Source organism: Paramormyrops kingsleyae, chromosome 19, assembly GCF_048594095.1.
Source record: "Paramormyrops kingsleyae isolate MSU_618 chromosome 19, PKINGS_0.4, whole genome shotgun sequence".
NCBI lineage: Eukaryota > Metazoa > Chordata > Actinopteri > Osteoglossiformes > Mormyridae > Paramormyrops > Paramormyrops kingsleyae.
The window spans coordinates 18,933,048-19,433,271 of record NC_132815.1 but is presented as its reverse complement, the minus strand read 5'-3'; the positions used below and the strand labels follow the sequence as shown (position 1 = coordinate 19,433,271).

The 500,224-nt window shown below is 45.0% G+C and overlaps 1 protein-coding gene across 8 annotated transcripts; it reads right to left on the bottom strand.

Moving 5' to 3' along the window:
• Nucleotides 1–13,589: 13,589 nt before the first annotated feature.
• On the bottom strand, nt 13,590–302,084 carry LOC111841770 (neurexin-3a-like). 8 transcript variants are annotated; one of them, XM_072702664.1, is made up of 24 exons: nt 301,872–302,084; nt 295,160–296,336; nt 290,357–290,386; nt 289,907–289,936; nt 289,284–289,295; nt 232,826–233,127; nt 231,214–231,258; nt 229,903–230,064; nt 220,159–220,597; nt 217,746–218,129; nt 200,261–200,464; nt 197,524–197,550; nt 190,368–190,487; nt 189,381–189,762; nt 188,562–188,752; nt 187,541–187,714; nt 186,065–186,091; nt 184,303–184,422; nt 102,456–102,637; nt 69,287–69,455; nt 52,809–52,895; nt 51,100–51,407; nt 30,862–30,940; nt 13,590–16,356 (listed from the first exon to the last, which is right to left on the bottom strand). In XM_072702664.1, the coding sequence occupies exons 2-24, from the start codon at nt 295,854–295,856 to the stop codon at nt 15,410–15,412; spliced, it is 5,118 nt and encodes a 1,705-aa protein (XP_072558765.1). In that variant the 5' UTR covers nt 295,857–296,336; nt 301,872–302,084; the 3' UTR covers nt 13,590–15,409. The 8 variants fall into 8 exon arrangements, with proteins under 8 accessions (XP_072558765.1, XP_023663515.1, XP_023663522.1 ...); XM_023807747.2 differs by lacking the exon at nt 231,214–231,258; XM_023807754.2 differs by lacking the exon at nt 231,214–231,258 and having other exon boundaries at nt 13,590–16,035.
• Nucleotides 302,085–500,224: the final 198,140 nt, after the last annotated feature.

Here is a 500,224-nt window from a genome sequence, read left to right as displayed (position 1 = left end):
AGGGGCTGTCTGACACTGCTTTCTAAAAAAAAAATGTATTGCTTTGATTAAAAGCGTCTGCTACATAACAAAATGTAAAAATGTAAATTAACTCCACCTTTCATGTGTGTGGTACAGTATGTGTGGAGTCTACATATTCTTCCTGTGTTGTATGGGTTGCCAGTAGTGTGTGCCCTGTGATGGACTGGCATCCCATCCAGGGTGTACCCCACCATTGTTCCCTCTCTTGCCGTCTCCAGGTGACCCTGTTCGAAATAAACAGTCAAAAGATAAATATTTACAGAGGGCAATTCCACTTTTAAATAAATGTAGCAGCCATTATTTCTTAATTTTGTTGCTAAGTATTTTAAATTAAAAAATGTGGCAGCTTAACAAGGCGGAATGACTTAATACAGGCAGTCAGCCCATCACAAGAAGAACAAAGTGATTCCTTATGGCTAACTGCCAACAGAAAGACACAAACATCCAACACGGATTCCGTTATTGGAAGCCTAAGGCAGGAACGCATCCATCATGAGTGCTCTTCAAGAACATCTGCACAAAGCAGACGGTGAGGTTTAGTCTTTCATAATTTTGTTGTTGGAACAGAATTAAAAATCAGCCTAGTTTTCTGCTACAATGAGGCACATATTTCATTATGAAACTGCATGTATATAGGTACCTACATTTATCTCTTCCATGGATTTCCTGTGAATTACTGAGGAATACTGCTAAGATTTTCTCATGGATTGTTTCTGATCCAGATAAAACAAGAAATTCTGTATTGTGCACACAAAAAGAAACATATTGTTATGGTGTGTCAGGTAACATTTGCAAGATGGTCTGATCTGCTGCAAGATTGACATGTGTATTGCTTTATTACAATATGGTATAACCCAGTTGAATCCAAATACACACCAGGGAAACTGTCAGACATGGAACTGGCCTTGAACTTGAGTCAAAGATAATGATATGACAAAGAATTGCGTAAGCTAATAATAATTATGACATGGACACTGTTTTGTTTTACCTGTGTGCGCAGACTGGGACAGATTTCGCAATCATCTGATATACTGGATCTGTCAGGACAGCAGCTTGCAAAAAGGTATCAAGGCTTCTGCAACTGTGACAATGAGAATCTAACCATGTCTGCTAATCTGGCTTTAGCCAGAGAAACTTTCCAGTTTGTCTGGGGGAAAAAAGAAAAACACTGAGACACAGTGAAGCTGTCACACACATCGGCGGCAGTTTGGTGACGTCGCAGGGTTTGCAGACGCTCCCTGACATCTCCTCATGCGACCCGTGTCATATGCTAATGCTAAACTGCTCAGGGAAGGTATTGGCAGCCAACCAGCCAAGGACAAGCGACGCATGTCTAAACGAACGGCAGAGAGGAAGCGTCGGCATGCAGGGTGAGGGAGAGCGTGACGCCATCTTCTCCTGGATGCGGGGGGGAAATCAGACCCCACTTTTTCGTTTTTGCACTCAGGTAATTGATTGACTGAGCAGAAAACTAATAAAAAGACACTTTCTCTCATGCCAGTCGGCTAATAAATGAACAAGCCTCTGGCAGATGCTAATTAATTAAGGTCCGTAGCAGGTGGATCTTTCTGCCTGTGACACGATGTTTCCGATGGTGCTGCAGATGGTCTTACCTGCCCGTCTTTGTGTCGCTCTCCTCGGCAGTTTCTCAGAATACAGGGAGGGAGGGAGGGAGAGATTCAGAAAAAGAACACGCAGATGGGCAGCATAAATTGCTAGCGATCTCCAGATAGAGAAGGGTTTGTTCTCGAATCATAATGGCATGAGACAGCACCACGAGAGCTCTGTCGCCCGTGATGAAAGGGACTTGCTGATGATTGTGCCGATTAGGAAACCTTGCTGAGCGGAGCCCACAAGAGTGGTGCACTGTCTCCAAAAAACCAATTTATGGTTTGGATGATTTACCTTTTCCAGGTCATCTGAGGTCAAAATAGACCCATGAAGATCCAGGATTGTGGTCCTCTTTAAGATTGTTGTCCAGCTTTTAATGTGACTGGACATTAATCTCAGTAGAGCATGAGGTTTTCACGGGTACCATTAACAATTGGCAGGATTTTTATATAATTGCTGTGACAAGCAGAGATTAGGAAAGCCTTCTGAAGGGAATGGGAGTCAGACATAAAACAAGTGAAAGGAGGGGAATATGAGCCTGAGGACCTAGAAAGAGGAATTAGGCAGCGAGGCCTCAGCGCTCCAGATTAAGCGCCTTAAAGGTCAGTTATGAAGAGGGATGATGGGCAGGCACCCCCCCCCAGATCTAAGTGACGTGCCAGCGGAAAAATTCATTCTCTGTCTGACCTTTAAATTACCCACACTCCTTCTACATTAAAAATATCTCCACAAATGTGTTTACACAGCCGGAAAAACGATGATCTGAGCGGACCTTGATGGAGAAAGTGTAAAACCGCAAAGCAACAGAAAATGATCTGTATGGGGGAAGAGGGTGGGTGGGGGGGGGCAGGAAAGGGCAGCCGGCTGCTTCCAGTAAGTGCTGTCCTACCGGGGTCATGGGCTCCCACAAGCCGTCTAGAAGGAGAACGGCCATGAGGCCTGGTACAGAAGAGTGATTTACAGATCTCACACAGCATGGACCTGTTTGGGGGGGCGTGCACATTGTGCTAAGGGGAACAACCAGAGAAAAAGTCTTCTAAAAGAGTGGGGGGTGGTGAACTTTAACTGTAAGCTTGCTTTTCAGCCACAAGGTCATTTGAGTCTAAATTATTATTATTATTATGAATATTCAGTATGTAATAGGGCACCTTACCTGTAACACCACCCCTGACAGCTTCAGTATATAATACACCACTTTACCTGTAACACCACCCCTGACAGCTTCAGTATATAATACACCACTTTACCTGTAACACCACCCCTGACAGCTTCAGTATATAATACACCACTTTACCTGTAACACCACCCCAGACAGCTTCAGTATATAATACACCACTTTACCTGTAACACCACCCCTGACAGCTTCAGTATGTAATACACCACTTTACCTGTAACACCACCCCTGACAGCTTCAGTATGTTATACACCACTTTACCTGTAACACCACCCCTGACAGCTTCAGTATGTAATACACCACTTTACCTGTAACACCACCCCTGACAGCTTCAGTATATAATACCCCACTTTACCTGTAACACCACCCCTGACAGCTTCAGTATATAATACACCACTTTACCTGTAACACCACCCCTGACAGCTTCAGTATGTAATACACCACTTTACCTGTAACACCACCCCTGACAGCTTCAGTATATAATACACCACTTTACCTGTAACACCACCCCTGACAGCTTCAGTATATAATACACCACTTTACCTGTAACACCACCCCTGACAGCTTCAGTATGTAATACCCCACTTTACCTGTAACACCACCCCTGACAGCTTCAGTATATAATACACCACTTTACCTGTAACACCACCCCTGACAGCTTCAGTATGTAATACACCACTTTACCTGTAACACCACCCCTGACAGCTTCAGTATGTAATACACCACTTTACCTGTAACACCACCCCTGACAGCTTCAGTATATAATACCCCACTTTACCTGTAACACCACCCCTGACAGCTTCAGTATATAATACACCACTTTACCTGTAACACCACCCCTGACAGCTTCAGTATATAATACACCACTTTACCTGTAACACCACCCCTGACAGCTTCAGTATATAATACACCACTTTACCTGTAACGCCACCCCTGACAGCTTCAGTATATAATACACCACTTTACCTGTAACGCCACCCCTGACAGCTTCAGTATATAATACACCACTTTACCTGTAACGCCACCCCTGACAGCTTCAGTATATAATACGCCACTTTACCTGTAACGCCACCCCTGACAGCTTCAGTATATAATACGCCACTTTACCTGTAACGCCACCCCTGACAGCTTCAGTATATAATACGCCACTTTACCTGTAACGCCACCCCTGACAGCTTCAGTATATAATACGCCACTTTACCTGTAACGCCACCCCTGACAGCTTCAGTATATAATACGCCACTTTACCTGTAACGCCACCCCTGACAGCTTCAGTATATAATACGCCACTTTACCTGTAACGCCACCCCTGACAGCTTCAGTATATAATACGCCACTTTACCTGTAACGCCACCCCTGACAGCTTCAGTATATAATACGCCACTTTACCTGTAACGCCACCCCTGACAGCTTCAGTATATAATACGCCACTTTACCTGTAACGCCACCCCTGACAGCTTCAGTATATAATACGCCACTTTACCTGTAACGCCACCCCTGACAGCTTCAGTATATAATACGCCACTTTACCTGTAACGCCACCCCTGACAGCTTCAGTATATAATACGCCACTTTACCTGTAACGCCACCCCTGACAGCTTCAGTATATAATACGCCACTTTACCTGTAACGCCACCCCTGACAGCTTCAGTATATAATACGCCACTTTACCTGTAACGCCACCCCTGACAGCTTCAGTATATAATACGCCACTTTACCTGTAACGCCACCCCTGACAGCTTCAGTATATAATACGCCACTTTACCTGTAACGCCACCCCTGACAGCTTCAGTATATAATACGCCACTTTACCTGTAACGCCACCCCTGACAGCTTCAGTATATAATACGCCACTTTACCTGTAACGCCACCCCTGACAGCTTCAGTATATAATACGCCACTTTACCTGTAACGCCACCCCTGACAGCTTCAGTATATAATACGCCACTTTACCTGTAACGCCACCCCTGACAGCTTCAGTATATAATACGCCACTTTACCTGTAACGCCACCCCTGACAGCTTCAGTATATAATACGCCACTTTACCTGTAACCCCAACCCTGACAGTTTCACTATGTAATACATCACCTTAGCTGTAACACCACCCCAGACAGCTTCAGTATGTAGTCACTATACCTGGTGCACTCATAGAATACTCCTTTCTCTATTTCTAATTTACCACATTAAGCATTATTCTTTAATAGAGGAAGAATGCAATTAACTCCTTAATCCCAAATACTTGGATTGGGTCAGCAAGCAAGCCATCCCATTTCCAGCTATACTCCAAACTGTATGTAGTATACCACATGTAATTCTCAGGATTACCGGCCTCCCTCTGCCAGATTCCCTCTGATGGATGGCCTCTGTGTTTAATGAAACTCTCAGCCTGGGACATAGAGGTGTGAAGGAAATGGCTCGTTTACTCTTTCTCTTAAAGTTTCTTGCCTGTCCTGCAACTTTTTTATGAGAGATTTAAACCTTCAATCCACATTTAGTTCTTTGGCCTGCTGGAACTGTAATCTGTGGGCAACAAGCAGAAAAGGAAAAGACAGACCAGATTTTTATGATAAGCTCGGCCTTCAGAATCAAAGATTAATTTCTATGTTCGCATAGAAACAGTTAGTGTACTCGATGGTGCTGCATGCGCTCAGTGTATTGATCAGGGTCACCTAATTACATTCATTAATTACATTTACAGCAGACTTTCTTAGCATTTGTGCACAAGAATGAATATTTTAGCAGCTAGCTTTTGAAACCAGCAGCAATGTAGAATGAAAATGAAAAGGTACACTTTCACTCCATCTCCAGTTTGGAGCACAGACAAGTAATCATGAACGGTCTGCAACCATAAATAAAGAAAATAAATGGTCTAAGTGCTATATAAGTTGCCTGGACAGGAGGTGTGATCGGTTCGTTAAACAGCACAATTATAAGGAAATGGTACCATATTTTATTAAGCAGAGTTATAAAACACATCCTTGCCAAACACACACAGAGACACATGTTCCAGAACTTTCCAATCACTTCAAGCTGGATCCACTGGTGTGTGTGTGTGTGTGTGTGGGTGGGTGGGGGCAGCAGAGGCAGCCAGCCTTAAAGCTTGGTGCAGCTTGTCACCGCAGGGGAGCGGACCGCATGCTGGTATGTTAATGAGGGCACAGCTCACAGGGCCTTTGCGGGCAGCGCCGGGAGCGATGGAGTCCGAGCAATACCCGTGTGAGCAGATCGGCCTGCAAGCACTTTCCTGACATGCTTCTGGAATGCTCCGTGGATGGACGCCCTCAGCAGGAGCCATCATGAAACCTGAAATGGGGCAGAGTCCTCGCAGAGGCCCAACGGCCCAAATATCTCCACACCTGTGCACAGCGTAAGAGGACCAAATATTACACGCCGGTGCAAGAGTAGCTTTCATTTATGATTTCATTATAACTTCAGTTCTTACCTGAATGTCTTGCTTGCAGTTTCTAAGATTTTTTTAAATTGTAATTTCTTGCACATGATTTTGGCATCAGTGGTCATTACTGATGACTGACTGAATAGTATTTTCTCTCCCATGTGTTTTGTTTTAAAATAAATAAACTTTTCAAAAAAAAAAATCATCAGTGGCAATCAGTGTTTAAGAGGAGAAATCTGCCTGACCGTCACCCAGGCACCTGCGTGACCCTTGACCCTTGACCCTGACCAGCTCCACGCATCCCTGCATTATAGGCAGGTCAGTGCTAATGTACAGTGTTAACAGCTTCATTTGGCTGGTACCACTTTTTGTCTTCATATTTCCTTGAAGTCTCTTGTGTTGCATATAGACAGCAGTTTGTTGCTGTTTCTGCATAGCATCTCAGGGGCACCAGACTGGGAGTTTGACTTGGCCTCTCAAGGACATTCCTTCTCTTATTCACAGTCAGCCTTGCCTTAACTCAAACAATAACTCATTTCTTCCCATTCCATAAAAGGAAGAATTTTGTGATCGAAAATCTCTCTGTGTGAAAAGTCTTAAATTTACGAAGCAGAGATTACTGCAATTGTGGCGACTCAAGTGTGTGAGTATTAAGAAAGAAAGAAAGAAACAAACAAACAAAGAAAAACAAACAAACATACCCTGAATTCACGGGCCTTACGCTTAATCTGTTAACATGACAAGCAGAGAGAAAATCTCACCTTTGAAGATATTACACTTGCCATATAGGTCTCCAAGAAACAAATAATTAACCCTTAAATGCCGACGCTACGATGGCATAATGACGGTTCTGTGGCAGCACATTTATTTGTCTCATGGATGGCACCAGGAAATGCCACTTTTCTGAGTCATGAGCTAATTTACAGCCTTCCCCAAAATCTTTCTTGCGAAAGTGTATTTATTAAGCAAGTCAGTTTAAAAAGAGACTTCTTGTGCTATTCCCAGTTCCTTTGTTGATTTGCTTTATTTCCTGCTTCACTCTTGAAGAAGGCATAACACATAAATTTGCAGAATAGTACGGTTGCGTTGCCTAAGCAACACAGTAATAAGACCAATAACAATAACAATAATAATAAAGATGATGTTTTTGATGATAAGAAGAACAAACAAAGGCATATACTTTATTATTTGAGTAATAAATGTACAAATCCTCTTCTGAGATTCAAAGCTCACCCCTCAAATCTTCATACTTAGTAGACCTCTAATAGTTTGTAGAGCAGTTTCACAAGATGACTGGAGAAGAGATTTCATCAAACAATGAAGAATTTGAGTGAATGGAAATTAGATGGTGACTTGGTATGCTGCATGCATGAGTTTGCTTCTTTGAGGTGATCCAGTCCCAAAGCTGAGCTGAGTCCACCATCTGTCACTGAACTTTGAACATCAAACATGTCCCCCAACTGGAATGATACCAAGCAGTCTATCTGACATTGAGTACTGACACATAGCTTGTTCTTGAGTTTGTCCAACATTCCCACTGGGTTGCTCTGCCCAAGCCCCATTAGGGAGGCTAGGTGTTGGTTAGCCACTGCGCCCACACGGTCATTATCCCTTGAATATAACCCTCAAAACTGAAGAGTCCGGATCTAACATGGTTCAAATAAGTTTCGGAAAATGAAGGAACCCATTAAAATGGCGCTTAAAAAGACGCATCAGGGTCGGGACCGAGAGCCATCGAAGGCCCGTGTTGGATGTCAGAGGCCTTCAGAGAAACGGCTCATTAAAATGTAAAAGGAAAGCAGCGTGAGTGATCCATGGTCCTCCATGGATCCCAAGCCAAGAGCTTCTGCTTACACAGTGGACCAGGATGATTAAAGGCCGGCCGCTGATTAATGGCGGAAGGCTTGAAATAAACAGCCCAGCCTGGCCATACAGTAAATAGACATAAGGAATGATATATAGGATAGGGATAGGCGGGGTGATAAAATCCTACATGTGCACACAGAGAGGAGAAGGTGCCTCCAATTCCTGCACAGCTTATAAATGCCGCTTCACTTGTTTTGCCAGTATTGGCTCCCGGTGTTCTGTGGTGGGTTTAGTTATTGGTTATAATGGCGCATTTAGAGTTGCCCCATTGTGAGTGATGGCCTCAGACAGAATCCATTACAGCTGGAAGGGCTGCTGCAGAGACTGTCCCACTGCTAGAATCCCCTCTCCCCGCCATCACGGCCATTCTGCTTCCCATGGGTTAATGCCCGATCGGGAAGAAGGGGGGGGGGGGGGGGAACAACGGGAGGGACGTGGCGACCAAAAAGAAAGAGGGGGTAAAAGAAAGGAAGCAGTTAAGTGTGATATTCTGCCAAGTAATTTCAGGAGTGCTGCTGCGTCGTGTTCTAGCTGAGATGCTAATTAATTAAGCTTAATTGAGCTGCTGATTGAATCTTGATTAGGCGTCCTGTTCTTTTCTTTTAATATTTTGTTGGAGGTTCGTCTGTAAAAATAAAAAGGCAGAATTAAAGAGCAAGTTTTTTGATTAATAATATTAATAATGTTTGATTGACTGGTTAAATGTAGCTGCTTAATGGTTCCCACTGGCTATGAATTAAATTACTGGCAGAAAACGGGCAGGATGAATGAAGGAAGCTTTAGACATCATTCATTAATACAAATGTATCTTGGCATTGTTGGTGCCGGTGTCTGTTTTAGCATTCGATGATCACACGCAATGGCCCCCTAAACAAGCTTCAGCTATGTATCCTATAGGGTTTTCCCCACGTTGATGTAGACAGCCTCTGGCCCCTCCCACAGAATGATGACGCGCCCTGCAGGTGACTGAGCTGCCCTCCATGTACCTGGGAGACTCAACTTGCATCTCAGTCTCCAGTAATGGACTTATATCTGCTCAGTGTTCCGACCGGACAGCCTCCCGACTCAAGTAAGGCTTCATTAAAAATGTATGGATTGGTTAATGCATACGCCAGCACACCCATCAGCAAAACACGGCAGAGAGCACAGGAGACTGCTAAAGGCCCTTTAATAAGATTGGACCACTTCCAGACTAAGTTCCTTTGCTCTCAGTGCCTCGTGTCTATTCACCGTTAAGCTCATTTTAGCACCAGCGGTTAATTACTAAAACAGTGTTTCCATTTAGATGCATTTGAGGTATTTAAAACTTTGAGGTACGTCAATAACCACAGACACTAAAACCCATTTAATAACGGGAATGTAGCTGCTGGTTGTAAAAGCTTGAATTGTTCCCACGCAGTAGCAGATAACAGGAAGTTAAAAGAGGAAAGGAACACACACACACACACACACATGTCACTCCTGCCTTCTGACTAAGACTCCGCCCTTTAGCTGTGCTCAGTGTATTCCCCCCCCCCCCCCCCCCTGCCACCTCCCATAAGGCTCTGGGGCTGCAGGGACACCGGGAGTCTGCAAACCTCATTGTCCCCCCACCTTCTCACATCACATTTCCTGTGCCGTAAAAATGGCTGTTCCATAACTACAGCACAGTGGAATTCTGGTGGCCTTCCACCTTTCACAAGCTACCTACACTGATGACCGACACAGAATACGGATCCCAAATTATCACACGCTCATTAAGTACATATTTGTGAAAAGTAAATGAAGTACTAGGTGTAAACGCAATTAGAAGATTGAAATCACTCTATAATCAAGGGGCATTGAAATTACTCAGTGTAAATTGATTCATCCTTTGTTTGTCATGTATATTGGGGGGAATGGAAAACCCTTTTCAGGTAACATTTCAGACTAATTGCCCAAGCTGAATACGTTATGCCTCATCGTTTCCCCTTTAACTTCATTACTAGCCACAGGCTTGTTCCAATAACCTTGCTCAATCCAAGTTTGCATTTTAATTAGAAAGACGTGTTCACATCGCCTGCAGCCCCGACTGCATTTCCCAGCGTGAAGCCAGCATCTCCAGCCCACGGCTGATGCTGACAATTCAAGACTCATAAAATTTTGATTTCATTCTATTTGCTGCAAAAGCCATGGTGGTATAAGGGGGTCAGCCGTCCGTTGGGGGGGGGCGGCGACCTAAAAATGGGGGTTTAGAAACACTCATCAAACTCTGAATTTACAGATCTATGGATTTTGCTGGATGCATATATCTGCCTTAAAAGTGGGAAGTATTTATCTGACAGACCTACTAGGTGTTGCTTGTGCTTTTTATATCCTGCTGAATTTGAAGCAGATAGTTCTTGATAAAAATGCGCAGTGATAGTTTGCTAAAATGGACTCTAAGACTGATAAAGCAAGTCATACTGTCATGCAGGAGAAGCTGAACCCTAGTTTTGTGGTAGAATCGCCAGTGCTTGAAAACAGAAATGTATTTAAATGACAGGGACACAAAAGTGATTCAGGACCATGGACAGCTGCCCTTGCTGTCCTCTGCCGGGCCGGTAAGCGGTTAACGCGCTCTGTGCCACTGCTCTCCACAGTCACTCTCGCTCTCTCACACTGGCCCATCGCACCTCCGTCTTGCTGCCGCTGGCTTTGCGGCAGAAGGGAAATAGGAGAAGTGCAAGGAAGGTGTCGTCCCCTGAAACAAACCAGAGTCATTTCATGCTTACTTATGTCACCGAGGGTAGTGAATCCATTCATTTATCCTCTTAGACATGCCATGGAAGGGAGAAGGGTGGAACGGCATGGAGTTTGGCACAGCTAGGGGGTTTGAAGGAGATACTCAAGCACAGGAGCTATGAGACAATTCCCAGCAAAAATATATATACTCAAATATAATAATAACAATGCCATTTCTGTTTTGGCACAGTTACATAATTCGTAGGAAGCGAACGGCTTTCAGACAAGACAGCGCATCACAAATCCGGCCACATTTAGGTTGTACAGAATTAGAATTTTGTGTGTTCGTGTACAACCAGACAACGGCCAGCGTTAACCCTGAAGAGATGTCCTCCACGCTGACCAAGGCTCAGTCAGAGGTGGGTTTGGATATTTACACATTTTTAGCGAATATCTGGTACAGCACAGTCTCTTCACAAGCTCGTCCAAGAAATCCGAACTCCTGGAATTCTTCCCACTCTCATCAGCCGTTTCAAGGATATGTTACTTTAAAAGATGCTATCATGTTTACTAGGTCGTTGTTGTACCTAGAGGACAGTAAAAAAGGCAAACAAGGTACGTAATTAAACTGAGCTTCCTCTTCTGGGAAGAAATCCACGTGTGTTTACTCTGAAATACAGATGGGTATTTATAAAGAAACCGCTGAATTGTACAACAGCAGAAGCTCTCTAAGGAGTTTAACCTAAAACATGCAAGTTAAATCCAATTATAATGCACCATGCTGCATCATAATGCAAGCGCAATTTTCAACCCTGCATACAGGAAATAAATGTCTGTATTTATAGCACAATACGGCTTTCTATATAGACTGCCTGTGGACACACAGTCATCTTTTAAGTTTAATAAAGGTTCAGGGAGGCTTGGGTCATGACCATCCCTCCCCCTGGCCCTCTCCTCTCTTTTCATGGGGTGTGCAAAGGGGTGCCTGGAAGATTTAATGGAGTGGAGAGCGACTGGAGCTGTCTGTCACAGGGAGCTCGCTGGCCGGCTCACGGCTGTCAGGTCTTGCCGGCATGCTTTATTACCAGGGAATCGGCATGGTCCCAGATCGATTAAGTCAGCTGGCGGGACGATCCAGTGATGTCGCGCTGGAAGGAAGGGTGCCGCAGACGATGGCGGTGGGGGGGGGTGGGGTTTCTAGGGCGGCATTGCGGTGGGAGAGCACATTACCCCCCTCTTTATACACAACCCAACCCGACACAGGAACAGATGGTTGACATGCTTTTTGTTCGATTTACTGACAGCTGTTCATGAACCGATGCAGCTCAGGCTGAATGTTAAAGCGCGTGACACCCAAACTCATAGATGCCCTTGACCTCCCGTGCCCCCTGCCAGCCGCTTCTGCTCCTGCAGTTGATAGAATTCCCACATAATCAGCCACCTCTCAGCCTGCACTTGACACCACGCTACGGGTAATGTGGACGGATCATCGCCCGGCGAATAAAAAGACACGACTGGATGTCTGCACCCTCGCCACATTTTCTCACGTCCGCTCGCCCGTGTTGCTGCCAGATGTGTGTGTTTGCCACGAGATGTGCTGAATCGCCAGGCAGGGCGTTCCGATGGGATCGCAGAGTGTCATCATGACAGGACTGTTACAAACGCAAATGTGAACGTATGGCTGTTTCGCTGGCAAATTATTTTTGTTTAACCTATCTGCGAGTTTCTGACTGAACCAAGAGCTAAACGCATTTGCTTCTGCCACTAAATCTATCGCAATCAGGCTCGTTGCATGAAAAGGGGGATTTTCATCAGTGAGCAGCACTGTTGCGGAAGTGCAGGTTATTGACCGTACACAGGCAGCACAGAAAACTTCCGGGGATTGACGTGGAGTTTCAATTCTGGCCTGAGAAGGTTCACAGTTGACCCCTGGCCCCTAGGTCTAGGGACGGCTTTCTCAAGTAAATGAAAAGACTTATGAAATATAAAGTAAAAATTTCCAGGGTGTTATACAAACAACGGTAAAAAATGTTAATGTAGGGTGAAAAGCCTGATCACTCTGTATACAGCAGCATGATGACGCGCACAACAGCACTGACAGGTATGAAAGTTTTCAGAGAGTCCAGCATCTCAAAGGCCACAGCAGCCAATCCCACCGCAATGGAAGGAACCGCAGCCACAGACCAGCATGCAGAGCAATGATGATGTCACCACATCTGCTGAATTTTCCCGTCGTTGTTTGAATGTGAGATTGATGTTTTTGCCCAGAAAGAGGAACTTTTTTAAAAAAAGATTTTGTTAGTGAAATGAAACTTTTTTTTTAGCTTTCTGTTAGTTTTTTAGGCTAATTAATTTATATATAAATATTCCACAAAATAAAAAAATCTATTTTGACACCTTTATATATATAACGCAATAATCATTCTTCTTACAGCTGATATACTTTGTTAACTACAGATTCATGCTGCAGCTCTTTTAAGTATAGTACTGTAGCTATTATTATAGGAATTTCAGCTATGATGAAAAAATAACCTTTGAAACCGTAACAAGAGGTTTAAAATGTTTCACTCAATAAGGTTACGCCAAGTAGGATCTGAAATAGTGCTGAAAAGAGTAGCGCGAAATTCCATGACACCCGAAACCATTTTTTTGCAATCCGGATATTTTGTCGGATAATGAAAAACATTGACCTATGAAAATGAAAAGGATCGTGATACATTAGCAGGGGTTTGGCAGGGAAATTATCTTCCTGACTCGATGGTTTATAACTGAATCTGTTTAACATCCACTTCAGCCTCGCGCACTTCAGCTTCAGACAAGCAGCACCTCAGACACCCAGCTGAGCACGTCTGTTGGAACATTTTATTGCTAAGCATAACCTCAACCTCAACAACAAAAAGAAAAAAAAAAAACAATGACAAATTAAAAGGGCGCATCTGACACAAATCAAAATAAATATACACATTGACCTAATTTAAAAAACAAAACAAGCTAAAACAAAAGAGACTATTTTTAAAAAGAAAAAGGTCTGCACACATCGATCAAAACGATAAGAGGGAAATAAAGCTGCTGCAAAATAGCCAATTTAAAACATGATAAAAGGCTAAAAGGAGACCGGTCACACGTGGACACAGGGCAGAGGTGCGTTGTGCGGCTGTGGCTGTGTCTGTAGTAAAATCACACGGCACCTCAGTGGGCTGACCGAACCGTGCACCAGCATCCATCATAATCTCTCTTTATTGTAGGCTCGTTAATCAATTTCGAAACAAAACTAAACAAAACCAAAGGAAAAAAAAACATTAAATCAACTGATAACAATGAAGCCCTAAATACAGCTGAAAAGGGCTTTTCTTACTTGGTTGACAACTTCCAGTAGTCAAATATTCATGCGACTTAAAATATCAGCCAGGACGATTCAAGCGCTAACCTAAAAGTAGTTTTTCCCCCTCTCTTTACAAAATACGTATATGTTTCAGTTGCTCCTGTATTTATCTCACAGAACAATTTTGTTTTTCTTCTTCAAATACATTGGTTATCCAAATAATCAGTCTGTACAGTAAAATTACTAAAAAAAAAAAACAAAAAAAAACAAAAAAAAAACAAATGTTATGTACAATATCAACCTACAAAGTACAACAGCTATAACGTAATAAAATATGTAAACAAATTTGTTGTTTGACACAGCTGACTGTGACAACAGATAATGTTCACACCTTCCACATTAGATTTATTTCCATTTAAACATTGGTAAGAGTGTTGAAGAACTGTCTTCCATCACACAACGTGTCATTTCTCCTAGCAGCTATGTAAATAAAAAAAGAAAAGGAAAAAAAAAACAGGAAGATGTCGCAAAATATGGAAACATATACTACTCAAAGTCATCTACCTTTCAGGACATTTTGTTGTTGCTGACATGAATAAATAAAGTTGAAGGAAAGCGGATGCTCTGATGATGGTCAGTTTGGCCTGGTAGGTCTGTTCAGGCGAGGTCAAACACTCCATAGCATCTGGACAGCATGCATTACAATGAGACACTTTCTTTTCCCCAGGTGAGGAAAGTGAGGGCAGCTCCTCTCCACAACTGAACGTTTACAAGAGACAACTTAATTTGGGCAACAGTGCTGTAAGACCATTGCATAGCTTTCACACATTTCTCTCACTCTTATTCATACTTTGATATATGGAGCTTTTTTTTTTGCACAGAGCAAGAAAAATTATGACACCGCACGTCGTAATGTAGAAACGAAGCAAAGTTGTCATTTTTTATGGCAAAAAAAGAACTGTTTTTCTTCTTGTTGACTTTTTTTCTGCCCCACTCTTGTAAAGACACCAGCGAAATGTCACACACATGCTGAAAATGGCCGAAATTCTCTTTCACAGGGTTACAATGAACAAGGATCACGTACCATTCAGAATCACTTAGGATAACGAAGCAGCGGTGAAGTATCTACACGGATAACTCCTCCGACCGGACAGAAGAATGTCGTCACCGGTGATGCTCTTACCCTTCTTGAAGTTCTTACAGTTTGTAAGTGTGCTTTATGGTACAGCACTTTGTAGTGTCCGCTGATGCTGCAGTCCATCCTCGCCTTTAGGTTTAACTTCCCAAGAGCTGAAGGTTTCATAGCGTCTTTCGACAGCATGTATTCGTGGTCAGATTTTACACATAATACTCCTTGTCCTTGTCTTTCGGTTTCTTGCCGCCGCTTTTGGCGCCTTGCTGCTTGTCCTTCACCACGGCGCCATTAGTCTGCGCCGAGTTGCTGATGTAGTTTCTCGTCTCGTCCACCTGGTAGGAGCCCTCGTCTCTGTTTCTGTACTTGTACATGGCATACAGGAGGATGAGGATGCACAGGGCCGCTGCCGACACGATGCCCACCACCATGCCGGTGGTGCTGCTGGACTCGCGGACCACCTCGGCGGCCCCCGGCACCCGTCGGACGCCTGGCTCGGTGGGGCTGGCGGTGGTGACGTCGCGGAACATGGGGGAGGTGTTCAGTGGGCCCCTAGGCTTCGTGCTGTCCGACTCGAAGGAGGTGGGCAGCGGGAGTAGGACCACGTCAGGCTGTGGTTTTAGCTCTCGGTTGTTCATTTTCCCCGCGGGCAGTTTGGGCGGCGCCCGGGGTGTGGAGGCGCGAGCGGTGCCGCCCCCTATCGCAGGGTAATGGGACGTGGTGCTAGTCCTGCCCAATTCGGATGCCTTGCTAGGTCTAAAGTCCTTTGTTTCCCACTTGGGCGCGTGAGCTTTGTAGCCACCTTCAAATGACGACGTGGATAAGGTCTTATCTGTGACCAGGGAGAAGGTGGTGTAAAGATCCTCATCATCAGTAGGGGGCAGGCTAGAGTCGAATGCTTCCCCAGAGCCAAACCCTGATATCACCAAGCCATCATCATCATCACCATCATCATCATCACAATCATCGCTGCCTTGGTCCGACAAGCAAGGTAACCTCGCCTCAGGGGCCGTGGACAGGGACTCTTTGGTGCTCTCAATAATGGTAAGGACAGGGTGAAGGGTTGGGGGGGGAGGAATGGAAGGTGCACGAGTAACTAGGGGAGGGATGTCTATGGGCTCTTCCATATGTATGGGGATGATTAACTCCCCTCCTAGGATTGAAGAGACAGAAAACAGGAAACGTTAAAACCAGGCAGCACTCAGGAGGCAGTAGCTCACATTAAAAACTGCCAAAGAAATAAACACTGATAAAAAACGAACGGAAAAATAAGTCACATATGGACTGTATATTCATCTAGAAAAGAAGGAGCATTTTATGACTGAAACAAAACAATACTCAAATGAAAAGAACAAAGGGCCAAACAAACAAATTTAATTTGTCAAAAGGCTTCAAGGGCTACGCAAGGGGGAGCCAGCCAACCACGCAGCATCCTGCCGGGAAGCTGAGATTAGGGTGTGAGGCCGGTCTGCCAGGTAGAGTCCACAATTGTGACTCTATCAACGACCCGTAATCAATGGACTAATTAATGATCTGGCACTAGAGACGGTTAATATTCAGTGCACACCATGGTGACTGGTGCATGCGTGACGGTTAGCCGCTAATGCTAAAAGGGAAAAGGAGGTGGAGCTTGCGTCTAAATTCACATGGTACCACTTCATGGGAGCAGGGTCGCTCCTCAACCCTATGGCCAGCTGGCTCCCCAAAAGCCCCTGACCTCTAGCCTTTTAACTTTTGAGACAAATTTTTTTATACAGCTACCAAGATGGCAGGATGCTGCTTAGCAGTTCAACAGCAACTGAATGTTCATCTCTACACAACCGACGGCTGGGTGTCTGGCAGAATCTGAAGATGTGTGCCTATGGCTGAAGGTAGCAAATCAGCCTTTTTGCTTAAATCATTTCAATGTACAATGAAATTTTCCTACTTCTCAATAAAATAATGCTAAATAATATGCTACCTTCTGACCAAACAGCAACAAATAAAATAAGAAAGTAATGAATCATCTTCTCTCACATTCTCTATGGATACAAACACGTAGTATTCGTACAAATTGTGTTAAGTAGAAATATCCACAAATGTTTGATGCATTTTAAATGTGTAATGCATACTAAGTATTTAAGATATTTATGAGCAATGTATTAATATACAGTATTAGTCAAATTCAGTGTAGGAAATTTTAATGTTTAACAATAAATAAAGATTAATTGTGATGTCAACAGTAATCACATTTAAAATTAAGGTTTGCAACATGTCTGATGGGCCGAATGGCCTCCTCTCGTTTGTATAGTTCTTATGTTCTTAAAAGTGTTTGGTGTTTCAGCTGGATTCAGTAAACTAGACTTAAAAGGGAAATCCACAGCACTAATACGTTGGTGTTTGTACAGGTAATTTGGGAAGAACCGAATGGCTGCTCAAAAATCTGATGAAAACATAACAAGCTTTTATGTGCTTCTCACAGGCCCTAGTAAACAATTTGCCTTTACCTGGACTGTTTACCTCTCCCTGCTTAAAGTACCAAGAATATAAGTGAAAGCAAGACTTAACCCCAGAAAACTGCAGGGAAGACTTCAGCTTTAATGCAAACATGCCTATATATGAATAATGTGCTGCATGCAGCAGATATGTACTGCTTGTCACCATCATGGGTGCCGTTAGGTCCGATCACTCAGGGCTATAACCCCAAGTATTTTAAGTCTAGTCACGAGTATTTTAGCCCTGATGCCATTCTTCCTTCAAAAAAAAGTTGAGCCCCAGGTAAAGTTCAACTAGCCCCTGATCTTTTCAATAGCTAGAAACTCCCTGATCACTATCATCAATAAATGTAACATGAATTTAGTAAAATTCTATTTGCAAAGCACAGGTCTCTAAGAGTAACAATTGCAGAATGGTTTGCTTGCTACAGGTGATAAAATTTGGAGGAGTCTGGATGTGTGTTACAGTGGAATTCCCCTTTAAGTTGCAGTTCCACAGATGTAGGCTCTGGATGAGAGCGTCACTGTGCCTCTCCGCTCCTCAGTAAAGATGCAGGTGTACGTATGCGTACGTATCACCTAAGGACACTCAGCATTCAGCTGGTCCCTAAACATTCAGCTGACTGTTGAAGCTGCGAAAACAGTGCTCTGTGGCGGCCATGTCCATACATATCAGTATGTATAAACTGCAAGGGCTGGGCCAATTGAGGACACTAAACAACAATGCCATTCAAAATAACAAGGAAATAAATGCAGAATAAACAAATCAACAACAACATCGCAGATATCATTCAGTCCTCACAACATTACAGCAGGCGTTAGACATTTGCAAACCAAAGGCACAGTTAGATCTATTCAAAAAAGGGATTAGTAATTTTACTGGAAAAAAAAAAAAACGTTTAAAAAAACACTCTTAAAAAAGGCAGTTGGAAAATAATAAACAGCCTACAAAAATAGTAATGGAAAGAAGAAAACATACCACAGTGGTCATCAACTTACATCAACAAATTGCCCGCATGTTTTTGGCATGAAGAAAAAAATGTACAAAGAAAGTTGTGTAAGAATGCTCTTGGACAAGTATAATTAAACTGGTGCTGGACTGGTTTTAGCAATCGTATTCCTCATGTAATAGACAATATGGTACAGGGAGGCAACAACACATACATCCACGCCACATAACATGAAAAATAAATTTCACTTCAATTTTTTTTCTTTAAATTATTATTTCTTTTCATAGATACAAAAAAATCTATAACTTCTGCTTGGATAGATTAGCTCTGTTTTTCTTAATAAATATCTGCAGTCTTATAATTTCTCTTTTTTAAATAGCTTTCATTTTGATTTTTAGTTTTAGAGGATGGCTGTACATATCGAAAGACTGCATGAGGGGGGCTGGGATGGGGGGGGGGGGTCGGGCTTACAAACAGACTACATAGGAAATGAAAATGAGGGGAGTGAATGTGAATGTCAGTCGCCATGTCCATGTATGGGCAGAACCAAGCGGTCGGGCGGCATTAGAGCTTTTGGCTGTAAGGAAGGGATGGGAACACACAAACAATGAGCATATACATGCCCATCCACAAAAGAAAGAACATAACTCTAACACTGACAAACTCACAAACCCTAAACTGCAACTTATTCGCCATGCAGTTCAAATCGGTTTCAGTATCACTCAAATAACTTTCAAGGTTTTCAGAAAATCATTGGGACCAAAAAAAAAGAACGGGTCAGAGCAGAGACACATCTGGAACCCCTTCACCGACAGAGATGTGAGCTTTTTTTTTTTTTTTAATAGAACAATCTCGGGGCACGTTTACATTTGTCCATTCAGAATTGCGGATCACATGGGCCTGGGACAACTGCAATGTGTCACTTCAGTTGACGTTCTGGCGTTAACTCACAGAGAGTCGGTGAAGGAGTCACAAGTCCATAAAAGAAATACGCAAAAGGAAGATACTCCTCTCTAGTTGATTTTCAGTGTAATTTTCAGCTTATTCAGACATTTTTAAACAATATCAAACAGATTGTAAATTTAGAAAATTATGACAACATAAATATGCATTATATACATTAAGTATATATAATACATAGATATGTACAGTGTGTATATAGTACAACAGAAAGAAAATCCCAAGACAAGAAAGTACAAAAGCAGTGATAAATTTACACACACTATAATAGAGAAACATCCAGATGGCACAGACTATCACAGACACAGTCAGGAGGGACAGTTATTTTGGCAACTATCACCTCGGTCATGTGTTTCAAAGACAAATATATCTGTGATTAGTAGTTTCCAATATATATTTTATTAGTAGTTTGAAACACGTAACAGGCGTGCAGTCTGGGTCGCAGGAGAACTCGGTTGGGAATATGGGTTACTTTACTGCAGGAGGTTAACGCATGCTTTAAGTAAGTTGCATTTAGGGAAAGTAGAAGAACATCATGGCAAGCTGGGGCAAGGAGGTCAGAGAAGAGATAACAGGAGAAGGTCGGAGATGTTCAACCAAGGCGCAGGGGGATATGGTGCCCCCTCCACATTAAAACAGTCAGATAGTAGCTCCTGAATGTGCAAACCAGTCTGAACATGCAGCCCAATCAGTCATCTTTAACTTTAGATTTCCTTGAATTGGGTATCATTATTCCTGAAACAGTGCCTGGTTTTAATATTTAAAGCGTTTTTATTAAATGTGCAATTCATAGCATTTGAGGTCAAATTTTTACTAGAACTCATTGCAGCCTTCAGTTGAACAGCTCAGACGAATTAATTTGTCGGAATTCCACAAGAGGGCACACAGTGTTAATGTTTGTCGCGTCAGAGGCAACAAGGCGGCTGACCTCTGCCTGACCGGGCCCAGCCGCGCTCACGGCTGCTACAGTGGGACCAGCAAACGGGCCACTTCTGCTCAAGGTGTTCAGCTGGAAACTAATTAACATCGATTTTGTGTGTGTGTGTGTTTTTGGCTCACTAAAGATGAAGTGATTATTCTTTCAGCTTTTGAAAAACCATGTTTAGGAGGGACCCCCACATTCCTTTGAGAAGTAGGAAAATTTTATTGTACACTTTAGCACTATTTAATTACTGCACCTCGACACCTTACCGTTTGTGGAAGATGGATGGATGAATAAATTGCCCATATTTCTTTGACCTTAATTTACTGCCCTATTTATTTGTTTACAGTATTTTTGTGAGGAAGCAAGATTTAAGAATCACAATGCATTTCCCTTCAGTAAGCAACACTAGAACCCTACAGGTGCCTTTAGTAAGCCTACTAACAGTAGAACCCTACATCTGCCTTTAATAAGACATGTAACAATAGAACCCAACATCTGCCTTCAGTAAGCCCACTAACAGAACCCTACATCTGCCTTCAGTAAGCCCACTAACAGAACCCTACATCTGCCTTTAGTAAGCCCACTAACAGAACCCTACATCTGCCTTTAGTAAGCCTACTAACAGTAGAACCCAACATCTGCCTTCAGTAAGCCCACTAACAGAACCCTACATCTGCCTTTAGTAAGCCTACTAACAGTAGAACCCTACATCTGCCTTTAGCAAGCCTACTAACAGTAGAACCCAACATCTGCCTTTAGCAAGCCTACTAACAGTAGAACCCAACATCTGCCTTCAGTAAGCCCACTAACAGAACCCTACATCTGCCTTTAGTAAGCCTACTAACAGTAGAACCCTACATCTGCCTTTAGCAAGCCTACTAACAGTAGAACCCAACATCTGCCTTCAGTAAGCCCACTAACAGAACCCTACATCTGCCTTTAGCAAGCCTACTAACAGTAGAATCGTACATCTGCCTTTTGCAAGCCTACTAACAGTAGAACCCAACATCTGCCTTCAGTAAGCCCACTAACAGAACCCTACATCTGCCTTTAGTAAGCCTACTAACAGTAGAACCCTACATCTGCCTTTAGCAAGCCTACTAACAGTAGAATCGTACATCTGCCTTTTGCAAGCCTACTAACAGTAGAACCCTACATCTGCCTTTAGCAAGCCTACTAATAGTACAACCCTACATCTGTCTTTAGTAAGCCTACTAACAGTAGAACCCTACATGTGCCTTTAGCAATCCTACTAACAGTAGAACCCTACATATGCCTTTAATAAGACCCGTAACAACAGAACCTTAAAGAATCTGCCTTTAGCAACCCTACTAACAGTAGAGCCCTACATCTGCCTTTAGCAAGCCTACTAACAGTAGAGCCCTACATATACCTTTAATAAGACCTGGAACAATAGAACCCCACATCTGCCTTTAGCAAGCTTACTAACAGTAGAACCCTACATCTGCCTTTGGTAAGCCTGGTAACAATAGAACCCTACATGTCCCTTTAGTAAGCCCAGTAACAATAGAACCCTACATATGCCTTTAATAAGACCCGAAACAATAGAACCCTAAATCTGCCTTTAGTAAGCCTACTAACAGTAGAATCCAACATGTCCCTTTAGTAAGCCTGGTAACAATAGAACCCTACATGTGCCTTTAGTAAGCACAGTAACAATAGAACCCAGCATGTTATCTGCCGATGCTGTAGGACACTCTGACGGGGCTCAGTTCATCTTGCTCCTTTCCATTTTTGTCAGCGTTGAGAAACAGCTATCCCTGGACCTCCTCCTCTTTCTCAAATGAGCGTTGTATATTTTATGTTGTCTAACATACACAACAATGGCTCTGTACACATGCAGTATTTGTATATTTTCAGCAAAATGTAATCACTGCTTTACCGACGCACACAGTTAATAATTTACGCATTTATTATGTATGATTTTTAGTTGTGTTAATTAGCTTTGATTCTGCAACCACGTCGTGTTGATAATTCATGCAATTGCTATGGTTGTCAGTAGCAAATGAGTTTACATAATAATCTCTGAGACCTCAGCTGGACTGCGTTACAGAAACAGCCTGAGGATACAGTGTGAACAGAGTGTCAAAGCACAAGAAGTTTAAAAATAACACGCTCGCAGCCGCCTTTCTGCCCGTGTGGAGCTCGCGCTGATAATAAGTGGAATTAAGACCTTCTGCTCGGTAAATTTAAATGTCATACGTTTTCTGAGACAAATTTCAAACTGAAATGAACGGGAAATTGTGTAAGTAATGAAAAATGGGAGCGCTTCCTTGAAGCCGTCATTCAAAATTAAGGCTGATGTGCAGAAGAAGGATGGAGGTATCGCTCTAATCTAATGTGTGTCAGACGCTTATCCCAGTGATGCTCTCCCGGGGGGGGGGGGTGACCACCTCCCTGAATACTTTTTAATTAGCACCTGACTGGCACCAGCACTGGAGGTCAAACCTGTGTGTCCACAACAACAAATGAATTTACGTAGATATTCGACATCAAACGGCATTAGCTTGCTGGGCCTGCAGCTAGGCTGTTCTCTATCGTCCTGGGGGGTAAAGTTACCATGGCCGGATATGCTGCCTTCCACTCTGAAGCTACGAGTCTTTACACACGGCGTGAGGCACACACACCTTCCGAGTGTCACCGCCAAGCCGTACACCCGGCTCTCGTCTGTCTCCTCTGCTATCGATCGGCGGCTGAGCTCATTTTTCAGTGTGAATCAAGCGCCCGTCCCGGGCTGATGGACTCGTTTTCCTCTGAGGTGTGAATGAATTCTCGGACACAATGTCCTTTTATCTTAAAAAAAAAACGCCCTCCCAGCCACAGCCTTTGTCTGCCGTGTTCTTCTGTCTGCTGCCCAACCATCTTCTCCCCCCCCCCCCCTTATTTTTTCCACTCGGTTTCTCCTTCCATAAGCGCAGAATAAAGGGGGTGGGAGCGGAGTCTGCACCCGCAAGCTCAGGCGGCGCTGCGCTGATTTGTGAGGCGAGCCCAGCCGATTCACCCAGCTCTCACCGAAAGACCTGCCAGTGTCACATCAGAGCTATAAGTCACCAAACTTCTGTCACATGCAATCAGAGGGCCCTGCGCAAAATGTTTAAAATATTATAAACAGAAAAACTGAATAAAATACTACTACTACTGCTACTACTACTACTACTACTACTAATAATAATAGTGGAGTAAGTAAGGAAAAGAATATTCAAACTTATCGCCTTTATGTTGAAAATCATTTGTATAAGTTTGGTAACACAGGTTGATTAGCAGGCAAGAGCCATTCCAATGATGTGCAGGGGAATGTGAAGCAACTGCATTCATCATCTGGGGCACATCCATCCATGTGTCACATCTCTGTATTTAAGAGGTACTGTACAGCTACAGTATTAATGTAAACAGGGCGCTCAAAATGGGGCATGTTTGTTTCAGACCGCCTGTATAATTCTCTACAAAGTCACTACGGCCATAACTGTTTCAACCAGTATAAATACAAATTATCTTATTTTTAAGCCGTACTGTAAGAACTTAAGGTTAAAGTTGTTTTTATCCTTCATTTAAACATATTATTATTATTTTATCAAAGCATTGAAAAAAGCACTTTAACCTCCCTGACCGCCGCTCCGTTCACAGCCACACCGGTACGGCCCCAAGTCGCTCCCATCCGAAGCACGTCGTCGAGCTTTGGTTGCGCGTCAAGCCCCGAGTGCATCATCGGGAAGTGAACTAGCTACCAAAATAAATCGGAAATTTTGGAGTGATACGGAAGCGGAAAAATCGACATTTACGGCGGCGGGGGCGGCGACTGGGCCACGGCGGGGGCGGCGACTGGGCCACGGTGGGGGCCCGCGCGTTTCCCCCGGAGCTGCCAGCGCTGATTAATTCACTGCGGCTCGGGCTCCAGCCTCCTGTCTGCAAGCCAGCACTCCGCTGCAAGTATCTCCATGTCATGAAATATTCCTCCGCTTGGAATACACGCATATAATACGTATGTCGTCCCAGGAACACCAGGTGCTTAGATTGACATGAGCGGATAATTAACAAGAGCGTAATCCCACAGTAAACACACAGAGGGCTGAAAGCGCAGAGTAAGGTTAAACCAGAGCCAGCCCTAGGGGAAGCTAGCGCCCCATTCGTAATTACGTTAATATTAATATTAAGTGGTTGATTAACAAACCCTTTTATCCCAAGCAATCAACGCAGCTTAAAATGTCTACACTTTCACCCATTTGCAAAGCGCTGTATTTTAATTAAGATTTTTGCATTCGGTGCTCAGGGCTGGAACAGCAGATGATACCTGATTCTCCAGTAGCTACTGCGCTATGCTAACAGCGGCCCTGCACGCTTTCCCAACATCCCCCGGGGAAAATCCCTCGTGAGGAGGCACCGCTTTGCATTTCCAGGCGTTCTGGCATCTGTACGACAGCTAAACCCAACGCTTATAGGTCCCGATGTGTGTCAGCTGAATAACGTGACGTGGGGCTTGCTCCAAAGTGACAGCAAGTCCTCTGAGGGACCTCTAGACGACTTCCACCCCCCCCCCCCCCCCCCCCCGCCTAAGGACGAGTCTGTTATTCCATTCCTTTTGTGCATCCAATTCAGCTGTTACATATGAGATGCTATATCTGCAACCCAAAATGCCACCCCCCCCTCGCTGCGAAACAGACACTGTCGCACGGGAACATTATCTCATTCCTACATCTGCTGTGCCTTCCTCCAGAAAACTCAATCGAGTTGGAGGGACAGGATTTCTAACACGATTAAACAAACGTAGTGAACGATCCCTGACAGCGACAGACTCTCAGCCGTTACCTCACCATCCCCCTTCCTGTGCTCGTGCTCGTGCTCGCAAGGGCCCGTGATGCGCTCGCATGAGGCTGGTCGTGAGAGAACAGCATGTGAGCTCGGCTCATTGAGCCCAGAGGACCTGCTGCTCTACGAATCGTCATGGTTTCCAAGATCACAGACGTCTCAACTGGCGAGTCAGCCTGAGTCATCCCCACTCTGGGTTTCGAGCGACATCAAAGGTGACACCTATGTAATTTAGTTTCCGGCGTGGTATCTCCGTGCAAAACGTCACATGAAAGAGTTCGGAAGAGCTCAGCGATCCTGAATTTTAACCGCCGCTGCGTACCAAACGAACTCAGCCGATATCAGCCCAGTCTGAACGCATGGGAACGTGGGTCATTATTTGAATAATGATATACGTTAAGCTGCTTAGCAGAGGAACTCAGCTTGAAGGAGCCCATATGCATGGCTGTATCCCAATCATTCCGAAACACAACCGGGAAAAGAGCTATAAGCCATAGTGAAATAAAGAGCTGACCTAATTGTTACATCACCAAGGAGATATCAGCCTTTTGATGTTTTTTAAATGTAATGCACAATTTTTTTTAATGAATTAATCATGCTTACGACGACATATTAATTATATTGATGGTTCTGTAGATATGGTACAGTGCTAGTTATGCTGCAGTCTCACACCTCCAGGTTAGGGGGTTCAGGTCCTACCTGCGGCTCTCAGAATGCAAAGTCTGCATGTTTTCACTGTGTTTGTGTGAGTTTCCTCCTACAATGAAAAATGTGCGGTTAGGAGAAGTGCTGTGTCTGAATTCTGTCTGATGTGTGTGTGCTTTGTAACCAGAGATGTAAAGTAACGAAGTACAAATACTTTATGATTTTGGGTAAAATATGAACCACAATTTTTTTCACTCGGAAAATTCTTGAGCAATATATTTCTTTATTACTTATTAAGTAATAATTATTTATTTTGTAATGCATAATTCTTTTTATGCATCACATATCGTCACCGAACAAACAATATGTAGAGATTCACAACAGACTTAATTTTCGGATAACATACCGAAATTGCTGTTCGATATTTAATCTTTATCACTTTTCAAAGTTAGCAGCACTAGAACTACTACTGAAACAATGGCGATGATTTCATTGGGCAATCAGCCATTTCTCATAGTGGAGGACGAGGGTTGTCATTGGCTCATTCACCACTTATAAGATGTTTAGAAACCATCATTAAATCTGGCCCGTAGATCGATAGTTTGTTTTCCACAGAATAAAAAAGTCATTCTGCTCATCTGTGCCAGCAAGCTCGGCAAGTTTCACCGCTTTTTCTGAATAAAAAGAAAATATGTGACTCAGTTTTCCTTATTGAGCTGCACTGCAACTTGCAATGTTATATTCAAACCTGTCGAGTGAATTTATAAGGATGAGCTGCTTTTTGCAATACCGATAGATTTGAATATATAGTAATTTTTACTCAAGTACTTTAAAAAAGTTTTTTTTTTACTTTTATTTGAGTAACATTTCTGTGTCATATCTACTAAAGTGAAGTGCTTGTGACTGAATGGCATCCCATCCTTGTATCTCCTGCCTAGTGTCCCTTGGGATAGACTGAATTCTGCCATGACTGGATTAAATCAACTGCAGGATTATGGTGCCGGTCACCATGTTTTGTAAAGATAAATGAATGTCATGTACCTACAATTACAGATTTAACGAGTCAATCCAGTGAAAACAAAATAACTGAAGCGAAATTTCAATCATAACAAGTAATCAATAAACCTCTGGTTTTAAAAATGCACAGCCAATCGTTAGCCCTCTTACAGAATTCCTTCAAGGGAGGGAGCAGTGGGATCATCTGACACATCACAAAACTACAGAGCCATAGATGGGCCACAAACTGATTTTTTTTTTTGTATTTTGTGTGGAAAATATAGCAACTTGCAAGCACAATTTATCATGATCAGAAAATACTAACTCGAGCTCACAAAATCCCTAAAATGTGAGACTTTTTTCATGCTCTCAATTTGCTCTTTTGAGCTCTCAAATTAATTAAGTTTTGCTGGTAGTTTGTGCCCGCAAAGCCAGGAGCCAGGAGTGCGGTCAAGCCTTCAGCCCATAGTGTGTGAACACTAGATGTAAATAAATAGTTATTTAAGTAAAATAAAGGTTAAATTTATAAAAACTGCCTGATCCCAAATGTGTCAAAGGTAACTTGATAATCACAAAGACTAATTTTTGTCCATTAAAAATACAGCAGAATAATTCTGAAATGGAGACATTATGCATTATTATAAAGGCTCAGAAATGCACATCTGTTATTACCATGCACAGTATTAAGAATCTGATGACCAAAACCCATAATTACTACCACAGAATTGTTTGATACTTTGTGCAGACATGTGTCAAATCTAGAAGAATAAGATCAAGCTGGAATGCAGCACATATTATGCATTGTTAGAAAGATTGGCTCAGTAATATATACATTTATTTGTACAGTATATAGGTTTTAGTGACTGTAACCCCATTAAAACTCACCATCACCATTAAAACTGTGTGGCTACAGTGAGATATAGATCATCATTTTCAAATGGGAATGGGAGTCATATGATGTCTTATTAAAAAGATTTGAGCGAATACATTTGCCAGCGTAATGCTGAAGTATTTGCACAGCCACAATCGTTTTGCGGACGGCTTGACCATGGCTCAAAGATGGCATCTGGCTTTGCGGGCACAAATAACCAAAATGTAAGCACGACGTAATTTATCTGATAGCTGAAAATAGCACATTGAGAGCATGGGAAGAAGAAAATCCAGTGCACGTTTTAGGGGTTTCGTGTGCTCGATGTAGTATTTCTTGGGAACGTTAAGCTTAATTCTGCACGCAATTTAGTATATCGGGCACATGAAATAATTTTTAAAAAACTGTTTGTGGCCCCTCCGGGGCTATGTACAAAACAGAGTAACGGTGTCACGATATGACAGTTCAGGACACAGACAGACGGAATGCACGGACACAGAAGTAACAGACAGACAGACAGACAGACAGACAGGGAGAGACAACACTGAGGAGGAGAACACTGCTCTTAAGGAGGTCGAGCTCAGAGCGGGAACACAGCATAAACCAGCGCGCTTAGCCTAAATGCAGAGCTTTCTGAGGTCAGCACAGGAGAATGGGCACACTTAGAGTCCATGCACTGGCAATATCACCAAGAGCTGGGATTCAGTTAGTTTAGCAGAAGCTACAATTATCGCATGCCACAAATGACTGCTTAAGATCAACAAATAAAATAGAAAAACAGATATACTTTGTGGCAATAAAATTCTTTTTATGCCATCTGCATTAAAAAAAAAAGAGTTTAAATGCAGAACGGCTGGGGACAATGGGAGAGGGGTAGGTGGCGTTAAGGGTGGGGGGGTAGGGGTAGGTGGCGTTAAGGGTGGGGGGGGGGGTGAGGTGGGACTCATACTTTCTCACACAACTTTCTTGAGACAATAGGATCGCCCACAAGAGGCTGAAAAAGGGTGATGGCAAGAAAAGATTTTGTTGCCGTTTTCTTTGCTTTGTTAATCAAAAATGGGGATGTTCAGTACGAGCCTATGGAACAGATACTTTAAAGAAAAAAATCAAAAAAAAGAGGAAAAACAGCTCACCACCAAAAATTCATGCGGAACAAGATGTAAGCGGAAGAACGAGGGATGTGTTCATTGTAGATAAATGGGCAGATGAAGATGTCAACGGAATGCAAACGGAGCCTCAAGAAACCGAAAACCACATGAACGCAAAATGAAAATGGCACCAGAACAGAGGAAAAATGCCCACACATGCTTTATGCCTCACCCCCCCCCCCACAATGAAAAAAATACAAAAAAAACGAAACCGACAAACAACAGCAACAACAGAAAACATCATGCACCTGTCCACGTCAACTGAATTGGGGGTTTACATGACGTTATGAATTTCTGTGTCAAAGTGACTGGATGACTGGAGGGTGGAGCCCTGATAATACAACTATGAACTATGTGAAATATTAAAAATAGTTTAACCTTTTTAAAATATATTTTTTACATATTTATTGGGGAATTGATCTCTTGACAGATAAACATGAGGAAATACTCAACAAAAAATACAGCTGCCATTCATGTCTGGAAAACTTTTTTTCCAAAGGTGCCTCGTGCTTATTCCGAAAATTCCCAAAATGCAGTCTCTTGTAAGAGATCACATGGGGGTACACTGCCTTACTTACTTACGAGCGTCCTACTTAGGAGCTGATTACACATTTTATTCAGCAGATGACCAGAAATGCGATCACAAATACGATGCAGTAATTGCTAAAGAAATTTTTTTTTAAACTGATTACAAAAGGGCAGAAATGTGCATTGGACTGAGTGTAGATGTGTGTGCTAATTTATTTTACAACACAACGAGATGCCTCCATTCTGGTGGATGATGTTCGCTGTTAAGGCTGCTCCTCACAGGAGCAACAAATCGAGTATCTCTAACTGGAATTTACAAACCACAGTTCAGTAAAACAGCTCTTTGTGTAAAACCTGCTTTCCTTCCCCTGAGAGTGCAGATACGGGAAAACACTCATTTATTCACCAAAAAGTCTCAAATCTGTCATTCTCTGTAACATTTATCTGCAGTGACTTGAGTGGCAGCTTTGTGTAAATCACAATTTAAACATTTTCTATTGGATTCAAAACCAATTTCTTTAAGAAATTGTTTGAAGGAAAAAAAATGCTAATTATGATTTCACTTCATGTTTATCTTGGCATAATATTTGAAGTTTCTATTTGAAAAATAAAAAAGCCTATGCATCCTTTGCCTTGAAACAAAGCTATGTGCGTGTGTATAAAGTTGTACACAGAAATTCGATGATATCTGTTCTCTATTAAGATGTTTAACTCAAGGCAAGCCTCCGAAAATTAGGAAAACGAAAGGAGTCAACAATACAAAAATACCAGATCAATTGCAGTTAATCTGCTAGATATTACATAATTCTGCTGAAAGCTTTTTTTCTCCAAAGAATCTCAAAATGTATCATCCGTCACCAATGCAGTCAATACCACATGAGAGGGAATCTCAAATTTGATACATTTTGAAGCATCACTGCAGACAACATGGCACAGATACTAATTTTGCACTTTTAAATAAAGGTAGTCTGCTCTCATTAAATGCTGAGAGGACAAAATTAGTATAAATACATTACCATGTTTACTACATGTTGGACACCCATGGACAAGTGTAACTTATCGCAATAACTGAGTAAGTTAGAAGGATTACTCATAAATTAAATAGGCTTTAATTGCTAACTGAAGGAGATTTGTATAAAGCGCAGGTACCTGGGACGGCTGTATGCTCCCAGCTCAGTGCGCGGCAGATTGAAAGTGCTCAAATAGGCTGTGCTAGCTAATTAATCCCTGGAAGTCACACTTGATGTGTCCATGAGACATGATGCTTTGAGGTCAGATCCTCAGTTGCAAAGTAAATGAAAAGAATGAAGATCGGGCAGAATTAGTCAAACCCAGCACACCTGCATGTCCCGAGTCGCACTCTTCAAGGTCCTCGTCATCGCTGGAACATTCTGCCGATGACACGATGTCGTCTGTTGTCTTTGATGTGGTTGGCAAGAGCAAAATGAAAAAAAAGAAGAAAGAACACTTTTGAAATGACAGTGGATTTCAAACAGGCTCATGCAGTAAACTAATTCCGGTGAATTCAATTGACTTTTTTATTTTTCCCATTAAGCGCTTCAGAAATGTCTTTAGTGAAGGGGAAGTTTTACACAATGTTTCACCTCCGTCTTCTGCTGTTCTCAGGTCGTTAAAAGGAGGTGTCTCACCCATCTTAGACACTTGCAGAATGATCAATATTTATATATCACAGCATGCAAGGAACAAACAGACTGCTCTAAAGCAAGGGAGACGTATTGGTCAGCAAATGAAGCCCCTGTTCCTTTCGCCCCCCCCTGACCCCATGATGCTGAGCTAGCTGTGCTTTTTCCAGTAGCACTCACATTTATTAGTGGCAAACATAACCACTCATGCTTATTAGTAGGTATGGGAATTCACACTGGACTCGCAGAGGGATGAGGCCCGCACCCCCTGTGTGAGGTGGTAACGCCGTGAGCATCGTCGTCAGGAACCCATCGTCGGATTAATGAAGGACCGCTCTCCTGCCGCTCAGAAAAACGCCACGTGCGGCTTGGTGAGCACGCCTTTCGGACTGGGGGGGGTGGTGGGTGCGCCAAGATTTTGTTCATTAAAATGCACCCAAATGTGCATTGATGAGCAGGCAGGCCAGAGGAATTTCCACACTGGAGTGCTGTAAAATATTGCTCTTAGTAAATATAATATTATTCATTGAATTTATATTAAGTGTGGAAAAGGATGGAAAGAGAGGGAGCTCACAGATGCAAAAAGCAATAAAAAAGGTAATTGACTGATTTCAGAGACCATCTGAGGTAATCTTCGATTTCCTGCCAAATGGCTCTGATGAACTAGACGGTTTAATCTCATAAACAACCAGACTGGTTCTTAGTCCTTCTTCACAAGGTCAGGTACCAGAAGATGATGACTGGAAGTCTCATACTCAAAGCCATGTTATATAGAATATAGCTCACCAGTATAAGGATTATCCATGACAACTTAAGAACATCACTAGTTCTCCTTTTAGGTATACGAGTCCGGAAAAATCACACATTTCAGTATAGATCTATAAAAAGCAGCTGTAAAGTTCAAATATTATAAAGAGCGACCATTTACACTCTCGTGTGAGACCAATTCGTATAACTTGTAAAACGCAACCCAAGGATAAATATGGCTTTCCTGGTTTGGCGTATGCAATAATTTCTTCATTCTGAAAATATGTAATTCTGTAAGTCGTTAACACCCATCTCAAACCAAATTTGCCCCTTTCTAAGAAACCCAACAGTGAGTAAAAATTCAGTATTGAACCACAGGATATCAGCTTGTTTGAACGTGCTCCAAAGCTCTGGAAATCGCTGAAAACGCTTTGTGCCACTTAACTGATAAGTAAATCCATCTAAATCCTTTCAGATTATTCTCAGCCTTTCAGAAATTACACCTCATTTAAAGATCATGTATATCCTGCCATCAAGACGGGGCATTTATTGAGTCGAGGAGTTCCAGGGTGTTACACACAGAAACAGTGACACTCCTTTAATATGAAGATCATAATAAACGCTACACTTCCGCTTACAAATCCAATGATGTTATTCCGCACACTCCACACATGCATTGGCATGCATTCTAATCCTGTTGAATTAATGAAACATTGTAGCATTATGGATAAACTTGTACCGACCTGGCAGAGACTCTGACAGGTATGAAGTGTCAGAGAATTATTTATTGCGACTACAGCATAAGGTGCATCAGTCATAACAAACCAGCATTAATAATTTCACTCACTTGATTCACATTCGCCGGGTTACATGAGGCCACACCTCCACACAGTTTCCATAATCTGCGTTATAATGTGCTTTAATATAAAAAAAAACAATGCAATTCAACAGAAAACAAATGAGACGTGAAAGATTGCATGATGAAACAATTTAATTGAGAATATTTTATGCATCTGTGATGACTGGACTATTTGGTTGCTTTATATAGGGACTTCTGTCATGAATTACCACCTGACTGTGATACCTGTCTTCGCTTAAATCGTTTCTATTCAGAAGATTGCAATGGCTCAAATCAATAAGCCGATAAATGACGATAAGGGGAACACACACAAAGCTCATCCAGCGAAATAACCTCACAGCATCCAGCAAACTCACAGGACCACCAGCAAACAGAAAGCATTTTTCACGTGCTGTAATTTAACACAAAATTAATACAACCATTTATATATAGCAGATTAGCTTGCTGTAATTTTCTGCTGTCAGGGAGCACAAATTGCACACCATTTTCCCCACAGTGGAGTCAAAATGTTGCAGCAACAATTGTACCTAGAGGGAGAAATGAGAACCATATTACATGTATTCTAATGTCTCTCTGTTGGATTGCAGTTAACTATTGGATGCGCTTTTAAAATGATCCTGCTTAGTTACAGTACCCTCGAGTGCCTGGCCTGTGAGCTGCACTGGCTGGCATGTACAAGTAGGATTGTACAGATATCAGGTCTTCTTGCAATTCCTCACAAAATAAAGCACTGTTTGCAGAAAAGCCTTCAGCCACAGGGCTCCTGGTCTATGGAACAGCGCATGAGGGATGGCCCCATGGTTTTATTATTTAAAACCAGACAGGAGACCTTTGCTTTAGCTCAGCCTACCATAAATAAGGCTGCGGGTGCGACTCTGCATGCTGCTGTTTTGTTACCCTGTGCTTTGTTACCCTACATGAGGCGGACATCAACTCAGCTCAGGTGATACATAAAAATAAATAAAACTGAACCAAATAATTTACAGTTATTTGACCTACAGCTAAACGAACCAAAGCTTCCTTTGTTGTTTTATTGATTTCTGTTCCAGGACATCATACCAGTCATCACATGTAGGAATTTTATGCAGCATCACTGTGGTAGTGCCTTTATTGAATTAACTGAACTGTATTTAGCTATTTTATTTTCTGAATAATACATAGCTCATTAGTACTGCTGCTAATATACATGATACGGAAAATGTTCTGCAAAGAATTACAAATATATATATCAGTCCCCCACAATAGTGTTTTCCCAACCCGGTCCTCAGGGATCCACGTTTTTGCTCCCTCTCAGCTCCCTGCTAGAGCTCAGAGCTGGAAGGGAGCAAAAACATGGATTGTCTGCGGTTCCCTGAGGACCAGACTGGGAAACACTGTGTCAGAAAGTTCTGTCTTCAGGTTTCCTGATGGTATTTTCATTGTTTTGATGATTAAGGCCATCCATCTTGTTTCCTGGTCATCCACTTCCTCTTTTACCTTCAAATCCTCCAAGCATGAAGGTCTTTTCCAACACACTGGTTCTTCTCATAAAAGTCCCAAAATGATACCTGATTGTATGTGCTTCAAGTGAGGGTTCAGACTTGATTCAAGGAAGAATCTGCACGTTTGTTTTTCTTGAGGTCAGTAGTCTTCTTCAGTCTATGCCAGTCTCGCTTCTTCATTGTCCAGCTTTCGCGTACAATGTGCTAAATGCACCTTGTCTTTTAGCATTTTATCAAACGACACAAAGTTTGAATTACAAAATAAGTATAACAGAAATCACCAGCACATCTTAGCAGGGTTCAATAAAGAATAAACACAAGCTCCTGGTCTGCATAATTTGATTTTAAGATGCAATAGGACATTTCCTCATCAAAAAATAATAATTATAGTAGTCAGAATTGAGGAGTGAGCTTATAACGCTTCTGTTTGTTGTTAGCTGGGGGAGGCATTGTTTGTCTGCTGTGTCTAGACTGTGGTTTTGTTTAACTTTTGTTTAACACTGCCCATTCAGGAGCGCTCGTGGGAGTTATAGTTACACAGAAATGTTCTTTTGATGTTGATTGTAAAAGAGGTGGGTTCAAGCAACTAGGGGAGGTGGGACCAAGACATCTGATTGGTTGGTCCCACCTCCTCTGATTGCTTGGACACACCTTCTCTACAATCTGATTGGTTATCTCTCTGACCCAATCATTTTTCCTTCTGCCCTCAGAACATTTTAAATAAAGCCACCATGAGCCTCAGGAGCAGACTAAGGTGGACTTGGGATTAACCCTCACACATCACATTACATCACACCACATCACATCAATGAACACTCAGTCACTCGGTTTCCCGGTGGGAGTAGCTGCTTTTGCTAACTGTTAGCAAAGCAGTAGCTGTGTTTGTTTATATTCTGCTTATGCACACAGCAGTGCTGCTTGAGTCTGCAACTGTGGTTCAGAGGCACAGTGGATTTCAGCTGCACACGCTTGGAATTCTGGATGGAACAGTCTGCTCTTAGGAGAGCTGCAACATGACCTGTCTGTTGGGCGTCAAGTAAAACGTTGTCAATATGTCTGTGTCAGAATCCTTGCCTTCATACATCAGACTCCTTGTTTGCTGCGCTTGACACTAACTCACATCAAATTCACCAAAGAGGAAAGAATCAATTTGGCCCTTTTAAAAAATGGTGGCGTGGCATTACATGAGGAGGCATATCCGTTTTCATTTGACTTTAACCTGCCAACCTGCCTTTGGCAAATATCTATCTTTGAGAAAAGAAAAGATGGAAGATTAGGTAACGCTTTACTTGATGGGGGACAAATACATAGCAATAACTCAGTTACTGCTGAAGTACACATTATGAACAAACCATGAACAAATATAGTTGATGCTTGAGATAAGATACAGGATTCAGGATTCAATAAAGATGAACAAACATGAGGTCAGTATTTTACTCGTGTTATTCATGACTTGTTACTTCAGTAGCTCCTTAGTAGTTCCTTCAGTAGCTCACAAAGGTTTTCAGAATTAGCAGATGTAATAAATATACTGTAGTAACTGCTTCAAATAAAATATGTGTAATGATTCATTAATGATGAATTAACATGAGATCAGTATGTAACTAAGATTTAGTTTGTCATTAATTCATAAGTAATAGTATAACTATATTATTTGTGCCCCATCAAGTAAAGTGTTACCGAAGATTCTTCTACGTTTCTCAGTGCTGCACATGAAGACGATCAAAGGTAGCTTCATTTTAAGAACTGAAATAACGTGCAACCCCATTTTGCTCAAAACAAGCCATTGTGACGGCCGCCAGTCGAACGTGAGACGTCATTCTGCAGGCACAGGCATGTGTGGAAGGACCCCGTATGTCTCGCTGAGACGTGTCACCCCACACCCCTGTTTCCACGGCAGCTCCCATGTCACGCGTGTGTCGCACCCTCTGCGCGCAGTCCGCCGCCGGGCCAGCTCGCTCCATTTCTCCTCTTAGTTGCTTGATTTCGATCATTATTTTTATGGGGGGGGAAAAAAAAAAACTAATTTCGCTGGTGTTCTGGGTGTAACGAATCGTAAGGTATGCTTAAAGAGTTTCGCTCCTCGACGGAGCAACGCATAGCTCCCGGCAAAACTGGCAGGAAACACGAACGTGTTACTGAGTCCCTTAATGAAACACATTATCCTCTGTCTGGCCGAGGAGGGTTGGGGGGGAGGGGGGGGCGGTGGTGGCTGGCAGAAAGGTGTTTCAGCCTGCGGGGGTGGCCGGCCGGCCGTCTGTGGTCTGGTCTAGATAAGCTCGCTTCCAACATTGTGTGCAGTCAGGTGCCGAGGACGGGAGAGTGAAGCCTGCCGACTGCGTGAGATGCAAAAAGAAAAAAACAGGAGAAGAACAAAAGGTGGGGTAACTCGGGATGATCTCCTGCGCGCGTGTGGCAGGTGTGCAATGGCTGATCTCAGGGTCTAAGCCAGGTAACAGGCTTTAGGGAGCAGAATTGATTTCAGCGGGAATCCAGAGGCTCTCACAGACAAATTTGCCAGGCGTTCTGTCAAAACGAGTCCAGATTTACTCAAGGAGAGGAAGGGGGAGGAGGTGCAATGCTAAGAGAAGAATCGGATAAATTTAAAATCTCACACAAGGAGAAGCTGGGAACGTCAAGTTATCAACACGTCTGAATGTGCTGCACTTTATAAAATCACTAATGGATCTTATTATCAGGCATTATTTGACAAACTAAAGGCTTAACTACAGAAAAAATTCTAGCCCTGCTAGTACCTCCTAAACGTCCATGTTATCAGCAAAGTGACGCTTTCTTTGTGAGGAGTGTCACTGGCATCTGGAATATGCTCTCCCTTCTGAGAAAACAATCCTTCTGTAACCCTGACGGGGCCTCCAGATGCCATCTGGGGGAGAGCGGGGGCTGGGGGGGGGGGGTGGTGTTCACGGTCCCCTGGTTTGGAGCCACTGCCCGGGGGCTGGGTCTTCTCCTTGGTTCTTTCTACTTTCTCCTGAGTTGCCAAGCTAATAGTCCGAGGTCGATTCCACATCCTTGTGCAAGCGGCGGGCCAGACAGCCAGCGAAGAACACAGGGACACAGCTGTACGCGCTGGCTTGCCAGGAGTCCTTCTGGCACAAGTGCAATCCTTTCATATCCCCAACAAACAGCCTGTAATAAAATATTTCCTGAAGTACCAGCGAACAAACCAAAGGACATAATGTAATGTATAAGCTGGGAAATGAGTTGGTACTGACATCTATGTCAACACCAACACAGCAGGACTGCAGCTCGGAATAATGTTTCCATAAATTGATTACACCCCCAACATAATCCAATCCTGCAAATAAATCCTTTCAGAATCCAACAAAGTGTGTTTTAACTTCAGCACGCTGACTTTCCCTGTAATATTTCGCAGCTCGAGGTCCTGTTTTTGGTCTGTGCTTCACAACAGGGACACTGCGGACGGTCAGATTTCAAGCTCTGTGCTACCCTTCATGCATATTTTATTCGACATTTTACAGACGAGGGAAAAGTAGGGAGAGCAGAACTGCGGAGGTGAAGGGCGGAGCAAAGCCAGGGACGCTGAGTGGTCCTCCTGCTACAGGAATTAACCTGTCGATCTGAAGACCTCACCACAGTGTCAAACAGGTTCTTAGGAATACATGTACAGGCCAATAGGAAACGAGTTTGACAGCCATGATTTAAGGACAAGGTTGTCCCACTCTATCCACACTCAAGATCTGACCTGAATTAAGCTCCAGGTGGAGGTGGCAGGTAGCGAGATGGTTAAGGACACATAGGTCTTACCTGAAGGCTCGACCGCTTCACCTTTGAGTGAAGTCATTAGCCTGAGTAACCAAGTACAGCTAAACCTACAGCTGTATAAATGGACAAAATCGCCGCTTTGGATAAAAGCATAAAACTTGTATCACTGAGATAACAGGGTGAGCCCTGCAGGACAAGGGACCCTCCTGGAGGACCGTGTCAGCTGTGAGTCTCATTGGAGAACTCTGCCACCCCTTATCTCAAGGTTAATTATACATAAAGTACAAAAAACACAAGCCATGCAGAATGTGAAATCCTCATAGTGTCGCTGAATCGCTGTACAATTCAAAGGGCTTAACGTTCAGCTCTGAACCTTCAAATCTAGACATTTAATTCATAACTTTCTCGGCGCTGCCAGAGCCCCGATCTGGGCCAGCGACCAGCACAGTAGGCAGGATTTTTGCCCACCGGGGGGCTGTGGACCAGCATGCAAGAGAGTGGCTGCCTCTTACAGCTCAGCCAACGGCCACAAAGCGGAGAAGCTCAACACAGCTCATCACGAATCTTCTGCTTGGCCTGCTGGATGAAAAAACTCAAGGAAGATGGCTTTGTTAATGCAGTATGTTTGCACACTGACAAAGAGCTGAACCGGACTGAAAAAGGCCAGTTACTGAAAGAAGCCCATTACAGAACGTCCCAGTGTCTCCAGCTAAACAAACGATTGCATTTGGACTCCCTGAAAATGGAACAGAAATACATTTCTTTGACCCTTCTGACTTTTACAGCTCATTGAATTCTAAAATTAAAACAAACCATTTTCTTCCATTAAGGAGTCTGAGCTGCCGCTTATTACGAGTCCTTCATAACACTCTGGTCTCGCTTCTGATCAGTAACAGCAGGACTCGGGAATTACGCACCATTGCGCATATTTGACAAGATGCTACTTTTTTATACTTTTATATGGAGATTAAAAAAAATACATTTACGCACAATGTAACTAGTTCCAGTTAAATCTGGTCACTGGAATTACCTTAAAGTCTTCTATAATCTACAATGTATCAACACTCTTCCCAGTATAAACACAGAAGAATATTTTCACCTGACTTTACAATTCAGGACAGGCCAACACGAACATGACTGGAGAGGGAATCCCCAGAGAGCCACACAGAACGTCCCACATCTATTATTCATCTAACATATGGAAGCACACGTATGATTCTGAACGTCTATGAACATGACATCCTGTATAACTCAAGCATGTGCTCTGGATTCATATAATATTTAGCTTGTCTTTGCTTCAGTCATCCATTTCCCATGGATGTTTCTTTTTTTTTTATATCCATAGAGTATCAGAAACGCAGTAATGGAATTCTGACTATAAAATGTGATAAGTAGCCTGTGTTTTATCGCATGTACGTTCGATATATGTTTTTGCGCAGCCCCGTCTGAGCACTAAAAGATAGCGATAGCAACTTAGAAATCACCCTGGGGGCCCTAGCGGGGAGTGGCATGGATCTTATGCGAGTAATAAAGGCCGTCGATGTGGGAAGAAGCCAGGCAGCACCTGGCTAGCAGTGCAGACACCGGAGCACGGAGTCCTTCACCGCTCTGGAATGAGGTCCCGACCCGTCGGGCCGCTTGTTTAAACAGTCGCTCCCTGTCCAAAACTGACTGAAATCTGAAGCTCATATAAGCTGACAGTAATGTATGTGCCATCATGTAGCGGTGGCTGGAAAATTCCCATCGGGCCAAGGTGACCGAGAGCGTTTCCCCGCGGATGTCCTAGAAGTGGCATGTGACACTCGGATCGGACCGGACCGGGTGCTGCTGAGGTCAGCGCGGATGACTCCGGGAAGCTTGGTACATCCAGCATTTACATTGAGAAACCTGCCTGACATGCTGTGCCGTGATCAGTATTCATGCAGGCATGTCGGCTTCCGTTCCATACAGGGTCAGCGTGAGCCTGGAGCCCATGCCCTGAGGGACAGAGGGAGAGCACCCTGCACAAGGTGGCAGTCGGTCATAGGACACGCACTCTCACACCGAGACTTAAAGCTGTCGGACTCTGGTAGGAAGCCGGGGTACGTGGAGGAGATCCGCTCAGCTCAGGCAGAGCAGGAAAACTACGCACACATAGCACAGGGGAGGGATTCGAACCGCCGACTCGCGGCTTGAGGCGACAGCGCTGACCTTGCCATGCGTCCATTTCCAGCTTATTTACCGCGCTCGTCACGCTGAGGCTACAGGTGCAGTGGGCACCAGAGACACAGTATTGCCCTCTGTACACACAGCTAGCTAATGTTTACCCGTGTGCCACGTAACTGGCCGGCGGTAAGAGCAGCCGCAGTGTCCGTTGATGGGCACCTGATCCCCTGCTTTCTATCTGCTCCGCTCTCCCTGACAGCCCCACCCCCGTTTCGTCAGCAACGCATTCGGCTGTCGTTATCGTGTCCGATCTCGGCCTCGTGGCAAAGACAGGCAAATATCGTGTATTTGCAGGGGGAATCGGTGGTGCTAGCTAGGGTTGTCTTTCAGGAGTGTGTAACCCTGCCTGGTCCCTCTCCCCGTCAGAGACGCAAACGCACACCGGCAACAGATACTATTGTCCTTCTGGCCTCCCCTGGTGGCCCTGGAAGAGTGTGAGGCTGGACTTTCCCCCATCATTCAGCTGTACAGCTAAAGTTAATGTTAAACCATAGACTATAACACGAAACGCCTTTCATTCCTTTAACATTTTCACCCCAGGATATGAGAAAACTAAACTTGCCGGAAAATGTAACAGGCAGTTTCAAGAGGGGTCATTTATTTTCCTGTACACAAGGATGTGGCGGCCATCTTAGATCTTTAATCATCCACCCAAACCACAAAACTCAAGGTTACAGGGGACATGCGAGTCCCCAGGAGTCCCCTCCGCCATGGCCCCGGCGAAATGGGTAAGCGACACACTCAGCTCTGTCAAAAATGCAGAACGTTCGGCCTCAAATACTGCTACAAACTGTGTGACCAAATTCCGGAAGGAGTGTATTAGGGGATAAAGAAACAGACCTACTTTCCAGAGTCTGGGGTGAAGGATAGGAAGGATTAAGCTCCACAGTGACATTTAAATTAGCAGCACACTTCCATACCTGGGCAACATTTAATCAGAGGGGAATGAATTGGAAGACAGTAGGAACTTCCTGTGGAGGAAGAGGAGAGAGATGCTGCAGCGAGTCATGTACAACTGAAGTCCATGAAAAGTATTAGCATGTGAAGCCCCTCTGCTGTTATGGATGGAAGAACCTGCTCATCAGTTTAGGGTATGAAAGGGTAGAGCTTAGGATGGACAGCGTCCACGTCAGGACGAGAGAGGGAAGAGGCAAGGAGGCAAAGCCAGCTTTGTCAGTGTGCAACAGAGTCCAAAAATGTATGCAGAGATTTCATTAGAGGGATGAGGAAATTCAGAGAAGCGCGGATGAGAAACAAATCGGCCGCGCAGCACTGCTTCGCAGCGCTTATACGGACTGAGGCGCATTTAATGCGCAAGGGCATTTACACAGCGGGTCCCCCGTCAACACAAGGACGTCTTTAAAGCTCATGAGAGTCACTCAGGCGGAGGCCAATCGGAGCCAGCTGACTGGCTGTCCTCGCCTACCGGGTCCTCTGCCCAGCTTCAGAACGCCTGCCGCTTAAAAGTCCCCGCTGGGGCAGCCCGATTAAGTGTGTGGAGTGTGTGATGTGAAAAAGGGGTTAATTGCATATTCAATATGTTAGCTGATGTCACCCTGAGTGAATACGACAGTGACAAAGGCGAGTGTGGTCTGTGATGATGGCTGGGACCGGAAAGAGGAACCACAGCATTTTCCTGTATCCCCCCAGAGAGAACCTTTTTGTTGTTGTAAGTAATTAAATGCCGATTTCCATGTTTCATTTAATTGCCTTCAATAACTGACAGTAGATGTAAAATGTGTCTTTTCTGGGGACCTTCTCCGTTAACACACACATCATAATATTATTTTACCCTCGATTCATAGAAAACAAACAGAACATGAGTCAGGGGACGATACGGAGAATGGATCAACACCGACAATTCTCAAAGCACATTCGTCCCGAAACCCACAAACTTTGTACTGAAATGGGGAAATAAATTACTCTGAAAGTAATATTTTATCAAGAAACAAAGACCTGACTTTCTGTACAAAATAACTCGTTGACACAAAGCTATCTGACAAAAAATGAACTCAACTTTTTCTCTCACCTTTAAACCCATTTATGACACTAACTGCTTATCCTACTCCGGGTCGTGGGGGTCCAGAGCCTAACCTGGAAGCTATGGGTGCAAGGCAGGGAACAACCCGGGATGGGACACCAACCCATGGCGCTGCACACTGATTAACCACATTCACTCACACATGCACACCTATGGGCTATTTGGTAACTCCAATTAACTTCAGCATGTTTTTGGACTGTGGGGGGAAACCGGAGTATCCACAGGAAACCCCACGACAAGAACATGCAAACTCCACACACATGGAGCCGTCACAGAGACTCAAATCCTGGTCCCCGAGGTGCTAACCACTGGGCCACAATGCCACCCCAGGAAGAATACCTTAGGATCTTAACTGGGGACTCCTGGTAACATGCACCCGCTCAGGTCATAAAACCGGTATCTACTCTCTTATCGTTCTCCCAGGCCTTGTCGGTCATGCACGCCAGGGCCCGTGGAGGCCTGTCGGAGCCCCCCCCCCTCAAAAATGAGCAGTGCCTGCCCAGCTGAGTTGTAGCCCCCTCACATGCTGCCCACCCACCCGTGAAAGCCCCCCCCCAACACGCTCACCCTCATTGCGAGTGCACATCTGTACACACCATCCTGCCCCCCCCCCCCCCCCATACCTCCCCCACACAGGCACCGCACCCCCACCTCCCCTGCAGCTCTTTGCACTTCCCCCCGGATTCAGCTGCTGTGCTCCTTCTAGGCCGCCATTCGCCTAATGTCCTTGCTGAAGATTATTCTCACGAAAGCAAGTACTGCCTGTGATAACAGGTGGGACTATTTCAGCGGAACCTGGTGAAATGACAGGCCTGCAATGTCCCCGAGTCCCTATTCATCATTTCAATATGCAGAAATAAAACCCTCGGACCGCTCTATCAAGCCACACTCGGCGCTGAATCGCTTTTTTCCTTCCATAACTGACATCTTAAAATCAGGGTGTATTAAGCAAGAAAAATTTAAATGTTAAGGAATCCTCACTTAACATCAGACTACTGATTATCTAATGACATACGATTTCATTCACACAGAAATACATGGTTTATACTTTTCTTCTTTATCTAGTTAAAATGAAGTCACATTATGTGACTGGAAACTACTTTCCATCCATCTTCTGGTGCGGGGCGGGGGGGTGGGGATCTGTCACAGGAAGCACAGGGCTTAAGGTCAGAATCCATGACAGGATCCCCCCAGACTGGGAGATGAGTGGCATCAGCATGCCGCCCTAGGAGTGTGAACCTCAGCCCAGTCCCAGCTCATGAGCTCTTCCACTTTTATACATTTTTACACGTTGATCGTTTCACAGACGCTCCCATCTCTCTGAGTGCAAACCCCAAACATAAAAGTACTTTTAGGTCCATTTGCTGTGAGGGAGAGCAGGCCTGCTGCTGCTTTTTCAGTTTTGCCATGAAAGGAAGCTTATTCTGTGTCTCCTTTGGCAGGAAGACCACCGCACAGCCCTCATGCAGCATTATTCTGTGTCTCATTTGGCAGGAAGACCACCGCACAGCCCTCATGCAGCATTATTCTGTGTCTTCTTTGGCAGGAAGACCACCGTACAGCCCTCATGCAGCATTATTCTGTGTCTCCTTTGGCAGGAAGACCACCACACAGCCCTCATGCAGCATTATTCTGTGTCTCATTTGGCAGGAAGACCACCGCACAGCCCTCATGCAGCATTATTCTGTGTCTCATTTGGCAGGAAGACCACCGCACAGCCCTCATGCAGCATCATTCTCTCTCCTTTGGCAGGAAGACCACCGCACAGCCCTCATGCAGCATTATTATGTGTCTCCTTTGGCAGGAAGACCACCGCACAGCCCTCATGCAGCATTATTATGTGTCTCCTTTGGCAGGAAGACCACCGCACAGCCCTCATGCAGCATTATTCTGTGTCTCATTTGGCAGGAAGACCACCGCACAGCCCTCATGCAGCATTATTCTGTGTCTCATTTGGCAGGAAGACCACCACACAGCCCTCATGCAGCATTATTCTGTGTCTCCTTTGGCAGGAAGACCACCGCACAGCCCTCATGCTGCATTATTCTGTGTCTCCTTTGGCAGGAAGACCACCGCACAGCCCTCATGCAGCATTATTCTGTGTCTCCTTTGGCAGGAAGACCACCGCACAGCCCTCATGCAGCATTTCTCCTGCAATCATCCTCTTTCAATACCTGTCTGTCAATATCTTTTTTAAATACCTGCCCTGCATGTCCTTAGTTACTGCGCCCCCTGGCTGCCCTGCATCTCCTTAACTACCTGTCCTGCATCTCCTTAACTCCCGAGCCCCCTGTCTGCCCTGTATCTCCTTAAGTACAGCGCTCCCTGACCACCCTGCATTTCCCTAACTTCATAGCTCCTGGATGCCCATCAATACCAAAAGCTGACCTGTAATCTCTCCATCAGAAGACTAGTGCAGGTACAGTCTATTCGCTTTATCCATGTTTAATAAGATGCTACAGTATCAAGAGTGGCATTTCTAAAGGTCTTCAGTACTGGGCCAAATGTTATACTCCTGTCAGGACTATTAGAAATGTATCTGGACCACGCACTGTGCTTCACTTCCTCAACGATTCATATTGCAATCGCGAGTCACTGGCGGCCCTGGATGTTTGCCGGAAATGCCCGGACACCCTTTGTGCTGAGGGTCTTTCCGACTGCAGCCGCGCCATTAACTCTGCAGGTTATTCCTCAGCCTTGTGGGGATTGGTGGGATTTTGCACCATGGCTGCACAATAATCCCACCGGAACTAAGAACATCGGCACAAGTGCATTGTTTGGTAGCTGTAGGGAAAAACCGGAATCTTGATCTGGTTTAGAAGACCTAATATTAGCACTGCAAATAGAAAGGTCTGTGGAAGATCAGGAATATGTTGAGCCTGGGATATTATATGTATGAACATAACTAAAGGAGATGAAATGCCATCTCATTGTCCAAGCACAATACTTTGGGGATATTTCATTCTTAGTTACAGATTCTGCATGTATGACGGTGTATCCATGACATACAGATTGCATGGGGTTTCAGTACTGCAGAGCCAACAGAGTACCCTCACGTAAAAGCACAGTCAGGGTAGGGTGCTGTGCGCGTTTCTGCTTTGTGATGGTGATGCCAGTTTACCTAGTATCAACTCACAAGAGCCTCACCAGTGAAACAGTGTTTCTGCACCCGGCCCTCAGGGCCCCCCCGAATGATCCATGTTTTTGCTCCCTCCCAACTCACGGGTTCTGCCTGGTCTGCAGCCATTACTAGCGATGCAATCCGCACTCCATGCGGTGACTGTCTTTTGGTGTTGCTGCCCTTTGCTGTGGGAACATTAAGACAGCGTTCTTTTTGATGACCCCATTAGCTTCTGAACAGGAGAGCATAAAGAAGATCACCAAACCACAGAGGGCCACATTCAAAGTGCTTTTCCCAATTTGTGCAAAAATAAACAAAAGTACGTCGTCAAAACCATGTTACCTTTTACATACAATTCCCGCTTCCGATGCACAATTGTCTTTTAATAGAGCCATGAAATTATACTGCCTTTACATCTTATAACGGATGTATACTAAGGATATGAATCAACTTAATTGCTCTTGTAATTAGGCTCCTTTGAGGGTTGCTGAGGGCTGTGAGCTTCAAACACATACTGGGATTTTCCTGTCCCCAATGTCCTCCGCTAAAATGAACCCCCGAATCCTGCGACATTCATCACTGGGGTCCGCGGGGGGGCCGGTCAACCCGCCGCAAAACAGGAGGACTGTGATCTCCAGGATGACGGTCCCCAGAAGATCACAGCGATGCAGCGAATCCATCACACCTCTAGCTCACTTCTGAGGATGAAGCGCGGCTGAGAGACAGACGGCTCTGCCTCTGAAGGACTCTTTAGCACATAACTGCATTAACCAAGGATTAGAGCAGCTGACTGGCCTCACCTCACTCGGGCATCAATTATTACACTTACTTAGCACACGAGAATCTTTGACGTTCAGAGATAGGCCAGTCTCTCTCACCGGTTCATTTAACTTTTATTATATTTTCGAGTTGCTGCACATGATAGAGCGAGGAAGGATGCTCTAGTCCTGCTGTTTCTGCTGCTCATCTGATTTCACGTGAGCACTAAAGGAGAAGTCTGCCCTTACCCTGGACCCCGCTGATGTGAGCGTGAAACCTGTGGATCTGCAGTTTTTCAGCCCTTCAAGAAGCGTTACTACCAGAGGTGATGACGGGAGGCCTAAACCGCAACAGAACGCATCAGCGGGCAAGCCGAAATGATTGGGCGGGGGGGTGTATTCAGATTGGAAATAATTTGACGCCTCAAATTTAAAATTTATCACGCGTTTGCATATTGATTCTGGAAAGTTTTTTTTCTGTGCACCTGCAGTGCAGCATTTGCATTTGTTCTGCGGGCTCCGGTGTGGCTGTTCAAGACGCCCGTTCTCCCCAAGAGTAAACATCTAGCTGACGCCGAACCCTGCCATGTGGAGGCTGTCCGCCCCAACACTGCACGCTCACACCGTTTGCTCAGGGCGTTTTCTCCGTTCGTGTAAGACACCGTAAAGTATCACAGAGCCGATAACGTTATGAATACGAAAGGCAGAGATGCACTGTTTACAAAACCTCGCTGGCATCAGCTTCCCGCTACCCACGGCTCGGCCCCGACCAGCTTCCTGCGTTCCCCGCCGCTCCCAGGTAGCCAGTAAACAACACAGTAGCTGGGTATGGTAAGAAAATTTTGATATGATTCAAAATGTGGTCCACTCTTGCGTGACTAGGAGCTCCACCCTTCTTGGACGGAAAACATTCTACAATCTGAAATGCCACACGTGTGCTGCATGTGTATTTCACATGCCATGTGACCAAATGGCCTATAACATACAGCTGCCACTAAGCTGCCTTCATATGAGAACGTGGTCTGACTGGAAATGGTGTTGACTGAACCCAATTAACCTAAAGCTCAGTGTCACAAACATGGTCCCTTATTACTAAAGCATAAACCCCTTTTCCTGACCCTTGCACCTGAACTCTCCGCGACAGGGGAGGACTGCATCCTCTGATGCTCCTCACTTGCCAAACATGATTCTCTTCGAGAGTCCCCGTTTGCATAGAGTTGTGACAGCAAAATAATCCATCCGCATCACTGGTGCAGCTTCTGTCCAGCTGCCTTACTCTGCTTCACTGGTCACCGATGATGCTGCAATCCAGTTAAATCAGCCCCCATTTGAGGACCGTAATCATTCCATATTACATAGCAATTTTGTTACTTGTTCAGTAAAAAATGGAAACGGACCCTTACAGTAGAGACCACATCAGTCAGAAATGCTTTATAAGAGATCACAAATTTTGATTTACAGACAGCTAAGCTTCTTTTGTGTTCTTACCCAATGACTGTTCAATGTCCCTCTCTTCCTCCTCCTGCTCCTAACCAATGAGATCCAGCAGTGAACTTTGCTGCCAAACCAAGCCAAAATGACCAAAGTGACACCGAGGCCTAAGGGGCAGGCTGAAATAGATCGAATCGTTCCTCCCATGATCCTCGGGGACAGATAACGATTAAGTAGGGAAGATGAACACGGCCGATGGCTCGCCGAGATGCACACCCAATAGGACCCAATTAGGATGTCGCCGCGGCTTCTGCCTGACTGCGTCACAGCTGCCTGTGTGTGCTCCTGTCCAATCAGACAGCCCCCCCCTGAAAAACAGGATGGGGGGCCAGACAACATGGTCACTGTCCTTACAGCAAATGCACGTGTTTAAATAAAGCTTCACCTGTCTGCTCATATCCCTCATTCTTTAATTAAATAATGATGGCAATCATGTAGTGGTCCTCTTGGCCCAAACAGCCGCATGGATGCGTGTGACAGCAGCTGGACTCAAACTCTTAGCCGAAATAATAAGACGGAAGCGGAGGATTAGTCACTGCGCTGAGAGGCATGGTATTTAATTTAGCTATTAGGCAGGTGAAACGATGACGGCAGTTCTAGGAAGCGACCTAGGGAGCAGCGGCAATGCAGGAATAGAGCACTTGAGTAATTCAAGCTTTGTTTATAACCATGATCAAAGAACCCAACATGGAGAGACTGTTGCCATGTGTGGTAGGAAGCATCTCTTGATCCTCTACGGATTTTCAGCGTGATGTGCTGAGGTATATTTCATTACGCAGCCTGGGGGTCATTCTATACAACCTAAAAGCAGGAGAGAAATCCAAGACTCCGAGACATTTGATTTAAAACATCATTTCCAATTTAAAATGGGAATTTTTTTGCCATTTTTAGCAGCAACATATGGACAGAGAAGCAGCAACATTTAGGGAACGTGGGAAACACACAGGAGAGAAGTAGGACAAGCTTGAAGATTACTCTAATTAATTGTCACACCCCGGAGACGGGCCTTATCGTCCTCAGTAATCTGATGACACTTGAAAAGCGTGTGCTGGTAAAACACGGAGGCTCTGAGAGCCAGTATCTCCTCTGGAAATCAGTGCCACTCATCCAGCCACAGAGCGCCCGGCTCATCGTCACTACGAGGTGCCAGTGCGGCTAATCGAGGATGTGAACCTGCAACATCGGCAGGGGAAGAGTGTCGTACACGACACCTCAGGGTCGGCGGCGCTGCATGCGGGCAGCGGCACTGGCTGTGAGAGACACGTTCCCACATGCAGAGATGCAGATGGGGACTGTTTTTCAGCACTCGGCTAATATGACTGTTTTCTGGCATCTCTGGTGGCTTTCATTCCCCAACCCGGGAACACGTGAATAAAGTTAATCTCAGTGAGGCGTCGGGCTCCTCTGTGGGCGACCGCTGATTTAGCCCTGGCTGACGAGCGGCTAACTGTGGCTACCCCCTGCTGTACCGGGCCGGAGACACCCCAGGGGTACTGAAGACCTGCGCTGTGTGAGCGTGCGGTGCTGGGTCGACCTCGCTGGACGCTGGGAGCTTCCTGCGCATACCCTGGAGCTGTTATTCATAAAACAACAGGCCGGTTCCTCCCTTCTGTTCTGCGGCCATATAGCAGCATGGCGCGTAACATATTCAGGGGCCCCGCCGGAAATGCCACGTAACCATGGTAACCATGGTGACACCATCGCGCTCTGCACCACCTGCGGGTCACCGGGCCTTTCTCCCACCCGCATTTTTTTTGCCGTTCCGCTCCTTTTGAATAACCGGCACGAGTTGATAAGAGTGAAATAAGGGCTTCCGGATGGAACTCTGGGAAGCGATAAACCCAGGAGGGATACGTAATAAATCCCGGGCTCCAGGAAGAAAGAGGCTTTAACTTTAGGAAAAGGGTTTAGGATTAAAAGGGAGAGGAATGTTAGGGCCCGGAAGCCCATAAGACATCCGTACCGATTGCTGTTTAAAAAATAAATAAAATCCCCAGCAGCACAATTTCAGTTTCAGTCTGCGGGTCTGTGAAAGAAAGAGCATCCGGATGTCCGCCCTAATCCTGGTGCGTGACCCAGACGCCTTAACATCAGCCACGCATCTAAATTCCAATCCTGAATGTGGTCGCGGCACCTGAACTGCAGACTCAGCCCCCGCCCCAAATCTTGAGACTGTTGACACACCGGTTATTCCAAACTGACACCAAAAAAAAAGGCAGTTATCTCTCAGCTCAGGACGGGCAGACACTGCTCCCGGAATGCGGCGCGGCCATCGGAAATCGCGGGATCGCATTAGGAAAAACAAAGACTGCGGTGGGAGCTCATCCGTCACGCTCGGGGGGGGGGGCGTCCCCGCAGGGCGACAGGCGCCGGCGGGCCACATGGCGACGCGTCAGGAGATCAGCAGAGAGTCCAAACGGTGTCAGAGCGGAGGCGCCGCCCAGACCTGAGTTATGACTTTAATATTACACACGCCAGGTCCATTTGTTCTTCAGCATCCACAGAAAGAAAATAAGAAAAAACCAACGGGCACTGTAATCATATTTCGCCGTGGCGCTGACATTTATTGGCTCACCGTCAATGTGTATTTGGAAAGCACTCGGTTTTACTGTCAAGAGCGTAGCTGCTCGTATGAGGAGCCAGAACCGACCCAGGGCTCGTCCGAAACCAGCAGGCACGCGTGGAAGATGAGGAAAACTGAACGCTGGTGTCAGACTGATGTTACACATTAGTGTGAGAGCAAATCACAGCAACAGTGAATGAATAAAGGGAAATAAAGGGACAGAGAGACTGAGAGATGTATGCTGGTCGATCTTTATCGATGTATCTGATGCCATTATTGAGTTGAGGCGAAGGTGCCATATTAACAGCAGAAAGATAAAATGTGGGGCATCTACTGCAGTCTCACCTTCCCAGGCAATGAAAAAAATGTAATTTAGCAGGAAAATGTGGACAAGAAAGCTGGACGTGGAGCCACAGCTGTAGGATGAGAGCATCACACGGGCGACGCACAGTGTCTGACTTCACCAGAGCTGCACAACACGCAAGTGGACATGTCCGCCTTGCACACTGCAGAGCGGCAAACAGACGGCGCCAGCGCCGGGACGGCGTGGGTTAGGCACTTATTTACGAAAGCGCCGCCGGCAACATGGAGGCGACGGGAGATGTGGAAGGTAAAGTCGCAGACTAATGAAGCCCTCTGAATGTAGGGCAGGATGCAGTGGGCTTTACGCTGGGCTGGTAAGGCACCATCTCCTGGCTCACAACCTCTGTCTCTCTCTGCCGCTCCTCCGAGGTGCCCGAAGAACTGACGTTCACACTGGCGGATATTTTATTTAAGTGATGTCGCTCGGGACGGGCTCAGAGCTGCAGAGGGTGACGACGGAGCCCATCCTGGGATTTCAGGCGCTGTTCTCACAGATAGTTTGTGACAGGATCTAGCAGCCCCCCCCCTCCCTGGGCTTTCCCAGCATTCCCAGCGCCAGTACCTGGATGGTGGGTGAGCTGCGTTGCTTGCGGGTGGTGGTGGTGGACAGTGTGGTGGTAGTCTCGATGAAGGTGGTGGACATCTCCGGCGGCAACGCGGTGGTGGTGGCAGCGCCCAGCACGGAGGGCACCTCGCCCACCAGGCGCACGCTGCCGTTGGTGCGGATGTTGCCGTTGCGCTCGGCCGCCATGGTCAGAACCTTCAGCCCGTTGTAATACAAGCCCGTCAGCTGGCCCTGGTAAGGCCGCCTACGGTCCGTGCCGCCTATCGTGATGGTCGCCTGGGTGTTGAAGATGGTCAGCTGCCGGCCTAGATGGGTGTGTGGGGGGCGGGGGGGGTGGAGAGCAGAAATAAAGAACTCAACTGGCCCTTGGGTAGCTGTCTCTGGGGGTGGCGCTCAGATCAGGTGTGCCTATTATTTCAACATATAAATCAAGCCCTTTTTATCAAGACTGTGAGATTTATTGCCGTTTTAATTGACAGGTGCACCTACAGGTTACATTTTGCCCCTAATGGGACCTTCAACTATTCACAAGCAAAGTGTCCGTGATTTGAGGTTTAATGATTCAATACGTTAGATGGGGGGCCTGCGGGCCGCAATAAAGCTGCCCTTATACGAGCCGTAATGGATGATTCTCATCAGGAGGTGCCTGCAGACCCCAGGGTGGGACAGGTCACAGCTTATGAGGTCTTTCTTTTTAATTATGATCGTGTCCGCAAAAGGGATTCGCAGAAACAAAGGAAAGGTCACGTCTGAAATTTCCCCCCCCCCATTAAAATGATACATTTGGCTCAGTTAAAAGAAAAAAAAATCAACACAGCTCAAATGTAGGACTGAAATTATTTTGGGGCTTCACAGATGAAATGTTATGGCAAGTGTTCTGGAGGAAAAAAGACTTTTTAATAATAGGTTATAGTACAAGTGGTTTTAGGTCAGTCACAAAAAGCATGTTTTTTCTCTTTTATTCTTGCCTTTATTAGTTATTTAAAATAACCGGCAGGACTGGTTCAGAAATTCCTAATAACTCATTTAAACACATGCATATATGCCAAAACACAGTGAGGCCATGCAGAGCTGAGCAGCCACTGAGTGCTTCTGTGCCTTTATGGGTATTATGAGCCGCGCCAGACCAGGCGAACAGCGTGTAGATGTGACAGGCCCCAGTGCTGGAGCTCCAGCTGTGTATTTAGGAAATACACATCACTGGTTACATGTTATGATATTTAAATGCATTTTATAATGAGATTATGTCTTACTTGAAATACGGAGGACCCTCGATCCACCCCCGTCAGGTAATAAATAATAAATATGAGGCAGTTTTACAAGAAACATACAAATGAATCAGGGACTAAACAATTACGTTTTGTGGCTTTTGGGTTTATGAAGAGAGTTAACAGAGACAGGTTTAGTCATGCTACAGAGGACATTTATACGAAATACCCGCTCATGCATTTCACGTTAAAACAGATGGGGGGGCGGGGGGGATTATGCACCAGTGCTTCCTACTAAAGAGAGCAACAGACAATCAAAACATAAAAGTCAAACAAAAAACGTGGATCCAAGACGAAACTGCGAACACAAAGAATCTTCAGTTTGATTTGCTGGGTTAAGTCATTTTAAAATTGTTTTTGCTTTTTTTTGAGTTAAGACAGTTAAAAATAAGCAAAGAAAAGGTAAAAATAGTAGTTTAGAAGTTTAACGGTGGTTACCTTTCTCCTGTAGCCACTCTTCTGGGCGGGTTTTTTTGAAAGTGATTTTCTTACTAGCTGTTTGAGAGCGCTCAGTGTCGCTGCCGCCTTTAAAGTTTAAGAAACAGCTTAAGACAGTCGTCAGTCGCAACAGAAACACTTCCCATTTAGACATTGTTTAAAACACGTTTAGCCACTTTTTTTATGAGGATTTATGACGTTTTTTCAATTCATTTTAATACCGAAAGGCATGATTCAAAAACACTAAGCACACAATCAATCAATGGTATCTTTTCGTGCAAAACCTGTAGCTTAGCCTAAAAGCCTTAACATGACATTTGGTCACTATGAATCTAAATGAACAGATAATGTATATTGCTGAAATAATTTTGTTAATGCTAATTCAATATCCATTAACATAAGGAAGAAAAAGCTATAATCATGCAGATATTTACAACATGTTCAATGACAAACTTGAATTAAAACTGATGTGGTTAAATTGCACTCAGTAATGGTCCAATGGACAGCAAAAAAAAAAATTCATTCCAAGAGAAAAATCAGTTCAATTGTGTTTTGGGAAAAGGAGAGAAGGGCAACTCACATTGGAACTCAAGCTAATTTGACACTCCAGTGAAAACCTGTATGAAATGACCTCAATGGAATGGCTTTATTGGAGGTTAAGATGCGAGCACTGAGGGATCTCTGAAGAGCTTGCAGAGTTAATGGCAGGGTTGAGAAACCACAAATTGATGCGTCCTAGTGGTAGGGAAGAGGTACAGTATGGCAACACGAGCGTGTGCTTTCCTTCCACGTGGGTTGACTATCAAGACTAAGAGCTGGGGTTTCTTGATGGAAGCACATGGCAGTGCATAACAACAGTTCTTAGAGAAAAACGCAACACCAAAAACACCGCCTTTCACAATCACGACGATTTCACCATTAGTGCGAATTTGTTTTGCCAGGTAGCAGTTATATCTTCAGACTGCAAAAAAAATGCTGAATACTGAGTGACACAAGAGCAAATGTAACCGTCTAGCTAGAAGCCAGGATGCTCTCAGACCAAGGACTTGATCCTGAAACCTCCTGTGTCAGAAATCCAATCCCATAAACACTGAACTCCCAGCTGATTGATAAACAGGTCGGGCTTCTCTAATACTATCAAAGCCCCAGTTTCAGACCCGACCGGGATCTGAGATGTATTTGCGATGGCTTGAATTTGTGGGGGGGTGGCCTTTGCAGTGCTTTAATAGCCATTTCACCTGTTTGACCCTCAATTCCTGATCCTCACTGTCAAACTACTAAACGTAAGCATAACACTGATCAGTAGTCACACACTGTATGAGGCATGGGTTTGGATCCCATGTCGGCCAAGGTCCTTAAAAACACCATCAGGAGTGACACTGGTACAGAGGAGCTCAGTGGGGTGAGGGTTGGAGAGCTGGCCTGGCAATGAGGTGTCCTTCAGAAAGTCACGTAGACCCATTTGCAGAAGACAGAGAGAGAGAGCCACTTCGGATAAGGGTAAGCGGATGAGGAGACGAGCTCTGCGTGAGGGCATACTGAGGGCTAACTCCGCGTGCCACTCCGAGGACATGCTAGATCAATCCCACGATTCCCAGAGCCCATAAAGCTGGAATTACATTATGGCAGATACTTGAAGTGCTCCTCGAGTTGTGAGAAACAAAGCCTGTTTTACAGTGTTTCATTTTGAGAAAGAAAGAGTACATTTATTGCTGGGCCTGAAATAGGTAGTCAAGTTCACACAAGAAGAGCTACGCAACATTTATTTTAATCTCATATACAGCTCTGGAAAAAATTAAGAGACCACAGCAAATTTTCCAGTTTCACTTATTTTTCAATTTATGCATATGTGCCTGAGTAAAATATACATATTTTTCCATCCCCAGCCTGGTTCTTCCCTGTTTGTCATTCATGAAGGGCTTCTTCCTTGCTTTTTGGGTCTTCAGTCCTGCTTCTAGGAGCCTGATATGAATTGTCCTATAAGTGCACTTCACACCACTTAATGTTTCCCTTTTCCTTTTGAAGGTCACTTGAGGTCATCCTCCAATATATGAGGCACTGCTAGATAAGTTGATGGTTATCTCTGGCACTAGAAAGTTGCTTCTGCCCTCTGTCTGCCTGGTTTCAGGTCGTTCCCAGTGTCTCCTGCTTCACCTGGTTCTTGTGTACTGCCGCCTTAGACATTTTGAGCCTGGAAGCAGCCTGCCTCACAGCATAGCCTTCTGCCAGGAAAACCAGGATTAAACCAGGATTTAAAAATGCAGATTTAAAAAAAATATAGAGAGGTCTCTTAATCTATTCCAGGGCTGAATATTGTATATTTCCAGAGAAATCAGAATGTACATTGTCCAAATGCAGTTTAGCATTGTTTAATTTTGTATTCCAAAGAGCAGCTGGAAGCTGGAAACAATAATGTGGGCTTAGCGGTGAGTGGGGCGGGGGGGGGTTCTGCGCTGGCCTCTTCAAAGACAGCGGGGTAGTGAGCACTGAGTAGGGGGGACCGAGGAGCAGGGTTAATCGACATGCAGCTGCAGAGCCTTTGATCTGCCCGGGCATGGCCTGTGGGGGACAGATATGCTTCTCTTTGAAGGCGTGGCAGTGCCGTGTGAAGGGGGTTCTTTTTTCGGGGGGGGGGGGTTTGGTATAGTGATATACCACCCCATCAGTAAATAAAGGCCCTGTGCAGCACACCTCGTAAGGAAAGGAAGGCCAAAATTCCCCATGATTCCCTGCTTGTTTGTTCACCACGAACGGCGACCAGAAGTGGCCCGGATGCCTAGGGTACGATTTTTCTGAGGACACGCTTAGCCATGGAGGGATATCGACCGCGCTACCTACCAAAACGCCCTCAGAAGCAGGCTGCTTGGATGGCAGCCATCCATCACACCAGTCATCGTCATGGCAACCCCTTGCCGTACCCCGCATACCGCTTTGACAGAGCAGCACCTCTGTTGATGCCGGGGGCCCTTTAAGGCCAGGTATGTGGCTACCACGCAACAAGAGGTGCAGCCAACTACAGGGCGCCACATGCCTAGAGGAGGATGATAGGCAGGCAGCCGGACCAATCAGATCCACTCTGGCCCAGCTACATCTCAGCAGATAAAGGATTCTATGGGGCTCCTTAATTAAGGGAATGAGGCTACGGAAGAGGGGGATTTTATAGAAGAGATACTCTTATTTGCTGTTTACTGTTGTTTTGGTTCGCAATCTGTGCACATTGGCTAATTGAAACCTCGTGATTTAGTGTTAAATTCCCCACGGCCGATGGTGAGGCAAGCAGGCCACAGCATGTCCCGAACACACATCCTGTAGCAAGAAACTGCTGATCATACAACCAGTTTAAGGGTTATTCAGTTATTCAGGTCAGCAGCCCTGCTGAGACTGATACACATGAGCGGGGGACACAAAACCACAGAGACAAATGCTGACTATGAGCCATAAACGAAAAATATGCAGGAGAGGCAGGACTGAACACAGGAACTACCTCTAGATGTCAGAACACTAAAGGGTAGGAGGTTATAGCTGCCCTTGTGGTGATCGGTGGCTTGTTGTGCCCCTTTCACATGGCACAAAGCCTCCGTAAACATGGCATGATGGGATGGCAGGTAGAACAAGTGTCCCTACCACCAGGAAAAGGCAGCAAGATCTAGCAATGGTGAGCCCTGCCATATTTGCAAATAGCAATCCATGTTCTGCTAATTAACATCACAGGCCATAATTATATGAACGACAAAACAATGGGGTCCAACCAATCTAGAGTTTTGAGAAATGGTGAAGTTCTGAGGAGGTGTATGACCAAAAAAACACAGAAGTAAAGATTAGTATGGTCAAATTATGAGAAACAAATTTCAGAAATTTCCGAAAGAGATGTTTTGCTCTTCTAAGAAAGAGTTTGATACAAAAACACCCATAAACTGAGGAAAGAGGGACTTTTCTAAATAAGAGTGCTTTAAATAACATTATACTCAAGTAGGTGTGGCCTTTGTGGGGCAGGATCATGTGATCAGGAAGAATATGCCAAACTTCTGTCACCTGTTACTTCTGCAGTATCTCCCAGGTAATCCAACCCAGACAGTGATGGCCATTCCTGTATTAAACCTGACTCATGTCAGAACCTCTACCCATTTTTGCTTGCCCTGCCGTTTCCATTAACTTCGTCTTCAGCAATACCCCAAATAAAACCCTGTTCTTTCCACCACTGCTGCGTGACGTGGTTCAGCTCACCATCCTGACTGAAGTGTTTCTAACTGGGACGTTTAGAGTTTAAGACTTAAGAGAGGAAATCACCCTGAAATGTTTGGGAGAATTAAGATATGAAGCATTTTAAGATGTCTACATCACTCTGCACACAAAGGTATGTCAAGAAAATTACGAAACATCAATAACCTCAGCAGCGGGGCGAGGGGTGGCTCCTGTTGATAAACTTGACAGAAAAAAACATAGCAAGGAATCAGGCCCCCATCTCTGCTTCCTCGTCTCATTAGAGAGCTATGGGGACTTAGGCTCCGCCCCTCACGGGGTCCAGTGTGCGGCGCCACGTTCCAGCTGTGCCCGCGGCTCAGGAGACTGTCATGCCAACAGGTTCACACATGGGCCGCTTTTATCGCTCATCTGGATGTCTGCACCCGTCCTGCTTAGCGGCGGGATTAGACCAGCCCCCCAACCAAAGCTTACCCCCACCCCAGGAGACATCGAAGGCCGGGAGATTTTGTTTTCGATATGAGTAATTGTATCAGGCTTGTTGAGTACGAGGCGATATATCCCGTCCCTGAGAAATCGTTGGCTCAGATCTTGACCGATAAGAAGTGGGACATTGGAAGTTGCCACGTATCCTTGTGGCCACAGAGGCTCAAGTGGACTTTGCTGGATGTGCCCAGCGGGATCGCTCGTACCGCGAGGCGTGTTAAACGTCTATGGGGTCATGGGTCAGCCTGCCTTAATACATAAACGAGAAGTGGGAAGCCGGCCAGTCGACTTCCTGACCTAACCGGAGGCTGTCCACAAGCTCAACTGCAATTTTTTTCCCCCACATAATACTTAGACACACCTCTCTGAATTGTATGAAGAGAGCAAACCCAGCAGGACTGGACTGCCAACCGGCCCTGGACTTCTTGTTTTTCCCAGCCTAAGCCTTTTTGGGTGCAGTTTTCCTTGCTATCATTTCCGCTTTTGAGCTTTTCGCATTAGTCCGTACTTATAATGCTGTCACAAAATCCCTTAACTGTGTTTGGGGAGGGTACAGTGCACTGCAGGGAACTGTATGGAATGTAACGCCATCGATACCCTGCACTGCAAACGACCTGCAAAGCTGCCATTCACACTAGGCACTGGGAGATTAACCAGGAGTAAAAACCTGCCCCCTACAGGATTTGGCCCGAATAAGTTAAGTGACCTCACCTGCATATGGGAGTCGAACCTCACACTGAACATCGCAGCCTCACGACATCGCTGATCTCAAGCCCCAACTGGACATGCTCATCCCATCCTTATTTCAGGAATCAGGCGGATGTTTGTTACAGGAAGCACAGGACAGGTGTTTCCATGAGTAACGTTGTGCTCAAATTTAATTACTGGAGAAGCCAGGCAAAAAGACAAAACAAAAACAGAAGAGAGAGCAGGCGGTGACTCGCAGATTTCCTTAGGCTGCTGTGTGTAGGGAAAAAAAAGATTACTGCATTTGCTCCTCTGTTATTGCATGGCACATCGATCGCACTTTTAAATACCTCAGAGGCTTCTCTTCACTGGTGTTTAAAGCCGACCTCCTCCTTCCTAGGCTGTGTGTGAGGAGGCCTTACATGCGACACGGCAGGCCAGAGCTGCTTTAAATGACCCGGCCTTCAGTTAAGCCAGGCCTCTTGGACTCTTAACCACGGTCTCTACCTTGATCAGATTTTAAAGCGACGGACACACCAAGAGCTCAAAACAATGCCTCACTGACTCATTAGTTCCCAGGCACAGAGTGTGGAATCTCTGTTCATACAAAAATGCACTCACATTTTTACTAACTAATTTAAAGAGATACCACAGGAATACCACAGTGGCAGGCATGCCTGCACAACTGCCTTGATGCCAAGCTATTCTTCCAGAACATGTTCCACTGCAATGATGGCAGATCTTGTGCATCCTCATTCTGACTCTGGCTTCCACAGCAGCCGCCTCAGCATCGTGGAAGGCTCTGGAAGGGGAACCCAGAGCTCCAGGCCATACCTTCAAAATCAGCTGAAATATGATCATCTCCAGCCAGCATTTCATTTTTAAAAAAAGCAAATTTCATCTCCAGTATGCTGCTTTGCCCTATAATGGACTGGCTTCTGCCTAATTCTACCAGCGATAAACTTCATGGCCTAACAACCCTGCACTAGACTGGAAGATGAAAAGGAGAGGCTGGAAGACCTTCATATCAGATTCAAGGGCTCACTGTCTATCGTCTCCCACAACACAGTGTTAGATATCTCTGAAGTATCTATAAATTATGAGTGATTATGACATCAATTTGAATTCATTTTAAACTGAATTAATGACATTAAATTATAGTATTTTGGAGCCCACAAGATCACCGCCTTAAGTATGAGAATAAAGTGAACCGGAATTAGATTTGATGTATAAATGAAACAGATTAAATTGCAAATCATCTAACAAACACTTCCCATGTTGTAACACATTTTTCATGCCATCAGAAACAAACTCCGCGTGTCACTGGCGCTGAGACGCCTTGTCTATCAAAACGCCATCAGAATGCTGGCATGTCGCAGACACCCAGGGGGATAGACACATTTGACAAGGAAATTAAGGCTCCCCGTGTAAGAGGAATGTGGCTAATGCGTGATCCCTGTGTCGAGAAGGGCGGTATCACGCATCGATCCTCAATGGTCGTTCATCATTACAAACAGAGCACACAAACATATGCCTTAGCAAAGAATGACATAGGGCACAGTGTACCAACAGGCCAGAAGGCACTGCCAGGGAACGCCTGAAGCGTGCCACCCTAGGCGGGGTATCCTTGGCCCCCTGGGATAAGCTGCAGGCTCACTGTCACCCTCTAGTAGGAGACGGACGGATGGATGGAGCAGCTGAAGACCTACACATCATACATTCTTGGCCTTCAATGTCCCATGTATTGTTCAGTGTTTGTCTCATTTTCAATCCATATCTTAGTGCTTTTTTTCCCCTTTATTCTCAGAGCTTCCAGTCGTGTTTATTTCAGGACGCGTCTTTCTGTCATTTCCAATCCAAATGCGATAGAGGAATACGCCGGCTTACGAGCAGAGCATAAGAGCGCGAACACGGCGGGACGCCAAAAGCCCCCTCCAACGGCCTGGGAAACGAGCGACGCAGCAGATTCTGATGCTGTGCCGCAAATGATGCGGGCAGGCAGGATGCGGCGGCTTGCAGCTCCGCACCGCTTCAAAGGCCTCGCGTCACTGGCTGTTTTACGGAGAGGAAGGCGTCTGTCTCTGCCTCACGTTCCCAGCAGAAGTGCTCGCCCACCAGCTGTTACGTACAGCAGTGAGTCACGCGAGTGGCCGCCAAACACTGCACGCACACACACCCGCTCCTGCCCCCTCCAAATTGGTGGGGGTGGGTGTGCGGTCGCAACGGCTAAATCGGGTGCCGCGATTAAAGATGCACCCTACATATAAACTAAGTTTTATCAAGCAGTTCGGCGTTTCAAGGAAAACCGTAAATAGCACACTGACTCATTCATATGTACGCAGATATTCTGCACTATTCCGTAAGTCGTAACACTGAAATCCACTCCACACTGTACCATGTCTTTGCTAAAGCATTGAACTGCCGTGAATATTTACAGGTGGAGGTGCTATGTGTCCTGATGCTCAGGGCCCATGTTCGGCTCAGTTGTGTGATTAAATGCTAAAATAAACAAAGGCATTTATACATTCCTTAAATTATTGCTTAATGTGTAAACTGTGGTTTGCAAAATACAGAAAGTTATAAATTATGTACAATGTAGATATAGTTTCCCATGGGCTCTCTGAATAAAATATAAATTATACATAATAATATCCTAAAATAAATACATATAACGTTAGTATAAAAGATGTAATAATGCACCTGTACCCTGGTATTGCAGCTCGCATTGTTTAAAGTCCCATCTAAACACCTCAAATTAAGCCTAACATCTGGGAATGGGAGTGAAAAAACAATGTGAGGTACTATAAATGTCTGCATATAAACACAAAACCACATTCAATAATTAGGTGCTTAAAGTGTTTTTTTTTTTAAATCATGCAGAAGTAGGTACTTTTAAGAATTACGGTTCTTTTAGAGAGATTAATCGGGATTTCTTGGATGGACCTGGAACAAATTATAATTTTCCCCATAAGAAATAAAGGAAATAGCTTCCCGATATTTGACTTTGAACTATAAAAGCCATTTCTAATAACCAACTGTAGATGGATAATAAGGTGAAATCTACCGCCAGCAGGCGCATGGGCAGTATGTACTGTCTACCATCAGTAGGCACCGGGGCAGTAAATACTGTCTACCGCCAGCAGGCGCATGGGCAGTATGTACTGTCTACCATCAGTAGGCGCCGGGGCAGTATGTACTGTCTACCATCAGTAGGCGCCGGGGCAGTACAGTATGTACTGTCTACCATCAGCAGGCACCGGGGCAGTATGTAATGTCTACCGTCAGTGTACACCGGGGCAGTAAATACTGTCTACTGCCAGCAGGCGCATGGGCAGTATGAACTGTCTACCATCAGTAGGCACCGGGGCAGTACAGTATGTACTGTCTACCATCAGCAGGCACCGGGGCAGTATGTAATGTCTACCGTCAGTGTACACCGGGGCAGTAAATACTGTCTACTGCCAGCAGGCGCATGGGCAGTATGTACTGTCTACCATCAGCAGGCACCGGGGCAGTATGTAATGTCTACCGTCAGTGTACACCGGGGCAGTAAATACTGTCTACTGCCAGCAGGCGCATGGGCAGTATGAACTGTCTACCATCAGTAGGCGCCGGGGCAGTATGTACTGTCTACCATCAGTAGGCGCCGGGGCAGTATGAACTGTCTACCATCAGTAGGCACCGGGGCAGTATGTACTGTCTACCATCAGTAGGCGCCGGGGCAGTATGTACTGTCTACCATCAGTAGGCGCCGGGGCAGTATGTACTGTCTACCATCAGTAGGCGCCGGGGCAGTATGTACTGTCTACCATCAGTAGGCGCCGGGGCAGTATGTACTGTCTACCATCAGTAGGCGCTGGGGCAGTATGTACTGTCTACCATCAGTAGGCGCCGGGGCAGTATGTACTGTCTACCATCAGCAGGCGCCTGGGCAGTATGAACTGTCTACCATCAGTAGGCACCGGGGCAGTATGTACTGTCTACCATCAGCAGGCGCCGGGGCAGTATGTACTGTCTACCGTCAGTAGGCACCGGGGCAGTATGTACTGTCTACCGTCAGCAGGCGCCTGGGCAATATGTGCTGTCTACCATCAGCAGGCATCTGGGGCAGTATGTAATGTCTACCGTCAGTAGGCATCTGGGCAATATGTACTGTCTACCGTCAGCAGGCACCTGGGCAGTATGTACTGTCTACCGTCAGTAGGCGCCGGGGCAGTATGTACTGTCTACCGTCAGCAGGCACCTGGGCTGTATGTACTGTCTACCGTCAGTAGGCGCCGGGGCAGTATGTACTGTCTACCGTCAGTAGGCACCTGGGCTGTATGTACTGTCTACCATCAGCGGGCACCAGGCCAATATGTACTGTCTACCATCAGCAGGCATCTGGCCAATATGTACTGTCTACCATCAACAGGCATCTGGGCAATATGTATTGTCTGCCGTCAGTAGGCGCCGGGGTAGTATGTACTGTCTACCATCAGCAGGCGCCTGGGTAGTATGTACTGTCTACCGTCAGTAGGCGCTGGGACAGTATGTACTGTGTACTGTCAGAAGGCACCCGGGCAGAAAAGCTCACTATAAACCTCAAATTTACACAGAGAGAGAAAAGTAAACAATGCAGAAAGAATAAAAAGCAATTTGCAGCGAACGGTAGTGAGCGCTGGTCAGTGCTGACAGCTAAGCCCTCCCTCAAACTGCTGCTCAGTAAAATCACTCAGCACATGCGCCTCAATCCCTGCTCTTGGCCCGAGGTCCCGAGGCTGGCGAGCTTCCTGTTCTCCCATCGCCCGTGGTTTGGTGTTAAACGCCGCGATCAGCTGAATTGTGCTGCTCTTGCTGTGAGGTTAAGCGGGCTCATCCCGGACCCCCCCCCCCACAGACAGGCGCCTCTGCCAGGTCGAATCCGACACCTTTCAGCCTGCTCAGAGAAGCAGCGGTGCAGCAGCGCCTTTGTCGTCTGCCAACAAATACAGCGACGGACATAAAAATAAATACGACAAGTTTTCTTATATAGTTTAATAGCTAAGATTTACCTTCCCTTCACCGCTGACTAGCTTTGCCTCATGCCCTGGCGAGGACACCGGCCTCCGCCAGACAGAAACTGTGTTTGACCGTCACGACACAGGACGCGTCCTTGGAAAAGACAAGACTAGAGACGAGAGGCTCTCAGCGCCCTCCGCCCCCCCCGCACAAGCGTCCGTCTTTCGAAGGGAAAAAAACGATGACTATGGCAGCAGTAGAGTGGAAGCACGTTAGACGCACTGCGAGAGTCTTGGCGGCAGGCCCCATCGTGACAGGCAGATACAAAAAACTACCCTTCAACCTGAATTCCAATGCCGGAGGCAATGAGAAGGGGGGGGGGGGGGGGTCGGGTGGCTGGTCCTATTCCAGCTCTCCCCAAACGCAGATTAGGACACCCCTATTACGGAAGGTCATTGAACAAGGACGCGTGGTGCTGCTCCATAGGCGGGCAGGCCTCACTGGCTGCATGTCCCTGCCATAAATAACCCCCACCCCCAAACCGCACTGTGGGTACGAAGAGGGTGGCCGATGAGGTAAGTGTGCCAGGCTGCCCACCGTGCCCGTTGACAGAGGAAGCGCAGACCCTGCGGCTACAGGCCGGTTGGCACTACAGGTGGCACGGTGCTGGCACACCGGGCTCTTTACCCGCAATACAGCCGTTACTTTTTCTCTCATTTCTTTTTCAGGTAACCATGGGAACTTAAGTAAATGTTTACGCCACAGGAACAAAAAAACACAGGATGCAAAATCAGCCATGCAGAGCAATTATCCTGGAAAGCTGCGGCCATTTTCTGCACCCCTAAAGGACGGTGCGGAAGTGGTTGCGGCACTCCAGAGCAGCCCATCGCCACGGCAACAAGGCCTCGCCATCCCTCAGAGAACAGAGACCCCTCCTCACCCGTCTGCCAGGGCAGCTCAGAGCTCGTTTTAACACCGGGGGGGGGGGGGGGGCTGCCAGGCTCAGCACGGCCAATCCACGCCGGCCGTGTGCAGACACTCTCGCACCTCAAGCAAACGGCTGCAACTGCATGCTGCCTTCATGCTATCGGGGGCTTAAATGCTGCCATCAAGAAATTCCAGCAACGGGGTGCTTTCGGCAAGATGGGTTCAACAAGAACCAAAATGATGGGGGGGGGGGGCAGAATGCCAGATCGTGCAGGGAAATGCATAATTTGGCCATTGTGTCTTGCAGGCAGGATAAAGGACTGCCTGATGTAATGGGGTTGGTGGGTGGGGTGGGGTGGGGGTAGAGGCCTATTCTGCTTTATCAGACAGCGGTCCGGGACACCTCCCGCGAAAAGAAACCCCCAAAATCGCCACCTGCAAGGAAAGATCAAGAAGCAGTTATTATACGCTGGAGTCAATTAGTAGCTTTGCGACCTGAGGAATTTCACGCGGAGCTCTCATCACGGCGCCTTCTGAAGAATCAATTCGATTTAAGCAGGTTCGGGGTGGGGGGGGGGGTGGAATGAGTCAGGGGCTCTGTTGCCACAGGGGAGGGGGAGCAGGGGCCGCGAGGCTGTTAATGACAGCACCCGGCAGCTCAGAAACACGCCGCACAGATGCTCTGCGCTGCTGGGTTCACCGGCAGCCGTGCAGCGCCTCATTCCACCCGCGCTTTGAAGTCCAGAATGTGGGGAGCCCTACGGATACCAGATTAACATCCATCTAACTGCCTGCCATGATGGCTCATCCAGTCAGGAACACCGTAATGGCGGGGGGGAAGATTAGAGGAAGATTACAGGAAGATTACGGTGTGGGGCAGACGTCCAGGCACACACACAGACACAGACACAGACACACAGACACACACAAGTTTGTAATTATATCTTTGTGGGGACTCTCCATTCATTTCTTTGGGGAAAACTCTAATCACAATATGACGACCTTAACCCCTACCCAGCCATAACCTTAACCATAAGTAACCAAACAAAATACGAGACTTTCAGCACTTTTAGTTTTTTGATTGCATTACAGATCTTTGATGAAAAATGTGGGCAATTTAGAACCACGAACAAGACTAACTAAGTAGAATAACACAGGGAAAGGACAGAATAACTGTTACTGTTGGAATCCATCCAGGCTGTACCCCAGCCTTGTACCCATACAACCCCCCCAGGCAAAACCACACTAAGCATTTAAAGGATGTATGGATGTACAAATGTCACCTATTGTGCCAAATATTAAATTTCAGGCAGTCCCTGGGATAAGAACGTCCAGCTTATGGACAGCTCACATGAACGGACTGCCATAAAGGTTATTACATTAAAAATATCAGTTAAATACAACGTTTAGTAAAAATGAAAGTGTGCACTACTTTGTGAAGCTCATGAAAACATTGAACAGCTTCAGCCATTCCACAGCTCAACATATAGTACAGTATCATATGAAGTTACTTGTATTACTGTATTATTATTATTATTATCATATACTTTGTTATTACAGTTCCAATGTACCTACAAATCCTGCTTAAAGACAGACATAGGGAACGGATCTCGTTCGTAACCTGGGACTGCCTGTATTATTATAGTTATTACATTACAAATTTCACCAAATAAATGTACAATCTCAGTAATCTCAGGTCTAAGCACAAGTCACCTGAGAGAATCAGGTTACTTAAGAGACCATGTATCCTTCATTTCCACATGTCATAGGGGTGAAAAAGGATTACCTTCATTCAACTGCCAAAAAAATCCAAAATATCCCAGTGTGCTGCCCTGTCTGTGTAAGGATTACCGACCGTATCGTCTGTAAGAGGCCCCCGAATGTGACAATTTGAAGCTGAGGGGGGAGTGGGAGACTCCGTTTGGCGCACGTGCACGCAAAAAGACATGTCGATGGAGAGATTGCTCCTAAAAGGACCGATCATCAGAGCTAGTCGCCCGTTCCGAGAGACTGCTTACCCGCGTTAATCAGCAGCTGAAATCATACCCCACTCAGCTCTCACACAGCACGTGGAAAAGAAGAACCCCACTGTGTACCTATCAATAATAAATCACGATGAAGTATAATTGAAAAAATTAAATCACCTGATGTTTCAGTATTGGGTCCTCCTTTGGCGTTTAATCATGGAGTATTGAACAAACTTTACTCTAAACACAAATTCCACTAGAAGATGTACTTAATAATTAGAGGGGAGCTTTGCCCAGAACACATTCAAACATTTTTAACCTGGGTTTCACTGCCCTGCCATTAAAAAGCCGATGACAGGCATTTAAAATCAGCCCAACTGAGGCGACTTCCTCCAGCGCCCTAACAAAAAACCTTTCATAGCTGGTAATTTGTTGTGGAGAAGGTCTCGCTTTCAGTTCACACTGAAAATAGATACAAATATCTGTGCAAAAAAAAAAACATTGATTAATTTCTTGCATCCTTATGCACAAGTATAAGATTCTGGCTTCTGGAAAGTTCATCAAGTGGCTGAAATGTTTGGTGTGCTTGATAAATGCAGCAGACGCCTACATTTATAGTGGGTAGTAATTGTGTTTGGGGTTCACACAGGGCTGTACGTATTTACTAATACGACAATGAGTTAATGTGGACGGTGCTTTCGAGTGAAAATGAAGTATAAGCCTGTTGCTGCCGCAGTTACAAACACACAGATATTTATCTCACTTAATTAACAAGGCAATCTGTTCAGAAGAAAACTTGGAAGGGAACTAGATGAAATAGTCACAGAATAAGACAAAAATACTGTTTGGGGGGAGGACTATTCTCACTTTTTTTGTTCCAATGCCGTTTGAAATATGCTAATATAACAACCGGCGTGTGAAAACTGTTAAACAATAGATGCAGTGTGGGCGCCTGCCTGCGTGGTGAAGCCCGTACACATCGCCTTTCTGTACACTGCAGTGCTGAGTCATTATGGCCCATAAAAAATCATACCGTTTCAATCCCTCGCAGCCACTTCCTCAACAGGTGCTCATCCCCAGTCATTCTACACAAGCATTCAGGGGGTAAATTCCGGAAGAGTGAAAAATCTAAATCATTCTGAAGTAGGGGAATGTTCTACTGATGTGTGTAAAACTTCTGGGAAAATATACATAGTCAGGAATGCAACAAAGAAATGTATAAAATGATCCATACTTATATTTTCACTCATTTTTCTATATAACAATGAGATCCCCTTTGGGATCAATACAGGATATCTTATGTAGATGCAAAATTTGCCAGAATCCTTGCTAATCGTGACACGTATTAACCAACGGGGGACTTTCAGTGAAATATTTTAATACAGCTTAAATCCAAAGATTGCATTTTATTATAGAGCTTAGACCAAAGTATAAGGAAACTAATTTCACTACATCAAAATGCATTCAGGGGATTGTGGTAATAAGCCATCCTCTGATGCAGTCCCCTACCAGCACCAGCCTAATTATATGTTACCTGAATAATATGGGTTTGTACTGCTCTGCTGCTGATCCCGAACCAGCAGCTCTGATGCCTTGCCCTGCTGCAGAGACGCGTCTGCGTCCATGCATGCAGCATCCCTTTACTACTAAAAGTCCCTTGGTAATGAATAAATATGCATAAGCCCTTTGAAGCCATATTATGAGTCATACTAATGGCAACAAATGAGAGCTGAGATTTGCGGCTCATCTGTGTCCCCGAGCTACTCTCTGTGTGAGTCCCCCGTGCAAACGTGCGAGCGTGAGCGTGCACATGCGTCCGAGCCACGTGGTGGAAGACCTGGTGCAGCTCCTGTGCACGCCTTGGAGAGCAAGGGCCATGCTATAATTGTTGTTACCTTAAAAGCACCCAGAGCAGGCCAGCTGCAGCGGCCTAGCGGGACGGCAGGCCAGTCGGTCACTGTGATGCTCATCCCCTAGCAGTGCATTGCTATGGTAACCTTCCTGCCTCCATAGTGCTCCTTCCTCTACACCACATCTCTTCTGCTCTATCCAGGGCTCCGACCGTCCTTTCCTTATCCATCTGAGCTGGAGCACTGCCACTTCATTCACACGTTATCAGCCCTAGTAATTTATTTGCTCATTACTGAAGCACTACAGCTTCATTAACTCGGCCCCCACAGCCACGCTGGGTTATTCACTTGATGGTGCACAGGGGACCTGAATCGCAGAGGGGCTTGCTTCCCTCATGTCGTCCCCGTCACCAGCGTAGCAGCTTCTCCCGCATTCATTCAGCGTTACCGTGACGCTGCAGCTTCCATTACCATAGCAGCTGATTTATTTACTTGTCCTGCAGCACCATGAGATACTTGCTTCCTCTCCCTGCTTTTTCAAAGGCAGCTCTGATTCATAATTATCGTCATTCGGCTTATTACTGTAGTAAATGAATAATAAAATCGATAATTAGGACTGCCCCCTGCCATCTGACAAACTCGATCGATGCAGGCACGATGTGTCACTTAACCCTCGTCGATTCCTCATCGGCTGCCTCGGCAGCTCGAGGTCCGTGATTTCATGGCCAACACGTGAGCGCCGTCAGCCTACAGAGAGACTCGCCGGGCTGAAGCAGGAACGGGCTGTAGAACGCAGACTTGATAAGGTAAGGCAGAGGGGAAACGGTGCAGATGCCATGATCTGGGGAGTTCATGGGAACGTGGCAGGGCCCATCCGCCGGCCACACCACACACTTGCGGTGCCCGGACAGTAAGGGGGGAGGCGTGTTTCACAGGAGCTCTGTATACTCCTATGCCTATCATTTCCTTTTATAAAAAACAGAAACGGCCAGATGTCCCCCATTTACATTTCCCGCAAGACGGTGACGCTCTCCTGGCTGGCCCTGGCTTCGTACACGGCGCAGGTGTTCCTTGCTCCATCTAAATTTTGCCCGCGTGCGAAAACCTCAGGGGTGATAAAAACAACATGTGTGGTGGTGATTGCCGGCTTAATACAGGTTTTCACTTTTGAGCACTTCTCTCCCCAGCGCGGCCGCACAAAGACATGAGCTAAGTATATTAGCTTAACATCTGTTTGTGCTTAAGCAAATTGGAGCGAGCGGCGCGCCACAGAACAAAGCGCACTCTCTTTTTCCCCTCATCATTAGCCGCTACCAGGAATACTTTTGCCGTCCAGTGGGCCTTTGAGTGGCGAGCTCACCGGCGAATAGCTGCGTCTCACCTGTGGGGAAATGCTCATTGATTGGCCAGTTGTCCACCTGCAGGGTGGCGTTGCCTCCGTTCCGCACGAAACGGGCCACGTGATACTTCCCGTCGTTCACCGGACTCGATTCCCGCACGCTGATGTCCACTGTTCCGATGTTGAAGGTGACGCCAATCTTGCCTTGTTCCTAGAAAGAAGTAAAGGAGAAAAAAAACAGAATTAAATGGTATATTTAACAGTCCCCCATTTTCCGAAGGTCCTCCAGTAACTTTTGACTACTGAGCCACTTAAATTTCACATCTTACTTTCAAGCACAAAATGGCAGTAACCTTTGAGTAACCTCTCTCTTCAACACTCTGACAGGCTTTTGAATAATATGCGAAGCTGAAACATTCTGATAAACCTGTTCTTTTCATAAAAATAATTTACCACCTATCGCCCTCCATTTACGCAGCAAAGAATCTGCCTCATTGATCTACATAATGCCAGAGAGGAGCACAGAATGAAGACCATTAAAAATGTGAGATAAAGGAGATTAATGCAGGCCACTGGCAGGGCTGTGTGAGTGGGGAACGCCAAACGTGCGTCGGTACTCTGCCTACCCCTCGTCTGAGTGAAGCTGATGTGAGCATGGCTGAATGAGGGACAAGAGTCTGGATTCCGTTGGAATGTGTTAGATTCAAACTACGGCAAGCCACAAATGCCAAAAAGGACACATTATCAATATGATAAAAAATATTGTTGCAAATATATTTCTTGTTCAGCTGATACTTTCATTCAAATTTACTTGCAATTTTACCCATTTACTGCATACAGAGAAGTGTACAAACCGAACAAAAAATAGCACAGCCCATAAGGATACTATAGGGTCATCAGGGAATTGAACCAGCAACCTTCAGGTTGTTAGTCAATTTCATAAACCACCACGCCACAAAAATGTGTCGGCTTGTTTCTAATATATTTGGGAGGCACAGTGGAAAAAACGGCAGTCGCCGTGACACCCCAGAAATCTGCTGTGGTCGGGGGCTGAAAGCGCTTGGCCGGCTTCGCTCCATAAACAGACGTCAAAATCAATTTCCTCAGGCGAGCCAGTCGACACGCATAATCGTCTGAAGCGAAGCCCGGCCAGTGGTCCAAGACCAAGCGAAAGCCAGGGAAGCAGCTTTCGCCTAAAAGAGGAGAGTGGTGAAATAATCCAGTTTATTTACTGCAAATAAATTCCAAATTAAACACTCCTAAAGGTCAGCAATGATGATAAAATATAATTCACAGAACCATCTAAGGGGAGTTTGTGTACGCCTCAAGCTTTTCAATTTTAATAGTAAAAAAACAACAAAAATAAATCTCTTAAGTTGAGAATTAATTAATATCAGACTGACATGCCACACCCAATGGGTACAAACAGAAGAGAACTTTACGAATTTGGTCCCTGTACCCGGTGCAAAAACACGTTAGAACTAAATTGGTTTACGAAATGTGAGTGGAAGGTTCTCCATAATATCACTGCATTCGAAGGCAAGACAAAAAAGGTGAAATAACATAAGGAAGGCCACCCCATTACTCATTTTCAGTGATTATTTGTTTTCACCCAGAGGCGACTGCAAACGAATTCCCAGAGTTCCCTGCTGAATAACTGCATACAAGAGTTTGAACGGTTAAGAACAGAGTCCATGTGATTTTGATGCCTGATGACTTCACATTCTGGATTTATTGTGTCTGTCTATTCCTAAAGCCTTAGGGACTTTAGGTAACTATTATAGCCATTATAATCTTACCATGGCTATTACTCAGATCTTTCACAAATTAATCAAAGTCCCCTTAATATTCCTATAAAAAAATTATACACAATAGAAACCCTATGTAACTCTACACACGATGCACAAAGATAAACTGTGTTGAATTAAATTAGAATGAGAATTTCATCAACCTTTTTTGTTGGGAAAACACATACTTTATATCTGTTAAGATTAATCGTATAAGCCTTACCTGAGTACAGCAGACACAGTTTTGCCTCTGGTCGTTTGCAACTTTGGGTTAAGTTATCCAAAATCAAACTTGGGTTGGGGTTTATGGTATTTGCCAGGGTTTAAGTCCAGAATTTAAACCACAGCATATAAAAAATTCACCAGCTATAGCTTCCAAAATCCCCCTACACTCGATCAATAAGCACTCATCCATCCATTCTCCATCTGCTTATCTGGTACAGTGTCATGGGTTAGGGTGGTGGGGGGGGGGAGCCGACCACAGATAATATGGGGCAATTCAGAGATACCAGGAAAGCGAAGTGCATGTCTTAGGACTCGGAAAAGGGGCAGGAGAACCCACATACAGGGCAATATTCCTATTTAAACGGCACGGACTAGCCATCAGGAAGTTCAGGAATCTTCTTGTGAGGGCTGGTCTTTCCTCCCCAACCAGGGGTGCCCAACCGGTCAATCAATCTTGGGACCTTTCCAGGTTGAGTGTAGTAGTTCATTAGTGGATAATGCTTTATTTCATCATTGGTGACCAATCGGTTGATTGTGACTGGCAAAATATACCAATGGGATCCCCCTGGTCCCCCCCCCCAACTCCCATGCTATTAGGGGGAAGATGGTGGCACAGGAGGTAGTGCTATCGTTCGGCAACCAGAGGGTTGCCGGTTCAAGCCCTGCTTCCTCCTGACCCCATCAAAGTGTCCTTGAGCAAGACACTGAACCCCAAATTGCTCCCAGTGTGCAAGTTGGTGCCTTGCATGGCAGCCTCCGCCACTGGTGTGTGAATGTGAGGCATGTATTGTAAAGCGCTTTGAGTACTCGTAGGAGTAGAAAAGTGCTATATAAATGCAGTCCATTTACCATTATTTGTTGACAGACCACTCCCACTATAAAACCATGTAAAGTGAACTGGAAATTACCAATGTAAGTTACTTGTCCACCATAAACTGGGCATTAAGGGTCAAACCTTGTCTAGGTGCTAACCATCACACTGGGGTTTGGGGGTCTCTTATCTGGAATGCCCCAGGAATTAAGGGTCTCAAACTCTATGTCTTATGATATATAAGCCTCACTCAAACTAGAGGATAGGCGGGATATCTCTGATTTCCACCAATCAGCTCTTCAAATGGAAAAAAGAGTCTTGGAATCAGCCAATAAAACCATTTAGGAATTCAATATTTTCTCTGTAAATAAAACCACTGTCAATATTGAAGTGCTGGCTTTAGACATTCAATTTGTGTCTGCACTGCATAACTGTAAGGATGATGGACTGGGGCAAAATATTTAATATATAATAATAAATAATAACTTAATAATAAATAAATAATAACTTAATAAAAAAGGAATAAAAAACAATAATCCAGCTTGTTTGGATGAGTATTATAGAAACAGCACCGTTAATTTAAAACTAAGTAGCTACTTCATAAAGCTCAGACAAAAACGTGGCAAAGCAGATGTCTGGTAAACGAACCTCAATTCCTGTTATCTACCCTCCGCCGTGCCCCAGTCAAAAGTGGCCGAGCTTGGGGTCATTTTTCACAGCAACCCTGTGCACTTGCACGCCGTGCCCCAGCTGCCCCCACCCCACAGTGAACCAAAGCAGAAGGGGGACATCACAGCCTTGCACTCTTTCACCTATTAAACACTACAAGAAGTGCATATAATAGTAAGACAATATCCTAATGCAGGAATACCATGATTATTTCACATTTCTTGAGAAAAATCCAAGTTGCTATTGAGTGCATTCTCCGTCCATCCATCCATCCATCCATCCATCCATCCATCTTCAGTAACTGCTTATCCAGTTCAGGCTTCCCGGGAGTCCGGAGGCTGTCCTGGCAGCACGGAACAACCCAGGATGGGCCATCAACACCATCACAGGGCAGAGTGGCTCATGTGCAATGCTGCACACTCTATAAACGCCATGTTGCATCAAACAGCTTGCTTCATTTATTTATATATCTATCAATTTATTTATTTTGCCCACCGGTCTCCACTAGCAGCCAGATTATCGTGCCTCGGTGGCTTCGCAAGGTGATTGACGTTTCCAATTACTTTTTATTAGCCAGTCACTCACGGGGTGGGAGAGAACTTCATTGTGCGAGATGTTCCAACAAGAAAATTGCTATGCGGTTAAAAAAAAAAAAAAACTGAAAAAAGCAAACACTGTTTCTCTCAAGTAGATAACAGCACTCCATTACGTGCTGAAAAAACAAAGGAGCAGAGAACGAGCGACGCCCTTCCCGCTAATGCCACAGTGAAGCGGGAAGCGGCGTGTTTGCCATAAGCGTCCTTCTGCTTGTTCTCCACTCACACACCTGCCTGGGTTCAATTCGCCAGGAAGGACTTTCCTTTCTTTTTTTTTATACTTAAGTCATTCCATTTCAGAAAGACGGATCGTTATTTGAGAAATGGGAATCAGAAAGGTCTCCAGACAGAGGGGCAAAGTGAACTGGAGGACAATTTGAATCGGTCGCAAAGCCTGCCGAGATTGAAGCCTTTCTGTTCCCGTTCTCACATGGCGTGGACACTGACAGCGTTGCATTTAAGCTTAATTTCAGTCGTATCAATCCATCTTGATTAGCGGTTTTCCATGGCAGCTGGCAATCATTGTAGATGTCACCATGACCATCGTGTCACCAAATTTAATGGCACTGACATTAAAAAAAGTCATACCGTACCCACCGAAATCCCGGCAGCTCAATGGACATATGTGTTAGCAGGGGGTGAAGTAGACTCAGGGCTGAGGTTCTGGTGTGATTTCGCTTGCATTTTGACACGTCTATCATACAGTGCTGGGTCCAGAAGAAAATCTGAAATGAGTGAGCGGGCAGCAGCCATGTGGAAGCCGTAGACTGATTGGCCTCCATCTGAAGGTGTGCATGATTAATTTGAGGCTGCTATGCACCGCTGTAAGCCCAAGTCTACTGTCATGTTTGATTACAGTCTTTAATACGGTGGATGACAGTTAAGATATCATTGCTGTCCATGGAAAAGCATGTATCTCTAAAAATCCATTAATTTGAGAGTGTGAGAAAACATATTTTCTCAGAAACTACTTTACAAAATATACATACTGTAATGAGACGCCCTTAGCACTACAAATTGAAATCTGTCTATACAAAGACAGTCAGTAAACGAATCTTGCTTTATTGTCACAACTAACGTTACACCTAACGATGTTAACTAGCTAGCTACCTGGCTATCAATGGTGTTGACTAGTACAAAGCTAAAGTTAGTAAAACGTTATCAGTAAACGGAGGAGAATGGGTATATTCCATCTATAGTAAAAAAAAGTCACAATCATTACCAAATGGTCATATGTGGTTTCCATTGGACACGGGCGATATTTCAGTGTGTGTCATAATGCAATGGCTGGCATCTTTACCACTGTACCACTAAATCCTGAACCTGACCAATATACAGCTCTGGAAAAAATAAGCATTTTTAAATCCTGGTTTAATCCTGGTCCTGCACACTGCGAGGCAGGCTGATTCCAGGCTCACAGTTTCTAAGACAGCAGTGCACAAGGACAAGATTAAGCAGGAGACACTGGGAACGACCAAAAACCAGTCAGGTACAGAGAGGGCAGAGCGACTTTCTAAAGCCAAAGATGACCGTCAAACTTATCTGGCAGTGCCTCATAAATCTGAGGATGACCTCAAGTGACCTTCAAAAGAATGAGAAACATTAAGTGGAGTAAAGTGCACTGCTTGGACAGTTCATATCAGGGTCCTAAAAACAGCACTAAAGTCCCATAAAGAAGCCCTTCATTAATGAGAAGCAGGGAAAAGCCAGGCTGTAGTTTGCAATATATTGCACAGGCGCATACTGATAAATTGAGAAATGAGTGAAACTGAAAACTTTGCTGCGGTCTCTTAATTTTTTCCAGAGCAGCGTCTCCCTCGTCTCACCCCAATATGTCATTCCTGGCCAACCCCAGATGACTGTGCCGTTTGGCACGAGACGCCAATGCGTGGAAAGCCGAGCCACCGTTCAGACACGAGCAGCTGAGCGTCACCCCAGCGAGCCACCCGTCCGCGGCCGAGCGGGTCGCCTCCTTCTTGAGGGGACATGCCAGGATGGCGGGAGAGCTGTGGATCGTCTTCGCCCAGGGAAATCGCCGTGCTGCGGCGCAGGCCTCCCGGGTGATGCGTGCAGTAATAACTCCGATGCAGATAAAACTGCGGCGGAGATACTGGCGGGATGTTTCGCCACAAATCCCGGCAAACTCGATAAATGGGAAATAATGGGGCGCGTAATGATGGGCTTCATTCCGTAAGGGTCATGTGCGGCATGCTGATAACGGCACCCTGGAAACGGTGATGCAGAAATCATATATTTTGCTAGCGAGGACGATAAAGGGCCCGTATTTACGGCCTGCTCTGTCGTACGGTTCTGCGCTGCACCGGCCGCAGTCATTTGTACTGACGTCCTTCCTGTAAGAGGCACTGGCGGACGGCTGTGACCTGACCAGCTTGTGAGGGTTGGGGCCTGTGACTCTCGGGGACATCAGCTACTCTGGCAAACCGGGGAGGAGGGACAAGCTGTCAAACGGGGGAACGCGTGAACGGGAAGATCCCATCTTCCACTGCTCTATAATATCCCCATGATTCCGCGAAGTCTTGGAGCTGGGAAACTGGGCAACTGACCCCTACAGCAAAAGCAGTACTTAATGCTAATGTGGATTCTGCTCAGTTCATTTCGCATTCGTTTAAGCTTAAATCCTAAAATAAATATGTAATGTGAGCGGGGAGTGGGGGGGTGGGTAAGGTAATGTTCCTGCATTGGAGTATAGGAAACCCAGAACCATGACCCTCACTCCACCCCGGAAAATGACATTAATCGGGATCATGTTTAGGAGGGGGGTCCGTATCTGACCCCCCTCTCTCTGGGGGAGGTGCACCCTCAGTTCAGCGTTCCCCTTTCATGCTGCGTGAGGATGAATTAGTACCCTAGATTCAGCGATTTAACGATTTCCATCAGTCTTGTCTCGCTAGTAGGCTCAAACACACACTCTTTGGCTGAACAATTATACTTGCCAAGGCTGCAGCCTTTCGCCTGGCCTTGCATTCAGGAGATTACACCCATCTGAGATGCGTGCATCATCAAAATCCAGCACAGCTCTAACTTTTTCAGTGTAACTGACTTCACTGGCTTTGCCAGTATTTCCGTCTTATCAGGACAGACGACAGACCTGGGGGGGGAACGGGGGGGACTTACCACAAGCCGAGGGCAGGGAGCCGCCTGAGGCCCCAAAGAGTCAAAATTTCCCTTAGTTACATTTATGGACATAAGAGAAATGATCACCTTAGTTATACCAACATGTCTGTTCTTTGGATTTTTAGCAATCCTTTTAGGATAGACAAAGTTGTCCCCCATCCCAATTGTAATGGACTATTCCAACAATGACACTGGAGTCTAGGTTGTTTCAAACAAGCCAGAAGAAAGTAGCCTAACAGAAGTAGAAAACAGCGCAAATATACAAGACTAACAGTATATCTCCCGTGTCTTTGATACTGCCGTGCTAGAGTGGCAAACAAATTGAGAACAGACTTGGAAAGAAAGTGATTAAACAAACGTGTGCAAATATTCAAGACCAACCTTAGCCTGAGTGGCAGAGCAAGGCGTAGGCTATCACAGGCTACAGTCGAGGGCCAGGACAGAAGAGGGAATGCTTAAACTTCATCAATTTGGCCGACTGATCTTCCTGTGCAATACCCCCCTCCCCACCCATCGGCGAATTTTACCAACAGCGGTCCCGCCCCCACCCTGAAATTTTACCGCTGGCATCCTGCACTTTGATTAGCATATTATTGATGTTCCATCATTTTTAATTCCCTCTTATTTCTCTTTCAGCTCCAAAAAATGGGTCCCCAGGGCCCCCCCCCCTACCCGAGTCAGCCTAGGTCACCCAGAGAAATTAGCCCCACCCCTGATGCTCAGAAATCATTAATACCTGCACCTGAAAATTATCGCACTATGCTTGGGGCATGGTGCCATTCACTGCTTACCCACACGGTTGATGGTTTTACCAGAGCAACTTTGAAATGTATGGTGGCTTTTTATAGTTGGACATTTTACTGGAGCAATTCCACGACTTGGTCAAGGGCAGGGCAGCATGGTGCCATTCAGTGAAGAAGTGACGCTTCTAGGGTGAAATTCAGAGGTCCTAAACCACTTACCAGAATTAATCAATAAAAACAGGCACCCTTTTTTTTTGCATAAAAACCATTGTGACCTTGGGACACAGCAGACAGGTTTTACTGCTTAGGGCTCGTCTCACGGCTGCCAAAAGAGGAGGCCCGGCTGGTTCCTGGAAGCCCCTCCCATTCCCGCTCCCAAACCAGGGATACAGTGGCGTGTCACTGGTTTGCATGGTCTTCAGGGGACGCTGTGCCCGGTTAGATCGACAATCCAAGCACGCACAGCGAACCAGGGGGCGTATGAGAACAGTGTCGATGGAATCGGACACATTAAATATTTAAAAGGGCCTGAACATTTGGATTGCAAGCATGCTGAACAAAAACCTGCATCATAATATGCCACAAAGGCTTTAATTCCTTTGTGGGAAACCTGAAGGATGGCTCAATACAGGGGCCAGAGCTTTACCAGGTGCTCTTTTCTTAGGGTGACGTGGGACAGTATATAATAAACCACTTTGAGCCATCTTCTCTTTATCTAGGAAGATCCTGGTAGCACAGAAGTTCATATCAGACAGAGATATGCAGGTGTCATCAGCTCAAAGCAAAACTCACCGATTCAGGAGGAATGATGAAAGTATGAAAGTGATGCGACAAATCAATGCAAACGATGATGATCACCTGACCCTCCCTCCCGGGAGCCAACTACGTGCTTGCATTCCGCCTAAAACATTATTACAGCAAACGCGCAGTTCGTTTGTAGTCCATTAGAGGAACAATGAAATTAGATGTGTGTTAAATAGAATATGGGGCAAGAAACTGCATCTGGGATTTTGCTAATGAAATTGAAACAGCTTGGTAATCGAATAGAATCTGGACCGCGAACATTTAATTTAATGTGCTGGTGAGCCCAAGAAAATTCATTTTTGACGGTTAAACTAATTTAATGTACATTAACCAGCTTTAATTTGCCCAGTTTTTTTAAGGACAGAAAAGGGACTTTGTGAAGAGCAATAAGACAAAGTGAATTAATATGAATGGATTCTTACATCTTTAGAAGTGTGACCACATACAAAAACATTCTGTACCATGGCGACTTAAAGTAACAAAGAGGAACGGTGAAAAGCAGTGTAATCATCCATCCATCCATCCATCCATTCATCCATCCGTCCGTCTGTCTGTCCATCTTCCAACCACTTAGCAGGGACAGATACATGGCGAGTTTGGAGCTCCCCCCAGAAACCACCAGGCACGAGAAAGGTGACACCCCGGCCACCCTTTCCAACACAGGACAGACTATATAGTATTAATTAATTTCATTGTGCAATGGCCCTTGACTTACCTCCCCACGGTATCATCACTATTGGAGCATTAACACAACACATTTATCAAAACACCTCAATAATTACATATGTAGCTGTTTTCGTCTTGTTCTAGGTTTGTTCTATCATTCTCTTTAAGGGCACAAACCAAGGAGAACCAAACAGGCATAAGAACAAGCCGGAGACTGACACTGAAAAACAGCGGTCAGGAGCCTGAAGGGAAGGAAGCAGCGTAGCTGAATACTGGGGAGTCCTGTGCTTTAAGTCATTCCCCGGGAGGAGGGCTACGAGATGGACCAATCATCTGTGGGCTCTCTCCTGTCACCTTTGACCTCTCACAGACTCATAGTGTCCTCAGCCTACTGGGTATAGTGCCTTGCCTCTTGGCTGTATCAGCACGGGTGGTTACAGCCTTGTGTCATCTCTCGGGTCACTGCGGGGGTTAATCTGGGCTCCTCCCACAACCTGAAGGCACACGCACTGTCCAGATGAACTGGCTACTTTGCATGTTCCCTGCAATGCAGCGCTGTCCAAGGAATCAGCCGGTTTACTGTTGCTTAAAAAACACATTCATATTCTTGGGGGCCGGTCCCCGACATTTCGACTTTCTGAACAACACTTTTGAAGGCTCTTTCTCAGCGATGGCTCCCAGCAAACTTTTACCTGACATGTCTTGTCAAAACTAATACCCGATCCTGTGCTTTATGCACATTTTCCACTGCACAAAAAAAGCAGCACTTCCCTCATGGGAGCCCTCCCTCGTCAAACAATGAGCGCTCCCCCCTCCATTACGGGACATCCAGGCGAGACTGCGATGACTGGACGAAGCCTTCCTGTTTCTTTATGAACATTAAAATAGTACAGCTACACTCCGCGATTCAAAACAAACAAGTGGCGACCCCCCATCTCCAAAATGGAGCTTTCCACCTATTATTAGCCAGAGAGCTGCCACCCCTACCAATTCTTAGCCGAAACGCTGCGCGAGTACACCTACAGGACAGCCGAAACTGACAGAAAAACAGCTCGATTGGGAAGGACAGCCCCAGGCGAGATAAGCGGAGCAATGTGGGAGAATGGGCTGATAAGGAGGCATGTTATTATGGGTGCGAGGGAGTCAATCAGCTAATGCAATCAGAGATCGGATCAATATGTTAGAGTGTGCATTTCTCAGCGGGGGTGAGGGGGAGCTAATTTCGTATAACCAAAACATGCCGGGATTTGTGTTTGTTTGATGTCATGTGGAGCAGTGTGGTGAGGTGCGCTACTGAAGCTGGGAGGGAGCAAAAATGTGGACCATCTGGGGCTTCCCATGGACCGGACTGAGAAACACTGTGGTAAGCTACCACCCCGGGGGGGTGGGGGGCAAACAGCTGTATCCGTCTTTATTCTTCACAAACTATAGGACTTTCTCCATGATCGAATTAGGGTTAGCAAGTGTAGCATCTGAAAGGCACATCAGCAGCATCTATTCCTGTCATATTAAATCTGTTCTTCCTATCAATCAAAGCGTAGCATGCGACATTTCGTTTTCTCTCTTCCTTTTTTCTACATCTGCATAAAAATGTTCCCCAGTTCTCTTATTGGATTTAATTACATCTTTTACAGAATAACATATTACACAGCCACACTTCTCCTTTTTAATGCTAATGCTAATATTTCTGTTATGGCCAAGAGACAGAGTGGCATTTGTTGCTTTACACAGGACAGCTTCTGTTTAAATTGGCGCTGTTAGTGAGATGGGAACATTTGAACGAAATTAATGTCCTTCTCCAGAATGTTTTGAGGCACCTTGCCTGTGGTAATGTTGTATGTCTATATATGGAACGACAATCTTTTTTTTTTTTTTTTTCGGGGTGGGGGGGGGGGGGGGCTGCTCCTCTAGGCTGAAAATAATCAGGCGAAGAAGAAATGAAAACAGCCCCTGAATTTGTTACTTCTAGTACCCAGAAAACTTTCACATCCCATCTGCACAGATGGAGAGACGATCACACTTTGCTTGGAGAATTCAGAAGGGGCTGTGATTCTCTACCAATCTCGCAATTACACCCCCCTGTTGAAAAACCTCCCCCATTGGATAAAACCAGTCAAAAAGAAAAGGAACCTCAGCCTTAATGTCAAAACAGCACGCGGGGGGCAGTGCAGAGCGCGTCCCTGGCATTTTGGGTAGACAGCAAGGCCTGATTTGGATCTCTAACATGTTGCTGATACAGAGAAAAGTCCTTACTTCAAACGCAGACGCCGTTCTTCCTTTTTTTTATCCTTCCCAGAAGCTCCAGGCGTCACGATATTGCATACGGTGCTTGGTGGATAAACACATTTGCCTCGGAAAGCCAGACGGAAGAAGACGGCACACAAAGGCCGAGGGAGGAAGCACAGTCGAGCCGGCTTTAAAGGGAACCGCTAATCTTCTTGCTCAGAGCAGAGAGCGCCAGTCCGCTCGGTAGAATTATCTCTGAGAGAATGCCAAAGAGTTTTGCTTACCATCTAACTTTCATTTGTGTTGATGTGCCCAGTGGGCACTCTCACTGCACCGGAAATTCACTGGCCCTCTGGAGGTGATGGAGTACCTCGGTCAAACTGCCTAAAACCGACCGCAGAGATGACGCTGCCCGTAGAGAGAGCAGTGACGGGGAGAGGAACCACTGGCATACTTTAGAAAGCTGGCTACATGGCGGTGTAGTCCTGATGGGTGTCCAAGTTACCGCAACAAGGACTTTACGACAGTACCTCCATTTTTAATTAGGATTCTGTTTCTGTGTATGCTATGTCTATAAGAATCTATGAACACATTCGTAAAGCATTCATAAAGCATTATAAACATGGCTCTAAATATTTATAAACGCATATAGCCATGTTTACTATGCATTATGAATGCTTTATGAACCTCTCATCTATAATGCACAACAGATTCCTTCATTGGAGCTTATGAAGTATTATAATCAACACTATAATGCCTTATGACTGTCAATAGAAGATGCTGTAATGCTTTATTAATTCTTATACCAAACATTATAATGCATTATGAAGGTATCTGGAGTGCATTATAGATAAGAGCTTCATTGGATCTTATGAAATATTATAATCAACATTATAACACAATTTAGTTCAGCTATGCACTCCTTGCTGTATGGTCTGAATGACAATGAAGTTCAGTTCAAGTTCAAGTATAATGCCTTGTTACTGTCAAAAGAAGGTGCTGTAATGCTTTTGCTATTTCTTATAACAACCATTATTATGCATTATGGAGGTAAATGTAATGCGTTATAGATGGGAGCTTCATTGGAGCATATGAAGCATTACAAATCAACACTATAATGCCTTATGAATGTCAATAGAAGGTACTGTAATTAGAGCTGTGAAGGAGCAAAAATGTGGACTGCTGCAGGTCCCCGAGGACCTGTTTGGGAAATAGTGCTCTACGGAGTCAGAGAGAGGTACAGTATAGGAGGGCCATGCTCTACGGAGTCAGAGAGAGGTATAGGAGGGCCATGCTCTACGGAGTCAGAGAGAGGTATAGGAGGGCCATGCTCTACGGAGTCAGAGAGAGGTATAGGAGGGCCATGCTCTATGGAGTCAGAGAGAGGTATAGGAGAGCCATGCTCAATGGAGTCAGAGAGAGGTATAGGAGGGCCATGTTCTATGGAGTCAGAGAGAGGTATAAGAGGGCCATGTTCTATGGAGTCAGAGAGAGGTATAGGAGGGCCATGCTGTATGGAGTCAGAGAGAGGTATAGGAGGGCCATGTTCTATGGAGTCAGAGAGAGGTATAGGAGGGCCATGTTCTATGGAGTCAGAGAGAGGTATAGGAGGGCCATGTTCTATGGAGTCAGAGAGAGGTATAGGAGGGCCATGCTCAATGGAGTCAGAGAGAGGTATAGGAGGGCCATGTTCTATGGAGTCAGAGAGAGGTATAGGAGGGCCATGTTCTATGGAGTCAGAGAGAGGTATAGGAGGGCCATGCTCAATGGAGTCAGAGAGAGGTATAGGAGTGCCATGTTCTATGGAGTCAGAGAGAGGTATAGGAGGGCCATGCTCAATGGAGTCAGAGAGAGGTATAGGAGGGCCCAAACTTACAAAGTCACCCCATGGAAAGGGCCTTTTACAAAAGCACATGATCTGGGATTCTGGCATAGTTTCAAAGAGCACGCAGCCTCTGTGCACGCAGCGGTGAGCGCCTGCTCAGCCCCATTCCTATTGCGTCCATGCGTGTCTGTCTTCAAAGGGCTCTGTGTGGCTTTTGAAGGCCGGGCTGAAACCACGAGCACAGAAAGCCCAAACAGGAGCCGTCCGCCAGCTCGTCTGATCGACGTGCAGGACGGCAGGCGCACGGAGGCAGAATTTCTCTCTCACCAGGACGTAGATGCGTCTACTGAAAATAGCAGCATGGAGCGAAAGGAATTTTAGGTCAATCTGGTGTGCCTGTCTCCGGCAGCGAGAGGCAGATGCAGCCGGGCTGCAGAGACCCTGTATTTTTTTTTGGGAAACCCTCCGTCAGCTGCGTTTCCCTCCACAACATGAAGCCATTTCCTTAGGGCCACTTACGCCACCCTGCCATCCAAACAGGAGGTGGAAGAGCTTGAGAACATTGTGAGCTTCCTTCTCAAGTCTACTCTCTGGTGATCCCACTGTGACTGAGACTGTCAGCGTGTTGACATTTCAGGTCGGCTGATGCCTCCTTGCATATTCGCAGATCTGGGTGTTCAGGGTAAGTCCATCTCACAAGGGTATGACAGCCAAGTCTCCTTTGGGACTGAAAAAGGTAGACATCGAGAGTTCATGTTGGCCACCCCTGCACTCAGCTGCACCTATGGGTGTGATGGCCTACATATGACAAAGGTTTCATGGGCTGCTGAGTGTCAGTTTGCACATATTGTCATACTTTGTAGGAGTCTTTTCAGACCTGGCAGTTTGGTCCATCCAAACTGGCCACATTTCTCCATGGCCCTCGAATCTCGGGTGCTGGAGGTGATTCATACCTGGATAGTGGCCTGATGCAATGGTGCTGGGTACGCTCAAGGGTCAGTTGAATCACTGTGGCATGGATGCACCTCCAGACTCTACAACTCACTCCAATTTCCTGCAGTCCGAGCACTTTCAAGGTTTTATTTTAAGTCTCTAGTAGCTATTTTCTTTCAGGTGCGGCTAAAACCTCTATCTGTCACAGGACACTAGGCCCTCGGAAGTGAGTTTTAAAAAAAACATACAAAGTAAATATTTCTCTACAAAGCTTCTGTAAGTGTGTGCTGGTCACAGCAGCCCATGTTGCTGCGCTGGTTAGAGGGTGTCTTTAATGGTGACACTGTACAAACACCTCCACATCGCATCAGCTTCAAACAGCAACACGCTTTCCCCTTATAAGGAATGTGAGATGTTGTGGGATTGAGTGTTACGGCTTGGGCGGCGAACACGGGTCCGTGTCTAACAACATACTGGTTGTTTCATGATAACACTCATCCGTTGACTGCGGTCCAGCTCTCACAGCCCGAAATCGGAGCGTGCCAACACACGAAGGGTGCGGGAGGGGTTGGCTCAGACAGGATTTTTGGAAATGATTACCAGCGATAAATTAATAAGTGTTTTCTTATTATGATCACCGTGTCTCCAAAACCTGAGGGGGAAAAAATAAATCTGCTCACTACGACACTTGCTATGGGCTGCGGTGTAGACTAATGGATAAATACTGGACCTCTGGGGGTTGTGGTACCATAATTAGCCTAATTAGTACAAAATCTTGAACAGGTCTTCATTCCAGCAAAGAGAACAAGCCAACAGTTAATGCAAATCTGCATGGGGGGGTGGGTGGGGGGGTGGGTAAGCAAACAAGAAAGTAATATCTGTCCTCTTTTCATCATCAGGTCTTGATAGCTTCTGAAACAAGGAGCTTTGCAGTTATTCTAGTAAACCCATTTACTCACAATAAATAATGTCATTTTCGATGTGGTTGTTTGAGAGAAAATAATAAATAGTGTGGTTTTTGTCAGTGTTTCTACATTAATCTAAAGTTCAATATTTTTGCTACTACATCAGAAGACCATGCGTTGTGTCTATTCCAAGAAGGCCACTACATAAAGTCATAAAAAGCCAACAGAATAGGAACTTTAGACAAGCTCTGGGTCCAAGAGTTCTTCAGAATGTATCATAAAATGACCATTTTATTTCATTTCACTAGTGCAGCCCAGATAGTCCACATTCCTGCTCCTTCCCAGCTCCCGACATAGCTTGCCAAGCAGTTGGTGTTCTCGCGTGTTTGGGTCAGGTGTGCTGTCTAGCGGCCCCAGAGGACTGGGCTGAGAAACGCTGCACTAATGCTGAGGCCATGAGGTGGGTCAGCGCACTGACCTGGCCATCCTGAGGGTGATGGGTGGCTCTGGCCCATGGATGACCCCAGTCACACCAGCTTCAGCTCCTCAGCCCTCCCTGCCTCAGGTCACCCGTTTGCTGTGTCTGACCTCGGTGAACAGTCACGCCAGCCTGTGCTGCCTTCTGACACCCGCAGGACGTCAGCAGTGGAGCGCAAACGAAGTACAATACTGGATGATGGAGTCATCCAAGGGCCGCGTGGACACATGCAGAAGCCAATTTGTGTAAATGTGCCGTAAAGAGTGCATTTGTGGTGATATCCGTGCTCTGTGAGCTCATCGCTGTAATTTATGACACGGCTGCCTAAAAGCGGTCATTTTTCCTTGGTGGGACTGGAGAAGTGTAGAAAGCTCATTTCAGTCTTCATGTCAGGGTTTTTTTTTTTGTCATCAACAGGCCCAGGATCAGGTCCTGCATTTCCAGCAGAACGGGAGTCTCTGTCACCAGGACTGTTCCTTGGCACCAAACATGGCGTTTTCATCTTCATCAGCGACGCACGCCAGCCAGCCAGGCACACGCTTATTTTTGTCTGAAAGGGTCTTTCTATACAGTGCATGACGGATCACAGAAGCGTCTCCCACTGCCTCTTTCTGGAAGCCAGCTGTGGACAGAACAGCGGCGGCAGGATTGGTGCCGTCACACGCTGGCCGGACTCCAGCGGTGGTAACACCGTTTGCCCAGTGTCTCCTTAATGAATGGGGAAGATGGTACAGCAGTCACTGGGTGTGACCTGTATCCTTCGCAGAGCATTCGGGGTGATGACCTTCACCAGGGAAGGGAAGAGATTCCCCCCAGCTCCTGCCCCCCACTTTGCCATCGACGGCACCCCAAATGTTGTTAATACTCATACTCATCATTCAAAGTTTTGTAACTTAACACTAAAATACATATCTCCAATAAATAGGCACCATCTTAAATTCCACATGACATCACCCAGAACCATTGATGTCCCAAAACAGTATGACTTCACTACCCAGATCCAGGAGTAGAGAAGTGAAAATAGCATTTCGCATTTGTTTATCAGCGAGCCAATTATAGATATACGGTCATGGGCCTGCATAGCCACGTTTTAGTGAATGACGGACCGCATATACGACGGTGATCCCATAAAATTATAATGGAGATGGAAAATTCCTATCGCCTCATAACACCAGAGCACAACACATTACTCATGTGATTGTGATGTACCGTAAGCAAACCTACTGTGTTTAATCGTTATTTAAGCTATAGCATATAGGTTATGTGTGTAGTACTCTATACCATCGAGTTATGTGTAGGTACACCCTATGATATTCTCAAAACAGTGAAGTGATACATTTCTCAGAATGTATCCCTGTCATTAAGCATTGCATGACTGTATTGATTCTGGTAAGTGAAACTACATTGTGTTATCATATCATTCCTGTTTTTACTATATGCTAGTGTTGGTTTAGGTTTTATGTGTTATTTGGTAGGTTATTTTTCGGAGGTTATCCGCTCACATTTCCCCATATAAATGAATGGTAATTACTTCTTTGTTATATTTGCCAATTCGACGTGTGAAAGCTTTCATAGGGATGCTGTAATTTCATGTACGTAAATGTGTGTGAGTGGGATTTTTCTGCTCTAACCTTAAACACAACACAGATACTATGTGCAAAATAGGCCAGATGAAGATATACATTTTGAGAAAACTGAGGTCTTTCATAGAGTGCAGCAAGCTATTGGGGATGGTCTACAAGCCCATGGAAGCCAGAGTAACTCACCAAGCTGTGGTCTGCTGGGGGAACATCGCCACCGATCGGGGAATGTGTGGTGAAGAAAGTAATCAGTTACGGAGCTGACCTGGAGACCCCAGACCCCCCGGAGGCGGCGGCGAAAATGGGGACGATGACCACGGTGGCAGCGGAACCAGTGCTGCACATCTCATGCTGCACATCTCATGATGTAATGTCCATAAGCACCTCTAGCCATCGGCTCAGCCCACCAAGCTCATCCTACTATTTCTCCTTGTGGCCTGAGTGTGTATGATGCCTCCCTCCCAATGGGTCCATATCAGCCACCTATGACTGGACTGCACTCTCAATCAGACCATGTAAACGACTGTTAGCAAGTCCTGCTCACCCGTCTATTCATGTCTATGTAATCCTGTGCAGCTAACTAACCAGATGTTCCAATTTCGTGGTACATTAATGCTTATTGATACTTACGTCTAGTGTTTTCCATATATATTGATGCATACATTTACCAGTGAAAAGGAAGATGGCATCAGACACTTTTCATTTCGGCAAAATACCATACAGTTATCACTTTCATAATTTCACACATTCTAAAATCTAAATGATTTCTTAGCCCATTTTTATAGTCGCTTATCCTGTTCTAAGCCATTTCAGGAAGCTTATAGTGCAATTTGCAATGTTTATATGCGATATTTACATGCATCCATATGAAATATACACATCATTTACCACAGCAGTGCTCTTTCAGGTAGCCTCTGCCTGCTGTGGTGTGCATACAGTGCTGCGCGGGACAGCAGGCGCACCGCGTCTCACACCTGCCAGCTCAGGCCTTCGAACCCAGCAACAGCGGTAAGCTCAGATAATCCTGACTTCTCGCATGCTTCAGGTGTTCTGACACCATGCCTAGGTGTATGCAAATAGGACAACTTACCTAAAACTGAGAAGCAACATATCCTGAAGATAAAAAGCACTGAGCATCCCCTCCTTTCCCTGCACTGCTACAGTAATCCGCCCAGGAACACAAGGCCCCCTCTTGCTCCATTCCTCTAACCAGCCATCACCTGTCCGGTTCAGGGATCCAGAGGGATGCCGTCAGAATCCCAGCATCTCCAAAGGCATTTAGTATTTTGCTGTGGATGAGGCCAGACATGGGACAATATCTGGGGGAGGGAGAGGTTGTGAATTTCATGACAGATTTTCGGCGTGTAATGTCCACCGTGGTGCCCTTCACCAGCCTGACAAAACAAACATGATGGAAGCAGGGGGGGTGATGGGGGAGGAGGACTATGCATTGAACACCCTGTGACACCCCACAAATTCACATTATGAGGGGGCTGGGGGGGGTTTTCTGCCCCACTGGAGCTCCTCCGCATAAAGAAGCACATTTAGCATATTGACTTGTGCGATTATCGACAAGATGGAGATGATGAATCGCAGCTGCTCAAGTGATAAACTTCAGCATTAGGAAATAAATCTGCTGGAAAGAATCTATCTGCTGCTTTCAATAGCGCTGGCAGAGTGATGGAAACCGGCTCACCCTGCGTGTATTCATTTAGGATTAGTAACCTGCTGGTTACAGCAACACACGAACACAAACTTTATTTCTTTTAAAAGGAAAGATGAAACACAGAAGTCGAGCTTCCTAGCTCTCGCTGACTAAAATTAGCTCCAAATACTTATGATTTTGACGGAACTGGAGCAGCTTTTTTTCCCCACTTTTTACAAAAAAAAGCCTCTTTGGATTGAACATCACCATTTACATTGGAAATCTATTCTGTCTTCGAGGAAGTAAAGCTGAGAACGCAGCGCTTGCTTCATGCAGCCACAGACAGGCAATGCGGCACACCGGTGCAGTTTTAAATGCGGTTTTAAATGCACCAAACCGCCGTGTTCCACCTACCTGCCCAAGATGATGTAACGAGCACATGATCATTTCAGACAAGTGCCTGTGGGCAACTTCGGCTGCTTATGTCTCCCGTTAATGTGCTTTCCCTTGTTTGTGCGATGGCCCCTGCTCTTTGATGGAACAGCATCGAGATAAAGCCCCTTTTTGCAGAGCTCCGTACGGCTCTCGGGAAATGGATTAACTCGTTCATGAAACAGGCTCCAACAGCAGGACACACGGTGATATTAACATTATGCAGGTTACGGATCCCCTAATTGGCTGCCAATTACCAAACAGGCGTGCCCTCCATGAGCTTCCGGCACAGGTGTGTAAAGCCTTTTATAGATTTGGGCCTGACTGATACCACCAGGGATCTCAGTTATAGTCCCTGCATTGCCCTGGTTTTGGAATAGCAAGGAATCGGTCTGACGGACTACAATTTTCCCATCACATACAATTACGCTCCATCTCTGCTAGGCGCATGCAAAATTGCGCTCCGACCTCACCGGGTTCAGCCGCACATTCGGTTTGCAAAATTTGTGAAGCGATAAGGCATACCCAACTGGATTTACCCAACCGGATTAAAACGATCAGAGCCATAGCCAGCCCTGTTTAGCCACTGTTCCAAAAAACTTAGAAAAAAAAAAAGTTTCACAAAATCTAATTAGCAGTTAGGAATAATTAGTTCACAGGGTGATGGATATTCGTTTCCTGAAAAAGAAATAATTTGGCAGCATATTTTCTTGGTGAGGCACATATACTCAGAGCACATAGAGAGAGAGAGTCCAGTGCAAACACAGTCACAGATGCATGTAAAAATAAACACACACAACTACACATGCACTGGCACAAAAGCACACATACACAATCACACACACTATGCACAGTACTCTTTGAAATCAGAGCAGAAAAATTGGTATCTCTGGGGACAAGCTGTCAGTACAAATTTAAATAACTAGAGTAATAATAATAAAAATGAAAACTGTGCATCTCCTTGTATTTCAGTTGGAATACTCCATGAAACATACACTAAAAGGTGGGTTGATGAGCTGGGAGGGTGTAATTAAATTGCACTGTATGTCTTACTCTATCGATTGTCTCCTTCTTTCTGTGTAATACATCCCCCTTTGAACATATTAAAGGCCTATATGACTCTGGGCTTTGCACATCGACTGACAAATAGATGGATGGCAAGTCTATTAACGAAACCTAAATGATCAACGTTCCTGTTTTTAAATTGAGGCAGCGCCGCCGCACCAGTAGGAACACTGTGCTTTAAGGCCACCGTCACCTTAACCTTCTACACGGTTCTTTTCAGAATGGCAGTGCTATTTCAGCCTGGTGTTGCACTTTGGTTCTGAATTCCACAACAGACCCACTAGTCAGTCTTTCTTGGCAGCACTGTGACAAAACTACACACTGGCGACAGCATAAAGCCTAAATGGAAACAGGAAGTGGTCATTTTCCATTGATTCTCAGGTTCTTGACAGCTTGACGCTGTGGACTTGGGGCCAGAGTGGCAGTCTTGGGGCTGCTGCCCATGGCCATAATCCACAGCTCAGTCCCATTCATATGCATGGCTGGAGTTTTTCAGACTTTGACCAGTGCCCAAGGGAACCTGCTTCAACATTAGAAACGTCTCAGTGGTACTTCCTGCCCTGATCCGCATTACTATTGGCTAGCCCACTAACCAATGGGAACTGCACAACTGTAGACAGGCAGAGATCAGCCAGTCCTGATTAGAGAATGAGATATGGCTACTGCACAGCTGTATTGGTGGGTGAAGGGTGGGTGTATAACATAACAAGCAGTATCAGTGAGGCTCAGGAGGAGCCAGGGAGTCATAAACTTTGATTCCCAAACCTCAACTGCCATCCAGTCACCTAAGCAGGAACCACAATGCACATGAACAGATAGGCTGGTGCTCATCTGTAACAAGTTTACCTTTGTACAGAACATTAGCATACTGTGCTAACAATATAGCAAGGTTAAGACTCCACGTTTCAGGCTTGCAAATGGGCTGGAAAATGGAGAAAAAGTCTCTTTTATGCACATCTGTGTAAATAGAAAAAAGATTTCCCAATAATGACTATTTACGCATGAATACGTGTGCTAATTTGCATATATGTCTCAATATGCATTAACAAAAGCATATTTGCATGAATTGGTTTTTAGAATGAAATGAGAATAACGTTAATAAACAATCACCTGATTAAATTTTGAAATTCAATAAGGAAGAAACTTACTTATTTCTCATTTGTACAAGTACAAATGACAATTCTTTAGTTCTTCCATCTCCCAGACACAGGCACACATATACTGTACAGTACCAATCAAAAGTTTGGAAACACCTAGCTGCTTACAAGGGAGAGCGACAGTGTTGCAATACCTGACCTGGTCACCTGACCTAAACACAGCAGAAATGTCTTTGGAGGAGTTTGACCAGAGAGTGGAGGTAAAGTGGCCAGTGAGAGCTCAGCATATATGAAGGACTTCCTTCAGGAAAGCTGGAAAAGTAGAAGAGAAGGTAGGATCAGCCAGTACCTGGAGAAATTGTGGTTAAGGGCATTGCTCAAAGGACCAATGGTGGGATCACTCTGCCGACACAGGAATTCGAACCCACAACCTTTTGAGCTGCCCTCCAACAATTTTTTATTTTTTTGTTTAATACTTTTTTTGGTCATGGTATAATTCCTTATATGTTATTTTATAGTTTCTTTTATTTATTTATTTATTTTTAATTTATATATATATATAATTATTCTAAAATGTAAAGAACAGTACAAATGAACTTTTCTATGGGTAGGTGTGTCCAAACTTTTCACTGCTGTTGTACATACCGGTGGCATCATGTCTTGGGGACAGAACACAGAATCAGCTAGAAGGCAGCTCTGGAGCGGTGGCTCAAAAGGGACATGGTTATTCTGCTCGTTACGGAATTCAAACCCACAACCTTCCATCTGAGCCACAAACCCAAATCAATTAGCCTCAAACGAAATGATCAAAAATCATCAACAATGCTGTCATAAAGAAAAGGCATTGGGCTTTCAGCAAGGAGAATCTCTTAGAGTACAAAACTTACACGGCGCAAAAATCTACAGTGCAACCGCAGTCTACAACATGAAACTCACCTGGAAAGTTCATTCACTTTGGAATCGTAAACTCACTTTACAGTTTACATGATGTTAGATGAAAGTAGGTAGCTGACATGCATCTCAAATCACAGCGCACAGCTCATTAACAAAAATAATGTGTCTAATAAGTCAATGTTGTTTAAACAAAAAAAAGTAGCTTCTTGTTTTAAACACTAAGCTAACCAAGGTCTGCATTTATATTTTACATGCACATGTGTCTATACAATGACTGCTCAAGGATTAAGAAAATTCTTTGATGTTCTTGTCAGAAACTGCGGTAATTAAATTGGCAACAACTTTCATTTGGTGTTACAGAAGTTAACTGTATTTCTTTAAATACTCTGGAAATGTTGCTCAGCTGAAGTAATAATCAGAGGAACGTATTCCCCAGCACACGGGCTTAAAGCTACGAGTGATTGCAGAGCTGAGACACACTGTTAGAAAGAGAGATTTGCAGTAATGGGGAATGAAATATATGCTCTACCTCAAACTCAATTTATTCCTCGGGTTTCTCTGTGTTCACTTGCCTGGAATGTGATTTCAATTATCTACAAGTAGTACTTTCTGTCCAAGCGAAAGGGGAGAACCCCAGGTGGGTGATGGGATTGGCGCTGCTCGGCACCTAAAGCAGTGGCTGATTGCAGATCAGTGTATGCACGCAAAATGCTGCAGGCTGAGATTCAAACACAGGGTGGACCAGCAGAGTGCATCGAGGAAGGGAGGGGAGAGAATAACATGGAGCCCTGACTCTCTCTCTCTCTCTCTCTCTCACACACACACACACACACACAGGAGAGACAGACTGATACACACACATACTCACACAGGAGAGACAGACTGATACACACACACAAGAGAGACAGACTGATACACACACACACACATAGTCACACAGGATAGACGGACTGACACATAGATACACACACAGACACACACACACAGGATAGACAGTCTGACACACACATACACACACACATACAGGATAGACAGTCTGACACACACACACACATACACACACACACAGGATAGACAGTCTGACACACACACACACAGGATAGACAGTCTGACACACACACACACATACACACACACACAGGATAGACAGTCTGACACACACACACACATACACACACACACAGGATAGACAGCCTGACACACACACCCATACACACACACACAGGATAGACAGTCTGATACACACACACACACACACACCTTCTAAGACATACAAAAACAAAAAAGGTGGGGGGGGGGGACAAAATATGGGTGGTGACTGAAACAGACAGGCCAATCTTATAATCAGCCAATGACATGTTTTGTGTTGATAAGTAACGGGGGTCCAGGGGCCAATCAGCTTTACCTCTATACACCAGTTTCCAGGACAGACAACCACACACACACTGCGAATATTCAGAATGACAGCCCACGGTTATGTAAACACCAGGGCTCCCACCCCACCTCGCCCTCTCGCCAGCACAACACAATGCCTTTCACTGGAACCATTTACATAATCAGGCTGATCTTTACTACACAAATTGTAAAAATTTGAAGGAAATTATACAGGGCAAGTACATTCACCCATGTGCACTTTCCATCTTGTTACGAGGGGTCGATTATGTGGGTGGGAAGGCAGAGCTATCCAACTGAATGTTAAAAAAAAAAATGTTTCATTTAAAGATTGTTGCGAGCGGCACTATCATCTGGCAAACAACAATTGCCCAGAGAGCCATAACTCTCCGGCAGCGAGCGACAAACAGCCATCGGTTACACAACGAACACACAAGCCGGCACTCGATCGGAGGTACTCGGCGAAGCCGTGAGTCACGGACGGGGGATAAAAACAGATGTATGTTCGCGGAAGCGGTGCATCCCGGCCATCGGTATAAGGGGAGGAGAAACTGGAGAACGGCGGGAGCGCTGCCGGTAACGGGGTTCACCGCTGCGCGTGGGGCTCGGGATCGGCGAGTAAATGCAGTAAAAAAGGGAACTGCACGTGCGGTTCAATAAACATCCCCACTTAGGCTTAAAAGCAAAATCATCATGCCTTAAAATGACAGAAACTTCACAGTAAGAAGGGGACGACTTCTTATGCTATTAAAAAAAGAATTAATTGAATTTGTGAGCTGGGTCCATTAATGTTATAACTTGTACGGGGGTAATTCATTTCTTTTTCAAGAATTGTTCTAACATAAAATGAATATATGCCATTTTAAATAAACACTAATCAACGGTCGATTTATTTAATATCCGTCTTTTACACAGACGGTGCACATATTAATTTACGGTTCTCTCATCTCTTACATCCTAATTTCTATTCCTTAGTTATTTTTTAATATAAAATGTGCTGCACTTTAATTATTCAAACTATTTCTTTCTTTTTTTTAATAAGCTCTTTTCATTTTCTGAAACACTCTTCTGCTTGTTTGATAATTTAAACAACTGTTCCATGGCGAAATATAAAAACGTACAAATTAGGTCAGTGTGTGCGGAGGACAGACTGGGCTCCCACAAAAGAGGAGGCTTGATGTCATTTTCTTGTTAACCCGTGTGTGTGTGTGTGTATGGGGACACAATCCCCACAACGTTATGAATACCCATTTTTCCCCCTTATAAGGACCAGTTTCCTATTCCCCATAAGGGAAAACTCAATTTAATAAAAGTATGTGACTGCAATGAAAAAACTAAAAATGGTTATGGTTAGGGCTGGGTGGGGGTTAAGGTTGTCGTAGTTAGCTTTAGCATTTTCCCCATAGAAATGAATGAGCGGTCCCCATAAAGATATGTTAACCAAACATGTGCGTGCATGTGTGTGTGCGACACACACTTTCCGTCTGTGCACATCTCTGTAGCTCCCTATGTGTATTGCATAGAATACATCATCAGCATTAGTGGAGGAGAGTTAGCGGCCTAGCACTGAGGTCATTACATTGTGCACATCCCTTAATCCCCCTCTTATTCCATTTCACATCCCATCTGCCTCTGTCCTGCACCCAGCTGCTAGTTACTCTTCTCTCTGATCGACTTCAGCCGGAGGAGTCATTTCCATCTCGTTCATGGCTCAAATGGAACAATCTTTATCTGAAGCTAAAAATACTGTGCAAGCAGCCGAGTGAGTCCCGGACATGCCCCCCCCCCCCCCCCATCCCAGGGTGGGCGTCTGGTGAGGTGGTGCAGGAAAACCTGCTGAGCCCTAAATGCCATGGCGACCTGAGACACCCCCCCCCCCCCCCCCAACCCAGTGACACCTTGCCTCAGTCCGTAACGTTCCTCCCAGTTAATGGCTCCCTTTCTAGCTTGATTCCAGCAGCTCTGCAGATCCATCCATGAATGCAATAACTGATCAGCAATTAACCCAACCAAACAGCATGCTACTACAGCCACGGATTTTCTGACCTGCAAACAGGGAGATATATCTTTAAGTGGCACAGTTCTATAAAGGTACTGCAAACATTTCACACATTGTGCCACTGTAGCCTCACACCTCCAGGGTTGGGGGCTTGGATCCCACGCCCACTCATGCATGTGCGGGTCTGACATACTCCCCATTCTTACATGAGCTTCCTCTCACTGTCCTAAAAAAACCCCAGATCTTCTATTAATTATAATGCAGTGATGAATCAGACACACATCTGCAAGATAAAAGCAAATCTTTTGGCAATAAATAAAAAAAAAAAACCTGCCAAGTTTTTAAAATTCAAAAAAAAGTCCCTCCAAATCTACTACTAATACATTACATGTTATTTATTTACTAGTCACAAAGCAAAGAAACGTACAAGTGCAGATCAGAGAGCAGGCGTAGCCAGTGGAAATGAGGTTAGTGGTCTTGCTGACGGGCCCAATGGGATTTGAATCAGCACCCATCTGATCACAAGCACAGAGCTTGAACATATCAGCACAGCTCTCACAGCGCCGTAATATGGGCGAGTTGGGGGTGACGGGGGGCCCTTTTCTGGGGCCCCATCGGACCAGCCCACTCAGTGAGGATTCGGCCGACATCCCAGGGCTTCCGGAGCTAGTGGGGAGTGTAATTATGCACAGTGCTGGTGGGGAGGGATAGACGCTATCGATCTGCTCCACTGTCAGACCCCACGGCTGCTCCGTCCCCTCGGCCCCACAGGGCTCTTCAAGGCACGATACTTTCAGGGTGATTAAATGTGTTTGTTTTTGTTTTAACGTGACATCGGGCCTGATTATCTCTTAAGCTGAAAGGTCTCACACCTTCATAAAGGAAATTAAACTTGTGGAGACTCCAGAGCCTTCCTCATCCAAAGAAGGCCAGGAAATGACAGTGAAAAGAAGAGACCTCCAAAAAGCCATTTAATACAATGTACTCAAAATCAACAATACTCACACAGGGCTTTACTGCTCAGTATCTTGTGTCATACATGTTTTAACTGTTGTTATTGTGATCTACATCTCCACAGCTACATTTTTTTAACCCAGAGCTACTAGATGGTTTAAACGACCAGCAGATCTACATTGCCAGCATTTTATTCTATCCATTTGATCTGATCACATGACTATCATTCACACAACAGCTCTGTACCTTAACATTAAGAGATCGGTCTCAGAGTTGAGGGCAACATTTACTTGATATTAGACAAACATTATCGATCTCAGGTGGAAATTTTTGAGACGCCACCCCCAACATTCCCTAACTAGGAATCGAACCCAGACTGCGGCGGTGACAGCACAGCACCTTGACCGCTACATCACCAGGGACCACATGCCAGAAGCGCTGTCATAAACGGCCTGTACCTGAGCATGCACAGTATGTGTGAGCGAGGTAATGTCCTGCACCAGCAAGCATCTCCTTGACAGCCAGCATGTGTTTTTTGCTATTTCTGTTCGCATCCACAGCCCAGCAAACAGAAGACTGAGAACACAAAACTCTGTGCCTAAACATGGAAAGGCAGGACTCAACATGATGTGGGAGTGGGCGGCTAAGCTTTATGAAATGGGTCCTCACACAGATGCCTTACACATACGTTATGTTTGCAGCTGGTATTATTATGGCAGACACATACTTAATTGCAACAAAGTACCGAAACCAAAAGTGCAATTAAGGGAGGTATTAATCATGACCACACGCACATGCAGCTACCATCCAAAGAATGGCAATAAAGCAGCATATTCACCGCAATGGCTGCGCTGGAATGGAACAGATGCACAGTCGTACAATAAAAGCCTGTATTAATTGATGACCACAGTCGCCAAAATCCCATGAGTGAATGGCCGCATATGCGGGCTGAAGCCTTACTCCAGGCCCCTTGGTGTGCCAGATGGTTCCACCAGCGTTTTCAGAGGCACGCATGTGTATTAGATCAGAGCCTGCAATGTAGACATGTGTATTGATCAGATCCTGAAATGTACACGTGTATTAGATCAGATCCTGAAATGTACACATGTGTATTAGATCAGATCCTGAAATGTACACATGTGTATTAGATCAGATCCTGCAATGTTCCCCTCACAATGTAAGGATGAAGGACAGAGGCATTTGCCGAAGCTCCAGAGCCCTGCCCTCTCCTATAAATGCATGCTCCGGCGGCGGTCCCCAATTGCGGGAGAGGAGTGACCGGAAACAGGTGTTTGAACTCCTTCCCTCAGGGGATATGTCATGGTCAGCTTGGTGGGTCCTTTGTTTTCCTGTTTGCTCTCCCACTGCGCCAATAAAGCGACCCAGGCCTTGGCCTGTCTTTGGGCCTGGCAGATGGCACGTCTGGTCACATAGTGGCTCATTTAGTGGAGCCCGCCAACGCAGGCGCGTGTCAGAAGGACGCGCGGTCGGGCATGTCCCTCTGGTGTGCCGCCTCCTTTCAAAGTGGACACCCCCTTCACCGGACGCGAGAGTGGGAGGCCGCTAACAGAGCCAGAAAAAGCCAGCCCAAAGTTTGTGGCTTCCTGGAAGATTCTTCATTTTGATCTCATGCCTAAAACCCACACAAGGCCAAGACGGTGAATTTGTCTCAATCGCGTTAATTTCGAAACACCCACATATGCTTATTTTTGCCGTGTAACTGACACTAATTACCGCTGAGCCGCATTCATCCCGAGTGACGTGCAGACAGCTGCCGCTTTTACGCCTTAACGCGTCGCAACACCTGCATTCAGGTTAAAGATCTCGCTGAAGGGCACAGCTTCATGGCCGCCTTAGGAGTTAAACCCTTTGTTCATGAGTGCAAGTGCATAAGGATGAAGAGACCTGCTGTTCACTTAAAAATGACACACACACACACACACAGGTTTGTGGGGACTCTCCGTTCATTTGTATGGGGATAACTCTAATCTCAAATTGATGACCTTAACCCCTACCCAGCCCTAACCTTAACCATAAATAGCCAAACAAAATACGAGACTTTTGGCATTTTTAGTTTTTCAAATGCATTCCCAAAAATGGTCCCCACAACGCCAAAAAAGTTTTTATTACATTGTGGGGGACATTTGGTCCCCACAAAGTAATATACACCCAATCCACACACACACCTCAAACTTGGAGCACAGGGGACTGTTTCTGCACCATGAACACATATTATGTCACTGATTAATGCACATGCCCTTTATAAAGCATTATAAAAGCCTGAGGCATCTTTCCCCCACTACCCAAACCAGAGAGAGGGCTGCCACCCCCCACCCCCCCCAGCAGAAGGCTAGAAGGGTAAGGCTCAAAAATCAGACTGCCTGGAGCTGCCACAAGCCTACCCCCTAGGAAGATGGCCAGGATCCAGGCTTACGCGCACTTAAGTGGGAATATCTTTTCTGGGACTCCGGTGCCATTGAGCTGACTTGGCACGCATATATACTTAATATCTTATATATTCTACTACATGAACTACTTAATGTTATATCCTATTAATGTAACAACCATTTACTCATGGACAACATAAATAGCAGGCTGTACTAATGACTGATTACATTAAAACTAGATTTGCTGTTCATGATTATGGGCTTCAGTCAAGAGATGAGTTTAGTGTGTCAGATAAAATGAGTTCTAAGGTTAAACAGGCTGCGCTTTCAAAATAGCATGAACAATTCCCCTGTTTTTAACGCGTCCTCACCTTTTGCCGCAGGCCAAACGCTCCTCCCAGCTCCGTTCTCCTCCTTCACTGGTGCTTGCGCTAATGTTTACAGTACGCTAGCTAAGGTGGGACTTACAGAGGCAGCCATGAAAATCTGATCAGTAGGGAGGAGATGGTGTTTGTCAGGCTTCACACATGAGGTGAGGCAGCGTTTTGCACTGCTGGCCACTCGAGGGACCTACAGCTTCCACAATGAGTGCTCAATTTAGGAAATGAGAAAAGCCAAGCTTAAAAATTATGCATGAATTACATTTGGGAGCAACCAAATTGCAAAGGGTAACTTCCAATTTTTAGTGCGCTGCCTCTTCCCTGGAATAACAGATTAGTGTGACTTGACACTCTTCCTGGCAGCCATTAGCGCAGTGTGCTAAACACACATGTGCGGGGACACTGTGTGGACTACAGCTCCTTATAATACAGGACTGGTGACGGGGAGGGGCCACACCTGGCACAGCAGCATGTCATGTTCTCAGGGGAGTAGAGGAGCGGGGACGGCACTTCTCAGGTTCTAGGTGATCTGGCCTTTTCAGATAGCCCGCCAGCCTCATCGAGCAAACAGAACCGCGGTACCACAGGAGAGTGAAGGCAAGACCCCTGTCTGTTCCTGGGAACTCCCAGGAAGACCAGAGGACAGATGGTGCTTGGTAGGGAGGCAATAGGGAGGAGAGGGAGGACGGTGACGAGCGAGGTCACACGTAACGCACCGTGCCTCACTGGCCCGCCATGATGGGTTAGGCTCAGCACGTTGGACGCGCTCTCGAAAGGGCGTCACTTTCACGCTCTCCTGCCGCTGAGTAAGTATCGTCAGTTGAGCTGCTTCAGTGCGGATCTCAGGCCGCATTAATGGGCTAAAACAAATGTAGCTCTGAGTGAAAGTGCCTGTTAAGCGAGCAATTCGCTGGAATTGTTAGCATCAGTAGCCATGGCCAGCGGCTACAGCGGATGTGCTGAGAAATTCAATTAGGAGAGTTGAAGAGCTACGCTAGTGGAGTGGACAGATGACACGGTGAAGCAGCTTCACATCATCAAGTGGGTTTCCGTTCACGGACGGTGACCGGGCGTGCTTGCTGACTCACACAATTATAATTTACAGCATGTAGCAACTCAAAGCAAAAGCCTTCTGTTTAAGCAGAGAGGGAGACAGGGCCGCGTATGATCCTGTGTATGTGACAGGCTGATATTTTGATGTGTCCGGTACCTTCGGCTCTAACATGGACAAATATAGAAGGCGACACGAGGAGCGTGATCTATACGGGGGGAAGGAGACGCAACGCTGGTCTCATTCACAGGAAACGCGACCCAAAGCCCAAACATCCAAGCATGAATTTGAGCTTCTCCTTGGGTTCCCTTTGAAAGCATCCCACTTTGGAAATTAATTATTGATAAGAACAGACGCTGGAGTTCACACATTTGAGAGGATGGGAGAGGGAGGGAAATCTCTACCAGTGGACGCAATTTTCTGTTTTTTTTTTTTTCCTTTTCAAGAGGAAAGTGTTAACGGGCATTTAAACTCTGTTAATATGCTGCTCACACAGGCCGGATGCTGCAGGGGAGCTCCTGGGGGGGTGGGTGCGGGGTGGTACGGCTGGTAGTTAAACTTCAGCATAATTAGACAGCGGTGATTGGTGTGACGTGTGGGGCTACTTCAGGATGAGCCAGCCCTGAAGCCCTGAAGATCTGAAGCCTTGAAGCCCTGAAGTCATGAAGCTCTGAAGATCTTAAGCCTTGAAGCCCTGAAGATCTGAAGCCCTTAAGCTCCGAAGCTCAGAAGATCTGAAGCCTTGAAGCCCCTAAATTCTCAATCCCTGAAGCATCATATTGAGAAGCAGTAGTACCTATTTTACCTGGAATACATCTTACCCGACTGCCATGTGCACCATATCGATCACCTTTTGTCAATAGCTCCATATTCCCTCCTTCGTACCATTTAAATAAATCAAATTCCCAAGCATATATCATATACAATGGATGGCTAACACGTATTCAGTCACAATTATATGATCAGCCATAGCATTAAAACCACCTGGCTAATGTTATGTAGGTCCTTCTCATGCCACCAAAACAGCTCTGACTCATTGAGGCATGGATTCCACAAGACCTCTGGAGGTGTCCTGTGGTATCTGGTACCAAGAAGTTAGCAGCAGATCCTTTATGTCCTATAAGTTGCGAGGTTGGGCCTTCACTTATTTCTCCAGCACATCCTACAGACGTTTGAGCAGATTGAGATCTGGGGAATTGGGAGGTCAAGTCAACAGCTTGAACTCCTTTTCATGCTCCTCAAACCATTCCTGAGCAATTATTGCAGTGTGGCAGGGCGTATTACTCTGCTGAAAGAGGTCACTGCCATGGGGGAATACCATTGCCATGAAGGGGTGTACTTGGTCTGCAACAATGGTCGGGTATGTGGTATGTGTCAGAGTAACACCCACAGAAATGCATGGACTCAAGGTTTCCCAGCAGAACATTTTCCAGAGTATCACACTGCCTCTGCCCACTGGCCTTCTTCCCAGAGTGCATCCTGGTGCCGTCATGCAAACGATGCACACGCACCCAGCCGTCCACATGATGTAACAACAAACATGACTCAACAGCCGATGCCACCTTCTTCCATTGCGACAGTTGTGACGCTCATGTGCACATTGTACGCGCTTCTGGCAGTGGAGCGGGCTCAGCGTGGGCACTCTGACCGATGTGCGGTTACACAGCACCATACGCAGGAAGCTGTGATGCTCTGTGTGTTCTGGCACCTTTCTATCATAGCCAGCATTAACTGTCTCAGCAATTTGAGCTACAGTAGCTCTGACGTCGGATTGGACCAGACGGGCTAGCCTTCAGTCCACACCGGCATCAGTAACTGCTGGGCACCCATGACCCCGTGCCAGTTTACTGGTAGTCCTTCCTAGGACCACCTTTGGTAGGTATTGACCAATGCATACTGGGAACACCCCACACAACCTGCCATTTTGGAGATATTCTAACCCAGCCCACTAGCCATCACAATTCGGTCCTTGTCGAAGTTCCTCAGATCCTTAGGCTTTCCCATTTTCTAACATATCAACTTCAAGAACTAATAGTTCACTTGCCTAATATATAACTTGCACCATTCACAGGTGCCATTTTAATGAGATAATCAATGTCATTCACTTCACCTCTTAGTGGTTTTAATGTTATGGCTGAATATAGGGCAATGTGTAGTACACCTAAATCATTACCATATCGTCACATAGTAAGCTGCAGTAATTGTACAGTATGAGTAAAAGTAAGCACAGTGGTGGAACAGTGATGATTTACATTTCCTGTGCACAGCAGATTACCGACTTGGAATGGACATGAAGTTAGATGCATTTTCACCCATCTTCCCCCAGCAGAATGACCACTTGCTCTGCCTGCGGCTCTCTGGACCTCTGCGGGGGATGTATTTAGCCATTTATATTCCCCAGTATGAAAAGGACGACAGCCCCAGTTTGCCAAGGCTGCTGAACCAAACGGGGCCTGGGGGGCTTTTAGAGCTGGGGTTGGGTGTAGGATTGCAACCGTGACGGCCGCTGATGGGACCTGCGGTCATACTCACGATGTGCAGCATGATGTAGTCACCCAGGCCGGGGGCGCTGTCTATCCGCACCAGGATGCCGTCCTTCAGGGTGGTGCTGAATCCCACGGTGAGCCGGTCGGTGCGAGTGCTTGGCCTCTCGTTGTTGGGCCACGTGTACGTGATGAGCCCGCCGCCCTTCCCGAAGATGAAGGTGGTGCCCGCTGCAGAGGGAAAGAGAGGCGCGGAGGCGTGAGGAGACGGCCTGACCAAGTGGTGAGGAGAACTGCTGTGTTAAGGTGTCCATGCATCCTTCCGTTAGTCCATCCGTCTGCCAATCTGTCCATGAATCTGCCCATCCATCCAACCATCCATCCATCCATCCATCCTCAAAGTGTCATTCAGGTCAGGTTGATGGGAGGGGACCTTGGACCCATCCTAGGCTGAACAGGGTTCCTTATCCCTGATCATACCCTATTAAAGTCTGCTCTAAGGTTCATTTGCCTTTCATGCAATTAACTAGGCCACCAGTTCACCTTAAACTACTGGAAGCATTCCACAGAAATTAGGCATCCCATCCAGGAAAAAAAGCAGACAGAACAATACAATCCTCATAAAGAAAACATAAGTGTAGCTTTGTGCATTTTGCAGTAAATTGTAATTAAAAAGCAAGTAATAATTAAAGAGCGCTCTTTTATCTAATAAGCAGAACAGACGCTCCCATGTCGCATGACTGACATCAGTTATCAGTGACTGCTTAGTTATAGAAATGAAAATGGAAACCAGAAATGGCTGATGCAGTCAGGGGAAGCTGAGTCTGATCCAGAATCAGTTTAATGGGACAGGGTATCCACACAGAGATGGACGGGCTCTCATATGAGTGCCGACATAGTGCAACACGTTAAGCAAAAGCACAGTGCACAGTAAATGGGCAGTGCACAGTAGATGGGCAGTGCACAGTAAAAGCACAGTGCACAGTAAATGGGCAGTGCACAGTAGATGGGCAGTGCACAGTAAATGGGCAGTGCACAGTAGATGGGCAGTGCACAGTAAATGGGCAGTGCACAGTAGATGGGCAGTGCACAGTAAATGGGCAGTGCACAGTGCCTCGTGGTGGACGGCCTCCATTTCCAGCCCCGGGGTGCTTATTATCACACGGAGAGAGTCTACAACAGCAGTGTTTGAAAGGGCCCCGAAATATGTCACACAGCTTGGTGCTGATTCAGCATGCGCCAGCCTTGGCAGGTTCCTCCTTAACAGACAGCTAATGGGACCTAAACTGGGGGGTGGGCGCTCATCTCAGCGTGCATACGGCAGGCCGCCGGCGAGCCTCTGCATCCAGTAGGAGGAGAGATACTGAACTGAACGCTTGTGCATCTTCTGAATTTTTCGATTAGCGACAATGGAGACAAAGAATGGCCAAGCAACATTTAAAGGGACGGCTGCAGACATTTAAAGGGATGGTTCAAGATGCTTAAAGGGATGATTTAAGGACACAGTTTAAGATGTGTAAAGGGAGTTCCCCAAGAGAGTCTTCACTATTGGGTAAATTTATCGCGCTTTTTGTTCACGGTACTGTGACATACACCATAGTCTGAGACTGCATTTTATCAGGTAAAATAAAGAGAACTTCATTGGACGTGGGATGCTGCCTCACATCCCAAAGTAGGAGGTCCTTATCTGTAGGCAAAAGACATGCAGCTACGCAGATGTGTCTCTAAACTGCCTGCGGTGTGTGACTGTGCGCACTGGTCATGGACCGGCACCCCGTCCTTAACGCTGGTCGAGCACGTTCCAGCGTCCAACCATCTGTACCGGATATGGGGTGTGCAGCCCAGGGTTTGAATTAAACACAACAACTTGAGATGCATATCTGCACATTTTACTTTGATGAATAGTAACAAGGCAGGCTGGTGCATTGGCTGCACCGTTTCTTGCGATTAATTGTGAGACAGAGCCTTGATGTTTCTGCTGGGAACATGAATCTTGGATGTCATTCGAACCAAGGCATTAACTAACAAGGGAGTGTGTGGAGGCATTACAAGAGCCTTCTACTAAGTGGCACACATTTTAATGCTTCACTTGGAGGGGAGTGTATATTTTTTTAAATATTAAGAAGTTAAAAAACACCTTTTAAAATTTGGGATGCATTTTCGGTAAGTGCTCGCAGGTCATTCCAGATGATTCTCGACGTGGTATAGTGCCATGGTGTTAGAGGATCATTAACAAGCATACTGCAACACTCTCCCGTAATGAGCTGCTGCTGTACCAGGTGCACACGAACAGTGTGACCACGCTGTGTGTGTGTGTGTAAGTTCATCACAATATCCTTCACAAAGCTGGGAGATACAATTCCATAACATACACCAGCTCTGTGGGCCTATTGACACCCCTGTTTCTCAGAAAAATGGGTTGGACCCACTGTTTTATACCTTTATTTCCTATAGGTTGAAGGACAAGTTCTGATCACAATTGCTCAGTTAAAGTCACTTTCGAGGACACGATCAGCAAGTTCACAATTGCACTCGGTGGATTTGAAGGAGCACCATTCTCGTACATGAGGGCAGTTCTGGGTCACTGGGAAAGACGGCGGCACTTGGATGCAAAGGAAACAGTGTCAGCACTGTGTTATCTGTGCTTCTTAGCTAGTGATAAGCAGCGACAGCATCCTGACCACTGGCACGACCGTATCTATGTATGATGAAGCACCAACATGTCACTTAGAGGTTCCACAAGATCGACGTGAAGATCCCAAATAAAGTCATTTACAGTATGCATTAATATCTTACTGATTAATGTACTGGTGGCAGCGCTAATGAGCTTGAAACAAAGCTTGTCCATATTGTATTTCTGTAATATGTAACAGGAAAACAAACGCGCTTGCATTGTCCACACATTGAAGCACATGTTCAATAAACCTAGACCTCGAGTTTCACAGGCTTGCATACAGAGACAGTATGTGAAGACAGAAATGAGTAACCTCATTCCGCTTCTCAATCTGGATTCACACTCAGGCTTAATAGCTGCACTTTCGTGAAAAGTAATTATGAAATAACAGCAGCCTGATCATGTAATGTTGAAACGTGGTTGCCTGCAGTGGAGGGCCAAAATATCGGAGTCCCGTTTGCCGTAGCAACATATGTCTCTCACACCCACGTTTCCAATAACAACCTTACGTCACCTGCTGCCCCAGCCTGCTCCTCAAGCTTCCTGCTTGGTGACACAGGCTGTCTGAGGCCACAAGGTCCTGAGTGTTAGGGGGAAACTCCCACCCCAAGACCTCCAAGTTTCCCCGAGTGATAAAGGGAGGAGTCTGTATGTTACAGCCAGTATCGATTTTCCACGGCATCGGCAACGAACCCGAAAAAGACTTTCGAGCCGGGCAGCCGGATGGCAAATTGCGCCGGTCGGCTTTGATCAAAGGTGGCTTTATCAAATTTGTATCATTCCACACCTCGTTCCCCTCCGTTTACATTCCAAATACACGGATCCCTCGCCGCTAAGAAGGATTTAGAGGAAGCGTCGTTTCTGAGGGGAGGACGTTAGAATCTGCTGTGAAACTCGACCGTGGGCCTTTAGGGAGTTTGACCACAAGCTGCGTTAAAGAGCTCCATGCCATGAGCTGTTTGGAAAAGCATCAGTAACACTGCTGAGGTAATTGATCAGATCAGTAAACTATGTTTACAATAGCATAGTGATCTAAGTATGGAAACTGCAGCGGCTGGGGGGGAGGGGGGGGTACCACTCAGCCCCACGGTCAGGGCCTGGACCCTATTCCCATGTGGCGTTTGCATGCCCTACCTGTGCTATGCATGTCTCCTTTCGTAGTCCATAGACATGCATGCAAACTGGCATCTCTAAATAGTGAATGTGCCCTTTGATGTACCGGCACCCCGTCTAAGGTGTCCACTTTCTCCAGGCTCAATAGATAAGTGACTGGAAGATGGGTGGGATGAACCATTAAATTTGCTTATCAGATGCTATTAACCATTATTGTCTTCTAGCTAAGTTCCATTCCCATTTGCAAAGCTAGACTTTCCATCAAAGTGATTTTAGGTCAATGGCTTCCTCATGGTTCAACAACACAGCCCGTCCCGTGTCTGCGACCCCTGCATTCAACATCAGTCCCACAGCCGACACATGACCTGCATTTGTGCATCAAGTGGACCAGATGTAATATGCACACGAAGCTCATCATGCCTTATTCCAAGCCTACCTACTTCACTTTTAAAGCTCTTTAACTGTGAATAAAAAGCTGTGGTGAGATGTTTCTCAGGCAAGGCTAATATTTTGTTTCTCGTTTTCATGGAAAAGTGTGAGGGGCGTAACGTTGACTGCTCGTGTCATGAGAATTTGGCTTTTTTTGTTGAAGCACTTGATATTCCGCTGGGGCGGCAGATGTGGGACCCTTCACAGCCGACCGCAGGGCAGATCCCGACCGGAACAGCACCGCCGCAAGAGGGGACTCAGAACCGTGACAGCTGCCAGCCGTGACAACAGATGGGTAAACATGGCTCCCCCGCATGCGGTAACCTCATGGGCACCCCCAGGAAAATGGAAGAAGTGGAATCAGCGATGGAAACAGTGACTTGATGGACTTGGCGGGCCCTTCGGTGCCCAGAAAACATCATTTCCGAACAGCGCCGGGTGCCGAACTCATTTGAGAGCCGTTTACAGGCCACATGAGAGGTCAGCCGTCTTACAGCTACTACATGACAAGAGGAGATTCACTATCTGAAAGCGGCGTCTGACATTATTTTATTTTATTTTTTTTCCTGTGGAAACGCTCTGGGACGCAATTTACAGGAAATAATATTTTTTGTAACTATTCTGATGCTGAGGTGACTGACGTGTACCTGGAGTCTCCAAAGTAATTTAAACCACGACACAATGAGATTTTCACAAGCCACGGCAACTGGGCTTCTGCTGGAAAAGCCTGGAACAAAAATAGCAGTAATAAATTGTGTAAGTGCTTGTACACTGGGAGCAGGATAGCTCAATGCTAATCAATAATCCAGAGGCGGTCAGAGCTATGCGCACACACAAAATGGATATGAGTAAGAATGGGTATTAAATTTTACACGTCCTTCCAAAAAAGTTGACTTCTCCAGATCCCCCAGAGTCATTCGTTTCCGGGTGACGATCATTCTGAAGTTGCTGCAGGGCTGTTCTTCATCGCTCTTCTTCAGTGGAATAGTTCACACCCCCCTGTCCAGTGGACCTCAATCAGGGATCTCCATAAGGCAGACGCAGTGCCACCTCTGGCACCTCATCGCTCTCCCAGTACACTGCAGTACACTGGTGGCACATATGGGTCCCCCAGTACAAACGTGCAAAGTTTATGATGGAAGAACAACGATGCAGCTGCAGTTCCTGATGCGGACATGCAGAGATGCGGAGCCGGAAATGCATGTGAGGGAGAAGGTAGGGGCCGGGGGGGAGGGGGATGGTTGCACTGGAGCAGTCGTGCGCCAGCCTCACTACCCAGCACCCAATACCCACCTACTCCCACTCTGGAAATGAATGCTGGGGCCCAGGTCTGGTTCCAGTTAAAGATCGCATAAATAAACTGGGGGCAATCGGCAAAGCACTCCGCCCACCAGAGGAGCCGAGCAGGATGGGAATGTTAAGAGGAAGAGCGCAGCCACTCAGGGAGCCGGCGCAGATGGAAGCGGGCTAGCCTCAGACACAGACGGCATGACCTCTCACACGACGGGCGTCCCTGGCGACATGACCTTGACGGGGACGAAGGAGTGTGAGGAAGAAGGTGGGAACAGCAGCCGCGCCACGGGCAGACGGGAGGCAGGCGTGCCCTCGGGAGGACGGTCATTCCCACGCATGAGGAGGAACATGTGGAGGCTGCCAGCAGTGCTCAGGGCCCTCAGGACTATCCGCGACGGATCTGTCCTGACACCCAGTGACTCTGCCCTCTCCATTTTTAAGGGCGACTGATTGGCTGAGCACTGGGAAAACACGATACGGTCTGGCAAGTCCACAGTTTGGACAACAACACAGATGTACCTGGCGACAGGCAGGAGGGGCTAGAGCCTAAATCCATCATATCCAGCCTTCATTTAAAGTGTCGGATCCTGATTAAGAAGCACCAGGGGGCTGCCAATGCGTGTTTCTAATTTACTTAACTTCCGGGTCCTCAACCACCATCTTGGTGAGCTGGGAACAACTGATTTATTGTCTCTGTCTGAGGGAAAAGATAAGCAAATTCCAGGGGGGGTGAAACGAGCTTAAGCAGGACCAAATTTTTTTTCGCGCACAGAGGACAATTGCATGAAAATGCTACAAATGTATGTAATCAGTGCAAGTAGTAGGAAATATAAAATAAAATAAAGAGTACGATGATTGATGGCAGCTAATGTCTTTTGACAGATAACTAATTTGTGTTTTCCTGAGGGCATAAGACAAATATGCCTGGAAAAAAATAAAATAACCATGGACGTTATTTTCCATGAGTATTTGTCACTGTCCCTCCATGTCTCCACACCGGCCATCAGCACATACATAATGCATTTCAGAGTAAGGGTAATGCGACGAGCCTTATGCCACAGCACACAAATCAGGCCACTGGCGGTGGGTGCAGGCAGGGCCGAGGTCAGCGGGCCCGACCCGGGGGGCCGGGAGCCCGATACAGACCCCGCTGAGCTGCCCTCGAGGGGAGAGCTTGCAGGGTTCGGTCCGGGCTAGATGGAGAACTGGATCACATGGAGGAGAGAAAGGGGAATGGGAGAGGAGCACCAGTAACAAAATGGTGGAGAGTAATAAAAACAGAAGCGCTTAGGCTTCGTGATAATATAATGACCTAAGACAGGATGCAGGCTCGGGTAAGGAGGCTGTGTAAAAGAGCACGACAGGGCGTGTAAAAGCCCAGGTTGGTAGTAAGGCAGACAGACAGGGAGACAGATGGGCAGACAGACAGGGGGGCAGGCAGAGATAGATAGATAGATAGATAGACTGATAAATAGATAGTCATCTAAAAAGTAAGAGCACATCATGAAGGAATGATGAGGCCTCTGCATCAGAGGTGCTTTCTAGGACTCTCATGCACACATGCACAGCAGCAGCTGATGTCAGCACCTTCACATGTGGAAATGTGCTGAGCGGATAGAGGATTGAGCGCGTGCAGGGCTTGTGGGAAGGCTCTGCGTCACTGCGATATGCGGCTCCGGAGATACAGGGCGGCCAACGCTTCCCACACCGCCTGTGCCAGTTCCTCACCGCCGATGCCCTCGCAATGTGATCTCAAACACTTCCTGGCATGAAAGGGAGAGGCTGGACAGCCTGCATTCCCTCCTGGACACCGTGGCGGGCCCGGAGCTGCCTTTGTCAGCATTACACAGGAGCCCACGTTTTTATTTGACACAACAGGTACCTCAGAAGGGCCCGTGACCAAACGACGCGGCAAGCTTGGGGGACGGGGGATGCACCTTTCATAGCGATAAATCAAGCCGGGACAGAGGGAGGAGGGGGGCAGAGGATTGCCAGAGCGAGAGACTGGACACTGGAGGGGGGGGGGGACGGGACGATTGGCTCGATTGTCTTGGAACGTTCAAAACACGCTATCAGCACTGACAGGTCCCGCAGGGTGGTTGTCACTGTTTTAGATATGCAAACGTATTCAAATAAAAGGCGGACTACCTGGTACACAGCATGACTGCAATGGCAGGTCGTCTGAGGCCCAGGATAAGCAATGAAGTGCATATTAGCACTGCTTTTAGTGGGCCTAATCTATCTGAGGGTTGTGGCACATATTCAGTTTGAGACACACTTTGAATTTATAAATATAAACAACAGACGGAGGGCAGTGCAGAGGTTAATGCACTGAGTTTGTACCCGGGTGGTTGCTGGCTCTAGTCTGAGAAACTCGAGCAAGCCGCTTAACCTGAAATGATCCAGTGTAGCTGTATCACTCACAGTCTTCGTGTGCAGGCAGGGTGAGGGGTTGGCGGCGCACAGGCGACGCTGTTGTGACATTTCCAGGAGCGACCAGCAGGGGGTGCTGCGGGGAAGCCTCCCTCAGACATGTTGGGGTCATTAACCATATAGAAGGAGCTCACTCTGAAATGGGAAACGATGAGGGCCCTGTGATCCGAGTTGGCGGCGTCAAACGACAAGCCACTGATTTCCAGTTGATTTTTGAAACAGGGCACATGGAGATATCGACCACTGAACTGCATCAACAGCCACTGTGCTCAAAAAGTCAATCATTTTAGGCTCACCGATGAGGCATAGTCTATAAACCAATAACAGCAAAAAAAACCCCTCAAAATCAGCAGGAAGTCTTAGACAAAACTGATGACAAAATCAACAAATTACAACTGCAATTAATATAAAAAACACCTGAGAGTTTTTGGCCTAAAACAGATACTATATATATTGTTGAATGTGTCCAACTGAAGATAGGGACACAAGAGAGGTAATAATAACAGATTTTAAGAAGAGTACAAGAGCAACTATTATTAATAATGCAGCACCGTCAAGGGAAATGCCTTCTGTTTTGCATATCAATGCTCTGGAAGCTCTCCATGCAGGCTGGATAAAGATATTCCATTAAACCTGTCTGCCAATGATGGGTTTATCCAATCCAAATGATTAATCCCTGCCGTCTATTATATGATTTCCTCCTATGTGTTCCATTATTCCAAGGGCAAAATAGGAATAAATGCACACTATTACATATATCCAAAAATATAACACAAGCAGTCCAACATATTAGCATGTAGGAACCCACTGCACATTGTGGTTTAAGCTTAAATACCAGGGCTGGATCCTGTATGTTCCAAGAATGTGTATAAAAACGCGAGAGCTGGCAGGTGCCGTCTACTAGTGCCACTTTAATCCTGAGGATTGTTGGGCTCGCAGTTTTGGCCTCAGTGTTTCTCTGCAGTCGCTCTCCCTGTAATCGCAGCGGTCAGTTGGGTGGCCACAGACAGCACTCTGCTAGGGCTCCTTATGGACCCTGCCGCACAGGTGCTTGCAAGCCCAGAGTCCATTTCATTCGAGAGCAAAGAAAATCACAGTCTCTCAGGTATGGTTAAGCTCATTTCCCTCACAGCTCCGGTCCCCGCCGACATCCAGAGGGAAATCACGCGATTAGCATTTATACTACTCCACGGCCTTCTCCGTCCCCCCCCCCTCCCAGCGACACTGATTACTCTCTTTATGTAAATGGCCATTATTTCCCTACCATCCCCCCCACCATCTTTCCATACTTTAGCTCGATAGGGTCGTACGAAGACAATTGTGCCTGTCAGCCATTAATTTTTCGCTTCTGTTTCCAGAGCTTTCCGACAGCATTGGGGGCCAGACTTTCGCCAAGTGTTTCTTGGGATCTTATTTTGCTGATTCCAGCAGCATTTGTTCAGCAAACACATGGGGAAGATGGTGGCTCAAGAGAGGCCAGTCAGTCTTCGGGCCGGACGGCCTTTTCATTCGGTGTGTGATAGCTGTTCCTCCTGACGCTCCTTTGACGACTGGCATAAATTCTTGTTACACTGGATCCACAGCTCGTCGGAGGAGTCAGACAGAATTCTGCTGCTCCCTCCTCTCCCCGGTTGGCATGGCAACCTTCCCACCGAACGCAGGTTGCAGAAATATGGTTACGTCTGCCTGGGGGGGTGGTGGTCACCTAATGGCCGCTCTGAGAGCGACAGCCCAAAGCAGGCTCATGTAAAGAAGCGGAAAAGCCACGCAGCAGACGTAGGACACTAAATTACTGCGCAGTTAAGTCCTTAAGTTGTCATTTTTATTTCACCATTCTCTGAAAGGGATAAGCAACTTCAGAGTGAAAATGCATTAACCTCTGCACTGTTACGTAACCCCCACAGCTCCCAGAAAGAGAGAGAGAAAGAAAGAGAGAAAGAAAAAGGGAGAGAGAGGCAGATAGAGAGAGAGAGGAGCGGAGGACCAAACCGGAATTTCTGCCGTTGATGCACAGTTTGGAAGCTGCTTTACTTATCAGCTGTTTCCAATACAAACAAACCTGAAACCATGCCGAGAGTCGACTTTCAGTGGGGGGGGGCACTCAGGGAGAGCCCCCCATTGCCCAATGTAACACACTGACACTGCAATACTGCATGCCAAAGATATGGAATGTTATTGGTTACATGCGTATGGGATTCATTAATACAGTTAAACATTTAAAATGCAAACTGCTTAAATGCACCAGAAATACAGTTTTGAATGTATGGGGGGTGGACAGGAGGCACGATCCAGCTCTCAGGGGATTCTATCAGGCACCTCAGACTGGCCTATTCAGCACCCCACTGCATCCCGGGGTCCAAGCAAAGCTCACAACAGCCCCCACTGCTCACACTGCCATGGAAAGCGCTGAACCCCAAAAATAAAGACCTGCCCCCCTCCCCCCCCCCAGTCGCTCGGTCCTATCTGAGAGCTGAGCCAGCTTTCCGGCACATCGAATCCGAATGTGTCGAGACATAAGCAATATCCTGTGGCTCCGAATACGTTTCTGACATGATGCATTTAATGTCTTACAGTCACGGTGTAAAAGGCAGTGTGATATGGGTATTACCTCTGTCTCCTTTGCTAACCTGTGGGCTGGATGATCAGACACACGTTAAGCCTCTCAGAAAATTCTGTTTACACCAGAACAGGGAAAAAGTGTCTGAGAAAACCCACGGTGACAAAACCTGGAGATGAAGTGGCGATTCTGTGGTGTCTAGCCTCATTCCTGCACCTACACGTCACGGCGAACCTTGGGTCTCCTTACTGGGGGTACCGTTCCGGGTGAGGCGCTATAAAATGAGAACTGGATTCTCCATTTTGTCTCACGTTGCCCAGAGTCGAAGATCCAGAGGTGGGGGCTGATCAGATGGACGTGGCAGTCCGCTCCCTCTCACACTCTCAGAAGTCCCGGGTGCCCGGACATCACAGTCCCTGTCAGTCGCTCAAAGTTGCCGCAAAATGTGCTGACGGCGTACGGGAGAGGTGCGCGCTTTACCTTCAGAGAGGAGGGAGATAAAAATACCTACGGCAACTGGAATAACTCATGCCGGAGGTCAAACGCAGGCGTGGAAACTTCTTCAAAAAGTTATAGGTATGTATAAAATATCCCTTCTTCTATAACTTGGTTTATTGGCATAAACAAGCAGAAAAGTCACAGATAATTTAACAGCTCTCTTGTGATGCAGCGAACACCAGGGTGCCTCATCTTAGAGGAAAAATGTTTCTCAGTACAGGGCTTTCACTCGACTGAGGATAGGCTGCCTCTGCTCAAGGACAGTAAGTGAAGAGGATGTCAGAATAAGACCCCCCCCCCTCCCCCCAGATAGCAGCAACTAAATAAATGGCAGGAGATGGGGCAGTGGGCATTTTTAGGGGTGGGGAAAGTATGGCCAAGGAAGGTATGATCAACATTACTGAATGCGAAAGGAAATTGTTTAGCGGGCAGGAGTGTCCACAGTGACACGGGGGCCATCGCAAAGCCCAAGGTCTCCAACTCCGGTGCTGGGGGGCTACTGTCCAGGAGATTTTCTGTCCTACCTGGCTTCTGATGATCCACACGCGTTCTTAGGTACATTTCAGGAACAGGTGTCACTCATCAGAAGCCAGGTAAGACCTACTGGACAGTCGCTCTACAGGACAAGAGTTGGAGACCCCTGGTCTAGATCCATGTACTGTAAAGCTTCCCAACCAAGTCAGCCTGATAGGAAGGTGAAAGGAAGGAGCCGCAGGAAGGAGTTCACTGAATGTTGGCAAAACGTAGCCTCTTCAAAGAAGAGGACGGGACAACCAAAAAAAAAAAAAATCCATATTTTATATTGTAAAGCATTTCTGCATCTGTCCTGGATGCTATTGGATTATTTAATGGCGTGAAAAACACTGTAAGCACTCGCAAATCCAGCGAGGTGAAAGCGACGCGGCTGAAGATTCCTCTGAAATGTCAGCCGATCGAACGAGCGATTGGGTGATAGCTGCGGCGGCCGAGCGCCCGGCCCACCAAATCAATCAGCTCGCCGGCCGGCGAGGGAAGGCAGCTGCCGCGTCGCTGACTGCGAGGGACCTTTCTTGTCCCCGAATGGAGATTAATGAAGGCGCTCTTCCTGTATGACAAGGTTTGCCGGGGGCCAACAAGCATGAAGAGCTGTCACCTGACTGATTTTCCACCTGGCTGGCCCCGTCTGCACCTGCCCCAGATGGACCCACTCCGTGGCCCCCCGGGGCCCTTACGCCGAGGGGGGTGGGCCCCTCCCTCCCCGCCAGGATCCTATCAGGCTGCCAAGCCAAGATGACAGGGGCCGCTAACCTGCCACCGCTAACGTTTGCACGCGTCAGTCAGGTTAGTCCTGTCTCTGGTAGCTACTAGGGGTTACGGTAATGGCACCCAGATGACTGTGTTCCTATGTAAAACCTGATCCATCGTCGGCCAGGAGTGTCATTTCTGGGGCAGCCTGTGGAATCGGCGAGACCCAGCAGGGGATACGGCACATCGGCCATGTTGAAGAGACGGATCGGTTCTTTTTCCCACCGAAGCAGAAAAGCGACGGCTTTATAAATCCATCATTGTGACGTGTGGCGGCGAAGCCCAGCGGAGGATCCAACCAGGGGGGCCAGAAGACATCAGATCACTGAAACTGGCCCAGAGTGTCTCCATAGGCAGATACCGAGTCCTTGCACGTCACTGTGAGAGACAAAGGGGGGGTTCAAGATGCAGGGCTACTTCATTTGAAGCAATCAGCAGGATGTCTGAATGATATTTATCCTTCTTCCAGCTGCTTATTCAGTACTAGGTTATTGGGTTGGGGGGGGGCAAGGCACAATGCAGATGGGAAGGGCTGCCGGTCTACAGGGTGAAACACACACAGCAATCCAGAGACCCTGACACGCCTATCTGCATGTCTTTGTACTGCAGGAGGAAACCCGCGTGACATGGAGAGAACACGCAAAACTTACATGCAGAGCAGGGACGGGACTCGGCCCCCAACCCGGGGGCCACAATGACGCCCCGCTGAATGTTTTATTCATTACGGCACGGAAATTAGTGATGCGATGAGTGTGATTCTGATCGATTGATATTCTCACTGCCACATTCACGGCGCCGCTCAAGAAGACTAACTTTGCCACCTTTACCATGCGGCACTCGCGAGGGTAAAAGTTGACTTTCTGCTACATTGTCAGCCGCGGTGCACAGGATCTCAAAGCAGCCGAGAAAGTGCATTCCTGATCTGGGTGCTGCCGGTTCGAGTCACAGCCGCCGCATCTGAGCAGATGAATATAGGTAGCTGTATAAATGTGTGAGAGTGATTCAGATTTAAATATCAGCTGAGTAGTGGGAAGGCAGTTCCTATTCTGGATTTGGGGAATGGTATGTGAAATATTGGTGAATGACCCGACGGCATGCGGTCCAGGGACGAGGAGGTGGTCCCGGGTTTATCAGTTCAGTGACTGCTGACATGAAAGCTGCCATGACTGCTATCGGGCCACACCTCTCAGCTCCATGCCATCAGAACACACTAGCCGTTCCGTGTCTGCGATATCCGTCGGCCTGTGCTTTTTTCCAGCCCACAGCTGTAGACTGCGTGTGCCAGTGTTTTAATTTGCACAGTGTTTACAGTTGCAGGGAAAGATAATTAGTTTGTCAGACTCTGCTCATGCCCACTGGATACATTGAGAGGCTGGCGATGAGCTCTGGCTGCTCTGCTGTGCTGGGGATAAAAAAAAATAAAGATCTTTCTCCACTTGGAGTTTTATAACATCAGCCTGTTTCAGCTCAGAACGGGTCAGGATTCTGTCCGGCAGAAAGTCAGAGGGAAAGGTCAGAGCCTAACCTGCCCTGAAGAGCCCAGGTCTCTGTGCTTCATATGCGTGTCCGTCTACCTGCCTTAACCTGCTGTACCCACACATACCTTCAGGGAATGAAACTGCGTGATTATGCATGTTGCCGTGTTGTGTTCCGGCCCGGAGAAGGATGTCAGCAACATCGATGTTACTGCACAGCATCCCTTATTCTGATGGCATTCATTATACAACAACAAAGCAACACAGATACCAAACTGTTATGCCCAAGGGCACATATTTTGGCTAAAGATGTGAAATGCGATTCATACAGGGTCACAGGCTATTCCTAGGTGTAAACTCAGCTTTGAATATATCACAGTGCCAGTGTTATTGTTATTTAGCCCAGCCTACTAACGATTCCGTTTGATTCCATTTCACGTTACTGCCGTCACACCTTATCATGTATAATTGACGTGTGCCGAATGCGTCACCCGCACTCCTCTGCCTTCTGCTCATTTCTCCAGCTGACTAAGCTGCCTCACCCCGTTAGCCTCTTAAAAAGAATCCAGCCGTCGGCTTCTCTCCCGGCAGCGCCGGAGCCCCCACTCCCCCCCGCATGCTGCCGTCCTGCGGGAGGCCACGCGGGCCCGGGGGATCTACAGCCGGCCCCCTGACGCCTGCCTATCTAGTTTGGGATCGCACTGAGCCTCAACCTTTTCCGGACGGGAACTCCGCTCATCCATGGCCGTGCTAACTGAGCAATAACGGAGGGGAAATAATGCACAGACATTTTCACACCATCAGCACCTTGTTTACCTTAATTTCGGCTTTTAAATGCCTGGTGGCTATATGGCACTAAAGCATGCCCAAGGTTAGTCACACTATTAACGCTATTCTAATCGAAAAGCAATTAAAGCGCACTCTGGAATAGGTCATTGTTTGTGGCTATATACTGCTCTATACCTTTTACTAGCCTGAAAATGCTTTGGATTTCATTTTCCAGATTGAGCTGTAATGGGAACCAAAGAACAGGGGGGGGAGGGAGGGGTGGGGGGTGCACGAGTTCTGTGGCCCCCTCCGTCAAAAATTGCTATAGATTAAGTCAGCATAGGTGCGTATTTGGCACGAGGTGCATAGCATCCGTTTATGCATTTTATAAAAGTGCTTATTGAGGGAGTCAGAGTGAGCCTGCAGGCTTTAACAGCAAGTTCAGGGCAGAGGTTGCTGTCCATCACAGCAACACAGCAAACACACACACACACACAGGTTTATAATTATATCTTTGTGGGGACTCTCAATTCTTCTTCTACAGAAACCACATAGCAGTGGATCGTGGGAGGGAACCGGAAGACTCCAAGGTATAAAATATGTATATTTAAAAAAGAAAAAAGAAAAGAAGATCCAAAGTTTATTTTAGAAGACAGTCTAGCTGGAGATGATTTATTTAAACGCTGCGAAAACCCCTGCAGGCCCCATAAAGTCACAGGAGATGCGAGATCTCTCAACAAAGCGTCAGGCGCAGCCACAATCTCAGTGCCTCGCATCTTCGCGATGCGATTCGTCACTCCGCCGCCCTAATGCGCTGCTGTCTCGAAAACGAGCCGATTACACCCCCCCCCCCCAAAAAAAAAGAGGAGAAGAAAGAATAAAGGCCAACAAGAGTGACGGTTGCCTTTTGCTGGGAGGTATTTAATTATTTGGTGTCAGCAGTATCAGGCTCGATCTTTTCAGTCCACGTATTATATCTGATCGTGATGAAAATGAATCCGCCGACTCTGAAATGCGGCGTCAGTTTTAATTAAAGGAGTCCTGTTAAATTTCACTCAGCTGAAACTGCACAAGTGGCCTCGTTCGAAGACAGAAAGTCGATCTAGCTTAATCGTATAATGCACGTTCACACTCCTGCTCCTTTTGGCATATGAAACGTGCACATCCTTTGCGTCGGGGATGCGAAAACTTACACCAAAAGTTACAGCAGTGGGCTGACGTACCTGTAGGTCCCCAGAAAGGTGGCCTATGATGGCTAAAATGAAAGAGACCACAGGTTCACCAGCAGTCTAAACCCTGATAGCAACCTGTCTTCGTGGACAAGTGGAAGTAAGTCCAGGTCCGGCCTGCGAGCTGCACAATAAAGGCAACTGGGACGGTGCTCACTGGTCCGTTATGGTGCGGCTACAGCGTGCTGAGTGAATACTCGTATAAAGAGACACACTGAGGTACACAGCACTGAGTGCTCAGGGAAAATCAGCTCAGTGACCCTAGAACTTTCAAGCGTGAACAACCTACTCACATTTGCATCTTCTTTTACACACGTTTAATTGGCTCGGGGCTGCATGGGTCTGAGTTAGGCCTGGATCAGCCACAGATCAATAACACATCAGCAGCGATGTGCCCTGAACTCCTCTGAAAGTCCCTTTGAAATGATCACTCCTGTGGCGGCAGTGGAGCAAATGAGGTCGGGGAGGTTATATGGGCTCAGAGGGGCATGCTTTCACCAACTTCGGGGGGGGGGGGCAGATCTACTGCATCAGCCGACAGGGCATGTATGTGTGGACGGAGAGCGCATCTGTTTGATCTCCCGTAAATTTACATCCATCGTCTTTTGTTACAATGATACGTGACACATTCATTGTGGGGGGGGGGGGGGAGTGCTCAGAAGAAGCCTGAGATCCCTCCCCCCCCCCACCCCCGCAGTCCCGCGGGAATTTCGGGCTCCCGTTCCGAGACACTAATTCTCTCCAACGTGCCCCCTGTCGAATCAGTGATGCGAGCGATATAGACCCAGGGCGCTTCAGCCCGGCTAGGCTGGAGAGTGACAAGCCTGTGCACGGATGATTACAACCCCCATCCCTCTCCCGACGGCGCTGCTACGAAAACCATTATGCCCAAATGCCCCCGCCCCCAAAATAATCCATCGCCGAGCCACGCCTGAGAGGACTGGCTACCTGTTTACTCCCCGACCAGCACCTTGGTGGCGTTTTCCCTCGCAAATACGGCCCGAAAAGCCATTAAAATAACCATCTGCAAAGCCAGAGAAGCATGAGATAAGGGAGCAAATGCTACCGATCCGGGACCCTACAATCTTTTCAATAAAAAATTATAAAATAAGAAAAAAAAGAAAAAAAAAAACAATTTTCTCAGCATCAGAAAAATGAACAGGGAGAGAATGACAAATTGCAGTGGCTGAAAGGAGCCCCTTTTCCCGCCGGCGATCGGCGCAGAGGTGGGGAGCCCCGCGTTTATGCAGGCGGACACTGGGTTTGCTGGGGGGCCGAGCGCGCCATTCCGTGGGGGTCGGGCTGAGCTGGGGGCACACAGGCTATCACTGCTGAAGACAACAGGCTCCCATAAAATTGCTTTAATTCCATGGATACATTTATTGCAATTTTAATATCCAACAATGTCATTTTTATTGTTGACTCCAGTTGCTGTTTTATTAAAAACTGCTAGTGAACCCTAAGCCTTTGAAGACATTTCACTCTCACATAGTTCAGCTTGTGGTGGTGGTGTGTGGGGGGCAGAGCCCCACCCTGCCTCCCAGATCACAGGGGGCCAGTCCCAGCCTTCAGATCTGGGAGGTGGGGGCGGGGGGCGGTGGGGGGGGGGCGCGTACGCACGTGTCCCACCTGGCTCGTCACAAGCAGAAAGCCGATCAATAAAGTCCTGACAGGGAGGGAATGGGATCATATTTCAGCACCGTAAAGGACCAATCGAGTTTAATTTAACAGAAGCGCCGCCACTAGGACGGCCTAATGAAGACAGAGCGGCCATCCCCCAGCATGCTGATCGGCTGTCTGACACACTCTAATCACAACACATGTTTTAATGCCCGTGGGACGTGGCAAATGGGGCTCGTGGGGCAAAGCGACTGCTGGGGGAGTCTGTGCTGGGGATGGGGGCGGAGCCACTCGCAAGGGTGGGTAATGCACTGGACCAGGTCTAGCAGGGAGCATGGCAAGGCACGCCAGGTCAGAACCGACAGAGAACACAGAACTGGAGAGCCACACTGGTTCTGGGGACAGACCAGATCAATGTGATCAGTCTTAGGCCCATGAAGACCTACCGCCTATTGTGCACGGTCTCCCAGCACTGTCCTCCCAAATAGCGGTTCTCCATCTTTGAAGAGAGGAGACTGATGCCTGGCTGCTGAGTGACCTAACCCACATAACAACACAAGGTCCAAACCCAACTGCTCAGCTCAGGGTGAAAGATCCTTCCTTCATGCACATGAAACAGTTAAAAATCAATTTCCAAGCCGGGCCTTTACGGGGCTGACAGCTAAAATGAGTGGCTGTTTGTCACGCGTTACTGCATCTCTGTCTCCCGAGCCGTAATTTATGGAAATAGAAGGTGCCTTCCTTTCAACAGCGGAGAGCTTTTACACGCTCACCTACAGCCATTAAGTTAAGGCAACCTTTTAGAAAACAGGAACTGCATTTGAGAGAAAAAGCGCTTTCGCTTCCGTCGCGTGGATATGAAAGCGCCCCATTAAAATTTCACACTCTGACAGGATTAACACATTGCGCACGCCCACAAAAACAACGCAAAGATACTGGACGTGCTTGATCCCCCCCACTGATACGCACGGGGAGTGAAGTTTGAAAATTCAGATGAAAGTGTGATCCTACCATCTGCTTATTGCAACAGAAAGAATGACCTAATTATGGAGGAATGTGTCAATACTGTGCAGGATACAACCGACTTCTGAGGAGAAAATTGGTACAGATGAAAATCTCCCTCCTTTGTTTGCTGGAAAAAATGACAGAAAACTTATAAATATACATACATATGCTGTGGACACACAGTTACCAAACCTAAACTGTAGAAAGACCCTCCGTGGCAACCTGAGTGGAAGATGGTGTTAAATGGTCATTGTGGCCCTGAACACCTACACGGTGAGCCATCCTGCCTGTTGCGTCCCGTTCACCCCCCCCCCCCTTTTCAGCCAGAGAGAAATTGAGGAGGGAGGCCGTCTGGTGACGTGTGATGGCACCACTCAGGCACACACACACACACACACACACACACACACAAACACGCTCCCACACACAAATACTCACACTAAGCCAGCTCTCTGTGGTTCTGCACGTCCTCCTGCGTTCTGTGCCGCGCCAAATGTCGGATCCCGGCAAACGGGCTCCGAAGGCAAGAATGCTGCCATCACGCTGCCTGTCCCTTGCCTGTCCCTTGGTAGTTTCCCGCGTCTTCCATAGGAGCGCCTTTCTGGTGTGGCCAGGCCCGGCACATGCTCAGCGTTCCCAGAGAGCAAACACCCAAACCCTACAGCCACACTCCCTTTGTCTTTTTCCAACGCTCCTAGGAAAAGTCAAAGCCAAACCGCCTCCTAGGATCTTTATTTTAAAATCGGACATGCTCGGTCTCCGCAGAAAGTTTCTCAGCTAGTTAGAGTGAGCGTGCTGTTCAAGGTGCGAGCGCTTGCTCCACCGGGACCATGGGATGCTATATTTGGCCCTGTGTGAATATATACGGCTGAGGCCATGATAAAATGAAAGACAGGATCGTGAGGCAGAGGCTTCCGGCAGGTGCTTCTCCAGGTGCATAATGACAGGCTGTCTGCAAAGCACATTTATATGCTTCTTTAATTGAGGCTGGAGTGGGGAGGAAGGGGGGGGGGGTGGATATTACAAAAACACTTAAGGCAGATACCTCCCCTCAGGTGCAGAACATCGCCGCGCTGGCTGGCCCACTTGTTCCCCCCCATTCATAAGAATTAGAAACAGAATTAAATTAGCTGCCTCGTTTATCTGAGGCTCCTGTAGGAGGCGGCCCATTGTTTAGGCCTTCCTGCACATTGGGGGGGGGGGGGGGGGGTCTCTGAAGGAAGCCGACGCCATGACAGTGACCAGGCTCCCGCAGGAAACGGGAATCTCTGGTCTGAAACCTCTGCCCTGAAGCGTCATGCCACCCGTTGAAGGTGGGTGGGCTTGCAGTTATTTCATCCTCTTGGGGTCCACAGCGCCATCCCTGTTGTTAACTGGTCCTAATGAATAAAGACTCTTCAGTCAACTAATGGCTGCTTCATGCTCTCAGAATGCTGAGTATGAACATGTAGGGTACTGAGCACAGACAAGCGAACAGAGAGGCAAATAATGACAGGAAAAAACTGAATTCCAAGTATGGACAGGTAGGGTAGTGAGTATAGACAGACTGCCAAGCATGAACATTTACAGTACCGAGTATGGACAGGCAAACAGAGCACCAATTGTGGTCAGGTAAATGGGGCAACGGAAATGAATAGGTAGAGTACCGAGTATAGACAGGCTAACAGAATGCCAAGTATGAACAGACAGAGTATCAAGTATAGACAGGCTAACAGAATGCCAAGAATGAACAGATAGAGTACCGAGTATAGACAGGCTAACAGAATGCCAAGTACGATTAGATAGAGTACCGAGTATAGATAGGCTAACAGAATGCCAAGTATGAACAGATAGAGTACCGAGTATGGACTGGCAAACAGAGCGTTGGGTATGGACAGGTACATAGGGCACCAAGAATGAACAGGTAGAGTACCGAGTATAGACAGGCTAACAGAATGCCAAGTTCGAATAGATAGAGTACCGAGTATAGACAGGCTAACAGTATGCCAAGTATGAACAGATAGAGTACCGAGTATAGACTGGCAAACAGAGCGTTGGGTATGGACAGGCACTGTCACTGTGCATGCGATAAACTAGAGGTTCTCTCCCATCTCTGAACGGATGCTGGCTATAGAGTTAAGCATGACACAGGTCACGGAAACAGGGCATAAGCAGGAAGCCATGAGCCAAATGAGGGGGCGGGGATTTCGCAGTCACGTCACCGCACAGACGGCACAGTGAGTCAAGGAACCCAAGGCTATGATGACTCCTGAGTTTGCAGGGCGATTCAACTCTTTGATAAAGGGATGGGCCAAGTGGACCAATGAAAAGAGAAGAAGGGAGAGGACCAATCATCCAGCCAATCAGGGAGCCCCTGCCAAAGTCTTTATGATCCACAAGTTCAGAACGGAAAATCTATTGAGAATCTGTTGTGTTGAACACTCAACAAGTGTCTTTTGACCACCCTGGAATTCTATCTTTTTATTTTTACTCATTAATATCTGAATAATTCATTATACAGTAGTTTTGAAGACGGGGTAAAAAAACACCACACCACAAAATAATAAATCAGACTGTTCTGTACTCTCTCCACAACATCTTACAAAACAGCCTCGCTGATACAACGGTTCAGGTTCTGCCTCTTCCATTGGATAATTTGGTTTTGCCAAAATGTGGCACGAGATGTGTCCGGCCGGTATCGGCTCCCCCTAAATAATGTCTGTGTTAGCTCTGGGGGGAACCTCTAGATCTTCGTTGCGAGGTAATTAGCGCAACGGTGACACGTTTTCCTCAGCTGGGGCGGCTTTCGTTTCTGCAGCATGGAAGCCTTGGCGCCTCCTTAATGAGCGCCTCTGCTCCAGTAGAGAGCATCTCCGCAAAACACAGGCCACATAAAGGTCTGCTGCAGCCGAGGCGGGGCTCCTCCCTGAACCAAAGCCACCTGGACTAACAGGTAACATGAGAGGCCACACAGCTGCTGATTAAACCGAAATAACGAGGTTTACGGCGAAGCCGCGAGTCACAGCTTTCTGGCGGACTCACAGCCTGCCCTTAGCGGCTCTGCTAAGCAGCGCTCAGCAGCCAGCGCCACTCTGGCGGTATTTTTGGTATCTGCTGTCGTAACCCTAATGACTCTGTGCCTGTAATTGTTTTTCACCCAATAGTTAGAAATGCCAAGGTAGAGAATGTATAAAATATGTTCTGCAAGGCCAGAGTGTTAATAAGTGAGATTCAGCTCGGGGGTTAACTTTTCTATTCACAGTAGTAGTATTATTTTTTGCACTGCAAGTTGAATCCTCAGTAGTACCATGAGATGAGACATCTTTAGTTACCCATGGACTCTACAAAACCTTGTACGTATAATTACTTGATTTAATTGGAGTAGTTTGACTCCTATGGCTGGACATAGCCTAGCAAAAGCTTGTGTCCAGCAAGGTGGCCTTTGCTGACACCCTTTAGTTCCACACCCACCAGGCCTCCTGGTCCCCCCCCCCCCCCCCCACAAGGGTAAAAATGCAGCCCCCTGCTCAGCCTGAAACCCCCACTGATGTAAGTCCCTGCTTTCAGCCAGCTGTGGCTCCTGTCCCTCCTTGCTCCCCCACCAACCCGCCAGGGGAAGCAGGCCATCTCCCAAAATCTCCTTAAATTATCTCTATGTGGGGGCGCTGATTTTCTGCCCTACTGCCCGCCCCTCCCACAGTGTGGGCCATTATATGATTTAGAATCGGAAGTCTCTCGCGCCCGGATGAACAAAAGCATGAAAATGTTCTATGAGTCATTACTGTGACCAACACAGAGACAAACGCAGGAAGTTTCAGCGACGGCCACGAGTCGGTTTAACAGTGACAAGGAGGCGTGTGAGTCACTGAAGCCAATAGCACAGCTGATGACGTGCTTTCCCAGGTATGCCTGACATGCAGAGGGTTAGGGGTGACAGACAACGACAGCTGCTCGCGAACAGAAACATGCTGTGGATCACTCGCATCCTTATAACTCCATTGCTATGCTATATCGTTGGATCGGCATTAGCCAACGTGAAACTGGCTGCAGTATTTGAAAAGACGCGTACACAACCAGAGGACTTAATTCAGATCCCGAGCACCTTTCCTGACACGGGTTAAATGGGGCAGTTAACGGAAAATCCACAAGCGCATAGAGTTTCTATCATAGTATCGGCCAGGAATACAAAATGGACCATGGGGGCAGCTTCCACAAGATTTGATTGCAAATTTAAATCACATGTAATGAATAGGTACTGTAGGTGATATGTGAGAAACACCGATTTTGTCCATCTGTCACCTTGGGCAATATTCTTTCATTGACACCGGTTTTAACATTTGTCATAGTGCGAAGAAAAGAAAAAATTAAAAAAAAACTGACAATCCAATACTTTTAGCACTCCGTGTCTATGGAGAAACGCATTCACGCAAAGTGAATCCAGCGGAGGTAATTTTGTTTTCACTCCAGGCTGATGAGGAGAGTCGTTTGTGATGAAAGGCTTTTTCTGTACTAATGATCGATCCCTGGACAGAATCGATTCCGACGCCCCACGTACTTATGCGCTTGAGCATGTCAAGTTCATCATATAATGTCACTTGTGATTAGAGAGTGAATTCTAGACGACAAGAGTGGAATTTGCACTTATCTTAATACTGGACAGACACATGAATGGGCGGACAGACGGACAGATAGATAGATTGATATTGAAATTACAAGTATTATTATAATATAAATACTGATTATTTAAGACACCCTGGATATTTCATTATTGTAATGTGCAAAAACATAACATCTGTGTTTATTCTCTTCAGATATGTGCTCATGATAGATATAGTGGTTCCTTGGTTCTCAAACTCACTAGAACTCGAATTTCTTGAAAGTCGAACAAACCAGTTTGACCTAGAACTCGATCTGAATATCAGAAGTCGAACCGTGAACGCTGACTTAATATAAATTTTACGCACCAGGAAATGAGTCATACTACAATGCAATTCTTACTTGAATGCCTTCTTCACAGAATGGACGATTAACCAAATAAAGCAGTGCAACATTACAGTAACTAACAATAAATAAACCACTAACTTACGTGTACTATTAGAGCATTTATGTCATTTATTTAAACTTTATTTTACCAGGTAAATGAACTGAAAACCAGTTCTCACTGCTTTACGTGATATTCGGGAGAAATAGCAGATTAGGCATCGGAACTGCCTGGGATACAAACGTCATGCGTGTAACTAAACTCTTCAGCCAATAAGGGCAAAGGTGTGTCGTCACAGAGGCGGTTCCAGTTTGTGCAGCCGGGTGAGAGGTCGCAATGCATCTAACCGTAATGCATTGCGTCAGGATCAGAATGCGTTGCTTTAAGCCAGCGCTGTAAACAAGTCGAACGCACCCAATGACCGGACTGGGGAAACAAACTGAAACGTGGACTTAATACAGAGGACTAATGACAACAACCAGAAACAGCTGATCACATGGGGATCCCACATGAGGTTAACGAGGGGGCGTGGCACAGGGAAGGAGTGGATGATCGGGGCAGGACAGGGGTAATGTTGGGATAAGATCTTTATCGTTTGGAAGCCGTTAAGAAAAAAATGCTCTTCTTGTTTTATCTTGTTCACAAAAAAAAAAAAAAAAAAAAAAAAAATTAGGTGTAATTTTGGGGGGCCGGGAACCAATTGGTTTTCCATTATTTCTTATGGGAAAAATTCGATCAGAACTCGAACTTTTTAGGATTCGATCCGGAGTCCGGAGCGGATTAAGTTCGAGATCGGAGGTACCACTGTATATAGAAATAGCAAAATAGCAGATCTGCAAAAGCAGCACCTGCAAACAAGGGACTGAGTCCTCAGAGTCATCAATAAGTGTGAACACAGCTACAGCAGCAGTAGCAGCAACACTCCTAACAGTGATGGGACTGATGGCACGTTCTTGGTCCCTCATAGCTTTGGACGGGTGAAGAGTGGTGATCAGTTATCGGTCACACCCATAAGCTATGGGACAAGAATGAGCTGATATCACTAGGATTCAAAGACACGGGCATCATTATTAAATCGCAGAGGGGACATGGTCTATCCGAACGTCAACAACGTAGCAGGTTTGTCTTCAGCAGGGTAGACAGAACAAGACTGTTAGACTGAGTCTAATACAAAGATGTCAGGAAAAAAATAAAAGGCTTTCTGGAACTGAGAATGACACTTTTTAATCCCTTCCCACCTGTGTTTATTGGGAGGAAATCACACTAGCGACTGAGAGACATTGTGTTGGAGATTAACATGGCAGCTCCAGGTGAAAGTGTGCAGTTTAATGGTTGCTGATTGAGGAGCTAACCAGATATGAGGCACCTTCCCCGAGCCAAATGTCGAAAATACCTGCAACACCTACGCTAATGAAACACCTGAAGAGTCAAAAAACAAAATACCTGCAAAAAAAACAATACATAACTAGATGAACAAACCCAAACATCAGTCACTGTGCCCGCAATCTGTCAAATTTTGACAGTCCTATATGTGCATTGTTTCTTCATCTTGCTTTGTTCATCCATTCATTTTCCTTTGCAAGACTGTTCATCACCTGTTCATTGCACTTTGCTAATCCATTCATTGCTATCCCACCTGAGGGCCCCACCGAGATCATTCCCATCGTTAACCAGCTGCACAGTTCTCATATTTATTCAAATCGGCTTATTGCGGCATTGTCTGCATGCATGCAGTCTGTACAATATATCTCTCTTCTGATGGAGTGGCTATGGTCGACAGAACAGAACGGACAGAGCACCGAAACGCCACCGTTGACCATCATGATAAATCTGAGCTCTTAACTGCTACACCACCTGCTGGCCATCTTCGCCATCGCGCTGATGACACTTGATCCACATGCTTATGCTATGGATGCCGTGCCTGCATTTTTAGTGCTTCAATTTCTTCACCAAAAAAGGATTTTCTGCTTAAACAGATTATGTGGTTGACCTGTTTTTTTTTTTTTTTTTTTAAACTAATAATCACGAGTCGCTCTGGAAGCTAATGAGACAGCACTACTGGCATGGGTAACATGCAGAAATGCATCTTGGTTGCTTCTTATGTCGCTAACTTCCTATTAATAGACCTGTAAATTCTAATGGAGCAGCACCCTCGCAGCGAGTCTGTCAACATCGTTTGAAAGCCAATTAATGGGAGTTGGGAGCTCGCTGCCCTCAACAGGACAGAATATCACCGCCCCTGATTTGGCTTCATCGTCCACCTACAGGAACTGAAGCCTGGGGAGACACCTGGCCATCGCAGACTTTCCGGCCCCTTCTGTCCTCTGCCGTCCGCTGTTCCTTTTGGAGGTGGGCCGCGCCACAGTGGCGTAGCTCTGTATTAAGCACTGCAGAGAGTAGAGGACTTCCTTTTGACCGGCTCATTAATTTAGAGAAAGAATTCAAAAGGTTACCAAGTGGGAGAGACTTTCGTTCCAGCTGACTGGAAGTGGAGAGTTCCCAAACACGCGAGTAAGTAAAGGCGGCGGTTTCATCACTCGTTTACGGGGACGCACAAAAGGAGCTGGAGTCTGCTTCAGCATGTGCTTAATCAGGTGCCCATGGATGAATTATGCTTCATTAAAAACCATTTATCACTGACTCCCAGCTGTCAGACTCCTGCTCGCTGTCACCAGGAGTGACCGGCGATGTTTCACAGAAGGATCGGAGGAGCTCTGCAGCATCCATGTTGGCTTGCAGGGGGCTCTAACTTTCTTCTGATCTCTGAGTTCAACCTTCACGGTAGCAAGAGGACAAGGATGAGCAAAGTGGCTTACATGATTACCCAGTCATTCGGGTGAATCAAGGGACATGGGACCGTGAGCGGCTGACGGTGTGCGAGCGACAGGGCGAAATGCAGAGCATGCCAGGCTGCTGTCATTTGGCAGGTGGCGTGAGCTTTTCAGTCAGCCATGTGAGGAGCTGTACTGCACCCCTCTACATCAGGTGGGAAGAACCGAAAATGGCGGCACGCAATAATGAGAGGGGTTCGGCGTTATTAGACACTGTGCCTGCCGCTCGCAGATTTTGTCCCCAGAACTAGCAGTGAAAATCACAACTTAGACATGCCGGCTTATTTATTTTCCAAAGAAATACATTTGCCAACTGCATTTCCTACACGAGGCAGGGGGACACCCTGGACGATGCCAGGCACACACACACACACACACATATACTCTGGACAAGCAGGAGACTTCAGTCAACCTAAGCGCATGCCTCTGGGCAGTGAGAGAGACCTCCAGTGACCTGGAGATGCACCTGATGATCGAAAGAAGGATTCTAACCCCCCCAGTCCAGGAGGTCTCAGGCAGTAGTGAGAGTAGTGAGTCATTCTTAAGGTAATACAAACCACAATGCTGTCTCAACTTTTAGCTTGAATGATAGAAAAGAAATAATAGCTATTAAAGCCCTTGCATTTGGCATGAGGTAAGAATCCTCACCTCACAGCCTAGTTATCACTCCAAAGCCATAAGACCTGATCTGATACACGAAACGCTGGCATGCAGGGGGTCTGCCATGACCCGCTCGAAAAGGACGCAGTCCAAACAGTGCAGGGGCCTTATACTGTAACTAGGAGCCGGCGCTCAGGAACCTGCTCACACGATCAAGATCCCACAGTTAGCAGAGCAAAAAAAAAAGTGTTGCAATTCGGGCAGCTGTAAAGGCTTATGGGAAGGATAGACTCAGCTCCCCTGTATAAGCATGACCTTTGTGTGAATATTAAAGTCGTAACACTGTTTGCTTTGCCTTCCTGACAAAGTAAGGCCACGTTCCGTTGAGCTGGCTAGCTGGCCATTGCAAATGCCTAGATCATTCGCAGGAATAATATTCACTGCAGACTGCTGAATCGACTGCTTCAGCCAGGACTGTCGGTCTTTCCAGAAGACTTATGTAACGTCTTTACAGATATTAATAATTTAGAAGTTTCAGCATAATTAAAATCATTACCTCGTATAATTAAAGCACCTTTTAGGAAACACCAGTGGCTCAAAGACCAGCACAACTCATATCCATTATAAATACTAAAAATATAATACGTTTTGGAGTTTTCATTAGGTTACCGAAGATTAAAAGGATGTTTCAAAGACCCCGGCATGCAGCTGAAGCGAGAGCACTGTAAGGGTAGTGACATCAGGGCACGTGGAGAAGAAATTTTAGAAGCACATCTGTTTCATCTGATTGATTGGCTTCATCAAGGTTGCAGCACTAACCACTAATAATTGGTTTAAGCTCGTTAATATTACACCAGACAATTATAAGTAGCAGACAAGTACTTTCCTTTGGCAACATAAGCACAAGTACACTATTCTGAGAGATTAAATTATAATTAAATACCCCCCCCCCCCCACCGTGTCTCTAAGACGACGGAAGGAGGGGCTGCACGCTCACAGCCATATTTTAAAAATAAGAAAGCAGAATAATAATATGGAAAAGGAGGGCAGCAGAAGAGAGGGTGACACATAGCGCATAATTTTCTGGCACTTCAGAGCAGCACTTTATCGGGAACCTGCGCGCCGCTGGGCCGAGCAGAACAAAGGGACGTTCGTGCGGCAGGAAGTGGAAGAGTGTGCACTGGAGAGGATGCTGGACAGAGCATCGTCAAGAGGCACGAGACGATGAGGGGGTTTCGTCTGAGGAACGAAAGTGAGCCTTCCCGGATCATGCCTGTGATTGCATTACTGCATCACGCGGTGTGGGTAACGTGTGAGATGCATCGTGCAAAGGTTTTGGTGGGTCGATCCACATATACAGATATGCACGTATCACAATAGTGCAGTGGTGAAGGTGCAGCAGCGCACCCCCATGGTGGGAATTGGCAACGTTTTGGCTGTCTAACTACCTCAGTGAGGACCCCCCACCCCCACCATCAAGGGTGGAATCACGTCAACAGAAGTCACTGGCTCATGAGGACCTATTCTGCTGCCTCTTCGCCAGAGGTGAAGGTCTTGGGCTGGGATGTCTGTTCCCACGGAGACAAGCCGCATATCGACCCCGCTGACGGACGGATTTAAGAAGCAGCGATCATGCCACGTATGATTTCTGTGAGACCCGCAGAAGACAAACAAGCCTGCTGTAAAGCTTTTAACGCCGTGCCAAGTGACACATGGCCATGCGTGATCGGACGAGCAAACGGGAGAGATTCTGTGTTGATCGAGGGACTGCCAGGGGTGGGGCACATTCAGGGTTACATAAGCGCCCGTTCACACACACTGCATTGTCACGGTTACGGCACGGCTAGGGTCCGGGCCTTGAGGACCACGTCGCTTACATATAAACACAATCACGCTGCTCGGCTGCATCTCCACGCAGGCGTCTCGCGGCGAGTGCGTTAGGTGTGAACTCCCACCCTGACCCGCCGACCTGCCAGGAGGAGGGGAGAAAAAGACGGCCGCCGGAACGAGTGCCAAACTGACAGTTAGGACACGGCGCTGAAAGCTCCGGATCTGTGAAAGTGCCAAAGGGGAGGTTCGTGCGCCGAGGCGGGGGCTCCATCAGCCCCCACAGAAACCACCACGGGGCAAAGGTGTTTCGAAAATATCAGCCTTAAAGCTCCTATTTTCAGGAGGACTTAAGACCTAAGCTGTAAAAGCCATACCAGCTGTGACTGTCCTTTTTATCACATTTCTTCTAATAAACATCTATGCAGCTTCTTTGCCTGGTTTAATAACTTCCATTAGTCACTGTGCCTCATGCTTATCAGTGATTATTTATCCAATGTGTATGTGCCTGTATTCATTTGTTTATTAATAAATTTTAACTCAACGCAACTTGATGAGGTCAGCTGGATTCTGGGCAGTTACGCACTCTGGACATCGTACACACGAGAGATGGTGGGAACCCCAAACCCCACCCCTATCTCATTTGCGATGCAGTTTGAGGGCTCTGGAGTTAGATCCACACTCCATTTGTATCCATTATATGTTCCACGGCACTTGTTACAGCATCAGAGGCAGCGTCCCTGTAGGCTTGACAAAAGGATTGAAAACGGAGGCATTTGGAAATAAAATGAAACCTGATGTAATGGGCAATGACACCCAGCAATCAATCCGGGCGCCTTGAAGACAAAAGAGGTGTTTAAGAAGTAAGGAGCAGAAATCAAGTCAGTGACAACTGCGAGAATGCGCTCCTGTTTGTCCCACCGGGACTCCATTACGGCCAGCGGTGTCACGACGGCCAGCATTAACCCGAAACCGCCTCAATTAAAACACTTGGGTTTATTCATGCATGGTTATCAGCCGCTTGTTGCCATAATTAAACCGGAGTTATAAAGTGATGGGTGCTGCTCACAGGAGGTGCGCATCCCTAATGAGGGATAAACCGCAGACGCCTGGAGGCTGAGCCGAGCTCGCGGGAGGGGGGAGTCAGGGCACTCCGCAGGGGAAACTTAAAAGCCAGGCAGCAGACAAACGAGCAGGCAAAGAACCGCGTGGAGGAACAGCACAACCTCCGCTGCCGTCGCACAAAAAGCATCAGCGCTACAAAAAAGGAACAGGAGCCTGCTTAGGCAGAGAGGCGGGCCAGGGGTGACAATCGCCTCCCCGGGAAGACGGGATAATGACGGACGGGAGCTGCTGCACTAGACCGGCATAGAGCGTCTGCTCTGAAATAAATCAGCCTCACGCCCTTCGGCTGGCTCAGGAGCCTCCAATTACGCCAGAGCAGCAAACTGATCAAAACCTCCAATGCCGCGCGCGTTATTAGGAAGCCGCCGGAATCTAGCCTCTGCGCGGTAATTAAGCCGCACGCGGAGATGCGCCCCACGACAGCGCCCCCCGGCCCCAAACTAATCGCGGTGGCGGTGCTCCCCTTGCCGCGCCTCGGCCCGCCGCTTAAGTGCGCTCCTTTCCTCGCTTCATTATTACGGCTAATCGCACTGTGCACCTTAACGGCTTCCAAGGAGCCACTTAACAATTAGTGCTTATGAGCTCTGGGCCGGCCGCTGGAATGCCGGCGCATCCTGGACGGAGACGCGGGGTGGAGAGAGCGGCAAGAACCATCCCCCCCCCCCCAGAGGAGGGCAAAGACAGCAAGGGACTCACCGTGCCCACCTCGTAGGGAAGCTGGGGAGCGGTAGATGGAGACGGGCGCCGCGTGGTGGTTTCGGCCCCCGGCATGGTGTACCAAGTGGGGAGGAGAAGGGGGCAGTGGCGGCGGCCCGGCGGGGGCGGGGGCCAGGGCGGCAGCGGCGTCCGGCCCGGCAGGGGAGCCCCAGCAGGAGCCCACGGTACATCCCACAATCAGCAAGCATATCCAGGGGATCCAACGGGGGGCGCGGTGACGAGAGGCGGGGGGGCGCATGGCGACTGCCCTGACAACTCACGGCTGCTAGGTGGGAGAGGGTCTCCGAGGGGGCGAGCGACTCATGGTTGGCAGGACCCCATGGTTGGATCCTGAGCCACCCCCACTGTACTTCCCCAGAAAGCGAGAGTCCCAAGGGTAAAGGTGTGCGGAGGTGCTCAGAGACGGGACCCCACAGGGGAAACGGCGCAAGTTATGGAGTTCCGCCCGGGGAAACAGTGGCGCTCGCGGGTGTTCCCCGGCTCCAGCACGTGGCTTGGTGGGGAGGTGCGCTCTCGGTCCGAGGCGCTCTTGGTGAGAAGCACGGCGATGGGGGGTCACTCCCCTGCAGATGCCCCCCAGGTATCAAAACAACAAGAGTCAGAGAAACGGCAGAAACGGAGGCAGACACTTGATCCTGGACGGCGGCTTCCTCCCGGGGCAGCACACTGCCTCAGCGAGCCCTGTGACTTCCTCTCCTCCTCCTGAGTGGAGTGTGATTTTGGCAGCCTCCCCCCTCACCCGATCCTTTGGTCTGGAGCTCTGAGAAGCCGAGGGTCTCTTCGCATTAACCCCACGCAGACCCGAAGAGAAAGACAGTGCCTTGCCACACGGCGGGAAGCGCAAGAGAGCAGGAGGGAGGCGTGCGGCGCAGCCGGCAGGGAAAGCGAGCGGGCGAGTGAGAGAGAGCACGAGAGTGAGAGAGAGAAAAGAAGGGAGCGCAAAAGAGAGAGAGAGAGAGAGAGAGAGAGAGAGAGGAGACAGAGTGCTGGGATGCGAATGCAGGGCTCAGGTGAGGCTGAGCAGATAGGATGGGATGGCGGGGCAGAGGAGGAGCGGACCCTTTACAAATGGGACAAGCTATGCAAATGCTGAGGGAGCAGGGAGCAAATCAGGGAGGCAGAAAAGCAGGAACGGAACAGCGGGTAGTTATGGAGGAGGAGAGAGAGAGAGGAAAGGAGGGAGTGGGAAAGGAGAGAGAGAGGAATGGAGGGAGTGGGAAAGGGGGAGAGGAACAGAGAGAAGGAGAGGATAGGAGGGAGTGGGAAAGGGGGAGAGAAGAACAGAGAGAGATGAAAGGAGTAAGTGGGAATGGGAGAGAGAGGAAAGGAGGGAGTGGGAGAGAGAGAAAGAGGGAGTGGGAGAGAGAGGAGGGAGTGGAAAAGGGAGAGAGAGACAAAGAGTGAGAAAAATGAGGTGACAAAGGGAGAGCGGGAGAGAAAAAAGGAGTATGAAAGGGAGATTAACAAAGGATAGAAAGAATGAGAGAAAGTTAGAGGGAGAGAGGAAGAGAGAAAAGGGGAGAATAGTAGAGAAAAAGGGAGGGGGTGAGTTAGAATGGGGGACAGAGACAGAGAGAGAAAGAATCTGGAATGAAAGAAGGGAAGACAAAAGAGAGCAAAAAGGGGTGAGGGAGAAAGGAAAAGAGTGTAAGACAGGAATAGAGAATGTATGAGTGAGAGAAAGAGGGAAAGCGGAAGTGAACGAGAGAGAAAAGGAGAATAAGATAGAGATGGAAATAGTGAGAAAGGAAGAGAGAAAAAGGTAAAAGTGGAATGTGAGAACAAGAAAAAAGGAGAGAGAGAGAAAGAAAAGGAGAGAAAAAAGAAGAGAGTAAGAAAGGAAGAGAAAGGGAGATGAGGGGAGAATAAGGGAGAGAAAGACAGGGAGAAAGATAAGTGAGTAAGAAAGAGAGAAGGGGAGAGTAAGAGAGGGTCAGAGAGAGGGAAAAGGGGAATAAGAGAGAGTGCGGGAGAGAAAAGAAGAGGGGAAAAGAGAGTAAGCTGAGGGAGGCAGGACAAAAAAGAAAAAGAAGATGCAAGAGTGTGAGAAGAAGGCAGCTCCCTATGAAGAGGCGAAACCCACCGAGAACCGAGGGCGGCGCTCTGGGCGGCGCTGTCAGCGAAAAGGCAGCATGGGGGCGACACGTCCCGTTACGAAACAAGCGGGCGCAAGCGGGCAATCAAGCGGCAGCGGTGCCAGATGAAATACTGCATCTCTTATGCCTGATCTGTCGCTCCTTTAATCGCTTTGGGTCCATCTCTCTGCTGAGCCGCTCTCTACAGTAAGCGGCTCCCCCCTCCCTCACTTACACCTTCACATTTGGCTTGTCCGCACAAAAGACCCTCCACAACCCCCACAGAGCAGCTTCAACTTTCCTACTTGTCAACAGTTGGATGAATGAATGAAATAACTGTGACTGACAATATATGCAGTAAATGGGCCTCCCAGTTGTCCGACCCACTGACGGGCCCCAGTCTGCGTCAAAAACAGCACCCGGCCCTCTTCTGCCATCTCCTGACCCAAAAGAATCGCTCCTTTCAAGTTAAGGAAACTTGTCACGCTGTCATTGTGGCCAAAAGGAAGAAATCCCGGATCAGAAGGAGATACAGGAAGTGAGAAGATCAGTCCTAATTAGATCTACTATTATTTATCATTCCGAAAAGGGGATCAAACCATGATTAGCCTCAAGAGCTGCTTTGGGAAGTGAGAAATGATAAAAACTGTGCTGAAGTGTATATCTGTTCCCAAATGCCTACAGTACAAAAGGCTGCACATCCTCACACACACACACACACACACACACACACACTTATTAATACTAAAGCCAGCAGAAGAAACACTGCATATCGTCACAAGACAGAGAATAAACATCGGAGCTTTGGCGCCCCCTTTAGGAAACCCAGGACATATGCTTTAAAGGCTGACCTCATTGGAATGTTGCACGGTGCCGCTTGTATGCTGAAGGACAGCACATTTCGCACACGAGAACGCTCGTGCTACCCGAGCCAGCATTAAGGGCAGTTGTCAGTAGATATCTGGCCGCGAGTGGCGGTACCGCGGTACCGCGAGTGGCAGTAGCGGGCGCAAGCATCTGACGGGCTGCCGCGGCATGTTTCTGGCGTGTCCAGGCGCCATGACGACCGCGCCTCTTTTTGATCTGCGACAGGCGACATAACATCAAACTCGCCTGCGCCCTCCCTCCCTCTGGTGCAGCCAACCCCTTCAAAGCGAGAGACACCCCCAGGTCAATCCCCCAGGAGGACTGTCCCAGCCGGAGCACAATGACTCTTGTCCGGATAGCAGCGCTGTCGCCATAACAGGATTAAACGGCTTGCGGACACAGACCAAAGACCTGAGGCCTGTGCAGTAGTTGTTAGCGATTGGAAGAGGGGAAATAAGCAGAGAGGCTCCCAGAACCTTTACCCTAAACATGTGGCACAAATGCTCCCATTAACGAATAACTGGCTCGCACTGGAAAGTGCCTTTTCTAAGCAGCCTGTACGGCTCCAGTCCATTCACAAAGACCTACTGGTTAATAACCAGACCGCCCACTACTCTGAGAGTGGCACGGCCAGGGAGTTTTCATACGCCAGCACTAAGAGGCAGCTCTGATCAGCAGTAACTGCGGCCACACTGTCGTGCTGAGCCGAGAGTTTGTGGTCTCCAGCGGCACTATGGGCTCTGGGTTAAATGATCATTACAGCCTCGTGGTCAGGCTACAGGAAGCTCCCCGCGTCCTTAAGAATGACCTTCCTCAGGACACCCAGGACGACGGCGCCAGCACAACCGTTTGATTCTTGTAGCAAATAAAGTCTAATAATATAGGTGCACATGCGCGGCTCTGTAATTGAGCACACAATGAGCAGACACACCTCTCATGCAGGGACATGCTAACAGCCTGTGAAGGGGCGACGCTTATGCGAACCACCAGGCACCATTGCATCACACTCACTGACGCACACAGATGTTACCGTTTCGATGAGGCTTCGGCAGAGATAAATAAAAAAAAAAAACCACAAACTTGTCCACCCGCACGCACACACAAACACGCATTTCTGCCTCGGCCGCCACACCTTGTGAGAAATCAATGACAGGAGAAATGGACCATTCTTTAAAAGTTATTACTCCTATGAATGGGTCAGGCTTCAAAGGAGCGCGTTTCAAAGAGACCCGGACATACGCAGACTTCAGAACATGCCAGAGCAGAGATCAAAGACCTTTCAGGGTTGTACCAAACACACCTTTATTTCACCAAGCCAGACGAATGGAGGCTGCCTCCTGTATATCCTGCTATATGATATTAATGACACTGTCCCATACAGTGTAGAAGAGAGACAGGCCTGTGTCCAAGACTGGGAGCTGGAATACACTGCCAGCTGTCTGTCTGCACATTCTCTCACTGTGAACGTGCCTAGGAGAGAGGCCATTCCATCTTCAGTGTATCCCATGGTAAGACCGGCCTTGAGGAGCACGTCATGCATGTTGATGATGAGGCAAAGCTAGAACAAAAGGCCTCGGAGAGCGTGAGGACTTTGGCCAAAATATAAAAATAGAGATGAGGCTGCATGCGGTGACCTTGAGCAAAAAAAAGATGCACCAAAGCCTATTAGGTAAAGGAGAGTGGCTGCCCAGGGCAGGAAGCCCGTCCAGGTGAGAGCGGAGAAGCGCCAGGTGTCATGAGACGTTCAGGCTGCAAGTTGCTTCTGCCGCTGGTGGCTGAGAGCCTCTTTGGGAGCCGGGGCTGTGGTGATCCCTCTCATTTCCCCCGTGAATTTGTCACGTTTTAATTAGGTGAGAGTCTCAGCGCGTCACCAGCAGTCTGACGCCTAACTTGGTCCCTTGCTAAGCTTGCGGAAAAGTCTCCGGGCTGCCGGTCTTCAGGTGTACCTCAATCGATCAGCAAGAACCCCCCATCAAATGTCTGTCGTAGGTTCTCCCATCTTGTGTACGAGTGCTGTACACTTCAAACTAAATCTTTATAACTTATAGCAACTAAAAGTACAGATAACTTCAGCACTCCAACAACTGAAGAATGGCACATCCACACTCAGTTATCCTCTGGTGCTTTTTAGTAATCTGTAAGTAATGATTCTTGGTTGCAGAGTGACTCTTCAGAAGCTGCGAGTAAGCTGCAAACCTAGTCACGTGACCAGCCAGCCTGGAGTCACATGACCCAGCCAGCCTGTAGCTTTTAATGAGGGGCTGCGGCACCAACAGTAGCCTCCGCAAACGCAGGGGCTACTGCCTGCTCAGGGCCCAGCTTCAATACAGCTGGCAGTGTGAATCACAGCACTCACAGAAACCGGGTAAAATGGGCTAATTACGGCATCTAAATATATGAGGCCACCACGCCACATGCAAACAGTTTCTAGGAATTAGGGCAAAGCTGCTGGCCGGATAATCTCAGTGTTTCTTAACTTGCAGGCTTTGCCTCTTGCTATGAAGCAGCCTCAGGGCTGCACACCTTACGGTGCTGCCCATATCTACAAGGCTAATGTGCTAATTATGCTGTCCGCATCTAGCTGGCTAATACGCAAATTACAGCATCCATATCTGGTAGATTAGCACGCTAATTACAGTGTCCATAAACATCGGGCTAAAGCGCTAATCACGCTGTCCTGTTGGCTGCTCTGCTGGGTGCTCCTCATAACAGACAGCCACGCATCCAGGGAACGAGTCTGAACCGACCTCTCCATTTCCTCCGCTTCACTCCCTCGGAAATTCTCCACTCTCCTTTTCAGATCTCCCTCCCTCCCCACTCATTTCATTCTCCCTCTCCACCTCGGCCCCTCTGTTCCCATTTCCGTTCCTCCTCCCCCCCCCCCCCCCCCCTTCCATGGGCGCGCGCTGCCTCTGGTCGCCGCTTTGAACCTCACGGTCGAGGCGCTCAAGGCGACCGCGGCTGTCACTCATCCCGAGAGCGCGTGCGTTTTCTTCCCCGGCACTTCGCTCCTGGCCTGCTGCGCTTTCCTAAGCGTCAAAAACAATTTTATAGAATGAAAAAGCTCGCCATTGGGTCTGCGGCAAAGCCTTCCAAACAAACGGTAAACTGCTCTCATTTTGAGAAAACACGACATGAAAGAACATCTTCAGGAAGGCTAGCAGACCTAAAGGAATCAATAGAGCGTTTTTGATCGTGATCTTTTTTTATTATCATTCAGGATTTTTAAGTATGGCAAAACACAAAAAATTCATGCATTTTAAATCAAATCAAGACCTAAACATGAGGGAAGGTTACTGTCGGCCTGGTTAACAATCTCCCACACTCCACATGAATTTAACCCTACCATCGGCGATTTGTCATATCCATAATTCTTTAGTTCCTGCCAATAAACAGAAAATTACTCACAGTGTAAACTTTAATCTGGCTAACCCACGAACACTGATTGATATTAATTAACAGACTACAAAAATCCAATTAGCTGTAATCATCAGCATGGTAGGGACCCAGCGCTGGCGAAGGCTCACCTCTCTGGACATTTTCCAAGACATATCACTGCTGGCCATGAGGTGCCAGTGGCTCTGGGTGTGTTGAAGGAACACAGGTTCCGTGCTTTCGGGCAGCAGCAGCAGTTTATGTTAAATCATAAACACAAATTTCCAACATTTCCCTTCCTGTATACTTACACAAAGCCCTCGATCGCCATTGACTGCTGTTCTCTGCAATATTCCTTCATTACATATGTGATTTTGGAGGATCTGAGAGAAACATCTCTTAATTACAGCGGTACTATGCCGAAACTGGAGCTCATGGTTGGTCTTCTGGTTCAAAGTTCTCAAGGAGTTCTCGAGGTGAAGTGGGAACTTGTGCTCTGATGGTGCCCACATTGGTGAACTTCTGCATCGCAGAAGTAGAAGCTCTCAAGAATGAAACTGCTAATGAACGCTATTCACGAAAAATTATAACGATAATGCTACTGACTACATAGAGGCCACCGGGATATTCAGTCACTCACGACGAAGGTCACTCTCAGACACGCCAAAAGATGCTGACCTGCTTAGTTTAACAGAACACGAGACGAAAAGGTTGTACTGTTTATAGACTAAAAAGGGTCTTTCAACCAAACTTTCAGTGTTCCTAGTTTTGAGGACTTGTTATGTGAAATGATTACAGAATAACTGGTATTTGTTTTCAAGTTTTTCGATACACATCCTCACTGCATCCACACATTCACATCCAATAAGCAAATCAGACTGCCAGTTAGCCTAAAGACAAGCGTTCGAACGGCATAGAAGACACCGGGAGACCATGCAGACCCCACACTCTCGTGGGGGAAGGCTGGATTAGAGTCTGCAACCCAGGAAGTGTGACGTAACACTGCTGTCTACTGAGCCACTGCACTACCCATTATGCAAACTCTGTAATATAACTTGTTACTGAACAGGAACACCTGCACAGACAGTAAAGAAAAATTAGAAATTAAACATGTACATTACATCTACCACCATTAGTAGAAATATAATTACATGATTATTATATATTATAGTAATTATATAGTCAATGGCTGAGTTAAAATGCAACAAAGCTAAAAAAAATAAATAAATATGCTTCTCCGTCTGCTGCTAACAATCACAATACATTTGCATGAATTCATTTTGATCTATTTACTGCATACAACATACAGTATCAGTTTAAAGTCCCGTTTCATGTGTCGACCCACCAGCCTGAAGTTCTGATGTGGGTGGCCTTGTGCAGAGCAAAGAGGCCTCACACCCCAGTACCGGTAATGAGTGCGGACGTGAGGAGCTCGTTAGCACGGCCCAATGTAATATTCATCAGGCGGGGGCCCGGGTGGCAGATGGGCCATGCCGTCTGTCCGGCTGTAGGGCTGCCTGCAAAAAGCGGCTGCAACTAGCACAGAGAAGGGGCCCCGCAGGGGCAGAGGGGTAAGGGGCCCCGTGGGGGAGGAGGGGGAAGTGGAACCCCATGAAGGTGGAGGGGAAAGGGGGCCATGCAGGGTGGAGGGGGGAATGGGACCCTGTGGGGGAGGAGGGGAAATGGGGCCCCGTGGGGGTGGAGGGGAAAAGGGGCCCCGTGGGGAAGGAGGGGAAATGGGGCCCCGTGGGGGTAGAGGGGAAATGGGGCCCCGTGTGGGAGGAGGGGAAATGGGGCCCCGTGGGGGTAGAGGGGATATGGGGCCCCGTGGGGGTGGAGGGGAAAGGGGGCCCCGTGGGGGAGGAGGGGAAAGGGGGCCCCGTGGGGGAGGAGGGGAAATGGGGCCTCGTGGGGGTGGAGGGGAAATGGGGCCCCGTGGGGGAGGAGGGGAAATGGGGCCCCGTGGGGATGGAAGGGAAATGGGGCCCTGTGGTGGAGGAGGGGGAAATGGGGCCCCGTGGAGGAGGAGGGGAAATGGGGCCTCGTGGGGGTGGAAGGGAAAGGGGGCCCCGTGGGGGAGGAGGGGAAATGGGGCACCATAAGGGGGGAGGAGGGGAAATGGGGCCCCGTGGGGGTGGAAGGGAAAGGGGGCCCCGTGGGGAAGGAGGGGAAATGGGGCCCCGTGGGGATGGAAGGGAAATGGGGCCTCGTGGGGGTGGAGGGGAAATGGGGCCCCGTGGGGATGGAAGGGAAATGGGGCCCCGTGGGGAAGGAAGGGAAATGGGGCCTCGTGGGGGTGGAGGGGAAATGGGGCACCATAAGGGGGGAGGAGGGGAAATGGGGCCCCGTGGGGGTGGAGGGGAAAGGGAGCCCCGTGGGGGAGGAGGGGAAATGGGGCACCATAAGGGGGGAGGAGGGGAAATGGGGCCCCGTGGGGGTGGAGGGGAAAGGGGGCCCCGTGGGGGAGGAGGGGAAATGGGGCACCATAAGGGGGGAGGAGGGGAAATGGGGCCCCGTGGGGGTGGAGGGGAAAGGGGGCCCCGTGGGGGGGAGGAGGGGAAATGGGGCGCCGTGGGAGGGGGGGAAGCAGCCAGGTAGGGGAGGTCACGACGGGCAGCAGCAGCATCCTCCATCACAACCCCGTGAGGCACAAAGGAGAGAGTCAGATGGATGGACAGATGGATGGGTGGATAGAAAATAATATTACATAATGATATGTCCCAGATCACCCTTTTTTACTTCAGAGAGACAGACGTGTTGTGGTAACATGGAGGTTCTTTTTTTAAGTAGCTAGGTGTGACCCGAAAGCACGGAACCTGTGTTCCTTCAACACGCCCAGAGCCACTGGCACCTCATGGCCTGCAGTGATGGCAGGAGCGACAGGGGATGATGGCTGATGCAGAGCCTCTTAATGATGTAACAGCGGTGCTCAGAGACAAAGCCAGAGACAGCGAAGGAGAGAAAGAAAACAAGGGGGGAGAGAGAGAAAGACAGAAAGCGAGGGGGAGAGCGGGGGAGGGAACGTGGGACCGCCAGGCGAAGTAGGCTGCAGCGGGTCGGTGACAGCACGGCTCAGAGCCCCCGCCCTCTCTCACACGGGAGCGGGGGGGTGGGGTCAGAACGAGCACGCTCCCTTCCCCAGACCGCCTGGGTCGCCTCGCCATGACTCCCCACGTTCCCAGTGCTGAACAGTCTCCGTCCCCTGGGAATCGCCTCTGGAAGGCAGGCAGACGGCTGAATCCCCACAGTCCCCCACATAACCTCTTAATCACGCAAATGGCAACTTGCTCAAAACTTGCTCCTCTCGGGGTGGGGGGGGTGGCGGGGGTGTCAAAATATTGATTTGCATCATGATTGTTTCTCTTTTCTCCCATTCAGACTTAACGTTACAAGCTTGTTTACTTTTTAAATAGCTGATTTTGAAATTGCAGCGACTGTTTCAAATATCTATTAGAGTAAATGCCACACAAAATATCACCACGAGACAGCGGGAATGAGACAAAGTTAGGGCTGAATCACAAATAAATGCTAATCTGAATTATGCGGAGCTGTTGGCGCTCCAGCGGTGCTCAGTCTGCCGTGCCTCGCTGTGAAGTCCACCCCCCCTTCCACTCCCATCTTCTAAACAAGACGCCGCAATTAAATCCCATTCCCATCAGGGTGCCGTTAATGGCTGTTTTTTTGTTTTTTTTTTGGGGGGGGCGGGTATTTTCCCCGTATAAAAAAGAAGAGGAAATATTAAGAAATAATATTTAAGAAATATGGACGTAAGGGTGGCCTTCCACCCACCTGAATGTAACTAATCACTGGCCACAAATGTCAAGCGAAGCAAATGGCTTTTATTTCACCAGTGACTCGTAAAGTCAGGTGTGGGGGGAACCTGAAACCTGACTCTCATTTAACATGTCCGGCATAGCATGGAAATGGCAGGATGCAGACGGACCATTCCCGCTGGATCCTTTTGATATTACACTGGTTGTGAAAGATCCAAAAGCACCACAGCGTCCTCCTGCAGATTTGAATCCAGTGGTGCTTTGTTCCTGGTGCAGTGGGGCTGACGATCACAGTAGCCACAGTACTGGTAGATGAGTGCTAATCTCCTGCTCTGATTGGCTGTAGGGTAATCAGAAGGGGCCTTCGGCTGGGTTTCCACCACACTGCAATGCTTCCAGCCACTCAGAGGGGGAGCTCTCCTCTCCCTATAATGTGGCTTGTCCAGCGTGCCAGTTGCCCACCCCTGGCACAGACCACCAGTGGGGGGGGGGGGGGGGGGGGGAACGTACAGGCAGTGGAATTTGGCTGAAAGACCCCGGCCCCAGAGTGGCCTTTTCAATGCGTGGTAATCGCCTTTTTCATGAAGCACGACATTCCCATTAAAAGGCCATTCCATGCAGCCCCAGACTCTATAAAGATCTGTAAAGATTATTCCGGTACAACAATCGCCTTGCAGGGAAGACCTTTATTTGAAGGAAATAACTCTGCACCATCAGCTAATGTAATACAGAAGTGCAGACCCTTCGACAAAGCTCTGGAGAGACATTTGAAATCAATGCAGTTGTCTAATTCCCTGTCTTTACAAGAGATATTCACTGATTCTCCAGAAAAACCTCACGCATGCATGAAAAATACCAAAGTTATAGATAATTTTTTTTCTCTCCTCTCTTTCCCGTTGACCAAAGGAAGAAGAAGAAAAAAATAAACTTAAGAAGAGCTACACTTTCTGTGTCTCACAACAGACTTCAGACAGTAAGTGACTGCTTGTTTGTGGCAACCAGTAAAACATTAAAGGAACACAGAATAAAGAGAAACGTATCAATGTCGGCCATTCTGAGAAGGCTGCTCCATAAAAATCATTTTTTTTAGTCCCACAACAGACGAAGTATGAACTGAAAACACCCTGAACCAGATCGCCCCCCCCCCAAAAAAAATGCTAGACGGGGGTGGTGTGTGGCGTAGTGTGTTAGGACACTCTACCCGTGATCATAGGGTTGCCGGCTCAAACATTTGAATGATGTCAGCTTAACCCCCAACTGCCCCAGGTACTGGCTGACCTACAACTGTACGTCACTTTGGATACACAAAAGCAAAGGTTCCTATTGAAGGTGTCTGAGTGTGTGGGACAGTCCAAGGCAGAAAAACAGTCAAGTTTCAGGTCTTTGGGGTCTTAGGGGGGATGGGTGGCTCTGGGAAGAGGGTTAGGGGGGAGATAATGTAAAATATTCCTATTTGGAGAACTGGAGGAATAAGAACCAGAAATGGTAAACAGGACATGGGGATCAGGAAACTGGGCCGGAATGCAAATACAGGAAAGCAGAACAACACTACAAACCGAAAACCGAGACTCCATCAAAGTGACACCAGAGTTGTGGAACTCCAGCTAAATAAAACCACAAACCCAGAAAGGAGATTCCAGGAAACCAAAGCTAGAAGAAGCCATGGGAGAAGACAATGGCTAATTAAAACCACAAACATGGGAATAAGATGACAAGTAACTAAAGACACAAGCCCTTCATCGAACCCAGAGAGCAACTAAGAGGCTTTGCAGATCTCCATAGCCACGGTGCGCTTTGTGATCCACTGAGCGCGTGCACACAGCTTTCCAGTCAAGCGATAATTGCTCACACCTGCATCTCCAGATTTGAGTGTGATCGACAGCTCATTTGGATGACAATTCACAATTGCCCTCCACCAGAAGATGCCCTCTCCAATGTGTCACTCCATCGAAGGAGTGGGAATGCGGAGCAGGTGCGACAGCGTGCCTGAAGTAAAGAAGAACAAACCGCCAGCATTACTATTCACCTCTAAAACATCAGCCTGTTCAGCCCTGCTGTTTGATATTATTTATTCATTTATCTACTTACATTTGGAACTCTTACTGTGGCTCCAGCACTGGTCCTAAAAGTGGTTGAACATAAATTTACCTCAGAAGCCAAATTCAATTAAAAGAAGAAGACGGGAGGAAAAAATCTCACAGCGAATTTGCCAAGAGTTTGGCTGAAGAGACTGATAACAGCCCGGTACTACTGAAAATTTTCGGAAGGGGGAAGCTTGCGATTCTGGGACTGCACATTTCACAATTTACCTGATTTTACAAGAGAATGAGAAGTCTATTTCCTTTAGCTTGAGGTGATTTATTTGTATAAACATTTCCATTAAAGCAGGATTATAAGGCACATTTATCAAAATACTGCAGGCCTCAGCAATTTCTCATAGGCCCTTTGATCACCATGGAAACAAGCTTGTACTGTCATGGCCACCATGATGCTATGTATAATTTTCAGCGTATGAGGAGTGCTGATAATGCAGAAGACATTATTTTTTGGCCTGGGGAGAATTTTACCCTCAGGCAGATTGGAGTTGCACTTTCCAGGAGAGAGAGAGTAACCAGACCAAAAAAAAATCTCTGAGAAGAACTTTCAAACAAGCACAAGTAATAATAAATACTAAATTATAAATTATAATAACAAAATTATAATAATAAATTGATAACAACAATCACACAATTTCTTTCAGACACCAAAAGTAAGCATGTGACTGCCAACTGCATAACCAGCCCTGAACAGCACGCTTTTCAAATTTCACTACAGTGACGATATACAGTATAAAACTTTAACACTGAATTGCAAATCGGTAGTTGGGCAAATTCATAATCAATCCTGGGTAAATAGTATGTTGCAGCTTTTAACTGGAAATAAAAAAATTTTAGCAAAAAATAAGGCATGCAAGATGAATCTGAATATCACACAATCAAAGTGAATTTGCCATGCCATTATCAGCTCTCATGCACACATACTTGCCTTTCTGCCTAAAATGCAGCAGCCATGAATGCTCTTATTGGTATTTACCTAATAACCATTCAGTTCATAACCCTCATTTCAACAGAAAGACAGCAGAAACTGTTTCTCCTGTGCCTCACATCAATGAATAACAGAAATGCAGAGAGTGCTCTTCTGTAATAGCCTACAATTATCAGCTCCATTATTAATGCGATATAATTACTAGCAGCAAAAGTACTGACAGTTTCTGTACCAGCTTTCTGCGGTCTTGTCCATTGTAGGTTTTGGACACAACTGTGGTAAAAAAAAACCCAAAAATTAGGAAAGGGAAAAACAGAACTTGAAAATGAATGAGGTACAGTACAGGTTAGACAGAATGAACAGAAGCCTGTATTAAATCTTTCTATTTTAGGGCATTTATGTTGAGTGTAGGGGGCAGCTGACCTTGTAGCTGTCATCACTAGATAGGATTTTCCTGAGCAATACTAAATCAACTTAAGAAACAAGCACCCTGTCCATCCAGTAGGCACTGATGTGCTGTTGTATACTTTCACACTGTCACTGACAGTGTGCTGCATATGAAAGCTAATCAAAGGCAGCAATGTCCAGCTACTGGCAGGTATAACTTATACCCGCTACTGGCAGGTATAACTTATATAAGCTACCATTTCTGGGTAATGAGCATTATCTACATGGATCTCCTCCTACTAGACAACTACTGTATATATGCAGCACATCATTACAGACTGTGCTGTTAATGTTTCTGTGAATTCCTGCTCAATTCCTGTGCATTTCCTGCACAAACAAGATGACTGAGCTGATGAGTAATTACTGCACCAGTCCCAATGTGAGGCAGGTCAACATGTGATGTGAAATCATGGGCTAATCGCTATCTTTCAGGAAGTCTGAACGGCCTAATTCTTGACAGATTATCTTAACTGTTTATGTTGACACGGTACATTCAGACTTCTGCAATGTTTGTTATTAATAGCACAGTCCCTGTAAAAAAAAATGAGCTTCTGAATCCCTGCAGTCGTCAGATGTGCTTTGACTGCTGCACACCAAATCTGCATCACAAAGTGCTGCTGTGTATGGCCTCCATTCAGCGGAGCGCGGATCCGGAATGAGGGTGTGGCGCGCGCCCCTCTCGGAGTGGCTTTTGACATCGGCTGCCTGTGCGGTGTGACGCAGCAGGGGGGGGGCGGGCCGGGATGAGCCCGTAGCAGCCCGTCAGCGGCTGTTGGAGTGCATATGAAAAGCAGGGACCGCATGGCCGGGCGATTTAAAAAAAAAAAAGCTAGACTCTCACTTCAGAGAGAAGGAGGGAGCAAATTAAGCAGTGACACCATCTAAATGAGAGGCCTAAGAAACCCCCCCCCCCCCCACCCGCCCCGTATTCAACACCTCACCAGAAACATCAAACGTTGAGCTTGTTTGTAAAAGTGCACTTTAGTAAATAAAGCTGGAGCGACGCTCCAGGCAGAATCCAATACAGCAGGTTATATTTCCTTATGCAGCCCAATACAACATTTAAAAGAAGAAAAAAAACAAGACCTCAGGGTCTGCAGACCTTGATCCCAGTCAATGAAGCCAGTCTGTCTACTTTGGCCAACCAACCAACGGTGGAGTTGCCATGTGGTTTTTACCTTAAACGGATTTGCCTTCAAAATGATTGAAAAAGACTGTCTCCGTTATCAGTGAAACAGACGATAGGAGATGGCTGGACTCTTCAGCGATTAAATGTACATGACAGAAATCTATTCCATCTCATCCCATGTATACCCACGCATCAAAGTAGGATTACCAAACAGGATACAAAGGTAGGTAGAAGATGATCTGAAAGAATTAAATCCCAAGCGGAACTGTCGATAGGAACACACAGATTGTCAACAGATTTCTTGGATGGTGCCTGACAGGAGTAACGCAATGGAAACGAGCGCTGACACCTGAAGGGACTGCAAAGAGAGCCGGTAGATGCTCCATGATGTGTAAGAGACATGAATCATGCTTTGCTGTGCGAATCATGCAGCGCTCTTCAAACACGCTGTCACTCCAGACCAAACATGACAGGCGAGTACCTGAACATGCTGAAATCGCGGTAAACAGAAAACAAGGCTGCTGTGTTTGATTCAATCTGCACTATTAAGTCAAGAAACAACGTTTGGAGGGGGGCATTTACTGTTTCTGTGAATCCCAACAACCAACATTTTACATTCAAATGGACTCTCCACATACATGACATGATATGGCCCCCTCCCACCATAATGTGGATACACAGACTTTCTCCCCCCACAGAGTGGGGCAGAGACACACAGACCTTTCCTTCAAGAGAGAGAGATGTGTAACAGAAAGACAGACGACTCAGGATGTCAGGCAATACGCCAAAAACACCTCTTTTTTACGGCAGGTGTGGCTGTGGCTGAGCTGCATTAGCACCGTTTTTAGCAGGAAAAAAATCAGGCGACAACTGAGACCTCTGACACTGACACAATGAGATTCATTTAAATGCTGTTCAGGCAGCAGAAAAACAGGGGGCAGCAGTGAGCGCGCAGGAATGGCACTGGAGCGCCTCCTCAGTTTGCCTGGCTACCAGCCAATCAGGGAACATCATGCTAACGTACAGGAGGACGTTCAAATGTTCTAGGGGAGATGAAGTGCTTATTCTCTGCGAGTGAGACAAGAATACTAACATGCTGCTGCCATGTGACATGCACTTACTCAAACGGTACAACCCAGGGAAAACCCTGGCAATGAACTATCTGCACAAATGATATGACAGCTATTTTAAAACGAATGTCACGATTTTTATTAACAGCCACTATCAGTTTAATACTACCAGCGGCACAGCCAGGGAAGCCAGCAATTTTCACGACACTCAGGGATACACGCTAAACACACACCACGACACTCAGGGATACACGCTAAACACACGCCACGACACTCAGGGATACACGCTAAACACACGCCATGACACTCAGGGATACGCGCTAAACACACGCCACGACACTCAGGGATACAAGCTAAACACACGCCACGACACTCGGGGATACGCGCTAAACACACGCCATGACACTCAGGGATACACGCTAAACACACGCCACGACACTCAGGGATACACGCTAAACACACGCCACGACACTCGGGGATACGCGCTAAACACACGCCATGACACTCAGGGATACACGCTAAACACACGCCACGACACTCAGGGATACACGCTAAACGCGTGCCACGACACTCGGGGATACGCGCTAAACACACGCCATGACACTCAGAGATACAAGCTAAACACACGCCACGACACTCAGGGATTCGCGCTAAACACGCGCCACGACACTCAGGGATACACGCTAAACGCGTGCCACGACACTCAGGGATACACGCTAAACACACGCCATGACATTCAGGGATACGCGCTAAACACACACCACGACACTCAGGGATACACGCTAAACACGCGTGTTGCCAGGCTTTTCAGCTGTCGTGCATCTGGCATGACACACTTTTTGACTCTTGCGCTCACGCAAGAAACCTTACAGCAAATCTATATCACGGTCAAAACACTTGTTACATAACATCACCATCCAGTCTCTTTTTTGTCTAGACCCCAATTATAAGACAGCAACACTTTTTCAGAAGTATTTTGAAAGAAAAGAAAAAAAAAAAGTCTTATATTTGGGCCAACACTGTATGTTATAACTTTTATGTGATCTGAGTCATTCTGAAACCCAACATGCCTGTCCATCACAATGTCCATCACTATGGGCGATTTACAAAGCCCTATTCACCTAACCGCATGACGTTTGGCTGCTGCAGGAGACTGGAGGACTTGTACAACTTGGACGGAATATGCAAACTCCACACACACAGAGCAGGAAGGGGGGAGGGGGACAGAAATGTGAGCCCACAACCATGCCGGTGCGAGGTGACAGTAACACCTACTGAGCGCCCACCCAAAAATAGCAATAGAAATGAAATTGGAAACAGCTTCAGAATAAGGCTCGGAGGGTGGCACCGTGATTGGTTATAAAAAGGCTGCAGGGCACTGGGTAACACCTTGAGGAAGGTGCTCCAGGTGAATGACTTTGAAGAAGCATCCAGGAGGCTGGACCTGCAGGCAGCCGTGGGGGAGTCGGGGCTGTACAACCGGGCCAGAAGCTTCACTGCCTTCTCTCCAGTGATACAGGCAGCCATATCCAGCCAGTAATGTTTTAAACTCGGTCAAGCAAACTGGTGTTTCATGCAATCATTCTGTGTCTTTGTAATCTGTATTCCAACTGGACGAAAATATCACAGGAACAGAGAGCAGACTATGAAATATTTAAGCAAACAAACAACAATAATAAAGAGAGCTCTAAATAAATAAAGCCCCTAAGGCAAGAGAAATGTAGAATATTGTGAAGACAAGCGTCCTGCAGTGATGAGGAGGAGCTCAGCCAGGAAGGCTTTTTACTCATTGTGGTTTTTGGGGCTGAATGCAGGGACTGGCATCCTGGCCTTAGTGAAGAGCTTCAAGGCCGGCAGGGGAGAGCATCCGAAGCTGCACTCAGGTTCCTCCCAAGCGGCACTCCATCCATAATGAAGGGGACTTTCGGCGGAAAAAATATATAAAGAGCAATTATTTTTTTGTGCAGTTTTCTCTGCCGCAAATTGCCATAATCAGTACTCAATCTAGCGGTTTAAACACATGCGGGGAAGATATCGACAGAAAGTAAAAGTGATGGTTTGTAAAAGATCAGTTCAGCAGAATGATTTCTCATTAGGCTAAAATGCAGGACTGCTTCAGCTCACGGAGAGGTCAGACGTGCACTAAAGGAGTAAACAAACAAGCCATCAGCGCAGTCCAATTACACATGAATACTCGTGGCAATAGATAATTTCCTACTAATTTGAAATATGGCCTGTAAATGCAGGCTCTCCTATTAGACCATGGCTTCCTTTCTGTTGTGACAAAGAGACATACACACACACACACACACAACATATGTTGGATTCAAAAATTGTTGATTCACTGATAATTTTCCACTGGCGACTGACATGTCGATTTTGTGCACCCAGATTGTTGCAAATATTGAAGCTCCAGTAACTGCAAAATCAAACTATAACATAATTTAGATGTAAGTATATTACGATGCAATCTTAAGTCACAGGTCATATTTTCATAATAATAAAAATAAAGTTTCTATGTATCATTTGTGTGATAATTTAAAACAGAATTAAATTGTAATGATAAAAATTCCGACACACATATGTACTGTTTCATTGTGAAATGTGGTACAGAGGATGCATGAGATACAGAGAAATGACATTTTATACCCACAAAATGTACTTGTCCTCCAATCCAGTTACCCCTGACCTATAGAAGTCAGCTTTATATAGGAGCTGTTCCATTTGTGCCCTTGAGCATCTAGCAGGGTTAAACACTTGCAGCTGGTGATTTATACACATGGATAAATTTAGTATTATTCAGGGTATCTGATCCAAGCCCCTGACAGGTATATCCGGCCTTAGCAGATGCGGCTGATTGCTAATTAACGGCAGCCCAGCTCTGGTGGGGTTTCCCGTGCTGACCTTGGCGTGGAAGACCTGAGGCAGATGGAGGCCAGGCCTATAAGGCCAGGCCGCAGGCCGAGCCGCACTTTGCCCAGCTACCTGTTAGCACCCATTTCACCAGCTGCATCGCTGGCAAACCGATGCCTCCCCCACCAACCCCGACAAAGGGGACCCCCTACCCCTTCAACAAGCCTCAGGCCCAAAACAGCCTGCAGCGACAAGCTGCAATGGCGCCCCTGAAGGGCAGCACGCGCACGCGGGGTGGACAGAGGGCGCCGATCAGTCGCGCTAATGAGGATTAATGTTGCTGCTGCTGAGAGCAGGTAGAAGCCGGCTTCCGGGGAGAACGGTATTCAGTGTGCTGCAGTGCTGCTGGTTGGGGTGGCTCCCCTTTGGTTCTGTAAAGCATTCTGGGTGTCTTGAAAACGTTATATGAATGTAACATTCATTCATTTGTATGACTCGGGGGCGAATCACACATACAGGGGGTATTCTATAACCTGCCTGTAATTATGCATGGGCTAACACAGAACCATACATGGCTACAGTCATAGTGCACTTATTTAGCTGTTGGCCTCACTGTCTACTAATTTGCTGTGTGACTGATTTACTTATACCTATTCAGATGGGGGTATATGATGCTTCATGGGATGCTTGTAGGTGAGCGCGTCACCATGCATTTCCTGCATCGGCTGGCGGATAAGTCATGCCTTGGTGTTGTCATTCTTCCCCTCCGCACGTAGGGTCACCGCCAATGGCACCATATCTGCATCGCTATGGAGACACTTTGCCTGAGCGCGACACGACCCAGTGTCGGTTAGTTACAGGACACACAGTCATGGCTCCCAGTCAACGAATCCACATGCCTTTGACCGAAGCAGGAATTGGCAGGACTCAGAGGACGGCAGCACAAACTGCGCAGGGAGAGCTGCACAAACTGCGCACACGCAGAAGCAGGGCCAGAGTGAAACCTGCAGCCCTGAGGGTGTGAGGGCTCTCTGCTGGCCACTGAGCCGCACAGTCTGATTTACACGCTTAATCCTGTCTGGATACAGATGTTCCACCATCTACTTGCTGGTCCAGGTTCAGGCAGCTTCTGATTTCCTTTCATTTCATCATGCTTGTGCGAGAGAGATGTTCTGAGGGGGACAAAGGCTGTTCCTGTGTCCCCTCACTTTAGCACGGATGCTCTTGCACCTTGATTATTATACTTTTTTTTTTTTTTAATCCCCTCCGATGTCTCCGATTACCCCACACACTCATACACAGACAGACACACACACACCCCTGAATTTTCAATTTTGTCTTTGAAAGGAGCACGGCTGGCCAGGTGGGGGGCCAGGAGAGAGGGTGGGGTCCCCTGCATATCCTGAGAGCGGCTCCTGGGCCACGACAGAGTGCTGCTTACAAGCCCATGGCCTGCCGGCTCGCTGTGGAATTTTCACCGACTGGGTGCACTTTAATCATGCTACACTATCGTCAGGCTTTCTTCTCCACTAGCCTGAAGGCCCTGTGAGCATCAGGATGTGTAGCGGCTCGATAAAGCGCGGCCCGGCACACGGATCTGGGTGCTCTCTGCACCCGTTACTCACCCTGCTCGTGCCTCTGTAGCTACCTAAGTCGCCGGGGATTACAGACACCTGAGCCGCCGTTAAGGGCGAACGCGGCAAAAGGTGGTCGAGTGCCACAAACTGTTTCCTGTAAACCATGGGCTATTCGCAGCGTGTTTACTGGAAAACGGATACATCTGGATCAGGTTATGTAACTGTCAAAGCAATTCCAGTGGCATCCATTTAGCAGAAAGGGTCCGCGCTGCCGCTATCTGAGGCATGGAAGGGCAGATCATTCCACAGGATGGTACAGGCATCCGCTTAGGAAAACACCCTGGTTTTCTGAAACCATTAAAGCCATACTGCTCTGAATGAGAATTGATTACCCAGCCTCCACTGCTAAGATGCTCCTGGCACAGATAAGCCAAGACACGCCTCCCTCTAGTTTTCTTATTTAGTCTGGATCACATTAAATTCTGTTACCTGCTTGGATCAAGTGGATACAGGTTAAACACAGCTGCTGCTGACAGCGGATAATCCGGTCTGAACGGAGAATGGAATCCTGGTAGACTAGCGGGGGGAACCGAAGAGTTGATCGCCCATCGATTTCCGGCCAAAGGCCAAGCGCAGGAAAACAAACAGCACTGATAAATAACACACTGACAAAAAGCAGAAGTTCAATTAAAGATTCCCTGTCCAGGGAATGAAGAAAGGATGGTACACAAATCTACAAAGTCAGATGCATCAACTACGGGTGTACCGTGAAGGAAGCGTTATGGGTTGGCAACAGATAATGCTGAGTTTGATGGCGTTATCTTGCCCTTAATTGGTTAGAAATTACAAGAGATTGCCTCATAAATAAAGCAAGGTGTCCCATTAAGCCCAAGTGCCGTATCCATCTTCTAAAGTCTTCTATTAAGTCAGCCTCTATTAATAGACCCATCTCTCAAGCTGGGATTCAGCCTAAAGACTTTCACACATGCATTACGACTGAAAGGCTGTCACTCGCATCTCATTGCAGACTCAGGAACGGAGAAAACTCATCCGCATGAACCAGGGAATATTATTTATTTCATTGTTTGGCAGATTACAGAGTATTGTTAAATCGTAAAATGAATGCCCCCTTTATCTTCTAAAAATAGAGCAGAAGCAAAAACTGTTACTGCTGGTCTTTTGATGTTGGTCCGAAAATAGCGGAAGCTCAGAGGAGGCTGTGAACTGAGCGCCGGTCCAGAGAAGCAGCCCTGCCGTGCCAGGGCGCCCTCGGGGCGTGAAAGAGGGAGGGCAGCAACGTGCCCGCTTTCCACGCCGGCTGGGTCCTCCCCCAAACGGCGACCGAAAGCTCCGCGGGAAGCAGCCGCTCCATCATCCTCAGGCAGCCTCCTCGGCCCCGGGGCCATTTACAGAAATGCACAGCGCTGAGCGTCCAAATGCACCTTCCAATGATCGGCGCACCGCGGCGTTCGGAGGGAAACGGACTGCAATTATCCTCATCAGCATCGACGACGGGGCCGCAGTGCAGCCTTAGCTCTCGGCAGACACGTTATTGTCAGAGAGGCGGCAGCTTCTCCAGCTGAATGCGCGATGTGCTTTGCAGAACCCGAATTCCTACCCCTGCCCTCCCTTGCCATTCACTTCTTGTGAGGCCTTATTTTATTTCTAATACAGAAAGTCACACCCCTGTCTCTGAGGATCCCCTTCCAGAAATTATTTGTGATTCCCGCTGAGTTAAATGGGAAATTCTGGCCCCCTGGGCCGCCAGGCCGTATTCAGAGGGCCCCCAGCAGTGAGTGAGCTCAGTCTCGGTCCCCTGTCCCCTCTTTCTCCCGTTTTAAACTTATTCTCTAGTGCCTGACTACATTCTTGGCACTGAGGCTGCAAGCACTGTGTCCACTTCAGCGCGATATCATTTTTCTCCCCCGTCTCATTCTCTGTAGCTAACTACAGGGCACACTCTCCAGGGCACGTGTCTTGTTGCTGTTTGTCACCTACTTACCACGGAGCACTGCGGAGCCCAGGAAAGGCCCCTCAGGCTTTGCACGACGCTGTGACATTTTCCACAAACCGGGAATGCGACGGCCCCTCCCTCTGCGACAATGCCGGCACCCCCTTGGGGCCGTGACCAGCACAGGATTACGGAGGCAGAGCTCAGGGCAGCGCCATCAAACATGACCGCCGTCTCCCTACGTTGCCCCCGCCTGGCGCGCCTCCAGCCAGCGGTCAGCGGCCCACTTGCTGTTCTCCTGCACCCCCCCATGGCCCCAAGAACCCGATTTAGGAGCATGTCTGCTCGAAAAAGGACGAAACAGCAGCAGGTGCATGAGCAAAGGCAGCAGGCACACGCTACACCTACCTGACGTTCACGTGTTTTAAAGCGGAGGGTTCCATCTTACACTGACATTAATGTTTAATTAGCTTATGATTAAGCCCAAAACTAAAACCAGTTTCCCCATCTCCTTGAATTAATGAAGCGGGTTGTTTATTTTCAGTAGTACCTGCTTATCTGAAAAAAATTCTTTAGCTAATTTATGTTAGCATGTATGCTACTTAAACACCCTGCCAGCCACTGAGACTTTCGGCCAAACCTGCTTTATTCCTCAGGAACTACAAATAAGCAGTGGTATATCAGAGCGATTAATCTGTTAAATCCTTTCTAACAGTGTATTTACATATTTATTTACAATTGCTATAAAGGAAACCATAAAACATGAACAGTAATTGAGCCTTTTATGGTAATTATACCAAATGCTATTCCCCTGCGGCACTGGACATCATTTAATCGTATATTTCAGACAGCCCAGGCCATAAAAGGAAGACTCGTTGCCTATAAATGCTCATTTTAAACAGATTTCCCAATTTTCTCCTGTAAACACGGCACCTACACACAAGCACACAAACACACAAATCAATCAGGCGCAGCTTTCAGAGAGAGAACCTCCGCAGCAGGAACTGGGCTCTTGGGTGCGATTCACGCCTAAGGATTCCTTCTGGAGGCTCGGGACAGACATCACGGGCCGTTACCAGGGCCGGGGGATGGACCATGGCCACCCATCCCTTGGGCCTGCAGGGGTGTCCCCGTGGGGTGCTGATAAGGGGAATCAGACAGAGAGCGCATATGCACAGGCGCAGGCGTAGCAAGTGCATGCACACAATTTAGGGCGGATTTTGAAAGGAGCTTTCAGCCGAGCCTCACGCTTGAGCGAGCCTCCTGCAGTCAGAGCTAATCGCTGACAGCACACCCTGAAGGAGTGCTCTCACTGCACATGTGACGCTCACTCACAAATGTGCTTCAGCGTTCCATCACGCGACACCTTTTATTGGCCGTTACCAGTACAGCTCCAGCCCTGGTCAGGACCCCGACGCCCCGTCCCAAGACAAAGAATTTTAACCAAGAATTGCTGAGGAAGATCGCCAGAAATCACCTTTCATACTCCGGCACAATGTCCGGGGGAGGGGGGAACGGGTACTGTGTGGTATTAAAATGAATTATGCTGTCAAATTACAAAAAGCATCAGTGCTCTGAAATGAATGTGATGGACCTTTTTGTGCTCTGTCTTTTCTTTATAAACTATTCATGAGCAAGAATATGGCAGCGATTGGGTTTTAAATGTGAGCAAAAGATTTACATGCTGGAAATAGGGGGTTAGAAGCAATTATGAGAGTAATTATTTTGTATAGTTAAGAAAATGGCACCTTTAAAGAAGATTAAATTACATATAATGTGCATATTGTGTGGCCACATTGGCCATTAAGAAAATAATAAATAATAGCAATCTGGGGCTAGAAAAGTTGCATTAATATTCTTGAAATGACAATCTGGCACTTTTAGCAGAAATATTTACAGACACACTGCAGCTACATAAATTTTATAGAGATGGTTTGAAAGGTATTTGAGAGGGCTGAGCCGGCACCCCCAGAATCCATTTTAATAGGAGGGAACCTAAGTATCTCCGCAGATCTGATTGGCCACGTTGAGGTCAGGAGTGACATCCACAAATGACAAATGAGAAAACCCGGCACGGTTAATCCAGCGTTTAGCGTTTTTTACTTCAACAAATACATGGTTGCAAACCTACCATTAAAAAAAGTAAAATAAAATTAGCAAAAAAAAAAATTGGAAGATGGGAATTCTTTGAACTACATCACCAGAAGGGTAACCGGCAATATTATTAAACTTCAAACAGTAACAGTTTGAGTTCAAAGCATCTGAGGTATTTCAGTCAGAATGATATTTACCACATCCTGTGGTAGTGTCACGACCGTGTGAAAAAAGCCCAGGTGTGTAAATCTGTACACTCAACGGTAACTCCACCGTACTTCAACAACGTTAACAAGGCATTGAAACTGAGCCAGTGAACGCCATTGAAACTGAGCACGCAATCAGAGACGTTTCTGTGTAAAGCACCCTTAGGTCTTGTCAGGTCGAGCACTACTTCACACTACCGCAGTCATATTTTACATATGAAATACTCACACGTGACCAAACCTTTACAGGAACGCATGCCGTCCACGTTCCTGTAAATCTGTGCAGGAAAATTTGACCAATTGAGTGTCCGTGTGCAGCTTCAGTTTCAAAGAGTCAGAAGAGCAGGCTAACGAGAGAGAACGAGTGCAGCGGCGTCTTAATGGTGAGGGAAGCGCACTTGTAACAGAAAGAATGCTGGTTCGACTCCCTGACCAGCAAGGCACCACTGAGGTACCCTGAGAAAGCCCCCCCCCCCAAGAGCTGCTCCCTGAGTGCTGAATTAGCTGCCCCCTGCTATGTCATGATGTCACATATGGGTTAAATGCAGAGGACACATTTTGTTGTGGTGTGTCAACAACGACCACTGATCTTCAAATTATCTCACAGTGATTTAGTAATACATTAATGGTATTGTTTAAACTGTTGGCAAGATTTTCACATACATTATGAAATGGAGAGTGAAATACAATAATAATAGTAATCCGGCTGATTAACTGACCCCTAGCCAAGCACAGAGGCGGCCAGCCTGGTACCCTGTCATGGCCTGCCTGCTCCCCCCCCATGGGTCCCTGGGGCATTACTCTGATGGCACAGCTGGCAGGTGCTGGGGGGTGAATGACACTGCGCCCTGTAGCCAGCAGGTACCCGTTCATATGAACACTGGTCACCGCAGTAACATGCAAGTGTCTTTTGGAGGTCACCCAGCATGCCCCACCCTCCCAGCGTGCCCCGCCCTCCCAGCATGCCCCGCCCTCCCAGGGTGCCCCGCCCTCCCAGCGTGCACCTAACCCCGCATCACGCTAGGCACTATTCCTGAATGTTTCATTCCACTCTTAATTTCTGAAGGAAACAAGACACGAAATGAGCAATATAAAAAACACTCCCCCCCACCAGGTGCGATAAGGAGTATCGCAGTATTTAAAGTCTTGCTGCACGCATGGAGAAGCGCTGCTTCAGCACAGGGCTGGAGAGCCAGAGTAGGGCTGACTTAACGGGGAGCCAGGTGGAGAACGGGCCCCCTTTCACCTCTCTGGACCACCACATGGCCAGCAGCTGATGAAATTTTCCCAAGGATCAGTGGCTGATCCTCGAGGAGAGGGCCACAGAGAACTGTGCAGCTCTGGTTTCAAACAGTCAGAGGAGCAGCAGTCACATGCAGGATCGTGAGAGAGAAGGAGCGTGGTAGAGCAGTTGCTGAGGATCTTACGGAGCTATTTATGAGTTTATTAATCTGAAAAAGAGGAACATGCAGAAATATGAATGGAATATCTGGCGTATTGATTTTTCTTCTTCTTTTTAATGTTTTATAAGGAAATAATAAATATTGTAGATGTAAGTTATGGATTCCAATGACCCGTTCTCCTTATATTATACTGCCCCATAGAGATTTTCTATCTAGATGACGACAGGATTGTGGAAAGATTCCCTCTGCTGGTGTAAGGAGATACTGAAGGTCAGGGAAAGAGTGTTTGGGCAGGTTGGGCCAGCAGAAAGGTTCATGTTCTAAAGCTACAGAAACAGGACACGGTACCACCCTGGAGATGATTATGAATATGGACAAATAATCAAGGTTCTTTCACTGAAATTTTTTTTAAATTGTCATAAAATTTATTGTTTCCAAATATTATTGAGCTTACTAAAAATTGGGTTACACATTGAATGTCTATATTGCAATGTTGCATTTTTCAAACAATGAATAGTTTTGGAAATGTATTTCATTACCCAAGTATGGATTGTGAGAATGTGACAATATGCTTTGAATACAATGCACTGAAAATATCACTATTAACTGTGTAAAAATGTGGAAAGCACTACACCCTATGAAGAAGTGGAGGCTTGACTCAAGCTCCTCGGGAATAATGCCCCACGAACAGATGGAGCGTCGTGAAGACGTTGGGCACATTAGAGATCCTCTGCGATGCAGTGAGCTTGTGAGGCCATGAAGCTGACCAGCAAACATCTACACATACACTATGCACTATAGAAGTGATACCAGCATGGAGACTCCAACACCCAAAGTGTGTGAAAACAGTGGCCAATCAGTAACCTGGTAACATCTGTCGGGCACAGGGAGCAGAGATTACATTGTGCCCCGCCCCCCCGGCGACACTCCCGGCTCCCTAATTAGCGCTGCATCCACTCCGGGGTCCCTGATTAGCTCTTCATCCACTCCGGGGTCCCTGATTAGCTAGTCTAGCAGGTGGCAGCATGGCTTCACGCCTCCTAGGCTGTGGGTTTTTGCACCTGGCCATAGGGGTCCAGTGTTCTGCACAGAGCCCCACCCACAGTGCAGATCCCAGGTTCCTCCAAAAGGAGCAAGACCCAACTGCCAGCACCGTGCTGATGTTGGCACGGCCTTCTAAATCGGGCCCAGTGAGGCTCACGGGTCCAGCGCCGTGAGTCTGTCATCGCGTTCTCATTCTCAGTGCTGAAAACGCGGCGGATCATCGAGCTACTGTTGCCAACGTGGAGCAGTCAGACATGATACCGCTGTCATGTCACCTGATATTACTAAAAGACAGAAAAACATTATACTTCTAGACAAACATCCGTCTCCTACCCGCTTATCCCAGTCAGGGTCACAGGTCGTGTTTATACTAGCGGATGTGAAAATGGGGATTTGCTGACAGCCCTACTTACTGAGCAGATCGGTAAACAAAATTTCATGGCAGCAGTCTTAAGGAGAGACTGATACAGACAGCAGAGGAATTCTTTGGCCCTTGTGGACTCGAGCCTCACAGGTATGTGTGAGGGGCAGGTACTGTATGAAGAAGCCAGCTGAACGTCAGCTCCAGCAACCGGGCAACAGAGGTCCACTGCTGGTTACTTTTCCATTTCATTCTGGGAGGTAAAACAAAACAGGCCAACACCAGGCGAGCCCACGGGGGGGGGCTTGCGGAGGGGAAGGAAGGTCAATTTCTCACTGCTCGCTCAACGGCCGGGCGCAAGGTCCGAGTCCCTTTGGGGCCCTCGCCGGATGCCTCTGGTGGAGGCGAAAATAAGGTGTTCATCTGTCAAACGGCAGCAGTGGAAGGGGAGCCTCACCCTCACCCACCTGAAGGAGGGGAAACAAAGCCCCCGGCTGGTGACATGAGGTACTGTAAACAACGCGTCTGTGCTGCCCCCCTACCGCCATGCTCAGTCACTGCTGTCTGTGAAGGTCAATTAACAACATTACAGGTACCAATCAGAGGCCCCTAAGAAATACAAAATATAAGCCCGCCCATCCATCCATCCGTCCATCCATCCCCGCTTGTCCTATGCAGAGTCACGAGGGTCCAGAGCCTATCCCAGAAGCTATGGGTGAAAGGCAGAGAATAACGCAGGATAGGAACATAAGCATTTAATACTATGTAACATTGTAACAAATGTAACAATTTTAGCATACTGGATGCAAGAAATGGGCTTCAATTTGGCTCAGCATGCAGTACTGCAGAATCACACGTCCAGGGTTGTGGGTTCGATTCTATTGTATTTATTTTCTAGTGAAGTCATTCTGGCAAAACTGGGATTTGAACCTGTAACCTTCCAATTACAGACTCAGCATTCTACTTACTGAGTGGATCAACTCTGGGGTTTGGGCCAGTTTCCTCCAGGTTACCCCAGCTACCTTCTACAGTCCAAACAGTGCTTCAGTGCTGCTTTGAGAGAGTGTGTGTGCTCTGAGAGGGACTGGCGCCCTGTGCAGTGTGTCCCCTGCCTCCGGAGACAGGCTCCCAGTTCACCCTCACCCTGCACTGCATTTTTGGGTACGGAAGACGGATGCTCAAATCTTCAGGAATGTTATTTTATTGAGACTGACTGGCCTACTTTTTTTATTTATTTATAAGCTGGTAACAGAACATCATTAATTTACAGATGGAGAGAAAGTAAAACAAAAGTATTTGGTGCAATGTGGCGCGCAGGACTGCAGACTGTGAAGTGTAAACATCTTTATTTACACGCTTATTGACTTTTCTCTCGCCATCACCATTCATTTGAATGCTGTCATATCAATGTTACGGTGAGAGCACAGCAAACTCTGCCTGTAGCATCAGCGTCCCTGGTGAGAGCAGTGTGATGGCGGTGGGGGGGGAGGGGTGGGGTGGGGGGGGGGATTGGAGCTCTGACAGTGAAGCTGCCGGTTAAGTCACCACTCACTATGTTCGGTTCAGGCACACATACTACAAGAGGTTACAGATTTTAAAGGGTCTGAGGATGATCACATCATTATTTTACTTTATGCTTTTACACAAAGCATACAGTTTTTTGACAAGTGAGGGTCACCCAGCTCCTCGAGGAAATGGGGGTTAAGGGCTTTGCTCAGGGGCATTGCCCAGCCGCCCCCAGGATATGAACCAGCAACCTCCCGAATAAAGGCACAGCATCCGAACCTGCTGAGCCGCACGGCGCTTCACACAGCGCACAACCGAATTAAGATGGGGAACCCAGTAACCCAGTTTTGCTGATTCCAGTTGATCAACTGTTCTCGGAAAAAATAAAATAGAAATTTATTGATCTGTTTCAGGGGAAATTTCTTTGTCCAGTACCACAGAAAAATTCAGCAAACAGTAATTTAGACAAATGAATGCTTTAAAGAACAATGTAAGTAATAGTACACAACGTCGACTGTATACCTCATCTGGTACACAGAAAAGCTGATGTACTTCAGCGGTGCAGGAACGGAACCAGGAAACAGGTCGCCTTAAGGTAAAACAGACATTCATTATGTTGTGGTCCCCAAAAGGCACAGGCAGCATGGTCTGTATGAATAATTAGGTGTACTACATTTTACCAAGATAGTCGAGGTTAAGCGCCGAGTTCAACAGTACAATGGCAAAAGGACCCCATCCCCACCCCCCCCACCCACACACTGGGGGGGGGGACACGACAGCCACCCCGTATATGCAGCATGCAGCATGCCTCGTGAATTTGTCTGTCAAACTGCCCTCTGGTTTCATTCACCATCAATCCAGTTAGGGGGCTTGGTTCACCTTGCCAGCATCCGCCCGGGGAGGGCAGAAACAGCCCCCACCTTCCACGTAATTTGGCACCTTCTCCATGACCTGCTGCCTGTGTATGAATATGTGAATATGCACGTGTGTGTTTGTGTGTGTGTGTGTAAGTGCCCTGTGATGGACTGGCTCCCCAATGGAACAAATCACTGCACCTCTGACTGGATAAGAGAAACCATACCATAACATTCATTTCCCGTTAGTACAAGAATCCTCCGGAACGTCCCCCATAAACAGAGACTGGGCTTTCTGAGCACGTTAGCTGGTTAATCACTCACCTGCCAGGGACAGCCAGCGGGGCAGCGGCAGTGTACACTAAGGGCGGCGCTCACGGTCAGCACCCGTTAGGCAAGCCCTGCGTCACACAGCACACTGAGGTGCCACCAACTCATGACGGGTAAACTCTTACATACCAGCGTCCTGAGGAAACCACAGGTAAAGTAACCGATAGCAACAAATGCACCTAACAGGTAGAACAAGCAAGTAAACCAACATACTTGGTTAATTAATCATTTGAGGCAAGACTTCAGGATACACGGGGTTAAATTTTGAAGTTTATTTAATTGATTATTCATTTCCCTACCTGACAAGTTGTTTTATGATTAAGAATGGACGAATCCTCTGCCACGCTTCTATTCCCTAATTAAGCCGAAGCGGGGAGTTAAATCATAACTAATGGACACATTGAATAGCTAATGAAGGGAATTATGTGCACAAATTGTCCATCTTTATTTGCGCCTTTGAGCAGTGCATCAATATTCCCGGACTGGTGTGCCGGGTGACGCTGGGTGTGGTTCTGCAGTGTTGTTTGGAGAGAGCTCCTTCCAGCCCCGATTCCCCGGCAGCACGCAGCCGGAGGCCGCAGCTCTGGAGCAGCGCAATAAGGGCAACATGCCATCTTTCTCTGGCCAAAACGCCGCCTGCCCTCATTTTCTCGGCGATTGCATTGTGCGGCTTTACGGATGAGCGCCAGCTTCGCCGAGCCCCTTTCCTCTCGCCGGCGACGCTTCCCGGTAAGCGGGGCGAGCCGAAAATGAGAACACGGAGTGAAGCGGCAACAGCGGTGGCCCTGGAGATAGAGAGGCGCACGGGGCCACTCATCCAGGTCACGCCTCATGCCAGCCAGTTTTTCGGGGAGCCGCGAGCATCCGGGAGACAAAGTACTTGGGTCCCCCGCGACAGCGGCAGTGCCTACGGCAGTCTGCACGGCGGATCAGCTTCTGTTTGACGCATCACTAGCCGGGCTGGGCGGATCTTCCACAGCTGCTTTTCCAACTGATGATCAGCCCATCCCTTGTGATCTGGTCCAGCTCCTGAGCACAAGTCTGTCTGCTTCTTTTTAATTGGCCTAAGATCACTTAGCGTCAAACCGGCCTCAGAGCACTCAGGGGCCGTTCATCTCGCCGCGACCCTTATGGCAGCACTCGGGAGGGGGGGGGGGGGGGGGGGGGGGACGGTGAAAGACGTCAGGCTCCATGACCAGATTTAATGAATCAACAGATGAATCATGAAGTGATGCTCCTACGATGTAATATGGCCATTACTTCTCGTCAGAGCTCATTATGGAAGTGGCCGGTCACACGCGCGGACGCGCTCACCCCACGCATGCGCTCGCACACACGCACACACACACAAACACGTGGCCACCTTTCAGATGCTACCGAAAATGACAATGGACAGAAGCAGTGCTCCGAGCAGAGATTACAGAGAAAGTGCATTACCAGCTCTGCAAGCCATCTATATCCCGAGCCACGGACCATGACTGGATGTATAGGAAGATAAAACATCCATTTCCCATTATGCCATCGTACCTCAGCGCCTGGTGTTTGATTCACATCTCGTGTCCCCAAATGCAACGACAAATGCGCATTTGGACGCAAGTTAGATCATGTTGATGGGGGAACCTCAATTACTGGCGTGGTGCTGTGCTTTAATCAGGCTCACGGGCAGACGGCCGCGCCTCCGAGGCGGGGAAGCCCAGGCTTCGTGGGATTGCGCTACCACAGCATCCTCACGCTGAGGAATCTACCCCAACAACCGTGACACTGTAACATACAAGGCCAATCAGAGAAGTGCCATTTTAACACTACTTACGACGGCTTTTATTTATTAGTTTACCTATGCATCATGCTCCCATTTTGAATTTCACGCTGGTGCTTGCATCCATTTTTTTCCCCACAGAGGTTCATTTTAGACGAACAGACCATGCAAATCCCTACAGGCAAAGGGGGCCTGAATGGTGAATTAATATCTGCTCGTTCTACGTCTGAAGATATCAGATCAGTGGGGAGAACAAACACAATAATATTTATTCATTTTCCAGACGCTTTGGTTCGGGGAAGCTAACAAGCCCAGCGTGACACAGTTCGATTGACGCCAATCCGTCCCCCTGGAGAACTAACATATACACCACTGGCCAGGAGACATGAGAGCATCAACGCCTCCTGCAGTGTCAGGCAGGAGTCCACAGTGGTGGACAAAGAACAAAACAATTGGAGGATTTATTGTACACTGCACACGCTGTGCTTTGGGATCGTCGCCGCGGCGACCGTAGAAAGGTGTTTGGAAACCAGTTTCTGTCCCTCAGCGCGAGGTGGATGTTTTCGCACTGAGCACTTTTCACAAAAGGACAAAACACAGTGCTGATTGGATGGCAGCGTCTGCGCCCCCTCCCAGCCCTCCGTCCTTCCCCCCCCTCCTGCAGACGCTGTCCCAGGTGTGCTGCACGACTCATGGCGCGGGGTTCTCTGAGATCAAACGCAGATATGTTCCCATTAACACGCACACCAGCGCGCAGCAGATACAAAAACAGCACGGGAGAGGTGGGGGGGACACACTCCGCCCAGATTAATAGCATCTTGCTGTTGGCACATGGCTCCAGAGAGCGCGGGGGGGGGAGAGAGAACAGCGTCCAGGACAGGCACGGGAGCGTGCAAAAGTGCATTGTGGGGGGGGGGGGTGCAGCTTAGAGTTACTCGCCCCGAGGTTAATTAATAGCAGAGCGGGGCAGGTTATAGAGGGAGGGTTCTCCAAAGCAGTCGGCGCTGACCAGAAACCGGGGATGTCTGCTGTATACATGCCTATGACAGGGCGCATGTTCAGACGGGACGGCCGTCCGGTGCTTTTGACAGAGGCTCCGCATCTACCAACATGATTTAATGTCACGCTGTGTCAAGCAGTGTCGCTGAGATGCGCACGCAGGCCCGGCCTGCCGCACGGCCCAGCCAGCAGGCAAACCCCATTTGGGGCAGACAAAACGCGTTCTTTCCGGAGACGCTAAGCAGCGGAAATCTCACATTTCCGTGTTTAAGGATGCTGGCTGGTTGCTAAGCAGTACGGGAGAACAATGAGGTTTTTTTTTAGGACAGACTAGTTATGTGTGCTCTGAATGTCATCATCCCCTGAACGCTGTGGGGTGAGGGGGGGTGATGTGATGATGTCACTAGCGGAGGGTTTGAGGGGGCTGTGGCGGGGTGTGGTTCCGGTTAAGGACGTCCGGGCTCATTGTGCATTCTGGACCTGCGGCATCCCTACCATTATTGCATCCAGAGCAACAACAAAACCTGCCTCGTTCTGGACCGGGGAGGGGGGGGGGCATCACACAGGTCCCCCTTAAGGATCTGAGAGACACTATGGGGCCTGAGGCAGGAAGCAGCCACTATAACAAAGGCGGAATCAGAACGATCAGTGATATTTTAATTACGGGGGGGTGGGGATGAAAGCGGATGAGGCAGGACCTTATGGCCATCCCCAGCTTCAGTATGGCGGGGGCTGGGGGTGGCTTGAATGAGCGCTGATCGAAGAGCATCACCGAGCAAGGGGGTGAGTGGGGGCAAGAGAGCACCCACACAGAGGTCACACACACTACAGAAAGAGCCCCCCCCCCCCACTCCCATAATACTCTCACCTATTCTTTTATTTATAGGGTTTCGGGGTTTTCTGTGAGTCGCAATCTGTAACACAGACGAGTCTTTATATAGCTGGTTCATCTTCAGGGACTCAGCCCCCCCCGGGACAGTCTCTAAAATCACCCAGCTGATACTCAGCCCCCCTAAAAGTCACAGCCAGGAAGCCCTGGAAAAACGCCGCAAGTCACAGAGACCATAAAACGGCCCATATGTTTATCGACTAAACAATGCTGATGCGGGGGAAATCATGCGCGTCAGCCGCGTCGTAAATAAACAAAAATATGAAGAAAAGAGCCGACATTTGCACTCCGCAGACAGAGGCCCGCTCTCCAAACTCAGATCAGGTCCAGAAACAATGTTCTTGGTTGACATTTACTTTATGGCTCAAATGAATAACAGCAGGCAGCAGCTGTGGGAGACGTGCCGACCAGGAGCTTGCCACGGTGTAAAAGCAACACAGCATCAACTCCGGGGGGGGGGGGGGGGGGTCTTCACACCTGTGGTTGTGAGTGGTCACCACGGTCCTGGAGGGGTGGACCGGATGAACGTTTTCATGCACGTGGTTGAGAAGGGTCATCACCATCTTGTTCGCATTATGTCTTTTCACTTTTTCACTGTACGTCTGCTCATCTTTCCTCTGCCTACTTGCTGCTCAGTGAACAAGAAACGCTCCCCTGGGGTCAGTAAAGTTTATCTTATCTTGAAAGGGAACACGGTCAGCTGACTGATTAGTCATTTCTCTGGAGCAGTGATGGAGGTCGTTCTGCCAGCACTCGCGTCAGCGTGTCCGTCAGCAGACTCAGCACGCGTGACACGAAGCATCTGGTGATGCTGCAGTGGGACCCCTGTAGATCACGCTAACCGGGAGGAGAGGGGCACCCCCCCCCTGTCTCCCTAGCAGCTCAGTGGCCACGTCTCAGCCGTGACTCGCTCCCCGTGGCTCTCATTTATCTGTCCGTTGATAGATCCAGGAGTACATAAGCATACAGACACATGATCCCATATCTCCTGACACACACCAACACGTATGGAAACACACACACACACACACACACACACACACACACACAGGACTGCTCAGTAAGCAAAATAACCCCCCCTTCATCTCCATGCTGACCACTCCAGATGGGCTCAGCTTGAAAGCCCTCGCTGCAGACCGACAGTGTCTCTGTGGGATCACTGCCGACACCTTCACGCACGTCCGGACATCACACTGCGATCCGCAGCCTTATTCAAGACAGCAACGCTTCCCCTCATTAATAAGCTCTTTAAACTGCAAAAAGCACAGTTTAGCCCTTAATGAAACAACGGTCCCCTTCCGTTCTTCCTGAAGACCCAGACAGCACATTCTGGAGGAGAATAATGATCCATCCAACCATCCAGACATAGATATATTCAAATATGAAACATTTAATTTGTGCATTTGAAAATTAATTAAGATTAAAATACTTGAATTATTAAACTAACCACTTTTTACCAGGTAGGGTCACGAGCAAAAAAACCCGGTACAGGAAAGTGGTCTTCAGTGTTATGTTTTCCAGGAATGCATGTTGTACATGGCAGAGGGAGTGTGGGGAGATGGGGGGGGGCTCACAGATCCCGGAAGCAGGCTGAAACCCCCCCTTCCATTCGCTTTGTGTGCAGTTTGCATTTCCACCAGATCTTTGAGCAGGTCTCCTACAGGTACTCCGGATTCCTCATGCAGTCCAAAATGATGCAGTTTAGAAAACTGGTGGCTCCAAATTGCCCAGTGTGTGTGTGTGTGTGTGTGTGTGTGGTTTATGTTTATACAGACGCTCCTCTACTTACGAACTTTCAACTTACAAACTTTCAGGCATACAAACAAAGAACACTGTAAGTACAAATTGTGTTAGCTGGGCTCCCGTTTCCTGTCCGCAACATCAATTTTTTTTTCAGCGCGCCAGTTCCTCCTAGTGCGATTTCTGGCCGCTACTCCCGTCGCGCAGCAGCGTAGCGTGCAAACTCACAGCATCCTAGTTCTTTGCACTTGCGTACACCCTTAAATGACATTGAATAACGACTTACAAACATTTCAAGTTACGAATGGTCGTTCGGAACATAACTCGTTTGTGAATAGAGGAGCATCTGTATTACTTTATGGAGACCAAATTTATTTGGGGGCAAAATGTCATAAAAATCTGTTATTCTGATGTTGTGGGGACCATTTTTACTGCAATCAAAAAACTAAAAATTAAGTCTCATATTTTGTTTGGTTACTTATGTTGGCGTCCCCTCTGTCCCTTGATTTATACCCTGAACTTCCTGGGACAGGCTCTAGACGCTAGAAAAGAGGATGGATGCATGCATGCATGCATGTACCCAATCCATTAGCCATTAAAAACAAAATGTGAAAAACTGATTCCCTGCTACCTGGGAGCACTCTTGCATAAAATAGACATGAAGGCAATATCTCTGCTGGGCCTGGCAAATGCGCAGCATATCGTTAGTCCCAGAAGAGACTTGAGTATCCTTTTAATTATACTCGAGCAAGACACTTAACCAGCATCACACTATAAAATATTGAGCTGCGTAAATGGCCAAAGCTGTAAGGCGCTTTGGATGAAAAATGCCAAGCACAAACAAATGAATGTTGCAACTGTCTGGCAAATAAATGTAGACGGCCTAACCTCAGCAGGCTTGTTTTTCAGATATTTATTCATTAATATTTACCACTGAAAAAGAATTATAAACATGTAGGTGTTGGTGGTTTAGTGGTTAAAACACTTGCCTCTAGATCAAAAGATCGTGGGTTTGAGTCCCACCACTGGTGTTACCATCATTGGGTCCCAGAATAAGACCCTTGACCCCAAAGTGCTCCTGGAATTTAGAAAAATGGAAGTTGCTCTGGATAAGAGCATCAGCTAAATGCTGTAAATGTAAATAAACAGGTACCAACTGCATAAATTAAGCCAGAGCAATTCTTTATGCACTGTTCAAGAAAATGCCATGTGGGTGACCTGTCAGAAGGAACAACTGGCACGACATAAACATTCAGAGTTTCATCGCCAGTGTAAGCCAACAAAAGAGACACTTGGGTAATAAGAGGGAGAGTTATGTGTGGGGTAAACAGATAGCATCTTGTAGGGTGTGGGGGAGGGGGGAGGGGGGAGGTAACCTTTCACTTACTTGCAATCAACTAACAATCAACCACTCATCGCTGACCTGTGACCACCCGGGACACACATATTGTGTGAAACAGGCTTTAAGTGCTTTTCCCATACAAAGAAATAAAACCAAACTTTTAATAACACCCCCACTGGATCCTTCCTGTGGGACCTGCTTAAGGTCTGAAAAGAACAAGCCCCAATCATCTCAGAGGCTCACACAGGACAGCGTCAATGCAGACACCCTCACAGAGGCATGCTTACGCCTTTCATCCACACGATTATGTTACGGTTCCTCATGCCAAGCCCAGCAATCGACGAACTATTCATACCCTACCAGTAATAAATCACAGACAACAGATGTTGGTGTTCATTTCTTTTTTTCTTTTTTTTTTTTTTACTTCTCTATCACCTATCACTACACCCCCCACCCCGATCCTGAAAGCACGGGGTTATACTGTCAAAAATAACTCAAAAACGTTCCAGAAGGAAAAGAATAACAGCAGAGGCGCAACGCGAACGTGAAGCGAGTCGAGGAGCTAAATTTAGTCCCCTAAGTGCCCATGTCTCGGAAATGACAACGGCCATCGGAAAGCTTAGCAAACCGCCGTGTCCTCAGAAGGCACATTAAATATTCAAATTCCCCCAGCATTGAGGGTACATGAAACCAGCACATCATGCTTAATAATTCAACAAGATAAATGGATAATAAGCAAAAAATAACCTTGATGTTTCGCGGCGTGCTGGATGAAGTTTACTTTACACCCGGCTGCACAGTGGAAACTTCAGCCTCACCTCGCATCCATGCTCTCTAACGAGGAGCTGCTGTGCACCAGCCATGACTGAGCTTCTGTCCCTCACGAACCTCTAACGGAATCCTGAGAGAGCCCACCAGCTCAGGCCTTTTCCAGACTCCAGCTGGGCAACACCTCAGATCAGGGCTGGGGAAGAGGTTTGATGTCTCCCGCGAAGCTCATCATGAACCCATATAATTAGTGATGTGAGCTGGCCAGTGCCCGGCCCCCTGGATTGCAGAGCACTGCACCACCTCTGGCTAATTACATGGTGTTCCTTACCCGGCTCTGACATGTGGCTATTAGAGGCGGTGAACCTCACACTAATGCCACTTCCTCCGGGTTGCCAGATTCCGCCGCGCCTGGTGGCCCGCTGAGCCCGCTGAGCCCGCGGCCGGGGTACCCGTACCACGAGCGGAGCACCACCGAGACGCACAGCTCTGGAAAGAAGAGCCTGATCTAGGTTCAGCAGGAGGAGCAAACGGCAGAAGCTTAGCAAGCTGATGGATACTATCGTGCCTGAAGTCTGCTGATAATTAAGGAAAAGGAAGGATTTCTCTTTAACGAATAACTGAACTACCTGGCTTGCGGCTCCGCCGTAGCTTTATAGACTAATTTTTTAATTTTTAACTTTTTTACGTTTTAAGATGAAAAAGAGTGCATGAAAGCTTTTCTAGACTGATTAGTAGCACTTAAACACGTCCCTTGGAGCCGCCTGTTCTGACGATCGCGTTGTCACCTTGAGGAAAGGCCCTGCATGCGCAGCAGCATCGTGTGACATGCTCCCGGCTGCAGCTGGCCTGCGCAGCTCATCTGCACAGATCTGCACAGATTCACCACAGAGCCAGCGTGGAGCACCCACAGCTCTGATGTCACTAGAGGCCGCTCTCTGCTTGTTTGTACTGAGTAGGAAGAAATCCAGGCATGGGGGGGGGGCTGAGGGTGCCTGAGCACGTGTCCCCCCCCCCCCCCCCCCTTTGAGGTTCTACGTTCCCTTTTTCGATAACTGACGATCATGCACCGGCTATATAAAACCAACTGATCTGTCCTTTGTGGTGTAGTACTGACTGTCATCTCTCCTTCTTTGGAGCTCAGAGATTACGCAGGATAATAACCAACAGTGAGCACCATAATAAAACAGAACAGGGTAAACTGGAAATATCAATAAAATATATGAAAGGCATCAGGAGACAGGGATATTCTGGTGACAGCTAATAACTATTAAAATAAAAAAACAATCAAACAACCTCATACCAAAAGAAAATCTTGCCATGTTTAATAGTTATAATGTTCTTTTTTTGGAAGCCATTGGGCATTTATCAAGTTCAGAAAGGCCGAATACTGTGACACAAGCAAATTAAGGAACGCTCAAGAGCTGAGTCCACCATCTTGTCCTTCAGCTCCCTCCCACAGAGCAAACAGAACGGTAAATCCTTGGTGCCTAATCTTAATTACATCAGTGTTCCACTTTAATACCAGCAACACTGTCCCCTCGTCAACCACTGTACCAAGAGAAGCATAAAGCTGTCCTGATCGGGAGAGGGAAGGAGAACACAGTCCACTCACAAGGAGAACAAAATAATGACTGAGACTGACGGTCCAATGCCAGCGTAATCAGTGTCTGCTTTACTGCTGTTATACTGTAGTATACAGGCGTGAGGTCGGAGGAGCTCGCAGACACAAGCGTGGGTCTCAGGGATAGAAACGGGGCATTTACAAGGGAGCGAAAAGGCTGGATTTAAACAACCAATCACATCACACAGAACAACACTATAATAATGCTACTTTACTCTTAGACCCAGAGTTTGTAACCAGAAAATCACAAGTTCATTAGCACATTTTGATTATGATTTAGCTCAGTGTTTCCCAATCTGGTCCTCGGGGGCCCACAGACAGCCCACGTTTTTGCTCCCTAGTGAGAGGGAGCAAAAATGTGGACTGTCTGGTAGGGAACTTGGAGGGAGCGAAAATGTGGATTGCTGTGGGTCTCAGATGACCAGAAAACACGGTTTTAGCTAAATGCATCCATACACTGTGCTACTTCGTGTTTCTATATTGTTATATGTAATGTTACACAGGGTGTTCCCTGCCTGGTGCCCTGCGCTGCCTGGCATAGGCTCCAGGTCACTGATATATACGGAAATATGACTGATAGACTGACTATGCTTGTGTTCACCGCTTATGATGCATATGGATTTCAGAGTTACTCACGACCATAACCTGAATCTGAGATATCACCATAAAATCTCCATCAATCTTTCAAATTGTATATCCTGCTCAGGGTTGAGGATCTCTGCAAACAGTGCTACCCACAGAGATTAAAATCAAATTTCCGGAGAACAAGAAAGGTCCCTACCCCACTACTGCAGAGCCACGCGCTGTAAATGCTCTGGTGCAACCTCCAGCTGCACGGTAAATCTTTCAGTGCCAGAGAGGAACCTGTATGAAATTCGCATTTGCAGGCAAACTCGCTGCACTGCCCACGTGGAACGATGACAAAAGCTGCAGCGGGCGGCGTGGGCCGGGCAGCCGTCAGCACTAATCAAAGGGCCGGCAGCCTTTGCTTCCCCAAGCGGTTTCCTTTGTAATACGGCCGCTTGCAACTTAGGGTTTCTGGGACACGGCCCTGAATCCGAAACGCTGGAAAGCGGGCAGGGCAGCCCCGTTCCCAGAGAGGTAACCGGCGCACAGCCTCAAACGAGGGAACCCCGGGCAGGCATGTCTCGGTGGATGCAGCTATGCCCAAATGCCACCACTCGCCATGGACAGAGCTTCCCGGACAGTATCCCCGGAGAATGACCCCGGGGAGCACTCCATTAATCACCCCTACGTCAGAAGACATCACGGTACATTAGCAAGGCGGATCCCATATTAAGCACCAACCGAGACACAGCGGGCAGGCAGCCAGAACCCCGCGATCCCAGCAGCACACTGCAGTGACCAGTGACCAGAGCCACTCTGTGACACAACTACACTGGTGGCATGGCAGCCAGGACCTCGGTGAAGCAGGACAGCCTCGGATATCGCGGATGGCGTGTGAGTTGAGTGCACTGTGCCTCTTGCCTCCTACCTGTGATCTTTTATAAATACACCTCAGTTAACCACCCATACAGCGTCAGAAGTCAGAATGGCTGCTATGGGACGAAGCTGTTCTGCTAAACTATCATCTAAACTATCATTATCCACATATTTATAAGTTTGCATATTTTTATTCCATTCAGAATATCCCATTCAGACAGATATATGGATGGATGGATGGGTTTATTGATTGATTCTGAACAGGGACTCTACTTGATATGCGCAGCTGTGATTTGTCAGACAAGTAATGCTGTACATAATACTCTGGCAAGCAGACATGAGCTAACTCTCATTTCACTGTGTAAATTTACTGAGGTGAATTGGTCTTAATCGTCCACGTTTAAAGTGCTATAAAGTGAGGACTTGCGGCAGATGTATACAGATATCAGGATTATCCAACAGGCGGAGAAAATAATGTACACACAGGGTAACAGCTAATGGGCTCGTCACTGTGAGGGTTGTAGCGCCGACAAGCTGATGACTTCCCGATAGCAGCGAGAGCCAAAGAAGGTTCTGGAAGGAAGACGCTTGAGAGAGAGAATATAAGAAACAGAAATAAGTGAACCTGAGTGCTAAAAAAAGAACTGATGATGCAGCCTCACAGAAAGTCTCACGCCTGTGATGCTTTAGCCCACTGTAGTGTTTTGTCGCACGTCAAAAACAGGAAGTGTTTTGCTATTCATTTGCTTTGCCTAGCAACACACCCATGCACACGCGCTGAGGGACCAGTGGGGGGCAGGAGTCCATTTTGCGCTGAGGTGTTTGGCTCTCGTTAGGATCCCGCACCCCAGACAAAGAGGGGAGGGCAGAGGATGGAGCTCCGAACCGCAGGGGTCAGAGGCATCGGCGACTCGAGCGTCTGTGACTGGTGTGACTAGACGAACTCCGCATGTGGCCAATGTGGGGCTGGGGGTTTTGGGGCTGGAGGGCTGCTGTCCTTCAAGCAGCCACACCCAGTGATGGTGCGCATGGGGGGGGGGGGGGTGGTGAGCGTGTGCGACTTTCCAAAGCTCTCACGTCTGCACAGGCAGCACAACAGACAGCTCCTGTGTGAGGAGTTGGCAGGCAGGGAGGGGGCTGGGAATACGACTCCTATGTGTGTTATATTCCTCGCCTAATTATGATTTAAAGACCACGAAAAGGCAATTTGCTGAAGGTCAGCGTGGATGTGCCTCTCTCTGATCGCCGTTTTGGAAATGAGGAAGCTCCCCGCTGTCCAAATGCTTTCCAAACTTATGCAAATTCATTTCATGGTGGTTCATGTGTGCAGGAGGGCTTCAACGGGACACATCAGCAGTCAGACTGCAGTGATCACAAGAGGCAGACATGGAAAGGCCATGCGCCACAGCTAAACCCACTCAACTCGCCCATCCATCCATCCATCCATCCATCTTCCCCAATTGCTTATCCAGTACACGGTCAAAGCAAAGGAAACAAACTAAAATATAAATGACATGATATAATAAAGGTTTTATGGTCTCCCTTTTCCCTGAGTCATTGTGAAGGACATCCACCACCGGAGTGAAGGCCCACCCACCATCCAGAGCTTAGTGGACACAGCAGATGCCAGGTTTTATGGCCGTAGCCGTTTGTCTCGGGGGGTGTAGCGTACTGACCAGCGGCCTTGCCGACGCCACCGTCTCTCACCAGCAAGAACCTGCACCCCCAGAGGTCGCCGGGGCGAACCACACTAATAGGTTTCGAGCACACACTATATTTTCTTATCGGAGGCCGGCTTGGCTGCAGAAATAGAGAGCTGGCTTTTAAAGGGCCGACGAGAGACCTGGCACATTATCAGAAGGAGAACTCAGGGAGAACAGCAGGGGCACATGTGAAGGCCGTTGGCGAGGACCGGATAGGGACCCACGGCGGCGGAGTAGCGGGGAGAGGGAGGGCGCGCTCCACAGCACCCCCTGCAGGCTCAGCCGTGTATCGCGCCTCTTCATTTAGAGCCAGAGGGCTCTCCAGTGCAGCACGCATCCCACTGCCCCCACACTCTCTATCAAAACAGGGTATGGACAGGGGGGTCATTAAGGAAATACCCGGGGCAGAGTGCCCGTCAATAGCAGGGCACACTCACACATGTACTCTCACACGTGCACACTCACATGTGCACACTCACATGTGCACACTCACACACTACGTGGAATTTAGAGACACCACTTTGCCTTAGTACATGTCCTTGGACTGTGGGAGAAAATCTAACATGCAAACAGCACAGAGAGACTCAACCCCCCAACCATGCCATGCACATTAAATAATTTCACATTGAGATACATACACTCAGTGGCCAATTTATCAGGTACAGCTGCTTTCTAATGCAAACAGCTCTCTCCTCCAGACAGCGAATCACGTGGCTGCAGCTGAACACGCGCAGCACCTAGACAGGGTCAGATACGGTGTGACTAAGCATTAGAACAGTCAAGATCCATGATCTAAGCAATTTTAAATGCGGTGTGACTGTTGCCAGACTTGGTGGTTCTACCAACTTAGAATCCTCCAGGGATTCTTACGCACTACATTGTATAGAGTTTAGACAGAATGGTGTCATGAAGAAAAAAAACAGACACATCCAGGCAATGGCATTTCTGTGGCTGTTAATGAGAGAGGTCAGATGACAATGGGCAGACTCATTAAAGCTAACAGGAAGGACAGAGAGTACAGTGCAGCACTGTATAGTATAACAGCACAGTATAACACTGCTGTCCTACCCAGAATGACCAAGGTGTAATTAACAAAGCAGGTCCTACCTGGTACTAGCTAGGTGTACCGAATAAAGTGAGTCCTACCCAGTACTAGCTAGGTGTCCCTAATAAAGTGAGTGCTACCTGGTACTAGCTAAGTGTCCCTAATAAAGTGGGTCCTACCCAGTACTAGCTAGGTGTCCCTAATAAAGTGAGTCCTACCCAGTACTAGCTAAGTGTCCCTAATAAAGTGGGTCCTACCCAGTACTAGCTAGGTGTACCGAATAAAGTGGGTCCTACCCAGTACTAGCTAGGTGTCCCTAATAAAGTGGGTCCTACCCAGTACTAGCTAGGTGTACCGAATAAAGTGTGTCCTACCCAGTACTAGCTAGGTGTCCCTAATAAAGTGGGTCCTACCCAGTACTAGCTAGGTGTACCGAATAAAGTGGGTCCTACCCAGTACTAGCTAGGTGTCCCTAATAAAGTGGGTCCTACCCAGTACTAGCTAGGTGTACCGAATAAAGTGGGTCCTACCCAGTACTAGCTAGGTGTCCCTAATAAAGTGGGTCCTACCCAGTACTAGCTAGGTGCCCCTAATAAAGTGGGTCCTACCCGGTACTAGCTAGGTGTCCCTAATAAAGTGGGTCCTACCCAGTACTAGCTAGGTGCCCCTAATAAAGTGGGTCCTACCCAGTACTAGCTAGGTGTCCCTAATAAAGTGGGTCCTACCCAGTACTAGCTAGGTGTCCCTAATAAAGTGAGTCCTACCCAGTACTAGCTAGGTGTCCCTAATAAAGTGAGTCCTACCCAGTACTAGCTAGGTGTCCCTAATAAAGTGGGTCCTACCCAGTACTAGCTAGGTGTCCCTAATAAAGTGAGTCCTACCCAGTACTAGCTAGGTGTCCCTAATAAAGTGGGTCCTACCCAGTACTAGCTAGGTGGCCCTAATAAAGTGGGTCCTACCCAGTACTAGCTAGGTGTCCCTAATAAAGTGGGTCCTACCCAGTACTAGCTAGGTGTCCCTAATAAAGTGGGTCCTACCCAGTACTAGCTAGGTGTACCGAATAAAGTGGGTCCTACCCAGTACTAGCTAGGTGTCCCTAATAAAGTGGGTCCTACCCAGTACTAGCTAGGTGTACCGAATAAAGTGGGTCCTACCCAGTACTAGCTAGGTGTCCCTAATAAAGTGGGTCCTACCCAGTACTAGCTAGGTGTACCGAATAAAGTGGGTCCTACCCAGTACTAGCTAGGTGTACCGAATAAAGTGGGTCCTACCCAGTACTAGCTAGGTGTACCGAATAAAGTGGGTCCTACCCAGTTTGAAAATCTAGGGGGAGGCTGATAAATTTGGCCAAGTTCTTATATAGTTATCCTACATATATGGCCAAATCATTTTTCTTTTACTCTGGAAGAAAGGCAGAGCCAACCAGTCGATTCCAAAAGCAAAAGGCATTTAACCAAGATGATTGATTTTTCATTATTCCTTCAAAAAGCACTTCTACAATTGGAGGCCTCATTGTGCTCTACTTTCTTTCCCCATAAAAAAATGAATAAAAAATACAAGAGGTGCCTGTTCAATTATGGGGCCGCGCACTGGAAGGATCCCATCACACCAATCATACGTGTGACGTGCCGTAATATCCCCTCGCCGTATTTAAATCCATTTCCCCAGCATCGGCATGCGTCCACCATCCACTGGGAAGACCTGCCTTCCCCGTTCCCACAGCCGCTTATTCATTTTGTCAGGGCTCTCATAAATCGGAGACACCGGGGTGACGGATAGAAATTCAATCGGTTTTAAATCTTCTGAGTGGGGGGGTGGGGGGCTAAGCTAACATGCTTAAATCCTCCAAGGTGACAACACCTTGGCGGGCCATTATAGAGCACAGTGCATGGGACTCGGGGGGGGGGGGGGGGACCCGCCAAAACTGCAGGGGGTCTGACTCTCATTCCTCATTCTGCCCGCATTGCAGGCTGCGCTGACCCCGGCCAGCCCCGCGTCTATATAAATCAGCCGCCACCAGGGCAACACCTTCGCCGGGATCATTGGTGATGAACGGAGGGCTTTATCCACATCTTATTGGACGGCAGAGTCGGCAGCCACCACTCAAAAGGCACACCTGTTTCAGTTATAAATTACAAGAAAGTCAGTTGTATTGAAGTTGCATGAGTAACTTTACTGAAGAAGCTGTTTGACACCAGGCCTCGGTAAAAGAACTAGTAGACCTGTAATCAAATGGACCCAATTAACTAACTGGAATAACTAACTGGATTAATCTGTACTTTGACTCTTCATTCCACCAAAAACCATCATCTCAAACCACTGTAGAAAAAAAAATCACAAATTAAGCTGGCATAACTCAAAAAATGTCTGTTTAGGTTATTATGTATTTAAGGCAATATAGTTTTATGACATACCTGTATTATGTGGCTGGACACTTTATTGATTCCTTGTGCGGAAATCGCCTACCCCACCTTACTGAAGAGCAGAGCGAGCTTGCCAGCAAAGGGCAGCCACCTACTGTGGCGCCCATGGAGCTGGGGGTTAAGAGCCTCGCTCGAGGGCCCACAGACATGACTCTTCTGCTGAAGCTGGGGATCGAACCAGCGACCTTCTGATCACAGGCACAGAGGCCTAGCCTGCTGAGTCACACTCTGCCTATCACCGCAATAATTGATTGTTCTGCATAGTGCTGGGTGAGATGTTCAGCTACCACCCCCCCCCCCACCACTACTCGCAGTTTACCATGTTTGAGTGGGATACTGACAACCAAGAGCCAGACAGCATCCCACCAAAAACCTCCATCCATGTCAACTATACCTCTGCCCTTACTCTAAGGATTCCTGTCTGCTGAATGCATCTTTTAATGCACTGATGTTACACTGCCATACACCCACTGTTTCCGTTTGGCCACTGTGCCCTTTGTACATGCAAAGCACTATGGCCCACGTCAGTCAGCCCAAACCTACCAGTAAATATCCAATGCACTTTAAAATCCATATTCAGATTTCTTATTCAGCAGTACCCCTGTATAATCCAGTATGTGAGAACAAAAATACTCAAATAAATAAATAAATGCCCTGAATAAATGAATCTCTATTTATGGAGATTACAGTTTCTTCGATCCGTATGCAGGCGGCACACTAAAATATGGTCCTTCGTCACGATATCACAAAGTTGTTAGTTACAGAATTAATAAGGGGCATCGGTACCATCACCAAGGCAACGGAACATTTGGCCAAGAAAACTGCAGCTGAATGCAGCAAACAGCGAGAACAGACTGGGCGGTCCCATAGACTCTGACACTCTTCCCATTTAAATGGAGCACTTCACTTTGATGAGTAACGAGTCCAGTTTCGCAATTCAAGCAAGAGCGTTAGTCATATGAAAAAAACAGAGAACTTCAACTTCATTCAATCCTCAATTCCCATAGGAACATTTCACTGCCCAAAGCTGTTTTTTCCTATTGGGTAGAACATTTTTTAGAAAAATGCTTTATATTTACCACCAAAGCTTCCACATACTACCTGAAACACAATGAAGAGCTTCAGCAAATCCAAACCCAGTAAGACGCCCAAGTCTAAGCTGAGCTTCTGACTGAAGCACTTGATTAAACGGGGTCACGGCTAGGATCTTCAAGTAATCACATCTAAAGATGCCAAGAGACGCTTGAAGTGAAGATAAACTGAGACTTGTCCAAGATCCTGTGGAGATGTATTCTTTATGACGTGTATGGCAGAAGCCTCTAAGAGGTCTTCAAAGATGACTACTGTGAAAAATGCCGAAGTTAAGTGTTTGCCGCGGCAGTAGCCATCTTGGTATTAAACTCACAAAAATTGAGCAGCAGAAAAGCAGAGGCCTTCCGCCCATCTCCACGGTTTAGGTTTAATGTAAATAAAGGCAAAATGTATAAGAGACTCACTTACGAAGCGAAGGAAAAGTTGACTTCAATAAACGTAAATGGGCAGAGAGCCGAAAGCGAGGATTTATTAAGTCCTTGTCAGAGAGGGAAAGAAAATAATAATAATAATCGGGAGTGTTTTATGACTCATGGAGATATATTCTTTCTGCTTCTACAAACATGCACAAAAAGTTACAAAAAGCTACGGCAAAAACACAAATGTGTAAGTGTGTGGGTATCTAAGTGTGTGTGTGTGTGTGTGTGTCTGTGTCCAAGGGGCTGTGTGGGTGTGTGTGCAGTTTTGTGCGCCACAGTAGGCATTAGGCATGCTAGAATGATTGAGTCTGGGACTGGGAGGATTGGGGGAGAAAGGGGGGGGATTCAATTAAATGCAGCAAACAGTAAGGCCAGTCAACAAGCCTGCTGCCCAGCACCCACCTCTCAGGCCTGCTGCCCACAACCGCATTGCCATGCGTGGCTTTGGAGTGAAACACGGGCCGTTCATGCGACACAAACAGAAGGGAAGTCGAGTCAAAACCGAGGGCGTGGCTCACAAGGTGTGACATCCAACAAGGGCATGAGAGTACGGCCTGCTATGCCGCTGACCAAAGATGCCTTCAGGGATAAGCAGACGTACAGTGTAAAGGATGGGACGACCGGACAAGGGACGTAAGGGCAGGGACGACCGGACAAGGGACGTAAGGGCAGGGACAACCGGGCAAGAGACGTAAGGGCAGGGACGACCGGACAAGGGACGTACTGTAAGGGCAGGGACGACCGGACAAGGGACATAAGGGCAGGGACGACCAAGCAAAGGACGTAAGGGCAGGGACGACCGGACATGCGGCGTAAGGACAGGGACGACCGGAAAAGGGGCGTAAGGGCAGGGACGACCGGACAAGGAGCGTAAGGGCAGGGACGACCGGACATGCGGCGTGAGGGCAGGGACGACCGGACAAGGGGCGTGAGGGCAGGGAAGACCGGACAAGGGGCTTAAGGGCAGGGACGATGGGACATACGGCGTAAGGGCAGGGACGACCGGACAAGGGGCGTAAGGGCAGGGACGATGGGACATACGGCGTAAGGGCAGGGACGACCGGACAAGGGGCGTAAGGGCAGGGACGATGGGACATACGGCGTAAGGGCAGGGACGACCGGACAAGGGACGTAAGGGCAGGGACGACCAGACAAGGGACGTAAGGGCAGGGACGATGGGACATATGGCGTAAGGGCAGGGACGACCGGACAAGGGACGTAAGGGCAGGGACGATGGGACAAGGGGCGTAAGGGCAGGGACGATGGGACATACGGCGTAAGGGCAGGGACGACCGGACAAGGGACGTACTGTAAGGGCAGGGACGACCGGACAAGGGACGTAAGGGCAGGGACGACCGGACATACGGCGTAAGGGCAGGGACGACCGGACAAGGGACGTAAGGGCAGGGACGACCGGACAAGGGGCGTAAGGGCAGGGACGACCGGACATACGGCGTAAGGGCAGGGACGACCGGACAAGGGACGTAAGGGCAGGGACGACCGGACAAGGGGCGTAAGGGCAGGGACGACCGGACAAGGGACGTAAGGGCAGGGACGACCGGACAAGGGGCGTAAGGGCAGGGACGACCGGACAAGGGACGTAAGGGCAGGGACGACCGGACATACGGCGTAAGGGCAGGGACGACTGAACAAGGGACGTAAGGGCAGGGACGACCGGGCATACGGCGTAAGGGCAGGGACGACCGGACATACGGCGTAAGGGCAGGGACGACCGGACATACGGCGTAAGGGCAGGGACGACCGGACAAGGGACGTAAGGGCAGGGACGACCGGACATACGGCGTAAGGGCAGGGACGACCGGACAAGGGACGTAAGGGCAGGGACGACCGGACATACGGCGTAAGGGCAGGGACGACCGGACAAGGGACGTAAGGGCAGGGACGACCAGACAAGGGACGTAAGGATAGGGACGACCGGACATACGGCGTAAGGGCAGGGATAAGCAGGCATGCAGCAGACGCTTAAAGGTAGGTGTAAGAGGACAGCTAGGAATAGCCCATGAACAGGCGTCTCCACGGTGAATGGATGTGGGGTGCCATTAAAGGGATTATGAAGGATACAATGGGGGGATTTGTGCCATCTATCAGAGAGTGCTTCACATCCCGCATTCCAGCTGCTTCAGAAACGTGAGAAACGGTCCCAGGTTCCAGTGCCAGCTCCGAGGACAAGGGGGGGGGGTTCCACCGCGTGCCGTAACTCAGGGATCTGCCTTTGTGTATGAGACACCATTTCATCAGCATGATTGGAGAGCCCTGGAGCGTGCCGACTAGTCAAAGCCCATCGATGTGCCATGGCATGACAGTCACATGTAAAACTCCTTCCCTACAAGATTAACTGCAGAGGGTTCGCAGCCCGGAGTTCCACGACACTACAGGAGCCATACATACACTGAACAGCTGTCTGGGCTGCTGGAGACGCTGCAGAAGAGCAGGAAACATTTCAGGTCTCAGCAGTCTTCCTTCCCTGCACAAGGCGTTACTGCCACCTACTGTTTCTAAGGTACCAAGAGCTACCAAGCAAATCCAGACCAAAGTCTCAATAATGTCTTCAATAAGGCTTTAAATATTACAGCTTTATTTTAACAGAGATTGTGAATGTTTTATGTTTAAAGGCATATAACGTGTTTTTACAGATGTGAGAAGCAAATCACGGTTAAAATTTTAGTGCTCTGGATACATCACCTTTTACTTGACACAGAAAATATTCCAGTAATGACACTGTAGGGAATAAGAGGCGATAAAGCAGATATGCTCACACCGCCCCGATTCCTCGGAGCAGCTGTTTAATCTGCGAAGGCCCGTGTCTCCAGCCAAGCTGCCACATATACCTGATCTCCGCATCCTTCAGGTGTTCCAGTCGCCCACGAAGGCTGTCCTCAGCCACAGTCCCGCCTCAGGGAGCTGAGCACCACAGCCCAAGAACCATACTGTGGACTATGCACCAGCACTGGGGCGATGATGATCCGGGGGGCTAATAACCTCAGTGGGGATTAATTGGTCGTAACGACAACCCACCCAGCTGAAAACGACAAGGCAGAACCGTCCGGCGATGCGGCGGAGTGCACAGGAAGCAAACCCTGTGCTGCAAAGCCAGCGTGAACAAACAGAGATCATGCGAGACACTGTCTCTTACATGGACTGCAGACTTAAATGCAGCACCTTAGGACCCGACTGACTGTGTGCGTTTTACACTCCATTATGCAGATGAGCCAGGAAAAGGCCATTAGTGAGGCCATTAAACTACTGCAGCTGCCTGTAGGTTTAAGAGTGTCGCCTCTCGGTGGACCAACGCATGAGGAAGGACATTTTATCTAGGGGGGCAAAATGATTCTCAAAGGGCATGGCTGGGGCAGTTGTTAAACAGCGATGCACAGCAATACCTATCAGAACCCCTGTAAGGCGATGAATGTGGCAGTCCAGCAGGGGGTGCTATTCTCCTGCTTGCCCACACAACGGTTTTGGCTGAAAACTGCTCTCACTCCACCATGGGAGCAACTGCATCCGTCATATCACTCTGTAACAAAAAAGATCTATGGGGAAGTTTTTAGTTTTGTTTTTTTTTCCATCCACGAGAACCTGAGAATGTCACACCCGAGAATAAACACAAGCGCAGCCATCGCAGAGAAGCCAAGAAACAGCACTTACCTGTCAGGGCCCGGCTTCATCTGAACGCTGCACACTTATAATGATAGACCGGTATTTATAACACAACTCAATCAACCCCCATCATTCAAATGCCTGCCTACTTACAGCTTGCCATTTAAAATATCCATAATCTGCAGTGGGTCGATGTGAAGCGGACTTATTTTTTGTTGAGAAGAAAAGGACATTTCACAATGAAGGGGCTATTCAGGCAGAGAAATACACAGGTAGCCAGGGGAATCATAAAGGGGGGTGAAAGTTTGGGCAATTCACTCAAGTGCCCTAAAAAATATGGAACATAGTTGGACTGGCCAGGGACTGGCCTGGCACTGGTCTGGGTTGGGGGCCCAATAATGCTTCCATGACAGTTCCTGGGTCCTCACACACAACATCTATGCCCGCTTTGTAATGTGAACTGGGGTGTAGTAACTGCCGGAGTTGATCAAAGGACATCCTACCCGAAGGCTCCACTCTTCCAGCCACACCAAACTGCACTGCACATCTGGGTCGATGCCCTTGTGCCTCAGTCAGTTGCTCTAGCAGTCGAGAGGAACACGATACGCACACCCGCCCTTAGGGAGCGCGGGCGAGGGGGTGAGGCGGGAGAACTTACGGTCGTTGCACTGCTGGCCGGCGTAGGAGGTCATGGAGCAGTCGCAGGTGAAGCCCTCGAACTGCTGGATGCACATGCCCATGTTGGAGCAGGAGTCTTCCTGGCAGGTAGTGCTGGGACCTGCAGGGGGCAGGGCAGAGCACAGCGCGCGGGTCAGATGGCGGTCAGGCCACGGACGCGCTCTGACGGGACGGATGCCATGCAGTGAGTGTGGGAGTAGGGGCATGCAGTCAGGTTAGGGGACGCCTGAGGCACCGAGCAAATGCAAAGACACAGCATTCTCCATCCCCCCCGCGGGTCCTTCATGGGAATAGTGTGCAGGCATACAAATACAGACATTTCACGCATGCCTTTAAAGTGAGAAACTTCGGAGGGGGAGGGGTCATATAAGAGAAAGGAAGACCAGTGTCCCCCCCATCAGACAACACCCCCACCCCCTAACAACAAAGTGACAGGTGAAGACACACTCCACAGGTATACAGAGAAGAGAAACATTTTATAGCTGGTAGTGCATATATGTCACTATATGCACTTTGGTTATAAATGTTATTAATGGCAGCGTTCACAGTAGATCTGTGTCCCGCTCTGCTCAACGTACTGTCCTCAAACACACGCCTGGGGTGGGGGTGAGGGGTCAACACATCGATGTACAATGTAGGAAGTAATCCACGGCCATCTCAGAATACTACAGGGGTTGGTGTTGGCTAGGGGTCATAACCAATGCGACTGCAAATAAAGGGGCTTCAGGTGCAATTTCTTTGAGTTAGATGGCTGGGGGTGCGAGTATACAGACGTCACGAGAGCTAAAAGTGCATTTATTGCGCAGCGCACAGTACGACAAACATACAAGTCAAATGGTTCACTTCTCGAAATGCTTTACGGGTCCAGTTACCGGCCGGGAAGAAGTGCCACAGCGTGCTTAAGCACAGGCCTGTTCCATAAACAAGTCGAGGGTCCGTCCTTCCGACGGACAAACTAACAAACTTCATGTCTTAATCATTAAACCGGGGGCTTTCTCACACTTTACTCCTGGAAAAATATACTGCCATTAATTCCAATGTGAATGCTTCAGAAAACTTTTTTTCTAAAAATAAGCTGGCTCTTTCATACAGTACATGAGGCAGTCGCACATCAAACTGCTTTAGCTGATTCTTGTCCATTTATTAGGAGGAAGCTTTCTGCACTTAATTACCTCGTAGAACGTGTGTGTGCTGTGTTAAATATATATCTTTTGCAAAATGCTCCGCCAAGCCAGTCTCTAACCTGCTGGTGTCACATGCTGGTGCTCCACCCTAAATTAAATTGTCTTTCAAGACCAGAATTTCAAAGTGAATTCATATTACTTTTATTTAAATTGCAGCACGCTAATTGCATATCCAATTGCCCCCCCCTGAGCTGCCTGCAAAAGCACCAAGCAGCAGGTCGTTACCAAATCTTAATGGATTTCTCCTGCTAAGGAAGAAAAAAAAAGAAAAACTCAACTCAGTCGAACATCATTAGCATGAAATAAGCACTACAACATAAGCTACAACATAAAAGTACATTTAGAGGCATAATTACCAGCCTAAAGTGGCTAATGTTTTATTTATGCACACTCTTGGCGGTAATCGTTAATTCCGCTATCTCGCATCTCCGTGCACGGTAGCGACATTCCAGCCTTTTCGAGAAGTGAACCATTTCATCCCCAAGCGTGTCCAGAGTAACACCAGACATTACACAGAGCAGATTTCAGCCAGTTCACAAAGGAGTAGCACTCCTCTACCTTGGAGATCAGCTTTGGTGAAACCGACTTTGTTAGAGAAAGAACAGGGAAAGCGGAAAAAGCGGGTTAGTGTTTAATAAATTGCATTTAACGGGGCTTTGCTAAGAGAAATTCAAGTCATTCGTGAAATTAAATATTATTATCGCCCTCAGACACTCATTCACGGATTTTGGGTTCCACATCCCAACAACATCCAATCATCATTTGTTTTGTTTTGTCCACAACTGCATCTATCCAACTTTCATGCACTGACTGGAATTTTAACTACCAAGGCACATTTTAATCATGGCACATGTAATGGTACCATGATTGTAAAACATCAGTTTGTTACAACCTGTTAGAGTTGTCAGAATCTAAAGCTGGTGAGCAGCATTAGCATGGAGAAAAGTTATTGCACTCTGCTACTGGCCATAGTGAGATACAGCAGTGCTACTGCTGCATGCAGTCTACTGTATGTGCATGTTTATGTAATGGTGCCATCTAGTGGCCTTTACAGCTTACTACTACCCAACCTGTATTAGCTGTAGACCCTTATCTCCAAGGGCAGGCTATATGGTGTTTTGACACTGAATAGCAGTTACACAGCATGCTCCTCTTCCAGTCCATGACTATGGCTCATCAGTCATGCAGGATGAAGTGTAAATTAATACAAACCTAAGTCTTACCTAAAATAGCTGTGAGCAGAAACCTCTTAAGATTGAAGAAGCTAGTTCCTCAGAGGTAGTTAAAGGACAGCAATTTCTATTATTTTTTTAATTCTGCCATTCAAACTGGGTCATATTATCAATGGAATACAAACAGTACTAACAGTCGCGATAAAATGTAGCAGTGCAATGAAAAAGAATTTTTTAAATCACAGGAATGTAAAGGAAAGATACAAACATAAGCGTTTCTGTTCTGTGTGTTTGACTCTCTTTTCAAAGCATGTACTTTAATGGGCGGGGGTAACATAAATATGTCCTGATACAACCTAAAGTAAGAATGCTGTGGTTTGACCTTGGTCTGCTTCTAAGGTGGGTGCAGGAGCAGCATCTAAGCATGTGCTTCTGAGGGCCTCAAATAGAAGCCAATCATGGTGGGAGATGCTGTAGTACTGTGGGATTCTGAGGGTCTGGGGACCACAAACTAATTTGACCATTACATCGACAGTTAAGTATTCCCTTTTCATTTGCTACGGTAATGTGGGGAGTCCTGCTGCGGTTCCCTTACATTTGTATGGTTTGGGGCAAACTAGCAGCTAAAGTGGACTGGTCAGCTCAAGATGTACCCTTATATGTAACTTAAATGTGATGGAAAATGGGGACCACAGTTCAGCTTTCTAATATTAAAATTGTGCTGATAGGTTGTGAAGAGTTGTGATGGTTATTTGTAATGTTATAACTGCATTGTTAAGGGGAAATTTACATATAGAGGGAGATCCTGTTATATATAAAAGCCACACGGGGGGGGTGAATGAGGACCCACCCCACCACTCACCTTCGCAGCCACGCTCGATCTGTCCGCTGCGGAACAGCGCGTCGTTGATCAGGTCCGGGAGCCGCCCGTTGAGGTCTACGGAGGCCAGGCAGCCCTGGAAGCCGGTGCGAGACGCCACCAGCTTGGGCAGACTGCCGTACATGCCGGGGCCCAGCCCGGCCACAAAGAGGTCGCCTTGCAGGGGGCAGGAGGTGGAGAGCCCTGGTTAGCATCCGGCTTGTATTTTCGAAATGTGCTTTGCATAGCTGACAGTAGGGAGAGCCAATCAGAATGGGCCTCACATGGCTGATAGTAGGTGGAGTCAATCAGAATGGGCCTCACATGGCTGATTGTAAGGGGAGCCAATCAGAACGGACTTACGTGGGCGATAGTAGGGGGAGCCAATCAGAACGGGACTTACATGACTTTAATGGCACCTGCTCATGCTCACTCCACCCCCTCCCATGGTTTAAATGAGCTAATTATCCATTAATTATCTGTATGTGATACACCAACATGTTTTCATACAACGTAGCACCGGAATAAGTGAATGGTGTTTCATTAACGTGTGATGATGGGGCCTAATCGTGAAATATAATTGAACATTAAAAAAAGAGAAATGTGACTGAGCTGGGAGAAAACATGCCTGCATACAGGTCGCGGGGAGCCTGAAAGGCCACACTACTGACGCAAATACAGGCATTTCACAGAAACGATTTCATTTACCTTAAGTAGATGTGCAGAGCATCCCACTATCTGGGAGTAAAATCTGTTATTTACAGAGTCACCAGCTTTGGTGCTTAAACTCTCATAATAACTGTATCTGCAGATGGGCCTTCAGGATTTTACGATAAAGCCTTTCCTTTTGTGTGCCCTATTTAACAATAACACCTGCAATACCAAATACAGCCTGAAGGGGGACATATCACTAATTCTCTTCGAGAAGAATCATGTGATCTAATCGTTTATGAGCATTTTCCTGCTACTTTCCACATCCCACAGACTCCCAGTATAAGATGGGCGGAGAGCCATGCGGCCTCACCTTTCAGGTCCAGGTTTTTGGCACCATTCACCACCTGGCTGACCATCTTGGCGTCCACCTTGAGCATGTGCGTGTTGCTGATGTCCCGCGTGATGGCCACATTGTGCCACTGGTTGTCGTTCAGGGCCCGGTCGCTGTTCCCCTTCAGCAGGCTGGGGCCATTGCCCAGGTCGAACACATAGTGGATATATCTGAGGAAAGGGCCAATGAGAGCGATCACCAGGGTCTATTGGTCAGATCCTCACACTAACTGCAGCTGATGAAGTACAGCAAGGTGTGAAGCATACTATCATGATGTACAGCAAGGTGTGAAGCATACTATCATGATGTACAGCAAGGTGTGAAGCATACTATCATGATGTACAGCAAGGTGTGAAGCATACTATCTCGCAATGTGTTACGAACAAGGATTGATATTACTGGTTTGCAGCTGGTATTGGTACACATTAGTGAGCTAAATGCACTGGTAATATCTCGTCATAGCAGCACACATACCAGCATGTGTTCTTCTCCCACAGTTTTTTATTATTAAAAACGTTTCTATCATGACGATGGAAATACGCTTAATTATAGTTCCATTATACGTTTGTGAAAATGAAGGATCAACCCTACCTATGGCACACCAGATTGGTCTAGCAACGTGAATTTGCGAGTAAAAATTAATTTAAATGAACTCAGAGTAAACATCTCGGCGCTACTGGAACTGAATCTTCTGCTTCTTGCATTGAGTGGCTAGAATGAAACTAAGTGAATAATATTTTGCACTAGTGTGACCACACCTTGGGTGTGTGAATGGGGAGCCACACCCGGCTCACTTACCCCTTCACCAGCTCCACAGCGATAAAGTCATTGCCATCACCACTGTTATAGAAGATAAAGCCATCTGGGGAGGTGGTCTTGAACTGGAAGAAGAGGTGCATGGAGGTATAAGCCTGCAGAGTGGCTAGTCCCAGGTAGCTGCTCTTGGTCTTGAAGGTGACGGGGTCAGCAACGATGGAGCGCAGGCCAAAGCGGGCGTTGAGCTCGCAGAAGTCGATGTCGCCGTTTTTGCACAGGTCGATGTAGAGCATGCCATTGAACTTGAAACTCTGCAGGTGGCCCACGAAGCTGGACGGCACGGAGGTGACGAAGCGGCGTTCCGTCATGATGCCCGTCTCCAGGTTGTGGAACTCTAGGCGCGTGTGGTCACCCGCCATCTGACCTTTACGGTGGCAAAAGAGGCGAGACAGACCCGTGACATTAAGGCGCGAGGTGAGTGGCACTGCTGCACGTTAAAAGGCCAGTCCACACATTTATATGTAATTATAATGAGACGCTATTAATCTAAACAAACTGTGTTCAGTAAACAGGAGTCATGAAAGAAAATTCTTAAGAGGGTCAGACAGCGTCCATCTCCGTATTAGCTTTCCATCTGCTGCATGCCCTGCACCGACGCCTCTGAGAGACGCTTACGCAGAGGTCAGTGGTGGAAAGGCTGCCCTCCTGTGTGAAACACTGGCAATTACGTCCCACAGAACGACTCCCGCAGCCAACTCAGGCTTGAAACTGGCAGTACCTTCGCCTAGGATCCCCTCATTAGTCAAAATGCCAGCTGGCTCTGCCTTAACTTCACGCAATAACAGTTATGCAGCAGAGGCCTTCGGGTGAAACTCAGTGACTAATGAAAAAAGCATGAACCGAAGTCTCATGATCAAAAGAACAGTTATACATTGATAGAAATATGTGTTGGCTGGTTTGGTAAACAGTTGTGCAGATAAGGAGCAGCTCTTAGAGGGACACGTGAACGCAGAGCATCAGCGGGAATACCTTCTGTCACATCATCGTCAACCATCAGCTTGTAGTTTTTACCGCGCCGGATCACTCGTGCCGTGTGCCACTGGTTGTCATTCAGTTTCTGTCCCGCGTACAGAGTCTCTGGTCCCTTGCCTGAGGATGGTGAAAATCAGCAACACAGCTAAAATCTTCCTGAGGATTCGACCAAACCTTTGCCTTCAACTGACACAGCAGGAGAGGTCTATGTCCGCTTAACAAAATAAGAATAGGTTCTACTTTTCGGTCCAGTTAGCTAATTCAGTGGATTTGAGTCATGAGAACAAAGGTTTGGTCTAAATTCATATATATATGACAGTGGTCTATATTTGATGTTTTATTCAATCATTACTATCGGTATCATGAACTGCAATGTACAGTTTTTCCCAACACTTCAGTCCATCTGACATGTTACAAAACTACTTTTACTCATAACCAGGTCTTTAACATTCTGATAATTCATTCGGTTAAAATCAATATAAGTGACTCAACTGCACTCAAAAATTCCTTTATTAATAAAAACGTAAAAATTAATGAAAAACCGACTGTCAGTAAGGGTCTGCTCAAAAATAATGTGATGCATAAAAAGCCAATAAACAGTATTTATTAAATACATAGATTATTTTGAAAATGAACAATTAGACATCTAATAAAAAAGTAAAGAAAATTGTCAGTAATTAGATTAGTGCAAGTAGAGAAAATATCCAAACGAAAAATGTGCTATAGAGTTCGGCCATCTACGTGGGGGGGCTGGAGTTAAAGTTAATTCATACAGTAAGTGGGTATACTTTTGAAACATGTCAGACATTGTACAGACAAAGACTTACACGTGTAAATCGTGTTTTGCAGTTCAAGGACCAACGATTTGGCCTCTTCAGAACTGTTGGATTGTTGCTTTGAAACTTCACATATCAAAGTCCTGAATGTCAGTGCTGTACATACAGTATCTCTTTCATAGCTGACACCAAATGCCAGCTGACCCACTACTGTTGCTGTGTTTATAATTGTTCATACTGATGTTGTTCAGTCCTTTTTTCATTTTCCACTTTCTGGGCTGAATACACACACACCCACTCACGCACACACGCACACACTCATGCACACACAAACATACAAACACACTATACATGGTATATGATGCCATGGCCTGTGAGTGTGAGCGTATATTTTATACGGTACACATCTCCCACGCTCATATTTACCCTAAGTTCACCACAGATACCTGTGCTTTTTACTAATTCAAGCTGACCTCTCCACCATCATTTTAAAGCGATGCCAAATCCCACTCCTGATGAAGGAGAAGCCTCTGGTTATTTGATGTAGATAAGAACGTGTCACACAATCTGACATGAAAAAAAAAACCAGAATAAATCCAAGTGGCAGAGCTTTCAGACGAGAGCGCTGGAGTCGGCTCATCAGAGAAAGAGGCTTAACCTGGACGGCTGGCTCCAGGACAGCCCTCAGAGATCAGAGCGAGCGGCTATCCCCTATCTGACCCAGCCCGACAGGCACAACTAATCTACCAGGAGCAACTGATGATTAGATCAGCTCCACCCAACATGGCTATTATACAGCATTACCCAAAGCTAACCTTATCGCTGATTCAACAGGGCACTTCCCCCATATTTAATCACATATATCATTCTGCAAAAAGAAAGCTGCAGGTAGACTGCAACACCACCTTTTCACAACATAGTCGCAGAAGAGCTCCTGTGTGAGCTAATGTAGGCCTATGCAGCATTGTGGAGACATTTTAAACTTGCAATTCTATAAGCTGCCAGACAGGGGTGCTCTGTTGCACCATAATCCCCAAATAACCCAATAAAAATGGACCGGGAGTGACCACAACCAGTGGTTTTGCTCATCCAATCCATCCAAGGATCTCCTGGGTGTGTCCTTTAAGACATACTCATGGACAGGACACTGTGCCCATTTGCCTTGTATTCAGGGATCTCCCACACAAACAGACTGACAGATGACCAACTTCACAAGTAAGAACAGCTTAATCTCAATTAAATTTGTGCTACAGCAGTTATACACAATATAATTATCTCTATTATAGTTCCATTCTTATAATTCTTTATGAGATAAAACATGACCTATATTTAAAATCAGCTATGGAACTTTTTTTTGAACATGGTTTTTGAAAATCTCAATATTGTTCTGCATATATGCCCAGATGATAAATTATCGTTCCTCCGTCGTGGTTGGTTAGTGAAACACAATGTGTGTGTGTGTGTGTGTGTGGGGGGGGGGGGGGGGGGCTTAATCACTGGCATTTCCTGATGGTTCATTACCACTACAGAGTCATTACCAGCACTGATGGCTGTAATGGGAATGAATAACTCTCTGAAGTCTGGGGCTGAGGCTAATCGAGTGTGACACAAACCCACGGGATGACAGCCTGTCCATCTCTCCTGCCGCATGAGCTGCAACAGCTGTTTACAGGGGGCCTTCTGCATATGGCCCAGTGGGCATGCAGACTCATAATCTCACATGCACACACCTACAGACTAAAATGCAGACTCAAATGCTCACACACAGACTCAAATGCTCACACAGACTCAAATGCAGACTCAAATGCTCACACAGACTCAAATGCTCATACACAGACTCAAATACAGACTCAAATGCTCACACAGACTCAAATGCTCCCACACACTGAAATCAAACGATCCATAAACAGGCACAGACTGAAATACAGACTCAGATGCTCACACACAGACTCAAATGCTCACACACAGACTCAAATGCAGACTCAAATGCTCCCACACAGACTCAAATGCTCCCACACACTGAAATTCAGAATCAAACGATCCATAAACAGGCACAGACTGAAACGCAGACTCAGATGCTCACACACAGACTCAAATGCAGACTCAAATGCTCACACAGACTCAAATGCTTCCACACACTGAAATTCAGAATCAAACGATCCATAAACAGGCACAGACTGAAATGCAGACTCAGATGCTCACACACAGACTCAAATGCTCACACAGACTCAAATGCTCACACACAGACTCAAATACAGACTCAAATGCTCACACAAAGACTCAAATGCAGACTCAAATGCTCACACAGACTCAAATGCTCCCACACACTGAAATTCAGAATCAAACGATCCATAAACAGGCACAGACTGAAACGCAGACTCAGATGCTCACACACAGACTCAAATGCTCACACAGACTCAAATGCTCCCACACAGACTCAAATACAGACTCAAATGCTCACACACAGACTCAAATGCTCACACACAGACTCAAATGCTCACACACAGACTCAAATACAGACTCAAATGCTCACACACAGACTCAAATGCTCACACACAGACTCAAATACAGACTCAAATGCTCATACAGACTCAAATGCTCCCATACACTGAAATTCTGAATCAAACGATCCATAAACAGGCACAGACTGAAATGCAGACTCAGATGCTCACACACAGACTCAAATGCAGACTCAAATGCTCACACACAGACTCAAATGCTCAAACAAACTCAAATGCAGACTCAAATGCTCACACAGACTCAAATGCTCCCACACACTGAAATTCAGAATCAAATGATCCATAAACAGGCACAGACTGAAATGCAGACTCAGATGCTCACACACATACTCAAATGCTCACACAGACTCAAATGCTCACACAGACTGAAATGCAGACTCAAATGCTCACACACAGACTCAAATGCTCACACAAAGACTCAAATGCAGACTCAAATGCTCACACAGACTCAAATGCTCCCACACACTGAAATTCACAATCAAACGATCCATAAACAGGCACAGACTGAAACGCATACTCAGATGCTCAAACAAATTCAAATGCAGACTCAAATGCTCACACAGACTCAAATGCTCCCACACACTGAAAATCAGAATCAAATGATCCATAAACAGGCACAGACTGAATTGCAGACTCATATGCTCACACACATACTCAAATGCTCACACAGACTCAAATGCTCACACACAGACTCAAATGCTCACACAAAGACTCAAATGCAGACTCAAATGCTCACACAGACTCAAATGCTCCCACACACTGAAATTCAGAATCAAACGATCCATAAACAGGCACAGACTGAAACGCAGACTCAGATGCTCACAGACTCAAATGCTCCCACACAGACTCAAATACAGACTCAAATGCTCACACACAGACTCAAATGCAGACTCAAATGCTCACACACAGACTCAAATGCTCACACACAGACTCAAATACAGACTCAAATGATCACACACAGACTCAAATGCTCAAACAGACTCAAATAGACTCAAATGCTCACACAGACTCAAATGCTCCCACACACTGAAATTCTGAATCAAACGATCCATAAACAGGCACAGACTGAAATGCAGACTCAGATGCTCACACACATACTCAAATGCTCACACACAGACTCAAATGCTCACACAGACTCAAATGCTCCCACACACTGAAATTCAGAATCAAACGATCCATAAACAGGCACAGACTGAAATGCAGACTCAGATGCTCACACACACACACATACACACTGAAATTCATAATCAAATGATCTACAAACAGGCAGAGACTGAAATGCAGACTCAAATGCTCTCACACGCACATAGACATTAACATACATACAGAATCAAATATTCATACACACATTAACAAATGCTGGCACACACTAACATGAAAAGTACTCACGTACATAGACATACAAACATGCATGATGCTTACACACCCACTAATGTACTCAGTTGCTCACAGACAATCACTCTCACCAAAATATATACAGATATAGTCACAAACACACTAACGTGACACACTTAAGATACAGGCACACATAAGGTAGTGTACCTTATAATAATAAAAACAAACAACAAACAACAACAATAACAATAATATCTAAATGTAGTAAAATTCTAAAAAAATTGATTTTGTGCAAAAAAAATGGAAAAGTTCATATATAAAAAAAAGTTCAATATAACGGTAACAATGAATTATCGGTCATTAAATTATTATGATTAAATTTGTCACAGCCGTTTATTAACAGCTTCACCTGCACTTCGATTTAAAAGACCTCTTCGTGAGTAAAAGCAGTTAAAACCATCATACTGTCAATAAAACACACCATTAGGTATCATTACAGTACTGAAACTGTCAAAGCGATTACAGTCGTCTGATAATAAATTTAGTGACATGGATAAGAGGTGACAGTCTATCATAATGTGCTGGAGGGTACCTGAGCTTTGATATGCAGCTAACGGGTCACGCTGAGTTTATTTGCTTTGTTCTACACAAGGCGGAGCTCTCGCTGCGTCTGGAACATGACCGCGAGGTCGCAGCAGCCCCTAACACTGACGGGCGGTGACTTAATAACCTGCTGTTCAGTGGAGCTGTGCTGAACACTGAGGTGTCAGTGAGGCAGAGTACAAATGAGTGTCAGTATTGTCATACAAACTGACTATATGCTGCACTGCATTCATTCGAAGGCTTTTGAACACTCTGAGTTTATGTTTTGTTACAGTTTAAGCACTGTTAGTGCCACATGCAAAACTAAAAGGTACCGATAATACCTGGGATGTAATAAAAAAAGGTGAAAATTTAAACTCCTCAAAACAGTCAGATCTAACTGCAATCGCAGTGAAATGGACTTAAATTGAAAACCACTCCAACACTGCCAGAGAAGAGCGCATAGTCGCACTGCACAAGTTGACAGTGTAGCCATACCCTTCCTATTCAGGTGACTGCAGCCCAGGTCATCAGTTTCAACTTTCCTATATACTTCCTCTTCAAATACCTCTGAAGCTCAACCCAACTGCTAAAATACAGTGTTTTCACAGACCTTAGAGTAGCAGTACATATGCAAAACAAACTACATAAAATACAATACATAAAATGTACTAGATACTGTAGAGTACTACAACACATCAAATTTCAGATATCACAATAAGACCAGTTTACCAGCTGTATATAACGTGTACTGTAGCTAAAAGCTAAAAGTAGACATGAGACTGTATGCATGGTTACGTCAAGCTCGGGTGAACTACAGGCTACCGTGGTGAGAACATCTGTGCACTCGGCGGAATTATCCATATCGCTGCATTATCCTGACACCGAACAAGATTGTGTCAGACGTGTGCAGGAGGATATCAAAGACAAAGCCAATGCACTTCAGAAAGAATACTGCTGTCCATCTCTGATCTGCCAAAGAAAGTCTGAATAATTGAGAAGGCTATTGAAGGAATTTTCTGGAGATCCACAGGGATATAAGGGAACTCTTTGGAATAAACAGAAGCATGATGCTTTGTGAACACGGAACATTGCCTCCCAAACAAAATGCGGTGGGATTGTCATGGTTTGGGGAAGCTCTGCTAGCTCCGGCCCCATCGGCCCCTGCTGGCTTCAGCCACAGAAGGAGCGATGACCTCTGCAAAGCACCAGCAAGCTGCACAAGAGGATTCCGCAGTACAGGAAATGTAGTCTGACAGAAAGTGGGTCACAAGGCACTACCACACCCAAAATTGCTCAAGTTAACCTACAAGAGAGTGACCCAAGCACAGGAAACAGCATTTTTAGATTGTCCTGAACTTGACCTGGGACTGCCTGGGATTATATCAAACGAAAAGCACTGGGATTTTTTATTCCAACACTGCATTGTTCGTTATGCGGTTAGATACCATGAAGTGACCTGATCACAGAGGCCTGAGGACTTGAGGTCACTTTGAACAAATCACACCAGTCTTGTTGCCTTCACAGTAGTTTTGCACATGATGAATAGTGCCATGTAAAATAATACAATAGTTACCGAATGAATGAATCTAATGAAAATATCCAGGCAAAGAAATGTGACCTCCTGTGGTGGGGGGAAAAAATGGAAGATAAATGATGAACAGACCCTTACTGACACTCAGATATGGCTCAGTGGAAAAAGAAAATGACATATGGGCCCTTGTGTAGGAGAATGGGAATCTGTTGCACCGTTTATTGTGATCAAATAAAAAATGGCAAATTGTTCAGCAGATTATTAAATCACCCCCAGACCATTGCATCATCACCATCGCAAACAACACACACACACACTCTCCACACAAAAGAACAGAATCAACCGAATCAGCTACAGTGTTTCCTTCAGAATACATCTTAAGATCAAGAAGTTAAGTATAAACTTACTGGAGTTACAGTTTATCCTGATACAATCTAGATGGGGAAGAATAAATGAAAGATGAAATTGCATCCTTCAAGGTTACAGCTGCAGACATCCAATAACAAGAACTCCACCCTTCCGGGGACGACTACATGCAGACGGCGGCCATTTTATCTCCACCTGTTTGCCTGCTGATGCTAAACCATGATAATTTACAGAATTATTCTATTCATTTTTTTAATTATAGCCAAATTATCTTGACTGGGCTGGGATAAACCATACCATAAACACAATTAAGGTGTCTTAAAATGTTTTTCAGATAATATTCAACAATACTGCTATACATGTTTATAAAATGAAATTCAGATTATTGTTTAATAGTTCAGAAATAACAAAATGGCCACCTTTGTTTTACTGACCACATGGATTTTGAAAAGATTTGATTACATTATGTGCTAAAAGGCTCTCTACTCATTTGGAAACAATTAACAGATTAAATATCTTTAACATAAACAGCAAATCTAATGCGGTCTGCTTTCCGTCTCAGAACACCAAACCACTTTGAGGTTATACGTCTGACATGGATTATTTTATCCAGTAAATGATTTCTGGATCAATAAAAGAGGTCTGTATTCTGGAAATACCAGTATGTGCTAGTTTGTAATATCTGGGGGAAAACCCACAACTATCAGAATGCTATGAATGTGAAACAGGAGCAGAAGCCCACATAATACAGAGCTATCCTCTCCCTTTTTCTGTCATTGGTCTGGTTAAGGCGGAAAGCAAAGGCAGGCATTCTGGGCCGGGGATCCATGTGGTCAGGAGCGCTATGCGTCGTCAACCGCAGCAGAAAAGTGGGAGCAAACAGCCTCGATACAATCAGAACCAACACCGTGCAGTGGATCCTGGACCTCCTGGGGGATGACTGCCTGTGAGGCGTCTGTACCCTTAGGCATAGGTCACCGGGGTCGCTTAATATGGGACAAGCCACTGGTACGCCTTAAATATACTGTATGCAGCTTAAAGGCAACGCTGAGCTTGAAGTGACAAAGTCGACTGTCCTCTTTTATCACTGTGCATGTGCATTTAAAAATTCCTAAATGGTATGTAATTACACCTGGAACTGAGGGCATGGCTGACATGGTAAAACATTTTGATTTTATTAAATATCACGCTCTGTAATACCAGCGTGAAGTGCCCCAAAATATCAGCCCGGTTATGCAACATGCAGTGTGGAAATATTTCCGTGTGAAGATGAAAAGTGTTATAATATTAGCAGTATGTTTTATGACTTCGCCAAGGTCCAATTTATAACATCAGAAGTGCAAAAGCAGCGTTAAAACAGCACCCCTAAAGGTCCCCCCCGTGTGGAACGAGGGGCGTTTATGCCACTCCCCGCCCCCCCCCGGCCGAGCGACACTTTATCGAGGAGGGGCCACCAGCTGCAGGTAAGCTGAGAGCTGTGTTCTCGGGCTGTTTGCTGTCCAGCCCGCAGGCTTTCAGGCCTTTGAAGGGGTGAATACCATCTTTTGACACAGCGTGACAAATGCCGTGTGAGACCCGGGGCAAGAGGTTCATGTAGGTAGCAAAAGCAAACCCGTCCAACTGAAGCGAGAGAAGAAGACGTGGATGCGACAGAAGCCACTGAGAACTGATGTACCAAATCAACTGGACAAGACAATGGCAAGAATAAATATCAGCTAGAAAGTCACAGCGTTGTGCAAAATTCATATGAGACTCAGCAGCCATTTCATTCGGTCCCCCTACCTAGGAGCGGACGGGATCCACTCTTCTGCACAGCACTGTCGTATTGAGCTGCTATTTTTGCACTTGTGGCCTTTCTGTTAACTTTAAGGAGGCTGGCCATTCTCCTCTGACCTCCCTCATTATCTGGGTGTTGTCTCCCACGTAACTGTCCCTGACTAGATCCTTTTTGGTTCTCTGTAAACTCCAGATATTTTACCAGTAGGGTGGCTGTCTCTGAGTTGCTGGAACATGTCTGGCACCAGTAATCACACTAGGTTTAAAATAACTTACATCACACATCTTAGCTGTTCTTATACCCAGCTGCACATTAATTGAAACTCCTGACCCTGTCTAGGTGCTGTTTGTATTCAGCTGCAATCACATGATTTGCTGTCAGGGGGAACAGCATAACAAGCAGGTGTAGCTAATAAATTGGCCACTGAGTGTGTGTGTGTGTGTGTGTGTGTATACATACATACACACACACTGAAAACCTCTTCGAAAGAACCATTTAATTTGCATGTCTCATTTTCTAGGATTTGCTGTTTTTTATAGCCTTAATAACTCATCTATCTTCCAGCCACCTATGCAGTACATGTTCACAGGACTATTAACAATAATGATAATAATAAATCACAATAATAAATAACATGTATATCATTTTTACTGTGACTTTCTTTATATGGCAGAAATATGAAAATATGAACCTGTCCAAAAGATGGCCCAAATTGCATGTGTATTTACAGCTTATAAGATTTACATTATACGAAGATACACAAACAGCTGTAAGAAATTAGCTCAATTATCAAACCAATACTCACAGGTAAATAAAAAACACCAAGCATGCAATAACATAAAGCAGCTCGTGTACGTAAACTGCCTTCACTGAAAAGGTAACACGACTGCGGCAGGAAATGAAAAGGAAATCAGGAAGGAAACAGAAGGGGGAGGCGGCGGCCGGCCGGCCATATATGATCCCTAGGTTGGGAGTTGGTGGCGGCCGGCCATATACGATACCTAGGTTGACCGTCAGCTTGACCCGGCCACCGTCCAGCTCCAGCCGCAGAGTGTCGGCAGAGTCGCGCGAGGTGGCAGCCATCAGCAGGCCGTAGGCGCGCTGCGACATGAAGCGCAAGGACACGTCCTCCGCCTCTGTGTGCATCGCTGTCGGCATGGAGATCTTCATGAACATGCTCCCGTCGTAACTCAGGATAGAGGCCTCTGTGGGGACAGCGACGGGAACAGTGAGTAGGGGCGGCCTGGCAAGCCGGAACGTACAACCCCAAGGCGGGGGGTTCGAGGGCCAGTGGGCAGCCTGCAGTAGTACAAGTGAGCGACGCACTTAACCGGGAATTCTCTAACGCGGTATTTCCCAACCCAGTACTCAAGGACCTGCAGACAGCCCATGATTTTGCTCCCTGCCAGCTTCTTACCGGAAGCAAAAATGTGGACTATCCGATAGGGATCCGTGGAGGGAGCAAAAACGTGGACTAGCTAAGGGTCCCCGAGCCTCGGGTTGGGAAACACCGCTCTAATGGAATCCAGCTGTACACACAGATAAATAATTAAAATGGAGAGCTTCTTTGGATAAAAGCACCAGCTAGCTAAATTTAATGAACTTCTTGATTTCACAGCTCAGCAGATGTCTTTCATCCAATTGTACAGGTGGCGATTTTCAATAAAGTTATTCTGATTAATTTACATAATAAAATGAGACAGCAGACCCTCGGGTGACGGGAAGGAGGATGTATGAAACACAGACGGGTGACAAAGGTCACTTTGGATGAAAGGAAGCTTTGAATAAAAGTGTCTAGTGAACAAATAAGTAATGCATGCATATCAGATAAGTGCACAAATGCTAATGCTACTTTATAATGCATGAAACTTTGTGGGCAGTGAGCCCGCGATGCTAACTTCCACCAAAAGCATGTGATACAGATACTTTCAGGGTCAGTGCTCTGACTTTTCGTTTAGTCACAATTCAGCACTGCAGAATAACAGCAGAAAATTCTCAAAACTTTAGATCCAGTTGGAGGACCGAGTACTACTAAAGAGACCAACAACTTCTATGTGGTTACAATTAAAGTATGAGGTTTCTTAACTGCTGGTAGCAATACTGACATAATCGTTTCTATTGGGTGAAACTGAAAATGGTTCTGATGATGCTGGAATGGTGAATATTTAAAATGGCCAAAAAGTCAGGGAGAGTATACAATTAATACTCGAATGTCTTTATTTTGCTGTTTGAATTAAAAAACACAGTATGTTATATTTATTTGCCTGAGGTAATTGCTGAAAGCACTAGCAACGGCTGCTTCGATTTACGAGGAATGGAGCACTTCCACAGGAGCTGAGACACTCATCACTGCTCTAGCAGCCTTTCAGGGCCTGTCTCAATCAGCCGGAGATGAAGTACGAGGTGCCCCATCCGCATGTCAGCACGCACACTGGAGCCCCGCATCAGCATCCGCATGTCAGCATCTGCATCTCACCCCCCCGCAACCCGTCGCCGTGCCGATTGAAGGCGCTACCAAACAAATGCAGCATCTGGCTTCAGGCACTTTAATACACCACTGTGCCGTGTCAACAGCGACTGCGGTGTTGAAGAAAAGGCCTCGCCGGCTTCAAATCCGGACCTGTTTAGGAGACGCGTCGGAGAGCAGCGCTTCTCAAAACAAGTTAAAGAAAACCGGTTCACGCCGGCTCCCTTTCAGTGAAGCAGCAGGAGGCCACTTGGGTCCCGGAGCAAACACTCCCTGCACGCGCCTCTCTCAGTGATTCACAGTTGCAGAAAGCCTTGAAAGCAAACACGCTATGTTGGGACACCCCGCTAAATTTGCGGGAAGCCTAATTTGGACCGCGAGGGAACGCAGTGTCCCAAAATGGCACCTGGGGGCTCTGGGCTACTCCTGATCGTCTGCCTGTCACCTAGAGAGGGGGGAACCAGCAGGCGCTTGACGAAACGTTTTTAAAAAGGCAGCCATGTGTGAAATGCCTTCTCTGACAAACAAGGAGGGGGGGGGGGGGGTGGCAGCAAAAAAAAAACTATTAAGGACAGCTCTGAGTCATTCAACTCCCTCTCTATTTGGTTTACAAAAATCTGCAGTTAACACGAAGGGCGTTCAGTCATACCGAACGCCGTGGGGCCCCTGCATGGTGTACCCATGTACCCTATTCTGTCGGCAGGAAGTAATGGCTTCCATATATATGCAGACAGGTTGGCGATAGCAAGGAATTCAAAGGAGTGCTTGTGGTGAAGCGGCAGTAGGCCCGGCTTCTATACGTCTGTCAGGATACCAGGCAGCTAGTGTCTGGAGACGGTGGATGCTTTGAAGGATGAGTAAACATCATACTCTGCCAAGCCGCAGACGGCATTACTCTGAGAGTGCAAAATGAATTAGCTGGATATGGGCTAACGCTAAACCGTCTTAAATATTGAAGCAATATAATAAACAATGCCCTAGAGTGGAAACAGAACAGCTATAGGGTTTAGTAGTATGTGCATGTCCATTTTCATTGGCTGAGGGCTACATTCATCTAGAACTTGATGCAAACACGGCAGCGAAGGTGGAAAGCTGCTTGGAAGACGGGTAAAGATGGCGTACCGCGAAAGATCTGTCAGGCTACCACGTGTGAAGGAACGGCCCTACTGTACATCCCGCTAGGCCTTGGCAGCATTAAGTCTGGAATATTCCGGAACCAGATGCACCAGACTTTAACTGCTGAAGCCCAGTGCTAAAGGCCATATGGCCCTCCGTGCTGTCAAATGGAACTTCTTCCCCGCTGTTCTTGAATCCACCAGAAGTGCAGCTGCCACCAGGTGTTTCATGCGAAGAGCACTCTGAACTGTAAAGGTATAGGTCCTCATGACGGCACAACGATCCGCATGCATGCTGAACAGACAGATCCGCTGATTCGCCACTTTCCTTGCCTGCCCCTCGCAGACCATTTTGGCCCCTTTTTATCATGCTGGCTCTTAATACAGCTCTTGAGGAGTAGCTCGCTCTAGGTTTATGCAATGGGGAGAGTATCATCCGTTTTAAAACATCAAAAGCTAGGGACACAGCATGGGGTGCGCAGGTGGTGAACCATTTTCCAGGAGAAATTGGCGCATTTCTGAAGTTTCATTTCTTATTTTCATCCACTGAACTTCATTTCATCGCAGTGGGTTTTGATATCGCCCTTAACGATCACCTACGCACTGCACAAAAAGGGAAACGCTGCTTCGCTTGGAGCGGCTCTGTAAAGGGCCCCCCCCAGCCTGTAAGGGCCTGCTGTTACTCTACCTGCCCACGAGGAGAACGGAAACCCACGACGGAAACTGCCACGTCTGCTAAAGGCCAGGAGGGAAGCCAGCATCGAGGTGGCCTGACACTCCAGCACAACACTCCGGACTCATGGAGAGACTGTAAGGTCCGGCCCAACTTCCAGCGAAGGATCCCTCATCATTCCCTTTCCAGAATTAAACTATTTCATTGATAAGATTCGGAAAATTCTCCAGCACTAGGCCTGTCGATCAGAATGATGCCTGGTAACAAAACGCGTCTGGGAGCAAGACAGGAAAAAAGCAGGAGATGGGGGATTAATGTGCATGGACCGGCAGGGGAGCAGCAGAAGGGAGCACGGCTGGGATGATCCAGCATTTACTGCTCAGATCTAATGCATTCTCGTGAGACTTTAAGGTGAAGGTTAGCTGTCTGCTGATGGCCATTAAAAGACACCTTTTTAAACAATACTGTTTAAATAGCTCATAGCTTACAATGCTGAGTGTCCACTTTACTCAAATGCACATCGGGGGGTCACATCGCTGGACCTCACCGCACAACCCAGCCTGAAAGCAAAGGTGCCACCTCGTATACAACTTCCCACAGACACAAGAGCCCACAATGATCACAGACATGTTGAATTATATTTGCAAGGTTGAAAAATGAAAAACTGAGTAATATTCTGGCTTGGTTTACATTAACGCGTTTTCCCCCACTGCTGAAATCACAGATGTCTTGTAATCACATAGCTTTTCTCAGCGTTTACAGTGTGGAAAATGACAAATGGCTGAACTTCTCCAGGAGGTTTCAAATATAGCGGAATTCATCAATGAAATAAGTCAAAGAGTTAGATGCAAGTAACGGCGCATATCATTTAATTCCAGTATAAATCAATCCATTTTTACTTGACAGCACTCTCAAGCATCAAACGTGTGCTATAAATTACACCGAAAAAACTCCCCTGGGTCCTCCTCCAACAACCACAACTTAATTCTCCACGATGCCAGAATGAAATCTTAATTTTGACCCAGAAAAAGAAAAAAAAAAACCTTGGCTCGAGGAATCACCAGACGGATGTGCAGGAGGCTGATAAATGTGAGGTATTGCAGCAAATGTGCAGGACACCACAAATGCCCTAAACTCCGAAATGTCTTATTTTTCAATAAACCACAAAGGACATCTTGTATATGACTGGCAAAGCACATGCTACAATATGTGCTCTGTCCCATCAGAAACTGCTTTGGTCAGACTCAATATCACATGTAGTATTACTACAGTTCACCAGTTCACCACGCACAACTCCCCAGTCTATACTGTTCCTGGTTTTAGTGATGTCATGTAATGATATAACTTCATGATATAAGTGTCAAAGTTAATAGAACAAATTCAATGAGGGAGCCCTGATACTAACAGAGCAACAGAGGAATAGCAAGAAAAATACCAGTACTGAGAGCACCACTAATCAGGGTGGCTAACTAGGACTGTAATAGCACACGTATTCGTCGTGTGCTGTTTTGTGCATCAATTTCCGCCAAATCTGTAGCATGTTTGAGGTTAAGGTATGCTTCTGAACAATAGCTACATAAAGCTGCACTAGTCTCTGGGAAGTATTTTCTTTGCTCAGCTGTGTTTCACACTCCTAGAATGACCTTTACTGAAATGACCTTTACTGTGAAAACTGCAGTATTAATCTGTTACATTTATTTCTGTGAGCTCGTGATTGTCTGTGCACATTGCAAATGAAAATGAAAAAAAAAAGAGCCGTGTTCATATTTGAATTTGGAAGACAGTTGGGTGGGTGTGTTCAGTGTCACGGTGGTGTTTTGAAATGGCTGCCCTCGGGAGGAGAAGCCTTTTTGGAACAGACCTTACTGGGCACTGAACCAGCCCTTGTCACAATCACCAAATATTTCCTGCAGAATCCCATCAGCATTCCATTGGCATTCTATTGGCATTCCAGCAGCTTTCCACTGGCATTCCATGGGGACTTCATCCCATTCACACAGCGGAGATCTACAAAGACCACGTGAGCTACTGACCCCATAGAGGCATTACGGTACTTTATTTAACAGCATATGGAATTGACGTGAACTTAATGAAAATAAAATAAGATGATATTGTAAAGATTTCAAAATGAAAATCTCTCACCATATACAAGTACAATATATACATTATGAATTATTATCCTGAAAATATTACAGAAAATGTGACTTACAATCCAAAGGTAAGTATAAAGAAGCATTTTAAGCCTACATTATTTTTTCTCATTTATAAGTAATCAAGTAAAGACAGATGTAATCAATCAAAATAAATGATTACTATTATACTTCATGTCCTTAAAATGTCCTCTTGGTGCTAATGCATATGGCTGCATTCAAAAGGACTATAAATTCTACAGTCCTCCACTAGGTGGTGGCAGAGGCCACCAGAGGCAAAAATAGTCAGTTCCTTGACACGCACTTTGCATTAGGGTGTGATTATGAAACCAGGGATAATACATAGTCAATAAACTGAGGCACTTTGGTGACATCATGCTGTCAGCTGGAGAACTCTCAAAAGTGGATGTGTTCAAGAGGGTGGTGCGACCCCAGCTAGGCTTTGAGACCCCCCACTGGGGAAAGAGCCTAGAGGGCATGAAAGTTGAGTGGTTATGCTTATTTTTCGGATCACTGCTAATTTCTCAAACTGCAGCCTTCCGGGGAACGGGCCTGCTTGAGAGCTAGCGTTTGTTTCGGGAGACACTTTGAGAAGCCAACACCAGCGGGCTAAAACGTGACGTCCATCTTGCCCTGGCGCCGAGGAATAGCAGTGAAGCAACGATGGCATTCCGCCCCGCGTGTCCGCACTGACCGAAAGGGACAGGGCTTTGTTCACTGCGTGCTCGCTCGTCCAGTGCTCAGCCAGCCACGACGATCAGCTGGTACAAGGCAGTTATATCAACGGCCAACATAAGAGGGCGACCGGAGCCTTTTAATCTGAAATGATGCCCCCTTGGCCCTAGTAAACATTTCCAGAGGGAAAATGGGGTCATCGTTCCTCTCCTCATCCTTGTTATCACTGTCTCGGCTTGTGTCAGAAAGGGGGGGGGGGGACAGGAGGGGCAGCCACAGAATTGACAGATTGGAATGTGTTGCCCATTTAACCATTCTGGCCCCTCGCTTCAAAATGCTGACAGTGGGGGTCATTCTGCTCCAGACGGTGCCACGGTCTGCCTTTTCTTCCTGTGTTAGCATGCTGTGTCTGTAGGAGAGGGACACGCTGTACGGTGTCACATCAACACGCAGCTAAAATAGCAAAACAAAAAAAACAAAAGCTGCTAAAAACTACCACTACAGATCCAGAGCATGTCCTCTGGCAGGTATGCAACCCAGGCACACACTGCAGGAACCAGAAGTACCACTTGAATTTTTCACCGACACTCACATCGCCCTGCTCACATCTACGCTGCGCGCCTGCCCATTCTCTAAGGCGGGCGCTTCTCACACAATTTGATTTGCATTGATGCGGCTGTTTTCTCACACACCTCTTCCCCTCTGAGGGTCTCTCCCTGTGGCACCTTTAATTACAGAACAGGAAACACCGTAAAGATGATGGGGAAGGAATAGAGAAAGCACAGCCTTTTTATGCCACCCTCTAATATTTTTTGTCTGCAGCATGCAAGCCAGGAGAGATGATGGAAATGTAACAGACTCATCATTCAGCTCCATTTGGTAATTATTCAAACCTTAGGAGTGAGATACATAGTGAAAAGCTACTAAAATAAAGCACTCGGCAAAGTATTAGGATGGGGGAGCCTTTTGTGTGAAAAATGCTTGCCCCTACATTATAAAAAGAGTGGTAATGATAGCCCTGCTTTGGTTCAAATGGGACGATGCTTTTAATGCTTACACATGCTTTAGGATCGTGAAGTGACAAGAGGCTCTGCAGTGGAATGTTTTTCATTTGCATTATTAGGAATTTAATATTTCTTCACCTGGAAGAAAATGTAAAAAGGCAGGAATGGCAAAGATGTACTTACAAAATGTTAACTTCTGTGTTCACTTCATACACCCCATTATTGGTGCTTAGGAAACTCATCTGAATTTGAAATTACACATCCAAGAAACTGCAGCTCATCATTAAAGCGAGAGCTTAATTCTGAAGTGTAAGGCAGAGGTAGGATTCATCAGATTCTTCCTAAACAAGGTTACAGAAAGACTGAACGGCTGTTTAATAAATGTCCTCAGTCTGTGTGCTTCCTTTCTGAACAAAGCGCTGCCATTTTCCTCAGAAATGCCCCAATGCACAATTACCACGAACATCAAAAATGCATCATTCTACATGCGAATTTCCAGTTAATGCAAGACAATGTGAGCAGCCTCGGAAGTAGCAAACGTCGCTCTGTCCCTGCCTCAAAACACATGGACTGGGGACACGTGGGAGATACTCCACTAGGTCCTTTCCTTCGTTTCTTAGGTCACCAAGTCACCTAAGACGACGCCCGTGGCCGCTGTCGCCTGAGCTGGGCGGAGCTGTGCTGCTCCTCGAGCCGGGTCTCCGGGTGTCAGTTTCACCATCCGGCGAGACGTACGCCTGGCCACGGATGTGCGCGGTCTTTGGCCGGAGGCATCTGTTGCCGTGGCGGAGGCTGGAGCGCCACAGAAAACGAGAAGAACCAATCTCTGCTCCAACCAACCTAAATATAGCACTGCCTTTAATTTGGTCCTGAGCGCTACAAGAGCACAGCAAAAGAAAATCCATCCAAAGGCAGGAGGAATCAGCATTACACGGTGTAAAACAAGCCTCTACTGAATGCTGGGGGTTTAAATTCCTCTCCTAAAGGGACTGTTCATGCTGATTTACTGCAGCACTTCACCTAATGCCATCTTTCTGAGATATTCATGTTGCCTCATAACTGCAATCCTAACTGCAATACTGTATAGCATAGGTCAGCAAATGGCAGCTGACAGGCCAAATCCAGCCTGCCTAGAAAAATATTTGGCCCCCATTTAAAAGTAAGATGGTATCTCACAAAAGTAATCTGATGTAGACAACTATTTATTAATATTATTTATTTAAAAAAATAATTAATTCTTAAAATTAATATTCACCAGAAACTTATAGCATATAGCTGCAATTTCAGGCATCTGCAAAACCATTCTGACCCCTTATTGAGCACTGTTGAATAAAACTGGCCTATGGTTGAAACTAACTGCTAACTGCTTCTCAACTTAGATGAGTCTTCCAAATGAGGAAAACCCTGCTTGTACAAGTTCTCTCTACAGACTATAAGTACAACCTCTTTTTTCACGAGCCAGTGTTCAGGTGCTGATACCGTGGGCTAGTTGGTTAGACATAACTTTGGGAGTTAGATGAATCCTTGAATTCCTGTCTTAGTGACAGTGAAAACACATTTTTTAAGCCCTGTGATAAATACTCTACAGAATGTGTGTCCCTCATTGATGTATGGATAGGAGGACAGTGGTTCTGACTGGCTTCAGTTTGTTCTTAAGACAGATTGCTGTCCTTGCCTCACAAGAAAGGCATGTCCACCGCTTGAGTTTAGGATTATAGGACTAAAAATATAGGGGGTCCTTGACTTGGCTCGACTTGCAGAGAGTTCCACCGAGGGTATTTTACAATTCACAGCCCTCTTTCTGCACATACATCAGTGAGTCCTCCTGTGTATCACGACAACGTTCTGTCAGAAGACAAGCACCTTCGAAAACCACCTCGGAATGGCATCCTGCCAGTGCACACTTCAGTCAATGTCTAGGTGAAGAATACAATTCCTAACATGCAAGTACACATGAAAAGCTACCAGGAATAACAAAAATAATGCTTGTTCGGCTTGGTTTTTTTGTCATTAATCTGCAATGTTTTGTTCACACAGAATAATTACCATGTTTTAATCTGTAACATTTGTTGTGTTTTGCTCACACAGAATAATTTACCATGTACTGTAGCTAGAGAAGACAAAGTGTATATGGCTGATTTAACAAAATTTGTGTGACGTGAAAACTCATATTTTTGACAAATGCCATAAAATGTTATGCAATAAACCAAGCAGGCTGCCTTACTTCCTTAATAATGTGTCTCAACATGACAACTTCTTTACAGCTGAACTGCTATTTTAAATCACAGGTTATTCTGGGTAAGTTCGGAATTTATCTGTCCTGTTTGCACCTAAAGTGGGAGCCCTATGAAGCATTTAGGACAGCTCCTCAATTAAACTGAACAAAACGAAACATTACAAACGAAATGACTTATAGGTTTTTAAAATTATTTTACACTCACTGCATGTGATTCCTAAACCCATCTCCCATTATGCCGCTCCTTGCATCACTCATGCGCAAAAACTCCAGGGAAATTTACAATAACCATAGAAGCACAAAAAACAAACATCCTGAAATCGGTTTCTCAGAAATGAAAACACATTGACATAGCTCTCCCCAGAGAATAAAGAGCTTTGATTAGTTCATTCCGATACTACATTGTGATGAATAGGGAAGACTTATGTAGTTATTGGAGCCTTTGTTCCATCCATTTGCTTTATATACACTTCAGTAATCACTGTATCACATTTCCTGATCATGTGATTTAATATCACACCTATCACACCTTCAGACAAGACCCCCTTAAGTCATCTTACAGCACTTCGTCCTCGAACACGCGACACTGGAATGTGTCAAGGCATGCAGACACCTTCGTCAACACTGAAAGTTACACCTTGCAGCTATCATTTTGCGAGCCGGTTACAGCAGGGTCAGTTGTGTGGAGCAGCAGCTGGCTGTAATGCCCTAGTGCTACAGTAGATTCAGCCTTATTTGTCTGCTGTGGTCAACATCACGAAATCAAGCCAGTGTTCACACAATAAAAATAAAAGTTCACCACTTCAAAAACTAACAATTATTCATCCAGCCATCCTCCAATCACTCTCCAAATATAATAAATAAATTTCATTTATAACACACATTTCTCACACCCAAAGGGCCTGGAGCCCATCCCAGGAAGCACACTGTTACTGTACCTCAAAAGTCTCAATCGTCGACTTGGATGAAGAGAAGATTAAAGAATCTCTGTTTACATTCCCATTCCGGCAAACAGAATGAATTACAAGGGGCAAATATCACCACAGGTGATCAACCAGCAGTCGGCCTGCCCACTCAATCTGAACCGTGGCGAACTCATAAAATTAACAGGAAATGAAATAAGTTTTAAGGAGGAAACTGCACCTTATGCTCCAATTAAAGCACAGACAAAATAAACCATAATTTCCGAGCAGCAGTGTGATGGCTGCTGATTGCCCCATTTGAAATGGCAGGATCAGGTGCATCCATTAGCGCTCCTATATCATATAATTTTCTGCGTGGCTCAGAAACATTCGCCTATTCACTACGGTGACTTGAAGAAGTACACTGGCATACAGCATGGCATTACCATATATTTCCTGCTTGATTTTTTAAAGGTTACTTTCACAAATTTATATTTTCTTACTCATAAATATCATTCAAGATAAACAGCTGACTGAAATTGGGACATAAGCACTTATTTGCTGTGAATGGCCACTTGGTCTAACTGTGCACTTAGACGAATTCATGACAACGATCGAGCTAAATATAATTAATTTCAGCTAATCTGCTGTGCTAACTTGTATGCAGATTTATATAAAAATAACTAATAACAATAATTTTATTAAATGTTTAATAATTGGATAAGCCATTAATTTATACATTACTCGGATGTTTAATTTGCAAAAGAAGAATGGATTAAAATTTTACGCAAACGGGGAAATAAACAGTTCGGTACACAATATTTTAAACAGCAAGGTACTTAAAATTCGGATTCAGTATTATTTTTTTTCCGATTTGGCGCACACGATAAAATAACTTTGTGGACAGTTCAATAGGCAGTTTCTCACATTAAGGTGACGCCCGCAAAGCCCCTAAGTGGCAGCACCCCCCACCCGTGTAAAACGCGGAGTCGGGGGATCAGCCCGAAAATCACGCGCCTTGCGCGTTAACCGCGTTACAATTAAACACTGTGAAATGGCTGAGTCGCAAATGAAAGATAAGCGTAAATTCAACCAACGGCTAGGACTATTTACAAAGCAATTTAAATATCGAATAAAAAAAATCGAGGAACATCATATATAAACAACATGTTTTAAGCTGCACTCAGCATACCAAAATAGCCTGATCCTTTTACTTTTTAGTCACGTAGACTTCAGATTACATTAGTTTTTACATGCATGTTTTGCACAATCATAATCTCTATCTCTCGCTCTCTATATGAATTTAATCGATGTATTTGCATCAAATCATTGGGAAGACCACTGTATTTCATAACATCCAGAGACTGGGCTAAAAGGAACATATATCAGCAGAAATTCCGATGGAAAACCCTGTACCAGACAGACTGCAGTATTTTTTGAAGCAGGCGTGTAATTTATAGGGGGGATGGGGGGTATTGTAACCCCCCCCCCCCCCCAACAATCAAGACCATTCAATACAACCTCCTCGGCCCCCTTAAATGGGTGGAGACCTTAACCCCCCAATGTTCAGCCCAGACTTATGCCCTTGGTTTGTGTCCTTGGTTTGTGTCCTTAAACGTGCATTAGGAAGCACAGCAGATGCTTATCATAGCAGGTAGAGTGCTATACGTAGATTTTTGGATAATGTGTCATATTGATTTATAAGAACATCTTTTGGATCACTTCTAATCACCATCTTCCGCATTTACATTCATGTCAGGCCAATTGTAAGCTTGACATTACGGTTGGGTGAGACGCCATTTATCAGTCAGACGTCAATCAGCATATTTAGCCCCTCCTCTTTGTAAAAATGATTGACTGATGGTAATATCTGCTCATGCTTTGTAGGCCCTGTTTTACAATGCAATAGCAAGATTCACTATAGTCAACACTAAAACCCTACTGAAAGCAATGTCTGGCACAAAGCACTCACGTGTGAATGCAGCATTACCATGGAGCAGATCACTAGTACAATGAATCACTGTGTCAAACACTATAAGCAGTAAAAAGGTGCACATTACTATTGTTTATAGTCTATAAGAAGGAATGTCTGGTATATTACTCAATGCTAGAGCACCAGGAGACAGTATCAGTGGGCTCCAGCTTGGGCTGGGTGATATAACTTCAAATCAATATCACGATTAATTGAACATTTTACCCCGATTACGATTAATGAACGATTATTGTATTTTGTTTTTCTGCTCTCACAATACTCTGACAAGGTTTGTACTGTAAATATGCTCAACCATTAAAGCTGGGATACTTTTTCTAATGAAAGACTGGATATCTTATCTTTATGATTACCATTTATGGTTATTTATTGAATATTTTGAACAACTGAAAACGTCTTACAGTATGAAAAAGGCCACTTTTTAGTTTCAATGTAAAAAGCAAGTTCCCTAAATAAGTAGAAAATAAATAGTTCACATTTCTTAGAAAACAAAATAAATTACAGTAGAAACCATTTATAATCATTACGTCTGTCAGGGTGAAATTGATCACTATCAGTGGATGATCGTTATAACCGATTTTCTCAGGAAATTTACCATATATTTTTTTACATTTGCATATTTCTTAGATGAATATAAAGTAATAAAACAGACAGCATCACTATTTGCTGAATTTTACTGACTCTTTCAAAATGGAGTATGGCTGTGTCAGATGCTTTTAAAACGACAGTATTGCACACAATAAATGACTGAACTGTGTATAATTCAAATACGCTATACTACAGTACAGTAATGTCCATAAAATGCAGCTTATTGTAGTTTTGCTACTGCATCTCGTTGGCTCGTTTTTGGCAGCTTATCGTAAACTTTGATGAGTGTATACTCAAAAATTGAGAGAAAATGACTTTCTTTTTCCTGTCATGATTTCTGTACATGCAGCATTAGCCTCAGGGGGCTAGCCATAAGCAGACGGGTTACCACAAGGCGAAGGAAGCAAGTAAAAGGAAAAAAAGAAAAAAAAATACTTATTGTAATTTATTTATTTATTTTGGTACAAGCTGTTCAAGTTGTTCAGTCGACTCGGTGTTTGAGTTCGCCTCCATGCTGCTTCCGTGACTGGACGGTGCGGTGTCACATGACAACACATGTGAAGGAATGTTTTTAAGGGGACAGTACATGAACATACACTGAGGAAAATATTAAGCGTTTACAGAATTTTAAAAAAAGATTACATCAATGTAGTGTCGGTTTTGATTAATTTTCTTTTTTTTTTTTTAATTGTCCACCACCACCCCCAATTAACTGCCCAGCCTTAGCTCCAGCCAACATGCATGTAGCCAATTTTAAATCAAAACCTATGGAATATGACAGTGTGGAAAATGTTATCATGTGTGAGGCCACGTAAGTTACAAAACAATAGATCAGAAGATTTGTACTAAGGAGCAGCACTGTCCTCATGAGTAAGGATTTCATTGCTCAAAGTGGTAAAAAAACCTACCATATAAATGGCTAAAACACCCCCCCAAAAAAAAAAAAAAAAACATACTGTAAACGTGGACTGGAGGCGGGGATGTAAAAGCAATCAGAAACAAGACAGACTGAGGAACTGTGAAAACACAAACGGATTAGCTAACTCTGTTTGAATACTCGACTAATAGATCATCTGTATTGGATTTTATGCTTTTATTTTGGTTGGAGCAACAACAGTGAACATGAGTTAGTCCAATCAATGCAGCTCAATGGCACATTTTCAACATCTCATTTATTTACTTAGTGCCGCAGAATGTGCTTGCGTGTGTGTGTGTGTGCGAGCGAGCAGGTTTACCTATCCTTATGGGGACATAATGTCCCCATAACGTGATAAATATCCATTTTTTTTCCTTATGGGGACTGGTTTCCTGGTCCCCAAAAGGGAAAACTTTATTTTATAAAAATCGGTGACTGCTATGAAAAAACTAAAAATGCAAAAACTCTTGTATTTTGTTAGGTTACTTATGGTTATGGTTAGGGCAAGGTGGGGGTTAAGGTTGTCATAGTTAGCGTTAGCATTTTTCCCATTGAAATGAACGAGCGGTCCCCATAAGGATATGTATACCCTACATGTGCGTGTGTGTGTGTGCGCACCAGCATGAGCATCAGCGCACCCGTTAATTTGCATGCATTTTCCTCAGCTGATGAACGTTCCCCACAAGAGCCTCGCTGGACCGTTACAATCCCCTGAACTACATCCACCATTTGCAAAATCATGTACATAATTTCCAGAGCCCTGAATTTGCCTGGTGGGGGGAGTGAGGGCGGTGCTGCCCTGCATGTGTTTGTGTGTGTGTCCAGGGGATTGGGGGATGGGATGGATCTCTGGGGGAGGCCCTTGAGCAGCAGGGTGTGCTCTGGTCCTGCTCCAGCTGTGCCATGGGCCAGAATAGGTGACCTTCACAGTGCCTGAATTAATAGTGATTAACTGGAGTGTTTCAGCTAGCGATCCGAATCCCCAAGCAGCCATGTTCTCAAACTGTCAATGTTGCCCATAAAGTAGAAAAAAAATCCATATTAGCCAATAAGAAGGCTCTTACAAGCTCAATAATGGCTAAGCTACGCAGTGAAGACTAACGCACCTTCATAGACTGGCGCTCAATGATCCCCAAAGGTCTCCTTGAGCTCCCCCAGCTATCCTAAATTCAACAACCTGATTTAACTAATCAGCTAATCTTTGACGACAGAAATACCTCAATCATGTGACTGGAGGTGAAATATAACAAATACATAGAATGTCCAGGGGTTACTGAAGAAGATGTTTGGCAGACACTGGTCTGGGTGATGCATCATTCTTGGGGCATTTAACTGTATGAGGTTTTTCTGTTGGCTACATGTATTAGTCATGTCAGAGAACCCAGAAAAAAACCCCAGATTTTTGTACTATTACCTCATATAATATTGATATCAAATATTATATTGATATCATATATTGATCCTACATCTATATTATTCTACCTCTTATTTCAAGGGAGAAATAAAAAATATATCAAAGTAAGACTACAAATTACTGATGATTAAAAGCAAATAAAGGGATATACTGAATAGTAATGCTAAATCTCATGAAACATAAAAGTTATTTTCTGTTCTACCATTGGCCCCAGAACCTAGAAATCTGCATTATGAACCTAGTTGCTGTAGTTGTTTAACAACATAGTGGAGCAGGGACCCCTGAAAGCCTGGTGCATAAACAGCTCCTTTTATTTGGTAGAATTGGGGGTGTCGCCTCTGCCCCAGAAAGTGATTGTGTTAAGGGCGTAATGCCTGTTTGATTCCAGACACTGGTAATAACCTCATCGTATCCACCTCCAATTCCAACGTTTCGGGAACGTGTGACAGGCAGAACGTGTCATAGACGTTCAATGACAGCGATCTTCTAACGCACAAGTCAAGGAAACAAATTTGCATAGTAGCTGCGTAGGTTTGCATCTTAACTAAAAGGAGAAATAAACAAGGCTCCTTTAATATAACAAACCGGAGGCCAAATCGCTGTTCCGCACCACATTTTCCTTTCTCATTATTGCAGCTCAGCATCTCGAGTGTCCCTTGTACGCCAGATAGCACCTCACCCCCACTCTCCAAAGCCAGAAGACGACTCAGAAGTCATTTTCAATTAATCGTACCCAGTCAGTGAGTGTACAAAGCAGCGCGCCTCCGACCGCCTGATTTTTTATTGATTTATTTAGTCATTTATTCTCTAAGACTGATACAACACATCTCCCACGGCTGTGTACGTGCACATCGATCAGCCTTATGGGCCGTAATGCTGCTTCACGGCACCCGAGCCCAGCGGATGCACACAGAGGCGGGCCACTACGCCCCGCCGGTCCCACTGACCTGGACAGTTTGGTCTACAGTGTTAGCCTGCGAAAGTTCTTTCGGCCGGATGGCCAACAGAACCAACAGTGTGAAGAAGATTCATGAGGAGAGGAACAGAAGCACACAGCCAGCCACTGAGACAAGCAGACTCTGGGACCGCCTCTCACCAACGGCCTCATAAGGCCAACAGCTGCACTTCTACATTTCCATCCTTATTTTTTCTTTTGGTTTTCTGCCATGTCTGACACGTGCAGGTCCCTCCTTCCTCACGAAGATGAAGGTGCATTAACTCTAACGAGTCACAGTGACTCTCTGGGAGGGCTCTCTTGCTTTAGGCCAATTTGTCATGCAGTCCGTCACCCCCCCCCCCCAAGAGGGGACTACCAGCAGTGCCAAAACAGCCCAACCGTTAATCCGCATCTATCTCCCGACAGGAACGGCTCGGAACAGTCTTGGCTACGCCGTAATCCAGCTGCATTTCACACGCATGCACCATGCCGTCGTACAGAAACAGATCCTTTTTCCGCAGTGATTGAGACGAGGTTAACGCGATCAAACACCCGCTTCTCCTGCTGGAAGACCTTGGTCGATGTTGCAGCAAAATGGTGGCCTCTGTTTATCAGGGAGAGCATTAAATAGGATGGCGATACCCCCACCCCCCACCGCCGCCTTGTTTTTTCCCCCCATTCCTCCCAGAGAACAACCATTTGTGAAACCTCAGTCTACGCGACTCAACTCCACGCTGGATTATATAACAAATGACCTGCAGTATACCAGAACTAAGAGGGCTTCCACACAGAGCAGAGCCAGCTCCTCCAGCCAAGCCACCTTCAAAGAACGGAGCGCTATTCAAAATGTACCTCAGATGTACCGCAGTCTGAAGTTTACAGTGTGCAATATCTGTCCTACATTGCTGATTGATTACTAGATTATCTTCCGCCTCTTTAGACTCAGATTACCAACTCAATGTACATAAAAACAGCCCCCGGCCCATCAGCAGACAACGGCATAATACAGCTGACAGCAACATGCCTCAAGAGCTTGGCCAAGCTACGCTTTCGCATCCCAGCTCGTCCAACCTCCCACCTCGCAGATTATATTGAGGCGTTTTCTCAGGGCAACATAGCCTGAATTCGGTGCTGACCTGTGAGAAGGTAGGCACTCTATCAAACATTAGCCGTTACTCATCTTATACATTAAGAAAAATAATAGTGATAATAATTATAATAATAACCTATAGTGCATAATTGCTATTTAAAAGGCAAGTTTCTTGAAATACACAAAACAATTACTTGAATTCTAGCACAATTTCTCTGCTTGTTCTCTGTGACCCTGGTACCACTGTGGCAATCCACGACGACCCAGCGTGCGCTGGCTGAAACAGGCCTTGCATTGCACCCGCACCACGTGTCAGCTGGAAGACTCACCCCTTTCGCAGGTCCGCGACCAGAAGCCGGTCCCGGTGCAGTCGCAGACAAAGCGGTTCCAGCCCTCGCGACACAAACCGTTGTTCTTGCAGGGGTGGCTGTCACACTGCTTGCCGCTGACCTTGCCGCAGGACGGCTTGATGCCGGCGGCGTTCTGGGCCTCGGCGATGCGCCGGACGTCCTTGCTGCGGCCGTCGATGAACAGGTCCCGGATGCAGCCCACGTAGCCGTAGTTGAGCATGGCCGTCCAGAGCTCAGTGGGCAGCACCAGGCCAGCCCGGTTCTCAGGCAACCCCCCCAGATACATGTCCCCCTCCAGGTCAAGAATCTCACTCTCCCCGCTGGCTGTGAAGGGGGTGCGCCGGTTGTTCACAGAAATGGTACCTGGGGAGGGTGGACAGAGAGACAGGGCATCAGATATGAATCGATACAGGTCCATGGAGGCCAGAGGTCCCTGTCAACATTTACTCACTTGGGTTCTCTTACATTTATATATTGAAAGGATGATTTGGAATTTAACACTAGATTCTTCCAGGCAGTAAAACGAGAATCTTTATGTTTGGCTTTATTCTTCTTTTATTACCATCATCCATCCATTTACTCTTCATAACCGCTTATCCGGTGCAGGGTTACAGCGAGTCTGGAGCCTGTCCCAAAAGCTGTGAGACGACAACTCTACTTACAAAGCCCCTGCAGTAGTCGTCTGATTATCGCAGTTTCCCATCCACCCACTTTCTAACCATTTACCTTAGTGGGGGTTACGAGGGGCCTGGGGAGACAGGGCTGGGGTACACCCCGACTGGGATGCCAACCCACTGCAGTTATCATATTTTATTACCTGTTATTATATTTTCATATTAATCAGTTTTCTTATAGTACATTAAAAAGCTGGGGCACTTGAGGTGCAGCAGTGAGCCTTGAACTAGCGAGGCCAGTGATGGATTCAATCAGTGGATCGTTAGCCTCCCTGATCTGCTATGCTAACCAGCACAGCCTGGGACCCGTAACCCTGCACGGCGCACAGCGACTTCCCCGTGCCTGCATCATGTCTCCCCTGGTACTTCAGCCCTAATGAGCGGGGTGGGGTTCCCTGGGATCAGGAGATGTGGAGCTACCGGCTTCCTGGAGGATCTGGGGCGTTATAGACAGGTGGGGCTGCCGGGGGGGTTAATAAGCTGCCACAGGTGCCGACAGACACAGAGGGACTAGCCGAGGTGAAGGGAGGTCTAAGGGGACAAACGTCGGCTTTTTCCTGCAGGGTGACTCACAGTAATTTAGGAGTTACCGTCCTCCCATGGCTGGTGCAGTGCTCACAGCAAACGTGCACACCACCTGGGTTTCTTACACTGCCAGGGCTCATTTCCAGTGAAGCTGCAAACGCGCAGTGGAGCTCTGCATTCCTCCAGTCATAAAGGCGTACCGGCATGCACAGACAACCCTGTTTCCCTCTACTGTCGATGCTTACATTTTTCACAGTTCACCATTTTGTGAAACTGAGGATATCATTTATATAACACTACATCAACTTCTCTCTACCTCAAAAAAACCCATAGATTTATGAACCTAGTTGCCTGGGTGTCTGTCTAACAAACCAGATTCCATATAAAAAGGGATCAGAACTATATTTACCAGCGGTTTTGCAGAACACCAGGGAACATTACTTGTAATAACTGTTTAACATTACCAGATAGACCCCCTAGTGGTTCTGCTATATTCTCATCTTCAGAAAATATTTCTTATTGTTTTTTTGACCAAGTTTGGTACAAGTTTTCATAACTGTGGTGTGGTGATTAATCTAACTGGGGTAGCTTGACAGTGGAGCAAGTTGCCTGCTCTGATCTGATAAAATACAGAGCATAACAGCACATAAAATAAAACAGTATTAGTCGGTAACTCTATTATGGTGATTCCAGTGGGATGTCAGCTGCTACAGATGGACTCTGTAGCCATTTCCCCTTAAGTAATCCTTCGGAAAATGAGGCTCCTTCAGTGGGAGTCGCCACTTTTTAAGTCCCTCATATTTCAGTTTTAAGGCCAAACTTGTTTCTGCTCAAAGCCGCAAAGTAATCGCAGGCAAACCCAGTCCCATGACATCCATCACTAAATTATAAGGCTTTATCCTCCTGCTTTAAAGTACCATAAACACCCTCATTCTGAGACATCAAACTCCACTCCCACCCTCCTATGATTGCCTCGACCTTAACCCTACAGATCACAGTCACTGCAGCCCATAACCATTAACATTTAGATTAGGCGGGGCACTTTTGATCTTACGGCCTGACATTAGCATCTGAGAGAGCTTTTTTAACCATTCAACAGCAAGTGGTAGTGAACACAAAACAAATCAACACGTAAAGCAACCCTATCTTACCACAGCAGGTACTACAGGAAGTACGGCAATGGGAAGACTCACCTGATCTCCCATCCCGCTGTATGTCCACATGATGCCAGGTTCCATTGTTCACCTTTTTATCTGTGGCCTTAACCTTTATGGTCCCAGAGCCCATATCCAGTAGCAGGTAGAGGTTGGCATCCAGGAGCTCCACAGCGAAGAAGTCCACCTTGGTGTTCTTCTGGCTGCGGGCCCCCTTCCTGTCCTGGGGCCTCCCATGCGTGAAGAGAATCAGCCCATTGGGCTCTGTGGTGCGGAAGTCAAAGGAAATGGATCCCATGCGTTTGGTGTTCCATTTGGGGAGACTGATGTACGCCTCAGGGGTCTCAAAGGAGATGGGATCCAGCGTGGCCACGCTCTCACACTTGAACACCACATCGCCCTGGATCTTCATCTTGGGGTCAGCGATCCTGGCTAGCCGTGAGAGCTCCAACCGGATATCATGGTTCTTATATGAAACCTGTCACCACATTAATGTTACTGATTACACCATCCATTTCCAAACTGCTTATCCTTCTGGGTCATGGGGGAGACTGGAGCCCATCCCGGAAGCTATGAGCACAAGGTGCAGAACAACCCAGGACGGGGGGCCAGCTCATCGCAGGGCACACTCACAGCTATGGGCAATTGAGTAACTCCAATTAGCCTAAGCATGTCTTTGGACTGTGGGGGGAAACCAGAGCACCCAGCGGAAACCCCACGATGCCATGGTGAGAACATGCAAACTCCACACACATGTAACCCAGGCAGACACTCGAACCCTGGTCCCTGAAGTGTGAGGCAACCGGGCTAACCACTGCACCACCATGCCGCCCCCAGATTACAACACTGGTTATGATAATGCCTAGTAACTGCACCAGCCCATCATGTGGCCATGGATGGATAATTTTCAACTGGTGGTGCACTGAATGTCCCCCATGCTGATGCTAAACAAAAAGGAAAGGAGGTGTGATCTTCAACGTAATTAAACAATAACTGCAGCCGATCCAGAGGCTAAGAACCGAAGGGCAATTTTCATTCTGATTTTTCCAGGAAGAATTTTCTGAAATTCTAATAGCAGTAGTACTACTGTATACAAAATCTGTGTTAAGGTCAAATGTAGCACCAAAGTACGGGAGCCTTTTTGTGAATAAGACTGACATATCACAAAACATTTAAAACGCAAAGTAAAACTCACTGAAGTGAATATTTGCCATACAGCATTATACTGTAACTGAGAACTGCAATTATGTTTACAACCGTGGATGTCAATAGATAGATTTTCCTGCACAGATTACATAATCCTGGAAGGCTTTGTAGTGAAGCATGAGTGCTCCTCCAGGAACTGCAGCCGTGTGTACATGGAAAAGAAAAAAAAAGAAAAAATTCTGTTTGACCTCTTGCTCATTCGTTTCATGATGGGAAAAGTCAAATGAGCAGAGAGCACTGTCTGATGGAAAGCCACCTAGTGAATGGCCACGCGGCCCAAATTCCATGACGTCTGCATGAGGTTGTAAGCCGTGCCGCAGGCTCATCCCAAACTTGGCAGAGGAACAGTTCTAAAGATACGGCAGGGAGACCATATTGGATGCTTGTCTACACTTATTTCACTAGCCCTCCTACATCTACATTCTGCGGGGGTCAATACCGATTAAAGACGCCTCTGCAGAGCTTTAGCTGAGGCGTTCTGTAGAAGGCACCCAATGCGTTGTGCCTTCGCCCATGCAGTACTATTCACATGAGCTTGTAGATGAAAAGGTCTTATGATCCAAATGAATCAGGCTCTGGGATAACGCATCCTGAGTGGTTTTTCAGACACTTCACAAATCTAAATGCTGGACAGGCAGAGGCTGATTTAATTTTAACACAAGATAAAGAAGGAAAAATATTGTATGTGTGCTACTATTCCATTGCACTGGCTGTATGCTGTAGGTGAATGCACATATTATCAATACCCATATAATTAGAATCAGATCAACTTATATGAGTCTAGTAGATGCCACGAATCACAATAAATCAATACTATCACGACAGTGGTGGGGTAATAAGTATGATTTATATTCTCTGTCATCTATTTATGTTATTCCCATTTGTTATACTTTCTATCAAGCATATTTTTCTTGGATGAGAAGCTAGTTTGCAATCTAAACACGGGAACAAATAACTCCATAAAATAGATTCTCCACCTTCCACCTATTGATCCAAATGAAAACCTTAAACCGTTTGCCAACTGCTAGCCAGCAGCTCCATGTTCTATTTAATCCTGAAGAGAATGAAAAAAATGCTAATTCGTGCTCTGGTGGGTAGCATGGTGTTGACCACTCTCCGCCATGTACACCTGACATTACAGGTGCAGTTCTGCCCTTTTGCATGCAGCGAGACTTTCCTACCATATTTAAGAATGTCTGCCAGCCGTGGGATTGGGTTGAAGATGACCTGGTTCATTTTGGCCGGCCACAAGTCTGTGTCCTGATTAAATGGCGGTGATTATTGCTGGTTAGTATTGTTTATGCTCATGCCTCAAATGCTTGCCTGACACATTTGTCACAATCTGCATCCAAATGCCCCCTGGCCATTTCCTGATACCTGACAGAAGCAGCCGTTCCCGCTGACAGAAACGGCTACTTTGCAATTTGCCCTCACTGGGCTGTAGTCATTTGGAGTCCTCAAATATCACGCAAAATGTCAGATTGTCTATTCTGCCTTTAACTGATAGGCCAAAACCCATCATGCAATTTCAGCTCATTTCTAAATCCATCCCCCATGTAGGCAAAAGCCCTAATGCTTATTTGTCACCAATGGGTCAGACACAGGCTACTGTATTGTAAGTAAGGATAAATAAAGTTTCAAATGCCCTCTTAAATGCAGGAATAAAACAGAAGATAAAACATAGCAGGGGAAGATAGATGACAATAATAAGGTTGTAATAGGCACTGATTAAATGCCTTTCAGATCGAGGCATCTTAATTTTGCAATGATTCCCAGAGTGGTTGCTTCAATATTATAGCACGCATATGACTTTTAACCACACACAACACGTGCATGTAATTAAATTCATAAACTCGCAATATTACAAGCTGTAACACGAACAAAAACGGCACGTCGAAAGCGGTCAGCTTGAATCAGTCTGCAAATTGTTTCTCCCTGAATATGTATATGCAAATTAGTTCAGGGCTGGATAAGTACGGAGATTTTCTATGAGCGCAGAGGGGGGAAAAAACCGGTGACGGCTGAAAGTCGAAATTCATCAAGGTGTTATCACGCCGTGCAGGCCCGCTCCGGAATTAAATAGCGACGTATCAGCGCGCAACACAAAGCCGACTGAACGGCGGGAAACTGAGAATTACCCAGAGCCCTTTGCGGAGGCGCGCATCTGCTCAGAGTGAGAGCCGGAAGCCCCCCGTTATGGTGGGCTTATCTTGGTGCGTGCTATGCTGCGCGTGTGAAGGTGCGCGTGCCGTGTTTTACACGTCCTAAGTAGGAAATGCCCCCACTCCCCCCCCGTCCACCACCAATATAAACATATTCATTTAACTGGCAGATTATGCTGTGGTTTGTGTAATAATAATAATAATAATAATAATAATAACAATAATAATAATAATAATAATAATAGATAAAATATGATGCTGAAGTTTATGGCGAGAAGAGTAAAGTCTGTTCTTAATAATTCGGCTAATTATAGCTTGCAGCAGCTAAAATTGTTAATACATACACACACACACATACATATATAAAATAATCATGCTTGAATAAGTGGAAGCATATTTGATTAACACACAGACTTTTGGTTCCTGTTCACATTTTCTCGATTTATTAGCACACAGACTGAACCTATTGTTTATAGAAAAAAATTAAATGTGTAAACGAAAATACTGCATTTCTGTATAAATGCATTAGATAAAAATGTCTACATAATCTGACAGCACTATTTATAAGAGACAAATATGATTATAATCCTCTTAAATATAAAAGCCGTATTCCTCTGAATGTCACACAGATTAAATGGAAGGTCAGTTCATATAATCACTGTTTCTTTTGCTTTTTCCTTTTTTCCCCTGCAACTTGCCTTTCATTCAAACGCAAATCTGAATCTAATGTATGTATTTTTTTGCCGGGTATTTGGCATAACCCTTTGCCCCATGGTATGTCAGTGGCATTTTAATGATACTCAATGGTGCTGCCAGGCAGGATTTTTCTACCACTATAGAAATACCATCAAACATCACATATTTTTATCTGTATGCTAAAACAAACCTTGCCAATTTCCTCCATGATGATTATCCTGTTTTATTTTTATTTACAGGTCCCAATGTCTTAGAGCACCAGAAAGCCAAATGCATACAGTATATGGTTTTCTCAGCAAAATATATTGGCGCATTTCCACTGCCACCAAGAACCGAGCTGTAGCCAACCCGTACCAAGAACTGGCACTCTTTCATTGAAAATACACAAGCTGAACCCAAGTCACCCCTGAGATGTATCCACGCTGACATGGCTGACTTACTAGCAGGGCCAAAAGTGTGAACAAATTGAGCTGGTTGTGATAGGTTAAAATGCACAGAGATGCTGGTGTTCTGCATGTGGATTATCTATTTAATATTAGTAGTTTCACACATTGTGGTGTATTAATGCTTTCCCAATAACTTAGAACTTGAAAATTCCCTACCTCCTACTTAAAAAAGTACTATAGAACAGCTGAATGGAATGGATTCGTAATGCAAATTTACATAAGCAAATGTTTGGTGGGGATAGAAGATCAGGTGATTGCTAAAACAGCGATTCTTATAGATATACTAGCGGAAATTAGCAAACAGTAAAAATAATACTTGCACATAGTAAATTATGATGTACACCGTGTGGGCAGTGTGCATGCATCTCTTGGGTCTTACGTCACTGTCACTCTTCAAACTTGCCAATACCTTTACCGAGCCGACCCATCTGCAGTGGAAAACCAAAACGAGCTGGAACCGTGCTGAAACTTGTCTCTCTTTGCGGTATGGCTCAGTTCCTGTATGCCAATGGAAAAGCTCCATATCCATCCTCAAATTTGCTATCCTGGACAAAGATGGGGGGCTACAACCTATCCCTGTTAGGGGGAGTACAACTCTATGACCAATTTAACAATGCCAGCTACAGTAGCTTACCTACATGTTCCTTGGATTGCAGCAGGAATTAGAAGTACCTATCATCTATACAGCACACTTGGATGGTGGTTCTCACCTCTACTGGTGGTCAGCACTTTGTTTACACTCCTAGTTCTGTTTGGATGGGGCCTATAGTGATGATGTAATGCAGCTCAATACATTCTCAAACGCAGACGTCAGGCTTATTGAGCGCTTAATGTATGCATGTCATTTATGCACGTTTGTTTGTTCAGTTATTGCTACACGCTGAGCAGCTAGCCAACTTTCTGCAACCATGTTCAATACCATGCCAGATGTTTTCCCTGGCAGGTCCGGATCTTTGCTCCAGTCCGGTGCCAGGCCCTATCTTTCCTGCAGGGTTGATCCAAACGGATCAGTTGGAAAGATGGGCTACGCCAGGCCATCTGTGCGCACGGATCTGCTCAGCAGCTGGCGGTGACTCAGAAAAATGGCGGGAAAAGCAAACTAATGAAATAATTCGCAGAGCCACATGGGGCGCAGATAGGTCATTGTCTGGGTATGTATCTGTAGGTCACCAAGCTTGGTGCCAATCTAGTACACAATCCTGAACTGATCGACATCACCCTTGAACTGTATGGACAGCAATACAATATTAAAATTCTGTGGATTCTCTCTGTTCTGGGGTTCTGTGTTTCGTTCCTATTAAACTAAGATGGATGAACATGCACAGGCAGTAGATACAAGATTTTCCTCGCAAGGGACAAACTAGTTAAGAAGTGGATTTTATGCACAAATAAAAATCTTGGAAGTAGTGTGAGATAAGGTTAAAGATAGCAAATGTTAGATTTTGTACTTTTTGTATAACACTGAGAGTTCCATCAGTGATTTCAAAGTAAATGTATGCATTCGTGCTATGGAATTAATAGTGCAGGCTCAAGGCTGGTTAGTAATCATGAGCCTCATGGCTTCCTGGGACAGAGCAGCTTGTAGAAATCCGAAGGTCCCCAGGTTTGATTCCCGACCAGGTCGTTACCCTCTGCTCCTCACCAACTCCGCCACAGCCCCTTTCCATTGACTTCACGTGCTAGTATCTGGGCAGAGTTATACTGGTCATTTCTAGTCAGAAGAACCTATAATTTAGTAGCACCATTTCCACACGCTATCCAACAACCTCCTGTGTACGGGTCTGTAACATTTCTTCTTTTGGAGTCTAATATTAAGTTCCCGCAAATATGTCTGATCAAAGTCTGATGTAATGTGGCCGTCTCATTCAAGACGCGTCCAAAAAATGGAGGGAAAAAAATACCCTAGTTTCAAATGTTTATTTATCTCTGTAGAGCCGACACGAACGAGGCCCTGGCGATACCGCGGTTATCAGGGCTGCCATTTGACAGCAGACAGAGAGAGAGGGGCAGGCTTCACAAGGCAACAAATGAATATTAATGGCCGCGTGTGGAATACGGAGGGTAATAAAGCGAGAGGCAGGCTCAGGCAGTCGAAAGATAAAAGGGTTGCAACAAGGTGACTTTCCATTACAGCCGTGATTATGGGTGGCTTGTTTTCATCTGCGAACCTCTAGGAGACAGTAGGACAATCGGGGGAGGGCAACTGGTCTGGGGAATGGGGGACATTGCAGCGCCTCATCGTAACTGGGTTGAAAATATGTCCAGTGTGGGCGACCTCAGAGCAGCGTTTTAAAAAGGTCGGCATGAGGAAGAGCAAGGGGAGAGCGCACTGTGGACTGGGCCAGCAAATAAGGCGGCGAGACGGGTGGGGGTGGGTTCAGCAATCGGCGGGGGGGGGGGGGCTCGGCAGCGGATGGAATGGCTTCAGCTGTGTTTTCCCTGCTTTAAATCAGTACAAAGGTGACAGTCTGGGGGGCTTGGGATGAGGCCAGAGGTGTGCACCCTCATTTTAATGTTACGTCCGCTGATCTGCCAGCAGACACACAGGCTCACACACATGTACGACGACACACGACCTGACACAGATTCACAGTCGGCTCTGCCCATGGGATGACATCACTAAAGCCAACATTTAAATTCAGGTTTTTAAAGACTTTCTATATTTAAAACACGATATAGTCTACTTACCAGAACAAACATCCTGCAAAAGGGCTCTTTCTTACACAGCTGTCCTAAACTAACTAACCCTATTCTGTAAACGGCAGAGAAAACACATAAACAATTCATAAGCTAATAAATAAACATTTATTTCATGTATTCAGTCCCCAATTCCCTGTACCATACCCATGTATAGATTTCTTGTTTTCTTATGCGTCATAAGGCCTCTGATTGCTTTTCCCGCTCAGTAAGTGAGGATCACCACTGGATGAAGGCCCAGTCAGCCTGATTTGTAGCAGCTCAAGCCTAGTGAATGTGAAAGGGTTTGACCTTAGACCTGCCATCAGCGATATTTTGTTAAATAGTGGTCTCCTTGGCAACCTAATGGGTTACAGCAGTTCGACTGGACATACGTTACAATACAAAGGCCGGTGAAAAAGGCAGCAGCCTTCCCAGGTATATATTGTATGTAGGGCAACATTAATGTCTAAAGTCTGACTGTAGGTTTTAGAATAGGTATGCAAATGCTGGGGGCATACAGTACACATCTTTGTCTGGCTGACCATGGCCCAAAGCGGCAGGCACATGTATCACCGAAGCGGCATGGCAAATATGCAATTTGTAATACCCAACCAAATGAAAAATACTTTTAGAGTGTTTATATGTAAGCAAAGTTGATCGAATGACTAATAGTAATGTATGGGTGTAATAATGATGCCACATGTAAGCAAAGAAACTTCATGAATAATAATAATAATAATAACAATCATTATTATTGTTATTATCATTATTATTGTTATTATTATGTGGCTGAATCCCTGCCGTACCCTCAAAGTGCCTCAGCAGAGTGAGTCACTCGTACCTGCGACACCAAGGAAGCCACAAAGGCTGAACCCGCGGAGGCGTGAAGCGGCCAGAGCCAGCGTGTAACCGAACGCATCAACGTTGATTCCGCTTGCGTCTTGTTCACGGGCAGCTTCTCACACTATGGATTCAGTAAGAATGGTAACGGTTGACTGTGTGGTGATGCCGATGTACGCACAGTTCAGCTAATGAAGTGGTGTAAAACCATGCTAGGCTTCTGGCATTGTTATGAGCAGGGCACTGTGTAATCACCTTTCCAAAGAGACCAGTAATTAGGGAATGGAGGCTTTCTTGGTAGCTGCCTCACAAAGATTTAATGGCGTAGTCCCATTCTAACAAAGGTATGTTCTTTTGGAGATCATTATCCCACTCGACCGAACACTAAGACCTATTAAATGTGTTTTGAGTTGCATGCGGCCATCAGCTGGCCGCCACTGTGCAGCTCGGAAGGTTGAGGCGACCTCCAGCAGACGCACATGCGGAGGGCAGTGTGGCAGCCCAGCTTCTACAAAATCAAAAAGGCCTTTTCATATGATGATAAAAGAAAAGCAAGTGGGTTATAATTTGCCTTCAACTTTTGGATCGGTGCCCTGCGAGGAACTGGAAACTCATCCAAGGTGTCCGGCTGCCTGAGATAGGCTCCTATGCTAGATAAGCTGTTGGAAGATGGGCAGATGGGTTTTAATCGATTGACGGTTACAAAAATACAATCACAATGAGGAATATAAATATATATATATACACGCAGAGGTGGAAATTTCAGTTCCAGAAAGTACAAATCCAGACCAAGGTTTTGTTTCAACCAACCAGTTGAATAAAAAGAGTCATAATCATAGAGAACTCAACTGGATTTGTACTTTCTGGACATGTGTGTGTGTGTGTTTGTGTGTATAAAATATATATAGTAAACATCTGTAAGTATTTTGCTACTTGTATTGCTGATGAATTTGCCTGCATAGGGGAAAACTAAAAGCTGATTTGATACCCACTATCACATGGGGTGGGTGGCATGCTGGTGCAGTGGTTAGCACTGTTGCCTCACACCCCTGGGACCCGCGTTTGAGTCTCCACCTGGGTAACATGTGTGTGGAGTTTGCATGTTCTCCCCGTGTCATCATGGGGTTTCATCCGGGTACTCTGGTTTCCCCCCACAGTCCAAAGACATGCTGAGGCTAATTGGAGATACTAAATCGCCCGTTGGTGTGTGAGTGTGCCCTGTGATGGGCTGGCCCCCCCTCCTGAGTTGTTCCTTTCCTCGTGCCCATAGCTTCTGGGATAGGCTCTGGACCCCGCATGACCCAGAAGGATAAGCCGTTGGAGGATGGATGGATGGATATCACATGGGGTTAATCTGGCCCTTACTAGGGTGACCAGATAATCCATGTCAGGAAGGGCTCTTTTAGCTACTCCGGATTTCACAAACTACCTTAAAACCGAACGGCTGCTGTGCTTGGATAAATGGTTCAGTTCTTCTTGTTCTTTAACTGGCTTGTTTCCTTGATTCAAAAACTTATCCAGCTGTTTGACATTAACCTTAGTGACATATGCATGACTATAGGAGACTGACCAATCAGCACACAGCAAGAACTCAGCGCTTAAGGGACATCTAAGTCCTTTTGATTGAAATGGTAGGATGCAGATCGTGTAACCTCAAAGCGTCCTCCCGGACACGGACTATCTGGTTGCCGTAAGCCATAAGATGGAGATGAACAGAGATGTCCCAGGGACAAAGGGAAGAAGGCCAAGCTTACATCTTTTAGGCATCCCATGAAGTTGTTGCTGACTGGAGAGCCTGGTAGGTCTGCCGTACTTGGGCTCCCCCCGACGTAGAAGAAGTCATCGGAGCCCAGCATGGTGTAGTCCTCCTGCGTGTAGCCCGTCGTAGTGATTATCCCGTCTACAGAGATGGTCACCTGTTCAGGGGAAGCAGTAGGACAAGATGGCCCATATGTGACCATGTGGGAACGGGCAGCGGTCTCACGAGATTCTTTTATGGGACGTGATCTTCTTTCATAGGACCAGGGTCCGTACCTTGGGAGTCTCACTTGGGTAAGACAACATTTTTCATGTCATTCTTTTTTCAAGTTCAAGAGACAGGTAAAGAAAATATTATAGAGGAATATTTTCTTTATCTTTGATGAGGGTAAGAAAATGACTTTTGTTGTTATTGTTTTTGGAAGTTTAGGTTGGAGAGGGTTAGTAAATGTTAAAACCAAGGACAAATTTCTTGTACTTGTTTTAGTTTTGGGCAAATTTTGGAAGTTTATCAACAAGCATGCAGAATTAAAGGGGGTCTTACCATACAATGTCACAAATGTGCAAGTCAGGACTTGATTTGTTTATTTTTTTGTTTTTTTTTTTTTGAAAATGAAAAAAGGTTAATTATGGTAGAAAATGATTCAATCACAAACATGAGCAAGCATAACATAAAAGTACATGCAGGGGACACAACCATGCAGAAGCGGAACTGAAGAGGGTACCGTCACCAACGTGCACAAATGGTGAAAGGTAAGTAAAGCGAGGTAGGGACTAGTTAATGCCGGTTAGCAGGTGATGGGGTTATGGAGACATGGAGGGATGGATCAGTGACGTTTAGGCATGCCATGCAAAAAGTGTGCTGAAAACAACTGTCAGAGCTCCCGCGTTGAAGGTTTTTGAAGCTTTTGTTTGGTTCTCATTTTGCGTTTTGGTCGTGGTTGTAGTTTGTGGAAAGCTTCTGCCAGTTCGCCAACGTCCGCGGTGAAAACAAATGCGGAGGCTTTGTTCATACATGAAGCCCTACAAAGCTCTGATCTGGAAGTTTTTTTTTAAACAGTAGGAGGAATTCAAAGAAAAGGAGTCGAGAGGTAAAACAAAAAAATAATAAAAAAAAAGCCGTGGGGAGGAGGGGGGGTTAAAAGAACGAGACGGGCGAAGAGGTAAATCGGGAAGTGAAGAAGCTGAGAAATACCAACCCCATTTCCTCAAATTTTGATAAGTGTCAACAATGAGAGTCAAAGTAAAGGAAGGAGGGAGGAGACACACGGCAAACCCAAAAGAAAGACAATAAGAATGATATCTACCAGACAATGTAGTTTGTTTACCATAGCGTGTCCAATGCCTGATTGCTTTGCGGAAAAGGGGGGAAGAAAGGAAATTAAAAACAGTGAACAGAACGGCTGTTAATAAAATAAAATAACTAAAAATGATAACAATGGCGAAGAATTAGGGTGTTAGTACATTAGTCGATCCCGTTAGTAAAACAATGACTCGTTCCATGATCTGAATGGCTGATGTTAGTTTTACAAAGCGTGTCCTTGGGGTGGGGCGGGGGGGGGGGAGGGGAGAGGGAGCAGACATAGAGAAAGAGAGACCAAGCAAGAGAGAAAACAATGGAGATTTCATAGGAGATATTAGGTCCCTATCTCAAATTCCAGGTCTACTCTATTCCATTGGCAGTGAAATGGACCTTTTGAAAGTAATTACATTGCAATAGCAAGAAATAATGATAATAACAATAATAATAATAATAATAATAAACACTTACTTGTCAACTTTCTCCAAATGTGCAAATCATACATGGAATTACACAACTAAAATTCAGCCAGACAAATTAGTCCCAAGTGTCCCATTACACAAGGTAATTTATTTCCAAACGCTATACGATTTCAACAGTTGCCGTGTGTCTGTGTCTGCTTTCGGAATCCCCAGGAAACATTGTTACATGTTCCTACTATGTACTGCAAACAATCAGGCATTTAGTCAAACCTATATCCAGCAAAGCAATTACTAGCATTTGGAAAACGATGAATCCTTAAAAAAACTGATACTGCGCCTGGCCTTATGATAGTACTGTTGTCTTAGCGCTTATCAAAGATCCCTTCCTGTCACAGCGAATATCTGAACCACAAAAGCATAAATTCAACACAGTAGTTTCAGACACTAATAAAATACGCTTGGAAAAGTAATGGCGGCAGCCTAATGTATATTGCATAAATTTGGCTGCTGATTAAAGGTTTGCTCTGGAGCAGATAGGAATGGCTGAAGCCTCGTCTACTTTTCAGATTAAACTCACAGTCCCGAGAGTGAAGGGAATGTCTAGAGGACAGAGTCAGTCTCCCGAAGCCATCAAGCTAGTGATGGCTTCTGACAGAAGTGTCTGCTTGAGGAAGCAAAAAGTGAGGCAAAAAATGGGTGAAATCAGGAGGGGGAAAGATCGGTGTTCTTGGACTTCAGAATTGTAAACAAAATAAGGAGAAGAAATAAAGACATTACACGGTGACAGACAACGAAAAAACAGCTATGTAAACGACTTAAAAAAGCATCAAGCTATGCATTATTCTGTATTACACAAATGGAGAAGCACTCATAATATTTATCTGTAACGTTATGGTAGGAATGGGGGTCTACGGTGCTAGCGGGTCGCAGAGTGTGTGCTGGTACATTCCGTCGGCTGTATTCCTTGTTTAAATAAGCCAACCTCTCTCTCTCTCTTGTTGTCGCCGCGATAAATAGGCGGGCACTTCAAACAGCAGTGGAATACCAGCAGACACTGTGGGCCTTGAGTTCCGTCAATCTACTCAACCCTGAATTACGGTAATAATCCACCAGTTTTGCTCATTTCATCCTGAAAGACTTTCTTAGCGAAACACACTCCCTCACCGCCGCCACCCGCCCACCGCCTGGAGCCCCTACCTGCCGCAGGTTACGCGTGACCTTGACGTCGTGCCACGTGTTGTCGTTGAACTTGCCGACGATGGGCTCCACGAGCGTCTCGAAGGCCCCGGAGCCCAGGTTGATGACGAGGGACACGGCGCCGGCCTTCAGGGCCAGGTTGACGTAGTCCGCCGACTTGCCCGTGTGCAGGATGAGCCCGTTGCGCTGCCAGGTCTTGAAGGAGAGCGTGATCTCGTCGCTGCTGCTCTGGATGGGGTTCTGCGACAGGTCGTAGCAGAAATACTCCGAGCCTCTGAAGGTGGCTACATTCTCTTCTCTCACTGTAGTTGCAAACACACACAACAGCGTTGGGCTATTATTAATACCAATCAAGTAATTGTTAGGACTGATTTGAGTATATCTGCTTCTGCCCAGAAGAATATTAAACTAAACCAGGACCCCTGATTAAACTGCAGACATACTGGAGTCAAGTCTTAAACCAGGATGCTATTTACTGCCCATTCCGTCGTAAGTTACACCAGCTTCTGCTCCTTTGTGGAATTTTATCTGTTATGACAAATGGTTGATGTCAAACAAAAATAAATCAAGAATAATGAGAAAATGTATTGTTTACTTGCAAAAATACAATTTAATTGCCTTAATTGTCGTCATTGTTATGTGACTGCAATCAGGCTCATTAATCGTACTGTCAGACCCAAACTCTGCCGCTGTATCTGGCACAGCCTGTACATTCTGAATTAAAGGAAGATGCTGAAGCAAAAGATGTCTGCTGTTTTGTATAAAACAAAATGAGACAAAATGAGTAGTTGGAGAAAATAAATTTACTTTAGTAAATATAGCTGCATAACTGAAATGTTATTAGACATCACAATTCCATGGGAAAACAGATATATTCTTATTATATATTTAAAATATATATATTAATTCTTCATCAAGTTCATATGTCATGAAAGAACTTTCAGACACTATCAGACTAACTTCAGCAGCAGACTTCCTGTAGATAGAGACCAGTCAGACCTGTGGAGGGGTTACAGGTGCAACTGCTTCATATTAGTGACATTTGTAGGCTAATGTGAATGAACATGTGGTTTCATGTTCTACAACAACATATTGGTGGGATTTAGGTCCATACCTCGAGCACAAAATTAAGCTACTGTCCCACATCAATGTGGATGTAGACTTTCTAGTCATTTTTGGATCATGGTCTTCCTTCTGGAGCTATGTACGCTACCAGCTTACAGTAGATCGCCTGATAATCGCATGTATAAGTCCCTGATACAAAACTCGTGGTTCCTTAAGTGATGACGATGCAATCAAACACCGTAACCGCAGCCGGCAGCATGACAGGACGGGGCTCCTACGTTGTTGGGCTCTTGTTGCGGGGGCGTGCTATTTCGGCTTGTATGACGACTCAGTGAGTAACACCATTGCCTTCCGCTTCCATGGTTGAAGTTTCAGATGCTGCCTCTGCATTTGTGGACTTCGCATGCTCCCCCTCTGTTTGTGCCGGTTCCCATATGCAGTCCAAAAACATTTAAATTGGCATCTCTAAATTCAGTTTTGCCATTTCACCTTTACTCAAGGGTACAGTGAAGACAAAAGCTTTTCTTTTCCCATCAGGTCACTGTGCCACATTTAATACAAAGTGACAACACAATATATTTACAAAACAGTGCTAGAGAGGGACAGCACATAGCACAATGATACAAAAATAAATTTCCCCTAGTATGCATGTGCGTGTGCTGCGTGATCAAGGGCCCCCTTCCTCGTGCCGGCTACAAGCGCACAGTGAGCCTCTACTGAATAAGCGTTATGGAAGATGGGTGGATCACTCCCATTTTTGACTAAAATACATCCATAGAACATTGTCCCATATATGGAGCATGAAGATAGGTCAGAGGCAGGAGTTCTGACTGTGTTAGGCTGTGACATTTTTTGGCGTTACATGTCAAGGCGGAGAGCAGCGGCGCCTGGTTTTTGCACTTTGCCGTGCTGCTCAAAGTTCAAGTTGATTGAACTGTCACCTAGTTCGCTGACCTCTAGTGAAGCGGCATCCAATCAGATATAATCTTTGGTTTGGGACGGGTAGGTTCAGCAAATTGGAAACCAAAGCGCTTAACAAGACGGAGGAGAAACTAATAATGGCAGTGCCCCAGTACCCCAAATTATTTAACCTCACCTGAAAATCATATCGAGACTCGGCTTGGATGTGTATAAGTGGAGAGACAAGGATGCCAGGTTGGGTTTAGTAAGCATATTTAGCTTATGAAACTAAAGTAATTGCACTTATAAACGCACTTTTTCACTCCACCAGCAAGAAACCAAGAGCTTTCTTTGTGTAAACCAACAATGTAACTCATTTTATTTCAAGCTGAAAAACACTTTGCAATTGCATTTATTTTAATGGCAAGTGCTCTTTCATGGCGTAATATTCACCGATCTGCAAGCGCCGGGTGGCTGGCTGCTTGCCGTGTGGAGGAAGCCTTACTCTGACATGCGTGTCATTTTCAGCCAGTGTCTTCCCCATGCTGGGACTGAACCAGCCTCATTTGAGGTGAGAGAGGCCTGCGGTTCACTGGCTGTTCTCCTGGATAGGTTTCACCAACATCCCAAACTTTCTCTTCCGTTTAAACACCAGCTGTGGCTCAATAGAGCCCCTACTGCCTTAGAAGCAACCTCACAACCCACTTCAGAATCATATTCATGGAAAAACTGCATTCTTAGTAGAAGATTATGCTGCTCCATGTAACATACCCCAACAGCAACCATCCCGATGACATGTAGTCAGTTTATATGGGGAGGGTTGGCTGAATTCAGCCTGATTGTTTTTACCAAAATAATCATCGAGCTGACCCTAATTACCCCTTCATTTGGGCAGACGTAGCTAGGTGAAAGAGGTCATCAATAACTTCACACATTGAAATAGCTAATGACTTGATGCTTGGATTCCCTGAGCACCAAATTTTGGTGTCAATTTTTCTCACAGACTTCTTCCATATATTTCCACTACCACAAAAAAAATGGTCTGATCAAATTCAACATGAAAACCATGTAAGAATTAGCTAGGGAAAACTACTTTTTCATAATAATGTAAGCTTATTACATTATGTGTAATATTATTATAAATTCTAAAGCTGTGTGTGTGTGTGTGTGTGTAGATTAGGTTTATATTACTTTGTAAGGACCAAATGTCTCCCACAATGAAATAAAAATCTTTTTTGTTTTGACATTGGTTATTGTTAAGGTTAAAGCTGGGTAAGGGTTAAGATTGTGAGTTTTCCCCATAGAAATGAATGGAGATTCGCTACAAAGATATAATTACAGACCTGTGTGTGTGTGCGTGCGTGTCTGTGTGTGCGTGTGTGTGTGCGCGTGTGTCTGCGTGTGTGTGTGTCTGTGTGTGCGTGTGTGCGTGTGTGTGTGCGTGTGTGTCTGCGTGTGTGTGTGTCTGTGTGTGCGTGTCTGTGTGTGCGTGTGTGTCTGTGTGTGTGTGCGTCTGTGTGTGTGTGCGTGTGTGTCTGTGTGTGTGTGCGTCTGTGTGTGTGTGCGTGTGTGTCTGTGTGTGTGTGCGTGTGTGTCTGTGTGTGTGTCTGTGTGTGTCTGTGTGTGTCTATGTGTGTGTCTGTCTGTGTGTGTGTCTGTCTGTCTGTGTGTGTGTCTGTGTGTGTCTGTGTGTCTGTCTGTGTGTGTCTGTGTGTGTGTCTGTCTGTGTGTCTGTGTCTGTCTGTGTGTGTGTCTGTGTGTGTGTGTGTCTGTGTGTGTGTCTGTGTGTGTCTGTGTGTGTGTCTGTGTGTGTCTGTGTGTGTGTCTGTGCACCCTGTGATGATTCCCTGCCCTGTGCTAACTGGGAGAGGTTCTAGTTTCATGAGCCGGACAAATGAATGGATGTACTAAACTAGAAGTGTACTGATGCACTTAATTGTAAATGAAAATTACCACATGTGACAAACCCCAAAATATGTTTTTATAAATTATTTGTAAATCATATAAAATATTAATTATATATTTAGGTAGATCAGAATTTCTGCAATATTGCTAGCACCTGTACTTTAGCTATTTTCACCACACTGTTTCACATCTGTTGTCTCTTTATATTTTATACATTCATTTTATATTTATAATTTATATTTAATATTTATACACTGTTAGGTGTTCTTTGTGCTGGGTGGGGCTGATGGAGTAAGCAGCTTGAGGCACTTGTTGCACACGGTCAATAAAACATCTTATATCTCGAATCTCGAAAGCGATACTTGCACTGTACAGACCTTCGCCCTCATCTCATAAACTATTCAAACTTTTGTTGATCACTTAGAAATCTCCGAACAGAGTAGGTACCGCCAGCCTTCACGCGTGTCACCGCAAAGCGACGCACGTCTGCCGGAGATCAGGAAACCCTTCTGCGTTTTCGTCACAGGACCGGATGGAAAGCTCTGCGTGAGCGAATAAGGTGTCGGGTTCCCTGGTTAAATAATGCTGCACGGGGGCAGGGCAGCCCGTCGGCTCGCCTGATAACCCTACACCACACGCCATCTGCGTCCTGCTCGGCCACCACGGCTGGCCGCCTTCAAATATTTATTGAAGGGAGTGTCGTTTTGAGGAAAAAGACTCCAGAAGTTTATCAGCCAGGTAATGAGATCCAAGCCAGGGTGAAACACTGAGGGTGCCCTTTGATGTTTTGATCTTCGCAGGACAAAAGATGGCCGACTGCGCTGCTCAGAGGACCCCTTTGGGAATAGTGTCGGACCGGGAGGCCAGCGCACAGCGGCGCCTCCCCCACCCGCTGCCCACCGGGGGGGATCGGATACTGCGGAGTATATCGAGCGGCTGTCAAAGGGAATAGACATATTATCTCCACACCGTAATGATATCAGAAAAGAGAGGCAAACTATTCATTTTCACAGCTGCGTGCAGGCACATGGCCTACCTGAAACGTTATACACCGTGACAACATCCATATTATTACTGCAAATAACGAATTGAAATTTCACTTCAGATTATTGCCTGACATCTTAAATTCCCGTGAGTGAAACAATTTTGCTAATGGAATGCAAATTCAAAAACCATAAAATTAAAGCCGTCTAGCTTCCCCCTAGTCATACACGCTCACACACACACACATATATATAAAATGCATAAATCATGTATGTGTTTTTGTCTCCTGCTGCAGGAGCTTCAAACCTGCCCCAAGCATTCAAACTCCTGTTGAGCTTCTGCACCAGTGACAGGGCTTCAGTGCCCATGCATGGAAGCTGCAAGTGCCTCACTGGCTGATCCCTGTTAACCAATCCAGCCTTTCGTTCGGGTCAGCAGAAGGAAACCCACCAATCACCTGGCAATGTGAGCACCCCCTCCCTCAGAGGAGCCACTTGTAAGACATGTGACCTAGACCTACACTCTGAATCAACCCCTGATGCATGCCATAATTAAAGAACTGTACAGGCCAGCTCCATAAATAGTCTTCATTTTATACTACTCTTCATTTTTAATAATTAATGTTCATGGTTCGCTTAAGACATGCTGAAAAAAATTATGGGCACCTTAAAGACCACTTATAGCTACTGTGCAAATGTAACTGTTGGGGAGACTGCTGAATAATAAAAAATAATATAATACACTTAATTATTGCAAATAATCGCTAATAAAAATGTATTTGACAGAATAATTCATGCATCATTACCAGGCTGCAGGGAGTTTCCCCTCTAAACGCCATTGAGTTTCAAGGTCCTACCCCCCCCCCCCCCACCCCCCCAGTGGAAACCTTGAAGACAAACGGAAGACGCACCATCTGTTTACACTTTCCTAACAATGCCAAGACTATTTACTATTTATGCTGTTTGGCAGAGACATGGCAGGCATGTAAAATTAATTAAATGTGAAACATAATATCTAACTAATATCAATGCCGGCAAGCAGCTGCATGAGGTAGGACTGAGCACGTGTCTCCAGACCTAAAGAGGCAGTTGCTGGAGTCTTCTGCTTCAATACAAACATACGGCACATTGCACATTATAAAAACATTGTTTGATTACCTAAATCAGTCAGGTCATTGACACTACTTTCCGGTTAAAATAACACAATGGCAGAAAACACTTTTTTTACCAAATAGAGGGCACACAGTATTTTTAGAAATATGAGTTTTCCTCTGTCTGTCTTCTATAAGCGCTGAGCATGGGGCAAGGGACAGACGGGACAGTATGGCTGTCCATTTCAGGGCGTGCACACACACATACACACACACACGCACCCGCTCGCACATACACACGCACACGCACACACACACAGACACACACACACACGCACGCACACACACACAGAAAGGCTGTTGCACAAATTGCTAACTGCTGCTTCATTTAGTTCAGTTTTTCAGATGAACACTATCAAATTTTTAAATTATTTACAACATCTATAGTAGTTTATTTTTACAACCGGTTCAGTCTAATGAAGAACATTTTCAGATCACTGCAAATATCCCTCATGTTAGGACCAGAAGCTTAAATTCATCCATCCATCCATCCATCCATTCACTTATCAAGTACATCACAGAGAGCTTAGAGCCTGTCCCAGTAAACAAGGACACAAATCTGGCAACCCCTGAGCAGTATACACCAGCCCATCACAGGGAAACACAATAACTCACAATCACACTAAAAGCATTTTAGAGACACCAATCACCCAGGCCAAAGTACCCAGATCAAACCTACACATAAACATGGGGAGACAATACAAACTCCAGACATTTACATTTATTTATTTTTCAGAAGCTTTTGTCCAAAGCAACATACAGTACAAGTGAGCAGGCAGCACATCACAAGCAAACAACTGTCAAGGAGCCAACAAACACTGACAAAGATCTGAAAAGGGATTCAAGCCTCCAGCCCAGGAGATGTCAGACTTCAGTACTAACCCCTGCATCCTGGCAAAATGCTGGGTAACTTTTTTAAATATTGCATTTTCAGGGCCTGTTTCGTACACTCTGAAGCTTAGAGCAACCCTGATGCTTTTCTGCATAGAGCTCATTGACGGTGCAGAGCTCACATATCCAGAGAAAAGGAAAAATGCAATAAGAGATGCAGGTCTGTTTCTGATGTCTCCTAAGAAGCAGTTTATTCGTTTAAGATAGAAAACCACATCAGTACAGGGAAAAAAATTCAGCCTTACTGCTACCTCTCACATCTGATTTCTCATGCAAGCGGTATTCTTTGAAAAATTCACAAAAAGTCCAAAAATGTAAAATCTAAAAAAAAAAATACACCTGCGCAGGGTCTGACAATCTCACTCTATCTACACTCAGAGTACTTCAAGACATCTTGAAATGAGATTAGCAGATCTTAACCGCTTCTTCAGCTGGTTTCCTCTGATCGCAGGGCCCAGTCTCAAATCTCACAATTGTGCCACGTGACTGACTGATGTCTCATTTCCGAGTCTCTTTTAATGCAGTTTATTTTGCCAACAGCAGTTTTATTAGAAATATCTCATCCAGTACAGTACCGGGACTGGGTTAGAGATGAGATACCCGATGACTCCCCTGAGAAATAAAAATACAGCTTAGAGCACTGAAATGTTCCTTCGAGTTGCCATCTCAGCAGCTGTGGAGAATAGAATCATATCAGGCCTCTGCCCGCCTCTGCCCGCCGCTGCCCGCCGTTGCCCGCCTGGCCGAGATTTCCACTTCATGCACCCAGCGCAGGCGGTGACGCACCAGCAGGATGCCAAAGCCACAGGTAGGGGGCGCCGGTAAAATAGGCACCCATCTACCGAAACACACCGTCTATCCGGTAAATATGCCTGGTGGAGCCAGATTCAGACACATGTTGCCACAACTTTACCACGGTATCAAAGCCAGGGTGGTGACCCCTGCCATCCTCATGGTCTTCAGGAGGGATGGAGCAGGTGGGGAGGGGCACAGTGAAAGGCCGGTGTGGAGATTCAGGGCATCCCACGTGGCCAAAGCACCATGCGGCCGTGGCTGAAAGGTCGCCGGTTCAAATCCCAGGGCTGGTAGAGGGATGTTATCGTTGGGCCCTTGAGCAAGGCTCATAACCCCAACGTGGGCTGGGACGCGGGGTGACCCTGCTTTCTGATCCGCACTTACGTGTTGCTTTAGACAAAAGCGTTTGCTAAATTAACAAAAATCTAAAGAATGTTAAGTACCATGGAGATGGGGGCACCCACGTTCATCAGCTGCAGGTTCGAATTCCGCCCGGTAGTATAATCGATCTCAGAAAAAACTATCCTTCCTTCTTTGTGCTGCACATGCGGGTTTTATGACCCACAGCGACCACCTAACAGTATCCCCATAAAATCCCGGCTTGTTTCATTGCCATGAATCATGCCTGACACGCAGAGTGGAAAATGCGTTTATGCTCATGATCTCCATGTTACAACTCCGTTAGGATAATTTATGACCGATGCTCAAATCTGATCAGCATTCTTAATTTTTAAAATGACGTTCATGATTTAGACAGTTGCGTGCCAGACATTTCCATGAAGTGGAGCGATAAAGCAGCGCATCACTGTTATGGGGGAACAAACAAAGTGGACAGAAAAATAACCTGTCCCATCCATCCATCCATCCATCCCATACCAGCCCAGCTCTCTGTTCATTAAATGTGTTTCTATTGGTATGACACATTTGTATCACAGGATGAGTGTATCTAAGGATCAGTGAAAATCAAAAGAAGTAAACATGAAGAAATAGCCCTTTGTACATATTTATGAAGAAGCAGGTAAGGACAGGAGACAACAGCAAAAAGAAACCCCCCCACTACCATCTCCCGACTCTTCTGCCCCCCTATGATACTGCTGTACCCACTGAACATTCAGACGGGTGTACGGTGTTAATCGCGGCCCTAGGCCTGCCCCCGCCACTGGAGCGGCAGACTGCATCAGCACCATGGTGGATCCCCGCCGCGGGTCGGCCTCTCGCTAACACAGGCCCTGTCATGTGGCAGCCGCGTGACTGGTGAATTCAAACGGTCCCCACGGCGTGTAAGGCGGCACGGCAGCGGGCGTGCGTGCGGCATGCAGCTGCCGGCAGATGTTCCTCCGGCACTCTCACGGAGCCGCCGCAAGACGAGGCTCCACAGGGAGTGACAGGTTTAGCGGCACATGCTGGGGCTTGGCGGGCCGGCGATTAATTCATAAAAAATGGCAGATAATTACCTCAAGAGAATGGAGAGTGGCATCTCCGTGAGGGATCACTCCATGTCCCTTTTATGGTAAAGACGGGCTCGGAGACTTCTAGCGGTTTCCGCCACATCTTCATCGACGCAAGGAATCCGGACGCAGGAGTCTATGTCCCGCATTCGGTCTCACTTCCCAGCTAGACATAAACAGACTGGAGGTCTTGGTCTTTTCGAGCTTATTTTGAATCTGATTGTCATTGTTTTTTAAAGTCACCCCATTAATATGTCAAGATTTTGGAATAATGCCAGGAAGCCCCCCCCCCCAATACCTCGACACAGACATTACTGGCATCGCAAGCCTTTAATTTTGTCTTTGTGAACACATCAAAATCTTTAATTTTGATGTGTTCCTGCACATCACTGATCGACACCTCCCCCATCCAGCCCCCCCCCCCCCCCCCCAAACAAGCGTGTAGTTGCTGCACCATGCAGATCACGGTAACATGCGAGCGGCAATATAGGCTACAATGTGCTGCAGGAAGAGACTGGCCCTAACCCCCATGCCTCCCCCTGGCAAGGAGAAATGGTCAGACATGGACGCTGAGCTGCCTGTCCCTCATTCTGCCCTAGCAGAGTCATAAAAATCCAGCGTGAAGCACTTTCTGTGGCTGGCTGCCTTACAGAGCGTTCTAACCTCTGCTTACTGCTTTTCCATGTTAGTACCTTTCTATTTTCTTATTGCCAGCTGGTTTTTTATGCCAGATAAAACAGAGGAGGACGAAAGCTTGGTTGTGAATGGAGATTAGTCATTGCCACAGAGAGAAGTGCACAGGAAATAAATAGGTTAATTATAAACATGCCCAAGCCCCCACCCCCCACACTTATTTATTGTCAGATACAATCTCGCGATTCAGACAATTCAGAAGAGAAAACTTATCTCTCTATCCTATTTCGCAAACTGTTCTCCCACCACAATAATTGATTCCGCTGCTCAGAATTCCAAGTCCGCAGCAACATGCCGTGGAAAATAGCCCAGGGTAAAAAGAAAGAAAGAAAACCGTAGCAGTGAAACGCACTCGGACGCGTCTGATGACGCAAGATCTGCATAGCAGGGCAGCCAGCACAAGGCCGCTCCTCACTAACCTGTGACAAGATCCCCAAATTCCCAAGATCCCCAAAATCCCAAGATCCCCAAATTCCCAAGATCCCCAAATTCCCAAGATTCCCAAATCCTGATCCAGAGGCAAAGATGTTGACAGCCGATCGACTGACAAAAGCCCAAAAGAAAAAAAAGCTGTAACTACAGGTACCATTACATGTAGAACTTATAGGAAAGCAGAGATACTGAAATGCCAGCGCTGCTGCGTTTCAATGACAGGAAATGATCAATTAATAAATCCATGTGGGAGAAGCCTGGACCCCCCCCACTCCAGAAAAGCCACAAATGCCAGGACCTATCAGAGTCAATCACGCAGCAGGGGACCGGAGCTGTATTTTACGGGGAAGAAAGATGTGACGATGTAAAAAAGAGCAGAGACAGTAAAACAACAAAGAAAAACAAAGCGAGGCTGAAGGGCGGAATGCTTATCAGCACCGGACAGCGCCTGAGCTGCGGGACGACCTTTCTGCTGGAGTGTAAAGACAAGGGGGCTGATCGTGGGGCCTCAGAAACATGTGCAGCAGACGAGATCGCCGGGGCTCAACCGAAGCCTATGCAAATGGGCCTCACTGTTGGACCCTTCTGGAAAGTACTTTCCTTGAATCTCTAAGTGATTAATATATACTAATACTTCCAATAATAATTTAAATCGTACAACTGAACTACAAGGGTGAACTTCATTTATAAGGTTTTAGACCTCAGACCTTCCACGACCCGGTGTAAATAGCAGGTATATTTGTCCTTAAGTCTCAAAAAAGTGTTATACAAACACAGAGTACTGGGATCATACTAACATGTGGCTCCAGGACAGACTGAAGCTAACTCCAGTATTTTCAGGTACAATTTTATTAAGTGCATCACAATCCTCTCCTGGAAAAGCGGAATATGGATTGATTTTGTTAAACCTCTTCGAGAATATTAATTGAGAGAAGAAAAAGAAATATACCCCTAGGGTTTTATATTTAAAACGCTGCCTCTTTTTCTCCGAATTCTGTGTAACGGGACGTAGCGCAAAGGCTCACACACCACAGGGGGAGTGAAGCACAAAGCACTCCCTGCATTTGCATGAAGGTCGCTTAGCAGCATTTGGAAAACGTTGAGACAACGTTCCCGGGATATTAGTGGTGGGCGGCAGGCGTACATGGTACTGGGGGGGGGGGGGTCAGTCTTCGGTTGAAAATGAAAAGCTCATGGAGGAGAAAGACTCCAACCAGATAGAGATCTGCAATTTCCTCGCAAAAGCAGATTACACATTTTTCTTTTTTTATTTTTTTTTCTGGAAAGACCTGACCAAGGAAGTCGCGGAATACAGAAATGTCCACCCGCAGTGCGATGGGGGAGATAGTAATGACTGCGGACTGGTGTGCGTGCATGCGTGTGTGTGGCCAACACGGGGCACCATTCTGCATATTAAATAGGTAGCCAGTCTCAGATGCCTCACACACCCGGCATCTGCCAGCCCTGTGGATCGAATATGTTTAGCAAGCAGCTGATAAGAGGACAGAGACAGGGGGGTAATTAACTTACAGCTCTGTTTGTGTCCAGGGGGCTGGGGAGGGGACCCCACACTAACCGGACCGACCTTTTAATTATGCAGACAGCAGTATACATACATGTGTACATAAATATATAGTTATTTACATACAAACACACACACACACACACACACACACACACACACACATATATATATATATATATATATATATATAGAGAGAGAGAGAGAGAGAGATAGATCACAAGAGCAGTGTTAAGTAATAAATGAATCATTCTGAAGGCCTAGTCTCCTGTAGAAAAGCCACCACAGCCTTGGAATGAAACAGTTTCACCTTCGGAAAACAGAAGGCAGCTGAGTTTCCACAACAGTGGCAGTTTATATAGATGGAAGGCCGTAAATCTGTATCCGCGGGCAACGGCGCCGGGATAACTCCCTGAGGCGTAGCAGGGCAGTCCCGGGAGAATCTCATTCACTCGGAACATAATACCGTGTTATTGGCCATTATCTCTGCTGTCAGCAGCGATGTTGATATTTAATGAGGGGCATCTATGTCAGCCTGCCGTTTTTTAGCTGCTCCTCGTTGCCGTGGAGACACGGCTGCTTGGGGCAGTTGGGGGGAAGGGGGTGGGGGGGTGGAGATATCGGGGGCATGGGCGGCGTAATTTCCCGGGATGGGTCTCTTTGAGCAGGGCACACTTCCCTGATACCCCCTCATTGCCACCCCACTCACGTGCGGCTACAGGGGGAAGAGGTTAAGGAGAAAGGCTTACCGCCACGGGGTAAAATAAGGCTAAACAGCCACCAGAGCCACCGCTAAGGTCAGAGAGCTGAATGAGGCTCCTTCCTGGGTCCTGAGAAACGGAGCTGCTATTACTCTCCAATAGCATCCTGGGGCACGTGCCTGTAGGTATAAGCAGGCGGAAGCAGAAGGATGCCAAGCCTGGGAGATAGATATGGAGGTTAGATGATTATAACCAGGCCTCCAGGGTCAGACTCGAAAGAAACAGATCAGCGGAGAGCCTGACAGCTGGGGAAAGCTCGGGCACATTTTTCGCCATGAAGAGGGTTACGGTTAGATAATGGATTCCAAAACCTGACTAGGAAAGCAGGAGCAGGCACTCAATGAACAACAGCAGCTCTTTGGGGGTGGGGGATCTATGAGCTTGTCTCCCCATCCCCCTCCGTAAAGTCACATTCTCCGGCAAAGTCCATTATGCTGGAGATCACAGATTGCTGCCATCTCCTTTGTGCTGACATGGGGGGGGACACCTTTGAGAGGGAGGGGGCCGTATCGATCCCGCAGTCATGGTGGTTACCCCTTGTTTATTCACGGAGAGCAAAGGCGCCAGCCTCCTCAATGACAAGGACACGTCCCCGGCAGAGGCGAACGTCCCCGGCAGAGGCGAACGTCCCCGGCAGAGGCGAACGTCCCCGGCAGAGGCGAACGTCCCCGGCAGAGGCGAACGTCCCCGGCAGAGGCGACCGTGCCGCAGCTCCTTCCCCGTGACCGATGCTTTGGAGGCGGCTGCCTGAGAGAGGTAGTAATTGCGTGCTGACAGAAGAAGAAATGAAAGGAAAAGAAAACTCAGATTGTCCCGGGGAAACTGTAGAAACGTCTGGAAAGTTCATTTAGGTCTTAGGCTCCCTAAGGAGATCCCTGAGCTCGCTGTGTTCCCATCCCATAATCGACTGTCAGGGAAAAGAAAAAATCCTACACGTCTTCCACATTCATCTATAAGATGTGCTAATTATCTTCTTTAATGTAACAGTTGACGTGAATTTATACTTGAAAATGTCAGGGAAAAGAGACATTTCAGTATTTGTTTTCCATTTCAGTGAGAGGAAAATGAAATGCATTTGCCAGGCAGACCATGAGAGTGGAAGGGCTTCAGCCAAAAGGCGAGCATGCGGCCACGGTGACCTCGCACCGCTCATGCCGGGGTCCCTGTCAGCACGCAGGGACACATCCAGAGCTCAGACAGCTCTATTAACCAGCTGGATAGAATACAGGTCATAATTATCACTCTCAAGGCAAGGCAAACACGGAAATGTGGCCAAACACAGCAGGCAACGTTTTAAACTCTGCTTTATTGATGCGCCTCTCTTTTCGTGGCGGAGGTCAGAGGACGTGAAAATCCACTCGTACATGAATGCAGAAGGAAAGCGCAGCAGGCTCTGCCTCACTCTGCTTCTGCACCATCCCGGTGAAATGGGGGAAACGGGAGAGAGGAGAGACAGCCCGCAGGCCAGCAGGGCGGCGCTCTCTACCTTACTCACATTAAGAAATATCTGCTGTGCATTAAACCGGGACCCTGGCAGACAACGAGTGGTGATTAAAACCCAAACTGTAATTAGTCCTCCCTAAATCACACACCGGGCCACAGGGCATCACCTTGTTAGGCCCAGACTGACTCGGAGGTGCAGGGAAGTGAGCCCCGCCCTCTCAGCCGCGCCATGCCTGACGTGCACCACTGCCCTGCCGCCTCCCTCCCCCGAAACAGGGGGCTGAGGTTCCGCGGTAAAGGGGTCATGTCTTCTGCAAGCAGACCCCTGTTTGTTTTCTCAGGTCTTTATCTCCTCTTTTGTGTGAGAAGCAGCACCTGTGCTTCATGGGAAGGAGCTTTTCCAATCTCACCCTCCAGTGGTCCCTGGAGCAGTGGGAGTTGGCAGGATTCGGCTGGCGTCTCTGCGAGGCGCCGTCCCGAGACGGCCAGCGCCTCCTCTGCAGACGACCGCGACCCCCACAGGACCTCACTGCGCCTCATTTCCGCTCCGCGGAGCGATGGCATCTCAATCTTCATCTGCCGGCTTTTAGCTAAGATAGAATCGTCCTCCGTGCCGCACACACCCTACACACACGCACAAACCCAAATACACACACACACACACACACACACAGAGGTTTGTAATTATATCTTTGTGGGGATTCTCCATTCATTTAAACTGCAATCCCAACATGACGACCATAACCCCAATCCAGCCCTAACCATATCAAAAAAAAAGTAACCAAATTAAATATGAGACTTTTGACACTTTTCGTTTTTTGATTGCAGTCACAGATCTTTGTGGAGACCTGAAAATGGTCCCCACAATGTCAAAATAACAGGTTTTTCCTCACATTGTGGGGGACATTATAATATAAACATAATCCACACACACACACACACACACACACACAGCATGGAGCACTTCATTAAGGCTGACCTTCTTCAGAAGTCTGGTGGCAAAAATACGATCATATCTTTTGTATTTTTGTGCGAATCAGAAATCCTGAATTTTGAGATGTCACTTTTGGGGAGGGAATCTTACCGTGTTTGTTAACAGCAACCAATAGGAGGAGAAATATGGCTATTCTTCTTATCGAACTGCACAGCCCCAGAAAATATGACATTAAGGGTAAATTTGGAAAATGACCTTGGGAATAATTTAAACTGTTCTATGCAAAAAATGTAATGGAAGACCTCACAACATACAACACATGTAATGCACATGCCTGACACTAACAGGAAGGCGAGAGCCCCGCCCCCTTTTGAACCACATGCATTCCTTGCAAGTCTGTGGATGCAGTAGAGTGCAGGAAGACCTACTGACCAGCAGAGGGCTCAAACCTGGACATGGCCTGGTGGCTCACAGACACACAGCAGCCCCAGAGCACTACAGAGCACTCTGCGTTTTAACTTTATCGCTGTTTGATTCTTGGTTTAAGCACCTTCCTATGAAAGGTGATGTTTAAAAATCAATTAATTGATTGAAATTGATCTGGAGCCCATGACATCAGAACCGACGAAGAACAAAGTGAAGCTGATGTCCAGCTGATGGTGATGTTAGTGAACAGCGATGTCGTCCATCTCTAGTAGCTGGAGACATGACAAACTGGTCTAGGCTGTTTCAGGAGCACGGGGAACGACTCATCTATTACAAATGCGGAGGGGGGGGGATTGAAAATGTGAGCATGGAACTGAGGTACATCTGCACACCCTTATTGATGGGAATGAAAAACAAAGAGGCAGAGGTTAAAAGGGGTGGAGGTCGCGGCTGCATAATCCTCACGTTCTCCGTCTGGCTCCCCGGGGGGGCATTCCTCCGAAGCAGCACACTTTTCGTTTGTCCACTTAGTTCCAGTTGTGGACAAAAGGTGATGCATCTGCTTGTTTGGGGGGGGGGGGAGGGGCACAAATGGGCAGGCAGTGGTATCACCTGGGCGCGCCGAAGCCTGCCTGAGTGCTCTTAACCCTGCCCCCCACTGGCGGAGACAAAGGGCCTCTTCAGGAGGGGTGTAATCGCTTCCTTTCACAAAGAGCCCCCACCCCACTCAGCCACACACCTGCTTACGGTGCTTCAGAATGAATCCCTAAATACGGCCCTGATTGGCCTCGCCGCGTTTCTGCCGCCAGAGCGTTTTTTTCCCCGAGATGCTAAAACAAACAGCACAAAGCGGAATATCAGAGCTGCTTTCATCCCCCCGAATCAGCCGTGCTTGGGGGCGCTTATTAAAACATGCCTTTCTCAAATAAAGCAATAAAAATGCACGTGCCGGCGCCCCCCCGCCTCTGTCGGTACAAATGCCCATGCAGGCCGCTAGGCCCGATGACACATGCACAGCGTCTGCTCCTTTAGAGACGAGAATCATCGCAGAATTAACAGGAAGCAGGGGGGATGTGTTTGTCTGGGGTTCCATAGCATGAGCACCAGGGACTGAGCACCAGGGACTGAGCACCAGGGACTGAGCACGGACGACGGCACACGCAAGAAAATAAAGAGGCAGATGGAAAAACTCAGGCGAGTGTCTTGAGCGTGAAATAACCAAAAGGGCAGGCAGGGGTCACAAAGGTCTGTATATAGAATATGTATGTTTCACAGAACTCTGTATACAGTATACTGTATATACACACAAGTCACAGAACTGTGCATGCAATATATATATATATATATATATATATATATATATATACACACACACACAATTCACAGAACTTTGAATGCAGAATATTTACACAATTTACAAGAATCTGTAGGCAGAATATATGCAAAATTCACAGGGGTCTGTATGCAGTATATATACAATACAGAGATGTCTGTTTACAGTACGTCTGTGATTCGCAGAGGTCTTTATATAGTATATAGAAACAATTCACAGAGGTCAGTATGCAGTACACACAGACTGTCCCTGACTTACTGACTGGGTTCCGCTCTGACAGACAGGTTGTATGTTGAAATGGATGAATGTCGGAATAGGATAATCACACTGACTTTTAGGTGTGAGAATAAGACTGGGAGATGCATGTGAGGCTGCAATGGTCACGCTGCCATACAGTGCAGGACTTTGCCGTGGCGGCTGTTGTACGGTGTGGAGCGCATTAGTTAGCACATTGTTAGCATTAGGTAGCGCATTAGGTACAGTAGCACATTGTTAGCATTAGGTAGCGCATTAGGTAGCACATTGTTAGCATTAGGTAGCGCATTAGGTACAGTAGCACATTGTTAGCATTAGGTAGCGCATTAGGTAGCGCATTAGGTAGCACATTAGGTAGCGCATTAGGTAGCACATTGTTAGCATTAGGTAGCGCATTAGGTAGCGCATTAGGTAGCGCATTAGGTAGCGCATTAGGTAGCGCATTAGGTAGCGCGGCACCGCTGGGCATATGACCGCCCGAAATATGGACATATGTTTTTTTTACTTTTGTCCTCCCTGCTCCTACATATTTCAAAAGTACATTTTGCTCTTGGAAAATTAAACCTCTGCTTGAAAATGAGCCATCGCAAAAGATCTCCTCTTCAAACCATTTGTCTCATCAAAGTGAATCGGGGAGGCCAAGTCACTCAATCAAACGATTACCTGCGGGCACAAGCTGATCCTTTGGTGTTCGCTCAGGAATTAGCACATGTTACCATGAGGGGGGGAGTGGGCGGCGTACTGGTGGGGCTTTGGGGGGGAGGGTACAGCACGGTGCAGTGTAATGTGCACATAGGGAATCACTATGGCGATGGGCTGGGCCGGCTGCTGTGTGAGGCTGTGCAGCTGCCTGACTGCAGCCTTTCAGGTTCAGAGCAGAATCGCCGCCACATGCTGGCTGGCAGGATGGGCAGCTCAGCCAGGAGTTTGCTGCTCACAGAAATTATCAGCAAGGTTTAATCACAACGCTTAATTTTTCATTTGTTGCAGCACATATATTCAGTCCTGTGGAAACGGTTGCATTTTGTAAGACAAGATTACTTATGTTAATATTTTATACTATACTATACTATACTATACCAACAACCAGATCCTCACACAAGCACATCATCTTGAGGAGCTCCTGACCAAGCTTGATATTTCCCTGGTGTTTCTGCTCTCTGCTGTGGGGTCCATGACTGGGCCAAAGAGCAGAAGTGACCTATGAGACATGGTGCCACTGGCAGCTCAAAGTTTGCAAGACACCCCCAGAGCTTGGCAGACACCCCACTCTGCCTGCACCATGCAAGCCCCGAAGAACCTGTTCTGCCATGCCTTCCACATGGCCTGGATAGAATGCCTCCTCAGAACACCACAGGGCCTCGACGGAGCACTTCCTCAGAATGCTTCATGGCCTCGATGGAGCACCTCCTCAGAATGCTGCATGGCCTGTTCAGAGCACCTTCTCAGAACGCTGCATGTCCCGGACAGAGCACCTCCTCAGAACGCTGCATGGACCGGATGGAGTACCTTCTCAGAATGCCGCATGGCCTGGACAGAGCGGCTCCAAAGACTGCCACGTGGCCTCAATGGAGCACCTCCACAGAACGCTGCATGGCCTGGATGGAGCGCCTCCTCAGAACACCACAGGGCCTCAACGGAGCACTTCCTCAAAATGTCACATGGCCCAGACACAGTGCCTCCTCGGAACACCACATGGCCCAGACGGAGCGCTTCCTCAGAACACCGTATAGCCTGGATGGAGCGCCTCCTCAGAACGCCGCATGGCCTCGACGGAGCACCTCCTCAGAATACCGTATAGCCTGGACAGAGCTCCTCCTCAGAACGCCGCATGGCTCGGACGCAGCACCTCCTCAGAACACCGTATGGCCTGGACAGAGCTCCTCCTCAGAACGCCGCATGGCCTCGACGGAGCACCTCCTCAGTTACATATACACACCAGCTTGCTTTAATTCATGCTAGGCCGAAATACTGATCATCATAACGTTGTGTATTTGACTTCATTGCTCCCGCGGAGCCTCCCCCCCACCTGCAGACTGTAGGACAGTTTGATGAACCTCCCTATTTACAGCCAGAAGTAGATCAGCTAGTAAGACTGGGCACCTCTGGGGAAGAATTTCAAAACACAGTTTACTTATCGAAGGCACAGCTGTGCAAACAGTGGTAGATGTAGGCAATGAAATGAGTTTGCATGAGAGCTGCCTATGGTAAGTAATGGAAATATGTAAAATAAACTAATTAATGAATAAATAAGATGTTTCAAAAAAACAACAATAATAAAACAAAACAGAAATGTGGAAATAATAACCTGATAAGCTATTGAGTAGCCGAGGGCCCCAATGGGGTGCTGACACACAATGGAATACAAGCAAAGCAGATTCCCTCCAACGTTCCCTGGAAGACGCACCAAAGGAGACAGCATGTCGGCTGGAAGCCATAAAGGCCTCGCGAGGTTCCTAACCCAGGGAGTGTCACACGTCTGGTTGAAGAGAAGGGGAGACAATGAAGCTGAAAGCTCAGCAAACAGTTCTCAGCTCTGTCGGGCTAGCTGTTCAAGACATTACCTCCATTAATCATGTTTACTTCAAGGCTGTTTAAATCTCGACGATGTCACACAATCTAATATTTCATATAATATAAACAGCAACCTCATGGCAAAATAGCAAGTTGGCTTTTGTTAAAAACTGCACTAGCAGTAAAGTGCACTGCATAGTGCAGTGTTTACCTGCTAGGGAACTGGGAGAGAGCGAAAACGTGGACCATCTTTAGGTCCCCGAGGACTGGATTGGGAAACACTGCTTTAGCGTATCCCAGAACAATCAGCTTTCGAAGCTCTGGGTCCAGCACATTCCTTAAGGAGAGAATAAGAGGCAGACGGCTTGTCTTGCATGGGGGGATTTAAGCTGCCCTGAGGGAGAATGTCCTGCTGCTAGGTTCTGGTGTATTCTGCTACTGAAGAGTAACAGACCATTGGCAAACAGCATTGAGGTCCTGTTTCTATATGTATCCTTCACTTCTCGGCTGAATGTACTGAGAGAGATTTTAGGCGTATGCCCTACAGGACTCTGAGCTCCAAACGCCATGTTCAGATGTTGCAGTGTGGCTTCCTCCTGTATCAGGACTGAACTCCAGAGTCGAAGCCAAACCACAACGTGTTGCTGCCGCACAGTTCCTATGGTCTGGATATATCTACTTGGTATTCTCACTTTTACCAGAGGTGGAAATTTCAGATCCATAAAGTAAAAATCCAGAACAAGTTTCAAGTAACCAGTTGAGCATAAAAAGTCACATTTACAGAGTACTCAAGTGGTTGGTTGAAACAAAATCAAGGTCCGGATTTAAAATTTCTGGACCTGAAATTTCCACCTATGACTTACACATGTTTCTCCCACAATCAAAACACACGCTCCTCAGATCAATGCCTTAAACTGCCCTATGTGTGTGTGTGGTTATGGGTAGGGTTAAGGTTAGCATTAGCATTTTTCCCATAGAAATGAATGAGTGGTCCCTCACAAAGATATGATTACACGACTGTATGCTCTGGTGTCACATCCAGGATCATGGCAGGCCTGCCGTGACCCTTTTAGATGAACAATTATCGCAAACTGATGGCTGGATGAGGCTCACCAACGCAACGTCAAACCATCCACACCGGAAATAAAAAAGGTTTTCAGAATCAATATGAATCACCATGCGTCTCCATGCTCGCGTGTGAGCTGTTGTTTTTCCACTCCACTCCGTTAACATCCTCCAGTCTCTATGACTCCTCCATCTGGATTTTATTTCCAGTGAAGTGCTTTCATTGTCCTCCTAGAGTCATTTCAACGGTCGTAAAACCGATCCCCGAGGTTGCAGTGAGTGTCAGTATCGGCGGGAAGCAGGAAGGCCCAGGTCAGGCCCGTCTAAAGCGGGTGCTCTGAAGCGCCAAGGAAACCAGTCCGAGATCTCCGCTCATTACTCTCCGGAAAAATCTAAATGGGAGCTCCCCCCCCCCACCTCCGTTTCTCTACACCTAGAATGTATTTGGGGCGCGGCCAGGAAAGACGTTTGGTGCATCAGAGCGGATGGAGGACCGTGCGCAGCGAGGCCGGGAAACCCAGCGTCTGGCCGTGACCCGTAGGAGCGTGTCGCAGGAGTCGGCAGCGCGCTCTGAGCGCGTCCGCGGGGATGCCTGCGGGGCTCAGCCCACTGAATCACCCGGCATTCACCGGATTTCCAGTGCAACACAGCTTTCAAGGCCATTTTCCCCTTCACGGAGACGACAGGGAGCGGGGGAAAGAACAGACGGAATGCTTCGAGGAAAGGCCGCCAAGGACAGCAGGAAAAAAAAACTAGTCACACCACTGCTTTCTTTCAGGCACTAAACCCTTACATCCATCCATCCATCCATCCATTCTCTATACTCTCACATCATATGCAGGTCATGGGGGTCCGGAGCCTGTCCCAGAAGCTACGAGCACAAGGCAGGGAATAATCCAGAACGGGCCACCGACCCATCACCGATGACACTCTTTTCTTTTCACAATTTAATTAAATTAAAACTAGCCAGAGAACCTTCCAGTACAAAGTCAACACTACCCTATAACTTGTCATCGAACCCCTGTTCTTTTAGCACCAGAATCCCCACTGCACACCTGGGAGGAAGAGGAAGGTCAGAATTTAATTTGCGCACTCCAGCAGCGGCCAGTCCGACACACAGCACCTCTGGCAGCTTCGTGACATCTGCCAATACTGTTCCTCGCAAGACGTCTCTTCCTCGAGCCGCAATTTGAGCTCCAAAAGCCCAGAAATAAATGACGGCAGTCTCGCGCAGACCACGGTGACCCTTCGCACCTATTAGTGCAACAACATACTTCCGTCATTGACAAGGACACCCCTGACACGAGTTCCCTGCTGCATACCGTTGTACGCGCTAATTGTGCCTGCGGCCGTCCCGTTCAGGGGAGCCACGCGGGATCGAGGCAGAAGTGGCAGCGTGCCGGGTGAACCACTTTCAAGATGATGTCCACGGAAAATCGCAACGAGGCGGAAGGACACCGGGGTGTTTCTCCGGGTGTGAAGCGCAGGCACTCTTTTGTGTGTCGAGCCACCATCGCAGGTTATGTTCCTGCAAGGAGACGCAATGTGTTTCCTGATTACTGTTTAACCGAGAGAGGTGCACTGTACCGGGGCGTGTCCACTGCACATAGGTCACTCTTGGGGCATGGTGACATGTCCCACATGCTCTGAAGCTCATCGCGGAGGCCTGGAATGGAGGAGGCTGGGGAACAGATATGGAGCAGGGCAACATGGGGAAGATACTACTGTTCAAGGAGGAGGAGACTTTTCAGGAGGAGGCGATGGAGAAATGGGGGGAGGCCTGATATGAGAGCCATTTGGAACTTAACGAGGTACCACATTGTAAAGCAGCAGTTTAGGGATGGGATTGTAGAGTAGATTAGAACCAGGCCGAAAATATTCAATATGCATGTACCCACAAGAAGGTGTGTACCAGGAGGGGGGTGATGGCACGACTGCCAAAATTGCACATGACAAAAATGAAACATACTCTTCAGCACGTCCCAACTGAATTCCTGCAGTAAAATGCAAACGTCCAGACCCTACAGGAAGAAACTGTGCCCAACGTTTGGCGAGAAATCGGGGTCAACGCCGACTCGGGTTAAGCGCACTGCAGAGTGGCACAGGTCGAGGACGCGACAGAACAGGAGGATCTCTAATGATGGATGAGAGCCATTACCTCCATCGTCATAAAGTATTTAAAGATGCCCTTGCAGACGTAATTAAGCTGCTCCCCGCGGTGGTAACTTCCAGAAATGTTCCTAAACAAGAGGCTGCGAATGGACGGCTCAGAAGTAGAATAACATAGCAGAATATCCAAGCATGCCGCACATTTCCTCTAAATGCACGGCACGGCGGAATCGGTTTTTTGGTTGCGATCCAGCTTGACCCTTATACCTTCCTCATGCGATTAATGCTCAGTTTTCAGTCGGAGTAATCGGTCCTTATTTGTCTAAGCTGTTCTGTAGCTACCCTTAATTATTTGGCCATCCAGATAATTCAGAGCTCATATTAAAGTAGTGCGTCAAAGTAGCGGCGGCCAGCTACGTTTACCAAGCCGAGTAAACGCTACAGGCAAAGACGCTACACTCACATCTCTGGATTTCGTAAACCCAATTATTTCGTCTGGGAAAACACATCGCCGCTAATTAAATAACGCTCGCAGGACATTTATAAAACATGCCCCCTGTTTCAAAGGCAATCCCATTACGACCAAAGGCCTTTCAGTTTAAGAACACAGAATAATATTTATATCGCAGAAACGCAGTTAGCAATGTAGTAACATGTTTTTTTTCTTTTCGTGGGAATCAGAATGATTCAACAGACGCTTCATCACCTTAACCCAAAGTCACCACAGAAGACAACGCGCCATCGACTATAACCACACCCCCTTTCCCTCAATTACCGGGCTCATAACATTCTTCCCAACTGTGGAACATGCTAAAGGTTTGGAGACAGGAGTTACACTGTAAAAATTAACTGAAGTAAACACGAATCCAAGAAACCATCATCTTCCTACTCCTGGGATGGGGTCCCAGCAAAGAGTAAGTATTTACAGCAGTGTATGAACCCTTTGCCGCCCTCTGCGCTTTGCTTTCTGGGAGCATCCGGGAATCGATGCGAGCTGAAATGGCCCAAGGCCTATGAATCCACACGCAGATGCTTGATGTACATATGAAAACAGATTCTAACTTAAGATGCACTGTGGAACAGTCTGAACCATCGCCAACAGCTATAAAAATAGATCCCTAAATTGCCCCAGTCACCTTTTGAAATCTTTTGTCTTTTTTTGATCTTTCTTTTGTTCAGTATTCCTGTTGGGTATTTTTGATGCTTGCTATTGAGGTGTGCATATGGTTTGGCATATATATTTGCTGTTCGTTTGCTCGGATGGGTTCGAGGCAGCTTGGTTAGTGGCACAAAGGCCGGAGCAGAATACTTAAACGGATTTAGACAGCGCACTAATCGGAGTAAGCAATAAATAAACACATTACAATAACTGCCACGTTTCCCCCGAACAAACTCCATGATTGAAATGCCCGGGGGTGCACTGAGGGGGATCAAAAATTAGCTAATCAACAAACGTGAAACAAGTGCTGCTGTTAATATTTGTATCGGCCCCAACGGGAACCACAATTTAACTTCAAAGGAAACTTACGGCATCCAGGAGGCTCCATTAGACACGCCGTGTGTAGTGCATGTATAGGAGATCTCCCCTTTGATATGTTAATAGTCCTTGGGGATTGGCTTGCACTAATTGATGATTTAAAACGGGGTCGGTATTTGCTGTCCACGTAAGAAATACAGCATAGCTACCTCTTGTGACATTCTGCGATTTCTCTGGACGGGCCAACGCCGGTCACATTTCATTTATTAAACAAAGTCACAGATGTTGGTCTTTAGTAATGTTTGATGTAGAATTGATTCATGTGTTCTGTGTTTAAAGCACTGCTGGTCTCTTTTTTAATCACTAGTAGGTGCAGAGGGCCCAGACGTCCTCCCCGCCTTTCCGTTTTGCTTCGCTCTCTTTCATCACCTCAGATAAGCGCTTTTTTGGTCTCTCCTAAATGAGCTGTGCTAAATAAATGTAACGAGCAATATTAGCCAGAGTTACTCACGTTAACAAAACCAGCTGGCAGTCTCCTTTACAGAAGACTGCTGTGAATTCTCACTATATTTAATGCTACCTTGTCTACAGATTGTAACATAACGGTAATAAACCAGAGCACCTCACCAACACTGGGAAAACATGCAAAGTTCACACACACCCACGGGTTGGGATTCAAACCTACACTGTGGAGGCATCGAGTAACAGCGCTAGTCACTGAGCCACCATGCCAATCAGTGCTGCGGTACAAAAACAAACACTTTATTCATAAATAAATGTATGATCCAAGCCCAATCTAGCAATCTAAGAAGAGAACCTATGCAAAGTCACAGAGTACTCAACTGATTGGTTGAAACTTTCTGGACCTGAAATGTCCATCCCTCATTAACAGATGTGTGTGGGGAGTTGTCGCACTCTGAACCTGTCCAAAATTTGCCACAATTGTTCTGCTCAGAGTAAATAACATCACGCACAAATGATTACATCAGTCCCATTGGCAGGGATTACAGAAGAATACCGGTAATGCAGTCCAGTCTTGCCAGCAATGGGCAGCCTGTCGTCTACCTGAGCTGAAGCCCCAGGAAGACTCCAGCCCTCTGCACTCTCCAGGCAGAACTCCTTCTTAAAGATGCATGTGTGTGGACTATGTTTATGTTACATTGTAGCAACCAAATGTTCCCCACACTGTAATAAAAACATGTTATTTTGACATAGGGACCATTTTTCAGGTCCCCACAATGATCCGTGAATGCAATCAAAAAACTAAAAATACCAAAACTCTCATATTTTGTTTGATTACTTATGGTTATGGTTAGGGCTGGGTAGGGGCTAAGGTTATCATAGTTAGCGTTAGCATTTCCCCCATAGAAATGAATGAGTGGTCCCCATAAAGATATGTTTACTCGACATATGCATATGTGTGTGTGGGATGGGGGGGCCTACTACCCAAAACCCTAACTGGGTTCAAAAATGCCGCATGTGAAATCACACAGAAGCCTCAGCTAATCAGACTGGTCAGCAGCATTCATGAGAACAGCCCAGCGGTGCTTTTCCCAGTTTGCTCTTTATTTCCCAGCACGTTTCTTCATTGTAAGGCCGTGCCGCTGCTTTGCTGTTACCAGGCCGGTTTGCCTGCGACGCCAACATCTGCTGGTGGAATAAAGGGGCAGAGGATGGCTGCCGCCGGCCCCCCCCGGCCACTCCGCACCGCGCCCGGCACGATGCCCGCGGACTCCATCGCGGCTGGGCAGAGCCGTCGCTCAGAAAGCCTCGCATGCTAGCTCCACTGCATCCAGCAGCATGGGCGGGGCCTGCCTACCCCCCCCCCCACAGGGTCAGGAAATGAAGATGCATCTGTGCAAACACATCAGCCATCCGCACCCCCCACCCAGCGGCACCTTTCATACATATCAACGCAGATTCAGTCCGAGCTGCCAGTCAGCTGCCTGTGTAGCGGCCACCTCAGGGCCCAGCACCGGTGCCAGCAGCTTGTCACTGAACGAAACGTGACCCAATGCACGGGCATAGTGACGTAGTTATGTAGCTTAAAGGAGAATATTAGTGCTTAGTATTTGTGCTTGTGTTAAAACACAGTAAGAATGAACAGTGGCCCAGAGTCGAGGCTTTTCAGCATCAGGAGGGAAGTGATTCAGCATTTCTGAGATGCGTCGAGACCTCGATTCACCAGTGGGGGGCAGCAGTACAGTAGCTCTGGAGGGGTGTTTCCGGGTGATTGCCTCAACAAGGTCACCGTGGTTTAGCTTCCCCAAGTCTGCTTTTATAATGGATCACATGTCTGACAGTAAGCTCCGCGCACTAGTGAAACCAGAGCCGAATCACCGAAACGGCCTTCCTGCTGCATTAGCTCACACCTGGAGCACTGCAGTTACAGCCAAACGGCCAATCCTCGGCGGCGAGTCACCGGAGTCGGCGGGACGCGCGCGCCGCCACGCCACACATCCGCAACGTTCCACGGGAGTTGGCGCGCTAATCCCGGCTTAGCACATTACCAGAGACGGTGAGACACAGAGATGGGGGCGTCTCGGCCTGGCCCGCTGTCCCTTTCCACTCTGCGAGGGCAGGCCGCCTCACAGGTACGGTAAACTCAGGCCTGTACTCTGCCTTAACGATGCTAGATAAATCGTCCGTCGATAAAGAGGGAGTTACAGCAGCCTTCCCCAAGGAAGAGCTATAATCCAACAGAAGTAATTATAAAACACATTAGCGCTGGGTGGGGGTGGGCACTGGGGTTATTCCTATCTATCCCCCCCCCCAGTACACCAGCCCAGCTCCTGACGCCCAGCCGGACTTCCCCGGTTAACCCCGGCTGCCTGACAGCCACGCCCGAGCTACGCGTTGCTGCTCTTCCTTACTGAGGCAACTTCATTTATCTCGCTTTCTATCTGTCCCTCCCTGGCCGCCCACTCCGAAGTTCCGAAATCGGAAGACCCCGCCCAATAATCTTATCGCCTCCCCTCCGGTCTCCACCGCCCCAGCTGTGCACATTGTCTCCCGCCCGCACTTCGCCGACAGTGGGACCAGCTCCCATTAGATGGGGCGCCTCACTGCACTGCCTCGGCGGGGCGCTGATGATGAGAAGCACAGGGGCGCCTTCGCCGTGCGGTAACTACACTGACACCAGCACTGCAGCTCGGGGTTTCCCAGACCGGGGCTGAGAATAAGCACAGATCGGTTCCGGGGGAGAAGCCTGCTTAGCGGCCGTCGTCCTGTGGAGTACCATTTAAGGCAAATGAGGATGGGAGGGGCCCATGATCGCTCGCGCAGGCCGGCAGACGAAAAAGAAGAAAAAGATAATAACGTAAAGGGCAAAGTAATAAGAATGACAGCGCACTAAAATAATGAAATACACTCTGGGGATACATAAAATAAAGTGTTGTCCAATTTGCAGCCATATTAAAAGCACTTCCAAAATCTGTCTGCAAAGATTAAGTTCTCCACTCCAGGGGATTAAATACAAAGACAGAGTCGTAAAATCATCCACAAAAAAAAGTCCATGCATTTAGACATTTGTATTCAGGGTGCATGCTGGGTAAAGCCACGCAGCACAGCGCAGGGGCTCCTGCTGATTGGTCGGGTTTGACGGGGGGGGGACGCTATTGGAGGATGAAATGTGATCTTGCTCACGGGGGAGCCAGATGGATGGGGCCAGAGCGCCAAAGAGGATTAAACCAATTCGGCCGAATGGTGGGACGCAAAAACGGAATCATGGGAAAGCATATCTGCAAACTGCACACGGGACGGAGAGACCGCAGGTCACCTGCAGCAGTACAACACAGCACAAGGAGATGCGACCAGCACATGCGGCCAGGTAAAGGGAAACTGCAAATAAACAAATAGACAAACTCAAGGGCAGAGAAAGCAGACGTTTGGAGGGGGGGGCAACAATTCCTGAGCGCAGGCATTCAGTGAGATCTGAAGGCGCCATCATCTGACATCAGGCCCGGCTCCTTAACCTTAGCGGGGCGGTAAGTAGCTCACAGAACTAAGCCTCTGTGCCTGTCCTCGGAAGGTTGCTGGTTCAAGCCCCAATCCCCACATACACATGGGCCCTTAATCCCCAGCTGCAGATGCACTGTATGCCGCACTGTGACTGCATATCTGACCCCCCTCCCCCCACCCGAGCTTCCTCTCACCTGCCTGTGTGTCTCATGGAAAGCAAGATGGGGTACACAAAGACAGGCATTCTAATTTACCTGCAAATGGCAAAGAAAGGATCTTCTTGCCCACCCCCACATTGTTATTTAACACTCTGCAATGCTGAAGCGCCCGACCTCGCTGAGGTAACTTTTCTTAATGGACCTCACACAGCTGCTTACAAACTGAGAGGTGAAAGAAAATGATAGAGCGCCAGTCCCACCCCCAATCACACCAGCCTGGGCCATCAGCGCGGCCCCCAGCTAATACGGGCAAGTGCCAAAGCTGAATGCAACACCCCCTCCGCCGCGGGCGAGCAGCCGCTCTGTCCATTTCTCAGGAGACGAGGGAGAACACGGGCGCTTCCAGCCTCCGTCGGACGTCTCGGACGTCATCGGACCCGGTTCCCAGCCGGGGTGCTAGGAGCGGGAGCAGAACCGGCGCAGACTGCCATGTAGCTAAACCTCACCCTGCTGATCTCGCGCTGACCTCACACTAGTACTGCCAGGCCGTATCACGGCGACCGCGCCCATCTGACTGGGAGGAGAGGTCAAACGGGAATGTGAGAAGGCGTGCGGCACGCGCTGTGACGTTTATGTCTGCTAACTCCCCCGGTCATTCTGGCTGCAGTCCCATAATGCCATCACTGAAAAAAAAAAAAGCCTTAGTGAAAAATAAATGCACAGTCATGCCAAGGTACCACAGAGGAGGGCAAGGTCGTTCATCACTGTGGTACCACAGCTCATTAATGGTCCTCTCAGTCAGCACACCCCCCCCCCCACGCCCCGGGTGTAGTGTGAGAAATCGAACTGAATAGCTGTCCCTAACGGGAGGAGCAGGAGTGCTCTTAGACACGCTGCCGCTTATATAAACTTGCTTCAAAAGCCCCCAGGTGGGGGAAGTGGTTTTTGTTTCGCGCTGAAACGTCTCTGCTGGCACACGCCGCCGTGGAAAGTCGCCATCTAACATAAGAGCAGCGCCACTATTTTTGGGGCCCGGGTGTGAAATGGCATCATTTCCTGTCGATTTTAAGATAATGCGTGATTTTAGCTGGGGAATTCGTATTTGCGCTGTTTCATTTTGAGTGGCAGTATTTTTTTCAAAAGGAGCCTTTGTATATATGCTCATTTTTTTCAGGCTGACTGTCAGCTGTCCTGGGTTTGTCTTGCAAAACGTAGCTTGGCGCAGGTCAGCGCTGGGGTGAGAATTTCCTGGGGGTGTGGTCTGGCTGCCTGTCCCAGCAGCAGAGACATAATCTCGGGGCAAGATCAGGAAACACTAATTATGTTGCAGCAGGTTTTGGGATGAGGTAGGACCTGGGGGGGGGCATAATTATTGTGTGGACACAGGTCACGTCCCATAGAATCAGCTGTCAAAATGAGATGGGTCTAAAACACCCCCCACTGGTATCCATAAGAGAGTAACGTATTATAAAAATAATGTCCCTCCGAAAAAGGCATGATAAAACCCCATCAGACGATGGCAATCAACCATGATTTGCACATTCAGTCTCTCCTGGGTCTCCAGATTTGTCGTGGTGCAGCAAAAGCTTAACCCTGCAATCTGCCCCATAATAAACAATTCAACCTTTTAACAAGGGCAAATTACTCACCATAAACAATCAAGCCATTTATGGGCATGAATTTCCATACAAGAGGCACACTTGGGTACCATAAGCAAAACCATTATCTTTACAGTTACAATGAGCAATCATGATGCTTACAGAGGCCAGACACAGCGTAAAACAGAAAGCTTTCAGCTTGGTTCATCTGCTAGGAAATAAACTGGACAAACCAAAGTGAAGACACAGAAAAAACAGAGCGTTTCACAAGATGAGAAGGGAATGATTTCCAAATTGGTTCACACAGATTGGGTTATTATCCACAGATGAAGGCTGGCAATAGTTGCCAAAACAAAACATGCATTTATAAACCTCCCAATCTATTTTCACATTGTGACAGGGGTCCATGTTAACCAGAGAGAGAAATAGCGAGAGAGAGAGAGAGAGAGAGAGAGAGAGAGTGTGTGTTCCTATTAGGAACTTCTCTAATTTAAGATCTATCCAAGAATAGCTGTAATAAACATAATGAGCTTAGAAAATCACAGCTTCTCTGTTTCTTGCATTCAAGGAGCAATTTATAGTTCTGTTCTCTTTTCCTTTCCTTTTCCTTTCTCTGTTATACATTTAAAGAATGCACGGCCATTTGCTCAGTCCTTCTGTCCGGGACAGTGCTGTGGGTCAGTCCACTGCCTGGCTGCTGACCTGCCACCACAAAGCCGCACCGCTAATCGCCACTAATGAAATCTTACAATGACGCGGCTTCAGGCGACATCTCACCCGCAGGAATCAATCTTCGTCGCGACCGAGGTTGTGCGTATCTAGAGCGGAAACGCTTGGAAATGCGGGACGCCCTCGTGCTGAAACGGTCACATTTACGGATCTGCCCCCCCTCCCTTCCTCCCCAAACAAAGCCCCCCTCTCACACATAGTCCCTGGAGCGTGCGCCAACCCTCTCATTTTCAGTGGCCTCCAGACAGAACCCATTTTTTTGGCTCCGTCCTTCATGGCTTGATAAGCGCAGAGCCGGGACGTCTCGATCCTTCTTTTTTCCGCACGGAAACCCCATTAACATTCCCGACCATACACATCAGAGAAAGCTGCCAATCCCGCTGAAATGGAGCGGCAGGTAAGGGATGGGGCCGTCCCTCCCCACGGAGTCAGGGGGCCCAGCACTCTATCTACTCACCTATACAGCACCAGCTGCTAAACCTGGGGGACCCAGATGTTTGAGAAGTGCAGTCCTGCACGCATGATCTACAAATTCAGCAAGTGATCTGTCCCGTGCTGTAGTGGGGAGTGGGGGTCTGAGAGGTATCGCCACAGTGACAAGACCCTGCTTTCCTTCCTCCCGCTTGTGTTCCTCACAACGCTGCTGTACGAAGAGAAGCCTTTCTTCCTGGAAGTTACGTCTGCCATTTCTAAACAGCGTGCGTGCATGTGTTTGTGTGTGTGCTTGTGTGTCCTGCCATTAACCAGCATCCCGTCCGGGGTGCCCCCCGTAATGCCCCGAGGTTCTCGGTACAGGCTCATGATGACCCTGTAATGGATTAGCAGTTCGGAAGTTGGATGGATGGATCTTTTAATAAGATAATGCCTATCATTCCTTTGTTTGAGAAACTGTCTTATTTATGTACTAGGTTAGAATTAGTTTTATTACTTATACATCTATTCAGAAAACGTTCAACGGAAGCGTTGGGCATTTTAATGCTATGAAACAGAAAAAGAAGAAATATCTTTATGATGTTATTCTGCTTTGTTCCGTAACTTTGCCCTTAAGCATCAAGTCCTACTTCTACTATACAATTAGTACACTTCAGACATGAAGGGACTTTAAAAGTATCACCGTAAAGTGTAGGGGTACGGCACAATGCGGGAACCGGGAACCAAAGCCAGCTCAGCGGTATAATTCATCTTATACTGCAATTAATAAATGTGGTTTAATTAACAATCTAAATATACAGATATGGCCACAACCAGTACTAAAATATAGGGGTCACGCAAATGGACCGTGTTTAATATATGGCATTTCTGTCCTATAGTGAGATTCAGTTGAACGTGTTTCTTTTTCTTCATAATAAATAAACACAGCAAATTATCGTGTAGCTATTTTCAACTAATCTTGTAGTCAGCTACGTGAAACCATCACACACCAGCAAAACTCTTTTTAACCAAATAACCTGCGGATTACATTTACACAATGTATTCGGGAGCTATGTTATGCACTGTACTGTACGTGAATAACTTTCTTGCCTTCTATCCACCAATTCCCCGGCAGCGTCTGAACGCAGAAAACCGCACTCAGCAGGCAGAAAGCTTGGGGAGGCATTATGCATGACGGAGGGAGAGGCTGCAAATAGTTTAATGCGTGTTTCTGAAATCCTAGGGGACAGCCTTCTTCGGGATTGTATGTACCAACACACCACATGATTAATGATGTTTGTTTGGACTGTTACGAAATTGTGGTTTGGATGTTGCTTCACATTACTATCTAATTTTCTAATCTCCAATATATTTTCAATATATATTAAGAGTATTTAAATAAAAAATAATAAAATAGAGATACAAAATATAGTTAATAATAATCATTTCAAATCACAATCACATTTTGCTTTTTGCCAGTGGAAACCTGACTATTAAGGTCTGCTGGTACACAGTGGGTCTCCAGGTCACAGTTCAAAAATTTGTGCAATTCAATTTAGAAATTTAATCCTGGCTGCAAACAAAGACTCTCTGGATGCCAGCAGTACCGGAAGCTGCAAAGACCCCGGATCTCAGGAGCATAGTGAAAAGGCCCGTTCCCACACTACGAGACAACAAAGCTCCACTGGCACTGCGTCAGTGGGCTGGCGATCAGCACGGTCTATGCATCCTCCCACCTGTAGCAGCATCTCCACCGTCACACGGGGGTGTCCCCAGCCAGTAAGGTGCCAATCGCTGCTTCGGCAAACGGCTTCACTCCCTCATGTGCATCATTTGGATCCTGACTGTTCACTCTAACTTCCTGTTCATTTCATGGACTACGGCAGTGTTCCTCAACCAGGTCCCTCGGGGACCCCAAGCGACTCACGTTTTTGCTCCCTCCCAGCTCCCGCCCACATTTAATAAATTTAGCCCTTTTCATTAAAAAAAGACATTACAAAAGGGTGTGGCTTGGAAATATATATCCTTAACTTCTGGAAATTAGCCACCCCCAAACCCCCGCGTTCCATGGACCAGAGGTTGGGAACCCCTGACATAGACCAAGATGGTGCCCCCTATCTGTATATGAGGCATTTGAATACTGGCACTCAAGGGGCATTGACTTCCACCTGGGCTCTGGGTCCGTTACAGATATTGAGCATGGCATGAGTCTCAGCGGTTCCGGACATGCAGGGGGGCACACAAGATTCAGCTGGCGTGGCTTCACCGCTTAAACGCGAAGGTTGTTCAGGTCAGACAAAGAAAAGGGCAATAAAATTAGATTCAGTTACAAATACAGAGTGGAAGTCAGCAAATAAAAAGAGGCTTTTCAGCCTGCCTGGATGATGCTCCGCTTTATTGTACATGCTGGCTTGGGGCTCTGAGCAGGCGGGGCCGGACTGAATGAGCCACGCTGTCTTATGAAAGACGCACTGATGTGTTCGTCTCTTTTTAATCACTAATCGTTAATTAATCATAATGAGCACTTATTTCAAAATGCTCCAGCCCTAACATCCGACAGCACCGTCAAATCATGCCCTGAAAGGGAACACGGGGAATTCATGAGAAGATTATGGGCACAGATCTGTTAGCAGAGCTATTGTGGATGACTGAAGAAGCTGATCAAAGGAGCTGGGAAATCTCAAGGCAATCTGCGAATAATTAGTTTTTTTAAGCATGTTTAGAATATGTAGGCTGCTATTGGGAATGGGCTATTTGCGAACAGTGACCAGTACTGAGCGTTCCAGGCTTTTCCAGTACAGGACAAGCTTGCAGTGTGGGGGAGGGTCACACTGCCGGAAAGGGGGGGGGGGGGGGGCAGGGAGGTGCTGAGAATGTCGCTCTAGCGGGTTATCACAGAAACAAAGGACTAGGGAGAGGTCCGACCCAGCAAAGATGAATGACAGACCCTAAATGAAATGTCACTCTCAGTAATGGGAAAAATGGACACTGGGATGCAGGGACCCTGGAATTTCAAAGCTCGCTCTCCGCCAGCCCCCACAGGGAGCAGGGCACTGCGAGCTCAATTCACTGCCTCCCTGGCGTTAGCATTAAGAAAAGGCACTGAATAGTCCACATCTTTCCACGCGGCTGTCAAAGAACGAGTGTTAAAACACAACGTTGGGCCGATTCCCTGGCCCAAGGCAACGGCCCCTAGCCCCCCTGCTTCTTCTCCGGCTGTGGTCACACAGTACGATGCCACACGGCACCTGCATGCTGGAAGCCGTCACAGAACTCAATGCTACGTGTAGCAGTAGCCGCTACGCTATACTAAACAGACAGCACAATCACCGACATATGCCCAATGTTAACAAAATGTCTGATTTCTCTTACTGTGAAAACATTCCTGGTATATACAGTGCCTTCTGCAATATATTTATACTGTAACATGGTATAAAATGTAGTAAAAAAGCACTGAGGCGTATTTTTGCTCTTTTAAAATAAATGATATACTTCAACAGGGATACATTTTTAACTTGGGGCAAATAATGCTTCCTTTTTTGCAGTTAAGAGATAAAAATGTAATGGAAGCATTTCGATGGTTTTGAAGTTCCCTGTGTCATTAGAAAGGGCTTCTTTCCCTGGGGTATAGAAAGGAGGGTCAAATGCATCTGAAATCCATTTTCATCAGTGAGATGAAAGGCAGGGAACTTGCTGGAGAGAGCAGAGCAAAGGTGACTGACCTCTGTGGATGGACACAAGAAAATAGTTAACTGTACCTAAAGCAAAGGGCTACCTCTTTGGGGAACAATAAGAAGGTCGTTTAAATTAGTTAAACAGCTTTTGCAGTTGCAATCTAATGAGGAATGTTTTTGGGTTATAGACACAATGGCTGTTTAGGGTGAAATGTACATTGGAAACAATCTCACATCTACTGTAAATTGTTGCTAAGGACCTACTGTATGTTGTTTTGGGTTGTTTTCTATGCATCGGTCTCGGGGTTCTCACAAAACCAGATGGAATCAGTCATCTCACCCAAGCTGAACTCCTGCAGGTCAACCAAGGCAATTTAGCTAAAAAAAAAATACTTTTTTCCCCCTCAGCCACCGGGCCTGAAATCCAGAAATGGACCTTCCAGCAGGACGACAGTCTCAAACATGTATCAAAATCAACCTGAAGCACAAACCGGGCCTTATTCCTCCGAACTAAAACAAAGATGGATGATTACAAATGTAATTCCTGCAAAAATGAGCATTTCACGCCATGAGGACACCACTGGTCACCTTGTTTTCTCTGCCGGCTCTTCTGCCCTGTGCTCCACAACTATTAGAACTCAAGCAAGGGAACAGCATGCTTCATTTAATGACATTAATTAATCCCCTTCCTGTCTTAATGAGCCACCAAATCACTCAAATAGTAATCACACTGAAGCAGAAAAAGAAGTAGTTCACAGTGATGTTATTCAACAAGCTTTGTTTTAAAAAAATGAGCAAATGTGACCACGTGCAGCTGAAAATAGGTGCCACAGAACACTGATGACAAGATCACATTGAAATGACAATAATAAAAATCAGATAGCTTTTTTTGATACGCATCATTAACAAATGTTAAATAAATTCAATATAATATTGTATACTATACTCTGATTTGGGTACATATGAATGGTTTGGGTAAAAAAAATTTAAACATGTAGTGGAGGTGTGTATGCTCACTTGTACACACACGCACATACACGTTTCATGCTAAAGTATGAACGATTTGTATTGCATATAGCAGCATATAGATATATATCATGAACTCTTGTGATAAGCAAGGACAGACAGCTGAATGACTGGGATAGATTACAAATGATTTCGCTTTCTCTACGTTAAGATAACATCAATTTCTTCTTGGAAGTGTGAACAGAGCATCTGATAAGATAATGTGCCCCTTCCTTCTAATGGGCAACGTTAAATGACAATAACCATTAATTAATATCTATCTCGTTTCTGATGCGTAACAATACATCGCTACCCCGATTCTTATCTGCTTTAATAGAATAGTGTAAAACGCTGTCATGAAACCTTTACTACCACATTACGGTATGCATTTTACCAATAAAAACCTCCTTTCGGTACATGTTCGCCACTTAGTGTAAATGCGTTTACGCGCAATCTTACTGTGCGAAAAGTCTTGGACTGGAATGAAATTAGCAATCAAACGCATAGATGATGCCCCGATTTCTTCCCGCCTGGTAATTAAGGCAAACTCGAGCCATCTCTCCATCATCGTCTTCTTGTTTATAGCTTGTTTTATAATTACTTTTGGTGGGCATTATCTTTCAAACGCTGAACCCTGAGACGAGACGGGCAGCGCCTTCCTGTCCTGGCGTCACCGAGACCCAGCATGTGATTAAGGATATGTCACTTTTTATAAGCATATCAAGGTATGATGTCTGTAGCTTGTCTTTATAGATATTAAAATGCAGAGTGACAGAGGAGCTGTAGAGGGCTCTCTGAGGAGGTGGATATCTTATTTTCGACTGCACTGTAGAAAGCTTAACCCCAGAGGAAAAGAAAAGCAGTAACACAGGATTAGCGTGTACGTCTGCATCTCGGTAATTCTGCATAGTTAAATACCCACTGCCAAACAGGCTCTGTGTGAGTTCTTAAATTATATGCTTTCGCCAATGTGCATTTCAAATTAGACTGAGAATTTTAAAACGGCAGCTCCGAGTTCCTCTGAGTAAACATCATTTGTGGAATATAAATAAATACACAAGTAGGTAAATATACAAACACACAAATCTATCAATCAATAATGTTTGGAATTTTTTATTTATGGCTTTTTTTTCCCAAATGTAATACAGCCAGCCAACTGTAATTCTCCTGAATAGCAGTGAGAGTGCATTTCACGTTGAAGTAGAGATTTCCTGAGTCAATCTGTATGCAAAGGCTTCAGAGGGCTGCTATGAACAATTTATGGTAATGTTCAGCTCAGTGTTCAAACAAAGAGTACAGGGTAGAGGACACCCATTGAAAACATGCGGTACAGGGAAGAGTACACCCACTCCAAACACAGAGTAGAGGTCAGGGGACACCTAAAAAAATATCGGACACAAGGTAGGGGACACCTACAGGAAACACAGGGTACCGGGCAGGGGAAACCTACAGGTAACACGTGGTACAGGGCAGGGGACATCTAAGGGTAACACAGGGCATATACTGTATTGCAGAGGACATCCACAGGCCATAGGGCAGGGAACACTTACAGGAAACACAGGGTACAGGAAAAAAGACACCTACAGGAAACACAGGGTAGAGGGCAGGGGACACGTACAGGAAACACAGGGTACAGGGCAGGGGACACCTACAGTACACTCGAGCTACAAGACAGGGGACACGTACAGGGAACACAGGGTACAGGGCAGGGGACACCTACAGTACACTCGAGCTACAAGACAGGGGACACGTACAGGAAACACAAGGTAAACAGCAGGGGACACCTACAGGAAACACAAGGTAAACAGCAGGGGACACCTACAGGAAACACAGGGTACACGGCAGGGGAAACCTACAGGAAACACAGGGTACAGGGCAGGGGACACCTACAGGAAACACAGGGTACAGGGCAGGGGACACCTACAGGAAACACAGGGTAAACAGCAGGGGACACCTACAGGAAACATGGGGTACAGGACAGGGGACACCTACAGTACACTCAAGGTACAGGACAGGGGACATGTACAGGAAACACAGGGTACAGGGCAGGGGACACCTACAGGAAACACAAGGTAAACAGCAGGGGACACCTACAGGAAACACAAGGTAAACAGCAGGGGACACCTACAGGAAACACAGGGTACAGGGCAGGGGAAACCTACAGGAAACACAGGGTACAGGGCAGGGGACACCTACAGGAAACACAGGGTACAGGGCAGGGGACACCTACAGGAAACACAGGGTACAGGGCAGGGGACACCTACAGGAAACACAGGGTAAACAGCAGGGGACACCTACAGGAAACACAGGGTACAGGGCAGGGGACACCTACAGGAAACACAGGGTATAGTGCAGGGGACACCTACAGGAAACACAAGGCAAATAGCAGCGTTAATAATATTAACGTCATGTTAAAATTTTTATCAATAATATACAACAAAATCAAATGTTTTCTGAATCCGGCGATCCTTTATGAGACGCTAAAACATGAATAGGATATTCTGGTTACGGTATGAAAATAATTCGGCCGAAGACTACTTTGGTGACAAAATTCAGGAAAAAATAGATCAAGACCCAGTTTCTACTCAGATGTTTCACTAGAATAACAAGGAAAAGACATGTTCTATTTTTTGTCTTTTTCATTCCTGAAAAGAACAAAGATTTCTATAACAGGCTCTCATTTGACTCGTCATATTGCACATACAGATTTTGTTCCGTCTAATCAAAACCTATATTGCCCTATAAGGGGTATTTATTCCAAAAGCGTAATATGGATTCTAACGAAACTTTAAGGAAAATCATCCTCCACATGGTTTAATTAACTTAATTATTCCACAAGAAAAAATAAAAATGCTGTAAAACACTGGAGTGCTGGAAAAGAGGGTCACCTTCACTTTCGGGAATTAACGGTCCTTTTATCGGAAGTGGCAGGACACTTTTCTAGCGCAAATTTCATACTGAGTGTACTTATTATTAATAATAATATTTATTTATCTGTTTTTATTTTAACATATGCACAGTTATGAAGCTAAATGCACGAACCCGAAGCTTAACGACCGGACACACACCGACGGGAAAGCAGAGGAGTGCTGTGACACAGCAAGATCGCTTGAGTGCTCGTTCTGAACGGCAGTCCTCTTCTACTGTACATACAAACCACCGCGTGAGGAAGTACTCAGAACCACGCTGTCAAACACTGACAACTGAGGACTTAACGCTTTTTTTCCCCACTAAGAACAGTGCATAAGTGAAGTATTGAACAAACGCACATGTTGCACAAAAATCAGAAAAGTATTCAAAAGATTAAAATCAAAAATGAAAAGGAAAATGTTTCATTAAATATATTAAACTCCAGTCACGAAAAATACATGCACGATACATAAAAACTAAATTTAAATAAACTGGATTGTTTTATTGTTTTGTTATATTGCGATTATTTTGTTAAGTTTCTGTTCAGTTATCATTCACTTGCAGAAGCAGACTGTATAATTACATCAAACAAAAAGCACTATCTATCGCGAATAAAGACGCGTGCTCAGTGGTTCACTCCCCTCCCTATGCAGTGTTTCAGGTTGTAAGGCCCCCAGTGAATGACCTGCTCCGGCATACATATTTAATGGATTCTTCAGACAAATAACATTTTGACAGCCTCTTCTGATCAGCTGACTCTCTGGTCAGGAAAACATTGCCCACTCAATGGAGATGGTTTGTTCTCATAAATTATGGCATGTGCAATAATAATAACAATAATGATGGTGATTATGATGATGAATGCAAAGATGTGGTGTGTTCCAAACCTGTGAGATCCGTACCCACCATTTCCTGCTGTGTGAGTGGTGACTAACATGGTTCGGTCCAATCTCCTGTCGGGAAGGAATTTAACATGGCTGACCTGCTTGTAACCTGTGGCAGGTTATTATTCCCATTAGAGCCCTAGTCACAAAAAAAGATAAATCTGTAGCCTAGAGGTCACTCCTCCTGCTCTCTGACATTGAATTCAGCAAACACCCCCCACCTGTCGCCGTTTTAGGTACCACCGCTAAAACAGTCAGGATAACATATTACTAAAAGGCTTGTAATGTCCACAGGTTACACGTGCCTTTACAGAACATACTTAAAGTGTAACGGTTTCCAAGTGACTCTTTGGAGCCATTCCTCTGACAATATAAGGCAGGGAATTTTCTCATTGGGTTTATTTTGTGCAACTAAAAAAAAAAAAATCAATGACTTTAAAGCACAGTTTAAATACACTTCCAGGCAGCTGTAAAACCCGAGGAGCTGTAAAGCCCAGGAATGATTTCTCCACGGTGCTGCTCAGGCAAGAATACGGATATGCGCAGGACAAAAGTCCTCCTGGCATGTCGCGAGGACACGCTGTGCGTCACACGTGGTGGGGCTCTGTCACTGCTCTGAGGTCAGCACAGTAGGAAATGCCCCCCCCCCGAGGCCGGCAGCTTGGCCCCCTTCCCCATCCGTGTTTGGGAAGCCATCCTGCCATTTTGGTTCAGTGGGCCGCAGACGGTGTCATTTCTATACCGATCTCTTCCGACCATCCCATGAAAATGACGCCAATTACTTAAAATCAAAGTACAGCTAGGTGGCCTCATTTAAGAGTAATCACCGGCGACATGCAGACTAACAGCGATTCATCTCAGGGTGTTAAAATGCCTCTGTTGTTTCATGGGGACGGGAGACCCACCTCAGGCTTGGGGACAGAGAGCCCAAACACAGCACAGCTAACATTCACCCAAACACAGCACAGCTAACATTCACCCAAACACAGCACAGCTATCATTCACCCAAACATAGCACAGCTAACATTCACCCAAACACAGCACAGCTAACATTCACCCAAACACAGCACAGCTATCATTCACCCAAACACAGCAGAGCTACCATTCACCCAAACACAACACAGCTAACATTCACCCAAACACAGCACAGCTATCATTCACCCAAACACAGCAGAGTTCACACACCCCCAAACACAGCAGAGCTACTATTCACCCAAATACAGCACAGCTAACATGCACTCAAACACAACAGAGCTAACATGCACACAAACACAACACAACTCACACACACACCCAAACACAGCACATCTCACAAACACACAAACACGGGAGAGCTACCATTCACCCAAACACAGCACAGGTCACTCACACCCAAACACAGGGGAGTTCACACACCCCCAACACAGCAAAGCTACGATTCACTCAAACGCAACACAGCTCACACACACCCAAACACAGCACAGCTCACTCACACCCAAACACAGCACAGCTCACACACCCCCAAACACAGCAAAGCTACGATTCACCCAAACACAACACAGCTCACACACACCCAAACACAGCACAGCTCACTCACACCCAAACACAACATAGCTCACACACACCCAAACACAGCACAGCTCACTCACACCCAAACACAGCACAGCTCACACACCCCCAAACACAGCAAAGCTACGATTCACCCAAACACAACACAGATCACACACACCCAAACACAGCACAGCTAACATTCACCCAAACACAGCACAGCTTACACACACCCAAACACACCACAGATCACTCACACCCAAACACAGCAGAGCTACCATTCACCCAAACACAGCGCAGCTCACACACACCCAAACACAGCACAGCTAACATGCACCCAAATTCAGCTCATGGACACAATCACCAAATTATCAAAAATAATTTATAATTGAATAATTGAAATAATAGTGAGTGTATGTGTGTGTATATATGTGTGTGTGTGTGTATATATATATATAATGTGTGTATATATATATATATATATATATAAAACCTGTAAATATACTTGTTTATTATCTATATGGCACAATGAGATGCAGAGTTGAACCGCTTGAGCTGTGTGAGGCTGCTGCTGTGTTTTTTTCTGTGCCATCTTGTTGGTTGAAGAGGTACTGCCTGTGTTACTGGATATGATGCATTATTCATTGACAGACAGAAGCGGAAAGAGGTGCGGGCCAGCATGCGTGTTCCACTGCAACTCCTCCACTCCCATGTACCCTCTGTCTCACGCTTGGAGGTGGAGATAAAACTTCCCCGGGTTTCATCGTATTTGGAAAAGCTAGCATTTTGTCTTCAGTTCTTTTTTAATGACTTATTTGAACAGTGAGGTATATTCTATCCATCTCCGTAAACCCCACCCACTCTCAGATCACCCAACCCCCACGGCTACGGGGCTCTTCTAAAGTTACCCGCCTAATTCATTTGACCCCCGCCGTGCTCCTGAATTTTTCAGATGGGTGGCTATAACGTTTCTCTTTGCTGTGGACGGCTGGGCTGTGGAGGGTCTGTAAAACGGTCTAGGAACCCCGTCTGCATGTGTGTGTGTGTGTGAGGTTGGGGCTTCAGCTGCAGTGAAATGTTCTGTTTCTGTAAAGACACTAAATTACAGACAGATCTCCCCTGGCTAGTCTCTGCATGAGCTCAGAAAGCCTTTGTTCCTTCTGTTTCTGTTCACGGTGACGCAGCACGAAGGTTAGGTAATGGTGCATTGTGGGTCCAAAGCCTCAATGTGTGTGTGTGTGTGGGTGTGTGTGCGTGCGTGTGAGGCATGTACCTACAAAGAGAAAAGAGCGTACACCTCTGTAAAACCCCCGCGTGCGTAATGTGATCTAAATGTGTAGCATCAGCCCTCTGGCTGTACGCAGCCTCAACAGGAACGACACACTCTCCTCGACGGTGACGTTCGCCTGGCGCTCTGCTTAGCTGCCTTTGGGGGGGGGGGGGGGGGGGGGAGTGTTGGGGGTGTGTTCTGCACTCATTTGGATGCATCTCACGCTATGAGGAGGTGAAGGAAGGGAGGGCAGTCCTCGGCAGGCCCCGGTCCGAAAGCCAGTGCCGTGGCTCACCAGCGGGGTGTGGTACTGACTGCACGTCACCCCGGCGATGTGGCGGCAGCGGCAGGGCGGGGCTGCCAGGGATCCGACAGATGGAGCGGGCGCTGTTAGGCGGGGCCAGAGCCCGCGGCACTGGGAACTTGTGGACAAGTGCATTCCTGCGAGCCCATGCGCGGCCTGGCTTATCATCAGTAAAAATAGAAACCATTATGTCAGAAGTACAATGGCGCGAAAATCACTGAGCGGTGAGTCAATCGCAATAAAGGGTCTTTTATACCGGTGAAGGCGTAGAAAGACATTGCCCATTCACACTGCTGGCCAATCAAAATCCTGCTTTCTTTGACGGACAGCCTTCATTGGTTTTGCCCGCTGTCATCATCAGTGTGCGACCGCCAGCCAAACCGCAGGCCCTTCTAGGTGTGTAAGCGGTCGTTTCTCCTTGGCGGCCCTAGGTGGCATGCCACTTTGTCACTTAAAATATCATATTGCATGGCGTAATGCTCTGCATCAGCCATATAAAGGGGCCGCGTGTTTATTGATGTCTTATGCAGCCACCAGATCACACTTATATGAGCGTGTATTGCAGGCCTAATACCATTCTAGATAGAACCCCAGGACACAGCTGCCCCGGGTGCGAGGTGACGCCGAATCAGCGCTGCAGCAGTGATGGAACACGGCAATCCCATACAGAGGCAGTTGCCATTGATCTTCTCGCAATGCCCTCGCACCTCCTCAATATTACATGTGTAATTAATGGGAAAGTAACTCCCGAGAAAGTGGGGCAAAATCTTTAAAGGGAGCATCGTAACCAATACTGCAACAAGCAGAACAGGATCCGCAGTGCTCTTTACTAATGATGATAATTAAAATCTGCTAATTATTCGAATGAGGGTTTCATACTTCAGTAAATTCCCATATTATGAAGTAGCAAGAAAAATGGCGTGAATGTGACCATAACCAAATTCTCTGTAGTGCTGTACTTGACTCCGCAAACAGCAGCAAGAAAAAATTACGAAATAAACACGAGAAACAGGGGGACAATTGAAATAAATCTCTATATTAAATGCATCTACATGAAATGAATAATTATCAATACCGACGTACTGAAAGTCATTACATTAAATGCTTTTGAAAAGATGCTTTGATGAGTTTATCATTCAGCGTGTCCTATTTGGGAGACAACCCACGGCTAGCTGTAAAAGGGTAATTAAATCTAAAATTAAACTAACCCTTCGGACACAAAAGGTAGTTGACATTGAATACATTTCTGTCATTGTTATCGCCATTTAATTGTGGCCGCTGTGCTTCCAGGAGAAGCAGTTGTAAGTATAGTCATTATCTATAATTAAAAGGATGTCTCCCTTGAGTTCTCCTAGAAGGACTGATTAGAAGGCTGTAAACACAGATGTGTGCACTGCATGGTACCCAAGAAAACAGCTTGGGTCAAAGGTCACAGCAGGGACAGGTCAGCAGAGTGTGACGGTAACACCGACAGCATCCTAACTGCTGAGTCGCTGACTGATCTCATCCTGTAGCTGAGGTAATATTCTGCTAAGCAAAGAAAAAAAGAGTTTTACATGTCCTCAGTTGCCCCCCCTGCCCCCGTCCACCCCACCCAAAGAACTGTGAAAATGTGTCAGTGACTCCATCCTGCTGACTTGGGGGGGGGTTGCCATGGTAGCAGTTTTCTACAGTGTTCCACTCATTACCTGCTAAACTCGGACAAACACCTGAGCGGTGGAATCAAACAACAAACAGAAAAGCATAAGGTAAAGTAAACCGTGGAGCTGGTAGGGGCATTTTATTGGGGACGGATGCTACACACCTTTATCTCACTTTAATAACAGAGGAGTATCTTGATGGTAGTGTGGTGTTAGGTAACTTTAACCAAATCAGTTTTATTTTGTCGCGTCAGACTTCACAGTCTGCAGCTAGGATGAGAACCAACAACCACAGTCATGAGCTCCAATTACTGCCCTCTGCTCCGTCGTAATGGTGACTTGTCCAACCATAATCACCTGTTTCACGCAGGCTTGGAGTACAACACAGAGAGGAGAAAGGTTCACCGTAACAAGATATAATATCAGGGAGCACTGAGACCACCAATAGAAATATCTACAGGGGCAGCACAATTACCATTTCATTAACATATGTAAATCAGCGATGGCCTGTGTTATCCCTCATAATGAACGGAAATATGCACCTCCAGTAAAGCAGATATATGTTGGAGAAAACAGCGTGTAGCCATGCGACCCCCATGCTGACCCAGCCGCGGGGACGCTCGATGCCAATCCACCATCAGTCCCTGCATCCTTAATCATCAAAGGAGCTGTCTGCTTCTTTAAAGCACTGCTTCACGGCGTGGAAAAGCCCCCATGATTCCTGCCTGCCTGTCTACAGGATGTATGGGGAATCGATATAACTTGCATCAGGTGTTACTATGGTCCTGAGAAAGATTACACTGCAGTTTATTTACGCTCTCTCTTTACACCACTCATAACAACAACAATAAAATCGACGGCAACAACAACAACAATAATAATAACTTAAATTATAATAATAAGTCTTCCCTGGGTTTCCACAATTCAGAAATAAACATTGTGGCTTCTCTGGTGCTTTCTGTAAACTTCTCAGAGAGTGACAGCATGACTGGCTGCTGACGGACTGGCAGCCCAGCCAGACTTCCCACCGCGTCACATCCTGAGCTGCCTGGGACTGGATCCATGCTCACAGCCACCCAGGACTGGGCCAACACTTATGGGAAATGAATGGATAGGTGCTCCCCATTCCCAAGGCTTAATAACATACCTAACCATATCGTAACTGTATGGGTAGAGGGGCTGCTGTGTCATACTCTTTAGAAACCTGTATCAGTAATGGTAAGCATCAAGCTATACATACAAGAAACATCATAATTAATGCACAAAACAATAAATGTTTAATTTGAAAAATTGTTTAGGCTGAACACTTACAAAGAAAGGAAGTCTTACATACAGGTACTTGTACTGTATCGTACTGTGTCGTCTGAAGGTAACTAGCAAGTACAAGCAGATGCAGGTGTAGGTTTTGTCGTCAGGTTTCATCTCAGTGTCTTGCTGTGTATGAATATTTCTTTACGATATTAGCTGATAACTAATGTAGGCACTTTTTGTCTACTTGGTGTTTAAACCAAGCTGACATATAATATAAAATAGTGATTATTCTTTCCAGTGTGAATTACTATGTTGTTTTTTTCCAAAGCATTTTTGTCCTTTAATATCAGAAATCAGTTCTCATTAAAAAGCTTGATTATAGGTCTTGTGGTTTGTTCAATACTGCTTTCACCTTAGTAACCATTAACCATCTCATCAACAGTCTTAGGGGGTTGCAGTCGATGGGGTTTGCTGCCTGAAGGTACACACTTGCCCACTAACCGCCACCAACGCCCCCCCACCCCCCTTACCCCCTGCCAGAACGACAATCAAATTTAACCATAATCAAATACGGCTTGTTCCTCTAGGTAAATCAGTAAAAAAAAATGCTGAGTACAGGAGGATGAATCTGCCGGCTATAAAACTGCGACAGGAAACAATTACAAAGTGTGATTCGCTTAACGCTTATTCATTTACCGTATTAAGATGGCATTTTAAATATGACATTCTACTCATGAAATACAATTACCTAATTTCAGCTGAAATCAGTCAAACATTCAAAATGATCTGTCCCACATAATCTCAACAGGTTGTTACTGGAAGATGAGGCAGATTTACAACGCTGCACTGGTAAATTCCCCTGCACTTTTTATCTCAAAGGGATGACCTTAAGGCTTATGAGAATCGTGTAAGCATTCTTTCCAGGGTGACCGACACAGGAACTAGATAGCTCTCCATCTACAGTCTGACCGTGTTAACATTAATCAGTTTGATTGATATTTAAAATGCATGGTCCTGTGACAGATATTGGAGATTCACCTAGAGCTGCGAGAGACAAACCATCACAGCACAAAATGGCGAGAAGACAGGTTACAGTATGTGCTTTTCTGGGACAATTCAATCTAATTAGCATCGTCTGTACTGTGGACACTCAGCTAGCCATTTCCATGCAGAAGCTTAGCTTGATTTCTTTATCTTTGACTAGCTGAGAGCACATCACTGCACTACAATCACAGACGTTGCAGGAACGCTGTAGGCAATAGCTGGCAGTCACAGCGCATAACTGGATTATAACACCATGCAATCTGTTGGGTAAACTTCACACTGCTCAGACAGGCAAACAATCCCCTCAATATGCTGACAGCTGTAAGCTACACAGGCAGAGAAACTAAAGCATTAAAGTTAAAACCTACACAGGGAAAAAACTGTCTTAGACATGTTTGTGTGTGTGCATGTGTGGGTTTGTATTTACCACATTGTGGGGACCAAATACAAAGTGGTAAAACCTGTTTGTATAAAAACGTGCAGGGGCATTTCTCAGATCCCCACAATATAAAACCTCAGTTTTATAAAAATCTGTGATTGCAATCAAAAAACTAAAAAGTCCCAAAAATCTTGCAGTTTGTTTTGTTACTTTTGGTTAAGGTTTTGGCTGGGTTGGGGTTAAGGTCGTCATGTTGGGATTAGGGTTTTCCCCATAGAAATGAATGGTCCCTACTAGCATATAATTACAAACCTGTCCGTGTGTGTGTGTGTGTGTGTGTGTGTGTTTGTGTGATTGTCTATGTCAGCCTGCCTGCAGCACAGAACTCAGAACAAAATTAAACTTAATCTAAAAATGCTGAAATGAGGTTCGCTCAGAAGTACCAGAAAACTTCTCTGATTATGAAAAATGAATGAAAACCAAATTTTAATTAGCTCATAAAAAGTACAGTTACAAACAAATTCTATGTATGCTAGCATTAGGGGAAAAAAATGAACCCGAAAATTTCAAATTTTTGGCCCTCATTTTGGTGACATCAGATTTGTTGACTCATTAGTCCTGCTGAACCATATAATTAAAAAGACGACTGAAAAGATAGCAAAATGTCGGCAGGACTGAAGGCTCCTCCCCCACACAGGAAGTAGTGAGCCTAACTGATCAGCAGTGTGGTGCCTGTTTGTGTGTGTGTGTGTGTGTGTGTGTGTGTGTGTGCCTGGACCCATTCATGCATAAACGTGCAGAAAGCAAGAGCAGTATTGTCAAGCGGCACAGCCGAGAAACTCCTTAACCTTTGGTAACCACTCAGAGCTCCGCTGCTAGACCTTTCTCAGCTGATTATTCACTGCACAATTGTCTGGGACACCTATTTTTCCATGCAGTTATACTGGTTTATATCCCATTTTTTCCATCGGTACTACTCGGCACCAGTAAACAGTGCTCAAGTTCGAGCGCAATCGAAGCTGTCTTTCAGAGCTTGTCTAATTTGCCTGATTGCTGTAATTACAATGACGTTTGAATGATGCATTTTGGTGTACCAGTCCAAAGCATTCCAAAAATAAATCTCAGCCATATATAATAATACTTAAATGTGAAATGCAAAAGAGAAAAATGCACATGAGTGTGACAAAAGTTAAATACTTTTTCGCCATTTTTGTCACCTGATGTTTCAGTAATATACGGTTCCTCTTATTGGTCCATTACATTATTTATAAATCATAGAAAAGTCATTTGACAGTCCTACATCTAAAATAGAATGAATGCCACTTGCCAGTCTTGATGCTGTTCTGTGCTGAATCAGACACTAAAAGGGACAATTTTGTGTCCCACAAGGTTCAGAAACTGTAACTATGTATAGATGTCTTGTGCATTATGAATAATCATGTTGTCAAATGTGATTCTTGACCTCAAACCCATAATGCACTGCTCTCTGCACCTTGAATCACCTCATGCAATATGACAGGTCTTCTGAAGTCTGCCCCTATTGAGCATCTCTAGTGTTGAGTCCAACCTTGGATGAGTATCAGCCTCCTATTCACTGCCCCACTCCTTGTCAACCAATCACATGACTCTGCCTGTGACACTATCTACGCGCATCCCACGATCGTTGACTTCAAAGGCAGAAGGTCCCCGGGAAGCACCCAGATTCATGGGGGAATCAGCCAGTGTTACCTCTCAGTAGGGCTCCCCTCATGTGGGCACATGGTAGCAGGCTTTCCAGATAGAGCAAGCACTAAAAGCTGTAATAAAGGTCGCACAAGTGGTAGAGGTCTCACACACGACATGAGCCACTTAAGGGCCGAGAGCAGCCTTTTCTTTTTCTTTTGAAAGGGCATAAGTGAAAGGCTGAAGCAGGGTCCATCAATTATCACCCTGGAGGCCAGAATCCAGGAAGTTTTACAGCTGCCATTACGCCATTAAGAGCTCAAAAAGTGAGTTAAATGGCTTTAATCAAGACTGAACTGGGCACCCGAATGAAATGAAAAGCTGCACTCACAGTCCTTCAGGCGTGGATACAGGTTAGAGATAAAAATGCCAATCCATGAACGGGAGAAATTCTGCCTGATGAAAGCAAGAGTTTGCATGTGTCTGCTCAGTGTAGCTACTACAGGGGAACCCAGGCGAGCATCTTAATGGTTATGATGTCACTTTTTCATAACATAACAGGAAATCACCCACAGAGGATCACTTTATGGCTTTTACACTCAAGCATCCTCTTCATTAGAGAAGGTTGCAGTTGGATCTGCATTTAGCAGCCGTCATGGGCCATGTGGTAACTGAAGCTTGTAGCTGTGTTGACCTCTTTGAGGAAGTTAAGCTGACCACAGCTCTATAAGAAGAAAAGACAGGGAATATCACGTTTACAACACATATTTACAGGCAGCAAAGTAAGTGACCAGGCTCAGAGTACATTGGGATCTCAGCAGAGGTAATGACCCTCCAACAGCAGCTAATGCATGAATCGGCTACAGCTGTGTGTCCCACAATTCGGCACATAGTCACATCAGTGACTGAGGGTGCATCTGAAATACTCGTTTGGTACTGTATGTAGCAGGTGCAATACAGTAGTGAAGCGTGCGACCGATGGACACTACACACTATCTCACAAGGCCGCTGGAGCCTCAACCAGACGTGAATAATTCCATTTCAGTTAAGATGGTGAGGGATGTGCCACCTCTACACAAATTTAAGCAGAAAATATATCCATTTACATAAGTAGACTCAAATATGTATTTTTTTCCTTAATAGTTTTTAACAGGTATTGACTTTCCTGGCGGTCAAGCTACGTTATTGGTAAACATCCAGATCTGGCAATATGCAAGATGGCGACCACTGTATGCCCAAGTGCATGCATCTAGTATTCATACATATACAGATACACATACGTAAAACCAAGGTCCTGACTCTCATTTGAAAGAGCAAGGGTAGGACCCGATGTCCTGCTCAATGTGGCCATATCAAATTCATGCATTCACATACAGATACACATACATACAGTAGGTACTACATTAACTACATTAACATTCGAGTAGTAGGCTTCTGACAGAATTCAATATGTACTACGTATGTATGTGATTTCGGATGCACTACAAATGTATCTCCAACGTCTCAAAAAATCTCTTCTGTTAATATCTGTGAAAGTCAATGCGGCTTTTTGCGGCATGCAAGATTCAATAATAACTCAACATTGATTCTTAGCTAAAATAACGCATCTAACTCATAGTACCATTTTTAGAATACAATGGGCCTCTCTACACATTTGCTATTGAGGATAGATCCTACATTTAGGCTGCTGAGTCAACATGTTGGAACTGAGGGTAGCCTTTTGTCTCCCATTGCACCAAAACCACTGCAGGGAAATAGCCAGGAATAGCTGATGCTTAGGTTGCCTTCAATAGAGACATTCCTTGGTATGAGCTACCCCAAATGACATTTTCAGCCAATACCTGTAAGCACTCCAGGGTCATTATCGAACAACATCTGCTTCAGTGCCTCTAATTTAGATAACAAGCTTTCCCTCTTGTAGCGAGAGACGACGCAGGAGAGATTTAAAGAGCGTGTGAGGCTGCTGCTTTGGACACGTCTCGTCTCATAAGGTGAATGATGCTCTATATTTGAACTTTCAAGCTGCCAGGACCCCCTGGTGAGAATCCTAGTGAGAAACACCCATCTCCCTCAGCAGGAGGGGGCCAGTCGTACCAGCAAACAGAAGGAAGACAAGGACGTTCAAAACGAGTATTTAAGGGTGCTTTTCCACCGCATCAGGTACCGTATTTTTGGAACTTCAAGGTCTAGTGATGATGTTCATGCTGCACACACTCAGTTAGCCCCTCCTCCTTCCTGGAAGAAGGCAGCCACATATGACCATTCCATCTGCAAAAAATACTTTTTAAGGTAAAAAAAAGGTTTTGTCATACTGTCTATATTGTTTGTGTGAAACACTGTAAAGTCATATTATTTTAATCAGTGTTTTCTTAGCTTCTGTCAGGCGTTGCCAGCATGTGCCAAAGCGATTGTGTCAAGCTAGTATAGCAAGTTTTATTGTGGCTGTCACTGTATGGACAGTCGCAAAACGTTGCTGCAACTGTCCCAGCATGCTGACGCACTGATGGAGGAACCATTTGTACATGCCGCAACTGCGAGTCCGATGTAGACTCATCGCTTTCTCTTGCTCTCTCACAGAGAGGGAGCCCAGTAAACTTTCACAGAAGTTCACAGAAGTATTATTAAGTTTCAGTGTCCCAGTTTTCATTAAAAAAATATTTTGCAGTTCAAATGCATTGTGATAATTTACCAAAGAGATTGTTACTTGTTTCTTGAAAATACGTTTTTCTTTTTACTAGTCTTTCTCTTTATACAGTTAGTATAGCTTAGTGAATAACCTGCTTGTGCACAAATAAAGTAAATAAATTGCAAAATGATGTTAAAAATAGATTTTGTTACATTTTAATAAATATTGCAATTGCCCCTGTGGACAGTTGCAACTGTCCCCTATTATGGGGTCAGTTGCAACATCTGACTTTGTCTGTTCAAGTATAAATTGTAAGTATATTATAATATGTACACATGTTACAGCTGTGTGGGAGGGTAGCTGACAGATGTGGGTTTATTGTATTGAAATTTTGTCTTTCCAATACAGTCTCTGAGAAATTGGAGGAAATGCAAAACGTGCTGTCCATACTCTCCCCTATTTTGTACTGAAGTCAAAAATGGCTGTAGTGTATTAATACCAACATTGCATTTTATGCACATGCAATTCTCACGTCACTAGTCAGCTAGATTGAGATCAGGCTTTTTCTTATCATAAATTCTGTACGGACATTATTGTGCAGGGAGTTTACATTTAGCTAAAACTTTTTTACTGTCATAGGAAAAAATAAACTTAGCAAGTTTTCCAATTTTAATGATTACTCCTTTTCAAGAATACCTAGTATATGTTTAAAAATCAGTGCCTTTGCTGCTTTTGCATGATTGCTGCATGTATTCTCTGAGACAATAATAATCATTTTCATCCTTGCCGTTTTTTTTGGTGTTGTGTAGACGGGCTTGTAAGAAATGTATGTCCTTTTCTGCTTTATAAATACCCCAGTGTTTATTACAACAAAATCACAGTGTGATTTATGAAAATTTTCCAATACCATGCTGTCCTAGTATATTATGCAGAACACTTTATTTCTTGTCATACTATCCTTGTTATGCAATCCAGATCACAATTTAAACTTGGGTCTCTTCATTATTATTACTTTTATTTATTTTTTTATTTTATCATTGTTTTCTGAGTTCGCAACTTTTTTCAAGGCAGAGTTTGTATTGTGTTTCAGCAGCAGGCTATTTGCATAACTAACCAGCTGGTTTGGCACTGGAACTTTTGGTACTGGTACCCGACCAGAAGTCAATGAAAAAGAGAATGTACTGAAGGTTCCATGGTACCTGGTGCAGTGGAAAAGCGCCATAAGTGTTTTAGCACAGTCTGAACATTTGAAAAACTGCATTCTCAATGTTGCAGGTTACAGTTAGAACTGGCCTTCTTAGATGCCCCAATGCTCAGAGCTGAGTAGACGGGAATGGAGCACTGAAAACCTGCAGATAAAGCTGAAGCGAGACATGAAGACCAGGGCCGCCGAGGAAGCTCCAAGCAGTGAGTGATGTCATCCAGGTGTGCCTTTCGCACTTATCCTTTCTGGAGAGCTTATGTCCATGACAAACATGACGGCCAAAACGTGGAGTCAGTGACAGTACTAAAGAAAAGTGTCGTTAGGTGCACTGGGTGAGCAGAGTGAGTACTGTACAGTAAGTACTGTGAGAGTGAGTACTGTAATGACACACTACTACAGATAACAGCTTTTCACAATCAATTAGTGCTGTTTTTCATTCCTGGGTTCTAATTTAGCACATTATAGCACCACGGGTTCCCCTGTCTGCTAATCAAACTGGTTGCATCCCAGTTCTAATCTCTTCAGTACAGCACAAGGACTGTACCAACCCCAAATGTCTGGGGGTCAACCATGAACCCAAAGGCAAAGAGGCTTTGTCTGTCCTACTGCTATATATCTATCATGCACTTCTTCCACCCCCTTTCCCTATAGGAGAATATATATAGCCTCCTTTTCTTCTAAATTATAGGTCAAATAAAAATGCCTTGCAGTTATTATTCTTAGCATGCAGTCATACACACTAGTCCTCAGATATGATCTGCATTTGATTATCAATATCTCCCCAAGGTCACCAAGTGGGCCACATCCTTTAAAACCAAAGTGAATGGCCTAATTAGCATATCGTTTGCATAATAGCCCTACTTGCGGGTGCTAATCTACATGTGGCCTAAACCATCTCACTCTAGCGGGGGAGAGTCGCTTTCCTCCTGGCTGCCTGACAAAGGCCGTGCTCCAGCTTGTGCCGGAAATCATTCAGATTGTGAATTTTAAGCTTCAAGCCCGAGTAAATGTTTAGAGTTAATGTCAGACAACTAAAGCAAAACAGCATAAGAACATGTATGTGTATACACACACACACACACAGTCGTGTAATCATCTTTTTGGGGACCGCTCATTCAGACACAGACACTCGCACACACAGATATAAATCAAAATAGGTTTCCCATGCCTCATTTATCAATCATCCAGCAACAGAGAAATGAAAAATATCGTCAAGTATTTTCCATGGCAGACGATGTCTACATATGATGTCAGGAGACAGCTCCCCCACCGCAGTGGAGTGCCAGTCGGGTGAGGAGGTCGCATCCCAGGCCGGCTCTGTTCATTTCCCTCTCAGGAGGAAACATCGCCATCGTGTGATGGGGGGGTCGATAACCCGTGCTGCCCGCCACAACGTGCAAATGTTTGAGGATCAACAGCCCCGGTCCATGAATGAGAGAGAGAGGGAGCGTGAGTCACAGAAGAAGCTGAGGGATTGTGGAAGGTCTGTGACTTGCTGCCCACTACTGCTGTCCAAGCAGCAGGCTCTGACAGCCACGATGAGCTCCAGACATCCATTACGAGAGGAAGACGTGAACTCCAACCCCGCGATGTACAAAACGAAAACAAATAAACGAGTGACCCCCAAGCCAGATGATTCTCCAGACGCACATATTGTTGCATCCAAAACTTGAATATCTGTGCACCCCCGCAGCTCCCTGCCAGTGCCCCCCTGCATGCCCCACACTCACACCCTCCTGTGGTTCTCACTTGCCACATAATGCAGGCATCAAATGTTGAACTTGCGGTATCACCTTACACAGTGTTTGTTAAACAGGCCATTAAACAGATATTCATTCTCATATGCTAATTGGACCAGCTGTCATATACCGGGCGGGTAATTTGGTGAATTTGTCCTCGACATATATGTATGTGCTAATTTGTGAGGCGACAACCGTCTATTTTAGTTAAACTGTATCTCATTCATTTTCTATTTCTCCATAGCTGACATGTTCCTACAAGAGTATCTTGCAGGGTGCAGTGTGTTCTCCTTCTGAAGTTTGAGCTTGTAACTAATTAAAGCATATTTCGGGCAGACACCTGCATCGCGATGAAGAGCGAACAAAGACCTGAGCTCTTTGCTCATAACGCTAAATCCGGTGAGGAGGAAATATTAAGTTACGGTAAAATACACTAATCAGCGTCGTCTTTGAACCGCTAGCTCTGCTTTGTAACAGCTCTCAGCAGCTGCTCCGGTTGAAGCGTCGCTGCGCTAGAGGTCCCGTCTGAATTGATAAATTGCGGAATGCAGTTTGGACGTACCACCCTGGGGGAGGGGGGAAGCCAGGGTCGCACAGCTAGCTGAACGCTCATCATCATCGCCTGCCATTGAAATGTTAATCATACGGAGGAAATGCTTCATTTCGACAGACAGTGCGTCTGATTCGAACTCGTACCGTTTCTCTTGGAGACAGAGGGAGCGGAGGCAGGGTGGGGGGGGGCATGGATTCCGGAGCGGGTCCCATGAGGAGTAAATGAAGTTCATGCTACTCTGAAGAGCAATAATTAATGCAGGGATTTGCGCTGCTTTTGCGCTGTCCTCCCAGTTCCCTCCCCATGTTCCCTCGGAGGGTGGGGGGCACTGTTGCATAGCCTCCAGTTATCTCTGGGGGGGGGGTGAGGCATGCTGTCGAAACAGAAGCCCTCTTTGGCTGCCCAGAGAGACAGGATTGGTCATCTCTGCTTTCGTCTGAGCGCTTCGGTTTGTAGCTGCACAAGCCAGCCGCTGAGGGAGACGTTTCCCTCCCAGGCTCGGCCAACAAGCGTCACGTTACCTTCCGGACACGGGGCGACCATCAATATTCATGGGGGCCATTACACCACAGGAACGAGGCTTCAGGCTCCAGACGTTCCAAACAAGCATGACCCAGACCTGAAACATGGGGCTACCCCCTGTTTTCAACAAGGAAGCGAGCTCAGATTATCCAGGAATAACACGAAATGGACTCAAACCTGGTCTCTGGAAGAGTACAGGGCTGAAGGACAGGCAATGTATGGCATTAAATGCGTCACTGGTTGTGTAGTGCTTAGAGTGAACTGGAAATAATTGTGTTTTATCATTATTTTTAATCCTCTTTCAGCTTAATTTAATTGCCTCCATTCGGCTTTTGCTTTATTACCCCAGATGCACTAAAAGGCTCGAAGGGACTGCATGTATTTGACACACACTTGTCAACCAATGGTCATCTGTCATACTGCAGGGTGCATGGCAGTAATCAGCAAGGAAGGTTTTGATTGCTCTGTAACATTGTGCATAGCTGTAGGCCAAAAATACACTTAAAGTCTCCCCTGTCATAATCAATTGCCTGATCACAATAGGAGATGACAAGACCCAGACTGAATCCACATACAAGGACTTATCTTGCAATGGCATTGAGATTTTCTTTACCCACATGACACTTGAGAATGAACTTTACTCGAAAGCCACTGAAAGCCTGAAAATTAGCTCCTTAAGAAAAGGATTCTTGTGAATATACACTGCAGCAGAATAGATTGGTCATTTGTTCAAGTTTAACCCATAATGTCAGCAAGCAGTTTTTTCAAAGCTAATTTTTGCCTTTTGAATCAAGAAGGCCTCAAAACACCAACAGAATTTTCCACAGCAGCAACAAAACTTTTCAAAACAACTAAAACAAGAACAGAAAATCAAAGGGAAAATGGCAGCAAAATGTTCAGTTACAGTTTACAGTGCACCACTCAAAATCTGCAGACTTCCCACCAGAACCTTTAAATGAGAATAATCACAGCAGAAGAAAAGAAGAAATGAATAAATAATTAAAAACACCCGTAACTATCAAGCTCCCACTGAAGCCCACGCTGCTCCAAACAAAGAGAACGGCGTAGCCTTTTAAAGATTCCCCCAGAACCAGAACTGCACTTTGTCTCCGCTCATCCTACTAGCGCTCATTTAATTTAAAGCTAATTTAATCACGCACTCCGCTACAGAAACGCCTCTCTGGTGAATCCATTAGCATGAAAGCATTGCATGGAAATCTGTAAACATATTAGCCAGCGTGGGCACAGGAAGGCTGCTGCAAACGGGCCGGCCGGCTCACGGGAATAGTGAGATAGAGGACTGTACCTTTTCTTTTAGCTACAGAGATGGACAGGGAGGTTCGGCGAGGAAACGATCAAATGATATCCACAGTCGAATAGTCATAGGGGAAAGAAAGAGAGGACACAAGAGGGATGTGACATAGTGAAGATCAAGGTGGCTGGAGGAAAGGCGCTCCTATGGAATGGCGATTATCCATGCGGCCATGTCAGCCCAACACACTTAAAGCACAGCAAGGGGGGGTCACAGCACACTTCACATGCGATATGAGGCCAACCCCAAGTGGGTTATGGCAATGGCAAGAAAGACACACTGTTTGTTTCGCAAGGAACTTTCCAGATCCTTCGCTTTGTTATGTTGGCTGTGACAGTTTATTATAGAAGAAAGTCATGCATTTTTTTGCGACCTCTGAAGGGACCAGCGTACATGCAGCTCATCCTGGAAAGAAAGGAAGTCTAAGTTGCAAGACAGCAACCAGGCAAGCCCCTCGCCTACCCATAACCACTTGCAACACCCCAGCTCCAAAGCCCACAGGCATAAATATCGATAATCAGGAACGCATCGATAACCAACTCAAAATCATGCATGGGCAAGCGCAGGCTGAGCGGCATGCAGGCGGGAAGAAACAGAGATCAGTAGGAGGAGCATACCTTGATCGGCCATCATCAAGTCTCGGAAACCTTCAGAAGTAGAGGAGTAGAGAGAGAAAGAGATCGATAGAGAAACACTTTAGACACGCTCACCAATACAGCTTAGTATTGTGGTAGCATCTCATGCTGTGCCAAAGAGCCAAGCATGGTATTCATCACACTGAACGGGAGGTTTTCAAATGGCTTGAAAATCTGCCCCTGCATCTAGGAAGTCTCAGTCTTAGTACAAGCATGGTTACACATTGAAAAGTATGGTGAAATGCTGTACAGTGCATGTGCAGATTAAAACCAATGTGTCTCTTGAATAATTTTCTTGTATTGTTTCATTTTTGTGAACTATTGGGTTTTTAATTCCCAATCCGAATAATAATAATAGTAATACGGTAGTAATATTAATAATGATGATAAAAGTCATTAGGCCTGTTCCTGAGCATTATCTTCAGAACTCACCTGGAGTATTCATGTCATCTGATGCACGTTCTATAATAGAAGGGGGGGGAAGAAAAAACAAAAAAGGAAAGATTCCCAGTGTTAGACTCACTCTGGCACTATTTTTTGCATGGCTACCATGCAAAAAAAAAAAACACCACACAGTTGCGACCATGCAAGCGGCAGCCGCAGCGCCGTGCATGTTCCCGAACACCTGGATGGGATCTGTCCCACGCTCGCGGGGAGCCAGATCACGGACACGCTGCACTCCTGACCACCTCCAGGAATATTGGGTGGGAATATTCCGTGACTGCCATAGCACAAGGTGCCCCACATACACGGAAACGGCATAAATCCGAGCGGGCACTGCGGCCGGCTCCCATTGGGTGGCTGGATTTATGCTGTTGTGGGGTTTGTGTATAAGCGACTGGCTAACCCAGACCTTTACCCTTGGGTGCCCTGTTTCTGCTGCGGACTCAGACCCCTACGCATCATACTCTTGGGGCAACAGCACGCAGCTTGCTGCCGTCGGCTGTCCCAGGGCCACTCTGGCTCGGACACGTCAGCAGCATCTGGCCTGTGCTGCGTGAGTTACCCCAACACCTCGCACAGGTCCCCTCTGTTCTCTCCTGCGAGGCCCATAAATATGAAATGCACAAAACCAACAGATTTATGTTTGCATAATGTGTTAGCGACCTTTCGCAAATGTTACCCAACCTGCCTATGCCTGTCTGAAGAACAGATAAATAAAAAATAGCATTTAAAGTGTACCAGGCATTAATACGTGCCTGAAAATGGAAAATATTATTTGCAAAACAGAATGAGAATCAAATATATATAGTTCCACCCAAATCTTCTTTTCTACTAATCAAACTGAAACTTGTACTAAAATATTTTTTTTGCTTTAAATACTCTTTCATCTTAGATCTCATACGTTTCAGCTTGTTTTGTAAACAGCTAATTAAGGAAGGAAATAAGGCTGTAATTATTAACTTAATTAAACATTGTGCCCTGGTAATCACTGATATATTATTAATCACCTTGGTTTCGAAGAGGCAAGGTTAGCTCAAAGGGCAACTCAGCATGTGTGATGCTTTGCCACATAATTATTTTGTGTTGCTGATTTTTTAAGCACTACCACCTAAGTGAGGAACCAAACTTGCACACCGAGTCTGCAGTACCCGAAATGACCTTTACAGTTACTCATTATTGTCCCTCACAAGAAGCATTGTGTTTGAGGAAGAACTAGAATGTTTAAGTAGCTATAACAACATTGACTAAACTGGATGGGTACATATCATTATGTGTTCTGCATGCACTCATTCCAGTTATCTAAACACCCAAATCGTAGGTCATGTAGCACAGCGTCCAACTTTAAGTCATATAAATCCAACATAAGAGGTTCAAGATGTCGTCAGTCATGTGACCAGACGCTGCCCAATCCAGTGAGAGTTCACTAAGCTTTAATCCCTCTTTTTTCATGTAATGCTGAATTCTGCGCATCACTCTCAACACGCTGCAAACTTAAAATCAGTTTCAATCAGGCAAGATTTTTCCCCCCTTGTTTTCTGAATGACCTACTTCCAAAGCGAGATTACTGTAACTGTCAATTTCTTGAAGTATATTACTTTAATCCTGAAAGCTCAGCTCTCAGAATGCTCCCTCATTCTTTTAACACTCTGCCGCTCATATTTTTCAGTGAATTTTTGCTTTTATGTAATGGTTCATCTGCTGTTCATGCTCTAACTTGATTTTATAATATTTAGAGTACTACAGCATTTTACAACATCATTAATATTTTATGTTTAAATCTGTCTGCTATTAATATCTGCGTCTCCTGGTTTCGTATTTTTAAACAGAAACACTGATGTGTAGCAAGCAGCACGGATCATTTTGACTTAGATGTGGGCTCTCGCACAATCTTCCTCTAATGCTATATTATCCCCGTAGGGCCCACAGATTAAACATGTGTTTTATAGCCAAATGTTTATTATTTTAATCTGTCCCCGGATTACGCAGCTTTACAGTCGACTCTCGCTGCGGCCGGCTCAATCATTCCCCTCAGTAAACAGACGCCTCCGACCCGGCAAATGTTTCCAAGGCCATTCCCGCCATCTGTCTGTTTTCGGAAATGCCTGATTGTGTCAGGGTGACTGCTGATACAAAGGGGAGAATTGTCTTTAATGTACACTCTCCCGGGAACTTGTAAACGGGCTGAATTCTCTTTTATTGGATTTGCTAAAGTGAGTTCACCATCTGTAGGTGTGACTACCTATTCTTCCGCTGTTTCGGAGCGTCACTGACAGCTAGCAACCTTTAATCTGTAAAACTTTCTGGGGTGGGCCGCTTCCTTATTGCTCCCATTAGGCTGAAAAACGCTACTAGAAAATGTGTCTTCAATTATCCATCTCCCCACCCTCATATTTGTGAACTGCCAGTTACCCATCTTCACTGCAGTTCCTACTTCTCATTTCCAGATTCGTGGTTGTGCGTGTTTTACGCGTACGGTGCACATTTTACATATCTTTGATGTAACCCTCAGGCATCGTCATATATGGGAAGCATTCTGGCAAAGGAGGTTATCTTTTTCTGGAAGCCCTCGGAATCGATGCTGGCAGTCGAGCGCCGCCAGACATACTCTCTCATTTGGCTTTAATCCGCCCACACTAGAGGGTGGTAGTGAGCCAACCAGGCAATGCAATAGGGCATGATTGATTCATTTAGTTAAAGAGGCCTCCCACTGCGCATGGGTCTGCAGCCAGTGCGGCCCGGCTGCCTCAGCTTGCCGAGACGTGGCCCTTGGAGGAACTGCTACGATCGGCCCTGGAGTCCCAGACACACGAGGCCCCCGGCTCCCCCCAGCAGAGTGTCCGCCCCAGAGAGCCTGGTGCCTCTAAGGCTCTACCTGAGCAAAGCCAGCGGCCTGGAAGGGCGAGTCCGCGGCAGAAACAGCACCCCGTGATAAAGTCTCATCACGCTGTCGTCTTTGTCTCCCAGCCGACAGAAGTAAGGACCACTTTGCGTCAGTCATTAGGACACAGTTAGAGGAAGCCAAGGACTGTTCATCTCGTCTTATCTGAGGACGTCTCTCCGTGTTTCAGATGCAATATCCTTTCCTGTCAGGCTCTTTGAGCCCGTATATTAAAAAGAGGTGACAATAATAAAATATTCAGAGGTACATAAATACACAAGGTGAGCGTGTCTTCCCATAACACGGTAAAGACACTGCATCTTAGCGGGACAGCACGTGACAAACAGGACAGTAAGAACAGAAGCAGCATTAAGACGAGCAGATGAAGCAGGTCGTGTTCAAACCAGCCTGCGCCTTCGTGTTTCCGTAAAGCCTGCGGGATCTGAACATATTCGGTAAGGGAAGAGCTATAATGTTGCTAATTTCACTTTCAATGTTGGCTTGAAAAAAATATTTTAAGGTACTCAATACCTGGAAAAGAGAACAAGAGCATTGAACCAGCATTCACTGACATCACACACAAGGAAACCCAGGTACTGTACCTGCATCACATATGTCTTTAGCAAAAGGGCAGTTATTTTCGGACAAGGAAAGAAAGTATGGTGGATGCAGAAAGGGATGGTGCTGATGGGTAGGGTCTTTTGCTGTAGCCAGTCACTGGGGCACGGCCTCTTTGACTGATGTGCTGGCACCCGGTCCAGCAGGGGGCGATGTCACTCACCCGAGTGCATAGCTCAAATCCGCTGCAGATGTTTGGCACATAAACCAGGCCGGTCGCAGGTAGTGCCCAGCTTGTGATAACTCCAGCAGTGTGCATCATGTTGAATTTCAATGTAAAGATAAACCAGTAACAAATTTATTTGGTCAAATGTTAAACATGGTGCATAAGGTTGGATCTAATTACCTTCTCCTATAATGCATTCTGTACTAAACATTATTAGGTATTACTTTTATAAAAGTTAGCAGTAAATTAGTCAAATTCTTATCAGTATTAGTCTCAACTTGCATAACATGAGAAATAAACTTACATTGTAAACTTCTAAAGGTTTAAAGAGACCAGAAACATTGACCCAGGTTGTCCAGGTGTATATTAGGCTGGAGATGGTTGAAAGTGCCAGAGACAGAACAGCTGAAGAGTGAATATAATCCATAGGTGCAGTTCTGATAACGGGAAACTTCCAGAAGTGCACAGTAGTCAGGTTTTTCGCAATGGTGAAAAGAGCTGTTCGTGTGGTATTTCTGCAACCCGCACAGTCTGAGAGAGTGTGAAATGCACAGAATAGCTAAGTACATAGAATCGGCACATTTACGCAAGGATTTTCAAGAAAATACACGGAATAAAGGTAAAAGTCAGTGGCTGTACGCTGTTTTCTGAGAGAAAATATATCCGATGACTATGCTTCACGCAAAACACAGGCTGTGACTTTGGTCTAAATGATTTCTGCTTGAGCAATATAAGCTGCAGGACAAAGACAGCAGAAAAGATGACTGTGACAATCAAACTAAATGAGGCAAAATTACCAGGACAAAAGTAAGGGACAGCAGGAGAGATGGAGAGAAGGCCGTCAGTGTGTTCACTGGCGTGTAAGGAGCAGAAGGGGGGAGAGAGCTTTCTCACCGGGTTAGGGTTAGAAACACAGAGGTCTTTCTTCTTCCCATACCAATGGAGGTCAGAGCACATGTCAGTACCTGCAAATATGAGCCCGCAGAAAATGCTGTGCTATGTAAATCCTTGCTTTACATGGCCTGCTGTTACCTGGAAAGCCTAAAGGAGCTGATATCCTTCAGCCTCTGCTGAACCTCCAACGCTGAACGAAAGACTGCAGGTCACATGGTAGGACATGAGTGCTCACCTTTGTCGCAGAAGCGGCCGATGTATCCCGTGTTGGTGCAATCACAGACCATCTCCCCTTCCACCACGGAGCAGATCCCTCCATTGGTGCAAGGGCTCTCCGCGCAAAGGCCTTCCATGTCCAAGCGCACCCTATGACTGTTGATGAGTTTGGGCTTCGCTTTGTCGTACTTCAGATCCGTGATAATCCCACGAAACGGCGGCTGTTCCTTGATCTGGGGCTGCGTGAGTATGGCAGTCCGGATGTCCAGCGGCACCCCCCCCAGGAAGAGGTCGCTGATTATCTTCATGAACTTCCGCTGAGGCCTGACCTCGTCCGTCTTGATCTCGCTGTCTAGCCGCAGAGAGGTCCTCAGGTTCTGTCTGCTGATCGTGGCGAAGTGCCAGTTGCTGTCGTTGACCCTGCGGACCGTCGTCACGGTGGTCTCCGCACAGTCGATGCTGAACCGCAGCTGCAGCTTCCCCTCTGCCACCATCAGGTGCAGGAAGTCACAATAGCCTCCGTCGTCAAAGTAGAGGAGCAGAGCGTTGGACACGTCTGTCTTGAACTGGAAGCTGAGGTCGCTCCTGGTGCTGGCATCCCAGCGTACATAGCGGGCCCACTGCCCCGGGGCCCCCGGGAACTCCAGGCCCACGTACAGACCCAGCAAAGTACTGATTATGAACTGCACCTGGAACAAGAAACCAATGGGATTCATTGTAAAGCACGAGGCCAGGGTGAGGGAGGGGAGGGCAGGAGTCCTTAACAGCACAACACCATTGACTTCGCTTTGGCTCAAAGGGTGTTATATCCAAAATATATCCCACAGCGTCCACACAGCATATGCTGGTCACAATATAGAATCCTCTTGGCAGGACCGGAGGGGTGCAGCAACAACAGGCGACCAAACTGAGGCCATTGAAATCCAAAAAAAGATCCAGTCACAGGGAAACGGCCGAGGGGCTTGATTTTCCAACAAGAAATCAGTGAGGAGAGAATGGGGTTGAAAGTCCACCAGTCAGAAGCAGACCTCAATCCTCAGTTTTCTCTGTTGACGTTCCACAGGCAGATCCGACAGGCTTGCATTGAGACGTCTCTCTGCATGTTCCGGGTTAGCAAAGAGTCACTCATGTTGGCTTCGGCGTACTCTGTACTCCGAGATATGCTTGTCCGCTCCAAGACTGCCCAATTGCCATCGCTGTCAAAGACAGACAAAACAATCATTATTAACGGTGGACAAAATAACACTCGCCGACTTAAGGCATGTGCTGAATATGGCATAACTGATATTTTCGCACAATAATGCTAGAAGAAGTTTTTTCCCATTTAACTGCAAACTTTACTGACATTTCTTTATATACTGCTTGTTCTTTAGTTGGAAATAAAACAGAATTCAGTATTCAAATGTATGAAGAAGGCTCGTGATATTGCTGTATTGTTGGTAGCTTTCACAATTTAGCCACATTAATCCTTCGGCAATTAAAGTCTGTCAGTCAGCCACGCGGCTCCTTTATGTATCTGACAGCGGAATAAAAGCTTGTATTGGAAATCAAATTGAAAAAGAGCATCACAATCAGCAAATGCCCACCTACTCCTGTTCCGCCAGTGAGCACAACTCCACCACCACTTATTTACTGATGCGCTTTGTTCGTTCCTCTCTTCTGTGTATATGACTCATTTATAGATTGCGCCGGTCAAATGTGAAAAACGTTCAAGCGCAAATCTCGTACTTTTTTTACTAGGGTTAAAACACTGAATCAAACTTGTCGATTTGCCCTTCAATAGAATATTGAGAGTTTATTGCAAAATTCATTCATTAGCCTGCGGCTGCAGATACTTATCTGGCTAGCAGAAAGGACTGCAAGTTCTTTAGCTGCATTTCCTCACCTGTGCTCTTCTCCTCACAGGATTCCAACCTTCCAGTGCCAAAGGCAGTTCCTTAACTACAGCACCTTCTGTTCAGCTACTAATTTGCCAGCCACTTCACGTTTGCATTTCAGTGTCCAAACTATTTGAAAGACGATTTGGTAACGCTTTACATGCACTGCACCTTCATAATGCTTTTATATTGGATTCATAAAATGTTCAGTACACCTTCATAATGTATTCATTAAGTATCCATAAAACATTCATAAACATCATGTATGTATACCTTAATGTCCAAACATCCCTTAACAGCTGTAATATGCATTAATAACAAACATTATATAATAATAACAAACATTATAATTGTATAATCATGTAATGTTTGTTGTTAATGTATATTAAAGCTGTTATGGGATGTTAGGATGTTAAGGTGTACTTGCATGCTGCTTATGAATGTTCTATGAATGCATAATAAATGCATTATGAAGGTACAGTTAATGTAAAGCGTTACCGAAGATTTTAACAGGCTTATCATCATCTGAGCACTTAAACTGTTGCCACGTGTAATAAATATTGTCTTTTCTCCCTTTTTTCTGGACATAATACAGCCATTAAACAGGATGTGGGAAGCATTGATGTTGTTATTATCTTGTTATTATATTATCCTATCATCTTAGCTTAGCAAATGCGCTTGCGGGGACACTTTCTGAGCAGGAAGAAAGTATCGGAGGCAATTCAGGTTAAGAGGCTTGCCCAGAGAATGAGAGTGAGGCTATACTGTACTACAGATCCACACTTGAGGAGAATGACCAGGAGGCCTCATTTTACCACCATCTGCCTGAGGAGAATATAAATAATAAGCTGGCAATAATAACCTTGCGTGTACTCTCACGAAGCTGAGAGGGCGCTGAGGACAAAGCCAGACGCCGGAGCCACCCAGCCTGACCAGCTGACGTAAATTAAGCACGGAGCTATTCAGTTCTGTAAATTGATATCCATGTCAGTCTCCCTGTCCAGCTCCTCTCTCTGCGACCATGGTGAGGAAGAACCGGCCAGGGAAGCTACACACCCTGAGGCGTGCCCCGTGATTGCCCCCAGTCGCTTCAGACAAAACACGCCTTTCCATGATCCCAGTCAAGGTGCGTAATTTCGCCGACGGCGTTCCGCTTTTGGATTACCCCCCGCCCCCTGAGCAGAATACCCATCAGAGAAATATGAGACCCATGTCAGATATTACTGTAAGCAGACTCCAGGCCGCTCTGTAGCATAATGCAGCCTCAGATTGCATGAGGGACTAGTCTTTTGAGTTATTAAGGTACGCATCAGGCAGGAAACAAAAGCGGCCAGCGACGTGAGCTGCCGGAAGCGACGTGAGGCGATGCTCTCTCCGTACGTCTCCGCCACCATAGATTTTATGTTACATGTGGGCCGCCTTGACAGAAAACCACAGCTCCCGTTACGGCGTTTTCAACATGGCCGCCCTGGTACGCTGCCCACCGTGTCAGCCTCGCTGCGATCACATGACCTGCCGGACAGCCCCTTTTCACCGAACCGATAACCATGTCACCTGATTCTTCTTCTATTTAGACAATGTGACTCTTATAGGCAGGACTGGCAATCAATTTGTCACAGTAGGGGGAAAAAAAAACAGATCACACGACTGATCCTCTTAGAATGGTGAGATCAAAGGAATATATTCATTAAAATATTCCCATTAGTATTTATTAAGTTCTCAGGTTTCAAGGAAAAGTCGGTAGATGCCTAGTGTATTTAAACGGGCAAAGGTTTACGAAGCATGTGATTGTCTTCGTATATTATACATTTGACACAGGTGGGTCTTTGGCATTCGTGCTGGATATGTCAGGTCACGTGACATGCAGCCACACGCAAAATCCACCATTATCTTCTTTTTACCGCAGCTCTGTTATACTGCAGGCTTTTCCGCTCACATGAACATATAAATGACTCCGTTGGGTTTGTTCTTTGCACTAAACCTGTCAATGAACAATTAAGTCTATGCATGACCTGAGCAATAGTTCTACTGCTCCAGGTTTTTTGCCATAAAACTGTAAATTTAATCTCTATAGCGTGTGCTTCGCTGTTCAATCTTATTTTGAGCCAAAGGGTGCAGAACAGATTTAACGTCATTATGCAAAGCGTGGGTTTTGCAATAAAGGCCTGTAAGTGTATTCATTACAGTAAATTAGATACATGTTACATCTATACTGTCAGAGAAGCTCTGCGTGCATGTGTACACCAAACTGCTAAACACGTGTCACATCCACGAGTGAATCGCATGCATGTTCACTAGTACTAAAATTGTAGTACAAAACAAAAACAAATGGCAAAACAAAAACTGCAGACCAAAACTTACAAATAATATAGAATTGAGTCTATTACTTGCTTCTGTCCACCACTGACACAGGTATGCTTGGCTTTCCATGACATCACAGCCCAGGATATGGAAGGATAAATGAACCCTGGATGCCGCCATGTTAGGAATCCCTACAGCAGATTCACATATTTACAATCTTTACTTTGATATCTACATTGTTTTGTAATCTTCTAGCCCTAACACCTGCATATGAACAAAATAAATCCTCTCAATTTTTCCGGTTTTACTTGTCTAATTATCTTCTCTTACTTTAATTTTTAAACCGTCAAAATAATGTAATATAATAAAAATATAATTATATATATGGGAAATGTATTTTAACAGCTTCAGCCAACTGACAAACTCATATTATATATAGTATTTCCATTTATTTTCATTTACTAGTGATAGAGGAATGAGACAAGAATCAATATAGCTGCAAATCAATGAGGAGGGCAAAACTTAATGATCCAAATCTTAAAATAATTTCAAAATAAATCATGAAAGGGAAAATTATGTTACATATTCCTGTAACAAATGTCTAATTCAGGGCAAAAATAGTTCATTCTGTCTTTCGGGATGTTGTACCAAAGCACAGCACGACGACTACAAAGTAGGCAAGTCTGTCAATTCACGACGGTCACGGAAAGCCACACTGACGTGTAATCGATTCCTTTAAAGGCTTCCATGCTGAAATTGAATAAACCGATAAATACTTAAATACAATCATTAACAACAATTAAATGAGATAATACCAACAGTAATCGGGCACAGCGTAGGCCCATATGTGTAGTGTACGTTTCGAGAACTGCATGTTTTTTTTTTTACTAATTTTATGTTACTGACATTTTCACTAAGCATTACGAAATAATTACAATTACGACATTGTAAATGTAGCCTGTTTTCACCAGATGGCTGCATAAACTTTATTCGTAGGCTACTAATGATGTGAGAACTCATGAAATGCTGGCAATATCTCAATACCTTTAACAAAATCCGGTTTTCAGTTACATACTACTTGAAAAAAAAAGGCGGTGTTTAAAAACGTACTTGTGCTCGGGTGTGCAGTAAATACACAGTGGTTATGGATAACAAAATCGGTTTTATTGCTGTTAATTTATTGATGCCATCTTTTGGTTTGGTCACTCTGGGAGTCTTTGATAAACTCTTCTTGCCTCCTACAGAGACGCTCTCATCCCATTAGACCGGGATCGAATTGTCTCCGACCGAAGACGACACTTTCATTTTTGCATCAAGTGGCAAGATGCACGATTTTAATGGGGTGTATCGCTGGGCTGCTTACGATACCGGGGATTTCAACTTTCCCATCTGATCCCGGCGGGGCGGCGCGTCCTGACTACAGGGAGACGCGAAACGTGCCGTGCTTGGAAAAACATATTTATCTTTTATCTCGCTTAAGCGTCTCAAAGATTACAAGTAAACCAGGCACGTTTAATATATCCGCGCACCAATTTCGATAAACTGTAATTTCGAAAATTAAAGTGTAGCTGAAACAGCTTATTATATTCCGTATCCCTTTGCCTTTCGTGCAAGGTTTTCAACGCGCGGTGTTCAGGACCGTAACAGGAGCCCCTTCATCCCGGGAATAAGACCCCTTCCGTATTTTACCAACGCCGTAATAAAAAGCGTGTAATGTGTTTTATACTGGAAAAAAAAATAAAACAATAACATTAAAAATAAAGACATCGGACAAAGCAGGCTGGGCTAGCTTACTTTTAACGCTCCAGTGGTTACTTGACGTGAGCCTCCTGTACCCCCCCCCACCCCCCGCTGCTGCTGGCTGTGCGCAGACACGGGACGGTTTAGGCTTAATAACGTGACTTAAAAACGGAAAAGGCGTGTATGTGTGCGTTTTTTGTCAAGTGTCCACCGTGCGTGTGCATCTTTTCACAAGTGGCCACCATGTGTGCGTGTTGTGTGTAAGTGTTTATCTATAAAGTGTCCGCTTTGTGTCTGAGCGTGGATATGAGTGTTTTAATGTTTTTTAGCCCCAAATTTCCCCAAAGCGAATTATCTATGCAGTCTTTATCCGATCAGCCGTATACACACCCCGCCAAAAAATCTGCCCCACTTTCTATTACCGATGGTTAACGTGAGGGTACAAAGGAAGAACTGTCTTTGAGTTGAAATCCGGCAGGCTTTAAGAAACTGTTTCACTTTTAACATCTTAAGTGACCTCGGGGTATTGCACGACTATACCTCCTTTTTTTTTGCTGGAGACGAATCATTAAATGTACCAGCCGATCGTCATTCTTTTTACATACAGACATGGTCATTTAACCATTCAAGGTAACACTAGAAATAGACGGTTGTCCCAGCAGCTGTGGCCACACCATAGCGAATGCATTGCATATATATCGTTAAAACATATGATGAAAAAGTTAAAATATATCAGAATTAACTATTATTAGTTATATGCAGTTGTTTTATGAGGTTATATATAACATATCTTCTAAAAAAATAACTCCTTACCTGAGTTGCTGCTACAGAATCCAAAGCAAGGAAAGATTAATCCAGAATAAAAACTGGTGGCAAAGGGATCTCAAAGTGCTGTCTTGAAATCGGCGTGGTGAATGATGCGGGCTGAGGCTATCCAGCTGCCCCCGTCCCCGCTACAGAGCATCACAGGGCTGCGATCGTTCTCCGCCGCAGCCGAAAGGTGATCGCCAGCGCTCCGCGCAAACACTCACTATGGGCCCGCCTTTTATAGCAGGACACGCCTTTTATACCACGTCCGGGGCTCGCCTCCGAGTGACGAAGCAGTCGGAGCAACGCCTTTTAAATGGCGAGCCGGGGACTGCACGAATCGCGAAATGCGCTACCGATCTCTCCTCATAATTAGCGGACTAATAGAAAACCATTTGAATACTTGCGTATCATTAATGACCCATAAATACAGTGAACGCAATACCTTTGAGAGATGTCTTCATTCTGTGCGTAAAGGAAATGTGTAATTTGCTCCCGAATCAAGAACTTTTAAAATAGTTGATTCAGCACCATGGACAGGGCACGACGCTGTACGCCCACGAAAACCGGTGACTACTCTCCACCAAAACATGACGCAGCAGCCATAAACATAAATGTGACAGGCCTAAATGTAAGATTTACTTCTCCTAAGCTGTTAATTTTAAAAAAATGTTTCCTGTAAGTGGAAATCTCACTTTACCCACTGTGTTCAATGACAGGAATGATATTCTTGTGATTCCTAGGAGATGCTCCAGGCTCACTGTAACTCCCTTGAAGAAAATACTACCCCTAGTACTTAGAGACTATATAAAACTTAAGCAGCACTAACCCTCAGAGTTACCTCTGTGTGTTTCTCAATGTCAATGCTGGTGTAAAGAGCAGTAATGTGGAGCAACAGCCAGTCAGCCTCACAAGCCATTTGCTGGCTCAGGTTTACTGTCCCAGACAGGCCACTTACCCCGAATGGATTCAGTAAAAACTCAACAGGAGGACTATAAATGGGAGATGTGTTAGACCTGGGATGCTTATATGATCTCAGATGAGGACATTTGCCAGGCTGATAAATAATGTAACGTAATACTGGATGCAGCCATTTACTTTTCACAGGACATGGCGCCTTCTCAGAGGAGCAGCGATGGAGTCGCAGAGCCAATTTACCTGCTCTCAGCCAGCTAAAAAACAATGATGGCTCTTCCCAGGGCTGCCTGGCTGCTACTCACAGGCAGATTAGAGTTGTGGTGTGGAAAGGTAACGTGACCCTTCCCTCAAAGGGCTCGGCTGCCTGTTTTTAAATCCCCAGCCTGCTCTTCTGAGTGCAGGCTTCTTCGTGTCCTGCACAATTAATTCACTTTATGGTCAATTGCATTATTTGCCAAGGTCATAACTTTCAATGAAATAACATAACAAAGGTAATAAAAATGATAAAATGCATAAGCATTCTGAGGCATTATGGGTAGTACTGTAGCCTCTCACTTTGACGGTTGTGAGTTTCATTCCTGCCCCTGCTTCTGGGTGTGTTGAGTTCGCACGTGGGTTTCCCCTGGTGCCTCCCACAGCCCAAAAACATGTGGTTAGGTGAAATCTTGGCTCTAAATTACCCACAGCATCCTGCCCAGAGTATCTTCATCCTCTAGGCCTGCACTTGGTGGGATATGAACCAGGCTCATCAGAAACATGCACTGGATGCGCCCAGGGGAACTTAGATGGACAGATAAACGTTTATTTCATAACGCAGTGGCATTTTTTTTTATCAAGACAACAGGAACATGGTTGTCTTTAAAACACATAAATAAAAAGGTAGATTTGTCAGTTACTCTACTACATTGACAAATGAAACTTTAGACACCCACCGCGACAAAACAGAGAAGCTGCTTCTCTAGGTTTCCAGCATAAAATAAGATGGATTCTGTGTCTTACTGGCTGGTTGGGGGAAGATCAAAGCTGACCTTGGGGAAAACACATGAGGTGGGTTAAAGGGCTAATTAAACTGGAAGCTTATGGTAAGATGAGGGACTCCGCTAATGAGAGTGCGGATCACTGCCAGGACGGAACACAAAAATAAAAGTATGAGAAAGTGAATGCTTCAGAGTGGATCGGTGGATGGGTTAGTGAGCTTACCGAGTTGTGGTCAGTTTGGAACTTTTAGTAAATGCTTCCATACTCCTTTAATTTGAATGTTAATTTAAATATGAATTTGAATTGGAAAAGGTTGTGGGGTACGTGATTCGAATGTGAAATAAAGGCGCAATTAATTTTATTAATTCTATCATATAAATGCTAGGTATTAATGTAAATTGCATTTTTCGATATCAGTGACCAGTTGCTTCAGGAATAAAGTTAAATATTTCAGAAACATATCTGAAACATTTCACTTAAAAAACAATCATACTTTGTGTCCTGCCCCGATCATCCGCTCCTTCTGTGTGCCACGCCCCCTCGTTAACCTTGTGTGGATTCCCTGTGTTTACCAGCTGTTTCTTGTTGTTGTCATTAGTCCAGTGTATTTAAGTCCGCAGTTAAGTATGTTTCCCCAGTCCGGTCATTAATGTTGTAGTGTTGTAACGTGTTCCTGGGTCTGTGTGCTTTGATTAAACCCCGTGTTCCCCGATTTTACATCTCCCTGCTCCTGCTTCCCTGGTTATTATGCGATACTTTGTATAAATCAAAACAGAAACTCAGAGACTCAAATGCAGTCAATGGGGGTTTATTAGAGGGAACCAGTAAACTGACAGGGAATCGACTGGCTGAACTTGTCACGGTTGACGGGTCACGGAGGCACAGAAGTCCGAAATCCGAGGAGTCACTCCAGACACAGAGACCAATGTCATGTGGGATGTGACAGTATATACAACAAAATAAAATGAAGTACAAATTCTGACAACAGTGAACAGAATAAGATTTTAGAAGATGTAAGATTTATGTTATTATATTAAAGACTTGATTTAGAGTATGTGAACTATTTAACTGGTGTGATTTTATGAGTCATTAATAGCGATAAAATTATTACTTAATATAAGAAAAGATAAACAGCTGAAAATAGAATGTTCCTGACTTGGTCTAATTACAGTATGATTTGAAATATTGTTATTGCTGCAGTTTTTTAAATGGCATGATTTTGGAATTTCAATGATTTTTTTTTCTCTGTTTAATCTGTAGAATTTCTTTGAATTTCTTGCAATTAGATTCAGTCCCCTGTAATCATCACCTTCCTCAATTATTTAGCTTTCAATAATAAAACAAGCTACAAGTAAACAGGTACTTTTGCTGAAGCAATGTTGTGATTTTATTTGCTTTTCTTTATTTTTTCATTCTCTGCTGACGGCATGCAGGTTACCAACATTGATACAATTGAATACTATTACACAAAGAAAGATTCATTACATTTATTTTCTTGCTTAATCAGCAGGTTTCCCTCTGTTGGTCTTAAGCAGTGACCTGCTGGCCACCATCATAACCAGCCAATTAACCAGCTCCTAAGGAAGCCGGCAGTGGAGCGTGTACCCATGCTGTTCCTCTGCGTCTTGTGTTCCTCCTCCCTGTGTCATGCCCGTTTAAATGGGCTCTGGTATGACCTGCCGATGACTCATTGCCAGTTAGGTGGCCAAAGATTTGGGCAGCCAATGGCAACCGCTTTCACTTTATTCTGGGCAGATGTTGTGTTTCTGTTAAAAGCAAAGTGTACTACAGCGTTTAAATCTAATTTTATCCTTCACTTATGTTCAAGGCCATCAAAACTCTTTTCAATTCCAATATTTTCACATTTCATGGAACACCTATTACACTAAAGAAATGGACAGTATTGCTTTTTGTGCAATTAAATATGTTTAGGTTTTTCCATAATAAATCAATTTGGATTTCCATTCTGACTGGATAGTCTGTAATAGCACTAAGTTATGAAGTCGATAGTGAATCCTCCTTTTTCGTTTATGCTTTTATAGGAGACCTTCTGGGTCTGAATCACTCCAGGCAGGATGCAAAGAGAGACATGTGATGGGAGCAGGGGATTTATTTGAGGGCGGGGGGGGGGAGGGGGGGGGGGTGGGGGGGTAAAGTGAGCTTAATTAAGTCAACAGGGGAGCAAAACAGGAAGGAAGCCATGGTCATGTGAGGAACAGGAGCACACAAGAAAGCAGAAAAGACACTGAATCCCAGACGAGCAGCAGTGTGGAACAGGGGCCTGGATTTAAGGTCTGTATGGGATTGTGGGGTCTGACAGAACATACATCTGGGTTTGTCGTTGGGAACAGAAATATGTCACCCCCACATCCCTTTGATTGGCAGGCGGCAGACAGACCCTAAAATCTTCACAGCCCCGCTAAGGCCCTGATCCCTGATCAGTCCGGGCCGCTTCTCCCGCAGCCTGTGGCCATAACCTTTCTCCCAGCGTCCAGCTGCTCCAGCTGGGAAAGAAGGTCACAGCCAGTCGTGTTTAAAGTGCATTTCTACACGAAAGTCCACGTGTGTACAGAACTTCCAAAGCAGCCTGACTCAGCATGTCATTTCCACTGTGTGTACATCAGCAGTATGCAGATTCCACAGAGATGCACCGGACCCCCCCACAAAGACACACCTCAGCCCTGTGGAACATCCCAACAGCATATTTTCACCCAACTGACGTCACACAGGAAATTTCGGCATGCCAGCTGTCCTCCTCCCATCACCTGCTTCCCACCGATCTGGTTTCTTCAATATAAAACCCAGCAGGGTGCTGCCCCCCCCCCTCCCAGCCACCCGAACAATGGCATTGAACAGTATCAGGCGCCAGCTGCAAAGCAACACACCACCCGAGCCAGTGGCCTCGCCACCTTATTACTGCATGGCGAAAGCCCCCGCGGGCGATCCGCTCATGCCGCCACTGCCACTGGATCAAGCCGATTCGTCTCCAGCTGACTCATTCTGAGCTCAGATTGGGTGTAATTAACAGAATACCATGACAGCAAATAATCCTCATAAAGTTATAAACAGTTTTAAATGCCATAATTATATTTATTTTTCAAGGAAGTGGTGAATGGTGCGGTTTCAGGGCTGGACTGGCCATCTGGCATACCGGGCATTTTTCCATTGGGCCGACGGGTGAGAGGGCTGGCAAATGTTATTGTGAGGGACCCTAAAGTCCAGGGCAAAATTTCCAGTCCAGCCCTAGATTATCATTCTTTGGTGCTGAGAAATGAATACATGTTAAAATTCCAAACACACATCCTCCAGGGCTTGTCCAATAAGGTATCACAGGTTAAAAAAAAAAAAAAGAATAAAAAGCCGAAACGGCTTTGCTAATCCTTTAGCTAAGTTTAGCCCCGTTAAAGTCAGATGGAATCAGCCCATGACGGGCGTGATCTCGGGACGGTCATCCCCTAAGGTGCTGAGTCACCATCTCTGCTGGTTCCTAGCGGACATGACTGGCCACGCAGTGCCAGCTTCTGGGGCAGGGAAGCGTGTCCTCCTCATGCCTCATTACCGAGGATATCCATGGGCTGTGCACGCCCTCCCCGCGGCTTCCCCCAGCGTCCCCCTTGCCCGATCCACTCGTCGCCCGAACGGTGTACCGATCCACGATCCTCGCACGGTCCGCGGCTGCACCTCCACTTCCGAGCGCCTCCGTGTGTGTATATATATATATATATATATATATATCTTTGCCTGCTATCAAGGGGAGTGCTGTGTAAACATGGGTGCTCTATAAAGCCCCTGAATTACATTCATAGCCATTAAAATGTGGGGCTGCTCGTTATCGCAGACGAGTACTGTCAGACCGTGACAGATTGCTGACATCGGAGGTAAAAAGTGCCGACGAGTGGGGAAAAAAAATGGCAGATTATTAGTATTCTTATGGATTCGCATAAAACAGCAATGATAAAACATAGAAAAGATTAAAATGCAAGTTAGTAAGGTTTGGTCAGCTCTATTCATATTTTATTCATATTTCTTGCTGTTTGCTTTTACACCTGAAGCAATCCAGCTCTTCTTGCTCTTATGTCACCGTTGAGAGGCCTAGGTTTTGTTATAAAATGGTTCCTTAATATACACTTTGAATTAATGCAACAGCAGGCTCAGGCGGAAGAATTAATTTGCCAGTTTAGTTGAGTGCCTGCCTGTCTGACTTCAGGCTTGCTGGGCGCGGTAGGCCGCTGCCGGGGGGTAGTCACCATTAGCCCCCCACCTCTGACATTAAATTCGTTTTCAGCCACTCCCTTCCAACTGAAGAAAGTCGCATGTAGCAAAAGTGTGCCCCCATCCTTCCCCCCCACCTGCAGGCCCCCGGAATGATCTGCAAGGATTGAGCGCGCACCTACTGACAAATCGCAGGCGTGCACCCCCCCTCTGATCTAAGGGTCAGGGCGGTCCGTGTTTTTAACTCGCTCTGACATGGTAAACCAGTTTTCTAAAGCACTTTTAGACCATAACGCTCAGAATCCAAATATATAAAGAAGAAGGGGCGAAAATGAGCTATTAAATAGATAATATTTAATATCACATGGAATGGAAGCTGATACCCTCTGATGGTCCTTGTGTCGCCACAGGGGTGGATTTGTAAGGCAGTCTGGCCAATCAGATTAGAGATGAAACCATCAGCGACGGGAGGGTCAAGCATGACGTCCAGCTGCGGTCAATAATTCATCAGTATACATAATATCAGTGCTAATTTTACTGCATAATCCCTGTTAAAGAATGTCAGGCACTTAGAAACTGCAAAATGATTATTGCCGGTTTTGTTTAATTACGTTCAAGAGGCTCACGGTTAAAAGTGACCTTCATAGGAGATAAATTGGTCAGCGGCTCTCTGGGGACAGGTGTCGGGTTAAGTCATGGAAGCGTGAATGTTTGGGGTCGAGAGCACCTAGAAATGCCCCGAGTGGTCAGTGGCTCACTGCTCTGAATGCACTCTGTTTACAGAGTTTCCTCATTCATGATACAGAAGGAAATTTTGGGTGCAGCCCTTGTCTACCCATGGATCGCTACGCTCTCCTGTATTACGAGTTGCTCACGCAAGTTAGAAGGATAAATCTGAATTTTTATTCCTGGTCATCTTGGCCTGTAAGCCCGGGCAGTATCATGGCATGCTTACATTTTATCACTGTGCAACTAATTAAAAAGCAATACTAAACTTAGTGATTTTGTCCGTGCAGATGTCCTGGCGAAGCAATCTATCACATAACATTTTCTGAATTTTCACGATGGACTGGAGTTCTGCTTAGGCTGTGCCCCTGCCTTGTTCCCCACGCTGCCTGGGACAGGCTCCAGGCCCCTGGCCCCCGGCCCCCGGCCCCCGAGAGACCCTCAGCAGGATAAGTGGCTGGAAATTGGATGGATTTTTCAGGAAATTAGTTGTGCCAAAACTCTTCTGAGTTAATTGTATCTGACTTTGAGCTTTACTAGAGCTGGGGTCATCAAACATAATTGCCCAAAAAAATAAAATGAAGAAAAAAAAAACCAGAAAAAGATAAAATAGACTTTGTATGTGTGCCACTGTAGGCATGTGGTAAATACCAAGTCCATATTGAACTGGAATAAACAAGATTCCCAAAAGAATCATTCCACAAATTATTCCACATACTCCATATGTTTCTGAGTAAAAATACCGAAACACAAAGCCAAATTAATGAATGAGAATTAATACTCTGCTCCAGAAATTCACACTTCACATGCAGAATAATGCCGACATCAGGACTACCGGAACAAGTGAGGTGTAAAAATCACCTTGGCCTTTTACGAAAGGCTAATCAGTGATCGTTATCCTCAGCACCTTTACAATAGGCGGTATTGTTGGGCAGCCGCACTGCCTTAGGAGCTGTGAAGCATTCAGTGAACCTGCTAGTCTTACACAGGGTTCAGGGAAATGCACATGCAGTATCAAGGCCGGGCAGAGATGGCACACTGTTTTCCCAAGACGGTGCTTTCTTCGTCAGAGAGCCGGCTGAGGAGCCTGTCAAAATGACACCATTGTTCTGAGGCAAACTGCAGCTGAATAACCATCTGAATAAAAGTCTGTGTAACAAAAGGGGAACAGGACGAATAGGGGAGAGAGGAGAGGTACAGAGAGAAATATGAAAAATAAACAAAATGAAGACATTGCGAGGAGGAACATCCTGAGCAGGATGGAGGAAGTACAGAAGGGCTGGTGTTCTTCACCTCACTGATGGTCGGCCTTCTGTCCCATTGCATCTTTGGCCTCCCTTTATGGTCTCTGAACCTATAGCCCTGCCCGCTGAAGGTTAGTGTTGCTGACAGAGGTGGACTTTTCAGGTCCAGAAAGTAAAAATCGAGACCAAGATTTTGTTTCAACCAACCAGTTGAGTATAATGAGTCCCAGTCAGAGAGTACTCAACTGGTTGGTTGAAACAAAATCTTGGTCTGGATTTTTAATTTCTGGACCTGAAATGCCCACCTCTGGTTGTTGACGGTGACTGTGGAGACACATATTCATAAGATTTGTTTGTTCATTGGCAAAATAAGGTGGACTGTAGCTTGTGTCATAATTCAGGACTAATTAGGGGATTGAGTGGATCTGAACTGCACTGTTAAATAAACAGCTAAAAGATGAAATACGTTACTGTTTATGGCTGTCATCATCCGCTTAAAAGGCACCAGCCATGGTCATCTAGCTTTGTGGCGATGGAGGACTTTTCAAAAGTCTTGAGGCCGTGTTGCACGTCTTCCTCTGTTCTTACATGGAGACAGCTACAGCTTTTATGCTCTGCAGCCTGGCCAGTCACATATGAAATTGAGAAAGTAATTAACCTTAATCCCATCATATACGTAAGGCAAAAAAAGCGTGTATTTGCTATTTCAGTGATATGAAAAGGAAAATTATAATAAAGGTTTGCCGGTGGTGGCAGAAGGGATACACCCACTCCAAAGTGCACATTTCTATTCTTTCCCGAGGATATCTGGTTCTATATTTGACGTACCTGACACATGTTCGTCAGACCCCCGGCCCACAGCAAATCAGCTCGCGCTGCGGAGAAGGGCAGGCTGCCAGCAACCGGCGTCAGCGTGACGAACGGAGTTTCTGAGACTTACTGAAATCCGCCATTGCTTGGCGAGCATTGCTGCTCGCACTCGAACCTCAGTCCAAGAAGCCCAGAAGGGGGCCTTAGCCCAGGGAGCTGCTGAGAATGGCTGCGGGGCTGTCCTTTAAACGCCGATCACAAGCCGGCCGTAGCTGGTTTCTCCTGTGCCACCCATCAGCTGGTGAGTTGGTGAGGGGGTAAGATGCTGGAAGCACTGAAGGTGCTCTCAGCATCATCGCAAAATGGCTGGCGGGCACCGTGACGGGCCCCCGCCGGGCTGCTGGCTGGCTCTCTGAGAGCGGGGTGCATGTCAGGACGCCAGTGCCGGATGGATTTGCACACAGTTTGTCGTCTTTCTGCCAGGAAAGCTCTCAGTTCTAACTTAAAATGGATTCTTACTCACAGTTATTGCAAGCAATTAAAATTTATGACAGCAGGCCTAAATTACCATGCATGGAACAATATAAGGCACAACTATTTTGGGCAGCAGTGAAGGAAGCTTCACAGATGAATGCGCATACAGACTTACAGCTTAATACACAGAGAATGCAATCCCGTATAAAGCTGAAATTCACCAGGGATGAGTGAATATCAGTTAGCAGGTGCAGAGGTCAGTCCCCTAGGCATTCTGGGAGATCGGACATGGGGTACCGTAGTGGGTCAGTGGCATCACTGTAGCCTAATACCTACAGGGTTTGTGGGGGAGGGGGTTATATTCCACCCACTCTGTTTGGATAGAGTTAGGGAAAAGATGTAGTTTCTAAATTGCTTAGTATAGTGAGTCTGTGTGTGTGTGTATGTGTGTGGATGCCCTTCTATAGACTGGCATCCTGTCCTGGGATGTCCCTGGCCTTCTGTGCTGTGCTCACTGCGCCCCTCTACTGGATAAATGGGTTACGGTCTCCCCGTCACCTGCCACCGAGCGCCAGAAACTCATCATGACAGCTCCAGTTTCAATGTCACCTGCAGCTAATGATTCACAGTATTGCTGATGTTTCGCAGTGTCACAGGCTTTAGCTGAGATGGATTCCTGCTGCGAACACCGGAGGGACATTTCTTTTGTTTCTTATTTTTTTCCTTTCAAGGCATTTATTATTGTCTCACTGCTAATGGTTTCGTGACGTTAAACCAAACTGGAATGTCACGGCTAATTGTGCCTCTAAGACTCTAAAAATACTGTAATCTACCGAAAAGCCGGTCAGCCAGTGATTTCAGCTTCCTCTGTGGATAGAGTAGGTGCATGTTTGAAGGGTGGGTGTACAGGTAATCCTCACTCAACACTGCTGCAATTTTTACAGACTGTGTGCTGAGTCACTGCCTACCCCAAACAGGAACATGCTGCTGGCAGACTCCTCGTGCATCATCACTGGGCTTTCATGAGAGAGAAACATTCTGATTGGCCAGTTCTGAGCATGTGACACATTTTAACCCCACCCCCACGGACAGTGAATGGTGCTCGGGCCTTCCAATGGATTTTACCAGAACAAGGCCCTCGCGTAAGTGGTGGTGAATCCGTGCGTGTTCCTTCCAGGCTGCGCAGCGACTTTCACTTAAACCTCAGGCAGCCGGCTCTGACAGCTTAGCTTAGCAGCTCTCGGAGTGCTCAGGCAGGGGGAGTTTGAAATTCAAGTCATTCCCAGATTGCCTAAAGCCGACGTGGCTTTGAAGTTTACCATCGATACTATCTCGCACTCCATCAAAATGCCCTCCAGAACACCGAACGCCATTCAAATCAACAGTCGGCTTTAGGCAACATTTAATATCCACATGAGACGAATGCAGGAAATTCAATAATTATCCATCACTCTGAGACGCCAAGTACCAGCACGTGATTTTGTCACCTTGACCTTATTTCTTATGTTCGGTACAGCAAATAATGGGTGGGGTGGAATCAATGTCCCATTTAAATGGAGCTCCTTACTTCCGAATGGATGTGCGATTGTATCACACACCCTTTGTAAGGGCAAAAAACTGATAACTTAACTGATGACTAATTATGGGTCAGTGAATGGGTGGCTACATATATTATTAACTGTACAGATGAAGTTTTGCATGATTTCAGAGGGCTAGAATATGTGGTCTGGCTGGAAATGAATTTGAACTTTTGCAAAAGAGATTTTTAAATTTCATTCCGTACATCCTGAATAATCCATCTTATTACAATCAGTTGTGCTGAATGGAATTCATTTCGCCTCCTCAGGGCGGAATACTGTCAAATTTAAATAGCTTATGTCTGAGACCATTCGTGTTGTCGGGCAGTCGAAAGGCGGCTTATCACTCTGAGGACCGTGATCAATAGCCAGATGCTCTGTGTGGTGACATCAGTCTAGTATGTGCGATTTCACAGCACCGTTTGAGGAGAGTCATTTACACTAGGAGTACTGCTCAGTTGTTAAGGTTCTCAGTCAACCTTGTGTGTTTAATTAAATGCAAGTGAAAATAATTGGATATGCAGGTTTAAATTCGGTGGTTTCTGTGGGTGGATAAAGTCAGGTTTAAAAACAGATTTTGAGGTTTTCTTTTTCGGGTTTGAAAAAAATGCAGCGCCCTTCAGTTTTACTGAAAATTGACTGTAATGAGGAGCCCATATGTTGATGCAGACTGAGAGGAAGATGGCTCCGCCCACCACAATGTACCTGAGCATATGTCAGAACGCAGGGCAGACTTCTTGAAATGCAAGACTGCAGTGTGGGCCTGCCTAGTGCTCATGACACCCATGGGTGTAGGATTTGGGGAGGCGAAGGCTGTGTGAGAATCTGTGTGTTTGTATGGGTGTGTGTGTGAATCTGCGTGAGTGTGTGCGTGAGAGTGTAATTGTGAGTGTATCCTTGGTGAGCTATTTCAGGGTGATGAAACACTATCGCGTCACAGTGGCTGCGGAAATTGGGAGCATCGAAAGCTCTCCGGTAGCGTTTCATCCTGACTTATGAGTGAAGCCCTTCTTGGGAAGATGGCAAGATGCCGCTACTTCATGTGGCGTGAAGCTGCGGTGACGAGGCACGTAGGCGGTGGTCGGGGGCGACGTTCAGACGCCGTCTGGGGACGGTGGGCACAGGCACATGGATACTCCAGCTGTGAAATACCTGCAGATTAGCACGCTACCTGCATGTCAGCGTGATGTCATTGCTAACGAAGGGTGAAAAATTACCTGCTCGCACCTTGGACTGGGGGCCGGTACATTTCCATACATGGCAGATTGGGGTGGGGGCTTGTTCTGCACATTCCATTTGTGCCACCCCTTCCCTTATTTTTACGGTTATTATTTTTAAGACAGACCCACTAAAGGGCAAGAAGTGTTTTCGGCAATGTGGGGCAGGCCCACACATTCCAGTAATGGAGGTGTCAAGGAGAGCAATTGACTTTGATATTTTGTTGCCATTTTTATCTAAGTAGGCAGGACCAGAAGCCAGCTGTTGGAGGCGATTCAGATGGAGAGAGAGACAGATGAGGGGAAGAAATAGGAGAGATCAGCCAGGAAGAATGCTATCCGGGTTAGGGGCTGTCTCGCATGGGGCAGTTACAGACATCCCTGCGCACCATAAACGCATTGCAGTCCCCCACCCTTCACTGTGGTACACACCACAAAATATTTACCCAAGGCCTTTTCATGTAGCAAGTCCAACACCCACATGACCTTATGAGGAGGCTGTGGGGAGTTTTCCTGCTTTTTGTGGGACAGGGTCTGTCGGCATCCCAGAAAGTTGTTGTGGTAAGTGCAGGAATGGAAAATGGACCCCCAGGTAATAATGATAATAATAATAATAATAGCAATACATGGAAGACAAGGCAGATATAAATAGATATAGATATAAAAGATATGAAACAGGAACAGAGGATCAGTAGCAGTATTTTTTTATGGAAAAAAAACATGACAAAAGGAACATAGAGGCCTGAAGCGGAGAGCTTCTGTAGGTAAATGCAGGCCTCTGACTGCAGCAGCAGTAGGCCCGAGGAAATGCCACCGGCCCCGCTGTTGGAAACAGCAGCCCGACTCACTCTCCCCACCACACAACTGCTGCGTCGTCCAACCCCCCAACCCCCCCATGCCCCCCTTCCCAAAGTGCCGCTCAGGCCAGCTCTCGGCCCAAAGCCAGTGCTTCTGGCTCCCACAGCCTTCGCACGACCTCTCTGGGCTCCGATGGTGACATTTAAATGGGCGAGCCCCCCGCGGCCGATCACAAATGATACCAATAGTAATCACGCATCAGGCACAGGGGAATGTACGGCAACACGGGGGGGACAAACAGCGCAGCCGCTCATAGTGCTGAAGCAGAAATAAAAAATGGCCGCAGCTTTAGAAGCATAAGCAGTAAAAATAACTTGTGTTCTTCACACCATGCTGGAGATAAAGACTTTCACGACGGACACCCTTCACAGCGGGGCGCTGCCCCTGGGGAGCGTCATCAAAGAGGAACTGCTAGCAGGAAGCCATTAGATGGCCACCAGAAGCTGTAACAGCATTAGCGAGCAGGAAATAAATGTGCTTTTGGCCGTTAGCACTGGCTTTGTCCTGGTGTCGAGGTGTAATGTCAGGGACGGCATACTGAGGACATTCTCACCACCTCTGGCTTGATAATGAAGTTAAAAATCTGTAAATATTACCAAAATGTCCCAGTAAATGCTCCCGGTGCTCTGTCCTCCTTCTGCACTAAAATTTAAATAAAAGAAAGTGACATTCAGATGTGAACCTATTTTTGCCACCATTTTGAGTTACAGCCTTGAATGTGGGTCATTTTGGTCATTTGGAGCAGCGCTGCATGGTTTTTGCTGCCTGGTATTTGCTGCAAGCATGCTTTCATGTAACTTCCATATAATGCGACAGCAGATTGAATGGTTAATCCCATATAATCACGAAAAAAGGCTATTATGTTGCCATAGAAACAGGACGAGATTAAGATGACCCTGCTAGGCAGAATATCTGACATAGCAAAGTAGGGCACTGAAACGTGGCTGACAAATGTGTCACCATTTGACATTTAAAAAAGCTTTTTTCTTATGTAACATGATATATATGTATATAATGCATATAATATAATGTATATGTGTATATATATACTGTATATATTTAAATATACACACACACAATGGTAACTCAGTTCTCGAACTCATTAGAACTCGAATTTCTTAAAAGTCGAACCAGCCAGTTCGAAAAAAAATTACCTAGAACTCGATCTGAATCTCAGAAGTCAAACCGTGAACGCCGACCTAAGATAACTTGTACAAGTGGGAAAATGAGTCACGCGGCACGTCTCTCAGCGGAAACAAACGGTAACGCTTCAGTCTCAGCCTCGCATTAGCTGTGATAGTATCGTGCATATTTACACTAGCTGAATACATATATTTAGACAGTAAAAATACATTTAGACAATGATTGGCAGTAACAATAATTATTATTATATAATAAAATACATTTTAAAATAGAGATTTCTTATTCATTATTTTAATATTAACAATAAACCATTAATAGATTTAATTATAATAATATTGTTGTGCCAAGCGGGGACTGAACGGAGACAAAGGCGCAGACGTCAGGGTATCGGGGAATACGGGGTTTAATTACAGGTAAGGCAGGCAAAACGCAGACGGACAATACAATGACCGGACTGGGGAAACAAACTGAAACGCGGAATAAATACAGAGAGCTAATAAAAAACGGGGATTTCACATGGGGTTAACGAGGGGGTGTGGCACACAAAAGTTTTTTTTAACTTTACACATTGTTTGGATACATTTATTTTCTTACTTTACAAATTACTGTTTTGATAAATGTGCTTAGATGTGTTTAGTACAATATATGCTCTTCTTGTTTTATTCATTTTGTGTTTAAATGCTAAAAAAAATACATTTAGGTGTAATTTTTTGGGACCGGGAACCAATTAATTGGTTTTCCATTATTTCTTATGGGGAAAATTCGATCAGAACTCGAACTTTTTAGGATTCGATCTGGAGTTCTGAACGGATTAAGTTCGAGTTTCAAGGTACCACTGTATATAACTGTATGTATATACACTCACCTAAAGGATTATTAGGAACACCTGTTCAATTTCTCATTAATGCAATTATCTAATCAACCAATCACATGGCAGTTGCTTCAATGCATTTAGGGGTGTGGTCCTGGTCAAGACAATCTCCTGAACTCCAAACTGAATGTCAGAATGGGAAAGAAAGGTGATTTAAGCAATTTTGAGCGTGGCATGGTTGTTGGTGCCAGACGGGCCGGTCTGAGTATTTCACAATCTGCTCAGTTACTGGGATTTTCACACACAACCATTTCTAGGGTTTACAAAGAATGGTGTGCAAAGGGAAAAACATCCAGTATGCGGCAGTCCTGTGGGCGAAAATGCCTTGTTGATGCTAGAGCTCAGAGGAGAATGGGCCGACTGATTCAAGCTGATAGAAGAGCAACTTTGACTGAAATAACCACTCGTTACAACCGAGGTATGCAGCAAAGCATTTGTGAAGCCACAACACGCACAACCTTGAGGCGGATGGGCTACAACAGCAGAAGACCCCACCGGGTACCACTCATCTCCACTACAAATAGGAAAAAGAGGCTACAATTTGCACGAGCTCACCAAAATTGGACAGTTGAAGACTGAAAAAATGTTGCCTGGTCTGATGAGTCTCGATTTCTGTTGAGACATTCAAATGGTAGAGTCAGAATTTGGCGTAAACAGAATGAGAACTTGGATCCATCATACCTTGTTACCACTGTGCAGGCTGGTGGTGGTGGTGTAATGGTGTGGGGGATGTTTTCTTGGCACACATTAGGCCCCTTAGTGCCAATTGGGCATCGTTTAAATGCCACGGCCTACCTGAGCATTGTTTCTGACCATGTCCATCCCTTTATGACCACCATGTACCCATCCTCTGATGGCTACTTCCAGCAGGATAATGCACCATGTCACAAAGCTCGAATCATTTCAAACTGATTTCTTGAACATGACAATGAGTTCACTGTACTACAATGGCCCCCACAGTCACCAGATCTCAACCCAATAGAGCATCTTTGGGATGTGGTGGAACGGGAGCTTCGTGCCCTGGATGTGCATCCCACAAATCTCCATCAACTGCAAGATGCTATCCTATCAATATGGGCCAACATTTCTAAAGAATGCTTTCAGCACCTTGTTGAATCAATGCCACGTAGAATTAAGGCAGTTCTGAAGGCGAAAGGGGGTCAAACACCGTATTAGTATGGTGTTCCTAATAATCCTTTAGGTGAGTGTATGTATGCATGTATGTACTGTATGTATATATATATATATATATATATATATATATATATATATATATGTGTGTGTGTGTGTATATCCATCCATCCATTGTAACTGCTTGTCCTATTCAGGGACACACGCACACACACAGGTTTGTAATTATATCTTTGTGGGGACTCTCCATTCATTTTTACGGCGAAACGCTAATCCCAACATGACGACCGTAGCCCCTACCCAGCCCTAACCTTAACTATAAGTAACCAATGCAAGACTTTTGGAAATTTTTGTTTTCTGATTGCATTCACAGATCTTTGTGGGGACCTGAAAAATGGTCCCCACAATATAAAAATAACAGGCTTTTATCACATTGAGGGGTACATTTGGTCCCCAGAATGTAAATTAACCTAATCCACATACACACTCTGTATATATGTATATGCTAATTGCATCGAGCTTCCTTATTCAATTTCTCGTCAAATGTCCTCTTTTTATTGGATTATTTCACACCAATGATCTACTTGAGGGTTAACCTCAAGGCGTGTCATGTGCCTGGCACGCATTAAAATAAAGTCCACGATTCACATGGCCGCCCTTGTTTACTCTAAAGGTGTCTTGCCATATATTTTGCTCGTAGCCACTAAGGTATTACATAATTCATGCTAGCTTGCCATCAATTGATTACTGGTAATGTGGACTGTTTACTAAGCAAAGCCTGCATGCTAATTTATAGACATGAGACAAAAAGAGTAGCTTTGCAATTGATTTGATTTTTAAGCTTTTACTAATACATGCACTTTTTTATCTCAACTGGGGTTGCCATATTTGGTGAGAGAAAATGTGTCCAGAAATCAGAATATTAATCAGTTTTCACAATCACTGGCCAATCAGGCAGTGCATCTCATGAATATTAATGAGCGTACTCTAACTACCCTGAAAAACTCAAATGTGCATGCAGGGAAACCCGGACGTATGGTACCCTTACAGTCAACTCTCGTTTTACAATCTACACACAGTTGACACAATATACATGTATGTAAGTCTTTTTCAACAAAAACAAAAAACAAAAAAACAAAATGCCTAGCTAAAGTTAAACTTCAAGCAAACAACGCGATTCACTGTTCACACGAAAACAAAAATAAAGTGTCGAAGTGCCAATGGTTTCCAGAAGTTGATCTCACTCATGAGCAGCGTGACACATAGGGATGTGCATATTGTGTAACAAACAATTAGTAAACATGTGCAGAAGCCTTGTAGATGCCGTGTGATGATACTGAATGGCTGCCCTATATTGAAATTTGGTGCCTTTTCCTTCACTTAGTACTCCACTGTAACTTGTAACATTGCATCATATGGGTTACACCGCTAAACCCGGACAAACCGCCCAGACAGGGCTCCAAAAAGAGGATGTTCCGGGAAACCTAGACGTATGGTGACCCTAATACCCGGTCCGAATAATTCAGCAATAGTTAACAGCCTCTCTTTCGAGTTTTGTGTGCTACCTCCAGCCCTTAACGACACTTACTGACCATGATGTCATACCACGGAACACCTCTGTCGACGATGAGGGGCTGGGCTCCTCTCTTTCATGCTGCTCATTTTACCACAATGAAAAACACGTTAAGAATCTTATGACAAACCATTTAACCACAATGACATCCTCCGGTCCTTGTTGACTCAAATCAATAGACTCCTGGGCATGTTCTCATTAGAATCATCAGTGAGAAAATTAAGAGCCAGAAGTATAGTGCAGTTCTCTTCTGAGGACCGTGACCTTAGTATGATGGAAGGGTTTGTGTACTAAAATGAGTAACAGAGCCTATCAGGAGTTTGCCCCCCCACTGGCAAACATTTGGTTCCTGGTCAATATTCCTAGCAGAGGTGGTTCAGGTATCTTATAAGGATGCCATTTGTTTGGCTCCTAGCAGAGCTGTTCCAAGAATGTCCTGATGGCCGATGACCCTGGGGCTCCGCATGATACATAAGGGGAGTTACATATCCCAGCTAGCTTGGAAGCATCCAGAAACCCCCCAGAACGAGGTAGAGTTTATGATTGTCATTTCGAAAGCAGGAAACAGAACAAAAACGCTGACTCTAATCGCGGAACAACAACAAGGGTGTGTGAACACCATCAATACAACTGAGTGAGGCAAACAGACACTCAAAGCTCATTTATTTCACTAAACACTATACCTATAAAAAGTGAGTAAACATATAAAAAGTCAGTACTTTATATGTTTCAATACTGATAAAAATCAGTATTGAAGAATATGAGCTTATGGAATGGAACATATTGAGCGAGGTTACATTTCACTTAAGCCTTTTAGACTGGTATTTCAGGATCTTCCACAATCTTATTAACAAGATATCTGGACATATTATCAATGAATCTCACTTTCTGAGTCTCTTTTGTGGAAAATGGGTAAGTGGGATTCTCACCAGTCTCCAACTGACCTAGCGATTGAAATTATGGGCTACAATGGCCAGCGTATTTTAAAATTATTTTTAGCGTGAACATGTAATTTCTAGACAGTTGCACATACGTAATGTATAACTTTCATGTCATTGGCAGCAGATGTAATGCACAAGTCATCAACTGGTTTCTACAAATTCATTTATTGTAAGAATCAATGGAGAGCAAAGCTTTCATAAAAAGATTTTGGAATGATACAGAGATCATTCCACATTTTATGTGGGCTTTAAAATAGACTTTTTTTTATTAGAATGAACAGTATTAATGTTATTGTTACTAGTCTGCACTACTAATAATTTTATAAATCTATATAGCTAAATATTTTATTAAAGCAATTCACGTTAAGTACCTAGCTCAGGGGTGTAACAGCAGGTGCCCTTCTGGCATATGAATCAGCAGTCATTCAGAGGTAAACCCGTGTCCTTATCCATGAGGCCGTGGGCTGCCTGCTGTTTTTCTTAAGGCTGCATTTGTCCAGTCACATGATCTTCGTCGTCCTTAAAAAGCAAATGGCGCATGAAGGGACGTCATTCCCACTCTGGCATTTCACGTCACACATCTTATGCTGATCACCGACCCACAACCCCCCATTGATTCGGAACGACAGAAAAAAATCACGGGCGTTGAATCAATAGCAATCTCACCTTGAGAGAGTCGGGGCCTCAGGAAACACAGCAAAGCCAGACTTTTGGGGGCAGAGACACAGAGGGACATTCATTCTGTATGAGCACTTATGTACTGCTAGCAGATTAACATTTTTTTTTTTTTGAAAACACGTACACATCTGTACAGCGAGCATCAGGATGGATTAAATAACCATCTGCTCACAAAATGCGTATATTGTCTTTGACCCACAAAGTCATTATTTTTATGAAGCAGAAATTCTGTTTGAATAATTTGAGACTACATATCTCTTATTTCATTATTTCTGAAATGCTTGTGAAATCTTATGAGTGAAAGGGTCATAAATGGAGGTGGACAAACGACAAGATGAACTGTTGTGTTCTGAAAGTTTGTTAATATTCGCTCTTGTGAAATATTCAGGCTGGCTAGCAGCTAGAGTTTATCACATGTAATATGAATGGTCTCCCTTGCACTACCACATTGCCTTTGTAAATTCCGTTTGATTACAATTCAAGTCTGAGGCATCCTGTAATCAAAGAATCAATTATTTTGCATAACATCCAGTCCAAATTAGACTTGGCTCCAGCTCAAATTGGTTTAGCCGGCCCGTTCGCTTCTTTTAGCGCCGTACGTGAGCCGTAATAATAGCGTCACCAGCTGCAGCATGGGACACTGTAGGTGTTTTGACACCAGTGGGGCTGCTGCTTCTGTTCCTTGCTCCATCATCTAGCCTGGTACAGAGGACCAGTGTCCATAGAAACAAAAAGCATCCATTGGCTGATACCTTGCAAGCAAGAACCAGTGTGACGGTCTTTCATTCACAATCCTTTCATTTCCACCCACATCCTGATGTAGGTTCATCTTCCCTGATGCCTTAGAAGTTCTAGGGCCAGATTTACTAAGCAGAACAAATTAAGATGAAGATGCAATCAAGAAAAAAAGTACCAGTGGGAGTGGCCAGTTCTGTGGGGGATCTTCTAAAAATGCGCAAATTTATGAACACTGACGCAGTCAGTTCTTTTGAATAATGACTGACCCAATCTAACAAAGGGCATCACAAAATAAGATATGCTTTTTTTCAGCATTACATAATGGCACAACTTGCAGTAAACTGCCTACCGCAAATGCTAGTAAAATGTGTTGCATGATTAATTTAAATACTCTCCCCCCCCCCAATTCCGTGCTCTGAAAGGGAGCTCCTACAAATGCAGAAGCAATACAGCGAGTCAATTGCACTGCTAACTTTTCACTGTACGTCTTTAGTAAACCTCGACTGTACTCTCTTAATGGCAAAAGATGTGTTACGTAGACTCCTATCTACAGGTAGACCATGTAGACAAGTGACATATACACAGCACAACCTAACAGCAGTTCTCTTGCCGATTCTGAACACCTCTTCATCTCCCGCCACTTCCTGCATCATGGTGCAAGATTTTCAGGGGATGTCTTGTCACGACATGAGGTGAGTGCTGGGATTGACCTGGACTCAACATCAGCTACAAGGATGCTCTTGTTTAACTTGTAGTCCCCTTGATCCATTGTGGGGAGAAGAGAGTGACCTGACAGTCAGAAACCAGATAGCAGAAGGTGGCTTCACGCCTTTTGAATGCAACTTGGGCTGGCATTGTGAAAACTGCTCTGCAGTGGCGTTGGAATGAAAGAGAAGGGCAGCGCCCCATCGTCACCTGACTTTGCATCCTGCTTTTCAGGTTGCGGGCCAAGCTTTTTTACATGGGTGATGGAGGCTTTCTTCAACCATCCAGAAACATTCATGGCATCTGTGTAACCAGGGAAATTAAGAGAATGTGTGAAACTTAGAAAGGACATGGAAATTCCTCAGACAGCCAAAGTCAGGAGACTGAAGCCCCAGAATCTTGAGGCTTCAGCAAAAACCCGTTGAGCCACAAAACAACCCAGCTTACCTAAACAGAAGAAAATGATTATGCAATACACTCTTTCATATTCATTTATATTAGAAAACATTAAATTTAATGGTGGTACCTCATGTTCTAATACACTGTTGAAAAAAACGGCTGCCTTGGAAGCTAAATTTATACATCTTCGTCCATCCTGGACACACATCCGAATAATACTGCTTTCGAATTATATATCTTTGCCAGCCCCTTCCCTCTTGTAGCTATCATGACGCCAGGGCCGAGTTAAAGAATATAACCTTGTCAACAAGGTATATAGATACAGCAAAAAGTTGAGAAGAACTCAAGTACTGAGTTCCAATGGATATTCCCAACTCTAGAATTAAGCAAGGTTGGACGATCAGCACAGAGGAACCAAAATGCTAAGTCAAAACCAAAAGCCGGACAGCAAATCTGAATCTCAGAACAGATTCGGGAAGCAGAGAACAGATCCAAAACCAGGAAGCTAGACCAGAATTGACTGCCAACACTGAGTAGGAATAACTGAAAGATGCAAGATGCATTAATCAGAGGGAGTTAAATAGCTGGATTTATTGTCTGCAGGTGTGGGTGAGAACAAATTGAAACCATCTGGAGGTGGGTGTAGTCATGAAGGATGAGCAAGTCTGCAGCAGATAACTCGTGAAATGGATTCTGGATTGGATGTGACAGAACCCCCTTGAATGGATAGTTCCTGATGGCCCAGATGGAGGAACTTTCGATGCAGCCAATGGGAAAATGCCCAACATATGTTAGATATAAATTGGGGATCCGTGTCCATCACTTGCGAAATGCCAAAAAATTGGAAAACCCAATAGAAAACTGTCTCTTTACACTTTGTCAGAGGGTAGTTTCAGCAGGGGTATAAATTTAATCATGGTAGAAAAATTATGAGCTTTGTTGTATGCCATTAGACCCTGGTAGGTCAATAATGAAGTCAATGGACAGAGAGGACTAAGAACACCAGGTCTTAGGCACTGGAGAACATGGAGCCATGTACTGCAAAATGGATGGTCAAATGTTAGCTGGAACAAACATTAGGCAGGTAGGTGTCTCAGGTGGGCGTACTGTGTCCAGAGTGGCCTTCTGAATCAGAATCAGTTTTATTAGCTAATTATGTATGCATACAAAGAATCTGACATGGTGTGTTCACTCCTAACAAACACAAAACGAAAACAAACAAGTAATGCTAAACTAAAGTAAAACAAAAAAGGGTCAAGGATAATGTTATAAAATATAACCATGAAAAATTATGTATTATAAAAGTAAAAATATAGAGTGAAGTGCAGCGATGCAATAGGCCAAAGGTAGAGTGCAGTTCAGGTGTTGAGTTGTGCAAATACTCATGGGAAGAAGCTATTCTTGTGTGTTGTTGAACCAGTTTTGACGGATCAGCACTGTCTTCTGGACTCACGTCACAACCTCAGTCTCAATAGGAGTAACAAAAACAGTCAGGTACCAAACACAGGGGTAGGTTTCCCTGTTCTTTATAGTATACATTATATAAAAGCGCATCAGCGTTCAAATTCTTAAATCCCAGATAATAACTGAAAAAAAGAGGTCAATGTGTCTCTCATGAAATCAAGAACTCAAAGAGCAAAGGTACTCAAGGCTCTTAAGATTAATTATAACCATAGATGGGAACTTGAATGTCGCTTCAGTGCTAATTTGACATCTAGCAGCTTTTAGTTACTAAAATTATTCTTCTATTCTGTGGAAGACAGCTGATGTGAGGACAAGGCAAATGGGCAGAGAGTATCATCAACCCCTCGTTTGTAGACAATACTGCATCCACTCCCACAATACTGCATCCACTCCCACAATACTGCACCCACTCACACAATACTGCATCCACTCCCACAATACTGCACCCACTCACACAATACTGCATCCACTCCCACAATACTGCATCCACTCCCACAATACTGCATCCACTCCCACAATACTGCACCCACTCACACAATACTGCATCCACTCCCACAATACTGCATCCACTCCCACAATACTGCACCCACTCACACAATACTGCATCCACTCCCACAATACTGCACCCACTCACACAATACTGCATCCACTCCCACAATACTGCATCCACTCCCACAATACTGCACCCACTCACACAATACTGCATCCACTCACACAATACTGCATCCACTCCCACAATACTGCATCCACTCCCACAATACTGCACCCACTCACACAATACTGCATCCACTCCCACAATACTGCATCCACTCCCACAATACTGCATCCACTCCCACAATACTGCACCCACTCACACAATACTGCATCCACTCCCACAATACTGCATCCACTCCCACAATACTGCACCCACTCACACAATACTGCATCCACTCCCACAATACTGCACCCACTCACACAATACTGCATCCACTCCCACAATACTGCACCCACTCACACGTCTGAGGCATCCACTTCAGCCACAGATTCTTTCTCAGGCACTTGGTGTACATGAGAGAAAGGGGAAGTAAACATGATCCCAGGCATGTGGAGCTTCTCTCATCAATTTAAGCATATCCCAGAGAACATCAGTGAAAAACGTCGGGAAAATGAACAGAACATTTGCTATGCAAGATAGTACAACCAGATACTCACAGTGCCATATTGTTGTAGAGAAAGCTGTTTTCTACTTATCCCGTATTCTAATTAGGCTGTACACGATGCAAAGATCCAAACTGGTGAAGATATAACTTAAGGAACCTCTCAATAGATGACATGATCAGTGGCAAGAGGTAACAATTTTTAATAGCAATTTCATTGAGGCCTTGGTAACTTATATAGAGTGCTGCTCTGTCTACCTTTTTTCCAACTATGAAATATCCGTTACTTGTGTCTCGAGGATGGTCAAGAGATAAACAGTTCCCCTGGGAGACATTGTTCCTGGAAAGGGATCAATTGCACTGTCATACAGTTCATGAGGGGGAAGAAAGAAGTCTGTCTCCTTACTAAACTCCTCTTTCAAATCCACATAAGGGATCAGAATTACATTGTGCTGGAACCCTATGCAGACTCCAGGAAAAACACCTCTCCTTAGCTCCTCTGGGCCATTTGGACAATCCAACTGTGGCCTAATTAACGAATGCAACAAGGAACTCAACAGTCTCCTCATGAAACATTTCTACAGTGAGTTCCAAGAGGCATGTTAACATAGCAATCCAACCTTTATGGGAAGAACTCCTAACAATGCCGCAAATGGACAAGGTCCTTCTATCTTTCAAAGGAATATGGTGAAGAAATCAATCAATGAATCCTTCAACAGGTCCCAACCATCCCGAGACATGCAGAGACTAAGGATTGTATGGAACTTGGGATGGCTGGTCCTCTTGCTCCCTAATCATAGTCCCCTTACAACTCTAAGAGTTTTAGCCGGACAGAACAACCAGACATCCAATCTCTGCAAAAAACAAAAATTAAAAAACAAACAAAGCCCTTCAGTCAAGAGATATTGCTATATTGCTGCTCTAGATCAGACCTGATTGTCTTGACTTTGAGGTGCAGTGGAATAAAGATACTGCAGTGCTGGAGAGGCTAAATGGACATACTACTCCAGCCTCCTAAATTATAGCTCAATTAAATATCTTTCCCAAGCCCTTTCACCCCGACAGTCAAGCTTTTTTTTGAACTCATTAAATATCTCATGATAATAGACTGTGATCAAAGTCTGCTCATTCGAGCCATGGTTGGTGCATGTATACAAAAGTCAATATAAGAGGCAGTAGCAGGGCTACTACCCTGCGACAGCTGGAAAAACCAAGAACTGCAAGCTGCCCAGACATGGCGTGATCAAACGTTACAGTAAAATGCGACTGAAAGGTCTGCAGTTCTTCCAAGCTGTTGGCCAGGCTAAGACACATCCCATTTGTAAGTAAGTATCAGCAAGTCAAGTGACATGCTGACTGACAGACTCAGAGATCTTCTACAACAAGCCATTCTGGAAACTGAACACTAAACTCTACTTGGATAGTAGAGTTATAAGATGTTTAAACCAAAACCATTTTTAAGGGTTAGCCTTCTGTCACAACACTGGGATAGAGTTAAAGAATGTTTGGTAACACTTTATATTAAGTACACCTTCATAATGCATTCATACAACATTCATAAGCAGCATGCAAGTACACTTTAACATCCTAACATCCCATAGCTTTAATATACATTAATAACAAACATTACATGATTATACAATTATAATGTTTGTTAATCTTATATAATGTTTGTTATTAATGTATATTACAGCTGTTAAGGGATGTTAGGATGTAAATACATACATGTTGTTTATGAATGATTTCTGAATACTTAATGAATACATTATGAAGGTGCACTGAACGTTTTATGAATGCAATATAAAAACATTATGAAGGTGCAGTTAATGTAAAGCGTTACTGAATGTTTATTAACAAGGTGCATCAACAAGCGCAAAAGGTCCCACCCCAAACTGCACACACCCATGTAACCTGGTCTTCTGCGTATACAACTTTTCCTCTCCATCAAATCACCTTCTAAGTACTAAGTGCTGACAAGACAGAGGTTGCTGCTTGCAGGGTACATACAGGGTACAAAGCAGGAGTTACACGACGAGTTGCAAAAAGCATCCTGAAAGACAAGGTCATGGGATTGAACAAGGTTGGGCCATCCATACTGCTAACCTAAAACCAAGAACCAAAGATCAAATCAAGCAAATACAAATTGCAGAACTGAATAGAACCAGAGTACCAACAGATCAGAAACATATTTGGAACAAGTCGATCAGAGAACTGGCCACCAACAATGAGCTGGAATCATGCAAAACCCAAAGCTGAGCTAGATGCATTAATCAGAGGCAGGTGTGGGTGATTACAGGCTGAAACCATCTGGAGCTGAGTACAGCCAAAATGGATGACCATACCGGTGGCGACTCCAAATTCTTTTCTGGGAGGGAGCATGAGAGTGGCACAGGAGGGCAACAGTGAAATCGGGAGGGGGGGCAACTGAAGAGGAAAAACGAAGGCGGTCACTGACTTCTTTCTGTCAAGTGCACGAAACAAAAAACACCTCATGTTTTTAAATTACACTATGACGGTGTCTGCGATTCATATGTATTCATGCAATTCTGCAAACTAAAATTATACTTCATTATGCGTCATACTGTATATGCAGTTGAGAAAACTGCATTTTGCACTCTATGATCAAAATCTCTCAGAGCTAACGGAAACAGGGGAACATCCACACTATCCCCTCACTGGCTCATACAATAGGCCATGCTTAGGGGCAGGGAGCTTGTGCAATGGATTTCGAATGGATTCCGTAGAGGCCTATGACTTGTCCATAATGGGTTAATTAATATTTTGTCACGATAGGGAGCCTCCTGATTAATCATTTTTACCCTCACCTCAGATAAGTCGGATAATGCATCATTCCGGAAGTGGGATTGCTGCGTCCAAGACGCTTGAGTCGTCCTCAAACTCAGGGTAGAGTCAGTGGTCTGCCTGGTTCCCACCCTGCAAGAAAATGACTGGCACAGAGAGCAGGTTAGCTACGCTGCCAAAGCACGGCGGCGTTAGCGCGGAGATAAACACGAAGCACGGGCTCGGCGTGCAACTGAAACGGCGCAAGAAATAATTAGAGATAAAGAAGATAACAGAACGGCAGGAATAAATCAAGGTATGGCCGAGCAGTGTGGGCTTTCAGCTGGCCGGTGTCTGTCTTTTAGCCTTTGTGTACCGTTTTGCCAGAATGCAGCTTAAACAATGTTCTACCTTAGTGTGTAGACCCCCACCCTAGAAGGACGGCGGCGCTGTATAAACATTGCTTAATGAGCCATTACCTATGGAGTTCCTGTCTGATAACATATTGCCTGGCCTTGTTTGGCAGGGGCTCTGATAATAATTAAAATACTTCTGCTCACTAATGCTAACCAGCATGAGAATTTGCATGATTATGTTGCATGACTATAAGTGCATTTGTATTAACACACATAGTATTTATGGTAGAGATGTTGGTTCCTGGTGGCATGGTGGCGCAGTCATTAACACTGTTGCCTCACAGCTTGTGGATCAGGGTTCAAGGCTCCCTCTATGTAGAGTTTGCATGTGTTGTCATGGGGGGTCCTCCAGTTTTCCTCACGGTCCATAAATATGCTGAGGTGCATTGGAGATACCAAATTGCCTGTAGGTGTGCTTGTGTGAGGGTGATCTGTTGGTGCTCCATCTTAGGTTCTTCTCTGGCTTGTGCCTGTAGCCTCTGGGATCGGCGCCGGACCCCCCGTGACCTTTAATAGGACAAGTGGTTACAGAAAATGGATGGATGGATGTTGGTTCCTGGGGTGGCTCAGCGGGTAGCACTGCTGAGTCACAGCTCCATTGCTGGGGGGCTGCAATCCTACCTTCACTCTGTGTTCTCCCCATTATTGTACATGATGCTACTCTGGTTTCCTCCTGCAACCCAAAGACACACAGTTAGTCTGTTAATTGGCAGCTGTAAACCGACCAAATTCCGAGTGTGTGCTTGAATGTGTTATTGAGTGCAAGTATGCATGCATATGCCCTGTCACAGACTGCCACCCATCATGTCATACCTAGTATGGGCTCCAGGTCCCCACATGACCTTGTCCCCAACAGCAATGCTGGGTAGAAAATTGACGGGGATCGTTTCTTCTCTTCTGTGCCTGGAGAGCCCAGCTACAGCAGCCTTCACAGCAGTGGCATAGTGCATGATGGGAGTGTACTTTGGCATCGTGCTTTTCGAGTTTCAAGATTGACAACAAGCTTTAGGCTCTGACCCAGCCAGACTGCTCTCAGTCCCGTGACAGGAAAAATAACTCCGGGGGTGTCAGACTCTCCCAAGCAAGAGTGGCTGCCTTCCATCACGTCTGGAGGGTGCCACTGATGCACACTGGCATCACCGCATTCGAGCTTAGCATGGAACCCCTCCCAGCTGGCATTCAAGCGTCCACATGAATCTGTTATCTCAGAAACAACCGGGGGTTAACAAAAACACACTGGCCACCTACAGGACAATGAGGAGTATTGACCTTTGCTCAGGGATTCAGCAGCAAAACAAATCAGGTTTATTCTCTCCGAGGCAGATTAACATGCAGGTGTGCATCTCTGCCTGCTTAAAAAAAGTTGAGGCCGCTTTATAGCAACATGTCAGGAATGACACTCAGAGGAAGGCGGATTCTATTAGACTCGGCCTGGCACACTGAATTTATGCGCCTCTTCAGGCGCTCCACATTGCCAGGGAGTGAGGGACTTTGGAAAGTTCCCCGGCCCGGTCCCTCTGTAATGAGGCATGCCTGCCTACTCTGTTCACTCCTTATTGATGCCTCTCTGCTTTCCCTTTAAATACAACAGTCCGCCGTGGCTGGCTAACCAGGCTCAGGATGACCCGACAGCAACGGGGATTCGGCTCAGCGCACAGCCTGCAAGATCGATACCGGCTTCTCCTCTCCAGTATGTCCCAGTTGCATTGCGTCGGCTCACAAACGGCAGCCGAGGGCAATGAGAAATTCGGTTATCGCTAAGTGAGATACGTCAGTGTAGAGAGGGCTGGGGTTAGAATTAATGGTGTTTGGAAGCTAACGCAAAGATGTCAAGAATGTGCTGTTTATGAGAGCGGGCAGGCAGAGGAATCTGGTTGGAGGAAAGTGGGAGGTGAGGTCTCTATTCATCTGGGGAATTGGGTCATGTGACCAAAATGACTTGATTTGGTCCCTCATTCCCTTTACGATATCGTGCTGTGGTCTGTTTGGTTTTGCCCCAGTGACCCAGACTGGAGACCCACTGAGAAAGCTGTTTGTGTAGAGTTTGTCTCTTTCGCCTGCCTGCCAAATGGCAATTTTTGCATTTCCCTGCCCTGAAGGACTTTCGTTGTCCCAGTGGCACCATGCCCATACTCGTCCCCAAACAGAACAATCTGCTCAGCCCATGTGTCATGTGACTCTCCTACTCACGCTCCTCTGTCTTCTTCTCCAGGGCCCGTGTCATCCCACCACTCGTTTCGTGGCGGTGGGGGCCTCGCCCGGATAGCTCCACTCCTGTGGCATTCATGCTGTCCTCAGATATACAGCCTCAGAGACTTTCCCGGCGACTGTGAGTCTTTACGCCCCGGATTCTCATGGGAACCTTTAGGCTCAGTGTCTTATTCTATTTCTGAATCCGCTCTATGCATCATGTCTTTACTGTCCTCGCGCTGAATGGATCTGAGTCAGCTTGATTAATCTCTCCCATCAGCGGAGCCAATTAAAAGATGACGACAGGGGCAGTGACAAATGGCAGCTCCAACGACGAATCAGGGATGGAAGCTACAGCCAGACCGCAATCACGTCCGATCTTTAATGCCGGTCAATCAAAGCTGGGAATTTTGAGCAATTTGGAGCAATACATTGTGATATGTTGGGTGGGGACTTAGCGACTCTGTCCATGAATGCAAATAAGCATGACATGAAGAGACTGGAATAATCAGGGAGACAGCCTGTCGGTGCACACACACACACGTTTCAATTCATGTCTTTGTGGGGACTGTCCATTCATTTCTATGGGAAAAATCCTAATCCCAACAATGGCAACCTTTACCCCTACCCAGCCATTACCTTAACCATAAGTAACCAAACATAATACGAGACTTTTGCCATTTTTAGTTTATTGATTACATTCACAGATCTTTGTGGGGACCTGAAACAGGATCCCAACAATGTTAAAACAACAGGTTCTTATCACATTGTAGTGGACATTTTGGCTCCACAATGTAATATAAACATAATCCACACACACAGACATACACACACACACACACACACACACACACAAACACACACACACACACACAGAGGTGCTGCCCATTCCCAACACTCCACACCCCATCACCTTCTTCCCTTTAAAAGTCTAAATGCCTCGGAGCCCTTTGACCTAAAAAAAATCCCGGACCAAGAATGAATGTGTGAGATCAATAAGGAACCTGAAGGATTTTTTTTTACTACTCAGTTGAATAGACTTGATAAGTGCAACTGGCTGTGAAATCTATTTTCATAAAAATATAACATGGGGGAGTGTACGTTCAGAACACTTACCCTGCGGTGTTTTTCTTTGTAGGGGAATTGTGCATTGTCAACTTCCCTGGTGGGGCCCTTGTCCATTTATGGAGGAGGCAAACTTCTGACCCCTGTCTCTGAGGCCATATCTAAGGAATGACAGCTGTATCCTTCAAAAAAAAGCTATTTAAACATAACACATCTGTATATGCTCCACTACGTAAATGGGCGAAATATGTTTAAAAAATTATTTAGTTGAAGTATCTGAGCAAACATATGGAAGTGACAGGTTGAACCCATTACTTTGGAATGCTTGGGGATTTCTGTTATACTTTTTAACCTCCATAATCAATATTAAACCTACCCCTTTTTAATAGCTAGTTTGGTTGCATTCATCTGAAACAGACCTGTAATGCACACAATCTTCTCAGCTGTGGGGATCTGCAGTCCATGCTTAGAAAACAACATGTATTATCAATGCTCAGTCTGGAAGATACAAATCCAGACCAAGATTTTGTTTCTACCAACCAGCTGAGTCCTCTGTGACTGTGGCTCTTTATGCTCAACTGTTTGGTAGAAACAAAATCTTGGTCTGGATTTGTAGCTTCTGGACCTGAAACGTCTAACACTGTCTGTGCTTACCTTTAGCAGACAAACATACGTGACGAAGAACAGTTCATGTGAGACAATGCGCCCTCTGTGTGTCCCGGTGTCTCTGAAATTCCTGCATGCAGCCATGAATGCATTGGTGAATCTACTTATTCCAAGTCTCCAGTGATACGTAGTTGACAGGTAATAAACAAATGGGAAAAAAAACGAAAATTACAAACAACAACAAAAAACAAGCCTACTCACATTTAACCACGACTTATCTCAAGCTGTCCTGTCGATTTCCCATGCTTCGTGCTAATGACTCTCCACTTTTATTGTAAATTAATGGGATGTCTGGTCCCACCACATTCTGACCTTTTTGTTTACCTGATGTTCTGATAAGAATCGACAGATAGCAAAACACTCCTGCAGAAAATTCACTTTCCAGGTACGATTAGACATCTGTGGAGGAAGTAGCTATGCAGAGCAGCTTATATGTGATGAATGCTAAGCAGCTGTATTTATAAAAAAAAAACCAAAATGCTTTATAATGCAACATTGCTGCTAACTTTCACTTGTCACTGATCATTCACTGGAAGCTCAGCCTAGCTGCACGTGCACCTAAGTTGGCTCCTTGACAGCAATACTGTATGTTTGCATGCTGCTAAATAAATATGATGCTAAACGTAATGTATAACTTTTTAGGCTGATATATTTACCCTAGATGATAGAGCAACTGTGCCTCTCTTTGAACCTAATCCCTCAATGTCTTTTGTGAGAAGTCCCCTTCCCAAAGTACTACAGAACACACTGAGCTTCTTGAGCAGGTTTACTGTCGCAATGAAAGATTTGTGTTGTTGATGCATTTGTTGCTATTTTGGGCCTGTTAGTCATTGGCCAAGGGGAACATGACAGCGAGAAGACAGAACACAACTTTACAGTAACCCTGTGCAGGGACAAAAGGTTGACTTTGGTGATTGGTGAATTCTGGGAATGTGGATGAGACCGGAGCTGTACGTGCCCATTTTGACAGATTTTAGGCGGTGTGTAACTCAGTAAGTATGTTGGGGTCAGCATGATGAACTCTGAATCCAGTAATCTGGGTCCTAATCCTTTGGGGGCAGTGTGTGGTTAGCGGTTCAGAACATTGCCTGATGGGATGGTCACTGTTTCCACTCACAAGCTCGGTGGAGTGATGTCACATTTCAGCCCTTGAGCAAGACCCTTAACCCCTAACAGCTCCTGGGACTTTTTCCGAAATATACGTTGCTTTGGAAAGAATAATAAAAGCGTTTTCTGAATAAATTAAATGTAAGTTAGTGATCTGTGTTTTGAAAGCCATAGGTTAAAATCCTGGCAGATTAATCATTTCCGCATTGGGCCCTTCAGCAAGGCCTTCCCCCTGCTGCTGTAAGGGGGCCGCATGCTGGGTGACCCTGTGCTCTGACCCTAGACATTTCTCACTTGTGCATCACTATAGTTGTTAAATAAACAGTTAATTAATCGAATAGATGAAACTTGATTGTGGATTATGTGCCATAAGGGAGCATCAGAGTTCCTCACACCGTGTTCCCTTTCTGCTATATTGACTTTGGCAGTGGGCTATAACACCGCAGGCCCCTGGAACCAGGCACCACATCAGTGTAGATAAGCGGTGGGGGACTTATTGCTTGAGCACCCTGAAACAATCTGGTTCAGGGACCATGAAATAATTATTCTGGCTCTTAACCCTCCCCCTCCAAATCTTCACCCAATAAGGATTTTAGGAGCTACCAGTCTATTTTCTGGAGTGCATGATGACTCAATTTCAATCTCCAAACAGAATAATGTTCTCCTGTGTGACTTGAGTTGTTAAATCACTGGAGTACTAATGTACTCCTATAAACATTTTACGGCACACCATCTGTGCAGGTGAGTTTATTTTTTTAAGTTAGCTTAATTATGGCTTTATGGCTTTCAAAATAATGGCAATAAGTTTATGGGCTGTTTTATTTTTTTAAATATATATTTTTTTATCTCTTTCCTTCCTAGTTTGAAATTGTTTTTGTGTTTTTTAAAAAAAAAAAAACAAAAAAAAAACCATTATGCATTCATAGCAACCTAAGAGAACATGAAAATAAAAATAAAAACAGACCTGGAAACAAATAAACAAAAAAACAAACAAATGCAATTGATCATCCATCTGTCCAGCCCCTGCTTAGAGTATGAAGGCTTCAGTGAAATTCACGAGTCACCATAATCATGATGACTGAATTGGTGCATGATGGGACTTTTATCAATGAAGCACAAGTTAGAGTCATCAAAATGACTCAAAAATTATGTCATGGGCAGGAGAAGGCAGAATGTGATGGGTGAGGGACATGCTGTACTTCTCCCCCCGCCCCCCACCCCAGAGGATGCCTGGCCAGAGGGTACTGCCACCTCCCATCTGTACTGCCGGTGACCTCGGAGCTGGACCCGGCCTCTTGGAGAAGGAGCTCATCTCTCCTGCCCTGGCTGACCAACACCCCCCATCTCTCCTGCCCTGGCTGACCAACACCCCCATCTCTCCTGCCCTGGCTGACCAACACCCCCATCTCTCCTGCCCTGGCTGACCAACACCCCCCATCTCTCCTGCCCTGGCTGACCAACACCCCCCATCTCTCCTGCCCTGGCTGACCAACACCCCCCATCTCTCCTGCCCTGGCTGACCAACACCCCCCATCTCTCCTGCCCTGGCTGACCAACACCCCCCATCTCTCCTGCCCTGGCTGACCAACACCCCCCATCTCTCCTGCCCTGGCTGACCAACACCCCCCATCTCTCCTGCCCTGGCTGACCAACACCCCCCATCTCTCCTGCCCTGGCTGACCAACACCCCCATCTCTCCTGCCCTGGTCGGTTTCCCCCACCTTTCCTGCACCTTCAGGGGTTTTCCTGCACCTCTGCCTGCTCAGCCTCCTTACTCGCCACACAGGACACGAGGTCTTTACCTTGATGTATTACATAACAGTGTATGCACCTCAAAACAGGAAGTAGTATGACAGCAGATTATTTCCAGCACTGAATCATGGATGCTGAAGTATATGTATAAGAACTGGGGCATGAGAAGGGGGGGGGGGGGCTGTTTATCACAGCATGGGGAGTCAGGTGACTGTCATTATTCAGGCTGATTACATCTGTTCCTCATTCCCAACATGCCTATATTGTAACAGATTTCACTTTAGATTTGCCAGTAACCTGCAAGGACAGTAATTCATCATTATGCTATACCTGAATATTCATGCTAGGAAGCATCTGCACATTTGGGCTTCATCCTTCCTTGCTGAAATGGTTCCCCTGAAAAGCGAATTCCTCTGTAAGGAACTTGCCTGCTACAGTCACCTTGTGTCACATGTTCATTCAGCCAGCCCAGCTCTCCTGTGTTTGTTGAATATGCTATAGATGGTGTAGCTCAGCTAGAAGCTAAGGACCCTTTGGAAGCGATATAAACCTGCCAGCAATTGCTAGAACTTTTTGATAAACCTGATATAATCTTTTAGAACTTCCTGAAATTCAGTAGGATCTTCTGGAAAAAAGGCCATCTATAGTCTCATCATCAGACGGTCCTAACATCTAGTTCTAGAACCTATATGTGTGGTAAGTCTGTCTTAGGAGCTGCTTAACAAGTCAATAGTGCTGTATAATTAAAGTAATCATGATGGTTACTCTTTTAACAGCTCTCCTACTTCATGTCTTCCATAAACCTGATAATTGCTTTGATAGTGCATACAGTAAAGCATGTAAATAGCATTGTAATCAGCATTTCTGTGTTATTGATCAAACAGAGATTTGCAGCAAATGATGATGGACCCAGTTAAATGTATTATGCATAAACAAACGTCGGTTTCAGCCGACAAGCCAAATCATGTGTGCAGAATAACCGGAACCTGATCTGATGCACACTAAAACAAGACACAAATGCTTAATGATTTTAGTTATTCAAAAAAGCTGAACAGTAATTTGTTTATACCAATTTGTACTATTGCCAGTTGTTTTGAGTTCTCTCTTTTACTGGAGCAGAAAGTCTAAGCTTAAGAACTTTTAGGTACAATGTATGTAGACCACCACACCCCCCACCAAGGAACCAAGCACGATAAGGAAAACAAGTGTATGAATCTGACGGTAAAGAATATTTGCTTGTTTATTATTATTGTTGTTGTTTTTATCCTTGTTTTTGTTGTTGTTATTATTGTTGTTGTTGTTGATACTGAATGTCTTTAGATTGCCCTCCTGCGCACAAGCATGAGGACTGTGTCCCGCATGACACTAGCATCCTCACCATGAGCTCTGTGCTGCCTGAGTTAATCCCCAGACCCCCAGTGACCCTGTCCAGCACAGCCATTAAGAGGATGGATGAATTATTTTACCAGTTTTTTCTCAGATGCCTGCTTTCCACTGTTGCATCTTACAAAATACCATCCAAACTCACAATGACTTGTTAGGTGGGGTGTGTGTGTGTGGCTTTTTTTTTTTTGAATATCAGATGTAATCAAAACAGAGGCCATTATTTTTACTGCAACGACCAAATTGATGTTTCATTTCACTTTTCAATGACATTTCAGAAAACACAGAAGGGCCGTCACGTTACCGTCCTTAATGGGTCTTTCGGCTGCCGTCGCTTAAGCGCGATGGCCAGGCATCAGCTGTGATCAATCACCCGGAGCTTTAATGCAAATGCGGCGAGCGGTGCGTGGGCAACCACGCGCACTCCATTCACAGCGCGCGGCCGCGCGCGCCCCCGGTAACCTCCAGCGCCGGCGTCGGCCTTCGACTTACCCAGCAGGTGGAGTTCGCCATTACTTAGGTGATTAGGTTTGGCAGCGGCGAGCCGCCGCTTGGATGAAGACGAATGGATTTCCCATCCCGCCCGACCTCACATCCATATTGCCTTTGGAGGTCGTCGCTGATGGAAATGGAGAGATTACAGCCGGGCCCTGCGTGGCCAGCAATGCCGACAGCACCAGCGGTGACACGGTGAAGCCTCCGCCGCGTAAAACAGTGTGACTAATGTTCTGTGATAATAACACTAATATCTTTATTTACCCATCCGTTTGCTCTTCCACCTCGCTGTGGTACAGCAATAATAATGAAATCTATAATGCCAGCACTCATTTTGTTTAATGTCCATAGTTAAAACCTATTAATATATTAAATAATGCAGATTATATAATATATTTGTTCTATCGTGCTACGTCCCGCACATTATTGGACAATAATTTGATAAATGTTGCAAAAATGTATGCAGATCCAACTAGAGCTAAAATGTATCATAATGTCGAATAATCAATAACGATGCAAACAAAGCAAGGATAAACTGCTGGCAGTCAGCTAGCTGGGATGGGAGTTGGAGTCACTGGAAGTGCGCGGAGAAGCAGCTTAACGGGCCTTTCGCTGGCGGAGCTTCGGGAACGGCGGAGCCGCGCATAATGCGACGCAGGTGCCGCTAACGACCCCCCGCCGGCGGAAGCGGCGGACCGGAGGGCTGTCATGAATTTGCATAAACGTGTAAAACGTCAGACTGTGTGAGTCAGTGCCCAGGAGAGCGAACAAGGAAGAAGGAAATGTTATTCTCATCTGCCATGAAAAGGGATCAAACCACAAGGGGTTTTGGGATGGACTAAGTGGTTAAACCTGAAGTTAACATCGCTTTAAGCTTGTGTCCGTGACGCAGTGGAGCCAGCTGGGTGGCGATAACGCGATGTGACATGGTGGGCTAAAGGCTTACTTTAAATTCAGTTTATTTAATAATGAGCCAGTGACTCTGGTCCTGGTCTGGAAGGCGGAAGCAGCAGTTTTTCTCCAACACATCACCATTGTTGGCAACTATCTAAGAAGTTAAAAGAAATATTATGAGCAGGGCATGGCTCTCTGATTTCAGCCAGAGCCTTCTTAAGGAGAACTGAGCTCTCTCACACCAGGCCCCACATTTCCATTTCCTACGTATCCTCAGTCTGTGAAACAGTGGGACATCAGCCTTTCCACAGCTCTTCAGTGACCAGCCGCTACAAATAAAACAGATAAATAACGATGTATGTACTGTAAATCCTGCTGTAGCTTAATTTTGTGATTGAATGTTCTGGAGGTTTTACATAATTATACCATCAACTTTGGCAGAGAATGTAAAATAACACAATACTTAAACATTTCTAACTATCGTAATCCCTGTTGTGCATCACCATCAGATGCTTCCATAAGCCCCAGTGTGATGTGGTCAGGGCCACTTCCCTCACCGGTAGACAATTGGGGTACGTTCACACTGAGGAAGCCAAAAAACGCAATGAAAAGTGCAATGCATTGTACTGCGTTTTATATATTCTGCATGGATTTTTCTGCGTTTTCACCTTTATACGCTTTTAATGTTGCATTGTATTAGCCATTTCTGCGATTTGTACATGATTGTCCCTAGTGTTTGTGGGGAAAAAGAGGTAGTCAAAAACGCATAGAGACACTTGGGAATGCGTTTGTTTCCATTTTTCATTGTCATCAATAGGAGTGCACGGCGCAGAAAAACGCATTTTCAAAATGCACTGCAACGCAGCACACTAATAGGAACATCATGCATTGCTTTCTATGCAATGTATGATGTTCTAGCGAATCGCAGAACGCGCAATGCAACACGCATAGTGGGAACGAGCCCTTACCCAGAATGCATGGGCAGCTCCTCCCAGGTCATCCTCCCCCCTGCACCCAGATGTTGTGCAGAGAACCTGGATGTGGCCCCAACTCTCTTTGAAGACTTTATTATTGCAGACAGCTAGCAGCTCCTGTTTTTGTGCATAGGGAAATTTGCAGAGTTGTCTGACCTGGAGATTTATGTACTGGTGTCTCCTGTTCCTCTTGCTCAACAGCAGATATATAAAGCTGTGTGTCTGTAAGGTCCACCCATTATAGTTCATATGCCGTTGCTTTGGAGCACCATAACCAGTGCTTTGACTAACTGCCTGCTCCCACTGGAGTGTAGCAATGAGCACACCTCAAACTATCAGTTATACTTGCATGTTCTCACCTTTTGGCTATGTTCTCTGCCACCTTTTAGTCTATTCTTGCATCTCCCTTGCATGTACTGTCATGTCCCCTTTAGTGCATCCCCTCTTATGAATGACACTGTAGTGCTCAGTTGGTGTACCCCCCTCTAAGTCGTCCTTCAAGTCCTTGCACCAAGTCCATGAAGTATCATGATCACACAATACCCAGTGGATTCCTGCAGAACCTTACGATAAGAAAATAGCGGCAACAGATGGCACAGTTGGTTTAGATGTCTCATCAGGAAATTAGGGCCCTTTTTTGGAAAGGTTTTTCTGGGTGTCCTGATTTGAATGAACATTTGTAATACAACCGCTGCAGTTTGTATAGCCTCGGCTTGCCTTAGTGGGTAGGCCTTGAGCTCCCTATAGACATTATGGCATGATGGACGACATGCCTGCACATCTGTGTTGGCCAATAAAATTTCGCCCTAGGTGACCAGCACATGGCACACTTATCCCGGCCTGGGTCATAGAGCATGGAGCTTATCCCAGGCAGCACTGGGCACAGCCAAACAAGGAATGCACATACTATGGGTAATTCAGAGATACCAGCTTCAGAAGTAAGCCCACACAATGTGGAGAACATGCAAGCTTCACACATAGGGCATGAGGCAGAGGGGCAACCCAATGAGCCGCCAAATCACCATCTTCCTTTTGATGATGTAGAAATTCACCCTGTCTACAGGAAATTCCTTTTTGAAGGATTTGTTTTTGTCCATACTTCTAATATATGAGCGACCTCAGACTTCCATCAACCATCTGGCGCTCTACTTGGTTACACTACCTCCCTCTAGTTTTGGCTGCTCACTTTGGTCTCTTTTCTGCAGCACATTTTTTAGCGCCCCACGTCCATTCCTTCTGACACTTAGCCACAGTACCCTTGCAGTTATAAAATTAAAGTACACTTTGGATGTAACCTCTGTGACTTTTTTTAGCAATGTTGCTGGCACAGGGCAACTAATCAAGGAAATGGACAGTAAGCAACAACCAATCGGAGAAGAGCAAATCCATTGCCAGGGAGACGGACACCAGAATAATAGACGCTAAAACTCCAAAACGGTCACATGATCAGCTGCTAGCATTGGAAAATCTCGAAAAGTTGCCCACTGAGATCAAAATTGCCCATATGGAAATTTGTTGTCTATTCTCAATGAGAAAGTGCCTGAGTAACAGTGGCCGGCAGTGTTGCTCAGAAAGTTGCCTTGTGTATCACCACCTTCTGCATCTACTCTATGCCCCCTCCAGAGTTCAGAGCTTTTTGGCAGAGGTTAGGCTATGAGGGCATTCTTAGCTAGGCAGCTGTATTTCATGTGTCCTTCACCACATAGGTAATGAATGACTATGGTGTTCTGATGTGTGGATGGTGAGCTTCATGGAAGCCAGCAGTAAAAACAAACGACCTTCTTTACTCCCCTGTCATAAAGTCATAGTCCATTGTCTTTTTGAGCTGTCAAAAAGTTCTTGCTCACTGGGCTGCCTGCTACACGGTGGCTGGATCGACCTGCGTTTGTGGATGAAGTTACGCATTTCTGGGTTGACCATGCTTAGGTGTCCTTATTTGTTTATAGTTGAAAATGTTCCTCCTGTCCGCTGCTGCATCAGCACTCCAGGTCATCCTGTCAGCAGCTATGCCAGACACCCAGTCTGCTGTCAGTTGCTGGTATGTGGCTGCCACTGGCTCAAATGGCGCCAGGATGCATTCGTATGGTCAGCTTGGGCTTCTGTCTTCGTTTCAGGCCTGCACATCCTCTTTGTGGTCTGCACTCTCCTACAGACCAGCATCTGGACCTGGTGTCATGAGGTTTTCCTCCTCCGCTGATCCCGAGGCTCCTCATGCTTTTGTCTGAGGTGTCCTGCCGTTCTCCAGGTCCACTTTCATTTCGAACACAGCCTTGTCAGTGGGAAGTAGAAGCTTCTGCCGCATCTCGGTCATGGAAAGAGCTGCCACTGCCAGCTCTCGCTGCCTCTCCCGGCCATTTGTTCCGTGAGGTCACACCGAGTGTGACACGGCCTGATGGAGGGAGCGTGATCTATGGTGACACCGATGCGTGCCAGCGCGTTCGTCAAGGACTGATCAACTTCTAAAGTTAGACAAAGCTTGTCATAACACTTAACTGATTTCACTATGTCATTAATCACCAAAAAATAACTGCAGAAGCCATGTGGGGAAAAGTGCACCCTTATTGCTTCCACAGGAATCCAGGAAGTTAGCATCCAGGTGTTGTTACATTCAATCCAGTTAATTTTTATATAGCGCCTTTTCGGGGGCGGCATGGTAGTGCAGTGGTTAGCACTGTTGCCTCACACCTCTGGGATCTGTGTTCATGTGTCCACCTGGATTCCATGTGTGTGGAGTTTGCATGTTCTGCCTGTGTCATTTTGGGGTTTCCTCCCATGGTCCAAAAACATGCTGAGGTTAATTGGAGTTGCCAAATAGCCCATAGGTGTGCATGTATGAGTAAATGGTGTGTGCGTGTGCCCTGTGATGGGTCGGTGCCCTGTGATGGGTCGGTGCCCTATCCTGGGTTGTTTCCTACCTTGTGCCAGTAGCATCCCCCCTCACCCCCCCATGACCCTGAATAGGATAAAGGGTTACAAAACATGGATGGATAGTGCCTGTCACAATAGAGTTGCCTAAGGCACTTTACAGGGGTGTGTTGTGACATTACAACATCTACCTGGTCCTTGGGGACACCTCCAAATGGTCCCCTTCTTTGCTCCCTCGCAGCTTCCAGCCACGTGGACTGTCTGGGTGTCCTCTAGGACGGGGCTGAGAAATCCTGCTGCACTGGGTTAGATGGATGGATTGTTACGTGCGCTAAACCGCAGGCTGGGTAGAGGTGTTTGCCAAATGCCTGACTCTCCCATCAGCATCCAGCACCTGAGGCCTGCAGATTGGCTTCCTTGGATATTTATTTCCTATCGAAGGTACGGGGCCTTCATTTCACCAGTCAATGTGATACCCAGTGCCCAAATCACCAATTATTCTCATCACTTTAAATATTTAAATTATATTGAAATAATTTATAAACAAATTATTTGCATTTACTCATTATGTTTATTGTACTTTTTAAATATTATTTACTATTATTACTTTACCTCTTGACGTGTATCTTATACTTGCTTTCATAGTTGCAGTTTTATAAATCCTGCTCAATCACTCCTGTCATCCTTGTCAGCTTTTTGACTAAACACCCAGTCAGGGCATTTTTTGTTACACTTCATTCTATTGTTCCAGTTGTTGCTGTATTCATTTCTCTCTTGCTTGATTGCATTGTCTTAATGAGTTGTGGCCTGAGCAGATCTTCATCCAGATCATTGCCGTATTACAGCTTCTCTTGAATTTGAACCTGGAAACTGTCACGTGATCCTTGACTACTCCACCCCCCAGTGGCCACAAGGTGCTGTTGCATCTTTAATGTGTCATGTGAATTCCCTCAATCCATTTTTCCCCAAGTGTAAGGTGAGCTGCTTCACGTAGGCATGCGGTTCTGCGGATGCTCGCTGCAGAGAAGAGCTGGCCGTCACTATTCAAAGGGACTGAGGAAAAGCAATACGACTGTGGTTAAGGACCACCTCCTGCAGCATGCACTGCAGAGGTTGGGGATGTACCAAAGTGGCAGGAAAGGAGAGCAAAAATCTGACGGTAGCAGTACAGGTCAGGGAGACACGGCAAGGCTACGAGGCAAGGGACTCCCTGAATGGGATGCATTACCTGAGCAATTAGATAATATAAATCAAAAGCCTTATTTACCACACCAGGGGAACCTTATTGGTTAAGGACCCAGTGGTTGCTGTTTGAAGTCCTGGGAAATTGCTCCCTTAAAATAACCAGCTTTATACATTTGTGTAAATAATGTTTGCTGAGTCACGTAATGTAAATGGTAGCAGCTTTATTCAGTCAAAATGCACTGCTTCTGCCTGTAATAGTGAGGTCTTGGTGCTGACATGGGGCTGTGTTTGGGGAGGAGTGTGTCCGTGTGTGTGTGTGTGTCCGCGTGTGTGTATGTGTCTCCCTTTCTGGTCTCACCGCTCACTTGTTTATGGACCCAAACTGCTGTCATAAACACATCCAGCCGTAAAAATGCGGAAGCTGTCAGCCACTGAGCTACATGCTGCTTGCATAAATGACCCCGCTTAGCAATTAAAGTTCTGCTATTGATGGAAACACTGGCCTGATACACGCGTTTCTGTTTTTATTACCGCAAAGAGTGTCGTTGCTGCAGTTACTGCACCTTCTGATCACAGTTAGATCTGGACTCTTTTAAAAAGTAACTAGAGACTTTTTTGTTTAAGCAGGCATTTGAATAGGGTTATGAGGTCTTTTGTCAGTAGTTTTTTATTATTACTATTACTATTTATTCCTTGTGTTTTATTTTGACAGTACTGTAAGTGTTTTAGCATTATACAGCACTTAGTGGCTCCTTGTAAAAATACATTTTACTTACTTATTTACTTTACTGATACAACTCCTACTGCCCACCAGTGCTATAACTGTTACTGCTGTTACTGTTCATAGTAATTCCTATTCAGATGCGGGGGGAGTGACCATGCTGGGGCACAGTCAAAGGAGAAGCACATTCATTGCTCCTGTGCCTCATTGATCAAAGGACATCAGGGTCTTAGTCCAGAGACCTAATCTGTCCGAGTGTTACACATTAGGGAGATCATAGTATTTTTATCGATCGATTTTGCGGGCATGGTCTTCTGTTTTTGTGGTGACTAGGGATGCTCTGCAATATTTTGCTGCTGATGAAGAGCCTCTTTTTTATAATCCTATGTTTCCGGTTGGACTCTTCCAATCTCCGACTGTGCAGGCCTGTTTCAAGAGGGCAGGCCTGACGAAGCTGGGGTCCCTCAGGGTTGGTGGCTCCTGGAGGACATTGGATGACCTGCGGGCTGTGACTGGGGTTCAGTCTGGCCGACTTCTTTGGAAAGCTCTGGAGGACATTGTTTGTGCGCTACCGGAGGCGGCTAGGACGGTGCTTGAGTCGGGAGGGGGCAGTCCCCCCCTTTTTTTTTCTCCACTACTCAGGGTCTCTCCTGCTGTAGAGGGTCATCGAGAGGAGGTGGGGTTGCTGCTTTCTCTCGTGGCTTTTCAGCAGGTGGCTCTAAGGGATCTGTCCAAGAAAGCTCTGTACCGAGCATGTGTTAAAGTGCTGCATTTTCGGGCGCTGAGTGGACTGGCGGCTTCCAGGTGGTCAGGTTTGTTGGGGCCTGGATCTTCCCCACAAGGACGTTGGAGGTCCCTGTACAAGTCCCCCATTGAGAAGCGCACAGCGGATTTTCAGTGGCGGATTGTGCATGGGGCAGTGGCTACGAACAGACACGTATCGCACATTGACTCTACAGTTGGGAGGGATTGCCCTTTTTGCTCTGCAGAGGAAACGATGGAGCATCTGTTTTTGAGGTGTAATCGGCTTTATGAGTTGTTTGCGGTTCTGGAGGAGTGGTGTGTCGGTTTTGGGGAGGTTTTTTCTGTTCAGCTTTTCATTTATGGACCGAAATACTGTAGTTCCCAGAAGGCTAAGGTGTGTCTGCTGAACTTCGTGCTGGGCCAGGCTAAGATGAGTATCTGGCTGTCCCGGAGGAATAGGATGAAGGGGGCAGGATCGACGAATCCTGGCCTCATGATGAAGGGCTTGGTGGCAGCACGCATAAAAATAGAACATGCTTTTTTCGGATTGACTCACAACCTTGTGACTTTTTCGGAGGTGTGGGGTTATGGTAGGGTTCTGTGTGACTTGACCCATGATGGGGACTTACTCTTGAAGTTTTAGTATTGTTGTTGATGGTGTCGATTGTTTGACCCGCCATATGGTTTTTTGTTGGGGCCCATTGTATTGGTTGTGTTTCTATGTTGGTTGCCCTGGCTAATTTCTTTTGTTTTTTTTCTTTTGGTTGATTGTTTAATTTTGTTTTTGGTTTGATTGAGTTTGTGATAACGACCCATTTTGTGATTTGAAGTCGCAGTAAGGTTTTTTTCTGTTGTTGACTGACAAAATAAAGGCTGGTGCAAAGTCAAAAGTCTCTCTCTCTCTCTCTCTCTCTCTCTCAAGGTTTTGGGGAAACCTTGGTCTACGACTGTTATGATGCATGAAGATTCACAAATTGTGTCGATGGTTGTTAAAACATCTGAGGTTTGTTCTGATTCATACAAGGCTTTAGCCACAGATTTCCTGGACTTGTGACGTGTGTGGGATTGAGTTCTGTTTTCCCTCTCCCACGGCACGCCCCAATGCCCGACCCTACGCCTAGAATCCTGTTTGTTTGTACATGTACTGCACTGGAAAGGACACTCTTCTGATTTTAAACCACCCTACAGTTTTTGTTAAGCCCGTGTCTATTCCCACGCTCAAATAAATCCCCAATTCCTCCCTTGGGTCCTGTTGTAATGTAGTTCTCACCTGGAGTGAGTCACACAGGGATGTTAATGTTCTTTTCACCATTGCTCTTTTTCACCATCGATAAAGATGATACAGATGTGTGATGATTCTCTTCATCCGAACATCTTTGTTTTAGGCGGAGGGCAGCTACTGTATGTTTGCTACATTCCCACACAGGAAAAAATGAAATCCTCGCTGGTTTTGTCAGCATGAAAATTAAAATTAACAAAGCAATAAATTAACAGAGCAAATTATAAATGAGCGGAAGAGCTCATGCTGGTGACAAAACCTGTCCTTTTTCCGGACGGTGGTTTTTCTGTCTTGGCTGGAGCTCTGTCACATCTCCCTGCTCCACCCGGGATCTTCACAAAGGGAGAGAGAGCAGATAATTATAAAAGCGACACGTGGCCATGCTCTCATTAACGTAGCCGTGGTCGCTCATCAACAGCCTGCACTAGCAGCACAAACAGGCTGCGTGCAAGCATACCTAAAATGCATATATTAATTACACGTAATTAGTGCACATTCATGAGAATTACATCCTGGTTGATTTACTTTGGTTGCTTGCATTAGACATTGTGCACCATGCCAGCCCATCTGAACTTCACAAACACAGTTCTGTAAAACAAGCACCGTGTTCTGCGTCCCAGACTCCCATAATACACTCTGCTCCAGTCACACGAAGTTATATACCACACAATATCACTGATACAGCTGCTTCATTAATATACTACCTAGGGGGGGTATTCCACAAAGCAGGATTCCTTGCTTAGCCGGATAACTTGTTGGGATTTAAGGTAGTCTGGGCTAAATAGACTTTATCTTCATTTACTTATATTTAGCCCAGACTACCTTAAATCCCAGCAAGTTATCCGGCTAAGCAAGAAATCCTGTTTTGTGGAACACCCTCCTGGTGCACTGTGCCTTGCTGTTGTTGTTTTTGTTTGTCAGACAGTTATGATGCTATACACAGTATTCAAACAATTATGAAGTGTAATAGCCGGAACTGTGCAGGGCCTTATTGCTTAGTCATTGTGTGGGGCTGGCTGTCACCTAGGAAAGCAAGAGACCACAGGAGGATCATTTGTGTTAAAAAGGAGAGAAAATGCAGAAAATATAGTAGGCATCAGCAGCTGAGATAACATGCCTGCAAGACTAGGTTTCCGAAGTCCTTTGTTTTCATACAAAAGGATTGCGATTCATTCTTCATTCATGAATATGCATTAAAAAGAATTCAGGTTCCAAAAGACTCGCAAGCTTGCATGAACTGACAGATGCACAAGTGCTTGACAGTATAATTAGAACCTTTCGATGTCAGAGACATCATGACATCCTGTTATGATTGATAGGGGCTGCAGAGAGTGGAGCGTGAAATAATGAAATTTTATAAATTAAAAAAAACAAAAGCATTTTCGACAAATCATTCGTCATTCACAGAAAAGCTTAACAGTAACAGATGACAGTAATCAAGAAATAGGTAAACATTATGTAATCATGCAACTTAAAAGATGGCGCTCAGAATTGATGTATAGATCGATTGCCATTTCTAAAAATTATTTACTGGGGTTTGAGAATAAAGAGGGATGGAGTTTAGCCCCAGCTGAGCGGGTGGTCTCTTGTCCCAGGATCGCTGCCGAGAGGAGAGCGTATGCTCTGAGGGCAGTAGCTATAAGCCACATCCCCTGCTCAGTCTCACAAACACGCCGCCTGCAGCTGCCGTCGGCACCCAACGCACTCGCTCATGATAACTTCAAGGTGACCTGTGACCTCATTATCCCAGACAAGCTTCCTGTCCCTGTTCGCAGCCCTGAGAGGCACTGGTGGGGAAAGAAAATCTATTATGGCGGACGGGGGTGTGTAAACATCAAGTCACAGGCTAATAATGCAGAGCTGGGGACACAAGCGAGGCAGAGAAAAGGTAGAAGAGGAAAAAGGCAGCACCTGCGATTCAAAGGCCTGACTTTGTTCAATAATTTCCCTGTAAGGAGGAAATAATGTAAAGTTAACAATGTTACAAATGTGATAGATGCTAATTGGAAAGTTGCTGAAAGACATCATGGAAAATCATTAAAAGACTAAATTCATGGCATCTATCTTCAGACAGTTTCTTCTGGTGAAGGTTCTGGTGGCAGTATATCAGCAGGGCAGAGAAGACCTCTCCTTCCTAGGCTGTATATTCCAGCTCCTTCTGGAGGATTCCTCAGTCTACATTAATTTCCACTGAGAATTTAACATCTTGTCCACCATCTGCACAAGTCGCATTTTATGGCTGCAAATGTTTGACATCTCAGCAGATGTCAGAAAAATGCATGAGGCTCATCTGTGCCACTGTGCATGACTTACGGGGCATCCTGTGACTGCGTGACATTCTCTGAGGGTGCTGTCCAGGGTCCTGAAATCTATGAGGCAGCGTACCCCCCCCCCCATGGAGCCTTGTAGCCATAGCAGCTCTTAGGGCTGCCCGTGTCTCGCTGATCTGGGTTTCAGATTGTCGTCGTTATCGAATCACATACATGTGAGCAGCTGACGCCTCTCGCTAGAGCAGAGTGTCAAACGATATCAAGCTAGATGTTTCAGTTGCAGTGGGGTAATTGTATAAATAAGCTGTTTTCCTACAAAAAACATATGCTTGAAATATATTGTTTTTGATGACTTTTTAGATCTAACTGCTCTTTTTTAAATGCAGGTGATGTGCCGTTTCAGTCCTTTTCCAGCTTAATGTGTTGTCCTTTTAAGTGTTTTGCGTGATGCATCAAAAGCATTGCTGTTGGTGACATTATGGGGTTTTTCATAATTAAATGCAGACTAAGTTCTGACTTGTCAGTCGCATTTCTGTTGGGTTTGGTGAACCAGGTGAAAACGGGCATCCTGATAGGAAATAAACAAATCAGCAAAATTGCTCAGACCTAGTTTCAAAACATGCACAGATCTGATTTACATGACAGATAAAATTATCATGCAGTATTAATGCAGGTAGCTAGAGACAGCTAGATAAGCAGCCTGTCGATACGCTGGTTAGAGAGTTGGGTGCAGCGTGCATTTCCACTTTGCCGGCTGCTAGGCGCATGCATGCTCTGCAGCTGGCGGCACTCGGCATGCCGCTCAGCCACACTGTCGTGTCGGTGGGACCCGTCCGGCATCTCTGCTGCCTCGCCACGCTTCACCGTGCCCACTGACCCGGGTGGGAGTAAGTCCATCTGTCTGCCTACTGTTTCTCCAACACCGCTTATCCGGTACAGGGTCGCAGTGCCGTAAGCAAATAAACACATAAGCAAGAAAATAAATATCCTGTCAGCTGAGGTGAGTAAATGGCTGGACAGGCTGTCAGAAATGTCATCTAGAGGGTGACTCTCTCTGTCTCTGTCTACACACGCACACACACATATACATACACATACACACATATACATATATATGGAATAAATGTACTATATATAGTATTATTATTATGTATATATTATTAAATCAATATTTTGCAGAATGGAGGTCCATGGGCAAACGTAGTTTCTCTGCTGGTTGGATTAAGCCCCCATCTTCGGGGGAGGGGCGGGGGGGTTTCTCTCTGTCGCCTGGCATTTATACGGAAGCGTACTCCTGTCCTTGGGGGGGGCACGCCGGTGGTATGAGTTAGCGATACTCTCACTTCAGGCGCGTAAAAAAAAAAAAAAAACAAACAAAAAAAATAAATAAGAATGACTGCACCGGCGGCTCCCTTTCAAACAGCAGTTATCTTATTTATTCTCTAGCTTTATCCCATCCGGAGACGCGAATTGAAAAACGGGGGGAGGAATCGCAGCAGCTTTGACGGACTGAAAAAGTGGGAAAAAAATGGGGGGGCTTATAGCTGCCATTGGGAAGATTAGTCTGCCGGCTTTGTCACCAGAGCAACAGCAGGATGGAGACCGGGGCTGCGGAAAATGCCAGAAAGAAAGTCGGGCTTGAATTCTTCACCTCCGTCCAGATACCCTATTCAGACTGGGCCTGTTTTAACCCTGTCTAGCTACACAGAAAGTCGTGTCCTGTCCTGCCTGTTAAGGAACCCTTCAGTATTCGCCCCTCAGTACCAGAGATCATCTCATCACTAATTTGATTCTCCTTCTTCAGGTGCCTGCTGGAACCTGGCAGCCCCCCCCCCCCCCCCCCCCCAACGCCCCCGCCTAGCCCTTCCATCCGCCGCTGCGCTCATCTGCTGCGCCCACCCTCACGTCCCGTCCACGCCCGCCTGCCCGCCGCACCCCCGCCCGCCGCCTCTCTCCTGCTTAGTCACTCCCCAGAAGCGATGTCTTTCATTATTTCTCTGACTCCCTCACCCAGAACTATGCCTAACATCAGGACCAAAAAAACCAGAAACAATGCCGTCCCTCCCACTGCTGTATGTTTTACTTTTTCCCAAATCTCTGCCTCGAGTGTCTTACTTCTTTTTCCTGCTTCTGAAACTGGCTTCTAACTATCGATAGGAGTTTTTTTTTGAGGAACTGAAAAGATTATGCGGGATTTGCAATAAGATCAGATCAAACACTTTATTAGTGAGTGCTTTACGAGCTCCCCCCCCTCACTGCCGAGATGCTATAGCCCCGGCTCTGGCCTTTCAGCATGACCGACAGGGACAGTCACTGGAGGAGATGGGATGCGTTTAGCTCAGCGGCGTCGCTGGTGTCGAGTGGCCGTGAGTGCACTCCTGAGCCAGAGGGAGCATCCTGGAAGCCTGTGGAGGTGACAGACTCTGCAAGGCTCAGAGAAACTCCCCCACCCGCGCATACACTCCTGTCATACCTTTCAGGAGGCGTAGGGGCAGAGTGCAGCTGTGATCAGAAGGTTGTAGATTCACATCCCAGGGTCGGCAGAGTGATATCACTGTTGGACTCCTGAGCAAGGCCCTTGACACCCGATGGCTTCTGGGACTTCTCAGAAATGTATGTCCCTTTGGATTAACATGTTAGCTAAGTAAATTGGTAATTGTAATGACTATCCATGGCTGTTTAACATCTGCGTAGGGCCCAGTCAGTGCTGAAGAAAATACGCAATTTAGAGTATTTTTTAAATGTGCTTCTAAGATACAGCTAGAGGGCTAGACAGGGCAAAGGTAATTAAAGAAAAATTTAGGCTCTCTTTGACTATAATGTCTATATATTGAGTGGGAAGAAGAGAATTTAACCATTTTCAAAACTTTTACATGTGAATAACTTGTTGTCTCAGTTTAGCTACTGTGATAACACTTTACCCATGTATAATGCATTATAGATACCTTCATAATGGATTATAATGGCTTATACTGACCATTACCTGTATAATGCATTATGAAGGTATCATAACATTGTGGCACCAGGCAGACCAAGGCATCATGAGTGACCACGAAGGGACACGGACTGGCTCGAAGTTGCTCCTTTAATGTAGTCCTTAAAAGGACCGCACTCAGGGAACAATGCAGTGACACAGAATGGCAGAGAAACACGGGGAAGTCACACTAAGGACAGTAAGGCACACACATTGCGGGTAATGACACATTGGCTAAGATAAGAATCAGGCAAGGACCAAGTTCAAACACGCGACAATCGGGAACACAGTACAAAAAGTATCTACACTAAAAACAATTACATATTGCGGCTTGCGAGCATGCCGGGATATCTCAATCCCACCGGCGCTACAATACATTATAAATGAGAGCTTCATAGTGCATTCATAATACATAACAAACATGGCTATAATGTGTTATGCCTTTTTATAAATAGTTTTAGCCATGTTTACAATACTTTATGAATGCATTATGATGACTGCTTTAAGTGGTGTTATTTTTGCAGGTTGTCATCTCTTGGAAATTTCAGAGTGAAATTCCAACTTAGAAACAATGCACTGAGCTTGAAGATGGGTGTTCGACCGATACGTGTTCAAGATTCACCTGTAAATTCTGCCTGTCTATAAATATCTAATGTAGGCATTCTTAGTACCAAAGAGCAGACACCTCCACTCTGGAAAGGTGGGTATGGCTGAGGCAAGCTCACGATGTTCTAAAGTACCTCTGAAACCAGCCCCCAGCTCTACCAACGACTGGGCCTGCTGTACATTCATCCTGAAAGCCAGACGCCCAAGCCCCGAACAAGATACTGCACTTAACTGCAGTCCGACAATGCCAGAGCTCACTGATACAGTCACACGCTGATGCACTACATTACATAACTGAATTAATGTTGACTGGTGTTTCTCCAGTGTCTTTTATTGCAGTGACCATTGTACATTTCCGCCATCCTGGCCATGTATGTTTAAGGAGCAAATTTATCTCCACATTCTGCATTCCTCGGAGCTGGGTGGGTTGGGGAATGGATGGAGTGAGTAGATAGAGGTGCACATGTTTGGCACCTCCCCCCTTCCCCACCCACATACACATTCATAGTGGATAAAAAATTAAAAAGAGGGCCCCTCAGTAAATGGGTGACTATGGTTAGCATTACGAGAGCATCACTGCCCCGTCCTGCTGATAACTCTGAGGGCAAGAAGCGGACTTGAATTAATCCAGCTACTTAACCTAAAAGGTTCAGTAAAGTGCCCGGCTGTATGAACCTTATTGGTTAAGCACTGAGATTTTACTATTCATTAAACCACAGAAAGTAATGCAGTGGGCAGGGAAATGCTCGCACCTTTAGCATGGAAAGTGTGTATTTATTTACTTTTTTAACAAACCTAAATGTAGATTTAAATATAGTTTAAATATAGTTTTTCAGTTGAAAGTTTGTGGGAGAGTTAGATTGCAAGCTAGACACAGGCAAAACCCTGAGATAGCAAAGTGCCTGGTTACATATAGGCAATGTCATGGGCTAGGATGCATGACCAGCACCAACTGAAGAGTACAGCTTCTTCGTGAGAGTTCACACAGCTGTTGTGGGGTATCTCTCAAAACAGGAGACCGGCCTACAGTGATGAGCTGGATTTCTGTCATATGATAACGTTGGGCAGGGCATGGCGTTCTACATTAGAGAGCTCCTGGGCTGTGAAGGTTCTAATTGGAGCAGGAGTGACTCAAAGGGCACGGTGCTGGGGTCTTACTCTTCTCAGGTATCTCTGGAGGGGACTGTAGAGACTTCAGCCGGATTTGAGGGCAAGGAAAACAGATATAGCCGAACCCACTGCATGCATGCAGTACCAGTCAAAAGTATGGGCATCGACTCAGCAAAGGAGTTTTCTCTATTACATTTCTCTACATTTTATAATAAGTGTTAAGACATTAAAACTATGAAATAACAAATATGAAATTATGCAGTGTTAAACCAGTCAAAACTGTTACTGAGAAGCTTATATATCATTAACTTCAAAATACGCACCCTTTGCCTTGCTGACAGCCACACTCCAGGCATTCTCTCAGCCAGCCTCATGAGGTCGATGCCGCGGTGCTTCTCCAACAAGGGGCTCCCACATATGCTTGCTGGAGCACTTGCTGGCTGCTTTTCCTTCACTCTCTCTGGTCCAAGTCATACCAAACCATCTCTTATGGGTTTGGATCAGGTGACTGTGGAGGCCGACTCATCTGCTGCAGCACTAAATCACTCTCCTTTGTGAAATAGATCTTACACAGCCTGGTGGTATCTTATGGATCACTGTTCTGTCTAAAACAAATGATGGTAGGTGTAAGCAAGCTTTTGACTGGTACCGTAAGTCAAAAGAAGGCAAACCAGAGAAGCAAGAGTGAGCAGAAAGTCAAAAAAAAAAACACAACAACAGTCTAATAAATCATTTATGTCTCTCCCCTTTATCTAATATCCTGCAGCTAAGATGGTTTTGCACCATTACCCTACTTTCCAAGTGGTAGACGTGTCCTCTTTAAAGAAAAGGAAAGCTCTAAAGAGCATCAGCATTCAGGAAATAGTTCACCTCCCACGGATAAGGGCACCTCAGCTGAAAAGTGATACGGCTTGTGGCAAAGTGGGGGCAAATTTGGAAGCATTTTCTCCACATCTGGGGTATCTGGTTCCACTTCTAACGCTAAAACATCAGAAATGTTTGGAAAACGTATTGAAGCTGCTGTCTCTCTTTTAGAGTTCTCCGTCATAACGCTTCGTTAGCGGGTTTTCAGAAGCCAGTCAGGGGTGTTTATGGAGGCTGTGGTAACAAGTTGCCAGTGAGCCTGAAATAATCTCAGTTCAGAACATTTTGCAGTAATTTGAACTGTTAAATGGAGAAGAATAGAATATTTTTTAATAAACTGTCGTATAAATTGTTAGTGTAACTGTGAATTTTTTTCTGAATCAAGACAAGTAGCATTTCATTAATAGAGAGCCTAGTCCAGTGCAATACTAAGACTAAGCCTGTTCTCTCTGCCTACTCCAGTGCAGTGCTAAGACTAAGCCTGCTCTCTCCGCCTACTCCAGTGCAATACTAAGACTAAGCCTGTTCTCTCTGCCTACTCCAGTGCAATACTAAGACTAAGCCTGTTCACTCTGCCTACTCCAGTGCAGTACCAAGACCAAGCCTGCTCTCTGCCTAGTCCAGTGCAATACTAAGACTAAGCCTGTTCTCTCTGCCTACTCCAGTGCAATACTAAGACTAAGCCTGTTCTCTCTGCCTACTCCAGTGCAGTACTAAGACTAAGCCTGCTCTCTCCGCCTACTCCAGTGCAGTACCAAGACCAAGCCTGCTCTCTGCCTAGTCCAGTGCAATACTAAGACTAAGCCTGCCCTCTCTGCCTACTGCAGTGCAGTACTAAGAAAATACCCACCTTCCCAGAGTCGTAGTCTGCTCTAAGACTGCAAATAAACCATGTCCATATGACACAGCAGCTTTCTGTAAACGTACAGCTAAACTGTTTTTTATCCATTGAAATTAATGACATAATTAAAAATAAAAGATAACAGTAACCATGTTTTCCCAGCATTTGAAATCGAGATTTGTCAGATGCAGCTGCTGTGCTTGCATATGGGGCTTAAAATAAAAACAATATAGAAGCTGCATTTTGACTTATTTTATCCCATGATCCCTCAATCTACATAACTGTTTAAGATGGATTACAGGGTAGATGAGGAGAATTCCAATTCTGCCTGGGTTGGTGCAGGATTTTCTGAAGACATAGAGTTTAATGGCCAAAATGAGTCGCACTGGTGTTGTCTTTGGTATTCTTAAGCTAGAAGCCCGTGAAATGTGAAGCCACAGCCTCTTTAGCGGGGCTGTTCATGCCCTCGCCTGCGATAATGAACACAGAGCAATGCAGTAGACTCCATGATAACAGAGCTGTAGCAGATTGGGCTGAGAGCACCCTCCTTTGGTCTGTCGGCCGTCTGGGTGCCGCTCAAGTCAGAGGCTTAAATCAAGGCACGTGGGCCAAATACAGTGGCCAACTGCATTTTATTACATCAAATATGGGATCTGACCTTGTGACGTTCAACATGAGGCCATTTACCTATAGCACGAGTAACATACTTTAGCCCCCAAATACACACGTTACACACTCGTGCCCAAACACACCACACATGTGTGGAGCTTTCGCGGTCCCCACCACTGCAGCCACGGGCTCTACACACAATACATTTATGTTCCTTCATTCCTCCTTCACATCCCTTCTGATCTGTAATGTTCTATCTATTCTGCTGATTTTTCAAGGTTTTCATTTCCTATTTAAGATCTTGTTTGTTTTTTCTTTTTTTTCCTTTATTTTCTTGGGCAAACCCTGTCAAATGTCTTCCCTGCTTGGATGTAGCATTGGGAGACAGAGAGTCAGGATAGGGTATAATCATTCTAATCAGTATTCAGTCAAGGGCCTTATTGTTATGTTTCTGTACAAGTACTTTCACATCTCAACTCTCCTACCTTTATCCATTCCTTTCTCTTTGAAGTCCAACCTCAAAGAACAACTTCAAAGACTGACTCTTTACAGGGGACCTATGGGTTGCCTCTATAAAAACATATCCATACAGCTGTGATTTTATAGCCTGGAATCTAGTGGCTGTTTTAGGGAAAAATAATCAATATTTTGACTTCCGGAGAAACTCACAATCCGAGTTGTTAACGTGGGGGATCCGGACAGAGGCAGCTAGCTGTGAATCCCGGACATTCATCAGTGAAGGCAACTGCCGACGTTGCAGGTAAGGAGCTGCATTTGTGATCAAAAGCTTTTCTGTGGCTCAGGGGTTGAATTGCTCTGTGTTCTTCTGATTACTCTGGGTTCCTTCATTAAGCTGTCTAAAAGTATAACAATGTCACATATCTATATAAAAGTAGGCTCACTAATAAAATAAATTCCAGTCTTACATTTGTCATACATCTATGATTTATTATGCATTGTGCTGCATATTTTTTATCTGAAGTTTTTTTTTTTTTTTTTTTTATCAAAATGAGAATAAAACAGTATTCAAAATATAAGGAGATCAAAGGAAACCAGGAATTGGTGGTGTGTGCATGTATGTATGTGTGTGTCTATGTCTGTGTGTCTTTGTGTGTGTGTGTGTGTGTGTGGTTTTAGGATAATTTTTTTTCAGGTCCCCACAAAGATCTGTGGATGCAATCAAAAACTAAAAATGTCAGAAGTCTCGTATTTTGTTTGGTTACTTATGGGTAAGTTTAGGGCTGGGTTGGAGTTAAGGTCACTAGCATCTTACCCATACAAATGAATGGAGAGTCCCCACAAACATATAATTACAAACCTGTGTGTGTGTGTGTGTGGGTTTGCATAGATCACATTTGGGGACCAAAATGTCCCCAAAGTGCAGTAAAACCTGAAACTTCCTTACTTTTCTTCGGATCCCCATTTGGATAACCTCAAATTTATAAAAATCTGTGAATCCAATCAAAAAAGTAAAAATGCCAAAAGTCTTGTATTTGGGTTGGTTACTTATGGTTAAGGTTAGGGCTGGGTAGGGGTTAAGGGTGTCGTGATTGGGATTAGGGTTTTTCCCATAGAAATGAATGGACGGTCCCCATTTAGATAAGAAGACCAACTGTGTGTGTGTGCGTGTGCGTGTGTGTGTGTGTGGGGCGGGAGCGGGGGAGTTGGGGAGGAGGATGTTTTGTTCCCAAGTGCAGGTTGCATCTGTCCTAGATTAGCCTGGTGAGACAGGTGCTGTCCCTAATGACCACATCCTCCTGTAACAAAACACTAAGCTCCTTTCACTCACACTGACCCTCTCAGGAGGCGGGGGGGGGGGGGGGGTGAGTTAACCTCCCCCAGGACTCCAAGCGGCAGCCACTCACGTAACGGAATGCTGGAGTGTCCGGCTAGCGTGGACACAAGTCAAGAAATTACTTGCGGGTGAATTTGTCGTCGCCCACGTAGAGCAGGATTTATGAAATCTCACTCGTCTGGAAGCTGAAGGGAAATCTTGTGAGAAGAAGCAGAAAGACAGAGACAGCGAGAGAGAGAGCGAGAGAGAGAGGAGGGGGGAACGAGAGATGGAGGGAGAGGGAAGCGCACAAACTACTGTTAGAACAACAATAACAAAGACAATTAACAAAAGAACACAGTTTTCTTTTCCCTGGTTTGAGTAAAGCTGTCTTGTGTCAGACTGCAGTGTTTCTGACTCTAACTGTCAATCTGGTTCCTGTGGGAACTTTAAACATCATCTGGTCCTTGTGGTGGACTTAGGACATTATGGCACAAGGAGAAAGGTGTACACCGTCACCAGGGGGGTCTGAATATGTAAGAGGGGGGTTCTGCATGGGTGAGCCTGGCTGCAGTGATGCGAGCCTACGCCTGGCTGCACATCTGAGATGCATGTGGGTCCCTCCATTCAAGTGTATTTTTTTTTTTTGGGGGGGGGGGGGGGGCAGTGGAGCTCTTACTGGAATCTGCGTTCATCTAGCAAAAGGCAGCAGCTCAAGGTAACCAGAAATGGCAATTCCTCAGCTGCGATCACGGAGGCAGATGGCCACGCGAACACGCCCACGCATACACAGAGACACACGTTTTCCCGAAACATCTCATTGCAACCGGGAACCAAAGTTTGTAGGAAAGAAAGGAGATGAGAATTAAACTATGGCAAGCAATTACTGTCACCTTATCTGCTGGAAACTGGCTGCGTTTTGTTGCTTATTTTTCTTTTTTTTAATCATTGTATAAATGGATTTGCTGTTTTTCTGAACACTGCATCCAGCTGCTGTAACCATATTAACCTATGGCAAATCACAGGAGAGATTCCACGTATTTACTTTGGATGTGTTTTTAGGTCATAATAAAGTGTAGGGTTTCCACACCTCCTGTTTGTCACGTTTTAGTGTCCTACACCATTTTAAATCTTTTAGTTTTTGTGATTTGCCCCAACTCCATTGATCCATTGATTTCCCCAATTCATTCTCACCTCATCCTCTCACAGATTTACACATTTTTCCTGAAGGACCCCCCACTTTGCTCAACAGTGACCCCTACTGGGGACCACACACACCCTGCTACTAAGTGTAACAACCCATCCCGTCCCCCAGCGGGGCTCCACCGAGACAATCGCAGACCCAATAATTGGGAGAGATGTCTCCTCTCCCAGTCAGGACCTGGCTTAATTAACAATGAAGGCTTTCAGGACCTTGGATACAGAATATGGCTTAGATTGAGATACAGAGGCACAAATCAGGGGTGCCCAGATTGGGCTTCCATCACAAAATACTCATGCACTTGCCTGAAAAGGCTGGTTTTTGGCTGTGAAAATGTGTGTAGATTAAATGAGGTACATCTTCAAGCTTAATGTGACCTAGTTGAAACCCTGGCCATTAAAAGTGACAGCTTAATGCGGCGGGTTTTAGAGGCCCCCTGTTCTTCTTTATATTTACATAATAACCTCTAATTTTTCTCGGCAAGCCCTCAAGAGTATTTTGGCTATACTTCAGGCTTCTGTGGTGATTAAGCGGAAGCGGTGAATGTATTAAATGAATGTGTGCCAACAATGTTCTGAGGCACGGTCAGCCCGGAACCTTCTGTTCTGAGGCACGGTCAGCCCGGAACCTTCTGTTCTGAGGCACGGTCAGCCCGGAACCTTCTGTTCTGAGGCACGGTCAGCAGGCGCGGAGGCAGGGGGTGGCCGGGGGGGGCCGTGGCCACCCCCCGCCGAACCCCGGCCACCCTATTGGCCCCCCCTGGTCTGACCACAGCCATCCATGCACAGGCGCGGAGGCAGGGGGTGGCCGGGGGGGGCCGTGGCCACCCCCAAAATGATCACATAATCATCCTGGCCACCCCACAGAAAATTTCCTGGCTCCGCCACTGACGGTCAGCCCTGGACTTTCTGTTCTGAGACACGGTCAGCCCGGGACTTTCTGTTCAGAGACACGGTCAGCCCGGAACCTTCTGTTCAGAGACACGGTCAGCCCGGGACTTTCTGTTCAGAGACACGGTCAGCCCGGAACCTTCTGTTCAGAGACACGGTCAGCCCGGGACTTTCTGTTCTGAGACACGGTCAGCCCGGGACTTTCTGTTCTGAGACACGGTCAGCCCGGAACCTTCTGTTCAGAGGCACGGTCAGCCCGGGACTTTCTGTTCTGAGGCACGGTCAGCCCGGAACCTTCTGTTCTGAGGCACGGTCAGCCCGGGACTTTCTGTTCTGAGGCACGGTCAGCCCGGGACTTTCTGTTCTGAGGCACGGTCAGCCCGGGACTTTCTGTTCTGAGGAACGGTCAGCCCGGGACTTTCTGTTCTGAGACACGGTCACCCCGGGACTTTCTGTTCAGAGGCACGGTCAGCCCGGGACTTTCTGTTCTGAGATACGGTCAGCCCGGGACTTTCTGTTCTGAGACACGGTCAGCCCGGGACTTTCTGTTCTGAGATACGGTCAGCCCGGGACTTTCTGTTCTGAGACACGGTCAGCCCGGAACCTTCTGTTCAGAGGCACGGTCAGCCCAGGACTTTCTGTTCTGAGGCACGGTCAGCCCGGGACTTTCTGTTCTGAGACACGGTCAGCCCTGAACCTTCTGTTCTGAGACACGGTCAGCCCGGGACTTTCTGTTCTGAGACACGGTCAGCCCGGGACTTTCTGTTCGTTCACATGCTGACTGAGCCTCTATCCAAACCATTAGGTCCACGTCTTTGGCCTTATTTGTTTATACTTTCCTCCTCTTTTCATGGAACACGTCACATCTGGTGTGGAAAATATGCAAGTGTCTTGATGGGTGCTTCGACACGATGTGTTTGAAATGGGTGCGTCTCTTTGGCGTTACTGAGCAAAGCTCTCCCGTAAGGCATAAACGAGCCTTTTAATAACAAGGTGCATGAAATAGCAGGAAGTAAAAACATGTTCTTTATAACCTCAAAATAATAATATTAAAGTATTTTATAATCAAAGGACTCATTCCACTGATGAGTGTCTTTATTAGTTTCCCTAATTGGCAATTTCACATGCATGGATTTTGTCTATGTTCATTCATTCAGCTAGGTATCATTTTTAGAACCTAGTCATAAGCCCCCCACCCCCCCACCCCCCCTGGCCCAGTGGGCATCAGTGCAGAGGGGTGTTAAGACCAGCACACACCTCTACTCACAATGTGTCCTGTGAGTATAGGCTGCAGGCCTCATCCAGTGATAAAATTAATTTGTGCAGCCGCCCCCCCTCCACACCGCTGTAGGTGCATGAGTGTCAGTCGGTGTCGCTGCAGAGCGCCACGGGAGTGAGGAACCCCGCCACGTAACCGCCCCCCCCAGCAGAGCAGGCAGACGATTGGTCAGGCATGCCAGGGCTCAATCCCAGGTCTGTGCCGCATGGCCTGTGTTACTATTGCCTTTATAAACATTCTCTATATATATTTTTGTTTATCTACTGGATGTCTTTACATATCTGGCTCCAGATTGGGGAGGCCACTACTGAAAAGGTGAAAACACATGGAAAGGCGTTGAAACTGCCACCCCCACCCTCGACAAAAGAATGATTCCTGGGGTCCTCTGTGTTTCCCGACTAGAAAGCACCAATAGCACGTCACCGCTAACAGCGCTGGATGTGGGGGCCAGCTGGAGAGCGGACAGCCTCCTGTTGGGATCAATCACACACTCCAAAACACACACGTCGCAGTGTGGAGCTGCTGGTTTGGTGAGCGCGGTTCGGGCCTTCGCACTCGGCGGCCATCTGCAAGCTGCCGCTGTTTTTCTCCCGCATGCATCCGAATGCACCGTATCCTGCCGCTCTGCATCTCCCGCAGATCTCGCTCCTTCTGCTCATGGAGACCACAGCATTCACAAAGACACGTTCAGAATAAGATGCCAGCTGCCTGTTTTCCCGTCGGTGGACCGACCTGAGTTTGAGTGTAAACCTTCTTCTTACACAAATGCTTCACCTGAAGTGGATTCACCAGGTCTTTGATGAGCCTTTATCTCCACCTTCAAGACTATTGGTTTGTAACCTCTGTGATAATATCAGTGTTTCCCAATCCAGTCCTCAGGAACCCACAGACAGTCTACATTTTTGCTCTCTCGCAGCTCCTGATAAGTGACTGTCTGGCAGGGACCTGGGAGGGAGCAAAAACATGGACCAACTGTGGATCCCCAAGGACCGGATTGGGAAACCTTAATATATATAATCATTCATCCATATTCCGACTACATATCAAGAGTAAGGTCATGTGCCTCGAGTCTCAGGCACTATGAGACACCTGGCAGAGGTACCTCCTGCCAATCTATCACAAGGTGCATAATAGGGGCAATTTAGAGTCACCAATTGCCAGAGGAAACCAGAGAATGTACAGGAACAAACACTGGGAGAACATGCAATATCACTACATCTACATGCAGACAGAGGTAAGGGAGGACTCAAACCCCCAACCCTAAAGATCCGAGGCAATAGTGCAAGCCACTGTGCCACCAATTATATAGAATCATTTGTTAAAGGTTTGAATATGAAACTTTTCAGAGCTACCTTTTATGGTGCATTTTGACATTTTTTTGTTGTTTACTGCCTGTAAATTGAGAAAAAACATTTCCTTATTCATGTAAGAATGTAGTAAGTCAGCCTGCCGAAGGACCAACACTTGACTGCACCAGCTCCTTGACACTCCCTGTTTCAGAGCTCAGTAAAAACTTACTCCATTTAGTTTCTGGACAGACCCCATATGAGATATTAAATATAACCCCAACTAGGGGGCATCAAGGAGCTGTTCTTCACTATCAGAGGCAGCTCTCGGTGAGGCCCGTTCTTCACTATCAGAGGCAACGCTCGGTGAGGCCCATTCTTCACTATCAGAGGCAGCTCCCGATGAGGCCCGTTCTTCACTATCAGAGGCAGCTCCCAGCAGGGCCCATTCTTTACTGTAAGAGGCAGCTCCTGGCGAGGCCTGTACTTCATTATCAGAGGCAGCTCCCGGCGAGGCCACATGAACGCGGCAGCCTGCCACAAACATCCCCAGGAGTCAATCCTATCAGGGCCTTGTGTTTATTGGCCAGCGTCAGGCCTCTCTGCCGGCCAGCGGTGATGACACGCTGTGTCTCTCAGCACTCAGTATCCCAAGTGGATGCCAGTGATCACCAGTGGAGTCACATAGTGTTTAGCTTATATAGTGGACACGCTTATCTGAGGAAGAGGGGATGAAATTCTTATACCCTTCCATTTATTTTTATTTACCCAGTGCATTTATTGAAAGTGACACCCCTGGAGCAATTTGGGTTGAGGGCCTTGCTCAAGGGCACAATGGTGAATCACTCTGCCGATCATGAAATTTGACCTGATAACCTTCTCATTAAGGACATAAAGTCTAACCTGCTGAGCCACACAAAGGGAATTACAAAAGAAATAAAGACATCATTTCTTAGCACAAATGTTCCTTTGGTGATGTCATAGGTCTGTTTTATCCACTAATTAGAACACCCCCAATTACTTAGGAAGACTGGATATTTTTATACTGACACTTACACAGATCTGTCCATAATTTCCTTACAGGTCAGCTTAAGCTCAATAGTGACTCTGATCTAAAGCACCTTGACCCAACATTATGTAATTTAAGTGCCCCATGATATGAAAGGACTCAACTAATCTCTGGTACATTTTGGCTATTTAAACTGGCTAGTTTAATCATGAAAGGCGGAGGTGTGTTAACATTTACTCTTGCTGGTTGCTGACTGTCTCTCCCAAAAAGGGCAGTAATTTAAGCAGATTCAGAAATAAGCTTTCCATATAAACCTTTGTTTTATTTCACTGAAATTAAATGCGTACAGCGTCAGGATTGTAATGTTCTTTATGCAGTGGTCAGGTCATTTTCATGGTTGTAATCATAATGCTTTGTCTTGTACAATGACTTTTTATAATTTTTAATGTTCTGTTTTTCCTGTGCATTAAAATGACTTTATGTTCAGGAAATCAAACTCAAATGTACTCATTTTCTATATCCAGTGGATTGGAAACATTGTAGCAAGGTGACACATGATCAGCTCTCTCTTGTCGTAGATTGCAATAAAACTAAAAGATGACATTTACTTACAATATCAGCGAAACACAGAGATGACACTTAATACTTTGCCTCACCTTTCTTTTGATGTTTCTCTACTGCAAGGAAATTGTCTCGGGAGCTCAGTTAATCTAAAAGATAGATCCACGGAGGATCTTTGAGAAGGTTCACTTTATCTCAACTCTACAGAAGTATCTCAGAACATTGGGAACTGACATTATTAGGAGACCCGAACTTCTTATTTTCCTATGTTCCATTTCATCTAAAGGATCTCTCTTTTCTCTAGTCGTGTAAATAATGGACATTTCAGTTTGAACCTCTCTTAAATTGTTTGTTTTTCAAGCATTATGATGTAAGTGAGGATCAGAGAGTGTCCCTAGAGAAATTGGGGTTAGGGGTCATGTTCAAGAGCCCAACAGAGAAATCAGCCATGGGATTTGAACCAGCAACCTCCAAACCAGAAGCACAAACTGCCAAGTCACAGAGCCACCACTCATTAAACTGTAGTCAAAGGTGAGATTTCCAGTGTTTCTCCAGATTGTGATGCTTGATGATTCTGAAGTATTTCTCCCACAGGGCACTGGCTGTACACTGAGGTATGTGGTCTCTTGTAAGCACAAGATTCGAAAAGGTGTTGACTGAAAACACAGAAGCACTTTGGCACAGCAGTTGTCACTGAGTCACATATGAGGGAGTGGCTCTCAGTCATTACCTGGGGGGATAGAGACAATAAGTAAAGTGAAATATGTAAGCAAAATGGAGCGTTCCATTTACCCTCGGAACTCGGATTCCGAGTTTTGAAGCCGGAAGTGATGACATGCACGCTCCTGTTTCTCGGAGATCTGAGAAATATCTCGGAGCAGCACAGAGGATCCCAAGTTCAGAATCCAAGATGGCTGTGCCCTTTATCAACAGAAGGGAAAGTTGTAGTTTTATCCTGTTTAAGCACTACTTCTCATTTGTGGCTCATTAAATCGGTCGCACACATTATACCGTCCAACTTATCTGTGGACGTGTTGCTATGGAGTTTTATACGTGAAGCACTGCGTGTAATGTGCTATCAAGTGATCGAGACAAGAAAACACGCAGTGACATTACAATGACCGGACTGGGGAAACAAACTGAAACGCGGACTAAATACAGAGGACTAATGACAACAATCGCAAACAGCTGATCACACGGGGATTCCACATGAGGTTAACGAGGGGGCGTAGCACACGGAAGGAGCGGACGATCGGGGCAGGACAATTACTATCTGAAACTGCATGATCATCAAATCAAAGCAAACTTGAAAATTTTCTTGTGGTACTGGAAAAGTTTTGGAAAACTCATGGAAATTTATTCTGCCAGAACTGGGGGAACCCTGTATACAACTTAAAAACAGTCAAAAAAATAAACAATAGCTTTATTGACATCTTGCAGCCATTAGAGAACAGGCCTATGACCAGAAAGCATTGAGAATTAACAGAGCTCATCTAGTTACCTTTTATCAGCAGTTTCATTGCTGTGTAACCCAGGGAAAGGCACCCATGCGCTGGGGCAGTGGAAACATGCCAGTGGTGTATGAAACAGAATCCAAAACCTGCAGTGGGCGGGACTACAGCGCAGCATTAGCTGCAGACAGGCCTACCATACTTCCTGTGAGCGACTCCATGCCTTCCTATTGACTTAAACCAGGTTGTGACTGACAGGCCGCAACATGGGATTCAAAAGCTCATTATTCACATCAGCAATAGTTTCTGCTCTTCACAAAGCCCTTAATCACTTAATTATATCAATCGTTCCTCTTAATTAATGCAGGTGACAGCGAGTTGCAGGTACTTAGAGGTTTGCCGTCTGGAGGGAAGAATACAGGTCTGCAGAGCTAAGGCACTCTCAGAGGGCATTCAGGGAGCTTTTGATTAAGGTATCCGCTGAGCAGATAAATAATGCAGAGTAAAGGCTTTACGAGAAAGCACAGGGCACGGAAGGCACATCAAAGGGTTTTACTGCCCCCGAACTCAATCCGTCTGTCTGAGTGGCCCGGAAGGTAGCGCGCTTTCCAAAACGATGTGACTCTCGGAAATGCTAGTGTGCTGCACACGTCTCAAGAGGGACACACGTAGAATGCGGCAGGAGGATGCGGGAGCATGGGCGATGATCTCTGACGGGCATCTCTCCCTCTGCTTTGGAGATGTCAGTAATACTGAAGCTTTAGACTGAAGGGAAGAGTCCCTGCCAGAGACCCACTTTCACTGCCACCAGATTGATGCTCCAGGTGTTTCTTTACATTTATTATTCTTATCAGATTGTGCATTTTGACTTGTTTTGTCTGCAACACATGTCTGTCATATATTTCATAATTAGTAAATAATTCAAATAGATTTATTAATAAATGCAAAAATGTGCTGGGCAGGTACAGTAGGGTAATCCACCATGTTAAATATGTACAGTTTAGTCAGCAGGCGACTGTAAATGTGCGACCTCACTTCCTGTCCAAGGAGCCGAATGAGTAGCCTTTCGGTTTCAGGTCCTGTTCTTGATTGGTCGATTTCATTTGTATGAAAACAGATACCCACATTTAAGGAGGGAGAATGGCCAGACTGGGAGGTGCTGTTCCCACAACTGGAACATGTTGTGAGGCTAAGAGGCAGGAAGTCACAAGGATGGTGTGAAGGGCCGGAGAAGTCAACACAGGCAAGACAAAAACACCAGCGTGATCCGTCCCCATGGACGAGTCTCCTTACAGTGTCGTCTGTCAAACAGCAAGACCGAAGCAGAGTGCGTGTGGGATTCCATGTTACCTTAATGGAGAAACACAGCATGGAGCAGATAGAGAGAAGCAGGAGCACTTTGTTAAAATCCCATTATGAACACTTATCATCAAGATAAAGTCCTGCTTTGAGGGCTTTGATATTTAAGGTGTGAAGATGTCAGTGTGGGCTGGGCTGGAGGGCTGTGGCCATCTCAGGAGCGAGAGTGACGTAACCCCACGTCTTCTATGCATTCAACCCACCTGTTCCTTTTTTCACAATTCGCCATAAATGTCTGTCTTTTGTTCCTCCTCACCTCTGTTTTTTGTAAAACAATAGTATTATTAGAGTAAATGAATTGCTCAGGAAGAGGACATACCAGGTGGCATGAACAAACATGGTTAGGAGAAACACTTTGTCTTTCACAAAGATTTTTAAATAACTTTATATAGAAGAAGAGAATTTGGCCATGTTTCCCGCTCCGAGCTCTATACCACGCCTCTGACAAGGCCGGTTGAGATCTAACCATAAACAGTTTAATATCTAAATGATGATAATAAGTTCTTATATTCTTGGTTAATATTTCTTCCTGGTTGCCTGGAGTTAGGAAGTCATGCTTGTAAAATCCTGTTTGATTAATTTATTATTCATTGGGTGTCTATTAAAGGAAGCGCTCCGGAGGAGTTACCCGTCACAGGTGTAAGCAGTTTGAAGATAAATAAGCCGCAGTGTTTGTGAAGGCCCCAGGACGTGTGTTTGCAGAGGCCCTGGGGGCCTGTCTGTAGGGGGCTCGCTACTAAGCACAGCCTGTAATGTTTTTCCTCCTTATCATTGCATTCATGCAGTAATCATTCACCAGTCCCTCCTTATTACTCTACCCCTGCCTGCATGTCTGAGGCTGCTTATGGTGCACCTGTGTTATGGTGCACCTGTGTCGTTATTGCAAAGCCTCTCTGTTTTGTTCACGTTCAGCCAGTCATCTCCCCATGTGGCCAGCAGGTGTCGCTGGCCATCCTGTCTCCCGTTGTTTCCGTGGTCTGTTCTGTCCCTAATAGTGTGTTTCCCTGCTCTCTAGGCTAATGGGCTAAGTTAGTGACTGAGAGCCGAGCTCCCACACTGTCATGGTTATTGGTTATAATGGTTTATCCCCTTGCTAGTTCTTGTATTCATGTTATTTCTGTATTGATCCTTGTTTTGTATTTTGTTTCAGGTTATCCACGTGTGTAGCTATAATTTTTAATTTCCCCAATAGTGGTTGAACAGTGAAACCGAAACACTTAATTTATTAGCATGGAATAGGGCAGGGGTGGCCAATCGTATCCGCAAAGGGCCGGTGTGTGTGCGGGTTTTCGCTGCAACTCCCTAATTAGATAACTAATTAGAGGACTGATTGGCTGAAAGAGTCCTCACACCTGGGTTTGAACAGCTGACCTACAGGTTATCCCAAAAACCTGCATACACACCGGCCCTTTGTGGATAAGATTGGCTACCCCTGGAATAGGGCCTCCTTCTGTAGCCAGTACAGCAGCAGATTGTCTTGGGAATGACAGATACAAGCCCTGCACTGCGGCCAGAGGGATTTTGAGCTGTTCCTCTTGCAGAAAAGTGGCTGATGCTGTGATGCTGGTGGAGGAAAAGGTTTTCTGACTTGCTCCTCCAAAACACCCCAAAGTAGCTCAATAATAAACTGATTTGATGACTGTGCAGGAAATGGGAGATGGTCACCTTTACTTTCATGTTCATCATACCACCCTGTAACCAGTTTCGCTGTGTGTATTGTTGTATCATCCTGATAATCAGCATCACCTTCAGAGTACAATATTTGAGCAAGTGGGTGAACATTCCTCCAAAATGGTTTGGCAGTGATGCACCCATCTAGAACAAGTAGTGGGCCTAGGGAATGCCATGACACTGCAGCCCAAACCATCACTGATCCACGCCCGTGCTGCACTCTGGGTAGTCTACGCAACAGTCTTGGTGGTAAGCCTGGCACCACTGAAACCGATGTTTGGCATTGGCACAAGTGAGGTTTCGCTATAGCAGCCTGACCATGAATATTGACCCTGTGGAGCCCGATGAACCGTTTCGGTGGAAACATGGAGAGTCTCGGTGCACATTTAATTCTGCAGTGAGTTTGACAGCTACGGTTTCATGTTTTTTGGATACAATCCGGGTTAGTGCCAGGACGTCCCTTTCAGACAGCTTCCTCTTCCATACACAGTTCAACCAAGGAGACCTTGATAGATAGTTTTGACACGAGTGTTTATTTGATGAAACAATTTAAATGAGTATATGAACAGTGATTTGGCGAATCCCGTCTCTTGGTCGTCGGTTCCATCGACTCTGAAGCTGACAGATCTGGCTGGGCGACCAGGCAGGAGGCAAAGGAGCCAAACCCCGGAGCAGGACGGGGAGCCGAAGGTGGTGGAGGGGAGGAGGCGGGAGAACCGAATAGCTGTAACAGCAAAGTGGGTTAGACTTACTCTTTATATAAAACCTGGATCGATGTGATTGGACACGCTTGCATTCATTAGGTCTCCTTGTTTGAACTTTCGTATTCACTTTCATTTACTCCGGTTGGATGCGGTCCATTCTTCATGGTAGTATGCCAACATTACCCTGCATACCATGAGTCTTGATATACAACTGACTTGTCATCCTGGTCACAGATGCACACCAAAAATATGTCCTCTTTTGAAATCCCATATGTCTCCCACTATTTTGTGTGGATTGCAAAATTTTATGTACAGCTGGGTAATTGCTCTGCTAATTCAACCTTCACACCCTGCTCTTACTGATGGAATGTGCAATCAGCGAAGACCGGACACCATTCTGTGCATTTATGTGTGAAACCTCAAACACTATATTAGCCAGTGTTTCAGTTTCATTGCCCAACCCCTGTTGGTTCTCTGTATCTGCTGTGTTGCCTTAGTCCAGGGGTAGGCAACCCTGATCCCGGAGTGCCTGTATCCAGTAGGCTTTCTATCCTACCTGGCCTCCAACGAACCGCATCCCATCTCAGGGAGATAGTAACTCATCAGGTTGGCATTGTCCTAAATTTCTCCCTCTTTACGGCACCCCTGGGCTGGACCATTTATTACCCCCGTCAGACCTTGTACGGACCTCGATCTCCTGTATGGTCCCCAAGATTTGAATGAATTACAGTGCAAATAATGTAAACATCCATCCATCCATCCATCTTCCAAATATGTATTCTGGTCATGGGGGCTCCAGTGCTTATCCCAGGCAGCACAAGGCACAAGTCACAGATAATCCATAGGTGAGATTCCAGTCCTTTGCAGATAATGTGGACATTTCAGGGTGATTTTGTCATTATATCCATTCCTCCATCAAGGCTCTTTGGTCTGGTTTTCGAGACAGTGTTTGTTCAGGGCAGCTGTAGGTGTGATGCCCTAGGCCTGACTGCCTGTGATGTATCCCTCCTGTATTTGACTGCAGAAGCAGACATGCCATTCAGGCATGCCGTCAGGACCCAATCACCAGAGTCTGCCTCACCGCTGTGACCTCCACTGGGGCTGCATTTGCTGGACTGCGATCATCTGTGACGGCTGCAATGCAGCCCATGTGTTTATCACCCTCACCTAAGGGTATTAATGCACATAAAATTGCCCCCTCGCCACACTTCCCAAAAGAACTCCCGTGATTGGCCCCTTCCCTGCGTTTACAGCGCCCCCCATGGTCAGACTGCCTTACATGATGTTTTCTGGTAGGGATTTTCTTACGTAGATATTTATCTCCAATCAGCGTCGAGCTCCAAAATGACGCAATGAAAAATGATTTTAAAAAGCCAAGCATGAGTAAATGAGCAAATAGATGAGTGTAAAATCTAGTGAGTCATAGTGAGTCACATGGTTTTAAGGTGGCCGATTATCCAACAAGGAATGGTTAACTGATACATGTGTGCAGGGATACAGGCAGGGGCGTTGCTAGAGATTTTGGGCCCCATGAAAGCATATCATATTAGGCCCCCCAGTCCAAACCAATCCAGTTATTTTCCTAATTTTTTAGGAATCGTCCTAGCTTTCCTCCCCCTTAGGGCGCCCCTGGATACAGGTTTACTTTACCTTTTCAAACCTAGTGCTTAGTTTTTGCTTGTTCTGCCTTTCCAAATAAATTACTGGCAACTGATCATCGATGTTCACATCATATATACATCACATATATGACAATTTGGAAAGCCTACCTTGTAAATTCCTGATTCCGTATTTCTTTTTCGTTATAATGTCTCGATTCCATATATATCTTTTTTGTTACAATGTCTCGATTCCATATATTTCTTTTTGTTACAATGTCTCGATTCCATATATTTCTTTTTCGTTACAATGTCTCGATTCCTCTTATTTCTTTTCTTTTATGTCCTGCTGTGTTACACTGCTGCCTTTAATATTATGATTCCCAGAATAAACTCCTTTGTACGCTGATGAGTAGGACATCCCATTCCTGTTACCGGGGTAACGGGTGTGCTCTGGTATCTCCTGCATGTGTAATATAGCTTTAAAAGGCCTGTTATTTTGCAATCTTTTTTTTCTGAAGTCAATGATTATTCAGCACAGATGGTCCGCGGCGTGACAGCCTGGATGGTTAAAGACATGGAAATTTGTCTTCTCAACAAACTTATCGACTTTTTCGCGCACACAGACAGAGGGGGCGGAGGAAAGTAATTGGAGCTCTTTCACTTCATGGCAGATTCACAGACTAATCCTGACCAATCAGAAGGTTAAAAAAAGTTGAAGTTCTATATGAGATACCCATAAAAATGGTGCCATTAAATGTTTGATACGTGAGCCGCAGGATGCATTTATGATTAACTGTTTATCTGACATTATGAGAGCTCTGCTTTGATCAAATGAATTGACTGACATCTGATGCCTCACTTCCTGTTTCACTTCTTCATCCATAACATAGCGAGTGTGTACTCCGACGCTACACAGCCAGCTATAGCTGTGTCTACTTTGGATTGCATCAAAAAAACAACTTTTTTAACACTGGAATAATTTCCCTCGATCATGGCAGAGATAAAAATAAATTACCAAAAAATAAAAATAGAAAGGCAGTTTGGTATCAAAGGTTAGAGTGGTTTTACTTGGTTGTAGCCCCATGCTGGTTTAATGGCTTATTCAGCTTTGCTTTGACTTATCATAACAGCATAACTACATCACCGGGACCTTGCTGGCTTAACCGATGAATCATTTTCAGAGATTCCAGTGGTAGGGGATGGTGATGAGGTCTAAAATTAGCTGAGAGTGGACTTAAAGGTTTATTTTTTTTTTCTTTTTTCTTACAAACTGTTAATTTCCTCCCGTTTGGGTTTAATGTTAAATATGCACTTAGCTAATCCTCGTATGGAGAAAGCGGGCTTCATTTACATGCCGTTCCAGGAAAGCAGCATATTCCAGTTGATTAATATGGAAACGATGTATGGCAAGAACATCTCCCCAGAGAAAATAATATTATAGAGCCCTCCATCATTAAGATTCCTGCCAAATCTACACTAAAACCTGCTGTTACTTGGAAATTAGTTCCATTATGGCTAAAATGGGAAAACAGTTTATTCACCTCTTATTTGAGCAATGTACTGTTTATTTAAGTATATTCAGTACAAGACAGGCTATCAATCAAGAGCATGCTGGTCTGGTGTTATAAGTGAAATGCAGATTGTGCTGAATGTCCACGTTTATTTCAAAGAAACATCAATGCACTCTGTGATATATGCACCACCTCCGTGTTATCCCCTGAAATGGAATCCATTAAGCTTTCTAATCTCTGAGGGAGAGCCGTGATGTTAGTGTGGGAATGAAAGGAAGAACAACATTCGTTTGTAAGGAATCGGCTGTGGAGGAAACAACAGCATACAGCCTGACAGCAGCTGTAACTCAACGACCCAAGTTTCACTGACAACTGCACTTATTCTGTTACATTTGGCTGCAGGTATTTCAGGAAATACATAAGTAAATGTCAGGGGTGGAGGGGGGCGGGGGGGTAAACGTAATCTCAGTCTGCCAGTCTGCAGCGATTTCTCTGCATTATCGGTGCTTGTAAGTATCTTTGAATCATCTCATCACATTATCCTCATGGTCTTATTGCCACTTGTTTAATCAGTATTAATCAATTGTCTATGAAAATAAAGTACAAGTAAAGTGCAAGAAAATCACTGCCAGGAAAGCCAAAGGGTGCTCTTTTCGTGCACAGCTGGTCCTCTTAACAATTCAGTGCGTTTTTAGTTAATGTTCAGGTTTTTTTTTACCGTTTGAGTGGAACCTGCTGATTGTACCAGGAAAACCCCTCGTCGATAGTTCTAGACAAATAGCTTCAGAACTAATTTTCTGCATATTGGATTAGCTTGTAGAAGGATACACATGAAACACATCAAACGCATCCAGACCTAAAATTTGAACATGTGATCTTCAGTAACGAATCGAGAAGTCTAACCTCCAGGAAATGATGCCAGCAAACTAAACTGCCAAATCAGCTCTTTTTTTCTCAAACATGCCGAGGAAACGGGATTCCAAATTTAGAAGGGCAAGAGCGCACAGAGAAGGAAAGGACCCTGAATCTCCACGGTGACCAGGGCTGCGATTCATGGTGTCTTCTACTTCCGCACAGCTCAGTGACCTGCAGAGCGGCACATAGAGAAGATGAGAGTAAATAAATAGAAAAGGAGGTGTGTTTCCTGTCCGTCTCCGGACGACCTGACAGGATCACGGCCCAAGTGGAGTCTGAGCCCAGGCAGCAGAGAAGATGAGGTATTCACTAGCTGGTGCTCAGTGAGGGAGGTGGGGGCAAGGCAGGGCACATTACTTCAGCAGTTCCCGGATGTGTTGTCTCAAAGTTGCAGGGGGTGATGATGAGGTGGATGGAGGTGGGGTTATAAAGAAAAGGGGTTTGGGTTTTTACACAGAGCTCTTCCTTAAGGCCTGCCTCGCTTATAGAGATAGGAGGAGGTCCCTGACCCTGGGGGGGGGAGTATTTTCTGCTCATCTGAAAGCTGCAGATGGGATCTCGGGGGGCGGGGCGGTTTCCTTCATTCACTCGGAGATGAGGAGCACATCGGCAGCTTGTGGTGCCAGGCTGGATCTCCCACTACAGCGGGGACAAGTAGTGCCTGGACGTGGAGAGAGCCTTTCTCCAGCCACCGGCAAACAAATTGGCTGTCTGAAATGTGTAGCAACCGGGCCGCGTCTCTGCAGGCGTGGAAGTGGGCTCGCATGCCGCCTCCCTCAGAGCAGGGCTGAGATGATGATAGCCCACCGAAGTAGGGAGCATGACCGCACTGATCAGCAAGGCTCTCTCCTTCAGCGAACGAGAGCCAAAGGCATCCCTGTAATCAGCTCCTCGCTGTCACCCACGGCTGTGGTATGGGGTGACATCGACCCCCCCACTCTCGCACAGCCACTGACGACAGCTATGAATACATTCATAATAAAAAAATTCACAATGCTTAATGTCAGCGGAGTAATGGAAAGCAGTCCAGCAGGTTCCATTTCATGCACGACCTGAAACTACTCCAGTGGAAAAGATCACAGTCTGTTTTGCGTTCCAATATGGGGATTCACAAGGCCTCTGCTCTGGTCTTGTTACGGTACAGTGGTCTTGCAGATATTCTGTGTCTCCTAACACTGCCACTCTTATGGAATATTACCACTTCTCAAGTGATTTGAAACTTTTATAACCATCATCCATTGTGTTAGTTCTTGTTGAGGGACATACTTCTTGACCCACAACAGCACCTTGACAGTTCAGAACCGGTGAGCCATCATTCCATCTTCACTAAATGCATATCTATTACAGGGTGGCGGGAAGAGCACCTGTAGGAAGCCTATGTCAACATGGGAAGGGCATGAAAATTCCACACAGACAGAGATGGGTGCAGAACCTGGACCCAGCATCCCCAGGCTGTTAATGTCTGTCACGTCTCCCCTGTGAACAGCCATCTTCAGTGGCCACACTCCCTTGATGATTTAGCTGCTTGGATTTTTCACATGTTTTACAGTCACAGCCATGTATTCAGGCTGAGTCCTGCTTTGCTGATGCCATTTCGGCTTAAGACTGCAGCTCAAAGTGCCACAAATCACATGCATAAAGTTCAGATCCTGAGCCACCTGCCCTATGGTGTCTTCGGCTGTCGGTCTGTCTGTCTCTCCGTCTGCAGACACACTCCCTACTCTCTGTACTTCCTGCATCCTCATGCGCACCCTAACTTTATCTGCTCTATCCCTCCACCCTCCTTTCCGGGATGCGTGCTCCCTAAATCGGCCTATTCAATCACCGGCTCCCACCCTTGCTGCACGTCCTGGAATGTCTCCCTCGCCTCCCAGGTCTCCCTGTGATCTCAGTGCCGTCGTCCCGCAGCCTCGGCAGAATCCGCTTTAAATCTGGCCTCCCGCGTCCTGCCACTTCGCCCGGTGCGCGGCATGAATTAAGCCTCGTGTCGTCTTCGTCACTGTGGGCTGAAGACTGTACGGGAGACTAAAAAGTGCGTTTTATCTTCTCTGGCTTTGGCTGTTAAATCCGCCGGATCATCCAAGGATACGCGGCCTCTGTGAAATGTAAGCATTTTGTTTGGTAGCCAGGAACATACACTATCAATGGAAGTCTGGATAGACCTGCTTTTAATGCCTTTATCTCATTTTTAGCTGTTATTTACCTTATAATAAAAGGTCGTCTCACACCACACCACCCCAGCTCAATGGTCCAAGTCAAATAGATCCACAGCCTCCTCAAACTGGCACTATTCCGCAAGGATAACTGAAAATCTCATTTAGCCCGGCTTGTATTTTGTTATTCAATCCAATGTGGACTATCTGGAACTTAACAGCTTAATTCGCTCATTGATCACACAGTCAAATACACATTCAAAATCCCTATGCAAAAAGTCTTAAAAACAAATACAGAAGTGAAAGTAACTAGAAGTATACAGATGGAATGGGCCACACATTTGTGCCGGCCATGCTTGGGGTATCAGGGGTCTGCTGGATGATCACACCTATGGATTGTGGCAGGCTGTAGAGCTGCCATCTGGAGACCAGAAGTGCCAGACTGGGGGCGGGCTGGAGATAAAATTGTGTGGTCAGCCTGTATGGAACTCGGGTTCATTAAGTGTTTTAGGAGTTTAAGGGATGGTCTGAAAAGTGATTTCAAAATATGAGTAGACAAGAGAAACTAATGAGATCCTCGCTTTAGGCAAAGCTTGATTATATGGACAACATTGATCATTCATGCTTACTTTTCAGAGAGCACAACCACAGCTTATGTATTCTTAGTTCAAAAAACAGCTGGATCTAAGGGGACTGATTGTTTTAATGTAGGGCCGGCTGGTTGGATTTAAGCAGTTGTCTGAACAAGCTGGATGGATGGAGGTTTTGTGTATTTCTTTTATTAATTCCTTGATAGAGATTAAAAAAAGACATGCTGTAAATCAGTTCAATCATTCATTGTCCGTTGTAAGAAATTTTTTTCAGTGATCCATGTCCGAAACCATGCTTACAAAACTCTTTGTTTACCAAAGTAAATTCAGTAACAATTTAACAAAAAAAATAAATCAGTAACAATATAAAAGTAATATAGCTGTCCGATTCTTTCTTAAGACAGCGTAACACTAACAGGACAGAATTAAAACGCATAGGAAATTTTTAAACACACCTTATTTTATCATTCCTGCTGGAACAGGACCTTAACTTGCAAGCAAATCAATACAGTGCCCGCAGTAAAAAATGCCCCTCGCTCAGGGGAGCCGTAAATCTATGGAGCAGTTCTGTGGCGCCGCTGACTTCAGCTGAGACTGCAGATCTTCTGCAGATAGCACCTCACCTCCTTTGTTAATCTCCCGAGGTCCTCCCTCTGCGCCCCGGCAAGGCTCACTTATTCATTCATTTATATATCATTTCATTTTGCTTTATTTATCATGTCTATTTATTTAATTTTTAATCCGAGGCTCTTTTATTGCTACTGGCCTTGTCTTCCAGGGGGGGGGAGGAGCTCAGGCCACCACCGGCAGTTAAGACACGACTAATGTAAAGGTAGCGGTGCTGTGTTAAGTTAGTTACAGGGATCGTCAACCTGTCTCCGTGGCAAAATGTTTTTTTTGAGGAAAAAAAAAAAATGCAGGTATAACCATCCATTTTCTGGAGCCGGCTGTCCTATTCAGGGCTACAGTGGGCCCAGAACCTATGGGCAAAAGACAGGAAACACTCACACACTATCCATTCCTATGGGCAATTAGGTAATTCCAATTAACCTCAGCATGTTTTTGGACTGTGGGGGGTGGGGGGGGAACCTGCAATAATACAGAAAGAACAGGCAACTCCTCACACATGGAGCCATGGCAGAGACTCAAAGCCTGGTCCTAGCAGAAGGAAGCCATGGTACTAACCACTGTGCCACCCCTGGTATGCAGGCTACTTAGCAGAAAATAATCGGGGTATAAAACGCATTTTAATCACCTTGTCCATCAGAATTCGCCATTCCGTAGAGCCCTGGTTAGTACTAATGGAATATGTGGCACATTTGACAAGTAAACTGCAGATCTTGATTATTAAAGTAGATATTGAATTAATTATAATTTTATTAGCCGTGTGTATTTCCTGCTCTTTTTACAGCATTATTATTGGATGTTATGCATCTATGTGACACATACTATTTAACCTTATAGCCTATTTAACCTTCAAAATGAATTAAAATACTAATATACTGTAGCACTAGTGCATACTTGATTTTTAGCAGACATCCTGGAGAGCATCATGCTTTATTCAATTACGAACTGGTCACACTATTTCCAGTACGACGGTTATGATTGCTCATTTTAAAATAGATATAACATTTAAGGACGGAGATGCTGTGTAGCTTTCATTTGTAGGAGATTCCCATGCTTTGTGTGACATATACATGAGCAGCCTGTTGAGCGGCAAAATCCCGCCCCTTAAAGTAAATCAGTGTGCTCCGGACCGCGAGTGACAACGCAGAGTCCCTAGGGCACCAGGCATATCTTTGTGGCCTATATTCGAGGTGGCCTGATTTGTGACAAAGACATTTTTCCTCCTCACCGTCGGATTCCATGAATTGTCCTCGCCGTGCCATGAGCAGGGCTCATGCTGTGACCACCGAGCGGGATGTGGAGGGCGGTGGTTTTCAGGGGGGCAGTGCCACAAGTCGCCATGCTACACATTACGTAATGATGCTCACGGCAATCACATTGCTGAGCTGAGCCACGGGGGTTTGAGCGATCGTGATTAATTGGCCCTTTCTGAGAGCACAGAGTTCGTCTAAAAAGCTCGCATGTGGTAAGATAGGGCACCTCGGTCGTCGCAAGACTGAAAGCTTAGGGGAAGAGTAAAGGCAGGTGTTTGATGTCCGGCAGGTTCCTCTCGCAAATCTCTCGCGGCGGTCCCTCTTATCGCACAGGATCACACATTTGCCGGTGCAACGATCAACCGAATCATAAAAAAGGCGTGCAATAATGGCTTACACGCCCCGAGGTAAGGCATGGAGAATGGGATTTATGGACTGGCTGGGAGATTTAAGGTGTGGCTTATCGCTTATGTTTACGTGCCTCACCAGGCAAGAAACAAAGTTCATACGTTTGTGTGTGTGTGTGTGGGCAATAAACAAGAAAAAGAAACTTCATCTGGCAGGTCTTCTGCACTGTCAGAAAATAGGGTGCAGCCCTGGTACAGTTTTGTTCCCCAAGGTACAAATAATATTAATGTACCCCAATGGTACAACAATGTTCCTCAGAGTCCATTTCTATACCATAAATTAGACTAAAGGGTACAGTTACGTACAGCTATGGTACAACTGGCAGACCCTTCAGGGTGCAGCCTCAGTGACAACAGTTCCCTCAAAGGTATAAGACGGTTCTTTTTTCTGACAGTGTGAGTACATTTTCAGTAGTGAAAACACACTTTTGACAACTTGGAAAACAGGGAGTGAAAACATTTGCATCAGTTTCAGAATTTTGCTGACTTTGGGATCAGGGACATTTTACTACCTGGGGAAGAGTCACTTCAGCAAACCAAAAGCTCTGCTGCATGAATATTAATTTGAAATAATATGTATAACAATGTTATAATAATAAAAAGTATTTCTCCACATAATTATCGCTATGGCTGACTTAAAAATGTTCATAGTCTGTACGAACATCTTTCATTAGTCTATAACTCCATATTTACATCTATACCTAACAAGTCTAATAGATTTTTTGAAACTGCATTTTTTGAAACAACAAACACAGAATATTTAAATATTCTGCACCATAACTTGCAGATTTGTTGCAGATTTGCTTCAGATACAAAAACATATCTGCTGGGAAATATGAATTTGTTGCATAATGCATATGTCTCTAAAGACATTTTCATGCACATTTTAACGCTTGCATTATCATCGCAATAATTGTCTCATTTATCTTTTACAGTTTAATGCCAGAGGGCTAAAGATCTGTGGGACGGAAAATTGGCAAACTGATTGATGTGTCAGAAAGTATTCATCACAACCTCCTGTACTTTATTGTCTGATGTTAAAACATTGTAGCAATATTTTCATTTCCTGTGATAGTTTTAGATGATGTCATAGATGCACATATACACCTTAATCCCTGCATTACAATATGCAGAGTGAACATCCATAGAGGTACATTCGTACCTTCATCTCTGTATTATAGCATGCAGACTGAACATCCATAGATGTACATAAAGAGAGGGTTTTCCTCACCGTGTTAAAATTTGATTCCTTTCTCTCTGTCCTGCATGCCAGCTCTTACTATAAACCTGGCTGACCTATCCCACGCTGCTCTGGGACTCCCTGCTGTGAGGATGGTACAGCCACCGACGATGACAGGCTCGGGCACGGCTGGCTGGACAGCGTATCGATTTGCGGAGGGCAGGCCCTGGGATCATCCACCGGAAAGCATTTTGTTTACCAAAACCGAATGAGTTACACAGCCCCCGACAGTCATTTTCGTAGCATCTCTGCTAAAGGTTTAGCGGTGGGTGAAGCCTCGACTGCACACATCGCACATAATCCCACCTCCGCCTGGGCCGCGCTAAGCCCGCCCACAGTGGCATGTCCGGGGGAAGCACACCGTGGAGGCCTGCTGAGGATTCCCCGGCCTGAGGATTCCCCGGCCTGAGGATTCCCCGGCCTGAGGATTCCCCGGCCTGAGGAATCCCTGCTGGCCGCGCCTTTTTCTCTGCCTGCTCACATCATAATTAGACAGCTATGATTAACTGTGAATTGAATACTGATCATCATGAGTCATGATGAGTAGCATCTGTCTTCTTTCATCATTATATATGCTGTATACTATATACTACATTTATCACACTATATACTGTATAAATATGCATTATATGGACAAAAGTATTGGGACACCATTGAATTCTGGTGTTTCATTCAGACCCATTGCCACGTATGCATAATATCAAGCACCTCGCCATGCAGTCAGGTTTACAAACATTTGTGAAAGAATGGGCCTTTCTGAAGAGCTCAAGTGAATTCACGCCACCTTTGCAAGTCAGTTTGCGAAATTTCTTCCCTGCTTGATATTCCACGGTCAACTGTAAGTGGTACTATTGCAAAGTGGAAGCATTTAGGAATAACAAACTCAGTCAGGAAGCGACAGACCACGCAAAGCAACAGAGCAGGGTTACTGAGTGCTGAGGCGCATAGTGTGTAAAAGTCATCAACGCTCTGTTCCCTCAATAACTGCAGAGTTCCAAACTTCCTCTGGCATTAACTCCAGCACAAAAACTGAGCTTCATGCCATGGCCTCACATCACCAAACACAATGCCAAGTGTCGGATGGAGTGGTGTAAAGCACGCTGTCACTGGACTCCCGAGCAGTGGAAACATGTTCTGTGAAGTCTGGCAGTCTTGTGTGTGTTGTGTGTGTCTATACTGTATATACACTCTGCATATTAGATTTATTTTATACTGTATATACTAGCTGATCGAAGTGAATATTATGTGTGCTGTTCTTTGGGGCATACAGAAAGTCATTTTTATGACTGGAGAACCACAACTCATAACCCTTACTCCCCATGTACTCATTCAGGCCTCCTTACATTGCATATATATAGTGACAGTTAATAGTCTCAATACGCCTACTGAAAATCATTTGTTTTTGACCTATAGCACACCTTGAGAAATGTGAACAAGGAAAGAAGCAGTGATGTATTACCTCCAAATCCCTCACCTAAAGCCTGTAGAGCTGGTTTGGGATGAGCTGGATTGAGGAATAAGAACAAGCTAGTCAACTTGTGCCCAGAACTTGTGGAAACTCCTTCAGGACTGTCGGAGACGCATTCCAGGTACTTGTTCTCTCTTTGTATGTGCATATGAGTACACATTCTCTCTCTATGTGTATATGAGTATACGTTCTCTCTCTGTATGTGTGCATGAGTACATGTTCTCTCTCTGTATGTGTCTTTGAATACATATTCTCTTTGTGTATGTATATATGAGTACATTTTTTCTCTCTGCATTTGTGTATGAGTACTTTCTCTCTTTGTGTATGTCTGTATGAGTACACATTCTCTCTGTGTATGTGTGTATGAGTACATGTTCTCTCTGTGTATGTCTGTATGAGTACTTGTTCCCTCTGTGTATGTGTGTTTGAATACATATTCTCTTTGTGTATGTGTGTATGAATACATTTTTTCTCTCTGCATATGTGTATGAGTACTTTTTCTCTCTGTGTACAGTATGTCTGTATGAGTACACATTCTCTCTGTGTATGTGTGTATGAGTACATGTTCTCTCTGTGTATGTGTGTATGAGTACTTGTTCCCTCTGTGTAGGTGTGTATGAGTACTTGCTCTCTATGTGTATATGCATATGAGTACATGATTTCTCTTTCTCTTGTAGGTTTCCTCACCTAGTTCCAAATGCATGCATTAGGCTTACATTAGGCTATGTATCAAGCAATTAAAAGTTGGATGTTTCTTAAATCACTACATTTAGATTCATGAACTCATCTATTAGCAACATATTCATATACCCATATAGAAAAGTTTTTTTTTAAATAACATACGACTCATATATTTTACCCAAATCATATAGGCTCTTTACATTCATTCAAAATAAATATACAATCCAACATCGTTCTTCAGTCGATCCATTCGCTTTGTGTTCTGAGAACATAACAGGAATTTTCTCATGTCTAATTGAATCAACTGAACGTGGAGAGATCATAAATTAGCATAATATAAAAGCAATATAAAATTTTATTAAGAAACAACAAGCAATAAACATGTATTTCCTGCTAAAACCCTATGTAATTACATATGGAAAAATTTGAAGTTCATGTAAAAGTTTTACATTTTTCCCACAGGCGTTTCCCTTGAGTGGCTCAGACGTCAAGCATGTCTTTGGTATGAAGGTGGCCATAATCAAACTTACCCCAAACCAGCTCTATAGGGTTTAGGCAAAGGATTTGTAGCTAATACATCACTGTTTGTAGCGAACATATACTGTACAAACAGCATGGGTTGTCATATATATCTCAAATAAGAAAAATGCTTCATCGCCCTATTTCGCTTTTTTTCATATGGGTAATACTTGCCAGAAATTGTTGAGCAATCAGAAGGACATGTTTGTGAAACTCTGATTACTTTTACATGCGATTCACATTCTTATTAGCGGATTAATTAGTTATTTTGCTATGGAAATAATAAAATGACTCTATGCAGTCTCCTACCTGCAAAGTGCCGCAGTTGTCCTGTGAGACCCGTTACTGTTCCCTTACGCTTCAGCAAGTCTCATGACCATGAAATTACTTTCTCTCAAGTTTGCTAAAAGCACAACACTTTTGACGACTTTGTAACCCCCCCCACCCCTCCTATTTTATCCAGAATTGCATAATTCTAACACTTCGAGGTTTATTTGTCTTCTGTTTGACAGGTATGTAGCTTATTGTTCATAATTCATGTTTATTATTATTTGCAATTAAAGTTACGCCCATATAAATAGAGTACACAGGCTATGAAGCCACATTGTCTTTTCTCTTTCTGCATTCTTAAATTACACCTAGATCCTAAAATATACACCCGCTTTGAGCGGTTTTGAAAACTGTGACCGTAACTAAAGCTTCGCTCCATTACTGCACGCCTTTGTTTCGGCAGATGTTTAGATGTCGCTCTTATTGTAATGATTGCATCATGCTGGCATTAGACCTAAGCATCGCCGTGACAACCATCAAATGCAGTTATTGGCTTTCAGAGACTCCCTGGGCACTTCAGACAGCAGCATTTCTTCAGTGAGTGCTCCTCTGGGGAGAATTCGAGAGGACACAAGCTTCCTGGGATGAGAGTGTCCCATCTATCAACACGCTGCTGCCCCCCACTCAGGCCCTGCACACTGATCTTTCTTTGAGAGCCCGTGCAGCATTATGACTGCCCTTGTTTTCCGGCTGGAGTCAAATGAGCCCACTTCAGCCCTCTAGGTTAATAACAAAAGCAGGAATCCTCTAACTTATGCTCTAACTGAATGAATAAAACCTGCAATTGTAGCATAGCTTGCTAACATCACTATAGAAGCAGCTACATTTACATTTGACTCTACACTTGATTTTTTTTTTTCCTTAAGCTTGGTTCTTAGGCTAGCCCCGCTTATCTGGATGGAACAGTGCCCCCTTTAGGTAAGTAGTGACATCACCGCGGTTCAAAACATAAGTCGACAGAGACACTCCCTCCAGAGTACACTTAATACCCTGTAAATATATAGCTATATATTTTCCAAACTGTAATCTCACCCTTGGGGCCCTTCCGAGTCAGGTTGTTTCCTTGTGATGGTCTCACTAATAGACGACAGAGCTGGCTGCCACAGCCGGAGTAAGAGCAATAACAGAGAACACGTACGGGAAATCTGTGGAACGATTTCTAAGCCCACCGTGTCTCCGAATGAATTGAAGAAGGTCTTGTCTGGAGTGCTATATTCAGCTTGCTGCATTTCCCAAATAAGTAGACCAGGTACTTAGAAGTCAAACAACCATCAATACTTGATTCTCACCTATCAGGATTTATTTGATTTTCACTTAATAGTAATTAATAGGTGAGACGGGTAAGTTTATATGAAAATTATAGTTTTTTTTTGTTGTGTATTCAGGAAATACCTGTTGCATTTGCCATGTAAATCTGTATTTCACAGATAATCATTGGCTAATCCCACAGTTTAGTCTGGGAAGTGGTTTGTAATGAACACTGGCAAACTCAGTCAGGCACACAGGTTCTAGCATAACAAGTGAACTATGCAGCATTGCATGCTCACCCTTTTTGTCACGCCTCCAGTTCTCCATTTAGTTTGGTATGTTTTTGGAGAGGCACGCACCATCCTGACAGTTTTTCTCTGCGGCTATGGATATATCTGCAGAGGCGACCTGTCACGTTACCTTTATGACACGCACACACATAGACTTAATTGCCCTCTTGTAGATACAGGCATTATGCATGCTCTTAAAAGGGAAGCAGTGTACTGGACACTTTACAGAGCGCCGCTAATGACTATAGCCACAGACAGACACCCGAAACACGTCGTGGTTAGAAAGGAATGTCAAAGCATTTTTTGGGAGGAGAGGGGCACTTATTCAAGCTCTCATCCTCTGCCTTTACGGAGTTAGTCATACCCTTTGAAATGATTTGGATCTCCCACCACCCCGCAGAGCTGGGGGAACAAAGCTTCTTGGGTGCAAATTAAAATGGTCAAGATCTACATGAGTGGAGGCTAAGTATGTAAATGGAAGAGGTGGGTCAAAGGGTCACGTTGCGTACATCAATGCGCCATATTTCAGCTTCTGTGGAAATAAGAAATGTCCAAAAACATCACAACGAACAGAACTGCAGGCCCCGGCGCTGATTAGAATTCACTGCCAGTACTGTAATATAGTGCCTGGTTTTCTTAAAATCCTCCCTTTGAATGGGAAGCAATTTCCTGAAGTCTGCATGATTGATATATGTACGTCTGTATAGAGCGGGGAGTTCGCATTGAGCTCCGGTCTCACGCGGGCTCTGATGTATTGGAATGGAGTCCGAGGGGCTCCGGAATCGGCCATTGTGCCGCGCTCCGCAGCTCTGCTCTCGCCGATAAGCAATCGGGTGATTTCCCAGCATGACATCACTTTTGTGCAAAAGGACGTGAATTTTTGTCTCGAGCAGAGGAGACATGGATGGGATTAAATCGGGTAGAATGGAGCAGAGACAGTGGTGAGACTAACCTGAAAGAGAATGTGAGGAAAAGGACGAGTATTATTAAATGAGTACCAGAGGTGGGTGGGGGAGGGGGCACACGGCCTGCTCCCACACTGTCACCCCAGGAGCGATAGCGGCGATGTGAGCTGTCTCCGTGATGGCCTGCCATCTCCTCGCTAATTTAAATTAGCTTCGATTTGGAGCCTTTAAATAAACGTTTGACAAAAACTGTCTACCATCTTCCTCGGGCCAAAAGCCAGACCTGGCAGCAGCTCCTCGGGCGACAGCTGTGAGGCCAATGGCATCATTATATCACACGTAATGAGCACATAAATAACAATCAACCGGAAAGGTGTCTCTGGGGGTGACCGGGATCCAGCCTCCCAATAATCCTCACAATCGGAGGAATGCACTTTGAGGAGAAGCTTCGGGCATTTGAAGCCTGTGTCAATGGCAAACACATCCATTCCTCATGTAATGCTTCTTGCTATAGTCTATTTATTGCTTCTATTTGTTAACAAGAGATGTTTTAAATTACTGCTGAGTGAAGTATTTTAATTATTTTGCAAGCAAATATATGCATAAAATTCTTTCTGCTAAGACAATTAAAAATGCAGTGGGTCATACATTGGTAATTGCATGAAAAAAATTACATGATTACATGAAATGTGTGAATGTAGTTTGCACATTCTCTCTGTGTTCTCCCATAGTTTATGTGTGTGCGTGTGTTTGTGTGGCATCCCATCCAGGGTTTACCCCTGCCTTGTGCCCTGTGCTGCCTGGAAAAGGTCAGGATCTGCAGCTAAGAGATGGATAGATGGATGGATGGATGGATGTGTCACACTGTGCCTATGTGCCCCTCCTTTTTCTGCCAAGCTTGGCTCTAAGAAGCCAATCCTGGTGTGCATTTCGCTTGCCTCTCATTCCAGCCCTTTTGTAATGCACTCCAGCTGCCTCTCATTCTGCGTTCCGCCCCTTGTTAGTCTTTTTATAGAGGTACTTCCCATTCCTGTGTTCCCCAGTCCTGACATTAACGTTGTCACTCCTGTGAGCTCTGCATCCTGTTTGCCCTTCCTTCTTGTTTGATCCCACGCAGTCCAGTTTGTTTCTGTTCAGTTTTAGTTAATAAAACCTTGTTTTTTTCCAGTTGGAAACAGAAACATGTTTCCAAGCCCCCCCCCCCCCCCCCCTATGGGATGGATGGATGGGTTTTTTCCATCCATGAAGTATGAAACAACTTCAGCTCCAAATTACGCTGCTCTCCATTTTTAATGTGCAATATCACCAAGAACGGTTCCTTTAAGTGGGACCAACGCCTAAGAAACTGGGGGAAAAAAATGTAGCAATGACCTTTTTTGCACTTAGCTGAGTCAGACGAAGAAATTGCAGTGAAGGTGGAAAGCATACGAATTGTTTGCATCGCCCGGCCCTCGTGGCACTGCAGTTTAACATTGCATTTGTGTTTGTGACGATACAGTCAGACATGGTGAGGCTCTCCCACTTTTACTGAGTAATCAGGATTCTTCTCTCTACATCATTACTGTAGCTATGAATGTTTATATACTTTTTGAATTGCATTAACTGTATTTCCTTTGAACTATACTGCATTACGGTTTTCCAAGCTCTAGACAGATTAAAAACCTGGTTAAAAACCATTAACCCCCAAAGCCAGAGTCATTTTTCCTTAATAGAAAATAAACATTGACAAATCCCTATTTGTAGAGGATTTTCTCAGCAATCACCTTTGACAGCACTGCTTTACATATTTCCATGCATATAACAGGGTCAGAAGCACTCGAGCCCAAGACCACTTCCTGTGGCACTTCATGTCAATGCAGTGCTTCTGAATGAATGTTGCTGAGGGGGGAGACCCATTACGCCCCCTACGTACTCACTGGCTGTGTGCAAATTTAATTGGCTGGAACTTGAAACCCATGTGAATCTTGAACGGCTGACAAGCAGTGGATCCACTGCTTCTGACCAGCACTGCTCATCTCCGAGTGGCCTGAGGGACAAACTCTCTTCTCATTTCTGCCACAGTGGCCCCACCCTCACCCCCACCCCGGAACCCTTGGGAATCCCATGGGGCAGAATCCGGGAGCAGTCATTCAGTAAGTGATTGCATTACACCTGAAAGCCTAGAGGAAGTGATGCTCCACAATGGGACCGATGAAACACTGAGGAGTTCGGCATGGGGACCGGACTACCCCTGTGGAGTCTAGTAGCTGAATCTGCTGCATTTTGTCAAAGTGAGAGACGGCTCTGTCCTCCCTTTACACCACCACCTTTAGATAAGTAACCTTATCGATGCACTAAATGGCACTTTCCCTACTTCCGATCTGGCCTAATCTCTGGCATATCAAAATATCAATGCACTGAAATTCAGTCATTTTACAGGGTCGCAGTGAGCCTGAAAGCTGTTCCTGAAAGCACAGGGGAGCACCTATCCATCGCAGGGCTCACTATGAGCCATTTACAGACTTCAGCTCACGTAATCACACATTAATTTGGACTGTGGCAGGAACAGAAACTCATACAAGTGCAAGGACATGCTACTTCCAGATACAGAGCCAACAGCAGGACTCACACCCACAATCAATGAGTTTTCAAGCTTCAGGATTCCCCACTGAGCCACTGTGAAGGGCTGAGATGCTTGGGACAAATGTGCTTTTTTGTGTTTTTGTTTTTTTTAAGATCCAAAAATTATCAGACTATTTGTGCCATTGGTTTTTGAGTAAAAAGCCAAAAATGAGGTCACGTGACTGAGAGATTTGAAATTCCCCAGGGTCATCAGACTGAAGCACCAACAACAAGCATAAAATCAGAACAGACTAGTGACTAAGGTTCAACATAAAAATCTGCCTTATTTATGATGACTGTAATGGGATGCAGCTCATACTCAATGGAACCCCTCTGAGTGACCCTGCTTTATGTCCAAAAAGACAGACTTCAAGTTACATCACACTGCTGTATGCACATATTCCTGCAAAAAAAATTCACATGATTCATGACATAGAAAAAGAAATCACTCAAATGAAATTTAGCACATAGGGCCCTATTTTAACGACATGAATGAAGCACACCGTCTGAAGAGCACAGAGCAAGTTCTTTCAGGGTGTGGCCAACCCACTTTTGATAGTTTAGCGCCAGAAAAAACAGTCGTTGTACCAGGCACATGGTCCACAAGGGCTGTACTTGCTCTCGTAATTAGTAATATTTGGGCCGTATTATGGTATAAACCAATCAGAGTGTCTCCTTCCGTTCCTCCATTCATTTTAAGACACACTCATGAGTGCTCATTTGGGCTGACATACATTTACTATTTAAGCAACGTGGGCGTTGGATGGAAAAATGACAACCGAGTTGAACTCATAGTAGCAGTGACACCAGCGTCATGCTGGGTGTGCAACAGGACCAATGGTGATGCCTTCAAGGTCAACGGTAGGTCCTCCAGTATAGTAGGAGGTTAGGTTTGGCTATCATTATCATCACTCTTATCACTCTCCAATGGGGAAGTTGCAACCAGTTAAGTAATTCCATTACAGGGGAATTCCTGCTATTTGTTATGTTCAGTATCTATTTACCCGTCCTTGTGGAATTCCAAGGGCACATTTTTCTGATGAAGTACTACTGGATATCACCACGAATATAGCTGAAATTTCAGCTGAAGACCTCAAGATCTGTGAATACTACGGCATGCCTTTGAGACTAACTATGTACATTCATGCGCATATATAGATACATAATAGATACATTTATATAAAATAGTTAACTTACCACAAATCAAAGGGATTTCCTTTTATCTTTTCATTTTCTTTGTTCCCTTTTCATGAGAGATCAAAAATATTAGTTGGATAAATCATGTGTATCTTGTCACCATCATCAAAGTTCCTCAATATAAAAATGTCAAGGCAAATACATAATATATATCATGTCTTCACTCTATATACATGGCTCTCCACTGCATATAGGGAAGACCAGGTAACACTTTTTTTGCTTCAACACCTGTAACATACTGAATATTTCAGATAGAGTTGTCAAAGTTTTATACAAAGTACCCATATTTGTTTACTCCAAATGCCAATCAGGTCCCCCTTGCTCTCCCGTGCCTCTCGGATCAGTTGAGTCACCACCCCTGTGTGCTCAACACACCCTGGGATGCCTGGAACTCCTCCCTTCTGCACTGAGGTGTCAATGTAGGTGCTCTCCAGGAGAGATCCTGGTGGCACGTTGTTCCTTAATGCCAGACCTGTCTGATGCGATGCTCATCATGAAGCTGCTCATTGTCCTGAGCCTCTTGTCCACATCTCCCTTAGCTGTTACTTCAAGGGCTGTATCAACATCTACATCAAACTGGTGCCACTCTGACTCTTTGTTAGCAGCTGGCCCCAAAATCTGACGGTGTTCTGATGGTCTGCTTTGGGGTGTAGCTTGTGGTGCTTGGAGGTTTTGGGCACTGTGGGGTCTGTCCAGGCCTGGCTCCTCCTCCATCTTACCAGGTGCTGTGTCTAGTACTGGCACTGAGCGTTGCACCACTAACTTCCTCATGCAGCCCATCTTGGTCTGGTGTATCTTCAGACCTGTCAGGTTTTTACAGACCTTGCCACATCTGCAGACTGCACTCTTAGTCGATTGAACATTTGCGTTGGTCGTTACCAAAATATCTGTCCGTTCGAGGTGCTCATTCTCCCCCCCCCTCTCGGGCACCCCTGGGGGTATTTCTTCTTAGGGTTCTTCGTAGCATAAGTTGGATGCTCCCTTTGAAGAGCTGCAGCTTGGGCTGCTAACCCTCCCAGCCCCCGGGTGCCGTCTCTCCGAGCTGTCCACTGTCTCTCCAGTTGTCACCGCACTTTTGAGGTTGTCATCCAGCCTTTTCCTGGAGTTACAATGGTGACAAAAAAATGTTGGTAACCTTAGAGTGCAGGCTTGGTAGGCCCATTTTACCCACAATTCCTTTGGCTTTGAATTGCCAACTTGCTCCATACAGGCAATAAACAAGTTTTCTTTATCTGAGATCTCAGAAAGCTCAGCGCTGGCTTGTAAATTTTTCTTTGTGGGTTTTCTCTCCTTTTTCTTTTGTTTGTTTTTATTCTTTCATAGGATACTCTTTCTTACATGTTTGCTTCCTCTTCTCTGTTCTTTTTCCATCAATGCTTACTTCATTGGTGTATTGGTATTTCAGTCTGTCTCCTCTTTCTGGTCTTACTACTTGTTTTGGTTGGCTCTGCTTTTGCACGTGACTGAACGCCTGACCTGGGAACAACCCTGAGGTGCCTGGCTCATTTGAGTAAGTGTTCTTAGCTGTATGTAAGTGGCTGGTTGTTACAACTCACCCCACTTCTAGCAGCCATTGTTTAGCTAGCTGTATTAAGATAGTGGTTGGATATTCACAGGGAAAAATGCATCATATTTTGCCTGAGAAACTGCAGTTTAATCTAAGTAATATGATTATATCTGCGATAGTATCAGCACTAATCCAAATATAGTTTTGGTCAAGAAAATTTGCTTCCTTACCTCAAATTCTGGTTCTTCTCTGCATGCACCTCTTTCCAGCCTTGCCAACCACCATGTGGGATCAGGGAAGAAAAGTGGGTAAACACTAAAATGATCACGTGATTCCTATCTTATCCCTGATTGGTGGAATTGCTGACATTACAACTCTTCCTGTAGTACAATCATACCCGATCTCTCCTACTCAGCTCTCCACTGCATGTACATGGCCATTCTCTGCATGTGTATATTTATCTGCTGCAAATATCTTCACTGCATTATCGCCTGAAGGAATCTACACATTCTTGCCTCATATACAGTAAAATCTTGGATTGCGAGTAACTTGGTCTGCAAGTGTTTTGCAAGACAAGCACAAATTTTTAATAAATTTTAACTTGATAAACAGGCGAGGTCTTGCAATATGTGTATTATGTATATACTTATTCTGCCTAGTGTTACATGATCACAAATGAGCTGATGGTTCTTCTCTCTCTCGCTGCGGGATTGTGGGTAATCGTCTCCCATCCTTGGTCTCAGTCGGCGTCTCCCATGCTCAGTCTCAGTCGGCGTGCCTCACTTGTATAGTCAAAATTTAGTAGACAAGCGCCATCCGAATAAGGCCGTAGCAGTGCGACCGATGAATTTGTTTAACGACAATGCAATGTCACATTTCCGCGAAATCGAAAAGGAGACAAAAGCAGCTGTCATTGGATGGGTTCCTTGTTAAAGTTGCACAAAAAGAAAAATATTCCAGTGAGCCAACAGATAGCAGTGATTCCGTTAGTTAAAGTGAAAGTCGTCCTACAAAATAACCCTCCTCTTCTCCTCTCTCTCGTCTCCTTCACACCATCCACAATACTTTTCAAAGGTAAAGTGCAGGTTAATTTGTTTTATGTATTTTTACTTTATATTTTGTATTAATTTTTATATGAATATTTTTAGGTTGTGGAACGAATCATCTGAGTTTCCATTATTTCTTATGGGAAAATTTGCTTTGATATACGAGTGCTTTGGATTACAAGCGCGTTTCCGGAACAAATTATGCTCGCAAACCAAGGTACCACTGTATGTCGTAAAACTAATCAACACAGGCTTGTAAGAGAGGGTTGAGGATTCAGTAAAACTGGAGGGCTCAAATTAAATCAAAACTTCCATGAAATTTCCTAAAGAAGTGTCACACTGCTTTCAGTATTAATTATGCCTTTCAGTCCCTTAAGTATTGGAAGCTGTGATTTTAAATCGTACTCTTAGACACTGTTCTCCTGATAATTATATTAAATTATTGATCCATTTATGCTCTTATACTGGGAAAAAAATCTTTACTCCAAAACTTTAATGGTTAATCCTACACTTTGATGACTTATTGCATTTAATTACAGAATTAAAAAAATATACACTCACATTTCTCACACCATTTATTATAATGCGTTATACTGTATTCCAATAACATAAAATAAAAACTGATTTATACTGCTTGTAAATGTTTTGCATGTATTATGAATTGCTGAAAAAACAATGCTTGGAAAGCTAATATAAAAATAAAGGGTATACAGTCCTTTTAGAAGTTGGACCAAATTGGGTGATTTGAGCGGAGATGTAAGGTGATGAAACTGAAAGTGAGACTCTGCACGGTTATGGTAACATCCGCCCACAACAGACCCCAGGGTAGAATTAATCCCAGTCTTTTGCGAAAGGGGACAGCAATACGGTTTGGATGCGTACATGATGACATTGTAAAATAATGCCTTTCCCCCCAGAATATAATACCTCTGCGGTTAGTAATCCGCACTCGCTACTGGCTTCTGGGGACACATTTTTCAGCACATTACTTATAATGATGGCAAAACTGATGAAGTTGTAACCAAGTAAATACACAGCTACACAAAATATATTATAATATATTCCTATACTGTACATCCACTTTTCAAATTAGAACATTGATGCATCGGAAATCCTGTATTACTTTTCAGGTTATATTGTTGTTATCTATATATAATTAACTCATTTCTAGTTTATCTGTGGTTTTCACAGGATTCTTTGTATGAAACCAAACTCACCAAAAAAGGAAAGAAGTTCCCCAAAAAATGTCAGAGAAATTAATATTTAAGTAATCACTGACACACCACTTTAACTGTAATAAAAAATGTCCCTGGTAGAGGGAATAAATGTGGTCCATCTTCTGTAACCAGAGCCTACAAAGTAATTCTAAATCCTGCTGCATATTTCAATGCTTGTCATCTCTATTTGCAAAGTCGCACTGAATGTAAACCAATGTGTCTTTCAGACTTCCAACGGATTATCTAAACTGTCACTTCCCAACTGTGAAAGCCCCTCCGCCCCTAGAGTGTGACATAATTAACTTTGTCTTTCCGTCCTATTAAAGTACGTTTCTGACTCTTCCTGATTAATGCAAAATCAGCAGAGGATGAGGTTTTGCCATACTGATCTTCGGAACACAGAACACTTCTGACTTCCCGTGATGCTTTGAAGCACAGCTTGGCTCCTTTCTGTCTCTTGATGCTTAGAGAGGCATGGGGCTTGATGGCGACGAATGAGCTGCTGAGCGCACGTGAGGCTGATGATGTGTGCAAATGCGCAGACCAGTATGGATCACTGGCTGGAAACCAATGGGAGATTTCCACAGTCTACTGGGGACCGTCATGAGAATTGCTCAGGCACAGATATTAACATAACATGTTTTCAAGAAGCCATATACAAGGTAAAAAGCTTTTATTACATTTTGAAGGGCAGTTATAAAGCTAATAGAGGTTATTAAACATGGAGTCTACTCATCAACAAATCTGGGGGCAGTAGGCAGAGTGGATCACGTCCCAGAGGAAATAAGTAGCTGTAAAAATGGTTAAGATTGCAGGCCACGGAAGTCACCTTGCACAGATGCCTCTGCAAAGCAACGGAAAGATAATTCCAGCTCTCTACTTATGGCTGCCTTTGTTATTTTATGCACTGTAACCCCACAATAACAGCAACACCAGATACACACTGGAGTCCTCTTCTAGATTAGTGACTGATTAATGCATGTGATGCTTCACCATGACATGGGCCCGATTGATAATGATTAATATTGATGACACAACATCACAATGACAGTTCTGTCACACAAACAAAGAGAGGTGCTCGTGCATGAGTATTTTGTAGGGGTATCTAGTCAATATATATGATTTCTGTATGTCACACTCTCAGGTTATGTACAGCTAAACTTTTCCGGGGATGCAATAGTACCAGAAGACAAGATAGTAGGGATGGTGAAATTGACCGATTTGCATCTGTGCTCCGGCATAAAAGTTCATAATGCGACTCTTCCAATTAAAAAAGCGTGCAACAGAATACAATCTGGGATGAACTCAGGATACTTCATATCTAACATCTTTGCATTGGTAACATTCAATTTATTAATACAGAATAGTGAATTAAACTTTTTGCTTTTTTAATTTCATATTATTTATTTAGTTTACAAGTGGTGTTTGGAATGTTTTCAGGAGTCATTATGCTTACAGGCCACAGGAGGGCACGTCTTTTATTGCAAACCTGCTTGTATTTGTAAGCTGTTCTGCACAAAAGCAAGCTTTCTTTTGTGTCTGTGTTTGATAAGCTAAAATATGGCTCCTGGGTCATCCGACTTTTAGGAGCATTAACTTAAGCCATCCGTATTTTTGTATGTTGAAGCATGTTTGATAATGAGCCGGGTGGAAGGTTATTTGGTTCGTTTAAAAGATTCTGATTAAATGTAATTTGTTTAGCAGTTTCCAAAATTGTGCATATATATATATATGTATTTGTCCTGGAAAAAACAGATTTTATAGGTTTATTGTATATATTCATGGTCACCATCATTTTACAGTACCTGTTGATTCACCCTAAGGCCCCAAATTAGGGTTAGCAAACTCAGGCTAAGGTTAGGGTTAGAAAAACTATGGCATATCCAGACATCAACATGTGTTTTTATGACAGTTCTGCTCCCCACAAGGATGAGAAACCACAATTCAGCTTGCTTTAGTAGCATATTGCCTACTTTCCAACTACCTGTTGATTCACCCTAAGGCCCCAAATTAGGGTTAGCAGACTCAGGCTAGGGTTAGGGTTAGAAAAACTATGGCATATCCAGACATCAACATGTGTTTTTATGACAGTTCTGCTCCCCACACGGATGAGAAAACAAAATTCAGCATGCTTTAGTAGCATATTGCCAACTTTCCAACTACCTGTTGATTCACCCTAAGGCCCCAAATTAGGGTTAGCAAGCTCAGGCTAGGGTTAGGGTTAGAAAAACTATGGCATATCCAGACATCAACATGTGTTTTTATGACAGTTCTGCTCCCCACACGGATGAGAAAACAAAATTCAGCATGCTTTAGTAGCATATTGCCTACTTTCCAACTACCTGTTGATTCACCTTAAGGCCCCAAATTAGAGTTAGCAAACTCAGGCTAGGGTTAGGGTTAGAAAAACTATGGCATATCCAGACATCAACATGTGTTTTTATGACAGTTCTGCTCCCCACACGGATGAGAAAACAAAATTCAGCATGCTTTAGTAGCATATTGCCTACTTTCCAACTACCTGTTGATTCACCCTAAGGCCCCAAATTAGGGTTAGCAAACTCAGGCTAGGGTTAGGGTTAGAAAAACTATGGCATATCCAGACATCAACATGTGTTTTTATGACAGTTCTGCTCCCCACATGGATGAGAAACCACAATTCAGCTTGCTTTAGTAGCATATTGCCTACTTTCCAACTACCTGTTGATTCACCCTAAGGCCCCAAATTAGGGTTAGCAAACTCAGGCTAGGGTTAGGGTTAGAAAAACTATGGCATATCCAGACATCAACATGTGTTTTTATGACAGTTCTGCTCCCCACACGGATGAGAAACCACAATTCAGCTTGCTTTAGTAGCATATTGCCTACTTTCCAACTACCTGTTGATTCACCCTAAGGCCCCAAATTAGGGTTAGCAAACTCAGGCTAAGGTTAGGGTTAGAAAAACTATGGCATATCCAGACATCAACATGTGTTTTTATGACAGTTCTGCTCCCCACACGGATGAGAAAACAAAATTCAGCATGCTTTAGTAGCATATTGCCTACTTTCCAACTACCTGTTGATTCACCCTAAGGCCCCAAATTAGGGTTAGCAAACTCAGGCTAGGGTTAGGGTTAGAAAAACTATGGCATATCCAGACATCAACATGTGTTTTTATGACAGTTCTGCTCCCCACACGGATGAGAAAACAAAATTCAGCATGCTTTAGTAGCATATTGCCTACTTTCCAACTACCTGTTGATTCACCCTAAGGCCCCAAATTAGGGTTAGCAAACTCAGGCTAGGGTTAGGGTTAGAAAAACTATGGCATATCCAGACATCAACATGTGTTTTTATGACAGATCTGCTCCCCACACGGATGAGAAACCACAATTCAGCATGCTTTAGTAGCATATTGCCTACTTTCCAACTACCTGTTGATTCACCCTAAGGCCCCAAATTACGGTTAGCAAACTCAGGCTAGGGTTAGGGTTAGAAAAACTATGGCATATCCAGACATCAACATGTGTTTTTATGACAGTTCTGCTCCCCACACGGATGAGAAAACAAAATTCAGCATGCTTTAGTAGCATATTGCCTACTTTCCAACTACCTGTTGATTCACCCTAAGGCCCCAAATTAGGGTTAGCAAGCTCAGGCTAGGGTTAGGGTTAGAAAAACTATGGCATATCCAGACATCAACATGTGTTTTTATGACAGTTCTGCTCCCGACACGGATGAGAAAACAAAATTCAGCATGCTTTAGTAGCATATTGCCTACTTTCCAACTACCTGTTGATTCACCCTAAGGCCCCAAATTAGGGTTAGCAAGCTCAGGCTAGGGTTAGGGTTAGAAAAACTATGGCATATCCAGACATCAACATGTGTTTTTATGACAGTTCTGCTCCCCACACGGATGAGAAAACAAAATTCAGCATGCTTTAGTAGCATATTGCCTACTTTCCAACTACCTGTTGATTCACCCTAAGGCCCCAAATTAGGGTTAGCAAACTCAGGCTACGGTTATGGTTAGAAAAACTATGGCATATCCAGACATCAACATGTGTTTTTATGACAGATCTGCTCCCCACACGGATGAGAAAACAAAATTCAGCACGCTTTAGAAGCATATTGCCTACTTTCCAACTACCTGTTGATTCACCTTAAGGCCCCAAATTAGGGTTAGCAAACACAGGCTAGGGTTAAGGTTAGAAAAACTATGGCATATCCAGACATCAACATGTGTTTTTATGACAGTTCTGCTCCCCACACGGATGAGAAAACAAAATTCAGCATGCTTTAGTAGCATATTGCCTACTTTCCAACTACCTGTTGATTCACCCTAAGGCCCCAAATTAGGGTTAGGAAACTCAGGCTAGGGTTAGGGTTAGAAAAACTATGGCATATCCAGACATCAACATGTGTTTTTATGACAGATCTGCTCCCCACACGGATGAGAAACCACAATTCAGCATGCTTTAGTAGCATATTGCCTACTTTCCAACTACCTGTTGATTCACCCTAAGGGCCCAAATTACGGTTAGCAAACTCAGGCTAGGGTTAGGGTTAGAAAAACTATGGCATATCCAGACATCAACATGTGTTTTTATGACAGTTCTGCTCCCCACACGGATGAGAAAACAAAATTCAGCATGCTTTAGTAGCATATTGCCTACTTTACAACTACCTGTTGATTCACCCTAAGGCCCCAAATTAGGGTTAGCAAGCTCAGGCTAGGGTTAGAAAAACTATGGCATATCCAGACATCAACATGTGTTTTTATGACAGTTCTGCTCCCCACACGGATGAGAAAACAAAATTCAGCATGCTTTAGTAGCATATTGCCTACTTTCCAACTACCTGTAGATTCACCCTAAGGCCCCAAATTAGGGTTAGCAAACTCAGGCTAGGGTTAGGGTTAGAAAAACTATGGCATATCCAGACATCAACATGTGTTTTTATGACAGTTCTGCTCCCCACACGGATGAGAAACCACAATTCAGCTTGCTTTAGTAGCATATTGCCTACTTTCCAACTACCTGTTGATTCACCCTAAGGCCCCAAATTAGGGTTAGCAAACTCAGGCTAAGGTTAGGGTTAGAAAAACTATGGCATATCCAGACATCAACATGTGTTTTTATGACAGTTCTGCTCCCCACACGGATGAGAAAACAAAATTCAGCATGCTTTAGTAGCATATTGCCTACTTTCCAACTACCTGTTGATTCACCCTAAGGCCCCAAATTAGGGTTAGCAAACTCAGGCTAGGGTTAGGGTTAGAAAAACTATGGCATATCCAGACATCAACATGTGTTTTTATGACAGTTCTGCTCCCCACACGGATGAGAAAACAAAATTCAGCATGCTTTAGTAGCATATTGCCTACTTTCCAACTACCTGTTGATTCACCCTAAGGCCCCAAATTAGGGTTAGCAAACTCAGGCTAGGGTTAGGGTTAGAAAAACTATGGCATATCCAGACATCAACATGTGTTTTTATGACAGATCTGCTCCCCACACGGATGAGAAACCACAATTCAGCATGCTTTAGTAGCATATTGCCTACTTTCCAACTACCTGTTGATTCACCCTAAGGCCCCAAATTACGGTTAGCAAACTCAGGCTAGGGTTAGGGTTAGAAAAACTATGGCATATCCAGACATCAACATGTGTTTTTATGACAGTTCTGCTCCCCACACGGATGAGAAAACAAAATTCAGCATGCTTTAGTAGCATATTGCCTACTTTCCAACTACCTGTTGATTCACCCTAAGGCCCCAAATTAGGGTTAGCAAGCTCAGGCTAGGGTTAGGGTTAGAAAAACTATGGCATATCCAGACATCAACATGTGTTTTTATGACAGTTCTGCTCCCGACACGGATGAGAAAACAAAATTCAGCATGCTTTAGTAGCATATTGCCTACTTTCCAACTACCTGTTGATTCACCCTAAGGCCCCAAATTACAGTTAGCAAACTCAGGCTAGGGTTAGGGTTAGAAAAACTATGGCATATCCAGACATCAACATGTGTTTTTATGACAGTTCTGCTCCCCACATGGATGAGAAAACAAAATTCAGCATGCTTTAGTAGCATATTGCCAACTTTCCAACTACCTGTTGATTCACCCTAAGGCCCCAAATTAGGGTTAGCAAACTCAGGCTAGGGTTAGGGTTAGAAAAACTATGGCATATCCAGACATCAACATGTGTTTTTATGACAGATCTGCTCCCCACACGGATGAGAAAACAAAATTCAGCACGCTTTAGTAGCATATTGCCTACTTTCCAACTACCTGTTGATTCACCCTAAGGCCCCAAATTACGGTTAGCAAACTCAGGCTAGGGTTAGGGTTAGAAAAACTATGGCATATCCAGACATCAACATGTGTTTTTATGACAGATCTGCTCCCCACACGGATGAGAAAACAAAATTCAGCATGCTTTAGTAGCATATTGCCTACTTTCCAACTACCTGTTGATTCACCGTAAGGCCCCAAATTATGGTTAGCAAGCTCAGGCTAGGGTTAGGGTTAGAAAAACTATGGCATATCCAGACATCAACATGTGTTTTTATGACAGTTCTGCTCCCCACATGGATGAGAAAACAAAATTCAGCATGCTTTAGTAGCATATTGCCAACTTTCCAACTACCTGTTGATTCACCCTAAGGCCCCAAATTAGGGTTAGCAAACTCAGGCTAGGGTTAGGGTTAGAAAAACTATGGCATATCCAGACATCAACATGTGTTTTTATGACAGTTCTGCTCCCCACATGGATGAGAAAACAAAATTCAGCATGCTTTAGTAGCATATTGCCAACTTTCCAACTACCTGTTGATTCACCCTAAGGCCCCAAATTAGGGTTAGCAAACTCAGGCTAGGGTTAGGGTTAGAAAAACTATGGCATATCCAGACATCAACATGTGTTTTTATGACAGTTCTGCTCCCCACACGGATGAGAAACCACAATTCAGCTTGCTTTAGTAGCATATTGCCTACTTTCCAACTACCTGTTGATTCACCGTAAGGCCCCAAATTAGGGTTAGCAAACTCAGGCTAGGGTTAGGGTTAGAAAAACTATGGCATATCCAGACATCAACATGTGTTTTTATGACAGATCTGCTCCCCACACGGATGAGAAAACAAAATTCAGCATGCTTTAGTAGCATATTGCCTACTTTCCAACTACCTGTTGATTCACCGTAAGGCCCCAAATTATGGTTAGCAAGCTCAGGCTAGGGTTAGGGTTAGAAAAACTATGGCATATCCAGACATCAACATGTGTTTTTATGACAGTTCTGCTCCCCACATGGATGAGAAAACAAAATTCAGCATGCTTTAGTAGCATATTGCCAACTTTCCAACTTCCTGTTGATTCACCCTAAGGCCCCAAATTAGGGTTAGCAAACTCAGGCTAGGGTTAGGGTTAGAAAAACTATGGCATATCCAGACATCAACATGTGTTTTTATGACAGATCTGCTCCCCACACGGATGAGAAAACAAAATTCAGCACGCTTTAGTAGCATATTGCCTACTTTCCAACTACCTGTTGATTCACCCAAAGGCCCCAAATTACGGTTAGCAAACTCAGGCTAGGGTTAGGGTTAGAAAAACTATGGCATATCCAGACATCAACATGTGTTTTTATGACAGATCTGCTCCCCACACGGATGAGAAAACAAAATTCAGCATGCTTTAGTAGCATATTGCCTACTTTCCAACTACCTGTTGATTCACCGTAAGGCCCCAAATTATGGTTAGCAAGCTCAGGCTAGGGTTAGGGTTAGAAAAACTATGGCATATCCAGACATCAACATGTGTTTTTATGACAGTTCTGCTCCCCACACGGATGAGAAAACAAAATTCAGCATGCTTTAGTAGCATATTGCCTACTTTCCAACTACCTGTTGATTCACCCTAAGGCCCCAAATTAGGGTTAGCAAACTCAGGCTACGGTTATGGTTAGAAAAACTATGGCATATCCAGACATCAACATGTGTTTTTATGACAGATCTGCTCCCCACACGGATGAGAAAACAAAATTCAGCACGCTTTAGAAGCATATTGCCTACTTTCCAACTACCTGTTGATTCACCTTAAGGCCCCAAATTAGGGTTAGCAAACACAGGCTAGGGTTAAGGTTAGAAAAACTATGGCATATCCAGACATCAACATGTGTTTTTATGACAGTTCTGCTCCCCACACGGATGAGAAAACAAAATTCAGCATGCTTTAGTAGCATATTGCCTACTTTCCAACTACCTGTTGATTCACCCTAAGGCCCCAAATTAGGGTTAGGAAACTCAGGCTAGGGTTAGGGTTAGAAAAACTATGGCATATCCAGACATCAACATGTGTTTTTATGACAGATCTGCTCCCCACACGGATGAGAAACCACAATTCAGCATGCTTTAGTAGCATATTGCCTACTTTCCAACTACCTGTTGATTCACCCTAAGGCCCCAAATTACGGTTAGCAAACTCAGGCTAGGGTTAGGGTTAGAAAAACTATGGCATATCCAGACATCAACATGTGTTTTTATGACAGTTCTGCTCCCCACACGGATGAGAAAACAAAATTCAGCATGCTTTAGTAGCATATTGCCTACTTTACAACTACCTGTTGATTCACCCTAAGGCCCCAAATTAGGGTTAGCAAGCTCAGGCTAGGGTTAGAAAAACTATGGCATATCCAGACATCAACATGTGTTTTTATGACAGTTCTGCTCCCCACACGGATGAGAAAACAAAATTCAGCATGCTTTAGTAGCATATTGCCTACTTTCCAACTACCTGTAGATTCACCCTAAGGCCCCAAATTAGGGTTAGCAAACTCAGGCTAGGGTTATGGTTAGAAAAACTATGGCAAATCCAGACATCAACATGTGTTTTTATGACAGATCTGCTCCCCACACGGATGAGAAAACAAAATTCAGCACGCTTTAGAAGCATATTGCCTACTTTCCAATTACCTGTTGATTCACCCTAAGGCCCCAAATTACAGTTAGCAAACTCAGGCTAGGGTTAGGGTTAGAAAAACTATGGCATATCCAGACATCAACATGTGTTTTTATGACAGTTCTGCTCCCCACATGGATGAGAAAACAAAATTCAGCATGCTTTAGTAGCATATTGCCAACTTTCCAACTACCTGTTGATTCACCCTAAGGCCCCAAATTAGGGTTAGCAAACTCAGGCTAGGGTTAGGGTTAGAAAAACTATGGCATATCCAGACATCAACATGTGTTTTTATGACAGTTCTGCTCCCCACATGGATGAGAAACCACAATTCAGCTTGCTTTAGTAGCATATTGCCTACTTTCCAACTACCTGTTGATTCACCCTAAGGCCCCAAATTAGGGTTAGCAAACTCAGGCTAGGGTTAGGGTTAGAGAAACTATGGCATATCCAGACATCAAGATGTGTTTTAATGACAGTTCTGCTCCCCACACGGATGAGAAACCACAATTCAGCTTGCTTTAGTAGCATATTGCCTACTTTCCAACTATCTGTTGATTCACCCTAAGGCCCCAAATTAGGGTTAGCAAACTCAGGCTAGGGTTAGGGTTAGAAAAACTATGGCATATCCAGACATCAACATGTGTTTTTATGACAGTTCTGCTCCCCACATGGATGAGAAAACAAAATTCAGCATGCTTTAGTAGCATATTGCCAACTTTCCAACTACCTGTTGATTCACCCTAAGGCCCCAAATTAGGGTTAGCAAACTCAGGCTAGGGTTAGGGTTAGAAAAACTATGGCATATCCAGACATCAACATGTGTTTTTATGACAGTTCTGCTCCCCACACGGATGAGAAACCACAATTCAGCTTGCTTTAGTAGCATATTGCCTACTTTCCAACTACCTGTTGATTCACCCTAAGGCCCCAAATTAGGGTTAGCAAACTCAGGCTAGGGTTAGGGTTAGAAAAACTATGGCATATCCAGACATCAACATGTGTTTTTATGACAGTTCTGCTCCCCACAAGGATGAGAAACCACAATTCAGCTTGCTTTAGTAGCATATTGCCTACTTTCCAACTACCTGTTGATTCACCCTAAGGCCCCAAATTAGGGTTAGCAGACTCAGGCTAGGGTTAGGGTTAGAAAAACTATGGCATATCTAGACATCAACATGTGTTTTTATGACAGTTCTGCTCCCCACACGGATGAGAAACCACAATTCAGCTTGCTTTAGTAGCATATTGCCTACTTTCCAACTACCTGTTGATTCACCCTAAGGCCCCAAATTAGGGTTAGCAAACTCAGGCTAGGGTTAGGGTTAGAATAACTATGGCATATCCAGACACCAACATGTGTTTTTATGACAGTTCTGCTCCCCACACGGATGAGAAACCACAATTCAGCTGGCTTTAGTAGCATATTGCCTACTTTCCAACTACCTGTTGATTCACCGTAAGGCCCCAAATTATGGTTAGCAAGCTCAGGCTAGGGTTAGGGTTAGAAAAACTATGGCATATCCAGACATCAACATGTGTTTTTATGACAGATCTGCTCCCCACACGGATGAGAAAACAAAATTCAGCACGCTTTAGTAGCATATTGCCTACTTTCCAACTACCTGTTGATTCACCCTAAGGCCCCAAATTACGGTTAGCAAACTCAGGCTAGGGTTATGGTTAGAAAAACTATGGCATATCCAGACATCAACATGTTTTTTTATGACAGATCTGCTCCCCACACGGATGAGAAAACAAAATTCAGCACACTTTAGTAGCATATTGCCTACTTTCCAACTACCTGTTGATTCACCCTAAGGCCCCAAATTAGGGTTAGCAAGCTCAGGCTAGGGTTAGGGTTAGAAAAACTATGGCATATCCAGACATCAACATGTGTTTTTATGACAGCTCTGCTCCCCACAGGGATGAGAAAACAAAATTCAGCATGCTTTAGTAGCATATTGCCTACTTTCCAACTACCTGTTGATTCACCCTAAGGCCCCAAATTAGGGTTAGCAAACTCAGGCTAGGGTTAGGGTTAGAAAAACTATGGCATATCCAGACATCAACATGTGTTTTTATGACAGTTCTGCTCCCCACAAGGATGAGAAACCACAATTCAGCTTGCTTTAGTAGCATATTGCCTACTTTCCAACTACCTGTTGATTCACCCTAAGGCCCCAAATTAGGGTTAGCAGACTCAGGCTAGGGTTAGGGTTAGAAAAACTATGGCATATCCAGACATCAACATGTGTTTTTATGACAGATCTGCTCCCCACACGGATGAGAAAACAAAATTCAGCACGCTTTAGTAGCATATTGCCTACTTTCCAACTACCTGTTGATTCACCCTAAGGCCCCAAATTAGGGTTAGCAAGCTCAGGCTAGGGATAGGGATAGAAAAACTATGGCATATCCAGACATCAACATGTGTTTTTATGACAGCTCTGCTCCCCACACGGATGAGAAAACAAAATTCAGCATGCTTTAGTAGCATATTGCCTACTTTCCAACTACCTGTTGATTCACCCTAAGGCCCCAAATTAGGGTTAGCAAACTCAGGCTAGGGTTAGGGTTAGAAAAACTATGGCATATCCAGACATCAACATGTGTTTTTATGACAGTTCTGCTCCCCACAAGGATGAGAAACCACAATTCAGCTCGCTTTAGTAGCATATTGCCTACTTTCCAACTACCTGTTGATTCACCCTAAGGCCCCAAATTAGGGTTAGCAGACTCAGGCTAGGGTTAGGGTTAGAAAAACTATGGCATATCCAGACATCAACATGTGTTTTTATGACAGATCTGCTCCCCACACGGATGAGAAAACAAAATTCAGCACGCTTTAGTAGCATATTGCCTACTTTCCAACTACCTGTTGATTCACCCTAAGGCCCCAAATTAGGGTTAGCAAACTCAGGCTAGGGTTAGGGTTAGAAAAACTATGGCATATCCAGACATCAACATGTGTTTTTATGACAGTTCTGCTCCCCACATGGATGAGAAAACAAAATTCAGCATGCTTTAGTAGCATATTGCCTACTTTCCAACTACCTGTTGATTCACCCTAAGGCCCCAAATTAGGGTTAGCAAACTCAGGCTAGGGTTAGGGTTAGAAAAACTATGGCATATCCAGACATCAACATGTGTTTTTATGACAGTTCTGCTCCCCACAAGGATGAGAAACCACAATTCAGCTTGCTTTAGTAGCATATTGCCTACTTACCAACTACCTGTTGATTCACCCTAAGGCCCCAAATTAGGGTTAGCAGACTCAGGCTAGGGTTAGGGTTAGAAAAACTATGGCATATCCAGACATCAACATGTGTTTTTATGACAGATCTGCTCCCCACACGGATGAGAAAACAAAATTCAGCACGCTTTAGTAGCATATTGCCTACTTTCCAACTACCTGTTGATTCACCCTAAGGCCCCAAATTAGGGTTAGCAAACTCAGGCTAGGGTTAGGGTTAGAAAAACTATGGCATATCCAGACATCAACATGTGTTTTTATGACAGTTCTGCTCCCCACATGGATGAGAAAACAAAATTCAGCATGCTTTAGTAGCATATTGCCAACTTTCCAACTACCTGTTGATTCACCCTAAGGCCCCAAATTAGGGTTAGCAAACTCAGGCTAGGGTTAGGGTTAGAAAAACTATGGCATATCCAGACATCAACATGTGTTTTTATGACAGTTCTGCTCCCCACATGGATGAGAAACCACAATTCAGCTTGCTTTAGTAGCATATTGCCTACTTTCCAACTACCTGTTGATTCACCCTAAGGCCCCAAATTAGGGTTAGCAAACTCAGGCTAGGGTTAGGGTTAGAGAAACTATGGCATATCCAGACATCAAGATGTGTTTTAATGACAGTTCTGCTCCCCACACGGATGAGAAACCACAATTCAGCTTGCTTTAGTAGCATATTGCCTACTTTCCAACTATCTGTTGATTCACCCTAAGGCCCCAAATTAGGGTTAGCAAACTCAGGCTAGGGTTAGGGTTAGAAAAACTATGGCATATCCAGACATCAACATGTGTTTTTATGACAGTTCTGCTCCCCACATGGATGAGAAAACAAAATTCAGCATGCTTTAGTAGCATATTGCCAACTTTCCAACTACCTGTTGATTCACCCTAAGGCCCCAAATTAGGGTTAGCAAACTCAGGCTAGGGTTAGGGTTAGAAAAACTATGGCATATCCAGACATCAACATGTGTTTTTATGACAGATCTGCTCCCCACACGGATGAGAAAACAAAATTCAGCACGCTTTAGTAGCATATTGCCTACTTTCCAACTACCTGTTGATTCACCCTAAGGCCCCAAATTACGGTTAGCAAACTCAGGCTAGGGTTAGGGTTAGAAAAACTATGGCATATCCAGACATCAACATGTGTTTTTATGACAGATCTGCTCCCCACACGGATGAGAAAACAAAATTCAGCATGCTTTAGTAGCATATTGCCTACTTTCCAACTACCTGTTGATTCACCGTAAGGCCCCAAATTATGGTTAGCAAGCTCAGGCTAGGGTTAGGGTTAGAAAAACTATGGCATATCCAGACATCAACATGTGTTTTTATGACAGTTCTGCTCCCCACATGGATGAGAAAACAAAATTCAGCACGCTTTAGTAGCATATTGCCTACTTTCCAACTACCTGTTGATTCACCCTAAGGCCCCAAATTACGGTTAGCAAACTCAGGCTAGGGTTATGGTTAGAAAAACTATGGCATATCCAGACATCAACATGTTTTTTTATGACAGATCTGCTCCCCACACGGATGAGAAAACAAAATTCAGCACACTTTAGTAGCATATTGCCTACTTTCCAACTACCTGTTGATTCACCCTAAGGCCCCAAATTAGGGTTAGCAAGCTCAGGCTAGGGTTAGGGTTAGAAAAACTATGGCATATCCAGACATCAACATGTGTTTTTATGACAGCTCTGCTCCCCACAGGGATGAGAAAACAAAATTCAGCATGCTTTAGTAGCATATTGCCTACTTTCCAACTACCTGTTGATTCACCCTAAGGCCCCAAATTAGGGTTAGCAAACTCAGGCTAGGGTTAGGGTTAGAAAAACTATGGCATATCCAGACATCAACATGTGTTTTTATGACAGTTCTGCTCCCCACAAGGATGAGAAACCACAATTCAGCTTGCTTTAGTAGCATATTGCCTACCTTCCAACTACCTGTTGATTCACCCTAAGGCCCCAAATTAGGGTTAGCAGACTCAGGCTAGGGTTAGGGTTAGAAAAACTATGGCATATCCAGACATCAACATGTGTTTTTATGACAGATCTGCTCCCCACACGGATGAGAAAACAAAATTCAGCACGCTTTAGTAGCATATTGCCTACTTTCCAACTACCTGTTGATTCACCCTAAGGCCCCAAATTAGGGTTAGCAAGCTCAGGCTAGGGATAGGGATAGAAAAACTATGGCATATCCAGACATCAACATGTGTTTTTATGACAGCTCTGCTCCCCACACGGATGAGAAAACAAAATTCAGCATGCTTTAGTAGCATATTGCCTACTTTCCAACTACCTGTTGATTCACCCTAAGGCCCCAAATTAGGGTTAGCAAACTCAGGCTAGGGTTAGGGTTAGAAAAACTATGGCATATCCAGACATCAACATGTGTTTTTATGACAGTTCTGCTCCCCACAAGGATGAGAAACCACAATTCAGCTTGCTTTAGTAGCATATTGCCTACTTTCCAACTACCTGTTGATTCACCCTAAGGCCCCAAATTAGGGTTAGCAGACTCAGGCTAGGGTTAGGGTTAGAAAAACTATGGCATATCCAGACATCAACATGTGTTTTTATGACAGATCTGCTCCCCACACGGATGAGAAAACAAAATTCAGCACGCTTTAGTAGCATATTGCCTACTTTCCAACTACCTGTTGATTCACCCTAAGGCCCCAAATTAGGGTTAGCAAACTCAGGCTAGGGTTAGGGTTAGAAAAACTATGGCATATCCAGACATCAACATGTGTTTTTATGACAGTTCTGCTCCCCACATGGATGAGAAAACAAAATTCAGCATGCTTTAGTAGCATATTGCCTACTTTCCAACTACCTGTTGATTCACCCTAAGGCCCCAAATTAGGGTTAGCAAACTCAGGCTAGGGTTAGGGTTAGAAAAACTATGGCATATCCAGACATCAACATGTGTTTTTATGACAGTTCTGCTCCCCACAAGGATGAGAAACCACAATTCAGCTTGCTTTAGTAACATATTGCCTACTTTCCAACTACCTGTTGATTCACCCTAAGGCCCCAAATTAGGGTTAGCAGACTCAGGCTTGGGTTAGGGTTAGAAAAACTATGGCATATCCAGACATCAACATGTGTTTTTATGACAGATCTGCTCCCCACACGGATGAGAAAACAAAATTCAGCACGCTTTAGTAGCATATTGCCTACTTTCCAACTACCTGTTGATTCACCCTAAGGCCCCAAATTAGGGTTAGCAAACTCAGGCTAGGGTTAGGGTTAGAAAAACTATGGCATATCCAGACATCAACATGTGTTTTTATGACAGTTCTGCTCCCCACATGGATGAGAAAACAAAATTCAGCATGCTTTAGTAGCATATTGCCAACTTTCCAACTACCTGTTGATTCACCCTAAGGCCCCAAATTAGGGTTAGCAAACTCAGGCTAGGGTTAGGGTTAGAAAAACTATGGCATATCCAGACATCAACATGTGTTTTTATGACAGTTCTGCTCCCCACATGGATGAGAAACCACAATTCAGCTTGCTTTAGTAGCATATTGCCTACTTTCCAACTACCTGTTGATTCACCCTAAGGCCCCAAATTAGGGTTAGCAAACTCAGGCTAGGGTTAGGGTTAGAGAAACTATGGCATATCCAGACATCAAGATGTGTTTTAATGACAGTTCTGCTCCCCACACGGATGAGAAACCACAATTCAGCTTGCTTTAGTAGCATATTGCCTACTTTCCAACTATCTGTTGATTCACCCTAAGGCCCCAAATTAGGGTTAGCAAACTCAGGCTAGGGTTAGGGTTAGAAAAACTATGGCATATCCAGACATCAACATGTGTTTTTATGACAGTTCTGCTCCCCACATGGATGAGAAAACAAAATTCAGCATGCTTTAGTAGCATATTGCCAACTTTCCAACTACCTGTTGATTCACCCTAAGGCCCCAAATTAGGGTTAGCAAACTCAGGCTAGGGTTAGGGTTAGAAAAACTATGGCATATCCAGACATCAACATGTGTTTTTATGACAGTTCTGCTCCCCACACGGATGAGAAACCACAATTCAGCTTGCTTTAGTAGCATATTGCCTACTTTCCAACTACCTGTTGATTCACCGTAAGGCCCCAAATTAGGGTTAGCAAACTCAGGCTAGGGTTAGGGTTAGAAAAACTATGGCATATCCAGACATCAACATGTGTTTTTATGACAGATCTGCTCCCCACACGGATGAGAAAACAAAATTCAGCATGCTTTAGTAGCATATTGCCTACTTTCCAACTACCTGTTGATTCACCGTAAGGCCCCAAATTATGGTTAGCAAGCTCAGGCTAGGGTTAGGGTTAGAAAAACTATGGCATATCCAGACATCAACATGTGTTTTTATGACAGTTCTGCTCCCCACATGGATGAGAAAACAAAATTCAGCATGCTTTAGTAGCATATTGCCAACTTTCCAACTACCTGTTGATTCACCCTAAGGCCCCAAATTAGGGTTAGCAAACTCAGGCTAGGGTTAGGGTTAGAAAAACTATGGCATATCCAGACATCAACATGTGTTTTTATGACAGATCTGCTCCCCACACGGATGAGAAAACAAAATTCAGCACGCTTTAGTAGCATATTGCCTACTTTCCAACTACCTGTTGATTCACCCTAAGGCCCCAAATTAGGGTTAGCAAACTCAGGCTAGGGTTAGGGTTAGAAAAACTATGGCATATCCAGACATCAACATGTGTTTTTATGACAGTTCTGCTCCCCACATGGATGAGAAAACAAAATTCAGCATGCTTTAGTAGCATATTGCCAACTTTCCAACTACCTGTTGATTCACCCTAAGGCCCCAAATTAGGGTTAGCAAACTCAGGCTAGGGTTAGGGTTAGAAAAACTATGGCATATCCAGACATCAACATGTGTTTTTATGACAGTTCTGCTCCCCACATGGATGAGAAACCACAATTCAGCTTGCTTTAGTAGCATATTGCCTACTTTCCAACTACCTGTTGATTCACCCTAAGGCCCCAAATTAGGGTTAGCAAACTCAGGCTAGGGTTAGGGTTAGAGAAACTATGGCATATCCAGACATCAAGATGTGTTTTAATGACAGTTCTGCTCCCCACACGGATGAGAAACCACAATTCAGCTTGCTTTAGTAGCATATTGCCTACTTTCCAACTATCTGTTGATTCACCCTAAGGCCCCAAATTAGGGTTAGCAAACTCAGGCTAGGGTTAGGGTTAGAAAAACTATGGCATATCCAGACATCAACATGTGTTTTTATGACAGTTCTGCTCCCCACATGGATGAGAAAACAAAATTCAGCATGCTTTAGTAGCATATTGCCAACTTTCCAACTACCTGTTGATTCACCCTAAGGCCCCAAATTAGGGTTAGCAAACTCAGGCTAGGGTTAGGGTTAGAAAAACTATGGCATATCCAGACATCAACATGTGTTTTTATGACAGTTCTGCTCCCCACACGGATGAGAAACCACAATTCAGCTTGCTTTAGTAGCATATTGCCTACTTTCCAACTACCTGTTGATTCACCGTAAGGCCCCAAATTAGGGTTAGCAAACTCAGGCTAGGGTTAGGGTTAGAAAAACTATGGCATATCCAGACATCAACATGTGTTTTTATGACAGATCTGCTCCCCACACGGATGAGAAAACAAAATTCAGCATGCTTTAGTAGCATATTGCCTACTTTCCAACTACCTGTTGATTCACCGTAAGGCCCCAAATTATGGTTAGCAAGCTCAGGCTAGGGTTAGGGTTAGAAAAACTATGGCATATCCAGACATCAACATGTGTTTTTATGACAGTTCTGCTCCCCACATGGATGAGAAAACAAAATTCAGCATGCTTTAGTAGCATATTGCCGACTTTCCAACTACCTGTTGATTCACCCTAAGGCCCCAAATTAGGGTTAGCAAACTCAGGCTAGGGTTAGGGTTAGAAAAACTATGGCATATCCAGACATCAACATGTGTTTTTATGACAGATCTGCTCCCCACACGGATGAGAAAACAAAATTCAGCACGCTTTAGTAGCATATTGCCTACTTTCCAACTACCTGTTGATTCACCCTAAGGCCCCAAATTACGGTTAGCAAACTCAGGCTAGGGTTAGGGTTAGAAAAACTATGGCATATCCAGACATCAACATGTGTTTTTATGACAGATCTGCTCCCCACACGGATGAGAAAACAAAATTCAGCATGCTTTAGTAGCATATTGCCTACTTTCCAACTACCTGTTGATTCACCGTAAGGCCCCAAATTATGGTTAGCAAGCTCAGGCTAGGGTTAGGGTTAGAAAAACTATGGCATATCCAGACATCAACATGTGTTTTTATGACAGTTCTGCTCCCCACATGGATGAGAAAACAAAATTCAGCATGCTTTAGTAGCATATTGCCAACTTTCCAACTACCTGTTGATTCACCCTAAGGCCCCAAATTAGGGTTAGCAAACTCAGGCTAGGGTTAGGGTTAGAAAAACTATGGCATATCCAGACATCAACATGTGTTTTTATGACAGTTCTGCTCCCCACATGGATGAGAAAACAAAATTCAGCATGCTTTAGTAGCATATTGCCAACTTTCCAACTACCTGTTGATTCACCCTAAGGCCCCAAATTAGGGTTAGCAAACTCAGGCTAGGGTTAGGGTTAGAAAAACTATGGCATATCCAGACATCAACATGTGTTTTTATGACAGTTCTGCTCCCCACACGGATGAGAAACCACAATTCAGCTTGCTTTAGTAGCATATTGCCTACTTTCCAACTACCTGTTGATTCACCGTAAGGCCCCAAATTAGGGTTAGCAAACTCAGGCTAGGGTTAGGGTTAGAAAAACTATGGCATATCCAGACATCAACATGTGTTTTTATGACAGATCTGCTCCCCACACGGATGAGAAAACAAAATTCAGCATGCTTTAGTAGCATATTGCCTACTTTCCAACTACCTGTTGATTCACCGTAAGGCCCCAAATTATGGTTAGCAAGCTCAGGCTAGGGTTAGGGTTAGAAAAACTATGGCATATCCAGACATCGACATGTGTTTTTATGACAGTTCTGCTCCCCACATGGATGAGAAAACAAAATTCAGCATGCTTTAGTAGCATATTGCCAACTTTCCAACTACCTGTTGATTCACCCTAAGGCCCCAAATTAGGGTTAGCAAACTCAGGCTAGGGTTAGGGTTAGAAAAACTATGGCATATCCAGACATCAACATGTGTTTTTATGACAGATCTGCTCCCCACACGGATGAGAAAACAAAATTCAGCACGCTTTAGTAGCATATTGCCTACTTTCCAACTACCTGTTGATTCACCCAAAGGCCCCAAATTACGGTTAGCAAACTCAGGCTAGGGTTAGGGTTAGAAAAACTATGGCATATCCAGACATCAACATGTGTTTTTATGACAGATCTGCTCCCCACACGGATGAGAAAACAAAATTCAGCATGCTTTAGTAGCATATTGCCTACTTTCCAACTACCTGTTGATTCACCGTAAGGCCCCAAATTATGGTTAGCAAGCTCAGGCTAGGGTTAGGGTTAGAAAAACTATGGCATATCCAGACATCAACATGTGTTTTTATGACAGTTCTGCTCCCCACATGGATGAGAAAACAAAATTCAGCATGCTTTAGTAGCATATTGCCAACTTTCCAACTACCTGTTGATTCACCCTAAGGCCCCAAATTAGGGTTAGCAAACTCAGGCTAGGGTTAGGGTTAGAAAAACTATGGCATATCCAGACATCAACATGTGTTTTTATGACAGTTCTGCTCCCCACATGGATGAGAAACCACAATTCAGCTTGCTTTAGTAGCATATTGCCTACTTTCCAACTACCTGTTGATTCACCCTAAGGCCCCAAATTAGGGTTAGCAAACTCAGGCTAGGGTTAGGGTTAGAGAAACTATGGCATATCCAGACATCAACATGTGTTTTTATGACAGCTCTGCTCCCCACACGGATGAGAAAACAAAATTCAGCATGCTTTAGTAGCATATTGCCTACTTTCCAACTACCTGTTGATTCACCCTAAGGCCCCAAATTAGGGTTAGCAAACTCAGGCTAGGGTTAGGGTTAGAAAAACTATGGCATATCCAGACATCAACATGTGTTTTTATGACAGTTCTGCTCCCCACAAGGATGAGAAACCACAATTCAGCTTGCTTTAGTAGCATATTGCCTACTTTCCAACTACCTGTTGATTCACCCTAAGGCCCCAAATTAGGGTTAGCAAACTCAGGCTAGGGTTAGGGTTAGAAAAACTATGGCATATCCAGACATCAACATGTGTTTTTATGACAGATCTGCTCCCCACACGGATGAGAAACCACAATTCAGCATGCTTTAGTAGCATATTGCCTACTTTCCAACTACCTGTTGATTCACCCTAAGGCCCCAAATTAGGGTTAGCAGACTCAGGCTAGGGTTAGGGTTAGAAAAACTATGGCATATCCAGACATCAACATGTGTTTTTATGACAGATCTGCTCCCCACACGGATGAGAAAACAAAATTCAGCACGCTTTAGTAGCATATTGCCTACTTTCCAACTACCTGTTGATTCACCCTAAGGCCCCAAATTAGGGTTAGCAAACTCAGGCTAGGGTTAGGGTTAGAAAAACTATGGCATATCCAGACATCAACATGTGTTTTTATGACAGTTCTGCTCCCCACATGGATGAGAAAACAAAATTCAGCATGCTTTAGTAGCATATTGCCAACTTTCCAACTACCTGTTGATTCACCCTAAGGCCCCAAATTAGGGTTAGCAAACTCAGGCTAGGGTTAGGGTTAGAAAAACTATGGCATATCCAGACATCAACATGTGTTTTTATGACAGTTCTGCTCCCCACATGGATGAGAAACCACAATTCAGCTTGCTTTAGTAGCATATTGCCTACTTTCCAACTACCTGTTGATTCACCCTAAGGCCCCAAATTAGGGTTAGCAAACTCAGGCTAGGGTTAGGGTTAGAGAAACTATGGCATATCCAGACATCAAGATGTGTTTTAATGACAGTTCTGCTCCCCACACGGATGAGAAACCACAATTCAGCTTGCTTTAGTAGCATATTGCCTACTTTCCAACTATCTGTTGATTCACCCTAAGGCCCCAAATTAGGGTTAGCAAACTCAGGCTAGGGTTAGGGTTAGAAAAACTATGGCATATCCAGACATCAACATGTGTTTTTATGACAGTTCTGCTCCCCACATGGATGAGAAAACAAAATTCAGCATGCTTTAGTAGCATATTGCCTACTTTCCAACTACCTGTTGATTCACCCTAAGGCCCCAAATTAGGGTTAGCAAACTCAGGCTAGGGTTAGGGTTAGATAAACTATGGCATATCCAGACATCAACATGTGTTTTTATGACAGTTCTGCTCCCCACAAGGATGAGAAACCACAATTCAGCTTGCTTTAGTAGCATATTGCCTACTTTCTAACTACCTGTTGATTCACCCTAAGGCCCCAAATTAGGGTTAGCAGTCTCAGGCTAGGGTTAGGGTTAGAAAAACTATGGCATATCCAGACATCAACATGTGTTTTTATGACAGATCTGCTCCCCACACGGATGAGAAAACAAAATTCAGCACGCTTTAGTAGCATATTGCCTACTTTCCAACTACCTGTTGATTCACCCTAAGGCCCCAAATTAGGGTTAGCAAACTCAGGCTAGGGTTAGGGTTAGAAAAACTATGGCATATCCAGACATCAACATGTGTTTTTATGACAGTTCTGCTCCCCACATGGATGAGAAAACAAAATTCAGCATGCTTTAGTAGCATATTGCCTACTTTCCAACTATCTGTTGATTCACCCTAAGGCCCCAAATTAGGGTTAGCAAACTCAGGCTAGGGTTAGGGTTAGAAAAACTATGGCATATCCAGACATCAACATGTGTTTTTATGACAGTTCTGCTCCCCACATGGATGAGAAAACAAAATTCAGCATGCTTTAGTAGCATATTGCCAACTTTCCAACTACCTGTTGATTCACCCTAAGGCCCCAAATTAGGGTTAGCAAACTCAGGCTAGGGTTAGGGTTAGAAAAACTATGGCATATCCAGACATCAACATGTGTTTTTATGACAGTTCTGCTCCCCACACGGATGAGAAACCACAATTCAGCTTGCTTTAGTAGCATATTGCCTACTTTCCAACTACCTGTTGATTCACCGTAAGGCCCCAAATTAGGGTTAGCAAACTCAGGCTAGGGTTAGGGTTAGAAAAACTATGGCATATCCAGACATCAACATGTGTTTTTATGACAGATCTGCTCCCCACACGGATGAGAAAACAAAATTCAGCATGCTTTAGTAGCATATTGCCTACTTTCCAACTACCTGTTGATTCACCGTAAGGCCCCAAATTATGGTTAGCAAGCTCAGGCTAGGGTTAGGGTTAGAAAAACTATGGCATATCCAGACATCAACATGTGTTTTTATGACAGTTCTGCTCCCCACATGGATGAGAAAACAAAATTCAGCATGCTTTAGTAGCATATTGCCAACTTTCCAACTACCTGTTGATTCACCCTATGGCCCCAAATTAGGGTTAGCAAACTCAGGCTAGGGTTAGGGTTAGAAAAACTATGGCATATCCAGACATCAACATGTGTTTTTATGACAGTTCTGCTCCCCACATGGATGAGAAAACAAAATTCAGCATGCTTTAGTAGCATATTGCCAACTTTCCAACTACCTGTTGATTCACCCTAAGGCCCCAAATTAGGGTTAGCAAACTCAGGCTAGGGTTAGGGTTAGAGAAACTATGGCATATCCAGACATCAACATGTGTTTTTATGACAGCTCTGCTCCCCACACGGATGAGAAAACAAAATTCAGCATGCTTTAGTAGCATATTGCCTACTTTCCAACTACCTGTTGATTCACCCTAAGGCCCCAAATTAGGGTTAGCAAACTCAGGCTAGGGATAGGGTTAGAAAAACTATGGCATATCCAGACATCAACATGTGTTTTTATGACAGTTCTGCTCCCCACAAGGATGAGAAACCACAATTCAGCTTGCTTTAGTAGCATATTGCCTACTTTCCAACTACCTGTTGATTCACCCTAAGGCCCCAAATTAGGGTTAGCAAACTCAGGCTAGGGTTAGGGTTAGAAAAACTATGGCATATCCAGACATCAACATGTGTTTTTATGACAGTTCTGCTCCCCACAAGGATGAGAAACCACAATTCAGCTTGCTTTAGTAGCATATTGCCTACTTTCCAACTACCTGTTGATTCACCCTAAGGCCCCAAATTAGGGTTAGCAGACTCAGGCTAGGGTTAGGGTTAGAAAAACTATGGCATATCCAGACATCAACATGTGTTTTTATGACAGATCTGCTCCCCACACGGATGAGAAAACAAAATTCAGCACGCTTTAGTAGCATATTGCCTACTTTCCAACTACCTGTTGATTCACCCTAAGGCCCCAAATTAGGGTTAGCAAACTCAGGCTAGGGTTAGGGTTAGAAAAACTATGGCAAATCCAGACAACAACATGTGTTTTTATGACAGTTCTGCTCCCCACATGGATGAGAAAACAAAATTCAGCATGCTTTAGTAGCATATTGCCAACTTTCCAACTACCTGTTGATTCACCCTAAGGCCCCAAATTAGGGTTAGCAAACTCAGGCTAGGGTTAGGGTTAGAAAAACTATGGCATATCCAGACATCAACATGTGTTTTTATGACAGTTCTGCTCCCCACATGGATGAGAAACCACAATTCAGCTTGCTTTAGTAGCATATTGCCTACTTTCCAACTACCTGTTGATTCACCCTAAGGCCCCAAATTAGGGTTAGCAAACTCAGGCTAGGGTTAGGGTTAGAGAAACTATGGCATATCCAGACATCAAGATGTGTTTTAATGACAGTTCTGCTCCCCACACGGATGAGAAACCACAATTCAGCTTGCTTTAGTAGCATATTGCCTACTTTCCAACTATCTGTTGATTCACCCTAAGGCCCCAAATTAGGGTTAGCAAACTCAGGCTAGGGTTAGGGTTAGAAAAACTATGGCATATCCAGACATCAACATGTGTTTTTATGACAGTTCTGCTCCCCACATGGATGAGAAAACAAAATTCAGCATGCTTTAGTAGCATATTGCCTACTTTCCAACTACCTGTTGATTCACCCTAAGGCCCCAAATTAGGGTTAGCAAACTCAGGCTAGGGTTAGGGTTAGATAAACTATGGCATATCCAGACATCAACATGTGTTTTTATGACAGTTCTGCTCCCCACAAGGATGAGAAACCACAATTCAGCTTGCTTTAGTAGCATATTGCCTACTTTCCAACTACCTGTTGATTCACCCTAAGGCCCCAAATTAGGGTTAGCAGACTCAGGCTAGGGTTAGGGTTAGAAAAACTATGGCATATCCAGACATCAACATGTGTTTTTATGACAGATCTGCTCCCCACACGGATGAGAAAACAAAATTCAGCACGCTTTAGTAGCATATTGCCTACTTTCCAACTACCTGTTGATTCACCCTAAGGCCCCAAATTAGGGTTAGCAAACTCAGGCTAGGGTTAGGGTTAGAAAAACTATGGCATATCCAGACATCAACATGTGTTTTTATGACAGTTCTGCTCCCCACATGGATGAGAAAACAAAATTCAGCATGCTTTAGTAGCATATTGCCAACTTTCCAACTACCTGTTGATTTACCCTAAGGCCCCAAATTAGGGTTAGCAAACTCAGGCTAGGGTTAGGGTTAGAAAAACTATGGCATATCCAGACATCAACATGTGTTTTTATGACAGTTCTGCTCCCCACATGGATGAGAAACCACAATTCAGCTTGCTTTAGTAGCATATTGCCTACTTTCCAACTACCTGTTGATTCACCCTAAGGCCCCAAATTAGGGTTAGCAAACTCAGGCTAGGGTTAGGGTTAGAAAAACTATGGCATATCCAGACATCAACATGTGTTTTTATGACAGTTCTGCTCCCCACATGGATGAGAAAACAAAATTCAGCATGCTTTAGTAGCATATTGCCAACTTTCCAACTACCTGTTGATTCACCCTAAGGCCCCAAATTAGGGTTAGCAAACTCAGGCTAGGGTTAGGGTTAGAAAAACTATGGCATATCCAGACATCAACATGTGTTTTAATGACAGTTCTGCTCCCCACACGGATGAGAAACCACAATTCAGCTTGCTTTAGTAGCATATTGCCTACTTTCCAACTATCTGTTGATTCACCCTAAGGCCCCAAATTAGGGTTAGCAAACTCAGGCTAGGGTTAGGGTTAGAAAAACTATGGCATATCCAGACATCAACATGTGTTTTTATGACAGTTCTGCTCCCCACATGGATGAGAAAACAAAATTCAGCATGCTTTAGTAGCATATTGCCAACTTTCCAACTACCTGTTGATTCACCCTAAGGCCCCAAATTAGGGTTAGCAAACTCAGGCTAGGGTTAGGGTTAGAAAAACTATGGCATATCCAGACATCAACATGTGTTTTTATGACAGTTCTGCTCCCCACACGGATGAGAAACCACAATTCAGCTTGCTTTAGTAGCATATTGCCTACTTTCCAACTACCTGTTGATTCACCGTAAGGCCCCAAATTAGGGTTAGCAAACTCAGGCTAGGGTTAGGGTTAGAAAAACTATGGCATATCCAGACATCAACATGTGTTTTTATGACAGATCTGCTCCCCACACGGATGAGAAAACAAAATTCAGCATGCTTTAGTAGCATATTGCCTACTTTCCAACTACCTGTTGATTCACCGTAAGGCCCCAAATTATGGTTAGCAAGCTCAGGCTAGGGTTAGGGTTAGAAAAACTATGGCATATCCAGACATCAACATGTGTTTTTATGACAGTTCTGCTCCCCACATGGATGAGAAAACAAAATTCAGCATGCTTTAGTAGCATATTGCCTACTTTCCAACTACCTGTTGATTCACCCTAAGGCCCCAAATTAGGGTTAGCAAACTCAGGCTAGGGTTAGGGTTAGAAAAACTATGGCATATCCAGACATCAACATGTGTTTTTATGACAGATCTGCTCCCCACACGGATGAGAAAACAAAATTCAGCACGCTTTAGTAGCATATTGCCTACTTTCCAACTACCTGTTGATTCACCCTAAGGCCCCAAATTACGATTAGCAAACTCAGGCTAGGGTTATGGTTAGAAAAACTATGGCATATCCAGACATCAACATGTGTTTTTATGACAGATCTGCTCCCCACACGGATGAGAAAACAAAATTCAGCACGCTTTAGTAGCATATTGCCTACTTTCCAACTACCTGTTGATTCACTCTAAGGCCCCAAATTAGGGTTAGCAAGCTCAGGCTAGGGTTAGGGTTAGAAAAACTATAGCATATCCAGACATCAACATGTGTTTTTATGACAGCTCTGCTCCCCACACGGATGAGAAAACAAAATTCAGCATGCTTTAGTAGCATATTGCCTACTTTCCAACTACCTGTTGATTCACCCTAAGGCCCCAAATTAGGGTTAGCAAACTCAGGCTAGGGTTAGGGTTAGAAAAACTATGGCATATCCAGACATCAACATGTGTTTTTATGACAGTTCTGCTCCCCACAAGGATGAGAAACCACAATTCAGCTTGCTTTAGTAGCATATTGCCTACTTTCCAACTACCTGTTGATTCACCCTAAGGCCCCAAATTAGGGTTAGCAGACTCAGGCTAGGGTTAGGGTTAGAAAAACTATGGCATATCCAGACATCAACATGTGTTTTTATGACAGATCTGCTCCCCACACGGATGAGAAAACAAAATTCAGCACGCTTTAGTAGCATATTGCCTACTTTCCAACTACCTGTTGATTCACCCTAAGGCCCCAAATTAGGGTTAGCAAGATCAGGCTAGGGATAGGGTTAGAAAAACTATGGCATATCCAGACATCAACATGTGTTTTTATGACAGCTCTTCTCCCCACACGGATGAGAAAACAAAATTCAGCATGCTTTAGTAGCATATTGCCTACTTTCCAACTACCTGTTGATTCACCCTAAGGCCCCAAATTAGGGTTAGCAAACTCAGGCTAGGATTAGGGTTAGAAAAACTATGGCATATCCAGACATCAACATGTGTTTTTATGACAGTTCTGCTCCCCACAAGGATGAGAAACCACAATTCAGCTTGCTTTAGTAGCATATTGCCTACTTTCCAACTACCTGTTGATTCACCCTAAGGCCCCAAATTAGGGTTAGCAGACTCAGGCTAGGGTTAGGGTTAGAAAAACTATGGCATATCCAGACATCAACATGTGTTTTTATGACAGTTCTGCTCCCCACATGGATGAGAAAACAAAATTCAGCATGCTTTAGTAGCATATTGCCAACTTTCCAACTACCTGTTGATTCACCCTAAGGCCCCAAATTAGGGTTAGCAAACTCAGGCTAGGGTTAGGGTTAGAGAAACTATGGCATATCCAGACATCAACATGTGTTTTTATGACAGCTCTGCTCCCCACACGGATGAGAAAACAAAATTCAGCATGCTTTAGTAGCATATTGCCTACTTTCCAACTACCTGTTGATTCACCCTAAGGCCCCAAATTAGGGTTAGCAAACTCAGGCTAGGGTTAGGGTTAGAAAAACTATGGCATATCCAGACATCAACATGTGTTTTTATGACAGTTCTGCTCCCCACAAGGATGAGAAACCACAATTCAGCTTGCTTTAGTAGCATATTGCCTACTTTACAACTACCTGTTGATTCACCCTAAGGCCCCAAATTAGGGTTAGCAAACTCAGGCTAGGGTTAGGGTTAGAAAAACTATGGCATATCCAGACATCAACATGTGTTTTTATGACAGTTCTGCTCCCCACAAGGATGAGAAACCACAATTCAGCTTGCTTTAGTAGCATATTGCCTACTTTCCAACTACCTGTTGATTCACCCTAAGGCCCCAAATTAGGGTTAGCAGACTCAGGCTAGGGTTAGGGTTAGAAAAACTATGGCATATCCAGACATCAACATGTGTTTTTATGACAGATCTGCTCCCCACACGGATGAGAAAACAAAATTCAGCACGCTTTAGTAGCATATTGCCTACTTTCCAACTACCTGTTGATTCACCCTAAGGCCCCAAATTAGGGTTAGCAAACTCAGGCTAGGGTTAGGGTTAGAAAAACTATGGCATATCCAGACAACAACATGTGTTTTTATGACAGTTCTGCTCCCCACATGGATGAGAAAACAAAATTCAGCATGCTTTAGTAGCATATTGCCAACTTTCCAACTACCTGTTGATTCACCCTAAGGCCCCAAATTAGGGTTAGCAAACTCAGGCTAGGGTTAGGGTTAGAAAAACTATGGCATATCCAGACATCAACATGTGTTTTTATGACAGTTCTGCTCCCCACATGGATGAGAAAACAAAATTCAGCATGCTTTAGTAGCATATTGCCAACTTTCCAACTACCTGTTGATTCACCCTAAGGCCCCAAATTAGGGTTAGCAAACTCAGGCTAGGGTTAGGGTTAGAAAAACTATGGCATATCCAGACATCAACATGTGTTTTTATGACAGATCTGCTCCCCACACGGATGAGAAAACAAAATTCAGCATGCTTTAGTAGCATATTGCCTACTTTCCAACTACCTGTTGATTCACCGTAAGGCCCCAAATTATGGTTAGCAAGCTCAGGCTAGGGTTAGGGTTAGAAAAACTATGGCATATCCAGACATCAACATGTGTTTTTATGACAGTTCTGCTCCCCACATGGATGAGAAAACAAAATTCAGCATGCTTTAGTAGCATATTGCCTACTTTCCAACTACCTGTTGATTCACCCTAAGGCCCCAAATTAGGGTTAGCAAACTCAGGCTAGGGTTAGGGTTAGAAAAACTATGGCATATCCAGACATCAACATGTGTTTTTATGACAGATCTGCTCCCCACACGGATGAGAAACCACAATTCAGCATGCTTTAGTAGCATATTGCCTACTTTCCAACTACCTGTTGATTCACCCTAAGGCCCCAAATTAGGGTTAGCAGACTCAGGCTAGGGTTAGGGTTAGAAAAACTATGGCATATCCAGACATCAACATGTGTTTTTATGACAGATCTGCTCCCCACACGGATGAGAAAACAAAATTCAGCACGCTTTAGTAGCATATTGCCTACTTTCCAACTACCTGTTGATTCACCCTAAGGCCCCAAATTAGGGTTAGCAAACTCAGGCTAGGGTTAGGGTTAGAAAAACTATGGCATATCCAGACATCAACATGTGTTTTTATGACAGTTCTGCTCCCCACATGGATGAGAAAACAAAATTCAGCATGCTTTAGTAGCATATTGCCAACTTTCCAACTACCTGTTGATTCACCCTAAGGCCCCAAATTAGGGTTAGCAAACTCAGGCTAGGGTTAGGGTTAGAAAAACTATGGCATATCCAGACATCAACATGTGTTTTTATGACAGTTCTGCTCCCCACATGGATGAGAAACCACAATTCAGCTTGCTTTAGTAGCATATTGCCTACTTTCCAACTACCTGTTGATTCACCCTAAGGCCCCAAATTAGGGTTAGCAAACTCAGGCTAGGGTTAGGGTTAGAGAAACTATGGCATATCCAGACATCAAGATGTGTTTTAATGACAGTTCTGCTCCCCACACGGATGAGAAACCACAATTCAGCTTGCTTTAGTAGCATATTGCCTACTTTCCAACTATCTGTTGATTCACCCTAAGGCCCCAAATTAGGGTTAGCAAACTCAGGCTAGGGTTAGGGTTAGAAAAACTATGGCATATCCAGACATCAACATGTGTTTTTATGACAGTTCTGCTCCCCACATGGATGAGAAAACAAAATTCAGCATGCTTTAGTAGCATATTGCCTACTTTCCAACTACCTGTTGATTCACCCTAAGGCCCCAAATTAGGGTTAGCAAACTCAGGCTAGGGTTAGGGTTAGATAAACTATGGCATATCCAGACATCAACATGTGTTTTTATGACAGTTCTGCTCCCCACAAGGATGAGAAACCACAATTCAGCTTGCTTTAGTAGCATATTGCCTACTTTCTAACTACCTGTTGATTCACCCTAAGGCCCCAAATTAGGGTTAGCAAACTCAGGCTAGGATTAGGGTTAGAAAAACTATGGCATATCCAGACATCAACATGTGTTTTTATGACAGTTCTGCTCCCCACAAGGATGAGAAACCACAATTCAGCTTGCTTTAGTAGCATATTGCCTACTTTCCAACTACCTGTTGATTCACCCTAAGGCCCCAAATTAGGGTTAGCAGACTCAGGCTAGGGTTAGGGTTAGAAAAACTATGGCATATCCAGACATCAACATGTGTTTTTATGACAGTTCTGCTCCCCACATGGATGAGAAAACAAAATTCAGCATGCTTTAGTAGCATATTGCCAACTTTCCAACTACCTGTTGATTCACCCTAAGGCCCCAAATTAGGGTTAGCAAACTCAGGCTAGGGTTAGGGTTAGAGAAACTATGGCATATCCAGACATCAACATGTGTTTTTATGACAGCTCTGCTCCCCACACGGATGAGAAAACAAAATTCAGCATGCTTTAGTAGCATATTGCCTACTTTCCAACTACCTGTTGATTCACCCTAAGGCCCCAAATTAGGGTTAGCAAACTCAGGCTAGGGTTAGGGTTAGAAAAACTATGGCATATCCAGACATCAACATGTGTTTTTATGACAGTTCTGCTCCCCACAAGGATGAGAAACCACAATTCAGCTTGCTTTAGTAGCATATTGCCTACTTTACAACTACCTGTTGATTCACCCTAAGGCCCCAAATTAGGGTTAGCAAACTCAGGCTAGGGTTAGGGTTAGAAAAACTATGGCATATCCAGACATCAACATGTGTTTTTATGACAGTTCTGCTCCCCACAAGGATGAGAAACCACAATTCAGCTTGCTTTAGTAGCATATTGCCTACTTTCCAACTACCTGTTGATTCACCCTAAGGCCCCAAATTAGGGTTAGCAGACTCAGGCTAGGGTTAGGGTTAGAAAAACTATGGCATATCCAGACATCAACATGTGTTTTTATGACAGATCTGCTCCCCACACGGATGAGAAAACAAAATTCAGCACGCTTTAGTAGCATATTGCCTACTTTCCAACTACCTGTTGATTCACCCTAAGGCCCCAAATTAGGGTTAGCAAACTCAGGCTAGGGTTAGGGTTAGAAAAACTATGGCATATCCAGACAACAACATGTGTTTTTATGACAGTTCTGCTCCCCACATGGATGAGAAAACAAAATTCAGCATGCTTTAGTAGCATATTGCCAACTTTCCAACTACCTGTTGATTCACCCTAAGGCCCCAAATTAGGGTTAGCAAACTCAGGCTAGGGTTAGGGTTAGAAAAACTATGGCATATCCAGACATCAACATGTGTTTTTATGACAGTTCTGCTCCCCACATGGATGAGAAAACAAAATTCAGCATGCTTTAGTAGCATATTGCCAACTTTCCAACTACCTGTTGATTCACCCTAAGGCCCCAAATTAGGGTTAGCAAACTCAGGCTAGGGTTAGGGTTAGAAAAACTATGGCATATCCAGACATCAACATGTGTTTTTATGACAGTTCTGCTCCCCACATGGATGAGAAAACAAAATTCAGCATGCTTTAGTAGCATATTGCCAACTTTCCAACTACCTGTTGATTCACCCTAAGGCCCCAAATTAGGGTTAGCAAACTCAGGCTAGGGTTAGGGTTAGAAAAACTATGGCATATCCAGACATCAACATGTGTTTTTATGACAGATCTGCTCCCCACACGGATGAGAAAACAAAATTCAGCATGCTTTAGTAGCATATTGCCTACTTTCCAACTACCTGTTGATTCACCGTAAGGCCCCAAATTATGGTTAGCAAGCTCAGGCTAGGGTTAGGGTTAGAAAAACTATGGCATATCCAGACATCAACATGTGTTTTTATGACAGTTCTGCTCCCCACAAGGATGAGAAACCACAATTCAGCTTGCTTTAGTAGCATATTGCCTACTTTCCAACTACCTGTTGATTCACCCTAAGGCCCCAAATTAGGGTTAGCAGACTCAGGCTAGGGTTAGGGTTAGAAAAACTATGGCATATCCAGACATCAACATGTGTTTTTATGACAGATCTGCTCCCCACACGGATGAGAAAACAAAATTCAGCACGCTTTAGTAGCATATTGCCTACTTTCCAACTACCTGTTGATTCACCCTAAGGCCCCAAATTAGGGTTAGCAAGATCAGGCTAGGGATAGGGTTAGAAAAACTATGGCATATCCAGACATCAACATGTGTTTTTATGACAGCTCTTCTCCCCACACGGATGAGAAAACAAAATTCAGCATGCTTTAGTAGCATATTGCCTACTTTCCAACTACCTGTTGATTCACCCTAAGGCCCCAAATTAGGGTTAGCAAACTCAGGCTAGGATTAGGGTTAGAAAAACTATGGCATATCCAGACATCAACATGTGTTTTTATGACAGTTCTGCTCCCCACAAGGATGAGAAACCACAATTCAGCTTGCTTTAGTAGCATATTGCCTACTTTCCAACTACCTGTTGATTCACCCTAAGGCCCCAAATTAGGGTTAGCAGACTCAGGCTAGGGTTAGGGTTAGAAAAACTATGGCATATCCAGACATCAACATGTGTTTTTATGACAGTTCTGCTCCCCACATGGATGAGAAAACAAAATTCAGCATGCTTTAGTAGCATATTGCCAACTTTCCAACTACCTGTTGATTCACCCTAAGGCCCCAAATTAGGGTTAGCAAACTCAGGCTAGGGTTAGGGTTAGAGAAACTATGGCATATCCAGACATCAACATGTGTTTTTATGACAGCTCTGCTCCCCACACGGTTGAGAAAACAAAATTCAGCATGCTTTAGTAGCATATTGCCTACTTTCCAACTACCTGTTGATTCACCCTAAGGCCCCAAATTAGGGTTAGCAAACTCAGGCTAGGGTTAGGGTTAGAAAAACTATGGCATATCCAGACATCAACATGTGTTTTTATGACAGATCTGCTCCCCACACGGATGAGAAAACAAAATTCAGCACGCTTTAGTAGCATATTGCCTACTTTCCAACTACCTGTTGATTCACCCTAAGGCCCCAAATTAGGGTTAGCAAGATCAGGCTAGGGATAGGGTTAGAAAAACTATGGCATATCCAGACATCAACATGTGTTTTTATGACAGCTCTTCTCCCCACACGGATGAGAAAACAAAATTCAGCATGCTTTAGTAGCATATTGCCTACTTTCCAACTACCTGTTGATTCACCCTAAGGCCCCAAATTAGGGTTAGCAAACTCAGGCTAGGGTTAGGGTTAGAAAAACTATGGCATATCCAGACATCAACATGTGTTTTTATGACAGTTCTGCTCCCCACAAGGATGAGAAACCACAATTCAGCTTGCTTTAGTAGCATATTGCCTACTTTCCAACTACCTGTTGATTCACCCTAAGGCCCCAAATTAGGGTTAGCAGACTCAGGCTAGGGTTAGGGTTAGAAAAACTATGGCATATCCAGACATCAACATGTGTTTTTATGACAGATCTGCTCCCCACACGGATGAGAAAACAAAATTCAGCACGCTTTAGTAGCATATTGCCTACTTTCCAACTACCTGTTGATTCACCCTAAGGCCCCAAATTAGGGTTAGCAAGATCAGGCTAGGGATAGGGTTAGAAAAACTATGGCATATCCAGACATCAACATGTGTTTTTATGACAGCTCTTCTCCCCACACGGATGAGAAAACAAAATTCAGCATGCTTTAGTAGCATATTGCCTACTTTCCAACTACCTGTTGATTCACCCTAAGGCCCCAAATTAGGGTTAGCAAACTCAGGCTAGGATTAGGGTTAGAAAAACTATGGCATATCCAGACATCAACATGTGTTTTTATGACAGTTCTGCTCCCCACAAGGATGAGAAACCACAATTCAGCTTGCTTTAGTAGCATATTGCCTACTTTCCAACTACCTGTTGATTCACCCTAAGGCCCCAAATTAGGGTTAGCAGACTCAGGCTAGGGTTAGGGTTAGAAAAACTATGGCATATCCAGACATCAACATGTGTTTTTATGACAGTTCTGCTCCCCACATGGATGAGAAAACAAAATTCAGCATGCTTTAGTAGCATATTGCCAACTTTCCAACTACCTGTTGATTCACCCTAAGGCCCCAAATTAGGGTTAGCAAACTCAGGCTAGGGTTAGGGTTAGAGAAACTATGGCATATCCAGACATCAACATGTGTTTTTATGACAGCTCTGCTCCCCACACGGTTGAGAAAACAAAATTCAGCATGCTTTAGTAGCATATTGCCTACTTTCCAACTACCTGTTGATTCACCCTAAGGCCCCAAATTAGGGTTAGCAAACTCAGGCTAGGGTTAGGGTTAGAAAAACTATGGCATATCCAGACATCAACATGTGTTTTTATGACAGATCTGCTCCCCACACGGATGAGAAAACAAAATTCAGCACGCTTTAGTAGCATATTGCCTACTTTCCAACTACCTGTTGATTCACTCTAAGGCCCCAAATTAGGGTTAGCAAGCTCAGGCTAGGGTTAGGGTTAGAAAAACTATGGCATATCCAGACATCAACATGTGTTTTTATGACAGTTCTGCTCCCCACACGGATGAGAAAACAAAATTCAGCATGCTTTAGTAGCATATTGCCTACTTTCCAACTACCTGTTGATTCACCCTAAGGCCCCAAATTAGGGTTAGCAAACTCAGGCTAGGGTTAGGGTTAGAAAAACTATGGCATATCCAGACATCAACATGTGTTTTTATGACAGTTCTGCTCCCCACAAGGATGAGAAACCACAATTCAGCTTGCTTTAGTAGCATATTGCCTACTTTCCAACTACCTGTTGATTCACCCTAAGGCCCCAAATTAGGGTTAGCAGACTCAGGCTAGGGTTAGGGTTAGAAAAACTATGGCATATCCAGACATCAACATGTGTTTTTATGACAGATCTGCTCCCCACACGGATGAGAAAACAAAATTCAGCACGCTTTAGTAGCATATTGCCTACTTTCCAACTACCTGTTGATTCACCCTAAGGCCCCAAATTAGGGTTAGCAAGATCAGGCTAGGGATAGGGTTAGAAAAACTATGGCATATCCAGACATCAACATGTGTTTTTATGACAGCTCTTCTCCCCACACGGATGAGAAAACAAAATTCAGCATGCTTTAGTAGCATATTGCCTACTTTCCAACTACCTGTTGATTCACCCTAAGGCCCCAAATTAGGGTTAGCAAACTCAGGCTAGGGTTAGGGTTAGAAAAACTATGGCATATCCAGACATCAACATGTGTTTTTATGACAGTTCTGCTCCCCACAAGGATGAGAAACCACAATTCAGCTTGCTTTAGTAGCATATTGCCTACTTTCCAACTACCTGTTGATTCACCCTAAGGCCCCAAATTAGGGTTAGCAGACTCAGGCTAGGGTTAGGGTTAGAAAAACTATGGCATATCCAGACATCAACATGTGTTTTTATGACAGATCTGCTCCCCACACGGATGAGAAAACAAAATTCAGCACGCTTTAGTAGCATATTGCCTACTTTCCAACTACCTGTTGATTCACCCTAAGGCCCCAAATTAGGGTTAGCAAGATCAGGCTAGGGATAGGGTTAGAAAAACTATGGCATATCCAGACATCAACATGTGTTTTTATGACAGCTCTTCTCCCCACACGGATGAGAAAACAAAATTCAGCATGCTTTAGTAGCATATTGCCTACTTTCCAACTACCTGTTGATTCACCCTAAGGCCCCAAATTAGGGTTAGCAAACTCAGGCTAGGGTTAGGGTTAGAAAAACTATGGCATATCCAGACATCAACATGTGTTTTTATGACAGTTCTGCTCCCCACAAGGATGAGAAACCACAATTCAGCTTGCTTTAGTAGCATATTGCCTACTTTCCAACTACCTGTTGATTCACCCTAAGGCCCCAAATTAGGGTTAGCAGACTCAGGCTAGGGTTAGGGTTAGAAAAACTATGGCATATCCAGACATCAACATGTGTTTTTATGACAGATCTGCTCCCCACACGGATGAGAAAACAAAATTCAGCACGCTTTAGTAGCATATTGCCTACTTTCCAACTACCTGTTGATTCACCCTAAGGCCCCAAATTAGGGTTAGCAAGATCAGGCTAGGGATAGGGTTAGAAAAACTATGGCATATCCAGACATCAACATGTGTTTTTATGACAGCTCTTCTCCCCACACGGATGAGAAAACAAAATTCAGCATGCTTTAGTAGCATATTGCCTACTTTCCAACTACCTGTTGATTCACCCTAAGGCCCCAAATTAGGGTTAGCAAACTCAGGCTAGGATTAGGGTTAGAAAAACTATGGCATATCCAGACATCAACATGTGTTTTTATGACAGTTCTGCTCCCCACAAGGATGAGAAACCACAATTCAGCTTGCTTTAGTAGCATATTGCCTACTTTCCAACTACCTGTTGATTCACCCTAAGGCCCCAAATTAGGGTTAGCAGACTCAGGCTAGGGTTAGGGTTAGAAAAACTATGGCATATCCAGACATCAACATGTGTTTTTATGACAGTTCTGCTCCCCACATGGATGAGAAAACAAAATTCAGCATGCTTTAGTAGCATATTGCCAACTTTCCAACTACCTGTTGATTCACCCTAAGGCCCCAAATTAGGGTTAGCAAACTCAGGCTAGGGTTAGGGTTAGAGAAACTATGGCATATCCAGACATCAACATGTGTTTTTATGACAGCTCTGCTCCCCACACGGTTGAGAAAACAAAATTCAGCATGCTTTAGTAGCATATTGCCTACTTTCCAACTACCTGTTGATTCACCCTAAGGCCCCAAATTAGGGTTAGCAAACTCAGGCTAGGGTTAGGGTTAGAAAAACTATGGCATATCCAGACATCAACATGTGTTTTTATGACAGTTCTGCTCCCCACAAGGATGAGAAACCACAATTCAGCTTGCTTTAGTAGCATATTGCCTACTTTACAACTACCTGTTGATTCACCCTAAGGCCCCAAATTAGGGTTAGCAAACTCAGGCTAGGGTTAGGGTTAGAAATACTATGGCATATCCAGACATCAACATGTGTTTTTATGACAGTTCTGCTCCCCACAAGGATGAGAAACCACAATTCAGCTTGCTTTAGTAGCATATTGCCTACTTTCCAACTACCTGTTGATTCACCCTAAGGCCCCAAATTAGGGTTAGCAGACTCAGGCTAGGGTTAGGGTTAGAAAAACTATGGCATATCCAGACATCAACATGTGTTTTTATGACAGATCTGCTCCCCACACGGATGAGAAAACAAAATTCAGCACGCTTTAGTAGCATATTGCCTACTTTCCAACTACCTGTTGATTCACCCTAAGGCCCCAAATTAGGGTTAGCAAACTCAGGCTAGGGTTAGGGTTAGAAAAACTATGGCATATCCAGACAACAACATGTGTTTTTATGACAGTTCTGCTCCCCACATGGATGAGAAAACAAAATTCAGCATGCTTTAGTAGCATATTGCCAACTTTCCAACTACCTGTTGATTCACCCTAAGGCCCCAAATTAGGGTTAGCAAACTCAGGCTAGGGTTAGGGTTAGAAAAACTATGGCATATCCAGACATCAACATGTGTTTTTATGACAGTTCTGCTCCCCACATGGATGAGAAAACAAAATTCAGCATGCTTTAGTAGCATATTGCCAACTTTCCAACTACCTGTTGATTCACCCTAAGGCCCCAAATTAGGGTTAGCAAACTCAGGCTAGGGTTAGGGTTAGAAAAACTATGGCATATCCAGACATCAACATGTGTTTTTATGACAGTTCTGCTCCCCACATGGATGAGAAAACAAAATTCAGCATGCTTTAGTAGCATATTGCCAACTTTCCAACTACCTGTTGATTCACCCTAAGGCCCCAAATTAGGGTTAGCAAACTCAGGCTAGGGTTAGGGTTAGAAAAACTATGGCATATCCAGACATCAACATGTGTTTTTATGACAGATCTGCTCCCCACACGGATGAGAAAACAAAATTCAGCATGCTTTAGTAGCATATTGCCTACTTTCCAACTACCTGTTGATTCACCGTAAGGCCCCAAATTATGGTTAGCAAGCTCAGGCTAGGGTTAGGGTTAGAAAAACTATGGCATATCCAGACATCAACATGTGTTTTTATGACAGTTCTGCTCCCCACATGGATGAGAAAACAAAATTCAGCATGCTTTAGTAGCATATTGCCTACTTTCCAACTACCTGTTGATTCACCCTAAGGCCCCAAATTAGGGTTAGCAAACTCAGGCTAGGGTTAGGGTTAGAAAAACTATGGCATATCCAGACATCAACATGTGTTTTTATGACAGATCTGCTCCCCACACGGATGAGAAACCACAATTCAGCATGCTTTAGTAGCATATTGCCTACTTTCCAACTACCTGTTGATTCACCCTAAGGCCCCAAATTAGGGTTAGCAGACTCAGGCTAGGGTTAGGGTTAGAAAAACTATGGCATATCCAGACATCAACATGTGTTTTTATGACAGATCTGCTCCCCACACGGATGAGAAAACAAAATTCAGCACGCTTTAGTAGCATATTGCCTACTTTCCAACTACCTGTTGATTCACCCTAAGGCCCCAAATTAGGGTTAGCAAACTCAGGCTAGGGTTAGGGTTAGAAAAACTATGGCATATCCAGACATCAACATGTGTTTTTATGACAGTTCTGCTCCCCACATGGATGAGAAAACAAAATTCAGCATGCTTTAGTAGCATATTGCCAACTTTCCAACTACCTGTTGATTCACCCTAAGGCCCCAAATTAGGGTTAGCAAACTCAGGCTAGGGTTAGGGTTAGAAAAACTATGGCATATCCAGACATCAACATGTGTTTTTATGACAGTTCTGCTCCCCACATGGATGAGAAACCACAATTCAGCTTGCTTTAGTAGCATATTGCCTACTTTCCAACTACCTGTTGATTCACCCTAAGGCCCCAAATTAGGGTTAGCAAACTCAGGCTAGGGTTAGGGTTAGAGAAACTATGGCATATCCAGACATCAAGATGTGTTTTAATGACAGTTCTGCTCCCCACACGGATGAGAAACCACAATTCAGCTTGCTTTAGTAGCATATTGCCTACTTTCCAACTATCTGTTGATTCACCCTAAGGCCCCAAATTAGGGTTAGCAAACTCAGGCTAGGGTTAGGGTTAGAAAAACTATGGCATATCCAGACATCAACATGTGTTTTTATGACAGTTCTGCTCCCCACATGGATGAGAAAACAAAATTCAGCATGCTTTAGTAGCATATTGCCTACTTTCCAACTACCTGTTGATTCACCCTAAGGCCCCAAATTAGGGTTAGCAAACTCAGGCTAGGGTTAGGGTTAGATAAACTATGGCATATCCAGACATCAACATGTGTTTTTATGACAGTTCTGCTCCCCACAAGGATGAGAAACCACAATTCAGCTTGCTTTAGTAGCATATTGCCTACTTTCTAACTACCTGTTGATTCACCCAAAGGCCCCAAATTAGGGTTAGCAAACTCAGGCTAGGATTAGGGTTAGAAAAACTATGGCATATCCAGACATCAACATGTGTTTTTATGACAGTTCTGCTCCCCACAAGGATGAGAAACCACAATTCAGCTTGCTTTAGTAGCATATTGCCTACTTTCCAACTACCTGTTGATTCACCCTAAGGCCCCAAATTAGGGTTAGCAGACTCAGGCTAGGGTTAGGGTTAGAAAAACTATGGCATATCCAGACATCAACATGTGTTTTTATGACAGTTCTGCTCCCCACATGGATGAGAAAACAAAATTCAGCATGCTTTAGTAGCATATTGCCAACTTTCCAACTACCTGTTGATTCACCCTAAGGCCCCAAATTAGGGTTAGCAAACTCAGGCTAGGGTTAGGGTTAGAGAAACTATGGCATATCCAGACATCAACATGTGTTTTTATGACAGCTCTGCTCCCCACACGGATGAGAAAACAAAATTCAGCATGCTTTAGTAGCATATTGCCTACTTTCCAACTACCTGTTGATTCACCCTAAGGCCCCAAATTAGGGTTAGCAAACTCAGGCTAGGGTTAGGGTTAGAAAAACTATGGCATATCCAGACATCAACATGTGTTTTTATGACAGTTCTGCTCCCCACAAGGATGAGAAACCACAATTCAGCTTGCTTTAGTAGCATATTGCCTACTTTACAACTACCTGTTGATTCACCCTAAGGCCCCAAATTAGGGTTAGCAAACTCAGGCTAGGGTTAGGGTTAGAAAAACTATGGCATATCCAGACATCAACATGTGTTTTTATGACAGTTCTGCTCCCCACAAGGATGAGAAACCACAATTCAGCTTGCTTTAGTAGCATATTGCCTACTTTCCAACTACCTGTTGATTCACCCTAAGGCCCCAAATTAGGGTTAGCAGACTCAGGCTAGGGTTAGGGTTAGAAAAACTATGGCATATCCAGACATCAACATGTGTTTTTATGACAGATCTGCTCCCCACACGGATGAGAAAACAAAATTCAGCACGCTTTAGTAGCATATTGCCTACTTTCCAACTACCTGTTGATTCACCCTAAGGCCCCAAATTAGGGTTAGCAAACTCAGGCTAGGGTTAGGGTTAGAAAAACTATGGCATATCCAGACAACAACATGTGTTTTTATGACAGTTCTGCTCCCCACATGGATGAGAAAACAAAATTCAGCATGCTTTAGTAGCATATTGCCAACTTTCCAACTACCTGTTGATTCACCCTAAGGCCCCAAATTAGGGTTAGCAAACTCAGGCTAGGGTTAGGGTTAGAAAAACTATGGCATATCCAGACATCAACATGTGTTTTTATGACAGTTCTGCTCCCCACATGGATGAGAAAACAAAATTCAGCATGCTTTAGTAGCATATTGCCAACTTTCCAACTACCTGTTGATTCACCCTAAGGCCCCAAATTAGGGTTAGCAAACTCAGGCTAGGGTTAGGGTTAGAAAAACTATGGCATATCCAGACATCAACATGTGTTTTTATGACAGTTCTGCTCCCCACATGGATGAGAAAACAAAATTCAGCATGCTTTAGTAGCATATTGCCAACTTTCCAACTACCTGTTGATTCACCCTAAGGCCCCAAATTAGGGTTAGCAAACTCAGGCTAGGGTTAGGGTTAGAAAAACTATGGCATATCCAGACATCAACATGTGTTTTTATGACAGATCTGCTCCCCACACGGATGAGAAAACAAAATTCAGCATGCTTTAGTAGCATATTGCCTACTTTCCAACTACCTGTTGATTCACCGTAAGGCCCCAAATTATGGTTAGCAAGCTCAGGCTAGGGTTAGGGTTAGAAAAACTATGGCATATCCAGACATCAACATGTGTTTTTATGACAGTTCTGCTCCCCACATGGATGAGAAAACAAAATTCAGCATGCTTTAGTAGCATATTGCCTACTTTCCAACTACCTGTTGATTCACCCTAAGGCCCCAAATTAGGGTTAGCAAACTCAGGCTAGGGTTAGGGTTAGAAAAACTATGGCATATCCAGACATCAACATGTGTTTTTATGACAGATCTGCTCCCCACACGGATGAGAAAACAAAATTCAGCACGCTTTAGTAGCATATTGCCTACTTTCCAACTACCTGTTGATTCACCCTAAGGCCCCAAATTACGATTAGCAAACTCAGGCTAGGGTTATGGTTAGAAAAACTATGGCATATCCAGACATCAACATGTGTTTTTATGACAGATCTGCTCCCCACACGGATGAGAAAACAAAATTCAGCACGCTTTAGTAGCATATTGCCTACTTTCCAACTACCTGTTGATTCACTCTAAGGCCCCAAATTAGGGTTAGCAAGCTCAGGCTAGGGTTAGGGTTAGAAAAACTATGGCATATCCAGACATCAACATGTGTTTTTATGACAGTTCTGCTCCCCACACGGATGAGAAAACAAAATTCAGCATGCTTTAGTAGCATATTGCCTACTTTCCAACTACCTGTTGATTCACCCTAAGGCCCCAAATTAGGGTTAGCAAACTCAGGCTAGGGTTAGGGTTAGAAAAACTATGGCATATCCAGACATCAACATGTGTTTTTATGACAGTTCTGCTCCCCACAAGGATGAGAAACCACAATTCAGCTTGCTTTAGTAGCATATTGCCTACTTTCCAACTACCTGTTGATTCACCCTAAGGCCCCAAATTAGGGTTAGCAGACTCAGGCTAGGGTTAGGGTTAGAAAAACTATGGCATATCCAGACATCAACATGTGTTTTTATGACAGATCTGCTCCCCACACGGATGAGAAAACAAAATTCAGCACGCTTTAGTAGCATATTGCCTACTTTCCAACTACCTGTTGATTCACCCTAAGGCCCCAAATTAGGGTTAGCAAGATCAGGCTAGGGATAGGGTTAGAAAAACTATGGCATATCCAGACATCAACATGTGTTTTTATGACAGCTCTTCTCCCCACACGGATGAGAAAACAAAATTCAGCATGCTTTAGTAGCATATTGCCTACTTTCCAACTACCTGTTGATTCACCCTAAGGCCCCAAATTAGGGTTAGCAAACTCAGGCTAGGGTTAGGGTTAGAAAAACTATGGCATATCCAGACATCAACATGTGTTTTTATGACAGTTCTGCTCCCCACAAGGATGAGAAACCACAATTCAGCTTGCTTTAGTAGCATATTGCCTACTTTCCAACTACCTGTTGATTCACCCTAAGGCCCCAAATTAGGGTTAGCAGACTCAGGCTAGGGTTAGGGTTAGAAAAACTATGGCATATCCAGACATCAACATGTGTTTTTATGACAGATCTGCTCCCCACACGGATGAGAAAACAAAATTCAGCACGCTTTAGTAGCATATTGCCTACTTTCCAACTACCTGTTGATTCACCCTAAGGCCCCAAATTAGGGTTAGCAAGATCAGGCTAGGGATAGGGTTAGAAAAACTATGGCATATCCAGACATCAACATGTGTTTTTATGACAGCTCTTCTCCCCACACGGATGAGAAAACAAAATTCAGCATGCTTTAGTAGCATATTGCCTACTTTCCAACTACCTGTTGATTCACCCTAAGGCCCCAAATTAGGGTTAGCAAACTCAGGCTAGGATTAGGGTTAGAAAAACTATGGCATATCCAGACATCAACATGTGTTTTTATGACAGTTCTGCTCCCCACAAGGATGAGAAACCACAATTCAGCTTGCTTTAGTAGCATATTGCCTACTTTCCAACTACCTGTTGATTCACCCTAAGGCCCCAAATTAGGGTTAGCAGACTCAGGCTAGGGTTAGGGTTAGAAAAACTATGGCATATCCAGACATCAACATGTGTTTTTATGACAGTTCTGCTCCCCACATGGATGAGAAAACAAAATTCAGCATGCTTTAGTAGCATATTGCCAACTTTCCAACTACCTGTTGATTCACCCTAAGGCCCCAAATTAGGGTTAGCAAACTCAGGCTAGGGTTAGGGTTAGAGAAACTATGGCATATCCAGACATCAACATGTGTTTTTATGACAGCTCTGCTCCCCACACGGATGAGAAAACAAAATTCAGCATGCTTTAGTAGCATATTGCCTACTTTCCAACTACCTGTTGATTCACCCTAAGGCCCCAAATTAGGGTTAGCAAACTCAGGCTAGGGTTAGGGTTAGAAAAACTATGGCATATCCAGACATCAACATGTGTTTTTATGACAGTTCTGCTCCCCACAAGGATGAGAAACCACAATTCAGCTTGCTTTAGTAGCATATTGCCTACTTTACAACTACCTGTTGATTCACCCTAAGGCCCCAAATTAGGGTTAGCAAACTCAGGCTAGGGTTAGGGTTAGAAAAACTATGGCATATCCAGACATCAACATGTGTTTTTATGACAGTTCTGCTCCCCACAAGGATGAGAAACCACAATTCAGCTTGCTTTAGTAGCATATTGCCTACTTTCCAACTACCTGTTGATTCACCCTAAGGCCCCAAATTAGGGTTAGCAGACTCAGGCTAGGGTTAGGGTTAGAAAAACTATGGCATATCCAGACATCAACATGTGTTTTTATGACAGATCTGCTCCCCACACGGATGAGAAAACAAAATTCAGCACGCTTTAGTAGCATATTGCCTACTTTCCAACTACCTGTTGATTCACCCTAAGGCCCCAAATTAGGGTTAGCAAACTCAGGCTAGGGTTAGGGTTAGAAAAACTATGGCATATCCAGACAACAACATGTGTTTTTATGACAGTTCTGCTCCCCACATGGATGAGAAAACAAAATTCAGCATGCTTTAGTAGCATATTGCCAACTTTCCAACTACCTGTTGATTCACCCTAAGGCCCCAAATTAGGGTTAGCAAACTCAGGCTAGGGTTAGGGTTAGAAAAACTATGGCATATCCAGACATCAACATGTGTTTTTATGACAGTTCTGCTCCCCACATGGATGAGAAAACAAAATTCAGCATGCTTTAGTAGCATATTGCCAACTTTCCAACTACCTGTTGATTCACCCTAAGGCCCCAAATTAGGGTTAGCAAACTCAGGCTAGGGTTAGGGTTAGAAAAACTATGGCATATCCAGACATCAACATGTGTTTTTATGACAGTTCTGCTCCCCACATGGATGAGAAAACAAAATTCAGCATGCTTTAGTAGCATATTGCCAACTTTCCAACTACCTGTTGATTCACCCTAAGGCCCCAAATTAGGGTTAGCAAACTCAGGCTAGGGTTAGGGTTAGAAAAACTATGGCATATCCAGACATCAACATGTGTTTTTATGACAGATCTGCTCCCCACACGGATGAGAAAACAAAATTCAGCATGCTTTAGTAGCATATTGCCTACTTTCCAACTACCTGTTGATTCACCGTAAGGCCCCAAATTATGGTTAGCAAGCTCAGGCTAGGGTTAGGGTTAGAAAAACTATGGCATATCCAGACATCAACATGTGTTTTTATGACAGTTCTGCTCCCCACATGGATGAGAAAACAAAATTCAGCATGCTTTAGTAGCATATTGCCTACTTTCCAACTACCTGTTGATTCACCCTAAGGCCCCAAATTAGGGTTAGCAAACTCAGGCTAGGGTTAGGGTTAGAAAAACTATGGCATATCCAGACATCAACATGTGTTTTTATGACAGATCTGCTCCCCACACGGATGAGAAAACAAAATTCAGCACGCTTTAGTAGCATATTGCCTACTTTCCAACTACCTGTTGATTCACCCTAAGGCCCCAAATTACGATTAGCAAACTCAGGCTAGGGTTATGGTTAGAAAAACTATGGCATATCCAGACATCAACATGTGTTTTTATGACAGATCTGCTCCCCACACGGATGAGAAAACAAAATTCAGCACGCTTTAGTAGCATATTGCCTACTTTCCAACTACCTGTTGATTCACTCTAAGGCCCCAAATTAGGGTTAGCAAGCTCAGGCTAGGGTTAGGGTTAGAAAAACTATGGCATATCCAGACATCAACATGTGTTTTTATGACAGTTCTGCTCCCCACACGGATGAGAAAACAAAATTCAGCATGCTTTAGTAGCATATTGCCTACTTTCCAACTACCTGTTGATTCACCCTAAGGCCCCAAATTAGGGTTAGCAAACTCAGGCTAGGGTTAGGGTTAGAAAAACTATGGCATATCCAGACATCAACATGTGTTTTTATGACAGTTCTGCTCCCCACAAGGATGAGAAACCACAATTCAGCTTGCTTTAGTAGCATATTGCCTACTTTCCAACTACCTGTTGATTCACCCTAAGGCCCCAAATTAGGGTTAGCAGACTCAGGCTAGGGTTAGGGTTAGAAAAACTATGGCATATCCAGACATCAACATGTGTTTTTATGACAGATCTGCTCCCCACACGGATGAGAAAACAAAATTCAGCACGCTTTAGTAGCATATTGCCTACTTTCCAACTACCTGTTGATTCACCCTAAGGCCCCAAATTAGGGTTAGCAAGATCAGGCTAGGGATAGGGTTAGAAAAACTATGGCATATCCAGACATCAACATGTGTTTTTATGACAGCTCTTCTCCCCACACGGATGAGAAAACAAAATTCAGCATGCTTTAGTAGCATATTGCCTACTTTCCAACTACCTGTTGATTCACCCTAAGGCCCCAAATTAGGGTTAGCAAACTCAGGCTAGGGTTAGGGTTAGAAAAACTATGGCATATCCAGACATCAACATGTGTTTTTATGACAGTTCTGCTCCCCACAAGGATGAGAAACCACAATTCAGCTTGCTTTAGTAGCATATTGCCTACTTTCCAACTACCTGTTGATTCACCCTAAGGCCCCAAATTAGGGTTAGCAGACTCAGGCTAGGGTTAGGGTTAGAAAAACTATGGCATATCCAGACATCAACATGTGTTTTTATGACAGTTCTGCTCCCCACATGGATGAGAAAACAAAATTCAGCATGCTTTAGTAGCATATTGCCAACTTTCCAACTACCTGTTGATTCACCCTAAGGCCCCAAATTAGGGTTAGCAAACTCAGGCTAGGGTTAGGGTTAGAGAAACTATGGCATATCCAGACATCAACATGTGTTTTTATGACAGCTCTGCTCCCCACACGGATGAGAAAACAAAATTCAGCATGCTTTAGTAGCATATTGCCTACTTTCCAACTACCTGTTGATTCACCCTAAGGCCCCAAATTAGGGTTAGCAAACTCAGGCTAGGGTTAGGGTTAGAAAAACTATGGCATATCCAGACATCAACATGTGTTTTTATGACAGTTCTGCTCCCCACAAGGATGAGAAACCACAATTCAGCTTGCTTTAGTAGCATATTGCCTACTTTCCAACTACCTGTTGATTCACCCTAAGGCCCCAAATTAGGGTTAGCAAACTCAGGCTAGGGTTAGGGTTAGAAAAACTATGGCATATCCAGACATCAACATGTGTTTTTATGACAGTTCTGCTCCCCACAAGGATGAGAAACCACAATTCAGCTTGCTTTAGTAGCATATTGCCTACTTTCCAACTACCTGTTGATTCACCCTAAGGCCCCAAATTAGGGTTAGCAGACTCAGGCTAGGGTTAGGGTTAGAAAAACTATGGCATATCCAGACATCAACATGTGTTTTTATGACAGATCTGCTCCCCACACGGATGAGAAAACAAAATTCAGCACGCTTTAGTAGCATATTGCCTACTTTCCAACTACCTGTTGATTCACCCTAAAGCCCCAAATTAGGGTTAGCAAACTCAGGCTAGGGTTAGGGTTAGAAAAACTATGGCATATCCAGACAACAACATGTGTTTTTATGACAGTTCTGCTCCCCACATGGATGAGAAAACAAAATTCAGCATGCTTTAGTAGCATATTGCCAACTTTCCAACTACCTGTTGATTCACCCTAAGGCCCCAAATTAGGGTTAGCAAACTCAGGCTAGGGTTAGGGTTAGAAAAACTATGGCATATCCAGACATCAACATGTGTTTTTATGACAGTTCTGCTCCCCACATGGATGAGAAACCACAATTCAGCTTGCTTTAGTAGCATATTGCCTACTTTCCAACTACCTGTTGATTCACCCTAAGGCCCCAAATTAGGGTTAGCAAACTCAGGCTAGGGTTAGGGTTAGAGAAACTATGGCATATCCAGACATCAAGATGTGTTTTAATGACAGTTCTGCTCCCCACACGGATGAGAAACCACAATTCAGCTTGCTTTAGTAGCATATTGCCTACTTTCCAACTATCTGTTGATTCACCCTAAGGCCCCAAATTAGGGTTAGCAAACTCAGGCTAGGGTTAGGGTTAGAAAAACTATGGCATATCCAGACATCAACATGTGTTTTTATGACAGTTCTGCTCCCCACATGGATGAGAAAACAAAATTCAGCATGCTTTAGTAGCATATTGCCTACTTTCCAACTACCTGTTGATTCACCCTAAGGCCCCAAATTAGGGTTAGCAAACTCAGGCTAGGGTTAGGGTTAGATAAACTATGGCATATCCAGACATCAACATGTGTTTTTATGACAGTTCTGCTCCCCACAAGGATGAGAAACCACAATTCAGCTTGCTTTAGTAGCATATTGCCTACTTTCCAACTACCTGTTGATTCACCCTAAGGCCCCAAATTAGGGTTAGCAGACTCAGGCTAGGGTTAGGGTTAGAAAAACTATGGCATATCCAGACATCAACATGTGTTTTTATGACAGATCTGCTCCCCACACGGATGAGAAAACAAAATTCAGCACGCTTTAGTAGCATATTGCCTACTTTCCAACTACCTGTTGATTCACCCTAAGGCCCCAAATTAGGGTTAGCAAACTCAGGCTAGGGTTAGGGTTAGAAAAACTATGGCATATCCAGACATCAACATGTGTTTTTATGACAGTTCTGCTCCCCACATGGATGAGAAAACAAAATTCAGCATGCTTTAGTAGCATATTGCCAACTTTCCAACTACCTGTTGATTTACCCTAAGGCCCCAAATTAGGGTTAGCAAGCTCAGGCTAGGGTTAGGGTTAGAAAAACTATGGCATATCCAGACATCAACATGTGTTTTTATGACAGTTCTGCTCCCCACACGGATGAGAAAACAAAATTCAGCATGCTTTAGTAGCATATTGCCTACTTTCCAACTACCTGTTGATTCACCCTAAGGCCCCAAATTAGGGTTAGCAAACTCAGGCTAGGGTTAGGGTTAGAAAAACTATGGCATATCCAGACATCAACATGTGTTTTTATGACAGTTCTGCTCCCCACAAGGATGAGAAACCACAATTCAGCTTGCTTTAGTAGCATATTGCCTACTTTCCAACTACCTGTTGATTCACCCTAAGGCCCCAAATTAGGGTTAGCAGACTCAGGCTAGGGTTAGGGTTAGAAAAACTATGGCATATCCAGACATCAACATGTGTTTTTATGACAGATCTGCTCCCCACACGGATGAGAAAACAAAATTCAGCACGCTTTAGTAGCATATTGCCTACTTTCCAACTACCTGTTGATTCACCCTAAGGCCCCAAATTAGGGTTAGCAAGATCAGGCTAGGGATAGGGTTAGAAAAACTATGGCATATCCAGACATCAACATGTGTTTTTATGACAGCTCTTCTCCCCACACGGATGAGAAAACAAAATTCAGCATGCTTTAGTAGCATATTGCCTACTTTCCAACTACCTGTTGATTCACCCTAAGGCCCCAAATTAGGGTTAGCAAACTCAGGCTAGGGTTAGGGTTAGAAAAACTATGGCATATCCAGACATCAACATGTGTTTTTATGACAGTTCTGCTCCCCACAAGGATGAGAAACCACAATTCAGCTTGCTTTAGTAGCATATTGCCTACTTTCCAACTACCTGTTGATTCACCCTAAGGCCCCAAATTAGGGTTAGCAGACTCAGGCTAGGGTTAGGGTTAGAAAAACTATGGCATATCCAGACATCAACATGTGTTTTTATGACAGTTCTGCTCCCCACATGGATGAGAAAACAAAATTCAGCATGCTTTAGTAGCATATTGCCAACTTTCCAACTACCTGTTGATTCACCCTAAGGCCCCAAATTAGGGTTAGCAAACTCAGGCTAGGGTTAGGGTTAGAGAAACTATGGCATATCCAGACATCAACATGTGTTTTTATGACAGCTCTGCTCCCCACACGGATGAGAAAACAAAATTCAGCATGCTTTAGTAGCATATTGCCTACTTTCCAACTACCTGTTGATTCACCCTAAGGCCCCAAATTAGGGTTAGCAAACTCAGGCTAGGGTTAGGGTTAGAAAAACTATGGCATATCCAGACATCAACATGTGTTTTTATGACAGTTCTGCTCCCCACAAGGATGAGAAACCACAATTCAGCTTGCTTTAGTAGCATATTGCCTACTTTCCAACTACCTGTTGATTCACCCTAAGGCCCCAAATTAGGGTTAGCAAACTCAGGCTAGGGTTAGGGTTAGAAAAACTATGGCATATCCAGACATCAACATGTGTTTTTATGACAGTTCTGCTCCCCACAAGGATGAGAAACCACAATTCAGCTTGCTTTAGTAGCATATTGCCTACTTTCCAACTACCTGTTGATTCACCCTAAGGCCCCAAATTAGGGTTAGCAGACTCAGGCTAGGGTTAGGGTTAGAAAAACTATGGCATATCCAGACATCAACATGTGTTTTTATGACAGATCTGCTCCCCACACGGATGAGAAAACAAAATTCAGCACGCTTTAGTAGCATATTGCCTACTTTCCAACTACCTGTTGATTCACCCTAAAGCCCCAAATTAGGGTTAGCAAACTCAGGCTAGGGTTAGGGTTAGAAAAACTATGGCATATCCAGACAACAACATGTGTTTTTATGACAGTTCTGCTCCCCACATGGATGAGAAAACAAAATTCAGCATGCTTTAGTAGCATATTGCCAACTTTCCAACTACCTGTTGATTCACCCTAAGGCCCCAAATTAGGGTTAGCAAACTCAGGCTAGGGTTAGGGTTAGAAAAACTATGGCATATCCAGACATCAACATGTGTTTTTATGACAGTTCTGCTCCCCACATGGATGAGAAACCACAATTCAGCTTGCTTTAGTAGCATATTGCCTACTTTCCAACTACCTGTTGATTCACCCTAAGGCCCCAAATTAGGGTTAGCAAACTCAGGCTAGGGTTAGGGTTAGAGAAACTATGGCATATCCAGACATCAAGATGTGTTTTAATGACAGTTCTGCTCCCCACACGGATGAGAAACCACAATTCAGCTTGCTTTAGTAGCATATTGCCTACTTTCCAACTATCTGTTGATTCACCCTAAGGCCCCAAATTAGGGTTAGCAAACTCAGGCTAGGGTTAGGGTTAGAAAAACTATGGCATATCCAGACATCAACATGTGTTTTTATGACAGTTCTGCTCCCCACATGGATGAGAAAACAAAATTCAGCATGCTTTAGTAGCATATTGCCTACTTTCCAACTACCTGTTGATTCACCCTAAGGCCCCAAATTAGGGTTAGCAAACTCAGGCTAGGGTTAGGGTTAGATAAACTATGGCATATCCAGACATCAACATGTGTTTTTATGACAGTTCTGCTCCCCACAAGGATGAGAAACCACAATTCAGCTTGCTTTAGTAGCATATTGCCTACTTTCCAACTACCTGTTGATTCACCCTAAGGCCCCAAATTAGGGTTAGCAGACTCAGGCTAGGGTTAGGGTTAGAAAAACTATGGCATATCCAGACATCAACATGTGTTTTTATGACAGATCTGCTCCCCACACGGATGAGAAAACAAAATTCAGCACGCTTTAGTAGCATATTGCCTACTTTCCAACTACCTGTTGATTCACCCTAAGGCCCCAAATTAGGGTTAGCAAACTCAGGCTAGGGTTAGGGTTAGAAAAACTATGGCATATCCAGACATCAACATGTGTTTTTATGACAGTTCTGCTCCCCACATGGATGAGAAAACAAAATTCAGCATGCTTTAGTAGCATATTGCCAACTTTCCAACTACCTGTTGATTTACCCTAAGGCCCCAAATTAGGGTTAGCAAACTCAGGCTAGGGTTAGGGTTAGAAAAACTATGGCATATCCAGACATCAACATGTGTTTTTATGACAGTTCTGCTCCCCACATGGATGAGAAACCACAATTCAGCTTGCTTTAGTAGCATATTGCCTACTTTCCAACTACCTGTTGATTCACCCTAAGGCCCCAAATTAGGGTTAGCAAACTCAGGCTAGGGTTAGGGTTAGAAAAACTATGGCATATCCAGACATCAACATGTGTTTTTATGACAGTTCTGCTCCCCACATGGATGAGAAAACAAAATTCAGCATGCTTTAGTAGCATATTGCCAACTTTCCAACTACCTGTTGATTCACCCTAAGGCCCCAAATTAGGGTTAGCAAACTCAGGCTAGGGTTAGGGTTAGAAAAACTATGGCATATCCAGACATCAACATGTGTTTTAATGACAGTTCTGCTCCCCACACGGATGAGAAACCACAATTCAGCTTGCTTTAGTAGCATATTGCCTACTTTCCAACTATCTGTTGATTCACCCTAAGGCCCCAAATTAGGGTTAGCAAACTCAGGCTAGGGTTAGGGTTAGAAAAACTATGGCATATCCAGACATCAACATGTGTTTTTATGACAGTTCTGCTCCCCACATGGATGAGAAAACAAAATTCAGCATGCTTTAGTAGCATATTGCCAACTTTCCAACTACCTGTTGATTCACCCTAAGGCCCCAAATTAGGGTTAGCAAACTCAGGCTAGGGTTAGGGTTAGAAAAACTATGGCATATCCAGACATCAACATGTGTTTTTATGACTGTTCTGCTCCCCACACGGATGAGAAACCACAATTCAGCTTGCTTTAGTAGCATATTGCCTACTTTCCAACTACCTGTTGATTCACCGTAAGGCCCCAAATTAGGGTTAGCAAACTCAGGCTAGGGTTAGGGTTAGAAAAACTATGGCATATCCAGACATCAACATGTGTTTTTATGACAGATCTGCTCCCCACACGGATGAGAAAACAAAATTCAGCATGCTTTAGTAGCATATTGCCTACTTTCCAACTACCTGTTGATTCACCGTAAGGCCCCAAATTATGGTTAGCAAGCTCAGGCTAGGGTTAGGGTTAGAAAAACTATGGCATATCCAGACATCAACATGTGTTTTTATGACAGTTCTGCTCCCCACATGGATGAGAAAACAAAATTCAGCATGCTTTAGTAGCATATTGCCAACTTTCCAACTACCTGTTGATTCACCCTAAGGCCCCAAATTAGGGTTAGCAAACTCAGGCTAGGGTTAGGGTTAGAAAAACTATGGCATATCCAGACATCAACATGTGTTTTTATGACAGATCTGCTCCCCACACGGATGAGAAAACAAAATTCAGCACGCTTTAGTAGCATATTGCCTACTTTCCAACTACCTGTTGATTCACCCTAAGGCCCCAAATTACGATTAGCAAACTCAGGCTAGGGTTATGGTTAGAAAAACTATGGCATATCCAGACATCAACATGTGTTTTTATGACAGATCTGCTCCCCACACGGATGAGAAAACAAAATTCAGCACGCTTTAGTAGCATATTGCCTACTTTCCAACTACCTGTTGATTCACTCTAAGGCCCCAAATTAGGGTTAGCAAGCTCAGGCTAGGGTTAGGGTTAGAAAAACTATGGCATATCCAGACATCAACATGTGTTTTTATGACAGCTCTGCTCCCCACACGGATGAGAAAACAAAATTCAGCATGCTTTAGTAGCATATTGCCTACTTTCCAACTACCTGTTGATTCACCCTAAGGCCCCAAATTAGGGTTAGCAAACTCAGGCTAGGGTTAGGGTTAGAAAAACTATGGCATATCCAGACATCAACATGTGTTTTTATGACAGTTCTGCTCCCCACAAGGATGAGAAACCACAATTCAGCTTGCTTTAGTAGCATATTGCCTACTTTCCAACTACCTGTTGATTCACCCTAAGGCCCCAAATTAGGGTTAGCAGACTCAGGCTAGGGTTAGGGTTAGAAAAACTATGGCATATCCAGACATCAACATGTGTTTTTATGACAGATCTGCTCCCCACACGGATGAGAAAACAAAATTCAGCACGCTTTAGTAGCATATTGCCTACTTTCCAACTACCTGTTGATTCACCCTAAGGCCCCAAATTAGGGTTAGCAAGATCAGGCTAGGGATAGGGTTAGAAAAACTATGGCATATCCAGACATCAACATGTGTTTTTATGACAGCTCTTCTCCCCACACGGATGAGAAAACAAAATTCAGCATGCTTTAGTAGCATATTGCCTACTTTCCAACTACCTGTTGATTCACCCTAAGGCCCCAAATTAGGGTTAGCAAACTCAGGCTAGGGTTAGGGTTAGAAAAACTATGGCATATCCAGACATCAACATGTGTTTTTATGACAGTTCTGCTCCCCACAAGGATGAGAAACCACAATTCAGCTTGCTTTAGTAGCATATTGCCTACTTTCCAACTACCTGTTGATTCACCCTAAGGCCCCAAATTAGGGTTAGCAGACTCAGGCTAGGGTTAGGGTTAGAAAAACTATGGCATATCCAGACATCAACATGTGTTTTTATGACAGATCTGCTCCCCACACGGATGAGAAAACAAAATTCAGCACGCTTTAGTAGCATATTGCCTACTTTCCAACTACCTGTTGATTCACCCTAAGGCCCCAAATTAGGGTTAGCAAGATCAGGCTAGGGATAGGGTTAGAAAAACTATGGCATATCCAGACATCAACATGTGTTTTTATGACAGCTCTTCTCCCCACACGGATGAGAAAACAAAATTCAGCATGCTTTAGTAGCATATTGCCTACTTTCCAACTACCTGTTGATTCACCCTAAGGCCCCAAATTAGGGTTAGCAAACTCAGGCTAGGATTAGGGTTAGAAAAACTATGGCATATCCAGACATCAACATGTGTTTTTATGACAGTTCTGCTCCCCACAAGGATGAGAAACCACAATTCAGCTTGCTTTAGTAGCATATTGCCTACTTTCCAACTACCTGTTGATTCACCCTAAGGCCCCAAATTAGGGTTAGCAGACTCAGGCTAGGGTTAGGGTTAGAAAAACTATGGCATATCCAGACATCAACATGTGTTTTTATGACAGTTCTGCTCCCCACATGGATGAGAAAACAAAATTCAGCATGCTTTAGTAGCATATTGCCAACTTTCCAACTACCTGTTGATTCACCCTAAGGCCCCAAATTAGGGTTAGCAAACTCAGGCTAGGGTTAGGGTTAGAGAAACTATGGCATATCCAGACATCAACATGTGTTTTTATGACAGCTCTGCTCCCCACACGGATGAGAAAACAAAATTCAGCATGCTTTAGTAGCATATTGCCTACTTTCCAACTACCTGTTGATTCACCCTAAGGCCCCAAATTAGGGTTAGCAAACTCAGGCTAGGGTTAGGGTTAGAAAAACTATGGCATATCCAGACATCAACATGTGTTTTTATGACAGTTCTGCTCCCCACAAGGATGAGAAACCACAATTCAGCTTGCTTTAGTAGCATATTGCCTACTTTACAACTACCTGTTGATTCACCCTAAGGCCCCAAATTAGGGTTAGCAAACTCAGGCTAGGGTTAGGGTTAGAAAAACTATGGCATATCCAGACATCAACATGTGTTTTTATGACAGTTCTGCTCCCCACAAGGATGAGAAACCACAATTCAGCTTGCTTTAGTAGCATATTGCCTACTTTCCAACTACCTGTTGATTCACCCTAAGGCCCCAAATTAGGGTTAGCAGACTCAGGCTAGGGTTAGGGTTAGAAAAACTATGGCATATCCAGACATCAACATGTGTTTTTATGACAGATCTGCTCCCCACACGGATGAGAAAACAAAATTCAGCACGCTTTAGTAGCATATTGCCTACTTTCCAACTACCTGTTGATTCACCCTAAGGCCCCAAATTAGGGTTAGCAAACTCAGGCTAGGGTTAGGGTTAGAAAAACTATGGCATATCCAGACATCAACATGTGTTTTTATGACAGATCTGCTCCCCACACGGATGAGAAAACAAAATTCAGCATGCTTTAGTAGCATATTGCCTACTTTCCAACTACCTGTTGATTCACCGTAAGGCCCCAAATTATGGTTAGCAAGCTCAGGCTAGGGTTAGGGTTAGAAAAACTATGGCATATCCAGACATCAACATGTGTTTTTATGACAGTTCTGCTCCCCACATGGATGAGAAAACAAAATTCAGCATGCTTTAGTAGCATATTGCCAACTTTCCAACTACCTGTTGATTCACCCTAAGGCCCCAAATTAGGGTTAGCAAACTCAGGCTAGGGTTAGGGTTAGAAAAACTATGGCATATCCAGACATCAACATGTGTTTTTATGACAGATCTGCTCCCCACACGGATGAGAAAACAAAATTCAGCACGCTTTAGTAGCATATTGCCTACTTTCCAACTACCTGTTGATTCACCCTAAGGCCCCAAATTACGATTAGCAAACTCAGGCTAGGGTTATGGTTAGAAAAACTATGGCATATCCAGACATCAACATGTGTTTTTATGACAGATCTGCTCCCCACACGGATGAGAAAACAAAATTCAGCACGCTTTAGTAGCATATTGCCTACTTTCCAACTACCTGTTGATTCACTCTAAGGCCCCAAATTAGGGTTAGCAAGCTCAGGCTAGGGTTAGGGTTAGAAAAACTATGGCATATCCAGACATCAACATGTGTTTTTATGACAGCTCTGCTCCCCACACGGATGAGAAAACAAAATTCAGCATGCTTTAGTAGCATATTGCCTACTTTCCAACTACCTGTTGATTCACCCTAAGGCCCCAAATTAGGGTTAGCAAACTCAGGCTAGGGTTAGGGTTAGAAAAACTATGGCATATCCAGACATCAACATGTGTTTTTATGACAGTTCTGCTCCCCACAAGGATGAGAAACCACAATTCAGCTTGCTTTAGTAGCATATTGCCTACTTTCCAACTACCTGTTGATTCACCCTAAGGCCCCAAATTAGGGTTAGCAGACTCAGGCTAGGGTTAGGGTTAGAAAAACTATGGCATATCCAGACATCAACATGTGTTTTTATGACAGATCTGCTCCCCACACGGATGAGAAAACAAAATTCAGCACGCTTTAGTAGCATATTGCCTACTTTCCAACTACCTGTTGATTCACCCTAAGGCCCCAAATTAGGGTTAGCAAGATCAGGCTAGGGATAGGGTTAGAAAAACTATGGCATATCCAGACATCAACATGTGTTTTTATGACAGCTCTTCTCCCCACACGGATGAGAAAACAAAATTCAGCATGCTTTAGTAGCATATTGCCTACTTTCCAACTACCTGTTGATTCACCCTAAGGCCCCAAATTAGGGTTAGCAAACTCAGGCTAGGGTTAGGGTTAGAAAAACTATGGCATATCCAGACATCAACATGTGTTTTTATGACAGTTCTGCTCCCCACAAGGATGAGAAACCACAATTCAGCTTGCTTTAGTAGCATATTGCCTACTTTCCAACTACCTGTTGATTCACCCTAAGGCCCCAAATTAGGGTTAGCAGACTCAGGCTAGGGTTAGGGTTAGAAAAACTATGGCATATCCAGACATCAACATGTGTTTTTATGACAGATCTGCTCCCCACACGGATGAGAAAACAAAATTCAGCACGCTTTAGTAGCATATTGCCTACTTTCCAACTACCTGTTGATTCACCCTAAGGCCCCAAATTAGGGTTAGCAAGATCAGGCTAGGGATAGGGTTAGAAAAACTATGGCATATCCAGACATCAACATGTGTTTTTATGACAGCTCTTCTCCCCACACGGATGAGAAAACAAAATTCAGCATGCTTTAGTAGCATATTGCCTACTTTCCAACTACCTGTTGATTCACCCTAAGGCCCCAAATTAGGGTTAGCAAACTCAGGCTAGGATTAGGGTTAGAAAAACTATGGCATATCCAGACATCAACATGTGTTTTTATGACAGTTCTGCTCCCCACAAGGATGAGAAACCACAATTCAGCTTGCTTTAGTAGCATATTGCCTACTTTCCAACTACCTGTTGATTCACCCTAAGGCCCCAAATTAGGGTTAGCAGACTCAGGCTAGGGTTAGGGTTAGAAAAACTATGGCATATCCAGACATCAACATGTGTTTTTATGACAGTTCTGCTCCCCACATGGATGAGAAAACAAAATTCAGCATGCTTTAGTAGCATATTGCCAACTTTCCAACTACCTGTTGATTCACCCTAAGGCCCCAAATTAGGGTTAGCAAACTCAGGCTAGGGTTAGGGTTAGAGAAACTATGGCATATCCAGACATCAACATGTGTTTTTATGACAGCTCTGCTCCCCACACGGATGAGAAAACAAAATTCAGCATGCTTTAGTAGCATATTGCCTACTTTCCAACTACCTGTTGATTCACCCTAAGGCCCCAAATTAGGGTTAGCAAACTCAGGCTAGGGTTAGGGTTAGAAAAACTATGGCATATCCAGACATCAACATGTGTTTTTATGACAGTTCTGCTCCCCACAAGGATGAGAAACCACAATTCAGCTTGCTTTAGTAGCATATTGCCTACTTTACAACTACCTGTTGATTCACCCTAAGGCCCCAAATTAGGGTTAGCAAACTCAGGCTAGGGTTAGGGTTAGAAAAACTATGGCATATCCAGACATCAACATGTGTTTTTATGACAGTTCTGCTCCCCACAAGGATGAGAAACCACAATTCAGCTTGCTTTAGTAGCATATTGCCTACTTTCCAACTACCTGTTGATTCACCCTAAGGCCCCAAATTAGGGTTAGCAGACTCAGGCTAGGGTTAGGGTTAGAAAAACTATGGCATATCCAGACATCAACATGTGTTTTTATGACAGATCTGCTCCCCACACGGATGAGAAAACAAAATTCAGCACGCTTTAGTAGCATATTGCCTACTTTCCAACTACCTGTTGATTCACCCTAAGGCCCCAAATTAGGGTTAGCAAACTCAGGCTAGGGTTAGGGTTAGAAAAACTATGGCATATCCAGACAACAACATGTGTTTTTATGACAGTTCTGCTCCCCACATGGATGAGAAAACAAAATTCAGCATGCTTTAGTAGCATATTGCCAACTTTCCAACTACCTGTTGATTCACCCTAAGGCCCCAAATTAGGGTTAGCAAACTCAGGCTAGGGTTAGGGTTAGAAAAACTATGGCATATCCAGACATCAACATGTGTTTTTATGACAGTTCTGCTCCCCACATGGATGAGAAAACAAAATTCAGCATGCTTTAGTAGCATATTGCCAACTTTCCAACTACCTGTTGATTCACCCTAAGGCCCCAAATTAGGGTTAGCAAACTCAGGCTAGGGTTAGGGTTAGAAAAACTATGGCATATCCAGACATCAACATGTGTTTTTATGACAGTTCTGCTCCCCACATGGATGAGAAAACAAAATTCAGCATGCTTTAGTAGCATATTGCCAACTTTCCAACTACCTGTTGATTCACCCTAAGGCCCCAAATTAGGGTTAGCAAACTCAGGCTAGGGTTAGGGTTAGAAAAACTATGGCATATCCAGACATCAACATGTGTTTTTATGACAGATCTGCTCCCCACACGGATGAGAAAACAAAATTCAGCATGCTTTAGTAGCATATTGCCTACTTTCCAACTACCTGTTGATTCACCGTAAGGCCCCAAATTATGGTTAGCAAGCTCAGGCTAGGGTTAGGGTTAGAAAAACTATGGCATATCCAGACATCAACATGTGTTTTTATGACAGTTCTGCTCCCCACATGGATGAGAAAACAAAATTCAGCATGCTTTAGTAGCATATTGCCTACTTTCCAACTACCTGTTGATTCACCCTAAGGCCCCAAATTAGGGTTAGCAAACTCAGGCTAGGGTTAGGGTTAGAAAAACTATGGCATATCCAGACATCAACATGTGTTTTTATGACAGATCTGCTCCCCACACGGATGAGAAAACAAAATTCAGCACGCTTTAGTAGCATATTGCCTACTTTCCAACTACCTGTTGATTCACCCTAAGGCCCCAAATTACGATTAGCAAACTCAGGCTAGGGTTATGGTTAGAAAAACTATGGCATATCCAGACATCAACATGTGTTTTTATGACAGATCTGCTCCCCACACGGATGAGAAAACAAAATTCAGCACGCTTTAGTAGCATATTGCCTACTTTCCAACTACCTGTTGATTCACTCTAAGGCCCCAAATTAGGGTTAGCAAGCTCAGGCTAGGATTAGGGTTAGAAAAACTATGGCATATCCAGACATCAACATGTGTTTTTATGACAGTTCTGCTCCCCACACGGATGAGAAAACAAAATTCAGCATGCTTTAGTAGCATATTGCCTACTTTCCAACTACCTGTTGATTCACCCTAAGGCCCCAAATTAGGGTTAGCAAACTCAGGCTAGGGTTAGGGTTAGAAAAACTATGGCATATCCAGACATCAACATGTGTTTTTATGACAGTTCTGCTCCCCACAAGGATGAGAAACCACAATTCAGCTTGCTTTAGTAGCATATTGCCTACTTTCCAACTACCTGTTGATTCACCCTAAGGCCCCAAATTAGGGTTAGCAGACTCAGGCTAGGGTTAGGGTTAGAAAAACTATGGCATATCCAGACATCAACATGTGTTTTTATGACAGATCTGCTCCCCACACGGATGAGAAAACAAAATTCAGCACGCTTTAGTAGCATATTGCCTACTTTCCAACTACCTGTTGATTCACCCTAAGGCCCCAAATTAGGGTTAGCAAGATCAGGCTAGGGATAGGGTTAGAAAAACTATGGCATATCCAGACATCAACATGTGTTTTTATGACAGCTCTTCTCCCCACACGGATGAGAAAACAAAATTCAGCATGCTTTAGTAGCATATTGCCTACTTTCCAACTACCTGTTGATTCACCCTAAGGCCCCAAATTAGGGTTAGCAAACTCAGGCTAGGGTTAGGGTTAGAAAAACTATGGCATATCCAGACATCAACATGTGTTTTTATGACAGTTCTGCTCCCCACAAGGATGAGAAACCACAATTCAGCTTGCTTTAGTAGCATATTGCCTACTTTCCAACTACCTGTTGATTCACCCTAAGGCCCCAAATTAGGGTTAGCAGACTCAGGCTAGGGTTAGGGTTAGAAAAACTATGGCATATCCAGACATCAACATGTGTTTTTATGACAGTTCTGCTCCCCACATGGATGAGAAAACAAAATTCAGCATGCTTTAGTAGCATATTGCCAACTTTCCAACTACCTGTTGATTCACCCTAAGGCCCCAAATTAGGGTTAGCAAACTCAGGCTAGGGTTAGGGTTAGAGAAACTATGGCATATCCAGACATCAACATGTGTTTTTATGACAGCTCTGCTCCCCACACGGATGAGAAAACAAAATTCAGCATGCTTTAGTAGCATATTGCCTACTTTCCAACTACCTGTTGATTCACCCTAAGGCCCCAAATTAGGGTTAGCAAACTCAGGCTAGGGTTAGGGTTAGAAAAACTATGGCATATCCAGACATCAACATGTGTTTTTATGACAGTTCTGCTCCCCACAAGGATGAGAAACCACAATTCAGCTTGCTTTAGTAGCATATTGCCTACTTTCCAACTACCTGTTGATTCACCCTAAGGCCCCAAATTAGGGTTAGCAAACTCAGGCTAGGGTTAGGGTTAGAAAAACTATGGCATATCCAGACATCAACATGTGTTTTTATGACAGTTCTGCTCCCCACAAGGATGAGAAACCACAATTCAGCTTGCTTTAGTAGCATATTGCCTACTTTCCAACTACCTGTTGATTCACCCTAAGGCCCCAAATTAGGGTTAGCAGACTCAGGCTAGGGTTAGGGTTAGAAAAACTATGGCATATCCAGACATCAACATGTGTTTTTATGACAGATCTGCTCCCCACACGGATGAGAAAACAAAATTCAGCACGCTTTAGTAGCATATTGCCTACTTTCCAACTACCTGTTGATTCACCCTAAAGCCCCAAATTAGGGTTAGCAAACTCAGGCTAGGGTTAGGGTTAGAAAAACTATGGCATATCCAGACAACAACATGTGTTTTTATGACAGTTCTGCTCCCCACATGGATGAGAAAACAAAATTCAGCATGCTTTAGTAGCATATTGCCAACTTTCCAACTACCTGTTGATTCACCCTAAGGCCCCAAATTAGGGTTAGCAAACTCAGGCTAGGGTTAGGGTTAGAAAAACTATGGCATATCCAGACATCAACATGTGTTTTTATGACAGTTCTGCTCCCCACATGGATGAGAAACCACAATTCAGCTTGCTTTAGTAGCATATTGCCTACTTTCCAACTACCTGTTGATTCACCCTAAGGCCCCAAATTAGGGTTAGCAAACTCAGGCTAGGGTTAGGGTTAGAGAAACTATGGCATATCCAGACATCAAGATGTGTTTTAATGACAGTTCTGCTCCCCACACGGATGAGAAACCACAATTCAGCTTGCTTTAGTAGCATATTGCCTACTTTCCAACTATCTGTTGATTCACCCTAAGGCCCCAAATTAGGGTTAGCAAACTCAGGCTAGGGTTAGGGTTAGAAAAACTATGGCATATCCAGACATCAACATGTGTTTTTATGACAGTTCTGCTCCCCACATGGATGAGAAAACAAAATTCAGCATGCTTTAGTAGCATATTGCCTACTTTCCAACTACCTGTTGATTCACCCTAAGGCCCCAAATTAGGGTTAGCAAACTCAGGCTAGGGTTAGGGTTAGATAAACTATGGCATATCCAGACATCAACATGTGTTTTTATGACAGTTCTGCTCCCCACAAGGATGAGAAACCACAATTCAGCTTGCTTTAGTAGCATATTGCCTACTTTCCAACTACCTGTTGATTCACCCTAAGGCCCCAAATTAGGGTTAGCAGACTCAGGCTAGGGTTAGGGTTAGAAAAACTATGGCATATCCAGACATCAACATGTGTTTTTATGACAGATCTGCTCCCCACACGGATGAGAAAACAAAATTCAGCACGCTTTAGTAGCATATTGCCTACTTTCCAACTACCTGTTGATTCACCCTAAGGCCCCAAATTAGGGTTAGCAAACTCAGGCTAGGGTTACGGTTAGAAAAACTATGGCATATCCAGACATCAACATGTGTTTTTATGACAGTTCTGCTCCCCACATGGATGAGAAAACAAAATTCAGCATGCTTTAGTAGCATATTGCCAACTTTCCAACTACCTGTTGATTTACCCTAAGGCCCCAAATTAGGGTTAGCAAACTCAGGCTAGGGTTAGGGTTAGAAAAACTATGGCATATCCAGACATCAACATGTGTTTTTATGACAGTTCTGCTCCCCACATGGATGAGAAACCACAATTCAGCTTGCTTTAGTAGCATATTGCCTACTTTCCAACTACCTGTTGATTCACCCTAAGGCCCCAAATTAGGGTTAGCAAACTCAGGCTAGGGTTAGGGTTAGAAAAACTATGGCATATCCAGACATCAACATGTGTTTTTATGACAGTTCTGCTCCCCACATGGATGAGAAAACAAAATTCAGCATGCTTTAGTAGCATATTGCCAACTTTCCAACTACCTGTTGATTCACCCTAAGGCCCCAAATTAGGGTTAGCAAACTCAGGCTAGGGTTAGGGTTAGAAAAACTATGGCATATCCAGACATCAACATGTGTTTTAATGACAGTTCTGCTCCCCACACGGATGAGAAACCACAATTCAGCTTGCTTTAGTAGCATATTGCCTACTTTCCAACTATCTGTTGATTCACCCTAAGGCCCCAAATTAGGGTTAGCAAACTCAGGCTAGGGTTAGGGTTAGAAAAACTATGGCATATCCAGACATCAACATGTGTTTTTATGACAGTTCTGCTCCCCACATGGATGAGAAAACAAAATTCAGCATGCTTTAGTAGCATATTGCCAACTTTCCAACTACCTGTTGATTCACCCTAAGGCCCCAAATTAGGGTTAGCAAACTCAGGCTAGGGTTAGGGTTAGAAAAACTATGGCATATCCAGACATCAACATGTGTTTTTATGACTGTTCTGCTCCCCACACGGATGAGAAACCACAATTCAGCTTGCTTTAGTAGCATATTGCCTACTTTCCAACTACCTGTTGATTCACCGTAAGGCCCCAAATTAGGGTTAGCAAACTCAGGCTAGGGTTAGGGTTAGAAAAACTATGGCATATCCAGACATCAACATGTGTTTTTATGACAGATCTGCTCCCCACACGGATGAGAAAACAAAATTCAGCATGCTTTAGTAGCATATTGCCTACTTTCCAACTACCTGTTGATTCACCGTAAGGCCCCAAATTATGGTTAGCAAGCTCAGGCTAGGGTTAGGGTTAGAAAAACTATGGCATATCCAGACATCAACATGTGTTTTTATGACAGTTCTGCTCCCCACATGGATGAGAAAACAAAATTCAGCATGCTTTAGTAGCATATTGCCAACTTTCCAACTACCTGTTGATTCACCCTAAGGCCCCAAATTAGGGTTAGCAAACTCAGGCTAGGGTTAGGGTTAGAAAAACTATGGCATATCCAGACATCAACATGTGTTTTTATGACAGATCTGCTCCCCACACGGATGAGAAAACAAAATTCAGCACGCTTTAGTAGCATATTGCCTACTTTCCAACTACCTGTTGATTCACCCTAAGGCCCCAAATTACGATTAGCAAACTCAGGCTAGGGTTATGGTTAGAAAAACTATGGCATATCCAGACATCAACATGTGTTTTTATGACAGATCTGCTCCCCACACGGATGAGAAAACAAAATTCAGCACGCTTTAGTAGCATATTGCCTACTTTCCAACTACCTGTTGATTCACTCTAAGGCCCCAAATTAGGGTTAGCAAGCTCAGGCTAGGGTTAGGGTTAGAAAAACTATGGCATATCCAGACATCAACATGTGTTTTTATGACAGCTCTGCTCCCCACACGGATGAGAAAACAAAATTCAGCATGCTTTAGTAGCATATTGCCTACTTTCCAACTACCTGTTGATTCACCCTAAGGCCCCAAATTAGGGTTAGCAAACTCAGGCTAGGGTTAGGGTTAGAAAAACTATGGCATATCCAGACATCAACATGTGTTTTTATGACAGTTCTGCTCCCCACAAGGATGAGAAACCACAATTCAGCTTGCTTTAGTAGCATATTGCCTACTTTCCAACTACCTGTTGATTCACCCTAAGGCCCCAAATTAGGGTTAGCAGACTCAGGCTAGGGTTAGGGTTAGAAAAACTATGGCATATCCAGACATCAACATGTGTTTTTATGACAGATCTGCTCCCCACACGGATGAGAAAACAAAATTCAGCACGCTTTAGTAGCATATTGCCTACTTTCCAACTACCTGTTGATTCACCCTAAGGCCCCAAATTAGGGTTAGCAAGATCAGGCTAGGGATAGGGTTAGAAAAACTATGGCATATCCAGACATCAACATGTGTTTTTATGACAGCTCTTCTCCCCACACGGATGAGAAAACAAAATTCAGCATGCTTTAGTAGCATATTGCCTACTTTCCAACTACCTGTTGATTCACCCTAAGGCCCCAAATTAGGGTTAGCAAACTCAGGCTAGGGTTAGGGTTAGAAAAACTATGGCATATCCAGACATCAACATGTGTTTTTATGACAGTTCTGCTCCCCACAAGGATGAGAAACCACAATTCAGCTTGCTTTAGTAGCATATTGCCTACTTTCCAACTACCTGTTGATTCACCCTAAGGCCCCAAATTAGGGTTAGCAGACTCAGGCTAGGGTTAGGGTTAGAAAAACTATGGCATATCCAGACATCAACATGTGTTTTTATGACAGTTCTGCTCCCCACATGGATGAGAAACCACAATTCAGCTTGCTTTAGTAGCATATTGCCTACTTTCCAACTACCTGTTGATTCACCCTAAGGCCCCAAATTAGGGTTAGCAAACTCAGGCTAGGGTTAGGGTTAGAGAAACTATGGCATATCCAGACATCAAGATGTGTTTTAATGACAGTTCTGCTCCCCACACGGATGAGAAACCACAATTCAGCTTGCTTTAGTAGCATATTGCCTACTTTCCAACTATCTGTTGATTCACCCTAAGGCCCCAAATTAGGGTTAGCAAACTCAGGCTAGGGTTAGGGTTAGAAAAACTATGGCATATCCAGACATCAACATGTGTTTTTATGACAGTTCTGCTCCCCACATGGATGAGAAAACAAAATTCAGCATGCTTTAGTAGCATATTGCCAACTTTCCAACTACCTGTTGATTCACCCTAAGGCCCCAAATTAGGGTTAGCAAACTCAGGCTAGGGTTAGGGTTAGAAAAACTATGGCATATCCAGACATCAACATGTGTTTTTATGACAGTTCTGCTCCCCACACGGATGAGAAACCACAATTCAGCTTGCTTTAGTAGCATATTGCCTACTTTCCAACTACCTGTTGATTCACCGTAAGGCCCCAAATTAGGGTTAGCAAACTCAGGCTAGGGTTAGGGTTAGAAAAACTATGGCATATCCAGACATCAACATGTGTTTTTATGACAGATCTGCTCCCCACACGGATGAGAAAACAAAATTCAGCATGCTTTAGTAGCATATTGCCAACTTTCCAACTACCTGTTGATTCACCGTAAGGCCCCAAATTATGGTTAGCAAGCTCAGGCTAGGGTTAGAGTTAGAAAAACTATGGCATATCCAGACATCAACATGTGTTTTTATGACAGTTCTGCTCCCCACATGGATGAGAAAACAAAATTCAGCATGCTTTAGTAGCATATTGCCAACTTTCCAACTACCTGTTGATTCACCCTAAGGCCCCAAATTAGGGTTAGCAAACTCAGGCTAGGGTTAGGGTTAGAAAAACTATGGCATATCCAGACATCAACATGTGTTTTTATGACAGATCTGCTCCCCACACGGATGAGAAAACAAAATTCAGCACGCTTTAGTAGCATATTGCCTACTTTCCAACTACCTGTTGATTCACCCTAAGGCCCCAAATTACGGTTAGCAAACTCAGGCTAGGGTTATGGTTAGAAAAACTATGGCATATCCAGACATCAACATGTGTTTTTATGACAGATCTGCTCCCCACACGGATGAGAAAACAAAATTCAGCACGCTTTAGTAGCATATTGCCTACTTTCCAACTACCTGTTGATTCACTCTAAGGCCCCAAATTAGGGTTAGCAAGCTCAGGCTAGGGTTAGGGTTAGAAAAACTATGGCATATCCAGACATCAACATGTGTTTTTATGACAGCTCTGCTCCCCACACGGATGAGAAAACAAAATTCAGCATGCTTTAGTAGCATATTGCCTACTTTCCAACTACCTGTTGATTCACCCTAAGGCCCCAAATTAGGGTTAGCAAACTCAGGCTAGGGTTAGGGTTAGAAAAACTATGGCATATCCAGACATCAACATGTGTTTTTATGACAGTTCTGCTCCCCACAAGGATGAGAAACCACAATTCAGCTTGCTTTAGTAGCATATTGCCTACTTTCCAACTACCTGTTGATTCACCCTAAGGCCCCAAATTAGGGTTAGCAGACTCAGGCTAGGGTTAGGGTTAGAAAAACTATGGCATATCCAGACATCAACATGTGTTTTTATGACAGATCTGCTCCCCACACGGATGAGAAAACAAAATTCAGCACGCTTTAGTAGCATATTGCCTACTTTCCAACTACCTGTTGATTCACCCTAAGGCCCCAAATTAGGGTTAGCAAGATCAGGCTAGGGATAGGGTTAGAAAAACTATGGCATATCCAGACATCAACATGTGTTTTTATGACAGCTCTTCTCCCCACACGGATGAGAAAACAAAATTCAGCATGCTTTAGTAGCATATTGCCTACTTTCCAACTACCTGTTGATTCACCCTAAGGCCCCAAATTAGGGTTAGCAAACTCAGGCTAGGGTTAGGGTTAGAAAAACTATGGCATATCCAGACATCAACATGTGTTTTTATGACAGTTCTGCTCCCCACAAGGATGAGAAACCACAATTCAGCTTGCTTTAGTAGCATATTGCCTACTTTCCAACTACCTGTTGATTCACCCTAAGGCCCCAAATTAGGGTTAGCAGACTCAGGCTAGGGTTAGGGTTAGAAAAACTATGGCATATCCAGACATCAACATGTGTTTTTATGACAGTTCTGCTCCCCACAAGGATGAGAAACCACAATTCAGCTTGCTTTTGTAGCATATTGCCTACTTTCCAACTACCTGTTGATTCACCCTAAGGCCCCAAATTAGGGTTAGCAGACTCAGGCTAGGGTTAGGGTTAGAAAAACTATGGCATATCCAGACATCAACATGTGTTTTTATGACAGATCTGCTCCCCACACGGATGAGAAAACAAAATTCAGCACGCTTTAGTAGCATATTGCCTACTTTCCAACTACCTGTTGATTCACCCTAAGGCCCCAAATTAGGGTTAGCAAACTCAGGCTAGGGTTAGGGTTAGAAAAACTATGGCATATCCAGACATCAACATGTGTTTTTATGACAGTTCTGCTCCCCACATGGATGAGAAAACAAAATTCAGCATGCTTTAGTAGCATATTGCCAACTTTCCAACTACCTGTTGATTTACCCTAAGGCCCCAAATTAGGGTTAGCAAACTCAGGCTAGGGTTAGGGTTAGAAATACTATGGCATATCCAGACATCAACATGTGTTTTTATGACAGTTCTGCTCCCCACATGGATGAGAAACCACAATTCAGCTTGCTTTAGTAGCATATTGCCTACTTTCCAACTACCTGTTGATTCACCCTAAGGCCCCAAATTAGGGTTAGCAAACTCAGGCTAGGGTTAGGGTTAGAGAAACTATGGCATATCCAGACATCAAGATGTGTTTTAATGACAGTTCTGCTCCCCACACGGATGAGAAACCACAATTCAGCTTGCTTTAGTAGCATATTGCCTACTTTCCAACTATCTGTTGATTCACCCTAAGGCCCCAAATTAGGGTTAGCAAACTCAGGCTAGGGTTAGGGTTAGAAAAACTATGGCATATCCAGACATCAACATGTGTTTTTATGACAGTTCTGCTCCCCACATGGATGAGAAAACAAAATTCAGCATGCTTTAGTAGCATATTGCCAACTTTCCAACTACCTGTTGATTCACCCTAAGGCCCCAAATTAGGGTTAGCAAACTCAGGCTAGGGTTAGGGTTAGAAAAACTATGGCATATCCAGACATCAACATGTGTTTTTATGACAGTTCTGCTCCCCACACGGATGAGAAACCACAATTCAGCTTGCTTTAGTAGCATATTGCCTACTTTCCAACTACCTGTTGATTCACCGTAAGGCCCCAAATTAGGGTTAGCAAACTCAGGCTAGGGTTAGGGTTAGAAAAACTATGGCATATCCAGACATCAACATGTGTTTTTATGACAGATCTGCTCCCCACACGGATGAGAAAACAAAATTCAGCATGCTTTAGTAGCATATTGCCTACTTTCCAACTACCTGTTGATTCACCGTAAGGCCCCAAATTATGGTTAGCAAGCTCAGGCTAAGGTTAGGGTTAGAAAAACTATGGCATATCCAGACATCAACATGTGTTTTTATGACAGTTCTGCTCCCCACATGGATGAGAAAACAAAATTCAGCATGCTTTAGTAGCATATTGCCAACTTTCCAACTACCTGTTGATTCACCCTAAGGCCCCAAATTAGGGTTAGCAAACTCAGGCTAGGGTTAGGGTTAGAAAAACTATGGCATATCCAGACATCAACATGTGTTTTTATGACAGATCTGCTCCCCACACGGATGAGAAAACAAAATTCAGCACGCTTTAGTAGCATATTGCCTACTTTCCAACTACCTGTTGATTCACCCTAAGGCCCCAAATTACGGTTAGCAAACTCAGGCTAGGGTTATGGTTAGAAAAACTATGGCATATCCAGACATCAACATGTGTTTTTATGACAGATCTGCTCCCCACACGGATGAGAAAACAAAATTCAGCACGCTTTAGTAGCATATTGCCTACTTTCCAACTACCTGTTGATTCACCCTAAGGCCCCAAATTAGGGTTAGCAAGCTCAGGCTAGGGTTAGGGTTAGAAAAACTATGGCATATCCAGACATCAACATGTGTTTTTATGACAGCTCTGCTCCCCACACGGATGAGAAAACAAAATTCAGCATGCTTTAGTAGCATATTGCCTACTTTCCAACTACCTGTTGATTCACCCTAAGGCCCCAAATTAGGGTTAGCAAACTCAGGCTAGGGTTAGGGTTAGAAAAACTATGGCATATCCAGACATCAACATGTGTTTTTATGACAGTTCTGCTCCCCACAAGGATGAGAAACCACAATTCAGCTTGCTTTAGTAGCATATTGCCTACTTTCCAACTACCTGTTGATTCACCCTAAGGCCCCAAATTAGGGTTAGCAGACTCAGGCTAGGGTTAGGGTTAGAAAAACTATGGCATATCCAGACATCAACATGTGTTTTTATGATAGATCTGCTCCCCACACGGATGAGAAAACAAAATTCAGCACGCTTTAGTAGCATATTGCCTACTTTCCAACTACCTGTTGATTCACCCTAAGGCCCCAAATTAGGGTTAGCAAGATCAGGCTAGGGATAGGGTTAGAAAAACTATGGCATATCCAGACATCAACATGTGTTTTTATGACAGCTCTTCTCCCCACACGGATGAGAAAACAAAATTCAGCATGCTTTAGTAGCATATTGCCTACTTTCCAACTACCTGTTGATTCACCCTAAGGCCCCAAATTAGGGTTAGCAAACTCAGGCTAGGGTTAGGGTTAGAAAAACTATGGCATATCCAGACATCAACATGTGTTTTTATGACAGTTCTGCTCCCCACAAGGATGAGAAACCACAATTCAGCTTGCTTTAGTAGCATATTGCCTACTTTCCAACTACCTGTTGATTCACCCTAAGGCCCCAAATTAGGGTTAGCAGACTCAGGCTAGGGTTAGGGTTAGAAAAACTATGGCATATCCAGACATCAAGATGTGTTTTAATGACAGTTCTGCTCCCCACACGGATGAGAAACCACAATTCAGCTTGCTTTAGTAGCATATTGCCTACTTTCCAACTATCTGTTGATTGACCCTAAGGCCCCAAATTAGGGTTAGCAAACTCAGGCTAGGGTTAGGGTTAGAAAAACTATGGCATATCCAGACATCAACATGTGTTTTTATGACAGTTCTGCTCCCCACATGGATGAGAAAACAAAATTCAGCATGCTTTAGTAGCATATTGCCAACTTTCCAACTACCTGTTGATTCACCCTAAGGCCCCAAATTAGGGTTAGCAAACTCAGGCTAGGGTTAGGGTTAGAAAAACTATGGCATATCCAGACATCAACATGTGTTTTTATGACAGTTCTGCTCCCCACATGGATGAGAAACCACAATTCAGCTTGCTTTAGTAGCATATTGCCTACTTTCCAACTACCTGTTGATTCACCCTAAGGCCCCAAATTAGGGTTAGCAAACTCAGGCTAGGGTTAGGGTTAGAGAAACTATGGCATATCCAGACATCAAGATGTGTTTTAATGACAGTTCTGCTCCCCACACGGATGAGAAACCACAATTCAGCTTGCTTTAGTAGCATATTGCCTACTTTCCAACTACCTGTTGATTCACCCTAAGGCCCCAAATTAGGGTTAGCAAACTCAGGCTAGGGTTAGGGTTAGAAAAACTATGGCATATCCAGACATCAACATGTGTTTTTATGACAGTTCTGCTCCCCACACGGATGAGAAAACAAAATTCAGCATGCTTTAGTAGCATATTGCCTACTTTCCAACTACCTGTTGATTCACCGTAAGGCCCCAAATTATGGTTAGCAAGCTCAGGCTAGGGTTAGGGTTAGAAAAACTATGGCATATCCAGACATCAACATGTGTTTTTATGACAGTTCTGCTCCCCACATGGATGAGAAACCACAATTCAGCTTGCTTTAGTAGCATATTGCCTACTTTCCAACTACCTGTTGATTCACCGTAAGGCCCCAAATTATGGTTAGCAAGCTCAGGCTAGGGTTAGGGTTAGAAAAACTATGGCATATCCAGACATCAACATGTGTTTTTATGACAGATCTGCTCCCCACACGGATGAGAAAACAAAATTCAGCACGCTTTAGTAGCATATTGCCTACTTTCCAACTACCTGTTGATTCACCCTAAGGCCCCAAATTACGGTTAGCAAATTCAGGCTAGGGTTAGGGTTAGAAAAACTATGGCATATCCAGACATCAACATGTGTTTTTATGACAGATCTGCTCCCCACACGGATGAGAAAACAAAATTCAGCACGCTTTAGTAGCATATTGCCTACTTTCCAACTACCTGTTGATTCACCCTAAGGCCCCAAATTAGGGTTAGCAAACTCAGGCTAGGGTTAGGGTTAGAAAAACTATGGCATATCTAGACATCAACATGTGTTTTTATGACAGTTCTGCTCCCCACAAGGATGAGAAACCACAATTCAGCTTGCTTTAGTAGCATATTGCCTACTTTCCAACTACCTGTTGATTCACCCTAAGGCCCCAAATTAGGGTTAGCAGACTCAGGCTAGGGTTAGGGTTAGAAAAACTATGGCATATCCAGACATCAACATGTGTTTTTATGACAGATCTGCTCCCCACACGGATGAGAAAACAAAATTCAGCACGCTTTAGTAGCATATTGCCTACTTTCCAACTACCTGTTGATTCACCCTAAGGCCCCAAATTAGGGTTAGCAAACTCAAGCTAGGGTTAGGGTTAGAAAAACTATGGCATATCCAGACATCAACATGTGTTTTTATGACAGATCTGCTCCCCACACGGATGAGAAAACAAAATTCAGCACGCTTTAGTAGCATATTGCCTACTTTCCAACTACCTGTTGATTCACCCTAAGGCCCCAAATTACGGTTAGCAAACTCAGGCTAGGGTTATGGTTAGAAAAACTATGGCATATGCAGACATCAACATGTGTTTTTATGACAGATCTGCTCCCCACACGGATGAGAAAACAAAATTCAGCACGCTTTAGTAGCATATTGCCTACTTTCCAACTACCTGTTGATTCACCCTAAGGCCCCAAATTACGGTTAGCAAACTCAGGCTAGGGTTATGGTTAGAAAAACTATGGCATATCCAGACATCAACATGTGTTTTTATGACAGATCTGCTCCCCACACGGATGAGAAAACAAAATTCAGCACGCTTTAGTAGCATATTGCCTACTTTCCAACTACCTGTTGATTCACCCTAAGGCCCCAAATTACGGTTAGCAAGCTCAGGCTAGGGTTAGGGTTAGAAAAACTATGGCATATCCAGACATCAACATGTGTTTTTATGACAGCTCTGCTCCCCACACGGATGAGAAAAAAAAATTCAGCATGCTTTAGTAGCATATTGCCTACTTTCCAACTACCTGTTGATTCACCCTAAGGCCCCAAATTAGGGTTAGCAAACTCAGGCTAGGGTTAGGGTTAGAAAAACTATGGCATATCCAGACATCAACATGTGTTTTTATGACAGTTCTGCTCCCCACAAGGATGAGAAACCACAATTCAGCTTGCTTTAGTAGCATATTGCCTACTTTCCAACTACCTGTTGATTCACCCTAAGGCCCCAAATTAGGGTTAGCAGACTCAGGCTAGGGTTAGGGTTAGAAAAACTATGGCATATCCAGACATCAACATGTGTTTTTATGACAGTTCTGCTCCCCACATGGATGAGAAACCACAATTCAGCTTGCTTTAGTAGCATATTGCCTACTTTCCAACTACCTGTTGATTCACCCTAAGGCCCCAAATTAGGGTTAGCAAACTCAGGCTAGGGTTAGGGTTAGAAAAACTATGGCATATCCAGACATCAACATGTGTTTTTATGACAGTTCTGCTCCCCACACGGATGAGAAACCACAATTCAGCTTGCTTTAGTAGCATATTGCCTACTTTCCAACTACCTGTTGATTCACCGTAAGGCCCCAAATTATGGTTAGCAAGCTCAGGCTAGGGTTAGGGTTAGAAAAACTATGGCATATCCAGACATCCACATGTGTTTTTATGACAGATCTGCTCCCCACACGGATGAGAAAACAAAATTCAGCACGCTTTAGTAGCATATTGCCTACTTTCCAACTACCTGTTGATTCACCCTAAGGCCCCAAATTACGGTTAGCAAACTCAGGCTAGGGTTAGGGTTAGAAAAATTATGGCATATCCAGACATCAACATGTGTTTTTATGACAGTTCTGCTCCCCACAAGGATGAGAAACCACAATTCAGCTTGCTTTAGTAGCATATTGCCTACTTTCCAACTACCTGTTGATTCACCCTAAGGCCCCAAATTAGGGTTAGCAGACTCAGGCTAGGGTTAGGGTTAGAAAAACTATGGCATATCCAGACATCAACATGTGTTTTTATGACAGTTCTGCTCCCCACATGGATGAGAAACCACAATTCAGCTTGCTTTAGTAGCATATTGCCTACTTTCCAACTACCTGTTGATTCACCCTAAGGCCCCAAATTAGGGTTAGCAAACTCAGGCTAGGGTTAGGGTTAGAAAAACTATGGCATATCCAGACATCAACATGTGTTTTTATGACAGTTCTGCTCCCCACACGGATGAGAAACCACAATTCAGCTTGCTTTAGTAGCATATTGCCTACTTTCCAACTACCTGTTGATTCACCGTAAGGCCCCAAATTATGGTTAGCAAGCTCAGGCTAGGGTTAGGGTTAGAAAAACTATGGCATATCCAGACATCAACATGTGTTTTTATGACAGATCTGCTCCCCACACGGATGAGAAAACAAAATTCAGCACGCTTTAGTAGCATATTGCCTACTTTCCAACTACCTGTTGATTCACCCTAAGGCCCCAAATTAGGGTTAGCAAGCTCAGGCTAGGGTTAGGGTTAGAAAAACTATGGCATATCCAGACATCAACATGTGTTTTTATGACAGCTCTGCTCCCCACACGGATGAGAAAAAAAAATTCAGCATGCTTTAGTAGCATATTGCCTACTTTCCAACTACCTGTTGATTCACCCTAAGGCCCCAAATTAGGGTTAGCAAACTCAGGCTAGGGTTAGGGTTAGAGAAACTATGGCATATCCAGACATCAAGATGTGTTTTAATGACAGTTCTGCTCCCCACACGGATGAGAAACCACAATTCAGCTTGCTTTAGTAGCATATTGCCTACTTTCCAACTATCTGTTGATTCACCCTAAGGCCCCAAATTAGGGTTAGCAAACTCAGGCTAGGGTTAGGGTTAGAAAAACTATGGCATATCCAGACATCAACATGTGTTTTTATGACAGTTCTGCTCCCCACATGGATGAGAAAACAAAATTCAGCATGCTTTAGTAGCATATTGCCAACTTTCCAACTACCTGTTGATTCACCCTAAGGCCCCAAATTAGGGTTAGCAAACTCAGGCTAGGGTTAGGGTTAGAAAAACTATGGCATATCCAGACATCAACATGTGTTTTTATGACAGTTCTGCTCCCCACACGGATGAGAAACCACAATTCAGCTTGCTTTAGTAGCATATTGCCTACTTTCCAACTACCTGTTGATTCACCGTAAGGCCCAAAATTAGGGTTAGCAAACTCAGGCTAGGGTTAGGGTTAGAAAAACTATGGCAAATCCAGACATCAACATGTGTTTTTATGACAGTTCTGCTCCCCACATGGATGAGAAAACAAAATTCAGCATGCTTTAGTAGCATATTGCCAACTTTCCAACTACCTGTTGATTCACCCTAAGGCCCCAAATTAGGGTTAGCAAACTCAGGCTAGGGTTAGGGTTAGAAAAACTATGGCATATCCAGACATCAACATGTGTTTTTATGACAGTTCTGCTCCCCACACGGATGAGAAACCACAATTCAGCTTGCTTTAGTAGCATATTGCCTACTTTCCAACTACCTGTTGATTCACCGTAAGGCCCAAAATTAGGGTTAGCAAACTCAGGCTAGGGTTAGGGTTAGAAAAACTATGGCAAATCCAGACATCAACATGTGTTTTTATGACAGATCTGCTCCCCACACGGATGAGAAAACAAAATTCAGCATGCTTTAGTAGCATATTGCCTACTTTCCAACTACCTGTTGATTCACCGTAAGGCCCCAAATTATGGTTAGCAAGCTCAGGCTAGGGTTAGGGTTAGAAAAACTATGGCATATCCAGACATCAACATGTGTTTTTATGACAGTTCTGCTCCCCACATGGATGAGAAAACAAAATTCAGCATGCTTTAGTAGCATATTGCCAACTTTCCAACTACCTGTTGATTCACCCTAAGGCCCCAAATTAGGGTTAGCAAACTCAGGCTAGGGTTAGGGTTAGAAAAACTATGGCATATCCAGACATCAACATGTGTTTTTATGACAGATCTGCTCCCCACACGGATGAGAAAACAAAATTCAGCACGCTTTAGTAGCATATTGCCTACTTTCCAACTACCTGTTGATTCACCCTAAGGCCCCAAATTACGGTTAGCAAACTCAGGCTAGGGTTATGGTTAGAAAAACTATGGCATATCCAGACATCAACATGTGTTTTTATGACAGATCTGCTCCCCACACGGATGAGAAAACAAAATTCAGCACGCTTTAGTAGCATATTGCCTACTTTCCAACTACCTGTTGATTCACCCTAAGGCCCCAAATTACGGTTAGCAAGCTCAGGCTAGGGTTAGGGTTAGAAAAACTATGGTATATCCAGACATCAACATGTGTTTTTATGACAGCTCTGCTCCCCACACGGATGAGAAACCAAAATTCAGCATGCTTTAGTAGCATATTGCCTACTTTCCAACTACCTGTTGATTCACCCTAAGGCCCCAAATTAGGGTTAGCAAACTCAGGCTAGGGTTAGGGTTAGAAAAACTATGGCATATCCAGACATCAACATGTGTTTTTATGACAGATCTGCTCCCCACACGGATGAGAAAACAAAATTCAGCACGCTTTAGTAGCATATTGCCTACTTTCCAACTACCTGTTGATTCACCCTAAGGCCCCAAATTAGGGTTAGCAAGCTCAGGCTAGGGATAGGGTTAGAAAAACTATGGCATATCCAGACATCAACATGTGTTTTTATGACAGCTCTGCTCCCTACACGGATGAGAAAACAAAATTCAGCATGCTTTAGTAGCATATTGCCTACTTTCCAACTACCTGTTGATTCACCCTAAGGCCCCAAATTAGGGTTAGCAAACTCAGGCTAGGGTTAGGGTTAGAAAAACTATGGCATATCTAGACATCAACATGTGTTTTTATGACAGTTCTGCTCCCCACAAGGATGAGAAACCACAATTCAGCTTGCTTTAGTAGCATATTGCCTACTTTCCAACTACCTGTTGATTCACCCTAAGGCCCCAAATTAGGGTTAGCAGACTCAGGCTAGGGTTAGGGTTAGAAAAACTATGGCATATCCAGACATCAACATGTGTTTTTATGACAGTTCTGCTCCTCACATGGATGAGAAAACAAAATTCAGCATGCTTTAGTAGCATATTGCCAACTTTCCAACTACCTGTTGATTCACCCTAAGGCCCCAAATTAGGGTTAGCAAACTCAGGCTAGGGTTAGGGTTAGAAAAACTATCGCATATCCAGACATCAACATCTGTTTTTATGACAGATCTGCTCCCCACACGGATGAGAAAACAAAATTCAGCACGCTTTAGTAGCATATTGCCTACTTTCCAACTACCTGTTGATTCACCCTAAGGCCCCAAATTACGGTTAGCAAACTCAGGCTAGGGTTATGGTTAGAAAAACTATGGCATATGCAGACATCAACATGTGTTTTTATGACAGATCTGCTCCCCACACGGATGAGAAAACAAAATTCAGCACGCTTTAGTAGCATATTGCCTACTTTCCAACTACCTGTTGATTCACCCTAAGGCCCCAAATTAGGGTTAGCAAGCTCAGGCTAGGGTTAGGGTTAGAAAAACTATGGCATATCCAGACATCAACATGTGTTTTTATGACAGCTCTGCTCCCCACACGGATGAGAAAACAAAATTCAGCATGCTTTAGTAGCATATTGCCTACTTTCCAACTACCTGTTGATTCACCCTAAGGCCCCAAATTAGGGTTAGCAAACTCAGGCTAGGGTTAGGGTTAGAAAAACTATGGCATATCCAGACATCAACATGTGTTTTTATGACAGTTCTGCTCCCCACAAGGATGAGAAACCACAATTCAGCTTGCTTTAGTAGCATATTGCCTACTTTCCAACTACCTGTTGATTCACCCTAAGGCCCCAAATTAGGGTTAGCAGACTCAGGCTAGGGTTAGGGTTAGAAAAACTATGGCATATCTAGACATCAACATGTGTTTTTATGACAGATCTGCTCCCCACACGGATGAGAAAACAAAATTCAGCACGCTTTAGTAGCATATTGCCTACTTTCCAACTACCTGTTGATTCACCCTAAGGCCCCAAATTAGGGTTAGCAAGCTCAGGCTAGGGATAGGGTTAGAAAAACTATGGCATATCCAGACATCAACATGTGTTTTTATGACAGATCTGCTCCCCACACGGATGAGAAAACAAAATTCAGCACGCTTTAGTAGCATATTGCCTACTTTCCAACTACCTGTTGATTCACCCTAAGGCCCCAAATTACGGTTAGCAAACTCAGGCTAGGGTTATGGTTAGAAAAACTATGGCATATCCAGACATCAACATGTGTTTTTATGACAGCTCTGCTCCCCACACGGATGAGAAAACAAAATTCAGCATGCTTTAGTAGCATATTGCCTACTTTCCAACTACCTGTTGATTCACCCTAAGGCCCCAAATTAGGGTTAGCAGACTCAGGCTAGGGTTAGGGTTAGAAAAACTATGGCATATCCAGACATCAACATGTGTTTTTATGACAGTTCTGCTCCCCACACGGATGAGAAACCACAATTCAGCTTGCTTTAGTAGCATATTGCCTACTTTCCAACTACCTGTTGATTCACCCTAAGGCCCCAAATTAGGGTTAGCAAACTCAGGCTACGGTTAGGGTTAGAAAAACTATGGCATATCCAGACATCAACATGTGTTTTTATGACAGTTCTGCTCCCCACACGGATGAGAAACCACAATTCAGCTTGCTTTAGTAGCATATTGCCTACTTTCCAACTACCTGTTGATTCACCGTAAGGCCGCAAATTAGGGTTAGCAAACTCAGGCTAGGGTTAGGGTTAGAAAAACTATGGCATATCCAGACATCAACATGTGTTTTTATGACAGATCTGCTCCCCACACGGATGAGAAAACAAAATTCAGCATGCTTTAGTAGCATATTGCCTACTTTCCAACTACCTGTTGATTCACCGTAAGGCCCCAAATTAGGGTTAGCAAACTCAGGCTAGGGTTAGGGTTAGAAAAACTATGGCATATCCAGACATCAACATGTGTTTTTATGACAGTTTTGCTCCCCACACGGATGAGAAAACAAAATTCAGCATGCTTTAGTAGCATATTGCCTACTTTCCAACTACCTGTTGATTCACCCTAAGGCCCCAAATTAGGGTTAGCAAGCTCAGGCTAGGGTTACGGTTAGAAAAACTATGGCATATCCAGACATCAACATGTGTTTTTATGACAGTTCTGCTCCCCACACGGATGAGAAAACAAAATTCAGCATGCTTTAGTAGCATATTGCCTACTTTCCAACTACCTGTTGATTCACCTTAAGGCCCCAAATTAGGGTTAGCAAACTCAGGCTAGGGTTAGGGTTAGAAAAACTATGGCATATCCTGACATCAACATGTGTTTTTATGACAGTTCTGCTCCCCACACGGATGAGAAAACAAAATTCAGCATGCTCTAGTAGCATATTGCCTACTTTCCAACTACCTGTTGATTCACCCTAAGGCCCCAAATTAGGGTTAGCAAACTCAGGCTAGGGTTAGGGTTAGAAAAACTATGGCATATCCAGACATCAACATGTGTTTTTATGACAGTTCTGCTCCCCACATGGATGAGAAACCACAATTCAGCTTGCTTTAGTAGCATATTGCCTACTTTCCAACTACCTGTTGATTCACCGTAAGGCCCCAAATTAGGGTTAGCAAACTCAGGCTAGGGTTAGGGTTAGAGAAACTATGGCATATCCAGACATCAAGATGTGTTTTAATGACAGTTCTGCTCCCCACACGGATGAGAAACCACAATTCAGCTTGCTTTAGTAGCATATTGCCTACTTTCCAACTATCTGTTGATTCACCGTAAGGCCCCAAATTAGGGTTAGCAAACTTAGGCTATGGTTAGGGTTAGAAAAACTATGGCATATCCAGACATCAACATGTGTTTTTATGACAGTTCTGCTCCCCACACGGATGAGAAAACAAAATTCAGCATGCTTTAGTAGCATATTGCCAACTTTCCAACTACCTGTTGATTCACCCTAAGGCCCCAAATTAGGGTTAGCAAACTCAGGCTAGGGTTAGGGTTAGAAAAACTATGGCATATCCAGACATCAACATGTGTTTTTATGACAGTTCTGCTCCCCACAATGATGAGAAACCACAATTCAGCTTGCTTTAGTAGCATATTGCCTACTTTCCAACTACCTGTTGATTCACCCTAAGGCCCCAAATTAGGGTTAGCAGACTCAGGCTAGGGTTAGGGTTAGAAAAACTATGGCATATCCAGACATCAACATGTGTTTTTATGACAGATCTGCTCCCCACACGGATGAGAAAACAAAATTCAGCACGCTTTAGTAGCATATTGCCTACTTTCCAACTACCTGTTGATTCACCCTAAGGCCCCAAATTAGGGTTAGCAAGCTCAGGCTAGGGATAGGGTTAGAAAAACTATGGCATATCCAGACATCAACATGTGTTTTTATGACAGATCTGCTCCCCACACGGATGAGAAAACAAAATTCAGCACGCTTTAGTAGCATATTGCCTACTTTCCAACTACCTGTTGATTCACCCTAAGGCCCCAAATTAGGGTTAGCAAACTCAGGCTAGGGTTATGGTTAGAAAAACTATGGCATATCCAGACATCAACATGTGTTTTTATGACAGCTCTGCTCCCCACACGGATGAGAAAACAAAATTCAGCATGCTTTAGTAGCATATTGCCTACTTTCCAACTACCTGTTGATTCACCCTAAGGCCCCAAATTAGGGTTAGCAGACTCAGGCTAGGGTTAGGGTTAGAAAAACTATGGCATATCCAGACATCAACATGTGTTTTTATGACAGATCTGCTCCCCACACGGATGAGAAAACAAAATTCAGCACGCTTTAGTAGCATATTGCCTACTTTCCAACTACCTGTTGATTCACCCTAAGGCCCCAAATTAGGGTTAGCAAACTCAGGCTAGGGTTAGGGTTAGAAAAACTATGGCATATCCAGACATCAACATGTGTTTTTATGACTGTTCTGCTCCCCACACGGATGAGAAACCACAATTCAGCTTGCTTTAGTAGCATATTGCCTACTTTCCAACTACCTGTTGATTCACCCTAAGGCCCCAAATTAGGGTTAGCAGACTCAGGCTAGGGTTAGGGTTAGAAAAACTATGGCATATCCAGACATCAACATGTGTTTTTATGACAGATCTGCTCCCCACACGGATGAGAAAACAAAATTCAGCACGCTTTAGTAGCATATTGCCTACTTTCCAACTACCTGTTGATTCACCCTAAGGCCCCAAATTAGGGTTAGCAAACTCAGGCTAGGGTTAGGGTTAGAAAAACTATGGCATATCCAGACATCAACATGTGTTTTTATGACAGTTCTGCTCCCCACATGGATGAGAAAACAAAATTCAGCATGCTTTAGTAGCATATTGCCTACTTTCCAACTACCTGTTGATTTACCCTAAGGCCCCAAATTAGGGTTAGCAAACTCAGGCTAGGGTTAGGGTTAGAAAAACTATGGCATATCCAGACATCAACATGTGTTTTTATGACAGTTCTGCTCCCCACATGGATGAGAAACCACAATTCAGCTTGCTTTAGTAGCATATTGCCTACTTTCCAACTACCTGTTGATTCACCCTAAGGCCCCAAATTAGGGTTAGCAAACTCAGGCTAGGGTTAGGGTTAGAGAAACTATGGCATATCCAGACATCAAGATGTGTTTTAATGACAGTTCTGCTCCCCACACGGATGAGAAACCACAATTCAGCTTGCTTTAGTAGCATATTGCCTACTTTCCAACTATCTGTTGATTCACCCTAAGGCCCCAAATTAGGGTTAGCAAACTCAGGCTAGGGTTAGGGTTAGAAAAACTATGGCATATCCAGACATCAACATGTGTTTTTATGACAGTTCTGCTCCCCACATGGATGAGAAAACAAAATTCAGCATGCTTTAGTAGCATATTGCCAACTTTCCAACTACCTGTTGATTCACCCTAAGGCCCCAAATTAGGGTTAGCAAACTCAGGCTAGGGTTAGGGTTAGAAAAACTATGGCATATCCAGACATCAACATGTGTTTTTATGACAGTTCTGCTCCCCACACGGATGAGAAACCACAATTCAGCTTGCTTTAGTAGCATATTGCCTACTTTCCAACTACCTGTTGATTCACCGTAAGGCCCCAAATTAGGGTTAGCAAACTCAGGCTAGGGTTAGGGTTAGAAAAACTATGGCATATCCAGACATCAACATGTGTTTTTATGACAGATCTGCTCCCCACACGGATGAGAAAACAAAATTCAGCATGCTTTAGTAGCATATTGCCTACTTTCCAACTACCTGTTGATTCACCGTAAGGCCCCAAATTATGGTTAGCAAGCTCAGGCTAGGGTTAGGGTTAGAAAAACTATGGCATATCCAGACATCAACATGTGTTTTTATGACAGTTCTGCTCCCCACATGGATGAGAAAACAAAATTCAGCATGCTTTAGTAGCATATTGCCAACTTTCCAACTACCTGTTGATTCACCCTAAGGCCCCAAATTAGGGTTAGCAGACTCAGGCTAGGGTTAGGGTTAGAAAAACTATGGCATATCCAGACATCAACATGTGTTTTTATGACAGATCTGCTCCCCACACGGATGAGAAAACAAAATTCAGCACGCTTTAGTAGCATATTGCCTACTTTCCAACTACCTGTTGATTCACCCTAAGGCCCCAAATTAGGGTTAGCAAACTCAGGCTAGGGTTAGGGTTAGAAAAACTATGGCATATCCAGACATCAACATGTGTTTTTATGACAGTTCTGCTCCCCACATGGATGAGAAAACAAAATTCAGCATGCTTTAGTAGCATATTGCCTACTTTCCAACTACCTGTTGATTTACCCTAAGGCCCCAAATTAGGGTTAGCAAACTCAGGCTAGGGTTAGGGTTAGAAAAACTATGGCATATCCAGACATCAACATGTGTTTTTATGACAGTTCTGCTCCCCACATGGATGAGAAACCACAATTCAGCTTGCTTTAGTAGCATATTGCCTACTTTCCAACTACCTGTTGATTCACCCTAAGGCCCCAAATTAGGGTTAGCAAACTCAGGCTAGGGTTAGGGTTAGAGAAACTATGGCATATCCAGACATCAAGATGTGTTTTAATGACAGTTCTGCTCCCCACACGGATGAGAAACCACAATTCAGCTTGCTTTAGTAGCATATTGCCTACTTTCCAACTATCTGTTGATTCACCCTAAGGCCCCAAATTAGGGTTAGCAAACTCAGGCTAGGGTTAGGGTTAGAAAAACTATGGCATATCCAGACATCAACATGTGTTTTTATGACAGTTCTGCTCCCCACATGGATGAGAAAACAAAATTCAGCATGCTTTAGTAGCATATTGCCAACTTTCCAACTACCTGTTGATTCACCCTAAGGCCCCAAATTAGGGTTAGCAAACTCAGGCTAGGGTTAGGGTTAGAAAAACTATGGCATATCCAGACATCAACATGTGTTTTTATGACAGATCTGCTCCCCACACGGATGAGAAAACAAAATTCAGCACGCTTTAGTAGCATATTGCCTACTTTCCAACTACCTGTTGATTCACCCTAAGGCCCCAAATTAGGGTTAGCAAGCTCAGGCTAGGGATAGGGTTAGAAAAACTATGGCATATCCAGACATCAACATGTGTTTTTATGACAGATCTGCTCCCCACACGGATGAGAAAACAAAATTCAGCACGCTTTAGTAGCATATTGCCTACTTTCCAACTACCTGTTGATTCACCCTAAGGCCCCAAATTAGGGTTAGCAAACTCAGGCTAGGGTTATGGTTAGAAAAACTATGGCATATCCAGACATCAACATGTGTTTTTATGACAGCTCTGCTCCCCACACGGATGAGAAAACAAAATTCAGCATGCTTTAGTAGCATATTGCCTACTTTCCAACTACCTGTTGATTCACCCTAAGGCCCCAAATTAGGGTTAGCAGACTCAGGCTAGGGTTAGGGTTAGAAAAACTATGGCATATCCAGACATCAACATGTGTTTTTATGACAGATCTGCTCCCCACACGGATGAGAAAACAAAATTCAGCACGCTTTAGTAGCATATTGCCTACTTTCCAACTACCTGTTGATTCACCCTAAGGCCCCAAATTAGGGTTAGCAAACTCAGGCTAGGGTTAGGGTTAGAAAAACTATGGCATATCCAGACATCAACATGTGTTTTTATGACTGTTCTGCTCCCCACACGGATGAGAAACCACAATTCAGCTTGCTTTAGTAGCATATTGCCTACTTTCCAACTACCTGTTGATTCACCCTAAGGCCCCAAATTAGGGTTAGCAGACTCAGGCTAGGGTTAGGGTTAGAAAAACTATGGCATATCCAGACATCAACATGTGTTTTTATGACAGATCTGCTCCCCACACGGATGAGAAAACAAAATTCAGCACGCTTTAGTAGCATATTGCCTACTTTCCAACTACCTGTTGATTCACCCTAAGGCCCCAAATTAGGGTTAGCAAACTCAGGCTAGGGTTAGGGTTAGAAAAACTATGGCATATCCAGACATCAACATGTGTTTTTATGACAGTTCTGCTCCCCACATGGATGAGAAAACAAAATTCAGCATGCTTTAGTAGCATATTGCCTACTTTCCAACTACCTGTTGATTTACCCTAAGGCCCCAAATTAGGGTTAGCAAACTCAGGCTAGGGTTAGGGTTAGAAAAACTATGGCATATCCAGACATCAACATGTGTTTTTATGACAGTTCTGCTCCCCACATGGATGAGAAACCACAATTCAGCTTGCTTTAGTAGCATATTGCCTACTTTCCAACTACCTGTTGATTCACCCTAAGGCCCCAAATTAGGGTTAGCAAACTCAGGCTAGGGTTAGGGTTAGAGAAACTATGGCATATCCAGACATCAAGATGTGTTTTAATGACAGTTCTGCTCCCCACACGGATGAGAAACCACAATTCAGCTTGCTTTAGTAGCATATTGCCTACTTTCCAACTATCTGTTGATTCACCCTAAGGCCCCAAATTAGGGTTAGCAAACTCAGGCTAGGGTTAGGGTTAGAAAAACTATGGCATATCCAGACATCAACATGTGTTTTTATGACAGTTCTGCTCCCCACATGGATGAGAAAACAAAATTCAGCATGCTTTAGTAGCATATTGCCAACTTTCCAACTACCTGTTGATTCACCCTAAGGCCCCAAATTAGGGTTAGCAAACTCAGGCTAGGGTTAGGGTTAGAAAAACTATGGCATATCCAGACATCAACATGTGTTTTTATGACAGATCTGCTCCCCACACGGATGAGAAAACAAAATTCAGCACGCTTTAGTAGCATATTGCCTACTTTCCAACTACCTGTTGATTCACCCTAAGGCCCCAAATTAGGGTTAGCAAGCTCAGGCTAGGGATAGGGTTAGAAAAACTATGGCATATCCAGACATCAACATGTGTTTTTATGACAGATCTGCTCCCCACACGGATGAGAAAACAAAATTCAGCACGCTTTAGTAGCATATTGCCTACTTTCCAACTACCTGTTGATTCACCCTAAGGCCCCAAATTAGGGTTAGCAAACTCAGGCTAGGGTTATGGTTAGAAAAACTATGGCATATCCAGACATCAACATGTGTTTTTATGACAGCTCTGCTCCCCACACGGATGAGAAAACAAAATTCAGCATGCTTTAGTAGCATATTGCCTACTTTCCAACTACCTGTTGATTCACCCTAAGGCCCCAAATTAGGGTTAGCAGACTCAGGCTAGGGTTAGGGTTAGAAAAACTATGGCATATCCAGACATCAACATGTGTTTTTATGACAGATCTGCTCCCCACACGGATGAGAAAACAAAATTCAGCACGCTTTAGTAGCATATTGCCTACTTTCCAACTACCTGTTGATTCACCCTAAGGCCCCAAATTAGGGTTAGCAAACTCAGGCTAGGGTTAGGGTTAGAAAAACTATGGCATATCCAGACATCAACATGTGTTTTTATGACTGTTCTGCTCCCCACACGGATGAGAAACCACAATTCAGCTTGCTTTAGTAGCATATTGCCTACTTTCCAACTACCTGTTGATTCACCCTAAGGCCCCAAATTAGGGTTAGCAGACTCAGGCTAGGGTTAGGGTTAGAAAAACTATGGCATATCCAGACATCAACATGTGTTTTTATGACAGATCTGCTCCCCACACGGATGAGAAAACAAAATTCAGCACGCTTTAGTAGCATATTGCCTACTTTCCAACTACCTGTTGATTCACCCTAAGGCCCCAAATTAGGGTTAGCAAACTCAGGCTAGGGTTAGGGTTAGAAAAACTATGGCATATCCAGACATCAACATGTGTTTTTATGACAGTTCTGCTCCCCACATGGATGAGAAAACAAAATTCAGCATGCTTTAGTAGCATATTGCCTACTTTCCAACTACCTGTTGATTTACCCTAAGGCCCCAAATTAGGGTTAGCAAACTCAGGCTAGGGTTAGGGTTAGAAAAACTATGGCATATCCAGACATCAACATGTGTTTTTATGACAGTTCTGCTCCCCACATGGATGAGAAACCACAATTCAGCTTGCTTTAGTAGCATATTGCCTACTTTCCAACTACCTGTTGATTCACCCTAAGGCCCCAAATTAGGGTTAGCAAACTCAGGCTAGGGTTAGGGTTAGAGAAACTATGGCATATCCAGACATCAAGATGTGTTTTAATGACAGTTCTGCTCCCCACACGGATGAGAAACCACAATTCAGCTTGCTTTAGTAGCATATTGCCTACTTTCCAACTATCTGTTGATTCACCCTAAGGCCCCAAATTAGGGTTAGCAAACTCAGGCTAGGGTTAGGGTTAGAAAAACTATGGCATATCCAGACATCAACATGTGTTTTTATGACAGTTCTGCTCCCCACATGGATGAGAAAACAAAATTCAGCATGCTTTAGTAGCATATTGCCAACTTTCCAACTACCTGTTGATTCACCCTAAGGCCCCAAATTAGGGTTAGCAAACTCAGGCTAGGGTTAGGGTTAGAAAAACTATGGCATATCCAGACATCAACATGTGTTTTTATGACAGATCTGCTCCCCACACGGATGAGAAAACAAAATTCAGCACGCTTTAGTAGCATATTGCCTACTTTCCAACTACCTGTTGATTCACCCTAAGGCCCCAAATTAGGGTTAGCAAGCTCAGGCTAGGGATAGGGTTAGAAAAACTATGGCATATCCAGACATCAACATGTGTTTTTATGACAGATCTGCTCCCCACACGGATGAGAAAACAAAATTCAGCACGCTTTAGTAGCATATTGCCTACTTTCCAACTACCTGTTGATTCACCCTAAGGCCCCAAATTAGGGTTAGCAAACTCAGGCTAGGGTTATGGTTAGAAAAACTATGGCATATCCAGACATCAACATGTGTTTTTATGACAGCTCTGCTCCCCACACGGATGAGAAAACAAAATTCAGCATGCTTTAGTAGCATATTGCCTACTTTCCAACTACCTGTTGATTCACCCTAAGGCCCCAAATTAGGGTTAGCAGACTCAGGCTAGGGTTAGGGTTAGAAAAACTATGGCATATCCAGACATCAACATGTGTTTTTATGACAGATCTGCTCCCCACACGGATGAGAAAACAAAATTCAGCACGCTTTAGTAGCATATTGCCTACTTTCCAACTACCTGTTGATTCACCCTAAGGCCCCAAATTAGGGTTAGCAAACTCAGGCTAGGGTTAGGGTTAGAAAAACTATGGCATATCCAGACATCAACATGTGTTTTTATGACTGTTCTGCTCCCCACACGGATGAGAAACCACAATTCAGCTTGCTTTAGTAGCATATTGCCTACTTTCCAACTACCTGTTGATTCACCCTAAGGCCCCAAATTAGGGTTAGCAGACTCAGGCTAGGGTTAGGGTTAGAAAAACTATGGCATATCCAGACATCAACATGTGTTTTTATGACAGATCTGCTCCCCACACGGATGAGAAAACAAAATTCAGCACGCTTTAGTAGCATATTGCCTACTTTCCAACTACCTGTTGATTCACCCTAAGGCCCCAAATTAGGGTTAGCAAACTCAGGCTAGGGTTAGGGTTAGAAAAACTATGGCATATCCAGACATCAACATGTGTTTTTATGACAGATCTGCTCCCCACACGGATGAGAAAACAAAATTCAGCATGCTTTAGTAGCATATTGCCTACTTTCCAACTACCTGTTGATTCACCGTAAGGCCCCAAATTATGGTTAGCAAGCTCAGGCTAGGGTTAGGGTTAGAAAAACTATGGCATATCCAGACATCAACATGTGTTTTTATGACAGTTCTGCTCCCCACATGGATGAGAAAACAAAATTCAGCATGCTTTAGTAGCATATTGCCAACTTTCCAACTACCTGTTGATTCACCCTAAGGCCCCAAATTAGGGTTAGCAAACTCAGGCTAGGGTTAGGGTTAGAAAAACTATGGCATATCCAGACATCAACATGTGTTTTTATGACAGATCTGCTCCCCACACGGATGAGAAAACAAAATTCAGCACGCTTTAGTAGCATATTGCCTACTTTCCAACTACCTGTTGATTCACCCTAAGGCCCCAAATTACGGTTAGCAAACTCAGGCTAGGGTTATGGTTAGAAAAACTATGGCATATCCAGACATCAACATGTGTTTTTATGACAGATCTGCTCCCCACACGGATGAGAAAACAAAATTCAGCACGCTTTAGTAGCATATTGCCTACTTTCCAACTACCTGTTGATTCACTCTAAGGCCCCAAATTAGGGTTAGCAAGCTCAGGCTAGGGTTAGGGTTAGAAAAACTATGGCATATCCAGACATCAACATGTGTTTTTATGACAGCTCTGCTCCCCACACGGATGAGAAAACAAAATTCAGCATGCTTTAGTAGCATATTGCCTACTTTCCAACTACCTGTTGATTCACCCTAAGGCCCCAAATTAGGGTTAGCAAACTCAGGCTAGGGTTAGGGTTAGAAAAACTATGGCATATCCAGACATCAACATGTGTTTTTATGACAGTTCTGCTCCCCACAAGGATGAGAAACCACAATTCAGCTTGCTTTAGTAGCATATTGCCTACTTTCCAACTACCTGTTGATTCACCCTAAGGCCCCAAATTAGGGTTAGCAGACTCAGGCTAGGGTTAGGGTTAGAAAAACTATGGCATATCCTGACATCAACATGTGTTTTTATGACAGATCTGCTCCCCACACGGATGAGAAAACAAAATTCAGCACGCTTTAGTAGCATATTGCCTACTTTCCAACTACCTGTTGATTCACCCTAAGGCCCCAAATTAGGGTTAGCAAGATCAGGCTAGGGATAGGGTTAGAAAAACTATGGCATATCCAGACATCAACATGTGTTTTTATGACAGCTCTTCTCCCCACACGGATGAGAAAACAAAATTCAGCATGCTTTAGTAGCATATTGCCTACTTTCCAACTACCTGTTGATTCACCCTAAGGCCCCAAATTAGGGTTAGCAAACTCAGGCTAGGGTTAGGGTTAGAAAAACTATGGCATATCCAGACATCAACATGTGTTTTTATGACAGTTCTGCTCCCCACAAGGATGAGAAACCACAATTCAGCTTGCTTTAGTAGCATATTGCCTACTTTCCAACTACCTGTTGATTCACCCTAAGGCCCCAAATTAGGGTTAGCAGACTCAGGCTAGGGTTAGGGTTAGAAAAACTATGGCATATCCAGACATCAACATGTGTTTTTATGACAGATCTGCTCCCCACACGGATGAGAAAACAAAATTCAGCACGCTTTAGTAGCATATTGCCTACTTTCCAACTACCTGTTGATTCACCATAAGGCCCCAAATTAGGGTTAGCAAACTCAGGCTAGGGTTAGGGTTAGAAAAACTATGGCATATCCAGACATCAACATGTGTTTTTATGACAGTTCTGCTCCCCACATGGATGAGAAAACAAAATTCAGCATGCTTTAGTAGCATATTGCCAACTTTCCAACTACCTGTTGATTTACCCTAAGGCCCCAAATTAGGGTTAGCAAACTCAGGCTAGGGTTAGGGTTAGAAAAACTATGGCATATCCAGACATCAACATGTGTTTTTATGACAGTTCTGCTCCCCACATGGATGAGAAACCACAATTCAGCTTGCTTTAGTAGCATATTGCCTAGTTTCCAACTACCTGTTGATTCACCCTAAGGCCCCAAATTAGGGTTAGCAAACTCAGGCTAGGGTTAGGGTTAGAGAAACTATGGCATATCCAGACATCAAGATGTGTTTTAATGACAGTTCTGCTCCCCACACGGATGAGAAACCACAATTCAGCTTGCTTTAGTAGCATATTGCCTACTTTCCAACTATCTGTTGATTCACCCTAAGGCCCCAAATTAGGGTTAGCAAACTCAGGCTAGGGTTAGGGTTAGAAAAACTATGGCATATCCAGACATCAACATGTGTTTTTATGACAGTTCTGCTCCCCACATGGATGAGAAAACAAAATTCAGCATGCTTTAGTAGCATATTGCCAACTTTCCAACTACCTGTTGATTCACCCTAAGGCCCCAAATTAGGGTTAGCAAACTCAGGCTAGGGTTAGGGTTAGAGAAACTATGGCATATCCAGACATCAAGATGTGTTTTAATGACAGTTCTGCTCCCCACACGGATGAGAAACCACAATTCAGCTTGCTTTAGTAGCATATTGCCTACTTTCCAACTATCTGTTGATTCACCCTAAGGCCCCAAATTAGGGTTAGCAAACTCAGGCTAGGGTTAGGGTTAGAAAAACTATGGCATATCCAGACATCAACATGTGTTTTTATGACAGTTCTGCTCCCCACATGGATGAGAAAACAAAATTCAGCATGCTTTAGTAGCATATTGCCAACTTTCCAACTACCTGTTGATTCACCCTAAGGCCCCAAATTAGGGTTAGCAAACTCAGGCTAGGGTTAGGGTTAGAAAAACTATGGCATATCCAGACATCAACATGTGTTTTTATGACAGTTCTGCTCCCCACACGGATGAGAAACCACAATTCAGCTTGCTTTAGTAGCATATTGCCTACTTTCCAACTACCTGTTGATTCACCGTAAGGCCCCAAATTAGGGTTAGCAAACTCAGGCTAGGGTTAGGGTTAGAAAAACTATGGCATATCCAGACATCAACATGTGTTTTTATGACAGATCTGCTCCCCACACGGATGAGAAAACAAAATTCAGCATGCTTTAGTAGCATATTGCCTACTTTCCAACTACCTGTTGATTCACCGTAAGGCCCCAAATTATGGTTAGCAAGCTCAGGCTAGGGTTAGGGTTAGAAAAACTATGGCATATCCAGACATCAACATGTGTTTTTATGACAGTTCTGCTCCCCACATGGATGAGAAAACAAAATTCAGCATGCTTTAGTAGCATATTGCCAACTTTCCAACTACCTGTTGATTCACCCTAAGGCCCCAAATTAGGGTTAGCAAACTCAGGCTAGGGTTAGGGTTAGAAAAACTATCGCATATCCAGACATCAACATGTGTTTTTATGACAGATCTGCTCCCCACACGGATGAGAAAACAAATTTCAGCACGCTTTAGTAGCATATTGCCTACTTTCCAACTACCTGTTGATTCACCCTAAGGCCCCAAATTACGGTTAGCAAACTCAGGCTAGGGTTATGGTTAGAAAAACTATGGCATATGCAGACATCAACATGTGTTTTTATGACAGATCTGCTCCCCACACGGATGAGAAAACAAAATTCAGCACGCTTTAGTAGCATATTGCCTACTTTCCAACTACCTGTTGATTCACCCTAAGGCCCCAAATTAGGGTTAGCAAGCTCAGGCTAGGGTTAGGGTTAGAAAAACTATGGCATATCCAGACATCAACATGTGTTTTTATGACAGCTCTGCTCCCCACACGGATGAGAAAACAAAATTCAGCATGCTTTAGTAGCATATTGCCTACTTTCCAACTACCTGTTGATTCACCCTAAGGCCCCAAATTAGGGTTAGCAAACTCAGGCTAGGGTTAGGGTTAGAAAAACTATGGCATATCCAGACATCAACATGTGTTTTTATGACAGTTCTGCTCCCCACAAGGATGAGAAACCACAATTCAGCTTGCTTTAGTAGCATATTGCCTACTTTCCAACTACCTGTTGATTCACCCTAAGGCCCCAAATTAGGGTTAGCAGACTCAGGCTAGGGTTAGGGTTAGAAAAACTATGGCATATCCAGACATCAACATGTGTTTTTATGACAGTTCTGCTCCCCACAAGGATGAGAAACCACAATTCAGCTTGCTTTAGTAGCATATTGCCTACTTTCCAACTACCTGTTGATTCACCCTAAGGCCCCAAATTAGGGTTAGCAAACTCAGGCTAGGGTTAGGGTTAGAAAAACTATGGCATATCCAGACATCAACATGTGTTTTTATGACAGATCTGCTCCCCACACGGATGAGAAAACAAAATTCAGCACGCTTTAGTAGCATATTGCCTACTTTCCAACTACCTGTTGATTCACCCTAAGGCCCCAAATTAGGGTTAGCAAGCTCAGGCTAGGGATAGGGTTAGAAAAACTATGGCATATCCAGACATCAACATGTGTTTTTATGACAGATCTGCTCCCCACACGGATGAGAAAACAAAATTCAGCACGCTTTAGTAGCATATTGCCTACTTTCCAACTACCTGTTGATTCACCCTAAGGCCCCAAATTACGGTTAGCAAACTCAGGCTAGGGTTATGGTTAGAAAAACTATGGCATATCCAGACATCAACATGTGTTTTTATGACAGCTCTGCTCCCCACACGGATGAGAAAACAAAATTCAGCATGCTTTAGTAGCATATTGCCTACTTTCCAACTACCTGTTGATTCACCCTAAGGCCCCAAATTAGGGTTAGCAGACTCAGGCTAGGGTTAGGGTTAGAAAAACTATGGCATATCCAGACATCAACATGTGTTTTTATGACAGATCTGCTCCCCACACGGATGAGAAAACAAAATTCAGCACGCTTTAGTAGCATATTGCCTACTTTCCAACTACCTGTTGATTCACCCTAAGGCCCCAAATTAGGGTTAGCAAACTCAGGCTAGGGTTAGGGTTAGAAAAACTATGGCATATCCAGACATCAACATGTGTTTTTATGACAGTTCTGCTCCCCACACGGATGAGAAACCACAATTCAGCTTGCTTTAGTAGCATATTGCCTACTTTCCAACTACCTGTTGATTCACCCTAAGGCCCCAAATTAGGGTTAGCAAACTCAGGCTACGGTTAGGGTTAGAAAAACTATGGCATATCCAGACATCAACATGTGTTTTTATGACAGTTCTGCTCCCCACACGGATGAGAAACCACAAATCAGCTTGCTTTAGTAGCATATTGCCTACTTTCCAACTACCTGTTGATTCACCGTAAGGCCGCAAATTAGGGTTAGCAAACTCAGGCTAGGGTTAGGGTTAGAAAAACTATGGCATATCCAGACATCAACATGTGTTTTTATGACAGATCTGCTCCCCACACGGATGAGAAAACAAAATTCAGCATGCTTTAGTAGCATATTGCCTACTTTCCAACTACCTGTTGATTCACCGTAAGGCCCCAAATTAGGGTTAGCAAACTCAGGCTAGGGTTAGGGTTAGAAAAACTATGGCATATCCAGACATCAACATGTGTTTTTATGACAGTTTTGCTCCCCACACGGATGAGAAAACAAAATTCAGCATGCTTTAGTAGCATATTGCCTACTTTCCAACTACCTGTTGATTCACCCTAAGGCCCCAAATTAGGGTTAGCAAGCTCAGGCTATGGTTACGGTTAGAAAAACTATGGCATATCCAGACATCAACATGTGTTTTTATGACAGTTCTGCTCCCCACACGGATGAGAAAACAAAATTCAGCATGCTTTAGTAGCATATTGCCTACTTTCCAACTACCTGTTGATTCACCTTAAGGCCCCAAATTAGGGTTAGCAAACTCAGGCTAGGGTTAGGGTTAGAAAAACTATGGCATATCCAGACATCAACATGTGTTTGTATGACAGTTCTGCTCCCCACACGGATGAGAAAACAAAATTCAGCATGCTCTAGTAGCATATTGCCTACTTTCCAACTACCTGTTGATTCACCCTAAGGCCCCAAATTAGGGTTAGCAAACTCAGGCTAAGGTTAGGGTTAGAAAAACTATGGCATATCCAGACATCAACATGTGTTTTTATGACAGTTCTGCTCCCCACATGGATGAGAAACCACAATTCAGCTTGCTTTAGTAGCATATTGCCTACTTTCCAACTACCTGTTGATTCACCGTAAGGCCGCAAATTAGGGTTAGCAAACTCAGGCTAGGGTTAGGGTTAGAAAAACTATGGCATATCCAGACATCAACATGTGTTTTTATGACAGATCTGCTCCCCACACGGATGAGAAAACAAAATTCAGCATGCTTTAGTAGCATATTGCCTACTTTCCAACTACCTGTTGATTCACCGTAAGGCCCCAAATTAGGGTTAGCAAACTCAGGCTAGGGTTAGGGTTAGAAAAACTATGGCATATCCAGACATCAACATGTGTTTTTATGACAGTTTTGCTCCCCACACGGATGAGAAAACAAAATTCAGCATGCTTTAGTAGCATATTGCCTACTTTCCAACTACCTGTTGATTCACCCTAAGGCCCCAAATTAGGGTTAGCAAGCTCAGGCTAGGGTTACGGTTAGAAAAACTATGGCATATCCAGACATCAACATGTGTTTTTATGACAGTTCTGCTCCCCACACGGATGAGAAAACAAAATTCAGCATGCTTTAGTAGCATATTGCCTACTTTCCAACTACCTGTTGATTCACCCTAAGGCCCCAAATTAGGGTTAGCAAACTCAGGCTAGGGTTAGGGTTAGAAAAACTATGGCATATCCAGACATCAACATGTGTTTTTATGACAGTTCTGCTCCCCACATGGATGAGAAACCACAATTCAGCTTGCTTTAGTAGCATATTGCCTACTTTCCAACTACCTGTTGATTCACCGTAAGGCCCCAAATTAGGGTTAGCAAACTCAGGCTAGGGTTAGGGTTAGAGAAACTATGGCATATCCAGACATCAAGATGTGTTTTAATGACAGTTCTGCTCCCCACACGGATGAGAAACCACAATTCAGCTTGCTTTAGTAGCATATTGCCTACTTTCCAACTATCTGTTGATTCACCGTAAGGCACCAAATTAGGGTTAGCAAACTCAGGCTAGGGTTAGGGTTAGAAAAACTATGGCATATCCAGACATCAACATGTGTTTTTATGACAGTTCTGCTCCCCACACGGATGAGAAAACAAAATTCAGCATGCTTTAGTAGCATATTGCCAACTTTCCAACTACCTGTTGATTCACCCTAAGGCCCCAAATTAGGGTTAGCAAACTCAGGCTAGGGTTAGGGTTAGAAAAACTATGGCATATCCAGACATCAACATGTGTTTTTATGACAGTTCTGCTCCCCACACGGATGAGAAAACAAAATTCAGCATGCTTTAGTAGCATATTGCCTACTTTCCAACTACCTGTTGATTCACCCTAAGGCCCCAAATTAGGGTTAGCAAACTCAGGCTAGGGTTAGGGTTAGAAAAACTATGGCATATCCAGACATCAACATGTGTTTTTATGACAGATCTGCTCCCCACACGGATGAGAAAACAAAATTCAGCATGCTTTAGTAGCATATTGCCTACTTTCCAACTACCTGTTGATTCACCCTAAGGCCCCAAATTAGGGTTAGCAAACTCAGGCTAGGGTTAGGGTTAGAAAAACTATGGCATATCCAGACATCAACATGTGTTTTTATGACAGATCTGCTCCCCACACGGATGAGAAAACAAAATTCAGCATGCTTTAGTAGCATATTGCCTACTTTCCAACTACCTGTTGATTCACCGTAAGGCCCCAAATTAGGGTTAGCAAACTCAGGCTATGGTTAGGGTTAGAAAAACTATGGCATATCCAGACATCAACATGTGTTTTTATGACAGTTTTGCTCCCCACACGGATGAGAAAACAAAATTCAGCATGCTTTAGTAGCATATTGCCTACTTTCCAACTACCTGTTGATTCACCCTAAGGCCCCAAATTAGGGTTAGCAAGCTCAGGCTAGGGTTACGGTTAGAAAAACTATGGCATATCCAGACATCAACATGTGTTTTTATGACAGTTCTGCTCCCCACACGGATGAGAAAACAAAATTCAGCATGCTTTAGTAGCATATTGCCTACTTTCCAACTACCTGTTGATTCACCTTAAGGCCCCAAATTAGGGTTAGCAAACTCAGGCTAGGGTTAGGGTTAGAAAAACTATGGCATATCCAGACATCAACATGTGTTTTTATGACAGTTCTGCTCCCCACACGGATGAGAAAACAAAATTCAGCATGCTTTAGTAGCATATTGCCTACTTTCCAACTACCTGTTGATTCACCCTAAGGCCCCAAATTAGGGTTAGCAAACTCAGGCTAGGGTTAGGGTTAGAAAAACTATGGCATATCCAGACATCAACATGTGTTTTTATGACAGATCTGCTCCCCACACGGATGAGAAAACAAAATTCAGCACGCTTTAGTAGCATATTGCCTACTTTCCAACTACCTGTTGATTCACCCTAAGGCCCCAAATTACGGTTAGCAAACTCAGGCTACGGTTATGGTTAGAAAAACTATGGCATATCCAGACATCAACATGTGTTTTTATGACAGCTCTGCTCCCCACACGGATGAGAAACCACAATTCAGCTTGCTTTAGTAGCATATTGCCTACTTTCCAACTACCTGTTGATTCACCGTAAGGCCCCAAATTAGGGTTAGCAAACTCAGGCTAGGGTTAGGGTTAGAAAAACTATGGCATATCCAGACATCAACATGTGTTTTTATGACAGATCTGCTCCCCACTCGGATGAGAAAACAAAATTCAGCATGCTTTAGTAGCATATTGCCTACTTTCCAACTACCTGTTGATTCACCGTAAGGCCCCAAATTAGGGTTAGCAAACTCAGGCTATGGTTAGGGTTAGAAAAACTATGGCATATCCAGACATCAACATGTGTTTTTATGACAGTTTTGCTCCCCACACGGATGAGAAAACAAAATTCAGCATGCTTTAGTAGCATATTGCCTACTTTCCAACTACCTGTTGATTCACCCTAAGGCCCCAAATTAGGGTTAGCAAGCTCAGGCTAGGGTTACGGTTAGAAAAACTATGGCATATCCAGACATCAACATGTGTTTTTATGACAGTTCTGCTCCCCACACGGATGAGAAAACAAAATTCAGCATGCTTTAGTAGCATATTGCCTACTTTCCAACTACCTGTTGATTCACCTTAAGGCCCCAAATTAGGGTTAGCAAACTCAGGCTAGGGTTAGGGTTAGAAAAACTATGGCATATCCAGACATCAACATGTGTTTTTATGACAGTTCTGCTCCCCACACGGATGAGAAAACAAAATTCAGCATGCTTTAGTAGCATATTGCCTACTTTCCAACTACCTGTTGATTCACCCTAAGGCCCCAAATTAGGGTTAGCAAACTCAGGCTAGGGTTAGGGTTAGAAAAACGATGGCATATCCAGACATCAACATGTGTTTTTATGACAGTTCTGCTCCCCACATGGATGAGAAAACAAAATTCAGCATGCTTTAGTAGCATATTGCCAACTTTCCAACTACCTGTTGATTCACCCTAAGGCCCCAAATTAGGGTTAGCAAACTCAGGCTAGGGTTAGGGTTAGAAAAACTATGGCATATCCAGACATCAACATGTGTTTTTATGACAGTTCTGCTCCCCACATGGATGAGAAACCACAATTCAGCTTGCTTTAGTAGCATATTGCCTACTTTCCAACTACCTGTTGATTCACCCTAAGGCCCCAAATTAGGGTTAGCAAACTCAGGCTAGGGTTAGGGTTAGAAAAACTATGGCAAATCCAGACATCAAGATGTGTTTTTATGACAGTTCTGCTCCCCACACGGATGAGAAACCACAATTCAGCTTGCTTTAGTAGCATATTGCCTACATTCCAACTACCTGTTGATTCACCCTAAGGCCCCAAATTAGGGTTAGCAAACTCAGGCTAGGGTTAGGGTTAGAAAAACTATGGCATATCCAGACATCAACATGTGTTTTTATGACAGTTCTGCTCCCCACAAGGATGAGAAACCACAATTCAGCTTGCTTTAGTAGCATATTGCCTACTTTCCAACTACCTGTTGATTCACCCTAAGGCCCCAAATTAGGGTTAGCAGACTCAGGCTAGGGTTAGGGTTAGAAAAACTATGGCATATCCAGACATCAACATGTGTTTTTATGACAGATCTGCTCCCCACACGGATGAGAAAACAAAATTCAGCACGCTTTAGTAGCATATTGCCTACTTTCCAACTACCTGTTGATTCACCCTAAGGCCCCAAATTAGGGTTAGCAAGATCAGGCTAGGGATAGGGTTAGAAAAACTATGGCATATCCAGACATCAAGATGTGTTTTTATGACAGCTCTTCTCCCCACACGGATGAGAAAACAAAATTCAGCATGCTTTAGTAGCATATTGCCTACTTTCCAACTACCTGTTGATTCACCCTAAGGCCCCAAATTAGGGTTAGCAAACTCAGGCTAGGGTTAGGGTTAGAAAAACTATGGCATATCCAGACATCAACATGTGTTTTTATGACAGTTCTGCTCCCCACAAGGATGAGAAACCACAATTCAGCTTGCTTTAGTAGCATATTGCCTACTTTCCAACTACCTGTTGATTCACCCTAAGGCCCCAAATTAGGGTTAGCAGACTCAGGCTAGGGTTAGGGTTAGAAAAACTATGGCATATCCAGACATCAACATGTGTTTTTATGACAGATCTGCTCCCCACACGGATGAGAAAACAAAATTCAGCACGCTTTAGTAGCATATTGCCTACTTTCCAACTACCTGTTGATTCACCATAAGGCCCCAAATTAGGGTTAGCAAACTCAGGCTAGGGTTAGGGTTAGAAAAACTATGGCATATCCAGACATCAACATGTGTTTTTATGACAGTTCTGCTCCCCACATGGATGAGAAAACAAAATTCAGCATGCTTTAGTAGCATATTGCCAACTTTCCAACTACCTGTTGATTTACCCTAAGGCCCCAAATTAGGGTTAGCAAACTCAGGCTAGGGTTAGGGTTAGAAAAACTATGGCATATCCAGACATCAACATGTGTTTTTATGACAGTTCTGCTCCCCACATGGATGAGAAACCACAATTCAGCTTGCTTTAGTAGCATATTGCCTAGTTTCCAACTACCTGTTGATTCACTCTAAGGCCCCAAATTAGGGTTAGCAAACTCAGGCTAGGGTTAGGGTTAGAGAAACTATGGCATATCCAGACATCAAGATGTGTTTTAATGACAGTTCTGCTCCCCACACGGATGAGAAACCACAATTCAGCTTGCTTTAGTAGCATATTGCCTACTTTCCAACTATCTGTTGATTCACCCTAAGGCCCCAAATTAGGGTTAGCAAACTCAGGCTAGGGTTAGGGTTAGAAAAACTATGGCATATCCAGACATCAACATGTGTTTTTATGACAGTTCTGCTCCCCACATGGATGAGAAAACAAAATTCAGCATGCTTTAGTAGCATATTGCCAACTTTCCAACTACCTGTTGATTCACCCTAAGGCCCCAAATTAGGGTTAGCAAACTCAGGCTAGGGTTAGGGTTAGAGAAACTATGGCATATCCAGACATCAAGATGTGTTTTAATGACAGTTCTGCTCCCCACACGGATGAGAAACCACAATTCAGCTTGCTTTAGTAGCATATTGCCTACTTTCCAACTATCTGTTGATTCACCCTAAGGCCCCAAATTAGGGTTAGCAAACTCAGGCTAGGGTTAGGGTTAGAAAAACTATGGCATATCCAGACATCAACATGTGTTTTTATGACAGTTCTGCTCCCCACATGGATGAGAAAACAAAATTCAGCATGCTTTAGTAGCATATTGCCAACTTTCCAACTACCTGTTGATTCACCCTAAGGCCCCAAATTAGGGTTAGCAAACTCAGGCTAGGGTTAGGGTTAGAAAAACTATGGCATATCCAGACATCAACATGTGTTTTTATGACAGTTCTGCTCCCCACACGGATGAGAAACCACAATTCAGCTTGCTTTAGTAGCATATTGCCTACTTTCCAACTACCTGTTGATTCACCGTAAGGCCCCAAATTAGGGTTAGCAAACTCAGGCTAGGGTTAGGGTTAGAAAAACTATGGCATATCCAGACATCAACATGTGTTTTTATGACAGATCTGCTCCCCACACGGATGAGAAAACAAAATTCAGCATGCTCTAGTAGCATATTGCCTACTTTCCAACTACCTGTTGATTCACCCTAAGGCCCCAAATTAGGGTTAGCAAACTCAGGCTAAGGTTAGGGTTAGAAAAACTATGGCATATCCAGACATCAACATGTGTTTTTATGACAGTTCTGCTCCCCACATGGATGAGAAACCACAATTCAGCTTGCTTTAGTAGCATATTGCCTACTTTCCAACTACCTGTTGATTCACCGTAAGGCCGCAAATTAGGGTTAGCAAACTCAGGCTAGGGTTAGGGTTAGAAAAACTATGGCATATCCAGACATCAACATGTGTTTTTATGACAGATCTGCTCCCCACACGGATGAGAAAACAAAATTCAGCATGCTTTAGTAGCATATTGCCTACTTTCCAACTACCTGTTGATTCACCGTAAGGCCCCAAATTAGGGTTAGCAAACTCAGGCTAGGGTTAGGGTTAGAAAAACTATGGCATATCCAGACATCAACATGTGTTTTTATGACAGTTTTGCTCCCCACACGGATGAGAAAACAAAATTCAGCATGCTTTAGTAGCATATTGCCTACTTTCCAACTACCTGTTGATTCACCCTAAGGCCCCAAATTAGGGTTAGCAAGCTCAGGCTAGGGTTACGGTTAGAAAAACTATGGCATATCCAGACATCAACATGTGTTTTTATGACAGTTCTGCTCCCCACACGGATGAGAAAACAAAATTCAGCATGCTTTAGTAGCATATTGCCTACTTTCCAACTACCTGTTGATTCACCCTAAGGCCCCAAATTAGGGTTAGCAAACTCAGGCTAGGGTTAGGGTTAGAAAAACTATGGCATATCCAGACATCAACATGTGTTTTTATGACAGTTCTGCTCCCCACATGGATGAGAAACCACAATTCAGCTTGCTTTAGTAGCATATTGCCTACTTTCCAACTACCTGTTGATTCACCGTAAGGCCCCAAATTAGGGTTAGCAAACTCAGGCTAGGGTTAGGGTTAGAGAAACTATGGCATATCCAGACATCAAGATGTGTTTTAATGACAGTTCTGCTCCCCACACGGATGAGAAACCACAATTCAGCTTGCTTTAGTAGCATATTGCCTACTTTCCAACTATCTGTTGATTCACCGTAAGGCACCAAATTAGGGTTAGCAAACTCAGGCTAGGGTTAGGGTTAGAAAAACTATGGCATATCCAGACATCAACATGTGTTTTTATGACAGTTCTGCTCCCCACACGGATGAGAAAACAAAATTCAGCATGCTTTAGTAGCATATTGCCAACTTTCCAACTACCTGTTGATTCACCCTAAGGCCCCAAATTAGGGTTAGCAAACTCAGGCTAGGGTTAGGGTTAGAAAAACTATGGCATATCCAGACATCAACATGTGTTTTTATGACAGTTCTGCTCCCCACACGGATGAGAAAACAAAATTCAGCATGCTTTAGTAGCATATTGCCTACTTTCCAACTACCTGTTGATTCACCCTAAGGCCCCAAATTAGGGTTAGCAAACTCAGGCTAGGGTTAGGGTTAGAAAAACTATGGCATATCCAGACATCAACATGTGTTTTTATGACAGATCTGCTCCCCACACGGATGAGAAAACAAAATTCAGCATGCTTTAGTAGCATATTGCCTACTTTCCAACTACCTGTTGATTCACCCTAAGGCCCCAAATTAGGGTTAGCAAACTCAGGCTAGGGTTAGGGTTAGAAAAACTATGGCATATCCAGACATCAACATGTGTTTTTATGACAGATCTGCTCCCCACACGGATGAGAAAACAAAATTCAGCATGCTTTAGTAGCATATTGCCTACTTTCCAACTACCTGTTGATTCACCGTAAGGCCCCAAATTAGGGTTAGCAAACTCAGGCTATGGTTAGGGTTAGAAAAACTATGGCATATCCAGACATCAACATGTGTTTTTATGACAGTTTTGCTCCCCACACGGATGAGAAAACAAAATTCAGCATGCTTTAGTAGCATATTGCCTACTTTCCAACTACCTGTTGATTCACCCTAAGGCCCCAAATTAGGGTTAGCAAGCTCAGGCTAGGGTTACGGTTAGAAAAACTATGGCATATCCAGACATCAACATGTGTTTTTATGACAGTTCTGCTCCCCACACGGATGAGAAAACAAAATTCAGCATGCTTTAGTAGCATATTGCCTACTTTCCAACTACCTGTTGATTCACCTTAAGGCCCCAAATTAGGGTTAGCAAACTCAGGCTAGGGTTAGGGTTAGAAAAACTATGGCATATCCAGACATCAACATGTGTTTTTATGACAGTTCTGCTCCCCACACGGATGAGAAAACAAAATTCAGCATGCTTTAGTAGCATATTGCCTACTTTCCAACTACCTGTTGATTCACCCTAAGGCCCCAAATTAGGGTTAGCAAACTCAGGCTAGGGTTAGGGTTAGAAAAACTATGGCATATCCAGACATCAACATGTGTTTTTATGACAGATCTGCTCCCCACACGGATGAGAAAACAAAATTCAGCACGCTTTAGTAGCATATTGCCTACTTTCCAACTACCTGTTGATTCACCCTAAGGCCCCAAATTACGGTTAGCAAACTCAGGCTACGGTTATGGTTAGAAAAACTATGGCATATCCAGACATCAACATGTGTTTTTATGACAGCTCTGCTCCCCACACGGATGAGAAACCACAATTCAGCTTGCTTTAGTAGCATATTGCCTACTTTCCAACTACCTGTTGATTCACCGTAAGGCCCCAAATTAGGGTTAGCAAACTCAGGCTAGGGTTAGGGTTAGAAAAACTATGGCATATCCAGACATCAACATGTGTTTTTATGACAGATCTGCTCCCCACTCGGATGAGAAAACAAAATTCAGCATGCTTTAGTAGCATATTGCCTACTTTCCAACTACCTGTTGATTCACCGTAAGGCCCCAAATTAGGGTTAGCAAACTCAGGCTATGGTTAGGGTTAGAAAAACTATGGCATATCCAGACATCAACATGTGTTTTTATGACAGTTTTGCTCCCCACACGGATGAGAAAACAAAATTCAGCATGCTTTAGTAGCATATTGCCTACTTTCCAACTACCTGTTGATTCACCCTAAGGCCCCAAATTAGGGTTAGCAAGCTCAGGCTAGGGTTACGGTTAGAAAAACTATGGCATATCCAGACATCAACATGTGTTTTTATGACAGTTCTGCTCCCCACACGGATGAGAAAACAAAATTCAGCATGCTTTAGTAGCATATTGCCTACTTTCCAACTACCTGTTGATTCACCTTAAGGCCCCAAATTAGGGTTAGCAAACTCAGGCTAGGGTTAGGGTTAGAAAAACTATGGCATATCCAGACATCAACATGTGTTTTTATGACAGTTCTGCTCCCCACACGGATGAGAAAACAAAATTCAGCATGCTTTAGTAGCATATTGCCTACTTTCCAACTACCTGTTGATTCACCCTAAGGCCCCAAATTAGGGTTAGCAAACTCAGGCTAGGGTTAGGGTTAGAAAAACGATGGCATATCCAGACATCAACATGTGTTTTTATGACAGTTCTGCTCCCCACATGGATGAGAAAACAAAATTCAGCATGCTTTAGTAGCATATTGCCAACTTTCCAACTACCTGTTGATTCACCCTAAGGCCCCAAATTAGGGTTAGCAAACTCAGGCTAGGGTTAGGGTTAGAAAAACTATGGCATATCCAGACATCAACATGTGTTTTTATGACAGTTCTGCTCCCCACATGGATGAGAAACCACAATTCAGCTTGCTTTAGTAGCATATTGCCTACTTTCCAACTACCTGTTGATTCACCCTAAGGCCCCAAATTAGGGTTAGCAAACTCAGGCTAGGGTTAGGGTTAGAAAAACTATGGCAAATCCAGACATCAAGATGTGTTTTTATGACAGTTCTGCTCCCCACACGGATGAGAAACCACAATTCAGCTTGCTTTAGTAGCATATTGCCTACATTCCAACTACCTGTTGATTCACCCTAAGGCCCCAAATTAGGGTTAGCAAACTCAGGCTAGGGTTAGGGTTAGAAAAACTATGGCATATCCAGACATCAACATGTGTTTTTATGACAGTTCTGCTCCCCACAAGGATGAGAAACCACAATTCAGCTTGCTTTAGTAGCATATTGCCTACTTTCCAACTACCTGTTGATTCACCCTAAGGCCCCAAATTAGGGTTAGCAGACTCAGGCTAGGGTTAGGGTTAGAAAAACTATGGCATATCCAGACATCAACATGTGTTTTTATGACAGATCTGCTCCCCACACGGATGAGAAAACAAAATTCAGCACGCTTTAGTAGCATATTGCCTACTTTCCAACTACCTGTTGATTCACCCTAAGGCCCCAAATTAGGGTTAGCAAGATCAGGCTAGGGATAGGGTTAGAAAAACTATGGCATATCCAGACATCAAGATGTGTTTTTATGACAGCTCTTCTCCCCACACGGATGAGAAAACAAAATTCAGCATGCTTTAGTAGCATATTGCCTACTTTCCAACTACCTGTTGATTCACCCTAAGGCCCCAAATTAGGGTTAGCAAACTCAGGCTAGGGTTAGGGTTAGAAAAACTATGGCATATCCAGACATCAACATGTGTTTTTATGACAGTTCTGCTCCCCACAAGGATGAGAAACCACAATTCAGCTTGCTTTAGTAGCATATTGCCTACTTTCCAACTACCTGTTGATTCACCCTAAGGCCCCAAATTAGGGTTAGCAGACTCAGGCTAGGGTTAGGGTTAGAAAAACTATGGCATATCCAGACATCAACATGTGTTTTTATGACAGATCTGCTCCCCACACGGATGAGAAAACAAAATTCAGCACGCTTTAGTAGCATATTGCCTACTTTCCAACTACCTGTTGATTCACCATAAGGCCCCAAATTAGGGTTAGCAAACTCAGGCTAGGGTTAGGGTTAGAAAAACTATGGCATATCCAGACATCAACATGTGTTTTTATGACAGTTCTGCTCCCCACATGGATGAGAAAACAAAATTCAGCATGCTTTAGTAGCATATTGCCAACTTTCCAACTACCTGTTGATTTACCCTAAGGCCCCAAATTAGGGTTAGCAAACTCAGGCTAGGGTTAGGGTTAGAAAAACTATGGCATATCCAGACATCAACATGTGTTTTTATGACAGTTCTGCTCCCCACATGGATGAGAAACCACAATTCAGCTTGCTTTAGTAGCATATTGCCTAGTTTCCAACTACCTGTTGATTCACTCTAAGGCCCCAAATTAGGGTTAGCAAACTCAGGCTAGGGTTAGGGTTAGAGAAACTATGGCATATCCAGACATCAAGATGTGTTTTAATGACAGTTCTGCTCCCCACACGGATGAGAAACCACAATTCAGCTTGCTTTAGTAGCATATTGCCTACTTTCCAACTATCTGTTGATTCACCCTAAGGCCCCAAATTAGGGTTAGCAAACTCAGGCTAGGGTTAGGGTTAGAAAAACTATGGCATATCCAGACATCAACATGTGTTTTTATGACAGTTCTGCTCCCCACATGGATGAGAAAACAAAATTCAGCATGCTTTAGTAGCATATTGCCAACTTTCCAACTACCTGTTGATTCACCCTAAGGCCCCAAATTAGGGTTAGCAAACTCAGGCTAGGGTTAGGGTTAGAGAAACTATGGCATATCCAGACATCAAGATGTGTTTTAATGACAGTTCTGCTCCCCACACGGATGAGAAACCACAATTCAGCTTGCTTTAGTAGCATATTGCCTACTTTCCAACTATCTGTTGATTCACCCTAAGGCCCCAAATTAGGGTTAGCAAACTCAGGCTAGGGTTAGGGTTAGAAAAACTATGGCATATCCAGACATCAACATGTGTTTTTATGACAGTTCTGCTCCCCACATGGATGAGAAAACAAAATTCAGCATGCTTTAGTAGCATATTGCCAACTTTCCAACTACCTGTTGATTCACCCTAAGGCCCCAAATTAGGGTTAGCAAACTCAGGCTAGGGTTAGGGTTAGAAAAACTATGGCATATCCAGACATCAACATGTGTTTTTATGACAGTTCTGCTCCCCACACGGATGAGAAACCACAATTCAGCTTGCTTTAGTAGCATATTGCCTACTTTCCAACTACCTGTTGATTCACCGTAAGGCCCCAAATTAGGGTTAGCAAACTCAGGCTAGGGTTAGGGTTAGAAAAACTATGGCATATCCAGACATCAACATGTGTTTTTATGACAGATCTGCTCCCCACACGGATGAGAAAACAAAATTCAGCATGCTTTAGTAGCATATTGCCTACTTTCCAACTACCTGTTGATTCACCGTAAGGCCCCAAATTATGGTTAGCAAGCTCAGGCTAGGGTTAGGGTTAGAAAAACTATGGCATATCCAGACATCAACATGTGTTTTTATGACAGTTCTGCTCCCCACATGGATGAGAAAACAAAATTCAGCATGCTTTAGTAGCATATTGCCAACTTTCCAACTACCTGTTGATTCACCCTAAGGCCCCAAATTAGGGTTAGCAAACTCAGGCTAGGGTTAGGGTTAGAAAAACTATCGCATATCCAGACATCAACATGTGTTTTTATGACAGATCTGCTCCCCACACGGATGAGAAAACAAAATTCAGCACGCTTTAGTAGCATATTGCCTACTTTCCAACTACCTGTTGATTCACCCTAAGGCCCCAAATTACGGTTAGCAAACTCAGGCTAGGGTTATGGTTAGAAAAACTATGGCATATGCAGACATCAACATGTGTTTTTATGACAGATCTGCTCCCCACACGGATGAGAAAACAAAATTCAGCACGCTTTAGTAGCATATTGCCTACTTTCCAACTACCTGTTGATTCACCCTAAGGCCCCAAATTAGGGTTAGCAAGCTCAGGCTAGGGTTAGGGTTAGAAAAACTATGGCATATCCAGACATCAACATGTGTTTTTATGACAGCTCTGCTCCCCACACGGATGAGAAAACAAAATTCAGCATGCTTTAGTAGCATATTGCCTACTTTCCAACTACCTGTTGATTCACCCTAAGGCCCCAAATTAGGGTTAGCAAACTCAGGCTAGGGTTAGGGTTAGAAAAACTATGGCATATCCAGACATCAACATGTGTTTTTATGACAGTTCTGCTCCCCACAAGGATGAGAAACCACAATTCAGCTTGCTTTAGTAGCATATTGCCTACTTTCCAACTACCTGTTGATTCACCCTAAGGCCCCAAATTAGGGTTAGCAGACTCAGGCTAGGGTTAGGGTTAGAAAAACTATGGCATATCCAGACATCAACATGTGTTTTTATGACAGTTCTGCTCCCCACAAGGATGAGAAACCACAATTCAGCTTGCTTTAGTAGCATATTGCCTACTTTCCAACTACCTGTTGATTCACCCTAAGGCCCCAAATTAGGGTTAGCAAACTCAGGCTAGGGTTAGGGTTAGAAAAACTATGGCATATCCAGACATCAACATGTGTTTTTATGACAGATCTGCTCCCCACACGGATGAGAAAACAAAATTCAGCACGCTTTAGTAGCATATTGCCTACTTTCCAACTACCTGTTGATTCACCCTAAGGCCCCAAATTAGGGTTAGCAAGCTCAGGCTAGGGATAGGGTTAGAAAAACTATGGCATATCCAGACATCAACATGTGTTTTTATGACAGATCTGCTCCCCACACGGATGAGAAAACAAAATTCAGCACGCTTTAGTAGCATATTGCC

Coding starts and splice junctions, on each gene's coding strand:
- LOC111841770 (XM_072702664.1), bottom strand. CDS start 295,856: ATGAATCCCATTGGTTTCTTGTTCCAGGTGCAGTTCATAATCAGTACT. Junction 187,715..188,561: donor CAAAAACCTGGACCTGAAAG/GTGAGGCCGCAT, acceptor GCCCCCTGCAAG/GCGACCTCTTTGTGGCCGGG. Junction 102,638..184,302: donor CGGCCAGCAGTGCAACGACC/GTAAGTTCTCCC, acceptor TTCCCTCTGCAG/CGGGCACCACCTTCATCTTC.